We start from the raw sequence: 550811 nt of genomic DNA on the forward strand, positions 1-550811 counted from the left end.
TCGCACCGATCTCTGGAGCCACCTCTGCCATCAGAATCCCCACAGCCATCCCCTTCTGTGGCGATGCCACGGGGCACAGCGTGCCATTGTCCTTCCCTCTGCCCCAGCAAGGTCCGCAGTCACACTCGTCCCTATGACACCCGGTGACAGCCATCCCTCCCACTCAGAGCTCTCTTTGTACGCTGATAACATGGTGGAAATCCCTCCTTGTGCTGCTTTTCACCATGTGTTTGTGCAGCACGGGGATGTGATGGTTTCATTTATGCCACGTGCATCCCTCTGCCCGGAGCTGGCCAAGGGAGGGTCACTGTGAGGGGACCACAGAAAACCACAGCCAACTTTGGAGTCATTTCTATGGGGCCATTTCTTCGGGACCAACTGTGGGGTCACTTCTTTGGGGCCAACATTAAGGGTTATTTCTCCCTTTTTTTGCTCTCAGCTCAGTGCTCTGTGTCATTAAATCCCATTAAAAGCACTCCATTTGGAGAGCTCACCACTCTGCAAGTTTGGTTAAAAAAAAAAAAAAAAAAAGTGATAAACCTTCAGACCCCTCTTCTATCCCCCCACCCCCCCATCAATCTTGCAGTGTTATCACGCATGTGGGGGCTCCCAGTTCCAGGGCTCTGCTAATGAAGGGACCCGTGCAGACCGCTGTTTGTTTGCCTGCATTTCTCACGCCCTTTGAAGGTTTTTTCTTTTCTTTTTTCTTTTTTTTTTTTTTTTTTTTATTAAGTGACTTTAGCAGATTGTACCCTCGGAGCTGTGAATAATAGCGTTGTTCTGCAGAGCTGGCCGAGGCGCGTTAAGGCTCACAAAGCCAGGAAATCCTTTCAGGGATGGAATCAGGGCTATTTCGGGGGCTCTGGGTACAGTGCGCACCGCTCAGCACAGCTCTGCTGGGAGCAGCCTGGGGGGGGGGCAGTGGGGTGCAAACAGGGGGGTGCAATGCAAGAGAGGGTGCAAAGCAGCAGGGTGCCATGCTAGGGATGGTGCAAAGCAATAGGGATGCAGTGCAAGGGGGGGCAATGGGATGTAAAGCAAAGGGGCACAAAGCAAGGGAGGGCGCAGTGGTGTATAAAGCTGAGGGTGCAACGAAATGCGAGGGAGGATGCAGAGCAGGGGGTTGCAAAGCAAAGGAGGTGCAGTGCAAGGAGGGTGCAAAGCAAAGCAGGGAGTGCAAAACAAATTGGGTGCAGTGCAAGCAGGGTGCAAAGCAAACGGGGTGCAAAGGGTGCGATGCGAGGGACGGGGCAATAGAGTGCAAAGCTATGGGGGTGCAAAGCAGAGTTACATACATGGGGCTGCAGGCAAACGGGTTGCAAAGTACGAAGAGATGCAAAGAACTTGGGATGTGAAGCAAAGTGGGGGGGCTCTACAGCAGGGGGACGCAAAGCAGAGGGGTGCAGAACAACAGGGTTGCAAGTAGGGGTTGTGCAAAGGATAACAAGCAAAAGGGGGCGCGAAGCAAAGTGCAGTGCAAAGCAGGGGGAGGGTGCGAAGCAAAAGGGGGTGCAAAGAACGGGGGTTGCAGAGCAAAGGGGAGGGGGTGTGTGCGCAAAGCAGAGGGCGTAGAGCAAGGGCCATGCACGGAGCGGGGGTACGGAGCAGCCGGGGGGGGCCGCTGCCGCCAGGTGAGCCCCTGCGGAACCCCGCTGTGCTGCCGGACCCCCCGGGGATAGGAAGGGGGCCGAAGTGGAATTGGGGGAGGCGGGAGGGGGCGGGCTGCGATGCAAATCGCTGTTCCGGAAATAGGCGGAGGAGGAGGTTGGGGGGGGAGGCGGGGGGAGAAGAAATGGTTACTTCGGCAAAGTCGCGGCGCAGAGCCCCGCGCCGGGCGGCCCCGGAGGGAGGGAAGGAGGGGGAAAAAAAGGATAATAAAAAAAAAAGGGAGCCGAGGGCGGGCGGCAATTGGCTGCGGCGCCCATTCTCTTCCGGGTTCCCAACGGCTCAAGTTTATTTTAGCGATTAAAAACAATTTTTGCACTAAAGAAAAAAAAAAACGTCGTCCTGCGCAGGTAGCGCTGAGCCCCGCGGTGCCGTTATCTGCGGGCGCTGCGCGGGGTTTGCGCGCGGGGGTCGGCTTTTTTCCTTTTTTTTTTTTATGATTTTTTTTTTCCAGGGAGCGCAGAAAAGCGCTGAGCTCGGCAGATTCCCCCGCTCCCCCTCAGCCCCCCCCACCACCGAGCGCCGCCCGTACGTGCGCGCCCGCTCCGTGCGCGCCGTCTGGAGCAGCCGCGGCCGCGCACAAAGGCGCGCAGGGACGGACCGGGATGCCGACCAATGGGAGCGGCGGGACGGGGTGACGTAGCTCCTCGCTGACCAATCAGTGCCGGGTGTGTGTGTTGCGACGTTTGAACTCCCCCGGGGGGAGGGGCGCACCTTTTTTTTTTTTTTTTGAAGCTTTTTTTTTTTTTTTTAACCGGGATTTATTATTTTTTTTTCCCCCTTTTCCGACAAAGTTGGGAATAGAGCGGTGGAAACCTGCGGATTTAGCACCCAAAATATTAAGAAAAGAAAAAAGAAAGAGAAAGAAGAGTGCTATTTGGAAAAAAAAAAAAAAAGAACAAATGTTGCGATTTAGCAAAAAGCTGAGTGGGGAAAAAAGAGCACCAAGTTGCGCTTCCACCCGCGCAGCGCTGAGGAAACCCCTCCTGGCTCGCTTTATTCCCCCTCCCCGCCCCCTCGCCTTCCTCGCGTTGCTCTGCGCGGCTGCGGAGCGCTTTGCGCGCAACGCTCGCTCGCACCCCCAAACCTAGAGGGCGCAAAGAGCCGTCCCACGGCCCGAAAAGTTCCCTGCGCGGGGGAGCGGGGGTCGGGGGATCGCGCGGGGGCGGATAGGAGCGCTGCGCGCATCCCCCCCCATGGTATTTTCAGTCCGGGGAGCGCAGCGCCGAGCGCGGCCCCCGCTGCGCCCTTTGCCGTCGGGGCAACGGCGGTGGGAAAACGCCGTTCCCACGGGACGGCCGGACACACGGACACACGGACGGGGCTCCCCGCGCGCGGGCTGGAGCGCGGCCAAACCCCCAAAACCCCAAAGGCTGCCGCTGCCAAAACAATGCGGGGCGGGCTTGGAGGCGCTTCTCCTCTACAGAGCGGTGTTAGAGCCGGGAATTGAAGCGGAATTCTGTTCGCGATGCTCCAACCCCCCCCCCCCCCCCCCCCCTCCAGTTATTATTTTTATCCTTATTTTTATTCTAATTTTCATTCTTATTTTCAAAGCGCACTAAGCACCGCACGACAAGTGCCAGCGCACCGGCAAAGTTCCGACGGCCGCGCCGCTCCCGCTGCCCCCATCCATCCCCGCACCCCGCCGTGCCCCCCCACCCCCCCTCCCCTCTCCCGCAGCCAAACTTTGCGCCGCGCGCTGCGGGGCGGAGGAAGGCGGTAGCGCCGCAGCCCCCTCCCCGCCCCTCCCCGCCCCCGCGGGCGGCGCAGAGCGGAGCGGGCGCGGAGCGGGCGCGCAGCGCGGCGCAGCGCAGCGCAGCGCGGCGCGGCGGGCGCTATGCCTTTAACGGCGCGCGGGGCAGGCATGCCGAGCGCGTAGTGCGGGAAAGTCGAGGCGGGGTTAAAGTTCAGCTCATGGAGCGGCTCCGCGCTGGCTGCAGTTTGGCAGAGTTGGAAATGTGAAAGCAAGAAGCAGGCTCGGGGCTCCCCCTCCTCTCCTCTCTCTCTCTCTTTTTTTTTCCTCTCTCTCCCTCTCTCCCCCCCTCTCCCCCTCTCTCTCCTCTCTCCCGCACACGCACACCTCCGCCCGCAGCCCCCCGCAGCAGTCATGTATTCTCCGCTCTGTCTCACGCAGGTAAGCGGCCGCGGGGCGCGATGGGGCCGCGCTGCGGGGCCGGGGCCGGGGCACGAACGCGGCCGCTTCGCCGAAACTTCAACTTTGTTGCTTTTCCCCTCTCCCCCCTTTTCCCGCACGGCCATTTGTGTCGGCACATGGCTAATGGCGCCTACTTATTAACGCCGTAATTAAGAGCCGAGGGGCTGCGGGACGCCCCCCGCACGCCGCGCCCCGCCGGGTGCTTGGTCATCCGCGATCGATGCGGCGCCGCCGCCGCTCCCCGCGCCGCTCCGCCGCGACCCCGCACCGCACCGCGGGGCTCCGGGGGGGAGGGGGATCCCCGCCGTCCCGCCGCTCTCCGCCCGCGCTCTCCCCGCGCGATTTCCGCACGCGACCCCGCCGCGGACCCCTCGCGCGCTTCAGCGCAGGCTGTGCCGTCTTCGCGCGGGGGTCGCCCCGACTCGTGTAGTGTCCCCCCCCTTCCCGCACCGCTCCCCGCCCGCGGAGCGCTGCCCGCGCAACTTTTGCGCCCCTCGCGTGCGCGGGACGGGCGGCTCGGGTCGGGGGGGTTTCGGCCCGCGGTGCCCCCGGGGTTGCGCGGCCGCGCGGCGCCCCCCCGGACCCCCCCCACCCCGCGCGCTGCTGCAGGACGCTAAATTGCACACCTCCAATTAGCAGGATATAATGGTTTAACGAGGAAACGCTTTGTGGCGGGCTCCTACCCCAGATTATTTCCTCCTGCAGGAGATTTTGACTCCATTATTCTTATTAATTTAATTTGAATTTTATTTTATTTCCTATTTTTTTGCCGGCGAGAAAGCCTCTCCGGGCGCTTTCCGGCGAGAAAAGGCGACGAAATGCAGCGAGAGGGCGGGAGCCGCCAAACTTTATCCCCTTCCCTTTGCGGGGCCCCCCCGGCCCCCAGTGCCTGCAGCCGTAGGGCTGGGGCTCAGGGCTGCCCCGCACACCGCAGCCCGACCTGGCACCCACGGCCCCGGCTGCCGCGGGGGCACAGCGCGTTGCCCCACGTGCCGGGCTGGCAGGGCCTGGCTGTGCCATGGGGACGCGTAACCCCGACCCATGGGATGGGGCTCTCCGTCCCAATCCCCCCCACTTTATTATTATTCTTTTTTTTTTTTCTTTTTTCTTTTTTTTTTTGCTATTAAAAAATCTCACATTCTTGTTGCACACTTGGAAAAGTGAGGCGAGGGCGAGAGGCCTCCCGAGGAGCTCCTTCCTTCCCTCCACGGCCCCGTTGGGTGCTCCCTGTCATTCCCAATAGGAGTGGGGCAGCCCTTCCCCATGGCTTGGCTATTTTTCCCTCCAGGATTCCTATTTTTCCCTCCAGGATCGATGGGAGCTTTTATCCATGGGAGTTTGGGAAGGGAGATTTTTTTTGTGTGCGTCTTTTTTCATATGGGTGAAATTTTGGTTCAGATTTAAAGGGAAAGCAGTTCAGAAAGGGAGACACAGACATCAGAGTTGGAGCGTGTCGGTCCCAGCGCTGTACCTGGATGGCACCAGGTTTTGTGTCATCTGTCAGGAAAACCCCAGTGCTGTCCGTGTCTGCAGAGGATCTCGGAAGCGGTTGGGGAGCATATGCCCATCTCCTAATAGATTTACAAGCAAACGGATTGTAAAAATATTCACAAGGGTTGCTGCGGCCGGCTTAATTTCGATAGGATCCACAGAGATACAGTGTTTCTCAGGGCTCCTGCAGGTTACCTTGTTTCCAGGCAGTGCTGGGTCTCTGGCAGTGCCTTTTGCCCTCTCGGAGCAGAGCTGCTCAGGGCCGAGGGCCGCGGCCGCCAACTTTGGGCACCGTGCAGCACAACTTTCCTCCCGCACGGCTGCCTGCATGCAGCCCGAGGGCTCAGCACCCGTCCTGCTCACACACTATGAAAGTTTCCCTTGGGCGAGTTTGGGGACAAGCAAAGCCCTTCTCCTTTTTGCTCCTTAAACCCTTTCTCTTTCTGCAGCCAGGCTGCGGACAGCTCTGCACATCTGTTAGCACGCTTGCACTGACACACTTCCAAAACTTTTTTTTTTTTTTTTTGCTATAATAATAGCCCCAAAATCAATAACGGTGCTGTGCAGACCCACTCCCCTCCCACCCCACAATCCCGGCGCTTTGCTCTCCGTGCCGCGGTGCCGGCCGAGCTGCAGGCTGTGCCGTGCCGGGGCTGCGGGTCGCTGTGTGAGCCATTAACCTCTTCTCGCCGCGCACCATTTTGAGCAGCACCCGGAGCCTGGCACGGCCGCTCACCTCCCACTGCCTCCAACCCCTTCCTTCTCACCGCCTTTTTTTTTGTTGATTTTTTTTTTTTTTTCCCCTGGCTCTTTTCAAGTGGTTGTTGGTTTTTTTTTATAGATATATATTTTTTCCTGTGTTGCCGCTCCCTCCCCGCTCAGGTTCCCGCTGTAGGAACGGGCTGCAGCGCAGGTTACAGCAGCTCGCTCTTGGATGGCGTCCAGCGTCGAGCCAAAAAAGTCCCGAGCACATGAGATCCGTCAGGACAAAGCGCTGCAGAAAGCAGAAAAGTTGCAATATTTCAGCCCCACCAAGACGTGCTCAGCGAGCGCTCTGCTCGCAGCAGTGCTCCCCGTGGTCCAGCAGTGTTCTGTGTGCGCACAACCAGGACCCCACAAAGGCCTTTTCCCCCCTAAGAGGGGCAGGAGGAGCAGGAGCAGGCTTTGGGGTTTTGGCAGCTTGCAGGGAGCTGCTGTCCGTCTCCTTCCCTCCCTCGTAGGGGAGAGAGAGCAGCTCCGCGTGCGCCTTCGCCCACTTTGTGAATCTGCCGACTGCAAACTCTTGGCAATCTTTTTTTTTTTTTTTTTCCTCCCCCCCAAACTTTATTGAAATTTGAAACTATGATCTCTTCCCTCCAGTACAAGAGGGGAGAGAAAGAAAAAAAAAAAAAAGGAATGTGTCAATCATCAGAGTGATTTATTTTATTTTACCTGCTTTGGTGTTAATGCTCATCCATCGTCCTGTGGTTCCTGGGCAGCACTGTGCTGCGTGGATGGCTCTGCATGTTCTGTGCTCAAAGTAAAAATGACCGCTGTGACACCGCTATGGATTGAAGTATTTACAGCGTAAGAGCCATCAGAATCAGTGCGGGGGAACCTTAGGGGAAGTCAGTAGAGCTCCTGAGTTAGGGCAGTGTCTGCTGATGGGTATTTCTGCTACCGAGTGCTCAACTTCTCGTCATTATTTGAAAAGAAATATAACTTCAGATAATGTTATCAGAAGGACGTGAGATTTCTGTTTTTATAATGCCATTTACAACTCAAAATGGTTTGGGTCAGAATCACACTCCACACGATCATTTCATTACTCAAAAGTTAACTAACGTGAACCTCAGCTCTGCCCTGCGGGACGGGACAGCAACTCTCCTGTGTGCAGCAGCTGCTGTGCATCCCCGCAGGGCCCAACGTGAAGTCTGGAGGCACCCGGCCCTGCAGCCATGGGATCAGGCCCTGCAGGCAGCGGGATGAGGCTCTACATGCGGTGGGATCGGGCCCTGCAGCAGTGGGACCGGGCCCTATAGGCAATGGGCTCGGGCTGTGGAGCAGTGGGATCGGCCCGCGGGCGCTGTGACGTGCGCTGCGCTCATTCATTTGGTGTAGGAACTGAGAGTGCGGCCCCAGCGTGGCACAGCCTGGGTCGATCCCTCTGCTGGTTTATGTAGTGCTTTTTGAGGGTATTGATCTATTTCTGCATAATAGATCTATATCTATATCTGTTTTTTTTTACAAAAGTAAAGGGGTCTTTCTTGCATTTTTTTGTGGTCAGCAGAACTGCAATCGTGATTACTTTGTACCCGGGCAGAGGGGATCTGGAGCACATCCTTGCACAGAGCAGTGTCTTTGGATGGCAAAACTAACTTTCCAAGTACGGAGTTTCTTTTTGAGTGTATGAAAATACAGCCTGACACGCTAAAAAAAAAATAATAATTAGTGGCGTGTTTGCATGAGTTGTGCCAAGCTTTTCTATCTGCATTTTTCAGTTTTTTGGGTCTCCTTTCAGTTTATCAAAACTCTTTGGAATCCTAACATGCCGCAATGTCAGATTAAAATTTTAATTTTTTTTTTTTAATGGACTGTAATCCTCACTTTTTTTTTTTTTTTTAATAATATTCAGTGTTTTCTAAGATTTCAGCTGGCTGGCCGTGGTGCTCCGTCCTCCAAGCAGAGCACCGCGGCCGTGTTTGCACGTGCGGCTCCGTTTGCGCGTTACTGTACAGCGCGCTGCCATTTCCAAGTATATCTTTGGGAAAGTTTCACTATACTTCAGACTTCCCCACACAAACAGGGATTGGCATCCGAGCGTTCCAAATTTGCCAAATTGGCGGGCACACGCTGGCGACGCCGCAAGCAGCGGGGTCAGGGAGGGAGCAGAGGGAGATACGCGCTGCAAGCGGCCGAGTCCTCGCACCCAGTCGGCCCCGTGCCTTTAACTCCTTCCGCCCTTTTCTCCACCAAACTGGGGCTGAGGGCCCAATCCTGGCCCCGCTTTGCCTTTCGGGGGGTCGGGGCCGCTCGGCTCTCTTCGGGCCTCGCTGTGCTTTGCGTGACACCGACGCTTCTCTGTGACTTTTTCAGGATGAATTTCATCCCTTCATCGAAGCACTTCTGCCTCACGTCCGAGCGTTTGCATACACATGGTTCAACCTGCAAGCCCGAAAGAGAAAATACTTCAAAAAACATGAGAAACGCATGTCAAAAGAGGAAGAGAGGGCCGTGAAGGACGAACTCTTAAGTGAAAAACCCGAGGTAAAGCAGAAATGGGCGTCCAGACTTCTGGCAAAGCTTCGGAAAGATATCAGGCCTGAATTTCGGGAGGATTTTGTTCTCACAGTCACAGGAAAAAAGCCTCCGTGTTGCGTCCTTTCCAATCCAGACCAGAAGGGCAAGATGAGAAGAATTGACTGCCTTCGCCAGGCAGATAAGGTCTGGAGGTTGGACCTCGTTATGGTGATTTTATTTAAAGGTATTCCGCTCGAAAGTACTGATGGCGAGCGCCTTGTAAAGTCCCCACAGTGCTCTAACCCCGGGCTGTGCGTACAGCCCCACCATATAGGAGTTTCTGTTAAGGAACTCGATTTATATTTGGCATACTTTGTGCACGCCGCAGGTAAGTGCCTTTCTATACCACTTCTCCACCTCGCGCGTCTGCGTCCCGGCGGGTTTGGTGCAGGCGGGAGGGAGCGCGGCCCCAAATCTGCCCTTTTTCACCGGGCACAGCTCTTGTTTTCCTGGGGTTAATGGCAGTTTGGTGTTTGGGGCACTTTGCTCAAGTGTTATCCAGGCTTCTTTTATTTTTCTATTTTTTTTCTGCGGTCGAGGGAACGCGGGGAGAATTTCCAATTTTTTTTTTTTTTTTTTTAATTGTTTTACTTCTAAAATTAACTTTGTGTCAGTTATACGTGAAGCGGTTGCAGAGGGTTGGGGTACCCGAGGTCAGGGCTGCCAGGCATCCTCACCTGGAGAGATGGGAAAGGGAGAGGAGCCCCACTTGGCAGCTGGAAGGTGCAGATAACAAATATGAGGTTGTCATTTTGGGTAAAAAATTGGGGAATTGAGACTAAACTTTTTTTTTTTTTAAAAAAGACAGCCTAAAAACATCACAATGTGTACACAAAGAATTTGGTCTGTTCTTGAAACGAATTCTTCGTTGAATAATATTGCGCATGAGGAAGGCTGAAATGTTTTTATACGCGATGAAATGGGAAATGTGGGAGTCCCCCACCTGCCTGGGGTTGCCTCAATATGTGAGAGGGTGAGCAGAGGGCAGGGGTGGAAAATAACATGGCATCGTGTCTCTGATGGGCAATTGTGCTGCAAAAAAACGTGAGCAAGTGCAGTGCTGGGCCCTGGTCGTCCAATACAGGACGTAGAGGGGACGTGTGTAGGGTGAATATAGGACATGCAAGTTGGCCTGGCTTCAGGCTGGCCTGCAAGTGGAGGGCCTGGGCAGGCAGGGAGAGCAGGGGGTGAGGGCGGGATCATACCCATGCAGACCACGTATATATAAATATACAGGAAAACATAGCATATTGCAGCACTGGGAGTTGGTGTTTCCAACACCACGATGTTTTGGAGGAGTGCATAGGAACTTTTGGCCATTCCAAATTCTGCCATGCCCTTGCAATGCAGCCCACACTGGGGCTGACCGTGTGGCCCTCCTCGTGCCATCCCCACAACCAGCACCCAGCCCCGCACCATGATTGAACCACGCTCACCTTCCTGCCGCCCAAAGGCTGTATTTGCTCTGTGCTTTGTTATGTGGCACGGAGCGGGGATTACCCTCTGCTGTGAACTGAGCAGAGAACAGGGCCAGGGCTCTGCCCCAGGCTTTTAGTTTTTTTTAGGATGCTAAACACCGGTCCCTATTGCATTTCCTAAGCGCAGAGCAGCCTTCTGCACAGGGTGAGGGTTGCCAACAGAAAGCAGTGGCTGGGTTCAGCCCGCGGGGAGGATCACACGGACACAGGACGGGGAGAAAAGGGGAAATCCAGGCGTGGGCACTGCAAGGGGCGAGAGGTTCTCTTCCTGCTGCAGCAGCCAGGCAAGAGACACCATAGAAGTTCAATATTGTGATTAGGGATATAACATCTTATCAGCGTGCTGCTGGCAAACACTACCCTTGATAGCGAACTGATGTATTTCTGTGCTCATCGTCAACGGGCAGCGGCCTCACTGATTGTTGGAGCTGCTTGCTGTAGAACGTTGGTGCAGAGCTTGGGACCTCGGTGCTGTGGATTTGTGCAGGGTCTCTCTGCAGTGAGCAGCGAGTGCACATTGCGCCGTGGTTCCGGCTGCAGCACGCTGTGCTCGTTGTGCTGTGGGTTTGCTGCTGCACCGCCACGGGGACAAAGTGATGCTTAGGATGGATCACGGGGCGGGCGTCCTCTGAGTCGCTGCACAGAGGTGTGCTGGAAGCATCATCTGTGGGCTACCTTTTTTTTCCCCCTTTTTCCTCTCTTTTTTTCACCCCTCCGAGGTATCCCAGCAGTCTTTGTTGCACCTGAACATTGGCCAAGTTGCCAGCCATTGGTTCCCGCAGACCTGCAGTAATGGCAGCTTGTGCCATGTGCGCAACAGGAATGGTACAAAAGGAAAATATTAAGGGTCCTTTGTCTGTAGCTCCATCAGGGCAGCCTCCAGCAATGTATGGACCGGGTAGCTCTGGGGAGGAAGGCGCCAGCACTGATATTAGGTAGGCCGGTCAACTTACATATAGCGGATTTGACAAGCATCTGCTATAGTACAGAAGATTTGTAAACACTAAACAATGTTTTTACCTCCTTAAAAGTTTTGAGAAGTTGCCAGTATTGGCAGGAGGCACAGACTCTGAAACGTGCTTGGAGATATGTGCCAAAACCATTGTGACCTTTTCACCCGTAGTGCTTTTTCTTCTCTCTCTCTTTTTTTTTTTTTTTTTTTTAAACTCTTCTCTTTTTTGAGGGAGCATTCCCTTCCAAGATGCCTTATTCGAGATGACTTCAGCAGTGAGATGTCCCTCTCCTTCTAAACATGTACCATAATTATTGCTTTGAATCCACGCTTTTTCTTCAGTAGGCACTATCATCTGTAAGAGAACACATGTGCTCAGATTTAAATAGTGCTTCTCACAAAGCTACTGAAATCAATTATTCCCTTTAAGAACTGGCTAGAAAGAGAAAACAAAAATATGCAAATACACAAACGACATGTCATTTTCGTTAAAAAAAAAAAGGAAAGGAGAGGAAAGGAAGATCGGTGTTCTCTGAATTAGAGGTTGACCAAAAATGTATTGAAATTTAGAGTATTGCTCTCAGTTTGCAGTTTCTAATCTGCTTAACTAAAAGCAGGTGGCATTTTCATACCCTAAACTTGGGTTTGCTTTTTAGTTTTCCCTTATTCTGCACTTGTATCAAATGACAAGTTGGAAACCATTGTGGCAAACCGTTTTCTTTGTGGGAGTCAAACAGTAAAGCTAATTTATGGCCAGTCCTTTACCAGATGATCTGTATCAGAATCTGCAATATACTAGGCACGTGGCAAGGTCACAATTTAAGTTGTTAAGGTCACAACCTTAGCCACCAGGCATTTGACCTTTTAGATAAAGTTAACCTTTGTTCATTAGTAGGCACTCAACCGAGAACTTTCAGGAGTTTTTTACTGCTTTGGAGTTCCTTCTGCTAATGTGATCAGATTGGAGGAAAGGCTGGCCATGGAAGTAGTTAAATTTTGTGCGAGGTCCCGGTTCTGCAGGCTCTGGCAGTGGGCAGGGCTGGATGCCGGGCCAGGGAGCGACGCTGCGATGCCCGATTCTGGCTTTTTTGGAAGGCTGCCGTCCCAGGCAAGTTGTGCTAGCCAGGTGGTTCTGGGGGAGAAAAGCTTTCGGCCTTTTGGAAGGACATTTAAAAATCTGAAATTTAAGGAAAAGCTGGAGATGGCTATTTATTTAAATGAGCTATTTTTTCTGCTTCTCTTAATGTTTAAAATAAGAGTCAGAGAAGATGCAAAAAGTCAGCATTATTTCTGCAACTGCAAGAATTCACTGAGGGTCTAAATGCAGTCCGTGGCATTGCCCGGGCAGCAGCGTATGGCACACGACCTTGAACTTTAGGTGGACCCATTTGCGATTCCCACTGGCAGATTAAAAACATTTCTCCTTGGAGCACCGCAGAGAGGCCCCAGTCAGAATAAGGCAGAGCCTGGCGAATAAAGCAAGGGGCTGCAGATAGCCCAAATGCTGCGGAGGTATCACTTAGCTCCAAGTCTGAGAGGTACAGCCCGCTTTGCACCGTGATCTTTTAGTACAATTGTTATTGATTGTTGCTGCATTAATCCCGCTAATAGCCGCGGCCGGCCGGCGGTGCGGCGGTGTGAGAGGTGCTCTGACAATGCCGTGCATCACGGAAAGAGCTGCCGCAGCATCTCCAGCTCTGCAAAAGTCTGGCGTTTGGCTGTGCAAAGTATTGCTGGCTCCTATAGGACGCACACCATATTGTTTACTTAATTATGCCGTAGCGAAGGCTCGTATTTAATTATTTAGACGACTTCCTCGCTTTGCTGTGATACCACGTTTATTATTTAATTTAAAATCAAAAGGGCCGCGCTACTGTTAGTATTTGATGCATTTTACTTTTGTTTTGGCTACGTTATTGTCATTCCTCCGTACAGTAATCCAGATCGCCGTGATATGCAGATTGGCCAGATGGTCATGTTAACAGATTGAGAACCCACTTCCCACTGCTAAAGAGCAGGTGTAAGATCAGTGGGTTTTTTTTTCCCTTTCCTCCCAAGTTTCAACCAAAATGCTCTTTAGACAGCTCATAATGGTAGTTAAAAAGAGGCACATTTCAAATGGTGTTTGTTCTGTGAAGATAATATGTAATAGACATGTCGTTTTTACATGTATCTGAAGACTTTTAAAGCATCCGTGACATTTCATCTGCATATAAGGCCTTTGAAAACCTAATTCCAATACACGGCTATTCCAGTGTGCATCAAAACCAGTCTTTAAAGTTTTGTTTGTGATGTTAATAGTCCCTATGCCTTTCTGCAGAGCACGGGGCTTATTGCAATGACTCTTACCAAACCGCTCAGCCAGCCTTGCAGCCGGTGCCGCGGTGTGCTGGGCTGCACGGCTGGGGGAGATCTGGGGACTCACTGTGTGGTTTTTTCATTTCCATCAGTTTTGGCCGTTCAGTGACATGTATACATTCAAAGAAAAAAAATGAAATGAAGTCTTCTCGTTGTATTTCTGCGCTCGAGGAAGAACAGGAGAAGGCAGATTTCGCATTACTTTAGGCTGGTGAAACGTCCCTGTACGGCAGCAGTGCTGGAAGCCTGCGTGCGTGTCCCATGTGGAAGTGGCTGAGGACAGCCCCGGCTCCCAGACAGCAGCCGCGCAGCAATCCCACGCCCTGCGTGGCGCAGAAAGATATCTCCATCTATCGGCGCTTTCAGTTTCGGGGCGCGGGGCGGGCAGCTCTGTGGGGCGGGAGGTGACAGGAGCAGGATTTAAGTCGGGACAACTGCGCTCCCCGTGCTGCTGTAACCGAGCCGGTGAGTATCTGTGATAATGCAGACACTAAGTGGTGCGGCACTCGGGACGGCCTGCTCCGTCCCAAAGCCCTGGCAGGAGTTCAGTCATGTGGTTTAGCTTTCCCCTTTCTCCAACAACAACAAAAGCAACAACAAATAAACACTGGGCGAAGGCGTGTGCGATCTGCTCAGGATGTTTTCCAGGTGATGGGGCAGGCTGCCGTTTCCATGCCTTCCTGCCCGGAGATGTGGGGCTGGGAGCCGGCCTTGGCCGGAGAGCAGCGAGCTTTGTGTGCTGGTGAGAGCGTTACCCAACGCTGCTGGCTTGTCTACAAGCAACTGCACTTTTATATTTCCCTTCTTTTCCACCCAATGATGAATAGCATTAATTTAGATCTATTTAAGGCGAGTGTGGGAGAAACCACAATCTTTGTTGTGGTCACTGCTGTACACAGCGGGGCTGAATGTTTCTCTTGGTTGAGGCCTCAAAGCTGAATCTGGAGAACCCAAAACATCATGTCAGCTTTTCAAACCCTTGAAAGAGACAGTGGAATCCTAATTGTTCATAAAACCCGCTATTTATTATTACGATTCTGTATTTTCAGTCTTTCTCTCCATTCGGATGTAAAGGAAAGGGCATTCCCTTGCCTCGTTTCCCCTCCCCTCGGTGCTTCCCCTCGGTGTCCCAGCCCCGGCAGCACCCCCAGCACAGCCCCTGGTCCCAGCCCTGCTCCGAGGGCCGTGCACCCACAGCACTGCCTGGGGCTCTCGGGGACCATCCCTGCTGGGGCTGCTGCTCCTGGGCCGTCCTCGCCCGGTGCTGCCCCCGCACTGCACGGCCCGGCGCAGGCAGGAGCTTGAGCTGCAGATTGAATTACAGGCTGTAAATTCAGGGCAAATTATTTTAGCTTCCTAACAGCAGCCGACCCTGCGTGTTTCCTCACGGCGGTGAGGACTCTGGGTAGAGAAGAGCTGTTGGTAGGACTGTGTCGGTTCGTTTTTTTTCCATCCGTGTGGCGTTCTTCTCTTCATCCGTTACATCTGTGGTTATTGTTGGTTAATGGTAGCCACCAAAAAGACGGCTCCATACCCACGATAAACAGGGGAGCTTTGTCCGAGCCACTTTTTTGTGGGGGAGCATTCTGTGCCCAGTTCTGACAGCCCAGTGGATCGCTCACAGCAGCGTAGTCCCACTGGAAGAGATATTTACACATCCTGGGGAAGTGCTTCTGTGCTCCACGCTGGTGCCCCGGCGTGTGCTGGCTGGGTGAGCTCAGCCCCGCTGGAGGCCTGGCAGGACGACATGGCCACCACGAGGTGGGCTCGTGTCCGCGGGGTGCGCAGGGCCCTCCATTTTGTGTGCCAGCCTCGGGCATGCGAGTGCAAAATGGAGAATGGAGCGGCTCGCTGTGTTTCCGTCGGTCTGGCTTTGCCCGCAGATTGGGGAAGGTTGGCTGGGGCTGGCCTGCTCATCGAGGAGCTAATGGAAACCTTCCATTTTGGGGAAAAAATTGCCAACTATTGGCTCTTTTTATTGCTAGGTCCGTCCTGCGCGCTCGTGCCTCTGAGGGCAGCAGGCGGGCAGCTCGCTCGCTCCCTCGCATTTGGGAAGAGCGCCCATAGACAAGTGTGGAGCCGATGGTGCCCTGATGGCATGCAGGCCCTGCAGCGAGGCCGGGGAGTCCGCAGGGCGTCCATCAGTGTGTTCCTCCTGGGTGCCGCGCTCCTCCAGGTCCCAGGTGTCCAGCTCAGCATTCCCGCATCCCCCGTGGGCTTCGGAGCACATCCGTGCTGTTGGATGAGAGAGATAAAATCGAGACGGGTTTAATGACATGCTATTCTGAAAGTTTCCTGGACTTCATTGTTCATAACTTGGACCCGGATTGGGTTATTTACACACGAGGATTAAAAAGCTGCAAACTACTGTGTGATTTTGGGGCTGAAAGCAATTAGCATATGTGGGCAGGAGGATACACGGCATGTCTACGTTCCTTTAAAATATAAATCACAGTTATTTAATTACGTTTTGAGAGGGCAGATTTAGGATATACTGCAAAATGCATTACCTATTATACCAACATGATAATCTTATTAACCTTGCTTTCTACTTTTTAATTTTATTGTGCACCCTGCATAACTCTTATGATATCAAAAATAATTACTTGGAGAATACATGATGTCAGAGGTCCGATATGACATTTATCTTCGCAAGTGAGGAGACGGCTATCTTGTGCATTGCATAACAGCATGGCAGGCATCAGACAGGGCCGTATGGGGGAGAGGAGGTGAAGAGGAGTATCGTCAGACGTTAATGTATATGCATGCATTTGCAGGCTTGTGTTATAGCCAAGGGTCAGCTCGACCAAACTTGCTGAAATTTAGCATCATCGGGCCTCCCTGCGCTCCTTGCAGTGTAAAGCTTGAATGTCATACTTGCATCTGCAACACAGCGCTTTTAGGTGAGCCAGTATTTCAGGACAGCTCCATGCATTTAGCTCTGATCCACCCAGTTGGATTTGCTGCTAAAATCTGCACTTTCCATACCGTTCCCACCAAGGGCAGTGCCTACCTCTCCCTTTCTCTGTCCTTTTCTCCTAATGTGTGATATGTGTTGATATTTTCCCCTTATTTCATGAGGGAATGGGTGAGGGTGATGGGTAAGGGAAAACAAATGCCATAATAATATCCCTTTTCAGAAGAATATAGTTTAATTTTGTGTGTGCGTGCAGCAGCTGCCATTGGCAAGCTGTCGTCTTTGTTGCCATGGGCTTTTTTTTGCATGCGTGCCAGAACATGATTGGATGTTTCAGCATGTTCATGTTTTGGGGTGAGATATATCTGTAGTGAATCACAGAACTGTCATTGGACTGGGGGGTTTCCAAGGCAGGGTCAATCATCCAGGTGAGCTGATAGTGCCTGGTTGCTATCTGCTCAGGTCACTGGTACAAAACTCACTGGTTTTTCAGTGATGCAAAAAGGTCACTCGAAACCATCACCACGTGAAGGGTTTGCGCTCAGGAGGATGTGTCATGGAGGTTTCCTCCAGCGTGGCACCCAATGGTGGGAAAGCCAGCAGTGTCATCTGGGGGACCAGCAGTGCCTTTGTCCTGCCCATCTCACCTGCTTGGTGCTGGCAACCCATTCTGGCCGGCACTGTGGTACGTTGCATGCCTGGCTGGTGGCACTGGTGGCTTTGTGTACCCAGCGACCCCACCCAGCAATGCGCAGTCCTGCTGCAGGCTCAGGGACAGGGCTCACTGTGCATTCCATGGGACATAAAACCAATGCTGTGTTGTCTGCAAGAGCTGCGGGTTGCAGCAAATCCTCCTGACCCTGCCACCGCGGCACTGCGCCGTGACCGCAGAGGTGTAGCTATTATTCCTGCTCTTTGGTTTCATCCATTTGTCATATTAATAACATGACTCATAGCATTAGCAGCTAAACAAGACCGAAACCCTCTCTACACCATCCTCTGTGGTGCACATATCCCTTCTGGTCCCAGCCCTCGCCACCTCATGCTATGGTACTTGGGAGTGATGCCTGCAGGCACCATCCCTATGTGCAAAATGCATTTGCAAGCTCAGGAGAAATATCTCATCAGAAGGCATCTCAGTACAGCACCCAGGCCTGGAGCAGTCCTACCTGCAGCCCTGGGCAGGGGGGAAGTTTGCAGGGCACGTGCAGGTGGTGTGCAGCCTGTTGGATGGAGGCTGCGGGACGGAGAGCTGAGCACGGAGTGGGGTGTTGAGACAGCTTTATTCATGTTGTGTTTTTCTGCGCCTACGGATTTAGTCTTGTGTGTGAGGTACAGATAATGAGCTGCATGAGCTTTGCAATAAACAGCACGTCTGGTTAAATTACCGTTGGAATATTTTGGTGTTTAAAGGCAGTACATGTGTTACAAAATACCTTGTAATGCACTGAGCGAGCAAAGTGAACCCCTGTAAAGGTATCAAAGACAAGTAAGGTAGTTGCTACATTTATTGTCAAGATAAACAGTAACTGCAGATTTTAATACAGAAATACGTTGTCAATCAGATTTCATCCTAAGGATATTCACTGAAATTCTTGTCTGATTGTTTTACCCAGTACGGCTTTAATTTGATATGGAAGGAAACAGCCAAATCCCTGAGTGATGCTGGAAACTTAGGGTAAAATTTAAATTTAATTCAGTTCTTTTTTCTTTCTTTCTTTTTTTTTTTTTTTTCTTTTTAAGGCAAAGTAGTTTCAAGTAAATTAGAAGAATGAATTCTTTGTAGCAGGATGCTTTTCTAAAGCACAGCTATTGTAGTGATCTCTTTTAGGCAGAGATAGCCACTGCAATGCTCGCATTGTGTAGTGACAAGGACTTTTCCTGACGCGATGAGGACTTCATTAAAAATAGCCAACGGACCTATTTACATTTGTTACTGTGTTCAAAAGTAAAAAATAGTTGTTGCATAGCTATAAAGTAAATCCCAAACTGTTTTGTTTTAAAGCTCCAAAATGGCTTGTGCTGTAGGGAGGACTGGCATGACCAGCGGCCGCAGCCTTGTGAGCGTGGGTTGGGTCTTGTGCAGCAGCTGGGGGGCAGTCAGGCAAGGAGTGGGGTTTTGTGGTCAGGGTGGGTATTGCTTTGTTCCTGTAGAGGACCTCAGCTTCAGCTCTGGTCCGGCTTACTCCTACGTAGGTGCAGTTACAAACACCCCCTGTGAAGCTCGGTGCTGTGCGGGGATGGACACGCGCATCTCTGCTCTTTCCAGTACGGGTACATGAGTGGGATGGAGAGGCAAAATAATATGCCCGAAGCTCACTTTAAACATGGGAACTGTTTCTTTGTCTGGTCAAAAACTAGAGTTCAAAATCATGATAGGGATTTTGAGTGCAGGCCAGATGTCTTCCATGTCATACTTTCTTTACTAATAAAATCTTGTATGAAAAAGTGAGGCTTTATGTCCAGGGCATGAAGCCACAGGAGAACAGCATGAGAAGGGTCCATGTCCCATCTTGGCTCTCTATGCTCATACCAGTGAGGAGCTCCTTGTGGGCTCGTCACCACTGCCAAGACCTCTCTGTGTGCAGGGCTGGGATTGAAGGACATTGTGCTGTGTGCGGCTGCATGCTGTGGGGCAGGATCCCCATGGCAAGAGTAGCAGTGGGAAGTTTCCTGGGTGAGGCTGGGTGCAGACAGGGTGCTCCGTGCCCTCCTACTGTAGTCAGGAGGCTGCCAGCATCCCGGGGCAGAGCGAAAAGAGTGGGAGCTGAAAAAGAAAATGGAATAGGTTTGTTCATAAAATTCTGCAACACTGAGTAGCAGTGCCTTTGAGTGGATAAGTCTGCTTTGAGAGCCTTGAGAAACTTATTCTGGTCACACAAGCAGTGTTTAACATTAACACTCTTTCCTCACTAAAAGGGATGATGATTTCTCGGCCGCCACACTCGTGTTTCTACTTGGCCTTCGTCTGCCTTAGCAACTTTTGTAGGGAACTTTTCAGCTCCACGATGGATGCTAGGAGCCACCGGCGCGGTTCTAGGATGGATCAGTGGGCACGAAGGCTTTTAACATCATGATTGCCTTCCTCTGCTGATTGCTGTGATGACCTGTTTGTTTGGATTATATCTCTTTTTCTTTTTTTTTTTTTTTTTTTTAAAGAAAACAAAGGAAGTACAGTGCTGTGCACAGAACAGTTATTAAAAACAGTTGGGAAGCATATAAAAGGTACTGTTTGTGTGAGAAACGGGACAGCTGTGGTGGTCTATTGGGAAAGTGTGTACAGATGGTGGTAGGGAGGGGAATGATGACTACAGGGCTGATAAATGAAATACAAAAAAAGCATTAAATTGGTGATCTTTTTAAAGAGTACATTTTTGGTTAGCATTTTTGGTTTGCATCATTAGGGCTCTTTGTCTGCCTCTTATTTAGCCAGGAAGTGCGACCATCTTCACGCATTTGCGGCTCTCATTTTGTTTACAAATAAGGAGTCTGTTTAATAAATTACATACCATGGAATTATTAAAGAAGATAATGAAGCGCAGGGTTTCCACAATGTTGGGCAAGATGTGGGATCATCCCAAAGACCCCACAATGCCACGAACACTGTTGGGCATGAATTAGTTATGGTCACACATGGGATTTCCTGGAGCCTACCCGGATTTCTTTGTTTTGAGAGAAGTGGGAGCAGCAGCGTGCGCGAGGCCTCGACACTCCCAACCTCACGCCAAGGCAAAGCAGTGCATGCTTTGCTTCATTTTACAATGCTGGTCAGCCCTAGGGGTGATGGCAATGCAATGATTGGGGTCCTTAAGCGGATCGGTAGAAGATGTCCCTTTTCCTGTGAGCACCAGGGAGCTGCTGGCTATGGGCACAGCTAGGCAGGCTACCAGCTCCTGCTCTCCCTCTTTGGGAATACACTTGCAGTTTCACTTCACCTCTTGCTGCTGATGCAGCACATTGACAAATTCAAAGCAGTGGGGTCTGGAGGGTGGCAGAGAGGGTGGCAGAGAGGTGGCGGTGGGCAGAGCAACAGGGGCTGCAAAACGGGGGTTCAGGAAATCTCAGAGGGAGTTTTTCCAAAGCCTTGTTGGCTGCAGGTTCATTTATGCTCTGAATTTTGTTGATTTAAAAAGCATCCACAAGTTTAATACCGCTACTTTGGGGATTGTTAGCTCTTCTGACATGCTATCACGGACACATCTTGTTGCCTGGCTTGATGAATGACATGTTTCAGTGTGGCTTTTTTGGGGCCAAGTAAATTTTCTCTAGCATTTTCTTGAAATGTAGGGAAAAAAAAAAAAAAGAAAGAAAGATTTAAAAAGGTTTAATGTGAAGAAAATGTATGACAACTTGATAGATTGCTTGGGACTTCAGTGCAGTAATTGTACAAAGAAGGTTGGGATTTTTTTTTACAGATGCAATGTATTAAGAAGAACAATAGACAAAGAGATGTAGAGCATAGGGCTGAAGAGACCATCTTGGCCAACCTCTGCAAATTTGTTCTGTACTGTGATTATTTAATAGCACAAAAATATGTTTATTGTAGTAACCCCTCGCGTTTTCTTAGTTGATCAGATGTGGAGTTATGGGTTTTTTTCATACACCTTGCCCGTAAATATACCTCTTTAAAACAAAACAGACCGTTTCATGGCAAAGGGCCGATTCAGCAATACCTGGGCAAATGCCTCGAGCTGATTCCTTCTAATACATGTTTTGTTTCTCGACTGTATGACCTCATCCACTTCTATAGCTTCCCTAGGTGCAGAAGTCCAGGAGGCCTCACTGGGGCTGTTCCCATGGGTCACACACGGACAGGAGAAGCAAGTCACCTGCCATCAGTGCTACGTCCTGATGGTCCCAGCCCAAAGCTGGCCTTGCAAATGGCCGCTCGCAGAGCAGCCTCCTCATCCACAGATGGGGACTTTCTGCATTTTTTCTGCTGTAGATGACTGGGTCCTGAGGACCCCCCGCATCCCTTCAAGCTGCCCCATCCCCTTTGCTGGCCCCAGTGGTGCTGTGCCCATGAGCAGCCGAAAGGAAGACAACGATTAAAAGTGGAAAGCTGTTAAGCAGTCAGGTTTTTATTATGCTTTAGTGTTTTGTTTAAGTCTGTTCTTAATTGGTTGATTAATGTAAGCAAAGTCCTTCTCTCCCCCACCATCTCTACAGATGGCAAATGGTAGGTCCCAACTGTCATTGTGTGCAAGAAAGGTTATGGTTCAAAGTCAGAGATACAGAGATACCACCATAATCAATCATAGGAACTTGTCTGGCTGTGCCCGGCCAGGCAAAAGTTAGGCCTGGTAGTGATTTTTCCTCCAAACCCACTGGGGGGAATTTCTGTTCCTTGAAATGGGTTTTGGGGAGACCCATTACCGCAGCCATCCCGCTGCCTTGTCCATTGGGTCAACACACACAGCTCAGCACGGTGCTGACTGCCCTTCCCTGTGGTGTCCTCCATGCTGGTGGGGCCGGGGCAGCGGGAGCTCTTCTGCACAGCTCCATGGGCTCAGAACATCAGCCACAAGGAGTCAGAGCCCAACGTCTGCTTTAACAAAATACCTCCAAATACGTCTCTTTAATTTTTTTTTTTTTTTCGTCTAAGAGGATGATTTATTAAGGCTAACTTCCTTCTCAGGATGAAGCTTAGAATTATGTTTCTGGTATTGATCCATAAAGAGGATTTGCATTTTATTCATACTATAAAAGTGCTTTTAATGGAGACATCGCGGTAATTGAATTTATACTGTGTGTAACTATCGAAGTATCTTTTTAATTATTTTATGTTATGTAATACAATAACTAAATCTAAAGCCTGTGAAAGGGGATGGCTGTACCCTGTCCTTAAGAGTAACATATATAGCTTTTAATATTCTAGCAGTGGAATGCAGTTAAGGACATTCTTTATTTGAAAAAAAAAAAAAAAAAGACAGAGGGGGCAGCGAGAGAGGAGAAAGATTTCATTACATTCAGCACAGTATGAGACTAAGTCAAAGTAGTTTTGCTAATTAAATTCAATTGCCATCCATTAGACCAATGGAATGAGATGAATCTACCATATAGCTGACACAGCACAGGTATGCAATTTGGCTAAATGGCCATTTCTGAGCTGCAGTCCGTGCTTCTCCACTCGCTCATTTTTTGAGACTCACAATTTTGCTCAGGAAGAAGTGGAGCAGTGCCCGGTGCCTCTCGGCTGGGTGTAGGCACGGACGGTCTCGGAGGCTGAGCACGAGCTGCTCAGCAGTTTGGAAATGTGCTGTGGGAAGCTTTGAAGGCCTGCAGCCAGTGGGGATTCTTTTCCCCGCGTTCGTTTGTGGAGATTTCCCTTCTCTGCTCATCCAGCCACATTTGTGAGGCTGCCGGCAAAGGGCTCCTTCTGTTTCACATAGGAACCCACAGGAGCAGTCCCCTCTCGGTCTGTAAGTTACCAAAATGACTTGAAATTAGCAGGGCAAGTTTGCCCGTGCCTTGGCATAATGTACTGCTTTGGGAGATTCTGTATGTCAGACTGAGACGACTCCTACCCCGGTGAAATGACAAGAATACCACTCAAGCATTGGCCGAGACAAAACTTTGACAGCCAGCAAGCCTGTAATGCTGCTGAGTGCACAGATTTACACTTCCTGCCAAGATTAAAACGGGCTAAACCCAAAAAGGGTATTAGGGATTGTCACTTTAAGAAGAAATAACACATTAGTGTGTTGCGCTGGTGTGAGAGCTGCGATGATCCTTGGAACACTTCAGCTTCTTGGGATCTCACAAGTTCATGTGCCATGGTCAGCGTGGTCAGCAGTGAGGAGGACTTGCAGGACAGGAAAATAAGCACAGCTCCTACAGGCACACCTACAGGGTGAAATATCTTGTACCTCCCCTCCAGTGCTGGAGGTCCAGTTCCAGTTCTGCCTCTCGTTGGACAAAACCTCAGCACAGTCTGGGGGGTTTGGTGTGAACAAAGAGTCCAGGGTCTGCCCACGAAAACCTCCCTTTCTGATTCTGATCATCCTGGTCTTCCTATAGTTAGTGAAAGGGAAAAGAGAGAAGTTGGGCTGAAAAAAGGCCCATCGAGAAGTATTCCTGTAAGCCACTTTCCCAACTCGGTATCCTTACATCTTCTTTCGAGCACAACGGGTTATGCTATTTATGATAAATCTTTGGGGCTGGGGTATTTGCTCCATAGAATCCAGACGAATAAATGTGAAGAAAGGATCCTGCTTTAAAAGAAGGAAACAATTAAACCTCCTACTTTGTTATTTACAGTAACTACCTTTTCTTAACAATTGTAGAACTTCAAATGAAAGTAGCAGTGTGAAGAGGGAAATGTGGGAACTTTCATTTGTCGAGACTTTGCATTTCTTCTGCTTTATAGCCATCAGAAAAGAGATTGTTGTGCATTCTATTAAATACTGCCAGTATGATTAATTTAAAGGGTTACATTTTATTGAACCCTGGTGTAGATGTTCTTTGTCAACTCACATTCACTGCTAGTTAGAGTGTGTGTCGCATTTATCAAAACTTTCTGGAGCCCCTCTCACCTCATTAGCATGTGAATCTCTATTGAGCAGTTAATGTCCGTTACAGCGAGAGTGCTCAATTCTTGTTTTCAATAAGCCAGTTGTAAAATGTCAGACTGTCACTTACAATATAAAAAAGCAAAAATGATGGTATTTGTAAAAATGTTATCACCTCATAAAAACAAATTGTAAAGACATGAAAGTGATCTTGGTATGCTTTGCTTTCAGAAGTGAGTTAGTACAGCTGCTTTAAATACCAGTTGTCTGGATTCCCACACTTTCCTACCAATGGAGAGGTTTACACAAGCATAATTTAAGTTACAATTACCCTAATTAACATCTCATTTGCATAAATTGTTGAAGTCAAAACAACAAAGAATTGCTTAAGAAGCTTAACCCTATTTGTCCAAAATAAAGAGATGAGTTTTCACTTTGCAATCAAAATTGGCAGGTTCATTATGCCCGAACTCAGATACAAACTGAAGTTATACTATTAATTAATACTTCGCATGTCTATGATCGGGCTGCCTGCTCTTCTCTCTGCAAGGGTTCAGAACATCCTCTTCCTGGTACTGGGGCTGTCAGGTGGGGATTCCACAGGGCTCGTGCCGTCGGTGCAACCCCCAGCCCCACTGTCAGCTCACGGGGCCAGGCCTGAGGATTTGCACCCGACAGCTCCGGGAAGAGGGCTGGGAACGTGATGGGAAGAGGATGGCAGTGACATGGCAGTGAGAGGCAGGGACAGCCTCGGCCCTCCCTTGGCAGAGCTTAGGTTTTCGAACTTCTGAAGGCCGCTGCACTCTTATCTTGGAAGACTGAAATGCAGATAAAGATAGCTGTAAAATAAAGTTTCAATATACTTTTTTAGTGAGAAAACAAGGCAACTTTGTGGGGCGCTGTGCATGGAACTCTCAGTGCTTGTTACAAAGTCCTGATCCTGCGCTCTGAGCCGTCCTGCCTGAGCGTCTGACTTCTGGTAGCTGCGTGCCACGGGCAAAGCGGATTGTTTGGGCTTAATCCAAAGCTGCTGAAGACAAAGGGAGTTTTTCCTGCAGACACTTACTGCCCTGGGTAGATTAAAACTGTTCCCCTGGCAAGTCCTGCTACTTTGATAAACCCCGTAACTGTTAGCTGCAAAAAAGCACCACTTAGCTTCTTCTTGCCACGGCTCCCCCTAAAGAAAGAGCTCCCTTTGCCTCTGCGCATAGCAGGGACAGCTCTGGGTGATGCCGAGGGAGCGGTGCGAGCTGCTCAGTGCTCAGGGTTTGTCAGTGCTCAGGGATTTCAGCGGGGCTGAGGAAGCCGTAGCGCAGTGGATTCGTTAGCCGATGGGATGGGGCATGCGAGTGGCACGGCGTTGTGATCAGCTGTCAGGTGCCCGTCTGCCGGTGCTAATGAAAGCGTTCCCAGACGCCGGGGCTGTATTTTCCTTTCCTGTATTATCTCGTTGCAGCTTCATTAGCTAAGTCAGAGCGAGTGTACATCAGCCCAATAAAACTCTCGCTGCTTCCCTGTGATGTAGCAGCCCCTTCAATCGGTGCCCCCGGATGGAGCTGACCCACCAAAGCCTCTGTGTGGACGATGAGCGATGGGAGCGCGCCGAGCGGAGCCAGGTGCTCACCGCGCTTGGGTTCTGCTCGAGGTTGAGCCTGCGCCGAAATCTTTGCAAAGCAAAGATCACAGGGAACTTATAATCATAAAACAGCTGAACCGAAGATGAATCTCGCCTCCCGATTTTGCATATTCTTTTTTAAAGATTGCATTATAATTGAGCGGTTGACTTTCGCGTTGCACTCTTTTTTATGAGCCAGTGATTACACAGTATACGGCGCTTACGCTCTGAACATGAATGAATCTGCCAGTTCTACTACAGTACTCTTTATAAAATAACAAGGCTTACCAGGTGGCAAGAATTGCATAATTGAATTGGACTGAATCCTGGTTTTCCCAACCCAGAGCGGTTACACTTAGAAGTAAATTACAATTAAAAGAGACAGAATGTTTCCATTGTATTAAGAATCCTTAATAGCAAACTTTTCATCCATAAGGCTCTGTTCTCTTCCTGAAGCGTGAGAGAAATGGCTGTATGTGTCTAACTACCATTAACACTAATGGGAGCAACGTACATAAATCCCCTCACGGCGATGGCAGAGCAGACCCCAGATGCCTTTAAAGAGGAAAGTGCTTGTAGGGATGAATAGAGGCACACGAGCCTGTCGGTCCCTGTGACAGCTGCTCTGGAAATGTGCGAGGGCTGAATTTGAGGTGTGGGTTTCTGGTGCGTCTTCTTCAGTTTCATCACAAGCATTGCCTTGAGACCAGCTCTCTGCTCCTTCAAAGGGCCCTGTCCTCAGGGCATGGCAGGCAGCACATCTCTCAAGTGGAGAGAAAGATGCTAGGGACAGATTTGGATCCCGCTAAAACCACGATTCAATTTAGGCCTCTAGAAAGTTGAAGGGAAAAAAAAAAACAGAGCCATTTGCCAAGAGTACCCAAGCTCCTCAAATTTTGCTCACCACTTCCTACCCTCCAGAGCTGGGGATATTGAGAACATCTGTCTCCAGATGTGACAAGAAGAGGAGAGTGCTCCTCCTTCCCTGAGGACCTTCGGGTTTCCCTACTCCTTTGTTTCTCATTCCCACTCCTACGAAGCCTGTCAAGCAATCCTGGGCAACACGGAGAGCAATTATGTCTTCAGCCATCCCCAGCAGCCAGGGTGCAGCCCTCCAGCCTAGCCCTGCCCCAGCCATTTGGGCCTGGGCGTTCTTCTGCCATGCACATGCACCTCCTCTGAGAGGAGACGTAGATGCAAACCTTGTTTTTATTCAAACCCCAGTTCCTCCTGAACTTTCTGATCTGCTCTTCTTGATGGCTATGCAATGCACTGTCACCTTGCCATTAGGGCTAGGTAATTAATAGCTGCATAATAGAAGTGAATGCAGTTGCTCAGCAAAATGAATGATGTGTACTGTGAGGGAAAGCACTAGAAAGTAAAGTGGAGCTGGAAAGTGTTTAGTGAAATTTCTGCTTGCCCTTCATTAGAAGTTCCAAAGAAATGTAATGCATGATCACATTAATCAGAAGAACTGGCATCACGTTATATCCTTCTTTGTTATTTGGCATAAATTGCAGGGCATTAAATGATTTACATTATGCTTATACCTGCCATAATTTTTGGCTGATATTTAATGAATACTGGGCATTATCTTGGAACACTGGTCACATACTGACAGGTAAAGGCTGGACGCAACCCCTTCTTCTGTTCTTTTGTGGGCTTCCAGCATGGGTGGTGAGAGGGGAAGAAGTTTGGAGTAAATCTGTTACAATCAAAGCTCTAAAAACAAAATTGTATTGTGGACTTCCCTTCCTTCCTTCCTTCCTTCCTTCCTTCCTTCCTTCCTTCCTTCCTTCCTTCCTTCCTTCCTTCCTTCCTTCCTTCCTTCCTTCCTTCTTTCCTTCCTTCCTTCCTTCCTTCCTCCCCCCCTCCCTCCCTCCCTCCTTCCCTCCCTCCCTCCCTCCCTCCCTCTCTCCCTTCTATTCTTCTTTCTATTCTTCCTTCTATTCTTCCTCCATCCTTTCTTCCATCCTACCCCTGTCCTTCCATTTTGCCTGTAAACTGTCACAGAATTCATCACCAACTACCCACGGTATGAGCGCTGAGCAGCTATTGCAGGTATGTGTCTCTCACACTCATCCCTGCCTCATGCTCGTCCTGTAGCTCCTATTTCTGTGGATAACCCCAAACCTGTGAAGGACAAGGCAGCTCTTACTGCACCTCCACTGTCATGAAATGGCCACAGAATGCCTGCAACCAGACAAAGAGCAACTGTGTTTCTGTAAAGTCTACTTTGAACAAGTTGCAGTCATTTTTTTCTGTTTTTTTAGAAGTCCTGACTGACATGAGCGTATATAATGTCAAGAATACCTTTATATGATTTTTCCATCCTGGTACTGTAGTGTAATTAGCAGGCTCAGGCTTGCTCCTGCTCTTTCCAAATGCAGTTGTTCCTGGGGAAAGAAATTAAACCGAGGGATGATGTAGATTTTTGCAGCCAGTCAGATGAAAGTAAGTGGTGGTTACAATTATTCAAAAGTACTTGGGAAAGTATTGAATATGGTAATCCTAGATAGGAGAAGGCACTGGGCTGGTTAAAGCACGTGGCTGGAAATGTGCAGAAGTTGCTTTCCCTCCCAGCTCTGCCACAGCCTCTCATTGTGGCCTTGGGCAAATTATTTAACTGGTTCTGTAATAGCAGAGTTTGTTGAGAATAAAAGTGGGAGTGCCACTGTTCCTTTTTGTTCTGTTTGTCTTCCTGAGATCTCAGGCATGCAGAACGCAGACCTGCGCCGTGTATTTATGCAGCCCAGCTGCAGCACAGACCACGCTGTTACTGCTGTGACCGCCGTTCTGTGCTGTGCAGGATGCAGTTATCAGTCTGTTTCAGACCACGTAGCAGAGATGCAGAAACTTAATTAAATGTAGCAAATTATAAAACTGGTATGTTCAGAAATGAATGTAGATGACACCCACTCCTCCACTGCCCATCCGCTCAGGCACACTGTGTGCACTGGGATAATGCTGTCCTTGTTCTCCTTAACCTTCCCTGCTTCACAGCAGCAATGCCTGCGATAAACAAGGATGCAGCCAGTCCTGATCATGCTGCTACATTCACCTGCAAAAATTTAATAGATTTTTAATGTCTTTTGCTGCTGTCACATCCTGTTAGCAAGAAAGTCTATTAAAACTTGTGGAAGATGGATAATTTTTGAGGCAGGGTGGTAGGATCCATGTTGTTTTATCAGTCCCATATTGCAGAGTTCCAGGAGTGGCCTGAAGCTTTGCTCTCTGCTGGCAAGTGTCTCCAAAGCCACCACAAGACTTTTTATTAGAAATGTTGGCTTCAGACAACTCAGAGCTCTCCAGAGCTTTGGAAAGTTAGAAAATCAATGATAATGTCTTTTTCTTTTTTCTTTTTTCTTTTTGGCTTTGGCTTTGGCACATATCTTTGCAGTCTCTTTGTTCAAAATCAGGTGCAGGACGCGACTGGTGAGCAGCTCCTGAAGTCTTGCCGTCCTGCCCTCAGTCAGCAGCATGTAGCTGCTTAAGTGTCTGCTATAGCATCTGCTATAGAATGGCAAATATAAGAGAGGAAATCATGAAAGGGTTATCTTGCAAGTAGGAAGAGAGCTCTTGTACACAGCATTAGGCAAGAAGTTATGCTCTGCTCCTGCAGCATCGGGGTAGCAGCATTCAGGACTTGTTCATCCTAAAATACAGACATGGGCTGGTGGCAGGCATGGCATGGTGCAAGAGAGAAACACAGCAAAGAGGGTCCATGGTGGGATGGTCCCACAAAGGACCATGGTGGGAGGGTCCTCAGAGGAGTGAGACTGAATGCTTTTGCTTTGCTCTTGAAATTTCTTATGCATGCCTGGAGTCCGTGGCCATGCCGTCTTCGGTGTTCAAGTAGGGCTGCCAACAGCTCATTTTGCCTTGGGTACCATCCCCCCAGCACTGCAGAGTGGCTGTAGCTTAAAAAAGAAAGAAAACAAATTGCTACTGGATGCCCAAAGAAACCAGCTTGTTGGGAACATCTAGACTTGAAAAATGGCAAGTGGAGCAAAGTGAGACTCCAGGGAAATCCATCGAAGAAACACCTAGCTCGAGATGTTGCGGTTTTATTTCAAGTGAAAAGTAAGAGAGGTCTTCTACTTTTGGAACGATTTTCATGTTCTTATTAACACTTACCAGTGGCGAGTGCCTCACAGAACATACCCATAACAGTAATGCTGTTCTCGCTAGCCAAAGAATTTGCATGTCCAAAAGGAGCGCGTATCATAAATAGACTGTTTACAGTAGACTTAAATTATATGATGAGCCATATATCATATCGCAAGCCCTTGCCAACCATGCATGACTATTTGCTTCTCCTCAGGTGGTAAGCAAAGTTTTCAGCTGACCTACTGTTTAGTAGAAGTGCACTGAAACAGAGATAAGCAGTGCCGCTCGTAATATTGTAGTGGAATAAAATCTGGCATAAATTTGCCTAGAATGTAGAAGGAATGCATGAAATATTATTTCTTAGTTCACATCGGACTTTTCTGCCAGCACGCCATGTAATATTGTGTCGCAAATAAAAAGAAGGTTATTCCTGCTTCTGGGAGAGAGCACCTCTTGCATGGCGTAGCAGTGGGAAAGGGGTTCGTGCTCTGCTCAGACAGCCAACACCACGTATGTCATATGAATATCAAATAATGTAAGGTAAAACATGAATCAAACGTTTGAAAATGAAGACCTGAAGGAACACGCAGGGTTTAAGAAGTGCCCCGTATTGTACTGCAATGCCTCGGGATTCCTGCTGGGCTCAGCGGGACTCGGAGCAGCCCTTTCCTACCTGGGGTTGAGTTGTTTCCTGTAAAGTGTGGCGAGCAGATCTGGGTTCCCAGCACAGACCAATGCTTAAAAATGGGCTTTTAGGGGGTTTGTATATTGGTATAACACACCTTGGACTAATCCAGTGCCTAATGGCAGCATTGTGCATGGCAGCCGGTTGTTTGTTTGCCTGCCTGCTCCCAGCCTCTCTCTTACCCTATTTATATACGCACACATGCAAAAAATATGAGAGTTGAAGAAAAATGTCAACCATATGTAACATACATGGAGATTAGTGACAGTAACAGTGAATTCATTGTGGTTTTGGCAGTCAGGACACCACGCAGGCCATATTTTAGAGTTTTAGACAAATCCACATGTATTCCAGAGATTGCTGTGGATTTTCAATATGTGTGGCTCATTAGATACGCAATCTGCCTGCTATTCTCTCCTGTCACACAAAGCTGATGGCAGCAAACTGGCATCGTGGAGATGTTGGTAGCACTACAGATTTTAGCATTAATGCCAGACTTGGGCATCCTGGAGCCGTGTGCTCTTATGTGGCATGAGGGGTGTGTGCCCACGATGTCTTGCCTGGGGGGTTTGTAAGTAAGCATACAAGATAAACTCTCCATAGATTCCTATTTTTCAGGTAAATCATAGCAGCTCTATATCCTCATCTGCATGGAGCAATTGCTACCAGCAAAAATCTAATAATTGCATATAAAATATACAGCAGGCAGTAGTTCACTTTATTTTAAAATGCTAAACTCTTTGCTTAAACCTGTGTGAGTTCAAGCAATGCTACTTTCCACGCAGGGCTGAGTGCTTAAATATAGGTGAAGGAAATTCTGGTCTGCTAATTTCAGAAGAATGTTTAAAACAAAGTGTTACTGTTTAATCTGGGCACATGATGGGTGAATGAATGTTTGAATGAAATGACATAATTGTTGGTTAGCCCGTATAATTTGAAGAGCGTTCGCACAAGTTTAACTCCCTCTGGATGCAGGGCATCCTCAGTGCGGGTACGGAGCGACTTCCCCAAAGGCAGAGGATGGTGAAATCCCATCTCCCATTGCACTGAACAGCCCTTTGAGCGATGGGCTGCGGCTGAGGCTGTCTTAGTGATGTGCTTTGATTCAAGAGTGTTATCCTTAACCCCTCTCCTCACGTTGTATATGATATTTAATGCATCATCTTTGTTTTAAACAAACAATACACAAGCTGTTGCTGGCAGTCGTGGGAAGCTGGTGGTCCATCTGGAAAGTAGGGAGATAGATGAGGGGGGAGAGGAAAATTAAAACCGTTTAGGGGTGTATTTGCATGTGTAAAACCCTGGGATGGGAACAGGGCACTTAATAGCTATTTAAAAAACAGTTTGAAGACAGGGAAGATTCTTTGTCTTTGAAAGAAACTATTAAAAATAGGCATTATTTGTGTAATAAAAATGTGGATTTTTTTTTTCTTTAAAAACAAACAACTCTGGCCCCGTACCTTTAAAAAAACTTGTTTGTTCACAATTTCTGCTGCATAAAATCCATTCATTCTAAAATTAACCATTTTTCCCTGACAAAAGTTCAGAATGGTATAAAATTAACCAATCATATAGCTTATTAATTAAACCAGTGGCAAGATTGCTATTTCAGTGTAACCATCTCCGCAGGATGGTTACAAGTCGGGTTTCTGGCTGATTGCTTCTGTCATTGCCAAAGACAGAGCATCCCACCTCAGCTTACCACTGCCCAGCGTGCATCCAATATGCCATTTAAAACCTTGATTATAACCAGAGAAAGTTCATTGAAACCAGAATAAGTTGCAAAATAATTAATCTTCCCTGCCATCTTGGATCCTCTCTCTCCAGCACCCAGCCAGATGTTTTGTGTTTGCCGTACGCGCAGCGCTGTAATCCTGGTATTTACACAGCTCGGGTTTTTTCCTCCATCATTAGCGCTCTGCTTCGAGGTTACACGTTTTGCCTTTGCTTAGGAGATCACAGTTGCTGCTCAATGGTTCCTGGAGGACAGGTCGGCATGGCATGAATGGCTCTTTCAGCACGAGTATATTTGCAAATTAAACTCTTATTTTGCACACAGCGGAGTTCTGCTGCCGTGCTCTGGTTCAGGCCAAGCGTTGGGCAGGCTTTGGGCTCTGCACCGAGCCTTCCCCGCAGCAGCGAGGATCCTCGCCTCCATTTCGGCGCTGCCAGGCCTGGAGATGATCTATTGAGCAGGTGTTTGCAATTTAGGGTTCACTGCTGTTCCTGTGGAAATCAGTGGAAAAAGGGACGGCGACGGTTGAGAACAAAGTGAAAAGGCTGCATGAACAAGGCTGGCATTATCCTGCAGCTCCCGGCCCGAGATGCGCTGTGAGCCTGCGCCGTGTGCTTTGTAGGGAGCTGCATCTTCCACCCTTCAAAAGGGCTTCAGTAAATGAGCAGGCAAAAGACCTAAGTGAGAAAGTCAGGAAATAAAAAAAAAAATATATATATATATATATATATATAAATATATATATATATAAAACCTAACTGGAGCTCAGCGAGCAATCTGACATCGCTGCAAATCCTGCTCAGAAATATATGTGCTCTGCTTTAATGACAGCACATAGAGTACTGCTGAGATAGTGGAAAATTTTACAGGGAGTTTTGCTTAAGGAATGGCTCTAACTCAAGTTACCTGTAGAGCACAATGTCATATGGAAACACTTAGGGAGCTGTGGAAAAGTTTCTGAAATACAGTGGAATTTATCTAGCAAAGCATTTCGTGTACGAGGGAGGAATATGGATTACAATGGAGTCGGTGAGGAGCGGGCTGGAGGAGGCCGCGTGCAGCGCTGCTGCAGATGAAAAGTACACATGTAACCGGGGGGGGGGACTACGGCATGTCCACGTCTGGTATACATTTGTGCTATTTGCCATGCACGTAACCTTGTTATATAAAACAGAGCCCAACAACCTTGAAAAGATGAACGGTGAAAGAAAGGAAGGTGTGGGGAGCCGGACTGCTCCCAGCCTGCTGCGACGGCTGGGTGACGGCTGCCCTGGACTGCCAGCGTGGGGGGAGCTGGGACAGTCCCCGGGGAACAGAAGGAGCTTAGAAAGACAAAGAGGGGCAGACTTGGCTGGAAACAGGGCCAAGGAGAGCTGCTGGGCTGCGCCGGCACTGGGCTGGGTGTGCAGGCCCTGAGGGCTCCAGCAGGGCTGGGGAGAGGGACGGGGAGCAGTGGGCATCTTCCAAGCACGTTTCGTTATGTATGTGCTCCCTAAATGCTCATGGCACTGGTCGCCAGAGCATCTGGGCACTTCACAATAATTAAAACTGACAAATCCATAAACAGTAAACAACAGGCTACCCACTTGGGCAGCCAAAAACCCACTACTGCATCAGCTCAATAGCTGCACCCATCTGCCAAACGCAGCCCTGCGCGGGCTGCAGCCAGCGCCTTCCCCCCGTCAGCCCTCACTGCACGCCGTGTGCGGGAGGCCAAGAGGGTTTTATTTTTAGTTTTAGTTTGTTCTTCCCACCACAGAGTGGCAACAAGTACCGACACCCTTCTCCCTTGGACTTGTTGGCCCGCTAACCCTTTCGCAACACAATGGGAAGTCAACCGCTCGCACCCAGGGGAGGGGATTTAATGACTGGAAAATAGAGAGAGAGAATTTACTTGGAAAAACTGTGGAATTAAAGTTCTGGACAAAACATGCATCACTGGTGCATAACGTTTCTGTTAATTGGGTCTTAACAGGTTTGCAAGTCAGGCTGTAATGACTATAGAAACGGGTCACCCCAGGCAGCACAGCGTCCTGCTGTGGGGCCGAGGGTTGCAGCCCAATGCCCACAGCTTGGCCCGGCAGCTTCCCTTGGTGCTGTAGGGCCGGCTGCTCCCACCTGCAGCCCTCACTGCAGCCCCCGGGCAGTCCGACCCGAGGGAGGTCTGGGAGAGGCCCCTGTCCAGCCAGGCTCTCAGCAAAGGGCCCTCCTGCAGATCCGCCATCACGTGCACACTGTGCACGATGCCAAGTGCGCTTGCCGCTCTCCTGCGCTGTTGTTTTCACTTCTGGGTTCTTCGTGTGTTCTCCTGACCCGCCAGAGGCACTAAATCTTGCCCATGTCTCCCTGCACTCCGGTGGCAGAACGAGCTGCGTGAAGTTTTTCAGTTTTTTTGACTAAAGCGAGATTAATTAAAATATAAAAACGCACCCAACTGTGGTAAATCATTTCTTCTTTTTGCTAAACGATTGCTCCCTGTTAAATCCACCTCTGCTTTCCACTGCAGAAGTATCTCCATGCAAGCAAAGCTTCTAATGCTCGTAAAGCAACCGAGATATTATCTCTCTAATTAGCAGCTGGGGAAAAAAAATAAATAAATAAAGAGAGAGAGAGATCAATTAATGCTGTAATTAAAACCAATACCTTTAGATCTGCTTGTGGTGAAGGCAGGCAGCTGTTACGGCGCTTGCTGATGGGGCGTGCTGAGTTCCTCCCCCAAAATCTTTGGGCAAAACACTTGGTGGTGGGGAGCAGCGCTTGTGGCAGCAGTGCCAGAAGGGACCCCAAAATGTCGGCAGCGCCGCAGCCCTCTCCCCCCTGCAGCCCTGGGAAGGGTGGGGGTCCTGCGGCCGGTCGAGGGGCTCGGTGCGGTGCTGCAGCCCTCGCTGGGCCCTTCCCGGGGCCGGGTAAGCTGTTTTTCATATATTGTAGCCTGGGAAAGCTGTGTTACTGTTAAAAGAGTAACCATATCCCTTTCTGAGCTGTTGCCAAGCAGATGTAGGCTTTTGGAAAGTTCCCAACAAACTTCCACAGCTGATACTTTACTGACTTGTTCTTTCTCCCTTCCCTCTACTTGCACCTATTTAAATAACCAAAGGACATAATTTGGGGGAGGGAGCATTGCTCTGCATCTTCTACTTGTTAAATATAATTAATTGAGAGTGACCAGTTAGTCAATTACAGTGTACAGCTTGCAAAAGAAACGCAGAAATATCAAATATTACTGTTTTACCAAAACGCTCCCTCTTCTGCGCTGAATGCTTTCTTGGAAGAACCAGCCAAGTAATGAGGAAAATTGAGCTCCTTCAGCCCTTTGTGCGACGCGGGGCTGCTTCTGCTTCTCACCAGGGCAAATATCTCATTTACTTTCCTAATGGCAGGGCTAATAATTTGGGGGGTGGCTGTGAAGGAGGAAGAAATAACAGCTTTTAAAGGCTGGCGTTGATGCAGATCTCGTTGTGTGTGTGAGTGCGTGCAGGGAGGGAAACGGGGCACTTGAAATGTGGAAAGCTCTCACAAATCATATATCACGGGAAAGGTTTACAGGAGTTCAGAATATAGCGAGGGGTATAGATGTCAGGTTTTCTTACACAATAGAGGGTCTTTTGTTTCCGCGCTCCCTCTTGGCAGGAGCCTCCGTGCCACTGCTGGCAATTTCCTGTCCATCTTTCACCGAGCAGCAGAGCCGAGCAGGGGAGTAGTCCCGCGTTTTTGTTTAGACTATTTTTTTAATGCTAAGCCTTGTCCTAAGCAGGATATCCCTGTGTATGTTTGGAGTTCCTGAACTTCTCTGCAGAAAATTATCCTTAAAAAGCCCCTTCCATAACACCCAATGTCCAACTTCTCTCTGAAAAAAATAATTCCAGCCTTGTTTAATTGCTTTTGCTTGTGAGAGCTTGTACCCGCTGCTTAATCCTCCTGCACCTCAAACACTACATTTTGAAGCACGAAACCAAAAAGCAGGGACGATCCAGCAGTCCCTCCTCTGTCCCACAGCTGCCCCAGGCTAGAGGCTGTCCCTGGCCCCCAGGGCCCTCCCTCTGCACTTCCAGGGGTCTGTGGGGCTCCAGGGATGGGGCTTCCTCCAGTCAGGGCTGTGCGGCTCTCAGATGCTCCAAGCTAACAGGCCAGCATCCAGTTGTTATAATAGCTTTTTTTTGTCTGGCTTTCCCAAATGATCTCCTCGGACAGCCTCTGCTGCATGAGTTGACATCATGCAGTAGGAACAAAGTAAAACTAAAACACAGTGGTTAGCTTGCATGGAGGAAGCAGGAACTGCAGGCTCTCAGACTGAGCAGTGGAGTAAAATATAGAAAAACATACCTGTGGAATATGGAAAAATATCTGTGAAATACAGGGCTGGACAGAATTTGGATTTGAAAATGCTGTATTTTCTCCAAAACTTGCGTGAAGCTTGGTAAAACAGCACCAAGAAAGTTGGAGGGGGACTATAAACTGGTACGAATGCCAACTGCCCGACACAAAGTCGGTCGGGAGCGTAACACCCCAGCGATCCATCTGTATTTAGGTTCAGAAACCCCTTCAGATGAGCAGGCTGCAGCGTCTGCTCCTGCTGACCGTGCCACGCTGTGCCCCTCGCCCCAGAGACATCGGTCCTGAGTGGGCAGGGACACACACAGCCCGAGCCCTCGCTGGGGTGAGGGGAAGCGATGGCTGCGATGTGAGCACGGCTGTCCCCGCGCCCCCTGCTCAGGCATTCCTCTGGTAACATGATCTTACTCCTGTCTGCTTTTAACAGATAGGCGAGGCTTAGTTATGTTAAACATGTTGAACTGAGTTTGATTCGCAATGCTTTGGTCTGGTTTCTTTTCCTTGATTAGCTTTAATCAAACCCTCCGCGTTCCATGACCTTAATAAAGCTATTTTTCCTGACAAGTGAAGACCATCTTAACAAGCAAAGCTCATCTGGCCTGAAACTAAAGCCAAGTCAAGATGGTGTTTTAGGTCCTCATTAAAGTCCACAGCATGAAGTAAGGGGAAATGATGAAATGGTGCTCCACCAAGCCATCCCTCCTTTACATTTAATTAGAGGAATTATACGCGACCCAGTAGATGCCTTGGGAAGGCAATCACTGTTGGGTTCATAAAGAGCCCGGCAGTATAAAAGGGCACAGCTACTGCCTTAGCAAGGAGTAAACGAACACCGGGAGCCGGATGGACTTGGGGATCAACTGAGAAAAGCCCCGTACGATGTTAATATAAAGAGAAAAGAGCTGCAGAGCCACCCGGCCCCGGCGCGGGGCCGATGCGCTGCGACCCTGACATGCTTCGCAGGGATGTTGGCATGTTTATTCTCCCTGCAGTCCTTTCCTTCGGTTACTGCTGACTCATGCAGGTTGGGTGAAATATTGACGGCCGCGGCCGGCCGGGCGGTGAGGCGAGGAGGCGAAGGAAAAGCCCCGGCTGTGAGTGATGCCACGGGGCTTGGCAGTGGGAGAGGAAATCAGCCACATGCAGACAAAATGCGGTCAAGCAGCCGTCCCACACAGAGGATGTCCCTTGCACTCATTAGCATTGTGTTTGTAACAGAGCTTATCAAAAAACAGCCAGCAGACATAATCTGTGGTTTACGCTTTCTTTCGTTCCCTTATTTTTTTTTTACTCTCTTGTTTTCCTTTTTTTTTTTTTTTTTCTGAGGGTTTCTAAAGGATGTAATCCACTCTGTTTTTATTGCTTCTGCCTCTGGACGTGCCGCAGCTCCAGCCAGCAGTTATTTCAGCGTCTCCAGCCTCCCTGCGAAGGTCTGCACTGCTGAGGGCTTGACTGCTACTAAATTGCAAACCGCAGGGCTGCCTTAACCCTTCTTCTCCTGCCCAGCTACCCGAAGTTTGGGTGTTGCAGGCTGTTTCCATTAGAAGAGAAATTGCTTACGAAGCGCTGCGGTGCTTCACTGCAGACCTGCTCATTTAGAGGGGCTGTGCAGAGCCCGGCTCTGGCACAGCAGGAGCAGCCCCAGATGCTTTCCATGGGGCCCCTTCCCCATCCTGAGCCCCCGGTCCCTTCTGCCAGCCCCACCAACATTTATTTTTGCACTTTGACAGCTCCTCTCTGCACAGCCAGGAGCCTGCAGCCACCGCAGCCATTGCACCCAGCGCTCTCTGCTTCCCTCATTGTCTCTATTTCATCCTTAAAGTCCAAGTTTTCCTCTTGGGAACAGAAACTTCTTGCTCTGATAGTCTCAGAGCCACCTTTTCAGCGCTTTGCAATTGCTAAATGATTTTCTGGCCGGGTACATCCCTCCCTTTCCTCTCTGTCTCCTTGCGCAGGGATGAAGGCAGAAGATTTGTGTGGCCAAAAGGAAAGCACTGTCCTTCTCCACTCCGGTCCCACTGAAAATCACTTCTTTGCTTGCTAGTCTAAGATGATATTTGCAAATAATTTCCTAAAAAGGCAATCTAAAAATGGCAGTGTTGTTATCCATATTTGTACACAAGCTCGTGTGCGACTGGATTCCTAGGGCTCGTCTACACAGGGACAATTGAAATTAATGTGAAATAACTTTAAAGTGGATTAGCTAAACTGCATTATGTCTTCGTGTAGACACTGTCATTTAGAAATAAAACGGCCTTAATTTGGTTTAGTTTAATTTGCTTTAGCAATTTAATAAAGACACTTTAAGTCTGAGTGAGCAGTTTACACAGGGATTTAATGCAGTTTAATTAATCCACTTTAAATTCACAATTTTAATTAATTAGGATGAACTTTCCTTAAGTGTTCCCCTGTTGAGATAGCAGTGTGGCATTTCTAGCCACCTGCAAGATGACCTGACGACTCCCAACCCCAAAGGGCTGTTGCAGTGATGCGTGATCGGCCCCGTCCGCAGAGGCTGGCACATAAGGAAGGGAAGTGTCAAAGTCCTCCTGGCCTGACTGCTGCCCCAGATTACCTCTGGAGAGCCCAGGCTCGTGCTGTAACGAGCCAACGTCCTCCCATGTGCTTTAAGTACTCATGTTGCCCACAAAACCATAAGCAGAAGCATCTGTCCCATGTGAAAGGGGTTAGAAAGCTGTGTCCTGGAACAGGGTAAGGCACAACAGCCTGCTTCAGCCCCGTGCACGCGGCATCGCGCTCTGCTGACTGCTGAAATGGTTTCAGTTTCTCACCCAGCTTACGCCGTGGTTTTGCAATGTTGGCAAACCCACAAAAACTCCCCTCTGTTTGAGAACAGCGGCGTCCTGCAGACCTATGTGTGCCTGGGGTGAGGCTGCCCGGGGCTGCAGAGCTCCTGGTGCCCTTATTTATTTACTGCCAGCAGAAATTCCCTCTTTGCTCGTTGTGCAGATGACCTCTCCTTGAGAACCAGCATTGCTCTTAGCGCAGATCCTCAGCCTCCCATCTCTCACAGCCCATCAGCGAGTGCATGTTTTCTGTGGCATTTTTTATTAAGGAGATTGTGCCAGGGTTTCTCTCCATGATCTGGAATGTGTCCCCGCTCACCTCTCCCATCCCCTTGCCATCTCCTCCTGGCCCCGCATCTCCCTTTGTGTTTGCTGGCCTCGGCACCCACCCGTGCCCCAGCCCTGCAGCCATCCCCAACCTCGAGAATCCTTCAGCGGCATCAGGTCCACCCACAGCTGATCCCAAAGCACAGCTGTGATATGGGGCTATGGACTTCCAAGTCCCTCTGAGCAGATGGGCGCTGCACTGCCATGCCAGCACGCCCTTACTGCAGGTTGCAGGGGATACTGGGTGTGTTAATGCTCAGAGCATCCCATTACTCATTCAGGGATTAAAAAATATCAGAATGGACACATCTGATCCCCCCTGTGATACGCACCACCCGGCAGCTAATCAGCAAATTGTAGTTGAACACAGGGCTGTTTGGGGCTGCACCTGGCTCCAAGGGTCACATTCGGTAGGGAGGGGTTAGGTGGAAGGAGGGGACAATCAGTTGTAATTTGCCTTTATGAGGATAACGAGTAAATGGGTGAGATAACCAACGGTCCCATTTGCTCCCTACCCCAATCTCCTTGCAGCCAGGAAGGAGAACTGCGGGTGCTGAGTGTGGGAGCACCGGGATTTGGAGAGTGCAGAGATCTTTCTGAGAGCTTTTTAGAAGGTGTTCCTAGGTGGGAATGGTGCAGGAGATGGAGGGACAGATAAGCAGAGCTGCAATACCTGGGGTGCAATGCAAAGATGCCCTGCAGATGCCAATGGACAGTGCTGGCACATCCTAAACCCCCCCCGGCACAGCAGCGAGAGCAGCAGGGTGCAGTGCCGTGGCAGCGGGACTGCAGCCAGGAGCACCCGCACCTCCTTCCTCAGCTCAGGCCTCATTTGTAAACACTAAAGTGCTTTTTTATGATTGCTCCGCTGGTGCCAAAACCAAGCACGCTCCTGCTCGCAGCCTCGCATCGCGCTGCCACGGTCCAAAGTGATGTCATGTATTGAGCGAGGGGTCTGCCACCAACTGCACACACACGAGTGCCAATTTTAATTAAAACTTTCTCCTTCGCGGCGCGTGGGTTTTATCCGTGGCTAAAAGGAAGTGGGGAAGAGCGTTCCTTGGTGTTCCCACTTGGACGTTTGTAGGCCAAACAAAGCGGGGAAAGTTTTCTGTTGCTAAACGCCCGCTAATGGTGTGTTTACCCTAAATGTTGGGTTAGTCCATTTCCTCAGCTGCGAGGGGAGAAGGGAGTTAAAACCATACTGGCGGTAAGTGTTGGATAGAGACGGTCTTTCTGAGAGCCATAAAAAGATTGCTTTTGATAGAGGTTTTGTATAAGGGGAGATCTCGTATCGCTGTAAAGTTAGCCACCAGATTAGTTATTCATATATTTTATTGGTAAAAAATATGGCAGGGGGATTATCATGCGAGAACTCTGTGGAAAATAAAAGAGATAAAAGCAGTTTAGCTGTCAGGGCATTAAGGCTGTGGTTAGCTCTGCATAGTGTTATGCGATGGAAGGAGGCCGGGTCTCTGCAGCCCGCTGGTGTTCCCTTCAGATGGCCACGCACTGCAGCAGGGGCAGCTGGGAACTGTGAGCCCAAGTGGCTGAGGATGCAGAGGGGATCCCTCTGTGTTGGTCTGGCCAAAGGGATGGAAACCCTGAGGCACGCCTATGGGGCTGCAGCTTGTTCTGTACTCTTCTGGCTGCCAAGGGGCTGCTGGCCATGCAAGTGAATTCAGCGATGGCAACCACAGTTCTGTAGCCATCCATGTGCATCTCCTGTTTTAGTTTCAGCACATTTTCTTCCACAACCCCCCCCCCCCCCCCCCCCCATTTTCCCGTGTTTTTGGCTGCAGCCGTTCAGAAGTTCCGGACAAAAGGCTGTGGTAAGCATACAAATTGCTTGCACAGCCAGCGTGCAGGGTGCATGCATGGGGCTGGCCGCAGCCGCGCATCCATCTGTGCAGCACATGTGCATGGGGCCGGGCACTCATGGCTGCAGGTTTCGGTGTGGCAGTGGCTGTTGTAGGAAGTTCCTTTAGCGGGGGCTCTGTGCTGTCAGTGGGGGCTTGCCTGCTTGGTCCCACTATTCCCTTGGGGAGGTAATAGGATGCAGAAGTGTCCAGAATGGAGACCCTGCTCTGTGGAGTGCAGGAGAATGGGAACTGTGGCTTAGGAGAGCACCTGGAGTGGAGGGTTTGAGAGGCGTGCTTGGGTCTGTGCTCTTCAGTACGGCACTGAGCTGCTGCTTTATGGAAGATACAGATGCTGTATTGAACAGATGTCTTCATCGTTGGCTACACACTAATGGAAATCTGTGTTGTCATTGTCACCAGTGCAGGATTACATTCTTAATGTATAGCTTCCTTTAAGTGAAATCTAGCTACACAGCACCTAAAACTTCCCCATACTTAGCATCCGACCTGACAATGTTCCATCCAGCCACGCACCCCCGGGTGCAGCCAATGTCCTGGAGTGCTTTAGGGGCCGCACTGCTGCACTTTGTAGGGTTGGACACTTCAATGTCCTGATCCATCCTGTTTTGCATGCCAGAGTGTTTTCATTAGCACAGCATTCATGCATGTGAGATTGTCGCTAACTGATATAATTAACCAGTATGTCAAAGGCTATTTGTTTATTGCACATGCAACGGCTTTTCTGTACTAAGAAGCCCTTTCTGCTGACACAGTGCGAATGGGAACACACTAAACTGGGGGAACAGACCTGAGCTGGATGTGGAAGTTATGAATAATGATTGCACTTAAAAGGAAATAATGCTACGGATTCAAAAGGTGATCCGTGTCAGAAGAAAGGAAGGAGGGGATGACGAAACAAGATTTTGTCAGACAATTTCCCCCAACCCGTGCTTATTATTATTTCCTATAAAGTGAGCTGATCTTTAGTGATCAGTGAGAGCAGATGATGACTACAAGTAAATTCATTAACTGCGGGCAGAAACCGCTGGAATCCTCCTTGGAGGCAGCGTTAAGGCACCGGCTGCCCAGCCTTTGGCTCAGCCCTCCTTTGTGATCCTTCCCACTTCTCGGCTGGCTTTTTAGCTCCCAAGAATAACGCTATTCAGCAGCACAAATGTCTTCTGTGTCAGGTGCTTTCACTGTGAACTCTTTGGGCCTGCTGTGTATCACGTCTCTGCCATCATTTTGGACGTCTGTGCAGCTTTTAAGGGATCTTTTCAGAAAACCTTTCTTTTTAGTTACTTTTAAATAAATATTGCTGGGGTGGTCTTCACAGCGGGATGCAGCAGTTCCTACTCTGCGAAGTGTGGACCGTAGCATCTGCAACTGAAGTACTAAAATGTGTAGTTTGTAATGGAAAGATGAGGAGTCATGATGTGAAGGTCTGCGGGAAGTTCTGAGCGTTGGTGCTGGTTTGTGTGCCAACAAATCCGCCAGGTGCTGCTGCAAAGAAACCCAGATATACTCCTTAGCTCAATAAATGTCCAAACCTCTCTGTGCTGGAGGTGTCCCACAATCCTCACTCAGGCTCCCTTTTCTACAGGTTCTTTCAGAACAGCTGCTTCTGCTCCCATGGTTTCATCCTGTGAAGCCCAGCCCAGTGCCCCTGTCCTGCACTGCCTCTGTTTGGTCCCATGGCTTAGTCTGGTACCATAGCTACCTCTCCAGGAGCAGTTAAGCCATCAGCATTATTTAACACAATCAAAACTGACTTTTTTACTTCCTCCTCTTCCCATCACTGCTTCTTCTTCCTCCTGTTGCTGGAACCCCTGCCAATTGATGGCCAAAACCTGGCCTCCATCTTCAACTCCTTGTTCTGCAAACGTGCAAACAATTTGTACCTCCCCAACTCTCTCTTGCCCTGCCCATCCCTCAATACATAATTGCTTTTTTTGGCTAGGTCCGGCTGCTAGAAAGCTGTGGATTCTGTGGTCTGTTTTCTCAGTCTCTTCTGCACAGGCCATCTTGAGCCCACTCGTGTGGATACCCAGTATTACTGCTGGCCTTTACCTCTGGCCACGCCATGCTTTGTTATGGATCCATCCACTTATTTCTTGCCCCACTGATGCATTACTGGCTCCCCAGCACGTTCTTTCTTAGCACTTGCACATCTCCTTTGCTCGACCCCTTTCCCTTCTCTCTCGTCCAGCCCTCGTGTCCCCATGTCACCTCCCCTGACCCCATCTGGTCTTTTCAGTCCTAGACACATCCCTGTGACCCTCATCTCTCGCATGCCTTCAGGCTACAGGGATTGGCCACGACACCTCGCATTCCTCACAAAGAAAACCCACATACACCGTATCAGTGCATTTTTTCCTCTGTTAACTTCTCACCTGCTCCCTCTTAGCACTTTGTTGTTGTCTTTGGCTTATCTTGCATGGTAATCTCTGCAGGGCACAGTGGTCTGTGTGTTCCTGTAATTAGTACCATGCCTGGTGCAACGCAGCCTTCATGCAGTTGGGTATATGGGAACATTTCTAATGCAAACAATTTATAGCGAGGAAGAGAGTTAAAAAATTAGAAAGGACTCCAAACCCATGTCACATATTCTCTTGCAAGGAATGGGGAAAAAAATTGTTTATTCTGGCCCCAAATTTTAATCACCCAAGGGCTGTTAAGATAAAAATAGTCAGTTCTGCCTTCTGTTTATGGTATACTTGGTTGAGTGCAAGCCAATTTTGAAGCTGAACATACTGTCTGCTATTTTTGCTTGATTTTAGATTCCACATTTTAAATAGTTTCTTTAACAAGAAGCATATTTTCACTGATACAAACTTAGCTTGAGGAGAAGCATCCTGAAGTTCTAGCCATATTGAAGATCAGTGAAATGTAGTAAACTCTGGTTTTAAGGGTTTTGTTTTCTCCAAGAGCTGAAATGAAGAGTGTGTTCTGGCAACAAGTGCTGGCACGTTGTTCATTAAAAGCTCTCTTCCGAGCCTTGGTTCCCACACACATGTGCCCTCATTCTGCAGCGGAGCTTCCAGGCAAGGGCATTGGCAGTGCTCGAGTCTGATCTTCAGCCATACAATTTGTCTTAATTGTCTACTAGCATCTAGGCAAGACTTAGCTCACGGGTGGCCACAGCAAGGGGCAGCATGCAAACCGATGAGCTTCTTAATGTGGGCTGCCCGGCAATCGGATGATTTAATTATCTGTGCCCGGCGCAGGCTGGCTGGCTGCTCCCCGTCCCGCCTGCCCCCGGGCTGAGCCGCACGCAGCCATGGGGCAGCTGCATTTGATCTCCTCGCCGGCGCGAGGGTCCGGCCCTGACAACGGCCTCTCTGTTCAGAGCTTTCTTTCTCCGTCTTTCTTTTCCGCTCCGTTTGGCACCGTGCCCCCAGCATCATTTGTGTGGAGGGGAGGATGAGAGAGCTGGATGGCAAAAACTTAGAACATGGAGTTGGGTGTTGACAATCCCAATGATTAATTGATCCTCCGAGGATCCAAGACGATTTGCTGAAGCATCAATAATAGAAATCCTGTCATTATCCACTATTTACTCAGTCTTTCTGCGGGAAGACATCCTGTCTCACTGTGTCTGCATCACGCGCGGCTCTCGGGCACAGGGGCTGGGCTGTTGCCCACAAACTTTCTTCCACCACCCGTGTCCCGGCTGGTTGTACTGGGACCGAGTAGGCCTGGAGCAAAGAGTACTTCAGAAGTTGGCTAAGCAAAGCTTCCTGGTGCTCCTGGAGAACAACTCCATCCCTATTGACTAGTGTGGGTCATTGAGGTGGGACGTGGAAGGCACAGTTTGGTATCACTAACAACGCATCTTCCATCCGTGGGTTGAGAGGAGCTGGCTGGCACTGGGCCTGCTGTAGAGAGCGCTCCGGTCGTGTGAGGTGAGCTGAGAGGGAAACAGGAGCACCAGGTGACCCCATGCTCACAGCAGGGATCAGGGCTGCCTCTGAGCTTCACCTCTTGCTGACCTATCTCCTCTGATCAGCCCAGATGAAGCTCCTGGTCTGACTCTCACCTGCTCACAGCAGAGAAATGGGGTTGACCTGAGCTGTGTTTTTTTTTCCCCTCACCTGTCTGTGTGAGCTGGAGAACAGAAAGGCTTCCAGTGGCCGCTGATCCTTTCTGGAAGCTCGTGCCTGTCCAGGGAGGTGTCTGCTGGAGGCCATCCGTAACATTTGTGCTCTCCTCCTTAACCATGCCAAGGGTGCTGCATCTACCATGCCCAGCACTGGTAATGCTGTTCACGTAGGGATCTCAGAGGTTTTGGGGAACCATGAGCAATCCTTCCACCTCCCAGTCTCCAGCACGACTGGCAGCTCACCACTCTCCAAACACAATTCCAGTGTTGTGGGTGCTTCAGTGATTTCAGACAGGGAGAGGTGGATCAGTTGTGCTTGGTTGTTGGGCTGAGGGCAGTTGTACAGATCTGCCCCCGTTTTACCCAGAGATTTTGCAATACTTTCCACCTGTAATAAGTGTAGAAGAGCCAGCTTTCTTCAGGTGGTGTAATTCTAATGTTGGGCTGTATGGTTTCTGCTAAGTCACAGCCTGAAGCACTGATTGAGCACCTGGGGAAAGCACCGGGTCAGCCCTGGGAGCACAGGTGAAGGCATTCAGCTGTGTGACTGGAAGGAGTGGAGCCTGGCTGCACCTCTCTTAGACTTCTTTAAGGATTGAATGGCACTCTGGGAAGTTCTCTGCTTGGAGATCCCTTCCTTGTGGAATCTTTCCTTTGTGCCTAGATCTTCAGAAACAGGTGAGCATTTTTCCTTTGTCACACTATTCTATCTGCACTGGTCCCTTTGCTGTTACGCTCCTGTATTGCCCTTCCACCGTGTTAATCTTTCTGACTGTAATATGGGCCAAGGGCTGTCCTTCTGGCAGTTAGTGCATCTCACGTGTGCCAGCAGAATGTAAAGTCTTAAGTACTACTACTGCATCTTGTTGTCAGGTCCGGTGCTGCGTGAGTGAAGGAATTCCATGGAGTTCAACAAGGGGTACGAGAGGGGTTGTTGCTGTGAGGCACCATGATGTTGCCTGGAGTGTTAGAGGTCAGCAGCAGGCAGGGAGCAGCCCTTGGTGTGCAGCTCATCTCCTCTCACAGGGTTATCAGATGGGTTCACTGCTCCACCAGGCAGCTCCAGTGATCAGTGTGAGCTGTCTCTGGGCTGGGAACACCTTACGAGTGCCACCGTGCTCATTATGCTCCTTGTTACTGGATCCCAGTGTGGCAGCCCAGCTGTGTGGGGACAGGTGACAGGGTGACTGTGTGTGCTATGCTGTGCCATGGGATGACTGCACCCCACAGCCACCTCCACCACAGCTCTGCTATTTCCCTGCTGTATGGCGTGCAAGGCGTGAGCAAACCTGTGCTGGCGTGATAGTGTGGCAGGATGGGACAGCTGATTTTAATTATTTTATATATAAATAACTCTCAGATAGCTTGCAAGTTTGGCAATGGCTGCCAGCGTAACAATGTGACCTTGTTACTCTTACCCCATTCCTCTGAGTGTTTGTCTCTCTCACTTGTTTTTCCATATCTTAATTTAGCTTGCAAGTGGTCAGGAAGGGGCTGGGGCTGCCCCTGCCCCGCTGGCCCTGCAAGGGCAAGGAGCAGGCACTAGATGTGGAGCTGGCCAGGCCCACAGAGCACAAAACCCACCTTGGTCCTATCACTGGGCAGGGTGTGGGCTCTGCAAGCCTCACTGTGCACAGAGAGGGAGCATGGAGGAGCGGGGGGTGTTCGGGATTTTAGCCCTTTGGGGGGTTTATTGGTGTTGACAGTGTGTGAACTCAACATCCTTTGTAATAATGCGGTTTTGAAATCTGCATTATTCATGCATGCTTCTGAATGCAGGCCCACTGTGTAAGTTGGGAGGGAAGTTAATGAAATAAATGTTGGTATCCTCGAGGAGCAGCATGTGAGGCATCACAGTGCTGGGCAGCTCCAGCAGCTCTGCCCACCAAGGCTGGAAAGGGAAAAGTGTGTCCTCACATGGATATCCTCTCCCTCAAACACAGCTGAATTATTGATGAAAACCAAAAGGATGAGTTAAACAGAAATGTTTCACAGCCATACAGATTGGTAATATTTCATATTTTTGTTAAGAATTGTAGCTTGTTTGCCTGCTCTTCATTTGTGACACAAATACCTAGTGGATAGTTTTGAATAAAATCATCCCAGGAAACACCCTTTTACTCTTAGGTTAATGTTTAAAATTGAACCAGAGAGCGGATGGCTAAGGATGCACAGGCTGGATAAGCCAGACAACTGCATGAGCGGAGAGAAGTGTAATTACACCCATGAATATTATTTGCAAGGGTAAGAGATAGTTCTCAAAGTTGTGCATCTTCTTCAGCATGCAACAAAGGCAGGTTGCAATTGAACAGGAAGACTGAATGCAAAAGGAAATCTATTTTTTAAGTCAATCTTGGAGGTGTTTTGAGGAGGACATGCCTTTGTCTCTGCAGTGGGAGGCTGCAGTTGCAGGCTGGGACGGGCTGTGCATGCTTCTCCCAGCAAATGCTCACCTGGTGCTCTGCAGGTAAATCTTGTGCAAAGAAATAGAAAGCACTCATTTGACAAGTTACTTTATTAGTATTCCTGCAGTTCTTTGCTAAGGAGAAGAAACTTGCTGTTTTACAGGCTGAAGGAAGTGACCATCCCTGAGATGGAGATCACAGAGCCCGTGGTCTAAGCACTCAGCTGTGTTCATGCTCAGTGTTTACATTACCCTCCAAATTATTGAGGAGCCTTCTCTAGTTTAATGTGTCTAGCAGGGCCTTCAAAGTCAAGTGTGTTTATGTTAAGTGGCAGAAGCCTTTCTTCCAAAGCAAAGCAGGGGAGGGCAGCACCCGCAGAGCTCCAGCCTGCACCCAGGCCCTGCAGCACAGACTCCTCAGGTGGGTGCAGCGGGCCGTGCATGGCTCGTGCTGCTGTAGACGAGCAGAACAAGGCACGAAGGAGCTGGGAGCACAGCAGCAGCGGTGCCCAGGTCAGCACCGCGTGCGCTCGCTCACAAGTCAAGTACACGTACCGTTCTTGCAGCACTCCAGTGATTCTGAATTGCTTGACGTTGTGGCAGCACTCAAATCTCAGTTGCTTTGAAACTCAAGGGCCTGCACGATATCTGAAGCACGGCTTCGTTTTAAAACGGATGCAGGCGGGATCCTCGCCTCCTGGCCTCAGGCTGTGTGGCTGCACACATGGGTGCAGCAGGGCGGTCCCGCAGCCGCTGCGCGCTTTCCCACTGCCGCTGGGAAGCGACAAAATGAGATCGCAGCCCCCGAATGTCCCGGTGCTGAGAAAGGGGACTTTAGAAATAGCCTCGGAGATAAAGGAGGGCATTTATCCCCACGATTGTTCGGCGGAGAAAGCGATTTCCATAGTCTGCTGATGGTCAATCAGGAGCATGCGGCAAGGCGCCTGCTGGTTGGCTCTGGCGGAGCTGGCAGTTTTACTGGTCGAGTTTTGTTTCAACTTAATGAAGTACTTTGCCTGCACCCAGCGCTGATGGGGAAGGTTTGTAAACTCCTTGCCTTTGTTGGGGTGACTGAAGGATTTTTTTTTTCCTTTTACCCAGCCATTTTTGTTTCTTCTCAAATCCGTTGCCGTAGACAAAAGGTACAGTTACTGTAAAAAATAAAATAAAATAAAGAAGAAAAAAAAAAAAGGCTGTAAACCTGGTTTGCATCTTGAGTCCCGAAAAGGCCGTTTTTTATGCAGGAAAGAGGAGAGCCTCAGGGCAGGCAGGCGTGGGGAGGGAGCTGACGATTTACAGCCCTGTGGGCTGAGCGTCCTGCTCCGGTCCTGTGCGCGGGCACCTGCACCTCCCGGTGTCAATTAAACTACAGCGAGCCAGCACGGCTATTTAGTCTGAAGTCACTGCATGGACTGCGGTCTCTGCGCTGTTCATTTCTGGTGGTGTGGAAGAGGCTGCGTGCTTTGCTCTCATCATGCTTGGTGCACCGCTTGCACGCCGTGGCTGTGCTCAGAGAGAGGGGCACGTCGGCAGCCCGAAGGCTGCCCGGCAATGCAGTTGTAATTGAAGATATTTAAAAATGTATGTATCTTCCATCTTTCCCATATGGGCTCCTTAGGCAACATGACCTTACTTGGCCATTATCTGACCTCTCTTACACTTGGATTACTCAGTACAAAGCAAATTTATGGTTGTTTATTCTCTCCTCCTATCAGCTATTAGTGCCTAATCATATGGTCTATCGATCATGTGATTAATCGCCTGCCTAAAGAGGCAGCAGGTCCCGGGGAATGCTGCACTGCACCAGCCTGAACTTCAACCCCTTATACAAACCGGCGGAGCGCAGGCATCCGTCACTGCCGGCAGCCCCGGGCTGCGTGCGGCACGGCGCCGGCAGCACCGGGCGCTGCGCTCCCCTTCCTGATGGATAAAACTCCACCTACAGTTGTAAACGGGATGATTTCCAATGCATCCTATAAATAATGATCAAAGAGGAAAATATGTGGGCCTTATTACAACAGTGCCCGCTAGTGCTGCTATAATTAAGGGTCTGTCAGCGTTTCTATTATAAACCCTTATTTTCAAGGGTTTATAACTCGGTCATAAAATTTTGCTCTGACTGAGACTTGGCATGAGAAGTCCCAGCATGTAACCAGTTTTTCTTGTTACCAAATTGTTAAAAAACCTACCGATCAGCCCCATTTACTTGTAACGACACCCGTGCACCTTTGTGTTTCCAGAACTGTTCTTACTTCTTAAACAAGCGGCTTTTTATTAAAAAGAAATTAGCATTCGAAAACTCAAACTGCGCACGGAGCAGCTCTGCCCTTTATTTTCACCACCTTACAATGAAGACATTATTTGCTTCTGATGGTGCTGAGCTGTGGCCAGGGTTGGTACCAAGGGATGCCTTCAGGTGTGGGTTATTCTGTGCAAATGCGCAGGAGCTGCGTGGATTTTGGTGCCCATCGTGCTTTGTGTTAGCCGGGGCACTGAGATGCCTTGCTGTCCATTGGGCTGAGTTATGCACTCAGGGATTTATTCTTGCCTTCATGATCTGTGCACGTTAGCTCCTGCTAATGAGAATTATGGCTCTGTCGAAGGGGGGAATCTGGAGTTCAGCTGGAATAAAACTGAGGGAATTTCACACTAAAAACATGTATTGAATTTTTAAAAAGTAAGGTTGCCATACCTGGTTTCAAAGGGAGCATGTTCCATTTCCAGAAACATGTCCTTGATGTGTTAGGAAAGGACAGCAAGTTGGCTCAAAGAGATGCAGCCACTTAAAAACATTGATTCTCCCAGGACAACACGCCAAAATGCAGAAATAAATTAAACATAAGCAGATGCTGTGCCTTCTTTCCATTTTTGGCTAACATGTCCCATTATGGGGCTACCAGTGGGACAGCTGAGAATGACTGACATTTACTCAAACTTCAGGCCTTATTGGTCTGCCCTGGCACTTGTGATGAAGATTCAGGTTTGTGCTAGTATTAAATCTGAGTGTTTCATTGACTTGTTAAGGCGTGCGTTGCATCAGTCTAGTTCTTTATTCTGTGCCAGTTTTATACTATTTCTTTTTTTTTTTGTTTGTTTTAAAAGGACCTTATTGAGTTTATGAATGTAGCTTTGGATTTTCAAAGGAGCACAAGGGAAATACAGACCCATCTCCTACTGGAAATCATAGCCTCAGAAAACCAGAGTTCCTACCCTGGCAGAGATCCCACGTATAAGCTCTTTCCATTTCCAGAAAAATCATTGAGCTGAGGCTAAGAACGTTCATCTGGTGCCTGTCGAGTGCATTGCCTGAATATAAACACAATGATTCTGGAGCAGAGAAAAGGCCCACGACTTAAATGGATTTACACTGGCTAATAACCTGGCCTTCTACTCTCGACTTCTGACGTTACTTGAAAGTAAACATAGAGCTGAACTATTCAGTGATTTAAATGGTGGTTTAAGATGTGTGCTGTTACTGTGCCATTGCTCTCCCGGTGAGCCTTGCAGTGTCTGATGGTTTCCTTAAGGCTGCAGGTATCCAGGATTTACATGTGCATCTCAGCTGTCATTTAAAAAAAAAAAAAAAAAAAAAAAAGAAGAAGAAACTAAAAAGGCTGAGTTTCTGACTCTTGAGAAAAGCCTGAAATGTTCCCTGCCTGCACTTTGAGGGATCGGAAAGCAGAAGGCAAAGAGAAAAAGCGAAGTTTGAAAATGCCATGATTTCTGAGGTGTGACATATGCTTTTCCTGCGCGGCGGGTTGGCAGGAGGAGCTGCACGGTGGGTGCAGAAAGCAGGTGGGGAGCCCGGCGGGCTGCGCGTCCTCCTTTCCACGGCGCAGATCGGCTCAGAGCCTTTTTGGTGCTCCTGTGCCGCGTCACGCAGCAGATTGCTACGGTTTGTTTGCAGGAGATGTAATAAATAGTTGTGTGCGTGTGCCCTAAAATTATAGTGTTGCTTGAGTGCTGGTGAAGATGGGAGCCCCGAGGCTACTGACAGGGAGTGCCGTCAGCCCGTGGCAGCAGGTGGCTGTTCCACATGGCCAGGGGATGGCTGGGAGGTGTAGGGGAAGCAACAAGTGACTGCTGGGCATGCTGTAGTGCTTGTGTGCACATCGCACCCAGAACTGCAGGCGAGAAGTCTGTGGGATGGTGGTGATGGGCTCAGTGCTGCCCCGGGCTGAGGTCATCTCCATGGGCTGTAGCCAAGGTGGAGCTGTGGCACAGTCCTTGGGCACTTCATATGTCCTGCTAGTGTCATTGAGGGCTGCTGCTGTTCAAGGACAAAAGGGAATGTGAGAGTGTTACTGGTGTAACTTGGAACAGGGGAATGCTTGACCACACTGCGTATTTTTGGGTGGAATCAAGGAAACAAATGGCAGCTACAGAATGCTCTTGCAGAGCTGTCAGAGAGCATTGTGGCTTTGTACCAGACTGGGAATTCCTCCTGAGCCCTGGAAGTGCTTTCCTCACTGTGTGAAAAGTCCCCCGGAGAGCTGTGATTTTACAAAAATTGCATCCGGCCCCTAAATCCAATGGCTTTGGAGGTGGAGCAGAAGGCCCAGGCGTGGGGCTGGGGGTCGGTGTTCTTCACCCGGCAGGGAACGGCTGCTTTGCAGCAACCCCTTCGTCGCAGCTCGTCTGGGTACCGTTGGAAGCAGAATTTGTCAGTTCTGAAGTGCACAGATTAGAAAGGAATGTGGAATTTGGAAACGTGGCAGCTTGTAGCACTGTATGGTTTAAATTAAACCTTTTTTTGGAAAGCAGAAACGCTGTAGGCCACATTGAGGGGGGAAAGCAACAGCAGAGAGGACTGGCTGTGGTTTGTGCTTTGCTGTGTAACTGGTCCACTTTCTCTTGTTTTAACACAGATTTTTTTCTTTAAAAAAAAAAAAAAAAAAAAAAGAAACGCCTTTGGACTCCTTCCGCCCAACCACACAGCTTTTCTGCTGACCACAAAGAGGAAGCTTGGTGCAGCAGCCGTAGCATTAATACCCACTGTCTCTTAACCCAACAGGGTGTGAAAACATTTTCTAAGCTCTTCGATCCCCTTTTGGATGGATAGCTCTGCAAGCATTGTGGCACTGTGAGGGGCGTGTTTGCCTTTCTTGCCAACTTCAGAGGGGGCTGTAAGACCCCCAACTGGCTCTGCACCCACCTCCCGACCCCCAGCAGCTCCGTGCATCGTGGGAAGTGACAGGAAATCCAGAAACGTGTTTGCTGCGAGGGCTGCGTGGTGCAGATCTTGATCAGTTGGAATATAATTGTTCTTAATGAAATGGAGATGACTAGCTCTTAACTGAACGGCCTTTTCTTCTTTAGAAATAATAAGATTAAGATTATGGATTCTATTAATCATTTGATCAGCTTTATTCATTCATCTTATTTCCTTTACATGCAAAAAGCCACGCTCTGTACATGCCTTTATCTTCTAAAATGATGACATTTACATATTTCCTGGTGCGGTAATGTCCCGGGCGTAATACACAGATCGCTCTGTTCCGATATTGCAAACCGACTGTTTCCATGTGCTCAGTACTGTGGGTGATGAAGATCTTAACGTGATTAACTGCCCCACATCTCAGTGCCCCCCTCAGCTCATGCAGCTCTTGGGCACCAGCAGTGTGCCTGGTGACCCTGAGGACAAGCAGGTGTCACATGGCACAGAGCGGGGATGTCAGAGGGCAATCCCGATGACCTGCATGTTAAGGGAATCTGCTTTCTTGGCACTCTGCACCAAAGATGCTGAAAGCATGACTTTGGGAACCTTTGGGGAATTACTGGAAGGGAAATTTGTTCCTCCATAGCGACAGCGTTGCTATTTTTTTGTGTGTGTGGATGTGCCGTTGGGAAGGTTTTATTTTGTTGTCATTAGAGAAATCTCTCTGTTGTTATAACGCTTTCTATGTGTGAAGAAATACAGACATAATGTGTATCCAGTCCATATAACACTCTTTGGGAGCATCCACCTGTGGCACAGCCTCTCTGCACCGCCAGTGTGTGGCTGCAGGTGTTGGCAGCTCCTCTCCCTGAGCACCACATGGACTGGGAGTGGTGGGGAGTTCAGCAACTACTGGAAGGCTCTCAGTAGCTCGTGTAAGCTGAGCTGGAGAAGTTGCACTGTGCCTCAGTCTTTTTCATCTTGGTAGAATTATACTGTAACTAATTGAGTCCATTGATCACTGTCTTGTTTTTTTCCATCTTCTTCTCAGAGGATTCATTTCATAGTGTTCCATACATCAGTCAAGAAAATGGCTGCAGTGGAATTACCAGGGTTGATAATAAAGGTAATTTAGCCCTGTTGAAATTATTTTTTATGTATCTAAGTAGGGTAACACATTCACATGTGCTGCCTCAAATCTAGCAATGAAATACCTGCAAGATCCAGACTGTGGGGTCCTAAAATAACTCTTCTTGATGACCCCAGAGAGTCAGAGCAGTTGGGTGAGGGACCTTTTGCAGCACAATAACAACCAGACAATGAACTGCAACTCCAATTTGCTGAAAGAACTGGCCCAGAGCAGAACAAATAACTTCTGTTTTGTGCACTTAGTGGGACTGGGAACATTTCTGGATTAGACAGCAAGTGCTTAACAAGCAAGAATAGGAAGCAGTGCATGTAGCTGATGGCTAGAGCCCTCCAATGATTTAATTCAGAAATAGGAGCCAAATCTGGCTTCAGCCAGGAGGGTTTTATTGTGGATGTCTGGTGGTGGCACTTAGCCCTTACTAAGTAACCGTTTGGAAAGGGATTCTCATTCTAGATTAGGGTTGGTCTCGTCAGTAATACGCGCGACAGGATGTCAGAAGATCTGAGCTGAGGTCTGCCACAGATTTCCAGGACGATTTAGGTCAAGTTATCTAATCTTGCCTGCTGACACAGTTTCACCCCGAGACGAGGTGACAAGAGAGTTCGTGAAGCATTTACTTAGAGAAGAGGCATTCTTATTCCTGTTCTCACCCAGGTCAAGGGCTGAAGGCAGAAGCAGGTGTCTTCTGCTTGCAAAGTCATCTCTGTGCACCCTGAGCAGAGCTGAGAGAAGGCTGCTTCCAGCAGCATCGCTGTGGGGCCCTGCATTGCATCAGTATGGGTCGTTATCCTGTGCCAGAATGACCCAGGCCCTGGCCATCAGAGCTTGCTGCCCACACGGGCTTCCCCAGGCTCCCTGCTTATGGCTGCTGCAGGGCTGCGTGCAAGCACACACCCTTTGCCTACATCAGCACTTTTTGGGACAATGTATAGTGTTCGCAAATGGGAACTGACAATGGAAGAAATACGGCAGAGTGAAGGGTTTAATATAAAATATTTATACAGTAAAGATCTTTCATCTTTTGTCAGTCACCGGGTAGGGAAGTGAGGAATGTATTGGGAGTACATTACCAAGAGTATGTTATAAATTAAAATCTCAAATTGAATAATACTGGCTGCTAATGTGCGCAGTGTTGGAAATGAGTCACTTCTGAATCAATGTAATTTACTGTGCCAGCTGAAAGATATTTACGAAAGAAGGTATCTTCTTGTGTTTTTTTTTTTTACTTAGATCTTATTCAACACTTACGGATTCCCTATACTGTCAACACCAACTCATTTGTCATGGAGAGAAAGGCATGGCCATTAATACCAAGCTGTTTCAGAAGCACTTAGAAAAGAGAAAGGTGGGCCATGTGAGTGGTCAAACTGGTTACTCTCATTATTTCCTCTCAAATTTAATACTGGTAATTAGTAGTGCAGCAATTTTGCAGAGATTAGTTAGTGGGAGACAGCAGACTGCCTATTTTCTTGTAGAACTATTGAGTGCAATAATGACAGTTTCCACTGTGTCCTCCTTGCCCGAGTCCTTGGGTTTATTTCAGCTTTTATCTGGGCACTGTACCCTCAGAGGTACACTCTCTGGACCCGTGTTGATCAGATGATTGTCATCTCAGGAGGTTTGTCTGGTTGATGATACTACATAGGTGAGGCCTTATCATTAATTACCTTGAAGCACCTAACATTTAAGGTGCAAATTGGTATGCCAATAAGCTAGGACTTAACAGCAAGGTAGAATTTGCTAAGCACAGGCTTTGAAAACAAGCACTACACATGAACATGAACTGTCATCCTTTCATGCCTAGTAATCACTTTAACAGGTCTAAATAGTCCTGCGACAGTACTAGGCTCAGGTCTGTGGGGCTTCTGGATCATGGTGAGGGTGGTTGCTGCTGCTGAGGACGTTTTGGCACTGCGCAGACCTCTTCATTGCATAGCACAGACATCCTGTAAGGTGACCTTATGCTGGGAATGGGGGGGGTCCAAACATCCATGTGGGTGCAAGGTAACAGGAGAGAGAAATGGAACAAAGCAAGTTCAGAAGACAGACTAGATCTCAGATTTTCCCCATTCCTCCTCCTGCCATTGATTTTTTTTCACTGCCTCTTCAAGAAGGATGCTCTGGGAGTTTCCATCCTACTCTGAACTATATCAGGCAAAGAAATAGAATGAGAATCTGAAATCCGTGATCCAAAAGCTTGTGCATAGTTTCACCTCATCTAAGTTTATCTGCCAGAGCTTAGTGCTTGGTGGAAGGAGGTTGCCTGGGCTGGTTCTGTTGTTTGGTGAAATGGGAGAGGCGCTGCCTGAGGGCATCTCAGCTCCCCAGAATGCTTTCACAACTGCCTGGCTCTCACTGTTGACTTGACATGGAGCAGGTGGCAGCTCACTTTGGGAAGTGCCCAGCCAGCAGGCAGCCACATTCAGGTGAGACAAGTCTTGTCTCAATCTCTCTGCCCTTTAGTGCTTTATCAGTGCAATAGAAATAGCGTCAGATAAAGACGATGAGAGTCAATAGATTGAAAGATGGGAGAATATCCAAAAGGAGAGGGATGCTCTCAGTAATTCTTCCAAAGGCTGCTGGAAATTTCTTCTTGCTTATTAAAGATATGTAAAGGTAACTGTAGACATCACCAAATTAGTTTTAACTGTGGATATGCGGGTGATTCTCTGATGGATGCAGGGACAGGCTTCTATACATAATAAAATATGTATTAAGGTCATATTACAGCAGTGCAATAGGGAAACTGGAGTATTCTTATGCCATATTTTTTGGTAGGAATGTTTCTGCTGGGTTGCATCACTGTCTGTAAATTTTATTGATTATAATTAAGTCAGTCTGCATTGTCTCTGAGAACCTACATGGGTTTAAAAATCAATACTCCTTATATTCATTAGGGGAACCAGTTTGAAAAAGGTTTACAGTGAGAATAAGCAATGCATTTATAGCTCTGCTTTTGTGCATATAAAGGACTAAATGCTGAGCTGCTCAACAGCCCACATTGAAGGGTCTGAAATGTTTTTTTTTTTTTTTCCCCTTTCTTTTACCCCTTGAACAATAATGGAAATTGTCCCTTCTTGGTTACTCGTCCTAGAGTGAAGCCACTCACCAGAGTTCTGCCTTCTCAGTGTCCTCCAGGCTCCTTCCAGGGCCATGAAGACAGCCTCAGACGAGCAAGAACTTGAGCTGATGTTCTGTAGGGTATACACTGAAGTCTTCTCAACTGGATCTCACTTGTATAGCAGCACCCTTTAAGACATAAAGGGGTTCACTGGTGCTCTTGTTTGACTTCACAACTGAAAAAAATCCTGCATTTGCATTACTGGAACCTCTAATGACTATATTTAGGGAAAGTCAGAATGAAGAGAAATTGCGGAGGGTATCTGGCATTATTGATTTATGGATGAAGATTAAGGCCAGATTGCCCTGTACTTATTCCTTTTACAACCTGGTCCATAGATAGACTTCCTCTGAGTCAATGGGTTCTTTATGTGTGTGCTATTTATTGAGAATAATGTTATCATAGTCTGGTGCACTAAATATGTATAGCTCACCCTAGGGAGAAGATGTAAAAGATCTTTGATTGTATGAAGGGTGTGAACACTAAGGAGAGTGAAGGATAATTTAGGTTGGGACTTGGGAGTACAGCTAAAAAACATACCATCAAAGAAACATGGTAGATGTGGAGTAGTCCCTAAGGGTATAAAGTTAAATGCCCTTCAGCTGAAGTCGTTGAAAGCAGAAGGAAAGACTACAGATGTCTTTGTAGGGATTGCTCTGTGGGCACAGAGGTGGGCAGAGTGGTCTCAGAGCTTTTTCTACCTTTGTGTTTTGTGCACTGCTTTGATTCCTGCTTGATTTGGGCAATTGCAGATCTACATAACGCACAGTGTACTGCACCAGTGACACTGTTGTAATGTTTCCATACAGTGCCTTAGTACGTACCACTGTGGACTTGACTGTAATTTTTGATTTAGTTTACTGCATTGATGACTTTGGTATTAACAGAGCTCCAGCATGATAAGGAAGTGGCACAGAATAAGGCATGCTGTTAGCTCGTGTAGCCTTGCAGCATCCTAGAGGGAGGGAGTTAGATTCATGCATGACTCCTGACTGCACTTGAGAAACTAGTGGTTGGAACTTGTAGGCATCCATCCACATCCCCCAAAAATGATAGCAAAACTGGCATTTAAGTGTCAATATGAAAATACCAGAAGGGAAAGACCAAGGCAAACTGAGCTTAAGTAGGACTTGTGCGTTTGAGATTGCATGGCAAGCCAGCTTCTCATTCTAGACTCTTTCTACATCACTGACATTTTAATTTTTGAGCTCAGCCATCTGATAGCGTTCACCACTAATAAGTGCATACATACATGTAAGTACATAAAATGAGCTGGATATTGCTAAAGTGTCCAAGACAAATGTCCATGTAAAACCATAGTCTTTTTTTGCTGGAATCTAGCGTAAGCTGCTGTAAAGATTTGGCCAGAGCTGGCTTTGGGCAACAGCAAAACCTGCAGGCTGAAATTTAAAAAAAAAAAAAAAAAAAAAAAAAAAAAAAAAAAAAAAAAAAAAGCCCAGAAGCTGTTGTGAGAAATATTCTTCAGCTGTAGTTCTTTGAGGCTGTCAGTTAGATAAAAACCACTGCCCCAAGCTAGAATGCCCCAGGAATTTTTCAGGAAGATTGGAAAGGGCCTGAATAGCCAAGCTTACCCCAGGCCACTGACAAGTGGAGGTCTGGTGGTATCTGCCATGACAATATTTTCCAGTGTGTGCACTCAGCTGTAATGATTCATTAGAAAAGAAGTTTAATTGTGGTCAGTAGTCGAGACTATTTCTTTGTGCTCTCTTATCAATGTTTTCCGTTTGCAGCAGGACTTGGCTTGTTTGTTAATACTAAGTTCTCCATTTGTTTGGGAAACAAGGCTGGACTTATCATGTTGTTTGGCAGGAGAAAATAAAGCAGAAATGCAACCTCTCCAAAGCCCAAGAGCAAGCAAAAGGGAAAGTTAGTGTTTGGGAGGAGTCACTCAGTCAGTGGGAACTGGCACAGCTGCACTGAAGCAGGCAAGTGAGCGTCCAGGTCTTGTTTTCCTCAAAGGCATGTGCTGGATCGGTACAGGGAGACCTAATCTGACCAGTGCCTTGGATTGACTCCTCAGAAATGTTTTAAAAGCAAAAAATAGTTTGCTTGGGCATTTCAAAAACCCACAGCCTTGCTCACTGCCTTAACTAACATAGGTATCATTTTTCTCAAAGTAGGAACCCAGAAGCTCACGACCTGCTGTGCAACTTGGATTTGGTGATACTACTTGGTGCATAAGGAATTATTTATTTAAAAAAAAACAACACTGAAATTAGTGATTGTTCACATGACAGTGTATGTTTAAAATGCAACTTTGAATTGAATTTCTCCAGCATGATCTGCCACAATGGGAGTGGCATTATTCCTGCTTTACTAGTGCAGAAAGAGCAGTGTTCGGTGGAGTCTGGATCTTGAGAAGGCTGAGGCTCGAGCCCCATCTCTGTAATCAAAAAGAACTTGCTTTTAAACTCTTCCCATTGACCTTAGTAGGGCCAAGGTTTGATTCCAAGTGTTTATTCTTGATTCCAAGCTCAAAGATGCATATTTTTAATCTGACTTTGAATGTACATTTCATGGCTTATTCATGCTCAGAAATATTTCTTGGCAGAGTCACCTAGATTGAGCAAAATAAGAAGCTTCTTTTAATGCAGAAATATTAAACAATGTGTGCTGGAGCACAGAAAGCTATTTGGACACAGGAAGACTTTATAAACATAGATTTGATTGTGATTGAACCAAAAATAGTGGTATTAAATTAATGTCTGTTTCAGGCACTAAAAAAATCTGAGTTTTTCAAACTGTTAAGGATAAAATCAATCTGCAAAAGTATTTTAAGTTTGCAATAAAAATATCATTGACAAAATAAAGTGAAAATAGCAAAGTATATTTAAAATTACTTGGAGGTCTTCTTGAAAGTTTATGACCTTTTTCCAATTGGAGCTCATTTAGTTGAAAAAGCCATTTAGGAGGCTGGAAGCAGATATTTTTGTTCCTTGCAAGAAACGAGCTACCAAGCGCACGTTCACTTCTTTGTGAAGAAACACAAGTACCTTTGATTGGGTAGAACCTGTTGGCTTTTAGTGCTGTATGTCAACTGCAGCAATACAGTACTTAAGTTTTCTTAGTGCAGATATGACGACAGCAAACTCAGTAGCTTTCCAGCACTGTGAACAGTGAGAGGTCTGTGGAGGCTGCCTATCCAAATGTGTGAGCAGAGCCAGAGGGACATCCCTTGGAGAACGCCTCTGCCCTGTCTCTCTCCCTGACACCCAAAGGGCAGCAGTGCTTACAGTCAGCCACAGCCTGGTTCAGAGCTCAGATTTGAGCATTTTAGCCAGTAGGAATTAAAACTGATATCAAGACCACAGGATGATTTTCCATTACCATAACTGCTGTTTAGCAATGTCTAGTTGATACAAGGATTGTGTGTGATTGAGGCCGTGTTCATCTCTTTGCAAGAGGAAGAATTATGACATTCATAGATTGGAAGAGAGTGGGTGATAAATAAAACTGAGGCTATCCAGAAAGCCCCAGGGAGCTTCCTCTCTGCAGAAAGAATAAGAAATTTATAGATGTCTAGAAATTACTGTTGAGCTTTTTGCTTTTTTTTCTGTTAGCCTCTTTCAGTCACATGACTGGAGTTCAATTATCAGCACAATAAATATTCTTGTGAATTGGAGCCATGTGTTGGCAGCAAATTTCTGCTTCTTAGGAAGGGAGGAACAGTTAGAACTTATTAAAAATAATAGTTTGCTATCCAACTTGATTCTAAGGTCAGAAAGTAGCAGAGCCCGAAATATATGTAAACTAGAGTGTGTTTTGGAGGAGTCTAATTCCAGCAGGTTAATGCATATATTTTCAATATATTTTTTTTTAAATATGAATATTCAGGCTAAAACAAATATTATGTAAAAATGTTACGTTCAAAACAAAGCAGAATGATTACTGAGAAACTCTTCTTGCTGCTTATAGGGTAGAAATACTCCTTGCAAGTCGATTTAAGTTTGGTCACTGTGTGAGGAAATACCACTGGTATCGTACTGTCTATCACCTAGGGTGGCTGTGCTTGCCAGATGGGAAGTGGGAGGGATTTTTGTGGTTTTTGCTCCGTTTGACCTTTCTGGAGTGGTGGCTGGGCTCAGTCAGAGTATTCCCTGGAAGTTCATACTGCTTCTCCAGCGCAGTGCTCAGCCCTGCTCTCAGCCCTGCTCTGTCCTGGGCAGGAGATGAATGTGTCAACGAAATGCGAAGTTCCAAGATAATTTGGAGTCCTGGAATGCTGTGATTCATTTATCTACTGCTTAAGCTTGGCAAATGCTAAAAGTTCATGTCTTCCCCGGTATAGACCATTGCCTGACCCATGGTGACTTGTTTTCAGAGCTGTTCCTGTTTGGCATTAAATTTCTAGATCTGTAAGCAGTTTCTCTTAATTTAAGAGAGCTTTGACTGTTCTGGGCTCAAGAAGGTCTGACAAGAGGGAGCAGAAGTCAGCCCAACTGTACACCTTTGGCCAAGGGGACTGTAATTCTTGGATCCAGCTAACGCAATCTATTTTAAGAGTACGACTTGGCCTCTTTACAGTAAACTTCTTTGGGGGAGAGTTCATTGCACCTTGCAGGCCTCCGCCAGTCTGGATCAGTGTCGGACATCTGAACTTGAGGCTCTTAACACATTTGTCAGCTGTGTGTGCATGCAGCGAGATGCTAAATGCTTCAATAGCTTCTAATTTCCAAGCAGCTCAAGAAAACCCAATTAATTAGTAGCTTTTAGATTATATGTCTATTGATATTTCAGAGATGATCCGAGTGTTGCAGGAACACAACTGCAGGAACACTGCAGTCATGCAAGCAGCTGCAGAAGCTGGAGGCGCACACTGCAATAGACCAGGGAGTATCGGAGTGGAATTTTACCAATGACAGTCTAAAGACTTATAGCTGCCTACAGAACAAGGCTGGAAAATTTGCAAAAATCTGTTCTCAATTATTGCATTTTTTTGTTCAGCTTTAATTTCTCCAGAGGAATTTCAGTGCAGTACCTTAGCTGTTCCGTTGTAATCCTGCATTCCCGTTGCTTTATTAAATACCTGGAGTTATAATCTTGTTTATGAAATTGTTATTATCTCTCTAGTTGCAAATTGCAGCGTTACGTAGAGGAGTGATTATGGCACGAGGCACAGAAAAATCGGATATGCAAATGGAGCAAGTTAAGCATGATGATGGTTCAGCCCCATAACGGGTGAAAAAAGCAGCGCTCTGCTTTGCTGTTGAAGCATTCAGATTCATAACTTGCAAACTGACCCCAGGTTTCTTACAAGAACGCTCCAACAAGCTGAAACAAAGCAAACAAAAGAAAACAAAGCAAAAACAAGCAGTCCCAGAAAACTCTGTTATCAAACTACATTTACTCCTATAAACAGAATACTTTTTCGTGGTCCCAGCGCAGAAAACTGCTTCTTTGGAGTCCTCGGAGGGAAGCACCTTGCTGTGCTGCAGTGCTGCCAGGCTGTGCTCACACGCAGCGGCTGTGCAGCCCAGCTGGCCTGGTCCTGTGCCTCGCTGCCAGCCCAGGCAGTGCTCCTGGCCGAGCCCAGGTGCAGGCAGCCTCCCTCGGAGCCTTTCTTCCCCTTTGTTTCTAAGTGTAGATTTGATGACGGATTGCTTTGGATTCTTTTATGTCTAGAAGGGGAGTAGAGGGATAAAAACACTGAATCTTACTTTCTCACAAGCATTTTTCCCTGGCAGTTCTGCTAGTGCTCCTCAGTATTAAGAGGATTGTTGACCGGCTTTCGGAGCTGACAGGGTCACCTGAGGTACTGTGACAGGGCATTTAGGTCCAGCAGTTGATCCTGTGTAATGTTAACCCAGGAAGCTGGGGAGAAATTGGGATGATCTTTCGCCTGATTTTTCTTGCCTAATTAAGGGTGTAGAAAAAGCAGACATTGCAACATAACCAAATGCAATTAAAGAGATGTCGTCTGGCATCTGTCCACCAAACAATTCCACCTCCCTCCCCTTTCTTTTTATATATTTTAGTTCCTTTTGGAGCGGTTCAAATGTCTGAGCAGCTCCCCGTTCCTGCACACAGCGCCCGATGGTCGGTGTGCTGGCTGGCTGGTGTGGGCTCTCGGTGTGGTACGGAGTTCCTTCCACCGCTGGTTGGTGCCAGGATCCCGAAATATCGGGCAGGTTGGGCCAAGAGGATGTGGGAGCTGCGCTGCTGAGGGAGAGAGACATCTGGAACTCCTGTTCCACCCTTCACCTCCCTAAAAAGAGAGATTCTGGTGGTTTATTTTTCATTGTGCCGCTTTGTCTCGTGTTTTTCTTTGTCGCCTGAGGGAGAGCTGGAGCAGTGTGTTCCGGGGAAGTCGGTGGGGCCAGCAAATCCAGATGATGTTGGATGCTGACATGGAAGCAGCTGTGGCACTTGGTGTGCTCACGGAACACCATAGCTGTTAATTCGATAAAATAGCTTTTCCAATTGAGATATCCATCCTGGGACAGCTGATCTTTTGTACTGTGCAGCCCAATCATGTCTTTAAAGCAGCAGCAGCAGAACTTCCTGGAGGGTGCCTGCACTTCACTGAACAGTTTGGCAGCCACAGCAGAGGCCTGAGGGATACTTTCAGATTTCCCTGTAATTAATGAGCACCTCTGCACTTATGGCAAATTACAGTGTCTGATGTAGAATGTTGACCTGCAGCTGCCCCATGCCAAGTAGCCTATTTAGACCTATTTATTTCTAAATAGAGCCTGTAAATGATAATGGGAAACTTCGCTATTGATTCATTTACTCCTAAATGCTTCCTCTTTCAGGTATTGAAGATGAAATAATTTTCCATAATCCTATACTTAGGCTGATCTTCAGATTTATTATATATTTAACATGTGAAAATTCTCAAGCTATTTCACATTCCTGCAAAACCAAAGAAATTAGAGAAGGAGAAGGCTTGTTTGATCTTGTCTTGTCGGTACACAGCCTTCCCAATAGAGTGCTGGTTATCTGCTGTGCTTGTAGATGTCCCAAGCAAGGAAAAATCTCCCTCTTGTCCAAAATGTGGCATTCCCAGAAGTTTCAGTTCCTTTTGCTGCAGCCACGCAGTGCTGCAAACTCTCTATATGGTCATCTCTTTGTTGTCACTCATGCTTATTTTGACATTGTTGTTTGTTTTTTTTGTCCTTTGGTTTTCTTACTGTCCATTTCTCTGAAACTAACTTCGTTTTGTGCTTGGACTGCATCTAAATTTCCAGCACCTTTCTTTGTTTCTCTGCTCTCCTGGAAGTCCGTCAAACATCTGTTTCGGGGCCACGCACAATTTCGTTCCTGTACTATTTTTCTTCTAGCAAAGATTTTAAATAAGATGCGGCTCACCTCCTGACTGTTTCCTTCCCTAAGAGCATTGCTCTAAATGAGCAGATTCAGCTCTGGAGGTGACTGCTCATAATTTTCATACGTTACAAGAAGTTTTCAACCCTTGTGATAACTTCAGAACCAAGCCAAAAGAATGTAGAGTTTTATGAGAGTTTGTTCAAAGCACTTTGCCAGAATCTAAATATATAGCTTCTATTGTTCTATTAATGCTGGAATTCTACTTTATATACACCACAGATATATCGAGTTTGTCAGAAAATATCCATGCTGAAGCAGTCATGCTAATTGGTTCAGGCAGCTCAGTGGTTTCCCTTATGTGCTTTGATTTTGTTCTGTTAATTTTTTATTTGTAAGCATCAGTTTGGACTGTTATTGTCGGGATAACCCTTCCCTCCTTTTTGGAGGATTTATATCACGTTTATATTTTTCCGGTATTCTGATCTCTTGCCATTTTTCCACAAATTTTTGGAAATAATTCTTCATATTTTGGAAGGCATATTAGATAATGCAGTAAGACTTTTCGTACAATTAAGGATGGTAGGTTGTGGATAATAATTTTAAGCTTGATCAAAAGCCCGTGGAAGCCAAGTCTTCTAAGGCTTTAACTGCTGTGTGTTAATTTAATGGAGATCTGACTTTCTTTCTCAGCCCTCGAGTTTTTGTCTCACCTTTCACATAGGGCACATCACCTTTTGCTTTGGGATCACAGGTTAAAATAATAGAAACCAGCACAGGTGCATAGAAGCCCATGGCGCCCTTGGAGAAAGCAGCCCCTTAGGGTTAGGTGCCTTCCTTTCCCCATATGCACTGTTGGGAGAAGAACTACTTTCCTCACAGGGGTGTTTAAGGCTTAATTTTTTATAGCATATAAAGTGCTTGGAGATGTTCGGATGAGGGATGTTGTGAAAATGCAAAGTAGTATTATTGTTGATAAATTATTTAAAATATTGTGGTCCATTGAGAAAATACTAGTTTGTAGGCAGTGAAGTGGTTAATACGATTGCATCTCTTACAGGTTTCACCAGATACACTCACTCACTTACAATGGATAATTGTTAGCTCTTGTTGTGCAGATGCTGTTGCAGATGGAGCCCTGTACCTGCATGCATAGCAAATGAATTAGACTGGCAATCCCCTTTATAAAGCATAAATATGTAATTTGTTCAGCTGTTGTAATTAAATATGTATGTGTGAAACAGCCACCATTCAGGTCATTAATGATGCGCCATGCCAAATTAGAGCTTACAGACAGTAATGTACATTGTTGTGCAATGAGGGAATTGCAAATAACATAGCTAAGCCTTTCCTAGTAAAGTGATGGATTCAGTGGCTTTAAAAGGAATATTTGTATTTCCAGCATTTTGATTGCTTCGATCTATATTTACATTGGTGCTCAATGAAAAAGATACAATTGGATGAATTTTTTTTCTGTATTTGTCTTAGAGTCTTTGAACATGATAGAATACCCATTAGGTACGTGTCACACCACATTTATTGGGTGTAACATTTCATACCCGTTGGTAATATGCTGAATATGTTGCTATGATCATTCTTAAATATATAGTCAATTAAGATCTGGTAAGTACCTTTTCTTCTGCATAATGTAGACAAACACCATATCAAAGTGCTTGGACAATTTTAATGCTTTCAGCATATCTCCTTTTTAATCTCTGGCCTTCAAAGATATGACTGGTAAAGAAACTTTTACTGTGGTAAACAACATATACATTTCCATAGAAAACTGCCTGATAGAATAATTGTTGGAATGAATTAAGCTTGCCAGATTAGTTGGTTTTTCTTTTTTAAACACACAATCACTTAAACATCAGGCATTCTTTCTTCCATCCACATTTCCTCTTTCTTTATATTTACCAGAAAAAAAAAAAAAAAAAAAAGGTAATTGTGCTTTAAAAAATCCTCCTTGAATCTTCTTGAAATAAATAAAAAAAAAAAAGTTATCAGGCAGCTGTTGTTGTGAAGCAGAATGAGAAATCATAACTCACTGCATAACTTAAAAGCATCTTCAGTGATCCTTCCTAAGCATGACTCCTTGTCTGTTTCAAATACATCAAGGTTTAACATATATTTTGTTTTGACGGTCGGTTCCGAGTATACAAGGGGCTAATCGTCTTGACCTCTCAGACAAACAGGGCAGCAGAAGGAAGCATCTCGGAGTTAATTCTGTCTTGTTCACAGTGGGAACAGAACATTCCTCTGTGATCCTCTTTCACATGATTCGCCGGGGCCTCCTGGAAGCCGGTCCTGATACTATTAGTGCTGGGCTTCTTAGGTCTAAAGGAGATCGCAGGCGCTGACATCACTGGCCACTCGTGGGCCACATCTGCTGGATGAGCAGAGTTGTTAAGGTTTCTGTTAAGAAAATGGAATAGAAAATGTGATAAGTTGATGATTGTTTGGGAGAGTTTATAGTACATTTGCAAGTTTTTAAACCTAGACTAAGAAAGGAGTAAGGAGTAAAGGTTTTTTCCAGATCAGAGCTATAGGAAAAGATGGAAACTGTGACATAATTTCTTTCAGTATGTATTCTGTGATAAAAGTCCTATATTGGCTTACATGCAGATATTAAAGGTAACATCAGAATAGCTATTTATGTAATGTCTTTGCATGTTAGTTCAGTGTTGATAATGAGGCATGGTTTTCTTTTTTTTCATTCCTTTTTGTCTTCCTTTCTTACTGACTACACTTTCTTTCTTTCTTCGAGACATTTATCTCAAAATACACTTTTTCCTGTTTGATTATGGTGAAGCGTGCTTGAGTTTTCTCATGAATGAGTCAAGGGCTTGATGTGTTCATTTTACTGCCTTTTAACGCTGCAAGTATTGGAGTACTGGGAAGCTGTTTCAAGGATGACCACAGTGGTTGCAAATCTGATCACAGTCAGGCATCCTGTAGGGCATCCTGGATTTTTCTTGGACATTTTGGTAGATTTCTGAAGATTTCTATGGTTTACCAATAGCCGTGCATTTGCCATTGCTATTCCTCCTGTAGGCTAGCAGTGTTGAACGCTAAACAGTGCAGTTTCTACAAGATTTTACTTCTTTTCCTTACCGTTCCATGGTGATTTCTGACTATCTGAAGCTGCTGATTCATGAGTTGAATTACTTGGATGCAACTACCCTTATTTGGTGAAGACTCTAAGTCATGTTTGGTTTGGAGGGTGGGAGAGGGTGAGAAAATTTATTTTTGTATCCTGCAAGCAGCGTTGCATCACCAACTAGTGCTGTATATTTTAAAATCTATTAATTTTTGCTGCTGAAAGACATCCCATATGCGACTGCTTTATGTTGTATCTCTCCAGCATGTGCAGGCAGTTGGCTGTGCCGAGGGGTAGCTGTTTGCAAGCTTTTTTGTGCTTGCAGGAGGTTCAGGCCAAGATAACATTTCGACTTTGCAAACGGGGCTGTGCAGAAGGCGCCTGAAGGGGACAGCAGTGAGGTTTATTTCACAAAGGGTTAACGCCTTGGGCCAGCCCGCAGGTTGCCCTCCACCATGCAGGTCGCTAGGACCAGAGGGCGTGTTAAACATCTCCTGTAAAGCAAGTGGGCATGTGGAGTGATCCCACACGTCCTGCAGAGGTGGCGGCAGGCCAGGTGCCCGCGATAAGCGCCTGCGGGCCGAGCAGGCAGAGTTCGCTGGCAGTGGTGGCGTTGGCCAGTGCCGCAGCAAACACTTTCCCTTGGATGTTGGTTTTCTGTTGTGTCTGGCAGCCACAGAGGGCTGCTTGAACTTTAGCCAGAGGCAAATATTTATACATCAGAGCATGCAGTGTTCAATGGGTCCGGCCTGCGAGCGTGAGGTGCGTGGCGTGCTTCGTTGTGTCCCTCCTCATTGTGCCTGCCGTGTGTGCAGGGGGACCGCCTGGGGTCACGGTGGGCTCCGGGAGGCCGTGACAGCATCGCCCACTCCTCCACAGGAGAGGCATCCTGACGGGAGCCGCGCGCCTTCAATTCCTGTTGGAAAGTTTACAGTTAATATTTTCCCTGGAACGCTGTCAAGCTTTTGACAGTGCCTGAGTGTATGCTGAGCTGTGAAATTGAGACGCAGAGCAAGTTGTGAGAAATCTGTTTCTACTCAAATCTGTAAAGGTTTATAAAAACTTCAGCAGAGGGGGGAAGGAGGAGGGAAATTAAAATAAAATAATAAAATAAAAAAAAGCAAGCCCCGTGGCTGGGGCTGGAGCTGGGGCTGGCTGGGCTGGGCTCACCTCGCCGGGCGCGCGGCAGGTCCGCCATTTTAAGAATGCAGCGAGGGGCGAAGCTCTGCGCTCCTTACATGGCGGCTGCCTCGGCGGTGGGGCCGGCCAATGGGGCGGGCGGTGCCAGGACACGTGACGTGCCACGACGGCACTGACAGCCATTTCCTCGTTTCTGCAAACTTTGGTACCTCAGTGGAGCGCTTTACCTTGTTTTCCGTGCCAAATGTTCTCTGCCGCATGTGTCTCGCAGACTGGCATTTGTCCATAAAGTTATTTTAGTAGGTAAAAAGTCTCGGAGCGCTCGAGCTGCGCGCGTTCTTTATGTAAAATGGATTTCCCTTGCTGGCCTGGGGCCAGGAGCGCAGAGCACACGCTGGGCGAGGGGAGCGCTTCTCTGCAGAGGAACTGGTGGACTGACACACTCTAATTTTTTGGCTCCTGACCAGACAAGCTCGATGCCAAAATTCAACAAAATAACACATGATTGTGTAATAGGAACAGTGCTCAAAGTGAGCAAGAGCTCACAGGAACTGAATACCAGCACTTTTTTCTCCCCCTCTCCTTGTACAGCAGAAGCTCAGAGCTGGCACTTTCAATATACGGCTTCAATGGAACAAGGAATAAATATAACTGCCATGTAAAGAATGAGGAGTAACGTACAGCCGAGATGAGGAAGGGGGGAAGAGGATGGGGAGGAGAGAGCAAGGGAAGGAGGGAGGCAGCGAGATGGAGAGAGTTAAAATTACTTTTGTGAGACTTCCTTCAAACATGCTCCATAGTGCTCGGCACTGGGTTAACCCTGTCTTCCCTGCAGCGGATCCCCAAACTGCTCCAGGCATCGTGGCTTCTCGTTTAACGCCTCTTCCCTTGGAAAACAAACAACGGCATGCAGCACCCACAGCTGTGCTGGGGTGATCAGAAGGGCTGGAAATGGGGCAGAAAGCCTTTCTGGAAAACTATTCTGCTTTTTTTTCCACGTTGCATCTCTGAAAGAAAGGGAACGTATGCAGAAATACCGGTTTTCTTTGTAAAGTAACCTGCATTAACCTGGGTTTGTTGGTCCTGAGCTTACCTCCTACACCAAACCAACTTTAATAACTTATTTAAGCTTCCTTGAGAAGGTAAGCAGCATTTAGTAGCTTCATCTGCAAAATGCAGGTGTCTACAGGGCTGCACATGGTAACTTGTGGAAAGTGCAAAGCAACACAATAGGAAGTGAAAACCAACACAGCCTATGGAAACTGCAAGGGCTCGTTGGGTCAGCAGCATGTAATTACAAGAGTTGGAAGTTGGCCAGGGCAAGTATGGCCATAGTGTCAGGGAAACGCTGTGTGCCCACATCTTTTGAGAACTTTCTGGTTTCAGAGTGGTCCCTCAACGTCTCCTGGTCCTTCTGCCCATGGGGAGCCATGGCTGGGAGTATTCTTAGAGGGACTGTGCAGGAGGCAAGGGCAGCCTTCCTGGAGAGACCGTGGCAGACCAGGAGTTGGCTGTGATTTCCTGCTGAGCAGTGAAGGATGTGCTTGCAAGGAATGGGAAACAACTGTCCTCAGCTCTGGAATTACCTCATCCCAGAGCACAAATGGATGGTCATAGGACTTTGCTGGCCACATTTTTTCCTGCTCTCTACATCTCATATAGGCAACTTGATTTCCCCCGAAATGGATCGAAATCCATTGGAGCATGGTCTGATTCTTATCCTCTTAGTGCTCCTCTTGGGTTTATCCCTCTTATCAATCCAGTGTCTCCCTAAGACAGATATTCCTGCAGCAGATAAACACCAACTCTCTAAACCAGAGACCTTGTTGGGATTGCATTTTGTAATCTTTGTAGAGGACAGATAAGATTATGCACAGTTTGTGCTGTTTCTCATATTCAGTCTGCCTATGAGAAGTGTAGGATCCGTGTTCCTCCTGTTCTCTATTTAAGAAGCCCACCACCATTTTTGTTTTTTTTTTTTGTTGTGTTTTTTTTTTTTTTTAAGTGTGGTTTGGTTGCTAGATTTTTCACGTGATTAATGCAAATAGTCACAAATGATGCCATTTCAGGTAGAATCCACGCAGTTCTGTGTACCACTCCTTATTGTCCCTGTTCTGAATTGCTTACAGGGAAGAATAAGCCAAAAGTAAACAAGCTGGTTTGGTGTGTTTGTGGCCTTGGGGAAAATAAACTGTATTAATGATATGTTATATTATTTAATTTGGATTTTTTATGCCTTATCAAGTACAGAATAGAAAATGCAAAATAAATAGTAAATAAAAAATAATGATGTGGGAGTTAAAGTCATCCTGGTGTGCGATAACATTAAGTGTGGCAGTAATTATGGCTTGGACTTTCCATGTAAAAAGTAGATTTTTTTTACTCATAACTGGTTTTATATCCTTCTGGAACAAAGTAAAAAAAATAAAAATCTTCTGGTAGTTTTTTAATTGAGGTTTTGTAACTTTAATGGTCTAACACTATAAAGAAGTCAACGCTTCTGCCAGTTTTTTTAAAGCCAGATACAGGTTGGACATCATGCTAAGTGTCTGTGTGTCTGTATCCCCAAACACTCACTCTCTTTCTGTCTCGGGTAAAGGAAACAGGAGACTTCAGAGCAAATACTTTTACAGGATTCAGAAATGTAAAGCAAGTTCTTCTTCCCTGGATGTATTTGGGTTGTTTCTCTCAGTGAGGCTGGCTGTTAAAGCTGTGCTGTTGCAGAAGTGAACCAACTGTAGAAAGAATGTTTCTGAGCCTGTTGATGTGGGTACCAGTGCAAACGACAGAGTGAATGATGTACAAAGTCAGACCTTGAGGTGGGCATAGAACTGCATGCTGGCTGTAACACTGCTGTAAGTTGAATGTAGCCCTACCAACCCACTCCACATCCATAGATCACTGCAGCAGTGCCAGGGGTCCTGTGCTGCCCCACGGTGAGCTCTGCGGAGCAGACTTTGCCCCAAGGGCAGGGAAATTCCTGGGGCTTCTGCATGCCAGCACTGGAGCTGTGGCCTTGTGGCCAGGAAAGCATTAGAGGTTACTAGGAATTACACGAGCATTACGCCCAGAAACCTGCCTTGCCTTGGGTTACCTTATTGGCACTTAGGGCTTGGGGAACTCCCAGCTCTGCAATGGATCCCCTCTGTCCTGCAGCCAGCTTTGCAGCACATCTCTGCGCTACGTGCTCTTCCCAGGGAAAGGCCTGACTTTTGGTACTTGGAAAACAAAACAAAACAAAAAGTTGTCAACAAACCACACCAAAGGGCAATAAATCAGGAGTGAAAAAGAGTAGCTTGCAGGGAAACATGCAGCTGTAGGTGGAGTGCCCTAACTCTGAACAACATCCACCAATGGCCCAGCTGAAGCTGCTGAGCAGTCTGGATGTCACAGTGGTAATGCTGGACCAGGTTAACTGCATCAAGGATGGTTTTACTTGCTTGTGAGTAGAGAATCTGTATTGCTTAGCTCTCAACATTTTTTTTAATGTGTTAATTTACTTTTTCATATTTTAAAAAAAATTAAGACTGGAAAAAGAACACAGACTTGGTAACAGTAACTGATCCTAAACAAACAGCAATAGGCTCTTACCACTCCATAAAGATAAAGCATGTCACGTACATTAGCAAAAGATAACTGACATTAACACAGTAGGCAAGGTGATTACGTACCACACTATTGACTCTGTGTGATCATTATTGCTATTTGGTGGGTTGCTTAAGTGGGTACCTGAAGGTTAAGTAATAACAATAGCGAAAACGAGAGGGAAGCAGTGAGAATGAGAGAAAGGAAAAAGGAGATAGAAAACATTGATGCAAGGTTAAGATGGAGAAAAGTGGATAAGTAGGGGTGTGGATGTCTGAAGAGAAAGGTGAGGTGGCTGTGCCTTGGTAAGTAATATTTAAGGGCTGCGATAGAGCTGGTGGTTGAGTAAATAACGCATCCAGTTCTGCTTTCCTTGAGATTTTTATGTTTGCAAAATAGCAGAAGTGAAATGCAGTTCTGGGGTAGGCCTGTGACTATCAAAGTAAAAGCCAAACCAGCATCAAATCCCTTTCTGTACTTTCAAAGAGGTGTTCTTTCTCCCCAGCTTTGAGCAAAATCCGAGGTAGGGTGTAGTGACAAGAGATGGATGTTTATTGGTTTGTGGTTGGTTTTTGTTTTTTTTTCTAAGCAGCCCGTTTTCATCTCATCTGCTTTCTGGTTTGAGGCTTTGAAATCATTTTGATACTCGGAACGTTGCGCTGCCAGAGAGCTGGGGACTGTGATGCAGCACTGCGGTGGATGGACGTGGTGGCAGTGCTCTCAACCTGAAGCTCAGGGGTCTGGGCAGGCTGGCGGAGCAAAGAGCATCCCTGCGTGTTCCGCAGTCCTCGCTGCTTTATGGTGAAATAGCTCCTCTGCGCTGGAGCTGGTGATGAATGCTGGCTTTTCTTTCAGAATGCATCGCCAACATTATAATATCATGCTGCAGAATCAGGTTTAATTTCAAACTGTATTAACCTATTTACGAAACATATCAAGGGGACATTTTTCAAGGGAATAGTTCTCTTCTTTATATAAATTGAAAAATAAAATACTTCTTTTAATATTGCGTTCTCAAGGCACTGGGGCTAACTGTTTCACTGAAATTAATATCTAAAAGGAAGCCATTGCAAATTTTATATTGACATCAGGACGTAATGTTATGGCTTTTTAGGGTGGATATGCACAAACTAGCTAATAGTTTTGCAACTGATGAACATAAATTTTAATATCTATACTTCCCAGCTTGTAGCAGTGTTGTCTGAAGTCTGGGATGACTGATGTTAATCTCCAGCTTGTTGCTTTCCAAAAATGAACTTCAAGTAGAGTAAAATGTGATGTAGTTCTCATTTGTATATGAATTTTTAATAGAAAATGCTATCTGAGATCTGTCCTATATAATAGTTTAACAAAACTTTAAAATATAGCTGTGTTCTTGTATTGCGGAAGGAGGAATATGCACACGTACTAGCTGTTAATTGCATTGCTGTTCTTAGAGCTTGCACATAGGTGCCTCCTGTATTATAAATTAACCGTCTTGTGCTGTAAAGTTTGGAGTTTTAAAAGATGAAGCCAAGCAAAGGAAAGATGGAGTCGATGATGCCAGCTCAGTTTCTTCTCAGAGAGAGGCATTTGGGGAATGGTGTCTAAGACACGAAAGAGAACTGTCAAATTTGATTTTTATTGTTTCTCTGGAGTTAAACTGAAATTACAGAAGCTTTGTAGTTGAGAATGTTATAGATAATCCCTCTGAAGACAGAGTATGAAAACCTGGCTTTGCTAAAGGAAAGGGGAATTTCTGCTATTGATCTCAAGCTGGCTAGCAGGTTGCTCCCCTGGTCTATGTGGAGTAAGATGCTAGGCAGTGCAGTGTGTCCCGGTATACCCGAATCAGTGGCTTTTGTTAGGCTAAGGCACGTTTCATGGCAACCTCATGGTTTGGAGCCAAATTTCAGAGATGCTGAGGCCCCCTGCCCTGGCAGCTTGCATTCAGGTCAGTGAAGCTGAGTCAAACCCTTCCAAATGAGCGGCATATCAGATGGGGATGAAGCAATGGCTCGCAATGTGCGGGAGTTTGAGTGTCTCTTGTGCTGTAGTTTTAGCCATGAGCACTGGATTTGTTTGAGAGCAAACAGAGACGCACTAATTGATGAGAGTGTTATGCAAATAAAAAAGAGAAATGGGATGGGTAAAATAAAGGAACTGTAAAACACTTTATTATGCCTGGAAAGCCAAGCTAATCTCAGAGGAATTCTGCTAGGATAAAATGTTAGCTGCTTTGACATTTTAAGCCTTTAAGAGTTGTCTTGGAATTTTCTATTTCATTTGCTTTTGTTACTTTGTTAGGTCTGTCTACAGAAATGCCTCACACTTTCCTCACTCTGCCCTTCCCTCTCCTCAGCTGAGGGTAGCGTGGCACACATTGGGTTGCAGGGCACTGAAATGGTTAAGTGAATTGAACCTCAGGTGCTTTGTTCTTGTGCTGGATGCCTGCTGCTGGGAGGCAGGCAGACACTGCCCGCGCTGAGCACAGTGCTCCTGCAGGGAGCCCAGGACGTGGCTTACCCTACAAGACCACAAAATGAGTGGTTGCAGCTGAGTAACTTGAGCGCTGTAGAGGCTGAAACATGGCAGAAAGTGGGTGCGTGAGCTCAGCTTCTTTTCTGACCTTTACTCTCACTGCTCCTTCCACTTTTCATGGACTTGATCCTTCTTTCACCTCAGATGGGTAAGCAGGCAGGCTGCTTTAATGAAAGCAATACTGTGTCAAGAGGGATTGCTGGCAAAACCCTTCCCAGCCAGTCTGACCTAGCACCTCAGCAATGTTCTTGGCTTTGGCCAGCAACAGCTTGAAAACCCAGGTCTGTTTCTGAATCCAGATGGTGGTGCGTTGCCATATGTCAACAACACATGTCATCCTGATTAAAATTTTAACCACATCCATTCTGCCATCCCCATAAACCATCCTCAGCCCGCTGCGTGGCAAGGGCTCCTTCCGTGCTCATCCTTCCTCTAGCAGAACCGTGCAGTTGGTGGCGGTGTGGGCAATGCCGTGACTTCTTTGTTGGTATCTGCCTCCCCATCCAGCCTCTTGGTGGTCCGTTGTCCTTATCGGGGCTGCTGGAGCAAGCTCTCTGCTTCAACTGCTTCTGGAATATGATCTCTAGATGTTGGAATAGAAATGGGGGGGGGGGGAAAAGTAACCCCTGAGCCTAACTTATTTTAATCAGCTGTTAGGGCCTGTTGAGTCGTCTGTTAGGAAGCATTCTGCCCAGCCTTGGAAAGAGGGATAACATATTCCTGTTGAAATGCAACCTTGTCACATTGCCCTGAAAGAAGTGTTATAGTTGCATGTACCTCTGGTCCTCAGCTCTTCAGCAAGTTGACTTACCTCTGTTTCTGAGCTCAAATGTGTAGCTCTTCCTAAGCTGGGAACACGAAGCCCTGAACCTCCCAAGGCAGGCTTGGCCTCTTGCTGGCAGGAAACATCCTTCAAGGAATTCTGCATTAAAAGCCTCCTGGGCTTTTCCTTCTGTTTAGGTAGAGGTAGGCTGCAGAGTCAGGCCATGCTACGGGCTGCTAGATCTACTTCAGCTGAAATCATTTAGGGAGTGTAAATGGTTTCCCTAGCTGTGCCTCTTTCACATTTTAGCTGGGTTTCTTCAACAGCTTCCCCCTCTTCTGTAGGTACAGCTCGTGTAACTTTTATCCCTTCAGCCAATCTCATTCCAGCACGGCAGACAGATAAAAGCTCTAAAAGACACCAAGTTTCTCCTGCCTTTTGCTGAAAGTGGTGGCTGAGCAGGGAAGGGACGCCCCCAGCCACATCCTCCCGGAGGAATGTCTGCAGGGAGAGCCTCACCTTTGTCTGCCCAGCACGTCTGTCAGCACGCAGACCTTGAGAGCAGCCACACGCAAACTGCCTCTCGCTCCTCCAGATGTGAGGGCCATAGGTCGGGACGGGAGGAATCGCAGGGAAGGGGAAGATGAATCATAAAGGAGTTGGGGGAGAAGCGCAGGATGTTGTGCGGGGAGGAATGAAGACATGTGATACAAATGCACAGGAAACGAGGCTTTGTTCTCTGTGATGATAGTGGAACAACTTGTCTTTCTGAGAAGAAGAGGAGCAACAGGGAAGGGGAAAGAGCCTATGATGGCTTCTGATGATTAAATATATTCTCTATTTATATATTTTTTCACCTTTTCGTAGTGCAGTGGATTTAATCCCCTTTTTGAGCTCTCTCCCAGTAACACAACACATGCAAATGCAGCAATAAATTGGTGGTAGACATCAGTTGTCCATATCTGAACTTGCTTGCAAACTTTGTGGTTTGGGAGAGTTGGTTTAAAAACCACACTGCTCCTGTCCCCAAGGGGAATCTGGAGTGCTCCCTGTCTAAACAGAGGAACAACTTGTGTGATCAATCTCCTAAATCACAGCAAGTTAATTAAAGGGTATATTATAAATCTTGAAGGAATGAACTTCTTAATTTCCTTTTCGAGGAGGAAAAATATCTTTTGAAAGCCAAGGACGGTGAAGTGCTGAGCTGCTGTAAGGTCTGGGACCACGTGCAACTCTAGCTTCCATCACACAAACAACAGCAGTATCCCAAAGGCAGCACTTGGACTGGAGGTAGGATTTTAGAGAGGAAGATGCAGGGAATGAGCTCTTGTCTCTCACTGCTATTGCGTGTTGATATCTCCAGAGCAGGCATTTCCAATGACGCTTTCTGTTTTATCCCACAAGTGTTGGAGCAGTAACATTCGTCCCTTGGTCTTTGTTTTTATGTTGTCACCTCTGTCTTCACAACTGATGAAGTACCTGAAAGAATAAAAACCAAACAGATAGAACTCTAATACGCTGCACACAACCGCCTGCACAAGGAGAGAGATGGATTTGGATCTCATTCTTCTGGGCAGTCACATACTTCCAAGGCAATGCCAAAAGCATGCTCTCGGTTCTCTTCCAGTGACCGGTTGCTGGTGGGTAGAATGCCAGTGTAGAGAGATGCTATTTATGTAGCAGAGCTCATTGCCTTTTTTTATTTAGTATATATTTGTAGCAGATACTGAGTTAGATTCCTGGCTAGAGTAAAACAGCACAGCTCTGTTGGCTTCTGTGATTTCCATAGTTCAGAGTCTGGCATGTATTTTATTTTCAATGTATATTGACTGTCAGCCAAGTAAAACCCGTGCCACTAAACCTATGCTGTTGTCTAATGCACTGCTGATTTTTTGCAGTGCTGCTATGAATAACAGTGGAAGAAATTAAATAACTGTTGGGATGACTTTTCTAACACTTTCTAAAGTCTGCTCTAATTTGATACCTACAGTAAATGCACAATTTGAAGGCCTGTTGGGAAGTTAGATGTGGAGACTATGCCTAGTGAAGAAATCAGCTCTTATAGTATGCCTTTGACCTCTTCAGGGATTTTGGGACTTGCTTGTGTCTCAGTTTCCTCTTCCATGAAATGGAAATAATGCCATTTGTGTGAAGATTAATTAGTCAGATTAATCAAACCCTGGATTTTGTAAAAGCGAGTGCTACTGTTTCAAAAACTTCCTTTTCTGGGTTAAAAGGAAACAAGCCTAAGGATTTGTGAGGTCTTAAGCAATATTGTTGGATGTGACGCAAATACAGATATCTTTTTTAAAAAGTTCAAAATGGACATTGATGGTAAATAAAATTGCTGGCCAGTAACAAGCAATGGTTAAAAGAAATTTGATTAAGCAGTTAACTGTGGGGGAACCTTAGAGACAAGTACACAGTAACCCTGGGCTTATTGCTTGCCCGCATTTCCAATATATGTATATATTTGGTGCTGGGTGGATCCCTTTGGGATCCTACATTTGGGTGCTTCGAGGGCACTTGAGTGCATGAAAGTCCTGCTGTAATTAAGCATGTGAGGAATGTTCCCAGCTGAAGAGCGTGTACCGACTGGCTCTGAAGATCTCAGCGTTGGATCCAGATGATGATGCCCTGGTGATTGTGCCACTCAAGTGCCAATGTCCTCTGGTGGGTGGTTGTGGCCGTGGTGAAATATTCTCAGTGTCAGTAAGTGGAGAATGTGGCTTTTCAGTCTTGTCTGTAAGCAGCAGGACTGGTTTGAGGGCTCACTTCCTTGTGATTAAGCTTCAGAAGCAGTGTATCAATAATATCCATTGTCCTGCTTAAGCTCACAAAACCTTGTAAACCTGAAGGAAAGGCCACCCTCCAGCTAGGCCTTGGGGACTTGTTCTTTGCATGTCTGCAGTGACAGGAGAAAAATCACACTTTTTGTACCCTCTGCTAGCATGGGACAGTGGCATTTGCAGTCCTGACATCAAAATTGCATATCTCACTCCTGAGATGCCTGCATTTGTGCAGGTTTTAGCCTGCAAAAACTTTTTTTTTCAACCGTGATATTTGCAGCTTCATTCTTGCCAGATTGTTTTCTTTAATTTAGAGAGATTTATTCTCCAGGTTTGGAAGGGAAATCCTCCTTTAGTTGTCTCAGAGCTAGGTGTTTAGTCAAAAAGAGTCACGTGGGTGTGTTTTTCATCGACGGAGAGAGACGGATGCATCTGCAGAGGTTTCCAACCTACGCTGGGAGACGTGTTTGGGAGAGGAAGGCTGTTTGTCTGCTCTCTGTCCACCGGTGTCCTGGGAAAGCCTGGGAAACTGACTTTGACTTTGATATAGGTAAAGCGAGGTCAGGGACACCAGCACACATCATAAAGGAGCAGAGCTGTTGTGCCTATTGTGCGTGCATGTTAAGATATGAAGGAGTTAAGTTTCCTGACATGACATGGGGGCAAGCACCCTGTTATTTGCTTTAAAAGATTTTTGCGTCTGCATCTTTCTGATGCAGTGTGTTTTAAATTCGCTGCAAATAATTCTTTCAGCTGTTTCCTAGACATCCTGTCACGCAACTGGATAAAACAATATAGCCAGCTCAGTGGAAAAAAACAATAAATTACACAATAAAAAAAATGTATACAGTGTACTCTTTGTGCTAGGGCCTGTGTCACTGTGTGACTCCAGTTTGACACCAGCAAAACCTGGGAATTTGCACCATGCAATAGTGGGAATGAAAGAGCCGTGCATCAGGTCCGCAGCACTGGGATGTGCTGAAGTTTTAGAAATGGTTAAGAACAAAATAGCCGTGAAATCCTGCATATGAAGCTCGTTACTTAGCAGTAACGGTGACTTTGGTAATGTTAACATTTATGAAAATATTTCTTCTTAGAACTTTTTCCTATGCATATTTAAAAACTGGAATTCTGCTGTTTGCAGAGGAATGCAATTAACATCATGAATCAAAGCGTGCTTTTAAGGAATGTTCTAAAAACTTGAGGAATTGAGAGAAAAGGTCTACTTTTAATAAAAAAAAAACATGGTTAAAATCACTGCCCAGGCAGATCTGGTACTACTTCTGCCAGCCATAGGTGACACGTAGCTCCCTGCAGTGCATTTGGGTGCCTGTGTTCTCTGCAGAGGCCCTTGCCCCTCTCACTGGTCAGCTTTGGCACTGAGGCTCCTGTATGCAGGCAGAGGGGCCAGGCACCAGGCAGTGGTAAAGTAAATAAGAAGCAATTCTGGCAATTTTTATGGAGAACAAAGCCCAAATTAAATGCTGAGCATCAGGGAGCAGGGATGGTGTCAGGTTCTGGTGGCACATCACACCGTATGAAACCCAAGAGCAGGGTGCACACCGCAGGGCTTTAAAAGCTCTTTGTCTTCGTTCCAGTTTAATTTCCTCCTGGGTTCCTTGGCCATCACCCTACGCACACAAGCCCTTCCCTCCGTGATCCCTCTGTGAAGAACAGTGAATGTGTGTGAGGACGGCCCTCGGTACACGTGGCAGTGTCCCTGTGGGGCGGGCACCTTGGGGAGCCAGCCGAGCCAGGCCTCGCTCCGTGCGGAATTGGCTCACGGGGTACGGGGCCGTGCTAATTACGGAGGTGGGTGTGAGCTGTGCAACAATTTTGGTGCTGGACTCAGGTCTCTGAACACTCCGTGTATTTCATAGGAACTGTGTAGCAGCCACCGAGCCTTGGGTGCCAATCTGCTCGCGTTGCAGCACCGATGTGCTGTGAGGAGTGGGGCTCGGTGGCCCGGTGCCAGACCTGGGCTGCCAGAAGAGCTCAGAAGTTTCCTGATCCTGCTCCCCACCTCCCAGCTTCGAAGGGAGCTGCTGCCTCTTTCCCATGACAGCTTTGTCACCCGTCCAAAATGCAGGCATTTGTCAGGATGTTCTCTCCTTTCCTGCGATGGAAGCAGCTCTGTTTCTGCCCTGCAGCAGGGAAGGAGTAGGGCTTTCACAGTCTTCGTGTGCACAGGCCCCAAGTGGGCTCCTCACGTTGGCTGTGTTAGGAAGCACAGGTGATGGTTATTTTAGGGGGCATGCAGCAGAATAACCATGCTAGGGCCAGGATGGGAGAGTGTTCGCACAGTGATTCCTGCATTTGGCTGGATAGATCCTCTCAGACATGCATACCATGCCGGTACAAGCTGCCTCCATCCCCAGCCACAGGCTCTCTTAGAGCCAACCTGTCGGCAAATGCCCACTCCATCACTTTGCCACAGCACAGGACAGCTTGCAATGTGTTCTTGAAGTCAGCATTTCATCCTCCAAAACCCAGCAGCACTTTCCTCAGTTCCATGCTCTCCATGTTAACGTTAGCCCACGCTGACTCAGGCAGGATCAACGCGTGTAAGCCTGCATTAGTGTATAAACCCAAAATAGCGAGGAAGAAAATGGTTTAATTTTCAGACCAAAGATCCTAGAAATTTGTTTAATGATGATCTTGGTGCCTGAATGGGTATCCTTGTTCACGGCAGGACCAAATAACAGCCCAAGTGCACGGTGCGCAGTTGGGCCCTCATTTACCAAATTACAGAGCTCTCACTTGTGCTACCAGGTCAGTGGGTGAAGCAGCTGTGGGTTAGGACACTACAAATCTGACAAGAATTAATGCATTCGTAATTCTTTTTAAGCCAGTAATGTATCCACGGCTTCCAGGGGGAGGTGTTTTCAGATAAGAAATGTGCAAGTCGGTTGTTACGTTAAGCTGGCTCTCATTAATGGCAGCCTTTTTTGCCGTTGTTTCTGATTGCATTAGTGGCAAATTCGGCTCTTGTAGAGATTAATGTCCAAGCACAACCTGTGGCAGAAATGTTGCCCCATGGCTGGAGCAGTGGCTGAGGACACTGCTGCACAGGGAGATGCCAGGACAGTGGGTGACAGGGCAAAATTGCTACTGGGGAATGGTGCTCCTGCTCTGGGCTAACCGGTGTCCTACACCTACAGACCTACCTGCTTTGGAGGAGCTGTGCTTTGGGCACACAGCTGTGGCAGGGAAACTCCTACAAGATTTCAAATTGTTCATTGGCTGCAGAGATATTCATGATTTAAATGTGCTTCAGCTGACTGATGAATATTGTCTCCAAAAAAAGCTATTGAAGAGCAAGTGTACATTTAAAATAGGATATAGAAAGATATCTACATGCAGGCAGACCTGTAATTTTGTTGTAAACAGATTTATTCTCCTATAGCTCACCTGCACTGTAAGTCCAAGTGCTGTCATGCTCATGGTATCCAGGCAGAGATGTGTTTGCAAACTCTTATTTCAGCCTGCAGAAGGGCTTGTTAGGTGCTCCCAGATGGTATTCATACAAACTCCTCTTCAATTAGGTGATTTTTTTGCAGCGCCAACTTGTTGGTACATCTCATTTAGCTGTCCCTTCCATTCAGCATTCCTTTCTGTTTTCAAAAGTCCCCTCATTTCTCCCTTGTCTGTCACAACACTGTTTTCTTACATACGCTGCATAATCAAAGACCTGTTTTGTCTCCAAAAAGTCATTAAACCAAGAGCTATCATCAGAAATGTGTACTTAGAAGAGTAGTGGAAGCAGCAATGGAAAAATGTGTCTGTGCAACACATTCCTCATTGTGTTTAAGTACAATAACGTCCGGTCGTCTTCCTATAGATAGAGTGCTTTTGTAACATTGTGTTTTCATGAAGTTCCTGCTTTTATTCATGCCCCAGCAGCACATGCAGTTGCAGGGAACAGTACTGCAGCCAACTCTTGAGCTCTGGGCAGTTGTCTGAAGGAGCCTTCAAGCGAGGCGTTCCTTTTGCTGGACTTTGTCCCCTTTGTCCCACCGTGCAGGTGCAACCTGCCCAAAACGTGGCTGAGTGACTTCAGCTGCATAACGCATCTGAAGGGCAAGCAGATCAGCTTGCAAAAGCATCTTGTGTGGCTCCTTGGGTGGTAGCGTAGCTGAGACATGGTTGGCCCCATCCATCCTCATGGGAATCTCCTCATCCTGGGGCTGAGTGTGGGCTCCGCGGGGCCTCTGCCCATGAGGAAGGCGGGCAGGCTGCAGGCTGCATTCCCAGCAAAGACACTTCCTCACCCCGCTGTCCGGAGCAGCCTGCCCGGGTAGGGGCTGTCCCTCGGCGAGTGAGACGAAACGTTGTCACGCTTTTATCTGTGTGCAAATTAAATGAGTTAATAGGGTATTAAAAAAACCCTTGTGTTTACATTGTTGTCCTCCTCTAGGGTAACAATCTACAAATTGATCTAAAAAGATTATATTTGCTTCGGGGGAAAAAAGAAAATTGTATTAAGCCGCAATCGCACTAATTATTGACCGGGGGGAGCTGAGCTCTGGGTATCACCGAGATTATAATAATTACATGGAGCTGTTTTTTTAAAAGCAGTATCCTACGCGGCTCTGAGTATTGAATTAAAGGGAAAGTTGTATTATAGACTTCATTTCGATGCCTGTTTGTGAGGTCTGGGTGAAGAAGAAGCGATCAGCTGAAAAGTAATAAAAGACAAAGAAGTTAAATACAAAGGAGAAGGGGAATAAACATAATCTTTATTATTATCATTTCATCTGAACCACTTCTACAAAGCAGAAACTTTAGTCCAAGTAATGGCAGTATGTATTACTTCTAAATTTGTCACTTTGTGTACAGCATTTGTGTACTGGCAAAAGGCGTAGTGTTAAAGGCATTTCTGTCAAAACAACCCGTTGCTTTGGGGGACCTAGTATGAACTTTATTGGCAAAAGCATTTTTTATTTGTATAAGGTACAGTTACAGTGGAGGAGGTTGCCAGCATAGCTGTACGAGGGATTTCTTTGCCAGGCTGACCGAGCCCAAAGACTTTTTCAAAGTAATTGCCTGTACGCCAGGTTTGCTTTGCTCTTATTAACAGCAGAGCTCGTTGTGTTTGAAGAGAGCGCTGGGCACTGAGGGCAGTTATTGTGCTTTGGCTGTGGGACACAGCAGTGCCAAAGAGCTGGGTTTGTTCCCCCGTCGGTAACACGGCTGAGCCGGTCGCATTCACCGGCTGTGTGCTGCACAGGGGCTGGCAGCAGGGAATGCAAGCAGTGAAATCAGAAAGGAGCAAAGTTTGGGAAAAAAAAATACATAAATTAAAGGTGTTTTACTCTAGTTTTACTATAGCTGTGATAGTTTAAGGATGTTGGCAGGACCAGAGTTATACACAGAGGCATCGTGCCTCGCTACGCTGCCTGGTGTAATGGGGGAACAAACCCAATTAACATTTATCTGTAAATCTCTAGCCATTAAAACTTAGCCAACTATTGCACTTTTTAATGTGGAACAGTGTCGCACATCCGTTGCATTCAGACATGCAAGCAGTGTTTTCACCGATATGGTTAAGTAACCCAATACTCTATAGCTGAAAGATCAGTCGAACAAAGTATCCATCTAATTAAATCTAATCAGTCAGTGCACAAGCTTACATTGTGGTCATCGCCTTGGTATGTACGGGAGGTTTTGAAGCAGTGAAGCAAGGGGCATGAGATTGAATAAGTGTTAGATGATGAAAGGTAAGGGTTAAAAACTTTCAAACTACAGTGTTAACATTTCTTCCCTGTCATCAGCTATCTGATATTTTGGTATTTCAGAAGGGGGGGGGAGGTGGGGAAGAAGAAAAGAAAAGAAAGAACAAACGAAGTATGCATGGCATCTCGATCCTGGGTACAATGAAGCAAATGCTCTGTGAGCTGCACAGTGTCTAAGTCAGGCTGTGTGCAAAGTTAGTTACATCTGAGCGCTTATAGCAAGGACTGCCATGCTCCGTGCTGTACATTTTAGTGACAGAAATGAACAATTGTGTAATTTTTTGGACTTGTAGCCCAGGTCTGGGGCAGGTAGGTGGTCCCTTCACGACTGAGTTTGATGGAAGAAAAGGTCGAAGCTTTGTTAGGAGGCACAGATCTACATCTCCTATGAATAATAAATATTGCTAATTTCATCCATTAAACCTAGCTAAGACCTCTTCACGTGAGAACAGCAAGAGGCACTTCCTAATAACGTTCCTAAATTTCTTGGGTGTTTTGAGGCAGCTCCTAGAAACCCAAAGCCTCGTCTTTGGGCCGTCCGAGCCAGGAGCGGTTTTGGCTTTTACGTAAGCAGGCACAGCAGTGCTCCAGGACAGACTTTGGCCCTCAACCTGTTGCTCATACGAACTCAGACGATGCGTCCAAAACAAACTGAAGTGCTGTCCCAGGGGCTGGGGCAGGTTCGCGGTGCAGATTGATGCCAGTCCGCAGAGTTCAGCAGAGCTCCGCTGGTGATTTTGCTGCAGGGTGGCTCGGCCCCCCATCATGTCCCCTGCTGAAAGGCCCGCCGGGCGCTGGGCCCAGTCACTTCTCTGCACGGCTGCTTTGTTCACTCTTTCCTTCTGTGCCCAGCTGGCCCTGTGCAGCACGGTGTGGAGGGCTGTGCAGGAGATGTTGCAAGGCTGCTTCTCGCTTCGCGTCATGAGCGCTGTTTGCTGTTTGGCCTTTCCAGGTCAGCCTGCTCCAGACAGGTAAACAGATACACAGGGCTAACCCCGTTCCACGGGTCCAAAATGAATGGTGTATGTTTAAACCCATCTTTATCATTCTACCTGTGCTGGAGAATATTTTCCTTACTGCTGGGTAAGCCCAGATGTACGCCATCTGCTTGGCTTATGATCTTTGACATGATTGAGAGGCCACCAAAAATACCCAGCGATTGCATAGATTTCAACTGGCTGGTATAAAAGGAGAAGATGTTAATAATCAAGCGAGTAATATTTGCTGCTTTGGGGGCCTCTTTCCATTCTCCTAAGATATATTTTGGAAGTAGATGCTAAACATTGCGCATGCATAAGCCCTTGCATGTATCCCTTCCCTTAGCCATATGTTTGAATACACACAGTTTCAGATGAAATACTGCAGAGTCTATTTTAGGTGTGTTTGAAAAGCTCAATAGCCTCAAATGCGCTGCCACAGCCTGCTCTTGAAAGCTGCCTCATTTCTGACTTTCTGTGGAGTTGCAGAGACCAAACATCTGAAGCGCTGCTTGTACCCCTGGGCTAACAGCAAAACCCCTTCTCTGTGCTCTGCTGAGCAGAATGCATCACGCAGTACCGCGGGAGAGGTTTGGGTGTTTGTTGGCAGTGCAGAGATCAATGGGAGCCCGAGTCCCGCAGCATCGTGCCAGAGCAGCGCTCCAGATGTCCGATCGCACTCCGCGGGGCTCATACTTTGAAAATAGCGTGGGCTCTGCGAAGCGCTGTTGCAGTAATAAAATTGCACCTACTCCAGATCTTGTCTTCCCCATCCAATTAAAAAAGCATGTTTCCTGCTTATGGTTTTTTAAAAGTTGGCTGGCCAGCTGGGTTTCATTGCTTTTTCTCTATTTTTTTATTCTTTATTCCGTATTTTTTTCCTTTTTTTCCTTTTTTTTATATGTAACATTTGAATAGATGTTCGGTGCCATTTTCTTTGATTGTTCGTATGCTGGTTTATGAGCATGGCAAAAACAAAAAAGGTCACTTAAAGGTTAGGAAAGACAGTTATCAGGCCTCTGTAAGTGAGGTATTTTAAGGCTCTGCTAATTGGTAGCATAGTTAAAGCATCATTCGTAAAATAGTGTGCATTAAAATGACCATATCAATTTTTAAGTGTATGTAGATTATTCCTTTGCCAAAAGGATTAACTCTACCTTCTCATCGTGGCCGTTAGACTGGGGTGTTTTTCCATGGGAGAAAGGAATTTTGGGCATTTTGCCTAAAGTATCCAGGCTTGTACCCCTCGCTATTTGACTGTTACAGCTGGGAAAATCTGGGACTGAAAATGCAGCTATGTAATATGGCAACAGCCAGAACAATAAGACAGGCAGATCTTTTAAATCTGTACTTTATAAAACATCTGTTAAAGAATATTAAGTCAGAAGTTCTGTTCACATATTTGCTGTGTTTCACTTATTAAACTCCAGCGTTACAGCTCACCGTATTTTCCTTAATAGAATTACTGATCGAGCTTACTGGAAGGGTTTTTATTTTCTTAATTCTTGTTAGTTTAACCTTCTACGAAGCCTTTTGAGTAATGACCTGCATGCAGCATCCCAAACCTCTGTGGCTTTGACGGGGGCTGCTGGTTGTATTCAGCTGGTGTGGAGGAACCCCAGCAGACTTTCCTGCTGGTCTGTTTGCCTGTGTGCTGACACGCAGCCATAAGGCACGCTGGGTTTGCGCACAGCCCACGTTCCAGCCTGCAGGTCTTTTCCTTTTGTCTTTCAACCATCTCTCACTCTGAGTAGACAAATTCTGGTGGTTTTTTTTTCTGGTATCTTCAGTGCCCAAATCAACATCTCGAACCCAAATTAAAACAACTGCGTGGCTCGACTCGCAGGAATTCCAAAATGAAGAGGAGGCAGCCCAATCTTAATTCAGATTCTTTCCAAATGTTTGCAGCATTTTTGGTCAAGCCATGAGAAACATGTACCCAAAGTCTTCCCTCCAGGTAGGTCCCTTAAGTCCTGCAATAGCAGGCAGTCCTGAGTGCCCTCACTGCGGTTAGGGAAGAGGGGTGCTGCAGGATTCCAGCTGGGGCTGGGCACGCTGAGGGAGCTGGGGATGCTCTGGCTCTCGCACGGGGCACACATGAGACTTGTCCTGGTGCTGCACCAAAAACCAGTACTGCAACTAATGGGCCCCCAGGCCCAGTCTCCCACTGTCATCCAAGAGCTGGGACACTGTGCTGGCAGATACCGTACAAATTCTTGTGGCAGATAAAAATAAAAAGGGATTATCTGAAAAAAAACCCTCTTGTTGACTTCTCTAGCACTAGTTTATAATAACGATGAGACAGTGTGAACAAAAGCTTGGAGAATATAAGATACATCCCGTGCTTTGTCACCTTTTCATGTAAGCTGGTGGCTCCCAGACATCAGATTGAGCTGTATTACTTAAATATTACTTAAACATGCACAGATCGTCCTGGGTACCTGTATTGTGCGTTTGACCAGTGTGCCACTCGCTCATTCATATTTTAAATACGTATTTTACATAAGAATTTTACCATACTTTATTCCATATGAGAAGTATGCATTTTTTTTAACCTGTGCATGACAATCTGTGCTGTTCTGATGCAGTTATACTCTATAAGAACATATATAGGCTTTAGTAGAAGCTTTGCTAATTTACTGTGGGAGCATGGTATTCAGACCACTGTTTAAGTGAAGTTTGCCAGTACAGTTAAAAGAAATTAGAGACACCATCATTGCTAAATCACTTTACCATTCAAAGAAGAACTGTAAACATATGCATTCATTTAATTATAATAGTACCAATTATAAGAGAAATTGTAATGCTGAGAGTAGTAGCTTTTATGTGATCATAATAATGGCATATATTTATCTTGGTTTGGCAAGTTAGGTCTTTCTTTAATAGTTGGCTTTGCTTAAATAGAATGCGGTTTGTTAAAACCCACACTAACCCCCACACCCTTCCATTTGTTATTGCCCAAATAATGAACAATAATCATGTGGTATAAATGATTAATGTATACATGGCTTAGCAAGTATCTTTGAGGTTTAGAAAGTGTTTTTATTTTCATTCTTGCACCGGACTAAGCTATAGCACAATTACATGTTATTCTTTGGTATTGGATAGAAAATCTTTTTGCTTCAGTAGAAGTGATACGGCCTCGGAGCCCGAGTCTGCTCCCTTTGAAGTTGATAGGAATTTCACCGCCAGCTTCCACAGAAGCAAACCCATTGTTCATAAGGCCGTTTGCTTTGTGCGTGTTATCTGTTAATCACAATTTAATGTCAAAGTCAAAATAGCCCATTTAGAAAAGCCATAGTCCCATAGTTTATTCTTCTTTTTTTTTTTTTTTTTTTAAATAAATATTTTGTACACTGGGATCACACCACAAAGGGAGCAGTAAGAAGTCTTCTCGCTGTGCTCACCGACTACAATAGCCTTACTCCGCATGCACTGTAATGCCTTTTGCTGTGCATGTGTGGAATTCAGGCACTTCCAGACCGGAGTTTAACAAGTCCTGTATCTCTCTTCTATTTACTTCTGATTTCTTTGGATCCCAACCAGTCGTAACGATAAACAAACTCTTCCCTTTCAAGATTAATTTTTAAAGCGTCAGCCGTACAAGACTATTTTCAACAAGATTACACCAAACAAATGAAGGGTGTTTTATCTCGTGTGACACAGCGAGCGGCACCGTGTTGTCACCGCGCTGCAGACAATGCCGTCCATTTATAAAAGAATTCAAAGAGTTAAAAAATGCATTACTTGAAACTTGATATAAAACCTGTGGCCAAAGCGGGCTATGGGCTGGAGCACTTGATTATTCTTTTATCAATAAATAAGAGTGGCATACAGTTAATTTCAGCACTGTAATTGAGCGGTGCATTCTGGGAAGCTGAAAAGCACTGTAAGATGAGGAAATGTTTTAGAGACTAATCACGAGAAGAAAGGAGCCTTTCATAGCCCTTATGATGCTGTTGTCAGAGCTAAAGGCAGATAATGATTCAGTAATAATGGCACATTGTGAATATTTAAGCTGGAAAGATTGGGACAAAATGAGCAGACATTGTTGGTTTGCTAAACTGAACAGTTGGTCTTTGGGCTCCCAAACTATCTCAACTCAAATTTTGGGCTCAGAAGTTTCAAAATGGAAAAAGAAAGCTATTTCCAGGACGCTCGCGTGGCGGAGGGCCTCCATACACAGCTCGCACAGGGCCTCTTCATTTACTTTTTTTAATCTGAAATTGATAGTCGAGATTTTTTTTTCCTGACTCTGTGAACCGACAAAGTATAATACGCCACAGACTGCGTAAATCTTCTTCCATTTAGGTGCCAGAAGAAAGCACTTCCAAAGAAAATCAGTTTTAGTAATGACCTGAAATATTAAATATAAAATAGAGAGTGTCATATTGCAAATAAGTAGACTCATTTGCATTTTGTCTCCAGGGCATTAGTAGCGCTATAAAGAGACATGCAGCTGAATTTATGTACGTTGTCTTTTTTCCTCATTACTACATTCTGGATCTGTTAGTTGTCTTTCTTTAAACATCTGTTAAATGCAGTTTCATGAAGCCGTACGTTCCCATATGTTTGGGAACGTTATCAAAGCGCAGAGCTTTTGGCCTCCTTTACAACCTTTTGTCTCGGAGAAAAAGGTGGATGAGCTCTGGGGCTGGATCCCGCTCAACCAACGGCCTGTAGGGATCAGCAGGAGCCAGATAAGTTTTCTAAAAATGCAAAGACCAGCAGTGGTGGGGACAAAGAATATTTCAGCCCCGCACTTGGGGATGCAGAGTTTATAAGTTGTTCATAAGAAAAAGTGCAAAATAAAAAACAAACAAGCAAACAAAAAAAAACCAACTTTCTGAAGCTCTTAAGAAAAGTTGTATACTCTCTGTTAGTTTCTTCTTTTATAAATCTCAGGGAAGTCAGTAAGTTTGTCAGAGCGAGGACCAGCAGAAGAAGCTGCCTTGCTCACTTTTACAGGCACAGTAAGCACTAATTCATTATTATCCTTACGGTGACATAAAATATTCTAGCTCTTGTATTTATAGGAACACTTTTCACATGCACTTCCACACAAAGGAGAAGCAGAAATGAAGTCCTGCATCGATACATCTGTTTTTCCTTGTGGAAAAGTAATTACTTCTAATAAACAGCTTCAAAACTTTAATCAAAATACAGTTAGGAAAAGTTTATCTTTTCTGCAAAATTCTTTTTGGAAACATGCTCAGTGTTTATGGCAACACTCATTTTTATCCATGTGCTTTAAATCTGCATATTTACTTAGCCAGACAATATTTTTAACCTCTTTTTCAAGTCTTTATTTTTAATCAAAACTTCCTCGTGGAGGCATTTATATATTAAAAATAAAATAAAATCACAGGGCACGATTCTCCGGGGAAAACGAGCGTTGCTGCACCAGTCCACAGACGCTGCAGTTGTCTGTAATAAAAAGAGAAACCCAGTTTCTCCATGGTTTCCAGGGCCCCAATCCTGCATACTTACGCACTTACTTCACTCAACTACTGGAAATGAGATCACCCGCAGCCCTCGCGTGTGCGCTGCCGGGCAGGGCAGGGCGGCTGCCGCGCCTGCTCCCACCACCCAGCTGGCACTGCCTCAGTCCCTGTGCCCTCAACCAACTCGGGCAAGGATTTTCTCCTGGTTCATATGGTGTTGCCCTCTTCCCTTTCCCCTTGATGTCTTGTCTTGCTTGTTCCCCAGGTGGAAAGCAAATTTTGGTCTGGAGCACTGATTTTATTTGGCGTACTTGGGTTACGTCTAATGGTTGGTAACTCTACTCGTCTTCCGAAGGCTTTCCTGCATTTGCCTTGCAAAACTCGGCAGCCTCCCTGCCTCTTGTGCATCTGTACTGAGCACGCGTTCACTGGGCAGCGTGGAAGTTTGTCCTCAGATTTCAGCCTGCTCAGCCTCAGCATGACCTAGAAGTTTGGTTTGTCCAAATCTGAATGGCTCTGAGGCACGAATTACCCACTTGCTGCCATCTTTGGAGTCTCCAGTCTGCTCCGTCAAGATAAATCCCCAATTGCCAAGTCCCCAGCAACCAAGTGGGTGCAGGACTGCAGCAATTCCCTGTTTGGCCATCCTGCCCTCTCTCTTCCTTCATCCAGGCCATGCGAGTTGCCTGAGCGTGCTGCACGTGTTGCCCTTGGATGAGGACGGCTCTTCCTGGAGTGTGTCCAACTTGGCGTGGAGATGTTCTCATAACGCTCCAAGAGATGCTCTTTGCCAGTGAGGAGGGGGATGAGGAAGGTGAAGGAAAAGATGGCACCAAGGTCATGGTGATTCGGCCTACGGCAAGGCACTTTTGCGGAAAGACACATTTCTCTCCTAATTTTACTCTTGAACTCCGCTCTTAACAATGGTGATGATAATTTCATCAGTGTCACTGATACTTGATATTTCTCATTTACATTGCATGTTTCATCTTCAAGGCTCTTGAAGTAATGAGCTAATCCTCACAACATCCCTGTAAATATTATTCCCCCCTTAAAGAAACTGAAGCAAGGAAGTTAAGTAAATAATGTACGCTATTTATATTATGATGGCTTATAGGGGTTCTGGTGAAGGTCAGGTCCTCCTTGTACATAGACATTATATAAATAAGAATCTATATAAGTAAATTACTCCCTGACCTGATGATTTCATAATTCAAATATACAAAACGAGCAAAATATAGAGGAAAGGGAGCCCAGTCAAAAACCCAAAATGACAAGGAGATTAAATGATTGAGCAGGAGTAATGTCTGCAGAATTTGGCTGAGGTCGGATCCGAAGCCGTATATGCTGTGTGTATTTGTTTTCTCAGAAATGGGGATTGTGAAGCTTAGGCTGTTAGAAGTTGCTTTTGCTAGCAGGTGACATAGTTGCTTTAAAAACGCTAACAAGACCTTTATTTTAATTGAAACATATTAATATCAAGGTTTATTTTATTAGAAATGCAGAATTACTTGTGGGATCATTCTTAGCTATTAAACAGCCTTTTGAAAACTTTGTAGCTTTCTCATTTCGGACTTTATTTTATTTTATTTTTTATTGCTACAGAACTGTAGTTCAGAGTTGATTAAAACTAAAGTAAGGTTATTGTCTTAATTTTGCTCAAAGCCTTCCCATACTTCAGTGCCCCGTTTTTGAAGCAGGAAGGGTTTTTAGAGGAATGAGGGTGAGCAAGCACATTTTTTTCTAGAACGGAGAATTATTTCTTGGTTCTCATTAACTGAGGCTTCAGTTCAGCAAAACACTTAAGCATTTACTGAGCTTTCAACGGGAGTCCCATTGCTTTTAATTTAGAAGAATTTACCTTTGTCACAACCTCTGCTTAGAGTCAGTGGCGTGTAAGCACCGGCTTAGAGTTCGGCATGTGTTAATTGTTTAAATATGTTTAGCCCTTTCCCCAAAGCTGTTGTGAATGTTTAATGCAGTATTTACCCTAGCCTTAGCACAAGGACTTGTGCTGTAGGATTGATGCTTAAGCATATACTTGCTCTAAAGTATGTGTCGAGTGCTTCATTTAAATTTTTTGCATTTTTACATTTCTTCTGGGACTTTGCTTGAAGTTTGTCATAGAAAACACTTTTGAAAAATAAAACATGATTTAATATATAATAAAGGTGACTCTCTGCCTGTAATATAGAGTCAGTGGGACATCTGCCATGGCTCCTGCAGCACAGGACACTTACTAACGTGTGTCTCCAGTGCCTGACTTTTCAGTGCAAGCACGAGCTGTGGTGAGCTAAGTGCTTAAATGCTGCAATGAGTACTCGCCCCTCAAAAAGAGTACATGTGGATGAAGTAGTTTATCTGGTACTTCAGGAGTTAACAAAAAGTAAGGGCAGATCTGCTTAGAAACGAACCAGAGGCAGGGCGAGAATGCGTTAAAAATACAATTAGTTTATTTTAATATGGTTATCTCTTTATTATTTAAAGGAAAAGGTTACATGCAACGTATTTGGGGGAAGCTTTTATTTAACACTTGGATGCATTTTGCTCTAAAATGAATGCTTGCTCAAGAGTCTAAGAAGGCTTCATGGGAAGAGCAAAGCAATCTAAGCCATATGTATTGGGCAGTTTGCCAGTTGTTTGCCAATATGCCCAGGCCACCTGGCTATATATGCAGCCAAGTATGCCATTCTGACTAGCCAGCTTTAACCTTCAGGCTGCTTCTTTTTCAGCTCTTAGGAAACTCTAAAGCCCTGCGAAGCACGCTGTGGTTCCCCATGCCAGTAGTTTGTGTGCACCCAGACGCAGGCGGCACGGCCGCGCTGACCAGATAGCTCGCAGCACCCATTTTCAATGAGTTCGCCTTTTGTCTGGAGAGCAGTTCAGTAGTGTTGAACCCGGGCCATAAGATGAGTCTGGAGATAGCAGACTGAAACCTTTACCCATATGCCGTAGTTAGACACTTTGACTGACAAGCCACCGTTTTTGTTCCCGATACTGTGGAGACACTGTTTGATGGGTGTGGTTTAGGAAGGATTTTGTTTAATGTAGTTCACCACTGTAATTTCTTTCCCCCAGTATTTGCATGAATTGTGAAGGAAGTGAAGCATTTAGCATAGCTCAGGCATTAATAGCATATTGTTTCATTATTGGGGTAATTTATTTAAATGTTTATTCATTAAATTTCACTTGCAGCCAAAAATATCTCCGCGTTCTATTAATCTTTAGTTACATTTTGGGTTATGGGCAAAGCCTAAAACAAGTACAGTATCCATGGCAGCAAGTTAACATTTAGGAGATATCAGATATAATTAAGCTATTCTAAATATTGAAATTAAAGTAGGAAGAAAAAAAAAAGGAAAAGATTATATTCAACTCAGTAAACACAGCATGGGAAGTTTTGGTGTAGCAGCCAGCAAAATCTTAGCTCCATCCAAAGTAAAGGGCATGCAGTCTGCATTAATTGTCTTCTGCTTTAATAGGAAGCAGGCCGGGGACAATATAACGGGGGGCCTTTCCCTGGCTTTATGGCTTTTAATAAATACAGTGGTGATGGCTGCGTTGGCAGGCTGGGGAGCGCCGGCATGCTTCTTGGAGCCATGTGCAGCGTGTCTGCTGCGCTTCGCAGAGGTACGCAGAGTTTTTGGGAACACACGTGGCTGAGTCGGGGGGCTCAGCTCCACCCAAAATGGCCCTGCACACACGCCAGTCCCGTAAACACGACACGGCCCCCTTCCCAAGGTGGTAGGACCTGAGGGCTCTGCGTGCAGGTGGCATTGGTTGTGGGAGGAAATGAGAGCGCCTCGACGTCTCAGTACCCGCTCAGGTGGCAGCCGGGCTTTCTTTTTTCTTTCTTTTCTTTTCTTTTTTTTTCTTTTTTTCTTTTTTGCAAAGCAGGGCATGGAAAAATGAACCCCCTCTTTATTTTTAGGCACAAACCCAAAGACGAAACAAAGGCAAGAAGGAGGTTGGCACTTTTCAATAAAACGAGTCACAGCGGGGGGAAACTTTTTGGAGCTGCAGTGAAGCCGCACAGGAACAGCTTTGTGAGGGCCTACATCGGACCCAGAGCCCTAACACTCTGAGCTCTGGCCCCACACACAGCTCGTGGGCCCCATGGGTCCATCCAGCTGCTGAGTTGTGCGGAGGGCTTTGCTGTCCTTCTGGGAACCCAAGCACGTTATGCTGCGCTACAGCAGGGCCTGACGTGGACCACTGACCGAATGCGTGGGGGGAAGGAGCACGTTGTCCCTCCTGAGCCCTGTGCCTCACAGCGTTGGTGACAAGTTCCATAAAGGCCCAGGGAAAGGCACTGCTGCAAATGTGGGCAGACAGACATAAAGGGAGCGGGGAAACGTCCCGGTGGGCTTCGCAGGCTGTCAGGTGAGAGGCAGCTGCAGCCGCCCCATCTGTGCCACCTCGGCCCACGACAGCTGTCAGCCTAGGTAGCCCCGTCTATGATGGGAGAAGCAGAGCAGAAATTGAGGCAGAGAGTAAAAATTAAGGTTAAAAGGGGGGACTGTGTTCTATGGGCATTCTATGGATGCTGACAGGTCTCAAATTTTCACTTTCAATGTTCCTGGTCCCGTTCTGTGTATTGCACTGACACGTGCTTGGACCATACACTTATTACAGTTTGTATCGTTTGTTTGCTCCATTTTGTGTCAATGTGTGGTGATTTCCATGCAACATTCAACCTAAGTTATGAACTTTGGGCACTGTATTAGTGCCTCTTGCACGCATCAGTATTGTTAATCTGTTTATTGGTTTTTGGCATGAGTGTGTGCTGCACACGCGCACTCTCCTTTTGCTTTGTTACTCTCTTATTGTCCTTTGATTTGTTTGGAACTGGTTCTGCTTTCAGATAGAAAAGATTAGTCATAAATAGCAGCTTTGCCACCCAAGAATTTCCAAGTACTTCAATTTGGAAAGGTTATTCACAAAAAGTCATTTAAATGGGAGCATTATACCACCATATAATATTTATAATGTTAAGTATCTGCAGTTTAGTTTGACTGCTCCTCACCAAGACTTTTCTGGGAAAAGTGAAGACTGCGTGTACTTGACAGCAATACTAGCCTCTAAGGATCACATTATTTCTTCTGATGTTTCTCACCGTCTTCCTCTTCCAATAAGCCATCCTCCCATCCCAACCACGCTGTATTGCAAATATGCAAAAACACTAAAGGCTTAGTTCCCCTCTGTTTGTAAACGCGGTACTTCCATTAGCAGTGAGGCTGCCTGTGCATTTCAGGAAGAAAATGGACTCTGAAATGGTTGGGAGAAATAGCAGAGCTCTCATTTATGTGGCTTGGGTTGAAAAATTGAACACACTGATTATTTGCACCTCCATGCCAAAAAAAAAAAAAATGCTGGTGTGCTGGTCACAAGTGCAGATGAAGCAAACTAATTTGGATTTCCGTGGTCTAATAACAAGCAGGGACGTTTGGACTCTGTTGCCAATTCTGCATGATTGACTGTTAAGTCCAGAGAGATAACCCTGTCCCATTGAAATCAATAGGATTTTTGCCGTTGGCTTTCCTGGGACAAAGATTTCATTTCCAATAATCCACCAGCTGATTTTAGGCATGTCATTTAGTAACTGATTCACTGCCAATTTGCAGAAAAACTTCTCCTACTGAAGAAAATCCTCTTTTTTTTTTTTCTTTCCCTCTTTTTTTCCCTTTTTATATCACTAGCTTTACATCTAGCAGTACTTTTCTTGCAAAAGGTATCAAGTCCCCTTTTAGTTGTTTTTGTTGTTGGTGGTGGTGGTTGGTTGGTTGAATTTTTCAGTTTGTTTAGTTTTATTCTGCTGGTTTTCAGTTGTGTTTTGTTTTTATATTTTACTACATACCATAATATGGGAAATGGTCCCTCCAGGCCATGACTGTTTCAGAGAAGGATGTGGTAAGTCAAGGATATAAGTTGTTGTGTTAAATTTCATCACGCCTCCGCACATCCTCAAAGCTCTGTGACATGCACTGACTTGGAACAGCTAATCCACACCTGGTGACAGGCTGCATCACCGTGGCTCAAAATTTCAGCCTCTTCCCTAGTGTATGGGAAGAGGTCGTGTTCCCCTTGCCTGCTACAGGATGCTAACAGATATAATAGTCAGGACAGAGAAACAGAAGGATCTGTTAGAGGGAGTTGTCGTGATAAACAGGTGTGATATTCAGGTTGCTACTTCTGGGATTCCAGGAAAAGGAGGCTGGTAGCTGAACCCCAGGCAGATGGTGGGTATGCCTTTTCAGGAAGCTGATTTTGACTTGTTATACTGTGGCAAACCGGGACCGACTGCATGGATTCATAGGAGGGCATAGTGGGGAGCAGCATGAGCTCCATAACTTGTTAGGATTTTATGTTCAACTTTTATTTCATTATAAACCAAATAGCTGCAGTGTGTCAGACAGCTCTGTTGTAGTTCAGCTATTTTGGGTGCTGAGGTTTTCCACCTCCTGCAGTCCCCATGCTTGACTTACTGCTTGGTCTCCAGTTTAACATACATGACTCTTCACTTAGACCTTTAAGCAGGACTAAGATACTATCTTTAAAGTTTGGGATTCCCATCTCTGCAAATATATATAGAAATATCCTAGAAAGGATCTGGTCCAAAAGATGTTTGGCCATCACATCCAGCATAGCATTTTCATGAGTTCAGCTCTTCTGATGATGGGCAAAAGGATGCTGCTTAAAATCAGAGTATGTGAGCAATGATGTGTCAGCTGCCTCTATTTCAGCCCTTTATAAGTTTGAGTATGTTGGCTTGATAGTTTAAAAAAAAATCCTTTTCAAACTTGTAAAAATCAGAAACTAGTAGAATATTTTTAAAAGTACAGGAATGAAAAACTCTCTGGTGTTTTCTTAAGTACTTTGAGATATAAATTAAGACAAAACATGCAATTAAAAGGAATGAAGGAGAAAAATACGTAGTGAGTTAAAATAATAGTTTTGTGCACTCACACATTTTATTCATTTACAACTGTATTTTTGGAGGCGGTGTTTCTGCTCATAGGTCTCAGTTACTTCAATGTAGGAAAATGTTGATTTTCACTAAAATTCTGTCAACGTTGATATCACCATTTTATCACAGTTATTTATAACCAATACACCAACCTGAATGTAATTAACTGTACATAATTTGCAGGAGTTTCCAAATAATGAACGGCTATTTGCTACACAACGTATTTATGTAATTAAAAAAACGTCAGCTAGGGTATTAGAAACATTGCATACAGCTGGTGGAATAGTTCAGAATGTATCGGTGAATGCTGTATTAATTCACTGATGTATTACATATTGAATAAACTATTTTAATGAGTTAAGTTGCATTTGGCCCACTAGGGTTGACTCCAGCTCCACAAAGTATGGAGTGGAAGGAGTTGGGGCACCACGCAGAAAGCAGTATCGGGCCGGTAAGTGCTAGGGCTTGGGAGCAGGGCAGTTAGGTGCATTAGGGCTATTACCGAACAAAGAACAGTGTTCTCCAAGTTACTGTTGTCTCAAGGTCTTTCAGATGTGGTAACTGGAACCATTCTTAGGCTTACGTAACAGTGCTTTTGTACTTTCGCGTTTGCGAAATCAATATGGTGCTGTTAATGCAAAGTTCACTTTTCCGGTCTGTAATTACTAAGGTCAATATTATACCATCATTATTAAATGTAAAAAAAAAAAAAAAAAAAGTTCACGCTCTGTATCTAATACCTAACCAAATTTCAGGTCCTGCGTTCTGTAAGTCCAGCTTGTAACTTTGCCGTATTAATGAGGGGTTTATGCAGCACCCCAGCTAAGCCGTGCAGCTATAGTAAGTGTTTCGCCATATGGTCCATATGTCTCCTGCAGCATACAGCACTTCTGTCTGGTGGAATGCTCTCCTTTGTCCAGGTTTTATACACCTAATTCAGTATCAGGAGAAGCTCAGAGAAAGGCGGATTCCAGCCCCTGCTTTGTCTTTGTTGTTTACCTGAAGGTCTTAGGGCAAGATGCCTTGGAAATGAATTTTTGTGGGTGTTGTTTTAGGGCAGGATCAATTCCATGAGATGCTTAGGGGATCTTGTGGCTTTTGCCAGTATTCAGAGCAGGAAAATAGTAAACCTAGGTTACTGCATCCTCGGTATTTTTAACAAATGCAGTAATTGACATAGTCTAAGGTCACAGAACGGTGTAAGTGTTGCTGCAGGAATGCCCATCTGCAGGATCGGGGCTGCGATAAGCAGCAGCTCTGTGGCTGGGTTACTTATCCACAGCACCAGCGTCGTCTGTTGTTCAGATGTGTGAGCTCCGGCCTCCGTTTCCGTTCACGGTTGCCGTGTATCGTCGCAAGAGTGATGATAACGCCTCTTCAAGGTGGCATTATAGTGACAGTTTAACATGGCAAACTTCTGCTTGGCAAACAGACAGCGACTGTTAGCCAATATTGGCTGAGACTCGCTGATGATACCGCGCAGCATATCCTTAAGGAGGAGAGCTCTTTGGACTTGATCCCGCTCTGCTTTCTGTCATATGCCTCTCAGTCCAGGGAGAATAAAGAGCAGGCAGATATAACCACCCTTTTTTTCATAGGTATATGAAAATATACTATCCTTTTTACAGTGAGGAATGCCTTCCTGGAAGGAGCACTCTTTTTCCTTACCTTCTAGGAAATGGTCTGCAGTTTTGCAGACCCGGGAAGCATGCTGCTGTGCAGCTGAACAGGGGTGTTAGCGTGCCACTTCTCCTTTTGGTCACAAGGAGCCATCGGGGGTCTGAGGGGCTCACCGAGCACAGCCCAGTGAGGCAGGATGGAGACCTGTGCTGTGGGCTTCTGGCTGACTGAGCTCGGGCTGTGTCTGGCCTGCGCTCAATAACTCCATGCTGGAAGTGCAGCTGCAGGTTTCCGCCATCCACATTCATCCGTCCAAACATGCCGTTACGTCCTCCTTTGCCACTAGAGTACAAACTCAAATGATCCTCGTGTACTGTGTATTAATCTGTACTATTAACTTCTGCTAAATAATGCAGTTAGTATTACTTCAGATGGCTGCTGTGGTACCAGTGTGACTTCCTCGTCGTGCTCTCAGAATGCCTCCGTCAGTGAAATAACTTTGCACGTGTTTACAAGCACATTTAAAATATATTGCTTTTATGTTAATGTAAGTGAGCATTTGAACAAGAATCCCATGTTAGTATCTATCGTAATGTTTTGATGATCCCTTCTGATATTTCTGTGCACTGCGAATCTCATCCCAGAAGTGACAGAGTGCTGTGAGGGTGCTTGTGTTGCACAGCCTCATTTTGTGAGCTTGATGACATGGCTGAAGTGTGCAGGCCCTGTTTGGATGGCAGCCCCTATGGTAGCACCTGTGACTGGTGTCCTCAAAAAAAAGTAGGGGTGCAGATTTGCAGACACCATTTGCTAATTACATTGAAAACTCATGATGTAAGCTCTTGGCCTCCCTTTTGGCGTGGTGCGTACATTTTCATGTGCTTCGGTCACATGCCTCTGGGCATATGCATAGGTTACTACGTGGGTGGAAGCGGAGTTGCATCTTGCTCGGTTCAGGAAAACATTGCTTCAGAGAAGCGTTGTCTGGGTTTGTTTTGGAAGGAGCCCTCCAGGTCTTGGCTCGAGGCAGCGCCGTTGGGGTGAGGGTCACGGCGAGCTGTACGACAGCCATTGGGACGGCATGAGAGCCTGTGTCATGAGCCAGAAAAAGTGCCGGCCTGAAGCTGAGAAGATTTACTTGATCCCCTCTGCAGCTCAATCAGATTGCCTTCTCTATGGCTTCAGCAGGAATTTACCGTCCCTTCTTAGGTGTTAGCCCCTGACTTCTCAGGAAGATGCATCTTGCCACGTGCCCTGTGCCAGTGGGAATGAGCAGGGGCTGCTCTCTTTTCCAGAAATACATTGTAAATTGTTGGGCCAAAATAGAATGTATAAGTAAAGCTTAGAGGTAATCTCTTCTTAAGCATTGACCCCGGGCCTTAGATTTATAAGCTTATTCCTGCTGTCCCACCAAAAACTAAAATACCCACTCCAACATGCAGTTTTATGTAATAGTTTGGTGTAGCTTTCTAAATGCATGCACTCGTATTTTCTCTTTGCCGTTTAAAAAAAAAAAAAAACAGAAAGAAAACACAGCTCCTGAGGACTTGATTCCGCCTGGCTGTTGAAGCGCAGTGCAATCTGATCGCTGTATCTCAGAAGGTGGTTTCATTGCCCTGGGAGAGGCACATCACTTTCTCGGGAATGCCATGAAGGAAGCAGCTGGGAAGTGTCTGCAGGGCTGCCCAGTGAGCAGCTGCCCACTGGTGTCCTCACCATGGCCCCCGCAGATCAGCCACCCCTTCCTCTGCCTCCTCTTCCTCAGCCAGGGAAGCTGGGGGGGCCCTGCACTTCTGCAGCACCTCCCGGGGCAGCTCTGTGGGGCCTGGCACCTTCCTGGCTCTCCTTTGGGGACCTTCAGAATCCTCTGAAGCCAGGAGGGAATAAACAGCTGCAAAGTGAGATTTGAAATAAAAAAAATAAAAATGTGAAATATGTAGTATATAAAAAAGAAAGTTATTAAAAACTTAAGATAAGATCAAAACATTCCAGACGTTACACTCTGTGTTCCTGCAGAGCTGTGTAAAAAATGCTGGAGCTTTACAAAAGGGAGCAGCAGTAGAGTTCATATATGTCAAATACTTTGGACCTTGCAGCCCATTAACGTAACAAATTAAAAACAACAGACGATGGTCTTGCTCTGATACTGCAGCACAGTTGCATTTTCAAAGGCTGAAAATGTTTGTGATTTTTAACAACAAACTCATCAGGTTTTTATGGGAGATCTTCAGAGGTTTTCTTTAGTGCTTTGCTAACATTGTGACTTTCAGTATAAAATATGCACTAGGATTTACACCCCAGCCACGCACATTATAATTGGAAAAGGGTGTTCCCGTGGTTGAGATTCAACTGCAAAATCCATGGGATTCAGAACCAAGCTTTCATTTGAAGAGGGGCCATACAATGTCCAAATTAAATATGAAAGTATGAGCTAAGATGTGAATGTAATGAATGAAACAAATGATCTGCAGCAAACGTGAGATATTTCTTTTTAAATTCTGAACAATCAAAATCACACCAATAGTTATTATTTCCCCCAGTCTCCACCTAAGGTCAAAAGTGCCTTCAGTTACACTGATACAAATCTGGAACGCTTTCAGCAAAGTTGCTGAAATGCAGCAGGCTGATTTCATTGATGAAGAAAAAGTAATGAGGAATATATGGCTTTTTCAACACCTTCTTTCAATATTGTGAATTATTTTGAGGCTTACTTAATCTTTACTATATTTCATCTTGGCTGCAGAGAGATTTTGAAAAGAATCTCTTTTAGACTTATTGTAGTATATGACCAAATGCTTTGAAGGCCAGGGTTGGGACTTTCCAGTTGCAGAAAGCACCTCTCTTAATTGCCCAAGTATGAAAGTCAGATGTTCTCAAACACCATCTGAAAAGATAAGCATATTTTTTTCAGCTCTGCTGTAGCCTCCATATCTTACTGTCAAGAAGCTTCTTTTGGGACTGAGACAGGTCACGTTGGAAGTCAGTGGCTAATCAGCTCCCACTGCACATTGTCTGCTTTCAGCTTGAATTATCTTAGGCAGACATCCTGGCTAGCTGCAACACAAACCTCTGATGGCTTAAGCATGAGAAGACCTGAGTTTGGCAGCCACTAAGTTAGAGATGAGGAGAGGAAAAGAAATCCTATCTCTTCTGGTACTTTTCCTGTCTTGGTTTCCCCACTAGAAATCAATAGGAGGGTCGATAGCTGGTTTTGAGTTGTTCGCTACATGCTGGAATTTTCTGATGTAAACTTGGGTGTCTGGGTTTCAGACGCTCTAATGTGTCAGAGGAGGTTTGATAGCTGCCACAGTCGTCCCAGGTTACACTTTATTTCCAGTGACAGCCTTTGTAACATGAGAAGGTAATGAATTCAACAGTTATAAGTACAGATCAATCTTATATGTTTACTGCTATAGGGAAGGGGACAGGTTAAAAGTTTTTACAGAAATGGGCTATGGTCTTTTTGAACTGTATCCTGAAGAAATGGTGGGTGAGGTAGGACTGCATTTCAGTAACGTCCTTTTTCCCCAACAGATATTTCTGGATTCATCCATAATTCCATGAGTGTTGGTCTTTTTGCTCGCCTCTGTGTAGAAATTCTTCAGCATGAAGGTATCATAGGCTGGCTGAAAAAAGTTTTTATCAAGTACGAATCACCCATTCAGGATTCTTTTGTCTCTACTTTCAATGTCTTACCAGCCTTACCAGCACCAAGGCAAGAGTGTTCTCCTGTGCATCTGTAATACAGATTGGTCTTTTGATACAGAAGTTTTGTATCTCTCTTCCTCACCTACTCCCATCTTTGCTCACATCTTCTCTGCAAGAATATGTTTCCTCTTTTGCTTCTTGAGTTAACTCAGTTACTTATTCCTAAATCAATAGGGTTAGGGTGCTCTTTCTTCAGTGGCATAATCTAAAAAGTTTGAAAAGAGGATTACTTTTTGTATCTAGGACATGACTACCTGCAATTATGGTAAGTTGCACTAACATAATATCAGAAGGAAAACCAAACATGAGTAGGGGAGTGCAGATGCCTCCACATCTTGTTGGTGAGGAATCCATGCAGGTCACTGCTGCGTTCCTTCTACTGCTGGTAGATTTGAAGAAGGGCTATTTGGCTGTGCCCCATGTAGCAGGTCTTCTGAAACAGTAAGATGTACTTCACCTTCTGCTTTCTCTTCATTCACATCTGTGGTCTCAAGAACAGCTGTTTGCAGAGCTGGAAGCAGGTAGTCAGAAGGAAATGCTGTCCTTCAGTCTCCACGTCTACCTCATCAGTTGGTTTCGTTTGGACTTGTATTAGACAAAGAGTAGCTGAAAACTGAGCCTGGACCAAATACGTTTGAAAAGCGTAATGCAGGCCTCTCAGCCTTTCTCCCAACATAACTAATGGTAGTCTTGCCAAGGATTTCATTGAGGGCCCCCGATCACTCAGAGCATTATTTAAGTGAGTTCCATAGATTTTGGGAGAAAAGTTCCGGTTGCCCTGGCTTTACATGATTATTAACTGCAAATGTGACTTTTAGATCTAAGAAAATCAAAACACTTAAAACGGGCCTAGAAAAGTCTTTTAAAATTGTGACAGTACATCTTTCATATTACCAAAACGACACTGTTATTTAAAGCACTGAAACTGCTCTTTGAATCCTATTTCAATATTTAACCAATATCGTTTAAAGATGTGCACATGAAGCAAGTATCTTACCCCAGTACACTTTTAGATATCAATCATGCTGTATTAATTGAAAGGATTTGGTCTAATCTCATAAAGAAACAGGCAAACTCTTGGCTTTTCTCTAAAGTAAAAATATATCACTCATGTCATCCATTACTGTGCTATAATTATGGTAAGTGAAGCAGAACAGAATCGATGGAGCAATTTATCAATGCATTCCCAACTATTCTAGCACGACTGACGTCATGGGGCTGCAGATACTGTCCTTCAGTATAAAAGATATCCAGCAGTGTCAAGACTTTATTCTGATCTACTCCAGCATAATATTGTCATATTTAATATTGTCGTTTCAATTATGGTTTAATTAATTTATTTCATTCACTATGAAATTACACTTAATTAGTTAGCTTTTAATTTTTTTTTTCCCAAATTAAAATTTCAAAAGGGCAAAAAAAGAGGGAGAATAAAAATCGTAGACGTTATTTAATTCAGACTTCAAGGTCAAAAACCCCTTACAGTTTAAACTTTATGCTAATAGAGCATAAACTTGATCTTTTCTGTTCCACTGTAAATTATTTCAAGATAAGAAGCAGAATATAATGTGTAGTAAGCATTTCCAATAGACATTTGTCTTCTGGTATTAAATACTTCCCCAAAACGTCATTTTAATACTTGGACACCATTTAGTACCTTCAAATATTTGCCTTTTTACAAACTTAGTTTTCCAAGTGTTGGATTTTACCCATGTAAATCTTTTAAGTTTTGTTCTAATAGGTCTGACAGAGTTAGAGCTTGCGTAGACTAAACTTCAGTAGAGCAGTCCCGGAGATAGCACTGTTTGTTCTGTGAAAACGCTCACTCCGCATTCCTCCTGAAGTTATAAAATATGTTTACACTACATTAAATATGAAAAATGAACTTATTCAGTGTGGGGATTCTTCAATGACCGGGAGCAGTGCCATCGAGCACCCTGCCGTACCCCTTTCTGCAGCACAGAACCGCGGTGCTCCCCGCTCCCGTCCTGCCCGTGCCCAGCCTCTGTCTGCCGAACGCTTTTCCGACTTTGGAGCCGTGCGGTTTCTAACAACCATGCCTTTCTTCCACTGGCACAAAGTCTTCCTTGGGATTTTGGCACTGTCCGAGAGAAAAGCGCTCGGTCCAAAAACGCGCTGATGTTGTGGGGTGGGGAGGAGAAGGGAAGTGTTTGTTTACAACTTGCACCAGCGTTGGGCTGCCTTCACAAACCCAGCTTCGTTACGATGTCTGGCTGCTGGAAGGGATTTTTTCTCCTCAACTTTTCTCTCTCTTTTTTTTTTTTTTTTTTTTTCTTTTCTGGGAGAGGAGCACATGGAAAAGTTCATCAGGAAATTAAAGCTGTGAAAGTAGTTTTTCTCACACGACAGCTGCTGGTTTACGTGGCGTTGTGTACAGTCTTCCTGAAAATCCCCATCATCCCCGGACGTGGGGTTTCCTTCTCTCCCCCGTGGGGTTTCCAGGGCCCTCTTAATGGGGAATGTGTCCTCTGTGCTGTGCTGGCCATGGTCTCCATGTGTCGCTGCCAGCCCTATAAGGGATGGACTGGGGTCTGCGGGGTCCCAGCCGTGCTCCCCAGCCCCATGCCCAGAAAGGGTTAAGGCACGCGGTGACCGCGCGGCCTGGATGAAAAGCACAACGTTCTCTGCTCTGCAAAGATGTACTTGTAAACCGTCGTGCCGAGTGGATTTATGAAGGGTGAGTTTACCTGATATTACACGGTATTGTTTAATTTGGACTATATTTAACCAGCGCTGTGTTGAAACAGTGTCGGCGAGCTCTGAGAGCTTGCCAGGCACATTCTCAAAATGGTTGCCAAGCTGTAAGATGGCTGCCAAGGTCTGACTGCACTGAACAGGTCCAAAATGGTGACCACTTCTCAGAATTTTCCTGCCGATTTTTTTTTTCCCCTCTCTCAAAATAAGGAAGATGCCGGACTTGGCACCGGCCTCTTGGCACCGCGATTTATAGTGTCATCCAGAGATTCAAGTAGTGCTGTGTTCTTGTTTCGCAGCACTTGGCAGAAAGCTGTGCAGGGAGGACGTGAGGTGAAATAGCCGGTGTAACATAACATCACTGCTTTCCTTCCTTGGCTAAAAAGTGCCAAGCACGTTTGGGGGAAAAGCAGAGAGAAACAGGAGGTAGGATATTAGAAGAGAAATGAACAGAGAACAGCGTCAACCAAAGCTTCAGACTTTGCTTTTGGGCTCTGTGTCTAAAGTGGTACAAACTTTATCTCCAACAGGTTTAAGATTTTTTTTTTTCTTCCTCTTTTTTTTTTTTTTTTTTTTTTTCCCCATTTGTTTACTGGAGTTTATAGCAGTTTCTTTCTGGCAGTTGTGCTACTTAGCAGATTGAAATAAAATCATAAGGGTGAATTAAAACACACTGCTGTTAGTGCTGATTAGAATTTTAGCTTAGTGTAAATACCGGATGCAGTGTCCAACTTTTCAGGGACTTGGCATCGACTCAACAGGGATCTCCGGGCTGCACAGGAGACAGTGTGTGCTTGCAAGCTTTTTAAATACTTGGATAGGTGAAACTCACTGCTTCTCCTGGCGTGCTAGCTAATTCCGTGCCTGCAAAATGCATTACGTAGTCCAAAGTGGCTGTAAAAAAAAAAAAAAAAAAAAAAAAGGAAAACAGCAAAGGATGAGAATAAGAGGCAAATGTTTTGATCTGAAAGCTTTCAATGTATGGATTTTTATTTGTGTTCTCATCATCATGTGTTAAATGCTTGCCCGCACGTACAAGGTGCAAATGTATTCCTAGCTAATTTTTGGGTTGCACTTGTAAATAAACAAATTGCCTAAGGACACGTAGTTGTGAAAATATGAAATGGTTCTTTACGCTGCTGGAAAATAATGGTTGCTAAAACTACAGAATAGTGGAGTCTTTCTATGCAAATACTTGCATTCAGGTGGATTGTGTTAATAAAAGCTCCATGCTCATGGCCTCGCTCGTAGCCCACAACTTGTCAATTCTCATCTGTCAGGAGTTTTCAGTGTCTCGAATTACCTCTGCGTATTTTCAGCCCATAACGAAACAATGGAACAGCAAGCTTTACCGTCTGGGGTGATGCAGCACCTTCCCTAAGTCAGTCGTTGGGAAGTTATTAAACCAGCAACATGATCAACACCTATTCTAAATGCTTCATCTGCACTATTGCCTAGTCTGTGCTACTGCTGGGTCAACAGGCCACATCATTTCTTCTGTGAGAATGGCAAGGAGCCTCAACTGTACCGTGCCCTTATCCATTTGATGGAGGTAATTCACAGGGATGCAGATGCTTTTCTGAGAAATATTTGCTGTTTCTACCCGCATTTCTCCCATAACCTATGCACTTACATCTTCGCAGAGGTTGTAAACCTCCTTCTAGTCCAGATTCACCCTTTTTCCTGACAGCCTATATATCCAAAGTCCTTCCGTAGTACAGGGTCTTATTTTTAATGATGTAATTTGAACTCCTGATTCCTTGGTGAAAAGATAAGATTGAAAAATATCAGATACTGATCAGGGCACACGGAGTTTAGTTGAGCTAGATGAATGTATTGAGTTATGTAGCAGATTCTCTGAAATTAGTTTCCAGGATGTTTTAATGTTATGCATCACCAAAAATTAGAATAGTTCAAATTCAAGAAGAGCGTAAAAGAATAAAATTCCAGACAAGTCCTGTGTATCAATATGATAAAGAAATATCATTATGGAAACAAACTATAAGTGGACACTGAAGTCCTTATAGTGAAGAAAAAAAAGATTAGAGCAGGATACTTGTGTCATGTTCTCAGCTTTATATCTTTCTTCTGCCTCTTTAATCATAATCTATGAATTTCCTCTACTTTAAGTTATATATGTCCCTTTCAACCCAAACCATTGTATGATTCTGTGATATATATATATAATAATTAAAAAACGCCACAGGTTGTAGAAAATTCTAAGCCTAGCTGCAGTGTGTATGCCAGCCTCAAAACTGTGCAGCACCACTTTTTTGCCTGATTTCAGGAGTTTGTTCCGCTGTGTGACTCCTGCCTTTGTGTTAGAGCTCTAAGCAGAGCTCATCATGTGCTGCAAACCTAATTTTAAATTATTAAAGTTGATTTTTTTTTTTAATTCATATAAATATTCAAACATTCTTCATTAATAAAAACTCAAGCTAACCTTTGAATGTACTAAATTTGGGAACCATTAGGGTACATCTGGGTCGGAGCTTGTACTAAATGTCTGCTGGGCCTTTTTATCCTCTCATATTAGTGTGATTCCTCGATGTAAAAATTTTCTTTTGGAAAAGAATAAGGTCTGTGGCACTTTGCTTTAAGGAGCCATTATTGGTTCTTGATCCTCATGTCTTTATACTGTTGTATAATGGAAATAACTCCGTTGAAGCTAATGAAAACGCAGAATGAATGCTGGGAAACCGGTGGGAGTGACAGGAGGATCAGGGCTTTAGTTTACAACTTTTCAGACCTGTGAGTTTATCCTCCACGAGCAGAAGTGAAATCCTTCAGAAGCTTTTGGCACTTTTGCTTGTTTGTATATTCTTCATGTACACATCATGTGCATCTGTGTGTGTGTGTACATCTATATGATATGTGTAAAAGTACTTTTTATATAGTAACTTTCTGCATAGGGCAACCCAAACAGCTGTTATTCCTTTTTATAGCTTCTTTAATCTATGTGCCAACAAGTCAGTTTACAAAATCTGTTTTGTTGATGACTGCTGCGATAATAATTGTGGTGTTTTGTGGCTTGGCAAAAGCCTGGGGTCTCCTCCGAGGACTCTTGCCAAAGCCTTTGAAGGGGTTGAGGTGGATTCACTGCCAAAATGAGTCACCACTCTCTATTTTATTTAGTGTCCTTCTGCCAAGGCCTTAGACACTTTCTGTTTTCATTCTTTTGTAGGCTTTCCTTCCCACATTGTGGTTTCCTTCACAGCCAGAGTAATGTGTTTGCCAGCATAGGTGAGAGAGTGTGGCTGACTCTCCAAATGCCACTGCTAGACTATGCTTAAGGGTTAGTGGTTTAGCTATTGTGCTTTCTCAAAATGAATGTGCAAGATTTAATTATATGTCTATGAATTATAAATAAAAAAGACTGCTGCATCTGATACAGCGCAGTGCAATAACCTAGACTAAGGTCAAGAGATTTTGGAGGTCTGTCAGTGTTTACTTCTCCAAGTCTCTGTATCCTTTCAGTTATTTCACTTGTGACCGTGTTGGTCAAATCAGAGATGAGTTGCCCCTTTAGTGTAAATCTCCATTTTTTTGGTCTGAGGCTGGCCTTTCTGTTAACTTTCTTCTCCTTCCAGAAGCATATAATCATTCTGTTCACAGCAGAATAACAGATGCGTGGTAGTTATCATAACACTTGCATGTCCCGCCCAGATGTCTCAAAAAATTTGAGAAACCAAGATGAATGGATGTGACATTCTGACATCCTTCATACAGATGTGAAAACTGAGGCCCAGAGAAGTGAAGTGATTCAGTCAAAGTTGCATAGGAAGTCTGCGTGAGGCCTGGAAACAGAACCCACATCATCTGACTCACTGGCCCTTGCTTTAACCACAAAAACTTCCTTCTTCCCGCCGTACTTAAAGTGATATGTTTTGGCCTTATTTTCTAGATAAAATGTTAGATGTAGAGATGGCCTAGATATCCTTACAGTAAAATGTGTAATTCCTACTGGGGTGATGTTGGATGATATGAGTCATGACTTATTACAGTATCTGTGGTTTTCTTAATGCTGCGAGGTTTTGGTTCGAATGGGGAAAGCAATATGGGGATTTCAGTTAACTGTTAAGCAAAATTAGAGTGGAAAAAAACACACGGTACTCCGGAGAGTAGTGGTACCATTAGCTTTTCAAAAAGATTTTCTGTTCCTCATCAATAAAAGGCTATGCTAGGAGGTAGGCAGCTGGGTAGTTCAGTACTGACGTATGAACCTCAGTTTTAAAGGGCCTAAAGGAATCAGTCACCATTAGTTCCCCCAAATCATGCCTTTAAGTTCCTGTGTCTGCACAGGGAGACACATGCAGGTGAACCTGCAGGATTCTGTAGTCCTTTGTGTAGTTATGGCTCAGAGCCATCAGGAGAGGCATTTTCATCCATCCTTTTCTGTGTCTTTTCACTCTTTCTTGATTGCCTCCTCCCCTTCTTGGGAGACCAGCACAAACGCTCAGGACTAAAAATGAACAGTCCCCAGGAAACAACCTCGTCTCAGAGGTTGTCTGTCCTTTCCAGTGCGGAGATCTCACACCTCTTCCAGGCAAGGAAACATTTTTGCCTCCATCCTTACCCCTCTCCTCTGTGTTTGGTTGGCTGCTTTCTTATTTCATGCTGGTTTACCCCTCCCTTTGTCTCCCTGTATATCCCTCCTTTATTTGCTTCATATATCCATTTGCCAGATGCTTGCTTTATTTTGTTTTGACTGCCCACATTTGCACTCTACATTTCAAACCCGTTTTAATTCCCTCTTCTCATTTTTTGTTGGTTTGTTCTCCAGGCCCAGGACTGCAAATCATTGCGCTTTGCTCTTCCTAAAGTATCTTCAAAGAGAGAAAGCGGCAAAAATGATGAGTCCTAGCAAAGTTCACTTAGCAGGAGTCCTCTCAAACAAAATTCTTCTGCCTGAATGCACATTATTCACCCAAGCCATTTGTCATTGCCAATTAGTAGTGAATGTTCGGGTTGGGTCGTTCCCTATCTTCAGTGAGAGGGTGAGAGATAAGGCCATGCATCCTTTGGAGTCTGAGCCAGCACCCTCCTAGGGAATCTTTCCTACACCCAACCAAAACTTATTTGGGGCTGGTTTTCAGGTTTCAAGCACAGATTTTAAAATGAATGAAGAGGCCTGTCTCTGTTTTACAGTCTGAATTATACTGGCAGTAAACTAATTAGGCTTTTCTCTTTCCTACATTACACGACATCAGAAGATAGCTACAGGTAGTACAAGTAGTTGTCTATTATTAAGGTCCTGTGCAAATAATGATGGAGGTTTCACAGAACTAAATGAAAACATGGACACAGTTTCAGGAACGAGTTTACTGCCATTCCCTCTATCAGGCACCTTCCTACTTCTAATCATTCTAATTATTGTAATTGTTTTTTGGAGCTGTGTCCTCTCTTCTTTAGAAATTACATTATGTCCTTTACTTGTGTAAAATCTCAGCTCTATGTGGTATCTGTCTGATTGTGACCGTTCTGTGTAAAAGTTCAGAGATGATTTGTGAAATTCATCAGCTTGCCCAGGTTGTCTGTGTGCCACTGGTCAGAGAATTTGCTTCACCACTGACAGCATTAACAATGCAGGCTTTATTTACAAGAGGTTTATAGTGTTACCACAACTGATAGAAATCTCTGTAGTTCCACTGCTTTTAATTGAATTATTCCAGATCTAGCTGAGGATCTGATCCGTAACACAAAACTCCACATTTTAAATTATCTCTACAGTTTAGCAGAGTTTAAGTAAATTCTGGGATGGAGCACATCGTTCTGACTGAGAGAACCTACTGTGACTAGGAGGCAAAACCGCTTTGGCATAGGGTTAAATTGGGATTGTTCACCCACTGCTCTATTAGAAGCAGTCAGATTTCATCTGACCAGGGAATATTAGAGACACCACATATATTTAGTCCCTTCACCCATGTCCCCTCAGTTGTTTTTAAAGCCTTTGCAGAGCTCTGCAGCTCTAATTCAAATAGAGAGAAATTAGGAGACAGGAAAAATTTAACAGCATGTGGTATATTCTCCATTCTATAAATGGACCAGTTAAAGAAATGATTTCTTGACCTACAGATAAGTGGCAATATGAGTAGAACAAGAAGAAGACATTCAGTTCAGTAAGAGCGTATAAAGCACAGTAACAGAGCCTGCCCTGAATCATCCTAGAGAATATATCGCTTACATCACAGAAGTAGATTGAGGGTATTCATGACCACTGGCGAATTCCCGCAGGCGCAGTAATCTCTGATTGTTTGCACCTGAAATTCTTCACCAGCATAATGTTCTGTAGCTGAGGCTTACATGAAGTTCATTTTTTATTAATTCAACCTTATAAGCACTGTACTTGGTTCACATTCGTGATTACAAGTATTTATTTAAGTAGAAAGAGATATCTAAAAAACATTTTGTGGATTATTCAGAATCTCAGAGGGCTCTTTTATATACAATATTTAATGAGCAATCTACTTTGGAAAATAGCTAGATTTATTGTGGGTAGCTATCATTTACCCAAGTGATGTGGTAGAAATAAAGTGGAAGCCACTTTCAAAACTATTCCAGTAATTGGAGCACTGAAAGAAATAAAAAAAAGATTTTTTTTTTGGTAGGGCAAGCCATCAGCCGTACAATGGCACTGCAGAATGAATGAGCGGCTGTTCCAAAAGGCAACTTTCTATGCAGCAGAAGGCTAACTGCTGGAATAATGGAGCCATTCACAAACGTATTTTTCTATGTCACAAATAATAGAACAGTTGGACAACGAAGTCTCTTCCGGTACATAATAGATAAAGAAATATTCCATCTTCAAGATCATGGTTGAGTCCACTTGAAAATGTTTGTAAATTTGATCTGGAAGGCAGCACTAAGGCTTAAAGCCCGCTGGTGCTGATGCATTGCTTGGGGGCAGTCGAAAAGGGGAGGCCAGATGAGCTGGGAAGTTTGACCGGTCAGTGCTGGGTACAGAAACAGTGCCCAGCTCCTCATTCTGCTGTTCTTTAAACTCAGCATTACTTTTAGGCACTCCTCACATGTGCTCCATGATCTATTCCTAAAACAGAGTGCCAATAAACTACATTCCTCATCACATTGCATTATTGACATTGTACTTAGAGCTGAGGTAGTATTTTAAGCCTAAATCATATTTTTCTGTGGCTTATATATTTATTAAAGTTCCATGCAGGACTAAGGTACATGTAATATATTCCTTCCTTCAAGGGTTTGAAATGAAACAAAGTAAATAACTGAATTACTTTATACTTCTTCCCGTTTTTATTTACGACTGGTCAAAGGCAGAGCTCTGAAGATTTACACTTGGCAGCAGAGGAAGATGCTGCGCTTGCCCTGCTCTCCTGGTAGGCCCAGTAAATCTTAGCACACCGAGGCGAGGGCTCTGTTCTCTCTCTCTGTTCTCACCCACTCCGAGCTGGCAGAGCGTGGCGGCAGTGTGGGCACGGGGCTGAGCCATAAGCGATACCTGCGCTTGGCAGCGGGTGCCAGCGCAAGGTTAAAGGATAACCCTCTTCTGAATCACGTGAAGCAGAGGCAGTCCGTAGGTATGGGAAGAGTTTCTGCTTGGATTATGGTACCTATCTGCAAAGTCAGGTATTCGGTGCATTCACCCCTCCGGTGTCCTTGTTTCTTGAGCTCAGTAGCACACAGCAAATTGTACAGGAATACATCCCGGGTATTTCTTCTGAATAGGGAGTGGAGAAAGATCAGATAAGGATTTTGCTAGTGGTGGAGATTAAGACAGTCATAATTTATTGCAAGCTTGCCTGTCATGACTAATGGATTCAGCCCCTATTAACTGTGCTGTGACACTTAAACTGACTATTTTTCTTCAGCTTCTTCCCTCAATTTCAACCAAAGTGTGTACCTATGAAGAAAAGACATTCTTCTTTTCTCTGAGGTAAATTTTTGGTGTGTGAGACAAAGGGGAACTTTGGGGACAAATTCCTTTACCACACAAATGTCTGTCCCAGCCACTGTCACATAAATGCTCTTTTCAGGTGCTCTACACAGGCCAAGAGCAAGGGAGGGATGCTCGGCTCCTTCTCTGATCTCTGTAGTGTTGAGGGACAGCAAAGAAAGCAGTAGCATCACTGCCTCTGCTCTCCCATATCATGCTTTGAATCACACCTCAAGAATGGGTGTTTTTTTGGATGCTGCACTTGGGGTGCACCACTGCTTCTGCCCAGAAGTTTGCATTTCAGGGCATTTATAGCAAAACATGGCACTGTAAACATCTGTAATTTCTCTATCTTCCCTTTGTTGCCTGTCCCACTCTGCTATTCCTGTTTTATTTTTCCTGTCTAATAAAATCTGTACCCATCAAGACATTTTGGGGAAGACGATCCAAATTATTGTAAGCCACTGTGCATTGTTGGGCACTGAAGTGCAACGAGGAATTGGGTTTTATCACTGCCTTTAGACGCTTACTTTAAACAAAATGGAGAAATCTGTCTTTTGGCACAAGCACAGTCACTGATTTCTGAGCATGTTCAAAAAACTATTTACTTTTGATAGGGGAAGTTGAAGGGGACAGAAGAGCAGATTGTTTTAAAGTCTTGCATGTACTTTTCCAACCAGACCACGGGCCACAGAGTAATTTGGGAAGGCAAACACAGTTCACAATCGAGGAGTAAGTTAAAAAACCTGAGTTTGAAATTCATAGGAGGAGAGAGACTTCCCGCTTTGTTCTTATGGTTTGGCATCAAACCAGTCATATGCAAATTCTAAATTGTGCTGCTAAATAGTTAAATAAGCAGATCTGAAGGGTGTAAGGTTCCCAGATCCTTTGTAATATCCACACGCAGCTCATTTTATATCTTCTACCAGTACATTTTGAATCACTTTTCTGATTTTATTGAAGAAAATGTCTGGAATTTTGATAGGAAGGACTTGAAAAAGATAGTCGAATCTGGATAAAATATTCATAGATATAAGAAGTTCCAGTACCAGGAAAAGGCTGCTGGGTGCCTTCATGACTGTTCTTCTCATTTCCTAATTTCTGTTTCCCCTGTTTACTGCGCTGTGTGTTTAAATAAACTCTTCTGGTTCTCTCTTTCACACATCATTGCTTTCTGCTTCAAAGGCTCTTTTTAATAACTTATTCCTTGGTTTAATTTTTTGAACATAAGTTGGGTTTCACCAAGCACTCTGTGCACGACTCACACCCACAAATGCTGAGAGTGTTGGTTCAGCATCCATGTAATTGTGTGCAGCATTACTGCCTTGGCTGATAGAGGTACGTTTTCGACATAGTTTCCATTGTAGCTCTTTCCTTTACCAACCCCATGTTTGGGGCCGCCACTTTCCTCCCTCCCCACACTTTGTGCAAAACAGACCACACTCCGATTTTGCGCAAAATCTTTTCCACCATATGTTTTTAGTAATTGTGTAGTAGGGGAAAAAAAAACACTTTTCCCTTGTCAGCCATTTCTAGCAACACTTTTTTGGTAAAAGGCTTCATCAGAAGTGCCTGAAATTTGAGACTATTCATGGAAACAGTGCGTAGAGAAGGTGAAGTTTGAGAAAGAAAATAGAAAATACAGCTAAGCCATGATTGAAAGATCATTACTGAGCGTGTTCCTAGGAGGCAGGCCCAGCACTGGGAGCAGCCTTTGTGCCTGGCAGGGCTGGCGCTCGGTGGTGAGGCACAGCCCCGTTTCTCTCCACGGTGTTCTGCTGCTGTTGCACCTGTGCCCTTCGGCAGCAGTGGCTCTGGCTTTTTGCTGCTGCGTGTGGATTGCTCACCCAGCAGTCCAATCCATTTTTCATTTGCTATTTAGCTTTAGGTTTTTATACCTTGTATGCGGGTAAACACAGATCTCTGGTGTTACAGCTTATTTCTTGCACTGAACAAGCTAGTCTTGCTAGCAACTTCATGGTGGGGAAGGCAGAGGAAGAATATCGTACTAAAAAATACATGGTTGGACATGCTGCCAGCATAAGCAAATTGGGACACTCAGAAGAGTCCTATTTAGCTGCTGGGGTGAGGCCCTCAGGTTAAAGGTGATGCCTTCCAAATAGGAGTGATGGATGGTGAGGTCTGTGCGGCACTTGGGACCAGGTTTCTGATACACCTGGTGATAATGGGAATTGTCAAAAGTTCCAATATCATTCATAATTTGTGTTTTCCAAAGGATTTGACAGGTTATGGGGTCAGTGATAAAGTAAAAGGTAGTGCTGGTTCTTTTCAGTTTCCCCATGGGCCGTAATGGAACTGTCACAAGGCCCTATAAATAGCTTAGAACATTCTCATCGTAACATTGGGTGTAAATTCTAACTTTCAGAAACTTATCTTTTATGTGGTGCAGTTTGCTTTTATGTTCATACTGTCTAATCTTATCTTTCCATGTGCTGAAAAATAAAAATTCATTGCAATTATCTTTCCTATAGTAAGATATCAAGGAGTTGGTCCATTGTAAGGGGACCGGGTTGAAGTACAATCAACACACTTCTTCTGGATCTAAAAATATCGGTGCTTCAAAGGTCGGCGAAATGATAAATCCTGTCCTAAGTGTATATATAATACATACGAATGCACACTATAAATTTGTTTTATAGATTTTCATTGAAGTGCTTCACAGTCTGATGATAATTTCAAACCGTTCTGAGTTTATCTGAGGTCGCTGATAGAGCTAGAGTGGAGGCACTGGGGAGGGCTGCAGGACTAGGTGCATGGAGCATCCACGTTGCATCCTGCTCAACCAAGGGGAAAGCAGTGCCTTGCCAGCATTTGGCTACAGGATATGGTAAGAAAAGCACCGTTTTTTCCTAAGACAGTCAGACAACAGCAGCCTTCTCCTCTGGCCAAAGCCGCCCCTTCAGTGGGATTTCCATGGGCACCAGCCTTGCATTGTGCTATTGACTTCTCCTTTGTTTCCTGGAGAGAGCGCAGGGCAAGCGGGTTGGAGCGCAGCTGCTGGGGCTGGGACACTGCCCCATGGGGACAGCATGGTCCGTGGGCATTGACCCACAAGCTGACAACATTCTGAGCAGAAGTTCTTCCAGGAGGAACGCGTGGCCCACGTGCTCTTTTTGTTTCCTTGGGAAAAGATGAGTTGGACCGAGGCATTTTAAATAATGCAATTAACTAGAGGCATTTTTAGGTGCACTGATACTGAAATGGATTTTCTCTAACGTACAAGGAGAGGAGTCTTTTACTCCTCTAGATGGTCTAATTTATTTAAGTTCAGTGGTGTAAGAGCAACAGTCAAAAGAGAGGTTGTGGTCAAGAAGCTGAAGGACTTTCATCTCTTACTCAAAATAATAAGTATTTTAAATAGACTCAGTGTTTCTTGTGCCGGACTAAAGAAAGCATTCCAGAATGAAGCAAACGTGTTGCCATTCAGGCTCCCATTGCACAACTCCTGTTGAAATTTGTACGGAAAGGACGTGCAGGCTGCTCTCCCAAAGGCACTGCCAGCATTCATGGGGTGCCCAGGTGGGAGCTGGCCGGTGGGCACTGGTCTGCAAGCAGCACGTCCTGCTTTAGCCCCACTTTGTGTGGAGCATTGCAGGCAGTACTGTTGCTCTTTTCACTGGATATGCTTACTTTCTTTCGGGATCACAAATATTTGAATACAATTGTTCAGTCAGCCGGACATCTTTTTCCTCCCAGTTCGGCTCAGACAGTAGTAAAGTTAGTGTTGATTTAAAAGACCGTCTTCCTTAAAGCAGATTGCAGAGTTTGCACACTGTGAATTGTAATTAAAGTGTAAGGGGTGCTTATTATGTCAACAACTGGCATGAGAACCCCCGAGCAGCAGGTGACCCCAAACATGTGACGTTTGTGACAGCTAGGATCCTTCTTTCACTGGTTTAGCAATCTGAAAGACCAAATTGAAAGAAGCCCAGAGGCTGTATATTTCATTAAGTCCCAAGGGAAGTGTGGGATACAGCTTCCTTCTGCTTTGCTGGGACGTAGCCAAAAACTTTGTGGAGGCTTTTTTTGACAGAGGCTGGCTGAAGGGGGGGGAAAAAAAACCTTCCACCAATCACCCATAGGACCATAAATTTGACATTTCCCACAGTTTCTTTGAGGCACTGATGTTGCTGTGTCAGCAGTATGTCCCAAATCTTGTGTTGTATTGTTTGAAAAGGAACAGTCCAACTTTCAGGGGAGCTGAAATGTTTTTCTTCACTATCCAACTGTTCCCGTGCCGCCGGCCCGCCGAGGACCACAAAGCACACCTCTCAGACGAGGGCTGCTTTCATCTAAAGCAGGTTCCGCGTGCGCTCGCAGGGCCGCCTCGGTCAGCGGATGCACAGCACAGGCGGAGGCATTTCATCCACGTTACAAAGCCGACATCAGAGCTTTCTTGGTGGGCACGCAGGGCCCGATGGCGGGAGGAAGAGGAAAAGGGGCCTCAAGAAAACATGGCGCTAAATTTATCCCAGTGCAATTCCCGTTGGGTGATGTAAAGAATAAGCTCAGCCCAAAGACTGAGTTACGGGTTGTGACACGGCCTGTAATTACTGTAAAATATTTTTTTTCTCTGTATTGAACCAATTCTTTGGCTTCCAACCCTGCACTGCATCCTGCTGCAGGTGAGCCGAAGGGCTTCCCTTCCTCTGCTGGCACCTTCACCCCATGGCAGCAGAGGGTCTTGTCGTCCTCCCTTGGCCGGTTCACGTGTGGGATTCTTGACTCCCAGCTGCCATCGTTGTCAGTTCCACCGGCGATCGGCGAGTAGCTCCGGTCACCACACCCACGGAGCCGCGCTCCCTCGAGATGCTACAATAGCTAATAGTTTGTAAAGAAAGCAGATCAAGTTAGATAAAGATTAAATAGGTTTAACAGCACTTCTGTTTCAAAGGGGTATTTGGAGAATTAATGTTGATGAAGTTCTTTGATCTTGGATGAAAGATGCTTCAGAAATGTAAAATATCTTTGTTATTTGTCATCTCTGTGGCCATGCAATTTGACTCAGAAATCACATTTTTTAAAACATACGTGGAAGGTTTCAGTGCAGCCCCACCTGCTTAATTTTTCCAGCAGTTTTAGAAAAGGTGATGAGATTATTTGCGATTGCATGCAGTACAACAGACATTTGGAGTTCTTCATTCAACTTGCCTCGGCGTTCCTATTTCAGCTCCACAGCTTGGTGCTATTCTGTAATAAATTGACCACAATGCAGAGATTCTGAAAGTAGCTCCTGAACCCTTCCAGCATGCTTTCCTTCCTATAAAACCATGTGTTGTTATCATTCGGACTGAATTGCATCCTTCTTTGTGTCCCTGCATGCAGAATGCAGTCCGACTGAGGTTCCAGGAAATGCTTGAGCAGAATCTCAGTTCTGGGCAGTGACAGACTTCATGGTGTTGCGTTCTCTCAGTGCAATATGATAAAGGCCTGCACACATCTGCTGTGCCAGCACATGTATGTATGGGAATACTGTTCAAAACGACAGAGGAAATACTCAGAAGTCGGTGAGGTGGTTACATTTGGTCTGGTTTTTATTTTTGGACAACTGCTTTATTTCTTTTTAACAGTCGACTTCTAGGTGAACCCTTTTCCAAATGTAACATCGAACTTCTTACTTTTTTGGAAGATTTGTTCCATTAAAAAGAAAACAACAAAACATCAGTCATGTTTTTAGCCAGGCAACGTTAGCTTGCTTTGTCCAAGTGGAGTTCTCAGCCTCGGTAGCGTGGTGCTTGCTAAAAGGCACATGCGACAAAGCATTAAGTACAACAGAATATTCCTTTGCAGGATTCCCTTTGTTGCAGACATTATTTATGACATTTTAGTCAATATTTGCATGGCAGACTGTCCAAAATTATTTTGTTTTAGGCACATCACTGATAACTGGACCCATACTCTTTATCATTCTTTTACATTCATTAGTCACTCTGTAGTGTTTTTAACATTTTAAAACACTCATGCAATTCAAAGGGAAATAGATTTCAGCCAAAACGCCTTCAAAATTATCTTTTTTCCTTTGAGTTATTCAGCGATTTTTAACACTTCGTATGTTTGATGTTTTTTTCTTTAGTCTCAGCAAGGCAAAGTTTTTGCAGGCTTTGACTGTGCTAAAGATAGGATTTTGATAGAAAAAAAAAAAAAAAAAAAGAAAGGGGAGGTAAACTGAACTTAATGTGAAAATGTTATCAGAGGTGGCGTGAGGTGTAGCCAGCCGCAGAAACTGGCTATTTGCCTTCTGTGCAAAAGGTACTTTCCAATAAATAAATAAATAAATAAAAGGAATACAACAAAACTAATTAGCAGATATTCTAATGCAAGAAAATGTTGCTGTTAGTAAAGTTTCTTCAATATGCCAGAAAGCAGATGGTGGCAATGGAATAGCGTTTTCTTTTGCCAGCTTTTCTATATGCTTTCTAAACCTGCAAGAGCTTTTGCTATTCAGTATTCAAATTTCTGACACTCTATGATCTTTTTCATCTTAAAACAGAAATAGAAATTGAAACTTAAAAATGTAATCAAGTCAAGCTGTCTGTTCATCAGATCATAACCATGGCTTTAAAAGTTTGATTAAAATTTTGTCTACACAATGCAGTTACGGGTTTTGAGAGCAATGGGCTTTTCTGCTTTTCATTTTCTTCCTCAAAATTTGGCTTTGCAGGGCTGGGACCAAGTGGAAATAGATTTTAGATGACATTTCCAGAACCAACAATTTAATCTGATTCTTTTTCAATGTCTATATGGAGGAAGGAGTCCAACCTCATAGCTACACATCCAACTATTTCGTATATTTGTACGGACCTGCTGCCCTTTGAGATGTAGGTATGGTTCCCTTTCTCCATCATTTGTGGCCGTGGTATCTTACATTTTGTTGGAACAAAACAGTGTGGTACTGAGCTTGCAGTATGTTGCTTCTCTCAGCGTTTTAACTTGAGCTTCTACTTGCGTGGCTTACAAATCCAGCAGAACACAGGACCAGGAGGCTGCCTACCAAAAGGCTGCTTTTTTTCCACCCGAGTCTGTGTTGTTGATGCCAATATGATACTGATGCAACAAAACACGTCCTGATTTTTATGGTAATTCTCTGTTCTTCTTCGCAGTCTGCAATACTGTGAGAGTAGAAACACATCCGTGGAGCGGCAATTGGTGGCAGCTCTTTGTGGGCAGAATCCTATGACTTCAGTTTGGGAAAGGCTTTGGGCTGGTGGCAGTATTTCTGCAATTATTTTCAGAAACCAGGCAAGAGAGAGTAAGGTAGGCAGGGAGAAAAGGGAGCCATCAAGCAGTTTTTTTCTGCTGTATAATTTTATATATCTGGGTGTGTTTTTGCCAGCAGTTTAATTTTGCAGAAGGCTTAAGAAAACCTGAAATGGAAATTTTTCGCATGCCACGTTGAACTCCTTGGAGTGCACAGAACAAGGAAAAGACATCTGCCAGAAGAGAAAAAAAAAATTAAAAATTGCTGCTATAACCAAATATGTACTTACCAGGAGCTGAAATGGGAGCCAAGAGGAAAGGTGTCAGGTACACCAAAATGAAAGGGAATTGTGAAAGCGGGGTGGCGAGTGCAGATCCGTAATAAAAAATAAACACCTGAACTTTGTTCAGATTGCCCCATCTGTAACTTGGTCTTAGTGTTATTGACAAAAACTCCATGAAATATTGCTTCACCTTTTCGTTATTCCTTAAATAATCACACCTATTTTTATTATCAACATTAACTTTCCTTGTGTGAAACGAGGTAATCCTTAATAGGGCAGATTTCTCTCTTTTTAAGTGTTATTTGTTCTGTTTGATGTATGGATTCCTACCTGAATCCTGTGTTAGGAGTAACAGTGCACCTGCCCTTCGGGCTGGCAGAGCAGGAGGCTGGGGCTGTGCCCGCTCTGACTGCCTGATGAGGGCTTTTCTCTGTTGCTGCTGGCTGGGAAGGCTTGGCCGGCTCTGGCTGTGGCAGAACTTAGCAAGAGGCAGGGCTGAAATCTGGGAACGCTGTGATGGTCTCCAGAAACAGCTCGCTTATTAGTGAGATGCGAGAAAGGCGAGCTTTGGAAGCCGCTGCAGAATGCTGGGCTCATTGTCAGGGAGTGCTTTTATTTGGGTTTGGAATCAGAGCAGTTCCCTTATTCCTGCCTGCCAGGGATAAGCCTTGAGCCTCCCTGTGCCCACAGCTCAGCGCTTTTGCCAGGGCAGGGCAGCCCTAAGCACAGCATGGAAGGATGGAGCTGGGCACAAGGAGGAGAGGTGGGAGCGCCCTGCCCCATGTCCCATGAGGACAAATTTGCCACAGTAAATAAATAGCAAGGGAGTGATGAGTAGAGATTAATTGGGGGAACGTACTACAACCGATGGAGCCTCACCATATGGTGGGTATAATCCTGCTTTGCTGATGTTACTTTACTCAGCAGCGTAACATTGCATAGAGGATGACCAGGAGACTTCTACAAACGCGACCTGATCTGCTCTTCACTGTTGCATCTCCACTTGCCCTTATATATGATATAAGGCATTTCAAAAACTACCTAGTGGCCACTCAAACTGTTGTTGTTACTGTTTGGGTGAGTTAGGCAATGCTCGAGGAAGAAAAGTAGAGATTATAGAATCGTAAAGGTTGGAGAAGACCTCAAAATACTGAGCACAAAATGAAAGGCAAGAGAAAGCTAAACTGGAAATATCCCTTCTAGGTGACTTTGGCCCCACTCTAATACGCATTTTTCTCAGCAATGTGCTGAAGGCTTTCTGGGTGAGCTGCGGCAGTGCCGTTGAGGTGGACATGGTGCTCCTGGCTTCTTCCTCCTCCTGGAGGTGCTCTGGAGGTGAATCGCTTCACCTCTGTGTGCCCCCAGCCCTTGGCAAAGCAGGCATGGTTACACTCACCTTTCCCACAAAGGTGCCGTAAAGCTTTGCTTAATGTTAATAAGATGTTTTAATTTCCAGGGTAAAAGGATGTTCTATAAATACACATTAGAAGTAGTAATAGTTTTAATGGATGCCATTATTTTATAACAGTGCTTTTCTAGTTTGAGAAATTTTTTACCGGTTTGCAATTATTACAGAACCCGTTTTTGTTAATTAAAGATTGACATTCGGGCAAAACGTGCGGAATTGTTCTATAAATTCCAGTCGGTGTGTGCTGAGCATGCCCAGCACCCGCTCTCCTGCACTCAGGGACCGTCGGTGCAGCCCTTCAGCTCTTACAACAACTCCTTGCTGCCCGTGCTCGCGAGTTTGATGGCTCCTAAATAGAATGGTTCAAATATTTCAAAGCACTTGAGATTCGTATAGCGCGAAGCAATTTAAAATTATTGTACTGCAATTAATTTTAAATAACTGAGCCCTGCATATGTCTAGAAACCCATACAGATCCAAATGGAAGCTCTCTAAAAATTGAAATGATTCAATAAATTTAAATCACTCTGAAGAAATGGATGTAAGTACTGTAAATCATTGTGTGAGGGGGATAGGCAAATTTTGTAGAAGTGAATCTGAGGGTAGAGACTCTAATTAGATTTCTTATTTTGGGGTTTATGGCGATGAAATGTAGGTTAATTTATATTTCCCAGGGATACGAGGGCAGCTCATGTTGATCCATATGGTTCCTTGTAGCTCGTACATAGGCTGCTTTTTTTTATTTCCCAAGATTACTGAAACTTAGCAATCCAACTTTGCACATATATTTTTTTTCCGTTACAAATATCTTTCCCTCCAAATCTGTATAAAAAGACATGAGAAAAAATATTGGCCCGCAGCTAGAAATGCCAAATGTATTTTTAAACGCAGCTAAAAAAGCGCTGCCGAATCCAATGCCGCGCGGCGGAATGGAACGCTTTGTGGAGCCGGGCTGCTCCGCGGAGGTGAATTTTCCTGAGCGCAGATCAGCAATCCAGGTACGAGCTGTATCTGCAGACACCAAACTGGATTACTGCCCGGTGTCCGCTCCTGCTGGCGGCGCGTTCTGTCCTTGCCTTGCAGATAGATCAGAAAGATGCTATCTCGTGCAGGAAGGCCAGTAGGGATCCTGATGGCGGAAGTCATGCTCCTTCTCCTGGCTCCAGAGAGGACGGCAGTGTGTTCTGCTGTGGCTCTGGGACCAGACTCCCCTGGCACTGTGGCCAGGACCCCTCCAGCTCGGCCGCCGGCGCCTGGCAGGGCCCTCGGCACAGAGCCGTGGGTAGCGGTGTCCTTGGGACTTACTCCGTGCCTGGTGGGTGCTTCCACACGGCGGGCAAGAGGGGCCCTTCCACAGGGCCTTCCTCAGGGCCTTACCTTACTTTTAGACAGTTGTCATTATCTTTGTCTAAAGGTCATGGCTAAATTGAATAAAAGGAAAGCTGTGTGTTCCTGTCGATGCACAATGGCAGTATTGACTTTCCTAATCCAGTTTGCTGAGGGGTGAGAGAATTAAATTAGATATCTAAGCACAGAAATTGAGAGCCTTTGAAAACAAAGATAAGGAGACAGCCTGTATTTTCCTTTTCCTGGGAGCTCTGGGCTCAAGATTTTGCAGGTGTGTCATCTGATCCATGGCTTGCATCGATCAAAACTGTGCCAATGCATATTTAATTAGCAAGGGGACCCTGGATGCATTATGGCCATCATCCCCATATTGAATGGACTGTCAGACTTGGTGAATGCCTCCCCACCCCCCCCGCCTCGTTGTTTGGGGAGCTTCTGCATTTTGTCTGAGCAGCTAAAAGTTTCTTTGTTTTTAGCTGGTGATGCATACAGCACCGCTGAGGAGAATACAAACAAGTAAAGTCCTAAAGTGTTTATTTTGTCTAGGAAAAAGGGCTGAACCGATCACGGTCCTTTGGGTAACGGATTTTTGTATCTCTCAGAATTGAAAAAAAAACACAGTCGCATGATGTTTACTTTAGGAATATTTTATTATAACAAATAAAATCTGCGCCATGGGATTTCTTAAGGAAGCCTTTGATGACGATTTGAATTAAGTCAAAATTAACGTTTGCTACGGCAAAGGAATAAATAGAAAACGTTCCAGAAATGAATCAGTAAGCAGAAATCAAAGGCTGTAAACCATTTTAAAAACAAACATTTAGAAGTGAATCAAATACTCGTTTGTAATATCAAGGAACAAATATGGGAATACAGAGATTCCCCGCATTCTGGGCTATCGCACGATAGCAGTAAATCATTTATGGGCTGGAGAGAACAAAGAAAGTTGATTTAAAACGGAACCGCGTCGGTACGGCACTGGGGTCCCATGTCCTCCTGGCGGAGTTCCCCGTTGGTCCCAGCGCCGGGAGGGAGGGCACCCCGAAGCCCCGCGTCCCAAGGAGCTCACCCGGCGCTTTGTCTGCGCCCACCGTGCCACAAAGGCGCTGCCTGGCAGACAGATGCGGCGCGCCCGGCGTGCGCACAATGCTGAGCAGCAGACTGCGGGCACATGGCTGGGTCCCATTCAGGCTCATCAGCATAGTCTAGCTGGCTGTTTTGTTGCTAGTCTGCTTACGGGGTGGCTTAGGAGCGTCTTGCCGGTGGAGTAACAAGGAGTTTTTTTTTTTGGCCACAAAAGTTTTGTGGCAAGGGCTCATGGGAAAATCATTTGCATACATCTTGTTACAAAGGCTGACTACTTCCTGGCTTAGACAAAGTGTTGCCTGATAAACAGACTTAACACACAAATGTCTGTCTGGAATAAACAACAGCAAGCTTTGATTTACATTTCCATTATCAAAGATAATCTCTTTCCCAGTGTACAGGAATTAAGACTCCTTGCCCGATAGAAACCAGGCTGCCATGGTGGGGTCTCACCACCGCCAACCCATGTGTGTCAGCCAGAGGGACGCGGTGCTGTCCGGGCACAATGGGCCCGGCGAGCTGTGCGTGTGACGGTGCGGCGTGTGACAACGGGGCGCTTTGAACTCCCTGCAAAAGTTGGCTTGAAAGCGATGGCTGGAGCTCAACGGAGAGCCAGGCCTTCCTGAAGTGAAATAGTAGTAGCCACCGAAATAGCCATAAATAAGAACTGCGGCATATACGGAGCGGTGCATGTGTGTTTACATTATAATGTATAATGGAGGAAAAGTGAGTGTAAAAAGCCTCGGTCCTGTTGCTGGTTTCTGTTTGTAAATCCCTTAAGCTCGCCACGTAAGGTTGTATATAAAGGAACATGATTTAGATTTTTATTAAACATATATAAATCTTTGGTAGAATCCGTGCCCAAAACTATAGATGAAAAATTTATTGCATGAGCACAACCCAGCCGTATAAATGTTTTATTACAAATAGGACTCTGAAACTTGAATAAAATATGTCAGTTTATTATACAATATGTCGTCCCCCCCCCAAACATGCTGAGAATGGAAAATGTAACCCGGGCACTTCCCGATGCGGGCTGCAGGATGGGCACAGCTCCCGGCATCACCGCCGTTGGCTTTGGTGCAATCTGCCATTGCCGCCCATTCATTCGGGCACAGCGCAGGGTCCGCTCCTGCAGGTAGGAAGGGGTCCCCGATGGCACACCTAGGGCTGCTCTCTGGAAAGCACTCTGCATGTTTCCAAGAAAATGCCCTGTGTTCCACAAGTCCCACTGCCAAGAAGTAGTTTAACGCTGGGAAGTGGCATAACGCTTGGTGCGGGATTTGTTTGCACCAACTCCTCACCGTCTGTGTCATGCTCTACAAAAAGAACAGCACTGTCGACACTGTTGACACTGGTCCTGTCCGCAGGCCAGACGTCCCTGGGAATGTTTCATTCTCTCCAAACAAAGCAGCGCTCCTCTCAGAGCCGCCAGCCCCGCAGCCAGGCTGAGCCTCGCTCCGCTGCAGCCGAATCCGACGTGGTGCGGCGATGTGCAGGGCTTCCCCACAGCAGGGTCGGCGTCACCGCCCTGTGCACACCGGTAACGCGTGCCTGGGAGCAGCCGGAGCAGAGCAGCAGGCGGAACAGGGCAGCCAGTGCTAGGACACCAGCCCCTTTTTTTCCTTTACCCGTAATCGTACTTGGTTTGGGAGCAGAGAGTGGAATTTCTTTGACGTTGTTTTGATTGTTTCTTTTGATTGTTTCCCCGTGGTTGCGGTGACGCCAGGTCTCTGTCCGCTGTCCTGGGCTCACATGTCCCTGCTCGTGCTGCCGCCTCCAGCACGGGGAGAGTTAAGAGTTCCAACCACCAACTTTTCTTTAACCAAAAAAAAAGACCCCAAATAAAACCCGTTGCGCTATTCAAGGCTAAGCTCCCTTAAATATCAAACTGGATTCCTTGGTTATTTTTTATTTTTTTTTAAATCAGCAATCCTAATAGTGGTCCCTCACTATAATATTTCCAACTCCATCTGAAATCATTTAAATCCTCCCCTTAATAACATGCACTTTATTGTAATATACAGATTCTTTGGCTTCCTACCAGCCTTCGCTTAAGGCACCAATGAAGCTCATTGCCGCAGGGGGCCATGGATTCGAGAGGGACTCGCATCTACTGTATATTTTGTTTTGTGTGTTTTCCAATGGCTCTAATTATTGCAGGTGGTAGAATTTAACTGGCAGTGTTGTTGCTAAAGAAAATAGGCATAAAGTGCGTACTGTTTTGCAGAGTGGCTATCAAATATATAGAAAGGAGAAAATCAAATGAATTGTTAAACCGCTCTATAGTAAGTGATTTTATTGATTTAATGCAAATGCTTATGAAAACGATCTTCCATTTATATCAATTATGTATGGGCAAAAATTAATTTATTCCTCCGGTCACCTGTTTGGCGCACTGACTCAGCAGGACTGGCGTCCCCCTCCCACAGACCCGCGCCCGCAGAACACCAAACATTCACAAAATGGGAATTCTAAAGTTTCTGTGTGCAAAACAACAAAAAGGCCCCGACGGGAGTTCCTGCCAACTGCTGAAAAAGCAATGAGCGGGCTGGGGAGGGTGCACCAGGCTGGTCCCAGGCAAGCCTGGAAAATACAGCGGCTCCGATTTTGCCAATCCTTTCACCATGTGGCGGCACATTTATATGTACCAGATCATCTGCAGCATCTGAATAAAATCAGGGAGGCAAAATTCTGCATATAAACATTTTGGCTAAGTGCCTTAACTCAGGCTTCTTATCTGGGGTTTCCACAAGATGCCACCTTGCATAACAATGCGGAGCGCCTCGTGCCCAGGATGCGGGCTCGGTAGCCTTAACCATGGTTGCTGTTGCTAGATCCATTGGTTTTAATGCCGTCTCGGCCTGCTTTGCTTTGCCCTGTCCCTCCCCAGGAAGGTTATTGCTGAAAGCTTTTGTTGTCTTTTTTAGAAATTAATATTTAATTTCAGCAGAAGGGACAGGTTTCAGGAAAACGGGATTTAGCAAAATGTCTCCCAGTAAGCCGAGTTACAAAAGAAAGTTAAAATTCAGCATGCAAACAAATGTCCTGTGGACAGTGAAGCCTCTCTCTTGTCCCCAGTGTTGGGTTAGGAAGCAGCCCCCGGTGCACACAAAAGTACTTTGTTTCCCCAATCCGGGCGGTTGGGTTAGGGTTAGGGCTAGGGCCCAGCGTATGCCCTGTAAAATGAAATACACTGAATGTTGACTTTGAGTGCCACGTAAATATTTTCCATTTCTAATATTTTACCTTTGTCTCTACCTTTGTGGCATGAGAAGCGGGAAGCTTCCTGGCACAATGCAGTGTCCAGAGCACAGCGGCAGTGTGCCCACCGCCTCCCCGCTGCCACCCGCTTGAGCTTTGATAACCATAACCTCGAAGATGAATATTTGAAACAAAATTGCAGAAGTAAGAATAAATTATTTTGTTGAGATCCATTGTAGAAATTATTGGAAATGATGAATATAAAAGAGAAGAACCAGACTCTGGACACACTGGGGAACATAGCAGTTGTTAGTGACTTTCACTGATTTTAAATTGAAACACCAGAATTGAAACTTAAATTGCTTGATATTCTGAATGTTTATATTCTGAAATTTATCAAAATTTGTTTAGTGAGCTTTTTTTTTTTTTTTTAACATGTAGATCTTAATTAATACAAGATTGTCCTCTAAGCTTCTGAATGATACCTAATGCATACAGTCAGCAGGTAAAAAAAAAAAAAATTGAATATTTAAAATAGGCATTTTCTTTATAGTGCTCTGCAGTAATTAAAATCTTCATTTGCTTAAAAGCAAGGAACCTTTTTAAAGCAATAAATTAGCATCGCTTGACCCAAGGTCACTAGTAGTACTGCTTCTTCCAGCACTATTAATACCTCAAAGAAAAAGAAGGGGTGGTGTTATCACTCTGTTGCAATAGAAGTAAGATTTTCAATTTAATCACAGTGAAGTGTCATGACCTTTTGATCTTGCATTGACTTCTCACTGAAACGCGGTCAGATTTCAGACAGCTACTTCGAAGCTCTGCGGAGTCAAGGTGAAGGCAGAAAATAGGTTTGCCATGATTGGAGGTGGTTTTGAGGCAGTAGTGAGTGGTTTCGGGTCCTGAGTTTTGATTCACTGCAAAAAGTTTTTTTGACGGGCTCAAGAAATTTCAAAACAATTTCCGGAGGAAAAAGAAAATCTCTATCAGCTAATTGCAAAACCAGTAATTTGAATTTGGTTGGTTGTTGCTTTTTAATATTTTTCCCCACAGGTAAAGGGTCTATTTTTTCCAACTCCGAGCGTTAGAAATAATTCAGAAGGAAAACATTTTTTGACTAAAGCTTCTACTAAGAATAATTCTCAAAGCAAAGAGGAGTCCTCATAACGTAGAGATCGTAACGTGCAAAAACAGAAAGCCAGTCATATTTACACATATCCTCCTGTAGGACATTTTATTATTTTAGGCAAATCTGCTGTGGCTGTTGGAGGCCGTCGGCCGGGAGCTGTTGCTCCGTTCCCTGCTCAGGTCCCGCAGCGGTTCGCCCAGCGCCCGACCTCCTTTGGAGCAGTGCTGGTGCTCTGGGAGCGTTGGAACCACTGTGAAAGCATTTAACGAAACTCATCTCTTCTGTCAGTTTTGCAGATTTTGTTTCAGAAATGGGTAGACAACAATCTCCACGACTCTGTAGTGTTGCTTGGTTACCTTTATACGCGAGCTCCAAAATCTGTTTTGAGACTTTACTATGTGTTGGATTAAGGCTCTGGTTTGTATACAACATAGAGGCTGCTTTATAAAACACATGTAGGAGAGTAGTTTAAATCTGCCTTTTCTAAAAAGAAGGATTCTCGCAGCTTAATTTATGCACACACACACCGAGCACTCTGCAGAGTGCCATAAACAAGATTCCCTTTTTTTTTTCACCTAGGCACGGGACTATTGCATTATCATGTCCTGGTGCAACATTCCTGTCCTCAGTTTGTACTCTCAGCCTTTTGAGGAAGTCTGGCGCCTCTGATCTATTTTCCACAGCAGACCCTGTAATTTTTGGCTGTATTTTATGTTTTTCAGATTCAAGTCAATCTGAAAGTCCCAGCCAGCCAAGTGAAGCTGATATTAAGGACCAGCCAGAAAATGGTAAGTTCTTACCTGCTGCTCCTGCTTTGGGATATTAAAACAGCCCATATTTATAAAGATTTTTTCCTATGTCTAATATAAAAGCACTATTCAGAATAATTGACATGGGATAGCTGCAGATAGGATGTGTACTCTCCTCATAGCTCAGATGCTACTGTTTCAGTAATCTAAAGTAGCATTTGTTTCTCCAGAACCTGGAGAGAGGCTGGGTTTTTTTTTTTTTTTTTTTTTTTTTTGTTTTTTGTTTTTTTTTCTCCTTTAGAAATCATTTAAATTAGGGAGATGCCATTAAAGAGCCTGCTGTATGCAACCCTCGCCCTTATTCCTCCATAGCAAAGGCTTCCAGTCCCTGGGCCATGAGTCACAACCCTCCCCAGGGGTGTGTGCTTCATTGCTTTCATTTTTATTTGTGTGCTCTTAGCTTGGTTCTGTTTGTTGATGCTCTCACACAAAGTACCTAACTTTCTGTATGTGGCCGGCCATCACTGCAGAGCGTGGGATGTCAGGCAGTCCCACGGAACAAAATGGTTGCTTTGAAATACGTTTCTGCAGATCCATTCTCTGCAGCAAAATCCTGCTGAACAAAACTGAGCTGCAGCCCCCCCCTAACAGTACAGTTTCAGGGCACACCTGCAAACATCCCAGGCAGGTTCCTATTGCAGGAATGACCTGGGTGCCAGCAGCATCGTCCGTGCTGTGTCAGCGTGCTTTAAGGGCTGTGGATACTGTGGGTGAGCAGCACAGGGAGGCTCCACTAGGCTCGTTGCGCCGCTCTCTCGGGCCATTTGCAGTAGTGGGATTTCAGGTGGCAGCCGCTGGGGCTTATTTGGAAGTAGTGCCAGGAGCGTGAATTTTGGGAACACTGATTTCTCTGAACTGGGACAGATTTAAATTAGAAGCAATAGCTTGTGATGAATCAATGGCATCTGTTGTAAAACAGGCTGAAAAAAATGATTTGATAATAGCAAATTCATGTATGTGAAAGTATAGGCACGTGCAAGGGAACAGCTTCTTGTGCGTTTTGTGTTTAAGTAAGGTGGACCTCAGCAGGTTCCACTGGCCCATAGGCAACGGATATTTTCTCTACCACTTCTATCTAGGACTTAGAAATGATGCCTCTCAAACTGAGACTGAGATAAGCATCTATTATTAATAACGTTTCTTGACTTTGTAACCAGGCTTTTTACAAGATCTGAATGTAGAAGGGAAACCCATTGTACTGTAGCTCATACACAGAACTGAAGAACTTGTGTGGATGGTTTGAGTCTCTGAAACCTGCCACCATTCTGGGGACGTTCAAATCCACTATTGTGGAAATCTGTAATAACACAAATGTGACTGCCCTTTCGGAAGGCAGCCGACTGCTTTTGCCTCCAACCCTTGCAGGGCATCCCTACAGCTGTATGTGTGGTGAGTGTGCTTTTTGAGGACTGTATCGGGCACTGGCCAAGCTGCACGATGAAGTGAGGTTGAAGGGCTGTGTTAGATCAGGACTGCCTCTGGACCAGAGTTTCAATGGCAGATAGAGTTGAGGAAGAGGTTCAGGTACATGAAAACTTAGGAGTGTGTGTCATAGGTTGTGGAGCACGGGGCCCATTGAGCCGTTGTGATTTTGGCTTTGGGGGTTCCCATATTTTCCTCGCATTGAAATACAAAAGGTTTCGTGTTTTGATGGGTTTCATACTGCTCATCTCTAAGTATACCATCTTAAAACATTTTTGTTGTTGCTGAAAGACAGTGCCTAATTTCTCTTATCAATCCTGTTCACAGAAATTCTAATTTGTAGCCAAAGGATTGTGAGGTTAAGAGAAGAACTGACTAAACTGTGATTTTTGTTCTGCCAATTCTGGGATTTTTTTTGTGTGGAGTATGTTGCTTATGTTTATTAAATCATATTTTAATTTAGAATGCATTAGGCACCAAGCATGTTATTATTTCATGTTTAGATAATTTTCTTTCACAGCTATTAAACCACAGTTCTTCTTACCCTGCAGTTTCTCGGTCTTAAGGAAGCTCGTTACTCAACAGCCAGCCCAAAAAGCAGCGATGTCAGTGTTTAATAATGTAAAATCTGTAAAAGCCTAGTGAAATGAAATATCTCTGTTTTGGAGCCTGAGCCTTCCTTGTAAAACAAGCTTTTAGTGAATTCTTGGAACTTCGTTGGTGACCTGTGAAAGGGACTTTTCTTAATAAACACGAGAAAGATTTTTTTTCTTTCTCATTTTTACTAAAGGGTATTTTTTTTTCCCACTGCAGCAGAATCCTCCTGACTGCTGAGGCACCTTTTGCAGTGCCCGTGTGGGAGGTTTTCTTTACCAAGGCAGCCAAGGCAGCCCGCTGGCCCTGGAGGGGCTGCTCCCCCTGCGCGGCCGCCGCGCTCACGCTCAGCACATGCAGCCCCCAGCCTGCAGCGCCCGGCTTGTAGATCAACACGGATCTGCAGCTCTTATCTACCGAACGTGAGGATGAAAGCAAAACTGCGGGCTTTAGAAAATGAAAAACTGCACGCACAGGAACGGACACAATAAATCATATTAACTGCGTTGTTCTGCACTTGCTGCAGACCCACTTCCACGAGGCCTGATCCAACTCCCTCCGGAGTCGCTGGGAGCCTCGTAATTGATTTTACTGAGAGTGGGAATGAGCCCACACAGGGAGGAGTTGTTGTTTTTGGGTGGTTTTTTTTTTTTTTTACAATCAAAGAAAAATGCTGTTGTGAATAATCTTATTCCCACTGATGCTAACACCGAATGACCAGATTGAGGGCAGGTTTGGAGTCATTTTGCATGTGTTTCTGTAAGGCACAAAGAAGCGTATCGATTAAGCACTGCCTTTTACATGCATGCATTCCTTCATTTTAAAAAAATAAATCTTTAAAGGCCTTGTGAGGGTTATACAGCCTCTCTACTTGCCTGTTAATATCCTTTCTGTTCCACTCCATAAATTCTAGAGCTATTTATTATACACATATATTTTGCATACCTTGAGTAATGTAGGTTCAAAAGGGTCAGCTATACAGCCCTGAAAAAGAAGGCCTCCTACTACAGATTTTAATTTATCATTTTAATTTGTCTGTGTTATTTAGAAAAACCTGTATATCTAACCTTCATTCAAGTGAAGTTCATCAGGAAAAAAAAAAAAAAAAGCTTTTATTTCTTGGAGCCACCCCTCTTTTCTAGTGGGCTTTACAGTTGCATATTATGGAGCAGAGTCATCACAGAGAGTCACAGAATCATAGAATCATAGAATGGCTTGGGTTGAAAAAGACCACGATGATCATCTGGTTTCAACCCCCTGCTATGTGCAGGGTCGCCAACCTCCAGACCAGGCTGCCCAGAGCCACATCCAGCCTTGAATGCCTGCACGGATGGGTTGGAGAGAGAAGACGGTGACAACTTCTGCTCTCAGTGGTGGCTTTAACTCCACCTCTAACCTTTGGGCTTCACGAAGCCAGAATAATTTTCAGGAGCTCACTTACCTGATTGCTACTGCAAGAATTTGTAGAAATGTTAAGAATTTCATTTTTTTGAAAGAGTAGCCAGTACGATGGTCATGCAAAGCAAGCACACAGGCAGGACAGGGCTTAGTCGTGGGTGCATGGCTCCATGCCTTGTCCTGGAACTGGGCAGAAAGCTGATCCCCTTGGCTCCTTAACATGGGAAAGAGCTCAGGAAGAGGAAGAAAACCTGAATTTGCCTGTTTGTCATGTGGATGAGGAAATTTGCAGGAGGGATGTGGAAAGAAGCAGGGTGCTTCATTTGAAAAGCGGGAGCGGGGTCAGGTGCCCTGATACTTCACTCAAATGATGATTTTTTTTTTTCTGACCAGCTGGGTGGAACACCCGCGTGGAAAATTCCCCACTTTTGTAGTTGCCTAATGGTATGTAAAAGCTTCATTTCAGTTGGCACCGCAAAGTGATTTTGCAATTCTCCCAATCAAAAAAAAAAAAAAAAAAAAAAAATCGATTTTAAAAGCTCATTAAATGCACTGGTTTGGGGTCATCTTTTATAAACAAACTATTTTTCAGTGAATTGAGGATGACAAAATGGCCAGTGTGCTGTAGGGAAGGGACTGCGTGCCTGGGGATCAGCAACAACTGAATCTCAGGCTCAGCACTGGGCTCTCAGGCTTTTATTCTTCCTTTCAGTCGTGGCTACGGCTATCGGATAGGTTTTCTTTTTGTAAGCAGGATTATTTTAAACTTCTGTGGAGAACTTTTCAGTCTCTCTGTCTGCAATAGGGGATGTTTGTGTCCGTAGTATGACAAATCAGATGCTGCTCTGCTTCGGTAGGGGTTTGGAGCCGGGGAAGGGCACAGCCTGCACAGGGCCGTGTCACTGCTGTACCTGGTGGCAGTGCGGAGTGGTGGCACTGCAGAATTAATGCTGCGTGCAGCAGAGGAACGCTGCGTCATCCGCTGCAGACAAGTGATGTTTCTGGAGCATGTGTTACTGCGATTCGGTAACTCAGAGTCGGGAGCACACCACTTTAATTGTAGATTAGCAAGTTCTTTTTAAAGAAGTTGGTAAATTCTCCCGTTTCAAGTGAGCGAGACAGCATTCATTATTACAGCTGATTACGAGCGTGTGCCAAATTCACGGCTCAAACAGTTTCTGTAGAGGGAGAGGCATTTATCTGAAAAATAAAAATGTTTAATGCTCAGACCAAACGCTTTTTAGTTTTAATGTATTCTTGCTGCTTTGAGCTACAAGTACCTTAACAGCACTGCAGGAAATGAAAGGCACATTGTTCTTTGTAACATTAAAAAAAAAAAAAAAGAAAGAAAAACAAGAAAAACAATGATGTACCGTAACTCACAGAACTCGTTTTTCAACCCTGCAGTAATTACACCGGACTTGTAAATATCATCTGTGAATTCTTCACTTAAGTAGGGCTGGACTCGAGTATAAAACCTTACAAAAAGGGTTTAGGTACATGCTTACTTTCACATGCCTAAAAGAATTAAGGAAGAAATGCTGCTCCTCCAGCAGGAGGGGAAGGCAGGAGCAGCAGTGGGAACGTGCAAAGAGCAGTTTGCAAAGAGCAGTTTCCTTTCCTTCTGTAGGTGCAGCCTGGGCAGGCCTGGCACAGCTTGAGCAGCAGGGGACTGTGTGAAGCTTGGGAAATGCAGCAGCTACTTGGGGAACTGCATCTGCCCTAGCTGCTGGGCTGCAGAGTCCAGCCCCTTCCTATAGGCTCTCTTCTGGTCCCCAGATCTGGTGTTTTTGCTTCACACAGCAAGAGGACTGCAGCCAGCAGCCACTGAGGCTGTGGGTTGGGAGCTCAAGGATGCAAAGCTGCCATTCAAACTCTCCTCTGAGGCTGCCCTGCGCAGAGAACACAGCTATGCTTTGTGGTTACCCCAACCACTCATCTACATTATAGCTTTAATGGTAGCTCCAGTTCTTCCTACAGCCAAATCTGTCACTGTCTGAGGCCTTGTCCCCATGGCCTCATGTCCCATCTCGCAGCTCAGCTCAGCCTTGGCGGTCCCCATCTCCCTCAGCTGCCCCCCAGCTTTACCCCCAGCATGGCAGTGCTGCAAACCGTGCCATTTTCATGGGCTGACTGTCTCGGCAGGGCCGTGGCTTCCCACCTGGAGGGAGCAGGGCTGGGAGTTGTTCTCTGAGCACGCAATGCTGGGTCTGGTACTGTCATCTGGAGTGGCTGGCATTCCTGAAACACCTCATTTGCAGCACCGAACTGAGCCGAGAAAGTTTTCTGCCAGTGGGAGTTGCACACAGGGTAGTACAGTAACAGCAGCTTTTATTAGTGCTCTTCTTCATAGAATCATTTGCATCTGAGTGTTATAAATGCGGGAAGACTCTCCTCTCTTGTTTACAGAGCAACACTGGAGAGTTATCACAGCCTGAGGGACTAATCTAAAATTAACTTTGCTTCAGAAAAAGCTTAAAAAAAAGCCCTTAGCATTTTCAATATGGAATCTCATAGCTGGCGACGAACTGAAAGCTCCTGGTGATGTCAGCTTGTTTGCACCTTTGCAAAATGCCGGGACCAAATTCTGAGTGGATTTGCACCCTCGGAGATGGGTGGTGAGCTGGGAGCAGCACGTTGTCTGGGCCTGAGGCTGTGGCAGAGCAACGGGGCCGTGCTGGGGTTGGCCTGTCCTGCCTGCTGCGGGGTCACAGCTTGACAGATAGGATAGAATAAGGGGGAGTAGCTTTAAATTGAAAGAGGGGAGATTTAGCTTAGATGTTAGGAAGAAATTCTTTACTCTGGGGGCAGTGAGACTGTGGCACGGCTGCCCTGAGAAGTGTGGGTGCTCCATCCCTGGAGGTGCTCAAGGCCGGGTTGGAGGGGGACTGGGGCAGCCCGAGCTGGTGGGAGCTCAATGATCTTTAGGGTTCCTTCCAACCTAAGCCATTCTATGATTCCTCCAGCTCAAAAAAGGAAGGTCTGGTTAGGTCCCACCTTTACGTCCTCACCCTAGAGAGATGCTGCATGTGGGCAGCTCTGAATGCTGGCATTTCCCAGGGAAATAAGAGAGGATATGCCTGATTATAAAATTATCTTACATGCAATTTAGTTTTGCTTTTTTTTGTCCTATTTCATTACAGATAGACTCCAACAAGAGCTAGAAGTGCAATGTAATAATAGACCAGGGCCAAAACTTTGCAGCATTCAACTCCATTTTCCAGCTAGTTTCATGACTTTTGAGGACAAGCATCTGAATAACTAGAAAAAAAAAGTGCCGTTTTAATCTGTATCACCATATTTTCATTGAGAGTCACGCACAAAGTCAAATGGTTTTGTGATCCAGATTGTCAGGCGCTACTTCACCATTTCCAGGATTTAGCAGGTGCTCAGCTGGGCTCAGGATTCAGCCTGCTTATCGGGAGCTGGCACTCTCTTGAGGGGAATCTGTGATGGCAACAGCGAAGGGTGTTGGCTGTCAGTCGGCAAGATAGGCGGTAGTCAGCCGGGGTCAGCTCTGCAGCCTCACTGGGCCAAGGGGAGAGTTTCTCATCAGTGACCTGCAGTGTCTGAGACCGAAGGATTGACAGAGGGCTTCAGTTTTCACTGCTGCTAGCCATTAACCTTCACAAGCAAAGCATTCCCACAAAAAAAAAAAAATCTTCCAAGGCGAGTATGACAGGAAATATTCAAAGCATGAAATGAATGCTTATAGCATGACAAAGCAGTGCTTGAAAGACATGAAACGTTCATTACGCTCGGAGTGGCAGAGTGCTGCAAAGGAAAGGAGGAATAAAAATGTGGCCAGGGTATATATTTTTATTTCAACATATGTGTGTACAGGAAAAAGGCAGTGAACCTTTCCAGTGGATAAGGTGCATAAATACAGCCACAATTATTCTGAGTCGTTTCAAAATATATTTGTACTCTGTTGCTCCATTCCATTCCTCTCCGCGTATATTTATCCACAAGATAACAGCAAGGGCCATGCTGAGGGCAGCAGGGATGTGGGCTGGCCAGGAGCTCGCCCTGGGAAGCTGCCGTGCTGTGGTGAGGAGTGTTCCCCTCCCCGGTGCTGTGGGGCCGAGGCTTTCTGTGCCCCAGTTGCCTCAGGGCTGGCTGCGGTCCTCCCAGTTTTCACTGCAACCCATTTTTTCATAGGTCTTCTGGAGAGGTTTGCTGCTTAATTAAGAGCTGTGAGTTGGGTTGGGACGGTAATTGCTACCGCCTGAGCGGACCACAGGCTGGATGGAGGATGCTTCTGAATACCACGCCTGCCCACCAAGAGGCTGGGCACTTAGGGAAAGGAGTTTATTTGTGGTGTGGGACTCATATTAATTTTCTTTCCAGTGGAGAAGGAAGTTTATTTGTGGGAAGAGACAGAATATGCGATGCCAAGGCGTGACTATCAAAACAAAACCCTGAACCTACCTATTTGTCTTTCGATGTAAGAATTTCCTAATGCCTGTAATGTAAGACAAAGGGAAAATTTTACTTGCAGGAAAATTGCCTTCCACAATAACCAAGAAAAAAAAAAAAAAAACACAAAACGCCCACGCCAGAGCAGCATGATCCAAAATGTGAACTTTTTACGCCTCCCCAACCTTCTAGGTTAGGCTTCCAACAAGTGATCTTTTATTATCAACATGATATACCCTTGACATAATTTGGCGCAGTAAAGCTTCTTCTGCTGAACTCGTGATTTCATTTACTAGATCTGATGAAAGTTCTGTGAACCAGGGTAAAATGTGATAATTAGTAGTTTAATTCTTATAGGGTGTGCGTATTAATTGAAAAGGCTTGAACTATAAATACAGGGCCTGTGGATAAAAGCACACTCTGAAATCAGTCGCTTACCCGAAGCATTCATTACTTGACATCTATTTAGGTAGCATCTCTGTGCAGCAGTGCCGCTCTGCTCCGGCAGTGAATGGGAGCTCTACGCTCAGCATCCCAGCAGCAGAATCTGCTCTGACTGCCTGTGGCCGCCCCGCCTCAGCCAAAGCATTGCCCTCTGTGGTCAGACCACTGGATGTAAAAAAACTTGTGTTTGGGGCGGTGCTGTGCAGAGGAGCCTAGCGCAGTGCTGGCTCTTTCCCTGGGAAAGCTGTGGAAGGGCTGAATGCAGCATTTTGAGGCTGACACCTTGTGGGGTTCAGCTCCACACAGCTCGGGTCCCTGCCAGCCTGGCCCTTTGGACACTCCTTATTTCTGCCTACTTCCACACTTCCCTCAGTTATAGCAGGGGCCATCGCACCTAAACCCAAGGCTGGTCCCTGTGGCCGTGCCCAACAGCACAGTGCAGGAGCAGTCATGCTTTCTCGCTAAAGTCCTGTGCTCTTTTGTTCTGGCTGCCTGACCCCAGCAGGAGGTATTCTGTTGACTCGAGTCCTTCCCAAATACACACATTCACTATGAGAACGTATGTGGTTCTTTCACACTTTCCTCTGGTTTCTGTGTGTGTTGCAGCGCCTGGGTGAATCATACCTGTTTTTGTAGGTATATCACAATGTGATTTTCCTTTTAAAGGATTCCAACCTTTGTGCTCACGTACAACTTGTACACTCCAAACAATCTTTATGCATATACTGCAGATTCATGGCTACGTCAGGTGGTTTCCAAGTAGCCTTTGTTTCATTAACTAGAAGTTGTCAATATGAGCCATGACGACCAAGTGAGGAGCAGAAAGTGAAGCCGTAAGCGGGGTCGTTGTTACTGTCATAGACAGGCACTGCTGTGAGACCAAGCTCCCAGGAAAAGCCTCGTCTCCTCTGTAGCTAATCAGACACTATCTCTTTAATTGCAGTTACTACTTTTTAACTGTAATTGTTGCTAGATAGGAAGCAGAGAGAAAGTTTAGACAGAGAACGAAATCCCCTCTGAAGCCTGGCTGTGGTGTGAGCGGAATGGAAAAATACCAGATCTGTTCCTGGGAAAGCAAGGAGACTTTTATTTGCAGTGGTGCACACATACTTCCCAGGAGCAGCACAGTGCGCGGCAGGGGGAGGCGAGGTGAGGAGCCCCACTCGGAGCCACGCTCAGAGCCGCGCTCTGGTTGCTGCCGTTATCTCGCGCACAGCGAGCACTGCCAGTTGTTTACAGCACTTTGCATTGCTCAGCTCGGCTCCTTTTCCCTTCCGTCAGTGCCATAGCTTCAGTTCAACAACTTTATTCTGAGTCGGGATAGTTTTGGTTACGGAGTGGCAGAAAGGTGCTGGTTGATTAGAGGTGCTGCTTGCTACGTGCATTTCACGTTGTCTGTTTCATTTTTTTGCTAACCACTGTTGCAACTGAAGAAAATGCTGAAGTGTGTAAACTATACCATCCCTCTGCCTTCTCCCCTTCTCCCCCTCCTGCTGAAACCAAATGATTTATAAAATGCCTTCACATTCTTGAGCGAGTTCACACTATCACCTCCAGGCACTGCGCTGAGGAGTGGATGGGAAGCACAGATCTGATCGCTGGTGTTTTTCTCTGAAAGGGAAAAAAAAAAAACAAAAACAACCCACAAAGCCCAACATGCTGATTAAATTTAAAGGAGAAAAGTTTCCTGCTGTGCCCCGGAGTAAATCTGTAGTCAGTGAAGCACTTTTAGTAAACAAGAGATGTACGTGGTGATAGTGTTTTTTGTTTTGCATGCTGCCATTGTTTTCCACTTTCATAAGACTCAATTAATGTAATCATTTTAGAGTGTCTCTCATCATTACCTCCCATCCTCCCTCACTCGTACTTGAAGCAAAAGGATCCTCTGCAAGGCACGCCATCACACACAGCCAGCACCTCGCTCTGAAGGCACAAGGAGAAGGCAGGGCTGCCAGAGAGAATCCAAATTTTCTTCCTCTGTGCCCTGGGCTTTGCAGAGCAGGAGGCCTGGCCCCAACCCCTGGCTATGCGTCCCACCAGGCACCCAGCCAGCACTGCCCGTGTCCCCAACATGCTGCAGTGCCGAAGGGACTGGCTGGGTGAGCTGGGTAGCTCCTTGCCGGTGCTCAACCAGGCACAAGGATGTCGACACCATCTTTCCGTGGGCCAAACCCTTTGCTGACATTTCTTAAGATCTTAGCAGAGGAATGCTTCTTATGTACCTTGTAGCACTCTCACAAAGAACTCAGTCCTCTGTCCCTGTTAGTTTTTTCCTTCTGTAACAGAAGGCTCTTTGACAGCTGCATGCCCATCTGAGAGCCTGCTGGAGTGGGGGGGGTGTCCCCACCTGACCAGCTTTGCAGTGCGGACCACCTGCAATTTTCCCACATGTTCTACCTCAAAGTCCTTTGAAAAAAAAAGGGAATTTGCTTTTAGGAAATTTCCAATAGCAGAATGCAGAGAGCTAGCCCTGTCCCCACGCCGTGCAGAGGGGAGCCAATTTCACTGTACAGCAGACCATGGCATAGTTTGAGCCACAGGAGGAAGGGAGGAGGTAAGGAGCTGCAGAGAACGGACAGCAGCGTGATGGACTGCAGCGGCTGGGGGTTGGAGGCAGGAGGGGAACCCCACAGATTTACAGACTTACAGCAGTGGTGTGGTAGCGGTCCACAACTCAATTTAAAACAATTCCAAAGCATAGAATAAAAAGGAAAGGAAATGACAACCTGAGCAAAGGGCTGAGGAATGAGGCAGCCCCGTATTAGTGAATCTAGATTTGTGCCTGTCGTAGCCATGAATGATGCATTTGCAGTAGGACTGGGAGCCTCCACTGTTAGAAGGAGACAGAAGTAAAGATCATCCTGTGTACAATATAAATGTAAGTTGTTATTACTACTATTGCTATGTCAGCCGTAAACTGTTCCCACGAGAACAGAGATGCAACATCATTGAAAAAGAATGTCTTACTGTGAAATGGGCAGCAGAAACACTGTGGCATTATCTGCTGGGTAATGAATTTACCTTGGTGACAGATCATTATTCCCTCCTGCAAATGAACCAGATGAAGGACAGGAACACAAGGATAACTCAGCAATACTTGTACTTCACAGTTTTCTGAATTATAAACAAAACAGCAGTGAGATATAAATGTAAGTATACGGAAGCATGGCATGTCAGGAGACATTGGCTATGACAAGATATGAGGAGGAAGGCAATTTTTTTTTAGGCCTGTGCTAACATTGTATATGAACTTCTGAGGCTTGGATTTCACCCCACATCACAGGAGGCATTAAAATGAGGCAGCAGCTGTGAACTAAAATCCAGGCTCTCCCTCTATAATCAGCAGAGATGCTCAGTCTTCTGGGAGTGCATCTCTTTCTGTGTTGAACCTCGGGGCAGTTTAAACAGAGATGTTTCAGGTTCATCCTGTAATTTCTCTGGACCTGAGACTGCTGCTAGAGGAAGCCCTCACTGCTCACCCACACATCTCAACAAGCTTGGAGCAGGCAGAAAAGGACTGAGGTTGCAAGAGAAGGCAGGGTCCAGCAGGGCACGTAGTGGTATTGGATTCAGAGTAGAAGGGTGGACGGTGTAAGTACCACCCACTTGTACTTTCTTGTCTGTTTTTCCCTTCTGCAGAATGGGAGTTACTGAGATAAATTATCTTTTTAGAGAAGTGTTTATGTGCTCTGTGGAAGAATGCGTCTAGGGATGGGCATACTGGCAGGATGAACTTCCTCCTCAACTCTTCCAGTGAAGCCTTGTTCTAAACGGCCCGTATGCAGCCATTACTCAAACGTAAAAATGTTCTGTTCCGTTTCTTGTTTTCATTCTTTTATGTGTCTGGGGACTAAACTGCTGTGAAAAAGAGCTCATTCTCACAGGATGTCTCGCCTAATTTTGCAGACAAGAGAGGTTCAGCTATTCCACTTACGACGAGATAAGAATCTGAAATGTTGGGATCGCATCCATCCTGAATTGAACTTTGAATCATCCAGAATCCATCCATCATTATTTTTGCCTTTATTTCTGTATTTCAGTAACACAAGCAAAGAAGGAATGGAAAAGAAATGGCTGTTTATGCGTTATAAACCATAAAGGATGGCTTTCCTTTTTACCTGAGTTGCTTTAGTTTAATGTAAAGGTCCTTCTGAGTGAAATTCCTTTTACATTTCCATTCTTTCTGCCTGCTCGACTGCTGCTAGCCAGCAAAGGTTCTGCCTTTCACGTACAGCCAGTCATGGTGTGGCATTTGCAAGCGGAGTGCTGTTAGGACACACTTGATGGCTGATCCAGGGAAGATGATCCAGGCTGGTAAGCATGATCCAAATCTGAAGTTCTAATCCCTGCACTGTCTTCAGATTGTCCAAAATCCATACTGATAGGATGTCTGACACGGGGACTCCTCCCCACTGCCACGTTTGTGCATTCCTGCACATCACACCATGCCATGCGAGACTGACTGCTGAGGAGGAGTCAGAGGGTCTGAGAGGCAAGGTATCCCACCTTTGCCCACCTTACCCTGGAGGCACCTCCCATAGAAGCACCCTGTCTGCCGTGCATTGGATCAGCACATGAAGCTAGTTATGGAGGGAGAAGGTCCTTCTCCACCCCTTCTGTTCGCTGTGTCGGTCTCGAATCCCTCAAAATGTACTCACAGTGAATGAACTCAGGGGCCCTCTTTGGGCTACAGCCCGAGCAGTTTGCACAGAGAGACAGAGAAAATAAATTTGGTCCATGTTCTGGCCTGACCTTGGCCTGAACCTGAGAAAGTGAATGCCCCTATCACACCAACATGTGTCTGTAGAAGTACAGTAAACACAAATGGGGGTCACTGGCCCTCTCTGTCGCACAGCTCCATGCCAGGAGTCTAGAGTTTTGGGCCGTCCGCCTGAGTACTTGTTAATAAATGTCCATTCTCCATCTGCGAAGGAATGTAGACAGGGCATCCTGCCCTACAAAACACAAACTCAGAATAAAACAGGAAGAGAATCTCGGCTGTGCAGAGATCGCACATCCACCAGTCTCCTCTCACCGGACTGACCCTGCTGCTTGGGCTGTGCCTGGGGGACATCATACCCACTAACACAACGCTGCTTCTGTAAGCCTATTCACCTGCCCAAGCCTGAGTCCATCCCTGCCTGGATGATGGATTTGTGAGGCTTCCTCAGTACTGGAGGAGACAGAGGTCTGGTGTAGTTCAGAGCGGATCTAGATTGAGACAGGAGAGCCTGGATCCCCACTGGAGGGCTTGTGTTGCTTCGAGGGCCACACAGGCTCCTCGTCTGCCTGGGACTTAACTCTATTTGAGATAGACTCTATTTGGGATAGGATTTTGGGATCTCTTTTCTAAATCCTTTATTCAGTTCCTCTTGGGCCACAAGGACAACAAGCATGCAGCCTGGTGGAGGTCAGCCTTCCTGGGACCAAAAGTTATCTAAGCCAGGAGGCTGTTGAACTGTGTGAGGAGTAAAGGAGCCTACCACAGAGAAAACTCCCAGCAGTACAAGGGAAAGAACAATAAGTAAATAGAGCAGTACCATTTGCATAGATTTTATTGTGGATGAAAGTTTGCTCACTGGTGTTGTCAGCAGATAAGGTACAAGAAGCAGTTCTGAGGGAAAGGAAAGCCCATGCGAAAAGACAAAGCTGGCTGATCCCATGACTTACATCCATGCCCGGAGCCCTTATTTTTGATTTGCTTTCATGCTATCTAATCTTCAGCAGATATTTCTTCAGCTTCTGTTATTGTGGTGTCCGGCCACAGTCTTTTCTAAGAGTGTTGGTGTGAAGACAGAGGGGTGCCAGCAAGGGAGAAAGCGAGGAAGCAGCTGATGCAGAGCCAGGTTTGAGTCCCATCACCTGGCACAGCACAGGAGAGCTGCTGCCCTCACCGGCCCCAGCCCCGCCACCTCCTCATGGAGAATTCTTCCACGTGCTGTCAAAATTAAAAAATTGCACCACTTTTTATAGAGCTCCCATTCTGTGTCCGCAGGGGTTCAGGCTCCCTGGGCTCGGCTCTGAGCTGTGCACGTCTGCGGAGCATGTGGAGGACACAGCTAGCTGCCATCTCCGAGGGAGGGCTTTATGGATCCCCAAATAATTACAGCATCACTGAGTCGAGTTGTATAATTTCTTGGCAATATACTAATTAAAACTAGGTGTTTATACAGAACGCTTATTTAAACTTCAGACTTATTTAAAAGAATCTACATACTTACAATCACTATATATCATGGCTTTATTGAGGACCACATCTTTCATGCAGATTGAATTCTCAGGCGTTGTTATTAACATAAACGAGCCCACGGCTTTCTGCTCAGGACTGAATACTTCCACTGCATCTGAATCACGGTGGTATTTCATTTCACCATCTAATATTATTTTTAAAATCCTACGTTTTTTTCCTCTCTGAACTCTGGCAATTAGGAATGGCACTGTGTTTACTAGGAGCAGAGTCCAGCAGAGCTGAGTGTTTAATGTGATGAGCAGCGTTAGGAGCTAGCAGAAAAGTCAGATGCGTGTCGACACTTATCAAAGCTGTTCTGCTGCTCAGAATGACTGTTCGTGATACTTGTTTCTTGATAAACTTCCCCAGAACACGATGTTACTGGAAAAAAAAGATCCACTCTGAGAAACAGGCAGGTGACACAGTTGAGTCAGCAGCTTGCAACAGTGACACAGGCTTACGTTCATGAAAATCCCCACTGAACTCTTGTCTTCTGCATGAGTCTGTCTCTGCTGTAAAAGCTGTTGCTGCAGAAGTGCCCCAGTTCTTCTGTTCTCTTGGTTCTGCTTAGCAGAAATCTTCCCACCGCCTTTATGAAGAGGGACATTCCTGGGCTCAAAAGTTGTAATAGTCACAAAACTTTCCTCTTCCATGAGTGAGTTGCCGTGTAGATGCTAGGGACTGCTGGTACTTGCTGGGGGAAGTGATAAACATGGAAAAATAACAGGCCCTGTGGAAACCAGGCAACCCTACCTCCCGTCCGAGGGTTTAATCACTGCAGTCGGAGCATTTCCCCGTGCAGAAGCATCTCAGCATTCATACATAGGTGGAGAGCACCTCACGCTGTGCTTGAAATATAAACTGGATTTAAAAGAAGGCTTTGTGCTTTCCTACGGACCTTTCTTAGCCTCCTGCAGATGGTCCCATTGCTGAAAGGAGATGTGCCTTGTGAGACATGGAGTCCTCCATGCTGCTTGTCACACTGCCCTAATCCCGCATTCCACCCATGAAGGACTTCGCTCCTTAAGCCTTTACCCTCTTTCTCCTAAATATTAAAATTATTTTCCTGAGTGTCATACCGTATTAAAGCAGAATGAAAATGGGTTTAACAATTGCTGGCATGGGGCTTCTGTACAGCATGTGTGTCACAAATCATGTCACTTTTCAGCAATAGGGCTGCTGCCAGCGGGAGGCTCAGAAATGCTCATGTTAATCAAAAATTTTAATTTCAAATCAAATTGACAGTTTACACATGGTGAGAAATGCTTCTCACCATGTGATATTTCAGTATGCTACACTGGGCAAAATGGGTGCACTTTCCTGTTAAGAATTTTGACTGCTGTATCTGCAAATTTATGGGTTTCAGCGTATTGGGTATGGTGAGTGGTTGATCTAAGGGAGCCCCTTGGAGAATAGGAGACAGAAGGGTTTTCATGCAGCCTGGCACTGGTGAGCCGCTGCTGGCACATGCTGCTGGAGAAATGACAGGTATTCAATAAACATCACTATGGTTAAGAGGGAGATTTAAGGGAGCGAAGGGCTGCGGTGCTATAAACAGGATTTGAAACAAACGCGCTTATTGCAGTCCGTGATTAGTCTGAATACCCGAGTATTCCACACCAGTTTTTAGATATCTTTACATTTATTGTCACACTGGTGTTTTACACTCAGCATCAACAGTAGTAGTTACGGTGTTAATGCTCTAGAACAAATTCTCATTTGAACTAGCACAAAAGCGAGCAAGCACTGCACTTTTATGCCATACATGACATGGCACTCATCCTTTGGTGCGAAGAGCTGCGGGTTGTGCTTCGGGCATGTGCTCACAGCATTGTCTCCTACAAACCCTCACTTCTGTGAGCAGCTCCCTGCAAATCCACGGACAGAACCCGGGTGGGAAAACTGCAGCTGATGCTTGGGTGGGGGAGCAAGAGGAGCGAGGACAGGGAACAGAGCACATGCAGTCATCAGTCTTGGAATTGGGGCTGATGTGAAGACATCAAGAGAAATAACTCTGTATTATTATTTCAAGGAGGCAAGCCTTTCTTTTTATTACTCTTTTTGTTGCTGGATGCCATAAATATTCCATAACGATCATCCCAGTTAGATCTCATCTCTCGTACTTCGGAAGGCTTTTGAGGAGCACGTTATTATGTCAGCTGCCAAATGGGTATGACCATTTATAATGATTTTTCTTCTTTTCTTTAGTATTTGCTTTTTGGATTGAAGACCTGAAACAGAAATATGCTAATTTAAGACATCTGTTGTTTTTCAAACTATAGGCCCCTATCGGTATTAATGCAGTTAGTTTATTTATCAGATTGAGTATAGGGTGGAGATAGAGATTCTTAGTTTTTATCATTGTATCAAAAAATTGCATTTAACTGATTTCTCACCCAGATGAGTTTCGAAAAATACTCTACGATGTTAGGAGTCATCAGAAATGAAAACCACACCACATCTCATCGATCTTGGAAAGATTTCCATTGTGCAAGGTCCTTAAACATGAACTTGAAGGGCTTTCAGTGTTTCAAGACCATTATCTTCCAGGGAAAAGAGCTATCCTTGTGTCCTTTGCTTGGGCAAAGCCTGACATGATTGATTCCAATCTGTGATCGGTTCATTAAGAGTAATAAGTTGCCATTAATTCCAGTATCTCTGTACTTAGATATAAAATGAGCTGCTTCTCCTAAGAGCTGAGGCTGCTGTGGACCCGTGCAGGTGGTGCTGGTGACACAGCCAGGCTGGCACCACATTTGCTCAGGTCCGCCTTTATTAATTTGCAGCCCAGATGACACATACTGAAATAATAATGAGGTGGTGCTGTTATTAAGGATTCCAAAATGCCGTGAGCGTGAAAGGCTGTGCACAGTGAGACGTTGCACGTGGGTTCCCCTTCTCACCCGTAACACCCATCCTTATGTGCGGGTGGACCCGGTGCAGGCATTGCACAGCATGCAGACCGAGCAGGGCTGAGCAGCAGCATCAGGCAGAGGAAGCCAGCAGCAGCTCCGAGTCTTCCTGTCTGCTACATACAGACCATTTATCTTTTTTTTTTTTTTTTTTTTTTTTTTAAAAGGCAAATAATTTAGCAGTGGTTTTGCATACTGTGAAGGGTTAACAAAACTTTCATTATCACACTCTATTAAGCCAGGACCAGGAAACAATTTCTAATCAACACTCTGATCTGGGCAGGGATTGTGCAGTCTTTTGTAGGAGGCCTCAGATCTGTGTTCTCTATTCTCACATGCTCACTTCCAGCTGTTGTCATTGAAATCCCACATAATCTCCCCGGGTCAAAGGGCAGTCATCCATGACTGCCGCTGTTAGGAGGTTATGCTGATTTCTGTTGTCAAATATTGGCCCTTTTCTCTTTCAATCACTCCCATTCTACTTTTTTTAACAAGAAAGATCCAGCCTAGAATTGTATTACATGACTTTAAAGTCTTAAAAGTGTTCCTCTATTGTACTGACACGACATGCCCTGGACGGTCTAATCCATTCTGCCATGGCCACAAAGAAAGTTCTGGTGCTTCCTAAATCCTATGCCAGCACCAGGTAGGTGAGCTGGGGAGAACAGAGCTGGCGTGCCGAGAGGGCTAGTTATTTCCCAGGAAAATGTGTCATTTGTCCAAGTCAGCTGTTGCTGTGGCATTAAAATTAAATCAGAAATAACGGGCTGAAATACAAGTGGGAGTGTTTGTTGGGGAAGAAAGAGGGGTTTCGGATCCACCATTAACGTATTATGTCGTGCTTAACTCTTCTACGAAAAGTCCACGAAGTAAAAATGTAGTATAATCTACCACTAAAGGTTTGTCCTGTACAAATTTGAGGAATGTATTTGCTACAAAGCCATTAAATGAGGCTATTATGCCTGCTCTGGAGACCTATATATGGGAGAGATCTCTATCTGTTAGTAAATGCAGGTTTGGTTACAGCTACCTTTCGTACCACGGGTACCACTTCATGGTGCCTTCCATCTGAGCCGGATGGGTGAGAGCTCAGACCGAGCCCTGCAGGCTTCAGTCCCCACAGCGTTTCAAATACGAAGCAAACAGCACGAATGCTTGGGCTGCTCACTGCTGGGGTGCCCCCAGCCCCCACACTTGCCCTGCAGGGAGCAGGGAGGTGGATGCATGCAAAAATGTGCGTGTGCACGTGGACACATCCCAAAGTGAGAGCATCTTGCTCCCTGTGTGTGCACATGGACACCTCGCCATGCCCAGGGCTGTGCTTCTTGAAGGAGTGCAGACCCTGTGGCCTGGTCAGCCCATGCTTAATGAACTCTCCTCCCAGTTAAACAGACTATTAATGTTATAAAGGCCTTGATTGACATATATATATATTCTGTCTTTTCTGCTGCGGAATGCAGATTAGGACTCTGTTACTCACACACTCCTCCCCAGTGCTGCTGTGGAAGAACTGATCTTTTGGGACTCCTCGGGGTGATCCAGGTTCCCTCTGATAACGTCCTCTCTCTCAAGGCCTGCGTGTGCTGTGTGATACAGACATTAATTTTCTAATCAATACTATTGCTCCACATTGTTTGTGAAACATGGGATTATCTAGGTAGAGGATAAAACCAAAAGGAATCGAGTTGCACTTTGAGCAGAGAGGGCTTTTCTTTTAATCAGGCATTTGGTTAAGATAATAGGCTTGAGACTTTAATTGATTATTACTATTTTAAGGTTTTAAGATGGCTACGTATCTTGAGATGCCAAACGTAAAAAGGCTTTAGAAATTGTTTTGCTGCTAGTTTGGGGGACTTGTCGTGTAATTTCAAACTACTGACAAGGAATTGGTTTCCCAAAAAGCCATTCTCCAAAGCTTAGTGTGTTGTTCTTTGGACTGCAGAGGAAGAGGAGTAACGGGATTTGGACTTTTTCATTTTCAAAGGCTTAACCCTTCCCCATTATTCTTTAATTTCGGGTTTCTGGAAACCAGCTGTATCTCTCTTTAGATAATACCTTGCATATTTATGGTGCGATCTGACTGTTTTGTAATGAAAATAATATTGTGGGATTACACAAAGAGACCTGCTGATTAAATAACAATAATACCTTGAGCACCTTGAAAACATCTTCTGATATTCAATTAAGAAACAATAACCCAGTGAACTTTAACCTGTAGACCATATTCAGACCTTCTACATAAAAGTAATTGCATCAGTCATGATTTTCTCAAGCTACAACACAAGCCCTTGATTGGTCGATCAACGTCTGAGACTCCTTTTTGCAGCATTAATTGGGAAGGCAGACAATACTCTCCCTGTAAACTAGATTTTAGGACGAAGGTTAGTTGCCTTTGTACACGTTTACTCATTGAAATCGGAATGTTTGCTTAATAATTCAAAACAAATAGCATTAGACAACAAGTCCTAATCCTGATGTCTCCTCTGCCAGAGTAAATTAGGAGAAAATTAGGTGAAACTTCATTTGATCAGTGTAGAAGGACTTGTTTAAAATTTCTTTGAGATCAGAATTAGGCTCCAGCAATTCAAGCCTTTTCTTCTGGCTCTTTTACTGGGATCTAAAAGAATATGTAAATCGCATTATGAATTTTCTTCCCAATTAAAGCAGTCATCAAGCTGTGTAAAGATGGCTTTCACGTTTTACTTGCTACGACTGTATTGTATGCTATTTGTACATTATATCAAATGTGTTCTTGGGTAGTGCTGCGTGCCTGTTAGTCGCTATCCCGATCTGCTTGACTCAGCTTGGTCTCGTGAGACTGGATTTTTTCTTGGGGAAAAGAAAAAACCCATCCTCAGGAGCCAAAGTGAGGTCTTGTGTGATGACGTAACTGCTGCGGGACAAGACTTGAGTTGAAGGCAAAGATTCAACAATATCCGAGAGTACCCGCCTAGCGTTGTCAGCCCATCTTTCTTTGTCAGCCCAGATAAGCTTGTGCTTTAGTCAAACACGGGAATAAAACGAAGCGCATGCTGTAGCTGCTTTGCTGAGTCAGGGCTGCCTCGGCTACCCAGGTGTCTTAATTTATACCCAGAATTTCAGTGAATGGGCTCTGGTAGTTTGTTATAACGTGAGTAAAAATTCTCTCAGCCTCATTTTGAACACCTGCTCTCCTACCAAAACGTGACTGTCACACAAAACTGTAGAGATAACCAGATCACATACAGCAATTTCCACATCCTATCTTTGGGATATTTAGCAAAAGTATCACCCTGCACATTTTCCAGTAAAGTGCTGTATGAGAAGTAAATCTTGCAAGCTTTCAAGATGTTTAATCATCTTTTCAGTAAAGGAGCTCTTTAGTGCTCACATCTGCATATGTAATTGCTTGACTTTACCTATATTTTTCTCACTCAGAGTGAAGTAGCACAAGCAAATTGATACGGATTTGCATTTTGACCTTTGTTAATAGGTGCAGAATGTTTCCTTTCCATATTTTGTCAATCCTTCTAGTGCCCAGCCGTTCTTCTTTGACTTGTCTAGCTTCTTTATCACGATTCTCTCGTTCTCTTCTTGCACTGTTATCTCTGCTCAGCAAAACCTGCAGTCTTAGGCCTGGATTTTGCAATCTGAGCCATACAGTCAAATCTTTAAACTTTCATGGAGTTCTACCGAACTGCAAATTCAGAGACCAAACATCCATCAGAATGAGTTCAAGATACAGCTCTTAGCCAAGGGCATCACTTCTGTGGGTACCAACGTATTATAAATGATTGGCAAAGCGAGTCCCTGATTTCCTAATGTTTTTAAGTAAACAACAAGTGGCAGAGTTGTGAAATTCACCTTTCATTTGTGAAATGTTTATTTTCAGCACTGAAGGATGAAAATCTAACCACTCTAGTTAGCTGCTGTTGTTTAATGATTGCTATTGCGTGAACGCACATAAGAAATGTTCCTACAGAAATAAGCAGACATTTTTGGTATACTCAGCAAAATCAGATGTTATGAATAATAGGAGTTACCAGGTCCAGGCTAACTTAATCAATTTTTCTCATACACAGGGGGACCCTGAGAGGTAGAGTGTATTGAAAGCTGTTCTGCTGTATTTTCATGTCTGGTTTTGCCTGGGCTTGCTAAATTCAGGTGGTGGGGGTAGCCATGCTCAGTTTTCACCGCGTGATTACAAAGGGCTCTAGGCTTTCCCTTTAAAAATAAGCCAGCAGACTTACCATAGCTGGGATTTATTTCTACCTATTTAAATCTCACCTGCACTCGTCGCGTGCTAGGGACCTGCCTGGGAGATGCAGTTGAAAGTGGACACCGGAGCAGAGCCAGTATGGTACATGGTGAAAAAACAACACGTGACAGATGTTCGTAGTACTGCTGAATGCACTCCTGGAAGTTGCTCAGATACCGTCATGATGAGCACAGTGTGAGAAGTTACATAGCATAGACTGGCTTCCCTGTGAAGGGCTCTGCGGAGTAGTAAGCGTCCTGGCCCCCATCCAGCAAGGCACTTAAGCATATGCTTAATTTTAGGCACATGAGTGGTTTCAGTGAAGACCTAAGAGAATTATTTTTAATTCACAGATCATTTAATTCAATAGGCAGGTCTGCTGCAGCATATGAAAAGTAGGTCTTCATATTAAAAATACTCGGGAAATTGTCAATGAGCAAACATTGTGTAGGGCCAGCAACCGTCTCTAAAAAGCAGAATGATGTAGTCATCACCTTTATTGCAGCAAAATACAAAGCAGATGAGGCAAAGGCATTTACAATTATCCGAGAGCTCTTTCTAAGTGGAAAATAAGGAAAAATAAAAGCTTGTAGGAACATTTTCTCATTTGAAGTAGAGAAAAAATTTATTCTCTTGCTGTAAATAAAAACCTTGTTTGCAGATTGAGGAATTTGTTTGTGTTGAATTTCAGCATCAATTTCAATATTTTATAGTACATTTATCTACAGCTGGAGCATGACAGATTTGTGTATATTTATATGTTTGTGTACATAATACATATGTATATACACATACACAAGGATGCCCAGAGATATACATATACACAGTCTGAGAACTCATCGTTATTGCTGAAGTATAAAAACGTGCCTGATGCAGAAACTTGTCTTAAGTCTGTTAGCTTAGCAACTGCGTTCATCTGGCACCGAGGAGCCTCTCGGAAGCAGGGCAGGGTCTGTCTGCCAGGGTGCAGATTTACTGGGGGCTGGGAGAGCTGCTGACCTCCCCCAGGGCCTTCCTGAGCCTTTCCCTGACCCCAACCCATCACCCTCTGCAGTCCCACATGCAAAGTGCCTTCCTCGTGCTTCACGTTCTGCAAGAGGAAGTGGCAGTGAGATGTGCTTCTTTGGAAACAACCCCAAAAGAAAGGCAAAGGGCAAACTCGCATTAGTCCCACGGCTCGGGTTGGCCTGAGGAGGTGGGCAGGTATTGCTGCACGGCACGATGTACTGAGCGTAGGGAAATCCTGGTGCATCTGACAAACAATTAACAATGGAGCAGATGGTGCCCCTGCAAAACATTCAATAATATATGTGTGCTTGTTGTGGAATCAGTGACTCTAAGTAGGACAACCTTAAAAGGTATGCCACTTATCCCGCGGGCAAGCAGGACTTTACAGTCCTTTTAATAATCTCTTTATCCTGTGATTTCTCCTCTGACCCTGATTTCAAAAGCAGGAGGTCAGCCTGGCCCCGCCGCAGCCTCTCATCGAGGTCCAGCGACGCCCCGCGTGAACCATCGCAGCCCACTCACACGCCTACCCTGGGCAGCAGCCTGGAAGCTGCTCCTTTTGTCATTGATCATAGCCGTGAAAATTAAATGAACATTTGGTGGTAGACATGTTTTCAGAGAAGAAGGAAAATAGTGTTATGCAAAGTGTAATAACATTTTGATACCGAGCGTAGAGGCATTCCTTGCACAGGGGGAGCGAGCGTGGATGGGTGCACCCCGGTTCCTAAAGGCAGTCCCGAGTTTCAGCTTAATGCTTTTCATATGCAGATATTTGTTTTCCTTCTTTTTTTATGAAAGCTTGTTTTAAATGTTGGATTTTCTTGATGGGAAGGCACTCGTTTAATTTTTTTCACCAGCCTCTTTTTTAAGATTTCCCCAGTGTAACCTCAGAAAATGAAGAGTACATCTTTAAATCTTGTTTTGTTTGAATGAATGGGTAGATAATCCTGATCAGATGTTTCTTTAGAGAATAATGTTTAAAACGATTATGGAACTTAGCTGTCCTGTCTGTTTCCTAGGTACAGTATTTTCAATTCTATTGTGAAGTCATTAGGGGTCATCCGAGGTAACCGTTTATTAAAATAGTCCTCTTTTGTTTCACATTTCCTGTTGAGATGCTTTAGCATGTAAAAATCTCCCTGCTGATGTGTCATGTTAGCTTTCCTAACCTCTAGATAGAAACCACAAAGCAGCCTACGTAGCTGTATGACTAGTTACCCACCTACATAAACAATAATTACTGCTAAGTGGGAAATTAGATGTCACATTTTAAGTGTAAATGCAAGCAAAGTATTTGAGAATACTGTCATTAAATGCTTAAAGCTAATCGCAGTTCTCTCACTCTGTTTGTTTTGTAGGACATTTGGGCTTCCAGGACAGTTTTGTCACATCAGGTGTTTTCAGTGTGACCGAGCTAGTAAGAGTCTCACAAAGTAAGTATCATCTGGTGGCTGTCTTGTGTGGTTTTTGCAATCCCAGTTTTCTTTTCTGGTTCTTTATCACGTCCCTTCCCCAATTCAGAAACAGTGTCAAGAACTGGGAGTCCGTTCTCCCTGCTTCTTTCAGGGGGACTAGCTGTTTATGTGCTATATCTTTTAATGTGGGAAAATAAAAGCTTATAGATTAAGAAGTAAATTGGAAAAAAAAAGTGCTGGAAACTTGCATGTGCGAGTTGATAAGCTTATCTGGTACTCAGCTGAAAACGGGCAGCCTCTGTGTAAGAGTGCAGAGATATGGCTGCACAGGTCAGCTTGCTGGTGGCCTCCTACAGGATCCAAAGACTCTGCTTTCACCAAACCTGATCATTTGCGTGCTTCAGCCAGGAATTTTTCATGCCACTTCTCCACATTGTGTTCATCAATTCCATGTGTACTGTACACCTGGAAATTAATGAACTTGTAAGTAATGCCAACAACTGTACCATCTGAAGATCTGGGCTTTCAGTTGCTCGGGGGCATAATTCTTTAAGTTCCCAAGACTTGCATTTTCCCTTAACTGTATGGAATTCTGCCTTGTAGAAGGGTTTGTTTTTTGACCTTTAAAGAATGCTAATGCCCCCAGCATGAATGACACACTGCAGCATGATCATTACAGGCTTGTCGATACTCACTAACAACAGTGAATTAAGAGTACCTGTCACCACCTTGTTCCATTGATCAAAGGCGCATTGATTGTATTTTGCTATGACATAATCCAGATAGTCCAAGGAGAGAACATGGACACAACTTCTTGCAGGGAGACTGCAGCTGAAGCAGGACTGTAGGTACCAGTCCTCTGGGGATCTTGTCTGCAGCCATGCTGGAATTTACATTCCCACAGTTGCCACTGCTCTAAGAAAACCGCTCAACTGCATGTCCCTTTCTTACCTTAGGTTTGTAACCAATCCATTCAGTACAGCCAGTGATAAAAATGATTCTCCTAGATAGCAGGAATATTTGAATACACAGCTTTGAACGCTAGAAACTAACTGGCACAACCCCAGCAAAGAAGCTGTGGTTTTGACTCAGAACACTGAGTTTCTGTAAGGATTTTCCTGTTTTATTTCCTCTTTTGGAAGGGCTTGCACTCCCTTGTAAACTGGCTTTGTAGTCAGAAATAGGAAGCTGCAAGAAAAGCATGAACAGTGGGTGTGAGAGGTATATGGACAGGAGAGAGAGAGCGAGTAAAATGTGAAGCAGTTATTTCTTCTGAGTTCCCTTCCCTGAGAACTGGTGGGAGTTTTGTTGGAAGGACAAAGTCGGGAGGACTCAGAAGTTTGTAAATAGTTCACTTGCTGAAGTGCTTAAAAGGAGGCTTTGACATCAACTTGCTGCACTATATGCACTACCTTGCTGGTACCTGCAGCCGTGGTGGACAAAGCCATGTTCTCTCCAGTCTTTGAATGCCTTTCCTGTCATGTTACGTTAGTCCAGTGTGACAACACGAGGCTTTTGAAGCCCAAAGGATTCTCCCTCCCCCCCTGCAAGGCATCCCACTTCACCACAATCTTATCTTCACCGTAGGGGCACTACATAACAGAACTGCCTCTGGACTCTGTCAGCCGTGCTTCATGTGTGCAGGGGACAGGGCTGTTAGAGAAGTGCACTGCTTCAGGACTTACAGCCATACAGCCGTCCCAATCCCAGCCCCCCAGCAAGTTTGGCACTGACTTCACGAGAGTCATGTTTCCTGCTTATTAGTTTTCCAAGATATTTTATTGCAACTAAACTAAAACATCATGCATCAAAAATCCTAGCATTCAACATCTTTTGCAAACAAAGTATGAACTGTGTCTGAGACATTCCCTCTGCTTTCCATTGAAATGTACCACCTCCAACGCATAGGGCAACTGCACACAGAAGGAGCAGGACAGGCACGAGCTTCATCTAAAATAAAAAGGGGTGATGGTAGTCAAAATAAAAAGATCCAGCTCTTGTCTGCCCCAGGCATGGGGGTTTGCGCTCTTTTTCGTGGGCTCTTCAATAATCCTGGGAGGTCAAGGCCTCCGTTTTATACCCTGTCCACAAGCCAGCGCCTCTACCAAAAATAGTGTCCCCAAAGCATATCAGGATAGCACTTCAGAACTGACTCGGAGGGAAGAATGCCAGCAACTGATTTAGCTGCACTGCTTTTGATAGCACCCTGGATTTTCCTTGGAGATGCCCCAGACGTGTACTGACCAGCCGTAACCTTGTTTACTTTGTGAGGTCTGAGAAGTCCACAGACTGACATACCATGGCTACCCAGTAGGATATGTTTAGTTGTAGAGTCTAGCAACAAATTCCCAGCTAAGTCAGTATGAATTTGCATGCTAATATTCAAAGAATAATTTAACATAATGGCGCAACAAAGTAATTGCTGCATATTTGCCTAAATTGGCATGTAAGGGCTTTTAAAGAGTGTGCTTCTCAATATAACTCTTGCTGGGTGGTTTATGTATTCCCATGTCTTCATTTGAGACCAGTTCATGAGTCATGCTGGGGAGCTCAGCTTATGAGCAGCCATTATCCAGACCCACCGGCAGCAATTAAACCTGTAGTTTGAGAAATCAGAATGTCCTCAGTCCATTCCCCTGGCTTTTACTTTGAAAAAGTCCTTGCATCTTTAAAACCATGTTGGCTAGGGAAGCAACAAACCTGCCTGTCCATAGCAGCCCTCATGTTTAGCCTCTGCTGTCTTCTCGTCTGCTCCTTCTTTGCTTTCCAGAGGTGTGTGCCTGTTGACATTATTCTTTCCATGCTTGCTTTTGATTATATAATGATAGAAATATGTGATTTCTCATGGTTTTAACTGGCCTGTGGCTTGCTGCTGCTATCTAAAGTTACTCTTGGGAAATATTATTGGGAGCAATTTACGCACCAGGTTTATTTAGTAAAGTTCTCAGAGTTGAGCGTGGCATGGAGTCTCAAGTAGTAGGCAGTTGTCTCAGTCATGCAAATCTGGGGAATTAATTAATCAAGTGAAAGGTCAGCTGTTACCATTGTCTATCTTATCCATCAGTGCTGATCGTCACACTTTCTGTGAGCTATTGAACCAGTCTAGACTGCTTTGGTAACAGAAGCCTGCTTTCTTCAGTCCTGGAGCTGGAGATTTTCTTTCAACAAGCTACCCAGCTACTGAATCTTGCAGAGCCCGATAGAATAGAGAAAGTAGATCATTCATGTTCATCTGAAAAGCAGCTTGTTCTCTCTCCATCCGATCTGCTGTGGATGTTGCAGACCAAGCTGTCAGCTCTTTTACATTATTAGCAGACAGAAGGTGTGAGCAGCTTTGGAGGTGTTCTCAGTCCACCCCAGATACACTTCAAATAATGGAGAAATTCGTTCTCCCATCTCTAGAGAGGCTGACACCAACATGCTCAGGAACAGAAGAGTTGAAGATGTTCATCTTTGTGGACTGAGCCGCCCGTTGTTGACCAAGCCATCCCTGTGTGCCCTGGCTAGGAAAATACCTGCATGGGAAGGCCCTCTGTGAGAGGTGCCGACTGGGAGCTTGGTTGCTGCTATTGGCTTATGGTCCCGTTGGGTGGGAGCCCATGCTTGGCAGAGGCTGGGGGGCCGGGGCAGGGTTAGTCCGGGTTAGACTGAGTCTGCACCGTGTGCTCTGGTGCAGAGAGCTGCTGGGAAGATCTCCTCCCTTGGAGGTCCTTCAGGCAGCCAGATAAACTGCGCTGCCCAGGATGTGAAGAAAGATTTAGGATTTATGAACATTCGCTAGAGCCAAATGAAACATATTTGTTTTGTGCTGTGTTATTTGTCAAAATGACATCATTCCTCATGCTGATAAACAAGGGAATTCTAACTGCACCCTGGACTGAAAATGCCACGCTTTGAGTTTTAAGGCGTTAGCTGCGAGCAGTGAGGAGCTGCACAGAGCAAGTGGGGTGACTCCTACTCCCTGTAATGAGCCAGGGAAACCACAAGCACACAAGCGTACATGCAAGTTGCTTACCACTTCTGTATAAACACAGAAATGGTTCTGCTAATTATCCTTGGAGGTTATGCTAATTCCGCAGGTAAGAGGTGATTTTGTGGCCAGGGCATTTTGAGGATCCGGGGATCCTGCAGCACCGAGGCTGCTGGCGCAGCGAGTGCCAGGCTCGAGGCAGCCGCGCTGTGGTTAGCGGCTGCTGCAGCAGAGCCGAGCATTCATGGAGCGCTGAGCCAGGCCCTGGCAGGCAGCGGGAGGCAGCGAGCTCCCTGGCTGGGTGCTGCTGGCGGGGGCTGAAGCTGGTCTCAGTGCCACACGGGCACACGCATGCGAGAAGTGAAAGTAATTGCTGCCACTCCCAGCACTGAGCGTGGGTGCGGCGGAGGAAACACGACTTCCTCCCACCTCTCGTCAAGAGGCCAGGCACAGCCAAAACAAATTGTGGGGAATGTTCTGCCAGCCCCACCACGAGGTGCGGGGTCTGGGCCAGGCAAGGCTGCGAAGGGCTGTGAGGACGCTGCTGCCTTCCCGCAGCCTGCGAGGGGAGAAACTTTCCTGTGCGGAGATCTCAGTGCTGAGCGCGTGAGGGAAAGCCACGGCATCCTAAAGCAGCTCTCTCCCAACTGCAGCCTGTATGTTTTCTGCTATGCTAAGCATTGCACTAGTGAAGGTTGTTAAAGAAGTCAGCAACGCGAAAATTAACATTTAAAAAGATATTCTGTATTCCTTAGCAAAGCGCTGCTATCCCAAATATTCTGTTTGGGCTTGGCTGTGAGAGGAAGAAAAAAAGATTATAATAAAAAATAGACTGCAGGCATAGAGAGAACAGTTGCCGTGACCTTGCCTTTTGTATGCCATTACACAATTCAATGGCAGTCCACTCAAACCTTGCTCTCGATCAATATCCTATTAAAGCAGCACAAAAAGTCTCTATAAACTTAGTGGTTAGCTATGTTTATAAATGGAACTCAGCATAATTAGATGGTCAATAGCGGGCTGTACTTGTAATTTTAAAATGAACATCACACATTTCATATCTGTTGTATTCAGCGCAGTCTCTTTGTATCTAATGGCACGGTGTGTAGGAGACAATGCCTTGCAAAAAAAAAAGGGAAAACAGATCCCCTTTCCTCTCTGCATCAGCAGCACTGTGTTTCCCTTTGTTTATGGAGTCACAACACAGGAAAAAGTTTATTAGTCAAATGTCATGTTTCTCCCATTTAACCTTAAACACATTATCACCTCGCTGCAGTGTTACACGTGTAATGATCTTAGTCATATCCCAGCCCCTCATAAAAATAAATACGTAAAGATGGAAAAAAGAGAAGCTAAATATTAACATGACTAAAAGAGAGTGCCATGTTCCAAGGAAGACAAATGCCAGCCTGGCTGGTTTTATTTAGTGGGTTTCCTGTTCTCTAATTTAATAAATTTTTCAAAATAAATATCCCAATTGAGTTAAGTCAGAGGGCTTTTTGTTAATTTCTCTGTTATTTTTCTTGACGTTTCGGGCGAAGATCCGAGCTAACAAGCTGGCAGCGAGGGAAGGCTGGCAGCAGGGGGGAGCGGCAGCCTGGGACTGGGATCGGCCACTGCGGAACCCCCACACGCTGCCCTATGGGGCGAGCTGGGCCTGCCCCGACGCGGAGCCTTCCTGTGGGGCCAGCAGGCTCCCCAGCTCTGCACATGTCTGCGGTGCAAAGGGAAGAGGGGTCCTTCCTCCAGCAGCCCCGCCAGGCCGTGGCCCTGGGTCAGGCACAGAGGTGGAGAGCATTGTTTGGACTCACGACTGAAACTTCTGACATCTTTTCCTGTTTGGGAGATGTTCCTGAGCTATCAGGGCTGCTTTACTGCTTGTTAGGACAGAAGGCAGCACGTTTTCAGTGGCAGTGCAGCAGTGAGCAGAGCGGCCCTGCTGCCCGCTGCTGAAGTCCAATGCGGGAGGACCGAGGTGCTGCCCAGCTCCAGGGCTGAAGCTGAGACACAGAGCTCACAGCTTTCAGCCCTCGGCCCTCCAGCACTAAAACCTCTGCAGAGGAGCTCTGCTGCTGTGGGACAGAGATGGGTTTGTTCTGTAAGCCTCAGGTTGCACGCAGGCTCTTGCATGAGGCAGCATTGTTCAGCCCCTGATAAAGAAAGCATCCTTCTTTGTATTTGCTACTTTGTGCATTAGCAACACTCTGGTTCTACCCCACAGCTCTTCTGGAGGTACATCTCTCTTCCCTTTAGAACCAGTGCGAGAGTTTGAGCAGAAACGTCCAGGATTTGGGGAGAGAGGGATATAACAGAGGGAGGTGAGAACAAGCACAGAAGCATTATCCAGATAGCATTTTTACCTCTCTATCTGTTTGGAATACAGCTGCTTCATAAGTCTTGCAGTGGTTAGGAATGTCACTGTGCCTTTGGAAAAAAAAAAAAAAAAAAAGAACAGTGCCTTGATTTGGTGCTTCCCTTCTTCCATTTGGAAAAAAAGTCTGCTTAATCTGGAAGTTGGGCTTTGGTAGGCAGAGGGTGCAGGGGAACCGAGCAGCGAAGGGTTTGCAGAGCAGAAATCTGTTTGGCAAGGAAGTTGCTGAAGACTGTGGAGTAGATGCTGCAGAGAGTACCTTTATGATTGATTTCCATTCAAGTCAGACTGACTGCAGTGTGGTCATTTTTCTAACCCATAACTGCTCACACTGCAGCAGTCTGCTATCTGCAGGGTGTCTGAATTATAGCAGTCCATGTCCGTGTTACCTTTTACACAAATTACTTACACTGGTTTCTTTTTCCATGCAAATTCATCAGTTTTACAGCCTCTTGTAGCTGTTGTCAGGAAACTGTTGCAGAAAGCACAAATTGATAAAATGAGTTAATTTTACTGCACTTAATTTTTCTTTCTTTTTTGTTAACCCACCCTCTCATATACCCGGTATACGGGAAGCGTATGATAGTTAAGGAAAGATAACAAAGGGTTCGAGTGTTCTTGTCATAAATTACTTCCCAACTTTGTTCCTTTTAATGGTCATTCCAGATTTTTTCAAGTTTTAATAGCATTGTGTATTTTCCATCTCATGCTTTTAAAAGTCCGAGGCTATCCAGGCTGTTCCCTTTCTGTCTCAATGACGTTCTTAAAAGATCCTTGCCAAACAACAACTAATTGTCTTGTGGGGATGATGAGGCAGCTGCAAAGCTACATTATTCCTCTGTCAAATCTGACATTGTGAGCTCCTTAAGTCTTGGGGTGAAATACTGGCCCCATTACAGTCAGTGGCAGCACTCCCAGAAGGCCTGCGTTTCAGCCCAGACATGTTTGCTGGGCGATACGAGCTATCCTGTCTTCATTTCCTCACTCCTGCCCCGTCGGAGTGAAGGATTTTTTCGCCTTTGAAAATGGGCCAGGTTCTCAGACCAAAGATTAAACTTGGCTCAGCATCTTTGTGTGGCATTGAGACTGCTTCGCCTTTGTTGCTGCAAATCGGGGCTCTCAGACAATACGTTCCAGGCCAAACTTGTGCTTTTTATTGTGCGGTATGTCCTTTTTCAGATGTCTCTGAAATGTGGGAGAAAATCATGATCTGTAATTGTCAGCTTCCCAAGTTGCTTTGTCCTGCAAATAGCAATGAGACAGCAATAGAGGCTATGGGACGACATGCCGTACAGTTGCATTTTTTTGTGAAATGCATTATCCGTTGACTTTAACATTAGACTCCTCTGTTCCCAGAAGACTGTGGCACGTGGGGTTCATAGGCTCATGCTTGAAAACATTAGAGTGTGTAGGAGCTCGTAATATTTTAATGGAAAACCAAGGCTCTAGGACGTGGAAATGAAAGGCTTTCATATCCCTTTCAATAAAACTTAGGTGCTGCGTAGCTCAGTAGAGGTGAGCAGCGGAAGGTATTCACCAGATAATGCTTCTTTTGATACAAATGTCTCTAGCTTTGATTTACCTGGAGGAGAGACCAGCCTCTCAGCTGCTCACATTCAGAAGAGGACTTGGGTTTCTCATATGCATTGGTGCTTTCTACAGGGAGATTTGTAACCTCTGTGCTTGGGGATGTACATCATGTACACACCAGAGGTCCTGAAGTGTGTATTTCCCTGCTTGTACTGCTTACAGATTATGACAAGTACACTACAGGGATGATGCAGCCTATTTGTAACTGTACTAATAAATGCACCATTGCCCTAAAACAAAAGCAACAAGTTTCATTAAATGTTAGAATTATATTAATAGAAAAGCAGTGCTTAAAGAAGCCGAATGGAAGTGCTGTCCTAATTGTTTGGGTTTTTTTTAAAGAAAGGGTATCACTGGAGGAGTGTAAGAAAGAATCTGTGTCACGGAACATTGTATTCTGGATAAAATTTACATTTTCTTGATTGCAATGCCAGTTTCCATTAGCATTTCTTAATTTCCACATCCCACCTGTTCTCATTGTGAAAATAAACACACACACGAGTAAGAAGAAAATGATTTTGAAGTGCAATTCATGCCATATTCACTTGAGTTACTGACTGTGCTCTCTTTTGTTTTCCCAGCACCAATAGCTGCAGGAACAGGCCCTAATTTCTCCCTCTCAGATTTGGAAAGTTCTTCATACTACAGCATGAGCCCAGGAGCAATGAGGAGGTCTTTACCTAGCACATCCTCTACCAGGTAATTTAATCTCTGCCTACTGCCGAGTTACTTGGAAACCCAAGCAAACATCATTACTCATCTGGGAAAGTAACCATTAATTATTTGACAAGTTGTTTGGGGGCCTCAGGATGGGAAGCTGCTTCAGATTCACGGAGCTGAACGTTCAACTGGATTGCTGCTAAAATTCTTTTTGTGTGTACAGGCTTTGAAGGAAATCAGTTGCGTTGCCCTGTGTAACCTCTGGCTCCTGTGTTGGTGTATCAGGAGCAGTTCTACTGGAACTGTTGAAGTTATACTGGTGGCACAAGAGAATTGGGAGCATATTGAGACCTGTCACTTTGCCCTGGCTGGATAGCCTTAAGATAGACTTTTGTGCATCCTTGCTCTTAAAGTGTTATCTCTGAAACCAACATAGGTCTAGGGCCTTACTCTATAATGTGTTCAGATTTTCAAATTGCATTTAGAAACTTGTGGCTCAATTATTTGAAAACTGTGAATTGTTAATGCCGCTGACTGCCGAGTCTCACTGGGGTTTTGGCTTAGATGCCACCTACCAGACAAGGATATTTTTTATTTTTTACCCTATCCTTTTACTTTAACCATCCATGAGATTAGATTTATAAACAAGCTCAGTCACTCTAGTAGTCTTGAACACTATTAAAGAACCAGATTGATTTTTTTCCCCCCACAGCCAAAACAGATCACTTATTTCAAAGACATGACAAGAAAGTCTAACTTCAGCCCAGGGTTGTTTTACATTTTTATCTCAGTCTGCAGTGCCACCAGCTTTGCAGTAAGCAAGTACACATGTAGAAAGGCTCTATAGTTTGAATATAGCTGTTGTTTTTGTTTTCTAAAAAGAAAAGCTTTGGAGGGATGCTCTTAGCCGTAGTTTCTTACAGCTTGAAGCAATGGCAAGAATATTTTCCATCTTGCACTTAGTGTACATTAGGAAGTTTGGTGACTACAATTTCCATTACACATCAGTTAAAAACTTAATTCACTTTCTTCTTTGCATCTAAACTTGGCAGCCACCCTATGTTCAGTGCTCATCACCAGCACATCATAGGTTCTCAGGTAGAGGTTGATTGTGACTCCCAAACAAAGCTGTGGGGTTATTAGTGTTACTTAAGAGCTCCGTTCTTGCTCTTCTGTTCTTCTGCAAATAGCTAGCAGTGATAAGGACCTAATTATAAACAGCATGGGTAGTTAATAACTTGGTAATATGTTTGTTTTCCTCTCATTAGGCTGTTCCCAGTAAGAAAAAAAATATATTTCTTAAATACACAGACTCAGAGGAATTATCAGGTGGTAATTATATTGTATGCACACAGTTTCCCCTATTGACACATAACAATTCTCTAAATTAAGGAATGGCCAAACCTACATTCTGCGCATACCACAAGAATCATCCTTCCTGTTACTCACAAACTGCTTTCTCGTACCTGTGCAGAGCTTGGGGTGAAGAGCTGTGCAGAGGCTGCATGTTTTAGACCAGTAGAAATAGGAAGATTTTATGTCTTTTAAATATGTTCCCTCTATAGAAAGGAGCCTGTTCTTGAATGCTTTAAATCTTAATAGAGTACAGATTCGGGGTAAAAAGTAAGCTGACACAGCCTTGGAAAAGCACTTAAAAGAGAAATTCTCAGTAATGTCCCCACGCAGTCTGTACAAGTCATTATAGAAAATAGAGCCAACCTCAGTGTCTTTGGCTTTGGGATCCTCTCCCCACCAAACTGCTGAGTCTGAGTCAGCGACCACCAGAAACCACTGAAAGGGCTCTTCTGTCCCCTGAGCCAAGGGGAAGGGAGGTGTGATGTCTGACAAAGGTCAGTACTGGTCAGAGTTACCTAGTGGGGCTTTTTATGCTTGGTGGCAAACACTTAGGGAGAAAAATGCTTACGCTTGTATGATAATGTAAGCACATGAATCACTAATGGATTCGTCCATCTTTTACTCATCTACACTTCTTAGGGGACCAAAATCTGGGTTAATTAAACAGCTACAGTTAAAAAATTGAAAATATACGTTTGGAAGGGCCTGTAATGTGTGTTTCAGAATAAGCTGTTCAGAAAATCTGACAATTAAAATGACTTGCATGTCACTAACATATCCATTCCAATTGCAAAAATAATGCAATAGAAATTAAATTCTTTTACTGGCCTCTGTGTTCTTTGGAGAATGTCCTACTTTTTGACCCATAATAGCCCAGATGTTAAACTGTCTCTTAAACTGTCAAATTAGCACAGGTTTAGGGGCTCAGTTTAACCCCATGAGAGGTTGTTTGTCTCACATCGAAGCATAGCCGTTGAAAATAAAGCAAATCAGAAACAAAAAGTGGATGCTTGGAGGCTGGGTGGCTGTGTGGGACTCATACCTCCCCCTTCTCAGGGCCCTCAGTCTGCTGTCTTTCCCAAAGCAGATTAGGCTCAAGCAGTGCTAGCAAGCTATGTCCCCAAAGAAGCGCCTTTGTTCCTTCCCACATACGTAGTATTTATTATGCATTTTTACTTTTTCAGCTCTACAAAACGTATCAAATCTGTGGAGGATGAGATGGACAGTCCTGGTGAGGAGCCGTTCTATACAAGCCAAGGGCGCTCTCCAGGAAGTGGCAGCCAGTCAAGTGGATGGCATGAAGTGGAGCCAGGTAAGCCACGGCTTTCAGGAGCCCAAGAAAAGTATTGCTCAGTTTTATTATCAGAATACACTGAATGCTGTATACAAGGTGATCTATTGTCAAAATCTTGTAATTTCTTGTGAGAAAAGGTCAGCCTAGTGAAAATGCTGTAGTGGTTTTATTGCTCCTGCAGCTGTGAATGTTTCTGTACTGTGTCACTTCTGTATTTTTGCCAAATATCTTAAGTATTTAAATAATGTAGCAAAAGATACACTGTCTTTGTCTGTCAAAATGTCCAGATTCAGTTCTGGGATAACAGTGATGTTCGCTTAGCAAAAAAGCAGTACCTGTCTGGGGCGTGCCCCGCAGTTATCCTGTTCAAATAAATATCCCCAAATCCATGTAAGGTAGAAGGACTTCTTGAGCGTTGTACAACACTTGAAGTTACTTAGTAATGACTTTTTAGAGACTTACAATCTCATCTGTAACACCGTGAAGTGTGGTTGGAGGCTTCATATTGAAATGACTATCAGTTGGTATTAAACTCCATAAGCTTTAGGAAGCAGCTCTTCTGCATTTTCTCAGTGAGCTTTTGTATGTGATCTTTCTTGCTGATCATCTTTTGGGTTATGTTGCGTACTCAAGTGTCTGTTGGTCACTTCTCCTGAGATCATCTGGGTGCTTAATACTATTGCAAATCTTTTTCTGGGTCAGTGCTACATACAAGGTGAAGCTGATGTCTCTATTTTGGTTACAGCTCAATATTCAAATATTTATTGCCAATAAAAATAACAGAAGTCTTATTTGTTAGATAAACACAGGCAGTGCTTTCGTCGCACAGTGTTTGAGAAGCCTTCCAGCGTTGAGAAGGCCCTCTAAGCAACCCAAAGGGTCTTTCGCAACACATATGTTTTTCTCCTTTCTTGTTTGTTTGGATTTAAATTAGTATGGTTTTGTTTTAAAACAACACATGCTTGTCCAGGACACTGTGTATAATCAACTATACAGCACAGAAAAGTAAATTCAACCTGAACAGCATTAAAATCAGGTCTGTGGGCACTTGGCCAGCCACCTATATCCTTCATCATGTAGGAAACATACCCACAGCTTTCTCTGGAGACCCTGTCAAACAGCTGTCCTTTACTGCATGCCCAGAAAGTCACCAAATTTGGGCTATTCCAGACTGGGAGGGGACTGATTCCCGTGCCTGAGAGCCCTTGGAGGATCCCCTGCCAGCTGCCCTCTCTCCTCTAATGAGGAGGAGCCAGCTTGTGGGCCCTTATTGACTGCAGATGTGGCACTTTGGCAGGAGCAGAGGGTGGACCTGCAGGCAGACAAGTGCCAGGCTCCCTGTGACTGCCATGCCGCCGCGGTCCCTGAGGCTCTGGTGTTTTCAGTGAGGTGCCCTGCTCCTTGGATGCTAAGGGCTGTTTCCTCCATCAGCTCCAGCCTCCAGATGATGTAAGGCAGAGCTTCAGCTTGTACTAAACTACTCTGCTCATGGAGCGGCAAAAACACAAACAAAAGCTCAGCGCCCGTCGAAAGGAAAGATCACAACCTCCTCCACAGACACAGATGGCTAAATGCTGACTGGTTCACTGCTTCTACATCATTGTCAGACTGAAGGCTAGCTCCCCCCAAAGTTTGGGGTCCTCTTTATTAATGGCAAACGCTCTTCATTTGTACAACAGCCAGAGGTTGGCTATTAATTTTGCTGTCACTTCTGGTGGTTTTCCCCGCATGCGGTCATAATCTTGGTCTTATCCAAGTCCAGCCTAGATAGTGGCACTGCAGTGCTGTGCTGGGCAAGAAGAGAACCTAAAGCCTTACACACGTGTGGGGTCGGGGTTTGAAGCAGCACCACTACTCTTTACCCACTGGGTGCTTATCACAGAGGAGCACAATTGCCCATGCCCTGAGGTTCTCAGAGAGGCAAGAACAAGGCAGAGAAGGCACTCCCTTCCTCATGACCTTCCTCACCACAGAAAAGCCCCAGGTTCTGACGAGGCTTGCCTGTAAAATGGCAGAAGATCACCTTGCAACATAAGGAGCCAGGTACCGACTAGATATAGCTCAGATTCATCAAGCTATCTATCACTGTCACGGCTGAGAAGAAAAAGAGCTTTATCCTGCCTGCATGGGATGCAGTTTAAATCTTGGTTCACAGCCACACCCTGAGACTTCTGCCATGGCTTTCCAGCAGCCTCTCTGAATTCACTGCCTCGGCTTCTCTGAAAATGTCCTTTCATTCCAGGACATCAGTAGTGTGTACTTGGTACAAGATGCTCCCCCCACAGTAACAGAGGGACACATCCTGCCCCAGTGCAGCACACAGCTCCATGCCTTACCTCATTAACCACACCTGGGCCTGAGACTGACATCTGGCCTGTGTGTTTGACATGGGTGCTGTGTCTCCATAAGTGTACATTTCATGAGTCTTCAATGGGGCATCTGCCTAGAAAATATAGTGGTCATCTGAAAGCCACACAAATGATGTTAGCATTTATGTCTTACCTGGTGTCTTGCCACAGTGTTCCCTTCCAGAAGGGGTGGAACCCCTGCTCTGTTTCAGATCTGTCCTTTCCAACACCTCTCTTGTCCAGAGAAAGGCCTTTCCATTTATTTAACCTGCAATCAAAAGCCATGGCTGTTTTAACGCACAGTAATCGCTGAACTTCTGTGTTTTGCTTTTTCTCAGTAAAACTCTCAAAAGTCTAAAAACTAAAACCATCTTTTTTTGTTTCCTTTGGCTTCTCTTCCATGCGGTTTCTCTTTATGCTGCGTGGAATAAGGCATGTATCAATGGTGCACAACGGAGCTGGTTATGAAGGCAGGCTGACGTTTTGTCCTGCGCTGGCAGAGCAGTGTAAGCCAGGTTTCCAAACTCCATAATTAAACCCTGTCCTTTGGGTTACCAGCCAAACAACGGGAGGAGGAAATCAGACCAAGGAAAGGAAGCTTAGACTTGTCTGTGGGATGGCTGTTCTGGCTGGGAGGGAAAGTTCAGAGAGAGGAACCAGCAGCCAACCTCCCAGACCAGTAGGATTCACACCAAAGATAATAATATATCCTTTGGCTTTATTACCTTTGAGTAGACTGCTTCCTCACAGGGGATTTAGATTTAGGCAGAGATAGCTCCTTGGCCTATACGCCTTGACAGGTTTATGGGAGTGAGAGGATGAATATTCTGTCTGTGTGTTGCATTTGCTTAATTCTGAGGTGTGCACATGAGAAAAAGTGGGGAGTATTATGCAGGAGCAAATGTGAAGTGCTCTGTATGACTATGCCTGTATAGAGGGAGAGGGCAGAGCTCATGGCACAGAGGGCTACAGCAGAAGGTATTGCCTGGGACCGTGAAGGGAAATGAGGCCCACATGGTGGTTGGAGAAATGCCACACTTGAAAGAGAACACGGCACAGAAAAGAAATGGAAAAGGAGAAAACAATTTCAGACCGTACAGAGGGGAAAAATATATAGGGAAAGAAAAAAGGAACAAATGCCAGGAAAATAAAGATTTGACTTCCTAGAAAGGAAATATGAAATGGAACATGTGAACTCCTCGTAGAGAGCACTCCAGGCAGAGGGTTATTTACCGCCAGCCGTGACTAGTCACTCTACATCTGTCTCCATTTTTTTCTCTTGAACAAATTCCCTTTTTGGATACTTTCTTCCTGCTTTGCTTCCCTGTGATTGCCCCTGTAAGTGGTCTTTGGAGGGCAGGCTGTATACTCAGAACATATGTGCAAACTGGCAGGAGAACAGAAGAGGACAAAACCACTCTGTGTGCTATTTAGATTAGGCAGTGGATGCTTCCCCTGTGCCTACTCTTGGGGTCTCCGCTGCGTGCAGAATCCATGCTGCACCTATTGTCCAGCCACAGTCCTTCCTCGGAGCTCTTTCTTCAGAAGGTCCCCGGGGGCTCCCAGCACCCCGACATCTGTCTCACGCAGAGACCTTGCTGGGCATAGTTCCTATCTGGTTCACCCACCAGCAACATGACCTTTCCATTCTTGGCATTTCAAACCCGCAGTAACGAGCAGAGGACTCAGCCTTGTGTTTTTTACATCTAGATAGTTCTTGCAAGCAAGGATATAGCACTCTCCTTATACGTCAGATGTGACAACCAAAGCAAAAACCGACATTAATTCTGTGTTCTTGTACTGTACTCCTTGAGTCTCACATCCATTTACCTGCACTCGAAAGCTCCTGGGGAGCTCTCAGGCCTAGAAAGGCTGGAGTCTGCCAGAAAAGATGAATTTCCTCTCACAACAGGAAGGCTTAGGAAGTAAAACAAAGCAGACATGTAGTAAATTACTTCTGCTTTTCAAATACCTTTTGCGGTATCCTCCTTACCATTACTTTATCTCAGCACTTTCGGTACATAACTCTTGTTATGTGAGAAGAAGGGCAAGAGAGGATAAAGATGATTTTAGTAGGAAAATAAGGCAACATCATCCTGGTTTTGAACTCAGGTACAAAGCTGGCCCGTTCAGCTCTGTGGCAGGTCTGATGGCAATAGGGTTGAGCCATAATTACAGGTATGGCTTTTTTAATTCCATCAGGGAAGATCGAGTTTATATATATCGGTATCCTACTTACACATTTTCTAATGCATTCTCTGATTCAGTCCAGCAGTAATGTTCTCATCATGCTCTGCCAGTCAGTTTGGAGCACAGCATATGGATAGTGTTTGCCAGTTTTACTTCCATTGTATTTCTATAGTATCACATGGGAAAAATGTTTAAAATGCAAATTCAGAGCATCCTCTTAATTTCTTTACTTAGATCTTCCCAGGACTTGTATTTCCACAAGTGAGTGCAGTCCCTAGAGGACAGTAACCCCAAGAAAGGTGTTCGTCCTCCTCAAGATTTCAGAGGGGACAGTTAGCTCTGCTTCAGTTGTAGTCCTGCCCAGCTTAGAGCAGTGCACCCACTTCCATACTGGGGAGAGCTCTGGTCCTCCTGCTGGCAGATGGATGGGGCTTTTCATGGGGTGGTCACCCACCTTCCCTTGCCCCAGCTCCATCCTGCTGTTCTCATCACACTGTGCTGATCTTTTTTGCATCTTCACCTTCAAAAACCCACGAACCAGCTGAGTCTTTCAGCACAAAAAAACCTTTGGGAATTAGTAATCACACTTGCACTGCCTGCTTGAAAGACGTATTTACAGTTCCAGCAGCTCATGAAGTTGATAATATAATATGAACTTACAGTGGCTGGAGTTCCCTGTTAGACTGCTGGACACGTCTTTGATAGTAAAGATACTGTTAAACTCAGCCTCAGGATTGCTTACTATGCCACTCAGGCTAGAACTGTTCATTCTCATGCCACCATCTATGGGACTGTCTGAAAATAATTTCTGAGCAATTTCTATGCAGCTGAAGAGTTGAGATCTTATTTTGGAGTATTCTCCTTGCAATGGCAGTGACCCCTAACTTATGAGTGCCATATCTCTCCTCGTTGCTGGTTATAGAAGGCAACTGGTCCAAGTTGTTTCAGCTCCTGTCCTCTGAAATCTGGAACAAGCTGTCTTTGTAAAAGACTTTCAGCATGCAAAAAAGCTTCTTCTCCATATTCACAAAGGACCTTTTATCAGTGCCTTGCAGGTCAGAAAGACTCATTCAAGAATAGATTAGATGAGTTTGTTCTCAAACTCTAAGTAGAGTTATGTCTTGGAAATGCCAAAGAATTGGTATAAGGGAGATCATAGGTTACATTCTTTGTGCCCTAAATGCAGTTGTCAACTGGCACCATGTAGAAAAGAAAATCTGTATCCCAGCATCAGTGATGCAGAGCACATCTGAGCTGTCCTCAGGCAAAAGGTCTATAGGCTCATCAAAAGTCAGCATCATACGCAGAGCTCAGAGAAGTTTGCAGTGACTGTGATATACTAGTGACAAAAATTCAAAATACTGACTGTAGAAAGGATGAAAAGTGTAAGGATTGTGTTTTTTTTTTTTTAATTAATCCCTTTTTTGCTGGGGAAACATTCAACTTCAGACCCAGAGCAATCAATATTAAATAAAATTCTGGCATTACTATTCTGTGACTTGCTGGAGTGGACAGGTGTCATTTGATTGCAAGCAAGCATAGGAATTACATGGCTTTTGTTAACTTACTGTACAATTAATGAATATACAGATGGTATAGTATATCCAGAAGCTTGGCTGATATAATTACTATATTGGAGTAGGAAAAGAAAAACATTCACCCTATCCTGGGCTCACAAAATAGACTCCAGCAGAGCAGATCTCCAGAAGAGATCCTTTCCCCTGGTAGCCAGCTTTTAAATGGGTCTAGGAGAGGTGCAGCCAGGCTCCACCCCTTCCTGCAGCACAGGTGAGTTGCCTTCACCTGTGCTCCCATGGCTGACTCACTGCTCACCTCAGGTGATCAATCAGAGGTTCAGGCTGTGATTCAGCAGCCCCATACACTGACTGATTTTGTTGGGTACTCATAGACCCATTTATGAAAGACAAAAACAAGGAAACATCTCAATTTCTTATATCCAGAAGAGGTCTACATCCGGGATCCCAACCAATTGCATTTACTCAGTATTTCCCAAACGTGACATTGTGTTGCCCTCAGATTCTTAGGCTGTAAAGAACAACCAAGCAGCACACTCACACAGCCAAGAAGATTGTACCTGCCCTGTGTGGCAGCTTCATTACACACCTTGACATTCTATCAGCAGGCACTGGTGCCATTTTTTCCTTCCTTGAACTTAATATCAGAAGACAGCAGTGCACAACCAGACCAACCTCCAGCCATCGTATAATCTGTTTTTTCTAATGGGAGGTGAGAAACAGATCAAGTTTCTTTGATCACCAGAACATTTTGGTTTACAACAGAGAGAATACCATCAAGCTGATTTGTATCTCTAGCCGAAAAGTTACTGTATGGTAACTGTTGAGTCACAGCCTGAACCACTGATTGAGCACCTGGGGAATGGACCTGGTCAGCCCTGGGAGCACAGGTGAAGGCATTCAGCTGTGTGACCAGAAGGGATGGAGCCTGGCTGCACCTCTCTTAGACCTCATTTAAGGGCTGACTGCCGCTGGTGAAGGATTTCTGGTTGGAGTTTCCTCCTGTGTGGAGCTTCCCTTACAAGCCTTGATCTTCAGGGATGGGTGAGCACTTTTTTTTTGTAACGCCTTTCCATTGCACTAGTCTCTTTGTTATTAGACCTCTTGTATCATTGTTCCACCACATCTATCTTTCTAATTGTTATGGGCTATAGCAGACAGAACCTGCTGCCCCGTAGGTTTGAGATAATTTCAACTGTTTGTTTTCTCACTTCCAGAGCTTTGTTAAGCTGTGTACTGTGCCTAGGACTTGTTTACCTGCTTCCCTATTCCCACTCAGACCCATGTTTCTCATCTCCAAAGCACTACACACAACTTCTCCCATTTCTCCTACCTCTTACAGCTTCTGGCACAGATGAGAAACAGAGCATGTCTGGGCTAGCACTGCCTTTCTTGCTTCCATGACTGTACATGGAGTTAAGCGTGGCCCGTGTGGGTGCTGCTGGTATTGGGTAAGCAGGCAGATGCCTAAAGTTAAATGTAGTATGAGAGCATGCTCCAGCTACTGCAAAATATGGAGCTTTACTTATTTTTACTTCCTGAGAGTCCATGTGTTCCCTCATCCCTGCATTACAGTGTCCCATCAAAGCACAAGCTGCCCAGTGGTTTTTAAGACTTTTTGTTTCTTCTTAGAGTAATAACACTTTATCAACTTCTACTGAAATACCATATCAGCTCCTTGTCACTGGCAGTCTACAGTTCCTGCCGCTAAAAGTTTAATGCATTTACAGGAGCACTTAGGCATCAAGACTTTGATATCACAATCTGTTAGTCACAGGTGCTACATGATAGGTTTGTGTTAGCACATTATAGATCTTCTATCAGATACTGTACAAAATGTGTGTGTTTCTCTGCCAGGCAATCAGAATCAGACTGCTGCATAGTTGATGAGTTACTCACCAACGTAAGTTGTTATTTATTTTAAACAGAATTTTTTCAGAACTGCACCTTCATGGATAACTTTAAGTTGCCAGGACAGCACAGATCAAGAACTTAGTGAGCCAGGGAAAATGCAGCAGGTCAGTTGTGTTGCTTTGAGCATTATCAGTCTTCTGCAGTAATGTTCATCAAGTTGAATGATTAACACTACTCATTTGCTATAATAGATATAGTCATCTTGACAGCAAATTACCACTGGATCAATAGCTCAGCTTTTCTTTGGCAATTCAGTAGCAGCATGAGACCTGTGACAACATGCCATGCTGTTGGCATTACTGTTTCTGTACCATAGAAGGAAGTGAGAAGTGGGAAAAGAAATACTAATTGAAAAGTCTGCTCAGACTGAAAACTTCTGTATGTTTTCACACCTCTGAAAGACTCCTTTTTTCCCTCATAAAGCGGACACAACAACAGGCTTGGCCCTGAGATTCAGCCTAAACTCTGCTTTCCGTTTTGAGTAAAACCAAAAGTCCCATGCAGGTGTTTGGGCACATACCTGCCTTGCTGAAGCCCCATGAGTAAGACACCTCTTTGTTATGATCCCAGAGAAGTCAGCCACTCAGTGCCGTGGCTCTGCTTTTTCCATCTAATTCCAGACATCAGGAAGTCCATCACTGAAAAATGGGTAGAGCCCTGCAGGAATTCTTAGAAATTGCAGAAAGTGCTTTACTTCCAACACTGTCAGCCACACATGTGCCATTTGCACAGACTTTAATGACCAAGTTAAAAGCAGATCTTTAGTGTGCCACAATAGGAGTGAGAGCACCTGAGCTCATCTCTGGCTCCACACATGGGTGGCCTCATCTGAATCATTCTTCGGATTGATAGGAAAGATTTAGTGCACAGAAAACTCTTCCCTGACACAGGCTGGAGAAACGCCTCCTGAAGATGAAGGGATTCCTGGGATGGGAGTGCTGCATCAATAGTCCACATTCCTAATGTTCTTCAGATGTCCTCGCTGGCTGAGTTATGTTCTGCCAGCTCTCCTGTTTAACATACAGAAATAAAGCAAAGGCAGAGAAGTAGTTTATACTCTACTTGTGTCACTAAGTGAAAGTGTTGCTCTTCCTCAGTATGGCGACAAAAGCAGACTTTTGTCTTTCTACATCTTTTCTGCAGCGAGCTCTGAAAGCTCAAGTACTGAGGACAGAAGGCCTCTCTGTTTGAGGACTTCTGTTTGTCGTCTTGCTGATTTGGAGTATGTCAAACACAACTCTGAGAGCTCCAGACAGCTCTGCTCTGATACAGTTATCCTTGAAGATCATCTGATAGTGCAGCATGGGACTGTTTAATTGCAAGACAGGATTAAACGCGCTGAGAGCATTGTACCTGTCTTCTGAAAGTTGAACTAGTTTTTTATTTGCTTCTGGGACCAATTCAGGATGTTGACTTGGATCTATAAACTCTTGTATAGATTAGATCTTGGTTAGGAAATGGACTGCATTCCTTTCATGTGCTGTCTTAGCAGTTGAGATCAGCAGAGTTGCTTTTTCTAATGTGTTTGGGAAGCAGAAGCAATATTTTATCTCCTGGTATGCTGGTACAGAAGTGTTCAGCTTTATTAATTCTTCAGCACACAGGAAAATTCTCCATCACCTGTGTAGGCAGTCATGGGAAAGGACCCACTGCAGAGGCTGTACTAAACTTAGTTTTTGGAGGCAGCTGGAAAATATTAGTAGTCTTCAGAGCCAATATCCAGAACATATTGAGAGCCAGTAAATGATGCATATTATTCCAAATTCCTGTGCACTTCTGTATTTTATAAAACAGATAACTAAAATACTCACCTAGCCAGACCAGTCCCTAAGGGATGCACATTTCCAAGCATAGGACAAACCAGAGACACAGAACTGAACCCAAATTAGCCAAACAGGATGGCTAAGTGGTCGAAACAAATGGTTTTAGGATCACTGAGCAAGGGCCATGACCTCCTTTTGCATCAGTCAAGGCAACTGTGAAACTTTGTGAAAGAAGCTCACCACAAAACAGATGCTGGGCTATCTTAGGTAAATAAATTACCAAAAAATAATAACAAAAAACTCCCCTACGCATTTTACAAAGCACAGCTGTGTAAATATTGTATGAAATGGGGGAGAGGGGGAGATGTAACCTACACCCTTTTTTTTATGCAGAAGTTCTGCTCTTGGCACTGTTTATTAACATTCCCAGTACAGCCATCACTACGCACAGCACACAGTGCAGCTACTGTACTCATTTTGATCTTTGTTCTGAAGGAGAAAACAGGCTTTGCTTTAAGGCAAACATTCTCACACAAAGTTAAAATGTGCAATGAGGAGTGCTAGGGGAGAGAGAGAAGATGGTGCAGGAATGGGAACAGGAAGCAGACTCTATTGCATCTCCTTCTGTTTCCTTTCCCACACCGCGTGCGCTGCACTGACTCTGGATGTTCCTCATCCACCAGTTCTGCACAAATCCAGGAGCACTCCTGCAATGTTAACTTCTCTGAGCTGGACACCCATTGCAATTCTCCTGTTTCTCAGCAGCTAGGAGCAGCACACTTCAGCTCACATCAAAAAGCATGGCTCTTCCTAGCTAGACCAAAGACTCACCTAGTCCAATTTGCTGCTTCTGATAAGAGCTGGTAGTGGACACTCGAGGAAAGAATCTAACAGCAGGACAGCTACTCAGTGCTGCTTGTCGGAGTGCAGCCTCTCAGATGTTGGCAGCAAGCAGCTTGGTTTTAGGAGCCAGAGGCTGTGTTTGTATCTTTGTTTGACAGCCTTCAATGGAGATGTGTTCAGATGTTTTTAACCCGTTCTTTATTTTGGCTGCATCGTCTCATGGGAGTGAGCCCAGCTTAGCTCAGTACTGTGTAGAGAAAAACCACTTCTTTTCCCAGCTTTAAATCTGTTGCCTGATCATTCTGTTTGATGCTTTTTTTTTTTTTTAACTGCCTGAAATAGTGAGTAAATCATTCCCTGCTTAGCTTCTTTAGAGCTAAGCCTGCCTGACACTTCAACCACAGTCAGGGGAGCAGAGGAATCTGCAGCAATGGTTTGGCTGCATGGCTGCAGAGCCATTCTATACCTGCAGGAAAGTATATGTGCTGTGATGAAGTTGTGTCATTCCTCTAGATCTGGAACCTTGGTAACCCCAGAACTTGTGGCACAAACACAGTGCTGTCCCTCAGCCGTTCTCCATACAGCCGCTAGTAAGTGACTCTTTGGTTTCCAGCTCCACAAAATCTTCATCCTCTCCATCTAGTGTGTATGCTGAGTACAGCTTTCTTCTGAGTTCACTGAGGTCTTGTTAGAGGCAGGTAGGTATGCATAGCATATCCCACCTCTGCTTGCCCATGCTGCTCTTGCCGGGCCTGCAGCCCTGGTGAGATCATTCCTCCTGCTCTCCTCTTACATCAGTGCTTGATGCTATTTTTAGTGTGATATACACCAAAAAGCATAACACAAGAGATCCTGTAGCTAAAATTAGCTAGAAAATTATAGGCTGTGTTCTGAAGTTTTGTGCACAGTCTTCATTTGGTTCACTGGGATTTGCTTTAAGATCTTTGAACTCCAAGGAGCCAACGAGATGAGGTGGTGTCTGCATCTTCACGTCCAACAGCAGTGCTGAAAAGAGTGGGGCTGTTTAAATCAGAAAGGGCTGGAGGCAAAATCTTAGGTTCCACCTGTAGGAAGGAAATACCTTGTATTTTAAAAGGAAGGGTTTGCAGTCAATGAGATTGGAGAAGTTGTGAATGTATGGATTATCTTTCTTTGTACTCAGAGTAACGTCCCATTTTATTACAACAGCCCACGTTTGTCTCCAGGAGTTTTATCTGTAATGCAGTACGCTAATGCACCACTGTGCTCCAAGCAGGAGAAAGCACTTTGGATGTAGTCCAGATTTAATCCTGTCTTAGGGTTTGCCTTTGCTCTGAACTAAAATAGTGACAAAGGAAAGTAAGTCACATCCTGACTCTTCTCTGAGCTTGGCCAATCCTCAACATGAGGTGTGTGTTTGAAACAAAGGGTGCTGGTTGTCTTCTTGCTTCATAGCTCTTCTGTCTCTCTGGGCCCTTTCAGCTCATACAACCTACATCCCTTTTCCATTCCTCGAGTGCAAACCACTTGGCTGCACGGAATCTGAATGTGCTGTTCAAGAAACTGCTTGGGACTGTCAAAGTAAAGGTTCAACATCTGACGTCAAAATGAGTCCTGAAAGCAGTCCTGTAATCCAGGCAGAATTGCCAATTCTGGCCATTTGGAGCTTTTAAAAATTAAAAGATCCCCAAAACAGCTGTATTTCTTATGCAAATCCGTAGCCAAATGGGAACTTGTAGGTAGTAAATAAATGTTTGCCCTCTGTTTAAAAAATGATCATCTAGAAACTCAGTAATTTGTGGGGGACAAAGAGGGCAAAGCAGCCTTACAAACAGCGTTTCTCCCATGTCATAAGAACCATTGTGCCCGTTCTCTACTTTTACAGATTTTTTTTTTCTCTTTAATGTTAAGTGGAAAACCCTGAACAAAAACTGGCACTTAATTCAGAGTAAACAGTGGCAGCAACTGAATAGAAACGCAGTGTCGAATATACGACCACCCCAGGAAAGTGGGAGTCCGTTCCTTTCTCATCTCTTCCAGTTGTTGCCTCCTTAAGCGAGTTATTCATAAAATCAGCCTTTTGGAAGTGCACAGAAACATTATTTTTTTTATATTGATAGCGTCGCTTTAAAAAAAAATGGTTAAAAATCGATCTGCTGGCCTCTTGGGGAAATGCTGTAATGTTTTTGGCTGTCTCCTACTTTCTGCTGCCAGCGAAAAGTACCATCTGGCTTGTTTAGGGCCCTTTTCCATATCAGGTGCTTCCAAAATTCTCCCCAACCAGAGGATTGTTTCATTGGGTTGCTCTGCCTGCTGAGGCATGTGTCCTGGGCTGGGAATCCTACTGCTTCTGTTCCCTGCCATCTTGCTGACGGTGGTGTGTGTATGTTTGGGCACGGATCTTGCTGCCTCTCTCCCGAGGACATTTGCATCATTGTCAGCTGCACATATTAAATTGATATGCAGGGCTCAGAAACACGTATCCCGTCTTTTGTCCCTTTGTTTGGGCAATTGTTGTGGTTTTTAATTCTTCTTTGACACCTGGAATATCACAAAGCTGCTGATAATCTGTTGGCTAGTAAGGGGAATGTCATTGATAGAAGGATAATGCGTGTCAGACTTATCTCCAGATAATTGCAGGCACACCCCAAGCCCTTGCAGCTAAGGGAATGAATATCCTAAATCTGCTATTATTTTGGGGGAGCATATGGGGAGGTTGAGAGCGGTGTCATCCTTGTATGGGATTTAAGGCCAGTGTTAATTAACCCCACGTTGCTGTATTGAGTTAGACCCAATGGAAGCCAGTTTGGGTGCTACCATACAGCATGCAGCGCTGTACCAAAATGGGGTTGATGTTCTTGGCTCCTCCAGGAGTGGAGCTGCTGCCCATGTGCCTTATACACACGTATGGAGCATCACGGTGGGAACCTGGCCATTCAACCTGGGCCGTTTGTTGGCGACGCCTCCTTCTCAAAGAAAGAAGAATCAAAGGATTCCTTGTTTTTTGAACTTGCCATTTAACTTTGATATAGAAATCTACCCCTCAGAGGATTCGGGAGTCGATGAGAAGTATGGCTAAGCATAGACTTCTGATGTGATCTTGTGGAAAGGAGGAGCGTGTTCAGATCCTGGCCTGAGCTGTCTTGTCCTATTTCTAAAATGATCTGTGCCATACACTGCTAACTTTTCCTGTCCATCCATTAAAAAGTGAATTATGAAGAGTGCTGAGACAAACAGATAGCAGTTTAACCTTGTTAGTAAAAATCAGGTAGCTGATATATATTGTGAGGATGTTACCTCACAGACCTTCTTTTCAATAAAAGGTTATGAAATTACCTTGTTACTATATAAACTGCCTTAGCTGTGTGCATTCTTCCAGAGGTTATTGTTCTCTGTACGTTGGCACGGTAGTGTGACTGTGAGGAGTCAGTTCACCATGCAGTGAATTCCAAGTACTTGGGAGATGGCCTTATCTATTTTTCAGCAAAGGAATGAAACATTTTTGTTTCTTTCCTCCCAAGGTACTTAAAGTTTCAAAAGACATGCTGATGTGTAAAGGAAATAATAACTAAAGGCCGGATGGGAAGCAGTATCTCAGAGTACTTTGTTTGCTAGTTTTCCCCCAGAATCCTGATGTTTAAAGCACAGGTTAATATTTAAAATTAAATAAACCCATTTTGTGAAGCAGTGAGATACTTGAAGTATATCGCACATTATTCATTTATTTTTGTGTGAGTGCAATAAAAATTTTACAAGCTGTAATCTTGTTCTTTTAATAGAGAGAAAACTATGCGGAATATGTTGCTTAGAGTATTAGATAAGCTACAGTGTGTTAATCAAATATTTTTGTGATATGAGGGCAGTTGAGAAAACAGTACAATTTTTGCTAATGGCACTGGTAAGTAAACGGATCTATCATTACATTGTCATGAAAAGTGACATTGAGCAGAAACACCCTGCCAATCCCTAGAAGATAAGTATTTAATGTAATTAGACAGACACTGTCTCCTTTGTTGAATGTAGCATTAATCACCCAGAGAAGTCCAACTTTATATGAAATGGCTTTTTCTGATATGTCTTTGTATTAGAAAACTACTTGCATGGTTCTGTCATGATGATATATTTGAAGAAATGATTGCTGTTCAGTTTTCCTCATGACCAGTCTCGCTGTGCTATGTTCTGTAATGTACATTTGTTTTATTTAGCCACGTTACGTTTTATAGCCACAACTTGCTTCCAAGTCCAGAAAACTGCACGCATTTGGAGCTGAACCTCCTTGAAATAGCTAATGCAATCCGCTTGTGCAATCTAAGAGAAGCACAGATAGCTCCCACTCTGTTCTGCAGCTCTTCGTACGTGGTGTTAGCGTAGGTTCCTTGTTACAGCATAAGCAGAATGTTTTTGCCTCCAATGCTAGTTCATAATATCACACGCATACGCACACACAAAAACTTCTTTCTATGAAATCTCATTGTTAAATTGATGAAAAATGTTGCCCCCTTCCAGAATTCATTGGCACTACATTTTTCTCTCCTCTGTTGCTTGTCATTTGTGCTGTGAAACGCTGTCTGGTGATGAGCCGGTATCCACTTGAATCGATGCACAGCTGTATCTCCCCACCTCCTCAGTGGTGCAGAGGGCTTTGAAGGGGAAGAAAAGGGTTCAGTCAAAGATGACAGCAGACTTCACCAAGTAACAGGTGGAGGTCAAGTCGGTTTATTTGTTGGGATGAACAGAGCGCAGAGATGAAAAATCTTTGCCATAATAAGGTTTAGGAAGAAAATGCTGACTAGTCTGAGCTTTGATTCCAGCTGACAGATCCTTTTCTAGTTCATTACTTGATTTCACAGTTGAGGCAATTTTAAGAGGCTTAAAATTATATTTCTGCTCTCCTCTATAAAACTTTTCGATCACTTTCTAATTTTTGCTTTAAGGGAAGTTAGAGGGACTCCCTAATAGGTCAGGCGTGCCTTTAGAATCTTACCAATTGAACATGCCATCAAAAACGAAAGGATAAGCCTTTCTTCAGGTCCCCAGTTTTACTGATTCGTTTTACAAATAAAGTAAAAATTGACACGTAGGTACCGATTTGATCAGAAAATGAAAACTTCAGAAACTCCCCCGAGAAGTGGGTAGTGAAATAAGAGTGATGCCTGGGAAGTCACTTTTTGTGTCCAGGAGCAGGGGGTTTTGCAAGCAGTGGTAACGCCACGAAGGAGGCTGTGCCATGCCGGTGAGCCGTGCTCCGTCCTGAAAGGCGGTCACAGCAAGAGCTGGGCAATCAGAGCAGAACGTCCTGATGCTGTGTGCAGTGCTGGGACTGTGCTGACCTGTCGGCATCGTTGCGTATCAGTGCAGCAGCACAAAGGGATTTCAGAGGGCTGAGCTGAAGCGTGCGAGGCTCTCCCAGCTCAGTCCCCTGCCCCTTCTCTCTGCTGGCAGGCGGTTCTCCCTTCCCACCCTGTCTCTTCCACCACTACCCGCTTCCTACCTGCTGAAGTTAGCAGCACAGGAGTATCTTTAGCCATTTGCTAAAATCCTCCCCCTCAGACTTTCTATTACTTCTGCATTCATTCTTTGCAGGAAGAGGAAACTCACTGGTCAAACCCTTGGACACCAGAATAGTTGCATGCAGTTTCCCAGGGAGCCAGATAGCTCTAAAGCTTCCCAGTGAGTGACAGTTTCTCTCTTCTATTCTTCTGAAACATGTGTTTTACACATATACTGGAAAATGTTAATATCAATTTACAGCCAAATTCTTGTTTTAAAAAAAAAAAAAAATTATCTCCCAAAGTATATACACTCCGAGCACCTCAGCACACATGTCACTTTTTTATGTAGGAAAAAGTGTTGGATGCTCTTATACACATAACATCATTGGGCTCGAAAGCTGTTAGCTCATTTAGAGTTAGTGGCAAGAACACCGGACTTGCCAGCAGCAAACTGTGAAACCTCTCCTGTGTGACGGGTGGAAATCTCATGGGGGTAGGAATCCAAAAAGGGGAGGCGGGGGGTGTAAATCTGTGCATTTGGATTTGAGTACCTTCACTACCATGGTATCAACTTTGTCTTAGAAGTCCTTGAATCACACAAATCGTTGGAGGCTGGGAGAGAGTTTTGGAGAATTATCACTGTGTGCTTTCCCTGGTCTCTTCCTCTTTCCTTGGCATCCATTAATTACCGCTGTCAGAGAGAGGACGGCGGGCTAGGTGGATCCCTGTAATCTGATTTGGCATGGCTATTTTTCTGTGTTCCTAAGCTCATGAGATCAAGTTATGTAGGATTATTTCATAATGCCAGAGCAGCAGTTTCTGAGGCTCAACAAAGCTATCTAGCAAAGTGTCTATTAAAGAAAAATCCTGTCCCATACTGTAGCTTTCTTGGTCCAGTGAAGCAGCATCCTCATGCATACAAATCTTGTAAAGTTACTTCTGATAGCTCCCTCTGTCCCTTCATTTTTGTAAGCTAAAGTGCCATTTTCCTTTTTACAGCTTAATTGAGCCTAAATGCACCCATTTTCTGCAATGTGGTATTTCGGTAATTTTACTATTTGCTCGTAAGTTTTCCCTTAAGCAAACGGAAAGCTTCCCCTTTATCACTTCACTGGGCCAAGATTTCACACAGTATCCTGCTTGCTACAAAATATGATAGTGTTCTCTCTCACCTTGTTTCTTTTTTCTTCTTTTACTTTCTTTTATAAAATTAGGATATCTAAGAAACCCCGAACACCGCGGAGCACTACATGGTGGGTGTGCCTATTCAAACAATGCCAATGCTCTTGTTCTGGGTGCACAGACACTGGGGTGGTTGGGGGGTGAACCAGCTTTCCCTCTTGTTTGGGTTCTCTGGTGGAGGAGAGCGCTTCATCAGAGCGACGGCCCGGAGGGAGCCTGGATGTGTTACCTCTGCCCTTTCCATGCCTGTTTCCATGAACTTGTAGGGACTGTTTCCCTGTGAGCCCTCTGCCTCTCTGTCAGATGTGTTTTCAGCTGCTCGGTGTATGTAAAGGTGTTGGGCGGAACTCACGAGCAGCTCCTCTAGAAGTGAAGCCAAAGCCACCCTGCTGTACCCTTGCCTCCTCAGCCATAGGAACATCCCATTTTTTTTTTTTCCAGGGGGATCCCTTGTTACCCCCAGAATCCCAAAGCCATTGGGAATGTGGAAAAATGAGGCTGATTTTTGCCTGTCTGATATCACCTGTGTGAGAACTGATGTGTTGGGAAGCTGTTAAGTTTGTGCTGAGTGGGAGCTGCCGAGGCTTGCTGGGGAGTTGCTGGTGGTGGCCCTGCAGTGCCATTGCAGCAGGCACACGCCAACATACATCAGCTATGGGCACGTCCCAGTGAAAGCACAGCAGCTCTACATCAGCTCCAAATGAGTTCTTGTGTTATGGAGAAATGAGATGACTGTTCAGCCCTGTGACTGTCAAACCTGAGCAGCCATATCATAAAAACACCCAAAGCCACTGCATAGCAATACGTAATAGTTCCATGAGTACGCTCTTGACCTGTCAAATTGTAAATCCATTTCAGCTTGGTGTGATACATGAATTCAGCTTGCAACTATTTCATTCTTTGGAATAATGTGTAGACTCTTCACCTTAAATTGTGTAGAGATCAGGTGACTTTACAGTGCATGTTAAATTATCTGAGTTATTTTCAATCCTGTCCACAGCCCTTTTATTAATTGAAACATATGTTCAGTGGCTGTGTGTACCGATTAAGTTCAAAACCAATATTAGCACCAAACTTAGTCTTGTCATCATAAAAGTCATTTCAAAACATTACCATGCAGTAACTGAGGTCACAAGTCTGAAAATTCTGCATATTTGCCCATCTCCATCTCATGCCTTTGGCATTTAGTAGCCATCGTGGTTATATATAGCCTGGATAGCCGATGATCTTTTGATGGCATGCAAACATTGAGCAAAGGATTTGGAGGAAAAAAAAAAAAAGAATTTGACTCGATCCTCTTCAGTTAGTAAAATTCCCTTTAACATCACTTGCAATTTAGAATCCATATGCATCTCAGGAAGATATAGTTGAAACATAAATCTATTCTGGGTCTTTTACTTGCAAAAATATCATACCTCAGCTATAATCATATGCAAAGACTTTTTAGAGGGCTTTGTAAATGCCATCCAAATTTACGATGGAATTTTTTTGCCTAACAGCTATAGATGTTCCATCCCCAAAGCACCCACATAAAGGTGTATTCTCCTATGGATGGCTGCAATTTGTCCCCGCTGTTATATCTAATCTGCCAAGTACGCTGAAAAAGTCTCAAACAGCATTTGAAATGAAACAAATGGAATCATGAATTTTAAATGACATCATGAAGTTTAAAGACGTCATTAGAGAAGAGTTTTTGTTCTTATTAAAGTATGTATTTACAAAATGGAAAATGACATGGAAACGTGATGGAAGTCAGAGGGAGAAGCAAATGTTATCTTGCTGTTTGTTATGCTTCTCACTAAAATTTTCAAATTTAAAATTCCAGTTAGGTTATATTTTGAAGAAGTTGGTCAAACATTTGGAACCAGTTTATTAGTTATTGGAAGAGTTCCTTGGACAACAAGACAGGAATGGAGGCTCACTTACAGCACCAAAAGCAATCCAGATGATGCTATAAACACGGATACAGACAGATAAGATATACACTCTATGGGAACACTGCACCAAAATACTTAGCGCAGATTTTAATGGGGTAGAGGCTTAAAATAATAAGAAATGTTGCATCACGCAGTTTCACATTCTGTAGACAGGATTTATCACGGGTAAAACTGATAATTCTCCTCTGTAAATGGAGGAGTACTCATTTACAAAGTAGAAATATCACCCTTCTTTATCTTAAGTGGCATCAGAATCCTGATTCTAACTTGAATGATCATTTTTGGCTAAAAATTGCTGAGGAATCCAAAAGCATTTAAAGCCTAAAGCCATTGAATCCATTTAATGCGCCTTTGGCACCTCTCTCTCTTAGTCCTTTTTGAACATTCTGGTCCTCATTTTAATCAATCTCTTTTTATTAAGTTCTTTGGCTCATTTACTTGTACGTGCATTTGCTTTATTTTATTTGGAACATTTCTTTTGTAGCGTCTTGAAAAAGAGTTGTGACATTTCTTTTGGATAGCTTCTTCAGTATCTGGCAGTCACCTATGATACGATGTTGATGGGTATGGATAGATTAGCTCTGTTTTCCTGATATCTGTCAGATGTCGAGTTCTGAGGAAACTGGTTGTGTGTGTTGCTGATGCATATGCAGTAGTTGGATAAGTGGATAGATGGGAGCTTTCATTTTACTTCTGTACAGTCATTGTTCATTAAGCTGGGTTTTGCTTTGTGAAGTGAGGTGCTCACTGGCAGGTAGTTAATCAGTGATCACGGTAACTCAGAGTGTGACCAGAGGAGCAAGCACACGTTCAAAACATGGAAACTAAAGAGCACTTTATTAGAATGAGTGAATTTCTATCAGCACTGTATTTTGCACATACAGGAGCAGCTAATAGAGTAAACTGATGGATGGCAGCTAGTGTGATTGTAGCTCAGCTGAAGACAGATAAAGCTCGTTCAGCAATAAGTAGAACAGATTTGCTATGACTGATAGTAGCACATAGCCATCCAAAGTTCAAGAAACTTGAAATTAAGACTTCCCCAGGAAAAAAAAGCAGCCAATCAGCATTTCTGTTGATACTTATTTCAGATATAGACGGAATAATTTCCACGGAAGGGTGAAAATTCCTTGGAAAATTCTTCCCTCATATCAGCTTTTTCTTCAACAGCCAACTTGTCTTTATGCATCATCTCTTTGTTCTGCATGTTGTCGAGTTCATGGTCCACCTGGTGATATCCGAGCTTCTATGGTTCCTTTTTATAGTGTCCCTTGAGAATGAAGATCTAAGTCACACTTCATTCATAGCTTTTGTTGTTTCTGAATCTCCATCAAGAGTCTAGTGGCAGAGAACTGCTGGGAGTATTGGGGTAATTATCCAACAGTCGTCTTTGGAGGTGAATATTAGCTGTCTACCAATGTGACTGACTTGATATGGAGTTATTGTTTAAGATGTGTATAGTCAGAACAATGTTAGTAATTAACAAGCGAAATTGGATGAACACATAGGTACAGATAGAGCTACAGATTTGGAGAGGAGGGGAATTTTTCTCTTATGTTATGACTACATTCACTTCATCAAAGTTAACCATCATTTCAGTACTCCGTTAGTGAGGAGCGTAGCTGTATGGGAAATAGGTTAATAGATATTTGTTTGCTCTGGGAAGGATTGGTGCATTCAATTCTCACACGTCATTTTCCGATCCATTTAAATATATATCAGCATCATACATGAAAATTTGAAGATCTTTAGCTGTACTCAAGGAAGACTTTTATGTGGTACACCTCTAGTACTGGCAGACATAAGGAGATAGAGGAATTAAAAACACCACAGTGCTCCAGTGCCCCTTAGAAGATGAGGAACATGGAGTATTCCTGGGCACTCACTGATTAAACTTGGGCTGGAGGTTTGCGAAGTGCAGAGTTTTGGAAAGTCTTACTGCGGGACTTCAACATCCGTGCAATGGCTCCAGTAACCAGAGTCTCTCAAGGACAAGGATCCCATTTACGCTTGCATTATGCATTGAGCAAAAGGGTGTGATGCATGATGTGGAATGAACAAAATAACTTGTGTGTTTAGGGAAATGCCAAATTAATGAAAATTCAGAAAGCTCTAATGTTGAAAAGGCACTCAAATTCCTTGATAGAAATATAATGCTGCTAACAGTTTCAAGATTATTGTTGTCTGAATTTTCTGCTTATTGTGTACGGCAATTAAAATTCTTTTCAACTGAAAAACCAATGTCAAATTAATATTTCCTTGTGGAAAAAAATACGAAAGTATACATCTTGTTCCATTTAGCACCATCAGGGTCTTTGGTCTGGCTCCCTCTGTCCATTGGGAAAAAAAAACTGATTCATGGGAGCAGACTAAGACCATATATGTTTGGCATATACGTACTTATACAATCGCATGAATTCAGTGAGTTAAGGAAACACACCCACTCAGACTTCCATCTGTGTTTCGTGCCACATATCCCCTTATTTTCTTTCTTATTTGGCAATTAACTTTTCCACTTATTCTGTAGTTAAAAGCTGCCGTAAGATGAAAACAGACTAATTCTGATTTTCATCTCTTGTACTCTAACTAACATTCGGAGGAGAGTCAGACCTGGATTGTGAAATTATGTTACCCAAAAATGCCAGGTGTGACTGTGATTTGGACAACAGTCCCGTGCACAGACCTGTAAGGAACACTTGAAAACCCCACCTGGGTCACCAAGCCGTTGTGTTCTGGCTGTTCTTGTTTATTCCTTGCTCAGAGCAGATGGATAGAAAGAGGCAGGGGATGGGGAGGATCCTTGGCTCCATTCCCTCTTCACTGGCCAGCACAGCTGAGACGAGCTGGGGATAGAGTAATTTGTTGCTGCCCTGCACCAGAGAGGAAGCAGAGGAGAACTGGGCCTCCGAGGTGTCCTTAAAGGTTGGCACCACGATGTGGAGTGCTGAAACTTGGTCTTCCGTGCTGTGGTCCCCAGTATTTGTCAGCTCACGGGAACAATGCTGAGGAAAGCGGTGCAAGGCAGCAGCATCCTCCCTGAGCTCTGCCCTTGGTAGCTCCAGCTTTAACTTTTTAATTTCCTGCATCCCTGAGCAACACAGGAGGGGAAGCTGAGGGCTGGGGACCACTAAATGTGTTAAAACTCATTAGGTATGAAACAGAAGACCTTTAAAACTAGCCAGGAGTCTCATACATGGGTGCCAAAAATTAAACACCTAATTCTATCTTTAGTCATTTAGTTCCTGCCTCACAGTTGTTAATATACAACACACTATCTCATAGGTGGCCTGATTTCCATAGGCACCGGGCACCTACAAAGCTAACTGAACTGTTGAGATTGCTTACCTAAGAGCGAGAGCTGGAGAATCAGATTTAAATTTTTCTGGGTGATTAAACCCGAGTTTGCTCGCTTTTGCTCTCAGCTCCTGAAAGGAGCTTCGATAGAATGACCAGCGTTGTAACATATGGCTCAGTTGAGGGGGGAAAAAAGAAAATGAGTATTAGGAATGGATGGACTAAAGAATACGCAGGATATATCAGGCACATTAACCAAACATATGGTGCTAAATGAGATATTTTTTTAAAATTGCAAAAAAATTGACATTCCTGGCAGTCTCAAGGATAATGTGACATGGCTGTGATAAATTTAGAAGAATGGGACATATTTTGGCTTGTTCTTGGAAACCTTTCTCTTGCATGCCGACTGTATTTCTTCTTTTATTAACCCATTCAAAGAATGTTTGAATTTTGCTGCTAGAGCACCATGCTAGCGCAACATAAAATGTGAATGATGCTAATTGCTTTGCACTGCCTAACTTTCTGTCATACCCTCCCCTCTTAAAGGACAAAACATGCTTTAGAAATGAGCTGGCAAGCTCAACTTCTTCTTTCTCTTGGTCAATATTAAGTGATGTAATTAAGCTCCTGTTTGCATATTCTTCTGAACTATGAAGCAGCCATTTTTTTCTTGAGATCTGATGGATATGATCACTCACAATAAAATGTGTCATTACAAACCTCAAACAAAATGAAAACATGATAGAGTTGGCCTGTTCCAAAGCAACACATTTCAGAATATCCTGAAATAAATTAAAAAAAAAAAAAGCAACAGTAATAACGATGGCAATCAGAACGATGATAACAAACAAATGTAATAAAAGTAGGAACCAATAATCAGTGCTTCAGTTTGCACGTCTACTCCATTTCACAACGTAGCGTTACATCAAAATTTCTATTTTCCTATGACAGCAGCTGTCCCAACCCCACAAAAGCCCTTCCTGGATGAGCGCAGCCCTGCTCAGCGCTGCCATACTTCAAGGTCATCCACCACTATTGTTGCAGTGCCTCAAGTTTCAGTATTTGGACGCATTCACGTAACGTGTTGCAGCTTTTGGCCACATCTCTCTGCCCCTTCCCCAGGCCGTGGTTCAGATGCAGGCAGGTTTTTAGCACAGCAGCCCTGCTCCTCCACCACCGGGAGCACAAATATTGCCACTGCCCATTGATTTTGTGTTTAGGGCTGGGGTGGCACCCGTTTATTGTTTCCCTCCCCTAGTTCCTCCATTGTAAGGACAGCAGAGTCAACATCACCCTTATTTCTTTTGAGTTGAGTCCTTGTCCTGGATGTGAACGCTCAAAAAAAGAGCAGCCACAAAGTTAAATCCCAACGTGCCGTGAGAGCAGAAGTTCAGCAGAAGTAATGGAATATGTCACCAAAGATAGCTTAGCTCAGCCTCCTTTTCTCACTTGCCCCAAACTGAACCAACTCTCCTGCTTTTGTCCCTACCCCAAAATCTTTTAGAGCAATGTGAAATGAACCAACATGGCATTTTTCTTATCCCTGTCCATTTCAAACTCTTATTTTTAAAAGATTATATATGTAACTTCTCTTGCTGTGAGGAAACAACCCTCATGACAGCAAACCCTTGTAGCAAACAGTTTCAAGACAGAAAGCTGTAATTACAGCACTGGAGCTCTAACCACTCCCTTACTGTTTAACTTCCTGAAATATAAACTGCAAAACCTCACTGAAACCATTAAGACCCCAGCAGAGCAGTGTATAAAGAACAAGAAGGCTCCTGCTTATTGCAATCAACATCCCAGGGACTATAAAGCTAGTGTTATTAAATATAAAGTTAATGATACCGTCCAGAGATAATATTGTCCAGACCTTTCTCTTCCATTTTTAACAATTAAATTCTATAAAATACAGAGTAGGTTGAATGGCTTTGCTGGTGGAAGTTCAACTTCCACGTTATCTTAGTTTTTGCTTTCTAACCTGAGATCCCAACAGTTCTGCAACTTTGTTTTGCTACATCCTTATGGATATGCAAAATGTGTGATGTACTGTACGTATTGGAAATCATCTATTTTCAGAGTACATGCAGATAATCAGAATATCCATATGCCTCCACATCTTTAAAAATAGAGTTAATAATATGGACACACATACGTCTTCAACTATATGCTGCAACGTTCTTTTACCTAAGCATAAATCACACTTTAAAAAAAAAGCTCTGATTTCAGAGCCTCTGTATTCATTCCATTAATTTCTTTGGTACCACGTGGAAGCCAAAAGGGCCACAAGATTGGTACCGTATCAGCAGAAGTTGATCTCAGAGAGTGTAACAAAACAGTCAGAGCAGCATCGCACCATTTCTGCCTGCCCATGAGAGAGGTTTCACCCGCTGGCAGCTTAACTCCACCTTTCATTAGAAGCCTTTGGTATAGTTCAAGGCATTATAACAACTGAAATAATTCCACTGTGGCTTCTAATATCAAAACACAAATACCATTCACCCTTTAAAAATTTTTGAAAGCAAAGGGGAACCACATAAATATATTACTTTCAAATACCTTTGAAGTCAATGGAGTAAAGAATGGCAGGGTTTGGACTCAGAAAACTTCACTCTCAAGTCGTGCCTTGAGTCTTGCTGCACATTTAAAAGATCCATTTGCAATAATCTATTGAACCAGTAAGTGAAAGACAGAACTCATAAAAAGCCTGTAAAAATCCAAATGCTCCAGCTATTACAGATTTCTAAAAATAAAGCAGAGTAGATTTCAGTAGCAATAATAAGCTGCATCTTATCCATATTTCAGATTTAAAAGAAAAATATGGCTGCCTTCTAGTACTCATTGCTCACAGCAAACCATGGCCACTTCTGCCTCAAAAAATCCCATAAATAAAAGTGAGCTTAGAGCTTGCTGTTGTATTCAATTTCGTTTGTCCTTTAAGTTTATCTAGCTGCTTCTGCACCCACTTTCACAATGCATAGGCTGTCGTTCCATGACCTAGCATTATTAAATTGCACTTATCAATCATTCTTGCCAGGAATGCCATCGCCAACTGCATTAAAGAAGTCAGAGAAGTCTGGTTTCAGCAGTCCCTCGCCTTCGCAGACCTCCTCCCTTGGAACGGCTTTCACACAGCACCATCGACCTGTCATTACAGGACCCAGAGGTGAGGCTTAACCCAAGAGCCCCCAGGCAGCTTAAACATTAGCCACAGCACCCGGCGTCCCAGTGCTTTGCCACGGAAAGTCATCGCCACGTGTGACGCACTCAGTGCCAGGCTGTGCTTCCAAAGCTCCAGAACCTGGAGGTTGTCGTTGTCGAGGCCGGTTGGTTTTGCGAGGCTGGGATGTTTGGTACAACTCCTGATGACAGTTCAGCAGTTGCAAAGGTGGAAATGCAGGTTTCTGGGGGCTGCAGGTTTTTATTTGAAGAGGGTGGGGAAGAGAGACTATATTAGGTAGAATATCTTCTGCTTGTGTCAGTGCATAGCTGCTCGAGAGACAGGGACTCATCAGTCACTTCTGAGCCATGCCTATCTTCCAACACTCTCGCTTTGTTGCTGCAAGTCATTCGGTGCTCGTGGTGTTGGTGTTGGTGTGCTGAAGATCTGCCTTATTAGCGGACTGCTTTGAAGTTGGTTCCTGCAATATTTTGGCTGGTTTTCTTCATAGTTCTCTTCCATCTGGCTTTTCAAGTAACAGGACTGTCCTCTGGGTCTAGATGTGCTTATACATTTTTGTTAGAAAGATGCATTTGCATTAACCTGGAAAACAAAATGCGGTACTCAGTTCACATTTGAAAAGGAAGACGCTTGGGCATAGTAACATACAAAAATGAATGAATCTTCTTACAAACCTTTTTGGAAGATATAAAAATAGATGTGAATGGCTGTGGCATGTTTCTTTCTGATATGGAATTTTGTCTCATTTGGAGAAGATTAAGGAATTGGTCGAACAGTGAAGCATAAAAAAACATATTAGAAATTCCTGCTAGAAATTGTTTTGAAATGTCTGCTTGGCATAAGTGTGGTTTTACTGAGGACAACATAAACCACAAGTAGCCTTTTTGCACGGTGCCAGGTGATGTGATGCGAAGCAGTAGCACTGCACTAAGTTGAAGTGAGGTCGGAATTGCACCTCATGGTTATTAGGACTTTGAGAACTCTACTCAATGTAGTTTGATTTATTGTGGTTAATCCCATAAAAATTAATTATCTTGAGAAAGACACACCTAGACTCTCAGAAGGTATTTAGGCATCCAAGATCTATGCAGATTTCCCATGGAATGTGGATCTGAGCTATCTGGCAAATATATTGTCTTTTAAAAGCCTTGATAATTGGTGATATAAGTATGAATAATATGAATGTTCCATTAACAATACATTCAGTGCACATCAGCTGACGTTGTATTCCTCTCTTTTAGAAGTTCAGCCTTTTAGATTTGAATTGTCAATTGATTAGTTAATAGGTCCTTTCTGTATTTAGCTATGTTTTACATCACTCATTAAATGCCTTTGTCTGTTCCTATTTAGACCCTCTCTATTTTGGACTTTTGTGTGATTCAGGGAGGAAACGTGTCACTGGTGAGGTCTTGTTTAAGCCACATCCACAGTCTGTTTTCACAAGACTTTCTGTGCACCTGGGGATACCAACCAGCTATGTGAGAAGAACTTTCAGGACTGCCAGAATTCAAAAGAGCAGATACGATGAATCTTTTTGACAAATTCAGTTTGCTTGGAAGGAGATATCTCCATAGAAAAGTAACATATTTTCTAATGATCACTCTTCCTAATAGGTTAAGCAATAGTGTTCTTCTGCAGCATCAGTAGGAGCATCTTCTTCTATTTTATACTTATTCACCAAAAAAAAAATCTTCACAGCTTTCAGGAAAAATGCCTCTGAATCTGTCCATGAATTCTTTCAATGTCATTATCCTTAAAAAATCTTGATCCAGACCTCATTCTTTGTTCTTTGCTGGACGTGTCTCTTCAGTATTCTTCTTCCACAGCACATTGGCTGTGTTTACTTCACTTCAACCACAGTCATTCTGTTAGTAGAGGGTATAATACTGAGGTGAATTATTTTCTGCAAATCCAGCTTTGTTCTTTATCCCATTCCCTTCAGTGTACTTTAGGATAGTAAGAAGAAGAGAGAAGCTTTTCAGGTATCAAAAGTGGCAACATAAGGAGCATAACACAATCATATAAGAGGATATCATCTTTGAGCAATTCCCATCCACCGTCAGTTATTGAAACTTGTAGATTTTACAGTAATGGTAGGAATAATGTAGTGCACATATGCTGCTTCCTCTTTGGCTACATATGCATTACCTAAATGCTTGATGACAGGTCATTCTGCGTTGTCTTCAGGAAGATAAAAGCTGGATTTAATCCTCATTCTGCAGAGATTCTCTGCATGTCAGAGAAAGGAAAGTCATGAATAAGTAGGTCAGAGTAAGCTCCTCAGCCAACTGAATGATTACGAGAAGGTTCAATCTTCTTCTGATGTTTGTCTGTGCAAGTTTATCACTTGGATGTGTATATGAGATGCATTGTAAAGCATCTCATGATCAACTTAGATGGCAGAGAAGAAGCTGTGGACTATTCATGGCAGGTGTTGTCATTGACAACCAGTGATTTGTAACTTCTCAGGAATATTTCTGAATCTTTCACATGCTTGCTAGCATTTCGTAGAACAAAGTGCACATCTTAGCACTGGGGATATCCCTTCCCAGAGTGCCCTTCCCAGTGATTCGCACAGTGAGCCACTTTGGGAACTAAACTTAGAGAAAGTGTAGATCATTAAGAAGGTTTCTTTGCTGTGAAATGCTCCATTCAACGAACCAGCTGGAAAACCTCTGTTATCATGAAATCGTCTGCACTGCACTGTGTTGTGGAAGGCTGTACACTAGTTTCCTATCTGCACTGGTGCTGCTGCCAGTACTCAGCCCAGCTGGGCAGTAGCCAGCAGAGAGGATCTGAGCTGGCTGACCATAGGACCAGATGTGCAGTGAGTGCTGGCGCATGGATGCCAATGCTTCAGTGACTCCTCAGTAGTTCCAACAGATGGTGGTAAGATCCAAGTTTCTTTGGTGCTAAGCTAGCAAAGTGATTCATGGAGCCTCACTTGATGATGGCAGTTTTTTGGGCATGACTCTATGAATGCACCATATGTCTTCTCTGGACCAGCATGGTTAGGATTCAGAGCCTGGCAGATGGTAAATTGATCACCTATATGGTGGCTTTAGCACTGCTATCAGTTTTAGGACGTATTTCAAAGCCTTGAAAATTCGAGCAGATAGATCGCTTTCTCCTGCCCAGTGTACTTCTGATACCTTCAAGATAGATGATCTGGTGGCCGTGTTTCTCACCTCAGTACTCCAGTACTGCAAAGCCATCATCTTCTGCTGGCCTCACACAAAGTTTTCCAGCATCGGCCTCAGCCTGTTTGAACTCTTTACTGGACAGTGAAGTATTTAAATACTACAGGTGGCAGCAGTATTTACAAAAGTGATTTTAGGCTTCCGTGCATTGCTACTTGCACTCTAGTGACTTTGTATCTGGAGCTGGCCGAAATATTAAATTAAACCACGATCTTGTAAATCTGGGATATACAGCAGCCTGTGCTCTGGAGCATTCATGCATTTCCACAGAATATGACAACATAGACACTGCAAGCCAAAAAGCAAGGAAGAAAAGGCAAAGAAAAAAAAAAAAAAAAGGAATGAGATGGTATGTTAGGAAGATAAATGAAGGAGAAACGCAGTTACAAGACAAGAAATTCAGCACAAAGGGAAAAACCCAAGTAATTAGGTGTGTGAGCAGAAAGAGAAGAAGGGATGAAAGTCAACTAGCGGAGTGGTTTCCTTTACAGTAATCTCCTCCATAATAAGCATAACCACTGAGATTTTTATCAGGATGAGGTCTACCAGGGAAATTTGGCAGGTTGATGCTCTCTGTTAGTGCCTCAGTGGCAAAAATTTGTCAAAAATCTGGCAAGGCATTGTGCCCTTCTTTATCAAAATTCTCACTTGGGTCACCAAAATATCAAAAATAGTCAGTAGCTGTTAGCTGTCCCGTCAGGCAACTTCACACGTACCAAGATGCTAATTTCTGCTAATTCCAAGACTATACAGCACAAAAGGACATTTTGTAATATACAATTGTATATATCACATGGCATACTATTTGAGGGCTGCCCTCAAAGCTTCCAGACTATAGCAGCCTTCTTCTTCCCTTTGCATTTGGACAAAAACAGAGCAGTGGAAGTTCATTTTGATACAGACACCTCAGATCAAGGGATGTTAATATAAGACAACCAAAAGAGGAGGGAGCCGTGGCACAAGGGTAGGAATGTGTATGGCAGTTGAGTAGAACCCCCAGATAGCATCCCACTGACCAGGAGATTAGCTAACCCAGCCCCAGTGCGAAGTCACGCTCTAGGTTAGTGTCAGGATACAGGGAGGGCTCACCTGGCTCTCACTGAGCATGTAGGTGTAGGTTTTGATTCTCCCCATTCCCTCACTTGGAAGCAGGAGCAATCTGAAAGAAAAGCAGTTTCCTAACAGATGGCCTCAAGGTCAGGGCTTAGTAATTACTGGATGCCCTGCCCAATCTCCCATCCACTGCCATATCCCAGGCAGGGGAGGACTGGGAGGAAGGCTTGCAAATGGTTAAAGCTTCAGCTAAACAAAAGTCAGGAACCGTGTAATTAAAACTCTACCTTTGTTGTATTGTAAAGAGTTAGCCTGTGACATAGGAAATATTTAAAGGAGCAGGCTGTTCAGCTAATTTGTGTGCGAGTGAACTGCTTAGACAGTCCTATCCTAAATTAACTGTAAGGCCACCCACTGAGATTGCCTCATAAAGGGCCATGATTGCTCAGCTTCGTTTTGTATAACCGTTCAATAATTACTAGATAAATGCATAACTAAAAGCTCTATTACACTAATAATTTGTACTGAGATAGATGTGTGGGACACCATGCTGGGTTAATTTGTCATCCCTGCAGCAAACTTCTAAAGAGGGCTCTTTTGCAGAGGAATTGTGTTAATATGTTGCTCCAGTGAGGACATGTTAGAGCAACAAGATGACTTGGTCGCTTAATCTCCTAAAGAGGCAAATAGCCTGGAGGGTAAGTGCCAGAAAGAAGAATGGGGGGTGATTAACACAGTGGACCCAGATTTAAACGCATCCTGACAAAAGCAGCTGATCTAACTGAGCAAAAGAATGAGAAGAAGAAAAAAAAAAAAAAAAAAGAAAGAAAGAAAAAAAAAAAAGGGCAGTGTTAAAAATACTAATAGGATTTCATGCATCTCTAAAAAATAATATAAAATAAAGTGCTGCAGGACCAAAGTCTGTTACCCATGCTTTTACCAATTCGGCGTTCGGATTCTTTGCCCTCTTTGATGTATCCGTGAAGTTAAACTGTATGCTTGAAACAGTGCAGTGAACTATAATATTTTTATCTCTGCTTTATGCTAAATTCTTTTAGCTTCAGACACACACAAAAAGCACATTATTGCTTTAAATATGGAACCCATGTTTAAGCATGAGAGCTCTGGATTTTCAACCTCCTCTATTGACAGAACCATAAATCATGTTAAAGTTAAGTGAATTACTGTAGCGTGGAACTATAGCTTTAACAATGTTTATGTAGTATCAGCTTACCATCTACAGAATGAAAGGGGGAAAAAAACACTGATATTAGAAATGGGAATGTGGAGTCCTATTAACTTAACAGCGATATATCACTCCAAAGTCACAGATTCCATTACCATGCCCTTTTTAGTATCAAAGCAGAATTATATCATCACACACATAAAGGTTGTGGTTTTTCAGAGAATTTACATTTCTATTGTAAACTTATCAACTGCATTTCATTATTAGAAAGGCATGATGTATTCTCCTAGTTGTAGTTTTTATCTCATATAGGTGAATACATCATATGCATTAAAACCAATAATAATATGCAAAAGTTGCCAGTATTTGATGTGAAATAGGAATTCCACAAATAGGTTAAATAAGTTTTTTTCGCCTCTATCTTTTATCTTGGGAGGGAGGAGTGCTTTAGATAGAGATGATTTTTATTCCTCTACCCATGTGATCAGTTTTTAGCATTATGATCTCCCCAAAGTAAGAGAAAGCTGACATGTTTTAAAAGAATCTGCTCAAAATAGCAAAGTTAAGTGGCCCCCTGCCTGCGCCAGAATCCGAACCCAGCACTCAGTTCAGCTCTACAGGTTTTCAAAAGCAGCTCGTACACCAATAAGCCCTGTGCCCAAACACAGCTTTAAACTTGTTCTCCTTTTGCTAGGAGCTTGTGGGCAGAATGTCCTTCTGCCTCCCACTTGCTGCTGCAAAATCTCTAATTTCCTGAACAAAGGGTCCAGGTGCCTTACACAATTTGGTCTTCAAAGCAGCAAAAAGGGGCAGATAGGCAGCCCGACTCGCAGTCACTGTGGATCTGTTTTTTCAGCCGACCACCTACACTTGACTTCAGGGGCTGAGAGGTGAGCATTCTGCAGTTCGGTCCTTCTTCTGGACGTCCACGGGCGGGAACAGATCTTCCATCCATCACATTTAGGGTATCTGTATTCTCACATCAGCCAGCTACTTCCATTACAGTTTGAGTTCCAGCTATGTCTGCGTGCCTCTTGCCGCATTACAGGACCAAAGCGATGCATGTGTTTTCCACCGGTCTGAATTCCCCTCACAGGGCTGGTCCTGCTCTGCTCACTTCTCTCCTCAGCAGCTCCATGTTGAAGCAGAGACAAGCCCTTGCTACCCTGAATTCAAGACTGCTCTACATTTATCACCCTAACGTCTATTTCTAATGGGCAGTGAGAAAAGTGGGGACTTTCAGACAGCTTTGAAAGAGTTACAGGGACTCAGCTCCCATTGAGATTGAAAAGCAGGTAACGAATTCACTCAGGACTTCTGCAAGTCCCAGCCCAAGTTTCTTAATGATTTTTTTTTTTCTTGTTTGGGTAACTGCTTTAATCACAAAAACTCTCTGGACTTAAAGCTATTGTTTTAGGCTTCTATTCTTCACCTCTTGCATTGTATTATACACAGAAGTGTAAGTTCCTTTCAACAAATTTGGATTATTGCCAGATCTCCTTATTAAAAAGTCACTCTTCATATTTCCGATAAACACAGCTGTTTCATGGTGTTTGGAAGCATTTCACATCAGCCAGCGTGGTGGCTTAGCCAATTAGTCCTCTAATATGGTCAATTTTGAGAGTAAGTACCTTTGGGGTACAAAGGGTGGGATACATCTTGCATAATTTGAACTGGCACTTGCATCACTTAAATGCTAGCAGAAGGCTTGCAGCATGCAGGGAGTTAAAGCAACCTAGAAGCCTGAAGTGGAAATATCTAGCAGAACAAACTGTTCCATCACATTTCCAGGGAAGTGACTTTAAAAAAATATATACTCTCTTAATTGTAATGAAGCCAATTATAATGGCCTCAAAAACAGGCTGATATAAGTGATCCTGTTTCATTATGATTATAATGTTACTATTTCTAGGAAGATTGATCAATCTTTAATGAGCTGTTAGTAAACTTAACCATCACTTTACGCAGGAGGTGTCTCCTCTCCTCACTGCGCCCTAGCAAAGCTGACCCACTGGAGGGACAGTGGGATTGCATCCCTAGACCTCTAGTTCTAACAGGTGAGGAGTGCAGGGTCTTTTTCCAGCTGGGAGAAGGCAACACAAAATGACCCCTTTGTTGACTTCAGACGACTTTATGAAAAAAGGAGTTTCATCCTAATCATCTGGATGGGAAGGGGCTTGGCAAGGATTTTTGGAAGAGGAGATGGAAGGTGGATGGATCAATGTCTTTCCCATATGTTAGACTGTGCTGGTGGAGAAGTTTGAGTGCTGCAGGTGTGACCACAAAGTCCCTTTGCCACATCAACTAGTGCTCATGGGAGAAAGGATCCCATGGGTCTTTAGTGGGACTGCTGCAGGGAAAGAGCCTGAGAAACCCTCTTTTTCTATGCAGCACAGCACCACAAACTCATAAAATGCTCAAAAATCCAGAATAGTATGCAACAGCTGTACTGCGTAATTACTTGGCCCAATAGCAGTAGTATTAAAATACTGGTATATCTGTTGCAGGCCACCATACATTATCATCTCATTTGCAATAAAAAGTCGGGATGTTTCAAGTGAGCTTCAATGGAATTAGAATCATGTGTGCTTTGAAATATTTATGCTTGCCTTGAGATGGAAGGAGAATTCCTGCCGCCAGCCCCTCCCCACCCAAATAACAGATTTAATAACACCAGATAGTCCAACTCCTCCATACCTACAGTAGGTAAAAGTGAAGCTCCGATCTGGAGTACACTTATTTTCATAGGTGGTAGGACTTATATTTTATCTCATTTAGTGAGGTCAGTAATAAAATATAAATGTCACAAGCTGAAAGACGCCAAGAGAAATATGGTTTGGCAGTGTGGAGCTGCTTAGGGATACATAAATAATAAGTCAATAAGTAAATAAATAATAGACAAAGATCTGTTTTATCTTCCATTTGAAGATCTCAAGGAATTTACAGTCACTGATTGAGACTTGTAATTGCCCATCAGAAGCACATAAGTAGCTATAGCCCCTTCCTGTATGCAGAAAAACTCACGTCACTCTAGTCATGGCTTGAGGACGGAGTGACTTCAGAATTTTTGTCAAGCATTTCTGTGAATTGCGAATAAAATGACCTTTAGGAGGACTAGAGGAAATAACAACGAATCAATTGAGTTGCTTAAAAATGTTTGTGAGGATCTGTGTGTTCGGAAACACGGTTGTGTTGTGCCCTCAGCACCTGCTGGAAAGGCTGGCTTTGTACACCGCAGTGAGTGCCCACAACCACCCATCTGAGTAGTTGTCTGTATATGAGCTGCACTTCTTAGCCCTTGGCATTGAATTCCCTCTCTCTAGTTAAAGGCAGACACACTTCCATTGCTGATCCGTTTAATGGCAATAAATTCTTCCTTTTAACAAGCAGCCCTTCCTACTGCTGCTTGAGAAATTGGGTATTTTCCACTCAGAGACTGCAAAACCAAACCTTTTGGAGTTCCTTATTCCATCATGTCTTAAATCAGCCCATCTATGCTGAGAAAATGAACCCAAATCCGGCCCAAATAGAGGACTGATTCCTACTTGGTCCTGTTTCCTTCCCCCAGTCTTTTTTAGGACCAGCAGGAAGCTCCTCGAGGCTGTGCTGCAGAGCTGGCCAAAACTCAAGAGAGGAGCCACTTTCTCCTTCTTGCAGGACTTTACTGTTGTGAATTATTGCCAGTCACTTCTGCATTCCTTTTGCTTCTCTCTGTCTTCGGGAAGACCACTGACAAATGCTTTCCACTTTGTTTTCTACACTGACATGCTGCAGAGGTCAAAGGCAGCAAAGACCTACTACTTCCATGTCTATGAACATTTCCACTTTCTAAATTATCACTTGCAGAACCGAACCTTGGAAAAATTAAATACAGCATGGTCTCAGAATTTCTTGTTCCCTGGCTACCATTTTTCATTCCTTCTTGTTGGACTGAACCAGCATTCCTATCTCTTTTTCACTCAGCAGATGAAAGGGAACACATTTGTTCCCAGATGTGTACAAACACAGGGGCAGTTATGCAATAGTTTCATATAGCATGGGCAAACTAGGTGCTAAGATTCTTTTTTTTAAATAAATATTGAAAAACATCACAAGATATTTGTTAATTAGATGTTTTCCATGCAAACCTTCACTTCTCACATTTATCTCCATCCTTTATCTTTCCTTTGGCATAGAAGGAAGGGGGGAGATATGAACGGAGATAAAAGGGAAGAGGAAAAAAATTGTTTTACACCAAACAGACAAAAATGTATGCTAACAAAAATTCTGTTGTAGTCATCAAAATGCTTCCCACCAGCTTCTGGTGAACAAATACTCATGGCAAAATATTTTGACAAGCTCTAAAATGAATGTTGCTGCCGGGAGGTGACGATGCAGTCACACCTGTGAAGTGAGTATGACTTAAGTGCCATTAAAGCAGCTACACCTGGGGGTGGATGTCAGGGAGATTGGGGGCCTTGGGTGGAATCGTGGAGCTGCAGGGAGTGCTGGCTGAAGGCAGAGGTCTGAACTGGTGAGTGGAATGGTTCCTTTGGTTCCATTCCTTCTGCTTGGTTCTCACTGTGTCTGGGACAGCAAGCTTGGATGGCAGACAACCAGATTTACTAAGGTGAATTCCACATTGCTTTTAGTCTTAAGAGCACACTCAAGAGAAGCTTTGAGTCTTAAAATCTCTTTTAGGAGCTTTGAGGATTTGGATTATTTTTCCAAAGAGTTGTTAAATATACTATAATAAAACTGGGGAAAAAAGCCTGTTAGTTTTGAAGTGAGTAAGAAATAACTCGCTGTGTTTGTGAAACATGCAAACAAGAAGAGAGAGCAATGCACAGCAGCGCAGACAGATTGAGCAGGTGTTGGCCTTGGCTGTGTGTGTGAGCATTCCTCAGCTTTGTGTCCATCCTGTGTCAGCGCACAGGCATGAGTGCAGCTCTTTTTCATGGGTGTTGAGGCAACCATTCTTGTTGGGTAGAAAGGTGGGATTAGCAGTGCTGTCCAGCCAACCTTAATGAATGCTCGTAGGGTAATGCGGTGGGATTCCTTGCTGCTGTCTCTGAGGATGTGTTTTATACACATCTTTAGGCTCTGATTTTACTAATGGCTTAGTAAGCTAAGAACAAAATTATAGTGAAGTGTCATGTTATCAAAGTGGTGATGATCAAGAGTAAGAAGCAGATTTCAGTTTTTATTCATCTGAGGCTTTTTCATGACATTTGTCATGCAACGGGTGTTTGCTTGTCTGTATTTGATTGGTTAACTTTCCTGCATCTCTGCAATTGTTCCGAAAGTGCCAAAGGCTTTTGTTCTCCCCTTGTGTATTTAACTTAGTAGAAAGCCAACACGCAAGTTTCTGTAGGACATTGTCTGCCTTGCTCAGCCTTTATCTAACCGGGTACGTGTGGTGAACAAGTGCAGTAAATGCACGTGGACAGCCCTGAAGGACTACCAGGACAGCACGCAAGGGAGCACAGGGATACGGTGATCACTGCAGGGTGAGAAATAAACTGTGATTTACGGAGGAGCTTGAGCTCAGCCACATCATCTGGCCATTGTAAAGAGAGAGCAAATTCCCATTTTATAGGGGAAAGGGAGAAGTCGCAGTGCAGTGAGCAGCAGCGTTGCTGCCTCGTGGTGATGGTGAGCAGTGGCAAGCACTGTTGACTAACCAGGGTCCGGCCCAGTCTGTCTCAAAGGACGAGGGTGCCACGTGAGGTAGGAGAGCATAAGTCTGCCTTCAGCTGCACTTGTAGCTCTGATGGAATCGGCCGAGGTAAAATTTGTCATTGCCAATGGGCTCGTGTGCATTACACTCTGTACCTTCACCCCAGCACGTTTTTCAGCTCTCTTTTTCATGGCCGGCTCGTTGGCCTATAAATTCACCAAATTAAACCTCATCCATGAGTGCAGGCTGGAGGCTTGTGGAAGATTTGAGCCTAACATTATTCAGGAGTAATGTAAATGTAATTTTCAAAATGATCTTGCCACTTTGTTCATGTTCATTAGATGAAAACAGATTACTTAAAATAAATGTTCCTAAACCGAGATGGAAAAAAAAGCAACAAGAAGTGTTAGAGCATCTTTAAATTACCAACCATTTACAGTACAATACCAAATGGATTCCTATGTGCAAATCCAAGTTACATGAAATGCCAATTAAATCAACCCTAATTTCCCAAATACATTTTTTATTGCCTGATTGATTGGGGCTGCTCTTAAAGTGATGAACAGCGTTCACATTCACAAAGGGCTGCTGATTTCTTTCTCCCCGTCCACTAAAAACCCAGTAAATCCTTTAGAACATCTGGCTGCATTTGCTCCCAGGGTCTAGATGGAGTGAGGGTAGGACACAATGTGGTCTGATATATTAATTGTGAAGATCAGATGTGTAAGCAGTACGGTACCGTTTTTAAAAAGGCTAAAAAAAAAAAAAAAAAAAAAAAAGAGATGGTAGATTTGAATTGTTTTCTTTTCCAAAGGCAAAACTCTCTGTAACTTCTTTGTTTTCTTTCCTATAGCAAGTCCACATGCAACACCATCGACTCTTCATTTTCCAACATCACCCATTATCCAACAGCCTGGGCCATACTTCTCACACCCAGCAATCCGCTATCATCCTCAGGAGACTCTGAAAGAGTTTGTCCAACTTGTCTGCCCCGACGCTGGTCAGCAGGCTGGACAGGTGGGGTTCCTAAATGTAAGGAAGCCGTTTTTATTTCTTCAGAAGTGTTTGTCCTATGTAAAATTAATCGTGGGCTAACGGGATTATTTTAACAGCATGTTGCTCACAGGAGCACACCTTGAGTTATCGTTGGAAGGAAAAATAAATGCTGCCGTGGCAAAAAATATTTGTATTTAAAAAAAAAAAAAAAAAAAAGCAGCAGCAAAACCCTCTCGACCGCATTGTGGTGAATTCAACTTAAAGTGTCGGAGGAGGCAGTGACACAGTGACCTTCTGGTCCCCCCACAAATGGCTGTGCTGCATGCACTGTAACCCCAGTGGAACAAGGGTTAACAAAATATGAAGGCAGAATAATTTTTATTAATTATTTCTGAAGTTCAGGGGAGAGCGAGTTGGGGGAAGGAGCAGGAAAAGGGAGGGTGAGAAACAGATGTTTCAGATCAGCTAAGTTCATTAAAAAAAAAAAATACTGCCTTATAGCACTTTAGATCAAGTTGACCAGTACTTGAACTCAAGATGTTAAAAGTACAGTTTATTATGGTTTGTTATTTCTGTAAGCAGTTATCTTTTCCCCTTATCTCTATGAAAAATTAAGCAGAGTTCCAAAGCTTCAAGTAACCATTTTCATTTTTTTAATCAAATAAAGTGAATCATCTTTCTATTATTGAAATAGCATTCCGGTCAAATACAGAATTTATAAATTTTATGTAAATCATACCTAAAATAATGCTCTGAATATTTCATGAAGTGTAATGCCTGCAACTTTTTCCAGCCAATAGAGTAATAACTGACAAAATGACTGTTTCTTTCTTACGCACATAGGATTGAAAGCATTAATGAGAATTAGTTTAATTATTAGCATCTAATTTATTACACTTATTTAATAAGCTATATTGTCCTCGGTGCTTTCCTTTCCCTAGCAGAAAAACCGACTCTACTTATTCCAGCCAGGACTGGCTTTGAATAATGTCTGCAATATGTTAGCAGATACATTTATGTCTAGACAACAAATCAATACAGTGCTTTTCTTTTTTCCTTGAGTATTCATTCGCTTAATTTATCCCAAACCATTCAGCATTATGAACTGTTAGCACACTCACGATGAACATACAGCAGGGGTCTTCCTGGCAAAAAAAAGGAGACCTAATTGTGAGACAAGATAGTGTTTGAGAGATGTCACTAATATATCAGTTTATTAATGGCACTGGATGTTGGAAAAATAAATATCCCTGAAGGATTGCTTCTTAGTGCAAACACTGGGAACTGCAGTCTTTGAAGTCAGTAGGAGTGCCGCTAAGAAAAATGCGGATGAATTTATGCCCTAAACCATTTTTGCTCTAGCACGGGTGTGATTTGCACCTACGCAACTTTAAGGCTTTTTGTCAGTGCCAAAGCAGGTGAAATGAAAATGAGGTCCCAAGTGTTTGCCACGATGAATGTTTTGTCCCCAGTAATTCAGGCTAATGGAAACCCTAACAGGAATTAAAATATTATTTTATTTAGCAGTACTTAGAATATGGATCTCTGTTTAAAGCCGAGCTTTTATCATCGACGGAAAGGCAAATGCTCAGTGCCAGAAGAACTGCACTGAGATCAATTTGCAGAGTGCCGTCGAAAGTGATCTCATTTTTGTCACTAAAGCAGAACACCTGATTCACGGGCTGTCCTACTTTCTCTTTATGACAGCATTTGGCATCTCTCTGCATACGGTTTTCAAGTGTCCAGGCTGTATTAAAACATAAATGCCACAACTTGGAAGGGGGAAGGGTGGCATTGTTTTTCCAAGGCCTCTTCTCGGTTTTGTGATGCTTGAAAGAGCATTCACATTCGGACAGATTTTTCAGATGATTAATTGAAAGCCAGCACTCACACGGCTAGGCCCATTCCGCCTGGGACTGACCACATCCCAGGCCGAATACACAGGGGGATTTTTCCTAATGTGCAGAATGAGGCAGTTCTAAGTTCAGCTGTTTCTCCCCGGAATTGTGACGGCTACTAACCTGCGAGCTGCACCACCGCTAGCTCAGAAGGGATGTGGGAGTGCAGTTGCTCTAATATACACTCATTCATTTTTCCTGTAATAAGATATCAGTGTGACTTTTAAGACCACCAGAAATGCTTATTTTTCCTTTTAATGAGCAGTATCTTTAAGAAATTTACACTCGAGTCCTAGGCACTGATATCCTAAGGGTGTAGCAGAGGCACAAATATGGGACATGCAAGGGGTTGAAAATACTGCCGAAACGCTTGCTAAGCACGAGTAGGGGGCTGCAGGAAAGGTGAAGAGTGGTAGGATTTAACCCAGAGCACTTCAGACCGGTTGCTACTAGGATACATGTTTAACAGTGAGAATTTCCTTAGTTTCACAGGGTTCACAGGGCTTGAAACAATGTTCCTTGAAATCAATGGAGAATTAGAAACAGCACTCTTTGCCACCTCTTTTCTAAAGTAATTGTAAATATAGTGCACATAGTTTGAAACTGGACTGTTATTACTGGAGGTTCCGAGTAGCTGGTTTTTAGTATAATTTTTGTCTGTTTGCTTGTTTTTCGGCAGCCCAATGGTAGCAGCCAAGGCAAGGTGCACAATCCATTCCTTCCTACCCCAATGTTGCCACCACCACCTCCGCCACCAATGGCTAGGCCTGTGCCTCTGCCAGTGCCAGACACAAAACCTCCAACTACATCAACAGAAGGAGGGGCCACCTCTCCCACTTCTCCAAGTAAGTATAGACGCAGCGGGAAGCAAGGGCTGACAGCAGCACACAGCGTGCTGCCGTCGTCCTCTATCTCCTGGTCAGAGATGAGGACTGGACTAGCTCGGAGGTCATAGTGCAGCTCTCTGCTCTCTGTACGAGTGATCAAATTCTTAGCTTGTTTTTTATCAGTGAGAAGAGAGTTAGCTGAAGGTTATGGTTTTGTCTCTGATTTTGTTGGCATTTCACATAACTACCTGCAAGAGAAACCAACGCCTGTAGCTAAGTTAGGTCACGAAGCTGGGACCTTATAGATATGAGGAGGCAATTTGGTATCTCAAGACAGACTTTAGAGTTTAGATACTACACAGAAATCAGACAGCCTCACAGAAAGCATTAATGCTTACACATACTAGCTAAACTAACGACTCTTTTGAGTTCTGTTCATTTATAGTTCTTTTGGGAATAAGTCTTCTTAGACTAACCCAGACGTCTTTCCCGTACAACGTGGTTCCCGAGCCCTGCGTTTTGGGCCAGCTATGGTATTTCTTAGGCCCAGGGAGAAAGCTTCCATCCTCTCTCCACCACCCACACGGCTCCCATATGTATTTTGTGTAGCCACGAGTCAAATATACAAATTCCTGGATACACACTTGAGGATACCACTTTGGACTCACTCTGCTGGGAAACAAATGCAATTCAGCTGGGTTTGATGCTTTAAAAAAGTCTGGATGTGCAGGGAGTTAATTGTGAAATGATTTAATGAAGCTGTGCTCAAACTGACATTTAAAAACAAAAGGGAAGCTTTCAATGCTTTAACGGCAACTGTAGGGGACTTGTTCCACAGTGAAGGGTGTCCAAATAACATCCACAAACAAAAATCAATCTAATCGAAAGAGCAAATCCCTTTGTGTGCTTTTCAGGCTTATTATTTAAATGCTATATGCAGCCACTGCTCGATGCAAAAAGAGGGATTCGCTATTCAGAACATGTGAAGCTGAAACTTTTGAACCTTTATATACTGTTCAGGAGATTTGCTCAGGTTCTGTGGGGTGTTTTATAAACCCAGTCGTTCTTAGAGCTTTGCATTGCCTTCTGCTCTGCAAAAGTACACAACCGCAAACTAAGCAAAATGCTCCAGCTTGCTCAGAAAATCAAATGGGTTTTAGTATGAGACAGGCTGGTAAGATTGCAAATGTGATCTTCTAGAATCAGGACTTCTAGAACTGATCAGCAAATTTTCGTTGAAACAAGCAGTTGATTCATTCCCTCCCCTCCGCTCCTCTTTCTGATCTCAGACCAACACTTGTGCTATCAGGAAGTTTTGATGCTTTCTGATGGGAGATACCATCTTCTAAGGTCTGTCACTAAGATACAGCAGCAGAATCTAAAAGGTTAATGTTTAGTCATGTTATCACTTAATAGAGTCAGCAATGCCTTACGATTTCCTGGTCTTCAGAACTGGGAAAAACGAAAGTAGGTCAATGTATATTTGTCATCACAGTTGTGACTCAGTTTACTGGCAATGTGTGGTGTCTAAAAGAAAAAAAAAAATCCCAACATCATTTCAGCAGTAATCTTAATACAGATTTTTTTGTGATACTGTGATCATGTAAACAAGCTAAAGGCGTGTTGGCCTGATTCTCAGCTGGCATAAAAATTGGCATTGGTCCACTGAAGTTAGCAGAACACCGCCATTGGTGTCGGCTCAGGCTGGTCACTGTGGCTCAGTGTTCAGCAAACAGCTGCCACATTAATTGGGAATGGAGGTTTTCTCAAGAGCAGCTAGTTAATGGTATTTAAACAAAGGATTAGGAAAATAATTACTGTTTGTTAATTAGCTACGCTGATATCTAAACATATAGCTCTGTACATAGTCAGGCATGCATCTTCCTTCTGGTAAGAAACAAGGGTTTTGGATAATAGTGAATTGAGTCGTAAAGAAGCATATAATTTAATTTAGGGACAAGTTTTACAGAAAAGTGGGCTGTAGGAAATGCTTTTTAAGAAAAAAAAAAAAACATTGCATACATACTAAAGCCAGTGGAAGTGGCTGGCTACATAAAGAGAAGGACAATGCGAAGTGCCTAGCCTTTCAGTAAAGGCCCACTGGACATCATTCAGTGTGTCAATCAGTACCAGCCCTCCATTTATGCTGGTGTTTATTTTTTCTTAACTAAATATTAGCCTACAAACAGCAAGTGCAGATTCACCAGAGTTTCATAAAAGCTGCACAAAAAGGTGTTTTCCATGGTGACGGGCTGCTCGAGTGCACCGGTTCGGGAGTGTCTCTGGGTTATGGCTGACTGCCCTGCAGAGCTCTAGGATATTGGAAAGTCACTTATGCAACAAAGAGAGGAGTGATGTTAGGTTTTGGCCAGGCTCTCTCCTTAGCTGTGTGGAGGAGAATGAAGCTCCCCCCACCACCATCACCCAAGGAAATGGAGTGAAAAGGGTTGGCATTTGCTCCATTCTCCTTCCCTTTTTTGGTCTAGCAAAAAAAAGCCCTCTGCAGAAACAAAATACAGTTACGGCCCTCCCAGAAATTGGAATATGGCCCTCCTGAGGGGTGCAGGAGCCAGGAGCAGCTGTTCAATACAGCATGGCCTCCTGGGAATGAGAGCTAAAAATCACAACAAGGTGGTTAATGATTCTCGGAGCAATAGTGAAACTTTCCAGCTGTGACATTAACCAAAACACGAACATTAGCACTGTCCGAGGAAGGAAGAGCCCCTGGAGATGCACACTGGGGATTTGCCACTACTGGGTGGCCAGGCGTGCTCTGGGAGTTGAACACTTCAGCTGCACATCCTATCCCTTTGGAAAGCCAGCATTTTCCTCAGTGAGATGACACAACGGAGATGGGTTTCACGAGGTTTAGGAGGATTCATTTGTCCTCCATAAAAAGCCATCCCAATAGAACACACCCTTAATATCAGACACAGCCCCAAAATTACAATCTTATTTCAGATCTGATCTTTTGTTGGTATCCCATAACAAACACAAAACAATATTTTCTCAAACCAGACAATTTTCTGGTTGATATCTCATTGCCCAAAGAAAACACCACTTACTACATGCCAGTTGGACTCTATCGCTATCGTAAGTGAATCTGTGCGCTAGAATCTGTGGCCCTCATTCCCATTTGGAGTCTTAAGATACTGCCATCCTGTGCATTTTTTTAACTAAATGTCATTTTCTGAGGTTTACAATTCTGCATGCGGAAAAACTTTGCTATTTTCCCTTGTTGGGCAAGATTGTTATCAGATAATGTCCCTTAGCACAAAGGGGTTTTCGTGTTAAACAGCATTTGTGTCAGGATGAGAAGAATGATCTGGTGGCTATAGTACTGGAATCATGATCAGATTGGATTTCTCTCCCCTTCTCTGCTGTGCATTGACTGAGCACCCCCTGGGCAAGCCATTTCAGCTTTCTGTTCGCTCTTTTCCCCATCCATAAAAAAGAGGGTGATGACTGTGCCACTTAATTTGTTAGAATGTGCAGTTCCCTCTAAGATACTCAGCTGCAGAGTGCACTGTTGTCGGAATTGCTGTATTGCAACGTGTTCCTCCAGTTAATTCTCTCACTACAACTCCACAACTGCATGACTGGCTCCCAGTCCTCTGCAAAGAGTACAGCTTTTCCTATCACCTGTTGACTTGGTCTGTGAAAGACAGGCATAGTGGTTCATTAGATTATTGCTCATCCAGATTATCAACCAAAAGTTTTTCTTTTCAATCCAGAATTGATAAACAAAGCACTTCTATACTTCATAGAAATGATTTCAGGAAAGTATATTTTGAATTAACATTCAGCTACTGCCGACAATTTCAAAATACATGACATTCCAAAAACTGTTTGTTTGTCTTGTCTTTCATACAATTTCTTGCCATTTTGGCTAAATATCAAAGCTGTCTGTGTGAGCAAATGTTCTTTCCCTGCCAGCTCCTGTTTTGCTTGTTCCTGAAGTGAAGCATCATAGCAAATTCGTGGCATCACATTCATTTCCTTGGCTCTGGGCTACGATGTTGCAAACAACCCTTAGTGAATTCCAGTAGCAGGAAGAGTAGGCTGGGCAGGAAGATGTTCCTACTCAAGCCCAGCGGGCTACCTGTGGGCTACTGTAAACTGCCCAGGTTTGTGCAATTCCCACAGAGCAAAGCTGATAGAGATCAGGAAATCTGCCACAGAGACCTGGCTTCTGTTCCTTTCCTTGCTGTGGCTTTTCCCTTTTGTAAAAAGGAGTGTAAAGATCCCACGACAGGGCTAGGGTATCTATGCATACCACAAAACGATATAACTAAGCATAAACCATTGTGAGTGGTTTGCCCCTTAATCTCAGGACTGAATACTGAGATCAGGAGAAGCAGGACTTTCAGGAATCCCACCTCCATGTCAAATGAGGGTATATACACCAGGACTCTAAGAAATGGCAAGAAGACTATCTAAGCAGTACTGGGTACCGCTCCCTTTTCTGACAAGTTCCCTGTGCTGTAACAGAAGTCACTGCTAATAATCATTCCTTGTCAATGTAACATTCTGAGCCAAAACGGCCAGTTAAATCCTCCAGCATCTCAGGACATTTTGCAGTGAAGTGGGTCCAGCAGCTTGGGAGAGCCCAGTGCAGAGCCTGCTCTGCGTGTGTGTTCCCCATAGTGTCAGTGCTCTGCTTCTTGGCTCTAGCACTGCAGTTATGTGCCCTTAAGGAAATACCATGCTGACATCCGAATATTCTCAAAAAGTTAAACATAATTTGAAGCATTATGGAAGAAAGGTGTACGAAATAATTCGACCAGAAATGTTTGATGGGACTTTTTATTTAAATGCTTTGGGATCTATTTGCATGCAGAAGATGTTTAAGACAGTGTTCTGATGGTTTCCCATTGATTTTCTACCAAATATCACAGTTGGCATAAGTATCTGCCAATAGGGAACTCTATACAAGGTTTTGAGTTCCTTCCCTTCTGAGTGGGACATACCTGCTCTGAGGGATCGAATGGCTTCTCCATTCATTTGGCTTCCCTAAAAGTAGACCAGAAGAACCAAGCAGCATATGGCTGATTTCTGATTTCCGATTTCCCCAAAAGAAAGGAATTTTTGTTCTTGCATGACACAGGGCTCAGTACTTACATTAAAAAAAATAAAAAAATAAAAAAATAAAACAATGCAGAAAAATCTTTATATGTGACACCAGCAACAGAGATGAATTCTTTCAAACTTTCGGCTTCTTTGAATTTATTAAGCAAATTAACACTGCAAAAAGGCAAGAACAACTCACCAAATGGACTCGTTTCACTTCTTCACTGATTTGCAGACAGGGATAACGACCAGTGTAGTTGTTGATACTCCAACATGCAACTTGTAAAATCATTGTGGAAAAATGAACTAGTGCACTTAAAAATTCCTTTACGTCTGTGAATGGAAAAAGTGGTCCTTGCATGATTTTTGTGAGAGTTAGCAAAGTGTTAGCTGTTCTGAAATTAAAGCTCCTCTCACCAGAAACAACTGGGAAAATTCATTGCTGGAAGACAGGAATGCCTTATCTCCCTTCAAATCAGTAAGACATGAAGCCGTGCAGTTCCTGGGTGACTTCGGGTGACTTCTGCTGTCTCATTTAATTGTGAGAATAAGGAGGCATCCGGAAATGTTTGTGAGGTTCAGGTAGAGAGCCAAGGGAAGGGTTCTGCATTCCTGGAGACTTGGGAACCCCTCACCAAAGGGATCTGTGGGATGCCAGGAGTTTGCGTGGGCAGCCTGCACTTTCACCAGTGGGAAATCCCCCGCAGGCAGTGGAGTACAGGGCTGTCCTTCAGCTGAAAGTAATCAGAGGGTGGTAAAGAATTTGGGAAAGTAAATGATGTGGCTCTTATCAGAACCTGTGCATCTCCTGTGATCTCTGCTAGAGAGGGCAATGGATGATGTAGACCGTTGGGTTGGTTCAGCCTCCAACCAGAGACTTGTCCAACGCAATGAGTCCTCACCGAACATTTTGCCGTAAGAAAGGCAACAGGCTTTGTCTGCACAGACAGCTCAGTGTCTTCTCTGACACTGTATCTTTTTGTAATGTTGAGGCCTGAACATTATATTTAGCCTGACTGGAATTTGGCACAGAACTTTCCTTTAGACATTGTTTTTTTCTCTCCTCATTGGATAGTTAGATTGTCTGGGGATTTTATTCAGCAGAATGCATTCCCATAAATATATTTAAAATAGATGGAATCGCTGTTGGTATTAAGGGGTCTATTTAGGTTATTTCAATTTAGATCTGAACATGCAAATACTTAACAGAGGAGAAGATTGCATGGGGGATTCTCAAATGAGAGGGAGACTGAAATGCATTGAAAGCTTTTGAATTTGGAAGTACGTGGCATTGGTGGATGGTTGCAGTGGAGAATATAATGCAACAACAAAGTCATTAAAGTACTTCAAGTTTGGAAGTAATCTGGGTTCTTGGCTTGCATTGCATTTAATAGCTTTACATTTATGGGAGCCATTCCAGTTTTTAAAGGCAGCTTCAGCCTTCAGACTGATTGCACTTACCACCCAGTGAAACTGCAACCCATTAATTTTTTACCGAAAGGATCTTCCTAGTTTGTCAAACACATCAAGTGAACATTTTAGAGAGTGCAGACCACAGCAGTATGGAAACCAAAACTTTATATCGAGAGAGAATGCTGGATTAGCACGAAATAATTAGCAAGCACTTCAGTAAATTCACTGCTTTGCAACCTCCGTGAAAGACCCCACGTAGCAAAGTGAGAGCAGGGATGCATGTGCTATGCCAGGACCCCCCCAGGCTCCCACAGCACCTCTCCCAGCACCACGGCGCTGCCCTGTTACTGCAAGGAGCCCTGGCCCAGCTCACACATGGCCCCCGTCATTGGGGCCAAGCCTTTCCAGTGTCTAAAACCAAACTCTCGCTCTCTAAAACGTTTGCACATTTCTATGTTAAACATCTGCTTAGGTGGCTCTGAGATGGTGTGTTTTGGTGTTGTTCGTGTGCAATCTAGTGCCGCTTCCTCAACGCATGTGTCCCTTCCCTTCACAGCCTACTCGACACCCAGCACCTCCCCCGCAAACCGATTCGTCAGTGTTGGACCACGGGATCCAAGCTTTGTAAATATCCCTCAACAGACTCAGGTGGGCCGCTTTCAACTTCTCTGTATGCCTGCAGCCTCTTCTTCTTCAGTGTCCTCTAACGTGTCCCCGCGGAGCCAGCTGCATTGCCGCTGTCACTTCACCCACATGGTCTCAGTAACTACAGTGAAATGTCACTTGCAGTTTGTTTGTCTGTTGTGTTTTTTTTTGGGCTTACGTAGCAATAACGCTGCTTTTGTGACTGGAAAGATCTCTCTCGCTTTCTAAGATATTGCTGCTAGTGCGCATTTTGTTCCTCTAGGACTGAGTTTTCAGACTTTGACTCCGAGCTGTTCCCTAGACAGTGCATTTAATTGCAATTCCAAAGGAGCTGAGAGAGAGCCGTCAGGTAACCGTGCACCTCAGTCCCCTCCTGAACCCAGTGGGAGCCTTTGCCAAAGACTTCCACATTCAGAAAAAATAGCCTCAAATTCCTGGCTGGGCATTTGCATGGGGGTTTGAGCGAGCAGGCGGTTCTGTAATTGCGAGCACATCTGTTTCCTTACACAAAGAGAAAACAGTCCGGTGGAGGCAGGCCTATAAAGCTGGGTTAGCTGAATTCATAGACCTGCTACGGTCGAATCAGAAGCTCAAGTAAACATTTGTGTTTCTTTAGGAGAAGGACAAGGTTTAAATGTGCTTTTTCCAAGCTGTATCAAATTCCCAGGGTCGATTAAGAAAATAGTTGTTGGCAGTTTTGTTAGCAGCTAATTTGAGCCAGATGTTGAAAAAATTAAGGCAATGCTTAATATCACGTTATCGTGGGGGAGAAGGTATAAAAAAGTGAGTAGAAGCAGTGTTTTAGGACAACTGCAGTTTGTAGCTTGAAGTGATTGCTTAACCGTGCTACAATTCTTCCAAAGGCGAACATCAGGAATATTTGCGTCGAGGCGGCAGTGCTAACTAATAAGTAATCATTTCGGTGACCAGCAAACTGTGGAGTACTACTTTTAGCTCTTGTAAGTTGTTTCCAGTCATCTCTGCCCATCTGCCTCATCAGCGTGCAGATTCATGGCAGTCACAACCCGCAGCTTTCCTTGTTGTGATGGCAGCACCTACGCTCCCAATGAAGCACAAGGCGCTCAGCACCCAAAGAGTTCCGTTTGCAGGGCTGCAGCCACACACCCGCCAACACAACATGTTTTCTTGCTATCTGTTCTTTGTGTACAATTTGTTAGGGGCTTTAGTTTATAGCTCTGTCGACAGCACAGGTTAAACTACATTGGATCTCCAACCTTCTCTGTATTAAATAGGGTCAAAGAAAGTACACCGGCAGTGCAGAGCGGGGCTTTAACCCATCAGGTTCTGATTTTTGTTCACGCGTTAACAAAACACAGCCTGCAGCCCAGTTTCAGGCCTCTTCCTTTGTTCGGTTCATTTACCTGATGAGTTTTCGTGTGCCTTCACGTTTAAATCGTATTTCTCCAGTCTTGGGAACAACTGGAATACACAGAAATACACTGAAGGCAGGAAGCAGGAATGGTTAGGTACGCTGCTAAAGTCCTTAAGCATTTGGTCTTTCCCTTCATAGCTCAGGAAACTTGAAACCCTTTGGAGAATGGTACGTTACCTTTTCCAGAGGACTTGAAAAACAACTAGTTGGTAAATTGATCGTGGAGTAGGACACAGCAGCATGAAGTCTCCAAAAATATTTTAAACTTCCTCGCATCCTGCAGCAGCAGCTTCCCAGAGAAGTTTGTTGACTGTAAACTCTTCTCCTCCTTATTTATGACTTGAATCATTTTAAGTGCTCTAGCCTTACTTTAGCTGCCTCTCCATAATGCAGCATAGTGAATAACAGTGCTGTAATATGAAAAACAATACTGGAGCATGGCTTTCAATTACAGTCAAACATGCTGCAGTGGGGAAGAGGCTGACTCCCAGGCTCCAGCTCCGGCCGCATCTCTGTGCTTCTATACATCGCTGCACCACCGCAACCCACTTGGTACTAAATATATAATTTATCAGGGAGTAAAACTCACTACTTATTCATGAAATAACTCTGAAGTTGACCGCATTTTAAATCAGAAGAGTGAGGTAAAAATACTGGCTGCAATGATTGGGGATTTACCTAGAGTTCCTCTAAACAAAGACGTCCTTTTGTAATAGTTTTTGCAGGACGTTAGTGTATAAATGAGGAGGATCACTTAGGATACTTTCAAAATGAAAATATAAAAATAAATACGGCTGTGTTATTAAAAGCAGCTGGGGTAGCTGCTTTCCATCAGGGTTTTTATAGTACATTTAGACGGGGGTTAAAATATGGGTCCTGAGGACCCCTAACTGTCAGGCCACACAGCTCCCTTCAACGAAGGTAAGCAGCAAACACAGCTTCTAGAAGTCAGGCTTCAGCGTAAGGATTAAACAACTTTTTACTGCTGTAACAGCAAAGACCATATCTGAGTTCTCTCTTTTTTTGGGGGGGGGCTGGGGGGGAGGTGGAATTACAGTCCAGCTACAAGTTAGAAGGAAACATTATGATCAGCGTTTTGGTTGCTTTGATTTTCTCTGCCCATTGGCGGGTCATTCGACTATAGGCAATGGTTATACATCACAGTTATTAGACTTAAAGTGCTGCAAAAGTGTGTCTGTGCACAGGGATGTGACAGTGCCGTTCTGCAGAAGTCGCATTTCCCATACATGGGCATTCAAGGGCTTTCACAGAACATTGGAATAAAATCGCAGACAAATGTACAACGCTGTGGCTGGATTTGAGCAAGGATCATTCTGTCCTGTGCTGTTTTTAAACAACCAAAAACAGTACATGCCTTTCTTAATGGGCATTATAAAAATTAGCAATAGACATTTCCATTAGCAGCGTGTTCTAATTTATGTCAGATTGCGTCAAATATAATCCCTTAAAGGAATGTTTTACAATTTATATAATATTTTACTCAGAGAAAGGCTGTATTCCTGTATCAACAAAGGTTGTAGCCAGACTACAGCTCTGTGCAGAAGAGAGCAGGAATGAAACTGATTTAAGTCAGTCGTGATTCAGTCACAACAGCCCCAGAAGGGCTGCTGGGCAGGCCTGGTTTTAGCCACTTACACACTTCTCTGTCAGTTTGCTTTTGCAGATGCTGCCTCTGCTTCCTCCATCCGTCTCTCTGTCACTGTGGTGGCTCCCCGCGTAATTGTCCTATCTGGGGGGTTATTTGAATCTGAATTTCTGTTTGAGCTATTAGAAGAAACACTTGACTTGGCATCCTCTGTGTCTGTTGACAAAAAGGCACAGGTGTTGTAACCTTTGCTTGATAAATCATTTACTTTTGCTACTTGACTTGCAAGCAATATGGGGGCATCAGCTTTTTAACTACCTTTTCCATATGCAAATCAGAAATACAGTATGCCTGGGGTACACAGTCTTTAGTTTCAAAAGCAAGCTGGTCTGGGTGCCTCATGACTAAGTAATAGATATGCCTCTCATGTTGCCAAGGGCTTGTAATAAGGAGAGTGGTAGGGGAATGGGAAAGTACCATCACATTAATTAGGGACTGGCCTATCAATAGCAACAGAATAAAGGGCTCCGAGTAGGTTTGCTGGTATTTTTTTTTCCCTAGCCTAGTGATAAAAGTACTTGTGAAACACAGGGTGTGTGCACAGAGCTTGCACAGCTGGAAGCACCAAGCTAGCAGTGACCAGGGCTCGTGGTGTCCCACCCTGCTCTCAGCACTGCGGGTCCATCTCTAATGCCCTCACTTTGCTCTGTAGTACAAAATTCCTTTAGGGATCATAAGTACACTGTGCACTGCAGCTCCACTTCCTCTAAACATTGTTTACTAGGCTGAGCCCTGCTTGCCACCTACTTACCCAAAGTCTTCCTGGGAATTGCACTTGGGATGCTAACACCACCTCCTGAGCAGCGCCCGCCTACCTCATCTATCGCTCCGACCTGCCAGGAGTCTGCTTGCCTACAGGGTGAGGGTATGGGGATGCACGGAGCACTGACCACCTCTCACTGCAGACACTGAAGCAGAGGATCAGCTGTTTTACCACCTGTGAGAAAGTGAATGGTTTTCTTCTCCGCTCAAGAGAGAAAATGCACCATATATCCTTCTGACCTGCTGCTTCAGGAAAAACCCCTCTCAAATGTAAACATACTTTATATCAGATTCATCCCAGTTGGCTTCTAAAATGTAGCTAAGCACAAAAAGCAAATATTGATTCCTATCCCTTTCTCTAGGAAAGGATACAAGTTTTCAAAAAGAACAGAAATAGCAGTTCTCCCTAGTTGTGCTTTTGCAGGACCCAAAAGTTACAGACAACTCAGTCAATGAACGCTCTGTTTGTCCTTCCATGATGGGCCCAGAACCACCTCACTACAGCAGTGACAGCTATGGACAGAACTAATCCTTTCTAATAGATCCATAACTTTACTTAGCACCATGATAAAGTATAAGAAATTAAAGGAGGAAAAAAAGCTCAGCTCTTCAGGATAACAACCAGTATGAAGAGCAGCAAGCTCAGAAGTATAGCCGTGCTTTGGCCTTAAAAAGGTACAAAAGCCCATCTATGAAGAGTAATGCCCTATATTAAGTTAGGGGTAAATCACTGCAGTGCAGCAAAAGGGACACTGCATTGGTAGTCAGAGGAAGTGGCTAACTCCTCTAGAGCTGCTCCTGCTCTCCATGTTTCCTGAATTAGACAGTGGTCTTCCTCTGAGCTTTTATTTTTCTCTAGAAAAAGGCCGTATGCTTCAGGTGCATATCAAACTCTAATTGCACAGTTACTTTCTTTTACAGAGACAAGGGAAAGACTGTTCTCCCTCCCCACAATCCCTTCAGAAAACAAACTGCAACCTGCAGTGTTTCACTGGCAGCAGTTTAAAACAAAGGGCACTTGGAAAAGAAAAAAAAAATAAAAAAATAGAGCTTTCTGCTGTGTCCTGTAGGTTAGCAGATGTGAACTCTGTCAGGCGAGGGAGGGAGGGAGGGAGGCAGGCAAATTCCAGAGTAGATGGTCCTTCTGTGATAACAGCCTGCCTGGCTGCCCAGACACTTAATTTGGAGGAATGCAGTGCAGGTGATGCCCCTCATTGCGGGGCGTGGGGGGGAGGCCGGGAGGCGCAGGTAGAAGGGCTGAAACCAAATGGCTGTATGGGATCCATAGATCAAAGTCAGCACCTTGAGCAGGGAGCAAATGCAGCTCGTCCGGAGCAATCGCTCCTGCGGCTGAAACCGCACAGCTGTTCTGTGCCCAGGTTCCATTGCCACCCTATGGAAGAAAGAAACCAGTGCACACATTTTCCTTTCGACAGATGAAACATTGCCTTGCTTCGTGGGGATTTTCCTTTTTTGCTTCTCGCTGAACCTCTGCCACGGTGCCCTGCCCTTTGCGCTGCCAGAAAAGGATGCCGAGCTGCCAGCCCCACGTTGATGGGCTTTATTAATGAGCACCACGAGCTGCCTGTCCTTTCTGCCTCCGCACCCCTCTGTGTCTCCCATTTCCCCAGCCCAGTATTGCTCACTCAGACACGTAGCACCTGCTGGCCTGCGGGCAGGAAGGGCAAGGTCAGGAGTCTGTGCTGTCGCTGCTGTGCACTAACAGCTGACCACCAGCTCGCCGCTGCAAGCAGCTTGTGTTTGGGGGGTGCGTGTGGTTTGCACATTGCAGGGGACGTGCAGAGAACATGAGAGGCTGCAGGAACAAGATCAGGCCTTTTATTTTGGGGGTTCTGATCAGGACTATTTATAAGCCAGGCCAGCACTATTTGTTGCTCAGGTGGCTGTTGGTGGCCAGGAGTACTTATCCCAAGGGCTGAATGCACCTCTTGTGTTTAAGCATGAATAAGGATGAAGAATACCAATTTAAAAGCCTTTGTTTTAATCAGTTCAGCCCACTGAGAACCACTTATTCCATCAGGTAACCTCACTAGCTGAGCACATGGGGCTTTCTTTGGAAGAAACTTAAACTGCAGAGCAATTTTTAGCAGGGGCCTGACTACCCCTTGGCCTATAGCAAACATAGTGGCAGTTTCAGAACATGATTTGAGTGTAGGAATAACTTCTGTCCTGGGTAAAGAATAGAAATTTTAAGGAACAGATCCAAAGACACTTGTGGTGTGTGGAACTGCTTCTTTCCAGAGCTGCTGAAGTTGGAAGGGTCTCTGCCCTCCCAAAGCTAGCAGAGGTCTCTAGGCTTTCCACAGGGGCAATGGGATGTGGGAACTGCCCTCCTCTGAGGCTCCCAGCAGAGCCCCAGTGTCCAAAATGCCATGAGTTTTGGATTGCTTGTGGGCATGTGTGGGCCCATGCCCTGGGGTCTGCTTTCCTACGTATAAATACATATAACATCAGAGATCCAAACTGGAGGTCAGCCAGAGCCATTGTAATGAACATTGGAGGGTGTGATATGAGGAAGTTGTATGTGTGAGCACTTCATTTACACTAAGTGCTTGGGCTGAAGGGCATTAAAGGAGGATGGGTTCTTACAGGCTTGAACCCTACCCTGACCTCCGAAAGTTACGATGCAAGAAGTATCCTGCTGCACAACCATTGGCACCAAGCTGCTGATTGTCAGGGCTGCCTTTTACCTTGCACCCAGCAAGCAGCTGTAGAGGCCTGACCTCGAGGCTTGCCTGGAAATGGCTTTAAAAAGACGACATAGGTCTGCAGAGAGTGTGCACAGCTAAAGCAGTGTCAATCTCTGCCAAGCACGAGCGGGTCTCAGACCCTAGCAGGCCAAGAGATTTCAGATTCTTCCTTTTTTTTGTGTTTAGCCATATTAAAGTTGCTTTTGTGGAAATTAGTCAAGGAAATGTGGGCCGAACCCTTTCCTGAGTTAAAATTGAGATGGTTTCACCATGATGGGAGCAAAGAGCCCGCATGCAGTCATGGTGCTCTTGATGTGCCCTGCTCACATAATAGCTCGGCAGCCACCAGTCCCCAGTGCTGCACGAGTGTGAACGTGCCGCTCTGATCACAGCTGCTAATGAAGTTCAGAGTATGCTCCACAGAGAGGGGATACAAAGGTGACCAGAAATCAGGGGCACTCCCTAACTCCCATTCCCTTCACTGTCTGTTCAGCTCAGTGCACAAAGCCCATTTAATTGAGCTTTCGTGCCGAGGGGCAGTATGAAATTTCACTCTCAAATCAGTTCTTAAAAAGCAGCAGAGAACAGTATGCCTCAAGAAGAAAGCACATGTTGCACTATAAAGGTAAAGGTTCATAGAAGACTTCCCAGCACCATCATGTGGCCTTATCTTCAAAGTGGGCTGGAGCCAAATCAGTCCAGAAATGCCTGGGTTGCTCCTCAGCAGGGGAGATCCTTTTTCCTGTGCTTTTTCTCCCTCCTCCTCAGAGGCTCCAGTGAGCAGTTCAGATTTTTCTTTTTCTGGGGGGGGAGGGGGGTGAAATTGGGGGGGGGGGAAAGCTAGCACTAAGCATCCTATTTCCAATAGATATAACATGCAATTATTTACAATGGACATAGACAAATTTCCCAAACTAAGCAATTAAACTTACTGCATTTTTCCTCTCCTTACAATAAACAGGAAGCCTGTGTGTAAGGCACCCTTTCTGTGGGTTTTATGGCCATTGCTTATGTTCCACAGTAGGGGAGAAGAGAGAGAAGAAGTAAGTGTGGGCCTGGTGGGAAGAGTTGGCAAATGCAGAAATATGATGAATGAGCTGGAGAGATTTAATTTCTTCCTAAATTCTCTACAAGCTGTGTAACCTTTCTTTAGCTAAACAATTACTCTAAAAGGCAATGATTTTCTGCATTTTCATTGAAAAGTCTTCTTAATAACAATGGCCTATGTTCTCCTTCTTGAAGAACTTCTGCCAAAAAACAGTTTTCTTTTTTCCATTCAGCAGGAAACTGTCTTTTATTTTTTTCGGTCTCATATTCCCCACTAGCATGGATTTACTAGGCCTACCACTTACTGCACAGGGTGGGAAGAAGCTTCCCTTCTGGCCAAGTCGTTTTGGTCCATCTCCTCTACAGGGATTCTTGCATCTTCCTCGGAAGAGGAGTGCAGCCGCTGTCAGAGACACAATACCAGACCCCAGTGGCCATTTAGCCTGACAAAAAGTGACAGTTCCTATCAGTACGTGGGAAAGGGCTCCCAGATTTGTTTGTCGGTGAGCAAGTGGCCGTGGCAAAGGTTGCATTCAGAGGAGGGAGCCAGTACTGACCTCTATGGGGGGCAGGAGGCAGTCACCAGATCGCTCAGGCTCATGATGCTCTGAGCAAGTTGCACACTTTGGGACTGTGCCCTCGGCCACACTGTCAAACAGGGTGCTGGTCCTCATGGAGCCACGCAGCCCTGGGACCAACTGCAGACTGCGGGGACTTGCAGCATGGGTAGAGCATTTTCCTCCCGCAGAGTTGCACGCTTTTTCAGATGCGTGCATGCACACATGCACACAAATCAAAGGTAGGGGTATAAGGCCAGATGATAGCTATGTACTCTTACCACTTTTACTTGACGTAGCTGGTTTCCTGCCTCCCCCTTCCAGCCCAGCCTCCATTGCAGATAATGCTGTATTGGATTAGTCTGCCTCGCTGCTGCATCAGGTCCCAGATCGATTTATTGACTCTGTCAGAGTGGCTACTACAGTAATTGTTACAAGAGCAGAATGGAAAGCAAGAATGTGTCCACATAAAATATAAAAATGACGTTTTGTTCTTTCACTCCTCTTTTGCCCTATAGATCTTCATGTGTTTACACAGTGGAGAGCACTTTACTTAAGTTAATCAGCTCCTTCTACATTATTAATTGCGACAGTTAGGGTGCTACACGGAGGCAAACGTATTATTGAGAACATTGATCTCACGCTCACGGTGTGGACCTGAGTAGATTTTGCATTCCTCCCCTTCTTTTGCAACTGCTTTAGGATACCATCAAATCATATTTCCCTGACTGACAATAGTCCATCAATACAATTGATTTCAGGGAGGGGCAGAGAGGAGCTCATGAGAATGAAAGGAGCTCGCAGGCCTTTAGTGTCTTCTGCAGGCTCAGAGAGGGGTTGTTGGAAGTTGGTAATCATGATAATTACACGCCTGGCCTGATTTCTTTGTTTGGTAAAGAGCATTCATTTAAGGGCTGAAGTTTCCTGAGCATTGAAGATTTGCAGAGGTGGCATGATGAGACCTTTTAAAATGCATCTAGAATGTATACCCTTAAAAAAGACATACTGACTTTTTACAAGGGTTTTGGAAGCACCTTTGAAAGACATTTCATGAAAGTTCAGCTTTTGCAGATGATACCTATACGAGCCCTATAAATTCCACCCAGCCTGACAAACTCCAGTAGGTGTCACATGTGACCTGGATGGAAAAGGTCAGCGGCTGAATTTATGGCTTTTGCATTTACTGGAACATTAAGATTTTTGCCAACTGCCATATATACTTTTTAACAATTCTGCAATCAAAGGATCAGGGCCACAATGTGCAGTGAAGGTCAAAAACTAAAGGCCGTAGTCCCTACATGCTTCTCAATGCATAGGCATTACAGCTTCTTCTGTTCTAAGAGTCACCTTTGCTTAATGGCCTTAGAAGGAAGGTCAAGAAACGTATAAGCTTCAGAAGAGAACATCTTACAAAACAGACTGTCTTGTCTGAAATTAATGGTAAATTCCTTAAGAAGGGACCAAAAGATGAGAAGCAAAAGGCAGGTTGCAGCAGATTTAATCTTTGCAAACCAGTGAGCACCACCTCTTTGGGACGTCCTACTCCAATGTGATGGCATGCAGTGAAGGATTTGGGCTTCAAAAGGAATACAGCAAAATGACTGTAAGCTTGTTTAAAATCGCTTGTGATTTAAGTTTAACAAAGATGTCTCTACCTGCGTGCCAAGATTTGGCTTCCAAATTTTACCCAGCTGTAGTGTGATCAGTTTAGAAAAGGTAGTGGGATTGTGTTGGCTCTAGCATTTGCCTTTATAGCATACCCAAACAGAGGTGGAACAGGAGAAAAATAATCCAATAAGAAAGAATCTTTTTTAAAAAATTTAATATTAAGAAATAAAGAGGCTGAACATATCTTGTCAGCTTAACTATGTAGCCTTTAGTTACTTTAGTTATTAATATCCATTTTTCAAAACAGTACTGACACCATAATCATAATATTTTCAGGCAAGTTCACTTATATGAACCTACTCTTGCATCATTTATACAAATAATAGTTGTTACACAAGAGGAGATGCAGATAAGTATATTTCAGAAACCAATCAAATGTAATTTTATTTATGAGATATAAATAAGAAAAAAATCACTACGGCTAAAAAGCAGCCACCTCTGAGGCTGAACACTAGAATCTCTACATTGCTTGGAGAGGCTTTATACAACTTCAGAACTCCTTCTTGTGCTTTTTGCCATAACTACATCTTCTTAAGTGTAGTAACAAAGAAGGCATCTTTAAAAAAAATAGGGTACCCTAATTTGCGTGTGGCATTTGTGGTTTTTTCATCCTTGCATGTCCTAAACAATGAGAAATGAGATTTTTCAGGAACTCATAATATTTCTAGTTTGGCTTTCTTTCCTTCTCCTCCTCCTCCTTTTCCTCCTCCTCCTTTTCCTCCTCCTCCTCCTCCTCCTCCTCCTCCTCCTTCTTCTTCTCCTTCTCTTTCTTCTCCTTCTTCTTCTCCTTCTTCTCTTTCTCCTTTTTCCTTTTTCCTTTTTCCTTTTTCCTTTTTCCTTTTTCCTTTTTCCTTTTTTTTCTTCTTTCTCTTTCTTCTTTTTTCTTTTTTCTTTTTCTTTTTCCTTTTTTTTTTTTATTTTTTAAAGTACTTCTGTTGTAGTTTTTAGGTTAAAGATCACATCTGTAATCTATGGTATCGGACCTGACTGACACTGATGAGAGCTGGGGATGGAAGATTTGCTATTGGCAGGAGTTTGTTTTAGAAATACAATAATATTTTTGTTTAATTGTGTTTAAACTTTGCTTATAGATATGCACAATAGAATAAACCTAGTCTTTTTCAAATAAATGAGATAAATGATAACATTCACATTAACTACATAGGGAGAACTTGTACCACAGTGATTGTGCATCTCTGTACTTTTCTTTTGTGGCTAGAGGTATTATCTCTCAGCGAACACAAAGCAGTTTTCCTTGATGTAGAGGTGGGTTTAGTTTTGGGGTTTCCCCAATTTTCTTGTCTCACAAAGCTCAGTCTGAAGCTTCAGGACAGGTTGTGTTCCACCCCTCTTGTTCCCAGTCAGGGGGAGCTCCACAGGCTCCTGATAAACTCTTTGTGCTGGGAACAGCAGTACGAAGGCAGAGTCTGGCCCAGTAATTGCAGCTGCTTTGTCACTTCTGTTGATGTTGCGTGAGTCAAAACAGAGCTCAGGTCCTCCTGCGGCGGCTGGAGGCTCTTCAGAAATATGAGGAGTAAAAGTAGTAACATGCAAAAAAAATAAGGGGTGGAGAGCTGTAATTCTCAGTACAATGGAGCAGCTTACTGACTGAGTACAAAGAGCCACTTCTGTACAGTCTGTTTTCAGAGAAAAGCCCCGCATTCGGCGACTCATAAAAGCGAAGAGACACCTTTTGATTTTAAGTTCAAGGTTTACATTAGCAATTTTGTCTGTTTTCTCTGTTAGTATTAATTAAATTGAGATAGTTTAATTAGTATTACTAAATTTGATCATTAGTAGCAATTCATTCTGCCTGCCATACTGCACAAATATGATGAAGCAGAAATAACTAAATTGTTTAATTTCATCTCAATTAGTGATTCTGCACTCCACCATCGTTGGCATCTCCCATATGTGTGAAAATCACTCTGCTGCAGGCCAACACCCAACCACGTCTCAGGCGTCCCGCTGTGTTTAAGGCAGATAATACAGCAGAGAAGGATTTTGCCCTCCTCGCCCTGGTCACCCAGATCCTGTGACACCCCACCCCACTGGACAGGGCCACCATGTCCCCAGCCACTGGGTCACCACCACGTAATGTGAGAAGCCGCAGCATCACTGCCAGCCCTGCATGTCCAGCGTGCAAAACGCTGAGCCCAGGGACTGTGCATGGCCTTGAACTTTTCTTAGAGCAGTTTGTTCAGTTTAGCGAGGTACAAAGCATCAGGAGAAATGCAGACATCAAAAGTTCTTGCATTCAGGAGGCTTGTTTTGTTCAGTTCAATACTTTCTCGGTTTTCCTTTTTAAGGAGAGGTTTGGGAAGGGGGGTTCGCTGCTGAATTGATTCATTATTCCTCCAGCTCAGTGTCTAACTTTGAGGTCAATGTGGCAAAAAACTCGAGTTGCCTCTGTGCCCCTTTTCTGGTCATGTTAATTTGGAGATAGTTTGCGTCTCCTTGCCCAGCGCTCCTCAGACCTGCCCAAATCCTGACTCCTCTTCCCTTTCTGAGGGCTCACATTCATCCTTTCTCTGCCCATTTCTAAAAGGTCACCTCAGACCCCTTGCCCCCCGCTCCCATGTCTGCCTGTCCATCTGCACAGCCCTTCCCTCTCAGCCCCGCTGCCCCTAGCCCACACATCCTGCTTCTTGCTCTGCCTGCATGTGCTGCTTGTCCTGCCTTAGCTTCCCGGCAGCACACCGTGACTGCTCATTTGTCTGCTTCACCCACAAGCAGTCGGTGCTGGGCAGACACCAGGCACCAAAAGCTTTTGGGAGGATTTCGGAGACTGGTGCGGACCACTCTCCCCTTCTGGTTCAGGATATTATTTCCCCCACGCACGCTTTCCTCTCGTTCCATGTGCTCTAGAAGGACTCTCAGGGGCAAGCCAGAAAAACAGCTCAGAACTGCTTTTTGTCCCCCAAACTGTTGGAAGCAAAGAGCTGAGACTTTGCTGCAGCACAGCCCATCCCTGTGCTGCAGGGCTGCTGCTGGGGGGGCTGAGAGAAGCGTCCTGGGGGCAAACCCCCCAAGTTTGGGTGTGCAGGGTGTGTGTGTGTCTGTGTGTGTCTGTGCGCGCACGAGCCCAGGCTGTCTCGCTGCAAATGGAGCTTGGGAGGCCCAGACTGGGGGTTGATTTTTTTTGGATGACTTTCCCTGATTGTCTAAAGCAATAAAAGTAACGAAGTTTCGGGGGAAATGGCGGTTGCGGGGAGATTATTTTTGCAGTCCTGATGCAGGCAAAACTCCTGAGGCTCCGGGAGAGCTTTGCTTGCCTGAGGACTGCAGGAACTGGCTTAAATTGAATAAAACTGTAAGTACAGTACGGGGGACTCGGTAACAAGGAGTTCTGCAAAAGCAACAAAACCGGAGAGCACAATGAAGAATGGAGCGGGTTACGCCGCGGTGAAAGTATGTACTGGTTGTTATAACACCGTGCCTCCAGAATAAATTATGTCCCTTTAAAAAGTAATACTTTAACTGTGGGGCTATATAGAGACAATTAAGACGATATTGTTCTCCTCATTTCCCTGCCCCCCTCCTTCCTCCCTCTCTCTGCAGTAGCTCTGTGGAAACTTTTAATGCTGCAGCTTGAAACTTGGGCCTCTGGGTCTAAAATGCCTGAGAAAGCACTGCGGGCTCTAACTGTAAAACATTCCTTCGGCGGGCCCTGGAAACAGGGCGCGCTGGCGCAGGCGAAGTTCAGAGGGATCACATGTAAATGAGGGCTGGCTATAGACTCCCGAGGAGCGTTTTATTTCACTTAAACCTGAACTTGAACTTGTAAACGCACTGCCGGCGCGGGGCCGGGCAGCGGGCAGCAGTGCGGGGCCTGCGAGGCCTATGGAGCCCGTAGGGCTGGGGGCTCCCAGCAGCCGGAGCCCCCTCCTCATGGCACAATGTGGGGCCGGGGGAGATGGCAGCAAGCTGGCCGAGGCCTGGCTCAGTTTTGCTGGCAGAAGGGGGGGATCTGCTTGCATGCTTTATTGCACGGAGGGAAGGAAATAAGTGAGGTTTAACTGCAGAGCTGTTGCATTTCTTCGTAAATCGAAGTGTGCTTCCAGCAGAATTAAATACAGGGCGGTCTGAATAGTGAGGCGGAAAGAGTGCAAAAGTTAAACACCCCTTCACAGAGTATTTACTTTCAAATCTTAAGAGCAAACGTAAACCACAAGGCAGTTTTTAAAGCCTCTTTTTTGCTCCTTTGGCAAAACAAGCCCTGATGCTTGCTCTTCCCCTGCGCTGGTGGAGCAGCAATAGGTGAGGGTGCACCTTCCCAGCAGCTTGCTGGGACACATTTGGGTCATTTCGGATGACTCTCAAATAATTTTGGCCGTGTCTGTAGCAAAACTTTGAAAGGATGAATGGGCAAAAAAAAAAAAAAAAAAAATCTCTTTGGCAGTTATTCAGGAATTATCTACAAAGATGTCCTTTCTGGAGCAAGTTATTATTTCAGGGTTTGTGTTAGGATCATTTTTATCCTGTGACAGCACATAAAGAGACCAGGACAGAGCAATGAGGTCTGGCAGAGCTAAAATCCCTTCTGTGTGTGTGAGGTTATATAGTTTATCAATGCAGAAACCACCACGGGCTTCGCAAAGTAAACAGCTGGCTTGGTTCTCCGTGCGGCACTTCGGAGTCGTCTGTGGGATTTAAATGGCTGGGCTGCAATTTGGGGAGTAGTGTGAATATATATATTTTTTCTTTTAAACGTGTCAAAAGGATTTTGCAGTCATTTGTTTTCTTAGCTCTTTTATTTGTTGCGTTTTTCCTTTCTCTTTCATTTTGGTTTATTTTGCTTTTGCAAACATCTTCACTGCCACTGGCGGGTCTACAAATGAAAAAAAAAAGTTTCTATCCCAGTCACAGAACCTTATGGCAGCAACAAATATCAGAGAAAGCCATCGTCTCTCTCAAAGATTTCATCTCACCATCCACTTAATCCGCTTGCTGTACCTCAGATCTCAAGTAACTTTCATACTGTGGGCTCACTTTAATGGATAGAATCTATTTTTCATGAAAAAGCAGGAAATAAGCTGTCTTTCGTACAAAGATTTACAAAATGTAATCATTGTTGAAATATTCTCTTTGAACTGCCTTGTCCGCAGGGGTGTCTGGCTCCCAATACCCCCGTTTCTTTAGAACACCCTTACAAGTTCTTCTGGTAGATCAGGTACACTGGTGGTTCTGGTCTTTGATGTCTTGAATGAATGAAAGAAAAGCATAATAAAAGAGAGCTGTTGATCAAGCATAAAATACTCTTTAAGCTGACAGAATGGCAGAGTTAACACATTCTAAGCTGCTTTTAGGTTTTTCCTTTTTTCCTCACATTTTCCTGTGCTTTGTGTACAGTGGGGGTTTTTATTTTTTGAAAAGTCTCTGATCTATGTAGTATGCCGTCCTCTAACAAAAACCGAAATGGGATTGTTTCTCTCTCTTTCTCCCTTTTTTTTTTTTTTTTTTCTGTCTTTCAGCTATCTTTTTTTCTTCTTCTTTTTTCTTTTTTTTTTAAAAAAGCAAGATTTACAGTTTAGCGTAACTGCTGCAAGCTTTCAGTGTGCACCGGGAAGTTTAGAAGTTGTTTTGCAGATTTCAAGTCAATTTACTAATAAACAAACGAGCTCATTCCTTTAACCGTGCAGAAAGCTGGGGGCAAAACTTTAACTCACAAAATGTTCCCAAACTGAAATGAAGATCTTCTGTCCAAAAGCAAAATTGCAAACTGAAAGAGTGACATAAAAATGACCTCATTGTGAGAGAACTTTCTTTAAGTCAGAGAAAAGGAAAAGTTTTTCTTCCTGTAGATCTAATTTAGATTTTAAGTTCCCATACATTATTTATACATCATATTCAAAGTGCCAGCCTACTCTGCTTGCTGGATTACATTTCAGACATTTGCCATTGATAAGTCTTTGCAGTATTATGTTCTGACTAAATGTGAATATGTCATAGCGCAGTCAATCTTTAATCCACTGAGCTTCAGGTTCGGGCAGCAGGGGGTCCAGCACTGAGAGCATTGCTTTATACTTGGGAAACATCTGGGGCCAGCTGGGACACTTTACTGGAACATTCAGATGTCTGGAACAACAGCAGGAGTTACTGTATGAGTGTGTTTTCATAGGTTTGGGAGGGTTTGGGGTGACTTAGTTGAAAACAAGAGTTATTCCCAACTTGAGGTTTGAACCCAAGCAGCAATCTTGCCTGAAGTGAGCTTGTTCGTCCCAGGAGAGAAGTGGTTTGGACTACTATACATTTTTAATAGTCAGCAGGCAGAAGTCCATATTACAGAATTATTGCACATAATTTAATGCAGTTTGCCACAATTGGCATTCTCGCAAAAGCTATTGGATGCAGAGCTACTGTGCACATCGCCTGGAGACTAGTGTCCCTCACGGGACGGGTTTTATCTTCCTCGAGACAGTATAAATATGCTCGTCGTGGGGCGTGCAACTCTCCTGGGTTTAGGTTTTGGACAACCAGAAGATTCACTCACTGTTTTATGTCCCTTTGGGGATGACCAACACGCTACTTACGTCCCTTTTGGTATTCCATTTTGGAAAATATAATTACTAAATAATTAATCCCAGCTCTAAGAAAATAACTTGCATAGGCACAAAGGTGACCTTGTCTTCGATATCCACCTTTTGGTTTACACAGTAGGATCGAGTTTCATGCCTGAAGAAACTCTGGAGAAACCAACAGACGAGGGGGAAGAGTGCAGGCGCAGGGAAGGGGATACGGACGCTGTGTCGGCAGGAGCCCTCGCTCCAGAAGCTGAATTGACACAAACTCCGCTCACCCTGGCAGCCCTCCTGAAAGCATATCAAAGCTTCTGCTCTGGCCTCTTTCTTTCAAGTGACCTGCCATGGGGAAGAGCCCCGCCGGCACCTTTCACAAGGTGATGTCTAATGGACCATTTCGCTACCTCACTGTTTACATTCTCGCTTTATCTTTGAAACCAGAAGGACTCGTTACCCCGATGCGCCATCCTGGGGTTAATGTTTCAGAGTGCCTTGAAGTTCTTGCAGTGACGGAAATGTCAGCCTCAAACAAAACAAACGAACTGATGCACTGCGATGAAACTGCACAGGTGCCCGACGGCTGCGGCTCGGGTTTGGCTCTACTGCTCAAACAGCCCCTTTGCCGGCGAGCTCTAAAGCTGCACAGTTTTTACATTCGGGCTCTTATCAAAGGTGGTTTTCCCCTCCCGGACGGCACAGTGATAACTTGCTGCAGCCGTGCCAAGGGCAGCAACGGCCACGGCGCAGCGGAGAGTGTGTTTGAAGTCCTGAGCCCAGCCACTGCCGGCCGACAGAACGGGCCTGGACCATCAAGAAAATGGCCAGCCTGAAGTGGAGGAGGTAAAGAAAAATCTCCAGTGTGTGGAGTTTGTCAGAGTTTCAAATGTGTGAATGTCCTTAAATAACCCACATCGCCCGGAGAAATAAGCCAACTGTCACACCCAGTTCTGGATTCCACATTAACAACCTCCTTCCGCAGCGTTAAACTTTGCCCTTGAGGACTTTTGTTTAACTTTTTAATTTGAAAAACAGATAGGGCCACTTTACAAGCTTCACTTTTTGCGCGAACTGAAAGGCCTCATTGTTAGCGCAGGGGATGTGCAGGTAGAGGTAGATTTAACAAGTTTTTGTTTGATTGTCTTTCTGTTTGAAAACGTGTGAGCTGCGATCACAGTGAGGCTTAGGAGCCGGGGATAAAGTGCATCGTGCAGGAAGGCTGCTGAAGAAGATTCTTATAAACAATGGGCCTGTTTCGGCGCTCCTGACGCAGGCAGAAACTGTACCGAAGTCAATGAGGCACTTTCAGCTTTCCTCCTTTTAAATATCCTGAATCACGGAGTGTTTCCTTGCTGTTCTGCCAATACAAAGGACTCGATTGTCAGAAGTTGCTGAAGGATTTTTGTGTGTCTGTGCTATCTTCAGAACAGCACAAGAAACAAATAGACTCCGCTATCAAAGACACGTAATTGCCATTTCAGACTTCCTGTTTAGGATTCAGTCAAGTAGATATTGTTTATGGTTCATAAAACCTTACTACTGTGAGGATTCTCAGATACTGGCAGCATAGACTTTCAACTTTCATGGTGCTGTAAATTAGGGGGAAAAAAAAAAAAAGTGTGATAATACTCCTCCGAGAACAGTAAAATAGAGCTCTGCAATGGTTAAATGGAATTTTATAAGCGCATTCGGTGTGGAACTGTTTTGCATTACATGAGTTGAATACCTTAGAGATGACACACATCTGCAGGCACTTTATTAAATCCTTAGTCAGCACTTTTCAACCTGATGAGATTACTTCTTCATTTGACTGGAGAAAGGGAAGCGACGATCTCGTGCCGGACTGCAGAATTCTTTCTGATGTTTCACCTTGAGTGCTGGGAAGGACGCAGGATGCTCCGCAGGACGGTGCACACCCACACCGAAAGGCAACCTCAGCTCCAGCACATTCACTGAGCTCTGAACTCACTGGTAGAACAGTACCGCAAAGTAAATAGAGAGGAAATAAAACACCGTCTCTTTTATGAAAATGCCAGGAGATCGTATCATCCTGACTGTATTGCGATAGCGCACATGATTTAAATGGAGATTTTAAATTAAGAAAGGCAATACGCTGTTCTCTGGCTGGGTGCAGACGGATAGATTACAGAACGTGAAGGGGTTGGGCGGGAGAGCCCCACTTGCACCCGCAGGAAGGCAAAAAAGAAGGCAGCGATCCCAGTGTACAGACCTGGGCTGTGTTCCTCCCCAGGGCCCCTAACCTAGCACACTCCTCAGAGCCCCATGCTTCATGCACTTTCCGGGCATTGAGGTCCCTCTCCCTTTGCGGGAAAGTTTCACAGGTGCTTCAAAGGGACAATGGAGCTCTTCAGACCTAATCCGGGAAGACTTAGACATGTATAGGAGGCTTGAGGGGGATATGAGATCTTAATATTAAAATGATTAGTCGAAAAGGAGGATCATTCTGCGTGTGCGTTTCAGCTGTGAGACGCTCTAAATTAAAACGGTATCCTGAGAGCAGTGCCGGTGGGATCTGATGAGTAAATGCACTCTCTGTCTTGCTGTTCTGCTGCCTCAGCCCATAAAACATTTCATCAAAGCCGGGCTGCGGGAACAGCCAGCGCGGTGCAGCTGTTTTGCGAGGGACTCGGAGTTTGGCTCCTTTAAAAGCAGCTTTTCAGTAAAGTCGGTGCGGAGCCCCTGCACAGAAGTTTAAAAAATATCCGTGCAGTTGGGTTTGATCCCGTAAGGGTTAATTAAGTTTTGCATCGGCATTAAGACCGAGTGGTGTCTGCAGGAGTCATATTGACACCCCGGTGCATGGTAACTCTACTCCTTTATTGACATGTTGCTAGTCAAGAGCACAATAGCACTCTGTGTCTGCAAATCATTGCTAAAATCATCTCGAGAAAAAAAAAGTTTGAAAGCCTAACGCAAGACAAAGGCCCCAGAGCTGCACTGCGCAGCGAAAAACTCTGGAGTCAGCAACTTCTATTGATTAAAAACTAACCTTTAAAGTAACTCTCCGAGTGTGTGGTTAGCATTTAAATTTAAATATGTCATGAGTTGATTTGTGTTACTGAATACCGACTCAGAAGGAGTTACATTCACATCAGATTTTTTTTTTCTAATTCCCTTAAGCAGCTAAAGTATTTCATGAAATGTCAATAGGGCAGGGGAGGAAAAAAAAGGTGTTTTGGAGGGAGGGGACTCGCGCGGGGCCGCGCCGTTTCTTTTCCCATGCAAATAGTCACCCCAAAAAGAAAAGTGTGGGGAGCGAAACACAATAATTAGGCCTTTGTCTAACTTTCCCAAGTGCCAGAGAAAGACAGATTAATTAAATATACAACAGTGTTGGTTTTTGGAGTGGGGGTCTCTCTCGCTGTGTAGGTCATAAATTAGGCAGAATAAATACTTCAATGTGTGTGCAGCGGGGCTGCTACGTCAGAGCGGCTGGCGGGCGGTGGGAGGGCGCAGCGCGGCTCTTGCTAATGATAGTCACGTCTGGGGCTGTCTGGTTGCTGCTAGCAACGAGACATGATGTAACACCAGGATGAACTTGAACTTGGGGGACTTGAAAAGGGAACAATAGACCAGAGCAATCAATAAAGCCTATTTCAGTGAAGGATTACAGAGCCGCTCTGGGGTAACCTTGTCTGCGAGGCGCAGGCTGAATAGCAAGATGCGTGAAGGAGCGCCGGGCCGTGGGGGAGCGCGGCCGCGCGGGACGGACGGATGGACGGACGGAGGCACGCAGCCCCTGTCGGCGGTGCTCGGCCCAGCGGAGAGGCGATGGGTGCGCGGCCTAGCACCAGGCCTACCCACAGCACACACTCCTGCCTCGCTGCCTGCTCTCTCTTTTTGAAACCCGTGCTGGAGTCAGGGGGACCTGCGAGGCCAGCGCGGCTCCCGCTGCCGTCACCCGGCTGCCGAGCCATGTGGCCAGGCCAGCGGCAACGGGAGCCAATTGGACATCTGCGATATAGATTTGAATGATCAGCTCTGAATTTTAACCCCTTTACTCCCTGCTGGGGCCTTCCCGCAGCTCCTGGCCTGGCCAGAGACTGTCACGCTCAAGTGCCGATCACGAGAAGCACTCCCTCAAATGGAGGATTGCTGGCGGCCCTCGGCACCGGGCAGCCCGGGGCGCGGAGCGGGACTTGGCACCGCCTCGTAACTCCTGCAGGAACTTCGCTCTGTTTATGAACTTTACATATGAGAACTATTTCGCTTAATTACAGCCTGCTTAAGTCTAAATAGAAAATCTGTAGGCAATAGATGGAGGCGATATGAGAACGGCGTGTTTGTGTTCAGAAGGGTGAGCGAAGGAAGAGTTCGTTAATGAGGTGTATTGGACGCGGGACAACTTCTGCGACCGTGCTATTTATTTTACCGGTTCCTACCTCCATGGCAAGACCACATAATCTCAAAGTATCACATGAAACTTGCCTCAGAGTCTTCTGTAAATGTTAATAAATCCTCTCTGGGTTGATTATACTATCAATCAAGTCAGACACTGAAAAGGAACAGAGAAAAAAGTTGGTAAAACTTGTCGTCAGTTTGTACGTGCGCACGGACGCACCTCATATATTACAGCAGCCAGAGAAAAACACGGGGTATCAGCAGCAGCTCTCTAATACCTGGATCTCTCTGGCTGTATTATTTTACTTCAGCCTAAATAGCCGCTGCCTGTTGGTGTACTCCTGCAGCAATATGTCAGTGCCAAGTGGCATCTCCCTGCACGTCCCGGGCCTAACAGTGCCCGCATTCATCGGGGCTTGGCCTGCCCCAAGGGCCAGGCCAGGCTGCCCACCTTATGGCTTCTGCCCCAGCCTCCGGCCCTGCTGGTCCTCCTGCTGGGAGCAGAACCGCTCCTGTGCTCAGGGCATCTGCGCCAGTGGGGTATGGACAGCACTGTGTGCTCTGCAGAGTTGAAATCCCAGGGAATTTCTTCCCTTCAGAAAGGAGAGGAGGAAACAAAGGTTCTTTCCCCAAAGAACAGCTAATAGTTGAAGTTCACGTTTTGTTTTCAAGCACGAGTATGCCCAGAGATATGGGACGTTTTCGCTGATCCACTTTCCCCCAGATTTGTTTTATCCTCCCTTTTCTCTAGCGATCCACATTTCTCCCAAGAAAACAGCCCTGTTGTTGAGTTTCTGTGCATCTGTTCCAGTGAGACAGTTGAAGCAGGGCAGTATAAAGCAACAGATGCTTATGCTGGCACATGCCTAAATACCCAAGAAAACCCCGACTGCAGGGTGATAAATGGCACCGAGACGCGAATGTGTATCGCCTTTTCAGGGGATTAGACAAAAGTGAGCTGGAGGGATCTCCAAGCCATAATCTATTAAAAAGATTGATAACTTGTAACATGACATGACCCCCGCGTTCGTCTGTAGCTCCGTCCAGCGATTGTCACTGGTAAAAAAATATATTGGTTCGTACAGTATTTTTAATTAAGCTTTGTAATTAGGTCGATTCGTCACAGCCTCAATTAGCCCCCCCTTGGCAGCCGAGGATCGTGGCGGTGCGCGGAGCCCTTCCCGCAGCAGCCGGGCGCGCGGCGGGGCTGACGCTCTCCTCTTCTCTCTTGCAGTCCTGGTACCTGGGATAAAAGTCTCCGCTTCCCACCACGCACCGGACAGACCACCTGACCCCTTCCCACCTCTGTAACACGGAAGCAGCAGCATCGCAGCGCAGCGACTTCACATCGGCGGAAGGGGAGGCGAGCAGACACCGACAGCAAACTCGTACATGGAAATGGCAAACGTTATGGTTGAATGGCAAAGGCCGTAACTTTCTCGAGATTTTTTTTTTTTTTTTTTTTAAACAATTTAGGACTGTTGTAATTTCTCCTATGGTGCTGGAAATGGTTGGGCTTCATAACTTTTGAAGTGTTTCATTGGTAGTGTAAGCGTTAGGTGACACTGAGTAGAACTAGCCTCTGCTGCTGCTTACCAACTCGCTGTTGTAACACACTTTCCATATGGAGCCTAACTGTTTGACAGTATCCTCATCGATTTTTCCCATACAGGTGTGAGACTTCTTGAGAAATCATGAAACACACTTAAACTATAACTTTTGTAGTAGCTGAATTCTGCAATATATAACTTACCGGACAGACATAGAGCATGTTTTCCTGTAACATATCGGAAAAAAAAAAATGCAGGTTTTTTTTTTGTTGTTGTTGTTGTTGTTGTTCTTGTTCTTGGGTTGTTTTTTTTTTTGTTGTTGTTTTTTTTTTTTACAGTCGGCACTTAGATATGTAACACAAACCATAAGAGCATTGTCAACAATTATTTTCCACTCGATTGCAGAGCGATTTAAAACATCGAACTACTACTATTCACTTAAAAAAAAAAAAAAGAAAAAAAGAAAAAAAAAGTTTGAAATGCTGCACTTACATTGAAAAAAAAAAACATTTTTCAACAATTTTCAACAATTACACAAAAATTCACGCAGAAATGGGGAAGTTGGTCTGTTTTGACAGAAACTGACAGGAATCAATCAAAACAATCGAATTTTGAATTGAGTAAAGTGCAATTTCATTGGATAGCTAAATATCTTTGTAAGATAGAGATTGTTGAAAATTCTATTTTTGTTTTCCAAGTCCTTCCACCCCGGGACTCTAAATTATTGGGGTAAAAAACAGCCTTGCAAGAAAAAGGGGAGCTATTTTTGCTTTTTATGTTTTTTATTGTTGAACTTGTATCCCTTTAAAACTGAAGGAAAATTTAAAAAAAAAAAAAAAAACAAATCTAATGGTGCTTTTACCACAATATGTTATCTACATTAAATGCTAATTAATCATTTTCTGTTATCAAAGCACATAACTAAAATTAAATCATAATATCTGTTAATTTTATAAGCTAAAAGTCACTATAATGGATTATGCCAATTCTGACAAATTTTACGTGTTTCCGGCAATATAGGGTTTATCAGTTCTCAAACACCTTTGGGAATAATAGAGAACGGTCCAGAAATTAAAACACCTTTGTGTCCCTGAACTGGTACATTTTCTGGACTGCAAATAAAACAATACAGAAACGAATGCTGATCGTACAACTTCTGCCAGTTCAAAGCGAGGGCACTTGCTGAAGAAGAAGAGAAAAAGAAAAAAAAAAAAAAAAAAAAAAAGTTTGGACCCCAAACGTCCTGTATCTTATGTACAAAAAAAAAGGAAAAAAAAAGAAAAAAAAAAAGAGTGCAAGTGATTTTTTCTATCAGACAGCGGAGCACCCCTTTGCTTCACATGCAACTTTAAGAAGGTTTCCTATACTATACATATATATACGTTCTGGTTGGCAAGTCCAGCTAATCAGAGAAAGTCTCTGCATGTTCTAGTGTTAGTAACTAATTTTTATATAGTTAATGTAGGGTAAAGTAGAGTGCATTAAGACACAATATTGTAATCCCTATTCCAGGCACTTGCCTTTAAACTATGTTTGTTCGACCCTTCAGAAGGGTTTCTACTACTGTCCTATACAATCAAGTAACTGAAATTCTTGGGAAGACACTTTGCTCCTCATCTTTTCCCTGAAACAATGTTTTGTTTTGTTTTCTTAATTTGCACGAAACAAACAAACAAAAAAAATTCCATATCAATGTGCCTTGCCCTGGATAGCGATTATTTGTGGAATTGTTGCACATGTTCCTATATTGAAAGGGGTTTTTCCCTAGTCAAGCATTTGGAGACACTTTTTGTAAATGTGACTTTTATGTCAGCCATTGTCAGTTTCAACATCTAGAATTAAATAGGATGTTAGTTGTTCCGCAGATAGGAGTAGTGTTTATTGTCCTGTATGGTCAGTGGCAGTGCTATTCTGAGATCTGTAGATGCTAGATTATCAGTATTTTTGGATGTTGCTGCATTTTACATTTTATTTGGAGTCTTCCTTTTGTTTTGTTTGGGTTTTTTTTCGTTTTTTTTTTTTTTTTTTTTTCCCAGATATATGAAAATATGCAATACCTGCTTATATCATGTAGAAAAGCTTAGCGATTATTAATTTTTCTTTTCTTTTTTTTTTTTTTTTTTTATTTGACCAAAGTTGGTGCTGCACTTGACGCAGTGTGTTTTAGGTGTTTGTCTTTGTACTTTTGTGATTTTGAATGCACATGCAGGAAGGGCTCTTCTTAGAGAAGCAGTCAAACTGTGAAGCACTAAGCTGAACCCTGCTTCAAGCAATTTTTGTTTTACAACTGTTCCTTTCACAAGCAAGCCTTAAAAAAGAAAAAAAAACTTCCTTTTTCTTCAGATCCCACACCCATTTTTATTAGCAGACTGCAATCAATCCACATTCAATAAAAGTATATAATGCCCATTTTTATATGCACGTTTTTAAACTTCCAAGTTCTGAAAATTGTTTACTGGTTATTCTCTATTTAAGGAAAAAAAAAATAAAATGTTTTGGATTTTCATATGTGTCTGATAAGTGGTTGAGTAGTCATTTTGCTCTATTGTATTGTGTGATTGTTAGTATATGGTATCACATCCTCTAGCCAGCATCCTTTGCCTTCCCTATAGCACTTAGCTGGGCATTACTTTATTAAGACATATGTGCACTAAAAAAAAAATAGCAGCTTTCAGTGCTTCACAGTGAAGGGAAAAAAGCCTAGACAAACATTTTGTCAGAACCTTGCTATGAGACAAGGTATTACCAGTAAATTGGTTGTACATACAATAAAATTGCACCCTTTTTTAAACAAAACAAACTAAGCAATAGTTTGGGCAGTTAGTTGTTTTTAGTGAGCATGTTGTAGTCATGGCTGCAAAGAGAGAGAATTAAACTGCCCACTCAGAAGATATGTAATTTGTATGTTGTATAGTTTTATTGATTACACTGATTTATTCTACCCTATTTTATAATGCAGGACTTTTGTAATGTTGTTTAAATGAGGAAAAATTTCTGTCAAATTAGCTTAGTGGAATTTCTGATTGTTCGTTATAAAGGCAGCGTTCATAGAATTGCTTTTTTTTTTTTTTTTTTTTTTTCCTTTGGGAACTGGATTTAAGTTAAAAACTTTCCCGTTTCCTTTTTTTGTATGTATTTAAATACAGTTATTTTTCTTCTCTCAATGGTATAGCATATTCCTATGCTTGAGAAGTATAGGCTACTGAAGAACCATTGTAAATGGACATTACAGGTATGCTGTATTTTTGAAGGTATTTTGTCATATTAAGTTTGATGACGCTAAAGTTAGGGAATTCTGAGCAGAATGGCGAGAAAAAAAAAAAAGAAAAAAAAAGAAAAAAAAGAAAAACAGAAATGTTTTAAAGGCTTTAAAACATGAGCGAGGCGGCCAGGGGCATCGGCCCACCGGGGTTGGGGAGCCATCCCCTTTTTGCTCAGCCCGCTGCAGAGCCGCCATGCAGGTGCAGAGGCCGCGTGCGGGCGGCCCCTCGGCCCCGGGGGGTCCATCCGTGGGCTCTGGGACACGCGAACAACTTTTTCCCCCCCACCCCCCCCCCCCCCCGACCCCACCCCCCTCTCCCGTCTCCTTCTCTGCAGAAGTTGTCAGACGCACAAATCCTCTGCCCTGCATTCACCCACCCACCCACCCATCCAAATTGAAAGACCTAGAAATTGCTTAGCGCGAATTGACTTTGCCAGTTAATTCCTTTCTTTTTTTTCCTCTTTTTGAACTAGGGCACTTGCTTTTATCATGCCGCACACCCCAGCGATGCCATTATTTATTCCTCTTCCTTTCTTAATGAAACCTTACGGGCTTCAAGTTAGGCAGCCATGGTACACTTTGTCTCTGCTGTGATCCCCCTAAATAGGGTCGCAGGGGAAGGAACCACCAAGTTCTCTGACTCCGCAGTATTCAGTCAGCCCACAGGAATATGCAAAATCCCTCTAACGTTGTTTTTTTTTTTTTTCTTTCTCTATTTCTCTTTGTTCCGTATATTTGCAGCTTTGTAGTAACAGTGTTATAAAATACTTACTGTACAAAAATGCGAGAAAACCCAGATACATAGCCTAAAACAGTTTTTTTTTTTTCCTTGTGGTGAATTATTATTATTTTTTTTTAAGAATGTCAGTTTAATATCGTACTTCTTTGCATTGTGTCTCTGGAAATATCTTTTTTCTTTTTTTTCTTTTTTTTTTTTTTCTTTTTTTTTTTTTTTTTTTTTTTTTTTTTGGTAGAAGGCCTCCATCGAACAAAATTAAAACCATAACCGGCATGACAATGTAAGGAGAGCTTCAATGGCACCTAAACAATAACCAAACAACAAAACCAACCTCATGAGGTCTGTCGGAGGCAGGTCTTGTGAAGTTAACACTGCCTGCTAGGCAGGATTTTCATTAAATCAAGCTTACAATGCCAATTTTGTCTTGAAGTCAATGCATGTATTACTGTTTGACAGTAAACCCAGCTATGCCATCATCAAGTCCAAGGCTGCGCAATAGTCTAATTAGTATCGAGTACATTTTCCTTTTATTTTTTCCAATAAAAAAGCAGTGGGATGAAAATTGCTTTGATATATAGCAGGTAACATTGAAGCTATTCCATAGCACTTAACTGTAGTGAATACTGTGTCACCAATTCTGAAATCAATTTAATGTTTAATGCAAATCCATTACATGGTGCTATTACAGGCTGGCAAAATGATTTACAAAAATGTGACAACTTGGGCTCAATTCACTCTGCTTTCCAACAATGTAAATGCATAGCAGTGTTTATCTGCATGAAAACTATGCACTAATCTATCTGAAAAAAAAAAAAAAAGAATATATCGACTTTGGTATCTACTTTCCGTTTACTTCGATCCTTGCCTTTTTGGTCATTGTTATAATGCCAGCTTTAGGACAGAAAGAATTATAAGAAAACCAGCATAATACCTGATATATTAAAATGTAGTGCCTGTGAAATCTGTATTATATTGCTCTTCTGAAGTAAGATTTTTCTACACCGGTAGCCTTCGCTGTCTGTCAGAACCTTCTGATATAGGTGATGTAAAATAACCGTACAATATTAATGCATGCTATTCCATAATGCTTAGTAGCTGTATGAATATTACTCAAAGTTATGTTAGTCTTTTTTTCTGACTTGGTTCTTGTCAGATAGGTTTAAAGATATTTCACTGAGAACGCAAATTCTGTCTTTTCTTGATTTGGGGTGTTTTCAGTATTTTGGAGGTATACATTTACTTAAATTCAGTATTACTTGTGTTTTGGGTTTTTTTTCTTTTTTTTTCTTTTTTTTTTTCCTTTTTTTTCTTTTTTTTTTTTTTTTTTTTTTTTCCTAGAGGGCAGGACATGGTGTTTGAGACCAGAAATCCGTGCCTGGTAAAGATTTTTGTCTTGAAAAGCTACCCTAAGAATTGCAGAGCTTGCTCTGAAGAACATCCCATAAAGTTCAAATTGAAGGGACGGTCCTTTAAGCCCCCACAGACGAGATGGAGCTCATCTCGCAGGAGATTTCTTAATGGGCAGCAGTTAACCAGGTACCCATGCTTGACCCTTCTTCACACCAGACTTCCTCATATAGAAGAAAAACCTTTAAAAAAAAAAAAAAAAAAAAAGAAAAAAAGAAAAAAAAAAAAACCTCATGTGGTTGTTTAGTTTCATGCACAGTTGCAATATTTTTCTTCAAACAAACTCTGTACAAACTTTGGGCCCGATTCATAAAAGCTCAGTTGCTATTAACACGGGACTCTGGTGGGCTTTTCTTGTCCAAATTGGGGCTCCCTCTCTCCCTGGCGCACTCCGGCCGGGCCTCCCCCTGCAGCTCTCACTCCTCTCCCTCCCCTTCCCCTCTCCACCTCCCAAACTCCGAACAAAATCCATGGGAGTGGATGTGGAGACGGAGCCGAGAGCAGCGGGGCCCCGAAGCCGCACTCTGGCCCTGGCGGGGTTCCGTCACTTCGTGGTACAACGCTATTCGATGGCAAGGGACATTTTGTCTGTACCAGAAAAATACGCTAGATTGCTACCTCTGAGCTCTAGAGAAAACCTTCATAAAGGACAACACTTGTATACAATGTGAACTTTTGTACTTTGTACGCTTTTTTTTAGGGAAGACTATTTTCCACTTAGTTAATCTTCTATGCTCGAGCATGAACAAAAACAATTGTGTCAGTGAAATCCCCCCTTTTATCTGCATCCACAAATTAATATGAGGGGAAAAAAACGAAGACGAGTTTCTAGATGGAGCATGGTAGGAAGCGTCCCCGGCTTAGCACCTGCCTCGCTGCTGTGGGCGGCCCTTGGGGAAAGGCTGCAGGATTGCTGGCTTTGGGAACGCCACCCAGGAGCAGTCCCCATGTTGGGTGGCTCCACAGTTTCCCCCATGGCTGAGCTCGGCCCCAGCCCCGGCCGCTTTCTGAGCCTGGTCCAGCCAAGTCCCTCGGTGTCACTTTTCAATCCGGGGCACTAAAATTTCCACTGGCCGCGGGAAAGATCTGCTGCAAATTCACTTGACACCCGTGTTAATACCATGTCGTGTTCATTTTTTTATGAGTCAGGCCCCTCGTGCCTCTAGTATACTTGTATTGACTCTCATAGTTACCATTTTAGTTTTACTGTGTTCTGTGAAAAAAATTGTAATTGGTTGAGAATCACTGTGGGCATCCATTCTTATTCAACTAAGTCTCCGCAGGTTTTTTGAGCTGGTGTGGATTAGTTTAACTCTTGTATTCAACCATTAGTGCTACCACCTTCTCACATTACAATACAATTACTGGAAGCAAGTACTGCATTTCCTATGCAACAAAAAAGGAAAATAAAAAATTGCTAATGCTACCAAGCCGTGTTGTTATTTCCTTCGCACAGGGCTCGGGTGCGGATGTGGGGCTGGTGCGTCTCTGCGCTGTGGGGGCCCCAAATCACAGCTCTGGGTTTACACGGAACACATCGACGCTGAGCCCAGATCTGGCTGCACCTCGTAACAATTATCTGAGATTAATTCATTGTGCGTGTATCTCTAGGTGCAGTGGAGTGGAGTGGGGGATGTCACTGTGCTCCCAAAGCTCAGCTGTGTGGCCGCGCTCTGCCCATCGCCTCACCTCCCTGCAAGGCTTCTGTGGGTGTGTTGGGCAGAAAATGGTTTTCTTTACTGCACTTCGAAGCTGTCATCCACCGCGTGACACCTTTTCCTTAAAAGATGGGTGCAGAAGTTAACATTCGCAGAAAGTAATTTCTCGCATTTAAGCAATTCTGCCTATTCTCTGCTTAAAAGGCAGCGCTGGAGCTGATGGTCAGCTCTGCAAGAACAGGGGAAGGGGACACTTGGGCACACAGCCCTGCCCTGGGCAGCTCTTCCATTCTCTTTTGGGGAAAATTAGTGCTTTCTTACTCTAGCAGCTCACAAAGCACCGGTATTTCATTTATGACACTTCCACCTGATTTCAGTCTGGGCTACACAAACGGGACGGGAGGTTTGGGTCACACACAGATTTAATGCCACTGTCCTTTGAGGTCCCCTTGGTGCCTCTCATTGCGCCTCTGGCCCTGTCCCAGCCAGCAGCTCTGTGCAGCATTAGGGCAGGAGGCACATCCCAGGGCTGAAGGAAGGAGTTGGGGTGGTGCCAAGTGATGTCCCCAGGTGCCACATCCACACAGCTCTGGAACTCCCCAGGGACAGTGACCCCACCACACCCTGGGCAGCTGTGCCAGTGCCTGACTGCTCTTCGGAGAAGAAATTTCCCCTTCTATTCAGTCTTTGATGTGGGTGCGTGCTGGGCATGGTGAGAAACACACCCGTTGCAGGCAACACGAGAGGGACCTCACAAATACACATAAGGTTTCATTTGTCACCATCTGAGTTTTCAGTAATGGAAGAAATAAGGGCTTCAAGCTCCAACTGGCTAAAACAGCAGCCCATGTTTCTCTCCTCCTGCATGGCACAGAGGCAGACAGGCCGGTGGTGAGAAAGCATTTATATGGCGTTTCCACCTTTCCTTCCCCAAATCAGGTTGCGCCCAACTTTTTTGTTATCAGTACGATCTTCAGAAATCTTCAGTCTTACTTATCACAAAGATATCCCAAAGGGATTGTTTACACGCCACAAAAGAGCAGCCCTTTAAACTGACACCGGTGGCAAATCTGACTACTGCATCTCTTCCTTAAACGTAAGAGTTCCCTATGGTATGGAATGGGAGAGACTGGGGAGTGTGAGCACAGCAGCGGGATCGTCTGATGCCTTTCATCTGCCGCAGACAAGCTGAGGCTGGAAATATTTATTGGTTCGGTCCTTCAGCAACATGGTATTAATTGCCTCCGAGTGTTTTGATAGGTAGTTAGCACAAGGGTATTAATGAAAATAGCACCACTTCATTTCAAAATTAACTACTTGGCCATTCAGCAACATGAGCTGATAAATTATGGCAATAAATTCGCGACTGAGATTTATGCAATGGCGACGCGCACTCCCACGGCGCAGGGCCCAGGGCCCTCAGTGCCCCACACCTCCCTTGTGCATGGGCAGCTGTACTGGTACTTTACATCCTTGCTTTAAATGTGGGACACCTGAGAAGGCTCTGGCGCTCTGCAGGAGCAGCTCAGGGGACAGAAACCACCACAGGTTCTCCATCGCTGTTGCGCTAGTTCTCTCAGTCCCTGGGTTTGGTGCCCAGCTGCTCCCAGATAAACCATGCAGGCCTCCCCAACACCCCACACATTGGAAGTAGGGAGGTGGGCTGCAAATCAGCAACATGCAACTTTTTTTGTTGTTATTATTTTTGGCTGAAGAATGGCCTTGTGCTTACCAACACCGGACCTCCACATTTGTTCCCATCCTTCCCTTCCAAGAGGCAGAGGCAAATCAGCACTGCAATCCAGGCCAAAACCAAGCCCACTCCTTTCTCAGAAATTGACTACAACTTCTGCTTACGATCACTTGTGCTGGGCCTGGTCCTGGGTTGCATGCAACCGCTGGGGCACAACCAAGGAGCAAAACTCACGGCGCTCACAGCACAAACCTGCCCCGGCCCCGGCACAAACCGTGCTCACCTGGGACACAAACCACTCATGAGCACCCACCATAACCTACCTCTTTTGACAAAGAAATATTAATCTGTGAGAAATGAATGGCAACTCCCTGCCTTAGGCAGCAAAGAAATTGGAAAATGTTCCTATAAATGTGATTCATACGACATCATACCTGCCTGCATATTGCATTATCCAAACCTATTAGAATGGAGACGCAGCCAACTATTTTGTTATATGGGGTTTAATCTTTTTCCCTATTGTTCATTATTACCCTACAGAAATTTCATAAGCTGGTGTCCTCTTTTTTCCCCCTTGTGAATTGGGCTGGTATGTGCAAAAAGCTATGACCAATGGGAGGGGAAATACCCCAAAATGCACTCAACCCCTGTGAGCCGTGAGGAGAGGATGCAACACGGCCAATGGCACAAATCTGGGATGCAGTGGATGGGAATTTAGGTGGTGGCACCTGGCTCTGGGCAGGAGGGTGAGCAGTGCTGCACATCTCCCTGGGCACTGTGCTCTGCAGACACACAACAGTGTGCCCGTCTTCCAAAATGGTACATTCTGCTAGTGAGGGGAGACGCATGAGTATTACAGAAAATTCAGCTAAATATTGCATTTATTTATAAACGTGACAAATTTAATAGGGTAGGAAAGGTATTTGAATTATTGATTGTTAAATATTTAAGCTCTGAGTACCCATCCATCAGCATGTGTGAGAAAGCTCGGGACAGATTTATGATGTTGGAGTTTTCCTGGTTAGCTGGCACTTGGCATTTCTATTAATTATAGCCCACACATTCATTTTTTTCAGGATTTGTTAGAAGTATTTATAAAAGATGTCCCTATTATACCATTTAAATATTGTTTGTGCAACTGGAACATGTTTTCTATTGGGGATTAATACACTGTTTGATTTAGGGGAAAATTAAATTAGAAGGTGTAAGTCCCAGGAGATGGGTGCTTAATTTGAAAAGGGTTTCCACCACTGGGAAGCACAAAGTTTTTCTTTTACAGATAAATATTTTGCTCCCGGTGTCCCTGGTGGGAAGGAAGCAGTGGGCTCAGCCGATGTTTCTCTGCAGCCAAGAGCAGGTGGGAGGCTTTTGGCCGTGGCTTCTTTGACCTTAAATCACTCAAAAGCCAACAAAGTGCTTTGGTTCTTCCCAGCATGGTGTCAAAGCTCTTGTTCCGGCAGGTGGAAAAGCCTCTGGTCCCCATTGTGGGGTGAAGTCTGACGGGAATGGGACCTTCAAAGCCCAGCTGTGGAAATGCTCTCTCCACCTTCTGAACACGTTCCTGTTCATCCTCAAACTCTGTTTTTGGCAACAGGAGGGTGGGTTTTGTCCCTTCCTGTGCTCAATAGAATCTTAGAAAGGTTGGGTTGGAAGGGACCTCAAGATCCATCCTGTTCCAACCCTTGCCATGGGCAAGGTGGAGGCAGGATGCATTGAATCACGTTCATTATTTTCATTATAAACACCCACCCGGACCCCAGTCGTTTCCCAGGATGGGGGAAGGACACAAACATCCGTATGGCAGCCCCACACCGTGGAAAGGTTCATGCAGCAGGAGGAAACCACCGGGAGCAGCAGGTCAATAACGCACCTCCTGAAAACCAGCACCCTAAACATGCATTGGGATGATAAATTATAATTGCTCAAGAAGAGCCATTATGGCCTGTTAGGTCAATACTCCGCATTTCCAAAGTGCTTTAATTAATATATATTTACATCAGGTAATAGCAGAGATTTCTCTGAGCCATGGTATTAGGCCAAGAAAGGCTCCTAACTTTCATAATTGAGGGAGAACATTATTGTAACTTGCAGAAACACATCTGGTGCCACATGGAGCATGGCGGTGTCCCTTCAGACAGCATACAGGGCACTTTGGGGATGGGCATGGGCACTCAGCAGTGACACCAAAGCTTTGGCAGCTGCAGCCACTGGTCCTTCCTCTGCTTTGTTCTCAGTCATAAATAAGTTAATGGCAACATCTATTGCTTTGCTGCTTGCAGGCGCCATCACAGAGGTTGGCCTCACCACAAAGCAAAGCCCCACATTCCCATTTTTGCCTGGTTTCCTTGCCCCAGAGGTGTGCAGTGCCCCAGAGTCGCAGTGCCAGCCCTACCACTGGGCAGTGCTGGACTCGTCCCGGTGCCCTGCAGGGGTCCAAGGGCCGCCTGGTGCCCCAGGTGACAATGAGCACACCAATGGAGTGAGGTTATTGATTTCTATTTTTCATTTTTTTCCTTTCCCCGAGACCACAAATTAGAAACGGCGCTGCTAAAAATCACTGCTCTCTCCGCAAATTTTAATTAAAGCCCAAATAAATCATTTTGGGCGCTGCACTTGCCTATAAACAATGAGGGAGATGGCACCCTTACAACTGCTTGTCAACATTGGGTGACTAATGAGTCACTGTGAAAATACAATCTGAAGCGACCGAATTGAAACCAGATTCCGGCGCTAACGAACGGCACATGCCCGCTGCCGCAGCACGGCGGCCCGGGGCCCCCGACCGCCCTGGGGGGAGCTCCGCCACACAGCCCCGGCCCTTATTGAATAAAGCACAGCGCTGTAATGTGATATTGCAGCTGCAGCCTTTTTGCCACGTTGTGGAGTAATGTTTTCCCCTGTCCTTGCAGCAAACAATAACCATATGCTGCGTATGTTACCAAATGTTTATTTTATTTCTTCGTCAGGACGCGAAGCGGGATCCGAAGAAGGGCTCGCGCTGCTTCAAGTGATCGTTAGGCAGATCTGCAGGGCTCGAAGTGGCCTGGCCATGCTTCATGCAGGCCTGAGCGCAGGGCACTGCTCCTCCCAACCACAGCATTGGGGGGCCAAAGAACACGCCAAGTTCAGCACCTACTCTGACTGCCTTTGCACAACTGCTGGGGCTCCAGAACCGTAAAACCACAGACTGGTTTGGGTCAGAAGAGATCATAAAACCCACTCAGTCCCACCCCCTGCCATAGGCTCAAGTGCCCAAAGCCCCATCCGTGGCCTTGGGCACTGCCAGGAATGGGGCATTCACACTGCTCTGGGCAGCAGTGCCTGGGCTTCATTGCCCTCATGGGGAAGAATTTCTTCCTGGCATCCAATCTAAATCTACCCTTTTACTTTACCCTTTTACTCTTGTCCCAAACTCCCTGACAAAGTGCCCCCTTCAACTTTTCTGTAGGCAACTTTAGGTGCTGCAACAGTGAGGTCTCCCCAGATCTGCCTTCTGGCTGAACACCACACCTCTCTCAGCCAGTCTCCACACCTCCAGCCTTCCAACCATCCTTGTGGCCTCCTCCAGGCCCTTGGGGTTTCTGCTCAGTGCAACTCTCCATCCACTCATCACCCAGCCTGCATTTGTGCTTGGGATTGCCCCGACCAAGGTGCTGCACCTTGCACTTGGCCTCACTGGACTCCTTTGGCCCACCTCTCCAGATCCTTCTGGACGGCATCCCTTCCCTCACTGGGCCACCAGTCGTGCTTAAACCAGCAAGCTTCCACAAATGCCTTCACTTTGGCTAAACAATGCCATCTTAGGGAATGTATTCTCCACCAAACACATAAAACAGATGTAATTTTCCAACACAGGGCTATCTATTGCACAAAAACTTCCCTGGACAGCAAAGACCAAAGCATTTTCTTGATCCTAAAATGCCCCAAAATTATGTCATTTCCACACAAGATTGAGACCATTTCCACCCAAGAATCCCATTGAGCCACCCCAGTCCCATGCTGCTTTGCTCTTCTTCATCACTGTGTTAACGCTGCCTTAGGGATATCAGTGCTGCAGTCATTCAGCCCTGAGGAACCTGAGCAAGGAGCTGCTCCTGTCCATCATTTCACCACGATGCACCTCTTCCCTTGGTGACACCAAGGAGCACTGGGGGATTGTACAGCTCCCGGAGCTGCTCTTCCCACACATCTGGGTTGTTCAGCCAGAGCAGCAGACAGACAGACAGACAGGCTGTGTCCAGTACATCCGATAGCTGCTGATGTCTGCAGCCTGATTCCCAGATTCCCAGTGGGTCTTCTCCAGGGTCAGAGCTCAGCCCTGGTGCCACTGAAATAGGAACAAGGCCTGCTTAGCTCGCCTTTTTTTTTTTAATTCTCTCTAAAGCATGCTTGTGAAAAGAAAGAAAAATATTATGTTCTGTGTGTCGCTTCTGCAAGTCAGAAAATGATTCTGACAGGGGGAGAAGAAGGGGAAAAAATCCAAAAGCTCCCAATTGCAGCACATGCTCATGGAAACAAGATGTGGAGCACATGAGGCTGTCCCAGAGAGAAAGTTTTCTAAAAATAACATATGCAGATTATGTACATAAAATGTCATGAAATATCAGCACATAAAAACGTGTGGTAGTTCAGGCTGTTGCAATTACAGCTAAAATGTGCCAGATGAACGACACGCAGCATTTGGTGCTGTCTGCAGCCAATGCCAGCGGGGCCGGCGCCCAGCCCTGCCGCAGGCCAGCGGCAGCAGGAATCAGCACCGGCCGGCACCACCATACCACAACCCTGGGTGCTCTGGTCAACCAACAGTTGACCAGTGGCTGACCAAGGGTTGATCAGCGGTTGGTCAGCAGTTGGGAACGAGACAGCAGTGTGGCTAAGAAGGCCAATGGGAGCTGAGGTGAGCATGGCCAGCAGGTGAGGGAGATGCTCCTCCATTCTGCTTTGCCCTGGAGAGCACAGCTGGAGCACTGCAACCGGCACAGGGCTGCCCAGTTCAGGGCAGAAAGGGAACTGCTGGAAAGCCCAGCAGAGAGTGCAGAGATGATGGGAGGTTGGAGCACCTCCTGATGGGGACAGGCTGAGAGCCCCGGGGCTGTGCGTATGGGGAGGAGGAGGCTGAGGGGGATCTGATCAGTGCTTATCCATATCTAACAGTGGGAGTCAGGAGGATGGGGCCAGGCTCTGTTTGGTGGTGCCCAGCAACAGGACAAGGAGTAATGGGCACAAAGTGGAACACAGAAGTTCCATACAAACACGAGAAAGAACTTTACTGCGAGGCAGCAGAGCCCCGGCACAGCTGTCCCCCCCCAGAACGGTGGGGGACTCTCCTTCTCTGGAGAGATCCAAACTCACCTGGATGTGTTCCTGTGCAGCTGCTGCAGGGAACTGCTCTAGGGAAGTTGGACTTGAGGAGTGCAAACGTCTCTCCCAACCCCTATGGTTCTGTGCTTCTGTGACCTGCAGACAGAGAACGTGCAGGAGCAACAGACAGCGCCAGTGACCAACACTGTGTGAATGCCAGCCATGTTAGGAGACATGGCACCAGGCCTTGGCCATAAAGCACTGGTCATGGATTCAGTCCTTCGGCCTGTCCCAAAGCTGCATCTGAACTCATCCATCTTGGCTACTCATTTAATAAAATATTCATTTCTTAATTTGTTATTTTTTTTATATGGTATTGGCCCCCAGCAGCTCCCGCACTGCATCCTGCACTGAGGGACCCCCACACCCACCATTACACAGCCCAGTATTCCATTAAGCTGCACATTTCGACCACTTTTCTAGCAAATAGGGGTTTGATCCAGCTAGCCGGCCAGAATTAAATTACTTCACAGCAGATTTTTTTCCCCCCAAGGATACTTTTTATTTAGCGCCGCAAATGCGCGCTGCCGGCGGCTCTCGGGGAGAACAAGGCCTTTTGTATCGAAGTCCAGAAAAGCAACATGATTCATGGCTTTCTCATTATTTTGTCCTTTCGCTGGATATTGCCGGGGAATTTCCCCCCTCCTTTCTTTCCAGCCCGTTTGAAAGGAGCTAATGGAAGGAGGAGAATATTCCTCTCCCCACGTCGCTCACGTGGCCGTTGGGTGGTGGAGCCTCTGCAAACTTTTATGGCCGCCCAAGAGCGGGGATGGCCGCTGGAGCCTCGTGCCCTTGGTTTGCCTGCAGAGTTGCAGGAGCCCCGGCCCCAGTCGCTGCCCGGCGCTGCGGCGCGTTTCCCTGCAGTGCGGGGTTGGCTGTCGGCAGGAGTGAATTGTGTACTGCGGCAGGCGGGAGCGTTTTATTCCCATTGATTTCCCGTTAATCGCTTTTGCCCTCCTGAGCCGATGAGCTGGGCTGTGCCGCGCTGCAGCGTGGTGTCGGGGCTGGGCGGGGGGCACCGGGGCTCTCATGGGGACCTGGTGGGGACATGGTTACCTGAGGTTTGTGGCTGGGGAGTTTTTGTCCCACCCCATCCACAGGGAGCCCTCACTGCAGCCTCGGGGTGCTGAATGGCCTCGGTTTCTCCATGCGAGGATTTACCTCTTTGCAAAAGGAGTGACAGCACCAAGGTCCTACGTGTACATCTTACCACGAGCCCCCTGCTCCCCCAGCACCACGTGCCTGAGCCACCCCAAGTGCTGCCTGCGTGGGGAAAATCTCTTTTGCCAGCATTTCCCCGTCTGGGGGATGCTTACCTGGTAGAGATGCCACATCACTGTGCGTGTCCCCTCTTTCCCAGCCTTACCGTCGCATTTTGGGGATGTTTTATTTGTAAATGAATCAGATGCATGGGACACAGCCTGTCTGTCTGTCTGTCTGCTGCTCTGGCTGAACAACCCAGATGTGTGGGAAGAGCAGCTCCAGGAGCTGCAAAATCTCCCAGTGCTCCTTAGTGTCACCAAGGGAAGAGGTGCAGCATGGTGAAATGATGGACAGGAGCAGCTCCTTGCTCAGGTTCCTCAGGGCTGAATGACTGCAGCACTGATATCCCTAAGGCAGCGTTAACACAGTGATGAAGAAGAGCAAAGCAGCATGGGACTGGGGTGGCTCAATGGGATTCTTGGGTGGAAATGGCCTCAATCTTGTGTGGAAATGACATAATTTTGGGGCATTTTAGGATCAAGACAATGCTTTGGTCTTTACTAGAGATACTCAGCTGCAGCTTGTAGGGCTGCCAGCAGGCACGGACGGGGCTTGCATGGAAAAAGCCTCCAAGTCCCTTCAGGGAGAAAAAAAAAAACCCTGAAAATGGGGTCTGCTTTAAGTGTTTGGTAGAGAAAACATTTTGTCAAAGTGAATGCATTTGTGGAAGCTTTTTCGTCTAAGTCTGACTGGTGCTCGGCATGACCCCTCCCCACCCCCCCAACCCACCACACCCCCAGCATAACATAGCCTTGAGGAACACCAGCTGAAGATGTGCTGGAGCCACCAGCTGTATCCCGTGAGCTCCTGATTGCCCCAAGTGGGTGGGGAAGGGCATTATAGCAGAGCTGGCTGCTTGTTGGAGGCTTGAGGGTTACAGTTAACGGTGTCAGGCCCAGGGGAAGGCTGGTGATACATGGTGCTCCTCAAGGGTGAGTACTGGGATTCTGCTCAACGTCTCTGTTGATGATGTGGTAGTGAGTGCATAGCAAAGGGGCAGAGGCTCAGTAGGACGTGCAGAGCTGGGCATGGTGCAGCCCAAAGTACTTCTGATCTCTTGAGAGCAGCAGCTCAGTACTTAGCTGCACACTCATTCCAGATAATTCCTATCCTTTCTCATTCTTCTAAGCACTGTCTCAGGTGTGTTCACCTAGGAGAAAGTTGTTGGTCCTATTATATTAAAGCTGGAATCAGAAAAAGTTGTGACAGACAGTGAAGTCAACAGCCACTCCTCTAAGTTGTAAGACTTCCTCCTTTGCCATGTAATGGTTTTAAGGAGGAAATGGCTCATTTGCAAGCTAAAGGTTTAACTGGGAGAAAAAAAAAGGTCAGCAGAGATCAGATGTGAATTGCAAAGTGCTAAAGAAGTTTACTGCAGTGTCGTATTTATTGAGAGGCATGCTATAGATCTGCTCCTTTGCTGCCCAGAATGCTAATGGCACCCCTTTGAATTCTTAATATCAACAACAAAATCATTGATGATACATGGGATGCTTTAGAACTGCTTGGCACCTGCTTTCGCTTTATGATAATCGGAGGGATTTGCTAAGACCCAGCACTCCCTTACCCATCTTGTTAATTGCGGATCGCACTTCCTGGGTCAGGTTTCCAGAATGTGACACCTTCCAGGACGCTGCTTCCTCTCCCATCCGTTGCAATCTGAGCTTTGTGCAGGGTATTTATTGCTCCTACTGATCAGGGACATAGTCACGAAGTAATGTAAACTGTGCCAGAAATACCAATGTGATGAAAATTCATGGAGTTTCTTCCTCACCTTGCTGTATTCTGGCTGTTTTTTATGGGTGTATGAGCTGCAGAAATAGGGAGCTCTGTGAAAGCTCCCCCAGAAGCAATGGGGAGGTGACTGCAGGAGGGGTTGGCTCATGGGAGAGGTGCAATTGCTTGCGATGGCTGCTCACATGGAGATGATTTTGACTTTTGCTTGGGCCAGTAGACTGGCAAAAAGGCAGTGGGCCAGGTGGGTTTTGCTGCTCCTCTGTTGGGCTGAATGGGGCCTGAGCGTGCTGAATTGCACCAGAACATCATGGTGAGGAGCTCTGTTGGATGTCACATGTAGCTAATAGTTCCTCAGGAGCTTATGGCAGTAGGAATGTAGCAATGGACCAGATACAGCGATCAAAGTGGAGTGAAATCAAAATGGCATCTGGACTTGGCCAGGGGAACAACAGTGATTTTTACAGTCACTGCCATTTGTTCCAGTATCATTCAGCCTAAACCCAGTTTGATTACGTACTTTGGTTTTGGTTTGCTTTAAGCAGCACCATGTGGAAAAGGACAGACTGGAAACCAATGTCAGTAATTTCAGTGGGCAACGTTAATTCCCAGCACCTGAGACTCGAGTCCATCGCTCACCTTTGATGACAAGAATTTTAATAATTTCAGCAAAGCAAACTTCATGAGCCACAAGCTGAGATGGAGGTGGCTCCTTGCTCTTCTGGAGGATCAGAACCTCCAACAATTATTGGCCATCAGTTCAATAACTGAAGAGTACAACAAGCACTGAAGCTCAAACCAGAATCAGAGAGTCACAGCATGGTTGGGTTGGAAGGGGTGTTAAAGCCCACCTGGTTCCAAACCCCGCTGTGGGCAGGGCTGCCACCCACCAGCTCAGGCTGCCCAGGGCCCCATCCATGGCCTTGGGCACCTCCAGGGATGGCACAACCTCAGGAGAGAGGTAATTATTTTGGAGCACAGCTTTCACCATCTCAGTGAAAAGGGGGTGAGTGGCACAGACCTCAATGTGTCTCCCTGACTGCAAAGGCACGGGACGCTCCTTGCATGCTTCAGGTGGGATCCATCCAAACCATTGACCATTCCTTCTTGATGCCACCCAAAAGCTGTGCTACCTTGGGCAAACCACACTGCTATTAAAAAAACTGGGCTTCTACGAACGTCTTAAGAGGAGCAAGAGAATCATTCTGAGTGTGCAGGGGAAATTCAGCAGCTCTGACAACCGCAGCGTGTTTGGTATCATTTAACTGCCTTGATAGAGATGTCAAACGTGAGAAGATAGCAGAAGTCTACCTGGCAATTTAATTGGCTTACACTTTTGTATATCATATTTTAAAAGTAAGGCCTTTAAAATGTGATTTGGACAAGAAACTTGTGTGGGGCTTTATCCCAGGCAGTCTCACAGTCCTCTTAGCAACAAAAACAGAACAGCGCTTAATACGAGCTGCATGTACGGTTGGATTTATGGAGTATTCATTATTTTAATAGCACTTATTGACTTAGGGTCAAATATCTTTTTCCAACATTTTTTTATTTAAGGAAAGAGCCCGTATGTCACAATCTCATGCCTCATCTAATTGGATAAGTGTTTCCTTTGTCCTTGAAACCGAAAAGTAGAATGCGTATCCAGGAGCTACAGAATGAAAAAGCATCTGCCTTTGGTATTTGGCATGCCTCAATTAAAAAACCCGCTGCCTGTGCTATAATTTTTTGAATTCTGACCAGCGCACTTCTGCTCAGATTCAAACAGACAGTTCTGAAGGTCGAATTGGGGGCATTTATAAAACAAATCCTTTGGAACAACACGTAGAACATTAATGTTTTACATACAACAGAGAAGAGGCCTGGAAACAGTGGCGCTAAGTTCACAGTCGTGCTGAAATCATGAGTCCGCTTTCAGCATTCCCTCCTGTTCCCACGAAGCCCATGCTCAATATGCATAAAACACTTCCATCTTTAAAAAAAATAATTGAAAAGATGCACCCTGAAGTTCACCGGATCAATCCCTCTGAATTATTTTATTTAGGAGACACTTCATTGTGTCAAAGTTGTAATGGAGAGGTTACGATGCCCAGCCTTCAGAATGTCACCGCATTAAAGTGGAGCGTTGCGGGGAATGCTAAAATCCCCCTAGCCACCTCCCAAGCAAAACTGACAGATTTATGAAATATGAAAATTCTTACACAGAGTTTAGGTAAGACATAGGCTGCAAAGAAAAGGAGCATTGCAGCCAGAATCCTTCTGCGCGAGTCCTGCAAGCACGGGGATGAAGCTCAGCAGCCCCACTTCACAGTCCTTTGCCCTTCCTATCCGACCCTGGGAGCGTTTGCTGTATCTCGGACATGCACATCGTTTTGCGAGAGCAGTATTTCCCAGCACACTTGATTAAATACCTCCCCTTGTTATTTATTGCCCATTAAGCAACAGATCTTCAGCATGTACCTTCGGCAGGCAGATCTTTGCTACCAACTGCAGAGCTCAGCATGTCTCAGGCCACAGCATTTACTGCAATGATCTCGATGTGGGGCTGCAGCTGAGAGCTCCAGCACTGCAGATCAGGGACCTACTTCAGGTACGCTGTGTTTTGCATGTCTTGGTACATGTGATAACACAGAAGATGTCCAGAGGTGTTTTTTTTTTTCCTCTCTCCTTGAGGAATCTCTCCCCTCGATGCTGCTGGAGCTGCAATCTACCACAGCACTTCTGGGCTGCAAAGTTTCAAGTGAAACGGAAGGGTGGGGGAAGGAATGACAAGTTCTTTTCACTGAAATTCTCTCCCAAAATGGATTTGGCAGAGCCCAGCTCTGCTGATCTTACAGCAAGGTTTATCATTTGTGCAGGCTGCTGCCCGAAGGGGGAGAGGATCTTTGAAGTTCTGACTGATGGAAGGGTCTCCCCCCGCTCCCTCTTGCACATATTTTAAGGGTGGGGACTGAAAGATGCTCAACTGCCCTGAGTCAGGAAATTACACGACAAATTAAACAATTACGTGTTTTAGTGCCGAGCAGCTACTTGGATGCTTAGTGCCACACATGCATTTAACATGAGCTCCACGGGCATTTATGGTATGGGTTCCCCATTACCTGCAACCCAACATCACATGGCTTTGCTGCATTCAAGAGCACCTTTGCTCCTCTATCTACACCTTGAGGAGATTTCTTTATCATGCCTGGACACTGTTGGAGTGACAAGGACTATTTCCTTAATTACTGTACATTGATAATAGCATTTACTCTGGCAGCTCCAGTACTATTCAATCAAGTAAGATTCAATACAAAAAAGCTGATTTGCCAAAAAAGAGATTAGCATAAGTGCCTACAGTCACATTCTATTTTTGAAGGTAAAGCTACTGTGTCTGTGAGCTTGCTTGTGGGAACTTTGTAAAGAGAGATTAATCTAGTTTATCTCCTTCAAAAGATGTTTGGGGAAATCACAGAGAGTCAGTGTTTAGATTCTTGATAATATTTTTTTTATAAACACACACGATAAAGGACTGCACAGAAAGTGCTAATCAGAAGCAGGAAGGTGCATTTTTTTTCTCTTACGTGAATGCAGATATTTGTTGTGAAAAATTCCGCGCTCTCTGGTTTGCTGTTGCTGTTCTTTGTCATTTGATCAAGTGGTGACTGTGGCTGCTGCACTTTAAAATTAAATGCTATTATTTATGGTAGAACTTGTGCTAGTTAAAAATGCAGAGCTCAGCACTATGTGCGTTTGTAAGCAGAAGGTTAAGCAGGACGTTTTAAATGGTAAAGCAAAGGGCTTAATCAAGGCTGAAGAGCAAAATGCAGTGGGATAACAGATATAGTAAACAGGCATTAATCACCGTACAGGCTTAATCTAGGTATTAGGCAGTCTTGGGGCTAATACGAAGGCTCACTTACATAAGGATTCATTCTATCAACTCTTAAGTATGTGAATAACTTTATTCTTGGGAGAAATTTCCACGAAGTTAGACACACTTGCAAGACCGGGCCCATATTCTGCCTTTGTAAAATGGTCATTGCACAATTATTTTGCCTGAGGGGGATTTCTGAATTAGAAGACACATGCAGGGGTGTGGCTCAGGAAGGAAAAAATTGGACAGCCAGAGCATTAGGAGCCACTTTTCCATGTTTTTTCTCTTGACGCTGTCTGTTCCTGTGACATCCAAATCCCAGCTAAGTACTGCTGGTCAAGGATGGGCCAGATAAAATCACGAAGCTGCTATCATCTCGTGGGAGACAGCTCATTGTCTTAGTGGCAAATTTAGTGCCTACAAATCCAGGCTTAGAACATAGTCTTTCCCTAGCCATAATCCAGCACTTGCAGACTGGATTTGTGTTAGTTACTGATGAACTGAAATTCCAGTTTTAAGAAGGTAACAGCACATCCACAGGCATGAACTTCATTAAACAAAGTTCATTTATTAGATGCTTAGAAAGATTGAAATGCTTCCACCTTTAACTTGACATCAAAATTCCAAGCCTTCATATGAATGTGCACGTCATGTATACTGACACCCCAGCACAAGAGCCCCAGCCCCAAGGAGGGATGTGCATCCTGGCCAAGCTTACTACCCCTGCAACGGAACATGTAGACTCACAGCAAGCACAGAGTGAGCTAACCTGAGGGAAGGAGAATGAGATGGAAGTGGGGAATGGGATAGATGGCCGCAGTTTATCTATTCAAGGAACAGCAAGATGAAAAAAAAAAAAAATCCACAAACCTTTAATTGTGAATGTAGAAGAGGGACAGTGATGTAACTGTTCCCAGGGAACACTATTCTTATTTTGTAGAGGGAGGTGAGCCAAGATACTTAAGCTCTAGAGAACCTTTAACACAGGAAGCTATTTATCATAACAAGCTTGGTTGATACTGCTCCCATACTGAACCAATTAGATTAGCCTATTTCGTCATACTTCATAACTTGGGATGATAGGTTTCCAAGCATGGTACAGTGCAGTAATTGAATTTTGATCAAACACACATGGCCCATAACCCAGTATGTGAAACTTTCAGAACAGTTCACAGCTTTTAAATATCCAGTCAACATGTTGCCAAAAGTACAGGATGTACTTGATGCAAGTGGGAGAGGAGGGGGGAGCACGAGTCCACGCCGTAACTTGGTACAGCTGTAAAACAAACATTTTTTTGTTCCGATTCTGTTCCTACTTTAGTGAAGGAGCTGGGAGGAAGACAGTGAATGTCAAGTAAGTCGTTTTTCTCCCCAGCCCCCACGCCCCCCAGGCACACATTTCCCTTTTAACATTCTTAGATTACCACAACCTTTTAAATTCACTATACTGTACTTTCATACTGTATTAGACACACCAGCAATTATGTTTGTTAGCATGACACATCCATTGCTTACACTTAGTTAACAAAATAACTTAAAAGTCGCATGCATCATCCTCTTAATAGGGTTATAATCAATGGGACCATGGAACGAAAGCCCTAAAAATTACCCCCCACCTCTGCATTCCCTGGGCTCCTGCCTCTGCCAACACAATCCATATGTCGGGCAGTCTCTTCGGGCTCAAGGTGAACACTCCGTTCTTTGCAGTCAGTGATCTCTTCTTACATGTTCCTGCTATGTTTTTCCCCACAGTAAATCCAAGGAACTTTGAAGAAAATTCTGCGTAAAGGAAACAGAATACATTAATAATTTAATTCATACTACTCTCCTGACTGGGGGCAAAACACCCACCACAGAACAGGTTCACAATGAGGAACCTTGTGCTAGGCTTTATGCTGAGTGAGTTATGGCCATCCATACCAAAACTGCTCTCTGGCCTCACCTAACGGCCTGGCATGCCTAAGTGATAAGGCAGGGTAACCACAGCCCCTGCAGACGGTATCTGCTGATTGCCTAGCTCTGAGTAATTTGGCCCGAATGGCAGCTGGAGGCAGAGCATCTCGGCCACCCAAAAGGGAAGCGAGGGCAGGCAGAACCTCAGTTTTAGCGGAGCTGGTGTAAATGGCATAAAAGGTGGGAATTATTGTGAGAGACCTCCAAAGAGGGTACGATCACACGCTTTACCCAAGAGCTTCTGACTGCACTCTGTGGATCATCTGCCTCTATGACATCTTGTACTCGTGCTCTGCAGTACAGCTGTGTAAGAAAAGCAGCCATGGGTTCCAAGGTACTTTTCGGAGGTAACATTTCATTCAGCCATGCTATTGGCTGGGGACAGGTATACTGCACAACTACAAGCACCCTGTCTAAGACAGAGTGCAGGAGGATGCATTGGAACCCCTTTTCCCTCCCCCTTCCACTCTCAACTAAGTTATGATGCTGCAGAGAAAGGACAAAAAAAAAAGGAGGGGCGGGGGGGAAAGAATTCAGTGTTCAGCTTATCAAACTCGGTCTGGGTCTCAGCTCAAATCAAGGTTAAATAGGCCTGTTCTAAGCCTCTTAAAGATAGGATTTATATAGTAATTACAGTAATGGAAACTGATCTTGATAATTTTTATATGGCCTAGAATTCTGCTGTGTCATACGCATCTGCAGAGCCCAAGAAGTGCGCTTCTCAGAGAGCACTGCAGTCTTGAAAGCAGCCATTCGAATGTATAATGGAGAATTATCAGAGTATGAGTATGGTTGAGATATAATGAACCACAAAGAATCAGAAATCCTGGGAAAAGCAAGGCGCACATACTTTAGGAAAGTTGTGTCTAAAACAGTTTGTTTTCTTGGAAGTTTCTGGAACCACATCTTCATCACCACGCTGCAAACAGCACTGAGAATGCCCCTGTATTTTTATATTTCCTCTCTTTTCCTTTGCTACAGCTTTAGGTCTAGAGAGACCAAAATGCTTCTTGGCCAGCTGCAATCCTCACATCCTCTTTCCAGTTTTCTCTGTTGAGCAAGGAAAAATACAGGAGTGCTGTCTCTGCTGTACGGTAAAGAAAATCTTCAGGAGATTTGGAGATCTGATAGGGGGTTTGGCTCCACCTTCAGGAAGCAGAAGGCAAAGAGACAACACGATTTTAAATTTCAGACATACTTTCTGCCAAAACTAAGCCTACAACACCCTTGTTGAGACATTGATTCCTCCCCAGTGTGTCTTTGCTTCGTGCAGATAAAAGATTCCCTAACCTGATGCCGTGCTATTTCTACGGTTTTGATTCAGCTCTGAAGAGTCCAACTCCTCGTGGAGCTTCTTGAGAACTTGTGGAAGGATGTCCCGAACCAGCCAACAGATCAACGAACAGCTGACGTGTGGACAAAGAAAAGCAGCTTTGAGGTGAGAAAATTAAGTTGCCACACACAGGATGTTGTAGTCCTGTATCAATTATCAGCAATTTACACCCTCAGTGCTTAGGAAATTTTCTTGTATACCTCACAGAGATTAGAAAGGTTCTCTGAGTAACACAGATGAATTGAGAGGAAGAAAGCTGGAGGAGTCTTGATCAAACTTCAGCCCAGCAAAATACCTGAGTAAGACTTTTCTCCCCAGATTCAGGCAGTAAGTGCAGAAGATGCAAGCTAACCAATCTGTTATATTTCACCTCTTGGTTGAGGTTGAAAACGTTTGAACCTGGAAAGTAGTAGCTGGTTAAAAAACATTATTTAAATGAATTAAAATGCATTCTTTTAAAGAAGCTATATAGTAACCTTCTATAATGACAGAAATGACAAAGCAGTTAGAGATGAGACTACCCTCAGTTTGAAAGACATTATCTTATGTATCAGTGAAGTAAAAGGCAATCACAATTGGTGACAGTCCTGTAAGGCAATGGAAGTGTATGGCTGCTAGTGAAACCGTGCCCTTTCCCCAGTGGGGCACTTAAGCCCCCAACCCAACGTTAGCGCATTCAACATCGTTTTCTGGAGGAAACTAGTTTGAAAACTGCACAGCAAGCAGCAGGGATGGCTCTCAATGCAGAAATGGACTAAACACCTAATGAATCTAAAAATAAAGTAATAAAAAAAAAACAACGCTGGGAAGAGATGTGAGGAGACTGAATAGACATCGCTGTGTAAGCAAATATAACTGAATATACTCCTGAGGAACAAAGGAAACAATTCTTGATGGGGTGACAACAGATGTTCTCCAAAAAAATTCTAACGGAGCATTTCAAACACAAAGACTTTCCTGTGGAGCTGAGAAGTTTTACTGGCAGACACACTGGTAATCCATCTTTGGAAACATAATAAACCCTAACATTTAAGGTGCTATCACGTCCTGAAGGCAGAAGTGATATCTTCATGTAGTAAGCGGTGGGTGGTGGTAGAGAGGGAAACAGTTAAGATAACAACATGCTGTCACAAGAAGTTGTTGTAGCATGGTCTTGATTTAAATGGCTGGAGGGATAACTAGTCAGAGAACTTCTAAAGCAGCCTTTAGAAAATGTGCTCTCTCCCCAGGTGAAAGATATGCAGGTTGGTCTCATAGAACAAACACAATCCACAGCAACTGGTGAATCGTGTGGGCACACCAAAGTGCAGCCACTTGTACTGTGTGAGTGAAGGCAGTGTGTCCAAAGCCAAATGTTCCTATGGGCTACAACCCTTTCACATCATGGTTAAGCATATTGCAGAAAATTCTAAAATGTAGACTGGGGAGAAAAAAAAGTCCTTTTTGCAATGACTGAACTGCCCTGTTACTCTGGGAAGATCTTGATTTAATTATTTAGTTCCTGGCTTGGTTCTGCTCCACTTTGTATAACCTTTTAAATGTGAGGCACTTCAAATTCTTGTTTTAAACTCTTCATTTTTTTTATGCCTAAGATACAGAATAATAGTTCTGTCTTTTTGGGTTCTTGAAAGATCTCCTGAGCATCTGCAAGACAAACATATCATTTTTCTGGAAACAAGGCAGGAGGATGACACAGTATACTGTTTAATTGCTTTTATCGCTTTTCAACTATTTTTGAGAAAAAGCAACAACCAAGAGAGAAGATTATTCCAGTGCAGTAGGAGCCATCAGAACCACAGAAACACTAAGATGGACAAGTTGATTGACAGGTGAATGCTAAAGCAGACAGCAACACAGAAAATCATCATAGGACAGACGTTTTGGTAAATATTACCGTAGCCAATTTATTATTAACACAGTGGGACAGCTTTACATCTTGCATCACACTTTTCACAGTCCTTATGGTAAACGTGCCGTATCTGACAATTACAAGATGAAAACAAAGACCTCACTAACTCTGTACTGGCCCTGCAGTACTTATCTACTTACTCAGTTAACCCTCTCTAAACTTCAGCTGTGCAACTAAGCAAGTGTGTTCAAATATATAACATAATTTCAGTCATGTCCTATACAAGCTGCAAAGGTTATGTCATCTGTGACATTAATTTCTACAAGACACTGCAGAAAATGGAGAGGGTTGTGGAAGAAGTGGAAAGTTGTTAGTTCGGGAAGAGGATGATGTGGAATGCCATCTAAAGAGAAGAGAAAAACCTTGTGCTAATGCTCAAAATGCCGTTCTATCAGCGGTCACCCTTCTTTCTTGCTGCTATGACAGAACAGTGCAGTCCTGAGAACTCAGGAGGTACTGTGAGAAATCACAAATGGAGGATTGGGATGAAAGAATCCTATAGTGGCTTTTTTTTTTATTCTCTGGATTGGTTCTGGATAAATCTTCTGTTTCTACAGAAACACTGTAAATTAACTTAGAATAACTGATCTTTCCCTCTGCTGACCACTTTATTTCTGGGAGTAACAATCTATCTGACAGACCTCTTAACTAATCATATTTTCATCTGATTCACACAAAATGGTCCCAGCGTTCTTTTAAAGATAATGAAGCACAAGATGGACTGCTGCAGTCACTAAGTCAAGCCCTCTGCTACTTGTACATATGGAGATCCATTTTAAAATGAAATCTTGTGAGACGAGTTCCCCGAGATCTTTTTTTTTTCAAATTGAATTGCACATAGTATTGTGCTATTTTCAGAGCTGTATTATCAGCTGCAGCGTTAGAAAACAAAAAGCAGACAAGTCACAGGATGATATGAGCCATGGGATTTTATTTGATTCAAGCATTTATTTTCCATCCACTTCCTGTCTGGTTTTGAAAGTGCTCATTTCAGAAACCAAAGCTGACATGCATAAAGAGAATTCAGTGAAAGACAAAGGGGAGATGCAACAAGTATCAGGCAGGTAAATGAATCTAATGGAATATTCTTCTCTCTTTGAACCCATAAGTAGAGTGTGTTAGCAAGTATTCCAAAATTATGTCTTTTCATGTGAAGGAAAGAATTAATGTTAAGTACAAAGTGTTTTGTGTGGTTGATTCTCATTACATCATACGTCAGGTTTCACTGATTTGGAAAGCAAAACAGGATTTTTATTTTACAAAGCTTCCTGTGCACCAAGTCTTAATGTAGGCTTAAAAGAGACTAACTAAAATCAATTCAGGCATCTAATTTTTGTAAAATATTGGTTGCAAACGCTAATAATGTTCTGAAAGTTTCATCTGAAAAGCGAAAGGATAGCCCAAATTATTGAAGGAAATCTACACTTATGTTTATAAAGCGTGGATGTGTCATTCAGTTACTGCTGGTTTTCATAAAAAGGTGAAGGCAATGTTTAAAATTGGTCAAATAGCATCAAGATTCTGTTGACACGTTTTCTGTCTCTGTGTATATATTTTTCTTTGAAGAAACATCCACGTAAATCTTGGCTATCCTAAAGAATTTGGTCAAAATGCTTTGAAGGACACAGGATTTATTTCACAGAAACACAGCTGATTAAAAAGAAGAACCTTCTAAGGGCTTTATTCAAACAAAGAATTCACTTTTTGGACATTCTATATCTGTAAAACAGATGCATAAGTTTCTTTTCAAAAAAGAAACTCTTTTGAAAAAGGAAGTATGTATTTTACTATGGGTAGTTGCAAGGGAGGGGGAAAAAATAATAGTTTTAAAAAAAAAAAAATCAGAATAACCATAACAGCTATATGGTATTCTAACCTCGGTGCACCCCAATGGTCACCTTTCTATTTCATCACCCATGGTACTATTTTTTTAAGTAGAGATGTTTCTACTGCTGATTAGCACTGACCAAATTGTACAGCTTGCCCCAAATTTGTCTTCAAACTTTACAGAATTGTTTCAGTTAAAAGGATTTCACATGCTTTGCCAGCACAAGTTTCAGGGCCACCTGGACTTTACCTAACAGAATAGAAAGAAAGGCCATTTCTGTGGTTTTGGTTCATTTCCAAACTGTGATGCACACGGTTCTGAAGACAGACCCAAGTGCCTTCCTGGCCCATCCATGCTAAAACTCACTAAAACTCACACTGGTTTCAGTGGACTGAAGACCAGCGTAGATCTTCAGAACTACCTCCTTCCCTCCCTTCAGCCCTGTAAATTATACTGAGGTATGGAATAACATTAGTGCAAATTGCAAAAGTCTGCTTATTTCATAACTGCACAACCTCACCACAAACTACGTGCTCACAGAAACAGAGCAGTCAAAGAAACCTGGCTCCTTTGTGGTAAACTCATTCACTTGATGAATTTTCATATTTTATCATCTTTGTTCAACGTGTGTCTAATCAGTTCAGATGAAGTGTAATTAACAAGTCATCAGCGATTCCAGTGGACAACTAGATCCGTCTGTAAAACTAAAGGACACTTCTGCATGTGACACTTACTGCCAGGGTTAAGGGTAGGTCTGCATTTTCCTGAACGTCGTGTTGGTAATAGTGAGCCGTGTGAGCCTCGCTCCGTAATAATCTATAATGTAACTAGAGCCATCAGAAGGTCCAACAATCTACAAGAGAAAAAAAAAACCAAGACTTTTCAATATAAAGTGAAATATATGCTTTGTGCTAATGTCTCAATTATTGCTAATTTTCCCATCATAAAATTAGTCATGCTTAATTACCCAAACAGAAACTAGATTTATTTTGAAGTTATGCCGTAGTTTAACTATTTTAGCAAGCACTGTCTCAGGAGGAACATTTCTCTGGGGCTTCTAATCAACCAAATTACATAGCTGGTCACTGCTGCTAGGTTAAGCTGATGAGGATTCGAGTCACAAAATCAGGCTTACAAATGAGGGGGTCCCAAACCACTTTTCTTGAACAAAGGCAGGCAGGTGGGAGAGAATTAGGCTGATGACAGGAGTATTTGAAATACTGCACAGGTAAGCAACAGAGAGACGGAGAGAAGATCATGGTGTTTTTGTTCTGGAAATGCTAAACTGATGGAGAGTCACCAGGGAGATGAATAAAGAGAGATGAAAGATACTCTCAGTATGTCTGTAAGCCATGAGGCAAAACACGTCGATAGTAAAGAAAGGAAATTGAGGATACACGTATTTTAAAAGTTAAACATTTTTCTCTTCACCCATATAAATAATTTCTATATCCTCAATGTATTTTGAGTTCACGATAGGCGATGCATAATTTGTGCTCATGGATGCACTGTAAAATAAGACAATTTGGCAATTTTATGATGTCACAAGATGTCACCTCAGCAGGGAATTTAACCATCAGGAATCCTACAGCAACGGCTCTCTGGTGATGTGGGACTTAAGTCTGAAGAGGCAGGAAGAAATGGGCAATGTCTTCTCAAGTGCATGTTGCCTAAACATCCCAGGTAACAAAGCAATGTAAATGCAGAGCTTCAGGACTCTGGGAACACCAAGACACCTCTCAGGTGTCACAAAAAGAGCTCAGAGGTTCTGACACGCTGAATTTATGGTGCTACAGATTCCGAGCTATTCTTATTTAAAGACAGTTCTTTTTCTCATCTTAATACAAACAATAAATATCTTTTGCACCTGTGTTCTACAATATCAAGCTGAAACAGAGCCACAAGGAATGCCTTGATTTTTCAATACACAAGAGTTTTTAAGGTTAAAATGCTAATAAGGAATTAGTAATCAAAAATTTAGCAGATTTGTATCTTGCTTTGAAAGCACTGACTTACCTGCATTGAAATAAGTATGAAATCAATTAAGCTACCAATTCCACAAAATCCTACAGTGCAGAACTTTAACAAACCTAAAAAAAGAAAATAGAATTTGTTGCTTTAAGCCAGCGTTTATGAAGTCTGTATGCTGCTGGTTGCAATCACATCCCAACTCTCCACTATATATATATTATATATATATATATTTAGAAACAGAACTGAAGTCAAATATCTTTAATTATCAGGGGAAATACCATCCGAACATGCATCCTGAATGCACTTGAGAGATTAAAGTAACGTTCTTTTAAACTGATATCTATTCTTAAACAAGTCAAAAGTTGATAATCAAGATACTGGAAAATTTCATTTCTTTGCAGAGAGAAGAAAATCCCAACTTGGGCTACAAAATTTACTTATGAATAGAATAGAGGGAGACTTTCTATTGTGAGCTGGAGCATGTAATGATTTGACTTACAGAACATGCTACTTCAGAAAATCGTTTTAGTATCACTTCTGTAATTTTGCTGAAATATGAATTTATTTTGAATATATATACATGTGCATATACAGAAATACTTCTTTTTAATCAGTATTCCAAAAAGGGTGGGGGGGGGGTTATACAAATAAATGAAAGATTCATAGAAAATATATGGGAATAGCAACTAGCAAATAAATGTTTCATTGAGAAGCAGGCAACTTTTGGAAAGTGTGTTCAGAACAAGATTGACTTAATTTTTTTTACTTTTTTTTAATATCAGTAGTTTCTTGTACAATCAATATAATACGAAGAGTACTATAGATGTTACAAGTTGATAGTTGCTGAGCTAAGCAAACATCTAAGTTATTTTGAGAATAAGAAGACATTTGTCTCTTTACCCAGGAACAGGCAGTATGAAGAGGAATCCATCTCTGCTGCACTTATGTTAGTTATAGGCCATACTGCTCAGAGAAAACACTACAAGCATATCCTTACAGTACTTCCAGGGACCAGTATGCTTCTGAGACAAGGAACAAGTATGCTGATAAGAGCACCCAGGGTAGTATCTTGTGCCACTTCTTGCCCAGCAACAAGTCGTGCTGTGCTGCTAATGCCTGACATTAGTGAGAAAACACACCAGTTTTCCCCAGCCAGCTCTCAGTCTGACGCCTGAAGGTCTCCTGACCTCTGCCTCCTCCTCTGAGCTCCCCTCTCCCTTGGAAGCAGCAATCTGCCCAGCATACCACCTCCTCTCCCCCATGCCCTGTTTCTGTGGCTACACATGGAGAAGAGTGGGGGAGTAGCGGCTTGCACACTGTGGGAAGAGCATCTCTCCGTCTGGAGACAGCTCCCATCGCTGACGAGATGAAAAGAGCTGATTTATAAACTTTAGCAAGACAGTTTATCATCATTCCATGGAATGACAGTGTCATCAGAGAGAACAGAGAAAATACATCTAATGACCAAGAGGATGAATAACAGGACGGTCTTTCAGCTGATTAAAAGAATAGCCCACATGCATATTACAGCTGAAGTTGTGCCACTTAAACGTGCAAAAACTCAATGTAGAACAACTCATCCCCAGAAACTGACGGGTGAGATTTGCTGTGGTCAGATATGGTTTGCCTGGTATCAGTGCAAACATTACATAACAAAACAGAAGGGACAAAGCCACCAAAAAAAAAATGACTAGCCTTAGGAAAGAACAGTTAATTAAATACTATCAAATCCTTGGTGACCACATTTACTCTGTTACTACCTCAAATGTGGTCACCACTGAAAATATTTCTTTGTGACACTCATTATGCCATTTTCTCCAGCTGCAGTCCCAGAGCTCGCGGTCAGCTCACCTTTTAGGAGCCCAGCAGTTCCCTTACCACGTCAGTTCCAGCAGTGGCTCCAGTTCACTCAAGGAACTGTCTGCATCCTGGTGAGCCACCCAGTGTTACGTTACTGGATGCAGAAGTACTATTTCTGAACGTGGCACATGCTTCTGGAGTGCAGGGTAAAGTCCATTTTTTTTCCTGCCCACAAGCAGGTCACACTGAGAAAATAACCTGCTGCAAAGCACGGGGGTAAAAACAGCAGTCTTAGGTGGTAATAACTCAAGTTTAGTTCATAGTGTGCGGGAGAGGAAGAGCTGCCTTCCTAGTTTCTTCATATTCAGTAGCTTGTTTGTATTTGTGCTCTCTTTAAGATGAGAGGAGGGGGGAAAAGGCAAATTTACACTCTTCATTATGTTTGCACAAAGTATTTAAATGCTAATCCCTTTCTTTATCATTTTTGCCAAGGTATGGATGCCCGAAAAAATAATTTGCCACCGTGAAGGAGTCCAATTTATTGATTTTATTCTTCTACTCTTGATTTTTTCTTGTTTGGCTTTTAAAAGACAAATTTTTGTCTTTAGAGGAGTTTAATTTTAAGTCTTTTAACTTTGAGTACTGGCTACAGTATATTCCTGTGGGGTTAGTAAGCATGAGCCATACAGAACTCCTATATAGGAGCAGAATATTTCTATCTACTGCACTGCAATATATTGCAAAATAAATACTGCAAATTATTATTCCAAATCCAATGATACAACAAAAATGTGCACCTGAGCAACTCCCAGAATATCTTCTTATGAAACAGATGGACAAAATCAGAGCTAATTATGGAATCTCGAGGAAAAAAGACACAGATGTGAACCTGAGATTAACCAGAAGAAAAAATAACAACAACAAAACAAGGATTTCTATTTGATGGGCAGAAACTCAAAACTCCCAGCTGACATGTTCAGCTTTTTCAATTCATTGCTGCATGCTATCTAGACTTAAATTTACTCCATTTGTCTGGCTCAGAAACAGAGAAAATCCAAGACAACAAAAGTAGTTCTAACATACTAAATGTCTCCACATTATTTAAAAGCCACTGGCACCATCTCCGTGGGAATCAGGTCCTAAAAGCTGTGAGAAGAGGTAGTTCCTATTAAAGGTCCCAGCTTCTGCAGAACTATTAATACCATGTGCTATCTTGGCGATAGCACTTGCCAGAATAAATTCTACATCCCCAAGCCCCAGGTTTACCATAAAGTTTGTCCCCTGTTTACCTGTTAAAACAAAGCACTATTTAAGTAGCTGGCACATCAGCCAAAGCCACTCCTGTTCCACTGGCTGAAGAGAACGCAGAGTTAAATACCAACATAAAGCAGAACAAATGGCAATAATCATGTTTGCTTGTGAAGGTTTTATCTGCTGGACAGCTATGTATCCATTTGTCATCACTGACTCCAACAGGATAGGAAGCAGAGGCATAATAACCCAGGATTTTATCTTATTTGAAAAAGAAGTAAAGATTCTAGATGTAAATACCAAAACTATGACAGTCAGCACTTTTTATTCAAAATATATATTCACACAAACAACTCAGTCATTACAATAAGCTTTACCTCAAAGTAAAAATAAGAAATAAACTTACCTAAGGCAGGATAGCCTAGATAAAATCTATCTGCTCCCAACCATCCAAGGAATAAGGACAGAGCAACTGCCACTTTGTAAGAGTATCCATTACTGCCAAAAGAAAGAAGAAATGTAGACTGCAAAATATATGCACTCCTATTTTTGAAAATTAAAGTAGTGACTCATTTGCTGCTTCAGTTAAAATAATTCAAGTCAGATTTGTTATTTATCTTAAATTAACAGAGACAGAATTGATGTTAAGCTTTCAAACTTCACAGACATCTTCCATAAAGCAACCTCGGCTTTCCCAATTCTAGAATACTCTTGCAGAATACTGATTCCTATGATCGTTATTCTGGAACTAAATCATCATTTCTTGTCAAGAAAGACATAATTCAGTTGCTGATACATTCCCAGTTTTACAGAACATTTTCTAATAGGTCAGCCCTATTGAGACAACACCGGAAAGCTAAGAGGTGTACGCACACTGTCTGTAGGCATTAGCCTCACATCCAGCCAAATAGAGAGGAACGGGGTAGACAGGTGAGATGTCAGCAGAGACAGTAATTGCAATGAGATCTGAAGGAGAAATGAACCATGGCCACTGGCTGAAGAAGCCGCAGGAAGGATTCAACAAAAAGGATCAGACGTGTAGCTATCCACGTTCTGCACACTAAGGGCAGTAAATGGCACGCGCTCTTACAAATGAAAAGAACTGTGAATTGTACGAGGACGTCAGTGGCAGGCAGACACCTGGAAGTTACGCATCCCATGGCCAGTGACACCGAACACACAGATACAACAGGCTTCCTGAGATCTACACTAATTGGCACCGTTCTTGCCCACAGCTGGAGTGATGTGGCCACCGAACCATTTGCAATTTTCAGTCACCGCTGATGTGAACTCTATGCTAATAGGCAAGCTAGAAATGTACTATCGGTACTGAAACCATCCTTTGCTGCATTGGCAAAAAGCTACTCTCTGAAAAGAGCAGAAACCCAAATGTAATTAGGACTTTAAAAAATTCAACAATTTACTGTTCTGATATGTGCATTAATATGTGCCAGCAATTACTTAATAAGCCCAAATTAAACTCTTGGTTGACAGTTGAATAAAACATAAGAGTTTCACAAAAGGCAGTAGCTGAGAATGGTCCAAGCACCTTTATTAAGTGCTTTCAATGCCAAATAAAGATCTACATTTTTGCTTATTATCTAGATTTACTGACTTTAAAACTTAATGGCAACATTAAGTGATTAAACGATGACTCTTACCTCAATATTTGTTATTTAGTGCTTATTAGCAACATAGGACATACTGGGCATTTCTGGAACCTAATGTAATGTAAGTGACCATCTTTAGAACTGTCTTGTTTCCACTGTAAAGAACACTAATCGTTTTACTTAAAGGTTGAGGTAAACTTGGAAAATGTTTATCAACTGAGATGCATCAAGAAGTCATCCAAGGACACCAATACATAGAACTCTTGCATAAAAGGTGGGAACACGGTTATAGATACTCCTGGTCAGAAACAGTAATGAAGTAAACTTAGCATCAACGCTGCACTGAGATGCTTTGAACAGGAGAACAATCTGCACTTCAGCAACAAAACTGAAGGGTAAAAGAAATCTACCAGGAAGTGGAAGCATGTAAATGCTGTTAACAAGGGTGCATCCACTCTTGTATATCCTTTCTTATTCATTCTCTCAGATAAAAATATGTGCTGAAGACTAATGCAGCAAGTAAGAAAATAAAACTTCCCGTTAATCTAAAGCAATTTCTACAATTGGGTAAAAATGCAATTCCTTTTCAGTTGCTTTTCCAATTTTTCTTACTTATTGGCCTATTCAGTCTTCCTCTGTATGTTTCTCCCAGTTTCTAAGTAAAAACATCTCTTCCTGCTCTTCATACCAGTTGATACTACGCATGGGGCTGCTCTATCTGATGGTGTTTTCTGTGCTGTTTCAGCACCTCTTAGCACTGCTGGAAGGCCTGCCCACACTAAACTTCAGGACTTGCACAGCCTACCATTCTAAGGGCTTCTTGCTTGGAATGCTAACACTTGAACAATATATATTTTGAGTAACCAGGGCTTGAACATATTAAATGCAATATACGATAAGAGTGCCAATTTGGGGAATTCTAGAATTTGGCAAAAATCTACCTCCAAAACATTAAATTAAAACCAAATCAAATCAATCACAGCTCCCACTTCTTTGCTGTAGCAACATGATTAGTAATTACAAGCTTTTCCATGAACAAATACTAGGAGCAACTGAATTTGAACACATCCTCTTGAAACAGACTCGTGGTCTTGATCAAAAAGAACAGGATCCCAGAACTGCTGCTAAATTAGGGTTTTGGCTAAGGACAGCATGCTCATCTGCCCCTTCCAAAAGCCAAGGACAGAAGTTAACCTGCTGCCCCCACACTAGGACGATCCTGCTGTAGGAAGATGCCTTCTCAAACCAATTTTCTGGTTAAATGATGTGCAGTTATTTGTGCCAGAAGACAGCTAGTTTTCATCACATCTCAGATAAGATGTTGGAAAGTCTCCAAAAAGCAGCAGAAAATGAAAGCGTGTCGTTGTAATATCAAGCTGGAGAATACTGCTTAAAATAATGTTTCTAAGACTTAAGTAAAAATACTTTATAAAAGGTTGGTATAATGAGAAATAATTAGACTTTTTCAACAAACATACATATGAAGGATGGCCATATTAATCTTGCTGCCAATTTTACCTGGTTTGGAAGCTTTACCAAAGGCATGCCTATTTAACTCTTCCAACATTTACAGCTGAATTTCTTAGAGCTTCCAGAAGGCCCACAAAGGGTCTCTTACACGTCTGTCATACAATCATAGGATTGGAAAAGCCGCAGCGAGTTGTTTTCATAGTTCAACCACTGATTATTTTATTACAAACAACAGTCACTGTAAAGTGACAGACATCAGAAGAACAACATATTTCCTGCCTACATAGATTGCCTTTAAAAAAAAAAAACAACCAATTTTATTAAATGAGTGTAGTTCATCTTATTTTCAGTCCCCATTGCAGATGGGACTGAAACACAATTGCTTCTGGATAAAAACGTGACTGAAGTCTATTTTGCTAGCATTTAAATTTGATTAGATTTAATAATATGTTTTCTACAATTTGCTGAGCTCTGTTGAGAAGACTATATACAGAGAAAATATTTATGAAACTAAGAGGCAGAGCTGTTCTTCTGAGTTAGACAAATTATTGAGCAGTACCACACCAGAGTTATCTGCCTACTAGAGCAATACCAGGGTTAAATTCTAACCCTAACCCTGTGAATACACTGCAAACATTGCAACTGGAGTTGTAACTTCCACAAATTTCAGAGCTGGACAAAAGAATAAGATTCCTGTGTGAATCTAACAAAAAAAAAAAAGAAGAGAGAAACAAATGGTGCTGACAGGTGTTCGCTGATCATTACCACTGGCCAGTTGGAACATTTATTGGTGTCCAGAGCTTTCTGTTGCTCACAGTGTATTTCAGAAAAAATACTCTCTTAAATAACATACAAGACTTGATAAAACACAAAGGTTATTCAAAATTAGAGAGCAATTCCTCTAAAAGAAATTTTCAGGGAACTGGAGAAAGACTAAAGCTCCCCAGTATTCAGGCATACAACCTAAGCTGCAGCTACAGGCACACTTCAAATCAGCATGAACTGGCTGCTGAGCAGTGTAGTAATTTCCAGCCCTCCTTCATCCACTCTTTCTTACTTTGATTTAGCCTCATCCCAGTTGCTTGCTGGCACAAGCACTTGAAGTGACTGTACTGTGATTCAGACTGGGGAACTGATCCACGCTAGTTCAAACATAGATCACTTCCCTGATTGAGTATACAGTGGAGTACCTCAGGGAAAGGGAGAGGAGTCCTCAGACAGCTCCTTTCAGCAGCTGTGCTGATTTTAAGCATATGTGAAATGTAGCCTCAGAATTTGTAGCAATTCTTTGCCAGAGAAAGTACTAAGGTAGAGCAAAGACACAAGCATAAACAAACAAACAAAACGTGTCCAACACAAAGGCAGATTTACTTATAAACACACATTGTTTCCTTTTATTACTTATAATGTTTATTTGGAGATGAAGTACTGGGCAACACGTGTACAGTATTTTATATTCTTCCCTCTGTCAAGGCATTGTACTGTTTTAGAAAGATTTCAATGTAAAACAGGCAAAATATTACAAAAACTGATGGCGTACTTACACATTACGACATGCAATAGGCTTGTAAAATCCAACTTCCTGTCCAGTAAAGACTTTTTCTATGCCAAGGTAATCTCTGCAAGTAATATTTGGTGCTGGCAGGCACTGAACTGAGGACAAAAAAATATTTGAGATTAAGCAGTTACTGACTGGGTATCGTGGAATTTTTCTGGCAAGACACAAAATTACACTGTACAACAGCTTTGATACAGAGCACACACAGGCATGTTATGTAAAAATTTTTTTTAAAGCAAGACCTATGACCAACTTGTCTTTTTGCACAACACAAAACACAGAAACCTAATTGCTGCCAATTCGGTTGCCATTTCCATTTTTGCTTCATTAGGAGACAATGGGAAATCTAATAGAGAAAAAGAATCATGAGAACAGTCAACTATTGGAACAAGCTGCCCAGAGGGATGGTGTAATCACCATCCTTAGAGGTTTCCAAGATCTGAGTGGACAGAGTCCTGAGCAGCCTTCTCTGAATTCATTGCCATCCTGCAATCCTGTAATCTGAGCAGGAGGTGGGACTGTATGACTTCCCGAGGTCTCTTTCAACCCAAATTATTCCATTATTCTAAGCCGAGGCTTGACTTTTAAAGAGCCAAAGTGGAAGGCACAGCAGAAAACGACATCTGCTAAAAATCTGCAATGTATTACTGGAATATTTGACACTCTTCAGCGTTTTAGTGAGTTGTTTTAAAAGAAAAAAAATCCAGTCCTTTACACACTTTCTATCATCTTTCAATACTTGCAAGTCCTGCTGATTAGTTGCAATAGAACTGCTAGCCAGGTTCAACATTTCTTTCTGGATTTTCCAATAAAGCCAAGAAGACAAGGATTTAGATTTTTTTTTTTAATTATTTTTTATTATCTCCTTATATTGCATCCCAAAAAATTAAGTACAGTTTGGATGCTTTGAATTAAACCCCTATTGGTTTGGATGATGAAACCCAGAAATGTTTATAGACTGTAGTAGTGCTTCAAGGATGAGCTATGACTATGAGACTAACTTTTTATCTCACAGAAAATACTGTAAGAGGAAGCGACTGAGATACTATGGGGACAACCAAGCCTGCTGTATCTGTGAAAATTCTATACAGATATAGAAAAGAACATGTTAATTAATTTTGCAACTTTAATTTTGCAACTTTCCCCACTCTGAAGAAAACATATGGTGTATTAAATGCAGTAATATGGTAATTGGTTAGACACAACTACCAATCTGATTAAACTGCAGAACATTCAGCTCACTGACTGGCTGTTTATCATCAGGAACACATATGAAATAAACTAAGGGACCAATTTCGGCATGTTTCTGTTGTACGCCAAAGAACATCAAAATAAATGTAACTGCTTTCAAAACAGAGCCTCATGGCACCAAAAAATCTTGATGACGGAGGGCACCATCTTTCCTCAAGAGAAATTTTAAAGATTTTGAGTCTGTTCTGTCAGTTCTTCTAATAAGTGTGTGCAAAACAGCGTATGACAGGGATGGCTTGTTCTTATCACAGGAGTGGAGAATGGAGCCTGGAGGATATAACATACTTTGAAGAAACTTATTAGAAACCTCACTTACAAACGCCCTGCTCAGAGTAATTCTTTCAGTAAAGCATCCAATGTATGCAAATGTGTAAGCTTTCATACTAATGACATTATTGATCCCATGTTTTAGAAGCTCAGCTAGCAGGTACACAAATGTATGAATTGAGTACTTCCTTGGAAAATGCAATTACCATCAATATATGTTAGAAATCCTTACCATATGCCGTGTGATTTGTGCAATTCATTGGTTCCTGTGTGCTATTGTCTATTTTAGGCTCATCACACATATATGTTCAGGCAGTTGAGGAAAACATTTTTCATATCAAACACTCCAACAGGTTTAACGCTCATTTATTCCTCCCTCTTTCACCTTCGAGGATTTAAGACCTACCTTGATGTCAGCCTCCCTTCCTCCCCATCCCCCCAATAGAACAGCACATCGCCATGCTGCAAATCTGCTAATCCAATTTAATACACCGTTGTATTGCATAAGCTGTGCGTTAATTAGCACTGCAGTCAGCACGACCTGAGGGAACCACAACATTTATCTGTCACAGCCTCTGCGTTGGGGCAGCATCCCGACCTCATTTCCTGCCTTATTTCAATACAGAGCAGCTTCAAACTGAGGCATTGGGCTGAGCGTCCTGACAATAAAAATAAGAAGGTAGGGAGGACACGGGTCCCTCATCCAATAGCATTTTTTCGTTGAAAAACGAACAGCCCGACCCTGCTCGTGGCCACACACCACACCAGCCCCAGATAAAAGCGTGGCACAGCACACGGCTCCCTCCCACCCCTTCCTCAGGGGCTCCAGGGTTGCTCTGACCCCGCTCCTGTCCGTCCCTCACCCCGGCCCATCGCCATAGTAACGCGCCCCGCCCGCGCTCAGGATATTGCCCCAGCCGCAGCTCCTCGCACTTGGGCGGCGGCTCCGGGCTCGCCGCTGCGTTCACGGCTGCGAACCACAGGAGAAGCAGGAACAGGGCCTCCAGCTCGCCTCCCCGCCGCCCCGGGCCGGCCGGCAGCCGGGCGGCCATGATGGAAGGAGCGGCGGCCGTCAGCTGACCCGCGGGGAGGAGCGGGTGCGCTGCGGGGTGAAGCGCTGCCTTCGGGGGGGGGGGGGGGGAACGGAGCGGGGGGAGCTGAGCTTAGGTCTCGGGTTGCTGAAGATGCTGCTTTGATATTTCTTTATTTACATTGTTTATTTATTTTGAGGAGTTGACCTCAGCAGACATGGCTCCCGAGGCACTTCAGCTCAGCGCTGAGGACGGAGCGTGCCCGTACTAAAAATGGCGCTGGTACAGCCCCCTCAGCGAGCTCGTTCCCTGAGTAAAGATGGCGGCGCCCTCTTCAAGCGCCTGGCGGCGCCCTCCTGCCCTCACTCAAGATGGCGGACCCACGGAGCGCCGCCTGAGGAGGCGGCTGAGGGCGAGAGTGGCGCGGGGGCGGTGTCTGGAGGACAGGATAGAGCAGGGAGGTGAGCACCGCCCTCCTCTCCTAAATACCGAAGTAGTGACTACAAACAGCCGGGCCTCCACGTCTCCTACAGCGCTGGGGCCCGTGAGTATCCCGTGAGTTGTCCTCAGTGCTCTGGGCTCCTCTGGAAGAATTTAAGAAATAATTCTCAGCGCTTATGGGATACAGCAGGTGTTCTGTGCCTGCTGCGTGCTGCCAGGGCAGTCCCCTGGAAGAAATAGTTTGAGATTGTTGTGTTTTCACATAAAACTGGTTCTACGCTTCTAAAAGTGTGGTTTTTTTTTTTTTTTTTTTTTTTGAGTGCCTGGAGCAGGCAAGCTTTGTTTTCAGAATATGCTTTTTGTAAGGTGTTTTGTGGTGATTCCTAACTTTTCCCTTTTCTCACTTGTTTAAAAGGTCAGTTCCTATTTTTCTAGCATTTTTTGAGAATTCCAGTTTTCAGCTGCGAGCTGCAGGGGACCCCAGGCTGTTGGCATGGAGTGAAGGAACACTGAGTGGCAGATGTGCCCAGGACAGGCAGCACTGCTGCCAATGGGCTTCCTTCTGCTCCAGAGGCATTTCTTGAAAAACACATGGGGACCCAGAGACTGAAAACAATCACAGATTCATTAAGGTTGGAAAAGACCTCTGAGATATTCAGCCTACCTCCACCATGGGCACTCACTAACCATGTCCCTCAGTGCCACCTCCACAGATCAGGAACATCTCCAGGGACAGTGACCCCAGCGCTCACTGAGCGGCCCATGCCAGTGCATTGCCACTCCCTTCTGAGAGTTTTCTGAAGCCCTTCTGAAAGTCTTTTGTTTTCACGGATGGTTATTTTCCTGAATAAATGGTGACTTAGGAATGGATTTATGGATATGATGATCTGTTACAGTTCCAGGCATTCAAGGAGTTGGTGAAAGTGTGGACTCTTAAAAATATAGGGATGTCTGACAAAGATCTCACTGATGTGAAATAGTGCTAACAGCTTCTGGGAGATTTGTGTGTACTGAATTTGCAGTGCAGAGTTCAGCAGATAAACTATGCAAATGAAAATTGATATTCCCTTCAGCAATTGGGAAAGAAAGGCCATGGACAGAGTGCACTCTGCAATGAACTCAGCGCTCCAGATCGAGTCTGGGGTGCTCCGATGGGAAAAGTGCAGTGCTTCTGTGTCTGCATTGTAACTCGAGGATGGATAAATACACGGCTCGCTGCTCATCACTGTCAGGAACGTTGTCACTTCTCACAAGCACTGTGTTAATTGAGAGTGAGGGCTGGGAAGATAGGCATCGAGAAGTTGATTTTGTTTATTTATTTATTTATTAATGGAGGATGGAATGGTGTGTTCTTTGCATGTTGTATGCTTTTAATGCAACTGCTATTGAATAGAAAACAAATTGAGGGGGCAGGGAGGGGGGAAGGGGGAGAGCATTAAGAAGTGTGTTGCTAGTTTGTTGTTGGAATTCACTACAAAAGGTTTGAAAGTGCTTACCCAATGCAACTGGCAGGGCTGTGAGAGCTGCATGTGAGCTAGGGAAACTGGCTAGCAGAATAGAAAGGGTTTTTTTGGGAGCTCTCATTTGATGGTGTGTGAGAGAGCAGACATGTCTATGATCCAGGGGCACTCCATAGGAAAAGCGTTACAGCTGCTTAGCTCCATCTTGTCCCCGCACTGCCCAAGGCTTTTCCCATTTCTGTCAGCGATAGGGTCGGTGCTACAGAGCACGGGCACAGCTCGTGTAGTCCCTGCAGGATTTAGGGACTCGGACCTCCTGAGCCCATGTTTAGGCGTTGCTTTACTGCGTATAAGCACACGCATCGCTTCTCCACAGCTTCTTCGTTTTGCTCTCGGCTGACCTCCCGGCCGGCACTACTAAAGGCGGCTGAGGGCAGCGGGCCGCTCCCACCCGTCCCATGGCCGCAGCCCGGCCGTCCCCCGGGAGGCGGCTCTCTCTCCCGCCGCGCCGCCCCGGCTTCCTGCGCCGCAGGTGAGGCGCGTTGGCTTCCCGCTTCCGCCCAGGTGAGAGCCGGCGGCCATCGCTCCACTCCGACCGCCTCCTCTTTCTCCTTCTCCTCCTCCCGGCCGCAGGTACCGAGCGGCCGCCGGCCCCAAGCCCACCGCCGCGGTGCGGCCCTTCCCTCGGCAGCGTCCCGAGGGGCGGCGGGCGGCCCGTTCCTGCCGCTGCCCTGCCGAGGCTCGCGGTGCTGCGGGCGGAGGGGTGAGCCCGGCCCGGGGCGGCTCCTGCCGCTGTGAGCCCCATGGGACGCCCCGCTGCCCTCGGCGCCCGGTGCGGGTGTGGTGTGTGTGTGTGGGGGGGGACCCTTTGGGGACTCCGGCTCCGTCACTCAGCGGGGTGTGGACAGCTTCCATCGCTTGGGGAAATGGTATCCTTAAGTTGCAGCGGAGCAGGTTCCGGTTGGATGTTAGGAGACGTTAATTCTCCCCAAAAGAGTGGCCAAGCATTGGGACGGGCTGCCCAGGGTTACCGTCCCTGGGGGTGTTCCATGGCACTGAGGGGTGTGGGTGTGGGGGGCTGGGCTGGGAGTGGGAATCTTAGAGATCTTTTCCAGCCTTGGTACATTTGTGATGCCTTTCATTGGCGCCTTTCAATTCAGAGGTTCTTAACAAAACGTTTTTTTAATTACTACTTATTTAGGGATTGATTAATGGGAAAGCTGTTCATTGCGTTCTTGTCAAATTTTCGAGTTTAGAAATGGAGCATGGCTCCAGGTTTAACAGTTCTCCTCCACAGCAGAGTGGTTTATCAGCTGAGTACACTGTCATCACCAGAACTGGAGGACTCAGTGTTCTGTTCCACTCAAATTAGCTGCTGTTTAGATCCCAGAAGCAAATTTTCCACGAGTTTTGCTAGAACAAGTTTCGTAACATGTTCACTGCTGCACTGAGTGGCCTCAGTGTGAGCTCAGCTTTCAATCAGACATCAGAGGCTCTGTGGCAGTGCTCCCCTCCGGGCCGGAGCCCGCAGGAATTCAGGTTCTGCCTGTGGGAAGCTGGTGTGCCTTGGACATGAGTAAGGCTGCTCTCCAGGCTGCTAATCACAGGTACACAAGATTCTCTTGCTTTCCTCATCCAGCAGTCACTGAGGGTTTCTAACACCAAGACAGATTCCCCACAGAGGTGATTTATGGATATTTGACGGTATTTAGCTTTGGCCTGTTTTTCTCTGAAGACCTTTGGTGTGTTTTCATTGATGTATTTGCAGCACCATTCGTTTGTTTCTTGCAAGAGCCTGGAGCAGCCCATATACTCTGTAGCAATTTTATTAAGACTGTAACATGACACAGCACAGCAGTGAGTGGTGGTTTCATCTGAGAGGTGTGTGCATGCTAAGTTTGGTTGGATTGAATTTGTCTGTGTGTTCTTGGTTTTCCACCTTAGAACAGCAAAATGTGCTACAGTGTTGTGTTTTTTTTAATCAGTACATAGCTGCTTGTAAGCTGTATTATTTTTAATACCACAGGCTACAGGTGATGCTGCATTAGGACCGTTTTAAGATTAAATTTGCCCAGAGAAATGCTGTTTTCTCTTACTTTTGCCATTGCTTAGATTGAAATTTTTCAAGTTAGAGACGTTCCCAGGACTGATGAAGATGAGCCGTGCACAAATCAGTCATTCCTTGTAACGGGGCTAGGAAAAATTACAGCTGCACCAGTGCAGAAAGGTGACTTTGGATCAGGATGTACCCTTTCTGTTCCCTGCTCAGATGGCCCTGTAAGGAGCCTTTGAAAAATAGCAGCAGTTAGCACTTGTGTGGTGAGGACTTGAGGTGTTTAATGGCCCAGAAGGTTACAGTGACACTGAGACAGGATTTCCCCTATGAGCGCAGCTCTTGGAATGATGCAGGTTGTTGGGGATGAAGCAATTGTAGTTGTTAGGTGAGAGGGGGGAGATGGACAGAAGCATCTCTGTTGGCTATACCATGCCCTCCTTCAGCTCCCAGCAGCCTTCACAGGGCAAGTGCTTGTCAAGGCCACTGCCAGAGGTGTCGTGCTGCTCTGAGCCTGGGATGTGCCGGGCTGAGTGCCCCGTGGCAGCTCTGGGGGGTGATGGCAGGAGAAGACTTAAACCTTTCAGCTCTTCTGATGACCTCTGCTGGCACCAGCATGGGGGAATTCCTTTTTTCTTAGTTTGCTTTTGAAGGAGATCCAAGTCTTAGGATTTCATACAAAACCTTATGAAACTTTCCCGCTCCCTATGATGCGTTGAGTTCAGCTCTCAAAAGTGAAGACAGTAAAAACCCCGATGCATGCTGTGCTGAAGAGTGAGGTTTTTTTCTGGTGTTACAAAACACTCAGCTTTCTGAAATTCATGATTTTCACAATGATTTTACGATTACATTGGGAGTTGTGACATGAATTTTGAACTTTGAGGTTTGCAGCTTTGTCTACCAATAAGATAAATAAGTGGCTGTAGAAATCTGAGAATGGAGTTGAGGAAGTTGAATGCAGAGTGGACAAACTGTTTTTAATAGGACAAACCACGACGTTTTGGTTTACTTCAAAATTATCATCTAGGAATGGACCTCTTAATTATTGACCTTTGTCAATAATCTGTTGGCACCCTGCTCAGACCTTAGCATCAGTATTTGGAAATTGATTAATGATTATCTATTTGGGTCCTCAAACATAAACAGGGCTACAGTGGATGGAGCTGTGTGCTTCTCTGGAGCCCAAGCTCCGGTCTTAGGGACTTGTTCTCAATTATGCATTACTTGAAAACTCGGAATTAGCTTGCATTCTCAGGGATCCCCTCACAGCAGAAGGAGCTGTCTACCTTAAAATAAAGCACACTTTCCTCCCTCCCCCCCCACTCTTTTTATGAAAGAAAGGAGAACAAAGAAATACTGAGAGTGGTTTTAACGTACTGCACGCTGTCTGGAGGCCAGCTTTAATCACGAGGGATCCCAAAGTGCTGTGTAAACTTGAACTTTCCTGCTAACTGTACCTGAGGTCCACTTCAGCATCTGCTGGAGCAGAATGTTCTGCAGTGGCTCTCAGCAGTGCTTTGGGGCAGCTCAAGCAGGAAGCTTGATGCTTTCTTTAATGTATTTCTTTTAAATTTTATTTCATATTTTCCTTTTTTCACCTCCTTCTCTAGGGGACTTTGGCATGTTAGATGGAGCCTAGATATCCTACGCACATTTTTCTACTCTAATTTTTTTTTTTCTTGGATCTGCACCCGTTGTCATAATTGCTATTGTTACACCCGCTGTAATGGAAAAAAAGATTAATCTTGGAGACTGTCAGCGCGGCTCTTTGAGGCTGCCTTTGAATGACGCAGGCTATTTCTCATGGTACAGTTTGCCAGCACAGCTGAGCTGCTGCAACCGCTAGCTGCTGCTGCAAGGTGTGGTCCTGTTCCCAGCCCCATCCCACGTGCTGTTGTTTGAGCACTAGGTGGGCAGGAGGCTCAGCCCCACCAAAATGTGGGGGGCTTGTTGGGTGTTTAATTCCCTGCTCCGGTTCACTGTGGGGTTGGATGAATGAGTGCCAGCCCAGATGGGACAGGAAGGAGGACAAAATGCACGAAAGAAACTTTGGCTTCTTGGCTCCAGTTATTGGATGGGTACAATGTTGTCAAGTTGTCATTATTTCCTGCCATACTGCATTTCTTTTCTGGGTTTAATCTTCACCCTGCTGCTGCCATAAAGGTGTTTCAAGTCGCTTTTCCTTATAGGAGTTCTTCTGTATCTCACTGTTGTTGGTTTGCTTCATTGTTTTATTGCTGATGTGAGGTGGGAAAACGGGAAGTTATATTGAGAATAAAGGAAAAAAAAACTTTCATATTCCTGTTTGGTTAAGATTTACACAGTATGTTTAGCTAAGGAGGGGAAGTTTTGTCTTTTCACTTTAGACGAGGACTCAAAAATATATAAGGAAAAGGTATTTTCATCTGTACTTCAGAATCAGATCTCAGTGCAGAATCAAAGGCTGCTGCTATGCTATTTGAAGTGTTTTATTTCGAATAGAAAAGGAAATAAAGCTGCAAAACTTACATAAGTTCAGATGCATTCCTGAAAGTCTTTCAGGAGCTGTGCTGCCTCCTCAACTCCTCCTATGAATTTGATTTAAAATGACCTCCTAAATCTGTTAATAGTCTTGCAAAGGGAATCGTTTTGCTTGGCCCTGGGTGGAAACCATGCGAATCCACCGAGTTGTGCAGGAATTCCTGTAGAAGCCAAAACTGCTTAGATACAGCAAAGTGTACATAAATTTGAAACTGTGGTTAGTGACATACCACCTATTTTTTTTTTTCTTTCTTTTTCATCTGCTTAATTAATATTCCCTTATGTATTGCAGTGTCCTCCTGGAACTCCAGACATTTTCAGCTGGGACGTGGATAACATCAGAGGAAGAGCTGAAAGGCTCAGAGGCTCTGCTGGGTGAGCAATATACTTACGGCTCTTGGATTGCAAGATTGACAAAGCAAATGTAGAGCTTTTTTTTTTTTAGTATATATATTTTTTTTCCCCAAGTAATTCCAAATGTATATTATTCTGAAGTTGCACTGTTACATACAGGGCACAGTTTAAATTACTTAAATTGTGCTATTGAATGGTTGAGTTCTTTCAGAAGAGCTTGTACTAAGTGAAGAAATCTTGTTTCTTGTGTTTTTGATATAAATACCTTGATAGGTTTCAAAATGACAGGCTCCACATCAACATAATAACTGGCAAGTGAAAGTACAAATTTATCATCAGTGCTAATTGCAAGTCTGTTGTTGTTATTCTGCCATCTAGACCTCAGCTTCAGCCGCAGTCCTGTTTTCTTTTGCATTGCAGAGAGGGTGGAAAGGATACTGTGTTTGTTCAAAGATTGTCTCAGACATAGGAAAGAGAAAGGCAAGCACGGGGAGTAGGAGGACATAGTTTTCTCTCACCTATTTGGCACCAAAGCTGTGATTAAGAAGATGTTGGGCTAGGAGTTGAGTTAGACAATTTGGGGCCTTCATATACTGTCCTGTGAGTGGAGGGAACCTCATTTTATAGGAACTTCTTGAGGAGTTGTTTTATGTCAAGGTTTCACCTGTATTGCCATGTGGCAGGGCTGAGCTGTTGTGAGAACACTGTCTACAAATAATTAAAACAAGTGGAAGTACCTATTAAATAATATGAAGATTTAGACTGCATGTGTATTTGAAAAGATGACAGTTTTAATGCTCTCGCTCCAAATAATTTGGTTGAACATACCTCCTTTAATTTCTTTGACCAATTTGTTGTTGTTTTTGTCTTATAACATGTATTATTCTTCATCTTTGAAAGAGTTGTTCATCTTCCTTTTCCAGTGTAAAAGAAGCAGCACACAGAACAAGGAGAAATTTTTGAGTGTGCTGGGCTGCTCTGCAACTGGCTGTACTGAAAAGCTAACAGTAGTGTTTCTTAATTAATTTTGTTACAGTTAATATTTTATTACTGCATTTATTGACATTCTACCTTAAAGCATTCTACTCAAAGGTATCGTTTATTTGTTTGTTGTTGTTGTTTTTATCTCATCTAGATTATTCTGAGTGATTCCAAAAATACCCTCCAACATGCCTGAAAACCCTGCTGCAGGTATGTAGTCTGAAAGTCAATACTGTTAAGTGGTGAGAAACGAAGCTCCATTCCTAACATATAACTACTTTGTGGTGCAGATAAACAGCAGGTGCTGCAGATCATTGACCGTCTGCAAGCAAAACTGCGTGAGAAAAGAGATGTCCAACATAATGAGAACCTGACTGTTCTGCGCAACACGCTCAGGAGCCCTTTGTTTAACCAGATATTGACCCTCCAGCAGTCCATCAAGCAACTGAAAGATCAAGTGAGTGTAGGATTACTGTTGTTGGTGTGATTGTAACTATGCTGAAGTTGGAACAGAACAGTCTGTGTAGGCATGTATTGATGAGGACGGTCATTAATAAGCTGTAACTTGGTGCTACTCAGTGCTGGCCTTTTTCTTGTCAAGCTGCTATCTACCACATCACTACTGAAATGAGAAGTGATCTTTCAACGCTTTAGTCATGGGGCAGTGTGCCTTGATAGGGATGTAGAAGAGTGAGATTCTGAGAAAAGCATCTGCAAAAGACATCAGCTCTAATACTTTGAGTTCTGAACAAGTTGAAACTGAGATTCTTTGTTTTTCTCAGAAACTAAATACTGTTTATCAGCTGACTAGCAGCACCTTCTCGCTTATCTATTTTTAATAGATATAGATTACTAATCTGTAATTAACTATCAGTTAATTGCTGCTGACTTGTACAGGAATGGTTAACATGCTTTGGAAAATAAAATATAGAAAATCACCCTGAAGATGTGCCAAGCTCTGATGCTGACATATCCAAGCTAGCTTTAAAGTCAGTTAGGTATGGCAGTAGAAGTGACTTGCATGGATTGGTTTACAATGCCAGTAGGTGCTTAGATCTTGTGGACAAGGATGTTAATGACACCTCCACCATGCAGTTTGCCAAGTCAGGCATGGAAGCTTAAAACTCAGGGACTGACTTGGCATACTCTATGCAACAGTAATCCCTGTCTTTGCTGTTACTGAACCTGTCCAGCTGCAGATATGGTGGGGTAGGTCCCAGGAGAACGGTGCCACCGTGCTGTCATTGCTAAATATATTGCCAATATTGCTGCCTGCATAGCATATAGTGGCTCTGCCATTCATACTTGTCTTCTTCCCTTGTTTGCATTGTTGGAGCATCTGTTCCCATCTTCCAAATCTTGAGTGCACGTCTGCAAGCTGTTAAAAGTGAGCAAAAATCCAAATCTAGGATCGTGCATCGTAACTGTGGCATAATGGATTTTTTTTTTATCCAGAATGCTCAGGCTTTCATGTCTAAAAAATTAAGTTTTCTATAAGTTTTTCTTAAGCTTGTCCCTTTTGAGAACTTTCATTCAGGAGGGGATTTTTTTTTTGTTTACTTTGTTGCACTGGAAGTGATTCGGCTTTTCTACCAGGACTGGAAATTGAACTGCCAATTGTAGCACTGGTAGCATATTCAGTTGTAGTTAGCTTGTGCCCTAGGTTCTCTCTGTATAGAGTAGGCATTTGAGTGGTTAAGTGACTCTTAAAATTTGTGATCCTTGTGTGAAAACTGTCTGAATTTGCCTGCCAGTTCCACCAGTGTTTGAGCGCCTCTTTAAACATCAGGGAGAAATGAGGAAGATGGGCACAAGCAGTGAGAAAGAATGGTAGAACTGACAGAAATGTGTGGAGTAAAAACAGCTGAATCATTTAGCGAACATTCCTTTCTGTAAGACAGTTTAAAGTTGGTATGCTAGCTTGATTATAGCTTACACCTTAACATTACCTAAATTATACAGGTGAGTACATTTGTGAGAATACGGATAAATAAACGTGTTTGTTTGTCAGCCTTCACTCAAAATTACGTATGTTGAAATCTGTGTTCGTTTTTAAGTTTTACTACATCTCTGTTCATTTTTAACAGCTCAATTACATGCCACCTGACCGGTCAGTAGATTTTGATTTTACTAAGAGAGGACTGCTGGTGTTTGCTGACAAATCAGTTACTGCTGGAAACGTGAGTAAACAGAGCAGTTTACCAGAACCCAAAGCATCTACCTTCATTCCAAACTTGGGAGTTAATGAATTCAATACAGTCATCCAACAGATGGCAAAGGTAAGGCTTTTAGGTTCAGTCAACCAAGCTTTAATGTCAGACCTTTTCTTGCTTGATTTTGGAGTACTTGTTCAAGCATACTGTTTTGTTGTACATCCTGGAGTGTGATGCAACCTAAGCCAGTAACAGAGGTACCAAGGACTCTTTTTTACTTTTCCCCTGTGAAAGACAATGTCAACAATGGAAAGTATTTTCTTTGCCATTTTTTTTTATTTTCTACCAAGCACACCAATGTAGAAATGAAGTTTCAGTTGCCAGAAAACTTTTTTTTGGTATTTGATGACACTTAATTGAAAATGGATATTTTCTGCAGAAACTTGTTTTGATGGAAAGATTTTTTACCAAGTACATTTTGAATTGGAAATGTACCAGCTTTGTTGATATATGAACAGTGCAAATGATTAAAAGAGCTGGCATGTAATATTTTATTTAACTCTTCATTTAATATGTCTCAACTTTGCCAGACAGATGCTGATTTCATTAACATGATGTAGCATGTACCAGATGCTTATGGAAGTTGTACAGGTGCAGACATCTACCCATGTGCAATTGGCATTTATACCATGAGTGCATTGTTCTGTGTTACTTTGAGCCATTAATTTAATTGGTTAGTCGTGCCTTTCTATATTAAGTAACTGTTGCTAATTGACTACCTTAATGTAGCTGTAATATTTTCAGCATAACTCTTCTTGTTAGCATGTCATTAACTCATCTGATAAAAGATTTAACAGTAAAGACTGCACATTATTTTGGATAAAACAGCTGTGATAGAAATGCTTTCCCTAAGTAACGCTTCCCAGTAAACTACCCCAGAAATTATGTATTTGAACTGAGAAGCAGGCAGTTGCAAAAGCAGAGTTCTATTGTTGTTGTGGTTTTTTTTTTGTTGTTTTTTTTTTTAGTTTGCATTACATGTGAAGTTGCAGGAATGGGAAGGAAATTAATTTCTTTATTTAAAAGCTGCAATCTTTTGAACACGTACCTAAAAATCAGCATTAAAAGCTAAGGGAGCCAAAAGACAAGTAATTTAGTTTAACTGTGCAGCATTTCCAGAAACCCCAAATATATTGCTATAGACAGCACTTTGTTCATAGTTTTCATCCAGTTTGGAATTCATCTCATAATGTGAATGAAGTGTGAAAGCAGCTCTTAAATTCCCTGAGGTTTCAGAATCTCAGAGTGCTCGCATATCCAATACTCTGCTATATTAAAAATAATAAATGGAGGAGCTTTTATAGGAATAACATATTTAGTATTTTGCCTTTGTTTAGTCTTAGGAGGGGAATAATTCTCCTGGTGCATAAATTTTGAACTAGCTCATTCTATTGCATTAAAAATTAGTTAATCAATTTTTTTCTATTTTACTAGGGGAGACAAATAGAATCAATAAAGATTGAAAAGCCTTCTGTCGGAGGTCTTGGATTTAGTGTTGTTACCCTTAAAAATCACAACTCGGGAGAAGTTGGTATCTTTGTCAAAGAAGTTCAGCCAGGAAGCGTAGCTGACAGGTGAGATCTTCGTAACTGTAATGGAAAAATTGCAGCAATTCTGAAAAGAGCAGGGCCTGATTTTTGCATTGGTGGCTGTCAGGCTAACGTGTTTGTTTGGATTATCTGGTGGGATACTTTGGTGGTGGTATCTCGAGTTCTGGCTTTTCAGCTAAACAGACTCATGTTTTGAGGATCAGATTTTCAGAGGAGTTTCAAATATCCATGCTGTTCACAAATGGAATTTCCAGAAAACATGACTCACTTAAGAGAATCTTGAGTACTGATTGAAAAACAAAGGCAGCCTGGAAAAGAGTACGAGGAAAATAAAAACTAGCCTCTGGATTTTTATCCATTGTATTACTGAAAGATTTTTTCCCCTTCACTTCTTTATTTATGTGCCTATGACAATGCTCTATTTATAGTTGGGTTTACTGTGTGCTTCCTGTGTAAATTAAGATCCAGTCCTTCCAGCAGATCCCTGCACAGATGTCATCATAGAATCGAGGCTTCGGGCAGTTTTTTTTTGTATTATCTGTGAGTTCTCACCCAAAAACAAAAGACAGAGCAATCCTTGAAAAACAAAATGTGATTGTAAAACCACAAGAGTTGGCATGAGACAAATGCAGTGCTTGGAATTATGTTTAAAGAAAATGTGTCTAGATTACAAGTCATTGGTGTCACTTTTTAAATAACACATGTCAGGAAGTGCCAACACAGGATGACAAAAAGAGTGGGGAGAGGTTGGAATGATAATGGCTATGGGCCCACAGAGAACACACCAGAGAACGCTTGCAAGAAAAGCATATTAGGCTCTTTCAAAGTGGAGACAGATGGACTGATCTGGATGTCAAAGGAGGGTGAATATCTCACTTCAGGATTTGATGACCTGCTGCTCACTTTCTTTGATGAGAGAGTCTAAAATATGGCGAATGCCTGAAGAAAGGCATTTCAGGAAAACATCTTAAATGTGGCATGATAAAAATGAACTTTAAAATGCATTAGTTAAGATGTACAGCTATATTGTTTTGGAGGTTTCAGAAATCTCCCCAGCATGTTTCACGTTTTGGTTCTGAGATGAGATCTCCTGGAGCCTTTTTTGGATTCCTACAGAGCTTTGAAGGCAGTGTCTGTCTATGTAACAGTTTGGTCTCGTGCTCAGAATGAATATTTAACAAAGCAGATAAGTGATGGTTTCTCTCTTGTCACAAATCTAAATTCATCACTCAGATAAATTAACTGTGAGATTTATGTTATCTTAAAGTATAATATAAATTGAACTGTCCACTGCCTGAAGAAAGTTTGATGTCTGAGTTTTGATAATATAATTTTTGAATAAAATATAAATATACAGCTTGACCATCTTTAGGGTCAGATGATGATATAAAACAATATTGTAGCCTGAGCTGTGGACGCTTAGATATAATGTCATGTGATGCTAAAAGTAATGAAGAATAGTTCCTAGTTTGCTGTATAATTGCAACTTTTTTTTTTTTTTTTTGTCCTATAGTTTAACATCATCAAGAAAGTGAGGAGATTTAATTGAATTTTGAATAGTTGAAGGAAAAAATTGAATAAACTTGCATACTGTGATAAAGTTGGGTCACACTTTGGCTGGGCAGTTCAATGTGTATTGTGTGTCGTTTGTAAGTTGAAGTCAGTCTAATGAGTAGATTTTTTTTCTTTATGTAAACTTTGCATGGGAAGTCACTGTGCTGCGTTTTGAGATTTCTTTTAATGTTTTGTTAAGGGATCAAAGACTAAAGGAAAATGACCACATACTGGCCATTAATTGCACCCCATTGGATCAGAACATTTCTCATCAGCACGCTATTGCACTCCTCCAGCAATCCACAGGATCTTTACATCTGGTTGTTGCTAGGGAGCCAGTTCAAGGAAACAGCAGAACTTCGCCTGTCTCACTGAGTGATACAAATCCACCTGGGACTGTAAGTTGCTGTAATACAGTCAAAATCAGATTTTGAACTATGCTGGATGCTTTTTTTTTTTTTTTTGTAGTTTTAAGTGTTTGTATCAGCATACATACAGGATTTTGGGATTTTTTTAAATTGTGTTTTGTCTGTAGTGACATTTGATTTAGGCTGATCATGCAGTAAGTATAACACTTCCATTGCAACACTGCAAGAAGCTGTTACAAAATAGGTCCTGGGTTTTTATGTGCTAGAAGTTCTAGTAAATCAACATATTCCTAGCAGCAGGGCTGTTCAGCATAGTCTGGATAAAGTGTTTTATAAGTATACCCAGCTGAAAAATACTTGCACTCAGCAATTAAAGATGCTCTGATTACATCTTAAAAGACTGTAAACATAACCTGTCGTGAGCATATCGAGTGCTTGAAATACCAGAACCAGTCTAAACTTAAATTGCTCAAAACCAAATGCCTTGCCTTTGTGGGTTTTTTAAAATCTGCTGAAGAACCTATCCATTCATTATTTTTTTTTATCTTCTTTTTTAATCTATGGATTTCATTCATTGTGAACCCTTTTGTTTTCTTTAACAAGGAGTGATTGTCACTCAGATATAATAAGCTAAGGCTGAGCCTGCATCTGTGTTCAAGCCATATGGTCCAGGTGGCTTCATTGAATTTGGTTGAACTGCACACCTAAATCCAGGGTTTGCAATATTGGAATCTTAATTTATTATGCTAGCAGGTTTTGATGAAAATCTGGTTAAGAGCAGTGTTTTTCCTTACTCTCAGTAATTATTTCCCTTATGATTATTACAGAGGTAGTGAAATCTGAAGGTTTTAGTGCATGATCAATATTGTTTATTGCACTGAAAATTTTAAAGAATTAAACTTTAACTGCTTTTTCATTGAAAGATCTGCACTGAACAGACTAACAAAATAAAATACAAATATATATCTCTACAGGGGGTCTTTAAACTCCTTTTATGATATTTAACTGGCTTTGGCAAAGATTTTCAGTATGCTAATAAATCCTTTATTCACAGAAGACTTAAATCTGCCTACTTTGCTCCATTTTGGTTTCTATGAGATATTAATCTGACAGAAACACTGCCTGCATTTGGGTTACTTAACAGCTTTGTTATTTTCAGATTGTCTTGTAGAACATAAGGTCATCGTACAGCGTAGCTTAGAAACGCGCTTCCAATTCAGCATGGCAGGATTGATACAGCACTATTAATTCACCATGTGCTGGTGTTGTTTAGAGTGTGTGACATAACAGATAGAAGAATTTGGGCAACGCTAAATGAAAACTAGGCCAGTTCAAGCTTCTGGACTGTTCTTCTGCTTGCAATATCCTTGATTTCTGAAAAACTAGAAGGATAGTTTTCATTTTGGCAAGAAAATCTTAGAATTACTTCTTCTTAGTCAAGCTTTTTCCTAGTATCCTGTTATGAAAGTAAAGGACAAAGTGTATGTTTAATAAGAGAGGAGAAAATCCCACTGCATATTTATAAGGAAATGAAGCCAACAGAAGAAAAATCCAAGAGATCTCCGGTATGTGGCAAAGAAAGAAGAGGTGTTTTGATTTTTGTTGTTGTTCCTGGTACAGGTGAAATTGAGAAACATTAAAGATGGACTGAAATTAAAGTCTTCTCTTCTTATTAATTGCAGATTCGTTGGGGCCACGTTGAAAACGTTGAGCTGATTAACGATGGCTCGGGATTAGGCTTTGGAATTGTAGGAGGAAAGCTGAGTGGTGTAGTTGTAAGAACCATTGTTCCTGGAGGATTAGCAGATCGGGTAATTTGTTATATTATGTCACTTCTTATTTGATTGCAAAGTATAATTAACTGCTTTTGACAGTCTTAAAATAAACTAGGATGCTTAAACAAAAGGAAGCTGATAGCATCAAACTCTGAATGCCAATATATACTTCATAAATAAATATGTTGAAGTATGATTAAGGAAAAAGTCAGCACCTGATACAAATTAAGTTGTTTCTCAGATGTGCTTTGGCTTATGCAACATTGTTGAACATGCAGAAATGCTAAAAAGTTGTCTAACCTTCTCGTAGTTTCGGTACTTCTGATACTTTCTGCAAGGCTTCCTGAAGTTTCTGATATCTTTTAAAGTTGTATAGGTTTGATTTGCAACTTTTGATTGCCAGTCTTTAAAGATCCAGCACTGAGTGTAGCTACATTCCAGGAGCAAAATACATGCAAGATTTGGATTTTTAATGTGAATTTGGTCATGAAAAGTTGTTGCATTGAGAACTGGAGCCCACGCAGTCCATACAGTCAAGACCCAGTAACATATAAAAGAATGTATGTTCTATTAAATTACTTCCTCTAGTATAGGATGGAAACAAAAACTGGAGATTCAGGGAGCTTTAATGGAAAATGCTGGCTCTTACTTGACTGACTTCCCCTAAACCTGTCATGTATATATGAGTATTTTTTAATTATTGTGTAGCACCTGTTTTGCTGTAAGGAATAAAGTGTCTTGGCTACAAATGAAGCATGTAAGTTAAGAACTCACCACATCATTCTCAGCTGAATGAGACATCATTAAGAACATGTGAAATAATGAGTGCATATATATGTTAAAATTGGATGGATTTGTAAATGAGTTTGAGTTAGTCCTGGAAATAACTCCACTATGATTGCTGTATAAATCAGTGCACCTAAGATGGTAGGGCTGTGTTGATCAATACCAGCTGAGTATTTGGTGCTATGAATGCTTGCTTATACTAGGAGTGATGATGTAGGCCATGAATTATAATCATCATGTAAAAAATGGTTTGTGTGTGTGCAAAACCCTGTTACCTTCAGTGGAGTTACTTGCTTGAGTTGGAACTGGTCGTGTGAAAAAAGAATTGCCAAGTTAATATAGAAGCATTATTAGCAACTTTAAATTCTAACCCCTGTTCTATGCAGTTTATTCCAGGAAACTGCAGTATGTAACAGCCTATAAGATTATATATTTTGGGGTTGGAACTGTATGTCTTTGAGATCCCTTCCAACCCAAGCCATTTTATGATTCTAAAATGTTCTTGCCCTTTTTTTCCTAAATTTCCTTGGGAACACAGGGATTCAACCTGTGTATATCTTAGTTTTGAAAAGCCTGATTTACCGTGGTTTACTGCTGTGGGAAAAACAGCACTTAGTATTTTGAAAACATCCTTAATTACTTTATATGTTACAATGATGGTCAAGTCTGATTGTATTCTCTTGTATTGGCTGTTATGAAAATTTCCATAGGCAGTTTCAGTTTTTTACATCCTGAAAAAAATTTTTGCAATGTTATTTATGTTTGAAGGATGGGAGGCTCCGGACTGGAGATCACATCTTACAGATTGGAGGGACCAACGTGCAGGGAATGAGCAGCGAGCAAGTCGCCCAAGTGCTGAGAAACTGTGGGAATTCTGTTAGGATGGTAGTTGCGAGAGACCCGAAGTGTGAAATTACAGAGAGTCCACCAGCTCCTGTGAGCTGGCCAGTCAGTGCACTACCCTCATTTCAAAATGGAAATGTAAGTATCTGATGTCTGCTTACGTTTTTCTGTTTTTTTAAGTATGTTTGTGGCTTGGGACCAGAAAGGAGGAGAACAGAGAGCATTTTTGACACCTGAAACGCTTCTTCTGAGTTTCCAGTTATTGTATTTATATATTTAAGTGATCATTACTTTTGCTCCATCTCCTGTAATTTTCCCCTTGTTTTTAATGTTCTTAATGCCCCTAATCTTGGGATCGAAATGACTGGCTGTATGGAATTTATTTCAAAGCATTCACTTAATTATCAAGACCATGAATATTATCAATAAACGGTGCTTCTAGTTCTCCTTTTTCACGAATTACATTTTTGCTAATCAATCATTTGTAAGGGGATTTAAAGCCTTGTGTGAATTTCCCTAGTCTGAAAGCCAGAGTGCCATGGCCAAACCAGAATTATTCAGCACTATCATCTTTTTATGAAACATAAGTGTGATGTTTTCATAGTCTACACTACTGTCTGTGATAGGAAATATATCTAAAAATTTTGAAACTTGTTTTAGCAAATCTTAACATGGTCATATCAAAGTCTCTTGTTTTTGAAGTCATTCTTTTCAGTTTTGAGTAATTAAAATCAACAAATGCTACACTAAGTGTACAGTAGGTCTTGAAACATAAACAAAGCTGTGCTTGTGCACCATCTGCTACTCCTGTGCTGCTTAGATTTAGGTGTAGAATCTCAGTAGCCTTTTCTCCTTTATCTAGTTTTCTGAATATGAGTGAAGTGAGTGAATTTTTTAAAGCACCATCTTTAAAGGTCAGACTAGCAGTCATGTCCTTAGAAATTCACCTTCTTGCTTACTGGGCAGTCACTGCAAAGGCAGACATCAGCTTTGAGGAGAAGTGCATACCTTGCATCTCTTTGGTGGGCTGCTGTGACTGCAGCTGTCAGTGCAGTAGTTGAATCCCCTCAAGCTCCTTTTATTGGAAGCATAGTAGGAATTTGGAGTGGCAGAGAGATGAAATGGGTAGTCTACATACCTTAAGGCTGGAGTCTTAAATGTGGGCCTCTCTCATCAAATATTCTGTTCTTAAGAAAATAATGACAAAAATTCATAGTCAGAGGAGCTATGAAGGATTACTTTCTGGTCATATCGTATTTTCTGAGGCCTGTGCTATGTAAAAACTTGGCCCAAGTTTTGTTTCCAGTACAAAATACTGTTTTAGTGTTCCTTGCCACAGAGAAGGACCTGTATGTGACTAATTGATTGTTATCATTGTCAATGATGCAACCTTTGTAAAGATTGACTTTTGATATGGTTTTGTGGTTTGGAGTGTAGCATAGAAACAAGGAATAAACTCGGGCACCTGCGTGGTCGCACAGAGCTGCATTTAAGTAGGCAACTGCTCCTGTTAGTACAAATGTGTCTACCATGTGTATGTGTGATTTCCTTTGTTTGAGGACATCGAACCTATCTCTGCTTTGAAATCCCTTTTCTGTTGCTCCTCACTTCCTTAGCATCACTGTTTTCTGAAAGGAATGTGTGATGTGATAAGCCTGCGTATTTATACCAGTTTTCTGACTTCTTAACTGTCCAGCAGAAACAGCTTGCACAAGTGGATTCATGACCCTTCTTATCAGGAAAGGCGAAGGTGTTTAAGATTTCTGCTGACTTTTGGGGTTTACTGGGTAGTCTGTTATTACCAAATGGCAGTGGAATCCAAGGGCCCTTAAGCAGTCCGATGACAACTTTTGTTTTCAATGAAATATGAATATTATATGTCTGTCAAGTATGTAGAGAAATAGTAGCAAAGAATTTTGAAAGCAATTAATGACTTTGGGTGACACATTGAGAAAATCCTGGATGTTTCACCTTTGCAAGTGTAATACCTCCTAAAATAGGAAAATCAATATCACTGCTCACTTATGAAGATCTTAACCTGCAATACGCTATTGGTACTGAGAAATTGGCTTTTTTTTAACTGTCTTGTGCTTTATTTATAGGATAATACCATTCTTTTTGAGACCCATGATGTTGAACTTATAAAAAAGAATGGGCAAAGCCTGGGGATAACAATTGTTGGATATGCTGGTGCATGCGATGTAGGTGAGTTCTATGAGATTTAGTCAAGTCCAGGAGAGGAGCTTTTCAAATACTCTTTATTCACTGCACATCAAATGGAGAGCACTTCTTTGAAACAGTATAACCTGCAAAATCTATGAAGATGATGTTTAAAGAACTTGCTACAAAGTGAAATTGAACCATAGATTTTTTTAGAGTTGTAATTATCTTATTAAATGGTTCCCCCTTGACTGCTGGACTGTGAATTTTACACCTTTGTGTTGTTGCTGTGCAAGATGTTGAACTGTAACAGAGTTCCTGCTTATACAGGCTGCCTGCACTATTCCTTGCTTTGCCCTGTGATACCTTTCACATTTCAGATGGAACGTTTTAAGAAGAGTTTAAGAAACAGAGAATTGCATGTCCCCAGTTTGCATCTGTTTTTGAATGACATCTTCAGTACGTCCAAAATAGCTCAACATGCACTTTCATTTATTTAATGAATTGTAGGTTTTAGAATAGAAATGATCAATCGGATTAAATAGTCCATTTCTCTGCCAGGCAGGAGATACAGAGATGCACAAATGAGTGTGATGTGTATGCCACTATCACAAGGTGATTTATGACTCTTTGGATGAGTGTTTCTGTACCTAAACTTAGAGAACAGCTAAAAATACCTTTGCTAGGATATTTTTTCCCCTTTTAAGACTGGATAATAGCTCTAATTTAAGCTATTGGTTTCACAAATGTTAGAATCTTCTCATAGCACTTGATAAAGTATGCTGGGAATGTGATGCAAGTAGGATTGCAGTACTGCTCTCTTGATTGCCAGGACGTACTGTGGGCTTGCTGTTGAGGAATCCCAGGCTGGTGTGGTGGGTGCTGAGAAATGGGTCAGGGAGGCAAAGAGAAAAGATGGGTTTGTAGTGCCAGCAGGAGAGAGTGCTGAGCACGGACAAGTTGTGTCGGACGGATGTCAGAGGAAGCTTAGTGTTGACAAAAAGATGGATGAAGTGCCAATGTGGTTAAAGATCACCATTTTTTTTATATGGGGACTGTGGGGAGGTGGTGGAAGGGAGAAGTTACTATTTCAACTGATGATGTTGTGGTTTTGTTAGTTGTGGGTTTGGGTTTGTTTTTTTTTTTTTTTTTTTTTTTTTTTTTTTTTTACTTTCCTACATCTAATTAGAAGTTAAAATTAATAATCAAACTTCAAACATGACAAAGGACAGCTTTTCTGATTACCATGTTTCCCTTTTTTTTTTTTAATAAATCCTTTTTCATTAAGATTTAAAGGACTAAATTCTTTAGCTAGAAGAGGATGATTGAAGTCTTGATCAAAGTACTTAAGCACATACTTTACTTTTAGCTTGGGTAGTCCTGTTGAAATCAAATGCGGCATGGATTTATGTGATTGTGGTTTAAGGCCCATGAAATGAATGAATCCATGGAGGAGGTGGCCTTCTGTGAGCCACTTCTAAGAAAAATTATCAAAGTCAGCATATAGGTTGTGTGCTGCTTGTGCCACTGCTAGTTATTTCCTTCAGATGTCCTCAGTTACTCCATGTCAAGCTGTGTAAAGTGGTAATGTGCAAATGTTGGTTGTTTGCAGAATCGTAGCTGTGTGTACAACTGTGTGAGAAATGCTGTAGTTAAAAAAAGCTTAACAAGAAAATAAATTAGCTTAATGACTTGTTTCCCTTCCTCCCTTGCCACTACCAGCAGAATCTTCAGGGATTTTTGTGAAAAACATAATACCTGGTAGCGCTGCTGACCACAATGGCCAAATTCATGTTCATGACAAAATTGTTGCTGTAAGTAAAATATTCTGCTTATGTATTGTAAACGGGTGGTTCATTACACGTCTCAGCATTGGAAGAACAACTTACTGGAGACTTTCTAAAATTAATTAAGCCTTCTCTGCTTTGTAAAGTAAGAATTTGTTTAGGTAGAATAGATGAAACATCTTAAAATGTTCTGTTTGAATTTTTACAGCAATGAGCTTTGGCTTTCTGTGGTTAAAATATTTTTTTGTTGTTGTTCGAGTAAGTATTAAATGGTAGTTAACTATCAAAGAGGCAGGCATTTGGATTAAAATGTTTGAGTGGAGAATCTTGGCTTTTGGCCTAAAGTAAAGATGAGAAGCTTTAGCTTCTATTGAATTCAACGGGATTTGAGGGTAGTTAAGATTTTGCAAGATGCGGCACATTTTATGATCTTAATTAGTGTGTAGAACGCTGTGGATACAATCAAAATATTAATAGTCACAATTTATATTTGAAAGCCCAGGATTTATTTGTAGAAAACTTAAAACCTTTGAATAGGACTGATTTGAATAATGGCCAATATTGCATTCACAGAACGAGCAGGAATGAATCGCACGATCTTTTTATTTTCAGAAATAACATTTATGGAGATATGATTTAAAAATAGTCTTTAAAGTTGTGTGCTGTTCCAGGACCTTCCCAAGTCAGCTTCTCCTTTATGAAAGTGAAATTTTGATATCGACTTCAGCTTTTATCTGCTGTTTGCAGGTGAAGCCCCTATTGATGTGTGATCTAACAGTGAGAGTATACAGTATTCTAACTGTAAATTGAAACATCTGAATTTGTTTATTAATTAAGCTGTTCAAAGTTGATTATACAATTACGTACATAGGGCTGTGTGCGGTATGCTAGCAGTGATTATTAACTGAAAAGATGTCTAGGTTGACTACTCTTGCTTCATCCGTGATGCTTTTCAAATTGTTCTTTGCAAATTGAAAAAAATCATAGGGAGAAATCAGTGCACACTTAGAATAGCAATTTCCTGTTTTATTGTTGGCCCGTGAACACAAGAGAAACTACTGCTGTGCTTCCTTTTAAAATGCATTTTGAAAATTTTATCTGATCAGTGAAACGTAACTGTTTTCATGAGATAGTTTTTGCAAAATCTTGAGTGAATAACCTTGTAACATCTGCACAAAATAGTGTGGACATCCCTTAAAATGTGTGGTGCAGCATAAGAATGTGATGTGACAACTGCTATATGATGTGATTTAGGTTGATGGAGTTAATATACAAGATTTTACCAACCAAGAAGTGGTAGAGACGCTGCGTAACACTGGGCAGGTTGTACGCCTCACCTTACTCAGGAGGAGGCCTTCTACTGTTTCTTCAGAAAGATGTTCAGATAAAGGTAAGACTTTTCTTTTCCCCTCCCTTTTTCAGTAATTGATTGATTGTTCTGCTGAATTTACAGTGACTTAATTTAGGGCTAAGTCCCACGTGATTCTAGATTTGGTAAGGTCATACTGTAGAAGGTGAAATACTTGAGGAAAATTGAGTGTCAAACTCCCATGTAACCGAAACACAAACAAAAATGGCAGTAAATGAAGTGTTGTTACTTCTTCATATGTTTTGCAGGATCTGTCTGATTTATTTTTTTCCCATCTATTTTCACAGTGCAGCCAAGTGTTCCAGATTTAGCATCTTCTGGAGCTTTAGGGACTGAAACTAGTGTGGACAGTAGGAATGAGGAAAACCAAAAACAGAAGGAAAATTTTCAAAATGAAAAGCTGCAGATTCTACATAAATCAGGTTGATAGAATGTCTCGCAGTGTTTCTTCTGAGTCTTTGAAAAAGCCTTTAACCTAGTTTCAATTCTGATTAGCTGTCATGGCCTGTGTTGTCTGTAGCCTTTGTTCTGTTATACCTTTTATTCAAGTCCTTTTTGAAGTAAAGCACTACCTGTTACATCTATCAACTCCTTCACCAAACCTCATACCCCAAAAGTAACACTGTCCACAGACTTGCTGGTACATTGGTAGATAATATCCATTGATGTTACAGCCCTTTTAGGACTATAGAATGAATCTCATTGGCTCTGTACAGCTGAATTGCTCCAGCTCACCAGCTCTTCTTTCTATCCGTGATCTTTCTCTGATGACGTGAGGTGTCCTGCCTGCAATCTTCTGATAGAATTTTTTCATCCTCCTCTGCCGTCAGGGCCTTGAACCAAATCGCTAAGTGAAGAGCATGAAGATGGAGCATTCCTCCTCCTGCCAGAAGTCAGAGTCAGCTTCCACCCTCCTGGGAGTTCACCTTTACTTGGTAGTCCAATCTTTCCTCAGTCATATCTTCCTTCTTGTACTCTCAGGTCTTAAGCTCCCACCTCTGCAGAGCCTTTTCTAAATATTTGTTAGTTCATGATGCCTGTTTGCTCTGTCTTCTGGCCCTGCAGAAACTAGATCAGAACTCACCTCCTGAGCTCCTTGACCTGGCCTCTCACAGCCTGTGACCTGGGCTGCAGCAACTTTTCAGGAATTTGTAAATGAGCAGGGCTTGCTGAAGTACCAGAGGTGGCTGCAGCAGCAGAGATGGGGATTCGTGTATTGTGACATCTTCACTTGTAGGTCATTTTCCATGATTAACATCTGTCTCATCTGTGTACCAACTGCCTCCCTCCTGTTTGCTTGCCCTGCTTATTGTGCTCCTGATCACTGATATTTCCTGGAGTGCCAGAGAAGCAGGAAGCCTGGCATAAGTTATGTTGACCTCCTGTGAGATTCCTGACTTGGCAATGAGCCTCTCATTGCTGTCTGCTATTTCCCAGACCCAACTCATTTATCTTGCAGTACTAATATCATTGCATAGTGCTTCCTCCCATACTACTGCTGGAAACTAGAGTTGAGTCTCTGGCTTGCTTGTCCTGAGCATACTAGATGGACTGGGAGGATGTTGACTGCACACCAGTGCAGCTAGCTGAGAATCTGGCAAAGGCAGTATAAAACCTGATAACTGGAATTGGAAGCTGGATAGGAGTTGAAATTAGACATGCGTTTTTACCAGTAAAGGCAGTTGGGCATAGAGACAGATCACAAAGGCATGGATTTCTTCGGGTTTGGTCTTTCCAGAAGGTATGCTTCAGTTCTCTGCTGATTTCTGGCCGTATCTACAGTAACTTCTGGGTGAATTTCTACAGATTGTGTTGAAGTCAGCATAAATTATCCTTATGCCTTGTAGTTTCTTAAATATGTAGATGCAATGGAGGAGTCTAAATTATGACTGTCAATGAATAACAATTTTGCTATGACTGTGGAAGATCTGTCAGTATTAAAGACAACCTGGAAATGAGAGAAATGTTAGCAGTTTCTATGCACCATTCTGTTTTACTTTTCTGTCCAAGCCTTATAACCAGACATCCTTTGTTGTGACTTTTGCGTGTTCCCAGAAATAGGAAGCCAAAACAGAGGTGATTGAGTAGCTATGGTTTAAGGTTATCAAATCATTGTTTTAGCTGTATGAGTGAAAAGTGTATATTGATCTGTATTTACACTGGTGGAAGAATTTAAGGGCTTAGCAGTAGGATGTATTTAGGAGCTGCAGGACATTTTTCGGCTCAGAAGAGCCAGGAGGACTTAGGCTCACTGTGCCAGAGGCTCAAAGAACAATACACTGTCCTGTTTCAAGTACCTAGTCCTTTCTTTGCTCTAAATCCTGTTGAACTTTCTGTGCATAAGGTCTTCTCTTCTGCTGAAGTGAACAATATCTCTGCAGTCAATTCCTGACTACTTGTGATTGGGTTATCTTGTGTCACAGTGACAGATGCAAAAAGAACTTCCTGAGGAATTTGTTTCCTAGTACTGTGCATGTACAGCACATCAGTGCCAAGACCAGTTTGTGTGGGGAACTAAAATGGTTTTTACCTGTCTTGAAGTTACCGAACTCTTTGTCTCAGGATGTGTTACCTACACCTGTCTCAGAGCTTTCTGTTCCGCTAAGAGGCAGCTTGGATCTAACTGTATTCTTGAGCCCTTTTCACAGTATACTCAGTTTGTTTGATGTGGATCCATTGCCTCTCCGTAAGTGTTCCAAACCTCCTAGTTTTTGTAGGTGTTTTTAACCAAATTTTATGTATGTGAGTGGTTCCCCCTCATTTCCAATGCTGTGCTAATCTCATTATTCCTTTCTTGGAGCACCATGGAGTATGGTGCAGATGTACCTGAGTCTGAAGAACCTTGGTGCCTGGAATTCATACCTCCTGGCTAGACCCTTGCTGTTTGCTAGCAGAGACAGTATCATGGTGCATCATGGAGCAAGTATGCATGGAAGAATGGAAAAACACATAGTATACAAGTTCCCCTTACCCTGGATAATGTAGATTGATGTGTTTGTTTGCACAGTGTGTCTTGAGATGCCAAAATTTAATCAGTGTGGGTATTCTTTGTCTGCAGTTGGATGTTGCCCTCGGTATCACCTGGTTGTGCTGGTCCTTTTTGGACCTACAGGAAAATGAAAGGGACGTGGTTTTATAATGGAGTACAGAATCGGTGGCCTTTAATAAGCAAACATCATTGCTTGAGTAAACTGATTTTTCATGGGGAAAAAACACATTAATTTACAGGGTTCTGCAAAACTTTTTTGCTGTAAAATGTGTGTATCTTTGTTAAAAAGTTGAAACACTTAATTGCAAATTCTATTCATGCTGAAATATGATGTCTAAGATTCCACCTCGGTGTAGTTGCCAGATTCCAAAGATAGGTGTTTATTTTGGACATGGTGATGGACACTTAATTATAATGGTGCTAAAGTAAATACTGCTAATTCAAGGCTCTGACTATTCTCTGGAAATGCCTCTAAAAGTTTAATGCAAAAAGTATGTTTTATAAATTATACATTGCTTCCTTTTAAGCCCAGTTGTGTGAAATTCTTATTAAACTATGTTTCCTGGAGAGGTATTAAATAGTAATTCTGACCAGGTTAAGACATGCTTAAACAATGCTATTACAAATGCAACGCAGTTTAGGAAGCAGTGTGCACGAGGCCTGAAACTTTCTCCTAGCACACCAGAGGCAATTAACTTAACAGCTGCATCTGCAAGGCTGCGAGCTGGGCAGAGCTGCTTTCTTTTGCCTTGAAGCAGCGCTCAGAATCTGAAGATGTGATGATGGTAGCCAGGAGCTTGAAGATGGCTGGAGAAAAACATCCGACAGTAGGGAAGATGAAGTGTGTTAGTGAAATATACTAGAGCACAGGAGATGTTCCTGTATCGTGAGTTCATGAAATCCAGAGGAGATTACAAGAAAAGATTCCAGTTCAGAAAAAGCCAGCAATTTTGACCAAAAAAATACCATTTTTACAGTACGTGTGTGATTGTTTCTTTTTTAATTGATGCTGCCTAGTGAGAAAGGAAAAACTGTGTAAAAGTGCAGGCAGAAGGACAGGAGGGTGATTATGTTGGAAGTTATTGCTAATAGAAGCTGTCCTGGGAGGCGTTTTCGTTTCTGAAGCACATTCCAGAAGATGTAGTACATACCTCAGCTCATGAGAAGTCCAGCTGGATGAGAAACTAAAAAGAAACCTTCTATTAACTATCATGTGGAAAAAGCTGTTTGGAGGGAAAAGGAGCATTTAGGTGAATTGAGCAATAGTGTTGAAATTAAATGTATCTAATCCAAACCTGCTCGTCCTGCTTTTCCACAGTTCCAAGGAAGTTACAGACAGAGACTTACTTCCACGCGTGTTTGAAATAAAGAAAGGGGCAAACTTCACGTGGAGATGTGCATCAGCACTTGTTCTGTACAACCTATAGAGCTTTGGTAATGTGTTCAGGAATTGATGAAGAAATCTGTTTTCAGCCAATTTGAGCATAGTTTACAGTTGCTGAACTGAACTTTGAGCCTGACCCTAAGATTTATTGCTCCTAGTGAACCTTCAAATCCGTATCAGACTGCACAGGGCTTTGCAGATTCTTAAGTCATGTGTATAGCTTTCCAAGGTATAGCTTGGAAATAGAAAAGAAACAAGAATTTTTGTTCCTAAACGCTTATGCAAATAGGAGGAGTAGGAAGATGCACTGATGCTCTGTTTTTGCTACAGTTGGGAAGTAAATGATAGCGGTCAGCCTGTGATGAAAATACAGCTCATGAAGAAGACTTCTCCCTAGGAACTTCAATTAAATTCAAATGAAAGAAAAAATCTCAAGACGTGTTCCAGAATTGCAGTACAAATTGTCTTCTCTTTTCTAAAGAAGATAATTTATTTCAAAGAGAGCCGTGGTCTGCATCTAAAAACAAAGAAAGAAACAAAAAAACAGCACCCAAGTTTTCATGATTGGTGGAGTTTCTTTTGGTGACAGAAAATGGTCATCTGAATTGCTGGAATCCTTGAATATCTAAGTCAACTTGAGTCTGTTGCTTAAAGGCACACTGAATGTTCCCAAGAGAAATCTCAGTTCCTAGGCTCTAAGTAATATCATTTCTCAGTGCAGGTCAGACAGAATTTGCCTATCTGACATGACAGGAAGTGAAGGAGGAAATACAGTTATGTTTTATAACTTAACTTTATATCTTTATTTTTAATGAGTGGAAAACATCAAAGTTCTACATCAAAGATGATGTAATGAGGATTCTATTGCAAAGCTCACATGTTTTATCTTTGCAATCTATGAAGGTGTTGAAAATAAGGGCAGCTAGGCATCCCATGTGTCTTTGCTTTTCCTACTAGGTAGGTTCTGAGCTTCTTGGTGACTTCTAAATCTATCCCACTCCCCCAGAGCATTTTCCTTGCTCATTTGCGTGCAAAATGTGAGGTTGTGATTTACATTCTAAGTTTCAGTGTGACACATGGGCAGTACTAAGTGGTCTGTGCCTTGTCTAGACATCTGACAAACTATTACAGTCATTCGGGGGGAAAAAAACAGTTTTCAGTAATTCAGACTCCAGTTGCTGCTGTTGTAGCTGCTAGATGGAATTTGCTTTAGAGTTTGATTCCTACCAGTTAAACATTGCTTCAGCTTGGAACTTTATATGTGTGCTGAGCTTCTGGAGGAGGTCAAATGCAGGGCAGCCAGTCATTTTATGCTGTCTAGCTCTGTCAAATTGTCTTACATGACTGTAATACTGCCTTGGTTGCATAAGTAAGAAAGCTGAAAAGATATAAATGTCAAGATAGGCAAGTTCCCACGGAAGACTGGTTTAGAACTGGAGCTTATATTAAAGCTCATGTTACTTACTGGCCTAATTAAACTAGACAAGCCTTTGTACCTGCCAAATGTATAAACAAAGTGTGTAACTGCATTGTGCTTACACAGCTCCATGATAACAGCAGTATCTTGTCAGGTGTTTTACTTCTTCAGGGGTTCATTTTGGTGGAAGATAATGGTCCCTTGGAGTGGCATGCATTTTTATAGCAACAAATTATGAAGTCATGTGAGATTTATTTTGCAGCCTGAAAGAATGATTTATTTACAGTACTATATGGTACAGAACTCACATCTCATCAATGCAAGCATCACCTCTTCTGCCACTCAGCTGAATAAATCACACTTTAGCACTAGCTGACATTTTGCATTGTTTTCCTTAGAAAGTCATTTTTGATTTGCACTGTTTGATAGACTCAGCTTAATGCCATTTCTTTTTTTGCATATGTGATTATTTCCTCTAATCTTTTATTTACACTGAATTTTTATGGAAGTGTTGAGAAGCAAATGTATTTCTGAATGCAAAATGTAAATTTAATCCTGCCTTTCATATTTAGGAAGAGACCCATTCCCTCCTGCATATGATCTAAAGTCCAAGTGGGAAAACCTGCTGGGCCCTGAATATGAAGTTATGGTATGTTACCTTTCAATAAACTACATTCATGTGTGTTATTTTTTAAAATTACAGCTTTGTGAGCTTATTACAGGCTGTTTATAGAACAGTTCAGCATTTGGAACAGATCAGTAACATCAAGCTTTGTTTCCATTAGCATCGGGGCTGAAATACAGAAATGGTATAGCTGATACTTTTTGTAAATACTGTTTATATAGATACTATTGTTAAATTGTTACACAGATACTAGACAGAAATGGAGATTTAAGAAAATGGGCAGTCTTTTTAAATCTACATCACAGCAGCCACTTAAAATACGTGGCATTTTTATGATTTTATTTAGAAACTGTTAGATTTATTGCACACTGAAAAGAAAAAAAAAGAACAACCGCCACAGTTCAAGATAAAATCGTGATGTTTCACAAATAATCTGAGGATTTGATTAGAAAGATGTAAGAATGATTTTCAAACATACTGGACAAACAGGAAGTAATTCAAGGTAATGTAACTTCATGGTGCCAGTGCCTATTAGATATTTCTTCACCTTGTATTAAATAATTGCCAAGCAAAAGATTGTTTTGATTAATTGTCATAAGGAGTTGACTGAAATGGTAATTCGCTCCTGCTACGTTAGCCAGTGAGTACAGATTAAAAGACATTCCAGCCAACCTTCCTTCTGAAGCCTTAAAAAATTCTCGCTGCCACCAGCGAAATGCCCTGTTTGTCTTTGCAATGCTTGTCCAGTTGATTTAGAGACACTTATTTTTACTACTTGGAGTAGCCATCATTCCAATTGCTCTCTGGAAGATTTAAAGTAGCTTTAAGAATTGTCTTGAGGAACTCACTTCGCTTCTTTCCATTAGCACTGCTTTAAGATCTGAAGTTCGTATAAGATTATGTACGTGGTGTCATAAATCTGGTCGGCTGCCCACTTCAGTTGCTTGGTATTCCCATCCTTACATTTCAAGAGTCTGATATTTCTTCCTTAGCACTATCGTGCTTCCCACAGAGGACAAAAACCTGCTTAGTTTGTGAAACTGTGCGTTTCTAATTCTTGAGCTGCCGCCAGCAAAATGGCAGGAGTGAAAATCACGGAATCACTTAGGTTGGAAAAGACCCTTAAGACTGAGCCCAGCCATCAACCCAGTGCTCCAAGTCCACCACCACACTGTGTCCACACATGGTGCAGCATCCCCATTTCTTCAAGGTCCCCAAGGACAGTGACTGCCACTGCCCTGGGCAGCATGTTCCAAATTATGAGAAGAAATTCTTCCTAATATCCAATCTAGACCTTCCCTGACACAACTTGAGGCCATTTAGTGTTAAGACGTTAATAGTTGGTCCTTTTAAAAAATAGAAGGAAGCTGTTACAACACCCTGTTTTGAAGGTCAGTTTTTGGTTCTTCCAGTTTTTGTCATCTGGTCTGCTTGTCTGTGTTAAGTAACAGCGTTTAGCTAGACTGCAGCCTGATGGCTCACTCTCTGTTTCTCACTGTCCTTGCCCCTGCACTCAGATCCCCTGAAACTTGCCCTGAAGGTGACTGTGAGTCGGAGGACTTCTCTTAAGTATTTCTCTCCTTGTTTGAAGAGAGGATTTAGTGTCACTGGTGGCTTCTGTGTTTCCAGTCCTTTGTGGTAGCAACTTACGAACAAAACTGAGATCCTGTTGAAAGGAAAGACACCCTGGGAGCCTGTTTGGGGATTTATGGCTGTGTGGTGTTTGTTGCCAAGTACCTAGCTGAGAACAGTCTGGCTGAGGAGTTATCGGTCCTAGATTCATGTAGTTACAACTGAGTGGACATGAAACAGATTCTGCCTGTTGGGAAAAATACCCGAGGTACTGGGGTAGAAGACAGGACTCTGGAAGCCCTATTTAAAGTTAAGCTGAAAGAACAAGCCAAGACTTAAGGTTGCTTTGTTACACTAGAAATTTCCAAGGCAGCCTGAATGGAAACAGTTACCTGATTTTTGCAAGGCTATGTATTTTTCCAATCTTAACAAATAGAGCTGACTTCCCAAAAACCTAAATGACAGTGACCCAGAATTCAGCCTTGGACTGTAGATCACTACAGATTTCATCTGATTACAATTAAAATTTGAATAAATATCCTTCTATGGCTACAAACGAATTCTGTTAAGGAAGAGCTTCACAAGAAAATTGGTGGAAAATATTTAGAGTTATTGCATTCAAATTGAAAAAAAAAAAAAAAAAAAGTCCTCGAGATAGACTGAAGGGATTTCTTCTACTTCTTGTATATGATTCATTTTGCATTCAAATTTGTAATTAAACTCATGTATTTCAAGCTGTGTTAGAAACATTCTGCAGAAGATAGCATTTTAGTCTAGATGTTAGGTGGCTCTACTGTTGCCTGAAGTAATAATTTAGGCCATTGTAATTTTCAGTTCTGATTGGCAAGTTGCTGTGGGTATTTGTGTCAAATGTAATGGCATTCTGTGCTTATAGAGGATTACTGGACTTGACTAAAATTGTCACTCAGGCTTCAGGAATAGGATAATATTTGAATCCTCTAATAAAGCATAATCACAACATTGCAAAATGTGTTGGGCGTCAGAGATTTTTCTAACAGTCATTTTTCTAACAGTCACTTAACATTATTCTGCATCAATATAATATTGTCCTGGTATTGAAAATAGTTACGCTGTATAATTCCTTAGGTTGTGAACGTGGATATGCCCATTACAGATGATTCAGAACTGCAGAAGTACTCAAAGGTATGACTTGCATGATTTTTTCCTTCATGGCATATGTTGACATTTATGACTCAAAATTCCACATTTGTTTATTTCATAAATATTTTCATAAATATTTCATAAATTTGGGGTGATTCCAGTTTTCAGTCTCTTTTCAAAAAGAGGCTGCCTATGGCCTGCCTATTTTCCGGAGTGGTCCAAAGCATTTTTAGTACAATGGGCAAATGTTCCTTTAAAAAGACAATCAAACAAACAAACAAAAAAAAACAAACCAACCGAGCTAAAATTTTGCAAAAGCCTCAAATTATTGGGTGCTTAATTGCATTGAAATTCAGTTGTAGCATATCTGTTGAATGCAGAATGAGGTAGGGTTTGAAAGTCTGTTAAACAGTGTCATAATCCTGTGCAGGGATTCAGTGTAATGATCCAGCCTTGGGATGGAGTGTCCTTTTAGTTAGGATGTTAGAATTTCTTTCTTCTGAAATTTCTGGTAGACTTTCAAGGTGTGTATGCTAGTACTGCAAAACCAAGTTTTTGAAGTGATGCATTTATGTGCTTGTGGGGATGTCTCAGTGAAGAAAGACCATAAAGTCAGAATAAGGCATGGCCGTGAGGAAGTGATAATGAATGGATTGCTCCTTTTTCCTTTAAACATCCAGAATAAACTGGGGAACCGGGTGGAGATTCAGTGTTTCAATTTAAGTAATAAAGAGCCAGAAAGTTACCAAACTGAAGGAGCAGATGCTGCTGATCATCTTTGCCTCCTCTCTGTGGGTTGCTGTGATCCCTGCTGTCTTGTCTGGATCACACAAAGATAATAAGAATTGGAGGCTTTCTGAAGGGGAAAAAAAGTAGAATAAAAGGGATTCCATGAGAAAAGGCTAACACAAAATCAATGAATTTACACTGCAGAAATAAGATTAAATATTTGCAGAGGATGCCATGGATATTCTTCCTTCTCCGAAAGTAGTGTAGATCCTCAAGGGTCAAGACAGCTGATCCTGTGATGGGTTGTTGTTAAGTTAGCATTAAATGGTCATGATGGAATTTCTGTCAGCTTTTTCAAAACTCACTGTTTGGGTAGGACAGACGTACTTGAGTGATGCCTCTCTTCCGTGCACTCTTTTCAAATGGCAGCATTGTTTAAGAGTACAGCGCAAAGGATTCATGGGTTGTTTTTATTTGTGTAAATGGTTTGTATAGAGAAATTCTGGACACTTGTGCTGTAACACAGACAATGTGAGTCAATAATTAAGACAATAATTTCCCCGTGTTTAATTTGAGCTGTTAAGTCTTAAATGTGTTCATGTCATAGTAAGTGTATCCATACTGTCTCATCTTTTGGCAGCTATTACCCATCCATACTTTGAGATTAGGAGTTGAGCTAGACTCGTTTGATGGACATCATTACATATCATCAATTGCTTCTGATGGTCCTGCTGCAACACTTGGTCTTCTGCAACTGGAGGATGAACTTCTGGAGGTAAAACAAACAGAAGTAGTGCATTCTTTAAACCTTTTCTAAAATGCTCCTATTAGATTTTAATTTTGTTGCAGTGTGTGCAATACTAATTTTAATGAGTTGATTCTGAAAGCAGAGCAACTCTCTGGAAGCCTCACGTTTTCTTCACCGTTTCGTTCCTCACTTGTGTACCTCCTTGTGACCTCTAAGTGACTTCATGCTTTTTTCTGAAGTGTTTAACACGATTATCAGGAATCACAAGGGCTGAGATAATACTTGTTGAATGTAGATGTATCTGTGGTCCTTCGGTTTTTTTGAGCAAACTGGCATTAGCTTTTGTACTCTACCTGGTGGATTATCTTTCTTAATATTTTTCATTCCTGGAAAAAAATGTACAGCAGTCTCAGAAATTCCTCTTAAGCATTTTAACTTGCTTGTTGAGTCTTGAGAGACATTAGTGTCTGAGAGGTAGTACATCAATTTAAATATGTATAGAGAAGTAGTCAGATAGCTTTGAAGTTATCAGAATCAGACCAGACCTATCAGCTCAGGAAGAATATACCTTTAATCAAATTAAAATAATACCTGTTTTGTGTCTGTATCTATCAATATCTCAAGCCTGCAAATAAATAGTCATTAATTTCCTGTTGAACACTGTTTATGAAATATTTTGAATATTTTTTAGTGGCTGCAAAGAACATTTAATTGACATCAATGGGAATAGAGTTAAGCCTTCTGAAAGATTAATTTGTTAGCTGTACTGCTCTATTGCCTTTACTTGTTGTTCACCCTTTGATGTTGATCAAAAATTCATACTGATATCACTAAGACCTAAACCATCTCTTTCAGTTATCACTTAATGGAGGAAATCTCGATTCCTGAAGGAAGAGATTAATGGAATGCTGAAAGTGTCATTTAAATTTCTTGGCCACTGAACAAAAAGTTATATGGTAAAAGCAATTACTGCAAAGTAATTTAGGAAACTTTAACTCTATATTTATTTTTTTATCAATTTTACTTATTACTGTGTATCTACAGTTAAGTACACAGATATGTCCAGACGTAGTGAGCATATACTTTCTTTTTCTGTAGCTGGAAAAAAAATAACAAAATCAAAATGTGCTCCAGGGCTGAAGTTATATATGCCAGGTTTAACCCAGAGTATGTTTTTGCAGCCAACTTATAAATCCCTTTAAGTAGGGGTTTGCAATGGAAAATGTGACAGCCCCATTTCCCAAACAAGCAGCTCTACCTGGGCCTGATACAAGTGGGATTAAAATGCAATCAGTACAAGAATTTTCTTTAATATATGGTGAGGTTGACTGCTGATTATTTTTAATGATGTGTTTGAATTATGATAGAAAACATGGTATTTTCTTTTGTTCTCTAATTTTAGCTGGTTTCATTGTGCTCTTTTTTAGAAGTAAATTGCTTCCTCCTGTTCTTCTAGTTTTGTGAGAGAAATCTCACTGACTCCTATTTGATAGCACAACTAACTGGAGGGTTGTGGTAACTGAAGGGGTGCTCGGCACCTTGCGTGTCTAGAGACCAATTTCTGGCAGTTGCAAAAGCAGAAATGGGAGTCCCCAAGTCTGCTTGGGAGCGAGCAGTAGCTCTTCTCCATCAATCACAATATGCTGAGAAATGCTGGTAACTTTCCACCACACTGCCAGTCTCAATGCATTAAAAAATCCTTACGCGTAGATACTTCTGCTTAAATAATTAACTAATGGATTAGCCTGATAGCTCAGCAGTTGATGCAGGTCTTACAGAAAAAAGCATGGCAGTTCATCTTACAATGTTGCAGACAAGCTTTAGCATTCCGAATTTTCTCCTTAGGTGTTCTTTAGTAGGAGAGGAACTCTGATTGTCAGCAGTATGAACTATGTTTATACTGTACAGTGTGCAAAGAAAAGATGGAAAAAATAAAATCCGATTAAAAACGGTGTGTAACGTGAGTTTGCTGTGTGATCTTACCAAAAAACTTCCGTTTTCCCACTTTGGTTTGGTCTGTGTTGTGGAGTAGATTTGGAAGTAGATTAGTTGAAATCCAGCCATACTGGGCATTTGGTCACGAGAGCAGATTTGAGGTGGCCTGAGAGAGAGCCCTGAGATAAAGGCAGGGTTGATTATTGAACCCATAGCACTAACTCAGTTAAACCTCTTCTCCTTTGGGGCTGCAGTGCTTGTCAGTGGAAGTCTTCGTGTTGACACCCACAGCACCCACTGACAGCTTGCATGGCTCATATTTAATGGCATCACTATGGGGCAAGTTAGATGTAGCCTCACAATACTGCATATTATGGAAGTATATGAAAGAGACTCCATCCCTGTATTTTTATTTTCCTGAGGAAATGTAACTGTAGCATCCCATTTTTAAAGCAACATTATTACTTTTTTAGAAGTCTATGGTTTAAAATATTAATTAACAATGGCCTTATAGTCTTCTTTTCTCACTCAGGAGCACTAAAGCGTGCGGGGTTGTAACCTTAGGTCTTTATCAGGGTGTTCTGATTAATTGCTTACTGTAATTGGTTTGTTTTCCACTATATAACCATTCTTGCATGTTTTGTGTAGGATCTATATCAGTTTCAACCAATGTGTTACAGTTTGAAGCACTTACACATGTGCCAGTTTTGACTTCAAGTTTTTGATTAGAGCAAAAATCTGTGTTTTCTTAAACATTTTTGAAAACTGAACATTTCTATTTAAATTCAAATAGATCAGCCTATTGGTTTTGGGGGGGGAAAAAAAAAAGGCAATTCCTAACAAAGAAGCAAGTCAGAATAAAGTAATTTCTAGAAGAGTTTGTGCTAGGAAAAGTAGTGACTGGAAAATGAATTGTAGGAAGCTGAAGAAAGTAGAGATACGATGTAGCAGTAGACACAAGATCAAGTTTAACATTCATAGAAATGCATGTATGTTTACTTAAGGAGCACTTGTTAATAAAACAATGCAAGTTTTGCTGGAATCCCTAGGTAAAATTAGATCTTCACATGCAACTAAGGCAAGTACATCAAAATTGATGAAAGTAATCTGGTTGATATCCTCCTATATAACTTTGTGTGGATATGTGTTTTCTGTGTAGGTAAATGGAGTTCAGCTGTATGGAAAATCACGCCGTGAGGCAATCACTTTTCTAAAAGAAGTGCCACCTCCATTTACAATGGTTTGCTGTCGGCGACTTTTTGATGATGGCAGTGAGTCTCTTGTGGATGAACCCCCTGTGAGAGTTCCATCTCCAGAACAAAAGGTAGACTTCTCATGTCATTCAGTTGGATATAATGAAGATCACTTCACGTGCATGTGTTTCTGAGAAAGTAATTTAGCTTTCTAGAGAGAGTGTTTGTTTTCTTTTTTTGTTGTTGTTGTTTGGTCCAGACTTTTCAATCTTAACATTTCTAAATATACATTTGTAGGTATTTAAACCCAGTTTTCTTTTTAGTTGTCATCTGCAGTTGCCTTTGTGACTCACTTTGGGCTTGTAAGGCACTGCTGGTTTTTCAGTGAGAAAGAGTTCATGTTTGCAGCAGTGTTACTTATACTTCAGTTTATGCAGGTTGAAAGGGAGAAACTTCATTGTACTATAAATACAAGGTAGGTAAATCACCAATGCATGCTGACTATGTACATCCTATTCATCATTCTTACACTTAATAGGTGAGTGAGAACTTTGAATTATACTAAATCACATCCTTGCCACCATTAGCTGATTACTTCCATGTTCTGAGTAGGTTTTTTTTTTTTTTATATAGAACTGGAAAAATATTAAACTTAATGTTTCTTTCCATTGCAGAAGCTTTAAAGTCTTGAACTAAAGCTTGACACTTGTAATGGCTGTTCCTATTTATAACAAGTATTTACACCTTGATTTCTCATCTTTTCTGATCTAATTTCCTGTAAGGTAGGATTTCTGGGAGGAGAGTTAAAAATGAAATATGGACATTTCATGGAAGAGTAGAGCAACATCAAAGCTTTTTTGTAGAAGGATCTTTCCATTGCATACAGGAGTTGTTCCAGTGTGTTTTTGATGTTGTATCTCATTGAAATCTTTCTACGTGCATACTGTTGGTTGCACATCTTTGCCATAAGACAGTACTGGATGAAAAGAGGTCTCTAATGAAAAGGAGTAATCTCAGAATATTTCTACTTTTTTCTGTTTAAAATAAGACAAGACAGTGTGCAGAAGAAGAAATCCTTCCTTTTGCCTCACAGATGTGAGCATGCAGTATTTGTACAGAGAAATAAAGTCAAAGCAGTGTGAAGTTGCAATTAATGTTTTTCCTGTGACATCATGTTTTGATAGTTTGTAAAGATTTAGCTGGTGAAATCAGTAGCTAGATTAAAACATATATAAGTTTTAAAAAAACAAACAGCAAACAACAAAAAACCGAAGATACCTTTTTGGTATATGTACTTGTACAACAATAAATGCATTTGGAAGTTGTCCTTACATGATGAAATTGAGTAACTTTGCTTCTTTCATAGTTTTTGTGCTGAAATATAAAAGTCAGAAACTGTTCTTTCAAAGTAGATGTGACTTGCATAGTTACAATTTAAGGACTATTTTTGTCTACTTATTAAATGCCACAAGTGTCAGTTCATATCTAACATCTGGTCTTTCCAGTATGTGACAATGGTTGGTTAAATCTTTTATGCTAAGATATTTATTTTTTCTTTATGCATCTAATGGGACAGCTGAAGTTCGTCAACATGTAACAGGTTAGTAATATTGCTACAACTAATTTGAGTCATATAGGGATGCTCATATGCCAGGTTGGGCCCTAGTGCTCAGAACACAGTATATATCCAAGGCATCAAGTTGGAGAAGGTACCAGTGCCTGAAGTGAGCCTCATAGTGTTGGATCAAGTTCTACTTCAATAAAAATTCATATTTTAGGGCATGTATGAGTCTTTAATAGTAATCCGGTATTGAATTAGTAGTGCTTGTAAATAACTACAAAGCATAGAATGTGAACTAGAGTTCTTATTTTTTAGGTGAAACCTGAGGAAAACATTAATCCTGAGGAAGAAGAAGAAGGGGAATTAGCGTTATGGTCTCCTGATGTGAAAATTATTGAACTGGAGAAAGACAAAAATGGTTTAGGATTCAGCATTTTAGACTACCAGGTACACTTTTCTGTGCCACTAAATATTAAAAATCCTTCAATCTTTTTTTTTTTTTTAAATATGTTGCCTTAAAATGTTTCGTGACGTAGATTACTGGGTAATCAACTTGGCTCTTGGACCAAGAAACTGTGTAGGGAAAAGTAATTTATTTTTAGCTTTAAAGTATAGTGTAGAGCTTGTTCTAAACCAGTCTGATTATTGGACGTGATAAAGTGCAAAGTCTTTAATCAAACTCTACCTCATAACTCCAAGTTTAAGGGCTAAATGCTAGGGGAAGATTGTTTTTGTTTTATTTTAACTTAGAATGACTTCTTAACTATGAGAAAACTTTCTTAGGTACTGCAATGTCATTTTCCATGTGCCATATTTAATGAGTCCTTTTCTCCCTCATTGCCTTAAAGCATTTTGTTCATAAAACGCAGTACTAGGCTGCAGTTTGTGGTCACACACAAGTCCTATAAAGATTTGCCATTTCAGGCATTGAATCAAGCCATAAAAGCAAAACTATCAGATTTTAAAAGAAAGTTTACAAAGGTGGAGCTTTACCACAACAGTCCTTCACAGTCAAAAGGGAATGTCAGGGCTGACAGGTGAACTGGTGTAGCAAACTCATGTTTGTGTAAATACAAATATGCTTTAAATGATTAGTATAAGATTAGAGCTTGAAGAACCTAATTAATATTTCTGTTTTGTTTTGTTTTTCAATTATTGTTTCCTTGCTTGAACTTTAAAACTGGTATGCTGGATATACATTGACATTCAGGAGCCATTTCTAGCTTAAAACTGGTTTCTCCAAGAAACACTTTGGATTAGGTTATGTATGTAACAACGGAGCTCTTTAGAAATTAACAGAGAAATCTTTAATTGTGGGAAAATTCTACTAAAGGTCATTAATCCTTCTTTCCAAAATACTGCTTTATAGAAACTAAAAATCCGAAGTCTGAATGAAATGTTCTTAATTTTTCTTGTCAAACTGACATATTTTTAACATCTAGCCATCATACTTAGAAGGGAATAAAATAGTTGGATCACTCCTCATAATAATATACACATCACATCTGAATGCTGCCTGAATGTTGTAGTCTAATAAAATGTATTCAACTGTTGCGAATAAATGTCAAGTGCTATAAAATTCAATTACATTTTTGATACAATACAACATGCATTGGGAATGAATTAAAAAAAAAAAATCTGAAGTATTATGCAAAACCATTAATTCTATATTTTACCAGTGTGATTTAAGATTACTGAAAATAGATCCTGTTAGTCATTTTCACTGACACATGTTGTGCTACAGTGCCAGCTTTACTGTAGAGTTGCTTGGAGTCTTTACAGAGCAGTAATACACAGATTTGCTTTTAAGTTCTCATATAATCAGAATTAATGAAGGCTTTAATAACAGGCTTTTTATTTACTTATTCACAGATGCAAATACATGAGCAATGTTGTGATACTTTCAGCTAAATTTAAATGCATTCTAATCAATTCTAAATGAGTGGTAAACCACTTAATCTCAGATCTTTATAATTTCAAGATATTTATGTATAAAGTATGCTCTTTTGTTTGGGATTTGTCTCTTAGATCTTTTCATCATCTGCAGATTAATTTTTATATGGAGATGTCTGTAACTGTGCACTTATAATAAATCCATAGTATTCTTGAGTTCAGGGCAAAGAAAACAAATAATTGTCCACGCTAGATTGGAGAGGACAGAAATTTATGTGGTTAATGGGAGACTGTTCAGAAATGCCAAAGAAAGGTTGCTGAGTAGCACAAAATTACAGTGGAGTTTTTAACTATAAAGGATCTGGAGATCCAACTCTGTTTTTGACATTTCTTTTTACAGTTACCCTTTTTAAACAGCAGCATTTTTGAGATTCATACTCTGCTTTGCGAGAAGAGATTCATGCCTTGTGACAAATAGGCTGCTTGCACTTTTGTCCACCACTCATTTAAAAACAACCAACAGATTACTCAAAACAAGCAAAGCCAAGATGGACGTTCACGTGGCTTTGTGTAGCTCAGTGAGTTGTGTCAGGAATGGACCCACCTTTGTAGGCTGCCGTTCGTGTTGCTGGAGGCAGGGTGCAATGGCAAGACTTGCTGAGAGAATCATAGAATGGCCTGGGTTGAAAAGGACCACAATGATCATCTGGTTTCAACCCCCTGCTATGTGCAGGGTCACCAACCAGCAGCCCAGGCTGCCCAGAGCCACATCCAGCCTGGCCTTGAATGCCTGCAGGGATGGGGCATCCACAGCCTCCTTGGGCAACCTGTTCCAGTGCCTCACCACCCTCTGGGTGAGAGGTGAGTCTGAACAGAAGGCCCTCTCCGTGCTTAGACTTACATTGATTGACTCTCTGTTCTGGAAGCTTTAGGAAATGTACATTTCAAGTACCGAACTTGGGGGTGATGTAACCGTGTTCTGGATTTTTTTAAGATCAAAATATTTTTTTTTGTAGCTGTTGGTTGAAATGGAACTTCTTAAATAGCTTTAGGGCTTCAGAAAGTATTGGTAGGAATGTTTAAAGTAGCACAACAGAATAAAAACTGCGATGTGCTATTATTCTTTCTTACTTTCCACTTATGTCAAGTTATGATAATGTCTTAGAAGTCCTATTGAAGTACCAGTGTATGCTGACCCACTTCAGTTCCTTCTTGTGAGAGAATGGTGATTGTTATCTGCAGGGTTTAAGAACCCCTGAAATCCTGCTCATCCAGGTGTGTTTGCACTGGGGTCTGTTATGACAGTGAGCAGTGCCAGATGTGCTGCAGAAGTGAAACAGTGCTAAGAGACCAGGCTCCTCATGGTGCTGGGGAATTTTCTTCCCACTGCTTTCCATTATTGTACTGGATATTGTGCTTCAGTTGTCTAAAATGCTGCAGTTCCCATGTCGTGCTCTGAGAAGACAGTATTAATAAAAACTCTTAGTGAAGTAGAATAGGCGTCCGAGTACTTAGAAAACTGAATGCTGAGATGGAGAAATTATTGCTCTGGTGTATGAATTTTTAATGGGCTGTCTTTCTAATAATGTCTCATCTATCAAATAAATGATAAGCATATCCCAAGTGACTTGCAGGATATTCCCAGAAATGTACAAGCATAATTCCAATGCCTATATATTTTAATGAACTAATTACAAATTAATTATACCAATTATGCATTATCAATACTATCACTACTTTGTCCCGTGTTTTCTTTCCTCTGTCTTGAGGGATTTAAGTGCTCAAGACAGAGCCTTCTCATTAATTAATTAAGGTCCTCTATGAAGGACTGGTCAGTTGTGCCTAAAACTTTGGGTTACTGTTAAAGAAATGGGTTAGATTTAGGCTTTTTATTATGAAGGCTGTATTTGTATAGGATCCTATTCATCTTCACATGATCACTGGATAAAAAGTTCTTTTTTTCTCTTCTGCTGAATGTCCTGATTTCTCATTATATAGCAGGAGATCTTAAAATCTTTGAAACTGGTTTCTTGCTGGCAAGGTTAATACTGGATAAGAAGAGGGGTGGCTGAGGAGGGCTGATCTTGTGGTGTATTTCTTGAAATGGTTGATTTCACTGTTTTGTTTGTTTGTTTTCTCTGGAGTGTTATGGCTTATTTAGAATAGCAAACATCAAAGAATTATTAGAATGAAATCTTCAGTGTATTTTTCTGTCGTTGCTGCTGTGTGGGGGTCCTGTCAAAGCTAGGTGTTGCCTTTTCTTATTAACACATAGGGTCGGGACTGCAGAGGGAGGTGCACATCCCTGCTGGTGGGCTCTGTGTGCTTCCCCAGCTGATACAGCATCACCAGCCCTGGGGGAGCTCGGAGGAAGCAGCCTCCTTGCTGGCCATCCTACCTTGAACGAGGAGCCTGCCCCATTCTTGGCCGTTAAAAAGGTGTGCTGTTCGGTCCTCTGGCCAATTTCTCCACAAAGCAATATACTCTGCCTCCCTTAATTTCCCTGTAATTTCACTTGGGGAAGCTGCTCTCTTTTTTCACCTCTTAACTAACTTTTATGTAGTGTTGCTGGCGCAGTTAGCGGCAAGTGGGTCTTGATGGTGAGTGGGGGACCTGGTATACTGTTTGTGAAGTGCTTTGGGATCAACTGATGCAAAGGGCTACACCAGTAGATGTAAAAGCATCTGGCTTGTTAGTACCTTGTCTAGCCTGGAGCTAAACCTTCTAACCAACAAGTCAAGAACTAAACAGTCATTACTGAGACCCAAACCTTTTTCTTACAAAGAAGTGGGAAATGGAAGAGGGCACGATGTGTCAGCAGGTTAAATACAGGAGAAATGCCTCATAAAACCGGCGCCATCGCAGGAGGTGGAGTGAGAGGAAGAAAAAACTCACACACTTTGAGAGGTAGAAGTGGTGGCAATAGCAGAAAGGGTACTTTGAGTAGCCCTGAAACAGTGTTCAGCAAAGATCCAGCGCATGCAGGCAAATAGATTCTGTCAGTAATGTTTTACAGAAATATTGGAAAAACCACAGGTAGCTGAATTGCAGATTTCTTCAGGCAGTATTGACCAGAAGGGAGCTCGAATGGTCTGATGAGCTTTTATCAAATTAAACAAAAAGCTGAATGGACTTTACGTGGAGCTTAATTTACTGTACTTTGAAGTCAGAGTATTTTAAAGCAGCTATTTTCAAGTGTGTGAAACTAGAGAGGATGAGGGCTGGAATAGAGAGGGCTGACATTTTGCACAGCTCATGTGAGATGCTGCTTCACTGCAAGCTGTCCTTGAAAGCCAAGGCCCAGTGCCAGCCCATAGATGTGTGGGGTGCAGGAGCCTGCAGGGTTAGCTGTGCCAGTGTGAGTGTAAATGTCTGCCCCTCCGTGCAAGAAGTGACAGGCATATCCACATTGCATGAGCCTTGTGCTACCAGGACCTGGAACAGCATGAATTGTGCCTGCCTTCACCCTCCTGGGTCAGTGCTTAGCGGGCTTTCACTTTGATCTAGCCATAGGGACTCCACAATCTTCTTATTCCTGGGCTTATCTTCATTATCATTACCAGTATTTTCTTACTGTTGAACTAAAGTCTTTCTTGCTGCACATTCAGCAGGTTATGTTTTGCCCTTTTCCCAGGGAGCATGGGAAACAATCGTTTTCTTTTTTACAACAAAATCACTCGCAGTCATTCACAACAGGAAGTGAAGCAATTTAAGCGTCCCCAAATATCTTTTCTCATTTCTTTATGCCCCAAACAAACAGACTCCAGATGTAGAATTACAAAAAAGCAGTCTGACTTATTCGTAGAAGGTGGTATCCAACCAGATTATTCTTTTCTCTTTTTTGGACTGTCTGACAGCGAGATGGCTGGAATGCTTTGACGAGTTGCTGGCTAAACATTTGTCCTCTTGTGATAATTTGAGCTTTGTCTGTCTTGTGATAAGTTTGTTATGAACAAAGGAGCATATTCATGTCCTTGTTAAGCACATTTTCACCTGATCATGTGATGGAAACCTGTGGCTTACTAGCAAAAGCTGCACAGCTGTATTAAAAAGCAGTTTTACAATGGCTATCAGCTTGGTACTGGGAAAACTGATAAAGGCTGCTTTTCTCCCATCTCTACAACCCATCCACATTCATTAACATCAAAGTTCCGTAAGCCTCGGTACCAACTGTGTTGGTACTCATCTCACGGAGGATTTGCTTCTCTCCCCCTATGGGAAAGTTCTGCATCCTTTAAATCATATTAAGCTGCTTCATTTGTGAAATAATTCTTAATAGTGTGTCATGAATTGAATTCAATGTAGCTTTTTGAAAAATTCTCTTGGAATTCAGCTTAAATACTACTTTTCAGGACTGAAGAGCTGGTGAAAGCAACTGAGCACATTCCTGGTGAAGTTTCTAGGGTGTTCACGATCACTGGTTTCCAAACCTCAGTATGACAGTACTAAAGGCATTGGGAGACCAAAAACCAGCTCAGTAAGAAATCAAAGAGACTACATATCTCAGCATGAGATACAGACAGATGCACGGGGAAAGATTGCTTAGGTAGAGCAGCTGAAGAACGTAGATGCAGGAAGACGCGTTGGGCTTGAGGAAATCATCAGCCTGACTTGGAGTGAGAAGGCAGGAAGGAATCTCATGCACTGAGTGGTGTGTCCTCTGGGCAGCTGTCCTGCACAGACCCTGCCTCTTGTGAGCTGCAGCAGACAGGCCTGGGACTGATATCTGAGTCTGAGGAGAAACGAAGTATTGCTTAGAACTCCTGGTTTTCTTTGGTTTGTCACACGTCCTTGAAATAAATGCTAAGCAGTATTATTATGAATCTTTATAAATGTTTTCCCTATTCTCCCATGTTCTACCAATCTGGTTGTTCTTTTTCATTTCCTGCTAGAAAGAATAGCTTTTAATAAAAACAAAAAAAAACCCAAACCAAGGAAATTCATTATTATTCCACAGATGTCTTCTGCCAGCAAGAGAAGGCTAGAATTTAAAGGGCCAAAACTGTAGTTAGACTCTTCTATTATAAACACTTAGCAAGTCTCAGAAATGGTAAGAAAATTAGACAAGACCAGAGGGAGCTCTATAATCGAGTGCTGCTTATCTGAAAGCTGTACTGGTCTTTCAGTGAGCATGTAGAGATGGAGGAGCATGTAAAAGCTCAACCCAGGCAGTTCTGAATCTGTGGCTCTGAACTGATGAGATTTGAGGTGTATGTTGATGGATAAATGTGAAAATTTCTGAAAACTTTTGGAAGTAATGAGGAATTCTGTTTTCTTGATACCTCACCCTTCTGGAAGATGTCTCGTTACCCAAAGCCAAATAGTACTGTTGGATCCAGAGCTTTTCTGCCTGCTCTCCCTGCTTTTCATAGTGATCTTAAAATTCTCAGCAACCCTTCTGCCCATCATTCTGTCCTCTCCACCATCCATACTGTTGCAAGCTTTCTTTGGCCCATGTCATGGTTTGCAGATTCTAATTGCAGGGGGAAAAAAAAAAAAAAAAACGTAATCTTCTGTCTCACTCTGCTTCTTTTGAAGTTTTTTCTGTAGCAAATTTTCCATAATTCATGTGTTTGCTCCTCAGGATGCAGGGTCTCCATGCAGAGAGCTCTATTCTGTCTGAATACACACGCTGCACTGCCGTGGGCTAACAGTGTTGAGGTCAGCATACCTACCTGATGGAAGTGCCTGCTTGGCTATCTGGGTGGACTGTTTGAATCTGAAAGCTGATCAAACTCAGTATGTGCGTTAAGACCATTGGCTGTAAGTGGTGCAGGTTGCAGTTTTTCCCTTGGTGCGTTGGTATTTTTTTCTTTATTCCCACGCATCTTTATCCCTCCTTTTATCTCATCACACAGTGGCTTTCCTCCATTTCCTTCTGAGTTCAGGGTTGTTTTTTTTTTTTTTCCTTATCTCTATGGCTTTTCCCTGTAGTCAGCACTCAGTGTGTTTTTTTCTGGAGCTGGAAGTCTGAAACTCTAAGCTATTAAGAGACTAATGAATGTAATCCCTGCGACTTTAGCTCTGTTGAGAGCAAATATGAAAGGTGGATGAAACCTTAAGTTGACTGAAAAGTTTGATAAATTAAAAGATAGTGACATGTGCATGAGTCCACTGCACAGTGCCACTTTCACAACTGCCATAGTTAATGTCTATCTTTCATCTTATAATTTGAGGATAGCAGTAGAGAGCAAGTGCTTTTTCTTTTGATCGTTCTCTGGAGGCACTTTTGTCCCAGCTACCTGCTGGGCAGATGAGCTCTGGCTGCGTGGTGCTTGCTGTAGCTCTGCCAGCCTTGCTCTGCTTTGCGTGGCGGCCGGCCGCCGTGCTCCTTCTTGCTGCTAAAGGCCTTCAGATGGCAGGCAATGAAAGGCCAATGTGGAAAATCATTGTGCTGCTTACACTTATTTTCCTGTTATCTCTTCTCCTTTAGGTGTGGCTCTGTTTTTTTTTTTTCTTTTTTTTTTCCTCTGCAAGTTCCTGTTTCTTTGCTGACATTTCCCACCACAGAAGTTTTGATTAATGCTGGCTCCAACCCTGAGCTTCTGAAATTCTTTGCTTTATTCCCTTACTACGGATCAATAGTTACCAGTGCTTCACCTTATACCACAACAAAGTTCAGTCATCTTCCTTGGATGCCTTCCTGTAGTTTGTGTAGTTTAGCACATCAGCTTGTGTTTGTTTGGTACAGCCAGCGGCTGCTTATGTTGTGTAGACTTCTTTCTAAGTCGCCCTACTGACTTCAGCCTAACAGGAGTGGGAGAGGCAGAAAGGAGTCTTAAATGCTTTACATTTATCTGCCTGCCCACGATACTTTGAATAACTTGAAGAAAGTGGATCTAACAAAAACTGAGTGCTTTCTCACAGAAGCCTTCTTTAGGCCTTAGAGTACCTATGGCAGTTCTGAAGATCAACACCTGTAACTCTGCTGGTGGTGCATGACCAGAAGGTTTGGACCTGGAGTCTCCTTGAGGCCAACTGAGGGAGGGAATTGGATTTCATGCGTGTGTTCCACCTCTCCTCTGTTCAGTATGGGCAGTGCTTAGTGGCTGTGAAAGGGATGCGATTTCGTTCTTTCTTCCCTCTTGCACCCTGCTGTTGGTGTGCATGCAGAGGATGGCTCTGCAAAGGCAGCGAGCCACAAAGTGGATGAGTATCAGGAATGCTATCACAACACTGAGCATACAGGTAAATGACTTCGTGCGCTGTTCTGCCTTTGTTCTACCTAAACAGTAAGATGAACATAAAGGCGTTTGCCTGGTCCTTTTGCTTGTTGATGTTTGTGCGCTCCTGGTACAGTATGCTGCAGTGCTGTGTTTGGGAAGCTCTCAGTCTGGTATCTTGCTCAGAGATTGAGTGAGACTGCAGACTGGAGGGTTTTAAATATGTATATGTATGTTAGACCTGGAAGTGGTCCCATGCAAAATGTAATGAAGCTGAGCTGCTCTGACCTCTGAGCTCTAACATGTGTTTGTTTTGGCTCTCTCGCAAGTATACAAATTGGCACTTGTAAAATTGTTCAGATAAATCAAAATTGGTACAGGAAAAAAAGTTTCAAACTGTTTCTTTTGGGATTCTTTGCCATGCTATTTTTGATGTGTGTTTTCAGAGCAGTGTTTGTGTGGCAGCAGGCAGTTTGTTGCTCGAAGAAAGCTAAAACATTCTAGGAAGTCGGGCTAGCTGAATTTAGATCTTAAATGATGCCAAAACTAATATAGCCTGCAAGTGAGTGAGAATGACTTTGTGCAGTAAATGTCAGTCACCCGCAGCTTTGCCTTGCATTTCCATAGGAGCCTGTAAAGCAGGAAAACACCAACCAGACCCCAGCAGCGTGGTAGCTGCCTGCACCCAGCCGAGCCCCAGCACACCCAGCACACCGCCTGCGGGCCGAGGGGCTCCGAGCTGCAGCCTGAGGGCGGGCCGTGGGCCGGGCCCGTGCTGCCCTCTGGGGCCTGCTGAGGGAAGCTCAGCGCTCGCAGGGATGCCGACAGCCCGTTCTTTGCGTTTCCGTTTTCCAGGAAGATGGACGGAGGAGATCTGTGTTGGTTATGTTTCCAGTTGTGTTTCTCAAGGAGCTCTGGTCGCTAACTGAGTGCGGACCCTCAGTGCTTGTGCCCGACATCGCTGCTCAGCCCCCGCTCAAAGCCACGTGAAATTACACACCCCGGCAGCGTTGCACGTAGGACTCTGTTAACTCGGTGCTCCTGGGGCTCCTAACGTATTTGCAGAACTCAGGGTTTTAAGAGGCTCTGTGCAACCCTGAATGCAGGGATCCCAGAGGCAGCGACGGCCGCGGCCCCTGCCTGACTCTGAGTGCTGCTAAATGGATCCAGAACAAATGAGGCTCTGAGAAGGAAGGGAAAAATTTGACACCTGGACTCCAGGAAACGTTTGTGGATTTTGATGAGGAGCAGTAGGGGGAAGGGAAGAGCTACGGTTCAATGTAGTTAAATATATGGTGTGCTAAGTGTGAATAAATTGTGACTATTTTGAACAAGTTCATACATTCTGTGACTGGCTCAGGAGAGCGACAGCTACAGCATCCCAGTTCCTCAGAGGGTTACCTGGAGGCCTTGCATGGGCTGCTGCTCTGCACAGCAATGCTCAACTTTCAGCATTACTTCAAGTGGCAAATATTCTTTTTTAACACGTGATTGTTTTTGTTTTTAATTTTTTTTTTTCTAAAAAAGTTTGTATTGGTGCCTTAGAGCGAGGAGGCTTTGTCTCTTGATAGCTTGAATTACCAATCTGATTCCTTTTCCTCATTGTTTATAGATATAGATTCCTTTGTGCAGTAAAAAGAAGTTAAAAGTTCCCTTCTATACATTCCAGTCCTGGTTTATGCCCATCTTAGGATGACCAGCTTACTCAGGGAGTGTGGAAAGATAAAAACTGCTTGAACTGTTGATGTTGTGCTACTTGTGTATTCTAGCAATGTACTGTTACAGCAACAGCTCTGGGTTTGGGTGGGGAGTTCCTTCCCAGCCTGTAACAACATCCAAGCCAGTAAGCAGACTGAAACACAGACCTGACTGCTGGTGACTGAAAATTGCTATTAGCTGGCTTGCCATAAGCCAGGTGAAATGAACCAGAAGCCTTCGGTAAATGCGTGCAGTCAGTGTTGCTCTGTGACCTCAAATGGCTCTGGCTGATCTGTTAGCATGGCTAGCATGTGGCCCCAGAGCCTGGCAGGGCTTTCCATGAGCAAACTTCCCTCTTGTAGTTAGTATGGAAAGAAAGAATCTGTTTTTCAGCTGGCTGCTAGCACTGCTTTCTTTATTAAAAACAAAAACAAAAACAACCACTCAGTCCAGTTGTAGTCACTGTTTACAAGATGTGAATTCATTGTTTGCTTGTTTTAGCAGGTGTTGTTCTTTAGGTGCATTTGGGCTTGAGTTTAAATCATATCTAAATTTGCAGAAAAACACTGCTTCTTTGTTTTGGTAAGAAAGGCATGGTGCAATCCACAGTTGTAGTCACCCTGAAGTTATAAAGAATATATAAAAAAAAGATTACACCTTCGAACGGAGTAGGTCTGTCTTCACATGTGGCTTTTGTTACATTTCTTGTGGCAATAGCATTGTGATTCACAGTGCTGGTAACAAACATTTGGGGTTTTTACAGCATTGCCCGCATTACAGACTTAACCCTGTCACTGTACAGTTTACATTGCTCTTCTCTTCCTGTACAATAGCTCCCTCTGCTTGAAAACAGCAGTGTAATTATAACCCTTGCTTTGTGTTCACCTGATCAACGATTTTTAATACAGCCCTCTTTCGAAAGATTTCTTCTGCTGCTTTTTGTTCTGATATATTGGCCTATGTTCCTGCACATGAGGTGTTACAAAGCAGTGCTGATAACCGTGCTGCTCTCAAAACATTGCTGCGTGGGATCCGTGTGCATTTGCAGGAGCTCGGTCATTTTTCATTTTAACAGGAGGATTGGAGTCGGTTGGAATACTTCTTCAGCTAAACTAAATCTACCAAAACATACTGATTTTACTATTGCCGAAATGTTTTGATTTCAGTGAAAATTTAGGTGAAAACAGGACTACTTGTCATCAGAAATGTGGTGGTTAGGCCACTGACCTTGAGTATCTGTATAGGAGAAGCTGATGGTGAGAATCCCATGTGCTGTTTAAGTGATTCTGATTGGGAACCAAAAGAAAAGAAAAACTCTGGATCAGACAGAACAGGATTTGAACCTGGTTCTCCCACATTCTCAGTCAGTGCCATAATTATTGGACCAGTCATTCACTTGCAAATATTTTGTCAGCTTATCTGCATCAGTAAAGATGAGTGCTGGTTTTGTTTTGTTCAATTATCATTTTTTTTAATCAATATAGCTAAGCCAGCAAAAGTCATAGTATAAAAGCTGTTGTGTCAGCAAAGGTGTAGTTTTGCTGAGAGCGCGTTCACCCTTTTAGGGAGCAGGCACAAACCTTGCTTGCTGTGGCAAGATGAACCCGTGATAAAAAAATAAACTTGCTGGGTTAGTTCTATGAGCAAGGCCTTTCTAATGTGAGCAGTCCTCCCTGCATAAAAACGGCTGTCTTAATGTGGGCCTGATTTTGCAAAGAAGCCTAAAATGTTGTTTTTGTTTTGCGTTGGAGAAAACCTCCCAAATCAAAAACATCTCAAAAGTCTGTGTTAAATGGAGCGTTTGTTCTGTGCTCAGCTGTCATCAGGACGGTTGGGCACCTGGTTGGAAAGGGCAGGTAAAGCTGGCTGTGTGTATACAGGGCAGCAGGAACGTTACATTTTCAAATTTAGCTCTTTAAAGCAAATCTTTTTTTTTTTTTTTTAATCTTCTTAGAACCTTTGCTGGACTTCTGGCATTTTTCTTTTTCATTATTATTATTATTTTCTTTTTTCAAGTAATTCCCAAGATGTGCCCAGAATATGAATCGCTTGGTATTTGAACCAAAGGAAATCCTCTCCGCTCTGTGTTGCACGAGGCAGGTCTGAGCAGCAGCAGTCGGGCAGCCCATGTGTCCTGGCACTCGTTCAGTAGGCAGAACACCATTGTGCAGCAGGAGGAGGTTGCTGGGCTTGATTATTGAGACATGATACCAGCAAGGAAGCCTCTTCCTACAGCACGGACACCTAGTGCTTGTGAAGATTACAAAATGGGGGGATTAAGCAGCAGAGTAGGAGAGAGTTATTACCAGTTATTACTATATTACTTGAATTCAGTTCCAGCATGGCTCTTCCTGCTGAATTCCAATTTCGCTCCTCTAATTTCAGCCAATTTGCAGACATTACATTCATTGCCTCATATATTTGTACATACCTTAAAAAAAAAAAAAAGTTCACTTAGAAAGCAGCGTAGAGTTACATGCAAGAGAAAAACATTCCTGTTTTCAAATTAACACTGAGCTGCAAAGTCGTGGTGGTCTTTGTGACTTGAATTTTGCCTTTTTGGATCCCTCCCGTGTGCTGAATCAGATGCAAGTCCTGAGGAGCAAAAATAGTACCTGATTATGCTTTTGAAGTCATAGTGCATGCAAGGAACATTTCTGAACTTTATGAGCACTTAGCAAAAGGGGGAAGAAGGGCTTGTAATTAAAAAAATAAAAGTAAAAATTAAAGTCTGTGTTTTTTTGCCACAATATAATTACTTTGGATTATCTCATTGGATTGAGAATGGATTTTTAAATGACTCTGAATGTATTCTAGAAATGGTACCTGACAGAATGCAGAGGTAAATGCTGGGGAAAAAACTGTATGAAAAGTAGTATCTCTGGATCAATTTACAGTCTCTCCAATGTGTATAATATTGCCTACTTCACGTTCCTCCGTGTTCATCACTGCAGTGTTCTGTGTCTTCATTAATGATCTTGGTTACTCTTCTGTTGCTGACCCTCTGTTCTCAGGGAAGCTTCACAGATAAATTGTTTTCTATGTGCTGTCTGCAGATTTCACAAGGCAGAAATACTGCGGTAGTTTAGCAAATGCACAGTGCTGCTTCTTGGATGTTGTGACTTTAATTCTTTAATAACTTTAATTAAATTTCTGATCTTGCAGTGATTTTTTTTTTTAGGCAAATTTAGCTGCCATGAAGCTCTTGAATTGCAAGCAGGATGGTTATTTTATGTAACGCTAACACAGAACAGACTGGACAGAGGGCTGTGGACGAGTGCCAGTGTTGTTCTTCTGTTTCCAGGTTGGCCTGGCTGTTTCTCTGCATGTGAGAAGAAGGCAGGCAGGGCATCAGTGAGCTTTAGAATTTAAAATTTCTTAATGGATCAAGCAAGGGACAGAATATCTTCCCGCTGCAAACCTTTCTTTTTGTAATCTTCAAGCTGTGGCCGTATTAGCACACAGTCCTTTTCGCAGGCGTTAGCAAGCTTCAGTTTGGTCGTATAAGATGAGGAACATGCTTAACTCCTCCTTATACGTTCAAAATAATCACCACCTTTCTGGGGCTTCTTTTTCAGGATCCCCTGGATCCAACGAGAACAGCCATTGTGATCAGCTCTTTGGTGGCAGGTGGAGTAGCTGAACGTGGTGGTGAGCTCCTACCTGGTGACCGCTTGGTGTTTGTAAATGAGAAATATTTAGACAGCACAACTTTAACGGAGGCAGTAGAGGTGTTGAAATCTGTGCCCCCAGGAAGAGTTTCTCTTGGAATCTGCAAACCGTTGGTGGTAAGCACTTGGATTTTTTTCTCTCATTCTCTGATGCGTTTGAAGTCAAGAGTGTAAATTCAAGTAGAAATTTTTTTCTGGAATTAGGGCTTAGGAACAGGCAAGAGTTTACTTGAGGAGGCTGCAATGTTGCTTTTCAAGGGCAAGCAGACACAATTAACTGAGGCAAAGCACCATCTGATAGAAAGTGCTTGTAATTCAAAATGGTAGCAGAGTGGTGAAATAAGAATGTAGGAAGTCTATTCAATACATTTTTTTTCCTTTTCTGAGAAAGTAATATTTCATCCTTCGTATGCTTGTGTTTGTCTTTCCTATGCGTTTTTGAAACTATATAATATATATATATGTGTATATATATGTGTGTATATGTGTATATATATATATGTGTGTGTGTATATATATATATATATATATACACACACATAAATATCTAAACAGAATAAAGGCTATTCTCTTCACCTGTTCCATCTGTGACTTTTTTTTTATCCTTCTGTAACTTTTTCCAGCTTCTTTTCCAATGGCTGTTTCTCCCTCTTCCATTTAGTTGAAAAATGTGAACTTTTAGGTTTCACATTTTCCTGACTTATCATTTTGATCACTTTGCTTAGGGAGAAAGCAAAGAGGAGGAGAACATGCATAGTATGGATACCAGCAACATGAAAACCAGCCCCGGATCTCTGGAATCAAGAGATAATACTGATTTCTCAATAATCCTTGAAGCACCACAGGTATTTGTTTATTCTTTCGGTTCCGCTGAAGTTTATAGAGACAGGAAATAATGCTTTACAGTCAGAAGATAAAATATTCTTCAGGTAACATTTCAGTTTTGGGTACACTCCAGGATGGATTCCCTGTAAAATAGATGCTAACAGCTGTTGGTATACTAATTGTATTGTGGACACCAAGCTTACGCTGCCAACGCAGTTCCTGGACTGTCTGATCAATTTTACTAACTCATTAAAATACCTTGTGTTATCTTGGTTATGAAATAGGAATGCTACAGCATTAATAGTCATAAGTCACTGGTTCAGCTTTGCAAAAAAGTTAAGATATGGAACAGAATGTTCTGTGTTATAATGGATGGAAACAAAAACAGTAGTCTGGTGTATAAGGCAAGCTTGAGATCCGTTCGTCTTCACAGACTTTCCTGTGTGGCCTAGAGTAATTTCTTTAGTCTCTTCTTCACTTCTTATTTTCCATTTTGTGAGTAATAACATTATTGGGGTGGGATGTGACACTAAAAATAGCAAGAGAAACTCAGATACCAGGGTAATAGTATTGCAGGAATAAATTGTCTAAAGTGAAAGATCTCTGAATTTTCATTTGTTCTCAAATACTTCACAAATGTGAATTCACATTGATAAGTGCATTCTTTTTAGATTTAGGACCACCAAACAGAGCAATACTGTGGGGCAGATATAGGTGTCTCATGTGTAGGAATTGGCTCGGATGTATTACTGATTTTCATGATGCAAAATGGAGTTTATTGTTTACCAGGTGCATAGAAAGGGTTCCTGGCAGAGCAGTTAGTCCTCTGCCAGCTCAGATTTTTTTCCTACTTCCTAAATAAAGCTAATGTTATTACCTGTTTTTATACAGTGTATTTTATCTTACTCCTACTGAATATGGGAACTGTAATGGTCAGTTTGTACAAAATACAAGCAAATACCATTGCTTGTATTTTGTTTTACTTTAATATAACTGATAGTAGCATAGAAAGGTGGTGTAAAACTGCCATTATTTATTACCTTATCTGCTCATATAAGAGCTGAGAGCAGTGTGTCATGATGGCTTGAGTTCTTACTTTCTAGCATAGTGCTGACAAAGCTGACTTCAGGGGAAAGAAAAAAAAACTTGAACATTTTATATGCTACAACAGTAGACTTTATTGTCGTGCTTGCCGTATTCCCTCTTCCATTGGTAGAGTCTGCTACTGCAGTGCAGCAGTCTGTGATTATACATACCTAAGTGCTGTATCAGGAGATGGCAATGCAAATTGCTGTGTGGTTTCTGAGTGAACTGTTTAATATTACCATGAAGTTGGTGGCTCTTACAAGTCTGCGACGTTTGGAGAATGATGCGGCAGGGGTGAAATGAATTGAAGTAATAATGAAGAGAATTAGAATCTCTTCAGATTGGATATTTTGTGAGATTGAAGTTCTCAGGGCAAAAAGGAACATTTAATGCCTATGAAAAATGGGGTAACTTCTGGACTGCTAATGTGATGCGTTCGTGCCAGCTAGTATTACTGCACTGTTTCCTTATGCTCTTGTCTGTCTCTTGCTTTCTCTCCTGACACTCATTTGAACTGTGAGCACTTTTTGGCAGTGTCTGGGCTTTTTCTAACAAAACAGGATTCTGACACTAAGGGTCAGAAATAGGAAAGTACTGTGGGGAGCCTGGGAAGAGGAGGAAGCAGAAGGGAAAATGTTGTGGTTCAGGACCCCTGAATCTGCAGAGTGGTTTCAGTGTTCAGGGTCTCAGTGCCTGAAGACCAAGTTTGGGCACACGTGCTTGGTGGCCTGAAGTAAAGAGAGGAAAGGCTTTCAGCATGTGGCAAGCTTTCTGATAGCTCCCTAAGGTATAGAATTTCAGGGATGTCCATGTAGTGTGTAGCTGCAGTCAGCCTCACTCCGTGAGCTGATGAATTGCACCTCATTCAATTTAGGAGAAACAGAAAGCATTGGAAACTGGGAGGCATGTGACAAATCCCAGGATAAGAACTGTTGAGCAAGATCTTTTGGGTAGCTGGGGTCTGGAGGAGGGGAGGCTTGAATGTCTTCTTGGTTTTGTTGTATCTTGCTCTGTCGTTTCAGCCCAGAAGTGTTTTATTGAACTGGTGCTGTGGTATTATAAGAAATGTACTTGCATAGGCAGAGCAATAGCAGTCAGTCTGGGTTACAAAGATACTTTAGTTGGATTTGTATGTGTTTTTTTCCAGTTTTTTTAGTATAGTTTAAAAATTATCATTCCTTACTTCAGTCCAGAGCGGTTATTCTGAGTAGCTGTGGCAGTATCTGAACTATCCAAATGAATTTTCTTTATATTTAAAGGAAATTGCAGTGGTAACTTTTGCTATTAAAATCGTAAGTCGGAGAGTGCATTTTCTTTGAGAAAAATGCAAAAGATAGAAGATTTTCACTTTAAAAATCAGGATGTAATTTTAATGTGATTTAACATAAAACATAGTTTTAAGACTAAGCAAGAAAAATAATGAAAAATCTATATTCCTGTAATGTTTTACGCAGGGTTTCAGAGATGAAACACCTTTTAAAGAAGAAGCTGTTGATGAACCAATTTTGGACTTGGGAAGATCATTTCAACTTTCTCAAAATGACAGTGGATATGAGAAGGAGTCCTGGGAGATGCATGAATTCTGGAAACCCACAACAGAAGAAGTGGATGAAGAACGGGAAATGTTGGTGGATGAGTATGAAGAAGATTTAGACTTCCTGAAATATAGCTCATCAGATAGACAGAAGGCATCTTCAGAGAAGAACCTGAATACAGAATGGGCAGAGCAACTTCAGACAGCTAAAATACAAGACTTAAGATCTAGTGTCAACTTAAGTCCAAAGCAGTCCCTGGAATATACATTCAATAGGGAGCAGATGGTAAGTAATGCTGTGTGCATCTCAGTGCTGTACCCTGATGGTAGGGACCTGTACTCCTCAAGGCAAATTCCAGACCTAAACTCTGTAATCAGTCTGTGTTTTAATTAATAGCTGAGATCTGAATACCTCTAATGGACACCAGTTTATCTTTTAGTAGGTTTTGGAAGGTTCTATTTTGTTACACAGTGATTGTACATTTCCTTGGGTGTTACATCCTCTGTTTGGTGTATTTATAGTTATCCTATACTTTTGTCCTCTTTCCCATCTGAATTCCCTTCAGTTCTGCTTATTTGATATGTTTCAGTAATAACCAAAGTCAAGTCATGCCGGGGCCTTCAGCAGCAGTGTCAGTGAAATGAGCTCCCTCTTTTCCTCATCATTTTTAATCTCAATCAGTTCCTAGAACCAGATGATAGTGCAGCTTAGGTACTTACAATAGTCCATAGTTATGTGAATAGGTAATTATGTAGCTGAGAAAATGTGAATGTTTGCTGTAAAATCAACATTCATGTCAAATATATCTATATAAGTTGATACTACTGCTTTCTAACTTCACTTTTTTCTTCTTTCTGAAGTATGAAGAAAATGCTAATATAACTTCACAGTCTTCTGGAACCATGGCACACAGTGACTACCAAAAAAGCCTATTGGACAGTGGAGCTACTCAGCTAGGATCAAGAAACAAAATAGATTTAGGTTTGTAAGAAGTTTTCTTTCTTTCTTTCTTTCTTTTTTTTTTTTTTACTGTGTTGTAACTTTGTAAATACAAATTTAACTTTTATACCGAAGCACGAATTTATTTTCAAACTTTCAGATGATAAAATATTCAAATGAAGATCTCTACAGGCTCAAGGCAGTTTCTGCTTCATTTTCTTGCTTTTTCCTCCAAATGTTTACCTACAGTTGTCATAAGTAATACTGAAAGTTGCAGCAGCTTTTTCCAGCCTGTGGAGAGTCGCATCCTCTGTATATCACCAGGAGGATTTCATGCATGGTCTACTTTATCTTCTCTGGCAGTTTAATGTGCATCTCCAATGATGTCTGACTTTGAAACAGGCGTGAAACTTTCTAGTTTCCATACTGTCTCAGGGCAGTGTTGTCCCTGTGTGTGAGAGCTTTGCCCTGTGGGTTTATGTGTGTTCTCTGGGCTGTCACTGGGTGAGTTCTTGCCTTCTCCAGAGAGTGCCTCAGAGCAGTGAGAAACTCAGTCAAGGCATATGAGTGGTAATGGACGCACCAAAATGAATAAAGTGACTTCTCGGAGGAAGAAGGGTTCGGAGGTGGATATTTTGACAAATATTTTCTTTATATTTAATCTGGGTTGCCACAGTTTCATTACACGAGTATATATAATTCAGGGTACCTCTTCAAGACCAAATGAATGTCATCCCCCCTAAATCAGTGGTTAGAATTTGGTATGTTGTCAGCAAATTAGTTTATCAGCCTGCTCGTGATAGCACTCGCTGGGAGAAAGGAGGTTTCTTCTTATTCTTTGTCACCTGCATCTTGTACAACAGACACTCTGTTAACCAAAATGGCAGAATAATGACTTTAGCAAGGAGCTCTAGTGATTTAATTAGTGTTTATATTTATGGCACTGAAATGACATTAGTCATCCATGCTGGATCACGGCTTTGTACAGCTCTCCTTGCATGAAGGATGGATACAGTATTTCTAATCATGTTTTAGTGAGAAACATATGCCATATAAGCTGTATCTAAGCATGTCTCAATTCCAATAAGATTTGGCATTTTCTCTTATTACCTGGTCAGAAGCAAGGTGCTATTAAAGATAGATAAATCAGCATGCTTTAAATTTCCTGCAAAAATAAATACTCTGTATCTCTGAGCTTCTTGATCATCTCTCACCATTCACATCTGGAGCATGGTGAACTGAGGGGTTTATTTGCAAAGGTGATAGGGAGATGCAGAGACGGAGGAAGCAAAAGTTTACATCTAAACCTTTACTTCATTAGGTACAAAGTTTCATATGGACTCTAAAGTATGTGGTCTCACTGTTGACCTAGAAGGTGTTGAAAAGGAAGAAGGGGAGGATTATATGTTTTCCAAGAATGAAAAATCTGTGAGAGTTACGACCTTACCTCAGCCTAGAACAGTTTTGTACAGGTATGGAGAAAGATTTCAATTTTTAGCTGATTTTTGGTTAACGCTCGTAACTTTTTTTCTTGCTTTACCTGATGAATTGTTGAAAGCTGTGGGAAGCTCTGAGATACAGGCCACCCCCAATGTGTGCCTTTTACCCAGGGAGCTGAATATTTGCCTTACAGTCTTACTGAATTCTTACATCCCATGTTTCTTCTCCTGAATTCTGGCCCACCTACACCACTCACCCCACAGTTAGGTGGGAGCCACAAGAGTGGACGTGCCTTGGAGAAGAAGAATGTAGCCTTTATTGGCAATACTGGTCATTACCTCTTTAAGAGTTCTCCCCTTTGCTCTTTATCACAGCTTTGTCCTCTTGTTTTTTGTTTTCCTTTGTTCCTTCCCTTCCAGAGTTTAGCTATGACCCTCATGCTTGTGCAGGAACAGTTTAATCTTGCCGTAGTGATGACGAACCTTGAGCTGGCACTGGTCACAGGTAGTTGCCACTACCATAAATTCTCCTCTACTCCTCCCACCAGTTTTGGGTGAGCAGGTAGAGGATCAGCTTTCAGGGTCTGTTGGCTCAAATTCTTCTCTAATTAATCTGTAATTTCCCTCAGTCTGAAAGCTGCTCAGCAATATGTTGAGGGGATTATTTCTCCAGTACAACATCCTACTTCCTTTTTGCAATGTAAAAGTAGCGTTTACAGCTCTCAGGGTCTGCAGAAAATGTGTGCAAGGATGTACTGCTTGAACCTTGCTGTGGGGGGCCTGCAGTTTGATATTTCAATTCCTATCCTGTGAATAGATGAGTCATGCATATTATAAAAGTTTAATTAACACCCCATTCTGGGGTGTTTAATGGAACACACAGGACCTGTTCTCCCAGTTGCAATACAACTGGCTTTCTGGTAAGCTAAGTTGGCTTTACCATGTTTATATCCCTCTGTAAAAGTCACAGCATATTTATCAGAAAGTAAAAATGACTGCTTAAATAGTCATTTTGAATAAGGTACAGCAGTGGAGATGTGTATTGCACAGCAGCTCGTACATTTGGCCAGTCCATCATGTTTCATTCTAGTGCATTCCTTAGATACATTTAAACCTAAATACAAAAATTCCTGCTTAGTCTGTTGACTGCACATTTAAACTGCACTGTTTGAGAATGTGTTGCTGTCTCACTGCCAGATAGAAAATATGCAAAGAATTGTGACCTGGTATGGTTGATACCTTTTTATCATTATTTTTCTTATTCTTCCCCTCTCTGTGCCCCCAATTAGTGAATTACCTGAAAGAGAAGAAGGAGAAGGTGAAGAAACTCCAAACTTCAGCCACTGGGGACCACCTCGGACGTATGTTCATAAAGTTGCATCGTTTCTTTTCATTTGTGTTATGTCTTAATTTTTGTGAGCCTGATTATTTCTTTTTTCTCTCTCATCCCTTTTCTCCCTGTAACTTAAGGTACTTTTGGACCTTAGGCTTTCTTAGATACAGTGTATTTTTAACAATGTTCAACAGAACTGTACTTTCTGGTTATATAACTGACTTGGGAAAGCTTGGTGTGTTTATGTTGATGATGACTTACAAATTCATGTTCATGTAATAACTATTAAGTGTGAGCAGTGTACGGAGTACTTCTGTCTCCTTTTCCATGGGTTTTCTGCTAAATTCTGTGGTGTAATTGGAATTGCCAAGCCAACTTTAGCCACATTCTCATTATGCTGCTAACACTTTTAGGTGAATTGATTTTATGGTCCTACGTACAAAATGATTTAAACAATTCTGCCTAAGCTGATTAATATGCATCTGACACATGGAAGCCAGCAAGCTGCATTAAATTTGTTTATTGTTTTATCATTTCTAGCATACCATTTGCAGTTTTTGCCATTTCCAAACAATTTAATCAAACTGAAAATGACTGAGTTTGTTTACTTGAAGACCTGTGTGTTTTACTGTGACTTGTTCTAAAATAAAAACCTATTGGAAGGGCAGTAGGCCTGGGCTGGCAATAACTTTTTTTCTTTTTGAGGGGTGAAGACAACTGAGGGTAAGAAGCAAGGTCTTTTGTGAGCATTCATAGGCTTCTGGCTTCATCTCTTCACTCTGTTAAATAGTCTTGAAAGACCAAAAGCTTACATTTATTTAAGGCTTTGTGTTTAACTGTTTCAAGCTGTTAGACTTCTGCATGTATTTTTCCAGTGTTGAGATCTTCAGAGATCCTCATGTGTCTCTTGGAATAAGTATTGTTGGTGGACAAACTGTCATAAAGCGCCTAAAGAATGGAGAGGAACTTAAAGGGATCTTTATCAAACAAGTTTTGGAAGACAGCCCAGCAGGAAGAACAAGAGCTTTAAAAACTGGAGATAAAATACTTGAGGTAAATGCAGACAAACCTACCTTTTCATTTGAAGAAATAAAGTTTGACTCAGCTTTGGAAGGATGGATGGAGGAACAAAATACAACCACCACTTTGTGAAGTATTGATGGCTGTGTTTTGAAAACCAAAAAAATACCCCTGCTGTCTTTTCCTTTTTAAAGGTTTAACTGTGGAGATCGTTTAACATTCTCCTGTATATTTAAGAAAAGACAGCCCCTGAGAAAATGAAAGAAAATAAAAAGACTTCTATGAATGAATAAGAAATAGTAATTTATGTTATAACTTGCTATAACTTCTAGGTATGCATTACAATATATGGAAGAGTTTACTGAAATATATGGGTTTTTATTTTGTGTATGTTATTTTGTATTTGTTAGCTGGCTTGTTGTCTGGTTTGCTACTGTTTAAAGGAAATTGCTGATTTCAGCAAGTGCCTGAGATGAGAATGGCATTGTCACCTTGGGATTCAGAGATAAATGAGTAAAAATCAGCCCAGCCAGGACTGGCATTCCTGTGTGTACTTTGGGGTTGCGTGTGATGTTTTGAAAGATGTTTCAAACCAGACTTAGTTTACAAACAGGTAAAATCTGAAAGTGTTATTATACCTACCATTTTCTGACAGTCTTGTTCTTTGTTTTTTGGAATAGAACAGTTGTTTGACAAAATATATGGCCATCTTTATTGTGAATGCTAACTAATATGCTTTTCTTTAAACCAATCAGGAAAAATCCTTCAAAAATAATTTCTATTGACTGCTTTTGGAACCTTCCTCATAGAAACTAATCTTCTGTGAATGTATGTGATCTCTTTAAAAGGTGCAGTGCAAATAACAAGCTACCTAATAAAAACAAATCATATTTGTTAGGTTTCTGGGATAGATCTACAAAATGCCACACACGAAGAAGCAGTGGAAGCTATCAAGAATGCAGGAAATCCTGTTGTGTTTGTAGTTCAGAGTTTGTCTAACGTACCAAAAGTGAGTTTATTTCTACTTTTTATTCCAAAATTTAACAAATCTGTTGTATGCATCTTATTTTAAAGTAGGCTAAGTTTCTTTTGGCAAGATCTGACAATTCGTGTCCCCATCCTTTCTTTTGGAGTTTCTGCTTGTAGACCACATCCTTGCTTACCTAGCTTGGTTCAAAACCTTGTTTCTTTGTTATAAATCAAGTTGATGTCAATCTGTTGACTAGATATTAATTCAATTGTCCCATCTGTAAAATTGCATCTGGCCCTGCGTATTCTAATTTGTTTGTATTTCATAATGTGAAAATACACTCAGTTATCCAAATGAACAAAATATGAAATGGTGAAAAATAGCCAGATTGGCACCAGCAGCTCCATGTAAAATGGATCACCAAAAAAACCTGAAGTAGTCCTTCAGCAGCAAGCTAAATTTCAAGAGATTTAGATGTCTCCTCATCTTCAAGGTGAAGGCAAGAAACCTCTTAATGCTTCTCTAAGAAAAGGCATATGATTCAGAGGAATGTTTAAGTAATGAGGAGATGAGGGAAGATGTCAAACAGTGAGCACAAAAATTCAGTGTTTTTAATTTCAGTGAAATCAGACTCCTCAGCTGCACTGCGGTGCAATTCTATGTAGAAAAACATGAAGAGTGCAGAGTGTGCTGGATGGCTTTATTATTGTTATTACCTAAATTTCAGGTGTTTAAAAGCTCTAACAGTCTTTTCTAGTGTGTGTAATATGTATTGTTTTACAGGTGGTTTCTGCCATACATCCTAAGGGAATCAAAGTCAGCAAAGATCAGGATGCAAACAAAGAAAATAAGAGTGAAAAGGTATTTATTCCATGTAATGCTACACTCAAGTTCTACTAAATCAAGTGATACAATAATGTGTTATAATGGTATGATAAGCCTCAGTGAAGTCTGAAGTGAAACTTGAAGTGCTCTGAAATTTTTTAGATTCAGGTAGTTTTTGCCAAATTTCTGCCAAATGAAAGACAGGATTCAGGCTCCCCTGGTGCTTTATATTGGCATTTTTCTGGAGTTGCTTGCCTTGCTCCATGGGGAGGCAAATTGATTCTCCTTTTTCAGTGGAAATAGAGAAATAATAACGTGTACACGGATGATATCCTTAATGTGAGGCTGTCTGAAATTCAGTAAAATTGTGTTATAGGGTAATTAAATCAGGTAGGTCTCCCATGTTTCCTATTGCTGTGTAAAACAAGGAAATGACCAAGTGGTCTGCTGCTGGCCTGCTAATTGTGAAGCTATTACAGTAACTTCTACAGCAGATTTAAAAAAAAATTTAAAAAAAAGGAAACCTGTTTGATATAAACCAGTGGATCTGTTTTAATCACCAGAATAAGGGAAAAATTTCACTTTTCATTTTTCATTCTCAGCCAGGTTGCTTTAATAGCACAAGTATTTCCCTGGATGCCTTTCTTCTAGGAACTGAGTTGACCTCTGTAGATCAGGTGCACCTTCAAGGACGAAGAAGCAGTGACAGAATTAGAGTCAATACAATAACTATAAATAATAGAGAATACAATAACTTTAGCTCGGTGCAGTTTAACATGCCAACAACAAATATGGCGAGCTTTTCATTTGATCCTACTCAATAATTCTGTGTTTCTTGTGTAACTGAAAAGACCCCCTCATCTCTGAAAGTTTTTGTAAGACTTGTACCTGACAGATACAGACTCTATGAGGCTCGATTATTCCCCTCTCCCCCACCCCTCCCCTCCCAAAAAAATCAAGATGTTGAAGCTTTGCTTTCATGCCCATGGATAATACTCACAATGAAGCAGTTACAATCCCCTTTTCTTGGTTTTGCTATCGATATTTCTGATCTCAGAAGCTCTCATCCTCGTGCAATGCGCCGCCTTTAATCTCTAGGACTCCAGTGTGTTCCGTTCTATAGCGTTTGGAGGTTAAAGAGGGAACCTAATCTTTCTCAGACCTTTTTCATCTATTGGTGCTGTAAACTGGTGGGTGGAATACAGAAAAGCATCAGTGCCTAAATACACAGCTCCTTTTTAGCTTTGAACATGAATTCACAAAATAGTCATACTGTGCTGCAGCAGGGGCATCTCGGAGTTGGAACGATTTGCTATTAGTGGATTATTGGTCTGTGTCCCTGTGGGAAATCACTGATATTTCTAGTCCAGTCTTCAAAGTCTCACAAAAGAATCTGGTTTGAAAGTTGCTATTTCCATCTGAAAAAATCCACTTGTTCCTGTATGATAAATGATCTTTTCAATAGTGAAGATTTTTCTCTATTTAAACACTTGAAACAATTGAGCTTCTTGTGGACAAATCAGCTTTAAATTCTTTTGCTGATGAGCTGTTTTTAGCTGTGTTTTTTGCCATTGTCTTTGCTGGGAGGAGCTGTGCTAATTCAGAAACACTGTGTAGACACACCTGGACTCTTGGTGGGTTAGAAGTGATGTACTCAGCTTGTCCTGAGCCATAGCAAGACGTTGGGTAAGCTTATGTGTCTCGTGTCAAGTATTTACTGTCTTAAGTGGCTAAGGGTCAAATTTTAGGCTTTGAGTTGTTAGCAAATTACAGTGATACTCATTTGTCATAGGTAGCTGGAAGAGGAGCTGCAGGTTTTCCATCTTTGTGTGTGTGGTAATGTCCTGTGTGAGTCTTCTGACGCTTCTTGAACCTTCTGGATTTTGTACAGCTCTGCCTCTACTGAGATCAAGCTAAAACTGGAAGAGTTATTTGGTGTGTTGTATGCTTAGGGGAAACAGCTGCCAGGTCTCCGAGTGCAGGGCTTTTACTACCATTGGACATATTTCATGTATTAGTGTTATGCCATCCTCAGTGCAACATTTTTCTGTAATATTTTTTTGAACCGATGGGATGATGCCAGTCTTACCTCAGAAAACGTGTGTAGCTGACATTGCAGTTGGCTAGTTGAACTACTCCACGCAAATTTAGGCTCAAGAGTTTAGAAATCTATATGCAGGTTCAGCTTTCATTATAGCTAGTAGAAAATTTTATTCTAGATTTGATGTTTGGGTGTTCTGCAATTGCCAGCTATAGCAACACTCATTATAGGCATTCGGGCTGCTCTAATGGCATAACGCACTCGGTGTTCCCTTTCTAAAGTGCATCCTGCTATTAGTAGTGAGGTTGCATGGGATACGGTTGAATGCAATTTGGTGAAATCACATAGCCAACTGAGGCACTATCCAGTTACTGTGAGCTATAAAACTGTTGCTTGGACGAAGGAGCTGCTCTTGTCATTAGATCCAAAGCCTGGTCTTCTGCCTGCTATGCGCCGCTATATGCATCATTACAGGAGCTGTCTCTATTTATGTGAGGTAATAGAATTTTATTGTACATTCTAATTCAAATTATATTTTTTTTAATTTTAACCAAAATGAAGTTGGGGGTCTAAATATTACCATGACATAAAAACTGAGTTCTTAATGTCAGTATTAGATGTTTGTTAACTTCAAACAGTAGAAGACAACTTTGAGCATTTCTAATGAGAAATGGGGGTATAATTTAGTGTTTATTTTCAACCCTTGATTAATATTCATACGTTCATGCTTGATACTCAAGTATTTTGTCAACAACAGTTCATTCTCAGTTGTATCTTTTTGATGTTCACTGTAATTTCTTTTTCTGTTTTCTTGCCTGAAAAGTCTGTGCTCCAGATTTTAGTGTTGTGATTAAGTGCTATGTATGAACACATGGAGCTAGCAGGATGTTTGTTTTTTTTCTCGTGAATGGAGGATACAAAGCATGTAATTATTTTACTTTGAATCCATCAGAGAAAGTATGGGGCCCCACCTCCAATGAAATTGCCACCTCCCTACAGAGCGCTTGAAAGGCTGCACTCAGAGGAAGCCAGCGTGGATGAAGAGGAGGAGGAGGAGGATGCTTGTGCAGAGAGTAAGTGGTGCTACAATCGTTGTGTCAGATGATGTTTGTGTGATGTAGATGGATTATATGACATGATAAAGATATCTGCCTTTTTCTGCTTGTGTTATGGAAGTAGTGCTGTGTGGCAGTAGGATCTAATTCTCAAACTTGCCCTCACTGAGAGCTGCTGATTTATTAGCCGGCCTTCTCTTCCCAGCCAGGATCCTATAGCTGTCTTCTGAAGAGATGTAACAAGGGCTCTGTTTTCAGTCTAAAAAGGTCTAAGTGAGCTGTAGAGTGCTTGCTTTGGCAGTGGTGTCAGTCATAGAAGTCAGACTTCGTGCTTTACCCTTGTAATTTTGGTGGTAGCTAAGTAGTCCTGGGCTGAGAACCCTGGGTGCATGGTCCTCACCCAAGAAAGCCTGCAGTTGATTTGGGGCATTCCTATTCAAACAAAATATTTTCCTTTAAAATGAAAATATCTTGATTTATTATTTCAGTGCTGTTCTAAAAGAAGCTCTCCTATCTTTGTAACATCTTCTAGGGAAAGGTTCTGCAACTATCTTTATTTGTTTGTTTATTTTAAAACAAATTACAGTGATTAGTGCTCTGTGCAGTCATTTAGGGACTTAGAGGAGGACATTGTGCAACTTGAGAGTTTTCCACAGCACGACTGATATTCCATGATACTGCTGTTTGAATTCCAACTTTGGATAAATGTAGTACTGTTATGCATAGCTTGTCTTGCCTAAATTGTTTAGGGATATAAAAATCACAGATAAGAATACAAAATTATTTTCTTAAATGAGACATGTCGTTGTTTTTTGTTGTTGTTATTGCACTCTCATGTACCAAAACAGCATACTTGTTTGTTAGCAGCAATGACATTTCTCATCTGTTTCTTGGAGTGGGTTTTATTTTCCCAAGGTAGGGCCAAACCAAAGCAGACAGATGCCATTGTAGCTTTTGCCTTAGGAGCAGCAGGTATGGCTTCCACCCAGTATAAGCTCTAATCCTGAGGCCTGCTGATGGGAAAGCTCTTCCAGCTGCTCTTGCTGACTTCCTCCTCCTTGCTGGCAACGGTGTGCCATTGGAGAGATAATTAATGAGGTTGGTTGATTTATTGGTGGAGATCAGAAGATTTTGGAAGAAGAGGAAGAAGGTTTTTTGGTGTTCTGGTTGGTAAGTGGTAGTCAGGAGGAGCACTTGATCTGAGACTCAAGCATCTCAGCAGCTGTGGAATGGACTTCCACAGTTTCTTTTCTGCGAAACCTATTAAACAGTTTTCTCTGTAAATTTGAGCACAGTATTATATTTGTGACCTATCTAGTGTCCCTAATTTTTGTCCTAATTCTTCATCACCATCCCAGCAATCTCAGTCCAGGAAAGTACCTGCCCTCTTTACGGTGCCAATTTGCATGTTCATATTGGTCTCTTTCTTGCCTACTTATTATGCTAGTTCTACGTTTGTTGTGAACTTAATAATATACTGAGCTTCACTGAACATAAGGTGAACTTAATGATTGTCTTCTGAGTTTAGAAGATTGGATATCCTGAAAAGAAGAGGTGTCATTTCAGGTGAATTCATGTCATAGCCTCCCCTTCTTTCATTTACACCCCGTGGTTCTCAATCTGTGCCAATAGTGTGGAAGATCTTAGAAGGACATTCTGAGGTTGTAGAGCTGTTAAGTCTGTGTACTCTAGTTGTGCTACTGATGGATTTAGTTATTTACTTATTTAGCATTCTTATTAATACAACTTAAATGTCATGAACCAACTCATCGATTTCTTTCATACAGCAGAAATAGTTTACTTGCTTCACTTCACACTTTTTCTTCATGTTTGTCCTTTTATTCATACCCTCATTTTTTGCCTTGTGTTCTTCTTCATCATTCCTCATACTGAAAATGAAATCAAAGCACTGTTAGACTTCCTACTGTAAACCAGAAAATGTTTCTTTCCTTTCTATCCTGTCCACACTGCACCGCAGTCTCGGTGTTCAGTCTGTTTTCCCCTTAAGGTGGCTGAATAACCTTTTGATATTGATTTCCTTTCCCCTTTGGGGTTTAAACTCACTTGCCTTTTTGCAGTGCTCCCTTTTATTTCTGCTTTTCCATCACTGAAATTGTGGCTTTCATTGCTGGCTCGCTGTAACAAACAGTCACTTCTTGTAGGTGTTCTGCTTTCTCTTTTCAAAGGTAGTTTTTCATCAGAAAAGGGTAAATCCTTGTTGGGCGTTGAACTTGGCTTACAGAAATTTCATACATCCTTCATGTTTCTGTGGTTTAAATGCTGAGCTCCACTGGCACTGCAAAGAAGATCCAGAATTTTATTTATTTTTTGAAATAAGTCTCCTTGCATTCTCAGCTTCAGACCTGCTTCTCTTTATATTCCAAATTAATTTGAACCATTAATATCTCAAAGATCATTTTCCAAGTTCAGTGTTGTGCTGCGTATTGAAAGCAAGTTGAAAATGGCATTTCCTCCTTTTTTCTTCTAATTTCCAGTGATACTATCAAATGTGTATCAGTCTCCAGCTCTGACTCTGTGTAGTGTGCTGCTTGTTTACTCTGTGCTTTGACTTCACTGTTTTATGGCTTCTAGTTTACATTTTAAAATACTTTTGTAAAACTTGAATCCTTTGGAGAGGAATGGCAGTTACATCAGTAACAGCTGGAGAAGACTAAGCTTACAGGATTTGTAGAAGACAACTTGTTTCCTTGCTTGCTTATTTAACTTTTTGGCAGACCAGCTTGGTGATTCTTCATCCTGCTGCAAAAAGAGCCTTCAGAATGCTTCATCTTTTAAAAAAAAAAAAAAAAAAAAAACTGAAAATATTACAGTGACAGGTGATTTTGGAGGATGTCACTCTCCATAAAGATTTATTTTTTAGGTTTCCCAAATGTTAAAAACATCAGATTTTGGATAGAATTTAAAAAAAAAAAAAAAATCAAGACAAATAAAAGGGAGGGAAAGCATACAAAGGAGCCATTTGTACTTAGGAGCAGCTGTGCTCCAGACTGTGTCAATAGGCATTGGTTTTTTTTTTCTTTTAGAGGCGGATGGCTGTAGGTGTGCACTAAGAGTCTGCTAATAGACTAATGTGCACCCTGTTGTGGCTTATTGCTGTAATGAGGGGTTAGTAGTAAAAAGAAGCAGAGGAAATGGATGGGCAGAGTAGTTCGTAATGGAATGTTTTGTAAGCTTTTCCTTTGGGCATTTGTAGCTGTACAATTTGGATATGTTTTTATAATGGAGTTGAGGCAATCATAACTTAAGAAAGGCCCTTAAAGACAATTAGAAAACTGTAAAGACAACTACTGGAAGAACTTGGAAACTTGAATTTCAACTGATAATTTATTTATTTTTTGTAAAAGTTTTTGTCTAGTTAAGAGGCTGAGATTGATCCGGTGGGTTTCAAATAAACTTGAAATAATAAAAATAGATAATAAAAAATAGTGAAAGGTGCCTAAGATAATGGACTAGATGCTGCAGCGCTCAGACTTCCTGTCTGCACGGATGTTTGACTGTATCTAATAAGGGGATAATAATGTCCCCTTCCTTTTTTTTTTTTTTTTTGTCTGCAGATAATGCAAAAATCAATGGAGCTATAAGAAAGCGTAATTATTTATCTTCCTAACACACTTGAGGAATGGCACTTGTTCTACCGAATCAAAACTTCTTTAGTGTTTCAGCCACGTGTTCTCCTTTGTGGTCGACCTGTGGCTGCTTAGGGTGACAGAGGGGCAAGTCTCCCTGCGTGTGTGGATTGGTTTGGATGAACGTACCCAAGGCTTTCACAGCTTCCACAGCATCAGTGATGTTGGTACTCATGGGAGAGGAGGATGGCTTTCATCAAAAACAAAAGCTTAAAAAAAATGGTAGAGAGTTCAGCTGAGGCTGAATGGAGTGTATGGCCAAGCACACGGAGTGCTTTAGGTGCAGCCCCAGGAAGTGTTTGTGTTCTGCTGTGGGTGAAGATGACAAAATATCGTTGTCCCTTTGGAAAAGCGCCAGAATGATGAGCAGTAGCTAAACAAAAACTTTTGATAAAGCAGTTTAAGCCTTGAGTATCCAACAGTTTGGAGTTTGCCTCGTGTAAAATGGTGTTAAAACAGAGGAGAAGAAATTTTAACGTGGGGGCTGAGAGGGGTGGCAAACCAAAACCTGTGGTCTCCAGGTGAGGCAGCTTGTGTAGCCAAACACTGCCTCTCCAATAGATGTCACTGCAATCAACAGCAAGTAGAGAAGATGTTCAAAGAGTAAGATGTAGCCTGGAAAAATGCTTCAAGCATTAGGAAAACAAAATTTGGGGGAAAAGAATAACAATTGCAATAATTAATTGTCTTAAATATATTAACAAGTGTATTTAGTGCAGCGCGTTTCTAAAGACCGTGCAGGAGTCAGGATTAGACAAATAGAGCAGTGACTTTATTTTCTTGCTGTGTTAATCTCTGTTTAATATGACTGTACTGCTAATCTGCTTTTCCTTTTCTTATTCTGACCCATAATTAGCTAAAAATATGTAAGTTTTGTAGCCAGCCCTAATAGAGCATCCAGAAGGGCTGTGCATTCCAGGCAGACAGCAAGCTGCTGTGCCACATGAGGATAGATTACAGTGTTGGTGTCACTGCAGTTTGGGGTTGGGGGTTAGTTTGGGTTTCTGTAATTGTGCTGTTTTCTTCTGCATTTGTGAATCACGTGGACAATTTTCAGCATCTGATGAAGTACTGCAAAAGGAAATTACTTTTTTGATGAATTAATAGTAAAATTGCAGCTGGGACTCCTTGTATTTTTTTTCTTTACTGTGTGCTTGTACATAATGCAGTGAACAGATGGCTTTGTGTGTGCTGTGATACATGTTCTAAAGAAAGGACAATGATCTTTAAAAATGAACAAATTAATGGCATTACCAAAATAACTGAGAATTTTGAGTTAATTTAAATGTGCCGTTCGGAACAGAGAATTAGTAAGGAATTCCCCAAATGAGTGAGTGTATTTATAAATGTAGAAAGATGTTTTATCTCTTTAATTACTAAATGAGAGATTGTGATTCTCTTCAATATTTCGGTTCAGCACGCTTTTTGCCATGAAACTAATGCTGCTCAATCAGACTTACAGTAAAATCCAAGTTAGGATGAAGTTTGAATTTTTCCTGTGCTTCCAGTAACAGATGGGTTTTGTTTTCTGACACGCTAAAAACCAGCAGCAAAAATCCACAAATTCATCTCAGTGTTGGGAAACTGCAGGATTTGCAGCGTTGGTAAACAGCGTGTTTAGGGGAGCCGTTTGACTGAGGAATGCAATTTTTAACCCCTGTTGTTTGTGTAAGAAGGATGCTTTGATAAATAACACCCATTAACCGTTCCTCTGCCATGCGGAGGGCCATTAAGCCTGGCAGTACCTGCAGCTCGCAGTGACACAAACAACCATTTGAGGTGACTCGTGTTGGGGATAGAGATGTCATTTGAATGCTAGCACAGCCAGGCAGTGCACAAACAGCAGCCGTGGAGCATCAGTGGGTCAGATGTGGGAAACCAGGGATCTGCTGCTCCCTGCATGCTTGCATAGGCAGCTTTCATCTGCTGGCAGATGTAACTGTTAGCTTGTGGGTAGCTTGAAATTAATATAATTGATGGCATCTCATAATAGAAACAGACAGACGGTTTGCCCTTAAGGAGAGAAAAATCTCAGAAAAATAGGCCCAAGGTCGTCAGAAGAAAGACAGCACTGAGCCTGTGTATGATGAGGATTTGAGCTGCTTACAGCACTGAATGTTTGTCAGGAATGCAGATACCTTGAAGTACATGCTGGTACAGCAATGGTACAAGGGGGTTTCCCAGGTAAGGATTCGAATCTCTCTCTGTATTGTGTTTGTTTCCAGCAAGTCATTTTGAGTATGTTTAGTGATATTTTAGAACTAGGGAAGTGCTGGAGATGAAAAAAATAATGGCACGGATCTTTCTTTTTTTTTTTTTTCTTCTCTCAGTTTGAAGCATGGAGGTATAGCATGATTAGAGTATTGAATGCATTTAATATCTTTAATGTATTTTGTCTTCTGTTTCCTTATAAATCATTGTTTCTGCTGTGTGTTGGTGCTGAACATTCTTATATACAAACCTGGTGCGAGCACGCCAGTGCTTAAAGTATAAGAATTCCTAGCATTAAATTTCTTGCTGTATAGAATAATCTACTCTTCCATAACTGTTATTGTAATGTAGAGACAGATGGCTGAATTTTCTTCACTTTGCTTGTTAAGGATGTGTTAGGTAAATGTTTTTAGACTAAAATAAAAAGCTGCTGGGAAATCTAAACTGAATATTCAGCATTTTCGTGGTATAAAGAGGCAAAACAAGAAGCAAGCAATGTGATAATAAACAAACGAGCTATTTGCAATGAAGGATAATCTAATCTTTAAATATTGCCTTAGATTGCATTTGTTCTTAGGTATGATCTTTTCTACCAACACAAACCAGGTATCCAGAGAATAGCATTAAAATGCAAGGCATGAAACATCCCGATTTGATGCTTTAAGGTTATTAAATTGTTTAAGGCACGGTGCAGGAAGCTTGCATTGCTCGGGATCTTTGATCTTACTCGGGTGTCACAGATAAGTAATTTCATGTAACTCAGAGATAAAGATAACATCTGTGGTATAAATCTGCATACGCAGGTATTGCTGTGCAAACTTGTTAAGAGATGATGATACAGGTACATCTTCATATCGCTCAGTGAAGAGCACTTAATATCACTGCAATGACCTGCAACTAAAAATATGCAGAAAGGATGCAAATGTTGAAAGAAAGAAATGAAAGACAAATATTAGCCTGTAAAAGGTTATTATGTGCTTATATCCTTAAATGTCTGATTTTTAGATAGGAAGGTATCTTTCATCATTACCGTCATAAATTATTGTTGATCAACTGCACCAAAAAAAAAAAAAAAAAATAGAATGAGCTCTACTTGTGCATCGTGCCTTGTCCAGACTAGCAGAGCATTGCTTTTAGTTGGAATACAGAGTACATTGTTTGCATAATAGCTCTGTTCCAAAATGGTCTGTTTGGTTTAAACAGTAACTCCTCCAAGTATGTAGTGGGAACGAGCCTCTAACAGCAGGGAAAGTAAAAATGTGAGATGACGATAATTTTATTCATTACAGATGTTACTTAATTTTCCACAGTACTGCAGTCACTGAGACAGCTGTCCAGAATAACTTCTTTAACTGTTTGAGGAAGTTGAAGTATTTTTTTTCTCCCTCGTCTTAAGACTTGATTTTCCCCCATTCAATGCAGTGGCTTAGGGGCTAGTCATCAATTTACCTTCTGCTTTGTGAGACTATAATCGCTCTTTATGAGACTAGCTGGCATTGAAAAGCGATCCAAAATATTTCTCTGTAGGTATGCTAGCTGGAGTGTGCTGTGACAGGCTACTCAGAATGGTTCTGTGGCATGTAGTGGTCACATGCACATTGAAAACAACTGCTAAATTAAATGACACTTGGAAGAAGACGTGTGCGTGAAAGGCTTTGATATCTACCCCAGATGAACATGTCAGTTATATTAGTGAATTCAAAACACCTCTACTGTCTTTGAGTTGGAAGAGGTGTTGTGGTGATGGGCTGGAGGACAGGTAGTGCTTTCTGCTACCCCAGAAATAACAATGAGCCTTTTGTTATTAGGGTATTGATAGACACCTCTGCTTGCCTCATGAGCGCTCAGAGATCACAGCTTGAGCTTGCCTGTCTCTGTTTCTCTCAAAAAAAAGTTACCAGAGGCAATATGTAAGCCTTGATTTTTTGGGGGCCCCGTCAAAGGAGCAGCAAATCTCTGTTGCTGTGAATGTAAGAAGTGCAACCTCTGCTGGACAGGGAAGGAGGGAAGGTCTAAGGAGCAGAGACCCCAGAGCCCAGGACGCCGGGCGTAGTGGCATCCCTCTACAGACAGCTCCAGTGTGGGCTCCCATTCTGCATGGGCCTTCCAAGCACCCACCAGCAGCAAGGGGCAGGTGCTTCTGTCAGATACCACCACTCCAGCTGGGCAGCTCCAGAAGGGAACATTTTGCCTCAGGAAGGTGTTTCCAACAGGCAAGTGGCATGGCAGGTACAATCCATAGCATCTTGGTGCTGTGTGCTCCTAGCTCTCTCGGCCGCCTACCCACAGACCTCCAGCTGTGATTCAGGATTCATGAGCATCATTGGCTGGGGTCGTGTTGAGGAGGGAAAGGAAGGAGGAATGGGGGTTGTTGATTTTAAAAGTGCAACTGGAAAACGGAGGACGTAACAGGAGTGCTGGGCTGTTGTCTGAGGAAAGGACAGAGCTTAAGTGTGCAGGAGGACACTTCTGCACATCCTTCTGTGTGCACGTAGTCCAGCACAGAGCCAGCAGCCTCTGCTGTCCCCAGCAGTGGTGCCCAAGCAGTCCAAACTTGGGAATTCTTGTTCCAGCGATGAGTGCATTGCTGCCAGGTGGCAGAGTTACCCGTGGGTTACTTCTGGGGTGAAAACTTGACTTTGTCATACTGTTTTGTGATTGTTCTGTTGACACCAAGTCTCTTCAACTTTTTTAATGCTTTACGTATTCTCAGAGGTCTTTTCTTATCCCTTATCTGAAAGCTAGGTGTGTTAGCTATCACTTCTATATAAACAGTTCATCTTTTATCTGAGAATTCAGGCCCACCAGCTTAAGGAGTATTTTCTGACCTATAAATGTTAAATTTACGAACCAGGTGCTCAATAAATGAGGTGGGAAGTTGTCATTTCCATGGTGTGACAATCCTAGGAGTATTAGGAGATATTGAACATAAGCTCTCATATCTGTAACACTCTGTTACTTAGAGTGGAACCACATACCTGAATTAGGAGTAATTGGAGGGAAATTCCACAGAGTATGTCAGCACAAGGCATTCGTTTGTGTCTGCAGGTGGAATTCAGTGGTGCCTCTTTACACTGTGAGAGCAGAGCTTTTACTCCATCCAAACGGTTCTTAAAGGTACTGTGCTATTTGGTGTCCATCCCTCCTGGTGCTCTGGGAGCAGACAGCAAGCAGTAGCATTCGCTGTACCTTCAAACAACATCAGAGTATTCCTGCACCACATGTGCCTTCAAACCTGAGCATTTGTCCTGTGCTAAACTGTAAACTTTAATACACGCCGTGTTCTGAACCAAAAAGGTTAAGTTAATTTTAAATCGCATCAAGTCTAGCTGTAATTTCCTCCATTTTGTAACCTGTTATTCTCTTAGGGATGCAGCAGGTTATTTGAGGATTATCACAGTATCGTTTTGTTGTGTATCTTTAATGCTTTTGAATAGGCAATGCAGCAGTTTTAGAGCAAGACCTTGTTCCAGGATTGAGTTGTTAGGTGCAGAAGATGTGATTTTTGAAAAACTGTTTCTCAAGGGAAGAAATCCATTAAATGAACAGCCCGACAGAACAGTGAGCAGTCAGCGAGGTGTCACCGGAGGGATGAGGGAAGAGCAGATGGGAAAGAAATGAGATGAGCCCAGGACTTGATGGATGAGGGAGCGAGTAGAGCTGTATGCAAGGATGAGCACAGGCAGCAGAGGAGTGAAGGCCAAGGATGATGTTGAATGGGATTTGGTGAGGCGTGGGGAGCACAGCAAAGCCTCTCACTCACAGAATGTGGCAACCCTTCTTTGTGCATGCTAGAAGTTTGTTGTGGTGCGGTGAGCTGGTGGGACGTATGGCGGCACACGCTGGGCAGCTGGCCTGCTGGGAAGGGCAGGGCAAGGCAGCAGAACTCACTGCAGCTGTTGGCACTGGGGCAAAGCCGTAGTGCAGCCCTTCCACCAGCCCTTGCTGGGTCGGTGCTTCTGCTCCAGCACTACTGCCTGGTCCCGGGTAACTGAGGACAGGTACCTGAGACAGTTGGGTGCTGGCCACAGCAAGGAGCCGAGTGCAATTGTGAAGAGTTTAATGAGCACTTGTGTGAGTGCTGCAGCTAATGAAGCTGGATTCCTACAGGTGTGTGTCTCCTGCTGACCTGAGTGTGTTGAGGAAGGTGTGAGCTCTGATTTAAGCTTTCTGTGTGACTCGAGCATTTCTAAGGGCTTTCTCTCGTGAATTCTGTGGTGCTTTAATAAAGTGTGATCTCACACTGAGGCCTTTCCCTCAGTCTGGGAATTTATCAGATTTTTCTCCCCTGCACAGCTGCCTATTTTTGCAAACCTTTTGTAGTACCTTTGAGACCTCTATTCCACTATCAGATCTGCATCAAACTGGCCAGCAGGTTCAAAAGTGCTGGGACAGAAGCTTGGACACACAGCTTTGTTTCAATAAGGAAGCAGAATAAAATGATTTACCACCTTAGAATTTAACTTTATATTTTAAACTCTAAATTTATGTTATTTATAAACATCTGAGCGTAACCACTGCAGTGCAGATGGGGAGGCTTGCTGTCTGTTGCAGCTTGGTTAGTCTGTTGGCCGTCTCGGTTGGCCATGTGAGATACACAAAGCATCTTGATCCTTCTGGAGCCAGTTTCTAGAGGTTAGATGGCCATTTGAATTTTAACATAAAATCATATTAAAGGCAGGATCCAGGGGTTTCCAGCTTATAAAAATGACAGCTTATTCTTGAGGAGCAAGACTTGAAAGGCTCTGGGTCATCCCTCTTTAGGCTAAACTTGCACGAAAGAAAACATCAGTTGAATATCAAGCTGAAAGAATTACAGTAAAAACCACCATATCCCACTCAGTTTTCCCTGGAGCATTTGTTTTTTTAACTCACTCTCTCAGTTGATTTCCTTCTCCAGTCAGAATTGGATAAGTCTATTTAATACGGTGGAGTTTATCCCTTCAGCTCTTCCTCTTTGGATAAATCCTTGGAGATGGATTTTTTTTAATTTTTTTTTTTATTATTATTTTTTGCCAGAGGGAAATGAGAGCGCTTGGCATATTGCAAGTATTTTTTGCAAACACATCATCAATTTCCTGATTATAATTATGCTCATTTAAAAATGCCCAAAGCTTAATGCATTAATATCTTTATTTCATTAAATACTTTGAAGTGAAGCTGTTCGTTACCTGTTGACATATTTTTGGTACTGAGAAACCTGTTAAAATTCTCTGTTTGTGATTTTATTTTTCTTCTGCAGAGAACTGAAAGCCTTGCTCAGCGCTGCTTAGGTGCAATGTGCTGTAAGCAAAGGTGTCTGACGGTATTCCTTCACTTTGTTTCACTCGTTGATGGTGAGAAATTAGGTCTGCTGCTTTGAAGAGGTTTAGAAATTTCAAGATAGTCTTTCTTATACAAAATGCTGTCCTACTTAATCAAGTTATCAGGTTGTATGATGTCATAAAGCGGATTTACTGCTTGAAGAGACTCTCAGGACAGCTGATTAAATAAGAAAAATGATTTACCTGGGAAGAATATACAACCGTGTTCTGATTTAACAGTGATTTTAGTTGGTGGGTTTTGCGTGGGGACGAATTATCCATTCATCTGTCCAGGTCCCCTCAGCTCTTGGAGGAGAGCAGCTGGCTGCAGAAGTGTAGGAGCTGCTCTGCCACCAATGTGCTCTGGCACATCAATCCCAGTTCTTACAGAGCTGATGCTTTCTGTGGCAGAAGAATCTTTGTTAGCGGAGAATATACACTTATTTTCAGATTATATCACATAAGAGAATTTAAAATAATTGTAAGCAATAAAATCTTGCTTCTTCAGTTTAGTTGTTCAGCTATATTCAAAGTCTTTATCATCCTCCTTTAATGCTCTGTTGTTTCTCAGTCTGAAGCTCCTCAATACGAGACAGTCTCACAGCAGGCAAGTCCCTGCTCCCATCCTCCCCGGCTGCTTCCCATGCTGAATGCCTGTTGCCCTTCACTTCCTCAGCCTGCCCAGCTCTATCATCCAGCAGAAAGCTGTGCCCCACAGCTGAGGAATGGTCTCTGGGTTACTGACCTGCACAGGCTCACAGAGGATGGAGGGTGTTCTCCTCCAACTCTGCTTCACATGGAACTTCTCATGGGCTAAACCCATGCTCTAAAAGTAAGAGTGCTGTGTTCGAATGCTTTGCTTTCTTCTCCTCTGTGAGGCTAGGAAAGGTCTTCACTTCGGTGTACAGTTTGAGCTGAGGCGCCGACTCAGAAGTGAAGCGTGTGGGCTGAGCACAAAACAAGTGATGGAAGCTGTGGGCTGTGTAAGGATTGCTCTACACAGCACCTATGCCAGCTGAACCTGGCTGAAAAGCAGCTAAAATGTGTATGTGGGGATTTGCAGATTCCTTCTTCTGAAGCAGGAGGGGAACGAGGGGCTGTGTTCAAGGTGGGAGGTGCAGCCCAGCTCTCGTGTTGGCCCAGCTTCGTAGCTCGGTAGCTGGTTTGGAGCACATCTGCCCCACGTTGCAGCTAGCACACCACAGAAGCACTGAGCTATGTGTCAGAAACCTCGCTCAGAGATGTGGAGTAGGTCTCTCTCTGCCTGCCTCATCTTGGACATGAAGCTTTGTGTAGTGAGCCAGCAGTTGCCCGCTGCTGGCTCTACCATTAGCTTGTCTATCTGTTTTACATGTAATGCTCTGATGAATGCATTAGATAGCATGAACAGGATATACATGTGATAGCTACAGATATAGGAAAGACACGGTAGAAGAATTGTTAGTGGGTATTTTTGTTAACAGAAGAGGTTTTAGAGTGAATTTGCAGTACATTTTTATTTTGTTTTTAGGCATAGAGCTGGAAGCCTCCAGCACTGCCAGTGTTGCAGTCATTTTTCATTTTCACTCTTCATTTTACCTCAGCAATCAAAGGCAAGTCATGACATTGGGAAACTCGGGATTATGCTTGAGAGAAAATCAAAACCTCCAAGCATTCCTTGATGTTGTAAAAAGCTTGAAAATGTAATTCAAGTGCAATTTGATAGCTCAAAGAAACCAGGACCTAGAACCAACCCAGGCTTTCTCTTTCTAAATATCCTAGCCCCGTGTTTTTATCTAACACATGGCTTCCTGGCTGTGTACCCAGAGCTGTTCAGTGCTGGGCTGGGTGTGCAGCACCCCAAAACACAGCACAGGGATGGCCTTTGGAGACTGACCTCTCAGCAGCAGAGGGAATGGGAGAGCACAGATCCTGTGCAAAAGCGTGGCGGGTCCTAAAATGCACCAAGTAAGTTTTAAATGGCGACCTCTAATCTATTAAAATAGCTTAAACAACACGAATAAAATGGGAAATGTGTGTGTGCACCTAGAGAACTGGGAGAAATCGGGGCCTAGAGCTGCCTGAAGCAAAGCCCTGTTCTATCTGTAGCTTATTCAACTAATTCAGGGGGAATAAAAATAGCTTATCAAACTTGAACAACTTGTTAGAAGCTGGAAAAGGATATTTTTCTTGTCCAGCCTGTGAATAAAACGAGGGGTGTGAAGTTGAGAATTGTCAGTTTGCAAGTGATGGAAGTGTTTGTGGCTATGGTGTGTGAGGGCAGAACCTCCTCCGCAGTCCCTGTGTGGCACTTTCCCTTAACAAGGTGTTGGTGAAGGCCCAAGCACAGACAAGAGGAAGTCTTTGACAAAGTGGGAATTAGGCTGTTTAGAAATGCTTTTGATCACCATACAACCTTGGCTGCTCTCTGCTGTGAGCAACAATATTGTTGTTTAATGTTCCAGTTTTAAATGAAAGCATACTTCAGTAAAAAAAAAAAGTTTTCTTCTATTAGTCTTAATTGGCATATTTATTTTGTTTTGTTACAAAGCTATTGCTTGTGTTTTAATTGCATTCTAATTTCCTTTCCTATTCAAATGTTGTGTATCACCAGGAAAAATATCTAATACGTAAGAAATGTTTTCAATATCTGATATAGGTGATAAATATTGAGCATTTCAACAGATGTGCATTAAATTTTGTTTTCTTAAGTACTTCCACAGAGTTTTATCCCCAGAGTTGGCATAAGGATGGAACAGACTATATGAATACCAACTTTTATCGGAGATAAACGTATTTTAGTGGTAAGCAACCTTGTAACAATCAGCAAAATAACTAAGAAGAAAATATATATTTAGAACAAAATGTGTAAAATAGCTGATTGCTATTTCTCTTTCTTGGGCCTTCTTGATGTAAGGCATTTTCCTCCCTGCATTTTCCGGCATAGCTATGTGGGTGTTTTCTAGGGCCTTCCAAATCTGGATGACTCATCTAACTTCAATATTTTCTAATTGTTGTCACAGCATATTAAAAAAACTCCTGCATAAGCAGACCTAGGCCACTGTCACTTTTTTTTTCTTTAAATATATAAAAATTGAATTCAGTCTTTGCCAACACAGTGTGTCACTTGCTTTGCTGCAATGCCAGGCTGTGCTGCAAGCCGTTGTACTGTGCTGTGTTCCTTTCTGCCCTGCTCTTACCTCCAACACAGAACAGTTTCTCCATGGCATGGTCTTCAGCCAGTTCACCAAGCGTGGGTGGTGCTATGGCTTGTTACTGCAGTGTTTTCAGCTTTATGGCTTTTGATCTGTGTTTCACCAGCAGCAGTTAATTTCTCTGGAAATCTTCCTTGAAGATCTTTCCTTAGATCTTTGGGCTCATCAGTACAGGTGGTGTTCTCTGGTCACAAAACCTTTATTATTAAGTCTGAAAGCTTCCTGTTTTTTTACATCCTGTCTCCCTTTAGATGGAGGAGGTTCAGGCTCCTGTTGGAGGTTCATGACTCATTGTGCAAAGAACATCTCAGCATCCTGGCTTTTGAGAGATGTTCTCTGCTTCCTTTTCCAGTTACTTGGGGCTCTTCTGCAGAGCCTTCATTAGGTAACAAACTTTCAATTTTTGACTGTACTCTGGTGCTGTTCAATTCAATTAGGCTTGGTGCAGAAAGATACCGAGATAATAACTGTGCCATGGTCTTTTTGTGGGAACATCATTATTTAAAGATGAAATACCGTCAGCTCAAGTTACACTGTATTACTGTCAAGGGAGAGAGAGAATTTAAATGTTGCAATGATAATTTATCGATGTTGTGAGCAAGCAAAGAAGCCATGGATTTAGAGCTCACCCAGTACTCCCTGTTCAGTCCCAGGCATGCTTAGTCTTCCATAAGACGAAGAAGCAGCTCTCAGATGCATGCAGAGAGAAAGGACTGGGAGGCCAGCAGGACAAGGTGGGCCAAGGCAAGCCAGAAATCCTGCTCTTACCAGAAAGAGTTGCCTAGAAAAGAAATTGCTATCCCAGTTGTGAGATTGTTTCCAAAATTTCTGTGTGATATAGATCATTGAAATGTCTTCTGTTGGGCAGTCTGGTTTTGTGTGCATCGTGCATCCTTACAGAGTGCTGACAGTGTGCTGTAGCAGCCACAGTGCAGAGGCCAGGACAACAAGCCACATGTTCTTTGAGCTGTTTGAGGTTTCCTTGAGCCTTTGCAGATGGCAATCAGTATCTCTCAGTGTCTTACGATGTGAAGATGTCCTAGGTTCCTGGAGCACTGTTTCGGGTCAGCTCAGCAGAGCAGGACCTGCTCTGTTCTCAGGGTGCTCGGTGCCATCCCCATCGGTCAGCTGGGGAGCTGGCAGCTGTTGTATTGTGGCCTCAGAGGAGTATGCTGTATGGCAGAACGAAGAGCAGTGTTACACAGTGCAATATTTTTCTATGGGATTTTTTCAGTTACCTCTTCAACGGCTGAAAACAAGTCTGCACGAGCTTCCTTTGGAGGCTCCCCCATTTTTCTGGATGTCACTGGTTTAAAGTGCCTCTGCCTTTTGTGGGTCTGAGCATCAACCATGTTGTGATATATTTTTATGCATGACTATTTGTATGTTCAAGGTGGGCTTTGTCTAAGGAAAAATGCCACTGCTGCCATCTGCATTTGTTGCTATTTCTGTTCTATTCTGTTGACTACGTTCAAACACCAAGTGGCAGCATGTGCTGAGACAACCAGTTCTGTCTCCTGTCTGGATGCCACTTGTACCAGCCATGGAGCAGGGCATGAGGTGCACGTGGGCAGCCTGTGCCGGTCCTCTCCACAGAAGGCTGTGGGTGGTGGGACCATCAGCTCGAGTTCAGTGCCAGTGCTCCATGTGAGTGCCTGATTGCGAGATTGTGGCTCCCAGAGATCGCTTCTGAGTGAACCCAAGTGCTTTAATGAGGGTTAATGTCTAATTTGCAAGGCAAATGAGTGGAAGTATTCTGTGCAGAGGAGGGGAGATTCCCATATAATTAGCAATTATTCACATCAGGATGCTCTGCTTAGCACACGTTCACTAAATATCTTCAATGCGTTCAAGGTCTCGGATCAGTACGAATAGGCTCGTTATGTGCTTCTCATCTAACTGAAAAAGCAGAAAAACATAAAATATGCCTTCTTCCCTCCTCAGGGATCTTAAATCTTGTATAAAGAAGCAACAGCTTCTAGAAGAAGCTTTGGGTTTGAAATGGGGGAAAAGTAGATGGCAAAACTCCATTTGTTTGCAACGATGATGTGAGGTGGTGCAAGCAATGGTGATGCTCCATTATGCTCTGGGCTGCAGCCAGGGCTGAGCACCACTTCTCTCTCCTGTTCTCTTGGCTGTTACAACTCCTGGGTTGCGGGAAGAAAAAAAAATGTATGATAACTGTTTCTAAATGTCAGCTGCTCATGGGAACGAAACAAAATGGTAGTTGTTATGGATTATGGAGGCTCGTTGTACCTTTGTTCCTCAATTAGTTAGAAATGACTGGTGGGGTCTTCTCCCCTCTCTCATAGGAAGAGTGATGTGAGGGACAAGAGGGACAAGTTTTCACGGCCATCTGCAAAGCTATTGTGAGCATTTGCGTGGTGTGAAAGGAGCAAAGCAGATGGGAACCTGAGCTGAAGGATGCTGTTGGAAGAGAAGGAGCTCAGAGATCCCAAATAATGCCCTAAATCTTTCAAACATGCAAAAGAAGCAGTCCTCACGTTAGAGTAAGGATTCCGTCTTGTGAGAGCGAGATGCTTGTTTTCACTGGAGCTTGAGTGAGTTGTGTTTGTGAGGGTAGGAAAGCCCACAGTCCCTGCTCCTTTCGAGAAGGCTGGGCAGCACCTTGTGCTTGTGCTCTCCTCGTGTGTTCAAAAGCAGTGCTGTACTATTTTGGTGCATGGTGTTGTGGGGAGGAAGGGGAGAAGTCAGCCGTGCAGCTCTGTGTGTATGGCAAACTCAGGCTTGAGAAATGGGCATTAATTAAAGTATTTGACAGAGAATAATGGGAATGCTGGGTTTTGCTCTTCTCCAAGAGTCATTGGTAAATGATTTCTGAATGGTGTACATGAAGCAAAGCATCACTGAGGGGGGGGATGGCTTTCAAGGTGAGACTGCAGGAGATGCTGAACTTCTGGACCCCAGTGGAACTCCTTGGCTGCCCCAGTCCAGCCCAGGGTTGCTCCCTGCCACCCACTTGCAGAGAACTGCACCTACAAAGCTGCCGGCCCCAGCAAACATCATCCTCCTCTCACCGCTCAGTGGAGGACTGGCCGTAGCACAGTGTCTGGCTCTTCCATTTAGATGTGCTGGTTTTGAATAGATCTGCCCTATTTTCCCCTCGTGTGTTTGTCGGTGAGAGAGGAGTATGAGTGATTTTACGGAGTTTAAGAAAGCGTTACAGAAATCATCTTCTCTCTGTCAGTTCGAAGCTTATGAAAACAGATGAGTGCATCACTTTTGAGATAAGGTTTGAAAAACTGTCTGCCTCCTCGGAGCTGAATAGAGGGCTAGTGGGAAGATTAAAACAATAAGCTTATTATATTATTAGTAGTGGGAGAATTCTAAACCCCATTTGTTCAATTACGGTCCCTTAAAATATGCTTATTTAGGTTCTTGTAAATTGTAATCAGTAAATTAGACACGCTGCCCTCACAGCTTGAGGGTTAGCTTTCAAGGGACTTCCTACTTCTTTTTTTTTAATGTTTATAGTGAAATGAAGAAGGGAATTAGTTGTTTGATATGCAGGGCTGGCTCTGTTGGAGGATGCTGGCTGCATTCTGATGCCTATCTTTACTAAAGCAGAACCAGCAGCCGTGGTGCTGCAGCACTGCTGCCTCAGACTGTGGCCAGGTTATGTGCTATGTGATAAAAATGGTAGCTGAAACCATTAGAATGAATGCAGGCTGTTAAATAAGACCGTGGTAAAGTCTCCAAAAGGCAGCATACGTCACTAATAGTTATCTGAGGTAACACAAAAGGAATGGAAAATCCTCAGCATCACCTTTTATATACAAATCTCATCTGTTTCTTTCTGTGGTGCATCCCCCCCACCCTCTATTTCTTTCCTCTCTGCTTTGCCTGGGCAGGTTTAATACTGAGTGTTTGATACTAAAACCAATCATCTGGCTGAGTCATCCAGAGCTGTTTCTTTCTTCTTTTTTACCTCTCTAGATGGACTCTAATTTGCATCACGCAGAGACACCGTTTTCAAAAGAACTCCCTCTCCCTTTCAGCTCATTTAGCTGAAGATTTCGGCAGGTTTGGGCAACAGGCTCCCCAGCCTTCTGCAATGCTTTATATGTCCTTGCAATTTAAAGAGCCTCTTGCCTTCCTGGGAAGCTGGGTCTGTTTTTTTTCAGCACAGATTAAATGTGCGTTTGTTGCAGTACTACATCATGCAAACTCCAATATCCTGGCCATATCTTCCCCATTTATTTCTTTTATCTCTCCATTTTATATAGTAGGAATAGTGGCTGAATCAGGGAAACACATGCAGCAGCATAACAGTATATTGTTTGAAAGCAGTTGTCTTCCATTTCCAGTGTTTCTCTTTTGAAATGTAATTGTCTGCTAATGGAACTGGGGAATGTTATTGTGGGAGCGATCACTGCAGTGTGCCTGTGCTTTTAGTTCACATCATGTCTGCACAGTATTTCTAAAGTAACAGGATCCAACCGGGGCTGGTTAAATACGGGTGCTGTGTTTGCAGAAGTTGTGATAGTTGTGTTGTCACCGATGGTGGAAACCGCTCGGCGCAGCGCCGGCACGAAGCACCGCGTCCCATGTGTACAGCAGTAACAACAGAATTAAATTGCCTTGTGTAAGGGATCTGGTAATGAAGGCAGATAATGGGATTCTTTGCAAAAGCAGATGCTAACTGGCTCCCCAGTGCTAGGCAGAGAGCTGGAAAGGAATACCAGCTGGAAGGGGGGAGCAGCTGAAAAAGGCATTAAAAAGAAGACGCCTTAGATGCACGTTTGTTTAAGCAGTAAATACTTGTTTAAAATAATCTTATGAGATTCTTACTAAGAGGCAAACTGAGAATATGATTCCAGCATGATAGAAGTCAGCTGGGTACCCAAAGGAAATCTGTGTGTAGGCTGGATGAGCAACACAACGGCGGCGCTGGGAGCAGCCCCTGCTGCTTCTGGAGGATGGGACAGAGTGCTCAGTGCAGGGAGATCCGGGTTTAAAGGCGGAGTGACCCTGCTTGTCCCTGCACATCACTGTGTGCACGCCTGCGGTGTCTCCTGTGATGCTGGGCATCGTGCCCTCCTGCCAGGCTGGCAGCAGGATGCAGTGGGGACTGCTGGCAGTTGGAGTGCTGAGCTGGGCACCAGCCTGTCAGCACCAGCCTGGCTGCATGCAAAAGCACATCAGGGCCTTTTCTGGGGCTGCCTCACCCCAGGCAATTGCCCTGCCTACTACTTTTTGGACAACTGAAACTCATTTTGAGTCTAATGCCAGGATGGAGTAGGACTGTACACGTACTTATGAGCCACTGGCTTTTTTCCCAAGTGACAAGACGGACTCTGTGCCACCCAGCAGGAAGCCCTGCAGAGGTTACAGGTGCATTACGCCTTGCTGACAATATAGAAGCTTACTGTGCTCTGAGCAGATGGGATTGAGATGTGCTGCCCACGGAGAGCAAGCAGCAAAGGCAATGGTCAGCAGCATCCCTCTGGGGGGTCCTCTTGTCCAAACAAGTGCATTCTCTAAGAAAACTTAGTTCTGCTTCTGTCCTCTTCTTACAACTGGGAAACATCTAACCTGTCTGGGTTGCCCTCCAGCTGTGGTAGGCAGGAAGCAGCTGCGTGGCCATCAGGGCTGGGACTGGCTTAATGGCAACAGAAGGTGAAACTGTGGTGGTGAGAGCAGGACGTGCGTGGCTCTGCTCACATCTGCTGCGCTTCCACGAGCATCGTTTTGAGACCTTCCTCCCTTGCTGCTTTCGGGCAGGAGGCATCCTGCATTCCAAGCAGGAAAATAACACTTTCAAAACTTGAGTAGCAAATCACTCCCCTAATTACATTTTGACCCCATTAGTTAAGAAATATATTGAAGAGCCACGCAGCTGCATAGGTTACTGTCTAATGCAGTTCTATGAACTTTTGGCATATAATTGATAGTAACAAGTGAGGTTTCTAATTTGTTATGATATGCTGATTTTGTGCAGACCTCTGAACGTGTAGCTTTACAAGTTCAACTCTCCAGGGATAATGTCTAACCCTTAGCACACGCCTCCCAGGCTTTTAGACTCAGGTCACCAGGGTTTTGAGCAAGGCAGGAAAATGCCCATAAGTACAGCAGCAGGAGAGTTGGTTCTTGCCATGCTGCCCGGAGCATGGGACATGCCCTGGGGTGCAAATGGGCTGGAGATGAGAGTGCATTCCTCTGTCTCTGCTGAATTGGAAGGGCTGCTGCAGCTGGAAATTTGCTGAAAGGACCCTGAGAGCAGAGCTGGGATGGTACGGTCACTTAGCAGCCTGCAGCGGGCTGTGCTGCGCTCTCCTCTACTTTGTCCTCTTTCTTCCAGCTTTTATTCACTTTGGGATGCTTCCCTCTCACCTTCTCCAGCTCCTTCCCCTCTTCTGTGTTGTCATGGAAACGTGCTTAAATCGTGCTATCGAAACGTGCTTCCCTGCGGTGGAATGGTAATAGCTAATATTGGTCTTGCAGCTGCTGACTCAGGGATATGGCTGGGCATGTAATATCTCTTCTCACTCTCCTTAATGCATAATGCAGCAGTTTCTTTCACCTTGGGCTTTATACTGAAGGTGATCCCCAGTCACAGCAAAACACAGCGATCTGCATTTATAAAGCGTGGCCCAGCCGTAAGGTGGGATGCAGGTGGGGCCGGGGAGCTGCCTTTCAGAGCTGCAGAGGATGACCAAACACAAAAAAAAATGACCCTTGCTGTGCATACAAGCACAAGTAAGAAATGTTTGTCTGCCAGTGCTGAAAACAGAAGACATTCAAGTTGAACCGTCAGCATACCTGGTTCCACAGGCACACATCGTGCTCCAAATAACTTTGTGAGTGTATTGCATTCTGTCACAGAAATGGTTGAAATGTAGATGAAAGACAAGTAACTGCCTTAGTATCATCTAAAAATATAATCATTCATGGGCATTGCCTCTAACATCTGCTTTGAGTAATCATCTGCGCAGCAGCACATAAAGGTAAGCAGAGCATTGTGAGCATATTCCTGAACCACCAGAAAGAAGCACAAGAAAAGGCTGTATTTTTAGATGTGACTTTGCAGTATGTCTGTAATCTAGGCTTTTCAGCTGCCTGCACTGGTTAATTAACCAGCTCCAACTTTGAAAGTTGCCTGAATTGATCGTTTTTATAAGATAAATTTTGGGTGGCATCGGAATTCCCTCATTTGCCATTCTTTCAAAAGATTCTTGTTTCAGGACCAGCCATTGTACAAATAAAGCAGTGTAGTTCTCATGTTTGGCAGTGTTCTTCTTTGGCAGTGTTAGTGATATGGAGACAACTGCGTGGTTTGCAACAGTCCAAAATCACCCAGGCTAAAGATGCACAGCTATGAGCGGTCTCAGTTATCTCTCTTGGTGACATGATCTGTGGAGGGAACACAGGGGTTAGGTACATCGTATGTCGTTTCAGATTCTGTGCTGGAAAGACCTCTTAAAATATAGATACTGAGAAGCTATCTGTTTCTAGCATGTTTCTGCGTGCCCTCGAGAACCTACATGCAAGTTATTTCATCTTGTAACTTCATGTTTCTTGACCTTTGCAGAAAAGATCAGGCAACGATATGCAGATCTACCAGGAGAGCTGCACATTATTGAGCTTGAGAAAGACAAAAATGGGCTTGGGCTGAGCCTTGCTGGCAACAAGGACCGATCTCGTATGAGCATCTTTGTAGTTGGTATCAATCCAGATGGACCTGCAGGACGGGATGGAAGGATGCATATTGGTGATGAGCTTCTAGAGGTGAGTGTTTCCTTTAACTACTAAATAAGGTTCATATGGCAAGAGGGAGAGGCATATGTGAGGCTATCATTTGAACCTTAAATAAAGAAATAATGCCTGTGAGTGGAATTAGGTGGCTGAGGGAAGGAACTCCACTGATTTATGCCAACTGAGAACTTGGCCTTTGGCAGGTAAATGTGTTCTCAGCAAAACAAAAATCATTGGCCTGTGAAAGCTAATGTCTTGTCAGTGAGGTCTGTGCTCTCAGCATGTTCACAAGCTACACACGGTGAGGGACTGTTGAAAGGCAGGCAGAGAATAGTAAATCTGTCCTTGTAGTGCCTGCGTGGTTTTGCAAGAAAATTCACACCTTACATTTATAAAACAAAACAAAAATCTGAACACCCTCAAAGTTACCATATGTGTTTTTACAGATGACGGGGATATCCCCCGTTCTGAAAATAAGCTAAAATCTCGTGCTGTAATCTGTTTCATTCTGGTGTAAGTTAGAATGCTTATTTTCTTTAGTCGCATCCGACACAAGGCAAGAGAGCTCAGCAGCTTGTAGGGTATTTTGTCTCCTTTTTTCCTCCTTTCTCCTTTCCTTCATTTTGGATGGATTTGCTGTATCTCATGATTTTTGACTGTTGCAAAACAACACTTTTCTGCAGTACCTGCAGTGGTTTTTGATTGCTTCAGCAGCTTAAAAAATTAGCCATTGTTTGGGATCTTTCCTCTAGAAGGAAGCCTTCACTGAAGAGCAGGTGTACGGTGGCCCACTGCTATCCGTGGGTGGTGATTTCTGATCTTTCAGCAACTCACGGTGCCATCAGGGATCCAACAATTTCCTCACTTTTCTTGACTTGAGAAAAAGCAGTTGGAATTCCTGGGGATACCTCAGGAGCAATCAGAAATCTCTAAGCATTTGTCATTTTCCAGCAGTTCTGTGATTACGGGTTTTCAATACACATGGTTCAAGAAAGGCTTGTTTTGCTATAATAATAGCACCATCTGAAGTTTATTATTATGTTTTCAAGTGTGATGAATGGTATGAAGGTCTGTACCTTGCTGAAATAGTGTAGATAAATGACTTTCTCCTTCAAATTAGTTTTCTTTCCCTGGCACCTGACTCTAATAGTTGGAAAAAGTCGAATTGTTGAATTCTGGGTGTACAGCAATTGGAAGGTACCGCACACCAACTGGAAGGTACTGCTTTGCTCTGTGTATGTCATAGAAGAGGTCGTTAAAGAGAGACGTGAAAGAGCTTTTCATATCGATGCACTTCCTTACAAAGAAGGATCCACAGAGGTTTCCTTATATCTCATGAGTTATTCCTCGTGGCGTGTGTTTGATCTCATGTTAAGTATTACTGTACTTGCAAGATGCCCCATCTGTGATTAATCACATGTACCTTGAGGCTCAGGATTTACATGCATGAGCCATGTTGTGAGTAGCATTTCCAAAAACACTGCGTTGCCCTCGTTCCTCTCCCTGCCAAGATGGAGATGAAATGTTGTTTTTCTTCCGTAGGAAAAGAAAAAAGAGTGACATTTGCAGTCTCATTTCAAATAAACCGAAGTTCAAAGTTTCAGTAACTGCCTCTCTCGGTGAACTTTGCCATCGAATGGGAGGTGTGTCACTGGTGGGCAGAGTGCGGTTAGTTGTGTGAAAGGATGTGGTGATCTCATTCTGGTCCCTGGTGGGTACGTATCCCGTGGCAAAACATCCTGCAGTACAAAGGAAAAGGCTGCGCATTACTCATGTGCAGACGTCTCGTGTTCACACCGGTGGTCAATCGTTCACAGCTCTGTTTTTTTGCCCTTTCAAAGCATTTCAGTGTGATATGTGAGCAGCACCGAAATGAAACTAATGGGCGTTTATACTGGCAGAGTCTGTTTTAATAACTGTTGGGTTCAGTGACCATTTCAGTCAGCATTAGGAATACCTGAGAAGCCTACCCATTGCTGAGGTAGGAATGTGGCTTTGTGCTTCTTTTTTGCCAGCAATGCAGGGGTTGTGGCTTTACTTGCAGCATCAGTTAAAACAACAAAGAGTGTTAGAAGAGCACTAGTGGTAACCTGAAGCATTGACAACGTAGGAGGTAGCAGATCTGGGTTGTTTGGGTTTCTCTAGCTAAAGGTTCAGAGTTAGACTATGAGTACAGCCTTTAGGTGCAGAAATGCTCCTATGGTTCCTTGCCTGTTGCTGGAGAACCAAATTCTGTTCCTTGGGGGGGTGCTTCCCTGCATGGCTCTGCCTGCAGGCTGACTGCTGTCCTCTGATAGAAAGCTTTGGGGCTTGGCAAGCACTTGGTAGCATTTGAAGCCATTTTCCCCAAAATGTCATCTGTTTGTCAGCAGGTAGACAACCCTCTACTCTTTTCCAGCGGAATCTTTTAATCATATTTATCACTGCACCTCAGATTGCACGTAAGTTTTGAGTGTGAGTCTTAAGTGATGTACTTTGGATGGCTGTGCCATTGGAGGGAGACGGTGATATCATCCTCTCATGCCTTTCATGGAGGAAAAAGTAGTCAAGACAGAACGTGCACCCTGCGCAGAACAGTGTATTTTTAACATGATGCAAGTAGTGCTGATCTGTTGGTTCTTTTCCAGTCAAAGATACCATCTGCAGTGCCCCTGCCTGGCCCACAGCTTCGTGCAGGTGTCCACACTGCATGGTGTCTTGGGGTGCTGAGCCCCGCTGCTCTGAGTGCTGCAGGCTCTGCCCTTCTGCTTCGTGTTATTCACACTGAATAACCCACCCTAGGACTGTTGTCATCGTTGTCGCTCAGTGTCAACTGTGTTCTATTAATGGAGCAAGCTGCATAGAGCCCTGCTGTGCTGAGTTACTGATGCTGGGATTCTCTGCCGCCCTGCTTATCTCGCTGGAAGGAAGCAGTGGATGATGCAGCACTCCTGGAAGGAGCCACCTTCAGGCAGCTGTGCTTGAGACAATTCATGGCAGTGCTGTGTTGTTGGTACCTCAAAGCCAGAGGGCCTTCATGCTGAATGCTTCTCCTGGGATTTTGTTACAAGAATCTTAGATAAATAGAAGTGATGCTGCACATCAGATATGTCAGTATTTTGCCCAAACAAATGAGCTGTCCAGCCAAACTCGTGTCACTTCTGTCTTAGAATGGAGACAGGTTGGTGTTTTACTCTATTCATTTGTTGTGGGATTTATAATTACTTTGGATTGGACCAAACAGCACCATCCATCAAAAGCAGCAATAGCTTGAACATGGGAAGAAGGGCTCTCCCATAAGAAAAGCCCTGAATGATTAACTCTGGTGGTGACCTTTTAAATTCCTACTTACAGCACAACACTCTCAGCTTCTGTTCCTGTTCTCAGATTTGTTTCCTGAAGGTAACAGCAGAACAATAGCTGTCCTCTTGGCCTTTCATATCAGATGCCACTGCTTTTCACGAGAGCTTTGCATCTAGGCTATCAGTGGAGGTTAGTGCTGCGAGGTGACCGCTGATGCTGAAGGATGAAGCTGTGGAGCCAGTGGCTCTCTGGGCAGAGGTAAACCCCCAGGTTTGTGTTCCCCTTCCCGGAGAAGGGGAGAAATCTGGGAAAGGGAAAAGAATTCATACTCCAAACAGCATTTCTCCTTTCTGCTGTTTTCCTTCTGCCTATTTGGATTTGGGTGTGTTTGATAAGAAACTTTTTGAAATTATTCCTGTTGTTTCAGAGAATCTGATTAAATCTCAGAATGTTTCGATTCCTGTGATTAGAGGGAATCTGGTGCATTGTTACAAAGGAATAACAACTCCAGAAGGCTGCGCCAGTTCCTTTGGCTAGCTTTGGGATATTATTTGACTTGAATTTCATAAAAATCTGATGATACCCATTTTATTGGTTTTCATTACTGCCACATAGTTAAAAAAAAAAAAAACCAACAGTGCTCTTTTTTAAATACCCATATTTTATGTTTCTCCTCTGCAAGTTAGAATTTGAGAAGCAAACAATTGGGGTTTTTTTAAAATGTTTTTCTCTTAGTTTGGGTGTTTGTGTGTGAAACTGTAAAACAAAGCTGTGTGCGTGGGATATGTGATAAAGCCCGCTGCAGGCCTGTGCTGGGCTTATCAGGGATAGAACTTAATTCCATCCTGATCTGACCTTGTACCTGTAGTGCACTCATGGATTTCTTTCTGCTCTCCTGTCTTTCCATGAAGTTATGTAAAGAGGCACTTAACGAGGAGCTGAGGCTTAGATCTGTTTGTTCCTTTTCATAGAATCATATCCCAAGTTGGAAGGAACCCATAAAGATCATCAAGTCCAACCTCATTTCATAGAATCATCGAATGGCTCGGGTTGGAAGGGACCCCAAGGGTCACCAAGTTCCAACCCCCTACTACAGGCATGGCCACCAACCTCTATATCTGATATTAGACCAGGCTGCCCAGGGCCCATCCAACCTGGTCCTGAACGCCTCCAATGATGGAGCATCCACAGCATCTCTGGGCAACCTGTTTCACCACCTCACCACTCTCAGTCAAAAACATGCCCCTGACATCCAATCTAAATCTCCTGTCCTCTAGTTTAAAACCATTCCCCCTTGTCCTATCACTATCTACCTGCATGAAAAGTCGTTTTCCCTCATGTTTATAAACTCCCTTTAAATACCGGAAGGCCACAATGAGGTCACCCCCAGCTTTCTCTTTTGTTTGGTCAAACCTTTGTTATTCTTTTCTAATCTTAAAGAGAGAAGTGAAGCTCAGACAGACAGCATTTGACTCGTGAAGCACTCCTTTGGTTGGTCCTTCATTTAATTTGAAAGATTAAAATGGCGCTGCTGCTGAAACCCTGGATGTTCCCTTTTTGTCTTATTTAAGGAAGCTTTTGTGCTTTGCTCTTCCTTGTGGTATCTGAGCTTGGAGTATCACTGATATACTTTGTGAAAGAAAGTGACCTTACAAAGAAATAAAAATATAACAATGTTATATTTTTGGCTGGCTGTAATAGCTGTGTGAAACAGTCCAAAACCTTGTGGAGATATATTACTTTGATTACCCTTTCATTTTGGTATAATTAAATAATTATAACTTACAGACCTAGCTCAGAGCTAATTAAATTTTGGACTATTTGATGTATCTACTGAATAGCATTAATTTAGCCAGAGTAAAGAGAATAAATTTTAATCGAAGAAGCCTGCTGTTTCAAAAAATTGATGGTAATGTAACTAAATACAAACAATTAGTAAGGCATCCAGCATTCCCAGCAAATGACTTTGTTGGAGGACTGGGACAAATGACATCACTAAACGTGCAGGAAGGTGAAGCTCAGCCCAGGTATTCTTTGTGCCCCAGGTTCTGAGCCAGACGCGGGCTGGTAATTGTTTGCAGGTCAATCTATGTGAATAATCAGGCACTGGGGATATGATTCTTGTGCTCACGTTGGTTATTGAACTGCTGACACAAGGCAGGTTGTTTCTTCGTTGGGTGAAAAGTTCTTCTAAGAACACAAAACCTAAATCCAACACAAACATTTCCAGTAATGAGAAGCCCTGCTGTAATCGCTGGTAAATTGTTCCTGGGGTCCATTATCCATATTGTTTTAAGCAGCATTGGTGTATCAAATGTGAATGTAAATATTATGTTGTAAAGGAAAAGTGGGAGGAAAAGACGAAGAGTTCCATGGAGCAGGCTGCTCACTTGGGGGGTGTGGGATTGCTGCAGCTCCAAGGTGCACTAATTCATCAAGATGCTCCCAGTGAGGGTTTTTTGACAGTTATGTCATGTATGCTACTCATCTCAATGTCATCTTTTGTCTCTTTTTAAACAAAATAGAAATGTGGCCTTGAATTAGTTTCCATACTCACATTGTTTTCTTCTTCATCCGGAACAGAATAGCTGCTCGTGTAAAGAAATGCTTTGCCTCGGGTTTGGTAGCAGGCAGGTAAAAATTGTTCTTCCATGGAGCAGTGTTACCTTCATGTTTATTCCAGTCTGAGTTGTCAGAACTGGAGACTGATCCATTCATCCTCACTGTAGGGGAAGGATGCTTCCTTCCCCACCTGCCTGCGTGTTTGGTTCAGCTTAGTTCTAAACCTGAAAACCATCAGGATGCAGCTGAGAGGCTCCTCGAGGGTTTTGTTGGCCTCCTTGGCACAGCCTTTTTGCCATGGTGCTCAGCACAGCTTTTCCTTCATTTACATTTGGTGTGGCACATCTGGCTGCCTCCTGCTCTGCTTACAGCCTTTGTGGCTGCACATTGCTGTCAGGTCAGCATCTCCAGGCCGCCAGCAGGCAGGGACAGGGGCTGGGTCATGAGGGTGCACCAAGCTGCTGGGAGGTTAATGAAACACTTCGAATGTTACACTACGGGTGGTCTTTGAGATAGGATACCAAGTATGCTTTCGGTTCATCTTGGAGCTACTGTTGTGATTGTCAAGGTGCCACTTGCCGAGCATGGCAATGGAAGACAGCAGGCACCTGATTTGCCTCAAATTGGGAAAGGGCTTCTATTCTCCTGCAGACAGGGGAGTGTTGAAGGCCACGGGGGGGTGTTGAGGGCCGTGCTGTTTCCCCATGAAATCTGCAGAATTGGCTCAGAAATGACATCCAAAGCAGTACCTGGTGTTTGTTGCAGTGGTTAGGTGTTTGATTGCTCACAGCAAAAGTAATGCGGTCTATTCTGAAATTATCCTTTCTGTCTCGTCTAATTCCTGAACTGCTGGTTACCTGCAGGTGAGGTGTGGGTCACTAATAGCATTAAATTAGCTCTGCGCTGGTTACTCTTTCATATTGGTCTAGAATAAAATGTGGAACGCTTTGCTGCTAATACAGTGGAATTTTTTTTCTTTGATTATATTAGAGTCGATGATGTTGAAAATGTAATCTCTTAAAAATCAATTCTGTGCAATTCTGTGGTCCGTCCTGGAACCAGCAGGAGAAGGAGGTTGAGCTTGAAATCTAACTAGTGCCTGCCTTTTAAAAGGAACGATGAGAAACCTGATGAGAAGGTGTTAGTGCTGCTTCTGAGCTGCAGACTGCAGCTCATCCTCCTCCTGTGGCTGGCTGATGGTGACAGCCTTTGTTGTGTGTTTGTCATATGGTGTTTCTGCAGCTGAGCTGTGCCCAAAAGGAGCTCTTAGTGCCTCAACACCAGTGTTTCTGTCTCTCCAGCACTGTGTAGGTAAGTTTATCTATCAGTACTTCTGCAGTATTCCTGTCTGTAAAAGCCTCAGAAGGTTTGTGATTTGTATTTCACGACCCACATTTTCTTAGCACCTTGTTTCCTTGTCCTTGTGCCTTATGCATACTTATTTTGGAACTGCATTTACATGAAACTTTTGTTTCCTTTGAACAGATAAACAATCAGATATTGTATGGAAGAAGTCATCAGAATGCTTCTGCAATAATTAAGACTGCCCCATCAAAGGTCAAGCTAGTTTTCATACGGTAAGAACAGTTCTCATCAAAACATTTGTTCGTACTTCAGCCTATTCTGTTACATATCTGCACATATAACTGACCTACTCAGCCTGTTCTGAAATTGCTGAACTTGCTCAGTTCTCTGTGGAATGAAATGAAGGTTTTCCTTGACTATTCATCTCAGGACTGCTGAAGGTCCAACATTAATATATTGGACCCTCATGAATGCCGCTGTTCCAGCAGTGGCTTCTGTTGGCACCATCAATTTCAACCATTCCAGTTTATTACTGCGGTCTTCTCACCAGTCTATACATAATAGTTGATATTGTTTTATATTCTTTGCTCATACTCAGCTTACCTGTGAACAATGTAATAATCTGTGGATGAATGCATATAAATGTGTACATTTACTCGCATTGCTCTGTCTGATACAGCATACACAGAAATGATGGAAGAGCAGCATTAGCTTGGTGAAGAATGAGTTGCTATACTTGGCAGCACAGAGGATCTAGAGGAGATTAATGGTCTTGCCTGCAGCTCCCGTGTTACTTTCCCCAGCTATTGAAAATTAAATGTCATGTACAACAACTCACTCACCATTACTTAATTGCATATGGAAAATGTGTCTGGTATGGAACCTCCAGAGGCAGAAGCAAAACGTATGAAACCAAAACCTGAGGCTCAATTTAGTGCTGTCAGGCAGCACTGGGAGTGTGGGCTTCTGGTGAGTCTGCCCTGCTGCCCCAAGCAGCAGCTGCCTGCTGAGGGTCAGGCTCTGCAGGGCTGCAGTGGGGCGTGCTCATTAGCTCGAGTCTCCCATGGATATGGGAAGAAGTGAAAACAATGTTAGTTCTATCTATATTTCCCCTTTCCCAAGTTCTGTATATAGAAGTGAATTTCAAAGCATAAAATTGTTGTGACAGGCATAATTAATAGATACTGGAAATACCATTGGATAATTCTTGTCGCTCTCTCTAGCACTTAAAAAAACTTGTCATACATGCTGCTGTTGAGGCTATAAGCTTGTCTTTACACTTACAAAGAAAGTGCATCTTGTCCCTGCTCTCTGCCTTGCATTGGAGCACACTGACAACTGACAAATCTGCTCACTTGACCCCAGCAGCCATTCAAACAGCAGTGAAAGGAAATTCTCCCTGTGAGAGAACGCTGTTGGTAACTAGAGCACTGTCTAGAATGCAAGGAAAAACAGTGCTTTTAGTAAGAGGAGGATATCAAAGTTTCACCAGAGCTAACTTGTCTCTCTTAAAACTGAATTTAAGGAGAGAAGGTTTTTCTTGTGAATATATTCTATGAGCCTTGATGCTTCCAACTCCTACAATTTAGACCTCAAAGTGGATGGGTGTGATCAAATGCATAAACACAAGGCTGTGCCAATTGCAGAAGTCTTGCCCAAGGTGCAGTTTGGTAGAGGTCTTTGCTTGCTTCATCAAACCATTTTAAAACTATAATCTAAAATGGAGGTACTGAAATGCCACTACTTAATGCACTGTGGTGCCAGCTCTACTAAACGTGAGGAGCTGCAGGCATCGTGGGTCTCCATCCATCTCTCCCATGTATGCGTGCTGCAGCTTTCCAGATGAGAGCAGAGCACTGAGTGCAGCCAGCTGAGAGCGTTCCTGATCACTTTGCTGCTTGGCTGGATTCAGATGTGTTCCCCTCAGCTTTAATGGTGTGGAAAGAGCAGGATACCGTTACGTTCATTACAAGGAGGAGCCCTTGCAGCAGAAGTAATGCTTTCTTCCTCTTGAGTGCTGTTACTGATTCCTCTTCCTTGTAAAGGTAGAAGGCCTGTAACGTTGAGAAGCTAAATTGCGTTCTGGAACACACGGTGAGAAGAGGCCGCAGCTCACCATAGCAGAGTGATGTAGGCTGCAGGAATTAACAGGGAGTTGGGTCTGGTCTTCATGAAGATATTCATATTCTGATTTCAACAACATAAGGCCTGAATAGATCAGTTTTCCGTAAACTCGTTTTTTTGCAGGCTGAAAAGTTCCTGCTTGAGTGCTTGAGTGAGCTGATCTAGGGCATGAAAGCAAAACTGGTGTGACTCCTGGACTATCTATTACTAAAAAGTGTTTTCTCCTGTATCCTGGGGCCTTACTTTCTTCAAATGAAGGATGTTCTGTGATAAGCAAGCTGCTGCTTTGCTTTGAAGCAGGAAACTGTGTCAGGAGTTTCCTATTCCTGATGTTTTGGTTCACTTGCAGGGCAGGGGGATGTTTTCACCAAGTTCCTAATCGGTTACAAAAGAAGCACAGAAAATCCTGGGCGTAAAAAAAATAAAAAAATAAAAAATAAAAGACTTTCTATGGGAAATGTAATACGTGTCGTTGAATAGATTTTATTGGAGATGCAAGGAGGGAGGGGTCGATGAGAGGCATGGAAAATAGGTGTCCTCAATCTTTTTGACTTTCTATTAAAAAAACCCAATTGCAGTCTGCACTGTAAAAGTCTTCACGCATTTGTTTTTATACTCAGGTGGTGTTATGATTGTATTCACACTTTCCAGAAATTTTTGCTGATGAGACAGTGCAGAAGTATTGTGAGAATCGCAGCCGTCCCTTTGTATTTCAGGGTTTCTCACTCTGCTTTATGAGCATCCTTTCCTCAATTAAACTGACAATGGCTATTTAAAAGAGTTGATTTTGACCAGATTCCAAAATATAGGTCTTAACACAGCACCGGTTCCCAGAGGTCTCATTAATTACAGAAGTTTGTAATAGCATCTAAAGGATCTGCAGTTAGTCACTTTTTCCCTCTTTTTAAGATTCAGTGCATCTCATGCTTCATAGCCTTCTACAGGAACAAATTCTAGATGTTTAACGTGCTCACCCAGTCTGGCAGCCAAACCAGATGCCCAAGCACTGCACGGTCTTCATGTGATAAAACAGCTCTGTTCAGGTGTTGCTCTGACCCAGTGTCCAGTGGCATTTCTGATCACAGTCCTACAGCCACCACGTTAGCTTCCATGCTCCTGTGGCAAATGCAGGCTGCAGTCATCTCACAGAGACTCACTTTTTGTAGGAGTCTCTATGCCCTACTTCCCAAAATAGAATGGGTTTTGTGTCCTTTGAATTTTTGGTTCACATGTTAAATGTTCATCCATTTAAGATGCAAAATAAAACCATTAGATTTTGCATTTGGGGTAGGAGAACCAGTTTCTATCAGAAAGTTCTTCTGCAGTAAGAATTCCATGATTCAGCAAACTTGGTGTTTTGTCCATGCTCAATTAACTGCCTTTAATCTGTGCTGGTGCTTCAGTGCTGGTATAATAAGCAGATCAAATATAGTTTGAATGTTTGAATCAAAGTGAACACCGCTGATTTCAGACCATTATCCCATTGTGTTCAATTCTGTGACTGTGTGTATACCTTTTTTCCTTATGCAGTGATGAAAAATGCTTTCGGAGTAAAGTACTGTATAATTTTGCCTACTTAAATACAATCTGTTAACAGTCCTGAGTTGTTCCCCTGCACTGCAGGGATTTGTCCCCTGGTCACTGCTTTCTGATGATGAGGTTGGAGTTTCTCAGGGAGGTCCACCAATCTGTCCTTTTCTCCCTCCTTCCACTTCTAGGTGTAGTTGTGAAGGCAAATCTCTTGTTATTATAGTGATGTGCAAAGGAAAGATCTCTGCTCTGAGGATCACAGAAAAGAAAGGTTTGGAAGGAGGGACCTTCAAGGTCATCCGGTTCCAACCTCCCTGCTATAGGCAGGAACACCTCCTACTAAACCAGACCACTCAGAGCCCCATCCAGCCTGCCCTTGGCTGGCTGAGGTGAGGGCTGCGTGACAGTCATCGCTGCCACTTGGTCACTGAGCCAAGATGATGCACAGTGCAAACATCTTGCCTTGACCCAGCTAAAGGGAGAATTTTGCGCGTCTTCAGTCTTCAACTCTTCTTTTTTCCAAAGAGATGATTCCTGGAGGAAAACAAAGGCAACACAAGATGGGACCTCAGACTGATTTCTGTTTTCTTTCTTGAACAAGTAGGATGTGGGTGATCTAGGTTTTCATTAACTTACATGTCTGTGTGCACACAGCTGTCACAACCAGAGGGAGTCCTGACACTGCTGGACGAGCATCATTCCCCTCACTTGCTCTTCAGATCTCTTCTAACTAAGATGTTTTAATGCAAAGTTATTGGGGTTTTTGGGTTGTTTTTTTTGTGGGTTTTTGTTTGTTTGTTTGTTTTTGTTTTTCCCAGTTCTAGGCATTCTTTGTACTTGTGAACAGCATTCACAACCAGCTTCAAGCTTTTGTGAAATGGTCTTTTTAAGAGCTGACAAACTATGGAGCTGAAGTTAGCTGGGGAGGAGGATATCTCCCTTTGTTTGGACGTCAGGGAATCACCTGGACTTCTGTTAGACAGCAGCTGTCAGGAACCATCAGAGAAGAGTTCAGTTCTTCCCAGCCTGCTCAGCTGGCTTGCCCTTTGGAGTGCATCTGGCTTGGGGTTGGTTTTGTTTAACACTGGTTATTTAGGAAGTGTGGATGATATCTCGAATGAGATGCTCAGCTTCAGACAGGAGATGAATGCCATTCAGTGTGCTTAACAAGTATTTTAGCACCCTGTAGCAGTGAGCTATACCATCACAAACCAAGAAAAACACGAGTCATTCCAGTAGAAAAAAAGAAAATGTTTTCAAATGAAGGTGGGGAACCTGAATGCAACAATTACAAATATGTTCATCCTCTGAGCAAATTAACCTGAATTTGGCTGAGGCTCTGGCTGCAGGTTATTGTCTTTAGAAGGAAAGCTTTCAGCAGAGATGCAATCAGGTGAAGCAAAACCTGAGTTCTATTGGGCATTGAGGATGGACAAGGAACGCTCAGGGGTTCCGCTTAGACTTGGAAGGAAAAGAAATGCAGTGAGATACGGCAGTTAGAGCAAGTAAATCTGTAAGTGCAGGAGCTCTGTAACCTTTACAGGGCCTTTGCTACTCATGCCCTGCTTTGGTATTGCTGCCAAAAGGTTGCTTTTGCAATGTGGAAAGCCGTGCATTCCTGTGTTTATGGTGTGGGCGCTCAGCCTCCAGCCAGGTCTCCCCGTTGTCACTCAGAGGCTCGTCCTCAGAGGCTACAAGCAATGGAAGCATCTATGGAAGGGGTGCTGAATTCTGTCCCCATTTGCTTTATGCAGAGTTGGTGAAATAGAAACAGCTGCAGGGGAGGGCTGCTGCCTGGTGCTTTGTACAAACCAGGGTAAGGGCTGGACGAGAGCAGGGGATGTTTATTGTTTCTGTGGATAACGGAGGGGAGCGCCTGAGCAGCAGCTCTTGGCAAATATATCAAATGTTCTTTTTGCAGTTACTGTAATTTGAATGTGATGTTCAGACGTCTGAGCTGTCTGCTCCAGCATCAAAAGGGAACGATCGCTCCTTTTAGTTGTAAATAAATTCATGTTTTAGTTGAGGACACTTAGGGAAGTGGAGAGCAGAAAGAGCAATTTATTATTAGCTCCGTCGCTTTAAAATACATTCACTCTTTGATTCAGCTTTGAAGCATTCTCCTTTGAAGCAGCATTAAAGTATTTAAATATGAGGAGCCCTAGCAGGGGGAGATTACAAGTTGAGATATTTTGTAACCTTTCTTTTTCTTTTTTTTTTTTTTAATTTTTGCTTTCTTTTTTTTTTTTTTCCTCCAGAGGAACGATGACTGTAAGGGGTTTTGTCATTGCTTGGAATAAAATTGGCCATCCACTTAAAGCTGTAAAAAAATGTTATCCCAGCAATGAGGGGGGGAAGAAAAATACCAAAAAACGTTGTGTATATATACAAATTTTGTATTAATTACATTCTCCTTTGTCATGCAGATCGTGAAGCTTATGTCTAATAATTCTCAGAATGATACTTCTCACGCAGGTTTATAGTACCTTGTTATTTCCAACTTTGCTGCTTACTGCAAGTTGTGTAGCCCGTGTTGAATGCTAGGGAAGTGTTGGTTTTCCCAGTTTGTCCTCCAAATAAAGTGCTGTCAGAAAAATTTGTACGGTTCAATAATTGCTTGGTCTCATAGACACCTTACGTTTGCTGCTTTATTCTTACGGCTTAGAACAGCGATATCATTAGGTTGATGTCACCGAAACATAAGAGAAAGAAAAATATCCTTGTCTAATGTGCTTTACGGAGCAAGGTGAACTTGGAGACTCTGAAATGCTTATGAAATTCAAGGGCTTCATTCTGGGTGTTGCTCAGCTTTCTGCATGGCCCTGAGCACGTGTGTGTGCACCCCGGGCCTGGTTCTGCTCGTGGTGCAGCCTTTGAGCAGGGCCAGGAGGAGAGCTGGGAGCCCATACAGAGCTGAGCAACACAGAGCGGATCCCTTTGAATTGTGTGGCTGGTTGGTTGAAGATAAGTAAATTAATTCACCAGCGTTTGCCTGTAGGATTTATCATGTCAAATGCCTGTGATTGAATTTCCCATACGCTGCTCTGCTGAGAGCTATTGATTTATGGCATTGACTTGCAGTAATCAGAACGTGCGAGCTTCATGAATTTAACTCTTGAGAGATAAAATGACACTTCTTTTTTTTTTTCAGGCATTTCTATAAAGCGTTTTTAAGCACATGCTGGTCGAACATTAGCAAGGCAGAATGGTCTTGAATAAGAAAGGATTTTGAAAGTTAATCAGATGTTGTCCTGTCAGTGCAGAAGATGCCATAAGTAATAAGCATCTTTGGAAATTAATGCTCTCTTTCATAAGGGAAGTCAGGTTTTGTCTTCCCTTCTTCGTGTAAAAACTTGTCTGACTTTTTGTATTGAGTCTTTTAGAAAAGACCACAGCAAGTATAGACAAAAAAAAAAGGGAAAGCAGTCTGTTTTGGCAGAAGGTTTAATGTTTAAGCAGCGCGAATGTTGGTCAGCCTAAACAAGTAGTTAACAAGTAAAGACATTATTAGAAGAGGCTAACAGAGCATTAGCACACCTATTGATATGTAGGGACCATAAATTCCAGCTGCATCCTCTGATAATCCACATTAAATTAGATTTCCAAAGACTGCAGTGTCAGGATCTCCCAGCTGAAACTTCTGTGGTCCCAAGAAGGGATGTAATCTATATGCTAGCAAAGAACACAAGCAAAAATGAAATGCTCCTCTAGACTCTAACTTCTGATGAGAAGCAATTCTTATGCAAGAAATAAAGTTTTCTTAATGAGCAAAAACAACTCAAAGGAAACATTTGGCCGTTGTGATTTACCTTGTAATAAGTTGTTTGTTTGTTGTACAGAAATGAAGATGCAGTCAATCAGATGGCTGTTACTCCTTTCCCATTGCCTACCAGCACCCACCCTTCTATTGAGGTAAGGTTTGTGGGTTGGGACTTGTTCTGTTGCTGTTTTTCATTTGGGGGATTGATGTTATTGTTTTAATCTGGGGTTGCTTAATTAGATAGATTAATCATCATTACCAGTTCATTATAAATTCAAGCACCTTGTCTAATTATACCCTGGATCATAAAATGCATTGGATAAGAATTTGACCTACTAGGTGTGTTTTCCCCATCTTTTTTTTTTTTATTGTTCTCATCATTACTGAAAGAACCGGCGTGCAGTAATGACGTCTGTTAATCAGGGTATTGCTGTGCAGGAGATGTCTCTGAATGAAAACTTTGCTGTCTCCTGTCCTGCTCCTTTCTGCAGGCTAGAGCAGCAGTCCTTGACCTGGAGCATGGATATCCTCTTACAGAATATAAATATTTTGCAGGGAAAATCTCACACTTTTTGTGTTCTGTTTCCCTGTGAATATTCTGCATGGAGCACTAGAAATGAAGTAGGGGTAAGCAACAACAAGGAGTGGTGAAGAGTTCACTGCATACATGGCTCCATTCCAGGAGCATCTTGAACCAATCCCAGCAGAATGAGGAGCATTGGTCCACAGCTCTACCTTGTGCCCCAGCGCTGCTCTTGCTCCTTCCTGACCAAATTTTTCTGCTGTAGAAGCAGGCGAGGGCTGGATGAGCAGGGAGCTTCCATGCTCTGTTGTAGCGTGCAATCTTCCAGTGTAGAAACTGCCTTAGCGTGGTAATGTTAGCAGTGTTTTTCTTTACTGTTCTTGCTGTCTCAGCCCCAGTGTAGGCTGATTGCTTCCTTGTGCATCATGAATCCCTGCAGTGTCACCCCATTATTATCATTTTGACATCTCAATACAGTGTAACTAAATTTTATAGATAAAGCACATGTTTAGCCTTACTGTTGCTTTTTAATTCTATTTCTATTTGCACTAACAAAGCAAAAGATGCTGTATAATTCAATTGGGGTTTCGTCTTGCCTTGAGTTGACAAATTCAGGTGCACTAAACTCCTGATACTTCAGTGGGCATTACTGTGTCCCTGCAGCACCAGGCCATGCTCAGCAGTGCTGGATGCTTTTCCTGGTCCCACGTTTGCTATTGCTTTCTGGATTGTATTAGCACCAATGGCTGCTTCCATACAGACACAGAGCTGCACTGTACTGGGAGAGAGCTGCTCAGGTTTTGTTTGGATCTGAGTCATTTTGGGGCAGTGCTTTGGCTTTTCTTTCCACTTCAAAGCAGAATGCTCCAGGTGCAGCTGGTGGATTGCAAATTACTCTACAATTAACAGAGCCCGAGTTCATTCCGTTTTTGTTGACTCCTTAATACCTGCATTTGTTCCAGGCTTTGTTCAATATTTGTGTCTTTGGGATGGACCACAAAGCTTTGTTTAGTCACATGCTGTTCTGTGGCCAAAAGACTGTAATTAGACTCTCCCAGCATGTGGAAGCAAAAAAGCTCAGTCTTATGTGCAATGTTTGCCTTTCAAGGTGGATGCGTGGGCAGAGCTTCGTGCATTTCTGGCAAGCTCTTACTATATGCGTTTCCTCTGTTTTCAGAAGTAAATGTTGTGTTTTACTTTCAGTTTGGCATTTTTTATTCAATGAAATAAATGTACCCCAAAGACACTCTCGTTGCATAGAATTTGACAATGCTTTCTTTTGTCAGCTGTTTGTGTCTTAAGAAAGCCTGACTGTGCTTTTGTATCTTGAAATACACAGTAAATATTTATCATAGGCTGAATGTGAATCTAATCAGGTCATCTTAAATAGCATAACTAATGTTATGTGTATCAGGGAGCCATAGGTACCATATACTGTTCTTCATCTTTTCTTTGTATTCATTAAGGCATTCTAATATGAAAAATGCAAAATAGTAAATAAGTCTTAAAATAAACCTAACTTCATTGCATGAAAGACGAGATAAGACTACATTGTGGTGTAATGCTGTGGGCATACTCCCAAAAGCAAAGTACGTTATTCGTTGCTCTCAAAGATCAGTTTTCAAAATGTTTCATCCATCAGAAAGCTGCTGCGTCCGTAATCCGTTCAGTTGGTGGTACAAGATGTTGTGCTGCAGTTCTGAACGGGGCGGAGGTCTCTTCAGAAAGAGAGAAACCTGTTACACCTTGGATGCAGTGCATGTGTGCAGCACGTGTTCATAGCCTTCCAGTATTTAAAGGGAGTTTACAAACATGAGGGAAAATGACTTTTTATGCAGGTAGATAATGACAGGACAAGGGGGAATGGTTTTAAACTAGAGGACAGGAGATTTAGATTGGATGTCAGGGGCATGTTTTTGACTGAGAGAGTGGTGAGGTGTTGGAACAGGTTGCCCAGAGGTTGTGGATGCTCCATCCCTGGAGGTGTTCAAGGCCAGGTGGATGGGGCCCTGGACAACCTGCTCTAGTAGTTGATCTAGCAGCTGGCAGCCCTGTGGCCCCCAGCCACAGGGGTCGATACTTGATGATCCTTGAGGTGCCTTCCAACCCAAGCCATTCTATGATTTTTTGAAAGCCAGAGACTATGCAGGAGGAGCTTCAGGAGCACATCTTGGGCCTAACAACATCAGTATTTTCCCCATTAATTTCACTCATTCATTCTCCGTCAGCTGTCTCTGAATGCTCTTCTCAGTATTCTCTCAGCGATGCGCAGAAATAATTGAATCCTGAGGTGACATTTGCTCTTCAGGTGGAGGACAGTGCTCCAGGCTAAAGCCTGCTGAGCATGGTGCCCACGTGCCCTGAGTAGAGAGACTTTGGCCTTGGCGATTCCTCCAGGGCAGAGCACTTGGTCCTGATGCTGCCAACCCGCTCAGCAGGCAGGAAGGATCAGTGGGATTCCTTCAGCACACTGAGCATTTGGGAAACTCGTCCCCTCTCTAGTGGTCTGGAGGAAGCTTCCAGGTTGATCTGGCCTTGAATGTTGACCCAGATCTGCTGCTGGGTGCTGCTATCAGACTACCTCATTGTACTTGGGGCTGGCTGAGTGCAGACTGAGGTCTGTCTTTCAAAACCTGTATCGCTTATTTGTCTTCTGACATTAGGATGCTTTAATTGTGGATTTTTTTATTTTTTATTTTTTTTTCATGCTGCTACTTGTTTAGAAAAACAAAAAGAAAGGCAACATTGGCATTTTTTTTTTAATTTAGCTGTAATGGGGGTTCGTAGCTCTGTTTAAAGACTGCTTTCATTCCTTTCTACCAGGATCACGGCTGCACTGAGACCCCAAGCAGTGAAGAAGACCCAAGCTTGGACGTTGTCATGAAAAGCCTGTCTGATGAGGAGCCCAACAAAGCTGTAAGCAACTTAAATCAATACTCAGTAACAACCACAGCTTAGAATTGTTTCGGTTTTTTTATCTGCCTTTGGGTTGGAGTGTTACAGCACACTTCTGTAAAATAATATCCAATATGTGTAAGAGCAGAATCAAATCTTTCGCTTTACATACATAGCATATGTTTCATTGCATGTTTTCATGAGTTGTGACTTCAGTATAATTTGTTAAAATATTGAAATAAGTATTTGTATGTAGTGTTCTGGCTGTCTCTGGAGCTCTTTCTCTGTTAGGGGGTTTGGTTTCCACTCTTGCTATCCATGTGTGACAAATATATGGTCTGTAAATCATTTTCTTATTTATATTCATAGCTTCATAAATTCTAAGGCCAAAATGGCTGTTATCATAATCTGGTCTTGCCTCCTGAATAACATAGTTATAGAGTTACTATCAGTAATTTGTGCATTGAGCCCATAACTTCTGATTTAATGTGTTACTGTCAGTATGCACTGTAATAAATACTGAACTTCTCATTGATACAGATAGGTTTTTGTTGCTGTTGTTTAGTATGTCAGGATTGTGCATTATGAGAAATCTGAAAGTCCTTCAGGGTTCAGTTTTAATCTCTTCTTTGGACTCTGTGTTGAAAGTTTAAAATGGAAAACTACGTGCTGAGAAGTGACTAACTTAGAGGTACATACAATGTGCTGAGACAATCTATTCCCAGCAGTCCACTCACCCTTTTTGCAAGGAGAGCATCCTCTGAGACTTGCTTTATGTGCACAGTTTGTATGTGCAGTCCTTCACTATGGAAAACTGACACTTGTTTTCCTAACTTTTTTTTTCTAATTCCTTCTGGCTCCACCATGTTCTTATGTGGTGAACAGATTTATAGTGTCCTATAACAAGTAAATATTTGAGTATCAAAATTAACCAACTTTAAAATGAATTTGTTCATGTTCATAATGAATTGCGGATAAATTGAATTATTTATGTAAATATTCCTTAGCTTTGTTCAGAGGTCCTCATTTGGGCTGAGATATAAATGAATCAAGAGTTTTCTTATGTTCACTTGTAGGTGCAATTCACTTGCTTTTATTGCTGCACTTAGTCAACTTGGCAAAAAGAAATGATGGGTTATGGACTAAAGTGGAAAAAAAGATGCAAAATAAATTGGAAAAAAAAAATCTCTTCTTGTAGGATATGGTGCTGTGCAGTTTTTTGAAAGATAATGGAGGGAACATGAATTTAGTACAAAAAAATAAAAATGGAAAAAAAGTGCAGCAACCCAAGATAGGCATGGAGGTAAGATGCCACTGGGACAGCAGGCGGCACAGAAAATATTGGCAGCTTCTTTTCAGGCTTGATATGAAGCAAGAAAGAATAGAAATGAGAGGCCCAGCAGGGAAGGAAGCTGCCCCGGGTCACTGGCAAGACCAGGAGGCCAGTCTTGGTGCTGCTGCGCAGCTCTGCCTCTGTTCCTCGGCACTTTGCTTAGATGTGATGTATTGATTTTTATATATTTTTTTTCCGTTTAACAAATAGATACCAAAACTTGAGGACTGGGAGGTAGGTCTAGACAAGTGTTTGAATGCCTGTGAATGAGACTGCTCAGTACCTTGTGGCTTTAGTTGGGCCAACCCTTAATTTGAAAGCATAAATGGATGAAATTACTGAAGACAAGCTTCTGAATGTCAGATTTTCAAATTACATGACAAATATTTCTAGAAAGCCCATCTTATTTTCATAAATGCTGAAAAAATTTGGTTGTCATCAGACTCATCAGAGCAGCAGGATATGAGTTCGGAGTCATAGTGGCATTAAGACTTCAACACTGCAATTGCATCACAAGATTTTGAGGTGTTTTGAGGAAGAGAGGCTTCTGTTGCAATCTTTTAGTGGCTGTTGGGGCGAAAGAAAACAGTGCCTTGTTTTTCATAGATTGATGGCTGCTACTGGAGCTGATGCTGCTTCACCATTGTTATTGAATTTCTCAGTCTTATGTCAGGATAAATCAGGAATGTAAAAGTCAACATGTGAGATCAAGTTCACTGAGTAAACAGAAAGTATGTGCTTATCAGCAGATCTTCTGCAAGTGCATGCAGCTCAGAGCACAGACAGGATGTCTCACCAAGCGACAGCAGCAATAAAAAAAGTATTCCTATCATCCTGTGCAACTGATAAATTTGTCAGCCTCTCCCGAGATACTTTTTGTTGTCACTTCATCACTTTATACTTATTAAAGTTATGTAATGGACATTGTTGTAGACTTGGACGATAAGAAGGGGAAAGAAAACAACTTTGTATCTGAACTGGAGCCAATGGAAGCGTTAGGCAAAGCTTGCACGCTTATTAGCTGCTGTTTGAGGTGTCCTGATAGCAGGCCATGGTGCTCTGGGCACTGCTGCCCTCCTGCTTTCTGTACGGTGGTGCTGGAGGGAATCAATAGATGGGGCCTGGGGTGATTCTCAAAACTTCTAGCTTTATGAAGGTGAAAGTGGCTTGAACAGCCATTGTATGTGCTCTGAAACATCTCATGTCCTGGCAGCGTGTGCGTCACTTGCCGGTGGGATAATCACTGAGGGGGGGTGGATTCACTTTGCTTAAAGATCTGAACTTGAACAGCAATCTGTCCTTGAGACAAACAGAAAAGGTGTTCTTGATGCACTAACAAAGAGGAGGAGCTTTGTAAGAATGCTTCTGAATGTAGCTGGGAAAATGAATTCCACTAAGCCAGCTGGGTCACAGGCTTATGGCAATTGCTGAGTGTGCAGTGCAGTGTTGGAGTGGCTGTAAATTTCTTCATTTTGTCCAGATGCCTCCATTATAGTCTGAGCTTTAGTGGAGAGGATTAGAGGGTTTTAAAGATGAAGTTTCACATTTTAGTTGTGTATCAGAATGGAAAAGAGAAGTATGGAATTATTTTGTATTGCTTATTAAAACAATCTCTCATTAAGTGACAAAGCAATCTTCCCACTTCTCTCCCAATACTCCTGATAACATGAGATTAAGATCAGTCTTCCTCACTTTTTTTTATTATCCCTTTGGGTAACAGTTTCTGTTGTATGAGCACAGCAAGAAAAAAAATCAGGAGTCGAGCCTATGGGGCTTGGAGTGGTTAAATGTAATATGGCAACAGGAAACAAGGCCAGTATTTCCAAGCTTGGTAACCTAAAATTTGATTTATTTTATGTATGAATTGTCATCTTAATTAGAAATTCTTTTGAGCTGCAGAATATCTCTGTCTTTTGAAGTTAGTATTCAGCTTTTCAGAAAATTTGTTTATCAGTGCTTTTAATGTGAGGTAAGATAACCAAATCTAATGCTGTGATCAAAGTGGCCCAGGCTTGGCACAGAAATAACAAAGGGAGGACACTGTAATTATCTGGAGACACTTGGAGAAGAAAAAATGTTCCTTAGTGTACTGAAAGAGTGTGGAAAGAAATTAGGATACAAGTGGTGCCTGTGATTGTGCCATTGTTTGAGACATTCCATTTGAGACATGCTTTATGCATTGTAAGCAGTTGCTTTATTTAAGTACAAGCAGTATGTTCTGTTCTGTACTGAGAAGCAATTAAAAAAAAAGAGAGAACAGATCATTTTGAGTTCCTTTCAGCTATAGGCACTGTATGGTCTGTACCTGTGTGTTTCCATATCACATGGGAATGGCTGATCCCATCACTCCACAGAATGTACTTCCATCTCCTTTCTAGTTCCATGTTTTTCAGGAACAATATAAACAATGCAGGATAATCCCTTCCCAGAAAATCCACTTCAAAAATGTTATGCATTTTTAGTAATTCTTGTTAATCTCTGTATTCACAGTAATTTCTAGTAATTCTTAATTCTTTTCTAAGTAACTTCTCTAACTTCTGGACTTCAGCTGTGTGCACTAAAAGTGTGCACCAGTGATGATGAAATGTCACTGTATTTAACCAGAATAGCCATTTCTGGCTTTGGAAGATACTGTATTTAAGATAATATTACATTTTCAATTACACCTTGCTTTCTTTTTTGACTTCTTAGGATGTGAAGTATAAAGCTGACAAACCGGTGTTGGTGGATCAGTTGGAAGTAGAGGAGCAGCTCCCAGAAAATGTAGGTGTATTATGTTAGAGAGCTGGACTTAGCCATAGATTGTGTGATTTTTGGGGGGACGAGGGGTAACTGGAGAAATACAAAAATAATTTTTGAGAGAGATGGGACTTGAAAAATAATTTCCTTCTCCTTCAGTACATTGGAATAGTCAGACAGGCTAATGTCAGGAATGTTCTTTGTTCAAATAAACAAAGCAGTTATTTGGCATGAGAGGCACCACTGAGAAGGGTGAAGTTCTGTTCACACAAGCTTCCTACACAAACATTGCTGGAAGCGCAGTTATCCAGTCTTTCTGATTTGTCATTTATTTTTAAATTGAATGTTTTCAGTTCATCACCTATGCTTATTATGTTTCCTGTTGACTTGGTGGATTTAGTAGGACATGCTAATCATGGAGACATCTGGTCCTTAACGTGCATTTCTGTGTTTGATAACTGATTTCTTGTGCTTCCACTGTGCTTCACTTTTAGGTCCTTAAACAGATGAAACAATCCAAATCTTCAGCAAAAGTACCAGCCAACTTGCAGGAGATATCCCTGGTGTCAGCACCAACTTATCTCTCTCCAGACACAGAAATCACAAACCGCAGTACGAAATTTTTTTTTTTTTTTTTTCAGTGATATTGTATGTATTTAATACCTAATCCAAGATTTTGAAGGTGTTACTCATTTTTTTTAATGAAAATAAAGATAATCTGAGACATCCTGGCATTTCTATAGTGTTGGGAAATAGCTTTATATACCCTGACTGGAATACACCTTGCTATTGTTATCTGAGTTGTATAGATCATATCTGAATTAAATGTCCTCCCAGACATATTCTCTGAACATTTACTCCTAGAGCTGGAGTTGTTCTAATTTCGAGACTTGAAAAGTGACTCGCCATAATCTTCAAGGTTGGCTTAGATTGGATGAAGAGCAAAACAAGAGAGTTTAACTAGTTGCTGTCATATGACTACTTAAATTGTTTTATTTTCTCTTGTCTGATAGTGTGACTTATTCGTTTGCCTTTTGCATTCTTAGATGTCTTACCACCTCCATTGCCTGTGGATCCAGCAACATGTCCTATTGTTCCTGGACAGGAGATGACTATAGAGATATCTAAGGGTCGATCAGGACTTGGACTCAGCATTGTTGGAGGGAAAGACACTCCACTGGTGAGCTGGTTGAACTGATATATTATTGTCCCTGCTAACTAATAAGAGGTAAAGAAACTATGCCATTAGTCTCTTAATAGCCTCATGAATTGGTCAGTATGTGGAGGAGAAACTAGAAACTGCAATCTTCGGAATCACATTGATGACTTTGCCTTCTATCTATTGTTTTCTGTAGTAATTCTGTGTCTTCAAGCTTAATCTGACCTTGGCTATGCTGTTCAAGAAAAGAAATTGTCTTCGTCTATTTTAAAATATAACAGTTCAAATGTAAACTCAGCAAGTTAGTTACGCTAAACCTATTTCTGCCTCTGCTGTTGATGTTTTGATTCCTCTCTCCATTTAGGAGATGCTGTATTTTTAAATAGCTTAGTTTTAAATGTCACGTTCATTCCTTTCAGTAAACATGTCTGTTTCAGAGGGTCTTTATTGGGTTCTTCTGAATCCCACGACACAGAGAGATTTGGGACAATAGACCCGCTTTGTTATCTGCAACTGTTCCCCAAAATATCATGTTGGTTGATCGTTAAATAATAATATGCTTTGAGTGTCAGCAGGCACAGATTTTAAATAGTTGCAATGCAATAATCTTTTTCCAGATCAAGGGAAAAAGCAAGTGTAAGGAATAAAGTCATTTTATTTTTGCAAATCGTAGGCTGTATCTTCTACAGCATGAAAGCTGAAATTGGAAAAGGTTCAGCTTGCCATCCCACTTATCTAAGTCTCTGACTACGTGGAGACCAAATGAATTACTGTTTCACATGGAGATAGATCTGAGTTACTCTGAAGGTTAAATCAGCCTATACAATTTTCACTCTGTCCAGCAATGCACCGTTTTGTATCTAGTCTCTTTTTTATCTAGCTCCTCAGTGCTGAGTAAATTCAAATAGGAGTTTCAGCATGAATCATCTCTCTGCTTTTTTCATTTAACTGGAATTTGGAAGTAATACGTGGCAGTCTGTCAGACACAATCTGGTACGTGTCTTTCATGAGATTTTCATATAAATAAATGAAAATTACAAATACCTTCTTTACAGAGCAGATGAGAAAAATGCAAAAGTTTCAAATTAAGTAAGTGGTTTTGGTTAAGTTTTGTGCTTTCATTACATAATCATTAAAGTGTCTTTGTAGGAGTTTTTATTTAAGAGGTCTATGCAGTAAATGTGAAACTCATGGGGGAGAGACGTCTGAGTTCCAACGTTTCTCATTCTTGCATTATAAGACCTCCCAAAATGAGTCCCTGCAAACTGTTCTCAAAACAGGCTGCCAGGGATGTGTGATGGTGGGATCAACATCACTGTCCTGTACTGCCAGTCTCTCCCAAATTATTTTGAGATTTGGTGTGGGTTATTCTTGCCATGAAGTCAAAAAGCTTTGATAAAAATCTGAAATAATTTATATAACAGAATGGAGAGAGGTTAAGAGGTAAAAGAAGATGATAATCAAGACTAAGAAATTTTCTGGTTGGGTTTCTTGGACTAGAGTAGAAATACAACAAAACAGATAATTGATGCTGAGCGATCTATTTTTTTCTTCTTTTTCTCCATCGTTTAAATGGTGGGATGTATTTCACTTTCAAAATAGGCAAAATAAACTGACTTAAAGCTTCTTTGCTTATGCAGCAGTGCTGTGGAAGTTCATCACTTCCAAAGGTCCAGTCATGTGACAGAAATTGTATACCCAAGACCCACAGTTTTTTCCAGTGCAATGAAGTTAATACTGAGCTGTAATAAGTTTCAGTAGTTTGGGGTTTGCTTGAGGTTTGTTTGTTTGTTCATAAAGGTACTTTTTGAAATGGGAATTGTCAAATTGGAGTCAGAATGGGAATAGAACCTCTCAGAGCTTATTTCTGGAGGCGTGAAGGAGGGATTTGCTGTCTTTCATGCTCCTACGCTTCAGTGCACACAGACCACAGAGATGAGATGCCACGACAGGGCCATGGAAACATGTTCCACTGGAGGCAGAGGGCAGAGTAGTGGCAAGTCCGTGGGGCTGATGCCTGTGTCTGCTGCACAACTGCAGAAATTTGTTCTGCCTTCCTCTTTTGTGAGAAAACAAGACACAGACACCTGTGTCTTACTCCTTCTCCACTGGAGTATCTTTATTTCATACCTGTACAGGTGTGCAAGCAGCTGCTGGAGGATGAGGAGACCCAGCTCCAGTCATTTGTCGGTGCTGGGGACAAAGAGAGGCTGTGGTTTTCAAATGCACTCAATCTAAAAATGCATAACTGACTACTGGTAGTCAGCACTGATGCACAACAGCAGTTCATATGTGATAGGACAGCTCACTTCAGAATGTTCTGGATCTATTTTAAACAGTTCCAGCTTTTGGAATAATAAACGTGGCAGCCTGCAAAAGGGGCACATCAGAACGAAGCACGGAATATGGCTTTTAAGCCATAACCTTAAGAATTTCATCAAAAGTCATCAAGTAGCAACTTGAAAAATACAGCCTGTGAGCAGGAAGATTGAGTTGTTTGGGAGGTTGAAAGTGATAGTTCAACCCCTGTAAAATGTTTTACTATTGAGAAGATGACCATCCCATTAAACCTGCAAAACCTTTTGAGTTGCATGTATTTACCACGAAGGGTTATGACTGCGTGTTTAGAAGAGAGCAGGGGAGCATCAGCTGGAGGGATGTGCTCATAGAAAAGAGGAAGGAAGGATTGTCCTGGGGATTTGTCTTTATGGGGTCAAGTTCCAGGCTGCTGGGGATCCTGCTTCCTTCTATTCTGAGGGTTGATGGGGTTTTGGTTTTGTTTTTATATTATTTTTTCCTTCACTGTCTTTTCTTTCACCTTCTCCTTTACCCCTGAGAGAGCACAACACATGGCCTCTCTTTAAAGCAATTAAACTGCAGAGCAGAGCTGGCTGAAGTACAGGGCTTTCCATTTGTGAGAAGTCGTCTTTTATTTGGTTGTAGTCCAATCAAACTTGTAAAACTTGTAAAAGTTACTCTGAGTGGGAATTCAAAAACAAAACTTCCCCCTAAGAAAAGAAAAATACATCCCAAAATGAGGTTTGGGGCTCAAATGCGGCTCCCCAGGACACCCTCCTGCCCTCTCCCTCCCTTGGCTGAATGATTTATAAAAGCCTGTCAGTCCCACTGCTGCAAATAGCAGCCATAAACCTGACAGGAGTGTCACTGTCACTTGGCAGCTGCCAGCACTCCCAGGGCGCCTGAGGCACTCCAGCCATGGGACACAGGCCTTCAGGCCCCAGGAGCATGGCTGACCTCGTGCAGTGCTGCTTGGAGCGCCGGGCAGGCCTCCAGCTTTGGGCCAGCAAAGCAGGGCTCTGAGCTGGGGCAGTCCCACTCTGGGGCCTGTGGTCAGAAATGGCATGTTAGGAAATGCTCCTTAGTTATTCTGCTTTTTTTCTTTTTTCAGAGAATTGAGGGTTCATTTAAGAAAGCTGTCTCTGTACGCCTCCATATTGCGTGTGGAACTAATTGATCCTAACCCCATTGTCATCCCAGAGTGGGTGAATGCTGCCATGTCGGGGCCAGTGAGCAACTTGCCTTGAAATTTTCCCTTAGTGGGCATGGGTGAGGGGTTGATGGTGGGACTTGATGATCCTTGTGGTCTTTTCCACACTTAATGATTCTATGATTTTATATAAATTAAATTGTCAATTAAAAAGGACTTTAATCTTGGCAGCATATGGAAAAAACGTTACTCTAAGATAAAAACAGGTAGGTGAGAGCACTGTTCTGCTTCCAGCTGGGTTATTAAGTAATGGTCAAGTTGATAACTCGTAGTTATGGCTCTGTGTGCTGCCTGGGCGATGAAGGTGCTCAGACATGTCACAGGGCATTTGGGGCTGATGGAGGCTGGTGCATGGACATTCCCCTCAGGCTGAGTTAGAAAACCATAGGAAAGGAGGAGTGTGCAGAGTGAGGTGCAGGCTCAGGTGGGGCTTAAAGCCACAATTCAGTGCTGAAGATGGAATATAAATTGGAAAAATGTGTTATAGGACTAGTAACCTAAGGGCTCTTTGGAGCTAGGAAGGCAGTCAGGTATCTTACAGGAGCAACAGTGAAGGAATAAAAAGAAGCAATCTGTATCCTGTATCTTTTTTATTGAAGATGACGACAAACTTCTTGTGTAGAATTTTTGTTCTGGGTTGTCTGCTTTGATATATATGTATATATTTTTTTTTTTTTTTGCTTTTGCTTTCAGCTGGCTTTAATAAAAAGTATTTTTAAGGCAATTAACAGACTTTAAGGTATTCCATCTGTAAAATAAAGTGGTCCACAAAGCCAGGAACCTGGAAAACTTAAGCCACGATCCAAAAAGCAGCAGGGTATGCCTGTGCTCAGCTATAATGCTAGTTGCTGTAAGAGTTGGTAACACGAGTCAGAAAAGAAAGTCTTTCCTAATGACCTCTGCTAGCCCAGGAGGCTTTCTGGCATGCAGCAGAGCAGGGGGAGTGATGGTTGGGATGCAGTTTGACAGGAGAATATTTAGATTTATTCTGTCAGTTCAGGTGAGTCATACCTTGCATAAACCCATCTGTTAAGGAAGGGCAAGGGAATAATCAAGAAAACAGTGACTTTAAATTGCAGGTGGTCAGGACTCACTGTTTGCCCCTGGAGCTGTGAGGGCTAATTACACTGCTAGGATCTCAGTGCTGCCAAGAACAGGCTGTTACCAACACCAGAGTCAAGTCTGCTGTCTCTGGTTTGTGCTGTGCTGCACATTCACCAGTGAAGATATACCTCAATGTGAGGACTGATGTGACTTCTCCATTACTAAAAAACAATTTCTCCATCGGTTGGGCTTTCTTTCCCCTCCTCCTCCCCTGCCAATCTCAGTTGTATTTATATTCAGGCAAAAAATAGCTCCATTAGTTACAGACAGTCAAAGTTTGAGCAACTTTTCATGCAGCCATCAAGTCCAACTAACACTGAACTGTTTCAGTGGAATATGCTTACCTTGTAACCACAAATGAAAAGCAAGACATTGGCCTCAGGAGGATTTCATCAGTACATTCAATATAGAGAATGATGCTGTTAAATCTAGTACGCAGTGAATGGAGCAAGAGAAGAAAAATTGATAATAGGAGTTCCAAGGTTTTGTTTTGTTTTTATCGTGACTTGGGTATTGTAGGAGAAAAGTTTGTGATGGGAGGGAAAAACATTCAATTACTTGTCAGCTGTCACTGACATGAATTAGAAGACAATTTATTGACAGTGATAAACGTATTTAGCTTGAAATTGTGAGGAATTGCTTTGACTCCTGGTTGGGTAATGTAAAAATGAAATTGATGGATTCATCATAATTCCAAAAATGACATTATGTTGCACAGCATGAAAAAACCGAAGTGCTTTGTACATGAGTTATCACAAATGGGAACTAAAGCAGTAAGTTTTGCAAATCATATATTTGATAGATCTTTGGCAATGGTTGGGCTGACTGTATGGCTAGCAACGATTTGCTTGAAGAAGTTGGTGTCTTCCAGGAGTGTAAATCAACCATAACATTTAAGCTAACGATATACAAAAGCAGCAGGACATATCAAAATGGACTTCAGGGGTATCTTGTTTGCTGGCGTTTGAAACCACTGACTTGGGCTTCATGTCTTGAAGGATCTCAGGCATCCTTTCTATCCCGTGTTATGCACAGTGCACTGTAAATGTTCATATTTTTTTATTTAATGAAATAATGAGAGAGAGAGAGTTAACATTTTAATATGTAGCTCTGTGTTTTATTATTCCCTTTAAAATGAGCACGTATACTTTTTGAAAAACTTGGGTTTGCTTTGGCATGTGATTCATAGAAACATAGCTCTTTCTATCATTCTGACTTAAGTCATATATTTTTACACTAAACATCTTATTACCTTAGTTTTATTATTTCAGAATCAAAGGAGAGCTTGCAAATGTCTATGACTGCAGACCGAAGGAATGTTAATGAATAGTGCCATTGAATTTTCAGGTTTGAGCTTTTCTGATCTTAGAGAATATAACTGTAAGCAAAAATATTATGCAAGCTGAATAAAATTTAAATAAATAAGGACCAGATGTAACTATAGGGGCCTATAAAATGTAATACAAATATTATCCACTTCCTTAAAATAAATCTGTATTTTAGTATGAAAAATTATATTCATATTGATGTTGTGGATTAATCTTTTTTATGAAAGTTGGCAAGTGAACGCCATCTCTTGCAAGGGCTTGTTCTTAAATGGGAAACAGACCTTTTGTTTTGACCTTGAGTAGAGAAGTTTTTCAGTATCATGCAGCGGTAAAGCATTTTTACATTAACACAGTAATACACTTTTACATTATGTAGTCTGTTTTATTACGGTAGTGTTTGGCTTGGGTTTTTGGGTGCCTGTTAATGGTTTGTGAATGCTAGCAGATTCAAAATATTTGAGTGCTGCAAAGAAGTATACGCAGCACACAGCGTTAGGTAAACTTCTGTGAGAAGTCAAGTGATTTGCTTTGAGCTGACCTTCAGCTTTTGTTGCTGAGCTGCTGTCTTTTAAGCTCCATTTTGATCTGCAAGTGGAAGATCCTATCAGAATGGTTGTAATTTCCTGTGCCTGCAAGTAAGGAGCAGCTGCCTTTATTCTGACTACTGAAAGATGCTTATATGGGACTAATTCTTCAGCAAAACACCCTATGCAACTGGTTGATTTCTACTTTATCTGTGAACCAGCCTGTAAAAACGAAATGACAATTTTACTGCTCTGGACAAAGTATTATAAAAGTTGAAAAGGAAATAACTAATGACGTTTTACTTGCCCTGGGAAAGAGATAAGTCTAATCCTGTAGTCAGCAAAAGCCCTTGTAACTTTATTATCTGTACTAAAAGTTAATTTAGTGTAACGTTTGTAGCTATGTAGGAAATTTGTTGAAAATGTGTAATAGTAGCTTAGGAAAATACAACTTGTCAACTAACTCTGCAAGTATCTTTTGCAGGATGCTATGTAGCTTATTTCTTTGCTTCCTCAGGAAAGTACTCAAATGCACACAGAAAGCTTTTTTCCTTCTATTGCATACCATAATTCTGGTAGTGGAAAGATTGCATTCACCTAACTGCAGCCCAAACTGAAATCCAGGCACTTAGGATTAATACAGTCCCAACAGTTTGCTCTGCCTGCTTTCCATCACTGCCCAGCAATGAAGGTTCCCAAAAACCTACTGTCGCTGTTTTGATCTGGACGTTCAGCATTAGCCATCTGTGTGCTCAGAAGTGTCTGCTCTGGGAGACACGTACCTTTTTTCCATGCAGTGCTTTGTTGTCTGGGACAAATGGCTGCTGGTGCCTGTGGTGGCAGAGAGAGCCTTACAGCCGTAGGGGACAGAGCGATGGATCTGGTTTCTACGCCCATGACTGTTCTGGTTTTTGTCTAATGATTGCAACTTTAAAAAGCACATCTTGGAAAGCACAGTCTGGGATTTTAAAACAACTTGTTTCCAACTGAGCACCTTACTCACTGCTGTTTTGTGCTGGTGATTATTGCAGTCCTCCACGTGTAGTGGTTCACTTCACTTCTGTGAAGTGCCTTTGATCCTGTCAAAATAATGGCTGGGTCTCAGACAAGTAGCAGAGCAAAGGCAAACTCCGAGTTAATAGTAGTTCAGTTAAAGGAATAGCTTGTTATGAATGATCTGAAGTAGTTAAGAACTATTCATTACTATGGCATGAAGCCATAGAGAAGGGATAGGCAGAATTTAGGCCTTTTTCTCTCAGGTTCAGTCAGCTACATGGGGATTTCTCTGCCCCAATTCTTTTGAAATTTCCCTTCTTGTGTACTCTTCCACCTTTTATCAAATGATACCACTTCATCAAAATACCCAGTGTTTACTGCTGAACCTCCTTCGTTACTTGCTTCCATTTACTCCTTCACTGTCTGCTCCCAGCATTTGCAAACAACCCAGGCCTGGGGTTGATTTTCCATTGAAAAGGGCACCTGCATTGCAAACCTGTCCTTCTGCAGGATGGCTGCATAGAAGAAACTGGCTCAGATGCAATAAACTTGCAGCGAACGTGTGAGCAGTCTCAGCCTAAATCCAGACAGCTTGTGAGCCTTCCTCAGCACTATTTATGGTCCTCCAGGCTTTTAAAGTTTGCTTGGTCAGTGGTTTTCCTGAATAGGAAGCTGACTTTGCCACCTTTCTCCCCAAGGTTCAATTAAGACAGTGCTACATGATCATTGCCTGAGGTCTCTGCCTTAGCGCTTCTCGACATTTAAGATACAGGGATTAAGCTGTCACTCTCACTGAATGTAATTCTTAATGGGAGCGCTTCTATTTGTGCTCTCTGCTGATGGTGAGTTGATAGCCTTCCCCTGCCAGGTCTCCGAAGTTGTTATAAATCAAGCAGAAGAAATACCCACAGCTGGGGGGGAGTTTGAGATCAGATTCCCCAAGAGTTCAGTGCTGTTCCCCTCCCTTAGAAGGAAACACGATGTAGATCACACTCTGTGTGTTTTATGCACTGCAGTTCCCAAGAGTAGATTCTCAGATAGGCAAGCTTGCAAAATTTAGCAGCCATGCACTCACTGTTCAGTAGTCATTACCTCCTCACTAAAGCTGTTCTTCATGGTGTTGATCAAGAGCTCTACTGCTTCTCGGCCCTTGCCTTTCCTTCCACAGCCAAAAATCTCTTCTTTCAATGTGAGAATTGGGGCTCCTTTCCCTGCCCTTTGCTTGCAAGAAGGCTGTGCAACAAACATAATATTCTGGTAAAGCAATAGCAAGTGGGGCATGGCTGTCCCACAGCCCAAACCTGAACCTTCCAAAGCACTGCCTAATGTACTGCAGGGCGCGTTTGATAAGCACTGCACTTATCAACCAGGTTCTTGCTGTGGTTTAGAACCACTCTGGTTGAGTTTTTAGCAATTGAGTGTAGATAGCGTTAGTATATTCAGCTTCATTCCACTGAACTGCAGGCCCTTCCATTTCATTAGCCTCCAATAGTTAGCTCAGCAGTAGCAGACAGCTTCCCTTCTAATTCAGTTTCCAAAGTTTTCATAGTCAGGTAGTCTTGGATTACACCTGCAAGCATGAACTTTGTTTAGCATGAAATCATGCTGATTTTTTTGCCCTGGTTGTTTTGTGCATCCTGCCTTCACATACAGGAAATGTTAAACTTTGCATAAATTCCTGATTCTTACAATGGTGCCAGACTAATGAAGAGTCTTTGTCAAAATACACAGAGATGAGAGCTGTAGGTTTTGGAACGTATTTGTAAACCTTACGAAGCGTATGCTTTCAGCAACAAGATATCTTTCTTTAAATAGCAGTGTTCTTGATATGGTAAGAGTGTTTTTATTTCCTCCTCCTGCACTAACAGTTTTTGCAGCTCTGACAAGCTGTATCATGGGCTGCCTTGATCTGTACGTAACTGGGAGTGAGTGGAGGATGTGAGAGAAAATCTGTCTATGGCCACTGTTAACATACAGCCTCCAGTTGGACACTGACACCATTTCCCTTCCCTCTCCATTTGATTGATTGATTGATTTTTTTTCTTAACTACTTAGGTCTTGACTTGTCAAGATTCTTAGCACACTGAGTTTGAAGCTAGTAAGTAGGAGCTGCAGATGTTCAACTACCAGAACCCATCCTTCAAATAAATGTTCTGTATTGGCTTAGTCGTGATAGATCCCAGTTTGTTTTCTAAGGCACTGAGATGAGTGTTACAGCCCCAATCTGGCATTACAGACTGGGGCTCAGTAGTTAGATGGCTGGAATAATATGTTACGTCTCTTGACTGTGTGTTCAAACTCCTTTAAAATATTGATGTCAATAAAAATATTTAATAACATCAGTAATTTCTAGCCATTTGTCATGGGTGATCAAAACTAACAGAGTCTGTCCAGATCCCACTAGATTCAATGGAAAAACACTACTTCTGGGTTAAATATGTATTGAGCTGATGCCAGAAATAACAGAGGTAAGGCGTCTTCTGTCATAATTCATAACCTAAGGAAGGTAAGGCTAATTGATGCTATGGACCACTGCAGGCATGTTTCTTCATTCTGTTTTTTAATTGATTCAATAAGCCTCTTACAACTATTTTTTTTTTTTTAAAGAAAACAAAGTCTTTGAGAAAACAGTACTTTGGCAGGTCAGCTGGGTGTTTCCTTCCAGGGTAGGCACAGGCTGAATAGGAATGTACCTTTTCATGCCATATGTATTTTTAGTTCTAGGTCTGGCTTCTAACACATGCAGGAACTGCAGAGTAGAGTTGTTGCCTTTGCAAATAGATGATGCAGATTACTCAAACTGATAACATTTGGAGGTTCCCAAATCTAAGCTTTAGGTATGTGTGGTTTTACATTTACTAATGCAAAAGCTGGTAGCTTCAGGGATTTTTTTTTTTTTAACCATTTTTAAAACAATCACAGGTGGAAAGCAAACTTTAAGAAATGAGATTGAAAGTTCCTTGCTCAGAGGTTAGGAAATATCAGATTAAATAGTCTGAAAGGGTTGAATTAACCTTCTTGTGTAGATGCCCAGTCTGCTGTTACGCCATCACATGCCATTTTTCTTCAGAACATCTTATTCATCCACTGTCCTTGCGTGCCTGACTTGCATCATAGAATCATAGAATGGCCTGGGTTGAAAAGGACCACATTGCTCATCAGTTCCAACCCCCTGCTATGTGCAGGGTCACCAACCAGCAGACCAGGCTGCCCAGAGCCACATCCAGCCTGGCCTTGAATGCCTGCAGGGATGGGGCATCCACAGCCTCCTTGGGCAACCTGTTCCACTGCCTCACCACCCTCTGGCTGAAACACTTCCTCCTCATATCCAACCTAAACCTCCCCTGTCTTAGTTTAAAACCATTCCCCCTTGTCCTATCACTATCCACCCTCGTAAACAGCCATTGCCCCTCCTGTTTATGTGCTCCCTTCAGTGATGCTGTCATGGTAAGCTGGTCAATATTTTGTGTTCTCTTGGCAATTTCTAAATGCCTTCTGCCCGGAGGTGTTTACAAGAGTAAAAGCAAAGTGTGCTGTTGAAGTTCTAACCTGAGACTCAGCATTTCCCAACATTACCCATGATCAGCCTCGGGTGACAAAATACATGTAAAAATATCCATCACTGTGAAAGCCCTGTTGGCTTTCACTCAGACAGAAGTCTCTTTTGTTGACTAGAGTTAGGTGGCCATTTTTAAAACAGAGGTAACAATAAAAGAAAAAGAGACTGAGAGAAGATCTCAGATGTGCAGCAGAGGTGTGTGATGGTGCTGCTGATGAGGATGTGGACGTGTTGCTCAGTCCCTTTGGTAATTGCTGCTCCATTTACTTCAAGAAAACCCTGCAGTTGCCAATGGTATTTTTTTTTTTTTTAAATCAGACTGTTCTTTTGATTTTCTTAATTACCATGGTACACAGCTCATAGTATTTTGCCTTCATTTATGTAGATTGAAATCTCTTTTTCCCCATCTGGGACACTCCTATCAACTGTAATCCATTTGTGATTAAAACCCTTCAGGCTTTTTGCAGTGACTGGTGTACATGTATCAAACATGAAGCTTATGATGGCAGTGCTGTGCTTCAGCAGCAGCGGAGCGGCTGAAGACACAAGTTTACATCATTAAATAAGGTGTAGTGGGAATGAAAGAGAGTAATGCTCCCAGTGTTGTCTTGATCAGAGCGCTAGCTTTAGGGCATTCGGCTTCTTTCTGTTCAACATACTCTGTGTGTGCTGGGGAAAGCAACACGGGGGGGTTAACTCAGTGATGAGAGATGTACTATCTGCAGTGTTATCAAAACACGAGCGCACTTTGTTCTCCCACAGCCTCTATTTCCTGCTCCTGCCATGGGAAGGCTGCATGGCATGGCATGCACCCTGCCGACCTGGCACAGCGAGAGGCTTGTGCTTGGCTGGTGTGTGGCAAGCTCCTGGAGGAGCTCCATAGGCACAGCAGCTTTGTTGGTTGTGTTTGTCTGAGGGCTGGGTTGTCTGATACCTGCTAAATAAATAGCCTCGTGTTTATCCACAGCGATTGTAAAGGAAAAAGTGTGGCTTGTGGCCCCGAAGTGGGCCATCTATTTGTGAGCACTGGTAGTGTCACAGCTGAAGATCTGCAGCAGGAACTTCACCTATTTGTTTCAGGGGGAAGAAGAAAAAAAAAAAACAAAAAACCTCAAACCAGAACAATGCAAAGGGAAAGCACCAGCAAGAGAACAGTATGTTCTTTGTAATGCTTTTTCTTTGGGGACATCTATTGCTGGCAATAAGATTAAATCACTGAAACCTTCCCTGAAGCTACATCTGCCACTGCCTACATTTTCCAACCTCAGTAATAAACTAACATTTGCCATTGTTCATTTCTTCTGGATTTCATTTCTTACAGATTTAACCAGCGCTATTTACCACAAGGCATTCAGCTCTTGCTTAAAGCAGAGACCTATGCCAAGTCCCTAAAAACGTTCAGCGCTCCAAAGAATCTGGTTTTAAATTATATCATAAAAAGTAGACGATATTAATACACCAGTTCACACCGAGTTCATGTATTGCTCAGTGCCAATGTATAAAACTGATAGGAGCCACAGAAGCCTAAAAAGCTCTAGCCGAGACTAGCCTGCAGTGGTGAACAAAACCCTTTGTGCCTTTTTATTAGCTGTCTGTACATTCTGAGCATGGTGGTATTTTTCTTACTGGGGACGATGGCAGCTATCTCTGTATGGCGGTAGCACTCTTTCTCTCGACGGGGTGTGTGTGAGGTTGTGGCACACGGGGTGTTGTGGGGATTGCTCAGCAGCCCTCTGTCCCCACAGGATGCCATCGTGATCCATGAAGTTTATGAAGAAGGGGCGGCAGCCAGGGATGGCAGGCTGTGGGCCGGAGACCAGATCCTTGAGGTAAGCATGTCTCTGCATGTGTGTCTGTCTCGTGTAGATTTGCACTCGGTTTGGCGTAGCTTTGTCATGGGGAAAACAGGTATCATTTGTAGGACTGGTACACAAAGCTCTTCATCGCTGACAGCACCCTGACGCATTCGTGCTCCCTTGTATATGCACATAAACTGAAGGTACCAACTGAGAATGCGTTAGATGCAATTGAACAAGGTGGCTCTCAAAGAACATGGATCAGCTGCCGCGTCCGATTGCTTGGCACTACTCAGCCTTCTGCCACCACACCAAGGCCTGGCTGCGGCTCCTACGCAGGCACCAGGATGCCGAGCACAGCTCTGCCTTCAGCCAGCAGGCTGAGCTGGGAAGGGGTTAAGAATGAGGGGCTGCTCTGCACACGAAGCTTGCGTCAGGCAGCGGTCGGCGCAGCTGCTTACAGTGTCTCGCTGTCAGCTCAGGACAAATTCCCAGCATGGCCATTAAGGCGTTGGTGCGTAGGGTTAGAAAAATAGCGAGGGGTACTTGGGGAGCTGTCTTTACAGCTCTTGCACTGCAAATATTTTTTTTTTAGCGTTCGGGCTGAATGTTGTTTTCATTTTATAAATAACTGCGCATTAGCAGAGCACGATAATTAGGCAGGGGATAAAAATGGGGAAGGTTAATTAATTCTTCACTGGCCAAACAGGAAAGTGCTAATGTTTGTGCGCCATAATATTGTTATTATTTCAGCTTTTAAAAGCTGTACTAACGAAGCAGAAGGATGACTGAATTAGTTTCAGATTAGTGTGTAAAGCACACATAGATGCCTGTGTCAAGAAAATAATACTGATGTGTACAGAGTTAGTACAAAAGAATATAATGACGACAGACTCGGTTTAATTAAGTTAAAATTAAGCTAAATGGTTATAGCTTGGCATACTTAGAGGTACAGAGAAATATTTTCCTCGCCTTACAATCTATTATGTTGTGTAAATGGATTGAGACTGCGGTGTGAAAACAGCTGCGGCCCATGCTAATTCCTACAGCATCCAAACGTTGTTAGGTGTTGTACTGAGATGAGGTTTAGTGGGGACATTGGTGGTGGGTGGATGGTTGGACTGGATGATCTTGGAGCTCCATTCCAACCTTGGGGATGCTACGATTCTATAGTTCCTAACCAGACTTGGAAAATGAAATAGGTTGGTTTTTTTTTGTATTGACAGAGGAAAGCTGGTTTTGTCAACAGGAAAAACAAACACTTTAAGGGTATCCTAGTAAGAGGCTTGGCAAAGTTAGGAAATTAGATTTCAAGTTGCAGTAATTTTTTTTCTGGTACTTTAGCATTCAGTCAGAACTTCTTGTCGACATAATAATACTAAAACATTGTAAGAGAAATGTAATCGAGTGCTCCAAGAGTGGTCTTGTGTGCCATCTATTGGAACAAAGCAAAATAACCATTCAGTGTGTCCTGCCTGGGCTTCCCCATGGCCATTGCTAATGACACTGGTTCCTTGCGCCCTTAAGCTGTATGATGTCACTCAGCCTGGAAGGGAAGGAAGGCTGCAGAACTACAAGAAGACTGAGGGGAGCGCATCCTACTTCATCTGGTTGTAAAGTTGTAAGCACTGGTTGAGGCTCCAGCACTTAGCAAGCAGGATGGAACCCCCGCAAAGCTTAGGATCCAAAATATTTTGATTGTTTGGATTTAATCTAGACAGCAGCACGATGCGCACCATCTCATTCAGTAGGAAACCAGAGCGCTTAATTAGAGTGCCAAGACGTGTCGGCTTGACAAATTTTGCCTGTCACACAAGGGTAGGATGTGATGAAAGGATCGTTCGTATGTGTCGTTTGGAAAGAAAACTCTGATCGTTTCAGGTGAACGGGATCGATCTGCGGAACGCCAACCACGAAGAAGCCATCACTGCGCTGAGACAGACGCCTCAGAAGGTGCAGTTGGTTGTTTATAGAGATGAAGCTCATTACAAAGATGAGGAAAACTTAGAGATTTTCCATGTAGACATTCAGAAGAAAACAGGTCGAGGACTGGGGCTCAGCATAGCTGGAAAACGGTAAGAGTGTCTCTAGTCAGAATGCACTGCAAACAAGAAGTACTTTGCTTTTTGCCATTTGAACAGCTGTAGCCATTAAATGGAATATGAAATAAAGGAAGAAGTCCTCAAGCAAAAAGACTGCACATCTGAGTACCCTTCAGGGATGTTGTGGGGTTGTGATACTGGCTCCTCCATTACAGCCAAAGCAGAGCTATGTAACAAAGGCTGCTGTTCCCTCTGGAAGATTCCCAATTTGCAGCATCGTGTCCCACTTTATGAATGAGTGAGGCTCAGTGAACACATGCAGAACTGGTAGCTTAATGTTCTGATGGCTTAAGCGTAGCTGTGGCTGAGCCTGAGATCCCTAACCATGGCAGTTCTGATTTCAACATAGGGAAAAAAAACCTCCTTGTTTCCAAACACTGGGATACGCCTTTGAAAATGAATTTATTAATTAGATCCATATCATACTCTGTTTCAAAGAGACCAGTTTTGGTGGAAGATAGGAGCCTGGTAAAGAGAAAGACCCCCATCCCTCTCAGCTATGTGAGTGACTATACAGCACTAGAGACAGTGGTGCTGTGAATAAAGAGCAGAATCCGAGATACTGTGGAGGGTAACAGCTGCTTAATAAAATGTGACTTTGTGCTGATGTGTTTCTAAACCATTGCTATTAGATCATTCGAGCTAGAGCACTGATAGATTTAATCTTTCATTGCTAGAAGAGATTTACAGCATGACGCAGGCAAGCACTCATTCAGTGCTGGTGTGTGCGAATCATATGGTTCCTCTTCTGTACTGCCAAAAAAAAAAAAAAAATGTATTTTCTCAAATGCAGATCATCATGTTATTGTGCTGACTGCGAATGGTCAGTAAAGTTTCTGCAGCAGTTTGGGGTTTTTAGTTTTTTTGTTTGCTTTTTTTTCCCAAGATTGGTGATGCTTAACCCAGGTGTTGTGAGCAGATTGTGGGTTGGGTAATTAATTTAGCTTATGTAAATTACCCTACAGATGGTAATCACAATCTCCGGCCCTCCCTTGATTGCTTCTGCACAAAACTTTCAGTGCTGTTGCTAACAAGTTCTTGGCATGTAGGGGTTTCCACCTTAGAGGTAACCTTATTTCTTTAGTCCATCCAGCAGGAGCCAGCTATCAGCCAGCAAAGTATTGTGTCCTGCTGCACGCAGGATGCCAAACGCCAGCCACATGCCTTGCAGCCTGCACCACCTCATCCACAGCGAACCCTGGTAGCTGGGGCTGGGCACAGAGGGGTCCTGTGGTGTGGGGAAGGGAGTCGTGATGTGGGGCTGCAGCTCGTAAATCTGCTCTGCCCCCAGCCGTGCTCACAAGCCTCGCTGCAGGCAGACAGCCGCAGGGTTGGATTTTCTGCTGCATAACTTGTGTGCAAACTATAAAAGTCTTTTCTGTAGGCTTCTCTGTTTGGGGCCTCCAAGCTTTTAGAGAAGAAACCAAGCTGAACCTTTAGGGGGAATATAAAAATATATACATTTCTAAGGCTGCATAACTCGGATCAGGCACATCAGGGGACGGTTTAACTCCATCTCAGACTGATCCTCGGCTTTTTATTTATACAAGTGGTATTTTTCATGAATCTTTATGGATCGGACAGTCAGAACTAACAGATCAAGGGGAAAGACAGCATTAAATGTAGCAAAACATGCATTGATTTTAAAGCTCATAGATTTTCTTACACTCAAATGGTTGAATGGGGTGTGAAAGTCATTCTTCCTCTGCTCACAGGTTTCTTTTTATGTGTCTTATATGCAAGTAATCTAAATTGTTCTCCCAAAGAATATTGGATTGTGTAATTAGCCATATGCTTCTTGCATTGTTAGAAATGGAAGTGGAGTGTTTATCTCTGACATTGTTAAAGGAGGAGCTGCAGACCTAGATGGAAGATTAATTCAAGGAGATCAGATTTTGTCTGTTAATGGAGAGGATATGAGAAATGCCTCACAAGAGACTGTTGCCACTATACTTAAGGTGAGTACATAACACATTTTAAGAGATGGAATTGCAGTTACCGACGCCGTGCAAGGTAATTATCCTGCAGTGCTATTTACACACACCCAGGACAGCTCAGACTGATTACAGAGACAGGAATTTCATCTGAAATTACTGTGCAAGGTCCATTCAGCATCACTTCTTCTAGTATATTTAGAAGTGAAATGATATGAAATGAGAAAACAAAGAGACATAGCATTTAGGCATTGATTTGAAAATGCAACTGTGAACTTCATATGCTAGAAAAATATTTTGAAACCTGAGAGGCGTACAAATCAGAGCTGCCCTGAAATAAAATGCCTTTGGCTTCGCTGTACTAACTTGCAACTATAAAACTGCAGTTTAAATCCACCATAGCTTCCTTACGGGGGTGGGGTGGTTTTATACTTTATATGGCCTGGGAGAATTTTCTTTTCTCTATTAAAAAGCATGTGGCTGCTCGATGGGCTTGACTGGGAGGAGAGGGCACAGGATGCCCTGACCATGGGCACCTGTTGGCAGCTCCTCCATCAGGCTCCCAAGGCTGTCAGCATGTACCAAAGGTGAGGCCAAGGGTGGGAGCAAGTAGAAACATTCATACTGACTTCAGCATTGAGGATAAACTGCGGTCTGGGGACAGGCACTTCTGATATACTCCAAATGAAAATGCAAATATTTCAAGCGTTCAGTACATTGTGGTTTTCTTCAAGGGTCTGTGATGCTGAATATGAACATAATTCTCTCCAGGAGAGCGTGAAATATCCTAGGTCGATTTAAATGCTGTACGTTGTGGTTCTTTTTCCCAAGTGTGCCCAAGGCCTGGTGCATCTCGAGCTGGGGAGACTGCGAGCTGGGTCGTGGCTGTCATCGAGGAAAACATCCCAAAACAGTCAGGTTAGTTACAAATTCATACGTATAAAGTGAAGCTGTGAAGGACAAGGAAGAGGAAGGGTGTGCAAGGGGTGTCCATGAGGCTCTGCTCTTCCTTAGACATTCACTGCTCAGTGTGTGGAACAAAACATTTTATCAACTCAGCTGAAAAGAAAGTGTCATGCTGTAATGCTGAGTAAGTGGAATAATCGGTTAATGATTCTTCTGTTTGTTAGAGGAGGTTTTTTTCTGAGACGACGTACCAAAAATTTGTAATATTTTCCTCAAACAACGATGCCCAGAAATTTTTTAGACTTGCAGAAAATGCTGAATGCCTTTTCTGCAGCTGTTTTGTCAATCAAAATGAGTTAATGAAACTGAACTGTATCTTTGCCTATCTTGTGGCAGAACCACATGAGAGCTGCTTTACTCTCAAAGAAAACACAGAGCAATTTCCTGCTTCACTTGCTTTTTACCTGAAGCGAGGACAACAATTCATTTTTCAATCAGTGCAGGGCCTTCCCCCTCTCCTCACTTCCCCTAATCCGCTCAGACATTGATACTATTAGTATTAAAGTCTACAGCCAGGGAAAGATGACTTGGAAAACTTTTTAAAATGGATTCTCCTGCTGAAGACCATGCAGCCACCATGTTGTAGTTGGGAACATCCCAGAGACAGACAAGCCATGGCTCACAGCGGTGTAATTCGGTGGGGTATTTTGCCCCCTGTCTGTATGGGGGGCATTCCTGGTGGCCTTCTCCTGCTCAGCACATTGCTGGGATCAAGCCCAGCCTCCGCAAATGCTAAAAGAATGGCCTGGAAACAGCAAGAAGAAGCAGTAGGAGGCTTAGGGCTGTAAGTTAAAGCAGGAATGACTTCAAGGAAAAAATAATCCTAGTGATTAAGTCGGTGAGAGTGGAGCCCTTCCTTGTTTTCATCCATGGACAACCTAAAAATGTGCCAGATCCTGGTTACGTGGTGTGATTTCTTCACTTTATAAAAGCCAGCAGTGATCCAGACTGCTGTCTGTGTGGGTAAGTGTCAGGAAGGGCTGAGGAGCTCACAGCCATGTGTGCTAAGCCCAGCTTTAAAACTGTGTCTAAATACCACTAGAGAACATCAGCACTGCATGCAGCAGGCAAGGAAAGATGGAACAACAAAGGGAAATGAGAGTGACTGCATTAAGTAAAGGCAGGAGTCATGGTTATTACTTGGTTTAGTTGTTGTACAGACAGCAAGGTGAAGGTTAAAGTTACTACGTGTTGCTATGTGACACTCAGAACTGAAGCAGTGCTATCCCATTTCTTTTGTACCACACCAGGCTTTCTCAAGACCCTGTTAATTTCTGTATTTCTTCATCTTAAGAGAAGTCTCGATTGCTGTTCTTCATGCAGAGTCGTTTGAGGGCCTCCATCTCAGAGTTCCAAAGTGACTGGGGATTTGGAAAACCGAGTGGATGTTTCTCAGCAAAACAGTTCCAAGAGTTATAAAACTCCTGGCGGATAATATGGCGAATCAGCATGAATGATTTGCACAACTGTGAGCAATGCTTCAGAGCCCTCTGGGCAAGAGCATCCCAAACTTTTGTCCTCACTTGGCTTTTTTTCTGGTCTGTTGCATACCTTTAACAGCAGAAACATAAGGCTCGTGGTGCAGGACAGTGATTTCTTTCACGTGCTTTGCAAATTGTGTTAACTGACCCATGAATCGGGAACGAGACGTGGAAATTGTGCTCTGCCTGTTGTTTGTCACTGACAGCTGCACGCTGGTCAGTTGGGATGAATGCTGCCAGGGCTTTTGATTCGCCGCCTAATGCATTTAAAGGGAGAGCTCAGGTCTTTGTTTTGTGTCTGGCCTTGGTGAAATCTGTTGTTCAGATGCATTTCCTAAATTGATAATGATGTTTCCTCTCAAGGGCAGTCTGAAGATAAGGCCAGATAAGGAAAAATCATGCTGGAAATGAATGGCACAGAACTGAGAATGCACACAAGCAGCTGCCCGCCAGGTTGTGCCTCCTGTTAGCTGTAAGACACGGGCATCTTGTCCTGCACCTGGGCTGCTTTTCTGGAAGTATCTCTGTCAAGTGAAAGGAGCAGGGCTAGTGCCAGAGCCTTCTGATGCTCAGCTACACTAGCAAAGCCTGTAGATGACCGCATGGGAATTATTCCCACTGTCTGAGAGGAGCTGCCAGGTCTCCCGCTGGGTACCTCACATACACTCAGCTAACCATGAAGTGTCTGTGGGTCTGTCCTGGCAAAGATGTCCACAGCATTCATCCTCAGGTTTGGAGGTCAGCTGGCAACAAGCAATGGAGGAGGTTCATCCTGTTCCTTCATGGCCTCTGCGGCAATCCGCAGGATGGTTGAGGGTGGAAGAGACTCTGCAGGTCATCTGGTCCAACCCAGAAAGCCTCCCAAAACCAGACCCAAACAAAGTACAGATCAGCTGTATATGCTGAAGTGAAGTCCAGTCCTGCAGTACTCTGAGCAGTTCTGCACATATGCCTACAACACAGGGGCAGATTTGGTAGGTTCCATCTCTGGAAATGAAGTTGGGGGCTTTCACTCGTGTGGCCATTGTGGTATTTCCAGGCTGGTTGCACAGAACACAGCTGCAGCCATATGTTGCAGGAGCTGGCTGGTAGTTAATGTTTGGGTTTGACTCTCAATTTCTGATTTATGTTCAATTTCAGGTGAACCAACAGAGTGCCCACAGCCACTTCCACCCCGCGCTCGCTCCGGTCCTCTCGACGTTGCAGAATTTTGTCAGCACAAAAAGATCTTCAGCAGACGTGTCTCAAAGAAACTCAGGTATGATCTGGACAGATTCATTCCTTACTGCTTGCACTGTTCCTTTATTTTTGTGCTGGTTTAATAACAACATTAAATACTTGAGACTGATTTTCCTGAGCAACCTCCCCAAAGACATACCACTGATGTTTTAAGACCTGTAACACTTTCCAGCACATGACATTATTTTTACATTTAGTAGAAGAGTAATGGCTCCTCTATTTTAAATGCAGAATTCCTGTGCCCTGCTATTCCCCGGCGCCCTTGTTGGAGGCTTAGCACAGGCAAGGTTCTTGTATTAGAACAAGTTTTCTCGGGGAATAAAGCTGCCACCACTTCATTTATATCTGTGTTGCTCTTGAGTGTATAAAAGGGTGTTTTGTAATGAGAAAGTCACAATGCCCAGATTGCAATTCACACATTTAGCGAGTGCTGAATCTGCAACCTGCAGTAACTTGACGAGGAACTGTGCATTTGTGTGCTCTGACCCATATCAGAGACTCATAACAACCCGTGTTTGTGCCTGACCACGGGCAGAAGACGTTTCTTCTGGCCATTCACAGGTGTGTGTGCTTTTGGGCAGCCATCCTTACACATTTTGGAAGGGCCCATGCGTGCATGCCCTGATGCAGCATTCCTAGGGCTGGGCTTCCTGCAGTGCCAGACTCTGTGCTCTCATCTTGTGTGCTCATAGCAGGTATCAGCACAAGCAGTGTGTGCAGCGGTAGGAAATGCTGCTGTATGTTAATGGGAATCGTTAACTTCTGAAAGAGGCTAATGCTGCCTGCCTTGTAAAAGGTTCCTAAGGTAGTTTAATTAAAGCTGGTACAATTAGGGATTATTATAGCAGAGCCCAGGACTACACCATAAGCTTTTAGGCTATTTAGTCCCAGTTCAAATGATTCCTTTCAGTGTTGGTTTTTTTTTTTTCCTTTTCTTTTTTTTTTTTTTTCCTGAATGTTTTGAGTACTTCTAAATGTCCTGTGGCTAGATATATGCCAGCCAGACTTCCTGGCTGTCTATTATTTACTAATACAGCACAAATTAGAACAGGAAATCAATGGAACCTCCACAGTCTGCGCGTCCTACCCTTTGTGGTGGAGACACTGTGATTTATGAATAATAAGGCAATCTTTAATTGAGTGAAATGCACAATAGGGCTTTTCTTCGGGCCGGCAGAGTGGTGCTGTTCAATAGATTGTGATGAGCGGCGGCTGTGCTACAAAGAGCATCACAACAGCATCCGTCAGGCGCAGTGATTGCATCCGTATTCAGCTCTGAGTGAAACAGAAACCCCGTCCTCCTCACGTGAGCAGTCCTGCCTGATTTGGCACAGGAAGGCTCTGCTTCTGCTTGGTGATAACTCTGACTAGGCAGCAAGGGACCATTGTCACTTGACAGCGTTATCTCTTAATTATATTATCTCTTAATTACAGGAGCTAATTGTTTGTTTCTTTATTAGTAGGAGCAGATACGGGCCCAAGGACTGTGGAGATAACAAGGGTCAGTGAGTTATTTTCTACCAATTCAAAAAGCTGACACCTTAGACTGAAGTTGTCAATTTTTATAGTGTTCCTTAGAAGTAAAATTGCGTTATTTATGTTTGCGATAGGCTCTTGCGTGTATGCCTGTGTGCGTGAGGGTGTCTGTGTGTATGTCAAACCTATCTATTATTTGCACCGTGACACATAAATCAAATGGATTAGTTATTCCTGTACCCTAAACGTTGGCCTCTCCTAGTGGCTCCAATCACAAATGCTTTTTTGCTTTGTTTTAGGGACCAAATGATGCTCTTGGTATCAGCATAGCAGGAGGAAAGGGGAGTCCATTAGGAGATATTCCCATCTTCATTGCTATGATTCAGGCTAGTGGTGTGGCAGCACGGACCCAAAGACTCAGAGTGAGTAGAAGTGTCCTCTCAGTGCCTTCTTTTCCATCTGCTGTGCGTCTCTCTCAGAGAAGGAGCCTCAGGCACTTCTGTATATGCCATCACTTGGATAATGTCTCGTAGACTACCCTGTCTCTTTTTTAAAACAAACTAACAAGCCCTGCCCACGTCTTCCCCTTTTGATTATATTGCAACTTGGGACAACTGCAGTGGTTGCCTACGTGGAAGAGAAACGTTAAGGAAAAGAACACTTATAAGTAGTCTTTGAGTGTGATTGAGCAAAAAGAAATAAACTGGAAGATCTGCAGTGGGTGTTCATCCAGCTCAGAGAAAGCAGCAACAAGCTGTCTAGAAACCACAGGCATTCTGGAGACTGCAAGCTGGGCCTCATTTAGAGCTCAAGCAAGGCAGAAACCAGACCAGAGGTTGCTTGTTTGATGCCAAGGACCTTATAAAGAATTGTAAAAATCAGATTCGCAGGACATGTGAATTTCTAGGGATGACCACAGTGATTGTTTATCAGTTTGAGAGTTTCAGGAAATAAGAAGTACTGAAAAGAATTTATTATGCAGATGCACAGGGAAACTTTGGCCCATGAGATTCACTACGTAACCACTTCTACGTTCATGCTCTGTCTCTAATAGAAACACACAATAGCACGAAGTGTCAGGGTCAGGATCAGCGTTATGTATAAAGAGAAGAAATAACGTTGGTTAATTAGGTTAATACCAGAAGCGTCTGCTTTCATCTTGTGCTTACATAATCTATGAGAATATGAACTTGTCTGCATGTATTGACACAAATGAATCCTTTTTGGATGGAGGAAAAGCAGTCCACCTTATCCCCTCTGTTTGCAAATGGAAATAGTAAGATACAGCCCACCTTTTTTTCTCGGATCACATTGTTATTAAAAAAAAAATCTGTATTATGCTACCTCTGACAAATGGTAAATGATCGCTAGCAGCATAGAATTCTCACAGAAGCAATCCTGCAAAAGAGAAGCACGACTGTGCAGTGCCAAGTTCATCAGGAATTTTAAGCATTCTTAATTTTAATTTTCCTTAATGCTAGTAATTTTCCATTACTGTTGTACTTTTAGGTTGGAGATCGGATTGTCAGTCTTAATGGGCAACCTTTGGATGGGCTGTCTCATGCAGATGCTGTTAATCTACTAAAGAATGCTTATGGGAGCATTATCCTGCAGGTATGGTGATAAATGGAACATGCAGCTGCATGAGGGTAGATAAATGGCATTTGGGGAAAAAAAAGCCCTGAGCATCACTGGCACAAGGCATCACAGAATTGCAGGGTGCCTGCTGATGGGAATTACACAGAATGAAAGCAAGAAATAATTTTCATTCAAAAAATTCTTTATTGCCACTTGTACAGGCTGTGAGCACGATTATATAAAAGCGTAACAAAGAGAACAAAATAACTTGTTGCTACACCTGATAAATCAACAAGCTTCCAAGTTTGTTTTTTTTTTTAGTTTGAAGTTAGGTAAGAACAAGAAACTGTGTCTGTAATGTGTGCATGCATGCTACTGGACTGTGACCAAACTGTCTGCGTTGTTGATTTTCTTGTTCTTGAAAGGGAGAGAAAAAGGATGCTAACAGCAATTAGCAAAAATGATAGCATCATCATTAACACAGCGCCATCTAAAATTGATTATCTACAATTCTATATGTATATTCTATGTATAGTCTACAGTAACACTTGAGAGAGAAGAAGGGGTTTATCACTGCTGCACATATATGCTAGCTAAAAGGAAGCCGTGTTCTGCCACTTGGGTTCCGATTGCTGCTTGCCAGCTTGTTCATCTTGAGTTTATTTTTATGTTTACGCAAAGAAATTGGAAAAATACATGCCAGAGAGAATTCAAAATGCCACCCGTTTGCAGAATTATTGTAACAATTGGAAAACAAGCTTAGGAGTAGAATCTACTGTAATTTTCTTTATCATCTCAGCATATTGGGTTTGAACACATCTTGAGAGATTTTCACAGGCTTCTTGCTTTCATTACAACATAAATGTGGCTATAAAAAAAATTAGAAAAATGTGAGAGGAAAAGAAAACAAAGAAAGAAAAATGGAATGATAATAAACTAAGACTGCTTATTCTTTGTCTGTCCGTGAACTGCTGACCTGGTAAGTGATGAGCCAGTTCCAGAGCAGATGGTGTATTTGTGTAGTTCCATTGAAGTCAAAGGAACTACACAGATACACACCAGCTGAGGATTTTCTGTTAAATTATAGTTATCATATTGTTACTAACGTTGAGTAATTTCACTTTTCATGTCAACAGTATTCCCTGAATAGAAAATGAAAGCTTGCTGCGGAACCCAAAATTGCTAATCTTGAAAGCTGTAATACAGCGTATTCCACCTCATCATGTATTTAAAATTATTCCTGATGAAGCACGCTGTCAGTTGTTCGCTCGCATAAACAAAGAGGTTGTTCTGGAAATGTCTTGGCTTTTGTCAGCTGACGGTTTTTCTTCCACGTTTTTGCCATCTAGCTCAAAATGTGTTGAATACTTTTACAGATGATACCGTTCTTTTCTCTGATAGAATGGGGTCTGTTTTCCTCTGCTAAAAATCAGTGATGGGAGGCTGTATTTTAACAGCAGCAGTAGAGCAGTGTTGCAGCCGCGCTGTAAGTAGGATGCTGTGTTTGCAGCATGTGCCAACTGCAGGTACTTCTCAATTGCTGGGCTGCTTTTTGATGAAAACAATCTAAATGGAATAATCCTATCAATGCGATAATCGTGACTGATGTGTCATTAAGTAATTCTGTTTATTATCAGGTTAGACCACTTCATGGCAAACTGCTTTGAAAGGTCAGATAATTGCGTTCAGTGGTGTGGAAAGGCTTATTATGGGTACGTCCTGGGAAGGATGGTAAAGGAGTTTGCAAATGCTGTTTGCAAATGGGAGATTAGGGTCTCAGGGGAACAATCATCCCTTCCGGCTGTTTTGATGCTTTGGTTTAATTTAATTTCTTTTCGGCAGGTGTAGTAATGAGATAAGGGGAAGCTTTTTTTACAAGGTTGTTGAACTCTGATACGTTCTTACTGCCAACTGAAGATTTTTTGAATATAGATTTATTTTACCCTATTTTATTTAACAACAAAGTACGACAAATGCTGGCTGGCACTCTTTCCCCTACTGCGTCGGGAAGGAAAGCTTCAGTGCCTCTGCTGCCTGAGCCAGGTGCAGCCATCTCCTCCGTGGGACCCCATCACTGAACCTGAGACCTGGGATGTGAAATTTGCACGAGTGTTAAGCTTTATTCCTAGAAAATGCTGCCACCCTCTCTTGGCTCCAAGTGATTAGAAAGGGGGATACAGTATTGGGGAAGAATTGTGAGCGTTCGTTTAGAACGGGGGATTTATATAATGCATTTTTGTTGTTGTTGTTGTTGTTGTTTAAGAAAGGTATCTTGTGATCCCAGCAAGGAGTGGAAAAAGCACTTGTTAATTTTGATAAAATAAGGCCACAGATAGCTAGAGGACGTACTGAAAAGGAATTTAGTGGGTATTTGTCACTGTCACTGAGCCAAGCTCCTGTACAATAGGCATCAAGCAGAGACGAGTATCGAGTATCTCATCAGATGGAGATGGAGTTATGGGATAACCACTGCAGGCAGTCCTTAGGAAATTATCCTTCTAGCTGTGGATGCTTAAAATCCCAAACGCTTCTAATTGGTTTCCTCAAATGTTTTCCAGAAAAAAAAAAAAAATCAAAAAATAGAAAATCAACTTACATTGAAAGATTGAAAAAAAAAAAAAAAGATCTGGAGTGAGTCTTCTCACTGTCTTTCATGAGACCCATTGGGCCTGCATCCTGCAAACTGCTTCCCCGTGGGAATGAGCTCAATGAACAGCAAAACCCAGCCCCCAGTGCTCTCAGTACATCTGCAGCTGGCTTTGTATCCCCCTGCTCAGCACCTGAATGCTGGTTCTGTAAACACAATACAAAGCTCCAGAGCAAAGCCAGTGTTTGACCCCCAGATAGACGGGTTAGTTATTAGTAATTTTTAACACTATTACTTGAAAGTATTGAAGGAAATATAGGAGTGTAGGACTTGTTTGAAATTTGATATTAGCTGTTTTCCATGTAATTATCTAACTGTTTTAGTAGTAAGTGAGCATGCAGAGAACTTCATTGCTTTCTCCTGTTTAGGTCGTGGCTGATACCAACATCAGTGCCATTGCTACCCAACTGGAGAGCATGTCTGCAGGATGTAGTGTCAACTCTTCTTCTGAGCATGCTTCTGAAGATCCAGAGTAAGTTTGCATTAGCATGTGTAACAGATACATTTCTGTGCCCCATGCAAGGGAAAAGCCTAGGGTGGTGAAGGAGGCCCCTTCCCATTCCTTTTCTCTCTAATTTACATCACCTTTAAAATGGTAACTGTGACCTTCTCTAATCTGATCACAGATCTTTACCCAGTAACAGATACTGATCGTCTAAATAAGGATAAAATGTATTTCTAAACACTTGCCTTATCTTACCTTTCCTAATGTGTTATGCTGATATGATAGTTCTGCCCTTGTCTGCTGGCTTCCTCCTTGGTCATCAGCAGACGTAGAGAAGAGGTATTAAAAAAAAAACAAAACCTGGTAGCAGACTAATCTTTCAAAATACGTTCAAGAACTTTCTTTGGTTTTTGAACCTTTTTACAATTCTAAAAAGTCTCTTTTTTTTTTTTCCTACCTGTAGCACCTCTGTATGGTGACAGAACTTAGGGATATAGCCCTCCCATGGCCATGCATCATTCTCCATCATGTGCTTTTAAGGGCAGCTTACAGCACTCCAGCTGTCATTTAGAAATTCACTTGATCTTCATTTGGTTCCTTAGCTTCATCTTTGTTTTCATTCTTTGATTCATTATATTTATTTTATGATGCTGAGATGCAAGTGGCTGCCCTGTCTCAGGGATGAGCATAGAGGTTGAGCTATTTGTGCTGCATTCACTAGTCTTACAGTGTGAGATACTGTTTTTATATTGCTTCCTTCACAAAAGGATATGAATTCTCCTTTCATATCAAAATAGTAATGAGATCTGAATTTGAAAATATGAAGTAGACTTAAGTAGGCGTATGTGTCCAAAGGAAACTGCTAGATATGAGTCACCATGGGCCGTGCCTTCATTCGCTAGAACACGCCAAACAGCTTTAGTCCAGAATAATTCTCTCTACAAATATAGAAATGGCCGTTTCAGACTTGAGGTGTTTAAATAGAAATGAACGGTCGATGTTCCACCAAAGCTCTTCCTCCACTCGATGCAGGCAGCACTGAGTGAGGGGCTCTGGAATAGCTCTGGGGCTGCAAGGTGCAGGGATGTGGGTGGGATGGAGGTCATTAGAAACAGCCCAAAGAGCTTACAACAGAGCTGAGACTGTAAAGACAAGTGCTGCTGGCTGCATGCTGTCTGACAGACTCATTTCAGTGAAGTCAGGAAATAAAATTACCTGTGAGGAAGCTGTTGCAGTGACCACTTACTGGGACGAAGGATGGCATCTTGGCCTGTGAGAGAGCGAACTCTCCTTTAAGCAACTGCAGATTAGAGGAATAGCACTCCTGCATCAGAGAGGAGTGCTCTTGCTGAGCTCTTTATAAATAACTATTTTCAAAGGGAGGAGCTGAAGGATGGGGAACAGCTTGTGAGCTCTGGGCTGCTCAGGAGCGTGTTTCAGCAGCAGGACAGGCATCATGCTTAGTGACTGCATGAGAAAATCTTGATAGATAAATCTCTCTGTAAGTGTTCCTTCTGCAGAAAATCCCCACAGACAGACCGTGTTATTCTAAGTGATATTTATTGTGTTTTCAGAGCACCTCAGCCTAAGATTATTACTTTGGAGAAAGGCTCTGATGGACTGGGATTTAGTATTGTGGGGGGGTATGGAAGTCCCCATGGAGACCTGCCCATTTATGTCAAGACTATATTTGCCAAGGTATATTTGTGTTGTTTTTTTTTCTCCCTTTTTCTTTATTATCTTTAAAAAAATAAATGTAAGATTTGGCTTGGGTGATATATGTGGAATCTAAAGGAAAATGAACTGCCTAGGTACGTGGATGTGAGCAGACCCAGAACGCACAGCTGGCTTCTTGGTTTATATTTCACAGTACTGATGGCTGAAACAAGACACTTCACCTCAGCAAAATTGTTCTGTGTCCTTTGGAAACTTGTTTTTATACATATAAATATTTATAAAGCAGCTTTCTATCTGCAAACCTCAGTGTCTTCCCAGAAGTACGGAGGCATCATTTTTCTCACTGTACACGACTGGAGACAGTTGCAGAGATACTATATCCTTGTGGCCAGGCTTCAGTTGCAAAGCCCTGTGCCCAGATGGTCACCTCAATGAGAAAAGCCACTGAAAGAAAGAAACGCTACCCCATGTGGCTTGTTGATGAATTGGCTTCCACATCAGTCCTGGCTTTAGTTATCCTCCCTCGCTTCCAGCTCCGTGCTCATGCTCTCCGTGGGCACTGCCCTCCCTGTGCTGTTTGCTTGCTGTCCCAGCTGGTCCTTGGCCCTGAGCATCAGGGGAGGGCATGGGTCCCATGCTGAGGAACCAGCACAACACAGCACCTTGCAGCTGGGGCTGCTCTCTGCATGTGCCAGCAAGATCTTTTCATGGAGTTGTGACTGATATAGCCATGAAAACGGGGGGAGGGAAACAGTGGGGATTAGGGAGACTTAGCAACTTGGAAATCAGTCGCGGAAAGTTGTTTGTTCTGTAACTGTTTGCATTTCTGACAGGGTAGGTGATAGAAAATGAAAAAAAAATCACCTTGTCTTTAAACAGATGCTAAGGTTTACAGATCTGTAGATGTGAGCACAGCTGAGAAACTCCCAGACTGAAGCTAGGATCCACTGATGGGGCCAGGAGACAGAGGCAGTCATCGTGAGCTGAACTCTGGGCAGGGCCTCTGGATATAGGGGAAAGAGCCACGTTCAGGAGCTCAGGAGGGGAACAACCACTTCTGGAGCTCCGTGGGTGATTCCCAGGGCCTTTAGTTAAACCTAATCCCAGAGCTGGGGGCTCTCTCTGAGCTCTGTCTCTCCCTTCCCACATTTTAACCTGTTTCTCAGTACTGAGCGCAATCATGTACGTATTGCTTTAACAAGTCTCTGCGTGATCAGAAAACACAGAACCAGTCCTTACTCTGCCTTGTTCTCAGGGAACGAGCTGATTCTCCTTTTCCTGGAGATGTGTTGCCTGCCCATGCTGCTCCAGACCTGCAGGGCTGGCTAAGCAGCAGGGAGCAACACTTCAAACACTGCCGATTTTTGCCCCGTGTTACTGCTCCCTCCTTTTCCACATCCCCCACCCTGTTATGGTGGGGTTTCCAGTGCTGCATCCCTCCTCATTTCATCCATCAGCATTACAGAGACGGGAGGGCTCCATGCTACCAGCCAATAACGTTTCCTTTTGCCATTTGCAGGGAGCAGCTGCGGACGATGGCAGACTGAAGCGCGGCGATCAGATTTTAGCAGTTAATGGGGAAGCTTTGGAAGGTGTTACCCATGAGCAAGCTGTAGCTATTCTGAAGCGCCAGAAAGGAACTGTGACATTATCGGTGTTATCATGAATGTCGTTGCACTTGCAGAGATAAATACAATTATTTTAAAACATCGGTAGAGCTATAATAATACTGTTCAGCTCTGAGCCGGATGGAAAGCAAACTCTGGCAAAAATTAATCAGCCTTCAGCCCGTTGCCAGAATGGGCAGTGTGCGTCTCGAGCTTCGTTTAACCTTCCACACTGATCAGCCTTTCTCCCTGCCCTCCCCTACTTCTGGTGGCTTCTGAGTTTTCTCTGGATAACTTGAATTAACGGGCTTCAAAGAATAAGATCCATTTTGCTTTATTCACACGTCAGTTTACCTCCACTAGCCTGAACCCCAGATACATTGGCTCAACCTGGGCTCTGTTCAAATACAAAGGAGAATTTAGATCATCAGCCAATCTCATCTGATGAGCAGAAATAAATGCTGAGTGACTTGTCATCTCACTCATGATTTACTTATGCTAATTGTCCTTTCAAGTATGCCAGAAAACATTAGCAATGTAATTAAATTACCACTGTTCCAAATGATGAAATATCAAATTCTCCTCTGGGAAATTATTTGTGTTCAGCACAGTAAGTCTGATAGTCAAATGTGAACTTCTCATGTTTATCTCTTTGGGTAGGTCTGTGGAAGTTAGTCAGAGGTAATTACTGTGATGTGTCAATTTGCAGCCTTTAACGTGAAAAATAAACCAGGGGAGAGATAAATTTATTTTTTTAGGCTTTTAAATGTTTGAGCCTTTTCAGATATTTAGGCAGCATGAACAACAACAAATCTCGTTCTATTCTGATTATGTTTTTAAAGAAGAAATGTGCTGATACGTGCCAGGCATGTTGCATACAAAGGCAGTCGTCGTCGTGCCAAGCTGCAGCGTAACTGTTGATGCTGAAACTTTAATGAAGACAAAAGTTTGCTTTGGCCATGTGATCCTGTAATTCTTGCAATGATGGCTGTCCCACTGCACATTGTCTTGGAGGCTAGATGAAGTTTAATGCAAACCAGCACACCATTCCTCATTTCCAGGAGTCTCCCCAGGTTCAGGTAGTGCTGGAAGAGGCTTTCATGGATAAGGAGGATGGCTCTCGGGAGCTCTGGGGCTCAGTTTTGGGGGATGCAGCCACCGCCAGGCAGTGTGGAGCTGATGCTGCAGGAAGCGACTGTGGGAAGTCACAGCGATGCCCCTCCTGGGGCTGGCTGCTGCCTCCTGCTTTCCCAGGGCACAGCACACTGCAGGGGCTCTCAACCCCATTCCCCAGCCACAGGGTGCAGCCACAGCCCTTGAGCTCTCAGGCACGAGCTCAGCCCTCCTGTGCAATGGAGGAGGGATGCAGCCACATTCAGCCAAGCAGTAGTGACTCGGTTACGCAGCCGTTCCTGCAGTGATGGTACAACCGTGGCCTTGGCGATTAAGCAAATGAATTTGGCAGGCAGATTAATGGCATTGCAAGTCATTGTGGTTTAATCTGCCTATCTAGAGGAACAGTAGGGCTTTGGAGGAAGCAGCCCAGTCTCATTTGGGTTGTTTGGTGTAATTTATAATGATGATGTAGTGGGGAAAAAATGAAAAGGGTGTGTGTGTGTGTGTGTGTGTGTGTGTGTGTGTGTGAGAGAGAGAGAGAGAGAGAGAGAGAGAAAATTGTCTGCTCATCTGATGTGAAAAATCCTTAGAAATAAATGGAAAGAGAATTGAAAACATGTAATATAATGACCAAGTAGCACAAGGAAAAAGTACTGTTAGTACGTATGTTTTAGCTGGGGTGGGTATTCCCCCATGTTAGGTAGAAGAACACAGCCTGAAAGGAGCAAGCTGGGATTGCTTGCAATGAATTGCAATGAGCTTGCATTGAAAAGGTTTTCTTTAGTTCGTGTAGAAGTTTTCTTTGACTTTAGGCAATCACAAAGTGCATTTAGCCTGCTGGAACACGGAGGGGGTGTTCTGTTCATAGTGCCTGGAAGAGACTTAACATTTCAAATGGATTCTCACTGATTTGCCAAGCAAAGGGTTAGTGGGACCTTGGCTGTAGACACAAAACTATATCCAAATGTGTTGGAGAATGCATAGCTGCCTTTGGCTGCAGAGGTATCCGAGGCACACGGAAGTTCAGTGCAGGTAGGTGAACTGTGGAGAGGTACCTTCAGAAATACCGCATAGAATTTATGAACAAAATGTAATGGTTCCTCTGATTGGTTTGGTTTTTTTAGACGTTGCATTCCTACTTTAAGACATTGCTGCATTTAATCAATGAAGTTTTACATGGCTATTTATATTAGCCTTTATGCACATACTGTTCATATACATAAAGAATAGAATTTATGGGCTGAGATATTTTGCACTTCTCATTACTCTGAATGAGATAACATTTTCTGCTTCTTGTAATTTGCACTTTGTGTCTTGAATATATTACTGCCAAAAATCATATTGCAACTAATTGATAAACCAGTGACCATGCGGAGAAGCGTGTGCTCTGTGTACAGGACCAAGTTAGATAATTAAATCTGCATTACGCTTGTCTGGGTCGAGGTGTTCTGGTTTATTTAAAACTTTATTTCTGTGCAAGGGAAAAGCAATTAAACCTCCTGATTGTATGTGTACATATATCAGTAAAATGAGACATTTTATGACTTCAAAGATTCTAAATAAAGCTCGGTTACTTAAGTAGCTGTGCATTTTATTTTGTTGTGGGTTTTTTTTTTTTTCATTGCTATAGCTTATTGCATGAGATATCTTTGTTTTCAGTTCCAAGCAGGGCTCATTATTGCCTTTGTGAGGGAGCAGGAGCTACGGTACCAACCAAGGCCAGGCTCATGCCCAGGGCACAGGATCACTGCGGTCACAGGGATTGCTCACATCACAGCTGTGCTACAGCTGCTCACCAGGATGGCTCCTGCATGGGAAGGGCTCTGAGTTGGGAACAGCCACAAAGAGGTTGCTCACAAGAGGCATGCAGGCAGCAAAGCCAGGGAGATAAGAGGATTAAGACGAAGGTGCAAAGCAACTGCTGTTGTGACCAGAGGAATCCAACTCAGCACGAAGTGTGCTTGCTGGAGGCATCTCACAGCCTTTTGGAGGTGCCGTGGCACCACGGTTTGAACTCATCATGCTGCTGGAAGGGCTCTCCTGCCCTGGTTGGTGGACTTAGTTGTCAGAAGGGACACAGTTCTTCCTTCATCAAGAACAACCTCAACATCACCAGAAGCCATCTTAGAGCTGGTTGTATTTCTAGGCTAATCCTGCAATGGGGAAGTTGTGCCTCTGTTTACATCAAGATTTTGTCATCCTCGCCATGTGAGTTTGCTGCGTGCCACAAAGTGGAGCCATCCCAGCATCACCCTCATGGCTGCAAGGGTCAACCTGCTGTAATGGGACTGTGGCAAATGGCACTGCTGTGTGTGGAATAGCTATAATGCCTCTAAATTCCCTATAATTAATCAAATGGCAATTACCACCCTGGAAGTCTGACTTACATACAGCCTGTTGAGGTAATATGATTATGCTGAGATGGAGCAGTTAATGTACCTTCACCTGAAAGAACTGGAATGAATTAATTTAACATTACACATGTATAAAACATTACTTTTTACAGTTGTGCTGAGCATTGATATATAATTCCATTATCATCTTTCTCCATGGTCTCGCACTTCCATATCCATAATTTAGCTGTATTTACATTCTGGTTAAGCAAAGTCACGGCCATTGTTTTTCATCTCAGCAGCAATGGGAGCTTTGTTCTCTAATGGACGTATTCCTGTGACACCTGGACCTCAAGATAGCAACAAGTCAGAGATCCCTGTGTTCTGCAGCATCCAGGCAGGAAAGGGAGGAGGATCGCGTACCTGACGCCTTCATCCTTCTCCCAACAAGACCCCAAAGGCTCTGCTCCACTGGCACATGCAGTAAAGCAGAGGGGCTGAAGCACAACAAGGAAAACAGCATGAACTCCCTGCATCCCTGATGTGTCTGCTGGAGGTGGTGTGCCTCTGGAACTGTTCTGGTAAAATTAAAAGTTACATCCTCATCAGAGTAATGGGACCAATGGAAGCCATGTTGACACGGGGTTGTTATGCCTGGCTAGGATGCCCTGGGCTGAATGCACGCATGCTGAGCACGGCTTCTACTTTCCATCACGCCCTAAGAAACAACGCAAGGCTGCAGTACTGCATTGCCTCACCAGCAAGCTGCCACCAGGAGGAGGTAAAAACAAAAGCAAAGAGGCCTTGAAGGCCTGGTGATAGGATTCTTCTGAAAAACGTGCTTTGGTTGTGCTTTGAATGGAACAACTGGCCTCTTCCCCTTCATTGATCCTTCACCCTGCACATGGCTGGTGTTGGTGGTGTGTCTAGAACTGGCTGTGCAGGACGTGCCCTGAGCTGTGGGTCTCAGCAGCACAGCAGCCTGTCCTCTGCAGCTCAGCTGCGCGGGTGCAAGTTTGGAAATGGAATTTCATCTTTGCAGCCTTTGCATCATTTGTTGTACTTATCTGTCTCAAAGGGTGACTGCAGGTTCTTAAACAGAAACATCTGCCCTCAAACCAATATTCCCTATGAGCATTTTCAAGTTTTAAGAAAGCCTCTGTGTTTTCGCTTGCTGTTCCTGATCGCATCCCACCTCCCCGCATTCCTGGCTGCTGCTCCTGTGCCAGGAGGTGGCAGGGAGGTGACACGTCCACCCTGACCCCACAAGGAAAGCCTCCTGGGTCCGTGCTGCGTGGGGCTGTGAGCCCGGCTGTCCCGTGGCATTTTCTGCTGAAATGTCACTAGATGGAGCAATTGACAAAATATTCCATTTCTGCTGCCTTCAGCCCACGTGGCCCAGGACTCCCAGCCTCAACGCCTTCCCCTGCAGCAAAAAATAATCTGTGCCGAGAGGCTCATTCCCCCAGATGTATTAAATACTGAATTCCACCGCCAGCATCCCACCTGCTGCTGGGCAGTTCCTGCGTGCTTAGCATGGAGCTGCAGTGATTCTGGGGGTGAGGCACTTCGGGATGCCTGTGCCTGGAACTCGGATTTTTGCCTTTCCCAGCACCCAGCTGCTGCCTGCGGAGGCCAGAGGAGCTGAGCCAAGGCACGCCTGCCAGCTGCCCTGTAATTGAATTAACAGCACCGAGGTCGGAGTGAGGTGCTCTGCTCTCACTGTGTCCCTTTTTGGGGCCGCCTCTCGCCCCGTGCCGCTGTGCTGGGAGGCAGGAGGAGAGCTGGAGGCCGCAGCACTGGGAATGAGCTCAGCTCTAACAGCAGCCAACTGCAACATCGACGGCAGCCTGGACAATGTTAGCAAAGTGCTGCGGTGATTTCAGCCCTTTCCTAAGATTTATGGTCTTGAGCCGATAGCCAGGAATTGTCTGCACCCTTACGGTGCAGATGAAGCCTGTGGCCGGGGAGCTTCCATTCCTCACGTGTCTTGGGACCAGTATCACAGCAATGCAGGGTTCTTCGCCTCCCCAAATTTCTGGATGCCACCTCGCAACCCAAGCACAGCCCCGGTGCATTGGTCCCTGAGCCCTGCAGGAGCTTTGTTGTTCCACTGGCACCCCCCTCTGGGTGCCACCATCCCCCTGTGCATGGGGACCTGGGACTGATGACCCTGGTGTCCCCAGGACACCTCCTGGACTCACATGCATTGGGACGAAGGCAGTGCTGGAGGGCTTTCTGCAAGGGTCATCCATACGTGAGAAAAAAAGAGCAAATTGCTGATAGCCACCCACTTTTTCCAGTCCTACTGCAATCCTGAGGGCTGTGGAGCAGCATGGCTCCAAAGGCTATGGAGATGCTCCAGATGAGGCTGTTCGGGTCTTTGCTCCCCGAAGGAAGAGACATACTCTAAGTGCCCATAATGAGAGTGGAAAAATCCTAAGCAGTTGAACTCTCACCATTCTTTCCCTTTGTAGCTAATCAGCTCCTCACTGGTGAGCCTCAACGATTGTTAGATTAATTTCTTTTCTTGCTGTGAGTTAATTGTCTCCATTTGTACTGCTCAGAGTTCGTGCTGGGGATGTATTTTTGCTTGGCTATATTTAGTTTGATTTCCACCATGATATCAAAATAGAGAAACTTGGGCTCACTGGCTCTGGTGGTATTGAAACCCCACAGGTAATTTGCCACATGGGAGCTGCTCCGAGGGGCCCAGCACTGTTTGTATGAGTTTTGCCATATTTTCCATAGTACTTGGGCTGCTGCTGCTGCTCCGGGAGTATATCCCAGGCTGAGCAATCCCTGGGGGAGATGGTTTGAGGGGAAAGAAGGAACTCTGGGGCCAAGGAATGAAAACAAACATCCGGAGGCTGTGAGGACAGAAGCAGCTAAAAAGTGATTTAATGGAGCGTGTGTGTATGGGTGCAGTGTGCGAGGGGCTCTCTTCCAGGCTCTTCTGCTTTTGGAGGTCTGTCTGTCCATCCCTTTGGCCTGCCAAGGGTAGCAGGAACAACAACAAACACAGGTCAAAGTTTAACGTGGGTTTATTCATATGTGGGGGAGGTAACTGTGTTGGGGGATGGGGTTAAAACAGGCAGGTGGGTGTTTTGCGGGGTGAGTGCTTCCACCTAAAGACATGGTGGAAGGAAAGCAAACAAAGCAGACACCAACACATCAGCTGAAAAAAAGAGATTTGCTCTTAGCAGGGGTGAGGATGTTGTGCTAAATCCCTGCCCATGCTCAGAGAGTGGGCTCTATGCAAACCAGTGGGCTTCGTTTTCCCATCAGCTCGAACTTAATTAGAAAAAATAAGAGCCATATGGTAATTCTGAGTCCAGGCAAAACAATGTCTGCTGTACTCAAATAATTTCCTACAGCATTAATTTTTAATTCTTACATCAGGCCTGCATGAGCAAACATAAATAGGATGTTATACTTTCTGTAATGCATCGGATTGTTGTGTTTGTTGTTTCCTATATGAACAATTGCTGCCTCCTACTACATCGGGGAGAGCTAATAATAAATATTAGGACACAAATTACAAGTTAAATGCAATACAGATAAGTGCCAGATTAAAAGGGCAGCCCCTGGCGAAGGCTGGAACAGCTCCTTCCGTTTGGCTGCTGTCCCACTGGGGCTGTGCAGCGAGGGTTAACAGAGGGCAGTGCAGAAACTTAACTCTGCAAAACAGAATTTGAGCCGTTTGTGGCAATGCGGGTACAGAAGTGGGTTAATGAGGGGAAATGACCCCAGCTGTGGTTGCCCTTCTCCCTCTCTGCCTTCTCCATGCTGGGTTCAGTCGCTGGGGCCGTGCTGGGCGCTGTGCAGCAGTGCAGCGATGTCCTCGTGGGCGCTCCTCTGGGCAATGGCCAGCGCTGTGTCTCCGTCCTGCAGGAGGGACAGGTGGTATTGATGTGAGCAGCACACAGCCTAGCCACGTTCATCAGGCCCAAAGCAGGCAGTCTGGCCTCAGTCAACTCAGCCGAACCATGCCACGTGAAGTGCAGCTGGCTTCAGGCTGTGCAGGGCCTGAGCGCACCTCACCTTGTCCGTCAGCGCCAGCTGGCAGCCGGGCTGGGCCAGCAGCAGCCTGACCATGTTGGTGCTGCCCTGCCGGCAGGCCACCATCAGCGCCGTGCTGCCCTGCTCGTCCTGCAGGTTGACGTCGGCCTGGCAGGCCAGCAGGGCCCGCACCATGGCCTCCCGTTCGTGGCTCACCCCCAGCATCAGGGCCGTCTGCCCTCCCTGCAGAACACACAGCTCAGATCAGTCCTTTACAGCGTATCATCCTCCTGGGCTCTTCAGCACTAACTGCTGGCTGGTTGGATGAGGGCACTGCTATCTCGGGGACAGGTGTGTGAATCTACAACAGAATGGCTGCCCCAACCTCCCCTCCCTGGGCTGCAGATTTGAACTATTCAGCTCAGAAAAAGGATTTTGCAAAATGTTCAACCTTCCTTACAGTCCTTAGCTTTCACCCGGCTCTCACCTGGTGCTGCAGGGAGCTGTGGTGTGGGCACTCTGCAGTTCTGCTGGGGTTGCTCTTGTCATTTTTGGGAAGCAGCAACTCCCACCCACCGCCTGCCGTGGTAGAATTACATCCCCTGAGATATTCCCGGAGACATGAGGGGGACGTTATTCCCTCATTTTCACAGCCACAGTCCGAACTGGTGCTGCATTCGCTCTGATTTCACCAAACCCTCAATGAAGATCCCATCTCTTCTTCCAGCCCAGATAGCTGTGGGACTAACAGGAATTTGGCCATTGCGGTTGCACACAGATGGACCAGAGGTTGGGTTTGGGAACGTTTTTGCCAAACGTACATCCCCATAGACAGGCTGCCCTTCACCCAACACACCTGAGCGGCTCGCACATTGACGTCCCCCTCCTTCAGCAGCCTCATCACCACAGCCATGTCTTCATCTGTCTCAGCAGCCGCCAGCGGGGTGAGCATCACGGCCGTGTAGCCCGCCTGGTTTGGCAGGTCTAGGCGGCAGACCCCTGGCAGAGGATGCAGAGGGACAAGCAGGATTCAGCCCAGCAAGGAGGGAGCCGAGGGAAGGAGAACAAAGAAGTGCGTGAGGAAGGGGAAGGTGGCTGTGGCTGAAAGGCCAGCAGTGCTGCCTTGCTGAGGGGAAGGATCTGACTGAGAAATGAGGAAACTCAGCGGGAGGTCCCATAGTTATACAGGACCGAGCCTTATCTGCATTAAATATCTATTAATTAATGGTCTTGTGAGCACGGCATTGAACAAGCTTTGGTACTATATGTTGCTTCATTATAGTTTCTGAGATCAACTCAATTAACTTTGATGACCATAATCAAATTATATCTCCCTAAAAGATATGGTATGATTTATGCCCTGGACAGCCCCCAGGCCTAGAGCTGTTTGTTTTACCTCCTAAAGCGAGAGAGCAGTGGAAAGGTGAAGATGGTCCCATTGTTGAGCACACCACCAAGTATCTCTACAGTTAATCGCTGAAGACACAGACACATTTCACAGCAAAAAGTGCTTTTTACTCTAGGAGTTCTTCCTCGTGCTGGTCTCAAGTGCTCTATTTGGTTTAATTTCAGCTTGAAGGGCCAGTTTCCAGCTACAAGGATCCCACTGGCAAACGCTCTTCAGAAGCACGCTGCTCCCGTGATCCGGGGCAGGGCAGGCTCCTGGGGCTGCCTGCAAGCAGCAGCAACAATAGCTGCATAGATGTGTATGATAATATGCCATTTTCCTAACATTTAGCAGATTGTCTTGCCCATGAAAAGAGGCCAAAGTGTTCCTATTCTTTCTGAAAATGCGTGCATTTTTCCCCTCAGTATAATCTCAGCTGAAAGTCCCTTTCTTTGTCACGTGAGCTGAAAGTTCAATAGTTTAAAATGCAATTTTCCTGTGGTGCTGTGGGGTTTTTTATGCTACCAGGGGTCTGAGCCTCCTTCACCAAGCCACAACGTGCCATTGGATGCTACAAGAAACTGTGGGAGCCACTGGCTGGGCTGAATAGCACATGCTCCATCCCAGGGGAACCCCTCATCCACAGTTACTCTGAGCCATTCCCAAAGCCCTGAACACTAATGAGCCTTAATGCCCTTGATGAGCCTCAGCTGAGACCCTCATGCATACTTATGGGCCTGCAGCTGACCTACATGGGAGGGTGCTGGTCTCTAGCTCAGCTGTGTCTCCTCAATAGACCTTAGCTCCACACCAGTCTACTGGATGTCAACCTACACGATTGCACGTTGGTTCCCAATCCTGTCTCTGACCCATCTTGCTTTGCTCCCAACTAGACTTCCTGGGAGGGCCTGGGCTCTCATTCACCATTTGCTACATCTGGGATCATTGATGGACCCCATGGCCTGGCTCTGCCCACCACGGCCCCGCTGGGAGAGCTGCACAAAACAACTTCCACACCCGTACCCAACAAAGCCATTGCTCAGCAGAGAGCTGCTGCTCCTACCTGTATCCAGCAGGAGTTTTGCAATTGTGAAATTGGAGTGGGAAACGCTGTAGTGAAGAGCCGTGTTGCCATTCCTGTCGGCCATGTTGACCACTGCCTCCAGCAGCTGCGGCTGGATGGTGCCCAGTGCCTGCAGATAGGCCGTGACCACCTCAGGGCTGGAGGACTTGCGACTCGACACCCGGAACCATTCCTGGCAGACGGTGCTGAGGACGTGCCGCTGTGAACACCAATGTCAGTGTTACCCCTGGGCTGCGGGTGAGCCTGGCACCCTGCCTGCCCTCCTATTGCATGCTGAATCCTCAGTGAGTACCTATCCCTAAGCCAAACTAGCTCTCAAAGGAATTCCTCTTACCCAAATAAAAGCAATGATACACATACAAACTGCTCTCCCATCTCATATCCACAGTAACCACTGGCCCTGCCATTGCTGTCCTCCAGCAGCCTCTGGAGCAGCTAGGCTGCAGTTGCTACCTTCCTCCATATAGCATGGACTGTGCTTTGGATGCTCTTCTTCTCCCCCTGATGTAGCAAAGCACCTCAGGGGAGCATCACCCTAAAAAAAATGCCAAACATCACTAAAGCTTAAAGCAGCCACTAGAGTTGATTAGTCACTTGGAGTCTCTCTGCAACTATATTTGCACTGCCATTTCTCAGAGGGGATGAGCGCCTTTGCTTGATGTTCAGATGGAGAAAAATAGGAGAGAAAATGATGCACAGCATGGATTTGGAAGAGCAGTGCTAAGGTCCCTCTCCAGGAGAGCAGATGTGTTGTCATCCTGCAAACCTGCTGCTACCCCAACTCCTCGTCCTGCACGCTGGCTTCCTCCAGCCAGTATTCAGCTTGTGGTTTTGTGATTGCTGTTCTAACTGAGGGGGAAAGGAATTTCTTGTGGTGATGTGAATGAGTAAGCAGAAAAAGCTTTCATCTCCTTTTTCCATCTTGTCCCATCTCCTTACCTAGCTGGCCATAGCATGGCAGGGCACAGCCTGCAGTGCAACATTAGGACAATCTTATCCATCGAAAGTAACAGAGAGTGGGTACTGCAGTTGGAATTTGATTGAAAAATATCTGTACCAGATGCTGGTCACTCGTGGTCCTTATTTCAGAGAGGTGCTGGCTGAGCAGCTGGCAGGCAGCGAGGAAATCTTCAGAGGGTTTGCATCTAAAGGGAAAATACTTTGATAAGTCTATCATGAAGCAGAACTTGTAAGTGGCATTGAAGAAAGAGGGATAATGTGCAGTTTAGGTCAGAATATTTTAAATGCTTGTTTAAACGCTTAACTTCATGGATATAATTTGTCCCACTGACTTGAAAAAGATTTTAGGTACACAGCCAAGCACCTTTCTAAGTTTTTAAGTCCAGAGACCCTGATCTGGAGGAACTTCATCTTTTACAAGAATCCCAAAGCTGGAAAAAGAATTTTTATCCCTGAATCTGCAAGGGACTTGACTTAAAAAGTTTACTTGAGGAGAGAGAAATGAGCTAATTCTCACCAAACATGACTCACTCCACCTTTTCCACGATCAATCCCCACTAGATTGTGGAATAACTACAAAAATATTTCGCTCTTTAAAGTCTTTTCCAGTGCCTATGGAAGCCAAGGACTGCCTTTCCTCTGAGCACACAAAGCGCTGTCCCCAACCCCGTGGGGGTGACCGAACACAGCGCCGTATGTCCTGTGGGTTCAGAAACGTTATGGGAAACACAACTGCTACTTGGCTTTCTGGTTACCTGTCAGCCTTGCGCTGAGTGCAAGGTGCTGCTTCTGCCCCAGGTTCCTGCAGGTCATCATCTTTTTGTGTCTCCTGCAAAGAGGTCCCAAATGAAGCTCCCTCGCTTCCACCTCCACCTTGCTCTTTTGTGGGCTCCAGACCACCAGCTCCTCTCTCTGTGTCACTCTCTGCGTCCCCATCTGACGGGCTGTCTTCACAACTTGTGTCTTCACTTGAAGTTGATTCATAGCTATTTGGGGATACCATATGTTATTCACTCCTTCCCCACCAACAAACGCAAGGCTTGGCCAAGACTCATTGAAGACACCTGCTGACTCCAATGGGCCTTGAATGAAGCCCGGAGTGATTTGCAAGTTACAAATGTACAGCCAGACCTAGGGTTAGTCTTTTTTGGCTTCCTCAACCAGCAGGAGCATGATAGAAGCAATCAATTAGCAGCATGGAAGGTTACTTCAGGGACTACGTGGACTCTGTGGCAAGGTAAGACAGGCAGTATGCCAACAAAAACATGCGTGCAGCTCCAATGGACTTGAGTCCACCATTCAAGCAGCCCTGCTAGAGAGACCTCTTGTGGTTGTCTGAAAGCATTCATATCAAAAGTATCTTCTGTGAGAATGCATTCAGCTGTGACGAACCTAAAACAATTCTGACATTAGCCAGGACTCCTCTGCTTGCTACGCACTGTGCCATTTCAGTGGCTGTTAGGAGAAGCGCTACTCAACAGGAGCAAGTAAAGCCAAGAGCAGTAGCTGCAGAGCTGGAAACTGGTGGAGAAGCATAGATGAGCAGAAACTAGCATTCAAACTTGCACACTGAGCTTCACGCAGGGAAAGCAAAATGCCTTCTGCCCTCTCCAGTACCAAGTATTCCTTGGTAGGACAGGGGCACATGCTGCTCTTAGAAACACATGTAAAGCACATGTTGCTGCAGCCAGTTAGCTTAAAAGCCAAACTGAATTAGCTACTAGATACACAGGGAATGGTTATCAAAGCACAACTGACATAGGGGTCTCCCTCCCACCTCGGTAAGTCCTCATTTATAGAAATGGCCTTTTCTCTGTTCCTGGCCCAATTTTTGTTGGCCGTTGCAGAGGCAACTTAGTGGCAGCGCACCCACCAGCCAGAGCTGGCCTCCTCCAAACCCCACACAGTTAGCGTGAATCCTTCCACAGACCCAGCTGGGATCTGGAGGAAGAAGCCCCAGGAGTTTGGTGTGCACAGAGTATCAGTCCCCAGGGATGTCCCTCACTGCCCTGAAAGCACCAGCATCCTGGGCCTGTCTGCAGGGTTACTACAGTGCTGGGTTAAAGAAGGGAGGAAAGAGGCTCCATTTCAAATGGCCTTTTAATTAAAAGGTTTTGAGAGGAAAAGAGGAGAAAAAGAATTTCTTCAGCAATACAGAGGGCATTACACATTAAAGACAGTTTGATTTTTGTAACGGATGCTTACCCACCATTTACCCCAACAAACTGAAGATTCTTTTTGGTCCCATTGCCTCCTGCATGGGAGCCATAACCTTTCTTTTTCATGATAGATTTAAGACTTGTGGTTGGTGAGGTTTCTAGCAAAATACAAAATAATAGATTAATTAAGCAGATGTGCCATAATTATCAGTGATCATTCCCAACTTGTAGCAACAAACTAGAAATCATAACTGTAAGCATCTTTTTACTTCATCTTAAAGGATTCTTTATGCCTTGCAAAAATGCTGATGCACCCAGCCACAGTCTGAACCTGCCCTGCCACCTTTACCATATAGGTCTCAAACATCTTCAAGTGGCTGTGAATACAAAACATACAGCTGGGAATTACAAATGTGCTCTGTGAATATAAGCAGGCTTTACTCTTGTAATAATGTTATAATGTTTTATCTTTTTTTTTCAGTACTAACATTACAACCTCTCCTATATTACTACACAGATAAATCTTCCCATCAGAGTTTGAATAGCCTCTCTACGTATTGCGTGTAACGGGTCACTTATCTATTTGCAAAGTCCTTCTGACAGTGAACAGGGATTTGGTTTTAGATTCTAGTATCAGATATGGAGGTTGGTGGCCCTGCATGCAGCAGGAGGGTTGGAGCTTGATGATTCTTTCGGTCCCTTCCAACCCAAGCCATTCTATGACTCTATGATTCTCAGCACCATATAATTATTCTAGCTGAACAGCTGTGTGACTAGGGACAGGTCTGTTCCAGTCTAGCTGCTTGGTCAGCTTGAATTGGTTTTGGTTCTGCTGAACTTTATGCTAATTTACCCCAGATGAACATCTGATCCCTGTGTTCTTTCAAATTAAGACATCCAATTGAGAGGAATAGCAAGCGAGGTTATTATTTGATGGAATAGCCACAAATATGTCCAGTTTTGGATATGATCTTGTGTATAAATGAGTCACAGCTTTATTAGCTCTTACACGAGTTTTATTTAATTTTATTTTAAGATTGTATAGCTTATGATGTGTAGAGATCTGCCTTTCTCAAAGACATATTCTGAGGAGGGGCTATTCCCAATCTCTCTGATACTAGCACCCCACTGAGCTCCACCACACTGCACCTGTCCAATACTCCATCAGTTGGCAAGAGATTCGGTCGGACATGTTGAAACCTATGCCAATGTTATTTACCCAACTGCTGATAGTGCGTGTTTGAATTCTCCTTATCTGCCGGCCTCTGCGAAGAGTAGGCAGACAGCAATGAATTTAAGGAATTAACTAATTGGTTCTGGATGGAGCTGAGCTTAGAGGCCGGCTGTTTGATAGCACTCGCCAGCTCAGGGTAGCCGTGCTCCAAACACATCCACTGCTCCTGCAGCAGCTCTTGGATTTTCTTTACGTATTGGCCTATGGGGTCAACAGCAGGGAAATCTTTGGGGTCAGGGAGACCTTCCTCTCCCATCCCATCTTCAGTTTTGTCTTCGCCAAAGCCTGCCTCGTTTTTGCCTGCACTTGAGCCAGTTCTTTTTGTTCGATAACTTTCCGCAGCCACCGCATGAGCAGCGAGACTCTGGGTGTCACAGCTATTCCTTTGGTTTTGGTTGTCGTCACTGAGCTGCTCGTTGATCTTCAGCTCGGTGAAGCCCGGGGCATGAAGGCCAGGCTCCAGGCCAGCTTCAGTCTCTGAGAGCTTGGCAAAGTGTCCATCTCCACCACCACGGGTGCCAACATCAGCCCATCCCTGAGCACTCAGCTCCGCTGCCAGCAAGTTTCCACTGTCTGCTCTGCGGATGCCACATCCTATGGATTTAGTGGAAAGTGGGATATTTACATTGATGCCCTTATCGTGGACTTGCTTGGAGCCATTCACATACGAGAGTTCAGTGTTCACTGCTGCATCGTTGTACTGCAGCATGCTGCCACGCCGCATGGAAGACACCGCGTCCTCTCGCGTGTTCTCCTGGCACAGCTGCTCCTCCAGCTGGGCTTTGGAGCTGGCCAGTAACTGAATGCTTTTCTCCTTTTCCTTGATTTTATGATCCTGCTGCTTCAGCACTGCTCTGATCTGCTCCAGCTCTTCTTTCTTCCTGTCCAGCTGCTCCTCCAGCGCAGCGATGTGCTGCTTCAATGCAGCAATCCCACCGGACTCTCCTGCATCTCCTCCCCGTTCCTCCTTCTCTTGGGCACGGGCACACCTGTCCTTACTTTCCTTCAGCACATTCACAGCAATTTCACTTACGCTTCCCCCTGCTTTCCCATGGCTTGTGCTTTCATCTGCAAGCGGGAGGGTACCTGGTGAGACTGAGACCAGGGTGCTCCCATTGGTGGCATCGCTGGCATCACCCTCCTCACCCCGGCTCTCCACCACCACCTGTAGCTGAACGGCAGAGTGCTGGCCCTGCCACAGGGGCTGCGCCCTCTCCTTGGGGACGTCCCGCACAAGGCTACCTTTCCCTGGCTGCAAGGCCAACTCTGCCCCAGGACTCAACATGGGAGATGGCAGCGAGGCGATGCCATCAGGTGAACGTGGCATGGGACGAAATGTGCTTTCCGGGCAGCTCCCATTGTCACTGGGCCGGAGGGGACATGGCACACAGCCATCGCCGGCCGGGGCCCGGCCAGGTGGCAGTGCTGCCGGCAGGCTGGATGCCCGCAGCAGCTGCGGCCGCCCCCTGAGCTCATCCTCACAGTGCAGCAGCTCAGCGTGCCGTCGCGTCTCGGCCAGGAGAGCCTTCCTGCGGTAACTGGGCTCCTCGCCGGGCAGCGGGGCCCGCGATATCTCCTCTGCCCCCAGGGACGCCTTGCGCTGTGCACGGTACGTGGCAGCTGGCCAGCCAGGCCCAGCAGAGGCTGCGTAGCCATGGGAGCCGTTCTCGGGCAGGCTAAAGTTTCGGGGCAGAGTGCTGAATTTGGGCTGCTTGGCTTTGCGGTGGATGTGGACCCTCCTGATGGTGTTCCCTTTCTCTATGTCGTCCACGTACTTGAGGAAGTCCAGGTCCAGGTGGAAGCCGTACGGTGTTTCCAAGGAGTAGGGGAGGCTGCGGGGCTGCTCCCCATCCCCATTGGGCAGGGGTGGCTGGCCAGCTGCTGAAACAACCACAGGGAAAGGAAAAAAGACAGAATGTTGGTAGATCAAAAGCAAACAGAAAAATGAAATAGAGGTTTAGAGCAGGAGGGAAATGTTACCACTTCCTTCATCCGGCCCATTCATTTCCGACCTCAACCCATCCTTGGCCACAGTTCTAGGGGCAAACCCTAGGCACAGCAGCCTAATGACCTGCTAATTTAATGAAGACTGGCTCCTTGCCCTACAGGCCACCACAAGACCAGGGGTGTGCTTCCTCACCATAATGCTCATGGAGATGCTGCACCTCCAAGTTCAGACCTGATTCTCCAGAGGTGAATTGCAGAAGCGCTGCACTGAGGAAGCCCAAAATTGCCTGAGATCATGAGAATGATAAAGGGAAAACACCCTGCTGAGAAGCCAGTTGTGAAGGCAGAGCCAGGAGCAGAGCAGGAGCAGGTCTGCCAGTGATGGGAGGGTAAATCTGTGCATGGCTCCAAGAACTGCACAGAGGCTTTGCTGTGGTTTAGGTAACGCACAAATGATGCAATTTGGTCTCCTTGTTCTAGAAGAACATATCTATAGAAAATAGTTAATTTACTGTTTTTCTGGTAAGGAAATGACTTCAGGGCTTATATGGTTTTCTTTTTTTTTTCAAGAAATAAATGAGCAAAGAACCATCCATACCATCTGTCTTCTCCATGGTGTGCTCTGCTCAGGCTGTCAGTGTCCCATCCTCTGACACACTGGGGCAGATGAGCCAGATCACTCTTGGAAAAAAATAAACAAATATTTTTAATTTAAAAATACCCCATGATCTGAACCGAGTCCATTGAAAGGTTCCCACAGGATCCCCTCACTTCCCACATTCTGCAGCCTGGCTGGGCTGCTCAGCGCTTCTAGGCGTGCTGGAATCAGTGGCTCCTTTGTCAGCAGGAACAGCCAGCTCCCAGGTAGCTCGTTCTCATGGAACATCTCAGCACTACAGCTGGGTTTGGCTGCAAAAGTGGGGTTTTCTGTTAAGATTTTCCTTCAAGTATCTGATGTGGTTCCTGGCCACATCTGACAGCAGCTCAAAGTCTTATCTTCCAAGGTGATCCCTGAGCTACAACAGGTTTTCAAGGCAGGCACACGCAGCACGGTCTGTACCAAGCCTGCCCAGCTGCTGGGAAGGACATTGGGACTCTTCATTTCAGAATCCTGCTCACATTCACCTAATGGATCAAACTGTCAGGGTCTGACTTCATTGGCTGCTTTTAATATTTTGCCTTCATAAGGGCTTTAGCACTTGGCTGAACTTCCAGAGCTCCCCATCCAGAGCTGCAGCCCACCTTTGCCCCTCGCTTCGCCCAACACCATTCTTATCTAACAGTGGTCATGCTGCTCTTCCTGTTTTCAGTTCTGCAGCTTCTCCCAGCAGAACTGTCCCAGAGACTACTTGCTCATTCTCAGGCTCAGAAGCAGCTCTGCTCCCTGCTCTTCTCTGCTCTGCGTCTTCTAAATTCTCTTTCTTATTTTTGTCTTTTGTATCTCAGCTTTCTTCATATGGAAATGGCAAGATAAATGGATCCACAGTACAGATAAGGATACATGGAATAGAGAAGTGCTGCTGCTTTTCCCTTCTAGAAGCACTGAAATGACTATTTAACTGCAACATTTTTTAATTACGTATTAACTACAACAAAGACCAGAGGGAAAACACAGTCACATCCTGCTGTATTGTTACCAAGGGATGAATGCTTTGAGGGATCAAAACCTTTCGAAGAAACAATTAGTTTCTTCATTAGGGCAAACAAGTTCATTGCCAGTTTATACCCAGCTTGTAGGGCCACCACTGCAGAGAACATTGGTGCTCCCAACACCTCTGGACTGGCACCTCCTCCAGCTCAGCCCGCTGCAGTACCTCGGCCAAATTAACCACACTTTCACTACAGAAGGCAATTCTGTTTCCTTTTGCCAACAAACAGCATGTGCCAAAATGAACACTAACCTCTCCTTCAAATGTTTTTTTTTTTTTTATTTTCCAATTACAGCCAATTATAGAGCAATTATGAATCCCAGCTACAGTCCGACCAGTTACATTTCACTCTTCTAAGTCATTTATTTAGAGGGAGGGGAAAAAAGAAAGCCAGGCAATAAGATGTTTTTTAATATCTAGATAATTACACCTAATTGGTTCGTTTATGAGCTGGCTGGGTCCCAACTCTGCAGTCCAAACTGATGCTGTCACTTTTCCCTTTCGACCAACCTACTCCAAAATTGCCTCATGCACAGCAGTGTCCTCAAGTCCTCACGCACGGCGATGGCCTCGTGCACAGTCCCTGCCCTCACCTCCCAGCTCTGAGAACCCCTGCTCAAGGCTTGAGGGAGGACAGCACTTTCTGGTAAGTCTCTGTCCTGCAGCCCCCACTGTGCTGAGCTGGGCTGGGTTTTGTATGTCCTGCCCCTTCCCATGTTGCATAACCCAAAGGACACCAGCATTAACACATGCTGCAGTGCTGAATTTTAGCTTTTAGGGGAGGATCAGTCCAGGTCTGAGCAGCATTTCTGTTCACAAGTCAGCCATAAATATATATACAGAAAGGTAAACCGGGGAAGCAAATAAGCAGGAAGGCAGCAGCACAGACCGAAGGCACCTAATTGCCTGCCCCTCAGTGTCCAGTGCTGCCTTATAGCCATGCCTGGTACTGTTTCTTTAACCCTTCCCTCCCTTCCCCTGTTTCTTGCTGCTCCCTCCCTCACTCGCCTCAGCAGCAGAGCCAAGAGCAACAAATTTTCAAAGCAAATAACCGAGAGATAGAAGACACGGCTTTCTTTCCCTGCAAGCATCTTGCTGGTGACTTTGAATTAACAGCATTTAACCCTGTGACAGCACCCAAGCAGATAACTCACCCCGCGGAGCAGCGCAGTAACGCAATCTCATTAGCTACAACACCACATCTTTTTCAGCTCTGTCATTTTCCTCCTGCACTGCAGCAACACGCTGGCACCTCATTGCAGAAGGACAACCAACATCAGGACAGCAGCTGTCCCACTACTTCTCATACCTCCTGCAGAGCTCAGGATCCCTCCCAGTCCCCAGCCTGCTGCTGGGACATTGGTCAGCACCCCAGCGACCTTGCTGGAAAAGCAAACACAAGTTTATGATAAGGAGCACGAAAGAGGGATTCATTTTCCAGCAAACCAAAGCATCGATCTCCTGTGACCTTCCCGAGGACAGCCCGAGCCTGCTGCATGCAATGAGCCACTCTTCACAGCAGGTCTCTCTTTTTCACAAAAACACCTAGTGCTGCTCTGGGGCTGTCCCCCCTATCAGAAACATTATTTAAGAGACGGTCAATGATTAACACCACAGTTCCTATTATACCTGGTGCTGCTCGCTGTGTCCCGGCTGGCTTCCTGCACGTTGCACCTCGCGGGCTGAGCACATCCATCAGCTTCTGTGCCTGGCGCCTGGCGGGGACACACCAGCAGCTGCCTCAATTAAGAGGCAGCATCCTCATTAGCAGCCGCAGAAGGTCTCTGCATTAAGGATGAATCCTTCTGCAGCCCTGCAGGGCCGAGGATGGGGACAGGATAGGGACAGCCCAGTGCTGCCAGACACCCCAGTGACCCCAGCCCAATGACCTTGGAATTCAAGCCTGGGAGCTCCCATATGCTTGCACTCACAGCCGGGGCTCTGCAGGGTTGTGCAGAATTGCTGACACCCCCAGGCTTGCAACAGGAAACAACCCTCAGCCTCAGCACTGAACTTTCCAAAACTTGGCATTTCCCAAGGCAAAATGCCCACACCCTCACACAGCCCACGTCTGGGGATGGGCTTTCAGCAAGGACCCAGGGCACGGAGTGGGGCCAGCACTGCTCCTTACCAACAGCACAATCCCGATGATTGTGTCAGTCGGGAAGAAACACATGGAGCCACTTAATGTCTGCAAAACAGCGCTGCAGGCATTCCGTCAGGCTCATTTTGCTTACACGACTGGGATTTTAGCAGATGCGGCTTCAAGAAAAAGCAGAAGGGTTTTGCCTCTGCAGGAAGCAGGCAGCCTGGAAACGGGCAGAAGCGGAAGCAGCGCTCCTGTGAGTGCTCCCCAAGGCCGGGGTCACCGCGTGCTTGAACAGCGAGGGATGAGCTCTGCTGTCCTGCAGCATGGCTCTGCTCTCCCCACAGCTCCTGTGGTCAGGGCTCTGAGCAACCTACAGAGCTTGTTCACTGCTCACTTTAACTCTTTTGGGTCAGATTTTCATATTTTAGCTACTCTTGCACATCTTTTATGAGCATATTTTTTGGGGTTTGTTGATTGTTCTCTATATGGAGCAGCATGATGCAAAACCCGATATGTTTCTGTACGGCACTGATTTTAAAGTGAGCCTCAAGGAATTCTTTCCTTCTTCCCATAGGAAAGACCTCGCAGGAAGCTTTTACTTGGAGTATTTCCTTATTGCAGTTACACACATCAGACCTACAGCCCGGGCCAGATGGAGTCCTCATGGGACTGCAGGTCTTCAGTTCTGCATTCCAGTGTAGTCAATGAATGAATGGAGTCGAAACACATCAACTGGGTTGGTGCACCATGGAATCACAGGATCACCGGGGTTGGAAAAGCCCTCTGAGCTCCCCAAGCCCAACCCTAGTCCACCCCCATCATGCCTACTGCCCATGTCCCTCAGTGTCACATCCGCACACCACCCAGGGATAGTGACTCAATCACTCCCCTATTCAATGCCTGACCACTCTTGATGAATCTAAGACAGCAAAGGTGCAATGCACGAGGTGGGTGCCCAGACCTGGATCTTTGTGTACTGCATCCCACTGAGCAGGAGGAGGGCACATATTTCCCGCAGCTGATGGCCCCAGGTGGTCCTGCCAGAGTGCTGCACACTGGGGACACAGTCAGCTCATACCCTGTGCCATGGAGGACAGAAGTCCTGGCTGAGAGCTGCTTGCTGTCACACAAAGGCTGCCCCCACAGATGATGGGAACCAGATGGTGCCAAGCAGCTCCAAGCCACCGCCTTGTCCTTCCCAATCCCTGGCAGTTCTACCTCACAGAAAGAATCCCATCCCCTCCTCGGTGCTGGTGGGGCTGATGGGCACAAAACAGCACAGAAGAGCAGGAGCCCTGTGCTCGTCCTCAGCATGCCCGGTACCCAAAGGGTTACGGCAGCGTTCCATCCAGCGGTCTGCAGACTTGCACAACACCCGCGCTCGAACACATGAACACAGCCTTTTGGGAACAGTTGTTGTTGGGCTTTTCAACGTGTTTTCACTGCAAAGGAAGAAAACCAGTGAGCTGCACTGGAAGGAGCTTCCTTCCAGGAGGAGAAAAAGATGTTTGAAAACTTCTCGGTCCTGAGATTTGGCTGCTGATCCTAGAAACCTCCATGTCCCGAAGCAGCAGTGCTGCAAAAATATCACGGCCAGGGTCTGATCCAGGAGCCTCTCCAGGCATCCCGTCAGACAGCGGATACCGATTTTATTAAAGCTGCTTATTGCTGTTTAATAAATGCAATGAGCTCCCTGCCAGCGTGTCCATTAGGGACAGTTCAGGACGAGACGGGGAGGTATCGGATGTCCAAGCTGTGCCTCTTTTATGGCTCACCGGCACGGGAAAATGCTCACATTCATCCCTTGCATTGATAACCTCTGTTGAGCTGACCTTCAGCTCATTCCAGCTACAGTCCTAAAAAACCTCGGGTGATGCTCATGATTTTATCACATTCCTTGAAACCTGTGATGTTTTCCCTGAAGTCTCCTTTCCCAGAGCCAGGTGATCCAAACGTCAATTGAAACCATGAATCCAAAGCACTCCAATGTCAGAAAGCAGACAGAGGTCAGAAGCGCCTCTCTTCTGGCATTCTAATCACTCTGATTCTATTGTGGAGCCAGGAGTTGGACTCAATGATCCTTTCCAACTCGGGGTATTCTATGATTCTATGATTTACTCTTTTTGCTTCAATGCCTTTGTTTTGGAGGCTTCTGGCCCCGTTCAAGCTGCTGCTTTCCATCTTCTCACCCTAGGGCAAGCCAAGACCATCCATGTGGTCAAAAAGCTGGTAGCAATTTTAGGACAGCAGGGCTGCCCTCAGCATGGCCTGGGTTTGGTGCACCCTTGGCTTACTTTCCATGCATGTGCCTAAGCTTAGACACAAGCCAGGCTGGAAAAATCCTTGGTTCCTAATGAAAACCAAACAGCGGGGTCCTTTGGGTATTTTGGAAGCTGGGTGTGGAGGTGACCCACCCAGCCCAGGTTTTGGAAGAGGCATTCCTGCCTCACCCTTCATCAGCCACTTGCTGTGCAGAACTCAGTGCTGGGGTGGGGAAAAGGATGGAGGAGAGTAAGAAGGGATCTTGTGCAAAAAGTGCCTGCTCAGGGATGTAACCCAGAGTCTGTGGGACTGGAAAAACCCACAGCAACATACAAAGCTTCCTAACCTCATCAGCTTTGAGGGGGCAGGGGCATGGATGTGCCATCTCCCACCCTTCTCAGTGCCACCTCCCTGCAGGCAGCAGCCAATGAGGGCTCCCCACATTTTCTTAGCAAGCCCCCACTGCACAATGCCACTCTCCGAGGCTCACACCCAGCAGAGGAACAGGCTGAAGTTACAGATTTAAAACAAACTAATCCAAAGGACTGGAGCCACTCTGTTTCACATTACTGACTCCACCAACCCATTCATTTTGGCAGTATATTATCATAATAACCACAATAACTCCGTCCGGCTTCATTTTCATGTGAAACCTCAGATGCGTAGGACTCGCAGCCTCCGGAATCATCAATTCCACCGAGGCCTAAAATAAATATGGGCTAAGAAGGAGCTCTCTGCATCTGGTTTCTCCCCACGGCTTTGTCACAGAGACGGCTGCATGTGAAAGCTGGAGCTGAGCTTTCTCGCTCCCGCGCCCCAGCCAGGGTCACCGATTTCCTGGGACTGGACAAAACCCAAATCTTGTGGGACAAAATCTTCATCACACAAGTCCCGTTACATGCACCAGGTTGGGAGAGTGGGATACTATGGGATCCGTACAGTCTGTACCAGAGAGCCCTGCTTCTCCCCAGCACTGGGATCCGTCACTGCTGTTCACAAGTAATTTGGGAATTCTCAGACTGGGAAAGGAGGGGGCCCATGTAAGCACAGCACCAGGATCCCGTACTTTCATATTCCAGTTTTGGGGTGATTTTGACAAAGCTGCCGCTTCATCACTCCTCAATCACAAAAAAAGAAACACTTCTTGAGGTACCATGTCCCATGGCTCACAGTCATGCCTCCAGAAATGAGATGAATGAGACCACCCCACTCAGGACAGTCCTAGGGAAGGGGACCGTTGCGCCCACAGCAGCCACCTTCCCACCTTGAGCCTACTGCATTGCACTGGAAGTCATTGACCAGCTTTATGCCATCACCCAATGCCTCCCCCACATACTTGGGACACAGACCTCAGTGTTCTGACCATGCTGTGGCACCACAGCATTCAGTCTGAGCAAGCCGCAAATCATAGAACCATACTGTCATTAAGGTTGGAAGAGACATCCAAGACCATCAAGTCCAACTCCAGCCCACCTCCACTATGCCCACTGATCGTATCCCTCACTGCCACATCCCCACGGCCCAGGAGCACCTCCAGGGATGGTAACTTCACCACCTCCCTGCTCAGCTTGTGCCAGTTCATTACTATGCTTTTGGAGAAAAACATTTCTCCCCATTTCCAATCTGAAGCTCCATCAGTGCAACATGAGGCCATCACTTCTCGTCCTATAGCTGTTACTTGGGAGCAGAGATGGACCCCACCTCGCTACACCCTCCTTTCAGGGAGTTGAAGGGAGCGCTCAATTCTGTCTGTATGGGGTACTGCACCCACGGGCCCTGCGAGACGCGTGGATCGGGGGTAAGGGAGAGCGAGTTCGGGCAGGGCACTCTGAGCGACGGCGAGGAGAGTTTCTGTGGGAATGGGGAGAGGCCGCCGTTCTGGCTGGGTTGGGGCTCGCAAAACCGCAGCGGGGTGGCTGGGGAGGGCTGTGCCGCCCGCAGCTCCGCTCTCATGCAATGACGCTCGGGGTCCCGCCTGCGCCCGGAGCCCCCCCGCCGCTCCCCAGCACCCATCCCGGCCGGACACCCCCAAGGACACTCCCGGAGCATCCCCCAGCGCTGAGCCAGCATCCCCCCAGCGCCCCTCGGAGCATCCTCCGGCGCGCCCCAAAAGTCCCCCCCGCTCTCCGCCGCTCCCCGAGCACCCCCGGGCTCCCCGTTCTCGGCACCCCCGATACCCCCCCGGCCCTACCTGGCACGGCGGTGCCGCGGCCCCGCTGCCTCCTGCGGCCGGGCCCGGGGAAGCGGCGGCGGCGGGGCCGGGGCCGGGGCGGGCCGGGGCGGGCCGGGGGCGGGCCGGGCACCGCGATCCGCCGGGAGGGGGTCGGGGCAGGGAGCCGGAGGGAGCGGCTGCTGCGGGAGGGGTGAAAGGCGCTTTTCTGTTGTTGTTGTTTTTCTTCTTCTTCTTCTTCTTTTCTTACTGCGCTGGGTTCCTTTTCTCTTTTTCTTTTTCTTTTTTTTTTTTTTTCTTTTTCTTTTTTTTTTCTTTTCTTCTTTTCTTTTCTTTTTACTTTTCTAACCCGGCAACTCATCCCGTTTGCACAGATGCAGATAAAGGGGAACTGTGGGACTGCAGGATTTGTGCTGCCCAACCCGCTTCCAACCGCACCCACACCTCACTGGGATAACACGGCACGTGCAACGCAAACGCACGCAGAGTTTGGGGTTCTGAGTTTCTTCACACATGATTTCCATGTTCCTCATGTGCCCGCCTGCAGCACATAGCTGGGATGGCATTGCCTGTTCAGGGATAGGGGAAAGCAGTAGGATGCTGCGAGCCATGCGCTGTGTGAGCGGTCCCCAGCCCTACAGCTGAGCTGCGATGGGAGCACGGAGCTTTTGCAGCACTCTGGGCACCTACAGGAAGCGCTTTGTGGTTGCTGACATTCAGCTGAACTTGTGCTTTGGTCTGATTTCCCCGGGGCTGAGATTAAAGTACTGAAAAATGAAAGCCGTGGGGGTAGCTGGGGGAAGGAGCAAAGAAATGCACAGCTTCATGCACTTCTGTGAGCATGTCCTGCAGAGCAAGCGGGTCGGCAGCACGTACCAAACAAAAGGGTTTTCAGCAAACCAAATACAAATTAGTTCCCTCATTTGATCTCCTGGGTTTTACATGCTCGGTATTTTGAAAACAAAGAACCTATGAAATGTATGCAACCAAAAGTGAGAAATGAGAACACATAAAACTTCTGTGATCCCCCTTTACCCAAGGGAACAGCAGCATTTCAAGCAAACAGGGATATATCGGGAGGACAAATCCACTCCCCGAATCAGGAGGGTCTGAGTCACGGCTGGGGGTAGGAGGCAGCCCTGCCCCAGATCCCACCCCAGTTCCACATCCCTTCCTGGCCCCAAACCACATCCCCAGTCCCACATCCCATGCTCAGTCCCTCGTCCCAAGCCCATCCCACACCACGTCCCCACGCTCCCCTGCCCAGCTCAAGCTTGGCGGGTCCGCTTGTTCTTAGGAGAGGTCATGACTCATTAAGGGCTTTTGGAATGTTTATCTATCAATGCCACAGGCACTTCGAGTTACTTCTGAAGCCAGACAAGGAGCTCAGAGGGTTTCTTCCCACTGCAGAAATTGCTGGGTGAAATTCCACTGCCAGAGGTCGGACCGGCCCCACTGCCCAAGACCCCGCAGTCACATATTCAAAGGCTAACCTGGGAGGGGAGAAACACCACCAACAAAAATTTGGCTCCCTACAGTCTTTCAGGGCCTGGTCTAGTTCTAGCAATGTGTTTTTTAAGGCCATGACCGGCCCATCCCTGTTGGCTGTAACCCCCATGGGTGGGGAGAGACCGGAGCAGGGGCAGGAGGAGCAGGGAGCAGAGGTGGGGAAGCACTGGGTGAGCTCCAGGCTGCTTAATAGCTTACGGATACTCACAGCTGTGTTTTTCCATACAAGCAACACTAACAGCCACAACCCAAAGTGGTGTGTGCCATGCAGAAACTGCAGAACGTCACCCATGTGCCTGCCAGCTCCCCTTAAAAGAGGCGGCAGTTTGGATGCTAAAGAAGAGGTTCCTGGGGAAACTGGAATAATGCCTCCAGAAGACCTTGCCCTCACTTTGCAATGGGTTTTCCAAACTGCAGAGGGACACGAGCTGGATGAGACTCCTGCCCCATCTGCCTTCTGCTGGGAGGAAGAGCTTTTCCCCTTCACCTCAGGGGAGGTTCAGGTTGGATGGAAGGAGTGGTGATGTATTGGCACAGGCTGCCCAGGGCGTGGGGGAGTCACCAGCACGGGGGGTGTGGAGATGTGGCACTGAGGGACGTGGTCAGTGGGCACGGTGGGGATGGGTTGGGGTTGGACTAGGTGATCTTGGTGGTCTTTTCCAACCTTAATGATTCTATGACTGTCCAGGGGTTGATACGACCGAGTCCTCCTTGAATAACAGAACAAAATCACAACTGTTCCATAGTATGTTGTGCTCGTGCCAACATCCATTTCTGTAGTGTCTCTGCAGGCTGCTCCCCCTCCTCTGTGTGCACAAATCTGCCTTTTATGGTCTGCAAATGCAGAAATCATGCCCCGTCCACACTCACTCATTTGCTGTGGTTATGGCGTTTTTTCACAGCCACCTTTTGGTTGATGGGGGAAAAGGGGCAACGAGCTCCCATACAAAGCATCATGGTGCTACGGGGACCCCCAATAACCCAGAGGCTCAGTTTGGGAGGGCATTATGGACCATGCAAGGCTGAGCATGGTACTTCAGGCACCTGAGATGTTTCCCTACGAGTGCAGCCCTTTGACTCTCCAAGCAAATCCTACATAAAGCAATGTTCAGGGCTCGTCCGGACACCGTGCTGGTCCCCAGGTAGGGATGAGAAATGTCTCTGCTCCTCATGGTGAATGGCTCTCTCTCACAATGTTCAAATGCAATACAGGAGCCTGCCTGTCAAATCCATTGGCCGCAACCCCATTGCCTAAAAATTGTTATGTCTTTGCAAGCATAATCTCTGTAGAGCATAGCCAGCATTGGTGCAGCTGGAAGTCAGCTACAAAACATCCATTTACAGACCCCAAATCTACTGAGAGAAAAGGAAATTCTTACTTCAGATAAAAATAGATCTTATAAAGTACAATTATCCTTCTTATTTTTTTTTCCAAAAATCTGCTTTTATGGTTCTGTTTTCTGCTTCTGTCGATCACCCCAATCTCTGAAAGCTGCTTATGTTAGGCTGTGAGTGCACTTTGTAGAACCATAGCACCAGATAATTGTTTGAGTTGGAAAAGACCTTTGAAGGCCATCTGGTCCCACTCTCCTGCAATGAACAGGGACACCCACAGCTCCATCGGTGCTCAGAGTCCCATCCCTGACCTTGGGTGTCTGCAGGGATGGGGCACAACTGCCTCTCTGGGCACCCTGTGCCACTGCCTCACTGCCCTTATTGTAAACAACATTTCCTTATATGCTGTCAAAAGTCTTCTATGGGAACCACTGAGTCACAGCCTGAACCACTGATTGAGCACCTGGTGAAAGGACCCGGTCAGCCCTGGAAGCACAGGTGAAGGCTGTATGACCAGAATGGGTGGAGCCTGGCTGCACCTCTCTTAGACCTCATTTAAGGGCTGACCGCTCTTCCTGGAGATCCCTTCTTGGTGAAACTTTCCTCTGTGAACCTAGAATCTTCTGGTATGGGTGAGCGATCTTTCTTTTTAGTACCTCTTTATCATCCTGGTCCTTCTGTCTTCGCACCTTTGTTGTAAAACCTTTCCTATCATATTGATCTGTTCAGTTGCTGCAAATCTTAACAACTTAATAAAGTTCTTGTGCCAGAGTGATTCACTTTGCTTCCCTCAAGCATGGTATTTCTGACAGTAACCAAGCACCATGTTTGATTTGAATACATATTGTCTGGGATGGGCAAGGAACCCAACAAGCATCGCTAATCCTGCTCCGGCTCCCCATTTCCAGCAGGAAGCACATCGAGTTTGATTTAAAAATAAATAAAGACAGGATCTGTGTAAGGGGGGGCCTCACCTCTGTAAATGTGGAGGTACCATCCAGGTTTGAGAGGACTGATGGAATCAATCTGAGGTGTGTGTGAGTGTCTGCAAGGATGTGGCCAGCAGATGGTGCACGGCTGCACAGCGTTGGGATCTTCTGAAGCTTTGGTTTCTGCTTTCTGAAATGTTGCAGCTCTGGGAGATGCTATCCCAACTTACACACAATCAGGGAGAGATTTTCATTTCATTTTAATTATGGTTTGTAATACAGCACCTGGCTTTGCATTTGAATTCCAGCCCACAGTGGAAAGCTGCACTTCCCCTGCTACCAGTGAGGCTGTGGAGCCATATGTTACATTAATCTGAGCAGCAAGCTGCACACTGTGAAATAAAATATGCCCAGACAGAAAATAAGATGGGGGAAAAACCCCTAAGCAAGCAGTGAGACTGCTTATAGAACATCATTCTTTCCACAGTGCAGAACTGAACTTCCAGAAAGGTGCATGGAAAAAATGTTCTGCTCGGATCTACCTGCAGAGCCCTCCTCACTGCGCAGATTTTCAGTGCACAAAGGCAGATAATGATATGGTTATGATCTAATCTGCTTTATCGCTATGTTGTGGGTGTAAGTATTATTTTCTCTGGTATAATAGATGCATGTGTAACTTGAGGAGTTCAGTGATTTCATCCAGCTGCGCTTCGTCCCAGGTTAAGAGAGAGAAATGAGAGTGAAGGCTGTGAGTAACCTGAAATAGATCTCCATCTCAGCCATGATAAACTCTGCAGCACAGAGGAGAGCACTGCTGCAAAGCTCATTCTGTGCTCATGGGTTGTGGTTCAGGCTGACAGCAGAAGTTTGCCGTGTGGAAGCTAGAACAAAGAGGAGCTCACTGCAGGCTTCACCACGGAGTTTACAGGGCTGTGGCAAGCTCTGATTTACTATTTCCTGCTTTTCCTATAGGCCATATCTTTAAGGATGCCTAATCTGAAGACTTTTCTACAACATCTGGCCACACACTCAGGCCAAACTTTTTGGCTGGGTTTCCTATGGAGGAGGCTGCAGCGGGGGCGTCCCTCCTGCCAGCCCTGCAGTTGGGGCTGGTGGAAACATCCCATCACCGAGGTGGGATGGGAACCTCGGAAAGTACAAAGGATCTTGTGGAGTGGGAGCAGTCTGCAGGCTCGGAGGGCCCCAGGCTGGTGGCTGTGGGAAGCCAGATTTCCTTTCCCAGGCAGCCTTGGATGATTTGTTTCCATGCTTCAGTTTGGTTGTGAATGGGGGCAGGGTCACCCTAAGTATTCATCTATACCTCCTCTACCAAAAAACAGTCTGGTCTTCAAATTTTATATTCAATATTTTCACGTTTGTGAATGGTTTCTTACACTTCCCTCCATAAGGCATTGGACCAAAAGCCATATTCCTATAGAATGAAATCAATTTTGCTGGTACAGGCACTGCAAGGCTGGGGCAGGTTACTGGTGTTCCTGCACTGAGGTGCCCAGGTGACCCCAGGGACTGGGGCAGGGGCTGCTGAAAGAGCACATTGTCTGCTCACAATTCACTAATGTTCACAAAATTCACAGAGTAATTCTGACAGTACAGGAACCGGGCAGATTTATAGGCCTGTTGCTGATACAGCTCTGGGGTTTGCAAGTGGCTATAACTCATGTCACTCAGCAACAAGCAGAGGCTGTGGGGCTTTCTCCCTGCAGGGGACAGTGCTTTGTAATGGAGACTTCCTCCAAAGTCCCCAAATCCCATCTCCTGGGAATCCGTTCTTTCCAGGCATTTCACGTGATTATTTTTGGCTGAGTCTGTGGAGATTTCTAGTTTCCCAGTGCAGTCATTTTTATAACATGTGGCTGCAAAGCCTGTAGAATTAGACATAACTTAACCTCATGCATTTGAGCGTCTCTGGGCTGCAACCACTGCCTCTCACACCTGCTCCCTCTTTGGGCTGTGTTTGAAACATTCCTTTACTGTGAAAGGACCAAGCTGCAAACGCTCTGGACAACAGCCCCTTTATTGAGCTTGCTGAGCTGCCATAAATATTTAATTAGCTGTTGCTCTATTTCTGGAGAGATACAGAAAAGAAAGCCATTTTCTTGCATTTAAACAGATCCATTCCGGCACCATCCTGCTGGAAGGACTTCCCTGCATTAACTCATGACAGCGAGCCAGATAAGGGAGGGTGCAAAGAAATGCACGCCAGGCTGAAGGGCTGGCAAAGAGGTGTGGTGCAGTCTCCTGCAGATCTTGAGGTGGAAACGTAGCCTCGAGGGTGGAGATGGAGATAAGATAAGGGGTGATGGCCTCACGCTGTGCCAGGGGAGGTTCAGGCTGGATATTATGGAAAAATTCTTCTTTGAAACAGTGGCAATGCACCAGCACAGGCTGCCAAGGGTCACCATCCCTGGGGTGTCCCAGAGCCATGGGGATGTGGCACTGAGGGACATGGGCATGGAGTGTGGGCTGGAGGTGGATTGGGGATCCTAGAGGGCTTCTCTAACTTCTCTAGCTTCCCTGAAAGAGTGGTTAGGCCATGGAATGGGCTGCCCAGGGAGGTGGTAGAGTCACCAAGCCTGGAGGTGTTCAAGGAACTTTTGGACGTTGTGTTGAGGGATATGGTTTAGTGAGAACTATTGGTGATAGGTGGATAGTTGGACTGGATGATCTTGTAGGTCTTCTCCTTGGTGTTTCTGTGATTCTGTGACTGAAACCTTTTGAAAAACAGGGTGGATATACAGCCAAGACCCGAGCATGGCTTAAAGTCAGTTATGAAACAAGTCCTGCAGAAGCTCTTGCTGATAAACTCAGACTTTTTTGCAGTTTTCCAGTGGAGTCACAGATGGAATTGCAACAGCTGTGCCTTGGCTTGGTAGGCTCTTCTTGCAGCATTAACTCAGCCCCGGTGCCTAAAGATGCGACTGCCACATGGAGCTCCTCAGTTCTCACATTAAAAGATTCAAAGATTTCTGACGTCGTGGGGCAATACCAAACAGAGCACCGTGGGATGCAAACAATGCAGCCAGCTCATATTTCCGAGAAGGAAACAAAGCTTGTGGGACTGCTAGTTTGTATGCGAAAAAATCACCGAGGCCGACGCTGCTACTCCTGCACGCTTGTGGAAGCGGAGCGGATGCCGACCCCCAGCGGCGCGGTGCGACGGAGCGCTGAGGGCAGATCGCCCCGCCCCGCCCCGCAGCGGCCGTTACTCAGCGCCGTTCGAACGGCGCCGCGAGGGGTCGCGCGCCGCCCGCTGTGATTGGCGGAGGCGGAAAGAGGCGGGACTAGGCCAGAACCAATCCACCGCCACGTAGGGGGGGGTTATCTCTGCGCAGTGGTTCGGCCCGCCCGCTTCCTGCCCCTCCCCCTCGCGAGCCCCGGGCCCTTGGCCGCGCCGTTAGCGGCGCCCGCGCGCGCACGGGTAGGACCCCGCGGGCTGCCCGCCGCGCTGCCTGACGGAAGCGGTGGACGGGCGGCGTCGGTGCCGCCGATCGGACCCGCGCCGTGGCTTCTCTCCACTCGCGCGAGCCGCCGGGAGGCGGGCCGCCGCCGGCCACCATGGCTCTTCGATCCCGGCGGGCGACGTCTCCGGCTTCCGCTCCGGCGTTTGAGACAGGCGGCCGCGGGCGCTTGGGCGCGAGGAGGGCTGCGGGTGCGGGTCCTGGCGGCGCGGAAAACGCGCCAAGTTTCCCGTGGCGGAGCGAGCGGCGCCGGGCCGCCCCGTGCGGTCTCCATAGCAACCGGCGGCGGCCCCCGGGCGGAGGCACCATGTAGCGGTGAGGAGAGCGGCCGCGGCTCGCCGGTCCGTGCCGGCCGGGCGTCGGGAGGGCCCGGCCCGGCGGCCTGCGGGGCGGTGGGGCCACGAGGGCGGCGGGGAGGAAGCGGGCGGCGGGCGGAGGGGCGAGGAGGCAGCCAGGGCCGGGCGAGGCGGCGGTGACGCCGTGTGTGTGTGTGTGTGTGTGGCAGGTGGCCGCCCCACGCCGCCCGCCGCCGCCGCCCGCCCGGAGATGCCGGGGGTGCTCCCGAGCGACGGCAGCGCGCCGCCGCGGGGCAGCCCCTCCAGGAAGAACCGGCTGTCGCTGAAGCTTTTCCAGAAGAAAGAGGCGAAGAGAGCGCTGGATTTCACCGAGCCGCCGGAGAATGAGCAGAAGTGCGCGGAGCTCCGCGGCGCAGAGATGTACGTAGGGGTGCGGGTGCTGCCCGTTGGGATCCCGCTCTGTGCCTGCTGCCGTTTCCCTCTTTCCCGGCCGAGGTTGCGGTGCCGCGAGCGTTCCGTTGGCACAAAGTTGTGGTGCTGAAAGAAAGTTCTCTTCTTTCGATCGGGCGGTCGTGCCGAGTTAGTTAAAGCGTGTTAAAATGCAGCTCGTGGTCTTAGTGAAAGGCTATTGGGCCTTCGGGCTGCTCCCGGCGTGGCTGGAAGCGGCAGTCCCTGCTGCCACACAGCGGGCTTCCCGGCCCTCAGCACCTGTCGGCTGTGTTCAGCACAGCCGGGGGGAAGTTCCACCGGGGAGAGGAGAAATGGCCCGATTATAGCGAGGTATGGTGGTGAAGGCTTTAAAGCCCGGCTCTGTTGTGATAGCAGAGGGTCGTTGGTTCGGTTATTCAGCTGTTTGTCCTCTTGGTATGCGTCCAGTAATGAAGCGTTGTGGATTTGGAGCAATAGGAAATAAATAGTGGATGCTTTTTCTTGATGCTGTTTTAGGAATGAATGAAGAGTGTACAAAAGTAGTTGAAAGAGATCTTAGCTGAGTCGTTCGGTCAGGCTGGTGGGCTATTTTGCAGGGCAGGCATTGGAAGTGCATGCAGTAGTTAAGTACGTGTTCCTGTAAGCCTGTCAGGCTGTCTGCAGGTTGCTAGAGGAGCCCCAAGGAGACTCAGAAACACTGTGGCAGTTTTCGTCTGGGTGTTAATCATTAATTCTGTAAGCTGTGTCCTTATCTTCCGTGACCTACGTGGTAGAGGCTAGGAGAGTTGTGTGTGCATGCCAGGCAGATCTCTTATGCTTTGTTTTCTCTGTTTGACAGTGACCAGGTTGTTCCTGCAGCACAGCCTCCCTCGCTTGTCAGTTGTGAGAAGAAGGACAACATGTTGCCTTTTGTGGGCTTGAATAATCTTGGCAACACCTGCTACCTTAACAGCGTTCTTCAGGTAAGATCACATTCAGGGGCCTCAAAAGAATCACACTGTTCTGCTTTAGTGCAAGTGGATGGGTTTCCTAGTCTGACATTATAGAGGAGATGTGCGGATGTTGTACAAAGGGAATCTAATTACAGCGAGGGGAAGAAAAGTGATACCACAGGAAGTGTGTGCATCATAGATTGCTGTGATTGAGTCATCTGTCAGTTTACATACTTGGGCCACCTCCCTGCCATGAGTAATCCCATGCACTGTTCCATCATTGGGAGATACAGATCTGGCTGGGTCCCCTAAGCATGGAGATGTAACGTTGAATAACTGGGTTTACCAATTGTTGTCTTGTTTTCCACTGTTGCTTTTAGGTATTATATTTTTGTCCTGGTTTTAAAACGGGAATCAAGCATTTATATAATATCATTTCAAAGAAGAAAGAATCGTTGAAGGATGAAGGAGAGCTAAAAGCAGAAAAGGTAATACATCTCCATACACCTTCATTTCCTTGTAACAGTGCAGGTGAGGCTGTGTGCCAGGAAGGTTCTCAAAACGGAACTGTTTTCTTCTGCTCTTAAGAAGTTGGGCAGTGTTGTTTTCTGTACTATTTCAAGTAAAAATAGGATTGAGTAGTTTTGAACGTGTGTTCAAAGCATCTGTAAACCTGTAAGCACAAGCTGAACTGGTTTAGTTTCTGTTAAACTTACTATACCTTATGTCTGCGGGCAAAAATAGTTCAGGCTTTTAAAGTTCATACTGTGGCTTTCATGTTTCTGCTGTCAAAAGAGCGATGTATTGATCTAAACTCACCTGTTTCCCATTGTGGGGAAAAAAGAAATCTGTCAAGTGTTTGTTGGATAACTAAGTGGGGGCTACTTGTCTTAACTGCTTGTTACAGACAAAGATGCACGTGTCTTCATTCTTATTGCAGGGAAATTGTAAAGAAGATCCACTGGCAAGTTATGAACTGATCTGCAGTTTGCACTCGTTGATTCTTTCTGTTGAACAGCTTCAAGCCAGCTTTCTTTTAAACCCAGAGAAATACACTGATGAACTTGCTACTCAGCCACGAAGGCTGCTGAACACCCTTAGGTACAAATTATCTTAAACAAACGCCAAATCTTCACCTAAAGTTTTGGCATCATTATAACTGTACAATACAGCAGTAGAGAACGCGGGGGGGAAGGGATTAGATAATTGTAGATTTGGGACATTGTTATGTGATTATACAAAGGAAGTTCTCCTACATTTCAAAGGGGGAGGTTTGTGATTATTGCTGCCTCTACAGTATCATAAGTTTGGAAGTAAGTTTAGATTTTGTAGGAATAGAATTGAAACCCAGCAGTAGATTTTAAGCAGTACTTCCTCTGAAGTATTTAAGCATTCTCATTGACTTGAGAAGTACCACTGCTGGATTGCAACTGAATGCGTGTTTAAATGCCCTCTGTGTAAGGCTGTAACTGCCTCCCTGTGGGTATTTGTGACAGAAGGGGCTTCTCTTCAGGTGCAGAGAGGATCCCCCTCTGCTTTTATAGCTAAGCTTTCCTAATTTAAGTCTCTGGCTACGTTTTCTAGTAAAGATCAGCTCATCTTTAGTGCTTATTTACCTTTAATAGAGAACTCAACCCTATGTACGAAGGCTACTTGCAGCACGATGCCCAGGAAGTTCTGCAGTGCATCCTTGGTAATATTCAAGAAACATGTCAGCTACTGAAGAAGGAAGAACTGAATAAACTGCCCTTGGAAGAGCCCAAAGCTAAAGTGGAGGAAAAAATTAATCAAAGTTCCGAGAGCAATGGAACTGGCCACTCTGCCGAGGAGGAGGAGAACACACCAAGTAGCCATGTGGGAGAGATAGCTGAAGATAAGCTGCCCAAAGGAAATGGGAAAAGAAAAAGCGATGCTGAAGGTGGCAACGCAAAGAAAAAGTCCAAAGTATCGAAAGAACAAATTGCAGCAGAAGAAAATCAAAGACAAACCAGGTCAAAGAGGAAGGCAACGGGAGAAAAGCTAGAGAATCAAACCGATGCCATTGCCAAGTGTTCCGCCGAGAACGAGAGCGCAAAGCCAACACAGAAGAAGTCACGACTTAAATTAAACTGGTTAAAATCCTCATGCAAACAGCCAAGTATTCTGTCCAAATTTTATAGTCTGGGGAAGTTAACCACAAATTTGGGATCCAAAGACCCAGTGAAAGAGTACGATGACTGTGAGCTTGAAGAGTCAACTGCCAAGTGTGAAAATGGTAACGATATTAAAGAAGATGGTCACGAACCAACATCTCCTGTGGAAAGCCATAATGAAAAAGGAACTGAAAAAGAACCAAAAAAGGAAGGTTGGTGAACAAGTGAATGGGCTTAAAATTAGTATGGTTAGGAAATTACTATGCACTGGAAGTCAATCTTCAGATTGCATTGCAAGCAGAGCTCTCTAAGCATGGAGTTACATTTTCAGGAATTGAAAAATATTTTTATGAATTTATGTTTGCATGTTTGTAACTTTCATTTTATACGTTTTATACCTTGAGTTGTTTAGCTTAGATTATAAAAGGTCTCTTTCTCACATCGTGTAATTGCTGTTCAACATAAAAATATTGCCAGGTTTATATTCTCATTAATGACTGTCATCTCTAGAAAGAGGAAGGGAATTAAAAATGTAAAAGAATGTTATTTAAAGGAGAAAAGAAAATGAAATCCTACAGGCTATGGATTTGTGTCCTTACAAGCAGTATTCTCTCTGTAGCTCCCTATTGTAGGATGTATGCTAAGTGGCTGACAGGTATGGATTTTTTTAGTGTCAATAAGAGAACACAACTCTTGAGGGAAGGGGTGCAGTAGGGCTTTAAGGTTCCTTCCAGCTCAGCTGTCCTGTGATTCCATGATGATTCTCTGATACTGTGAAAACCACACATGATAAGCAGCATTTTGGAATCCCTAAGGCACTGTGTCTGTAACACTCGATTTGCCATGAAGAATAGCCAGGTTTTTAGTATCTTTTGAATAAAACACAAGTTGGTAAGTGATCTGGCATATACTTTCTCTAGGTACAGAGTTGGCTGTTTTTGAACTAGTGGAGAAATTGTTCCAGGGCCAGTTAGTACTGAGAACACGATGCTTGGAGTGCGAGTGCTTTACAGAAAGAAGAGAGGACTTTCAGGACATCAGTGTTCCAGTGCAAGAAGATGAACTTTCTAAAACTGAAGAAAGTTCTGAAAGTAAGTAACTATCAAAAGGGGGATTTGTGTCTCTGCTTCAGATAGCTGTAGAGGGAGGACAGTGCCGTGTTTATCAAGGAATACTGCTCTTGGTTTTGCTGGTTAACACTAGCGGTTGTTCTCTTATCTCTTGTCCTGATTAACTTCTGACTTTGCAAACACAGCACTGATAATGTAGGTGGATCCAGACAGTATTAAAGTTGCCTCAGGTCTCGATAGGTAACAGGCAGCTTACAGTCCTTACGTATGTGTTTTCCTGCTTATAAACAGGTATTTACTTTTTATCTGGGTCTGCCCTTCCCTGATAAAAGATTACTTTAAACTGAAGGAGAAGTGGAAGAAATATTTGCATTTTTCTTAAAATAAATGAAATTTACTTCAGGAGTTGATATTTTTCATTACTTCTGGACTGTTGTTGCCTTAACACTGTGGGAAATGTCCCCTGGTGTGTTCCACAGCTGGTAGTGATCCATACTTAGTTTTAAGATAAGCAGTAAGTGCGGCTGCAGTACGTTGTGATGTTCTGAATTCTAAATAAATCACCTGTAGTCCTCATGGACTTGATTCGGAGCAGCTCCCACTCTTTTTGCCTTCCCCATTTTGCTGTGGGACTGTTGAGTTAAATACACTGGTAGCGTCCACATGGAAAATGCAACCGATGGCAGAGGTGACCTCATTAATGGGGAGGCTGTCAGGGGGATGAGATGCAACAGACGGAAGGGAGCTGCCTGATTATTTTGGAAGCTTGCTGTAGGGAATAAAATCCTGGTCTCAAACACGTGCCTTATTTCTAGAACCAGCAGTGGGATCAGTACACACAACCTGAAGGCAAGCTTTGGGAAGCCTGTATGTTAGAAGTAAGAGTATCCACTAAGTGGTGTTTGCATCCTTTCCTGAAATGACTGGGAGAGCTGAATGCGCTTTGTTTCACACGTACTGGGGATTCTTTACATGTTGTTAGCAGTTCTTGAACACATCAGAACTTGATGCCATCTTGTTTTGGTTTTATTCTGGTGGGATTCCTTGGAAATGTAAATAATAGCGTTTCTGTGAATGTAATGATTCTCTTTCAGTTTCTCCAGAGCCAAAAACAGAGATGAAGACTCTGAAGTGGGCAATTTCACAGTTTGCATCCGTGGAAAGGATTGTGGGAGAGGATAAATACTTCTGCGAGAACTGTCATCATTACACAGAAGCAGAGCGCAGCCTTTTATTTGATAAAATGCCTGAAGTTATAACAATTCATTTGAAGTGCTTTGCTGCTAGTGGCTTAGAGTGAGTATGCCAATACACTCTATTACTAAACTGTGCTGTGGAAAGAGAAATCATGTACTGGAGTTGTATAGGACCTTTGGCACTTGACACATAGCAGATAGGAGTTCACTGATTAGCCACAGGGCGCTTTAGAACAAGTACTACTAACTGAGGTCAACATCAACGTGGTCTGTGAAATAGCTTCATATAATCCTTGAAAATGTAGTTACTTTATAGTTACTTTTAACGGGTGGTTTATTATGATTTGTTGAAAGTGGAATTAGTAGCGGTGGTTAGGAGTATCTTTCTGACAAAGTAGAAGAAAACTTGATCTGTATAAGGGCTCCTACCCTTTCTTCCCACAATTTCAGGATTGTAACATAGAATGTAGGTGGTTTAGTGTTGTAACACTCTCACAACAAGCAGAACAGAACTAGGCAATTCAGTTGTGCACCTGTTAGAATGTGTCACGTTGCTACCGAGTAGCCTTTGATGCCAGATGGAGTGGCTGTGTGATGAGGTTATTCAAAAAATACAACTCAAGATGCCCATCTGAGAGAAAACCTGGCTGTTCTCTTCACCTTGTTCCTACATCTGCTGCTGTGCTTCTATGAGAAGTACCTGGAGCTTGCAGGTTCCCTAGCAGCATGCTGAGTTGCTTACCTCTCCTGTCCTGGCAGCCTTCAAATCCTTGCTTCAGAAGTCCAAGACCTGTATGCAGTCTCTTGTGGTCTTCTTCCTGTGCCCTTTGACTCATGTCCTGCATTTCCAGCCAAGCGCTGGCAGCCAGAGGTTAAGGAAGTCAGAGTGGACAATCAGACACAGTCCTGGAGACAGTGATGAAGCTGAAACTGTAGAAGATTGCTTCTTGGTTTTTGGCTTGGACATTTTACTCTGGACAAAACAGTGGCATTTCTGAGCATCTTGATTTGGATTAATAAAGCACAGCTGCAAATCAGGTGGGAAAGAGCCAAGGATAGTAAATAAAAACACTGGCTTCCTCTGTAGCACATGAAGTTACTGCTGTTACAGTGTATTTGGAATTGTAAGCTTTCATGGAGCATGCCCAAGTTTGCTTAGGTAAACTGGTGATGTTTATTGTAACAAATACTGGTTTTCCCAGATGAGACTGCAGTAGTCTGTCCTACAAGTAGTAACAAACTCTTCTTGCCTTAAACTAACATTCTTAAACTGAGAATGTTCACATAACTGTTCTCTGTTGGAAAACCTCGTCTGCTTCTCAGTTGTGCTCTACTGAGTTTCAGGACAGCTGAGTTTTAAATAAGAAATGAAACAGAAAGCGCTGATAATGTAAATGTTTGCTGTTGGTAGGGCTTTGCTCCCTTTTCTAGAGGGTGGTTTGCAAAGTGATTCTTTAACAATAAAGCAGCCACTGTGAAAATGTGCTAGCCTGGGGCTGAGTAATTGTTTGGGGAGGGTGGGGAGGGAAAACACTGGGGCTGGCTGCAAACAGACCTGTGCTCAGAAGAGAGCCATGAAGTGAGAGTAGCAGGCTTTAACAGGTGATTCATTGATTGGTTTCTCTCTTTTACTAACGTCTCACCCTAAGGTTTTCTAGTTGCACTTGCTAATTAGCAAAAGCAATGCTGATACCATTATGAATCCGTATTTGGGTTGTCCAATGTCTTGTGGATTAGGATAGTTGCAATAAGATGGCTTAGGCCTTCAAGGTCTGGGATAATGTGAGGCATTAATTATCAACACAGTGAGAGAAATTCCACTAATTCATGGCTCCAAAAGGTGGAGTTGCAAAGTTGCTTTTGTTGTGTATGAGCCAGAGGAGGCAGGGCACTTGGCACACCATTCTTGTCTCAGATTCTGATTAAGAAGATCAAAAGCTAATGTGAAAAGCTAATGTGAAAAGATCTTCTCTCTTATTTGCTCCTCTTCAGTTTTTTCTGATGCTGGATCTTGTCCAGAAGAAAGGTAAAGCCTGCTTGCTAATGCTTTAGGTTAAAGTGATTGTCCTGTGAGCTCGAGTGAATCTGCATTTCTGATCTAGAGCATCTGTAAGCGATTCCTGTTCTTTGACTCCTCTGAATACCTCTTCCTGCCTTTCAGAAGACTTACACTGTATTATTTCTGATGATACACCCTTCTCTGTTTCGGTGTGGTGAAATGTTCATGGTGAGCCTACACCTAAAATGAGGAGGGATTGGAATTGATCAGACTCGAGTGATCAAGCACATCTGTGCACGTCTACGTGCATTTGTGTGCACAAGGGGTTATGGTGGTGAACATCAGCAAAACAGTTAAAAGCACAGCAGAATCAAGATCAAACCCTGTAAAACAAAAGTAATGTCCTGTGACTTCAGTATTTATGTCCTATGTTTTCCTGGGATTAAAAGTAGCTATCATGCCTGCTGTAGGGGGCCTGCTTTGCAGAGGGGTTGGACTGGATGATCTCTGGAGATCCCAGCCCCTACAATTCTGTGATTATCTTTTCTTACGGTAAAGTGTAGGTTGGATAACTGTAATTATAACTCTTTAGAAGCTCAGTTTTGGTTTGTCTGCATTCTGCACTCTTCTTCCCTATAAAATCTTTACAGCTGAGAAAGACTGAATCTACTGGGACACCAGCATTAAATAAAGAGGTTAATTATGTTGGGCTGATGCAATATGTAAATCACATAAGCTCAGGTTATATGCAGTAACGCAAAAGAGGTGATGAAGTTCCAACACTTTCTTTCCAAACTCTTCAAAGTTCTTTATTACAATGAAAGGACTTAAAACTTTTCTCATTGTGTATTTGTGAACTGTGAACAAATGCTCAGTAGTTGTGGAATACAAGATGCTTTACCCAACTAAATCAGGTAGAATTGTTTAAAGAAGCTGATTAAGGTAAGGCAGTTAATGAGGGATTCCTGGCAATAAGTTACTAACTTAATAATCCTTAGAAAACTGTCATTTGTATTTACTATAGTAAAAACTCAGTCTTTGAGTGACATTTAAGCTTACCTGAAAGGAATAAAAAATGTATTCTTTTATTATTATCTTTTTCCATAAACATGTGGGAGGAAGCCAAGCAACTTGCCCTCTCTGTCCCTTGGATGTTAGAATGAATGTTCTCTGATCAGCAGCTCAATGTCTGCAAAGAAATACAATCCCAGAAGCGTGGATGATAACCAAGCAATGAAGAGCTCACTTTTCACTACTGGATGCTTATTGTAGCTGATAGTTCTCACAAAGGGCGTCTCTTATGTAGTGAAAATACACAGCTATGGAGCTGTCAGGTTTAACAATATCCTTACTTGTAAAAATGCCTTCAGTGAACAGGGCTGCCTGGGACAGATGCTTATGATAAACAGGTAGAAATGCGAGCAGCTTCTCTCCTTCAGTTCTGCTGTATATCTTTGGTTTAAGAAAGCAGACTCGATGCCTGGGGCACTTTAAGCTGTACATGCTGTGTGCTGAAAGCAGCAAGGGGTCTAATTTTGTTTTTCTTCTGCAGGTTTGATTGCTATGGTGGACTATCGAAGATAAACACTCCCTTACTGACGCCACTCAAACTGTCGCTGGAAGAATGGAGCACGAAGCCAACCAATGACACCTATGGGTTATTTGCAGTGGTGATGCACAGTGGCATCACAATTAGCAGCGGACACTACACAGCTTCTGTCAAAATCACAGATCTCAACAGCCTGGAGTTAGACAAGGGAAACTTCATCACTGCCCAAATGTGCGAAACAATTAAACCAGAACCACTGAATGAGGAGGAAGCAAGAACTGTTGCTGAAGACTACGACAACGGTGAAGTCTCTTTTAGAGTCAATGGCAATGCACAGCCAGGTAAAGTTCTGAACAAAAAGAACATGGAAGCTGTCGGACTTCTTGGGGGACAGAAGAGCAAGTCTGACTGTGACCTGTACACCAACAGACCAGCAAACAGCGAGAAGGTTCTCAATGTAGTTACTGAGAACAGAAATCCCGAGTCTGGCCCTGCTAATGGAAGTGTGGAGTGCAGCACTGAACACGGCGATCAGAACGGGGTTGCTTTCAGTGGACTGGAAAACAAAGCTTTGTATGTCCTGCAGAGCCTGAAAGAGTACGAAGGGAAATGGTTGCTTTTCGATGATTCTGAAGTGAAAGTTACAGAGGAAAAGGACTTCCTGAATTCTCTTTCTCCCACGTCAGCATCTACATCAACTCCTTACCTACTGTTTTATAAGAAAATTGTAGAGTGATACTGTATTTCGACTGTAAATAATAAGGACTCGCATACACCTGTTGTCTGGTTTGCATCAGGACTACCTGGAAGAAACAGACGTTTGTTTTTGAAGCTACTGGATCCTACATTTCTGCTCTCTGCATTCTGTGTAAGTGGCTCAACTTGAATTCATAAACCATGACATAGAACTTACTTAACTCACCTAGTAACTTTTATGCTGGAGAATAGTGATATTACCTTTTAGAAATACCAATTTGTATAGCTCCTAAACGATGCCTACAATACACAGTAGTGGGGTTTTAACACAGCTCTAGTTCTCAGACATGCCTCTTGTATTATTAGCTTTTTTTTAATAAAAGTTATTTGTATTCACATTCTGGACTAAATGTATATTAACTAGCAAGTTTCATCAGAAGTTGTGTATTTTTGTAACTTGGGAAGTAATACTTCATATATAGTCTTTGAGTAATCTATGTGGTTTACTGACAAAATGCTCCTTACCCAATTCTAATACTGCTTTGTGCATCGCCAAGCACAAGAAAAGTTTTCACTTTAAAAAAAAAAGAGAATTGAACTTAACAGAAATGTTTGAGTGGTCTAATTTACATCTTGTTGCATTGATGTTAAATGGGCAAAGTGTGTAAATAGGTGTGATTAATAATACTTTGAAACAGAGAGTATGTAGTGTAATTAAAATACTTTTGTACTTCTTAAGAAGAAAGTCCTTTAATATGCATATCTGTTTGGGTGGATTTGGAGTTTAGTGGTGAACATATAACAGTTAATTTGTACTTGGAGCTCACTGGAAGGTGGGAAAATGAAAACATTTGGCTTGATGCTTTGTTGAGAATGTATATATGAAATAAAAAAAGAACAATCTGGTATGCATTGGAGGTGACTAGATCAGACTTCTGTGTTGGGACAGGAAAGAGGGGACGTGGTTGGGCATCATTACCAACAAAAAGGTTGAGAAATTATTTGTCTTAATGAAATAGATGATGAGGGAGTGCTTTATAAAAAGAGCATGCCTTGCTGTTATCTGGTTCTTGTATAGCATGCCCTGCTGGGAAAGGACTTAGTGACTAGAAGTAAGGTTTGGAGGCAAGGGGTAGAGAAATAAGGTGGTTGTGAAAAGAAATGACATGTTTGACACAAAGTAGTAGAGATTAAACAATCCCAAGTCACATACTGGATGCTAACGAGGTTAAGCAGTATCCTGTAAGTTGCAGAGAACTAAAAACTGTATGGCATGAGATGTGTTAGTGTCACTTCTGCATGTAAGGAATGACATGAAGTGCTGCTGCAGAGACAGACAAGGGAAGATGCACAACATATGAGTATGCCCTGGTTTTTAGGGTATGTTTAAGCTTTTTCAAATACAAGATAACTTAACTAACTTACAAGGAAAGCCCTAGAACCCTGCACCTAGCTTATTCTCCAGTACCTTGTTCTTTGACAATCTTTTATTATACTGTACTATAATCACTGAGATAACTCATAAAAGTCATATTGGTGTGTCTGTTCTGATAGACCTCTGCTTTTTGTGCAGGCCTTGATTTAGAGTTATGCAGCAAGGAAACTTGTGCTTCCAATAGGAAACTGCAGTAAGGGCTGGACTCAACTTGCAGCCTCTCACCTCCTGCTGAACAGCTGCCTGGTAATTACTGCAGAGATGAATTACAAATGCCACGAGACACTGTAACCATACCAAATAATTTCATTGTCTAAAATGAGTATCCACATTAAAGAGAATACCAAAATAGAACTGAAAGCTTACCTTGCCTGCTATATATTGTTCCTGACTGCAATGTGGGGTTTGCTGAATTTCAGCCTGAAAATAAAAGTTATGTTTTTCCTCACCCAACTGTAGGAACAGGCATAATGACATACATAGAAAAGGGTCTTTTGTTGTTGCTGGGATTTATTCAAAGAAAGCATTTACTTTCTACCCTTCCTGAACAGTTAACTTGGCCCAATGGCTGCTGTCCTATATTAAATGTGGCCCCAAAGACACTCCACCAGCACCTTGGGAATGTGCATGGCAGAAGCCAACAGAAAATCCATCTCAGGCTTCAAGCTCATACAATTAGGAAATGGTGATTGTATAATTGTGTTTGCAACTTTAAGGGCTCCTGTCTAAAAGTTACATATATATATTTTTTCTTGTTATTCTTATCAGCATAGCAATATTTTCACCTACGCATACATATTTCTGTATGCCTATTTAGTTGTTTATGTAGAGTGAGCGAGCTGGAGTTAACCACAAGCCCTGCCTCCCAAGGGACCTGGTTCAGTGCAGAGAGGAAAAAAGACAAAGGTTGTAGGGTTGGTTCCAACTTTGACATCGGTTTCCTTGAAGTTCTGTGTTCACCACCAAAATCACTGCCTTAAAACAGATCTTTTCATCTCATAATTAACAACACGACGACTGCTGTCTATGTATGCTTGTGACTCACTTCAGCTACTTTATCATTTTGTTCTTGTCTTTCCCCCCCCCCAGAAATTAGTTTTTAAACTGAAAAAGGGCCAGAAGAAGGAAGTTGCTAAGTTGAACTGCACACTGACACGACACCAGGTTACTGTAGTTGGACTTCTAGTTGGTGTATGCAGTGATGGTGCTGGAATTCTCCTTCACTGCTACCAAGAGAGATGCAGCACCAACAAGGCGGGCCTTGATTCTGCTGATGGTGACAGATGGAATTATTTCCCTTAGCATCAGTTTGTATTCAGTCACAAAGGAGGAAGGGCAGGAACAGTAGAACAATCACAGCTTGGAAAAGAAGTGTTAATAAAGACTTACCTTGTTCTGAAACGCTTCCCCAAGGATGGTGAGCTCTGAAGTCCAATTCAGCACAGGGAATTAAAGTGTAAACATTCACATATTTAATAGTACCATCAAAATAACCATCATCACTACATTAAAAACTTCAAAAATGCATTTGCGTATGGTCCTAATATAAATTAAATATATGAACTAAAAGTAAATAAATTTAACATTAGAGAATGCTATAAATAAAGGTAAATGCGTTAAGTGTACCTTTGAGTCATAAAAATGCCTTAAAAAACAGGTAACTTTACAGCTTATCACCAATACTCTGGATACCACTTTGATTTTTTTCTCAAACATGGATAAAGTAAGTCTACATTTGACAATTCAAAATGATTTTTTTTTTGGCCACTGAACACTCTGATGGAGGAGGAGGTGTGTGGGAAGTCCAGGATGAAGTCCAAGTTTTATTTCACAATAAAACTTCTTTGATTCCCAGCGCTGATAACAAGGCTCTTTCTTTTCAAAACCTTACTTTTAAGTGCTTTTTTATTTTGGTTTTTAACTCGTTTAGATATCCATTTTGCGAAGGCTCATCCTGCTGAAGGAGTCTCTGAGGGAGAGAAAACACAACGATGAGCTTGTGTTTTTCAGGGTCAAATAAGAAGCCTCTTCAGATAAGAGATTCTGTACATAATTTCCAGTGTTTTCTACAGGAGAAGCAGCACAAACCCCCTGCCCTCCTTAAAGATTTGCTTGGAATATCCCTATCACACTCTTTTTTATTTCTCTTTTTGCAACACTTCTTTATCTTCCCCATTGCTCTTTTTCTCTGACCAACACTTCCATGAGAAGCTCAGAACCAGGGCTGTGTTCTCCTAAGCCAAGTGAGGAACAAAAGGGACCATAGCAAACACCACCTACCAGAACTGCTGGGAAAGGGATGTGCTCTGAGCTCAGGAAAGAAGGGGAAAAGGGACGGACTCAGCCAGAAGCCTCACATTAAGAACAGGTTTCACAAGAAGGTCAAACGCCCCCTCTTTACACCCTCCTTATCTCTGCAGAAAAAGTAAAAGCAAATATCCACCTGTGGCACGTGACTGGCAACACGGCCTTATACAACTGTGGGATCTTCCTGTTTATCAAAGGCTGCAGGGCTTCCTTTAGGCGGTGGTAATTCCGCTCCAGCTCCCGCTGATATTCCTTTTGGTCCGGGCCGATCAAGCTCTTGTTCTTGCGCAGAGCATCCTCACATCTGGAAAACAAAAGCCTGTGAAACTTGGGCACGTAAAAAAGGACAGATTTGTTAATTTAATAACACAACAGCTTTCGTTCTCTACTTCTGGGATGACACACGGTATCCTTTTCTATCTCATCTTTTGGGGAATAAAGACTCAGCTAAAGCAGCTGACCTCCGTGGGGAAAGGAGAGGGTGTCACGTTTCCAGTTTCCACTTCCAGAGTGGAAACTCAGTTTTTATTTCTGTTTCGCTCTCCAATCACATTTATCTTTGCTGAAGAGAAATGAAATGCCCATCTCCACACAGCACTTCCAGTCCAAGATTTAAAGACCCACTGCTGAAGACAGACCTATGAGATGTTCATTGAAACTCTTCTACTGGGAAAGACGTGATGTAAACGAAGGGCATGAAAAGAACTCTAACATCACCACCACCTATTATATACGGAAAAACTACATTGCCACTGACCTTTTTGCCCTGAACACTTGAATTTCAATACGTATTCTTTTAATTCTTCAGTGCTTACAAAAGATACTGGCTTAAGACTGCAGTTTGCATTACTCAAGAGGAAAGTACAGCAGCCAGTACAGTTCCTTGAGAGAATTCTGCCAGCGTACTTCCACGTGGCTTGGACAAATTCACATCAGAAGGAAATCAGAGCTCCTGGCCCTGCCAACCTGTGAGTTCATTCGTGCCAGTGTGGCTAGCTGTGTTCTGAAATGGGAACGCTTGGTCACGACTGAGCTGTGATCACTAATTCCTTCCCAATATACAGCAAAGCCAAATGACTTCAGCACTTGACCTGATGGAAGTCATGGACCAGCAGCACCAGAGAAACAGGGAGCCAAGTGGGAAGCTGAGGAATACAGCTGCGTATGGAAACCAGACAGATGGTTACAACACAAGCACTCCTCTCCCAGACAGCCCCTGTGTTGGTGCTCCTGCCTGCTGCAGCAGTAATAAAGGCACCTGGCAGCTGGAAGACAACACTCCATACCTTTTCGTGAAGTCTTTGAAACAGAGCCGTAGCTTGTTATGATGCCTGAAGAGCTTTGGGTCGTTGGGTATTTCAGATAAGAAAACTTGTGCAACTTCTAATGGTCCCTTTAGGAGCAGAGAGAAAAAGTAAGTTTCTCAGCACTGTCACATCCACTCACTGGAGAAACTTCTTGCACATAGAAACACGTGTAAAATGCAACATTATTTCCTCGCAGCATGCTTCTTGAAGAATTGCAGCTGGTAGATCTGGCATCAATCACCAGACATCATGACTGCTGCATGGCTTTCAGGCATTTGTAAAAATAAAACTCCGCTTTTGGAAAAACGGGGTGAGAATGTGTGCAGATTCTGCATTTGTTTTCCCTTACAATGTATCTTGACAAACTCTGCAGAACTGACAACTAAGTTTAAACAATGCAGATGGAACCAAGTCCTTGCCAGCACTGTGAACTCAGCCCAGAACTTGACACTCCAGTCGTGTTTTTCCCAGCTTGTTCCTTAGAGGAGGTTTACTCATATTCACTCAATTTTTCCTCGATGTTTCTCCACTCTTAGCTTCACTTTCCACTTTGTTCAAAAACCACAGCAGGACACAATCCTAGTTCCAAACACCAGTCCAGCTAACCGAAGGTGAAGCAATAAAAATCTCATGTTTTCCTTTAAATAAGGGAAGGAGAAGCAGTCAGAAGTGACTGCAGATGCCAGGAAGGGACAGGGAATGAGGGAGAAGGGCTATCTCTATCTACTCAGCCACTTCCCAGATCTAACCATGTTTTAAGGACTCTTCCTCAAATTGCAAAGTTACCCAGAGCAGCTGGTCTAGACCCACCAGTGATCTTGAACATATTCCATACACTGAATGGTAAAAAACCCCACAGTAATTTGGAAATAAGGCCCAATGCCAACCATCCCTGAACAGAGTGATACACAACCCCACTGTCTCCAATTCAGAAAGTGGTTCTCACCTGATTCACTGTGGTACCTACTGATCCCTGTAGCACCATCTGCAGCATCTTTGGGTCTGCAGGGTCTTGGTGAGTTGCAAAAGCTAATTCTTGTGTTTTCTTCTGCATGTCCTCTATGGCAACTTCAATGGGTGTCAAAATGATCTAAGGAAGCAGCCAGAACACAGGACACTTGTTAGGGTGGAGACAAGTGGCAGAGGACACCAACAGCACAGATATTATGTGACAGTATGAAGAGATGACAAGCATTGGAACTTAATGCCCGGGGCGTGAGGTGGTCACTGTCCCTGGAGGTGTTCCAGAGCTGTGGGGTTGTGGCACTGAGGGACACAGTCAGTGGGCTGGGATTGGGCTGGATGATCTTAGAGACCTTTTCCAACCCAAGTGGTTCTACAATTCTATCCATGACTGCGTGTGGCCCTGGGGTTTAACTAAACGTACCGAGGTACATCATGCGAGTGTTTCAGCAACATCTACTTCCCTTATTGTGCAATACTTCAAAGGAGAGCCGTGGGGATGTCTGCTGGGCAAAGTGCAGGCCTCACCTCCTCTTTGTGAATGACGTTTATCCTGGTTTTGATGTAAGGGAAAGCGTGGGACGTTGTCAGGATGGTTTTACGCTTGAACTGCTCGTGCAGCTCCCCGTGAGCTCGGCCATCCAGCGTGAAGGGCGTGCAGTACATGAAGCGCCGCAGGTTGTAGTTCTTGTCAAAGTAAGTTATTCTGTCCTTCATCTCATACGTGTCAAAGTAAGGCTCCACATAGGTGATCTGGATGTAGGCCTGCAGGAAGGAATCCAGGTAAGCACGGAGATGAGACGACCTCTACTCCCTGCACTGCCATAGCCTGGTCTAACTCCTCTGCAGAACTAGGACTGCTCCTTGCCTTTACTCAGAAACGTCACACCGAAGTTGCTGGAGTGCTTGGTGACTGCTCAGCACTTTCTGGACTAGATACAGCACTCTGCCCCTCTCCTCTGAAGCTCTTCACATGAAGTGTTTCCTCCCTTTCTCTGCAGATAATGCCTTCTTCTAAACTGGAGTCTTAATTTCCTAGCCACGTTCCCATTATTTCTGTTACGCCTAAAGGAGCTTAAAAGACATAGGACAAGAATGATAAAATGCTACAGCTGCAAAAAAAAACAAAAAAAAAACCAAAAAAAAAACCAAAAAAAAAAACCAAAAAAAAAAAACAACTACAGAGGCCAGTGAATGGAAAACTCCCTTCCTTCCTTGCATTTCATAGAGATTACAGAGATGGGCAAATGCGGCCTGAGTCTGCAGTGTTTCAACCTCTCGACCTTCCCTTCTGCCAAGCACACGGGACACATCACATCACACAGGACAGGAAGGAAACAGCTCATTTTGCACTCCTTTGCTGGGAAGATTTTCCCCACCTCTCTTCTCTGAGACGTTCTCTAGCTCTCTTCATGGAAACATCACCTACTTGGTGAAATCCAGGACAAGGATTTGGCCCGCCATGTTCATGTACATTCAGGACCAATTCTACTGCTGACTCTCTACTCGTGTTCTTACCTTGTTGGGATCTAGTTTACATTTGTCCACAGGGTTTGAGTCCTTGATCACTTCAAGCACATCTTCACCAAACCGTTCTCCATAAAATCCCTACAATCAAGAGCAAATACACTGAGATACAACATCAGAGGCATCCATCAAAGATGGGGGTTGGAGAGACAAAGGCACATTCAGGGGAGGTGAAGCTCCAAATGCCTTCAAGCGCAGCTGCACCAGGGCTGAATGTGATCTGCTGAACCTAGGAGAATTCAATCAATCGCATTCCAGGGCCAACAGGAAACAAATGAGCCTAACACCCGGAAAGCCAAGAGAACTCGGGAGCCTTCCAACTGCACACACGTGCTGCAGGGCTTTGAACAGACCTCTGAGCTCGCTGTGTGTCTGTGAGCTCAACTGAAAGCTGGGGTCAATGCAGGATCTGCTTGGAAATCAGGTGCCGCGTCCGAGCGCGGCTCTGCTGGGCTGGATGAATGGGTCTGAACTCAGCTCCGTGCGCCCAGACCTCAGATAACGCTGCTGCTTTCAGTGCCATGTGACAGCAACAACAGGAGGTCAGATCTATTCCAGCAATTAAGCAGGGCCAGGGCTGAGGAACAAACTGGTGCTTACACTGGCACCCAAAACCAAGGTAGATTTATTAGAGTTGCCTTCGCTTGCTCACAGCTGAAACAAACTTCAGACACTTGAGAAACCCACTCTGGGGGCTCTGAAATTCAGCTTCTGTTAAGGGCGCTGTCTCTAGGAGAAGAGGAACATGATGCAAAGGTGAGAAAATGAGAATAAAAAGCAATGCTTTCCAACAGCTGGATTCTGAAAGCATCTCAGCCTTTTTTCAAGCCCAAGTCATCCCACTGCACCAGGCAGCTGATGAGAAAGCACTGTGAAAAGCCACAGATTCTCAAGTGATCATAGCAGGTCTGCAGCTCTCATGATTTGGGAATGACAGATGGAAAACAGACAAACTGCAGTTCACAGAGAGAACTGGAGGGCGGCCGCAATCACCTCACCTCGAGCCTATGGGAAATCTCAGCTAACTTTGTTATCGCAGGCTCCTTGTAAACAAACTCTTGCTCATCCAGGTCTCCAAACTTGGTTCCATAGAAACCGACCCTGAAGTAGGTGCCAAACATCCTCTTTCCATCCTAGGTTTGGAGAAACAAAAGGTTATTTCAGTGTGGGGACAAGAACAATCCAAGTGTGGCTGCAGGAGGGCTCCTGACGTTACGCAAACTCAAAAAGAAATTAAAAATGAACAAAGAAAAAAACAGAAAGAAAGAAAGGAAAGAAAAACACACCTGGAACTCAGCATGAACACGCTTAGCAGCAGACACCACAATGAAATTACAAACTAATGTGAGGTTATATGGATCAAGGATGACCATCAGCCCAACCCTGCAATGTCTTCTGCCACCCCAGGAGGAGCCTGAGGGCGTTGGATGTTGGGGAACAAAGGTGAGTTCCTACATTTGGGTATTGCTTCAGGCCTGGCCCATAGCTGCCGACAGCCTGCAGCACGCAGGGAGGGCACAGCACACAAACACCCCTGGAGATGCCCTGCAGGGCCCCACGATCCACCCTGAGCTAACTGCAGGGTTGGGCTGATGTCGATGCCCAGGGCACTCACACACGCACACACGGGCACTGCTGGAACAGCACACGGCCCTGGGGGTGTCACAGCCTCCTAGGGACTGACTGCCAGGATGGAGGGAGGGCCAAAGTCACTCCTGCTGAAAGCAGATGCAATTCTCTGTGTCATGTACCTGCTTCCTTTTGAGCCAGTGGTGAATTTGGCCCAGAAACGCAACAAAAAGAAGAGAAACAGAAAGATTTTTGCTGGCAAGTAACGAAGAAAATCTGATTAACAGAAAGAGGAAAAACACTTTAAAAATAAACCACACCTCTAATCTTGTTAAAACAATTCACTCCGCATGCACAAACCAGAAATGCTTTTCAGCAAGAAACTGTGAGATGTTCACCTTTACTCTCGTGAGAACACGTGTGCACAGTGCTCTGGTTTGGGTCCAGAGAGCACCTGTGGGTGTCCTGGCTGCTGCACATGAGTCTTATTTGGTATTTATTTCTTATTTTTGCTAAGGCAAAACTGATCTCCTGTGATGACGGTGAACATGATCTATGCAAGGCAAGGAGTGTAAATAAGGATATCTCAGGAGAGCTCTGAAGTACTGCCATGGTGAGGTGCTGGCCTGAAGAAGACAGTGGGCAATGCTTGTTTTTGGGGTGAAGGCTGCTGCCTGCCCCATGCTACAGAAGGTAGAGCTCAGCTGTGCCCAGCTCTGACCAGAACTGACCAGGATTTGGCCCTGTCTGTGGGATGTGAGGCTTGGGGTACGAAGCATTTGCAGAACCTGGTTCCTACAAGGTAGGAGCTGCACAGCCATCTGCACACATCACTTCTTACAGCTGGTGTACGCTTATGTTGCCATAAAAATATCAACGAAAGGGGAAGAAAATCTGTCTGTTATCAGCACTAATTAATAAGTAGTTCTGGTAGCATTTACTAAATCATAAAATAAGAGCCATGTGGGACTGGGAAGTCCAGCAGCTGGGAAGCCAGGTGAGATCCAGCTCCCAGTGCACACTCCATCACCACGAAGTTCAGCTGCACCGAATTTCCCTTATCAATCCAGTTGCTGACATTCAGTTATCATGAGGACCTCGTGGAGAAGGAGCACTGGTTGGCCCAGGTGGGACAGAGCATCTCCACCATACAGCCCTGGAGCCATCAGCCATGGGCTGAGGGGTGACCTCTCCCCAGCAAGGGAAGCACCAAACCCTTTATGTTCCCCCCATCAAGGTTTTGTAAGAGTGTCTTTGGAGTGAAAGGGTCTGCAGCGGGAGGAGTGGAGCAGGAACACCTCCATCCTGTTTGTAGAGGCAGTTTCCCAGTCTGAGGCCATGTCTGGCAATCTGAGCCTGGAAACACTCCTCGGGTGAGCGAAGGCCCACAGGCTATTCCCTGCCCACTGGGGACATTCAATAGCTGTGAGCCCCATGGGATGAGGAGAGCTCAGTTTCTTGCCTGGAGTTAACAGGAGACGGCTCTGCAAACCTCACTAGCTTGAAATTTAGCTTATATCAAAGTCTCTGGAATCACAGTACCGAAATGGAAACGTGTCACTTAAAAATACTCCATGGTCTTGTTTCTGAAAAGAGCTAAAAATGCAGATACGAGGGAGAAAATATTAAAAGCATTTTATCTCCTATTATTTTTTGAAAAATAATAGGTCTTGGGGAGGAGAAGAGAATGAAGGTGAACACTGAATAGCCATCACAGAACCGGCAGAGCAGATAACAGCCATCATGACATATGAAGGTTCATGATTTGTTATTATGCATGGTAAATACCTTTCAAAATTGCTGGGAATCAAGTTTGAGTTATCTCTCGCATACACACAAAAAGCTTTGCCAACAAGATCTGAAAGAATCCAACATTGGAGTTCTGCTCTGCTTTCTCCACCAGCAGAGCTGCAGCTGCCTGCAGGCAGAGCCAGCCCCAAATATGCATGAGGGAAAGTGACTCCTTCATACACACTGTGCAGAATGCAAAATCGAACCATCTCTACCAAAGAGAGCACCCTCTTTTCTTGCCCAATTTCACCCAACGTCCTTTGCAGCATTGCCAACTATTGCAACTTTTTCAATATGCATTTTTCAATTTTTTTTGTTCCTGGAGTGCTGCTATTCGAGGCAACATCACTTTGTATGTTTTTAAAAAAAAAAAAATCCACAAAAAAAAAAAGGATTGAACATTTGTTAAACCAACAGCAGAGCAGAAGAACTCACCACTCCAAAGGCTTCGGTGCCACTTGGGGCACTCAGGCCTGTAGTTGGCAATGCTGCTTTTCCTGGGACACAAGGGTTGTACCCTGCTGTTGGCATAGCTTGTTGGTAAAATGAAACTGGGATTTCCACAGAGAAAAACAAAAAATAAAAAGGGGGTGGGGAGGGGAAGAGGGAAGGAGAAAGCAAAAAAAAAAAAAAATTCCACAAGTAGGAACTTACCACAACAGACAATAGTAAGAGTGGGGAGGAGGGTCAGCAACCAGGGCGATAGAGGAGAAAACAGAAAGTATTTAATTAGGGAAATTCCAAAAAACAAACAAGCAGCACATTGGCAGCAAATAAACTTTAAAATTAAAAAAAAAAAAAAGGTGAGCATCAATCGAGGTATTTAAAAACAAGGAAAAAAAGGAAAAAAAAAACATGCAACAAATCTGAAAGCTACAAAGCACAAAGATCAGAAAAGTGTGGCAATGAAAGAGCACGATGACAGACGAGAACATAAACCATGGGTGTCTTTTACCATGCAATAAAACATGACTGAGTGATGTTAGAACCATAACCAATGACAGAATTTTCTTCAGGGGTCGATTTAGGGGCAGACTAATCAAGATAGATGCTCACAGGCCTTCACGTGCATTGGCTATTGGATGTGGATGGTTTACATTCCCGTGATGTACTCCAAGTCTCACCTGCTGGGACTTCTCACAGGAGCAAGCAAATGAAGGACAGGGCCAGTCCTTCAATAGCAGGGGCTATTTTTAAGCTACTGAATTTCACTTCTTGCTAGGCCATAATTAAAAACCATCTTTGAGACACCATCAGCCCAAATTATTTGTCACACAAGTCAAAGAAACTTTGATCTTGGCCCCAGATCAGGCAGTGTGGGCTTAAATTCTCTCCTGTGTTGGAAACTTGGGGTGAGATGGCTCACACTGAGTCGCCTGATTGACAGAAAAGCAGAGACTAACTGGACAGCTGAAGTCTATGCGAATAATGCAGTACCACACTCATGAAATATTCAAAGTTTCTGCTGTGACTTCTTGACACTCGTGTACCAACTGTGTCAGCTGGGCTGGGCCCTCACTGATCCAACCCTCTGTGCTGGGTGCAGCATCAGATGAAGCTGACTGCTATGCTTGTTTCTAAGCCAACATGTGGTTCTCATGGTGTATCGTTGCAGAAATGGGAACAACCAGCCTCTACAAAAATGGAAGCAGCAAAACTGACTCCAGTTAACACAACTGAGCTGTTTTACTGCCAGATAAAGCTACGTAACAAATCGATTGTTCTTAAACGAACAGAATAAAGGAGCCTATTGTCTGAGACACAGTTTGCACATGCAATAAACCAGTTTTGTATTCCAGTACCTCTGAGCATTATTGCTTAAATCGACCCCTGTGGGTGGGGTGAAAATATGGTATGAGGGGATGTTGATGCTGATGAAAAGAAATATAAACGAATTATAAAAACAAACTAGTGATGATACAGTTGCTCATTCACCAAAGAACCTCATTAGTGGAATACATCAGCATCCATGCACTACCTACAGCTTCTTATGAAGAATTTCCTACTACAACCACGATCGGTTTATTGGTATTTCTTTGGTTAATGAATTCAGTTTTAACAGCAGACAGCAACAGAAATACCCACAACTAGCACATGTGGGCAAGCATTGGCGTGAGTCATCTGATAAATCTATTAGTGTTCTTTACTAACTAAACGGAGTTACCTACCTCCCAGCCAGTACTCTGTGTAATAAAAAGTAAAAAGCGCATGTCACAGAAACAAAAAAAAAAGTCCAAAGGCCAAAACATGACCATCAATGTAAGGCAGCATAAACTTGAAACGGTTTCAATGATTTTAAGACATCATGCAACCAAAACAGACTTCTCTGGCCCAGAATGACGCCCAGTGATTGTTCCTTATTGGTTCATTTAACCTCACAAACCTGGCAGTGCCAGAACATGGGAAACAACCAGGCCCTCGGCTGCTGAAGACCAGCTGGATCCCAAGAAGTTGATGCACTGATTGACATCTACTGTCAGCATAAGGGTAACTATACCAACAGACAACAGTGTACCAAGCAGCCCAAAGCCAGAAAGCTGGCGGGGTGAGGGCTCAGAGTAGCACTGGCACATACTGCCCACGCCTGCCTGCAATGAAGGCATGCACCCATCAAGTGTCTCCTAGAAGCTTCTAGAAAGTTGCCAAGTGCTCTCATCCCCTGCTTAGCTGAGGTCTGCTGGGCTTTGTGAAGGCTGGTGAAGTCTCCCATCAAATCCTCAGCACCTTTGCTGGTGGGTTTTGCACCAAGTTTAAAAAGATTCTTTCAACAACTTAGCTAACATTGTAACAGGCAAATAAAACTCCCAACATTTCTCAGCATTACCTACCAGGCTAAAGGCAAGAAACAGTGGTTCTCCCAGAAACAGAGCATGCAAAATACATTTTAAAACAACATCTGAAAGAATTAACTGGCACGTGATTGGAACTTTTTAACGCTCGGATAATTCTGAAGTTACAATAAAACTTGATATGCGATATCCTCCTAAGTTTCTTAAGTCAAATACACACAGAGAGAAAACTCCAGTTAGTGATCCTTGCATTTACTGCAGATCACCATTTGGCAGTTCTTGTGTAATCTACTAAAATGTTTTTTTCCTTGATAGGTACTTTTTATTTGACCACAATTCACATTGCAGCTGAAAATCCAAATCATTACCTGGTGGACAATCTTGCTAAATGCTTCTTGGAGTTTACCATGAATAGTAGATAGCTTCTTGGCATCTCTGTTAGCTTCATGAATAGGAATAAGGACTTTGTAAACCTCATTAACTGCTTCATACATGCCAGCCTAAAAAACAAAGGCCATCAGATAGCTCCATCAGTTCAGCAGCAAGAATGATACGTACTCCCAGCATTTACAGAGCCAAAAGGCACTGTGATGTAATCAGCACCTCTTCCTTACAATATGCCTATGTCTCTAACGGAGATGATCAATGTAAAGAGACAATGCACCATGCAACTTAGCCAGCCTGCTACAGCACTTCTCTTTGTTCCAGAGTTACTGCTGCTTGTACTTAAACCCACTGAATATTTCATATAATTCACTTGTTTTCATTTGTTTCTGATGGATACACTACCACCAGCTCACTAACACTGCTCACACAAAGCTCTCAGCCCGTCCACTTTGAACAGGAAAAAAAACAGTACAGCCTTTATCTGCCACTGTGAGCTCCAAAACGTGCAGTGTTGAAATGAAAGATGCTAGGAAACCAAAAAGCCCTTTGCTCCCCGACCCCACTCACTGCAGTTCACTTGAGAGGGCAAACAGAGCTGTCTTGAGCAGCTCAAACTCCCAATGCTCCAAGTGAACTAAGCAGTTACAGCAGAGCTACACAGTCTCATTGAGAAAACATTTCCCATTACGTTGCCCAGGAGAAGGAGAGAGAGAAAGAAATTCAAGTCTTCTACCATGGAAAAAGATGCTGCAGCCTGCTCCAGCAATCCCACCAGACCAGCTTCTGTGAAATACTTTCCAGAACAGATACCTTCTTCATCTGGTGACACAACATCATCAGAAACTGCTGACTCTTCCAAAACATTAGAAGATATGTTCTAAGGAGACATAACACAGGTAAAAATTTGTACTCAATTTCAATGACATTCAACACTTTGAAAGCTTGACGATTTAAATCAAATCCTACAATGTTTAAAGCAGCAGCTGTCATGTGCTTTTTGTTTCATCTCCTTCTGAAACAATGGGATACTTCAGCACATCCTTAAGCTGACTGGAGTGGCTCATGTGTTCACAGCTAACTGTGTGGTTGTTTGCTCTGCTCAGCGTTGCCCTGCCAAATGTGAGTCACAGCAACCCTTCCATAAGTTACTTCGGAACAACTGCACTCACTTCACAGTGACTGGACTAAACAGATGGTAAAGAAATATAACTTACATGAAGAAATAAACACAACTGGATTCATTCAGCCTACAGATGAGAGGCTCAGGGGAATCAAGCCGTGTTCAAGCATAAAGATTATTTTCAGAACTTGCTATGATGCATTCTCCTCAAAATAAACTGAGTGAATGCAGTGTGAATGTCTAAACATAGGAATATCTGTCAGCAGCAGTGACAAAACCCCAAAATACACTACAGAAGATAACCTCTACCTGAAATGTAACGCATCCTACAGGGAGGTATTTTCGGTCTTCGAGCATGCTCAGATACTCAGCCACCAAGGCTGCAGAGTGGACCAAACACTGTGCTGACTCTGCATGATTGCTCCTCTCTGAGTGCTTTCCAGCCATGTTCTGTAACCAGGTCAAGCGCAGGTCAGGGGAATTCTGATAGCCCTTTGCAATCCTAGTTAAAAATAGGAGGAAGAAAAAAAAGAAAGAGAAAAAAAAACACAAAAAAAAACTCTGCAATTAGTATGCAGTTATTTCTGTTTAAGTAACAATCACTTCACAGATTTCTTAGCTAGCTACTGGTGGGCAAGCAACTGGATCAACCTAGTGACGGCACATTGCTTCTAAGGGTGACTGCTGAAGTTCTTGACTAAATTTCATATTTCACCTGCAGACTGGAACTGCAGTGTCACCGCTCCAAAACTAGGCTCTGTAAGGGCTCAAATGAACAACATCTGAGTTCAAAACCAAAGAGCAATTACCTGTGTTTATATTAGGTGATGTGTGAATCATGGGAAGCAGTGCAAAACAAGCTTAAGCTAAAAGTAAAACGATTGCTAAATGCATGAACAAGGTTCACAGCAACACAATACTCAGTGCTCTAAACACAGAAGTGCCATAAGTACTAAGCTTCTTCAAACACCAGCTGGACACTGACATCTACTGTCCCTGCTGTGCAATGAGTATGGACTCTACCTGTACATCAGGTCAATTAGCATTTCTGGATCTTCCTGGTGCTCCTTCATTTTAACTGTGTCAGAGAGGATCATGTGGAGGTTGAACACTAGATCTTGGACCTGTAAAAAATACACTGTTGTAATGAAGTAGCAAAGGGAATCAAGCTACTTACTGCTATGCCAGGACCACAGCTGCTCTGAGCCTTTGTGTGGTTACCTCACTGTCAGAATTAATCAAGGATCTGGGTTTGGTGTACTCAGGTCACAAAAAAAGTATGAACCTCCTTCGAGGAATTCATGCAAATATTCCAGGCTGCAAATAAACTAAATGCCACTTTTCCTGTGGTTCTTTTACCTGATCAGGAAATGTTGTCTCTCTAAGCTCCAGATCTTCTTCAGCATATGTTAAAATAGTCTTCAAGGAACGTCGTAAAAATTCCTCATTGAAATTCTGGGATGTCCCCACCAGGGATGAGAGAGACATAGTCACCTGCATTTTCACTCTGGCAAAGTTCTGCAACAGAGAAACTGTATTTCAACAACCTGCCAATACTGTGCACTCACTGCTATCAGTCCCTGGGCCCACAGTCAGTGGATCCCTCCAGTTCTGCTGAGCAAGGCTGAGCACTTTGTGACAGACAGGCACGTGGGTACTTGCACAATACCAGCTGGAGGAGCTGGAGCTGAGAACCTTCTTAACACTTTGAAGCACATGCGAGTTAGCAAACCTAAGATCTAATTAGAAATTAGTAACATCTGGAGGAAAACAAAATCCCAGTATTTCTAACTCATTTCCGTGCTTGTCTAGCTGATAAGCCCTCTAACAGCCTTTCTTTCACATGACTGAATACACAGTGCTCCGTCCAGAGGTCCCCAACCAGTTCCCATATAATAAGCTAATGAAGTGCAGCAGGATACTCACATTCCCAATCTCAAAGTTTTGCCTCATCAGAAGGTAAAGTGAGGCACTCGCATGTGACCGTATTGTGCTGATGCTGCTGCTACAGTGCCTCAGGAGCCTCAGGCACAGATCTGCACACTGCTCAGTCTCCTCTTCAAACAGCAGCTCGGGGAACTGGAAAAACAGCATATGAGAAAACTACTGCCTGGACAGACAGAAGCAAGCATTCAGACACAAAGGCCACGATGATCTTAGCAGCAAGCATACATCAGTATTAGAGGAAGTTCAATCCCCTCTGCTTTGAGGGGAATTGTGCTGGTTTGAATCACTTCACTTTTACAGTTAGAGAGATGCAGAGTCTCTGGCAGCACTGGAAGACAATTCATTTTACCTACCCCACCGCTCCTTGCTCCTGCATCTACACTTTGGATTGATTCACATTGATTCCAAAAACTCAGGCTTAAATCTTTGGGCTATTCCCAGTACATATGCAGAATCATAGTTTAAATTATGGTTCAAGTAAAAAAAAATAAAATCAATTTAAGCAAGTTTCATCCTTAATTTCAGCTGTTTTTTGCACTGCCTGCTGGCTAAGTACATCTGCTAGCCAGCAGGAGCCCACACCACACTCACTCCTTGTGAACTGCACCCTTGTGCACAGCTATAAAACCCAAAGTGCATAAATAGAGGACCCCAATCACAAAAACCATTCAGGTTTTATCCATCTCGAGACCCCATTCCTTGAAAATTGGTCCTGCACAAAACAATAAATGTTTGGTGAAGTGACAACGATATAAAGGGAAAAAACAGCCCCATCCTCTATTTGCACTGCTCAGGATATATTACCGCATCTGCAGAGAATTCACCTTTGAGACCAAAGCTCTCTGTGTGGCGAAGCAGTGTTGGAGGTAAAGTGCACTTTGGTTGCAGGCCATGCTGTGCAGAAGCACCTTCAGCACCCCGCCGAGGATGCTCTCTTTGGACTCCGTCACAGAAACAGTCTGCAGGCAAAAGCAAACCAAGGGTCATATGAGCAAAAGCAAACCTCCTGGGGGAGCTGTAATAACCCTGCTGAAAACCCCTCTGGCATGGAAAAACTGCCCACTTTGCTGAGCCTGTGTAACAGTCACATTTCTGAATCAGCTCCAGGTGATGGAAATCTGACCCATGAGCTGAAGGAGATGGAATGACACAAAACTGCCGTGTGTCCATGTTCACTAGTGGGTAAAGAGGAAACAGACAGATTTTGTACCACAGCGAGGAGCCTGGAGGCTTTCCTGCACTGTGCCAATGTGTACAGGCACAGGAGACCGACCTGGAACTGAATGACTTGAGGCAGATATGAGAAGGAACCAGAGGAATTTGCTGTAATAAGGCAATACTAGCCAATTTTTACTGTTTGTTAATGGAATTTTAAAAACAAATACTTCTTATGCTACAAAAAAGGAACAATTTTCAAAAAGTCTGAAGAAAGCTACAGTAATTAAAAACCATATTGTAAAGGGCTGAGGATGAGGAGAGGCATTACAATCCTTCCTGCTGCAGCAGTAGACCTGAACAGTTCTGACAGTGTTCAGGCAGTTAGAATAGCAGGAAGGCTCTATTTAATAAACTGCTGCCTGACCAGGTGATCCTAATGGCATTACATCTCTTTTCTTCTACCATCCTTACCTGTACAACTATCTCTAGTGTATCCAAAATAATTAGATTTGCTTCTGTTGCAAGATTTCCATCAATAAGTGCTTCATGTTCTATCTCTGCTCGTGATCTATTCGGAGAAAAGAAAGCAATAAAATTAGCTTCTGTTTAAGAAGTAAACCCACATATTATTCTCACTTGAAAATATTTCCTCATTGGCAGGAACCCTTTGATTACAATGCACATACTTATTGCTGGACAACACAAAGATCCTTTAATGCATCCATTAAGAGGACAGGAAGAAAGACTTGCTTTTTTTACATATACAAACTTACAGGTGATTTACGTTCATCATGCTCAGGAGAGATCACACTACTTTCTGACACTTTGTTACTCTCCCAGGAAGACAACAAGCATTTAGAATGAAAGTCCAACTCAAACTGGTTTAGTAGCATTGTAAGGCATGCAACAGCGAAACCAGGAACAGAACGAATGGTTTCATGTTGTAGGCTATGGACACACGGTGGTGCTACACGAGCTGGTATTTATGCACTTTGTTCCCAGCAGCCAGAATAGTTGCAGGGCAGAGTGCATGGCGTGGAGGTGTGATTTCTGCCCTCTTATGCTACAGTACATTACAGTTTTTGAAGAATATCTTTCATGCCACGAATAAAAAAACCTACACAACTTTGCTGTTTAATACCAGGCACTCACTTCCCCCAAAAGGCTGACAAAGTTCATATCCCCACTCACACCAGAGGTCTCAGGAATTCGGCAGAAACCACCTCATTTCAGTGACAGGAGCTGCACTTGGCAAAGCCCCAGTTCTACATCTAAAGGGCCCAGCTACAGCTTGCCCGACACAGGTGCCATCTCTGACAGACTCAAGCCAGGCCAAATGGCACTGAGGGTGTGATGCAGAGTACTGACAAAATCCAAGCAGAGCACACATCAAGGAGGATGGAGCTGACTTGGCTGGCAGCGTTCCTGGAACCCGTATTGCACGAACTGCCACACAGCTTCCCATGGGAGCTGGGTCATACACTCATTATCTACTCCTCAGTCTCCAGAACATGAAGGCTTGGTGCCTGATCCTCATGGACCAAAGAGGGAGGCCCAGCCCCTGTATCAGTAGTGAAAGGATGAATTCTGCAGGCCAAACTTTAATCCAGTGTAAGTGCCCATGGCTCGAGTTGAACCATGGTGAAATTTATGCCTACATCACTTTGCGAGGAGGTTTAAAACACACTGTTGATCTGGCTCTCCTGATGCCTTGGCCAGGAGCATCTAGAAGCCACTACTTAACAAGAGATTACACTTCTGTGTTGGAAAAATAATGATAAGCTGTAAAGATGTACTTTCAAATCCAAGAAGTATCTCTATGTCTTTGAGGGTAAAATTTGGCCTGACTTCCATCCAGGCTGAGGACCTGGCTCCTCAGTTTCTTCAGAGCTTCACTTGGGCTGAGATTACTTTCCTAAGATTAGGAACAATTCCATTGCTGGGAGGATGTAGACTGCAGGTTGCAATTTGAGAAAACAGAAAACGTGCACTGCAAAGCTCAAACACAACTCCTGAGCCTTCCAGATTAAGCCACACTGGGACAGGGAATTATAAAGGAAATGGGTGTAATAAGCAAGAGGAGCTCATTCCAACCAGTTGCACACACACACCACACACACACACACACACACACACACACACACTGAAAACTTCTGCCAAGCATCACAAACAAGGCTGTGATGATTGAGTCTGCAGATGTATAAATGGCAATTTGTAAGAACTGCACACCAACACTACAGTACCTGGCTGGTTTGTGGCTTCTAAAAGCACAGCACATGTGGAAAAACAATCAAAGTGATGGATTAGGGCAGGAAAGGAAAGTGAGCTTTGACAACTCCAGAATGCTCTTATGTAATAAAGGAAATATGACATGGGATATATATGCTATCTGTGAATATTGTTCATGAATCTTCTCTCTAAATTACAGCTTACTACAGGATTTTTAGAAGGCCATGGATTGTATTAGTCTTGTTAAATCTCATTTAAAAATACTGAGAAAGTAAGGAATGGTGGAAAATAAGAGTTAAAACAGGGCAGTGTCAGGCAAAAATCTATTTGTACATTGCCAGACCTGCTCCAGTGGAGGGCTCAAACGGGCTCACACAAGAGCTAGGTGTACCTCTGCCACTGACCATCAGTGGTGAGAGGGACCCTGCAATCCCCCAGGCACTGTGACATGGTTAAAATAGAAGGATAAGGCAGAGTTACTTGTCAAGCTTCTCTGTGTTTTGACGCCAGTGAGTCATATCCTTTCTCCATCTCAAATTCTCTTGACTTCCAAAAGCACTCCCAGAAGGACTTCTCTCTGCAGGATAATATTAAAATAATAATAATAATAGCCATTTAATTTATTTATTTATTTATTTTTAAGTAGCAACTCTAGGTTGTTAACAAGCAACAGGTGACAGCTATAACTTATTCCTTAGATCCAACGCTGTGGCACTCAGACCCAAGATGTTTATATGGTCTCTAACTAAGTGCCATGAGAAGTAACTTGACTTGCAGTCATTTTCACCCAAGTATTGAGTATAGACTGAGCTAACTGAGACAGACTGCTGAGAGGTAACTATCAGGGTTGCTGAGAAGCAACTTCTTTGGACTACTCAGGAGCCTAGGTTTAGCAATCCCCAGCAGTCTGACATTACTGTTTGTCAGCTGAAGACAGTGATGTCTTCAGGATGGTGCTGAGATCCCATTTCCTGCTTCACAGGCTTTCTGTCTTTATTGTCACTGCTGGGAAGGCAGGGAAATTTCATCACACAACATCCCAGATAAGGGATAAAGGCAATCAGGTCAGATTTAGGAAAAAAAAAAAAAAAAAAGTACAAAGGTCCCTAACTCTGTGAAATGAATCATTAATTATGTCTCTAAAATATTTATTCAATATAGCCCACTGTGAGTGACTCACATGTACCAGGAAGCCTCCAGCAGAGTAGGAGACTGAACCTAGTTGATTCTTGTCCTAATCCCTGGGCCATTTAGGGAAGGGAGTAGCAGTTTTTGAAAAATATGTAGAGTGCAGAAGATGTCTTTACTTACCTAACTGTCCTCTGCTTCTTCGGACCATTTCCTGCCTTGCTCCTATGCTTCCCAAAATAGCCTCTTCTAGCTTGGCTCTCATGTCTTTTGACTTCTTGAACGTCAGACTGTTCATTCTTTCAAACACTTTCTTACCCTGCAAGTTTCAAATGATAGTGAGGGAAGAGGCTTTCAATTTGGATTATTTACTAAGTGCAACAACTCAAAATATTATTCCTGTATGAAGAGAGAAAGAAAGGAACATAGCTTCAGTTGCTAACTAGATAATCTACCCAGATCCAGCAACACTTCAAAAAGCTCTCTTATTGTGGGAGCAAGCAAAATGATCAAGAGATATTTCCTTTACCTTGCTACAGTACCCAGATGAGTGGCAAGCAACACAAGCTACATAAAAAATGAAAGGAGAAAGAAACACTTACACGACTGAAAAGTAAACATGGAAGAAGGCCAGAGGCTGCACAGAGAAGTGCTTAGCCATGGGATTTAGATTACAGGAAATACTGAGAGAGCAGGAAATGCCTTTCTGGAATAGTACAAAGGATGGGAGTGTTACATTTCTCTGCGAGCCTTAGAAGAAACTTCAGGAGGTTTAAATACCAGTACCTTGTATTCAAAACAGGATACGCAAAGATAAAGCAAATCCAGCAGGCGATTGAGCTGCAGCACTGACAGGTCTGTGAACCACTTCTGTAAGACACTTTCATCTGCATTCTTGAGCACCCACAAGAGACAGATCAGAAGGCTGCGGCTGGACTCTGTTGAGAAGGTGGAGTGCTGCCTGCCACTCTAAAACACACAGGACAAGACATTTGTCACATTGGATTTCACATCCAAAAATGCTTCAGTCACCACTGAAAAGATTTCCATAAGGTACTACTCTGGCCTAAATAATTGCCAGGTAGGAACAGAAGTGAATAGGGAGAAATGGAAGGGTCTGCTAGAACTGGGGAGATTCCCTTTCCTGTGCAGAGAACAAGGGAAATGGCCCATTTACATCTTCAGCTAGTTAAGACTTGGATGTGGTAGGAATTTTTGCTTAGAACTTACAACAACCACTGTAATTCAAAGAGCTTTTATGCAATTGTTTCAGAAAGAGAGAATCTTTATCAGAAAACTCTTACATTTTCTGAGGTTTGTTGATTCTCATCCCTGCCTGACACTTATAACCCCAATGAGACAGGTACAACAACACGCAGAAGTGATTTGTTCCCTTGTCTTTCACCCTCTACAACACCCAGCCACAAACTGATACGAGTTTCTGCTGCTCACTGATCAGCCCTACAGGGCGTGCACATGTAAATATTTGCCTATTGACACAGGGTGAGGGTCAAGGAATAGGCAGGAATAGCTTTGTACCGATGAGGTGAGTAGAAAACTGCTGGGCCTGGTGAGCTGAGGGACCGATGTTCCTGCGATGGCCATGGCAACTGTCTGGCTTATCATGCTTCCACTCTCGCCTTCATAATCATCAGCAGCGACGCAGCTCGGCCTCCCTCGCTGATTGTGACTCTCTGCCAGAAACACACACATCCTAGTTAATCCCCAAACTCAACATTTTAACCCCCAGACTCAACCCCAGCCTCCCTCCGCAGTGCTTGTTTCATTGAACCATCTAGGAAGGCAAACTGAGAAACATCACACCCATTGATAGGGTCCTGCAAGTAAATAGGGTTTACTGTTATTTGGGATTATGCAAGGCTAAGACAGTAACAGTTTTTAAAAGCGATCTATACAACCTCAATACCTAGAACACTTTTGAAAATAGACTTTTCACTCCACACCACAACCTTACTTTTTGCTTTATTGTGCCATTAAACTCAAAGGATGGCAAGGACCCCAAATCCCAAACTACTTCAGACCAGATCCCCTGCCCTGAGCTGACACCTCTGCTTCTCTGCAGGACACTGTGCACACCTGAAATGAGCTGCTGTTCGAGCACACACAGAAAGGAAGTAGAGGAACTCTGCTCCTTTTTTTTAACCTTCGAAAGGTTGAGGGGTCTGGGCTTGTTTAGCTTGGAGAAGAGAAGGCTCCAGGGAGACTCACTGTGCCTTCCAACACTTGAAGGGAGCATATAAAGAGGAGGGGGAATGGCTGTTTATGAGGGTGGATAGTGATAGGACAAGGGGGAATGGCGTTAAACTGAGACAGGGGAGGTTTAGGTTAGATATTAGGAGGAAATTTTTCACTCAGAGGGTGGTGAAGCACTGGAACAGGTTGCCCAAGGAGGTTGTGGATGCCCTTGGAGGCATTCAAGGCCAGGCTGGATGTGGCTCTGGGCAGCCTGGGCTGCTGGTTGACGGCCTGCACACAGCAGGGGATTGGAACCAGATGATCACTGTGGCCCTTTTCAACCCATACCATTCTATGATTCTATGATTCTAATTGTTCTGAGCCTTGCACAGTATACGGGATGACTTTTGAATCGGATCAGAGCAGAGAGACAGGCCAGCCTTACGCAGATAGCAATTAAAATGCACTGCTCACTTTTCACTTTATGCAAACAAGTGGCCAAATGCAGCTTTGAGTGTTCAGTCATTGAGGATTTTGCAAGTGCACTTTAGGAAATGGATGTGGAAACACATCAAAATTATTATACTTCAGAAATACAAACGACCTCATCCACCAATAACGGGACTTGTTTTAGAACCAACGGAATCTGTTCTAGACAAGAAACACTCAAACTTTGTGAGCAGCTGAACATATACCCATACCACAGAGTATGAAATACCTGTAAAATCATAGAGCTGAGGCACCGTTTCCATGATCACACCAATCAGAGGTAGATACAGCATTGCCACCCGGGCCTTTACCTGCGGGTCAGCGTACCGCGGGTCCGAGTCGTGACTGGACAGTAAGTTGTGTACCATATTGATGACCTTCTTATGCAATCCAAATAAACTGTTAAAAGAGAGTTGGGTCACACAGATTAGTTAATACCTTCAAAGCAAACTGTATTTTGTAACTGAGTGGTTTCGGTTAAAAAAAAAAAAGAAGAAAAGGAATCCTAGTTTTTATTTTTAACTTCACATAAACTGTCATTGCACATATTCTTTGATCACCCAAGGATTTTAAAAATGGCTGGCTGCTGACCATGCCATATAAAAGGTATAAAAATATCCTGCTGAGGTGTACGCTCAACATGATGCAAGCACCCTCACATTTTCCATACAAAGCCCCAGCTTTGCAGTGCTGCTGTACCGAGTCAACTGAAGAATGCTAGGAGAGATAGGGAAATATAGAGGACGGGGAGAGAACTTTAGAGTAGGTTTAGTGACATCATTTGTAGTGCTCTTTTCTGTTTTTATTTAACGCCATTTACAGAGAGAAAAGCCCTCCTAAAACAGAACATTGCTTTTATCAGATGATCAGGAAGATTCTGCCTCAGTTCCCTGAATCCCCATGCAATTATTCAACCGAAACAGACTACAGCTCAGTAGCTGAATGCAAACTGTTGGAGAAATGGAGGGGCAGAAGGAAAAACCCAGCAAGAAGTGGCCTTCCTCATTATTAAGATGCAAACAATGGCAGGGCCCAAGCTCCATTCCCTCTTGTAAAAGACTATGTGTAAGCCTATTGGTGTTCATGCCTTTTGAACATAAACCCCTTTGACTCTTGAGAACTCACTCTGCTCCTCTCAGTCCCCTCAGCCACCACACAGAGGGCAAACTCTCCCAGAGCAAATAGCATGTATCTCTGTAGCTATTTGCTTCTGGAGGCAAACCAGTCCAATGCAACAACTCTACCCCATGCACAAAGCAGCCAAAGAAGCTCATACATGATGCGGTAGCAAAACATAAGCTTCAGTGTTCAGACCTGTGGTATTAAAACAAGGGCCGAATTTCAGGCAGTATCCACTTTACCTGAAAAGTAGAGTTGAGTTCTGGTTAAAAAAGACGAGAGGATCTGACTGGATTTGTTGTGGGTATAAAGAGGTTATAAAGGCACCAGTACAGGTTAGGAAGGCATCAGGTAATGAAACTACATTTCTCTCTGTGTTTTTTTACATCAGACCAATATAAATCCTACAGCTGCCTTGTCATTATCAATGAGATCCTGAACAGCTAGGAATGAAATGCTTATTTAAATAACTGGCAGCACAACCTTCAAATTAAGGTTAAAAGAAAAAGCTTTGTATTGTTTTGAAGGAGTGGCATCTAGGCTGCACTTGAATAGCTGGAAACAAGCTATCCTACAGGCAATGGAACTAAGCACAGGGAAAGCACATTCAAACAATGCAGTGTAATTAAAACCTAGGGCTACATGGGTTTCTTTTTCCCTTTTCCTGAACAGAACGGGTACAGGATCAGTCTGTATGGAGGAGGAAATGTGACCTGCTTATCTTTCTGTCTGATAACGCAATGAAGTGATCCTGCTGCCCTGCACCAGCCCCTCTGACATCTCAGCCTTGGATTTGTGACAACAGTGCACACGTCTGCAAAACTGACTTTTGTTGGTGAATACCCAGGGTCAAATCTGATTTTCTCATATCTGCCCTGTAATGTCAGTCAACACGGGCAACACAGGCACCATGAAATGAGCAGTAATTGTTATTATCACTGAATAATCAAGACATGCATCTGTTTGAGGTCTATCTGCCTGGGCTGACTCTCTAGCTTCTTTAATCCACGTGCTGCCTCCTCTTTTAGACTACAGGTGCTCTGGAGGAGGACTGTGACATGTTGTGTCATTGTACAGCACATAGCACAGAGGGATGTAACCAAACCGTCGCCCCTAGGCAACACAGCGCTGCAGTCTTTCCTTTTCAATGGAATCCAAGGAGTTCTTATACAATGGGTGAGCTAAAATGTAATGTATTTTGCTAATGGAACAAAAGCGTGGAAGGAATAAATAAAAGGCTCTACATCACCTATCAAGATCTAATGCAAAGCTCTACTGGAATGAGCAGCTAAATGGGTGGGCATCCCTCTCCACTCCTGGGATCAATTGAAACTTTTTCCAACGGTGGCCAAAATATTTTAATGGTAAGCATGCCAAAACCTCCATTATCTGCCAAAACCAGATGATTATCTGGTAATGATCCTCCCACCTGACCATTAGAACTCTTCTCAGGCATGAGAACAATAGACCCCATGGTGCATCTATCAGGGCAAAGACAGATTTAATCCTGAGAAGAGCCAATAAGATGCAAAACCACAAGTTGTTCTGGAAAACTGTAACAAATAAATGCATTACTGATACACATCTTAACCAAAATTCAGGAGCCTTTGATTAAAAGGGATTTCCAGAACTGAACTGGTATCAGTGGGCTTTTGATGTCTACAGAGGGCCCCAGAGAGGAGCTGTCTCCCTAGTGGACACAAAATCATACTGACAGCTCCTCTGTGCAGCTGGACAAAGATCAGCACCCATGTCCAAGCTTAAGGGCTGAGAACATCACGGTGACAGAGCTCAAAAAGCAAGTATGTGAGAAAAAAAAGGCTGTGAAAATAAGACCAGAGGAGATCAGAGACAGGACCTCGTTTCTAACCAGGGAGTAGGATGTTCCTATTCTACAAACAGGATTTCTGCAGTGTGTGAATTGGTAAAGATTTGCTGCTTTTTCAGACCAAACAAGTGGGACTACAATGTGTTGTGCACATGTACAGGACAACAAACTCATTTATGGCATCACTTTCTTCTCCAACAAGAAACAGAATTAATGTTTAACTCCTGAGACCTCTTGGGGAAGGGGCAGAATTACCCATGAATCATCAGTATTCGTCGACTCTGCTGATATTTCTGGGTCCACCTTGAGAAAATGCCTGTGAGAGAACTTAGGACTGCAGAAGCAATCAATAATTTCTATTGAAATCCATTTGAAAGGAGTAAGGCAGAAAACAGCCCTAAATAATACAAGTAACAGACTGGATGTCAGGACTACAGGCTACACTCCCACTTTAAAAAATTATTTGCTCCGCAATCCAGGCAAGTCACTGACCAACTCTGCACACTTGACTCTATTTGTCTATTTATGTAACCCATGGGGGTCTCACTGATGCATAATTTATGTTGATACAGAGCAGAGGGGACCACAGCCAAAATGCACTGTAACATTTAAAAACACCAGCAACAGAGACTTCTTAAACACAGAATTATTTTTTTGTTATAGTTGATAAAAGCAGTTTTTCCTGTTGGAACTCCAGTGGTGCCCCTGTGCCCTCTTTCCCCCCTTAGCTGGAAAAATATGATTCATGTTCACAGTGCCAGTGAGAAACGGGCAGGGAAAAAGAATTCTCAGAGTTGAAGAACAGGTCCCTTACCTTCTCAGCTCACAAATGTAACTTAACTCTGGCCATGCCAGAACTTGCTTGCTATCCACATTTTACTTGGAACTAAAGAAAAATGCTTGAGGAAAAAAATTGCAAAGATTTACCCTTCTGCATCAGGATCTAAAATGACAGCCAGTTCTGTTAACACAAGCCCAGCCAAGTAATGCTGCTGACGGAAAGGCACAGACAATTCAAACATATTTGCAATCTTCTGGTCTTGGACATTTGTGGAGAACCCAGAACTCTGGAAAAAAAAAAAAAAAACCACAACCAAGTTTCAGCAGCTGCATCATAAGGATCCTTGGAACACAGAGAGTCAAAGCCTAGGAAACACAACAAAAGCAATTTTCAGAATTAAACACGATGCCAGATAAACTATTTTTTTCATGTTTTGTTTGGATGTAGGCACGTTTAACTACAATATATCCAAGCTCTCTAATTCTTCTCTTAATTGTTTGCCATTATTGCCTTCTCCCCTACAAGACAGCCTTAGAGAAGCTAAGCCAAATAACCTTGAAAAGTGGATTAGTTAAACTTTTAACTCAGGCATGGATGGTTTCCTCAGGCTTAAGAAAGCTTTAATTTGATTAAGTTTAATTAATTTTTCAAAACACTTGTTACTTTACTTTTTCTGAGCAGGTTGGGACAACACTACAGTATACAGGAAGTCCCTTGTTTTATAAGAAAAGGGCAACAGTGCACAAAGTCTTTTTTTAATGGCTCATTTATGCTCATGCATAACATGGAAAGGGATTAGGTGTCCTTGGGACGAAAGGGTGTGTGGACAATATGGGGATACACAGATGGGCTTCTTTTTTTTTTTTTTTTTTTTCAATAATACAATATCAAAACAAGTGAAAACCTACAAAGCAGGAAAAACTGTTAGATTTTCCTCCAAAGCCTGAATGTGAGAGATGCTTCCAGGTTCAAGATGTTGCAGGAAGAAGTAAAACCAAAACTGCTGTAGCCAAAGTCACATCATCACCCAAACTGCCTGCAATCCTTGCATGGTTCCCATAGCCCACATGCATCCACTGCAGGCTTTCCCCAGCACGTCAGTGGAAAAGGGGGGCCTTTCAAGTGAGAGCTCTGTCTGTGTGCTTTCCAGCTGTTCACTTGTTCTTTCTTAAATGAAGTTAATTTCTAAATAAACACTTCCAACAAATACTAGCAAGCAGAGACTGAAATTATGGATTAAACATCTGCCTCATGTGATTCAAGCCTCAGAACAAAGTTCAGTTTGAATTCCCACAAAGGGCCCTTGTTGCAGGGTACCTGGGAAGTTGCTGAAGACACAGATGGTGATGGAGATGCAGGCGGTGTGAGTAAGCTGCAGGGTAAATTCAAGGTGACGTAGTGTTCATGGCTGCAAATGATGCGAAGGAAGTCCAGCCTCAAAGATGCCAGGTTACTTGGGTTTGTTAAGGAATACAGCTTTGAAGACACCTGGCAAGTTCAATCCGTAAGACTGCAGTTAGCACCAAAGCAGATTACAAATGCAGCACTGGCTCTCCTGTCCCACTACCACTCCCAAAACTGCTTCCAAAGCAAGAATTAAACAACTCGATATCATTACACGACCCCATCCACATCACTTCTCTGTGCTACACATTAAACTTGTGATGTGCAGGAGCCACACACCTCCCAGCCAATAACAGCACACGTAGCAGTACAAGATGTATATACAAATCATATTTTTACAAGCAAATTAAGAATTGTCCATACTTCACTGTCTGCCTAAGAGAAGAGTTATGCCATGGATCACAGCTAAGTCGTAACATTTATCTGCATTCACCTGTTTGTAGCAGGTCTTAATAAGAACAAAAACAAATCCTCTGTCCATGATAGACAATAGATCATTGAGGAAAAATGCAAGACTGGTGTTGAGCCTTTCAACCATTTCTGTATCCTGGAGAGAAGGAAGAGAAAAATGGAAAATGACAAAGAACACAGTGAGCAGTAATAGAGCAATACAATGTATCCAAATGACAATTCCTGGTCTAGGCATCAGCAAAGAACACAGTAGGGTCTGGTGCCTGAGCTCTGACCTGAGCTCACTTTAATTGTTTGTCATTACCTTCTGAAACCGAGAGACTATATCACCAGCAATTGTGCTGACCAAAGCAGTTACATCATCCATGAAACGCTCAGGAAAACGATTCTTTCTTGAAGCATCCAGTTTGTCAGCAAAATACAAATGATGCACCATGCTCTTCACCTATAGGAATATAAATTACAGTGGAGTCACTCGTGGAAATGAAGCAGGAGGGAGACTCGGTTGTTGCTGTTTGTGTTTTAAATGATGAATGCTAAGGCAATAAGCAAAGTGCTTCCAGTTTGCTCACCATCAGCTCGAAGAAGAACCAGGCCTGCTGCAGGGCTGCCTCCCGCACGCTCCCACTGCACACGACCCACTGTAAGGCCAGCTCTTCATGAAAAAGCTACACAGAAGCAAATCCAGAGTTAGTCCAAGCCTCAGCAGCAGCTCACAAAACAGTCTGCATGAGAAATGGGAGCACGGTCCATGGAAAGTATGGCAAACAATGAGATTAAGCAAAATAATAACTGAGAACATGACAGCAGTGGTGGTTCCTTAAAGAAATCCCCAGCTAACAATGAAGGATGATGTCATGATATGGAATGTGAGAAACGTTCCAAAGCATCTCGCTTCAAAATTGAATTTCAAGTGTCAAAAGGATTTTCCACCCACCCAAAAGAAAAAAAAGGTTTGGTGCTCATATTAATTTATTTTAAAAGTCTACCTTTCTGCCTGGTCTGATTTTTGCAGGAAAAAGGAGTAAAAAGTGGACATATAAAGCAATTTGTACAAAGATATACATTTACTGTGAGAAAGGACTTAAAACAGTAAGAAAGAAACGTGGGGCTAAGAATCAGCTTTTAGATTTCTTTTCTTGGGAGTACCAATCCACAGACTGGACACTGTCAGTGACCACATTTCCATCATACAAAAGTCTGGCATTTTGCCTTTCTGATGTTGTTTAGTAGGATCTCATCTCCCTAAAGGGAATGCACTTCCAAAGCAACTCCCTCCCACTTTCTGGATTAACACCTATGTACCTGAGTTCAGAACACATCTTTAGTGCCAACCATCTAACACACTGTAATTTTGCACACAAGGATGTGTCCCTTACATTTCTAGACAGTGCTATTCGTAATTTATTTTAAAGCCATAGATATTTTGGCTCCATACAGTACGGACATTAAATCAGACAAGCTACTCCTGATCATTTTGTTCTTCCCAATTCAGCTTTGTCAGAATACTTCATATTCACCACAGCCTGGATGTTCAGAGGTGTTAAGCAACAGCAGTTCCTAACGACCTCAGAAAGAACCAGGCTAGAGATAAAACAGATGTTTTCAGAATGACTTGACCTCCCTGCCCCACAACATCAATTGTCTTCACTGAAATCTACCTTTTTAGTTGGTAACCGTCCTGTTAATGTTTGTAAGAAACTTGACGTCTCAGTGTGCGAAGACATACGATTACAACTTCGATCCGTAGCCTACGGAGTGGAGATGAATGAATGATGACAGGACATTAAAGTTTGCTGTGGATGGGTTTTGCAGCTCAAGGACAACGTACGTTTACAAAAATACTGTTCCAACTGTAGGCTTTTACTGCCTTTACACCTTCTTATGCATTCTCAAAGTCTTACTCATTTACAGATCTGCTTTAGGCAACATGACAGCACTTTTTACTGTTTTAAGACACATAGGCTATTTAAATAACTGCAGGTTCTTATGCACAAAGACATTTAGTGCTGCAAAGCATGAAACCTTTTCATCACTCTATTTTATCAACATGCATATGTCAAGGAAGTAATACTTGTAATTTCAGTACCATACCTCTCACTCTACCAGACCAAGTACGTGGGGATGTAACACTGCTACTGGCACAGAGAATGAGAAAATCACTTAAGTTATTTCTGGTGGGAATAATTGGCAGGAGTACAAGTGACTGGATACTTGTAAGAGTGGTAAACTTGAAAGGAAGTACAGTTGAGAGGTATGTTCAAGGCAACCATGCAGTGGAAAGCAGCAGGCAATGGGGGCTAAAATAACTTAAGGCTTTCTGACCAAAGCTGCTATAAAGTTTTCATACTTTGCAACATGGAACAGATACAATTGGACCCAGAGAGTCACTGGTTCCGGCACTTAAATTTACACCTTCCAAGAGAGAATTTTACATGTGTATGAATTTTGGTTTAATAATATTCCACTCAAACAGACATGAAGGATTACTGGACTATGAATACTAAATGCTTGATGAAAATGGCAAAATGGTTCACATTAAAAGAAATGGCAAACATGGACAAAACTATGGGGCTGTGATTGATGTTCCCATTTAGAAATGTGCTCCACCTGAAGCTGAAACTAGTGTTAGAGAGAAAGAGAGAAAAAAGAAAGGAAAAGAAGTCACAGCATTTACATTTCACAGACCAGCAACCACTGAAATGAAAGAAGGGGACACGTTCACAAGTTTTGGGGTTTGTCATGCAGTGCAGTGAGGTGGTGGGGGAGAGGATGCTGATTTATAAAACGAAACTCAAAGTTTTCAAAGAACAATTAAATAAACAAGTAAATAAATAAGCAAACCACCAAAATCAGAGTATGCACTGAGGATATTCTACAGGGAAACATCAGAGAAAACAAAGCCAGAAAAACCTCTACCGAAGACACCACCTGTGTTGACTCTGCACTTGGGCTGGGGTTGGATCCCCATGGGGCTGCTTTTGGACCACCAGTGTTTACCCAGGAATTGGAGCGGTCTAAACCCTGGGCATGTAATAGAAAGCAGTTGGGAAAGGAAAGAAATATTACATGTTGCATGCCATACAATAGTCAAATCTTAGTCCTCAAAAGCAATCAAACCAGGTGCACTGCAAACATATCACCAATTAGAACTGCTGAAGCTGCATTTGTTGAGAGGCTTACTTTTGTAACTCATCACACATGTACACTACATTAATATTCCAGTCCAACCTGTTCTATCTGTAGTGCTTGACATTCAAAAACTATCCTCCTCCTGAAAAATCCCACTTCCATCAGTTGAAATCCAGCACTTCAGTAGATGGAGCCAGACCAAATTTTTTATGTGACAGAAAAAAATTAGTGCTCGGATATGAAAAACAAAGGATGCTCTCAGTTTTTCCTCAGATCTTTTTCTTAAGGTAGACTACTTGCTAGCCCACAGACTATAAGCTCTACAGATCCTATGGAAATGCTATGGAAACTCAAAGAGATCCAATTGTCAGCTCTCGCAGGTTTTCATAGAGTAAAAATCCTGCACCATTGGTGGAGTAACCTGTGGAGAAGCTTCCAGTAGACTTTTGGCATCTCCTCTGAGCACTGTGGCAAACAGAGAAAAGAGGACATACCTTTTCTGGAACCAATCTGCTCTGCTGAACAAAACATTTGAAAAATTACCTTGCTTTTTCAAAAGATTTATCTCATTTGTACAATTTTAACTCTCAGGGGATCATCTGTGCAAAATTACTGCAGATCCCTCCTCTCCCTCCAGTCTCTTCTCTTCTCAAGAAACTCAGGAAGAAGAAAATGAAAAAAATCAAACTCGTGTTTGTTATCCAGGCTGTTCCCATGTCAGGAACACTCAGTGGGATGCAGTGGACATTCATGGGTCTCAGGATCTGCCTCCAATAGAGGCAGTTGTGCAATGCCATAGACATTCCTTATAAACGTCACACAACATTTTTGACCCTCACCTGAGAGAGCTTTTATCCCAGCTTCTGTGCCAGCCCAGAGCTTTTTCCCAATATGTGAGGCAAAGGTGCAGACTATTTCATCACAAAGATTATCAACTGCAAAGTCCATCACGCCTATAAGTTTGTTTCTCTCATGAAGACAAATCTACCCAAGGATTGAGCCTGGGATTCAAATCATTAATACATTGAGCTATTCTCTATGCAAAGTACAGCCATGCTGTATTTTGCTTGAGTTGTCCAATAAAAATATACTGAAGAGATAAAATGAGTGTTTTAATCTCAATTACCATTTGGAAATAATAAATCAAACCTCTCCATCCTGCATAGATCCATACAAATGTTTTACTTTGCTCACAATGAGTTCAAATCAAAGAACTTTGCAGAATGCTGAACTAAGTTCACCTTTTGTAAAGCCAGATCTAATTCTGAAAATGCCTTTATCCCATTCCCTTTTTCATTCCTATGCTTTCTAATCACAGCCTTTGTACATGTCTATCCTCAGAACCAATGTTCACAGAAGCAGATTTTGTGAAAATCTGAAGAGATTCCTTCATTTCATACTTCTCTGGAAGATAACAGAGTGCAAGAGCTTCTCTGGCTTGGTAAGTCACTTCCAAGTGCACAAAACTCTTGTTAAATCCTGTCCTGTTTCTGGGGTTCAACCTGCAGCTGGGCACAGAACGCACATCTGTGAACATCCATCATCAGAGCCATGACACTCAGAGTGTTCTGTTTCTTCCCAGCACATCCCCAACATTTCAGGAATACTTTAAACATAAACATCTCATCATGTTCTTTTTAGACAGTTAATAAATCCTCTTTAGTAGGGAATAAAATTTACATGGCTTCAGTTCACAAATGAAGGCAAAATAAGTGACAAGACCTAAACCTTCCTCTATCATGCAAAACCACAGAAATCTTCTAAATCCTGTAAAGGGGATGACTGCTTGAATGCTCAGAATTAAGCATAATGCTGATGTAAGTAAAACCTAAAGCAACTTTACCAAAACTATCAAACACATTACAATAAGAAACAACAGAAGACTGAGCTCTAAAGAGTTCCACCAAAATTATTTTTTCTTTTTAAAAGCAGAAAGACTCCAGATAGATTCAATGTGAAGTATAAGTTCCTTATTTGTGTGTACGTGCTTAAATCTTTGCTTGGAGAAACAGAATAGAAATTTATGCATCCCTATACTCCTTTCAGCATCTCAGGAAGTATTCATGTTTCTAGTCACATCAAGAAACAGAAACAATTACATTAAACCAACATTCTGTATAGTCAGACCAAGCTTAATTTCTGATACTATCTGGCTAACATGAAAAAAAAAAAATTCCCCAGCAGCAATTAGGGACATATTTGCATATTTAAAGCCCAGAGTACCTCTAGAACAAAATTTCTCTTCATTTTGTACTGTGACATTATTCACTCTGCCAGACCATGTTAAGCTTCTGATACCCTGTGTGAATTTCATGTGCACATTACTGCCTATGGCATTTCACAAAAGGTCACGGTTGATAAATCAGCAAGATACTGAGGCGGTCTTTAAAAGATTTTAAGACTTTGAAGTCCAAACTTTGATGAAACAAATAACTATTGTTCTATCCATGTTACTTCAGCATCTTATTTGCTCAAAAAAGCATGTCACTATTAATTTAGAACTTGGTAACCTCTTTCTCAAAGAGGTTTTCCTTATAAAATCCAAGACTCTGTCAAGCTTTCCTGGTTGGGCTGATGGCTGCTATTTTGCCAGAAGGATCAAATCAAAAGGATCAGACTCATCTGTGCTGGAAGGACACAGGTAGGAAAGTGTCTCATCTTGGTGGAAGTTGTCTCAGTTTAAACATTAAAAAAGAACCCAAAATGAACTAAGGCACCCCTCTCAGGTAACAGATCTACCAATACAGATTTGTCCTGCCTCATGTCACCTATTTTAGGTACAAAGTATTAGTAGCAGCTCTACATATTCAGAACTCACAAGAGGGGACAAGAAGGTGATTCATACCTTGTGTGGCACAAATCATCTGCTGAGAAGCTTTTTTTCTCTCTACTGATTACACTGAAAGCCCTGACAACCATGTTCCCAGAACAGACAATATAACTGAGGTTAAGAAAATCTAGTCCAAAAAAAAATGCCATAAACATGCATACATATACCTAGAACACTAAGAGCTGGAGTAAAACCACACCAGATGCTTTGCACTAATCTGCCCCCACTCACTGAAAAGCCACTTTCAGCAAGTAATAAAGGCCATAGAATCATAACAGAATCATAGAATGGCCTGGATTAAAACAGGGCCACAATGCTCATCTGGTTCCAACCTCCTGCTATGTGCAGGTCGCCAACCAGCAGACCAGGCTACCCAGAGCCACATCCAGCCTGGCCTTGAATGCCTCCAGGGATGGGGCATCCACAACCTCCTTGGGCAACCTGTTCCAGTGCTTCTCCACCCTCTGGGTGAAAAACTTCCTTCTAATATCCAACCTAAACCTCCCCTGTCTCAGTTTAAAACCATTCCCCCTTGTCCTATCACTATCCACCCTCGTAAACAGCCATTCCCCCTCCTGTTAATACACTCCCTTCAAGTACTGGAAGGCCACAATGAGATCTCCCCACCATAAAGGTGGGGAGTCACTGTGGATGCTGAGTGAGTACATCATAAATTCATACCGCAGCTAGACTGTAGCTCAGTTGCTAACCCAGTAAAATCTTTCTGGCCATGGAATATATCTGCTGTGTGCAAGGTACTTTCTTTGGACATAAGTAACACAGAGAGCATTTGAGCAGCTGTTAGTGCTGAACACAGAGGAGAAGAGAGAGTTTTGGTTTGGGAGGTAAGACTGGGATCAAAGGGTGGCAAAGTAGGGGATGCAAGGTTTGGGGAGACGTAACAGCTAGTCAGAGGATACAGCTGCTGGCCATGTGAGAAGTGAGAAGAAAGCTGTCCTTGTCTTACTGGTCTTGGGGAGGCAAGTCCAGAAGGACTCCGGCCCCAGCCACCGTACCTGTGGAAGTAACACTGGCAGGATGGTCTCTAATAAATCAGAGACAGAAGCAGCAATTTCCAGCAGTATCAGGTGTGTTATCCATAACCATTAGAATAAGTCTGAAATGGGGTTGCTAGTGAGGACAACTTTTGATAGGAAATAAAACACGAGAACTTCCCCATTATTACTTTAGATATGGAATAAAAGGCACCACCACCCCGAGCCCCTTGGCTGTGCGTTTGTACCTTACTGCCAATGATCGAGCGAACTTCATCATCAGGTGAGGTGGGGGTCCCAGATATATCTGGGTTGCTGTTGCTGAGGCTCCGTGAGCGGTTCAGGTTAAGGCTTGCTGGTCGGACAGCAGATCGAGCCATGGTGGCATAATGCACTGATCCCCCTAAGCCACCGGGACCTACGGTGCCATACAAAGAACATCCTGTTGCACCTCCAGTCAAAGCCTCCATCCCGCCCTGCTTTCCACCTTTTTACTGCAAAACCTTTACATAATCAGTAGCTCTGGTCCATAAGGAAATCTCCCGTGCCTCCCCTGCCTGGTGCTCCAAGGTTAGCAGCTGGGAGATGGGATCAACATGCTGTTTTATTCTGTGATCTGTGGGAAGCAGGAAGCTCCCTGTGGCTTTAGGCAGCCAGCACGAGGTCTGCCTTTAGCCAGATCACAGACTGGAAATAGTAAAGCACTGAATTCTGAAGTATAGTTTTAAGCACACAACTTTTCCAGTCTCCTCAGCGGCCTTCCATTCCATGCAAGAAGCAAGTGCTGGGAACCACAGGCCTTCCAAAGCCTGGTTTTCTGTATCTCCATTCCAGTAGATGCCTTTCTTGTTCTCAGCAGAGGTGGAATCAATGTGATTCCCTCCTGTGCACATCTGTTTTTAAATATTTCAGACTCCTCTGCCAGCGCATCGACTTCTGCTGGAACTGAATAAAAGTTCTAAAGTACCAATGAAGGAGTCTGGGAAGCAGGAATGACCACAGGGTACCCCATCCATCTGTCACAAAACAAACTAAATAGAACAGTATTTTGTCATAATTTCACCTCAAGTTCTTTCAGTAATGGCACTTTAAGACCACTGAATAGTTAAATCCCTGACATGGCTCTAACTGTAATTAAACTCATCATCTAAATGGCAACACTGCATCACAGAGAAAGTTAATAACAGGACTTGGCAGGGAACCAGTTATGCAATTGGAGCTCAGAGCATCTGCCAGGAAGTGCTTTCTGCTTGCTTTTAACAAACTGTGACTTGAAATGAAGTGAAAAAAGAGCTACCTGGTGATGGTGAGTTGGGATAGGTATTTGGTAGGCGAAAAACATAATAAATATAGGAAGCAAGAAGGCTGTTTCTGCCATGCTGGTCCTGGTTTCCATCCAAGTTCTTGTGAAGTCTATTTATGATCGAAGCCATTGCTTCAAAAGATGCTTGGCCCAGGTTAACTGAAAAAAAAAAAAGAAAAAAAAAAAGGAGTTGTTTTAGATTTCAGCAATCCCCACAAACAAATTCTGAATATGAATTTCATCCACCTTCTAAAGAATAAATGGTGAAGCTTGTTAGAGTACAGCAAGCATTTCTCAAGAAAGACTGAAACTGGTATTTGAAGTAGGTCTAATAAACAACTTGACAAGGAGGCAGGTGTTGCAGTGATACTTTTCCTCTTATTTTAATAACACTTGATGAATTTAGGTTTGATTTCTGGAATCAGCCCAACTTTGTCCCCCCAGTTTGCAATGGTAATAATATTCTGGTTTACCTGATGCCCTCTGGATATTTGTCATACATTTCGCAGTTAACTCTTGGCTCCATTTAAATATCAGTCAAAATACAAAGTGAAAAAGAGCAATTCCATTCTGTTTTCAAGTAACATTCTGTTCTAAAAACTGAGCATAGAAATCCACACATAGACCTGGCTAGATATTTTAAACAAATTAGGGATGAAGCAGACTGCAGCTGGAAACTGTAAACCTAACGTAAGTTGGTTTACAAAGTCCCCATGTCAGTACATCTTCCTTTTCCCTCTGCAGTCAGCACCTCCCTGTATTCTGGTGTGTTCAGAAAACACACCAGCAACTTCCTCACCAGTGTTTGAATTGCAGGCTTCCTTCCTGAGAAGTTTAATTAAATGCTCAGTTATGCCATTTAGGCAAAGTCCATAACAGGGAGCAAAAGAAGGGATTATTCATGCTGACAAAATCAGGCTAGAACAGCTATAGTAACTACAGTATCCATGTCTTAATTTACCTATTTCAAAGTTCTCCAAGGTGACTAGTGAGACTGAAAGCCTTAGTTTCTGAATGTCAGTATGGAGACACCTTAACTGGCTCCAGTGCTAAGAAAGCACTGGGTATCCAACTTTGAAAGTCAGGCTCCTTTCTGGTGTCTCAACTTGGACACCAAATTACCACCCATTTTTGAAAACCTTTCTACTGAATGTAGCTCCTGTGTATATCATCACTGGTCTGGATGCCAGAATGTTTCATTTTGAACATACATGGTATATTAGTGGCACTAAAATAAAGGATAAAAATGGACTTATTTATTTCTACATAAATATGATAACATTGGAAGTGTCAAATTCTCAGCTATGTAATTCTCTATAAAACTTAAATAGAATACCTATTTGGCCTGCAATGACAGGAGGTCTTACTACCAGAAGAATCAGTTTGTCAAGCAGGAGATGAAGAAATCGCACTACCGGCTCCAGTTGAGAGGAATTTAAAGCTGAAATGCTGCTCTTCAGTTCATTTTCCAAGTTGTTTTCCATAATTCTCATGTCTCCTATTCGCACAGGGAACATGTGCTCATCCAGAGCATGGACAAGTGCAAAGAACTTGTCAAGGTAAGGGTCCTACACGTAAGCACAGAACAGAAATCAGCAAGAAGCTCCCAAATGAACACTGCTCTCTGCGGACTTGTCCTCATTGATGGATTCTCTCTTTTCCCTCTTCTACCTGGACATTTAATTTCACAAAATTAGCAGAAACTCAACACTTGTGAGAGCTCTGCCCATACGTCTAACTCAGCTTTAATCAGCCAGTTCAGAAAGTGTTCAGGCAAAGCTAGAGAGCCCACAGACTGTGTGTTCTTTAGAAAAACAGACAGAAATGCACCGAAGACATAGTACTATTGACAGCACAAACAAAATACATCAAAAAACCATCAAAAAGACAAACGAGGAATTAATAAACCGAAAGTTGAAACGATGAGTCAAAACGATTGCCATCTCTCATTGTGGATCAAAGACAGACAAAAAAATACACAGGGAAACAAAAGCGACAGGGAGGAAAAGGAAAAACAAGAAAACATCATATGCTTGGACAGCATGTTAGAACTGTTGTATTTAAAACAACAGTCAAAGGTCTGAAAACATTGTTGGCCATTCAACCCCTGTGAATAAAGGCCAAACTATTCATGTTTTTAAGCAGAACTTCTCAAATATACTCACAGCAGAACGTGGAATAACAGGTCTGCTGGCTCAGAACTGAAAACGAGATTGTAATTTCACTACTGTAATTACTGTACTCTTCATTACAAACTCTTTGACAGTGTTTCAACTGCCAAAAGATTATCAAGATTTTTTTATTAAAACGACAGATCTTAACGTTTACCTGAGTATGGAGAGATGATACAGCAACAACTTCTACATTGAAAACTCCTTTGTGATTATCCACCCACTTCATTCCAGGAAGCGGAACCTGCAGGTGAGCAGAAGGATGAATGGAGATGTGACAGAAAGAAAAGCTACAGTACTTCTCATTACAATTGCCATTTCATTTTACTGTCAGATCATACACATGGTTTTAAACTGAGACAGGAGAGGTTTAGGTTGGATATTAGGAGAAAGTTTTTCACTCGGAGATTGGTGAGGCACTGGAACAGGTTGCCCAAGGAGGCTGTGGATACCCCATCCCTGGAGGCATTCAAGGCCAGGCTGGATGTGGCTCTGGGCAGCCTGGTCTGCTGGTTGGTGACCCTGCACATAGCAGGGGGTTGGAACTGATGAGCATTGTGGTCCTTTTCAACCCAGGCTACTCTATGATTCTGTGCACAAACACACACACAACTATACTTAGCATTTAGGGAATACAGATGCATGCACACACAAGCTTATAAGTGCACATATACTTCTCACTTTTTTTTTTTTTTTTTTTTAAAAAGAAGCATTCTCCTGCTAATTTTCAATGTGAGAACCTACTCACCTCTGGAGAAAGCACTGAATATGCCTGTGGTGGTTTTTCCAGTGAGACAGGGAGACAGAACTGACCAGTCTTTAACCGTCCATTTTGAAGCATCGGAATCCACTTTAAGTAATTGAACAACAAGAAAAAATGAAAATACAAACTTCTTAAGGCTTTACTGAAATCTACAAGCTTGACCATCTCAAACTCTACAGTGGTATACACTGACAGTTATGGCTAAAAAAATTGCCAATAAATGCATTATCCATCTACATGAATATTATCCTGTGCTGAAAAACAGATTGAAAGACACTCACGGTGTATCCAACTGGAGTCTCCAGGGGAGTGTTTTGTTTTTGTTGGCAGCTGACGTGGTAGAAAGTAAAAAGCAGATGGTGGTGATCCGTTAAAGTGGCTGGAAGCTTAATCTTGATTTCCTCATGAAAATCAGGTGATCTGTGCAGAAACCAGAGCCTTTGTTAAGTCATCAATATAAGCAGTGTGGTTTTCTATCTCATGCTGCAGATCTTTTGAGTTAAACTATCTGGAGGGAAGGAGTTATAGAGAATACTCTAAGGAATTTAAAGCTTTACCTTCTAATCATCAAGGACTGGAAAAACTTCCATTGTTTACTTCCAGTCTACAAAAAAATATAAGCAGCATCCTGGTGGGCTACAGTGCAGCCCCCTCCTCACACAGGCATTCTGAATTGTGTCTTTCCCCATGAGGCAATGAATTTTTCCCTGATGCCACAATACCCAACCTGAAGGACAAGATTTTCTCTCCAGAACAGCCACAAAGACAGACAGTATGTTAAGGTCAGATTCAGCACTCCTTACCTGAGCTGCTCTGACGTAATTTTCAAGATCAAGTATTTCTAATCTGTAACTACATCCTAGAAAGCTCTAAATACCTAATTACTCAACACAATAACAAAGTATTTGCTAACGAGTGTTTGTGTCATACATTTTCAGGTCTAACTTGAAGCTTACACTTACAGCATCTGCTGAGTTGGGCTAAATGCTCAAGATCACAGCCTGATACAACGCTCTTGACATGTATCAGAGCAAACAAAGGCTCGAGCTCCTAGCTATTGTATCACGCTAACTGCAACACTACCTACAGTGTCAGGTGATAGAAGTGCTATGCAGACAGTCTTTGATAAAGAAATGTCAATGAGGCAGATTCACTGGTGAGCTACACAACTGTTTCACTGGTAAACATCCTTTTGGGTAGAACACTACTATCCTTAGGGACCCATCTCCATTTACAAACTGTCATAGATTTTACCTGTTGTGATACACTACAGCAGTGTATGCTTCTTTGGAAAATTCAGGACAGCTAGATTTGCCAAAGATGACCTGTAAAAAAGAAGAAAAAATAGCAGAAATACCCTACAGAAAGGTGCCACGAGTCTGTTCCATAATCCCATTCACAGCTCTATTCCATGCAGCTGTGTACAACACCAACTTGTTACATACTCCTTTGCTTCTATGCTTCTATTCTACCCAGTCACTGAAGATTTACAATTTTAATAGTCCTGCTCACACATGCACACAGATAGGAATTGATGATGCATGTAACCATCTCCAGACAGAGCCAACAAAGATCAGGATGACTGAGAATTCAGAAGTCCCACTGCAAACATCCAAGGTCAAAACACCAAGTGCTATATTGTTACTTTGCATACCTGATACAAACACTCTCTGGGTTCTAGAACACTGTGACTCTATGCTTTCTGGAATTTATTTGGAAGTGTATTCCATTGAGTTTTCTTTAACATAGGGATTTTATGGCTGCAATGTGTACCCTGCCTTGTTGGCATGAAGCATTCACGTTGAGCATCAAGCACTCCCCTCACCGGCATAGCATTGCTTGGGTCCTCTCCATACATGAACTGGACTTTCACAGTGATATTCCTGGCAGATCCTTGGCGGTTGGCAAAGTTAAGGCTCTGAGGATAGACATAAAGAAGATTCCTGCAAGACACAAAAGCATTTCTGCGTGAGAATGACAGGGTTCACACTGTTATTAATGCTATTACTTCAAACCCCAATGAAAACACTCAGAGACACAAAGTGAAGGGTTTGACATCTTCCATTAGTCAGGTGCTCTTCCCCTGATCGGAAGTGCACACTCACACAAGTGACTTGATGATGACCTCTCCTTTCAGGAGACAAAAGTCACCTCTTTAAGCTGTCGTGATATTTTGAAATAGTTCCTGTTTATAAAGATGCTTGAAAAATAGATCCAAAAATTGTTATTTAGCAAGTTCAAGGGGAAAGAAGGCATCTCAGTAGGGTGGGCTGGCTTCTGTTAAATAGTTGACTTGTTTCGACCTTTCAATTTTTACTTCAAATCTCCTTTTATCAAGATGACTCCAGGAAACACCTCTCCTCCAACAATGCATTGGATTAAATGGACATCTATATCTTCAGCACACCCGCAGTCTTTGCAATGACTCAGACAGGATGGTGTCTTCAATTCCACACCCAGAGTACCACACTCTGGGAAGGACAGGGATCAGGTAAAACAGATGGCTAAGAAGTGAGAACACTCAGTAGCCCTGGAAGCACCTGTGGTGACCAGATTAATCATCATAGAATGGCATAGATTGGACCTTAAACACAATCTAGTTCCAATCCCTGTGCCACGGACAGGGTTGCCAGCCACTAGAGCAGGCTGCAGAGGGTCCCATCCAATTTTGTTCTGATGTTTCTTATTCCATTTGCTCCCCGATACTCGTGAGTAATCTCATCTGCACTGGCACCAGGTAACACTGGTCCTAAGGAGTGCTCTAAGAGCCTCAGAAGGTACCTCCCTGAGGTCAGCATCTGTACAGGGCAGTCCGAATGCACAGCTCCAGAAGGCTCTGTGGGGCTGCATTATGGAGACCGACTTCTTTCCACCCTTCCAGGCAAAGAAATATGCTTAGCTGGCACATGGGAAATTTCTTCCTTTTCAAGTCCTTCATGCTGAATTAATTTTTTGAATCCCATCCCCATTGTCACTTTGCCTAATCAACGCTCTCCTACTATTTCAGAGAGGGCCTTTGCCATTTTTTGTGACTCTACTAAATTACTTTGTTCTGGCATGAATACATTTGCTCCTTGATGTTCTTTTTCAAATGAAAATGGATATGAAAATTTACTCTAAAATGTACATTGCTCATAAAACTTTTATTAAATATTATTAGTGCTCTAAGAGAAGGATTTAATGTATTTGGGAAGCCTGGCTGCAGGATCCCTATATTAAAGGCAGTTCTTATGCTTGAGACTGATTTACGAATAGCAGAGCTGAGCCTGAACCAAGCCTGCAGTTCTCCTATCACCTCTTCTGCTTTCGCTTGGGCGCAAAGACATTTCAGCAAATTAATGTCACTCTAGAAAGAAGGTGGTGGAAAACTATAAACAGGCATCAGACCTGACATTACATCCCAGCCAGAGCTTCAGCTGACTTCTCAGTTTCACCTGTGTTATCCTCTTTCCTTTGAGTCATTACATTGTAAATCCCCACCCCACTATCTGTATGCACAAATACCAAAGCTCAGTAGACTCTGGAGGATACTGGAGGTACAACCACCATCCTCTGTGATGGGAAGGGATCTACCATGGAAATAATACCACAGTGCCAACAAACACTGATAAAGTACAAGGAGCACTAGTCCTCATGCTTTCAAGTAACAGCTACTTCCTGGTATTACTTGCAGATTTCTATCAATAAAAATTTTGGCCAGAAGCTTTAAACTCAAGGATTTGCATCTGGAGCACTTATTATAATGCAAAACATATGCAACACTTACATTATTTTCTCAAACAGATCTCAAAAGTACTTTTACCTCTGTAAAATAAATGGCCAAAGCACAAAAGGCCAGGCCTTGGAAAAAAACATAAAGACTTGATCTTAAATCTTAAAGGAGATGTCTAAACATTATTAAAATTCCCCTTTCTGGTAAATCCCAGAGGCCTTTTTTTCTGCTTTATTCCTACTATCAAAACCATGCAAAGCCTACTTAAAGAGGGTCACCCAGGTGTACGAAAGATCCTTAGGACCATGTCTATTAAATACCTCTTTTCTTGACTGGGCCAACAGAGACAAGATTCACCCTTAGGGTTTCTAGAGCTCCTAAATCTTACAGTTTCATCGTGCCAGAGGGTTTTTCTTCTCTGTCTCTTCCTATGCCCTACTTTGCTTATGGACTCTGTGACTGTCAAGACATCTAAGAACTGGAGGGTGACATTTCCAAGCGCACTTATCACTGCTTGATTTTATTGGCACTGGCATTAACAGAGAAAGTTCTACAGCTGCATGTGCTTGGCAGCCACTCGTGATGTTGTAACATTTGACATCAGAGCATTTTGACTGCCTTTCCTATTCGTGAAGCAAACCTTTCCACAGGGCAGTGTCACGTCTGAGCAGCACTCAGGCACAAGTGAGCTCCCATTCTGTGCTCAGCTACTGTGCAGCAGGACATGCAGGGAACCTGGTAACATTCCTGATCCCAACTGTTTGGTTACTTGTGTAATTTTTCTGAAGATTAAGCCAAGAATAAAGATTTTAGGAACAACAGGGGCAACATGAATCAAAACTGAGAAAACCCTTTGTGACAGTAAGAAAGAGCTAAGACAGAAGAAAATATTCCCTCTGAAATCCTGTAAAACCAAAGCCATCCCAAGTATTCTGATGTGGACTGCAGAAAGTATTTATTTAAAAAAAAATATTTTACAACCAATTCTTCAAGTTTTGCAGCCCCAAATTCCTGTGTCAGATACCAGGGACTGGACTTTGCTCCCTATCACAGAGCAGCGCCAGGCCCAGATAAAGACTTTGTCACTTGTGTAGAGGAAGTTTAGGTAATCTGATGATTCTCCCTACAGAAAACATCAACACATTGAAAGCACACGTTTTTTCTTTCTTTTTCAGACCTGAAGTGTCTAAGTAGATTTACCACTCACAATGTATCTCGGTCAAAGCTAAAAAGTATCAAACCTTTCAGAGTTTAAACTGTTAAGATGCCCAAGACTTTCCACACAGGCACAATATAGGACCAATTCAGATCCTGCACATCCTTGGGTTTTTTGAATAGCTCTTCATCATCCATTGATGCTAACAGATGAGAAAACGCTGCAGAAATGATGACTCAATGCAACCCTTACAGGCTTATCAACTTCCAATGAATTACCCTAATTGTTCTGACAATTTTCCTAACAGATTTTCATTAGGGCTGGGTAAATACTAATTTGATACGTTCCTTTAATGACAGCCCATAACCAAACTCTCTGTTGCTCGCAGCCTTCCAGACTCTAACAAGCAATTAAGTCAGTAACTGCCCTCTACTATGTCTTACATCTGCCAACTGAGAGCGGATGCAGTCCAGTCTCACCCAGCTGGGCTCAGTTCTTGCTTTGCATGGGTCATCAATGAGCATTTAATTGGTAAAAACCTCTTTGCGCATCCTTCAAGTGCACGTTTCTAACCTGACTTATGTAAGCTGTGTGGAATTGAGCAGAACTAGGAGAAGCATGGAGTATCTCCATATTGGTCTGCACCTATCTCACACCTCTTCCCAGTTCGTCAGCCTGTCTCGAAAGGCAGAAGGATTGTATAGCTGCAATATCTGAAGGGCCAGAAGTACCCCTGTTACCAATACACTGCAATTCAAACAAAGCAAAGGCTATCTGAATCCTTGGCAGAATGCATAGCAGAGCTCAGGGCTGTCCTTGCCCTCCTGCTCCCCAACTCTTTGCACAGCACAGCCAGAGTTAAGACCTTCGAGACAGTCTGCTGCAGCAGGACACCTCCCAGGACTGGAAATTACTTTCTTCACAAGACAGCACTGCACATTTGGGTTGTGAAAATGCAGTGCTGCTTCCCATTACAAAACTCTGATTATTGACTGTATTTAGGGACAATTCCCACATTTGCTCCCAATCTATGCCTACAAATCCCTTTGAATAAATCCCCACTCTCTCCAGTGTCAAGACTGCTGGTTTTGTATGCATTGTGCATACTCCAGTAAGCCTGACTCAAGTCATACTGGTGCAAACAATTCACCAACTAATCAGAGACACTTTCATGTTACTTAATTATTAGGGAGGAAGGAGCAAGTTAACTGCATGTTGTCAGCCCTTCATGTCCATTAAGTCCAGGCCATGTTAAACAGTGACCTAAAAACCCTTCAAAGTAGAGACTATATTATGCGTGGACTGATTTCTTGGATCACTATGAGAAAGAAAAATACCTTTCATTCATACTGCAATACTCCCTGAAAAACAAACACTTCCATGCAGAGACCCAGTGCAGAGCTGGACATTTATTTCAAAGCACCCGCAGACTTGCTTTATTCACTGAGAATCTTAAAAACCAAGGGGAATTGTAAGGTGAGAAATGAAAGCAGGACATTATTTATCTCACCCACCTCTGGAAAGCAGCTCTTAAAAAATAAGCTTTATATGGTGTAAATTACTGCACAAACCTTAAGGTAGTAGAATCACATCCAGGCAATCTCTGGACCTAATTCCCACTTTCTCACTTAATCTGAACTAGCTGACAAGCAAATCCACTGCAGCACGATGAGTTACATCAGAAAATGGCACAAGATGAGAATCAGATTGTGTGAATCATCGGAGAGTATTTTGCCCTTCCCCAGCTTATCTAAAAGCTGCATAACCTGAAGTGCAGCATCCAGTGCTCCTAAGTAGGGTAAATCCTTCTACATTCCTAAGGGAATAAGAGAAATCATACAACACAAGAAGCAATTTAGGCTCTTTAGTGAGATTATGACTCACAATTAATCTATTAACGAGTATCGTGTCAGAAACACATCCTACATCATCAATAACATTTTAAAACAGAATGTCTGACAGATGGAAAAGTTCAGAGCCAGTTTTATCAGCAACGTGCCTGCCTCTCAGGTTTACCTTCCCAGGCATCAACCTAGATTCGAGTGGGGTTACAATTGTTCAAATTTGTTCAGTTTAATGATCAACTTCTTGGTCTGCCTCTTCTAAAATGAAGAGGAGTATATATAGATTAAATTCTTCAACGGAGCATTCACACAGTGAAAACTATCTGGAAAAGTCTCTGCTGAACAACCAAAGCATATCAGGAATAGAAAACATGAAAATCATTCTACTCCTTCTATTCATTGCCCCACTTGCTCTTTCAGTTAGGGCTGAAAAGGACTTCTCTCTCCTTGATTCTGCTACATCTCCTGAGACAAAATCAAGATTTGCCATGCTAGATGATGTCCGAATCTTAGCCAATGGACTCCTCCAGCTTGGGCACGGTCTTAAAGACTTTGTCCACAAGACAAAGGGACAGATGAATGATATCTTTCAAAAACTTTACATTTTTGATAGGTCTTTCTATGAGCTCTCACTGCAAACCAGTGAAATCAAAGAAGAAGAAGAACAACTCCGACAAACTACTGCCAGACTGCAAATCAACAATGAAGAGATAAAGAATCTCTCGCAGGAGATGAACCTGAAGATTGAAGACCTTATACAAAACAAAATCCAGCTGCAAGAGAAAGTATGGGGACTGGAGGACAAGGTCACTAAGTTGGCCATTATCCAGCCTACAGTGCAGGAGACAAATGAAATTTCTTCACTCAAAGTAAGTAGATTTGTGAAAGTCCTTTACACATAAAGCCAAAGTAAATTGTAATGCTATTATTGGTCATTATACATTAGAAACTGATGTTTTCCCTGCAACTTCACTGCAGTATTACTGTACTGAGAAACAGATCACCACAGTAATCTTAAAGAGTCAGAGAAAATGGTGAAATGATAGGGCTCTGTATCATTTCAGTACATTTTGCAAATCATCTTTAAGAAATTCTGTAATAATAATGAGATAAAATTAATTGGGAAAGTGATTTGCTTATGAAGTCGAAAGCTTCATATGTCATTGGCTCATTATGAGTCAATGCACTTGGGTCTGTCTGCTCAGCATAAAATTAGGAAGTTTTAACCTTTAGAGAGGGATATTTATAGTTCCTGTATGAACCTAGAACAAAGAATTTTGTATGTGTTAACAGTTTTAATGTCAATACATGCAAATACGAGGGTGGGTATAAAATTTCCACTGGAAAAGGAAGTATGAAATGGATTCTGCAAAAGCATAAAACGGTCAAATAACTTGTGTGAGAAAACACTGGATATTCATGTGAGAGCAGAAAGAAAAAAGAAACCCCCAGCTAATACCTTAAACACCTGCCATCATTTCTCTTTATGGTCACTGCCATATATTTACTTTGAAGCAAGGACCAACTTCACAGAATGTAAATGTTTTGCACGTGGACATGGAAGGAAAGTGACAGCAACAGTAAAAGTCTATGAAGCTGCCAGCACTTTTCCTCAAACAAGCATTAAAATAACCTGGGTACTCATTTCAGTGGCAAAGAAATTTGTGCCTTTAGAGCAAAAGCAGACAATCCTATGGAGAATGCAATGTGAAATGGTTTGTGCCTCTCACAAGTAACCCCGCAATGCGTTAGGCTGGACTGTGACAGCCTCATGCTGCCTCTCTCTAACTACAGCCTCCCTCCTTTCCTGCCCTCAGGCCTTCGTGGAGCAGCAGGACAATCACATCAAGCAACTCCACAAAATCGTGGAGGACCAGCATGTGCAGCTGGACAAACAGCACAACCAAATAATGGAGCTGGAGGACAAGGTACGTGAACCATCGCATTTCTTGCTTCTGAGTTTTACATCTCTTATGATGTTTTGGGAGCACAGAGGATGCTAGACGTGATTCTGATCACAGCTAGGGACCTCTTCAGTTGAGAGTCTGCTGTGCTGCCAGGCTGGAGGCAAAGACCATTGCACACAGCAACGGAGATCACAGCCTCAAACCACTGCCCATCAGTAATAGGTTGCTCTATTTCCTGACTGCTGTTTGTGGGTTTTCTTACCTCATTATCTATTCTATTATTGTTCTTCCCTTGGTCTTCTCAGCATCATCGCTTTCCATCTCTTTCTCCTTTTCCAATATTCACTCCAATATGGAACCATGCTCTGCAACCCCCCATGTGTAACCAAAAAAATGGGCATAACTGACATGCTCATATTTAGTTCATTCCTAAGAGGAGGCTGTAAAAGGGAAATGCCTTTTACAAAAATAACTGTGTTCTGTGCTCTTCAGGTGTTGCTATTATTTGTCTAAGTAATGAGAAAGTAAGCTAGTTATGTTTACTCATTAACATGCACCTCATGAGAACTGGTCACATACCTTGTGAATCCTGTGTTGTTTGGGCAGTGAAATAGCTGACATACATAACCGAAATCCACCAGTGTGCTTCTAAAGTTAATTTTATGTACTAAGTTGGGTATTTCAAATGGTTATGTTCATATAAAAAATTACTATCTGTACTACATTGCTCAGTTTGATACATGAATCTAATAATTTCAGAGCCTTGGGAAATTAACAGTCTGTAATTACGGTTCTTGCCAGCTAAACCACATTGAGCTCCAGGAACTCGCAGAGAATTCCTTCACCGAGGAGCAAGCAGAATCAAATGAGGGCAGCCCCTTCCTTGTGCACAACTCCACAGCCGCAATGCACAAACTGGAAGGTGAGATCACACGCCTCACGTGCACTACAAGACACATTGGTGGGTTTTAGTAATCAAGGGCTCTTATGTTACACACAGCACTTCAGCAAGGAGCTGGATTTTCTGCTTTGGAAAACACATCATCTGTTTAGCCACACTATGTGTATACTTGTCTATGGGGTGGCATACAAACAACATCCAATTGTGCCATCACCCTCAATCTTTAGCCTCCATTCACCCCATGCAAATACATGCTGTGACAATCTTTGTAATCCACTTACTGATGCCTGTCTTGGAGAGTATGAGCAGCCAACTAATTTACTTCAGCTCATTACAGGATTTGGAAGACCCTTTTTTTAAAGTCGAGATGCATTTCCAAACTGCAGCAATGGGAACAGAATTTATTGGGAAAGTTTTAAGGTGTGGCAAAGTCCGTTTGCCAGAGTCCAATCTTAAGCTTTAAAACTTTTGCAAAATTAATTTAGAAAACGTACATCAGCTGTATTACCAAAGCAGTTTGTCCATTTCATGACATTTATTGTAATGATGACCGAAAAGACTGTTTGAGTTTCTGTATCAGCCCTACCCTATGAAAAATTCAAGTTACAAAGCTGGATTAAAACTTACCACATCCAAAACAGGATTTGTAATTGCCCGGTGTTTGCTTTCCTAGGTGCCACTCCTGACTGCACTGCTCTCTACAACAGTGGCATACGCTCCAGTGGTATTTACACTATTAAGCCCAACAGCTCAGAAGCTTTCGATGTCTACTGTGAAATGAAATTTGGTAAGACAGCTGTGCTAGCAACAGTCTAATTTTCTGATCCAAAATACTGTATATCACTCAAAGTGCATAAAAACTTACTGTCTCATGCATCCTTTTCTTTTATATATATGTATACACGTGTGTGCGTGTGTGTGTCTCAAATATACTATTATAATTCTTAGTAGTATCTATGCTGTTAATATGAGCACATTAATATTAAGAAGTCAAGCACTTTCTGTTTTAAAGATGAAAATGGCAACTATAAATGCCACTAAGTTGCAATCATGAATTAAGTTTTCCAAAGAGAAAGCAAACAGTGAATAAAACTTGGGTTTGATAGCATGGACTGGTGCTTGAGATTCAGCTATATCAAACTAACCCAGTGAGGTGAGCCCAGGAGGCAGGATTTCAGTATCATGTTTAGGGGAGCCATATATGTACCTGGAACTGTGGCTGCACCTACCCAAGCTCTATCTTTGTAAGAAACTCTTTCATTTGCCTGTTCCCTTTGGCACTGCCCAGAGATAAGAGATAAGAGCACCCTGCAGTGCTGCCCTGTGCATGTCCTCTGCAGCTTCCCTCCTGAGCCTCCTGTCAAAGCCAGATGGGGAAGAGGCTGATGCAAACGTAACAGGGCAACACAATATGTTTGTGTGTGTAAACAGAGTGACACGCAGCTGCCCTGTGCAAAAAACTGCTTTGCTTACTTTTGCTGAAATGTCTGCAATGGGGTTGTTGTGACCTGGGCAGGAGAAAGATCTCGGAGCAGTGCTAGCCAGCAGCAGCCTATCGGCTCCATTAAACTCCATCTTCTCTCCTGTGTTTTAAGCACTTAAACCAGGTTTATGATTTATTTCCCTCTGCATTCACAGGCACTTCCTGGACAGTAATCCAGAACAGAGTGGATGGATCACTAGATTTCAACCAAACCTGGGATGCCTATACAAACGGTTTTGGTGATCTCAATGGTAAAAAAACACTTTTTTTGCTTCATTTCTCTGTACAAATTGATTTTAGAAGGCAAATCTTCTCAATGAAAGGTGTTCACATGAGAGCAGACAAAACCTACATACAAACTTAAGCAGCTTGCCTAACTAGTGCAACACCAGGAAGAATAATTCAGTAAAATTCTCAATGCCGCATCTTTGGATGCGTGTACAGAAGCCCCTGCTGAATCAAGGCAAGGACGTGCTAAGTGCTGTTTTAACAATTTACAAAGCAACCCTCAGCCACGTAGAGTATACACACAAACACAATGCCTCACCAAGATCACTACTTTCTCCCAAACTTTCTGCAACCATGTCTTCTTAACAAACCCCAGACCGAGTTGCTCAGCCTCAGACTGTGTGTCCTCCCCTACAGCATCACTGGCTGCCCATGAGGTGCTCAATGTCCTCCCCCCTGGCTGGCCAGGCTGAAGAGATATCCCTGCTCACCTATTAACCACCAATTCCAAAGAATTTCCAGCACCAAGAGCTGCACACCAGCTTCCCTGCCTAGAACATTTCCCCCCGTTTTTCTTTTTCAAGTTTAGAAAATATTTTTTACTTTCTAGGCATAGATTAAAACTTCACTAATTTGGGCACCACAACTGGCATCCTTCCACCTCTTTTACAATAAGGAGCTGCAGTATCTCAACACCACCCCAGTTTGGGATAGCAGCTCACAACTGAGGCAGACTTTTGCCTTTGCAGTTTGTCTGATGCTACTGAAAGCTACAGTTGCCCCTTCATTGGTCTCCAACTCTCATATACTAAACCAACATTAGGAAGAGGTAAACTAAGAATGCAGCAGGAGACCTCTGAAAAGATCAGCAGTTCCCGAGGCTCATATTACTGATTTAATTAAAGCAATGAATGGATCCTTTTAAATACTGTATTTTCACACGCACCAAATGCAGGTTACCTGTAAAATGCAATAGCAGTTCGAGTGCTGTGGGTTTTCAGGGAACATTCAACCTGTAACACTAAAAACTCTCCTCCAGTAACATCCAACCTCAAATCCTCACCTCTGGCATACCTTGATTCTGACGCTGTGCTGCTTACTCAAATAAGTCTCAAACAATGCATGTTAAAGGTGAATGAGTTACCTGTGGTATGGTTTAGATATCTGAAAAACATGGTAAATGCATTCAGATTTGGCTCCATAATCACAACCACTATTTACTATGATTTCACAGAGGAATTCTGGCTAGGCCTGCACAAGATCTACTCCATCACTAAACAAGGAGACTACATCTTACGGATTGAGCTGCAGGACTGGAAAGATAACAAACGTTACATCGAATATGCATTCACCCTGGGAGGCCCTGAAACAGATTACGTGCTGCAGCTCTCACGGATCTCTGGGAGCATCCCCAATGCACTGCCAGAGCAGACAGAACTGCGCTTCTCAACTGCAGACCATGATATGGCCATAATAAATGACCTCGACTGCCCACAAAACTACCTAGGTATCAGTATGCTGGGTGCATGAATGTGGATGTTCCCTTGCTAAATGAAGAATGGCAGTATGCTTTAGTGAGTGCTTACTGATATTATCTGGCTGGTTTTAGAAGCAGAAAAGAGAGAATAGCTGCAGGAAAGAGTGGGAGGTGCTTTCTGTTGGGCTCTACAACAACGAGGTATCACTTTTCTACTTTATTAGAAAAAAGAAAAAAGAAAAGCAGAGTGAGGCTGAGTAAATAGCTAGAGTTAGAACCAGCAGAACTGGCTGAAATAAAACCTAAAGCTGAGATAGTGAGTTACGGAGTACAGCTCCTTCTCTGAAGCCTGCTCTGCTGTGGCAGATTTGTTCCCTTCTTGCAAAAGAAAAGAGGACAAATTGACTCTTGGATCCATTTTGACTATAAGCCATTGGTTAAGAATAGAGGCAAGCTTCCACTGAAAGGAAGGCTTAAGCTGCTTGTCAAAAGTGTATGCTAAAATTGCTCTCAAAAGAAGAAGAGAGGTGTGAGGCCAAGGATATATCTCTCCTTAAAGATGATTTGTTTAAACATTTCCTAAATTCACTGATGTTATGAAGCTTTTACGTTTTGCTGCTTTGCAGGAAAAAGCAAACAATGCAAAAAGCAATTAATGATCAAACTGCAGGATACAGAGTGCCCTGCCAGGCAAATGCTTCACACAGCAAACATTTTGTTTCTAGCATTCTCAGCTTGAAAACTGGGGATGTCTGAAACAATGCTGAGTGTTATAATCCGTAGTGGCCATAACACAGATGGACAGACTTCCAAAATGCTATACTTTTATATTTAGCACAGAACCACAGCTAGTTCCTTACCCTTTGCTAGCTGAACTGGACTTCGAGTTCAAGATGGTGGTTAAGGACCTTGGCCAATAAAAAAAGTGATTTGTTTACTCCTGTAGATGCAGAGATTTATCAGTTTGTACTTGAGAAAAATATCAGTAAATCAATAAGTCTGCTGTGGAGCTTTACGGGAAACATATGGAGCAGACCCAAATGTCCCAGTTCAGTGGAAGCATTTGTGTGTGAAGTTTTCTATGCACCACTACTTCTACGTGAAGCAGCCACTAACAGGTAGCACAACATTTGCACAGTGGCCTTCAAGTGTCAAGCATTAAGTGGCTCCATGTACAAGCAACATTTCATTTGGGTACACTGGGTAATTGCCACTTTTGCTGGAACTGGCCTAAAGATTGATGTTGCTAATGGGAAGTGTGTACTCAAGCTGAGCACAATAGGTTAAGAAACAACTGACAGTAAATGATACTACAATATTTTTTTCTTAGGAGGCTGGTGGCACAGTGAATGTGAGGAAACCAATCTTAATGGGAAGTACGTTGCACCAAGGTCAAAAGGAAGACTAGACAGAACAAAAGGCTTGTACTGGAAACCTAGGAATGGAAGATACTACCTGCTCAAGTCAACCAGAATAATGATTCACCCAACAGACTTAAAAATTTTTGACTGAATGCTCAACCGGATGCATTTCACAGCTAATACACTGAGCATCAAAGAAATTCCTATTATGTTTAATATCAGGTGTGTGTCCAAATCCATACACTGTATGGTGCATTCTCCAATGACATAAACCCTGAGGCACATATGATGGTCTTACTGTATGTTTGGTGAGTATTCTCATTCATCCTAGCCCAAATGCCAGTGTGCTAGAAGTTCAGAGGGGCTTTCATCTCCCTGGGATCAAACCCCATTGCCTAGTAAACAGATGCCTATCTATTTATTAGATAACATTGCTTGGGAGAAAGGGTTTTATGGCTGCTGCATTAACTTCTGGGCAGTGCAGGAGGGTACAGGAAGTGTTCAAGCAAACAGAAAGCACTGGCAAAGTACTACAGAGGACCTGTAGGTATTGAGACCGTGGGAAAAGAAAGAAATTGTGTTTCATACAGTAACTAATTGGATGTTTGGTTCACTTCACTGCTGTTGAATGCTCCTACGAGGAAATGAAAGATGAGCAACTCCCTATTTTAGGGTTCTGTGTATTTCCAGACAAACTTCTGGCAGTGTATGTCAGGCCAACTTTTGCTGAAGTACTGTACTCATGCAGCTGCAGAGATGTACACACACATAAAGCAAGCCATGGTGTAGACCTAATCTCTTAGATATCACACTTCAAAAAATAACTGAACCATGCTTTCAAACTGAAACTTAAGAGCTAAACTTCAAAGCTCACTGAAAGGAGTGAGAGATTTTCTCATTTGAGACAGCTTCAGACCCATCCCTTTGTGACCTTTCAAAACACCTCACTGAGAACTTAATAAGACCAAGAGAGCACAGGACAAAATGACTTTCAGAGAACAGCTGAATAACCTGTGCCTGTGATACCATCCAACAAACCCTGTAGGCCAAGCTGAGGTGCTGCTGCTCCTGAAAACACATTCGTATTTGTTTAACTTCAGCTGCAGAATCCTCCAAGGCAGTAGGACTGTCAACACGTTTACAGATGGCTTGATGTGGAACTGTTTATTGACAAAGACCTCAATTCTGCACTTATACTGAGTCATATTGACTTGTCTATTTTATCTTGTACAGTATGGATTTTCTATCTCAACATTTGCAACCATACAAAAAGTGGTTTTAACACGTGATATGTCAGAGTAAAGAAACTGTGAACAGAATGTGCTACTCGCACAGGAACTGCAAGGATACTACAACTTCTTATGGATTCATTGCAAAGCAGAAAACACACAGTGCTGCACATTTGTACTGGAGGACTGTAGTGTATAATTATATAATTTCCACCAAAAAAAAAAAAAAAATCCAACAAAAACCACAATAAATTAAATTTCTGAAAAGACATGAGGTGTGGAACTTAAACTCTTTCTTGTAAGCTCTGTTTTCTAAAAGCCTTGTCTGTATTTATCCAATTTCAACAAGAACTAACTGATTTTGCAAGTTAAGCTGGTGAAATTACTCAACTGAAGAAGGCAGTGCCCCTCAGAAGTGTATCATCTTCAATAATACTGTGAAAAATCTTTAAATAGAGGAAAATAATGAAAAGAAATCTACTCCTGCCTGGAGCATATGGCTATAGGAAGGTTATTGTTTTCTGAAAACGCTCAAAAATATTCTTCCAGATCTTTATTTCTTTAAAGCATTGTAAACAAGGAAATTGCTTTTAAATCAAAATGGAAATATGAATGGATTATTCATTTTCCTCATTTTTAACCTCCATTGTAAATAAAAAAAAATAAATAAACCCTGGAAAGTATCAGAAAGCAGTAAAACCAATTAGAGAACATTGCCTTTAGCACACAGACAAAACGAAAAAAATCTGCATAAATGTGAGAAGAACTCCACTAAGTTTGACTTTGTATTTTGAGAAACTAAGAAAGCTGTGCCACCCTCCTGCCCACAGCCAAGTTTTACGCAACTATGTTAATCCCTGCACATCTCTGTGTTTTCTGCTGTGTCAGTCTGGACCCTTTCTGTGTCTCTGGCACAGCACACCATCTGATGCAGCAAGTTTTGCAACAAACCAGCTGAGCTCTGGACCTGCCAATCTCAGGCCTTGAAATGTGAGACGTATTTCAAAACTAACCTGTACGTGGTATTTGGAACGTAGACATCCCTGGCAGGAAACTCCAGGATTTCTCTTGTAGGTCTTACTCTGCTGTCTGGGTAAAGTTTCACTTGTAGCAACTCTGGAGTTAGACAGTAATGGGGATTCTCTGGAGCTGGAGATATGTCTATCTTCAACTGAGCTGTAAGAAGAAAATGATTTAATTGTAATAAATAGAAGTTAAATATATATCAAAAAGCACAGTCACTCTTTCCTTTGCTATGGTTAATACCCAGATTTCATAAGTAAACAGATTACAGTTTATGTGGATTTAGAAAAACAACAACATGTAATAGTGAATCAAACTGGTATCTAGGACAGTCAAAGTACTGCATGATAAGAACCAACAGAAAAGAGATATCTTAACAAATCCCAGATGCTGTTCTCATAGCTAAGTTAAGGAAAGCCTAAATAATCTTAGTATGAAGCCCATCTAGCACTAAATCTTGGGAATCTATCAAACTGAAAGGGTGTTCCAGGAGTTGCTGAAAGCTAATCTGCAACAAGATTATGGAATATCCTCCTTAACAAGTCAGCAGGCAGTACCGACAATGCAGATTATGTGCAGATGTCACCAAGGTTGGAATGATTTTTGAACATTTGAAAGACAGGAGAGATGGAAAAATGGCATCAAATGATGAAGGGGAAACACAATAAAGAGTGAAGGGTGAAGAATGAGAAGATAACATATAGATTAAAAAAAAACAACCAAACAACAATTGGCATAGATCAGTTCTGTAGAAAAGTGCTGGGTGACGACACTGACAATAAGGCAGTGTCCCAAAGAAAGTTATAACCATTAGGGAATGACAGAATCTCCTGAGTTGGAAGTGACCTGCAAGGATCACTGAGTACAACTCCTCAGACTTCAAAGACACTGGAGACAAATTCATCTGCTGTGGACAGATGAAGCCTGAGAAGGAGGAGTGCATTCTGTTCAGAGCACCAGACTTCAAGAAAACCATGAATACATTCAAGGAACTCTAGTGGAGTCCACCAAAACAACAAGCAATTTTAAAATCACAGTCCTTAAGAGAAGGTTGAAAAAAGCCCAAATGGCTGCAAAATGGAGACGAGTAAGGGTGAACTAATAACAGCATTCAGAGTATTTGAAAAGTTGTGATAACTGCCCCGAGGGCATGACATATCATAGTCAGATTACATTTCAGAAAGATAATTTTGGAAAGTTTTCTTAATACCTAACCTCACCACAGCGACTGGTGAGTGCTGGGAGATAAGATCTAAGGAAGCAGCAGAACTGCTGTCACAGGAGATTTTTAAGAACGGGTTAAGTAAATATTGTCAGGAATAGCATAGGTCAAGGACTGGTGATGTTTCAATGCTGGCACACTAGCATTTCTATTTTCCTTTCTCAAATAGAGGTGGAGCCTGTTCCTACTGAACAACTGGAAGCCAACACACACCTCTCAGTTGGTGAGTGGAGTGTTATTCAGAAAAAGAGAAGCTCTCCAGTCCTTACAGGATTTAGGGCTTTGGGGTTTTGTGTCCTCTGCTCACAGATGCTACTCTCAGTGTGGCAAATGCTGCACGTGCTCATACATCAGTGAAAACACGGTCAGATAAAAATGCTGTTGGTCCACCAAGAATTACTGCCAACAATCTCCTAGGGCTTCTGTCGCATGCTTGTTTTTAAGAACTGGGTAGGAACTGGGAAGGACTAACCAACATGCTTAGTGAGCACAACCCAGAAAGGTCTTGTTCAATACCTGTGATAGGTCTCAATCTCCGTAACACTGATGACGGCCGTCTCATGTCAGCCAGGAACTTGTACAAATCTTCATCACTCAGGCGATCACCCTCCTGTCAAAGAGATGATGTGCACAACTCTTAAGGACTACAGAAATATGAATAAACCATGTACACTAGCCTCTTCCCTCTGACATCAAAATGTACCTTCACAGAATGAGGTGCTACATTAGCATGCTGAATTACTGCTAATTTCTTCATCCCTTTTCCTTTCTTTTCATCTTATTAATCACCATGACAGCTGCAGGAACTTTTCATTGAAAACCTTTTGTCTCCTCATCAATATTATCTTTTTTAAAACTGAGAATGGTTGTTAGAAGATTTCCCTAAAATATCCATTTTTTAGCAAGTATAATAGCTTGAAAAAATATCCATCATTCCGATGGTGACCCTCCTTCCTTTTCCTCTGCTTTTCCTTCAGTATAAGTCTAAGAGTCATACTTGACAAAATCATTGTTAAGAAGGGATGGGAAGTGAAAGGACTTTGTTGTCAATCTTCCCTGTGTCACATTCTAGTAGTTCAAAATTTTGTTGTAACATTACAGAAAATGTCACTTTGCTACCTTCCAACTCTCCAAAAGTAGAGGACATCTGATAATAAAGGCAATAAAACACATTAAGAAGAAAAAAGCAAATGGAAAGAGAAAACACTCAGTGGTATTTGGTTAATTGGACTTCAAGGGATTAAAGGATACAAGACAGAACTAGAATTTGACATTCTTCTAAAAGGAATTTCCTGTGCTGTTCTGTGTCACTGAGGCTCTAAAGATACCATTCGCAGAGCCCAATTTCAGTTATGCTGAGTTTCATGAAAGCACTGAGCAAAAGAGGCCGTTCATTTACATGCTTTCCACCAGTATAACTTTGTACCCTGGATTACATTTCTCCTTTATATTACTGAATTTAAGAGCAGAACGTGACTGGCTATCCACAGTGAAACTGGCATACAACCAAAACAGTCAGAAAAAAAAAGAGAGCTTAATCAGCTTTCAATATATAGAACCCACATCTTTGTAATCCCAATGATCGAGGAATCAGTCCAAAAAATATCTGGTTGTACACTATTAAATCCATTTTATACACAAAGGTGACATTCAAATAATAATTTTCCTTAACCAGATGTGGCATTAAGCAAACCTTAGGGAAAATTAATGAACTGAAACCATTTTCTAAGCTTCACTACAGATTTTCTTCTGTTTAATCATATTTTCTACTGCTTTTCAGGAAAATCCCAAGCTCTGGTTAAGAAGAACTGCCAATCAGCAAAGAAGCATGAGAAATGTTCTGGTTTTTTGGGCATCACTGGATGTGTTGACTGCAAATTACATTCGTGAACCTGTTTCTGAGCCCTCTGATGGGGCTGGAAAGGATTCTCTGTCATCTAATGAAACCAACAGCATCAAGCAAGCATCAGGGCAGAGGCTATGCAACTCTTGGACTAGGACTACCTGGAATACTTTTTGTGACATACTAACCCAAAAAGTTATCCTCAGCTTTTGTGCACTTGCTTCTAAGAACATTTTGCTAAATATGTTTACCAAAAGGCCAAACAGTGATTTTTCCAGCACACAGTAGAACAACCTGGAGCAAAACACACCAACCTTCTTCTGGTCATTCTTCTGGACCGTTTCTATTAGAGTGGCTAAGTCACTGTGCCATAATGCAAAGCAAAAACAGCAAATAGTTTCAAGTTCTGTAATGTAAATTTCTCACAGTGCACTTCCTGAAAGAACCACCTTTCAACTGCTGGTGGCAGGATGAGCACACAATCTAATAAACTCACAGTATGTTGTTCAGAGATATCCCATGATGAGGGAACAGACATTACATACTGAAAGTATCACAAAGAATTTATTCAGATCTAAACTGATTTCTCATGATTCAACCGCTCTGTATAGGAAGCAACTTTTTGCTTAGACAGTTTCATACAATACCTGCTTAAAGAAGTTTGTCACTGTCAGAGTAGCTGGTCTAAAACTGGTCAAATTGCAAGCCTCATCACCACTTGTGGTTCTCTCTAACGAACGCCTCCCAACGATACTGGAATTCCTTCTCTCTGACCACGAGCCTTTGCGTTCTTCAAAAAACAAAATAGAAAGGGAGAGTAATTAAAAAAAAAAAAGAAAAAGAAAAAAACAACTGTCCAAGAGTCTACCTTTGTTCCAAGCAAGATTTTCTACACAAGAAGATAGCGGCCGCCTTCGGAAATCATGCAATAAGCGTGATAGAAGAGGTGGTTATGCTAAGACAATCACACTCCCGAGGCATCAGGAGGCTATGAAGCACAGCCAACTACTTCTGCTCCTCTCACAGCAACCTCACCCCAGTGCCTTACTGCTATTATAAAAGTCTTTATCGTGTGGAGATTTATGTGTTTCCCTTGCTCTGAAAGATGATGAAGTTGGCAGTTTTGGGGATGCTGAAGAGCAGTTTCAGATGAGCTGTGTGGTTTGCAAAGATTAATCCACTCCTTTGGAAAATGTTCATCAGCCTGTAACACTCTCACACTTAGAAGCCCGGTTTTAAATAATATAACAGATGGTTTGCTTGTAAAATCCTTGAAAGATAAATCCATTTGTTATCATGGACTTCTCTGTTTCATTTCAACCATGACCTGAGACTATCGGAAGGCCTCGGGCAGGGGGAGAAACGGGATTAAAGGAGCAACAGCAGATACAGGATACAAATCAAGACTTCCTGACACTCTGGATTTGTCCACACTCATTTATGCAGATGCCATACACTTTACCTCCTGTGCCTACTTCTACTTCTGTGGAATCTCTTTCCAAACTTCCAGCGCTGCTCACAATGTTCATTAAATGAATGGCTGTCCATGCAAAAGGCATTCGATATTTGCCTAGTCTTTGGCAAAACTGTTCTGCCTGGCATTTCAGTTTTTCCAGCTTTTCCTTATTCTGCGAAGAAAAGATTAAACCCAAGTGTTAAAAAGAGAGGTACAGAAACAAAGGTTCATTTCACAAAATCACTACATAACAGTGGCATCACTATGCATTATGCAGGCTTCTGCTTCACAGAACTGCAATCCAACCAACAGCATCAGGTACAGGACAACCTGACAGCCAGAGCAGCTGACTGTGTGCTCTTCAGCTTCCTCCATAGCTTGCACAATCCCTGTGAGCTCATCTGGCCCACCACCCTTCCAAAAAAAACCCAAATTTTACTCTATGAAGTCTGAAATGACCTCTCTTAACATGATTTCATGCAGCAGCCATGCCCAGATCACCTGGAGCCAAATGGGAAGCAGAGAATATTCCTCAACTAAGCAGTACCGTATTCATGCCACTAAGAAAAAGGGGATATGAAATGACTGCCACAATTCTGCATTTTAAGCAGCAACTTTTTGCTTCCATTTGTTAAAAAAATCCACTGACAGAGAGCTCAATAACAACAGTAAGCTGTGCTGCTTGCATTCTTGTAGTTCAGCATGTGCTCATGCACCTCGCTGCGAAGGAGACCTTGCAACATCACCTTTGCATCTACATTCCCTGCAAATCCAAAGCCTAAATTTCACGTAGGCACATTCTAACTTGTCAAACACAGGAAACTGAGAGGTTTTTATATCTGTTTGCTGAATACCTCAGGTGAAAGATAGTTGTTTTCCACAATGTGGTGCAGTGACATAGATTCTCAGCTAAAGACACACTAGAACTTTAGCAAGGCACAGCTTTTTTAGTGCTTCAGGGCTAGCCAAGGCTATCCACTGCACTTTAGAAGACAATGCCCAAACTGCCAAAAACAAGAATCAATGGAATGTTAATGAAAAAAACAGAATACTAAAATACACATTTTCTTATCTACCCTTGCTATGTGTAAGAACAAAAGCTTTATCCTGCTGTTGAGTATGGACCTTTAGAATATCAACAAAAAGAAAAATCAAGAGAAAATAGCGGAAAAACAATCAGAACTGCACTGCAATTCAAAGCCAGACTTGATAGAGAATTCCCTGTTAATGTATTTTATCAGTTTATAACCCTTCTAGAGCAAGGGAGAGGTACTATGATGGAGATCAGCAGCGGACAAGTTGAAATCTTACTGCACATTCACATCTAAACCTGCCTCCATTTGATCAAGCTAAAAGCACAGAGCTGATCCTTTGGGACACAGAATTACAGATGACTGAGCTTGATGGTAACCACGCATCTCCTCTGTCACCTACAAAAACTGATGACCTTTAACTATTCTTTCCCTGTGTAGCATCAAGATTCAAGGGTCCTTGACTCCTTGCTGCCTCTCAGAATTTGACAAGTTTCTTAATTAAAAATGGATCTTTTTAATAACATGAGCAATATCAATGACAATTGAGATCAAGGTGAAAGAAAACAACGTGACAGTGTGCAACATGTTAATAACAAAATACCTTAAAATGCTCATAGCCAAATTTAATCAAAACATGTAAGAAAATCTTACCTTTGCTGCATCGGATTCTTTAAAAATCATGTAAGGCTCAGCACATTCCCCAATATCTCCCTGCTGTAATACTTTTTCAAGCTGAGAAGGGAAAATGAACCATTATAAGGACATGTATCCAGCAAGCATTGTTAAATTAAACAAACACGAGGAAACAAAAACATTCTTTCAGAAGAGTTGAAGCTTGATTTCCCTTTGTGTGTCAGGAACAACTACTGCACTCAATCTGTTAGAGCCATTAAGTTCCCAGATTTCCAGCTATAATTAAATCAGAAGAGTAAAATAGAGGTTCAGAGGGAACATATACCAGTTCACTTCAGTTTAGCATGTTCCAGAGCCACTTTCAGCACATTTTTCAGGTCTTACAGACAGCCTGCATTGTCATCACCATCATCATTTCCAGAAGACTGTTCTTATTTTGGGTTTCCTTATTAAGGAACTACTGCAGCATCACAAGAAGACCGCTTCCATTGTGTTAAGACACATTGTGTTAAGACACACTATTCTAAATCAATGTGTTTTCAAATCAAATATTGAATTATAGCAGCCAAAGAGTACATATTTTCTTCTGAACCCTCTGAATAAGTCAGTGCCCACTTAGCAAGAAACCCAGCTTCTGATAGAAATACCTTCCCTAGCACAAGCATGCAGACTGTTTCTTTTTAGAAGCATCCTGGCACTGCATTCCATGCTTGCTACTGTGCACATGTTATTGTTAGACTACAGCATCCTTAATGTTCTCCCACACTCAAGAAGTGCCATTTGCCTTCATCAATCAGTACAGGCACAAAAAGCCACACAGTATAAAGAACAAGATTACTTCCTTTCATATCTTACACTCTCTAATGAGTTTATGCCAGCAATAGTAGCTGTACAAAAAGAGGATTCACAGTGAATAACAAGAAGTCCTATGCAAAAATTCACCTGGTAAAGCACACCATGCATCTGTCTTCTTTATCCTTGACTTTATCCTTTTCATCACCAAATTAAAAAATCACTTAAGTAAATCACTACCAGCTCCTCTTGGATCACTGGTTTTACAGGCACTAATGTGCAGTCACAAGCTCTTTTGCAAAGATCTCCACTTCAGAAACACAGGGTTATCTCAACCTCCTATCTTGTGAAACTCAGAAAATCATGTGTGTAAGACATGATTTTTAGACGGCATTTAGAGACAAAAAAAAAAAAAAGGGAAATCAAATTATTCCCTGAAACACTGAAAGGTTTTTTCTCACCTGGGAATTTTCTGTCACGCTAGAAAGCCTTAATTCACCTTCAAAAGCTTACACTTCATGTAAGATGTAGTTCAAGAAGAACTTGTACAAACTACAGTCAACAACATCATCAAAAAATGCTGCTAGAAAGCAAAGTATCCACTGTCTGTGAGCTGAAAGTATGCATCAAAATCCTCTTTAGAGTAGGATAATATTTATGCAGAGACAAATTCAAATGCTGGTCTGACCTCGTAACATTTCTGTGCTCTTTCAAACAAATGAAAAAGAAGAGAAAACTTCAATCTCTGTATACTTTATTCCAGGAGTGACCAATGTGGTATTTAATTTCAGTTATGGATCACACTTTCTTAGCAATTCAAATCCGTAAAGATATTTCAAAATCTGACTTAAGGGCATATACCTTTCTCAAAGGAGATTCTGATTGAGATATGTTTTTAAATGATTCATTTCTCCATCATTTTAAGAAGTCTGCATGTCATTTCACCTGAAAACCAAGGTCAGATTCCAGAAAGCTGCTCTGTATCAAGCAAAGCTATGCACTTTCTGCACTTTTTCAATAATAATAATAATGTATACCTCCACTGAACTGCTCCTGTTATAAAGGAACTCAATGTGCTAAGTGAGAGGATTTGAAAGAAAACAAAAATTTGTTGTTCCAATGTTTATACTTCTGAGAATAAAATACTGCTTTGCAAGTGTAAGTAACAAGCTGGGGAGTGACCCACACTTGGTCTTAATGTAAATAGAAATGACAATAGTAATTAAAATTTCTCAAGCATTTCTTACCTTTATTACCAGAAACACATCTTGAGAGGGATAGGTGATTGAAAAGATGGCAGACCTGGCCAGCGTGGATATAGCAGCAGGGGGGACATGTGGACGGAGCATTCCCTTCATTTGCTCGGAGTTTAAATCAAAGTAGAAATTTTCTGAAATCTGAGGAAGAAGTTGGGTAGAGTCAGCATCAGTTCTTTCTATTTTCTGTGAAACACTCACCAACATCACAGGTAATTTCAAGACACAAGTGAAAAAAAAACCAACAGCACCTTGTTTCTAATCCATGCATAAAAAGATAAGTATGGCATAAGAGAGGGACAGTAGGAAAAGAAAAAACAAGAGGAGCAAATTAATAAGAAGTTTTGTCTTCCTCCTGTACGATATGCAGTTCCAATCACAGGATTAGGAAACAACTGCTATCTGAATTGAAATATCAAAGTATTAAAATAGAAAATGATCTTCTGGAGGAGATCATCCTGGAGGAGACAGTGAGATTTTCACACTGAATCACCAAATCCTCCACAGCATCAAGGCTTCGTTCAAGGCCAAAAGGAATGTGAGCTGGTTATCAACACCAGAGGTCACTAAAGAACTGACTAAGAGAAGGGAAAAAATGGAGTAATGAAATGATAAAATTGGCTTATGAAATGTGATTTAAATATTAAACAAAGTTCACATAATATTCCACATGTTCTCATCTACACAACTTAAAACTCAATGCATTAAATTCAAGTCCCAAAGAGATAAATGTCAAAATGCATATTTTTAACATTTTTCTCTCTGCTACTGCTAATATCTTGAATTAGGAAAACTAAGAGACTCTTTAAATATTAAAGATAGAACATAAATAGGGAATAAGTGGATTTTGTATCTCCTAGAGCTCCGATATTGAAGACTGCTGAGTTTTGTTTCAATTTTAGCACATATAACTTTCTTGTGCATTATTAGAACGTTACTTGGACACACAACGTGCTGAATCACAAAGAAGAGAAAAAGAAAGTCATAAAAACTTAAATAACTGAAACCTTTTATTGAGATTAAATTCTCTCCGGGGAAAAGACTTTTGAAAGCCAAGATTGGAAAAAATATATATACTGATTTCAGGCACTCACATATTAAATAATATTTTTAGAAAAGTAGTTATACTTCAACTGCTTTACTAAGCAGAAGAAGAACATGTAAGGAAGTTCATGATGAAATGCCTCCATCGCTCTTTCAACCACTTGTATCTCACTGTCCTCCTGAAGTGTCTCTTTTCAGAAAGAAACCCTTCTGTTTTATAACACAATCTGTAACATCTGGACTGAAATGTAAATTAATAAAAAACATACCTTTTTCTTTTCTTTAACATCATACAATGCCAAACTTGCAAAAATGGGCTCAATTTCTATCTCAAATCTTGAAAGAAAGAAACATATAGAATCAAATGACTTGCATTTTGTAACAAAGAACAACAATCTACACACTTCCCAAATCCTGCCTGGGTAAAGCAACCACCAAGCACTGTTAGTTCAGATATCAGGAGCAGCAGAGCTAAGTTAAGGGCTTCCTGTGTTGAAAAAGGAGGTCTCACTCCCCTTTCCCCCCCCCCACTCCTCACCTGTCCTAGCTCCTATACAAAATTCAGACTGAAATGCAATTCTGCCTGAACAGTCAACCCATGCAACTAATGTTGAATCCACAGCAGCATCCCCCAGCACCTTGTGCTCAGAGCTCTACGGGCTGAACTCTTTCTGCCATCAGGCAGAACAACATACAGGACTACATCATCAAACAGGTATTTTCTCTAGTTGTAAAACAAAACTGAGATTAACTTGAAAAGGAGCCTGCTTAGGTAATCTTACATTGAAAAGTAATCTCTCTCTTTTACCCACATTTCTTATTAGACTGAAAAATTCCCTGGGAAAGAGACTACACGCTTCTTGTGTCATTAAGACAGCACAACCTTGGATGCTAGCTACTAAAATGATAAATAAAGTTTCAGAGATTACTGTGGTACACAAACAAGCATGTATTTGGGCAGATTAGATATAAATTTAGTGTCAGCTCAAATAGCAGAAATCATAAATTTCCAGAATTTCACTTATTTGTGCTACAGACACCATCCTTTGGAGAGGAAGCTCCACTGCTACTGCGTATTATGTTGTTCCAGTTCATAAAAGGCTGCAAAATCAGTTCATCTCTATGGCTATATTAGGTCCTGGATTACTCTACAAGCAGGAGATATGCCCCACACATATATCTCAGTTATGAGCTGCAGTGTAGTCTAACTGGAGCTCCCTAATAAGAAGGGTTGACCTAACTGAGGACACAGAAGATGAATACAGCAGTGTGGAAAATCAGTTTTGTACTTTATTTCTCCAAGGGAATAACAGTAAAATTTTACCTTGTGTTATTAGAGAAGAGTTATAGGCAATGAACCAGCTGCAGGTAACCCTACATTCAGGAGCTCCACTTCATTAAACTTGTTTAACAGGTTTCTATTCCTTCAGTTAATGCTTGCTAAGTATATAAAGTCTTCACTCTTAAAGGGACACAGCCAAGGTTGTTGAGCCTAAACTTCGACAAATCTTTGATTTTCTAACACTGTAAAGTGTTAATCTTATGTTTTAAGGCTCAAGCACTTTTAATTTGTTTTTCTTGCCCCATTTACATATCCTTGTTACAGAGCTGAATACCAAAGGCTGGCCAATTGCAGAGCCCTACACATGCACAGCCAAATGTATGCTAGCAACATGGGATAGCCATACAGATAGCCATACAGGTTGGCTGAAAAAGAATGCAAAAAAGGCCAAGTAGAGTGAAAACCTTCTATGTCAGACCAATATAAAGGAAGCCTCAAAGATAAAATCATCTGATGTACATTACTGTGTATGTCGCACTTTACAAAATTAACCTTTAAGCCCATGATCAAGTCAAAGTTACAATGTTTTAAGGATATTAAACAAGATGGCAATTATCCCAGAAGCATCTGGATGTAACAGACTTAAATTCTCAATTTCTATAATGTAGCTGTTTGTTGGAGTGATACTTACTTAAGAGACAAACACTTCACCAGGAGTCTTTGGCCAAAGTGCTCTTTGGGTACTTCAGGAATGCTAAGTCGCTCTATAGGCTCCTCCTGAAATGTGACACAGGAACAGCAGTTCAGAGACAACACTTGTACAAGCCACTAATACTATGACACAAGTACACATGGTGCTTTTTCCTTCTAAGACACTAGCATCAATCTAATCCAAGGTTTACCAGTGTGATGTATTCAGCAGCAGCCACTAATATACTAAATTAAATCCCTCTAATGTTTCTGCATTACAGTGATCAGATATCCATAAGGGAAAATAAACCTTCAGAAAGCAGCATCTATGTAACACACTGAAAAACTCTCAACTGCTGCAAACCAGCAAAGGTTCTCATGGAAATTTAACAGAGATGATCTTGACTCTTTGAATCATTGGCAGGCTGACAGATTCCACATTCACTATATCCTCCACTTTTTTAATCTCACCCACATACATATAAAAATACCTCATCTGGAGCCGGGTGTAGTGCAAAAAGCTCCTTATGCCTATTGGACTTCCTCTGATCTTCATTGTGGTGGTCAATCTCTTCATTGGGGGTTCGGTCCAGTAGGTTTGGAAGAAGGGCATCTGGAAGGGAGTTCTTCAGATCAAAAATACTGCAAGCCCAGCTGCCCCGGGGAGTATCGTCAATCGACATTGAGCGCCGCTTAAGGTCATCCTGAGATTCAACAAATTAAAAGCAACTTAGAGTGGGAAAGGGATTGCACTTTTAAAATGCAACTATAAATTAGGTTTTAGGTAGCAAGGTTTGAAAGGTACATTACTTGTTCATCGTGGTAACTGTTGCCATCTGGAGCTTCATCAGACTCAAAGACCTGTTTGGGGAGCCCCTTTTGCCTCTCCTTCTGTTTGTCTAAAGTGTTGGGATTAAATCCAGTCCCCAGTTTGTGATACCTGGAAACAAAGCATTTCAAGCGCATTTTTAGCATTATTTTTGATTCCAAACCCAGAAGCAGAATTACAGAACAAATGCAGTATTAGCAGTGTGGGTCATCTCAAAGCATGAATTGCTCTCTGCAAACAGTGTTCCCAGTCACTCTCCACTGAAGCTGTGTAATAATCCAACAACCAGTATTCTTGTACTACAGTGTGACTTTGTTCAACTCTAAAGCAATGCTGGGTGATGTACAAGGAATTATTATCAATGCCCAATTAAGGGCATCATAAAATGAGCAATTGTGATGCCAAGCTTAAGACAATAAGAAGGAGATGGAAGGCCAGTGGTTCTGTAGGAGCAGGGATTGGCTGGGAGCAGACAATATTAACACCATGCAAACCAAAGTACCAGCACTAGGCTGGATTGCAAGCAGCACTGAGGTTCTGAGTATGCTGGAAAACATTTGAGTTTCTGACTCCAACTAAAATGAGCATCTTCCCAGAGCATCTTTATAAACAGAACTGGGTCCTCCAGAGCATTCCAGAGCTCAAGAGCACTTGCTAGTAAACAATCTGTCTGCTGTTGCTGACAAGATCACATCTCTTTGACTAACAAATTTTAGGATACCAAATGGCACTGTGTCTGTATTCACACACACATATGGCCTGAGCCACAACCTCTTTACAACACAAACTTAGTCAGCTTGACTTAAGTTAAACTTAAGTCAGTTTCCAAAGTAGTGCTGGGGTTGCACCTACAATCAATTGTTTATATCCTGCCCTGCTTCTACAATTACTACAGAAAGATAAGCAGACATGGTAGGCACATAGATGTGCTAGCAGTGAGTAATGAACGGAAGGTGAAAGAAGAGGAAAGCAAAGGCATATATTCATTCTAAATACCACAAAACTATTCACTTAATGGACAGATTTCGCCATCCCCAAATACATTTTGGTTATGAAGAACCATAGAGAAAGATTGAAATACAGACTATTTCCCCTGGAGAGGAGGAGAAAGAAGAATAGCATAGCAGAAGTCAAGCTCTTCTGAAGCTCAATGATCAGGATGTTGTGCCCCCAAATCTGGCCAAGCACTTGTAACTATCCAATAAGAAAGACCAAGAGAAACCAGCTACCATCATCCAGTAACAGACTCCTGATCTGGTAGACAAGACAACCTTACTTGAAAAACAATTCAGTTCTTCTTCCAGTCATGTTTTTGGGCTCCTGCTCTGCTACAACAGCAACCTTTTCATTTCTATGCAGTGCACTGCTATGATTTTATCACAGCAAAAACTGCTAGGGATGCTTATGGAACTGCCTCTCCTCTTCCAAAGAAGCAAGGCTTGGGCTGCAGTTCAGCAATCACTCAGCACAGCCTGGCCCCACTCAAACAACTCTAATGCCTTTTGCTGCATGCCTTCCTTGGCACTGACCACAACTGCACACGACAGAAAGCTTTACTGTTTCCAACTAATCCACTGTAGGAAACACAGCCAGGTGTTAGAGATTCCACTAAAAGTTATTCAGAAGCTGTGAGGTATGCTTGCTGAGTGGGTCACACTACCCAAGCCTATTGTGCAGTCCTGGCTCTGCCCACAATGGCTGGGAGTTAATAAAACATCCTCTCTCAAGTTTCCTTTTTTTTTTTTTTTTTTTTTTCCCTCTGCTAAGAGTTACAAACCACATTTTTATTAGGTCATCTTAGCACTGCAAAGCATATCTTCAGCATCCTCTGGAGCAGTGCTCTGGACAACATTAAACCAGTGAATTGTAACAACTACCACAAGGGCAGAGCTGTAGCTGTAGTCAAGTCATTTTAAGGTGATGCACATAACATGGATCACTTACTCCTCGACAATAGCTTTTGAAGTCATCAGACCTTCAATCATCTGAGAGAGTATGTTCAAAGTAAAGCTGCTTAGAAACTTTCCAACTAATTTGTATAAATTGGGGCATATTCTCTAAACAGTTAGCTCACCAGGTGAAGACTGTGACAGTTCAAACACTAACAGGCATTTGTTTAAACTGTGCTCTTTCCCAAAGTTTCTTTTTGAAAAAACAAACGTTGCAGAATGTTGCACCTTAAGGTGCTTGCATCTGCACATGTAAACCTTACATCTTCTAGGAAGGACTAAAAATGTATGAAAGAAAGCAAATGCTGACAATAAGTTTAAATCCCTAAAGTAATTTTACATTCCCCAATATTTGAAAGGAGCTGCAGTTGATGAAAATGGCCTAGATTTTCAAAAATGCCCTAAGGGGTTTTGATGTCTATGAGATCTAATTTTCAAAACAAAAAGCATCATTTCAGTTAAAAACAAAGCATCATTTCAGTTAAAAACAAAGCATCAGTTCAGCTCAGCAAGGCAACTAAAAGCCAAGGCACATGAAAGCAGTAGCCAGGAAAACCATTTTTGAGCTTCCTCATACCAGCCAGTCACCCTGAAAAAAAACGAAATTTGAAATCAAGCTGACAAACGTCACAGGGAACTCACTTTCTGTTCACAATTGCCCAGTCTTCCGTGTAACTTCTCACACAGTCCCTCACGTGAGGGTCCATCTCACTGTTAAAAGAATAAACAACAACATTTTTAGAGCGGTAGACATGCAGACTTTCACTTCAGGCACATTACAGACAAGAATTCCAGACTTCACCCTTGCAGATTTTCAAATGCAGAACAACTGACTCCCTTGGGCAAGGTGCTCCCCTGTCTCCTCTTACCTCTCTTCAGGAACAGCTGACACAAGCGTCCGACATTCTCGGGGGGTGTACACAACCTCAATGTCATCGGGAGGAAACTCAAGCAAGTCTCTCAAGGGGCCAGACTCGACTGCAATGGGGTGTGTGATAAGGTAGTCCTCCAAATCAACCGGGTCCACTGCTTCCGTAAGTGGCACCTGTGGAAAGGCAAGCAAAGGAAAGGTCTTAAAACAAGGACAAAGAAAACAAACCATGTGTGTACTACTTTGTTTTCTATACCAGCCCTTCTCCCTTGTTGTGGAAATTTGATCTAACATCAGCCTGTAATTAACCCTAGTGGTACTAGCCCCAGCAAACAGATATCATAAAGCTATTTTTCATGTCTTATCTTTTATCTAATAGTTCTTCGGATATTTCTACTGTGCCTGCCATCATCATCTCAAAAAAGCAAAAGAAAACCCCAATGGATTTCCCTCTGTTTTCAAGAAATCCATCAGTTTGCTTCTAAACCACGTATTACATTTTACTTGCCATGTAAATGAGTATGGATTTATTTATTTATTTATTTATTTATTTATTTAAGTTGCTGGTCTGATCACAAAAGGGACCTTCATCCTCATTGAAGATGCAAAAAAAACCAAACCCTCTCACACTTCAGCACAGCCTGAGGAGAGGAATTCAAAGCATGGGCTGATTTACCAGCAGCACGTGAAGTCATAGAGCCCAGAAGTCTAAAGCTATTTCAAATTAAGTGATTTTTCCAGGGAACACAAAACACAACATTTCTCTGCACACTGAACCATCTCTTCTCCTGATATTGGGGACCTTTGGGGCCCAGATTACACAGCCCACACCCGAAGCGACTCTGCTCCAACCAATGCAGATCCTTTAAAAGCATCTCTTGAGGGCACAGAGCTCTCCCATGAAGCACAAGGAATGACTGAACAGTCACTCATGCAGAGGAGCAGTAGGTTTCACTGGAAGCACTGTTCCCACCATAATGCAAAGAAATGAGCTAAAACGGCCCTTCCTTTTAAACGCATAAGCTAGACATTGCATAACTGTGCATTTTAACATATGCATATTACATAAGTACATATATATTCTGATATGAGATCACCATACCATATAGGCTGCACATAAACAGGCATTAAGAAAATGAAACATTAAAAACACATTTTGAGGAACCCACTTCTGCAGCAACTGACACATTTCCTAGAATTCCCCAGCACATCCCAGTGAGGCTTCACATGAATCACAAAAGCACATTGAAATTCAGCAGTTTTTCTCCTGCTGCTCTTTCCAGACACCCAGATGACTTCTGCGGGACAAGGAAGTTATCTCTTATTGGAGGTTATTTTAATAAGAACACTCAGTACTCAAATTTTAAGCATGTTTCTCTAACGCCTTGTTACCCCAATCGAAAAAGTCTGCTTTTTAAACTTAGGCTGCCAAAAAGTTATGAAATAAACGGACTTTTTATTCAAGGCAAAGACTTGGCTGGCACAGCGGTACTGAAAGAATCACTCTTGCCACAGCCAACCTCGATGAATACTGCAATTTTCTTCAAACACAGAAGGCCAAACCTTCAGCAGGAAGACGGCACAATGCCAGCAAAGCCAGGTGAGTTAGACCAGATGACTTCATGCCAGATTTGAGAATCTGAACCACACACAAAAAAAATAGAACAACGCATGTCCAGAATCTCAGTATTAAGCTCTGCAAGTTACGAAAAAAGTAGAAATTAATTTAATGCATTTAACTCCAACCCTGGGACCTTTTTGTGGATGCCCCATCCCTGGAGGAATTCAAGGCCAGGCTGGATGTGGCTCTGGGCAGCCTGGTCTGGAGGTTGGCAACCCTGCACAAAGCAGGGGGTTGGAACTGATGAGCATTGTGGTCCTTTTCAACCCAGGCCATTTTATGATTGTTTCTCCTTCTAATCCTTTACTTAGAAATGAAGTGGAGCTGTGGGATTAACAGAACTTTTGAAAAAACAGAAGTGTTAACTGTTTTTGCCACAGCAAAACTCACAGCAAGAACGTGTCACTGCTCTTTCCCACACAGCAGCCAACATGTCACCATCTCACACTATCTGTTTTTTATATCTAGATAGACTGGCTGTGCTTGGCACTGGAAGACTGACAAAACTCACAGCACAGTGTCACAGTGCACTGTTGAGGAATTGCTAGAAGCTCAGGCTTTCTTCAGGAGAGCTGCTGTATTAAAGCAAATGGGGGCACGCAGGACTGAGCAGGGCCTGCCACAGCCGCATCACCATTCCCACCTCACAGCACTACACATATCAAATCTCACTTGCCCAACCACAGCATGATGATGTGTTTGATAAAAGAAGACCCTAGCAGCCAACACACCCCCAGGACAGCAGTGCTGTGGGGCTGTGCAGGCCCCATCTGTGCTCTGGGCACCTCCAAGCCCTTCACACACCTCAGCATTTGGCCCAAGGTTAACGCTTCCCAATTTTCCAGTTTGTCTCTTCAGATAACTATTGTACCATGAAGATGTAAACAAACATAAAAGTCAAACCCAGAAGCCTGTATTAGACTCGCCATCTGTGCAACCAGAAATATTGTCTAGCACCTGAGTAAACAGGCCAAACATAAATTCATGGTTAGGAAGAGGAACTACTTCACATCAGACTATTGGCAGATAAAAGGCAAGCACATTATTTTAAGCCTTAGATATTTGTGGGGGCAGAAGTGATGAAAGAGGAGGAGGAAATAGGAAGGAAGAGGTGCACCAAAAGGTAAGTGAACCCAAATGGCATCACAGCCTTTGAGCTGAGCCACCTCTCCTGTCCAGCTTCACACTCCTGCATCCCTCCGGAGCACCAGATGAGACCAAGAACAAAACCAGCACACAAGGGGCTATTTTTCTATCTGCAACCTGGCCAAAGCCTCAGCCACCTGAAATTTTCCAACAAATCCCTCAGATCTAGCGTGCACTGAAAGAATTCGATGAGTTCAGATGAAGAGCAGGTTATCCAATCTCACCACCCTGGCCTTGTTGCTGACAGAGGAGCAGAACCTGTTTTATCTCATCCCCAGCCCCTGCCTGCCTCCACACAGCATCCAGAAAAACAAGGAGCTCAGCAGCCGACTGCCACAGCCTATGAGGACTGTGGTTCTTCTTAGTTGGCAGGACTTTGGTCCTTAACCTCGTGCATCATCCTGATGTACAGCTGATCTCCAGATCATCACAACAACAGCACATCCCACTGTCAGCTACACGTGGGGAGGTTTAGAAATCTCTGCTGCAGAAATGTGGGGAACATCTGAAGAGTTGTAACACTGTCCTCTTCCACAGCACTGTGTGCTGATGGGTCAGAGAGAGCAGCGTCCTGGCAGAAGCACACAGTCTTCCCACTGCTGCCAGGAAATGCCTTTTCCACTTGTGCTGACAACTCCTAGGAAGCAGAAGAGGTGCTTCCTCCACGTATGGAGATTGTTTTTCATCTTTGGGCTTCCAGCTGCATGGAGACAATCTCAGTCAAGTATCTGCAAATGTGCAGTCCGCCTACCAACCCACTAATGAAACCCAGGAAGGAAACACTGGAGTTCTGCCCTTCAAGAACTGCTGATGAGGCATCTTCATAGTCAATAGTAAGGCCCTCCAGAAACTGAAGGTGTGCAGAGGTTCTCATCATGTCCCCAGTTAAACTAACAGTGAATGCACAAGAAGGAAAGCCTACTCTCAGCATTGTGATTACTGCTCTTATAGAATAAACCTGTCAATTTTGTACAACCTGTAACTGAATATCAATTTTTGGACAGTCTTTCAGGTAATTCCTCAACAAAGTTTTTGCTCAGTCTTGATCCGACGGCCAGACACTGCCATCTCACTAAGGAAGGGCTCTTCTGAGGTGACAGAAATTAACAGGGAGAAAGAGGATCCTCAGCATGAGTAAGTGGAGCACAGTCTGCTCCCTTACCAACATAACCACCAGGTACAACACACCAAAGAACTGATAGTACAGAATAAATCGACACCCATTTTTTAAACAATCCATTCACACCAAATCAAACACCGCTTGCAAGTCATGATTCTGCATACATCCTTAATCGGACCATGGATTCACACTCGGTCAGCTTAACCAAGATGCCATCCTCATTGATTTGGCTTATACAAGCTGTTTAACGCGTGTATTCCATAGGTGCATCTGTGCTGCTGCAGTTATGGCTCTCAGACGTTGCATTACAAAACCCTATTTCACAGGTTTATAACTCTCCTGAAACAGGGACAGTCAAGCTTTCTTCTTTAAGGCTGTGTTATTCTTCACTGTTATATCCTCTTAAAAGCCTGAAAATAAACTTTCGTTTCTTATCGACTTTGTCCTTTTCTAGACAGTAAACACAGTATTTTGCTGTAGTTTTAGTGCACCACTAGCCAAAATGTCTCTCCCTCCTATTTATTTCCTTTTCTGAGCACCTGTATCATCATCATCAGTTACAGAAGAAGCATCTGCTCAAATCTGGCAACCGGGGCATGAACCTCAGCTGAAGGACAAGGTACAGCCCCGTGGAGATAGCAAAACTCTCTTACTTCAGCCAAGTAGCTCACCCATGAGCTGCAGGGCAAAGGGCTGACGCAGGAGGAATGCTGCACACAGGGCACCACGCTGCAATGCCCACAGCCTGTTCTACCCCATCAAGGAAGCAAAACTAGAAAGCAAAGGGCAGAGACACACTGTGGTGTTGGCCTTGTACAACTGGCAAGGATGGGGTCAGCAGCAGCTGGTGCATATGGAGAGAGCAGAGCAATCAGAAATGTGCAGGACAAGACAATTCCAGGGACAGCGGGGATGCCTCGCTATCACAGCCATGAACAGGCAGTGGGTATGTTCTCCATAGATCCATTTTTCCATCAGGCTTAAGAAATGACCAAAGACGGATTTAATTAGGATTATGCACCCTTGTCTGAACAACCTCCTGCCCCAGTTTGCTTCCTTAATGAAGCAATTCATTAATCTAAACTAGTATCTAAAATATAAAGGTCTGTTGTTCTGGGCAGTGTACAGAAACCCAATAAGGAATCACAGCAGCAAAGAGGGCAGGAAAAGGGACAATTATTATCTCCATCTCACAGACACTGACTTTGAACACACAGAACACCCAGTGTACGTCACCGCTGCATGCCCTGACATCCACAGGCATTCCGACTTTTGCCTAGGGGACTTCAATCTGTCCTCTCCCTCTACAAGCAGCTGCGCAGAGGGGATATTTCTAGATCTATCTGAAAGTTTGTTGCCTAGCTCACACACAGTACAGTGCACCACAAGTACTCTTGCGGGACACGTGCCCTAAGCTACACAGATCCAAGCTAGGATTCTGCAGGCTTCCTGCTAGCATGCATCAGCACAGCCACGAAAATCACCATTTCCTTCTCATTTCCTCCTCCCTCCCCTCTCAAGATGCTGATTCCCAAGAGGGATCATAGCAGCTTTTTCAATGTTTATTTTATCTAAAAGGAGATGCTTAATTTCCAAAGGGAGAGACTCGCTCTTTGCATTTGCTGTTAAGGATCACAGTACAACTCTGGGCCTTGTAAAAATCATAGTGACAAAGACTGCAGGGTTGTGTCTCCTGTGTGGGAGTAAACCTCCTTGTGTAGCCACGATAGGGACCTTGAAAAATTAACCTTGCAGAGCTCCTCATCAGGAGGATTAGGGAGGATCCTGATTGTTATTTTTAATTGGCAGCGAGGCACTTTTTCAAAATCAGGGTGGTATTTCTTGCCAATTCTGGAAGTAGGACAAAGTTCCATCTTAACTTCAGTACCACCTTAAATATTAAACAGTCCCTAATGTGCTAAAAGTGTAACAGATTGTGCTAAAGCTTCAAATTCTAAATTAATACCAACTTCCCACCCACTGCCTCCCTGGGCTACATCTTGGAAGGACAGAAGAAACAGATTAGCATTTCAAAGCTGAGCCCCAGCCTTCTCTCAGCTATCTCTGGGTCTGCAGGGCATCCTGGCACATCCCTCCCAGCAGCAGGAAGGCAGATGGCCTGTCCTCATGGCAGCCACTCTCACAGGGACGCTGGGATTGCAGAGAGATGCAGGAGTCAGCACATCTGGTGGGCCACAGAAAGGACTCAGTGTTCAGATATTTTATTTCACCTTAATGCTTACTCCAGGAACAGTCATCAAATCCAAATTCTAAGGCTCACATATTCTAAGAAGCGCCCGCTGTCACTGCATTTCAAGATCTATGCACATGTACAGCATGTAACACCCAGTCACAAAGCTATGGGAGGTTTTCTGTACAAACAGAACTAGGTTATTTGCTGTTATAACTGGCTGTTAATGCAAGGAGCCACTTGGGTATGGAATTATTAATCAGAAACTAATTCGTTATCTGAGAATATTAAAGCAACTTCTTACGAAGAGCAGGAAGCTACAAGTTGTGCCTCCAAGGATGAGTAAGAAGAATCCTCTTTGATGACTCAGAGTCACGTAATTTCACCACAAGAAACTTCAAAACCAGAAAGACTTTGATAAAGGAAACGCGGGTGCTGAGCTGAGAGCGATCTGAAGAGATGGAGACCCTCTGATTAACCGCACTGAAACTGAGAGTGCCGAAACCGAGACAAAGAAAACATCAAAGTTCTCTACTGTTAAAGAGATTAAAAAATCAAATAGTCTGGCCAGAAAAATCACAGCTTCCAACTTCTGGCAGAAACAATACATCAGAGCAGCAGAGATGGATCCCTCCTGACCCTCAGGGTTTGCAAAGGCACTGCACAAACCAAGCTGCAGCAGCCATGTGCATGCATGTGCTTCTGCATGGAGAGCACCTGGCTCTGTCACATCTCAATTACCAGTGGGCCACTCATCCACAGAATGGATTAAGCACATAACTCAGCAGCAGCCTTCAGCCCTCTGCTGCCTGCTGGGACCATGACAGCTCCCATGAGAAGGGCTCTGCAAGCACACCAACAGGGATAGGAAAAAATTCCTTTGTAATTTGAATCCGATATTAAGAATGCTTTTGCAATGGAGGGCATTATCAGCATTTCCACGGAACATCAGTTTGCTTCTGTGTTTTATTCCTGGATTTAATTGCATTTTTAGATGCTGACTATTTATTAGCAGGCCTGTCAGGAATGCTTCTGTTAAGTAAGGGAATTTACTCAGTATAACAGCATTTTGCTAAGATCAGTTATCTCTGACAACATATAAACTGTTTAAATTATTGCAGACAAATGAGACTCATTGACCATTCGGTGACTCCCAGACTCACCAACTTCATGTATAAAAAGCTTGATCTCTGCAGCAGGGCTCTACTGATTTTATAACTGGTACATAACACTCTGAGCTCACTAGAGCAAAGTCAACCGTGAGCAGCCCCTGATGGGAGGAGGAGGGGAAGAGGATGTGGATGCCTCTCCCATCCTCCCCTGGCTGATGAGGACAGACCATCCAGGCAGGCAGGGCACAACCTCCAGGAAATCCATATAATGGGACTCACCATTAAGCCTTAATCAGCTTTGAGAGAGCATTAAGACTTGGCTCATTTTCCTTTTCATTTTAGTAATTTTGGTGATAAAATTACTTGGCTCTGAACACTTCAAAACGCCCTTTTCTATCCTACATTTTTATTGTCAGGTTCTCCCTTGCAGTGTTTTCCATTCATTTGCATAAATTATCTTTTCTTCTTTTAAGCGATGCTAAAATAAACAATGGAAATATATAAAGGAACCTATATTCTCTTATTTAATAATTAGATACTATCTTTGAACACAAAGAACAAAAGCGTGACATCCAATAAATCCAAGACAAAGCTTCAATTAGCCCTAATAATGCCCATAAAGCTGGTAGTGCTTTACAAAGATACCTAAATGTCAGCACCTTTATTTTACATGAAGAAAATGGAGCACTGAAAGCAGATGTGGGGTCAGATCACATCATGTCCAAGAATCCACACCCTTTCATTTCCAAACTAATAATCATCTCTGATAACAGTGCTCCTCCTCATAGCAGTGTTCAGCTTTGCAACACTGTCCTTCAGTAGCATCATCTGCTCTCACTAAAGGCCCGCAAACATGGGGAAAAAACTGATCCAAACCTGAACTCTGCTCTTCTGAAGCCAAATGGGCACAACAGGCAGTAAAGCCAGCCATGCACATCAGGCTGTGGAAAAACCTCTCAGTCACTTCAGCAGCACTAATGGCAATCCCTGTGCTGCCCAACAACCCGGCTTCGTCCAGGTACAACTACTGCAGTGCTCTGCCACACCACAGTGCATGGCAGCCATTACAAGGTCAGCAGACAGTTAATGAGCACCATAGCACGAGGAGATGCTCAACAGAAAAAAACCAAACTCAAATAGAAAGTGGTTAGTCATAAGGCATTATAATAGAGCATAGTAAACAGTCCAGTTCATCAAATAAACAAAGTAAATGCTGCTGGGAATTCTCTGAAAGGAAGTGAGAGCTATCTGTTTTCACAAAATCATAGAATGGCCTGGGTTGAAAAGGACCACATTGCTCATCAGTTCCAACTCCCTGCTATGTGCAGGGTCACAACCTCCAGACCAGGCTGCCCAGAGCCACATCCAGCCTGGCCTTGAATGCCTCCAGGGATGGGGCACCCACAGCCTCCTTGGGCAACCTGTTCCAGTGCCTCACCACCCTCTGTGCGAAAAGAGAATTCAGCCCCACTGGTCACTGAAGCAGCTGTTCAGTGGGAGCAGAAGTACAGGTTCCCACCAGGGAGCACCAAATAAATGCACAAAGCTGAGGGCACATCCTGTGGTGCACAGGCCCAAACTCAAAAGTAAGGTGCAAGCACATGCTCTATTTATCAGTGGATTTAGAGAGACTTGCAAATGTAGCTTCAAAAAAGAAAAGCTCCTTTATCTCACTAGGACCTTACAGGCTCCTTTTTCTCAGCAACAAACTGTCAGTACCTTCTGTTCTGGATTTCAAAAATAAAAGCTTCGTGCTGCAAAGGCTGCACCGTGTGAGGAGAGCCATCCAGCACAACAGGGTACACAGGAAAGGCCTCTGACAGCTTTGGGCCTGCATTTGTGGTTTGGGGAGCACACCATTAAAATCAACTGCTCCTAAAGTGGCAGGAGGGCGGAAGTTGACAATAATAAACCACAAACACTTGTGCAGCCAGTTGAAAGCAGTGCCTTTTTCCTCCTCAGCACCACCAGATACAAAATTAGAAACAGTTCTGGCAGCATTTTGGCTGTTGCTTGTGAAGCAGAAGCGAACAGACTTGCTAAAATTCAGCTGACATCTTTTGCACTTCTCTTGGGTTCAACCACATGCAAACGTGTCAAGTGCAAGAAGTTCCTGCCCTGGCTTCAGCCACTGAGAAGCACAGGCTCAGCACTGAGGCTGCTCTTTCACAAAAGCACACATTTCGGCTAAAAGATGTCTACATCACACCAGATATCATGAGACTTACAGAGGAGTTCCCAGAAGCAGCTGCTGTTGGCAGCAGACAACAGAGGATCAGCATTGTGACTTCCTCTGGATCCTAACTAGCTGTGTAAATATGCTGTGTGAGGAGTAAGATGCACCGGATAGGAGAGTGCTTTATCATTAGAAGTCCTCCAGGTCCATGCTGCACCCTCAGCACTACAACTTGCTGCCATTGTGGAGATAATCACATGAAACTCAATCAGAGAATTAGTAAAATATGGAAATCCACACCAGGTATCCCACTTCAGGCTTCCACACCAGCACAGCTACACAGCATTGCCACACAGATTCAGGGCCTTCCATTTCTGCACCATAATGGTAATATGACGGTAAACTTTTGAACTTCTCCACAGCAAACAACTATTCCAACTGAAAGAATTCATGTTTCCCCTCTGTTATCAAACAGAACAGAGAGGAACAGCAGATTCTGAGGGATGCTTAAGGGAGAAAAACTAACCCAAAATTCCTTATAAGCAAAACCTCTGCCATGTGATGCAGCCTCAGGACAGTCTGTGTATTTAGGCAAGTCATGAGTCTATCTCCTATAAAACATCACTCCACGTTAATCATTCTTCTAAAAGCATGTCTCCTCAGCACAGAATTTAGGATGACAAACTAGCAGCTAATCACATCAAGCGTCACGCAACGCATTTTGATGGGAAAGGCTCAGAGCCTGCTCTCAGTTAGCATGACCTTATCCAGGATTTTAGAGATGCGCACACAGATCTACCAAAAAAACCATACCAGCAACAGGATAACGAGAGACCAAGAAGTAAAGACAGAGCTGACAATACTGTGCCCAACAAATCTGATCCTGTATTACGAACTGCATATGCAGGTTGACAGGACTGAAGCTTTGAGCACATACACTTAGTATCATAGAATCCTTAGAGCTAGAAGGGACCTCTGAAGGTCATCCAGTCCAATTGCTCTGCAATGCACAGGGACAGCACAGCTAGGTCAGGTTGCCCAGGGCCTCATCCAGCCTTGCCCTGAAAGTCTTCAGAGACGGGGCATCCACCACGCCATTTGGCAGCCTCTTCTAAGTGCCTCACTACCCTCACTGTAGAAGACTTTTTCCCTACATCTACCTTAAATCCACCTTCTTCAAGCTCAAAACTATTTCCCCTTGTTCTGACATAAAGGAGCCTGCTAAAGAGTCTGTTCCCTTCTTTCCTGTAGCCCCTCTTTATGACAGTAGACTGAAAAAACCTTAGATGTAGAAACAAAAAGTGGAAGAGATGATTCACATGGACAACAGGTGATAGAACCAATGAAAAATAGTTATCACATACATGTCTGGCTGCAGAACAGCTTGGCAAGGTACACAGAAGATATCTTACTTCATGAAAGCAATGGGGAGCACAAAGGCAATTCACCCAAGTTGTTTCTCAATGAAATCATGTGAGACAAGAGAGGCACAGAAAGTTGAGGGATGGACATCCAACGGGCCCTTCAAAAGCAGACATCAATCCTCAGCTATCCATCGCAGCAGGGAAGTGGGGGCATGACCCCAAGTGCTCCATCCAGTCTGTGCCACTAATAACAGGGGTGCCTCCCCTCTACCTAACTACTGGGTGATGCTAGAGATGGTACAGAACCACCACATCAAGGCTCTGCATTATCATCCCACATCCCACCCAACCTCTACAGAGATTGCTACAATAAGGCATTATCCCTGGAGACGCCATTCTCATAACCCCTCCCTCCTTTGTGCTCACTCAGCAATAAGGCCATGCACACAGCTGACCAAACCAGCCCTCTTCTCTCCCAGTACTTACACAGCTGATGTACAGGGAAACGACACAAATGCCAGTTCCCAGCAATTCTAGCACAGCCATATCTCTTTAAAGATGAACTTTCAGCCTGTAGCAAATCACTCTTTTAAGCTAGGGGTCAATTTAGTCTTCAAGATCCTCTTTGAGATGGTACCAGCCCTAAGGATGCATCTGTGCTGTGCATAAGAAAGCTTTCTCACACTGCATGGGACACAGAGAAGCATATGAACCGACAATACCACACAGGACATTACTCCAGAACAAGAGGAGGACTCCTGAAAACCCAGAATGTGTGTACAGATTATCAAATTCAGGGCATATTTCCAGCACTGCCAGAACTAATCTAAACCACTTTGAAGAAAGCAAGATCCTACATCTTCTAAGTTGACAGCTGCTAAAGAAACTGCTATGACCCAGAGCAATAATCCAAATCAAAGGAACACCTCCAAAATACAGCTCCAGCCTGAGAAAGTTTGTTGAACTCCTGAAATTTATACCACCACACTGAATAAAATTTGAAGGTTACTGAGAGTCCGTGCAAGAAAATCTGATTTCAGAAAGGGTGTTCCTGAAAACTTGGCCTACATTTCAACCACTCTTAGAAGTGAACTGTGAACACATAAATAAATACACATTCCTAGGGGATAATTATATTCAAGCTTTCACCATATTTAAAATACATCTGAACACCAGATAAGCTTTGTAACTGTGGTTCTACTCTTAAGAATGTCAAAGAAGACCAAAATACTGTACCTAAAGAGCACGAGCATGCAAAGAGCTCTTTGCAGAGAGACCCAGACATGCGCATGGTCCCATCCAAGCTGCTCTGGGATAAAGCAAATAAGAGCTGGTCAAAGGAGCCCCAGTGTCCTACAAAGCTTCTGCAGGAACACAGACTCCCAGCCACACCAACCGATGCGCAGGACAGACACCTCCAAAATCAGCACTTTTTGCACAGAATTATTTACCTCAGTTTTATCAGTGTTAAGACAACAACATGTCAGTACTGCAGAATCAAAGAGTCCCTCAAGTTGGAAAGGACCCATAACAACCACCATAGGAGTCCAATTCCAATGTGAACAGGCACTGCAATTTCTTTCCGAACCAGAAATAACCATGCACACCTCCTTCCCTCTTCCATGTTCCAAGCACTACTTACGGTTGTGTGATGAGAGACGCTGCCTCCAATATTGAGGTTTTTGAGAAGCTGGGGAGACCCTCCATACTGCCCTGAGATCTGCTTCCTGACTTCAGCCGCCACGGTTCTGAAATGAGACACGGACCAACATTATCGCTGTAAAAGAATTACAGTGAAGACAACAAATCAAATGTGCTATACTCTGCTGCTGGAATAAAACCAAGCTCTTAGCGTGCTGGCTGGAACAGGAATGGCGCTGTCTGGTGAGAACAAACCATGTATATTAAACTCCTGGAGAACTGCAAAATTCTAGCAAGGCTACAAATGCATGTCCTTAACAGCAAGTACATTCTTTTTCCTTTTGTGAACTGCTCTTCAGTGCACATACGTGGCAATAGAATACATGACGCTGTGTACAAACAAACTTGTTCCCAGCAGGCTCTTTCCAGTTCCTACCATGGAAAGATCTCCTCCAGAGCTCTCCACATCCTACTGCAGTCCCAGGTTTGGTCACATATCCTCCCCTGTGCTCTGCTCTCTCAGCTCTTGCCTACTTTTGGTTTTTGCAGTCATGGCAATGAGGACGGGCAGCCGCTCTCCGTCCACCAGTCAGCCCCTCCAACAGCCCACCCCCGGGCAGAAAAGCCATCCCACGTAGGGTGGGCTGAAACCACACAAGGGAAACAACCAGCTGGGTCACAACAAAAGCATCTCTCCCTTTTCAAAGAAGGAAGGCAGCAGTAGGACCACAACACATTACTGTGGTGCAAGGGGTGCTAAGACCCTGCACATAAAGATGGTTAAAGCTTTCCTGAGCCTCAGGCTGCTCCTGATTTAGGGGCAGGGATGGGGGCACATGGAGGCAACTGATGCTAGTGTTAGAGAAGGAAATTAAACGGGAACTGACTGGGACAACCAAGCCTACCATGAAGAGCAGATGTTTCCTCATGCTGGACGATGGCAGTGAGATTAGCCAGAGGAAGCATTATTTTGTCTTTTAAAAAAGTGGACTTCAGAAGGAAGAAAAAAAAGTTTTATTTATCATGGCTACAAGAAGCCATTTGCTTCGTGTTTGCCTTTATCTGCAGGGGACTATGTTTTCACTTCTGCGGGGTGGCTTCTGAAAGCAGAGCAAACAGCTCCTGCTGGGGATGGACAGCACTCAGGGTATCAGACTGCCCTGAGAAGAACTATCTTCTCCATTCCCACCATGCACATACAAAACAAAGCACACATGCTGCTAATATCTACAGGAAAAATTGAATGTATTAAGATGGCTGTTCAGCATGGAAAACACAAAGCAGCTGCAGCTGATGGGATTTAAAAGCTTGTCTAGGGCTGTAGACAACCCCTGCTTTAAGCCTCATCTCTTACTCCATGCACATTCGGTGCAGAGTGGCAAATCAGAGCCTACATTTGGCCATGCAACATAACACCAGAAAAACTAAACATCTTTCCCCACTTCATGAGAAGTGCACTGTTCCCAGGTGGAAAGCACAGCCAGAAGAGGAAACTCATCCCCTGCTGTGAGGCCACTGGAAGCCACGGGCATCCAGCACAGCACTCAGCACAGCTCCTTCTGGTTACAGCAGCTCTCCAAGAGCCCAATGTGTGGCTGGTGCCCTATGCTCTGCAATCAGCTTCAGGGAGACTCCTGGTCCTTTTTTCCAGGTGATGGCTCTGTGTTGGTGGGAGCGTGGCTGTACTTGGGATGAGCTGACTGCACACAGGCCTCAGGTCCCCTACAGGCACCTGCAGGATCTCCTATAACTTGTTCCATGTCTGCAGTCTGCTGTACAGACTTACCTGGCTTCTGTACCATAGCATTCACAAACACAGTGAACCACTACTGGAAAGCATCATGCTTCTGATGCTATATGATAATCCCAAACATTATTTCTATGCCCACCAGAATCCAAGCTTCCTAAAACCAACTTAGATTAGAAAATATACTGCACCAAATGTAACCAGAAAAAAGAAAGAAATCTCAAAATAGTATCCAAATGAAAAAAATCCATTTGGCAGAAAAGGATTCTATCTCTTTAACAGCTACCTTATATTCGTCACGTCACCTGAGATCCTTAGACAAACCTTCCAGTTAATTGCAGCTCATGGCCTCATGAAGCCCAGGATATCTGTGTTTAAAGTGCATCTTTTCCAGCCGTTTCCCTTCTGACCTCCTTCACTGGTTAATTATTGTTGTGCGCATGTGGTTTACACAGAAAGAAAAAGACAAAGGAGAGGGAAAAAAAAAATCCCCTTGGAATTGGCTTCTAAAGCAAAACACAGCTGGTCATTTTCTAAGCACTCGGAGCTGCAAACGGAATGCAACCATTTGTTTGTACTTCCATCTTTCTTTATTACACACAAAAAAACATTTCTGCTTTATGGGGCTGACGCTACCAAAATGAAAAACCATTCCTTTTTGGTTTTAACTTAAGAAGCACACTGGGGATACCAATTCTTCCCAAGGAAAGGCTCACGGAGACCACAGAAGGAACTTCACATCCTTCTTGTGCTGGGTTATGTCAATTAACGTTACGAACTCTTCTCCTTCTCAGAAGAGCTGGCTCAGGATACAGCCCGGCCCATCTACATCATCTGCTGCATTAACACTTAGGGATGTAACAAATAACAGAAATGGAACTGACAATCTTTGCCCAAAATGGAGCTTAACAATAGGTTTCTACTCCTATTTCTGTTAGTACAACCCAGTTTAGCACCGAGCTACTCAGCACCACACAGTGAGAGCTGCCATCTTTTGGTTCTCCATACAAATACTCAATTTTTCATGCATTTCATCTTACTTTTTCCATACAGTTTGAGGAAGTCTCTTTCCCACAGCCTGCCCCATTTTGAGAGAGTACTGCAAAATGTTTGATTCACCCCTCACGCTCATTACAAAATTATCACTCCTGTCTGCTCTTTGTTTGTGTATCACACACAGGTCTCTGCGTTCAGCAAGCATTTGCCTCTTGAGAAAGGCAGCCTGGTCCAGCAAAGCATCTGCACCAATCCACAGCAAAGACTTGGGTTGGAATTCCCAAAGCTGAATGGCATCAGCTAGTTTTCTGTCTTGGGCTGCAGGCGAAACAAGCTGTCCACGTGTGCCCCTCCTGCCCAACAGGACAGCACCATCCACACTTGCTCCATGGCATGAGTCAGTGGGTACGTGGTACAGCAGACAAGGAGCCCAAGTAAGATACCAGTGCAGGCACACCCTGAACATCACCTTCCTGCAAAACCTCAGGTCCCACTTCCTCCCTTTGAGTGAAATGGGTTTGATTTACAACCCCCTGCTGAGGAAATACCCAGCTTGATCCCAACCACTGCAGGATAAGCGTGGGCTCTTAACACGGAAGATGAACAATGTGTTCCCTTTTTCTTTACCATCAATTAAAGCAGCAAACACCATGGAATGCTACCTGGGGTGCTCTTCTGACAGCATCTGAGTGCTAAGGCGGAAAGGGTCACCCCTGGCTGAGCTCCCAACATACCTGCCTGTGAAAATCACCACAGGGCTGGACCTTTCAGGAGAGAACAAAGGCACATCTCACACTGAGAAAAAACAAGGAAGCCTTGGACAAAGTAAGCTAAGCTGTAGGGACGAGCTGTTCTCTTCTTGCTTGCACAGAGCAGTCAGGGATTCCCATAAGCTTCTTGGAGCACTGCTGGCTCCAGCACGAGACATCCACAGGGCAGGCAGCACGACTTTTGGAGAGGAGGAAAAAGCTGCACTAAAGCTTCTGTGAAAAATACTTTCATTTATCTGTGAGAGCATTTTGACAATGCAAAAGGCATCTGAACACGAGAAGAAACTCCCTGAACACCTTCCTGCAACCACATTTCTGATGCTGGTGGGAACCAGTGACAGCTTTGCTATCACTTTCAGTGGGCGCAGGCTTCACACCAGTTCTGTTTACCCCGAGGCAGGGTAAAGGTCTTTGTCAGTCACCCTGGAACATTGTTCAGGCAATGCAAAGGGGCTTCAAATGAACACCAACACAAACTGAGTTTTACTGCTAGTAAAAATCAAACCTGGAGAGTGTTAGGTTGAAATGCACAGGAAAACAGAGGGCAAGGCAGAGGCATTATTCCAGGTCAGAAGAATCCTGTTCAGCTGCAGAACTCAGAAAGGACAGAACTCATCCAAGCACCTTCCAAATGGTGATGGTCCCACTGAAGCAGCAGCTCTGGGCTCCCTATGCAGCCCAGGATGGCTTAAGGGCAATGAGAGGGCAGAGACTAGAGCTTGTAGGAAAGGCTATGTTCATCTGCCCAAACATGTATGCTGCATGACATTTATAGAGCATTTCTTCCATCTTCTTTATTTGAATTCTGACCAAATCTGCAGAATTTTTCCACTGTTTACCCCTGGAAAGATGAGCTGTGTGATACAACATCCTTCAGTGACTGGGACTGATGAGCTCAGTACTGAGCTTCAGAGTACAGGGTCTCCACATCCCATTTCTCTGCCAAACAACAACACACCCTGAAAAAAATATGGGAATACTTCAACTGGGAAAATGCAGTACCCAGAGAGGAAGGGGTGAGCATGCGGCAGGAACCCCAGGAGGGCCAGATGCAGCACTGGGACTGTAGGCACAGCCCCTGCTGGGAGAGGACAGGCAGTTCAGAGCTCCTCAATTGTTATTGTATGTTCCTCAATGTATTACTGACATCTGTTTGGCTTTTACTGAGAGGTCTTAACACCTTCATTTATCTCTGCCAGTGTGGATCTCACCTTTACCAACTCTTTCCTAGTCCCCCAGGCACCATATGAGCTGAACAGAGGCACTGAACAGAAACACAACTCTTCTTTTATGCAGAGATGGAAGAAACACTGAAGCACTGGCACAGACTGCCCAGAGACATGATGGGTGCCCCAACCCTGCAGGCACCCGGGGTCAGGGATCGGGCTCTGAGCACCTATGGAGCTGTTGGTGTCTCTGTTTGCTGCAGGGGAGTGGAACCAAGTGGCTTTTAAAGCCCTTTTCCAACTCAAACGATTCTATGATTTCTGTGAACTCTGTACAAGTGACTACAGAAGTATAATGCTACAGAAGGATGTTCCACTAGTTAAATAGAAAAATGATTAACAGTGTATTTTCGATTAAAAATTAACCATTTCAGATATCATTTACCACACTATAGTAAGATTAACTCAAGATTTTCTTCTGCTAAGGTCAAGAATTAGTAAGTGCATGTGATGGCCAAAGTTCAAGCTAAAATCTGCTGAAGCTTGAAGCCTTCCAATAGAAAAGCAGTATAACCTGGTCAGAAAGACATCTTCTAGCAGGCCAGATTTTTCTGAAACTGCTGCAGCAGCCATTGAGAAGTGCCCACACGAGTATTTAAATGCCCCAATAGTGATAAACAGACTCCACAGGGCACAGGAGTTCTGTGCCTATCCTTGAGGTGTACCACAGTGGTTGAACAAAGCATGGTAAATCAGTTCTGCAAAGACCACATCCGTGGTTTTTCTAAGAAAAAGAAGAGACAACTTAATGGTTGTTTTTTTTTTTCCTTCCTCCCACTACTGCAATAAGCAGCTTAGAAACTTCTATCTCTTTGCTAGGTAAGCCTTAAAGAAATTCACATTTACGCATCTGAATTACACCCCAATTGAATTACACACAAACGGCCAAACCAAGAGCAGTGTGACCACTTCCTGTGTGTGAATAAGACAAATGGTATGTGTACCTCAACGAGCAAGCCAAACCGGAGGGCAGAGTGTGAATATGGGACGGATCTATTCTTCTTTAAACAATGCAGTCAGGGAGGGCTTCCAGCAGCCATCAAGACAGCTCGTGGGACTGCCGGATGCTGTTTGTTGTGACCAAACATCTCAGCCTCTGAAACTCTAAGCTGCAGAGCAGCTTATTCTGTGTTGGTGTGAGAAGGGCTGCAGCTCAGTGCGAGCACCTCTGGGTACACATCTCTGCCCTGGGTGTGCTGCCCATGAACTACAAACCTGAAGGCAACATTCCAACATGGGAAATCCCTGATAGAAACGCAGCAGTCATGTAAATAAGGCTATCCTCCAGGATGAAGACTTGGAGATCACAGAATCATTAAGATTCAAAAAGACATCTAAGATCACTGAGTCCACTGCACCCAGTGCCACATCCCTCAGTGCCACATCCCTTAGTGCCACATCCCCATGGTTCTGACACACCCCCAGGGATGGTGATCCCACCGCTCCACGGGCAGCCCATGACAGTGCCCGACTGCTCTTTCAGGGCAGAATCTTTCCTAACATCCAACCTAACACACAACAGTTCTGTTCCAAGCTGATGTCACTGCACGCTACCTGGTGCTTTAGCCTGCAAGAACATCCAACTCCTCAAATGAACCTGGTGCATTGAAAAGACCGCCTCTACTTGCATAAAATGCCACCACTGGGTTGGCATGAAAACACATTGAGTGCATCAGATCAAAAGGTACAAAGATGACACAGCTGCAACCCGTGCCGTAGCACCCTGTGAGATGAATACTAGAACTACCACAGTGAATCTATCTTGGTGGGTAGAATCTATCTACCCTGCCAAGCTGGTGGCTGGCAGAGGCAGAAGGTGCACCAGCAGCAGTGACCCATCCCAGGGCCATTTTATGGAACTTCCTGTCACGCTGCTGAGCTTCTTCGGTCCCACTTCTACTATTTGTCCCCCATGTGATGATTTCTATGACTACAGCCCGGCAGCAGAGCATTCCGGAGACGCTGAGCCCTGGCAAAGCGCTGAGAGAGGAGCGACGTCAGGGTGGGACCGCTGCCGCCCCAGTCCTACACAGCCCTTTCCATCAATTCCCTTCCTGGCGGCCTTTCTCCACCATCAGTTCAGACGCAGCTCCCGTACTCGCCGCTTTACCACGCAGACACGACCCAGCCTTCGCTCCTGCTCTCAGCCGCACCGGCCGGGGCTGGGGAGGCGTCCGCTGAGAGCTGCGAACAGAACCGCGAACCCCGTCAGACCGCGAGGAGGCTCGGGAAGGAGCGGGGAGATTTTCCATAAATATTCCTTCGTTAATAAATAAATAAACAACGCACACAACGCCGCGATGCGGAGCCCGAGGCCGCCGGCCCCCCGCCCCGCGCACACAAAGGGCCGTACCGCCGGGCCGGGCCCATTGTGCGGGCAGAGCGAGCTCCTGCAGCGGGCGGCTCGGTCCCGCGGCCCTTCTCAAACGGCCCCGTTCGGCTTATCCCCCAGGGAAGCGGCACCGCGCGCACGCCGCCTCCACCACGCCTTTGTCGGGGGAACCGCGGCCCCCAGCGCGGCCCCGCAGCCGGCCCTGCCCTGCTCGCCCCGCCGGGCCCCGCCGAGCGGCCCCGGGGCCGGGACGCCGGGCCGATCCCGATGGGCGCGGCGCAGCGCGGCGGTGCCCCCCGCCGGCCCCGTCCCCCCGCTCCGCTCCGCGCTACCTGCTGATCTTCTGCGCGAAGGCGCGGCGCTCGGCCATGGCTCGCTCGGCGCTGGGAGCCGGGAACGGGCGCCGTAATGCTCAGCGGAGGCGCGCACCCGCGCGGCGCTGCCGGCCCGGCTCCCCCCCCCGGCGCTGGCGGTGCCCGCCCGCTGCTCCCCCTGCTGGCGGTGCGGCGCCGCTGCTCGCAGACATACGGCGCTCGGAGGACGCATTGTCCCCGCGCGGGCGCGGCCGCCGCTCAGTGCCGGCAGCGCCCGCAGCCCCGGCGCCGGCCCCGCGCGGGCGCCGCCTCCTTCCCCGGCGGGCTGAGCCGTGCCGTTGCCGTCGTGAAGGCTGAGCGCGGTGATGCTTCGCTCTCCTTCAGAACAGAAGGGTTTGGCTGTTGGGAACAAAGAGAGACCGGTGTATCGCACTAAGCTCAGCCCCAAAGCCCCAGCGGTGCCTCGAAGAGCGGCGTGACGCGACTCCCATCGCTCCGTCCTGAGGCCGTGCTGCCGTGCAACGCTATTTCAGTACTTCAGAAGCAAAGATTGAATCCAGGCCGCGTCCCCACAGATAGACCAAAGCCAGTGCTGTGCTGACACGTGCCGTGCATTAATCTAAAGCAGAGGACTATTAATAGCAATCCCGGAAGTGTCCCAAAGTAACAAGTGTGAATTGGGCCCATGCCATCTGTGTGCGTTGTGTGATCGCTTCCAGCACCAGTTACGCGGGGAATGTCAGGCCCTGAAACCTGCAAACATATGCATGTGTGAGCTGAGCAGACTGTGTGTGTACGAAGTGAATCTGGTGGGGATGAGATTGTGGCCTGCTACAGAACTGTGCTGGCACGCGCTGCGCAGATGCGCACACACTGCACGCAGATGGGGATGCTGCAAAGCAAAGCCCTGTTGTATGCGATGGAGAAAAGGGCTGCTCCTCACCACAGGGGAGGGGAGGAAACATCCCCAGCCTCTGCCAGGACAAAGAGTTCTGCTGCTGAACTACTGCTGGCATGTGAATTGCAGGTGGGATGAATCCATCACAGAGGGTGGGCAGGATAAGCCGATCAGCCATTCATTCACCTCCTTACATCTGAGTTTTTGTCCATCCTCTATGTGCCAGAACCACCAGATATATTTCCTTGCATAGAATTTCCTTTCCAAAGAGCCATCAGTGGAGATGCAGGAGGACTCGTTTCGTTCTGATTGAAGGGAGAATGTTGCTGCCCAACTCTTCTATAGTGAAACCGA

General features: G+C 43.7%; 7 protein-coding genes and 2 long non-coding RNA genes across 50 annotated transcripts; 4 read left to right on the plus strand and 5 right to left on the minus strand.

Annotated features, from left to right (window-relative positions):
• Window positions 1–3402: 3402 nt before the first annotated feature.
• On the plus strand, window positions 3403–241953 carry NFIA (nuclear factor I A). 13 transcript variants are annotated; one of them, XM_085231647.1, is made up of 13 exons: window positions 3403–3799; window positions 8387–8918; window positions 129872–129937; window positions 153980–154054; window positions 162549–162666; window positions 165168–165295; window positions 181433–181519; window positions 182556–182594; window positions 190795–190923; window positions 202890–203053; window positions 205610–205775; window positions 212797–212888; window positions 234804–241953. In XM_085231647.1, the coding sequence occupies exons 1-13, from the start codon at window positions 3773–3775 to the stop codon at window positions 234819–234821; spliced, it is 1641 nt and encodes a 546-aa protein (XP_085087773.1). In that variant the 5' UTR covers window positions 3403–3772; the 3' UTR covers window positions 234822–241953. The 13 variants fall into 13 exon arrangements, with proteins under 13 accessions (XP_085087773.1, XP_085087774.1, XP_085087779.1 ...); XM_085231645.1 differs by having other exon boundaries at window positions 3404–3799; window positions 202890–203068; XM_085231646.1 differs by lacking the exon at window positions 3403–3799 and adding an exon at window positions 7641–7676 and having other exon boundaries at window positions 202890–203068.
• LOC146543744 (uncharacterized) lies at window positions 20289–35041 on the minus strand. Its single transcript, XR_014885231.1, has 3 exons — window positions 34595–35041; window positions 27735–32628; window positions 20289–26252 (listed from the first exon to the last, which is right to left on the minus strand). It is a non-coding gene; the product is annotated as an uncharacterized LOC146543744 (long non-coding RNA).
• Window positions 66166–69192, minus strand: LOC146543745 (uncharacterized). The gene is made up of 2 exons (XR_014885230.1): window positions 68772–69192; window positions 66166–68517 (listed from the first exon to the last, which is right to left on the minus strand). It is a non-coding gene; the product is annotated as an uncharacterized LOC146543745 (long non-coding RNA).
• Window positions 241954–255700: 13747 nt separating the features above from the next.
• On the minus strand, window positions 255701–275348 carry TM2D1 (TM2 domain containing 1). Its single transcript, XM_085231946.1, has 7 exons — window positions 275202–275348; window positions 274529–274598; window positions 272765–272873; window positions 268547–268638; window positions 265132–265205; window positions 263850–263968; window positions 255701–257871 (listed from the first exon to the last, which is right to left on the minus strand). Exons 1-6 carry the CDS (start codon window positions 275346–275348, stop codon window positions 263858–263860), a joined length of 603 nt encoding a protein of 200 aa, XP_085088072.1. The 3' UTR covers window positions 255701–257871; window positions 263850–263857.
• On the plus strand, window positions 275255–418253 carry PATJ (PATJ crumbs cell polarity complex component). 10 transcript variants are annotated; one of them, XM_085231934.1, is made up of 46 exons: window positions 275255–275393; window positions 275527–275871; window positions 282094–282176; window positions 283291–283346; window positions 283427–283593; window positions 285224–285415; window positions 286784–286923; window positions 288653–288851; window positions 290504–290632; window positions 292151–292363; window positions 294328–294430; window positions 296108–296199; window positions 297427–297562; window positions 303904–303980; window positions 306636–306692; window positions 308020–308154; window positions 311222–311386; window positions 313132–313263; window positions 327149–327358; window positions 327967–328086; window positions 330607–330972; window positions 331548–331668; window positions 332948–333098; window positions 334355–334426; window positions 335274–335451; window positions 336317–336427; window positions 337172–337249; window positions 340207–340327; window positions 362217–362413; window positions 369710–369801; window positions 377023–377095; window positions 380290–380382; window positions 384386–384457; window positions 384928–385045; window positions 385480–385613; window positions 398357–398440; window positions 400289–400482; window positions 402320–402467; window positions 403275–403361; window positions 406031–406148; window positions 407590–407630; window positions 407905–408027; window positions 409115–409219; window positions 412199–412302; window positions 413850–413973; window positions 415472–418253. In XM_085231934.1, exons 4-46 carry the CDS (start codon window positions 283325–283327, stop codon window positions 415616–415618), a joined length of 5541 nt encoding a protein of 1846 aa, XP_085088060.1. In that variant the 5' UTR covers window positions 275255–275393; window positions 275527–275871; window positions 282094–282176; window positions 283291–283324; the 3' UTR covers window positions 415619–418253. The 10 variants fall into 10 exon arrangements, with proteins under 10 accessions (XP_085088060.1, XP_085088063.1, XP_085088061.1 ...); XM_085231937.1 differs by having other exon boundaries at window positions 275258–275393; window positions 275530–275871; XM_085231942.1 differs by lacking the exons at window positions 275255–275393; window positions 275527–275871 and adding exons at window positions 277742–277861; window positions 297829–297963.
• Window positions 418254–422036: 3783 nt separating this feature from the next.
• KANK4 (KN motif and ankyrin repeat domains 4) lies at window positions 422037–440118 on the minus strand. 6 transcript variants are annotated; one of them, XM_085231944.1, is made up of 10 exons: window positions 439973–440118; window positions 432380–432462; window positions 429820–431712; window positions 428647–428758; window positions 427197–427427; window positions 426539–426626; window positions 425461–425680; window positions 423867–424009; window positions 423053–423253; window positions 422037–422896 (listed from the first exon to the last, which is right to left on the minus strand). In XM_085231944.1, the coding sequence occupies exons 2-10, from the start codon at window positions 432393–432395 to the stop codon at window positions 422804–422806; spliced, it is 2997 nt and encodes a 998-aa protein (XP_085088070.1). In that variant the 5' UTR covers window positions 432396–432462; window positions 439973–440118; the 3' UTR covers window positions 422037–422803. The 6 variants fall into 6 exon arrangements, with proteins under 6 accessions (XP_085088070.1, XP_085088069.1, XP_085088071.1 ...); XM_085231943.1 differs by having other exon boundaries at window positions 429820–431715; XM_085231945.1 differs by lacking the exon at window positions 439973–440118 and adding an exon at window positions 435060–435336.
• Window positions 440119–447141: 7023 nt separating this feature from the next.
• On the plus strand, window positions 447142–459291 carry USP1 (ubiquitin specific peptidase 1). 3 transcript variants are annotated; one of them, XR_014885351.1, is made up of 10 exons: window positions 447142–447518; window positions 447709–447919; window positions 448767–448890; window positions 449241–449348; window positions 449801–449961; window positions 450486–451204; window positions 451913–452083; window positions 453157–453358; window positions 456810–457674; window positions 459076–459291. XR_014885351.1 is itself a non-coding variant. In XM_085232219.1 (9 exons), the coding sequence occupies exons 2-9, from the start codon at window positions 447750–447752 to the stop codon at window positions 457540–457542; spliced, it is 2388 nt and encodes a 795-aa protein (XP_085088345.1). In that variant the 5' UTR covers window positions 447142–447518; window positions 447709–447749; the 3' UTR covers window positions 457543–459291. The 3 variants fall into 3 exon arrangements, 2 of the variants coding, with proteins under 2 accessions (XP_085088345.1, XP_085088346.1); XM_085232219.1 differs by having other exon boundaries at window positions 456810–459291; XM_085232220.1 differs by lacking the exon at window positions 447709–447919 and having other exon boundaries at window positions 447144–447518; window positions 456810–459291.
• Window positions 459292–460386: 1095 nt separating this feature from the next.
• On the minus strand, window positions 460387–549737 carry DOCK7 (dedicator of cytokinesis 7). Of its 14 annotated transcripts, none has more exons than XM_085232215.1 (51): window positions 549578–549737; window positions 542176–542281; window positions 529802–529977; window positions 529575–529643; window positions 526965–527094; window positions 526646–526858; window positions 526156–526241; window positions 524452–524518; window positions 523130–523279; window positions 521109–521189; window positions 519430–519595; window positions 518615–518757; window positions 516641–516734; window positions 514893–515055; window positions 500407–500524; window positions 499836–499906; window positions 498863–499001; window positions 498567–498668; window positions 497976–498062; window positions 496984–497215; window positions 495642–495806; window positions 494593–494762; window positions 490319–490411; window positions 489049–489138; window positions 487960–488055; window positions 487692–487832; window positions 487410–487523; window positions 486890–487060; window positions 485719–485858; window positions 482074–482243; window positions 480699–480853; window positions 479946–480128; window positions 479343–479478; window positions 478512–478608; window positions 478046–478063; window positions 476274–476370; window positions 475469–475603; window positions 474624–474776; window positions 474057–474215; window positions 473721–473821; window positions 473007–473199; window positions 472311–472454; window positions 471559–471690; window positions 470570–470584; window positions 466040–466165; window positions 465033–465122; window positions 464043–464279; window positions 463498–463641; window positions 462531–462637; window positions 461381–461548; window positions 460387–460906 (listed from the first exon to the last, which is right to left on the minus strand). In XM_085232215.1, the coding sequence occupies exons 1-51, from the start codon at window positions 549613–549615 to the stop codon at window positions 460864–460866; spliced, it is 6414 nt and encodes a 2137-aa protein (XP_085088341.1). In that variant the 5' UTR covers window positions 549616–549737; the 3' UTR covers window positions 460387–460863. The 14 variants fall into 14 exon arrangements, with proteins under 14 accessions (XP_085088341.1, XP_085088340.1, XP_085088331.1 ...); XM_085232214.1 differs by having other exon boundaries at window positions 466040–466174; XM_085232205.1 differs by lacking the exon at window positions 490319–490411.
• ANGPTL3 (angiopoietin like 3) lies at window positions 505650–514146 on the plus strand. Its single transcript, XM_085231790.1, has 8 exons — window positions 505650–506162; window positions 507111–507221; window positions 508002–508122; window positions 508775–508888; window positions 509740–509835; window positions 511047–511319; window positions 512620–512958; window positions 513884–514146. The coding sequence occupies exons 1-7, from the start codon at window positions 505665–505667 to the stop codon at window positions 512799–512801; spliced, it is 1395 nt and encodes a 464-aa protein (XP_085087916.1). The 5' UTR covers window positions 505650–505664; the 3' UTR covers window positions 512802–512958; window positions 513884–514146.
• Window positions 549738–550811: the final 1074 nt, after the last annotated feature.

Source organism: Meleagris gallopavo, chromosome 10 (assembly GCF_905368555.1).
Source record: "Meleagris gallopavo chromosome 10, MGAL_WU_HG_1.1, whole genome shotgun sequence".
In the NCBI taxonomy this organism is placed as follows: domain Eukaryota; kingdom Metazoa; phylum Chordata; class Aves; order Galliformes; family Phasianidae; genus Meleagris; species Meleagris gallopavo.

Coding starts and splice junctions, on each gene's coding strand:
- DOCK7 (XM_085232214.1), bottom strand. CDS start 549,615: ATGGCCGAGCGCCGCGCCTTCGCGCAGAAGATCAGCAG. Junction 529,644..529,801: donor TCAGCTGTTCCTGAAGAGAG/GTAAGAGGAGAC, acceptor TTCTTTTAACAG/TGAGATGGACCCTCACGTGA. Junction 463,642..464,042: donor ACGTCATTCACAAAGAGGAG/GTGAGGCCTGCA, acceptor CTGCTTCCTTAG/ATCATTTTGACACCCATTGA.
- ANGPTL3 (XM_085231790.1), top strand. CDS start 505,665: ATGAAAATCATTCTACTCCTTCTATTCATTGCCCCACTTGCTCTTTCA. Junction 507,222..508,001: donor TAATGGAGCTGGAGGACAAG/GTACGTGAACCA, acceptor GGTTCTTGCCAG/CTAAACCACATTGAGCTCCA. Junction 509,836..511,046: donor CGGTTTTGGTGATCTCAATG/GTAAAAAAACAC, acceptor ATGATTTCACAG/AGGAATTCTGGCTAGGCCTG.
- KANK4 (XM_085231943.1), bottom strand. Junction 425,681..426,538: donor CCACGAGTGACCAGCATCTG/GTACAGATATTT, acceptor TGGTGTTCACAG/CGGCACGTCCTCAGCACCGT. Junction 422,897..423,052: donor AGCTGGCGCTGACGGACAAG/GTGAGGTGCGCT, acceptor TCCCTCCTGCAG/GACGGAGACACAGCGCTGGC.
- NFIA (XM_085231645.1), top strand. CDS start 3,773: ATGTATTCTCCGCTCTGTCTCACGCAG. Junction 165,296..181,432: donor ATGGCATGAAGTGGAGCCAG/GTAAGCCACGGC, acceptor CATTCTTTGCAG/GAAGAGGAAACTCACTGGTC. Junction 203,069..205,609: donor GACAGGTGGGGTTCCTAAAT/GTAAGGAAGCCG, acceptor GTTTTTCGGCAG/CCCAATGGTAGCAGCCAAGG.
- USP1 (XM_085232219.1), top strand. CDS start 447,750: ATGCCGGGGGTGCTCCCGAGCGACGGCAGCGCGCCGCCGCGGGGCAGC. Junction 447,920..448,766: donor GAGCTCCGCGGCGCAGAGAT/GTACGTAGGGGT, acceptor TCTGTTTGACAG/TGACCAGGTTGTTCCTGCAG. Junction 452,084..453,156: donor AACTGAAGAAAGTTCTGAAA/GTAAGTAACTAT, acceptor ATTCTCTTTCAG/TTTCTCCAGAGCCAAAAACA.
- TM2D1 (XM_085231946.1), bottom strand. CDS start 275,348: ATGGCCGCCCGGCTGCCGGCCGGCCCGGGGCGGCGGGGAGGCGAGCTG. Junction 274,599..275,201: donor AGCTGCGGCTGGGGCAATAT/CCTGAGCGCGGG, acceptor GCCTGAACATAT/ATGTGTGATGAGCCTAAAAT. Junction 263,969..265,131: donor TCATACTTATTTCAATGCAG/GTAAGTCAGTGC, acceptor TTTCTCTTGTAG/ATTGTTGGACCTTCTGATGG.
- PATJ (XM_085231942.1), top strand. CDS start 283,325: ATGCCTGAAAACCCTGCTGCAG. Junction 308,155..311,221: donor TGGAGGATGAACTTCTGGAG/GTAAAACAAACA, acceptor TTTTCTGTGTAG/GTAAATGGAGTTCAGCTGTA. Junction 385,046..385,479: donor CACAGAAATCACAAACCGCA/GTACGAAATTTT, acceptor TTGCATTCTTAG/ATGTCTTACCACCTCCATTG.